The sequence below is a fragment of the Schistocerca cancellata genome, chromosome 12, assembly GCF_023864275.1.
Source record: "Schistocerca cancellata isolate TAMUIC-IGC-003103 chromosome 12, iqSchCanc2.1, whole genome shotgun sequence".
Classification (NCBI taxonomy): Eukaryota; Metazoa; Arthropoda; class Insecta; order Orthoptera; family Acrididae; genus Schistocerca; species Schistocerca cancellata.
In genome coordinates this window covers 30,729,968-31,306,683 of record NC_064637.1, presented here as the reverse complement: position 1 = coordinate 31,306,683, position 576,716 = coordinate 30,729,968, and the positions used below count along the sequence as shown (strand labels likewise).

Sequence of the window (576,716 nt, the reverse complement as noted above, 5' to 3'; positions counted from 1 at the left end):
CCCCACAGCATGTATTGGCTGCTCTGGTGGCCCAATTACCGCCACCTTTTCTGTTACTGTTTAACGCCCATAACCCTTTGTGGGGTGGATTAGTGGCAACAGGCCGAGGCACTGTCTTTGAGCAAGTGCTGGCGCAGCTCGACCTTCCTCTCTTAAATGATGGTGCCTCTACACATTTCAGGGTAGCACATGGCACGTACTCAGCTATCGACCTTTCGGTCTGCAGCCCTGGCCTTCTATCATCCGTCCATTGGAGTGTGCACGATGACTTGTGCGGTAGTGACCACTTTCGATTTTTCTGTCACTGCCGCAGCGTCACTCTTCCAGATGCCTCCCCAGGTGGGCTTTGAATAAGGCCGACTGGGACTCGTTTGCCTCCATTGCCGCTGTTGCACCTCTTTCTCATGACGCCATTGATGTGGTGGTACACATGATAACCACCAGGATCGTTTCTGCGACGGAATCTGCAGTCCCCTGCTCTTCTGGGTCCCCTCGATGGAGGACTGTGCCTTGATGGTCACTGGAGATCTCTGAGGCGATTGGAGATCGCAGGCAGGTCCTCCAATGTCATAAGAGGCACCCATCTTTGGACCACCTTATTGCCTTTAAGTGGCTCCATGCCTGAGCCTGTCGCCTTATTCGCCAACGGAAGCAGGAGTGCTGGGAAAGGTATGTCTCCACCATTGGCATCCTTACCTCTCCATTGCAGGTTTGGACCAAGATTAGGCGACTCTACAGATATCAGACCCCCGTCAGTGTACTTCGGCTTTCCCTGAATGGAGCAGTCTCTACTGAATCAGATACGATTGCAGAACTCTTAGCAGAGAATTATGCTCAGAATTCCGCTCCTATGAATTACCCACTGGCGCCGGCCACTGTGACCGAGCGGTTCTCGGCACTTTGGTCCAGAACCACACTGCTGCTATGGTCGCAGGTTCGAATCTTGCCTTGGGCGTGGATGTTTGTGATGTCCTTAAATTAGTTAGGTGTAAGTAGTTCTTAGTCTAGGGGACTGATGACCTCAAATGTTGTCCCATAGTGCTTAGAGCCATTTGAATCATTTGAGCCTGCTGGCCTTCTGCTCCCTGAAAGAGTGGTCAAAAAATCAGAACCTTTCATTCCATTCGTGCCACTCCGAATCGTACAATGCTCCATTCAGGGAGTGGGAATTCCAAAGTGCCATAGCCGCTTGCCTTGATACGGCTCCCGAGCCTGATAGTATCCACTATCAGATGCTCAAACACCTCTCGGTGGACTGTGAGTGACACCTCCTAGATCTTTTCAACCGTATCTGGGTTGAGGGTGAGTTCCCCTCACAATGGCGGGAAAGCGTCATCATACAGTGTTGAAACCTGGCAAGGACCCACTGGAGGTGGACAGCTACCGACCCATTAGCCTCACCAACGTTCTGTGTAAGTTGCTCAAACGCATGGTGAGCCGGAGTTTGAGTTGGCTGCTTGAGTCTTGGGGCCTTCTGGATCCACCTCAGGGTGGATTCCATAAGGGCCGCTCTGCCTCTGATAATCTGGTCTGCCTGGAGTTTGCCATCCATAAGGCATTTGCCCACTGTCAGCATCTGGTTGCCGTCTTTTTTGACATACGGAAGGTGTACGATACAACATGGCGACATCACATCCTCACCACGCTTCATGGGTGGGGGGGGGGGGGGGCGCTCCCAATTTTTATTCAAAATTTTCTGTCACTTCGTTCCTTCCACAAGCAAGTTGGACCCTCCCATAGTTCCTCCCGAGTCCAGGAGAATGGGTTCCCACAAGGCTCTGTCTTGAGTGTATGCCTCTTTTTAGTTGCTATCAATGGGCTAGCTGCAGCTATGGGAATGTCCGTATCAGCTTCTTTGTATGTGTGACTTCTGCCTATCCTAAAGCTCCACTAGAATTGCAGTTGCTGAACAGCAACTGCAGGGCACTATGTGGAAGGCGCACTCTTAGACCGTAACATGCGGCTTCCATTTTTCAGCTGCCAAGGTGTGCGTCATGCATTTCTGTCGGCATCGCACAGTTCACCCTTAGCCATGGCTTTATCATGACGGCAAACCTCTTGCTGTGATAGAGAGCATTAGTTTTTGGGATTGATTTTTGGTGCCCAGTTGACTTGGCTCCCTCATATTCGGCAGATTAAACAAACGTCCTGGCGGCATCTTAATGCTCTTCATTGCTTGAGTCACACCAGCTGGGGTGCCAATCAGTCTATCCCTCTCCAACTGTATCAGGCATTTATTCAATCCCGTCTCGATTATAGGAGCCTGGCTTATGGTGCGGCATCGCCTTCCGTGTTGCTGGACCCCATACTTCACTGTGAAATCCGACTGGCAACTGGAGCTTTCTGCACAAGCCCTATAAACAGCCTACTTGTCGAGGCTGATGTCCCTCCATTGCAGATCCGGCGCCAACGACTACTGGCCACTTATGCTGCACATGTTTGTAGGTTGCCCAGGCATCCCAGTTACCATCTCCTGTTCCCCACCTTGGTTGTCCATGTTCCAGCCTGACAGCCCCAGTCAGAAGAACGATTGCGGTTCGAATCGGGTCTCTTCTCTCTGGGCTTGAGTTTTTCCCTTTCCCTCCTCTTTTCTGTGCCCATTTCCGTATACCCCCGTGGTGTGTGCCCCGCCCATGCCTTCAGCTGGATTTGGCACAAGGCCTGAAAGACTCAGTCCCTCCTGGGGCCCTCCGCCAACGCTTTCTTTCCATCGTTACTGCGTTTCCCAGTTTACACCGACGTTTCGATGGTTGTTGGTCGAGTTGGTTATGCTTTTACTCTTGGGGATCGATCTAAACAACGCTCTTTGCTGGATGGCTGCAGTGTTTTCACTGCAGAGCCAGTAGCCATTCTCGTGCTCTAGAGTATATCTGCTCCTGCTCAGGTGAGTCCTTTGTCATCTGTAGTGACTCGCTGAGATGTTTACGAGCTATCGACCAGTGCTTTCCTCGCTCTTCTCTGGTGATGGCTACCCAGGAGTCCATCCATACTCTAGCCCGTTGCGGCCGCTCCGTGGTTTTTGTGTGGACCCCGGGTCGTGTCGGCATCCCGGGTAATGAATGTGATAACAGGGTGGTCAAACAGACCATCAGTGAACCGGCGCTGGAGATTGGCCTTTTGGTATGTGATCTCCAGTCAGTATTGCGGGAGAAAGTCCTTGGTGCCTGCAGTGATGAATGGCACACCCCACCTTCACCCAAGAAGCTTTGGGTCATCAAGGAGACCACGGGTGTGTGGCGCTCCTCCATGCGAGCCTCTCGCAAGGACTCAGTTGTTCTCTGCTGGCTACGCATTGGCCGTACCTGGCTGAGGCACAGTCATTTATTGCGCCGCTAGAAGCCATCTCCATGTTGCTGTGGGTCAGCGTTGACAGTGGTCCACATCTTGTTGGGCTGTCCGCTTTTAACTGCGCTCAGGCACAAGTTTGCGCTGCCTCATACGCTCCCTGCACTTTTAACGGATGACACTGCCTTGGCAGGCTTAGTTTTGAGTTTTATTCGTGCAGGAGGCTTTTATCGCTCGATCTGAGGGTTTGTGTATTTTTTGTGTTGAGTCTGGGCTTTGGCCTACAGTTTTCGATTGGGGTTTATAGTGAGTCTCTTCGTGGTTGGCTTTTCCTTTCTTTGTTTCCATGGTTGGTCAACCACTGTACACCTCTGTGTGCTTTTAATTCCTTTTTTTCTGGTCTTTGTCTGTGTCTTTCTTGTTTTGTGTCGTCCTTTGTCATCTCCGTTGCTTGGTTTTCTTCCTTACAGGTGTTTCATGGTCGTGGAAACAGGGACTGATGGTCTTTTTAATCTGGTCTCTTCAAACCGCACAAACCAACTAACCTGTTCCGCTAGGACAGAGTGGATTGGTTGGCCTAGTCGGGTATAGGATTGGTGTTCTTTGCATCGGTCTTCCACGGTACGAACTGTTTGGCCGATATAGGATTTGCCATACCACACGGAATTTTGTATACGCCCGCTTTCTTGAGGCCCACATCGTCTTTCGCTGTCCCTAGGAAGGCGCGCGTCTTAGCCGGCGGTCGGAAGACTGTGTCCACCTGGACGACACGTTGCCTGCGAAAGGTAGAAACGCTGGCCTTCTTTTCTCTTCTTTCGTTTGCCCTTCATCTTGGTCGGAAGGCCCTTCGGATTTGGCGGTTGCTGTATCCATTCTTGTGGAACACAGTTTCCAGGTGTTTGAGTTCCGCTGAAGGATTCTGTTCGTCCGAGACCGCCTGTGCACTTTGTACCAAGGTGTGAAGCACTCCGTTTAGCTGAGGCAGATGGTGGGAGCTGGAAGCATGTAGGTACAGGTCAGTGTGTGTGGCCTTGCGGTACACACTGTGATCTAGCGAGCCATCTGACGTGCGCTGCACCAGGACATCAAGAAAGTGTAGTTGTCCATCTTTCTCGATTTCAATAGTGAACTGTGTGTTATTATGGATGGAACTTTATGTTGCAGAAATATTTGTATGTGATTCTTTGCATGTGGTCAGATTACAAATGTGTCGTCCACATAAAGACATTTTGACTCTGCAGCGGAGTGTGCGCTGATATGAAACTTCCTGGCAGATTAAAACTGTGTGCCGGACCGAGACTCGAACTCGGGACTTTTGCCTTTCGCGGGGAAGAGCTCTACCATCTGAGCTACCCAAGCACGACTCACGACCCGTCCTCATAGCTTTACTTCCGCCAATACCTCGTCTCCTACCTTCCAAACTTCACAGAAGCTCTCCTGTGAAACTTGGAGAACTAGCACTCCGCCGGCCGCGGTGGCCGTGCGGTTCTGGCGCTGCAGTCCGGAACCGCGGGACTGCTACGGTCGTAGGTTCGAATCCTGCCTCGGGAATAGGTGTGTGTGATGTCCTTAGGTTAGTTGGGTTTAAGTAGTTCTAAGTTCTAGGGGACTTATGACCTAAGATGTTGAGTCCCATAGTGCTCAGAGCCATTTGAACCATTTTTGACTAGCACTCCTGAGAATAAAAAAGGAAATTGCCTAGACGTGGCTTTGCCACAGCCTTTCGGATGTTTCCAGAATTCTGGAAGTCCCGAGTTCGAGTCTCGGTCCGGCGCACAGTTTTAATCTGCCAGGATGTTTCATATCAGCGCACACTCCGCTCCAGAGTGAAAATTTCATTCTGGAAACATCCCCCAGGCTGTGGCAAATCCATGTCTCCGCAATATCCTTTCTTCCAAGAGTGCTAGTTCTGCAAGTTTCGCAGGAGAGCTTTGGAAGGTAGGAGACGAGATACTGGCGGAAGTAGAACTGTAAGGACGGGTTGTGAGTCGTGCTTGGGTAGCTCAGTTGGTAGAGCACTTGCCCGCGAAAGGCAAAGGTCCCGAGCTCGACTCTCGGTCTGGCAAACAGTTTTAATCTGCCAGGAAGTTTGTCGTTCACGTATGGGAAAAAACATATCAGGCGTCAGTTCTGCGGTTTGCACGGCTACTTCTTCGAAACTCACCGTGAATAGGTTGGCTACCACCGGAAAGAGTAGGTCCATGTTAGCACATCCCTGAAAAGTTGTGTCAGTTTTGCCCCGCATTTCGCACTGATTAATCTGACCTAAACTTGCAGGAGAACTCTTGTAAATAGTGACATGACATCAAAGCTGACCATAATGTCGGATTCTTGTAAAGTTAGTTCCTTTATGTGGCCAAAGAAGTCCGTCGAATTTTTGGATATGATGCGCGCATTTGACCACGAAGGGTCGTAGAAGCCCCGCCAGATGCTACGCCAGGGGTTCGTCGGTGCCTCTATGTTGCTAACCATCGGTCGCACCCCATCTTTGTGCGTCTTTGGAAGGCCATATATTCTCGATGTTACTGCCGAGGTTTGGCGAAGTCTCTTGATATCCATTTTTCAGCAAGTTGGAGGTGCTTTGTTGTATATTCTTAGTCGGTCTTCGAAATTACAGCACCTTCTCTTTATAGTCGCGTGTCTCAAGAATGACAGTACCGTTCCCTTGTCGGCGGGGAGAACGAAAATCTCTGTATTTTCTCAGAGGTTGCGTAGTGCTATTCTTTCCGCTCTGGAGATATTGTTTTGGTCGATGTTGCTCTCGAAAGAATCCGGCACGTTTCCCTTCTGACTTCTTCACCCTTTTTGTCTGGTAGCCCTCGGATTGCTTATTCTATTGAAAATACTATTTCAGTGAACGAGAAAGTTGCAAGAGTTGGCGCAGAGTTGATCCCCTTTTCAAGTAAGGCTATAGTTGTGTCGTGGAGTGGTTTCCCCATGAGACTGATCACGGTGCGTCGTGTGATCTCTGTTTCTTCTTGTGATCTGCTTCTCCGCGGATTTCGAATGCGTCCAGTCTGCTCGGAAGGATACAGTTACGAAAGAAATGTGATTGCTTTACATTTTACACTATAATCAAACCCATTAGTACACCCGCAAGTGACGCAAGCTGACTTTTTCTGATCAAAACACACCAGTAGCTAATGTTTGGGACAGCTAACATAGCGAACGTCAGCTTCAAGTTTCTGAAGTCATGACAACTTATCACGACACTGTTGATTACCTCTTCCGGACACAATAGCAACGCAAAAAATCAGTATTCTGATGTTGTCGTCTTACGTCATCCAATTGCAAACATTATCTGGGTATTTACTAGGAGGACGTGCTGAAGAGTAATGTGTCCGAATTTTTTCTTCTGCTCTTAGTATCAACCGAGGTGTTACAAGTCGTGCAGATAACTCGGTCGACTTTCCCGCTTCACTGACGTAAGCTGTAAACCTCTGCCTCCAGAGGTCTCCGAGTTGTAGCGTGTGACGTGGCGGTGTGCCACCTAAGTACACTACTGGCCATTAAAATTGCTACACCACGAAGATGACGTGCTACAGACCAACAGGAAGAAGATGCTGTGATATGCAAATGATTAGCTTTTCATAGCATTCACACAAGGCGACACCTACAACCTGCTGACATGAGGAAAGCTTCCAACCGATTTCTCATACACAAGCAGCAGTTGACCAGCGTTTCCTGGTGAAACGTTGTTGTGATCCCTCGTGGATAGAGGAGAAATGCGTACCATCACGTTTCCGACTTTGATAAAGGTCGGATTGTAGTCTATCGCGATTGCGGGTTATCGTATCGCGACATTGCTGCTTGCGTTGGTCGAGATCCAATGACTGTTAGCAGAATATGGAATCGGTGGGTTCAGGAGGGTAATACGGAAGCCGTGCTGGATCCCAACGGCCTCGTATTACTAGCAGTCGAGATGACAGGCATCTTATCTGCACGGCTGTAACGGATCGTGCAGCCACGTCTCGATCCCTGAGTCATCAGATGAGGACGTTTGCAAGACAACAACCATCTGCACGTACAGTTCGACGACGTTTGCAGCAGCATGGACTATCAGCTCGGAGACCGTGGCTGCGGTTACCCTTGACACTGCATCACAGACAGGAGCACCTGCTATGGTGTACTCGACGGCGAACCTGGACGCACGAATGGCAAAACGTCATTCTTTCGGATGAATGGAGGTCCTGTTTACAGCATCATGATGGTCGCATCCGTGTTTGGCGACATCGCGGTGAACGCACATTGGAAGCGTGTATTCGTCATCGCCATACTGGCGTATCACCCGGCGTGAGGGTGCGGGGTGCCACTGGTTACACTTCTCGGTCTCCTCTTGTTCGCATTGACGGCACTTTGAACAGTGGACGCTACATTTGAGATGTTACGACCCGTGGCTGTACCCTTCATTCGATCCCTGCGAAACCCTACATTTCAGCAAGATAATGCACGACCGCACGTTGCAGGTCCTGTACGGGCCTTTCTGGATACAGAAAATGTTCGACTCCTTCCCTGACCAGCACATTCTCCAGATCTCTCACCAAATGAAAACGTCTGGTCAATGGTGGCCGAGCAACTGGCTAGTCACAATACGCCAGTCACTACTCTTGATGAACTGTGGTATCATGTTGAAGCTGCATGGGCAGCCGTACCTGTATAGGCCATCCAAGCTCTGTTTGATTCAATGCCCAGGCGTTTCAAGGCCATTATTACGGCCAGAGGTGGATGTTCTGGGTACTGATTTCTCAGGATCTATGCACCCAAACTGCGTGAAAATGTAATCACATGTCAGTTCTAGTATAATATATTTGTCCAATGAATACCCGTTTATCATTTGCATTTCTTCTTGGTGTAGCTATTTTAATGGCCAGTAGTGTATGTCACTGCGTGAGAAACAGCGTGCTGTAATCAAGCATCTAACCGCAGAAGAGTTCTTCCACACATGGAGCACCCTGTTCTTCAGCATGACAATGCCAGAAAACAAACGAGCGCTGCGACATCTGCAATAATCCGAAGCTCTTGGTTCACTGTCGTCGATTACACAGGCCAACGAAAAAATTTTTTTGAAAACTTTTTTTACTTGATAGTTGACCTTTATAGATTTTTATGAGGTGAATGCAAATCTAGCCCTAGTTTTTTTTGTATCACCCATAGTGCAATATGCTTTTTATTATATAGTATAAAAATCCTATGCTATACAGTAAACGGGGAAATTAATGAAACACTTTGTTACAATATAAGCATGGTTTGTTTTTAGAGTAAGCTATTTAAAACAATCATATGTGTTAATAGAGGTTTCAATTGTCAGCTGGATTTGGTTTGTATTTTCTTTCTCTTTTTTTCTTCGAAGTTTCTTGTGTAGCTTTGTCTACGATGAGTCGCTTGCTGAACTTCTAGGTGAAGTGACCAACAGTAGTCCCCCATCATGTTGGTGTTCCAGCGGCCTTGGTAGCGTTTTTCCATCACTTTAATGTCCTGGTGAAAACGCTCGCCTTGCTCCTCACTAACATCTCCCATATTGTCCGGGAAGTAATCAAGGTGACTGTTCAAAAAATGAACATTCAGGCTCATTAAATATCCTAAAGTTTTAAACTTCTTTAACATTGTAGCTGTAATAGAAGCATATTCTGGGTCTTTTTCATGACCTAAGAACTTTGTAATGACTTGCTTGAATGATACCCATGCTTCTTTCCCATTTAAGGTCATTTTGGATTCAGAGTTAACATCAAACATCAATTTTCTAATGGCATGTCCGACAAAGACGCCTTCTTTTAGTTTACCTTCTGAAAAGTACGGAAACTTTCGGCAGAGATACTTAAAACATGGTCCCTCTTTAGGCAAAGCCTTTAGAAACTGTTTCATTAGGCCTAACTTTATATGTAGAGGTGGTAGGAGCATGTTTTTTGAATCTACAAAGTTTTTGCATAGAATGTTCTTCTCACCAGATTTTAAAGACTCCCTCACAAGCCATTTCTTTATGCACCAGTGTTGATCCCTAGCCCTACTGTCCCATTCACACAGAAAACATGGAAATTTGGTAAAGCCACCTTGCCGACCAAGGAGCATGCATGTTACTTTAAGGTCGCCACATGTCATCCAACCATTAGCAGAATAGCCCATTCTATTTAGCACTATTTCTAGGTTTTCATAGCTTTCTTTCATACATACAGAATGCCCAACAGGTATAGATGCATACATATTACCATTGTATAATAAAACAACATTTAAACTAGTTTTGGATGAATCAATAAACAGCCTACAGTCTTCCTTTTTGTATTCAATATCAAACTCATTCAACACATGGAATATCTGAGCGATACACTAAATCACTTTCTTGTTGAAAAAACTTGGAAAATTGCTGCTCTCTCTTTCTGTCCATGTATATGCTGGTTCCAACTGCCAATAAGTTCTTTTCTTTTAATCTAGAGTCAAGCAATTCAACTTTTTCTTTCGTTAAGCTCAGATCCCTAACCAAATCGTTAAGCTCGGTCTGAGTAAACAATTTGGGCTCTAGACTTTCTGTATTACAATGGAATTCATCATCATCTGGTTCATCTAAATCACATTGTACATCAGACAATAACTTCTGTTGGAATAGAATTTAAATGATCTGGTGGTTCAGGAACTGGTAAATCTACACCACACCTTACTCATCGGATGGCGGACGGAAGGTTAGGGTTGCCCATTACCTTCTTGTTTTGCGAATTATGACCAGTAATATCAACACTGCAAAAGCAGCAATCATCAGAATGATTTCTTGACTCCCTCTGTATCATAGGAACAGCAAATCTAAAGGCTTTTTTCTCCTTTCTGGACCATTTGCACAGATGTTCAACACAGACATAACATAACCTATGTGGCACCCAAGTATGATAGATAAACCTTTTTCACAAAGTCTGTAATGTTTCTTTGGTGTTTTTTAATCACGAATTCACCACAAATATAACAAAAACTGTCAACAGAGTTTTTACAATCACGATTAGACATTGTACTGAGCACATAATACAGGAAACGAGAAAGTGAGGTTAGATTGACAGTAAACAAAACACCATCTGTTAACACAAAAGTGCTACCAATGTCATCTACGTTGATTACAGCTCCTTTTTAAATTATTGTAATTGTATAAAAGCTGTTAAATTCTTTAAAAAATCGCTTAATTTAATAAATTTAACTGTACAATGTAAAGAAATGGTGGGTGATACAGTCTTTTTAGTATGATACTTGGATTTCTCACCTTAAAAAACATAAAAATCAGGTATTTTCAGTAAAAAAAGTTTTCCCATCATTGGCCAGTGTTATCTTCCATACAGTCATGACTTAGCCACATCCGGTTTTCATCTGTTTCCGAAACTTAAACAACACCTTCGTGGACTTCACTTTAATACAGATGAAGTGCTGCAAGCAGAGATGAGGTTATAGTTTTTTCAACAAACTCACATTCGTAAGTGACTCTATCAACAAACTAGTGTCTTGTTGGGAGAAATGTGTTTGTCGCGAGGGTGATTATGTTGAGAAACACAAAATGCGATAAAAAACATGGTCATGAGTATTTTAGCAGCAACTACTGACACTGCAGCCATTGAATGCAATTAAAAATGGAAAATGCTCGAGGTGCCAAAATTGTGCAATGTCAAGTTTTTCGTGGAAAACGTCGTATGTGCCAAGGCGAGTAACATGGGAAAGGTTTGATGTACTACAAAATTCACAAGACGGCCGATAGATTAGGAGAATCAGGGCTGCCGTATCTAACTGGGACCTCGTCAGGACACTCTGAGATGGGGGTGTAGAAATAATGCAAAACATTTCTTGAATGTAATTACTTTTTATTTAGAACATGACAAACCTGTCAACATAAACTTGTTGACATAAATAAAACTAACAGAGACTGCATTTACATGTTGTGCTAACAGATAGCGTTACTTCAGTACTTGAGCCAAGTTCGTAACTATATTTTCCAAAATCAGGACAAAACTGGGTCTTGTCGGGATGTCAGAACAAGAACTGTTGTTGCAGTGCAGGAAGGAATTTCCTCTTCAAAACGTTTTCGTAGGATGCACCTGTTACCGTAGTGCCCTTTGGAACGCAATGGGTAAGGATTACGCCCTCGCTGTCCCAGAACATGGACACCATCATTTTTTCAGCACTGGCGGTTACCCGAAATTTTTTTGGTGGTGGTGGATCTGTGTGCTTCCATTGAGCTGACTGGCGCTTTGTTTCTTGATCGAAAAATGGCATCCACGACTCATCCATTGTCACAACCGACGAAAAGAAAGTCCCATTCATGCTGTCGTTGCGCGTCAACATTGCTCGGCAACATGCCACACGGGCAGCCATGTGGTCGTCCGTCAGGATTCGTGGCACCCACCTGGATGACACTTTTCGCATTTTCAGGTCGTCATGCAGGATTGTGTGCACAGAACCCACAGAAATGCCAACTCTGGAGGCGATCTGTTCAACAGTCATTCGGCGATCCCCCAAAACAATTATCTCCACTTTCTCGATCATGGCGTCAGACTGGCTTGTGCGAGTCCGAGGTTGTTTCAGTTTGTTGTCACACGATGTTCTGCCTTCATTAAACTGTCGCACCCACGAACGCACTTTCGACACATCCATAACTCCATCACCACATGTCTCCTTCAACTGACGATGAATGTCAATTGGTTTCACACCACGCAAATTCAGAAAACGAATGATTGCACGCTGTTCAAGTAAGGGAAACGTCGCCATTTTAAGTATTTAAAACAGTTCTCATTCTCGCCGCTGGCGGTAAAATTCCATCTGCCGTACGGTGCTGCCATCTCTGGGACGTATTGACTATGAACGCGGCCTCATTTTAAAACAATGCGCATGTTTCTATCTCTTTCCAGTCCGGAGAAAAAAAAATTGGAGGCCTTAGAACTTGAATGCATCTCGTAGCGGAACAGGTGACAACACTAAAGAGAATGGGTGTTCCATCAGCAGCGGCATGGTGAAAGCTAAATGTGCCTAAAGGCAGTGATTGTTGTAACCTGTGACTGGTGTGGTACTTTAAATATTGTGTAAACTCATTTTCTGGTGTGATAACTATATCGGACAGAACAAAATTCGTATGATGTTGATAGCCTTAATGTTGTTTGTTCCAGAAGACATCTCTGAAAGTGCTGAAATCAGGTTTTTAGTGTATGGTCATAATTATTTGGCTTCCGATCGAGACTTTGTTATTATAGAGAAAAGGAAAAAGAATATTAAATGCATGGTGGTGCTTGAAGAACTGGAAAATATGGTGGCTGCATCTTTTTTGGTGATCAAATGGTGAAGGTGATTTCTTGGATATGGCTTCCTCAACTAACAAAGATAACCAAAGCTTCAGTAATACGATTCTCTTCAGACAAGACAGGTGGGCTTCTAATAAAAACTCATTTCGATGCAGACAGGGCTGAGTTCTCTGTGTTCAAAATGGGACAGAACTTCAAGATCTAGCGTCGTTACCATGATTCCTCTTCTCGGTGTGAAACATAGACTATTTTATGAATCTTTGTGTAAGTGATATTAGAGTGCAAGAACCTGACTGGACATTCAGTCTTTCCTTGACTAAGTGACATGACACATACAGCCTTACTACGCACATAAAAAAAAGCTTTACATCACCCCGGTTCCCAGAACTCATGAAGATACACGTTGACAGTAGACATTGTATCACAGACACAGAGATGTCACTAAACCCGCCGTAAGATGTAAACAACAATGCATGAGCAGCGCCTATTCGACGGAGCGGGTCCGACAGCCGATCTGTTCCAGTCCATTCCACCAGGAAGGAGGTACACGTCTCGCGTTGTCTGTAGTTCAACCATGGCTAGACGGTCAATACCGCGGTTCGATCGCGTCCGCATTGTTATTTTGTGCCAGGAAGGGCTCTCAACAAGGGAAGTATCCAGGCGTCTCGGAGTGAACGAAAGTGATGTTGTTCGGACATGGAGGAGATACAGAGAGACAGTAACTGTGGATGACATGTCTCGCTCAGGCCGCCCAAGGGCTACTACTGCAGGGGATGACAGCTACTGTAAGTAGGCTGTTTAGATTTTTATATTGGTAATGCCACGTAGCGCTCTGTATGAAAATCACTGGCTGTGCTGTGTGCAGTCTGTGGCTAGTTTGCATTGTTGTCTGCCATTGTAGAGGGGCAGCTGGATGTTAACAGCGTTGCGCAGTTGGAGGTGAGCCGCCAGCAGTGGTGGATGTGGGAAATGAGATGGCGGATTTTTGAGTACAGAATGGATGTCATGAACTGCTATATATATTATGACTATTAAGATAAATACATTGTTTGTTATATATTAAAATCTTTCATTTGCTAGTGGCACTCGCTGTATTGCAGTAGTTCGAGTAACGAAGATTTTTGTGAGGTAAGTGATTTGTGAAAGGTATAGGTTAATTTTAGTCAGGGCCATTCTTTTGTAGGGATTTTTGAAAGTCAGATTGCGTTGCGCTAAAAATGTTGTGTGTCAGTTTAAGCACAGTCATGTATAAATTTTTCAAAGGGGACGTTTCATATGTCGACCCTTAGCCAAGGATATCTCACTGGAATCTTCTGATTTTTTCTAGTAGTTTGTGTAATTAGAGTAGCTTTTGTTTATTGCTAGCGCGTAATTATAGAGAGATTTTCCTTTGTAGTTGTAGTTTTTCATTGTTGTACACAGTTGTGGCATGCATTTAGATTTGCACCAAGTATTTCGCAGCTGCGCTTGCAATTAACTAGATATTATTTTCAGTGCTATGTTAATGTGTTCTCTTATTTTTGCTCTTCAAATTGTGCTTTTCTGTGTTATCGTGTGAAATATTGTCACAATAATGGCGTGTGAAAAACGTAACACTAGGCTCCAAAGTAAACTGAGAAGTAATAGTGACGACGAGCGTAGCTTATCAGCACCACTGTGTAGTGAATTAACAGACATTCCAAGTAGTAATTTGGTAACTGTGCATAGGGAAATGGAGCGGGCGGCAAATAATGGTGTAGACAGTGAAACAAGTTGTGAACAGGGAAGCATTATCGATCGATCGGTCGGCAACAGCTTGCCTCAGGAATCCGAAATGACAGGACACAATTTTACAAATACTGTAGATTCAGGTTTTGCGTCCTCACCGTTTTCTCAAATAAGTCAAGACACATTTTCAGCTTGTCAAAATGTGAATGTTGCCGGTGCAAATGCACTGCCGAAAAGCGTAGAGGAACAGATTCCAGACACTAATGCATTGTTATTACAGCTAATGCAACAAATGGAACAAAATCAGAGACAAACACAGCAAAAGCTTCAAAAGTTAGACACAATGGAACAAAATCAGAGACAAACACAGCAACAGTTAGACGCAATGGAACTAAAGCTTCAAAAGTTAGACTCAGTGGAACATAAGCTTGAACAAACACGTGAAGATTTAACTACTGAGTTACATAATATTGAATCGAAATGTCAAAAAGCCTGTAATCATGTAAAAACACAAATTTGTGAGCATTTTCAACCTATTTTTTCGCGGCATGAAAATGCATTACAGAATCACGAAGCAGCCATAAAAGAACTCCAAACTATTGTTCATGAAAATCACGACACCTTGCAAGCTAAAATTGACTCAGTTGCATCTGCCGATTCGGTTACGCAACTTGCAAAAACTCAAGAAAACTTAAAGGACACAGTAGATACGATTTCAACACAAATGGACACTCTGAAACTTGGTTCAGAAAAACACACTGAGGGAATAAGTACACTATCGGAGAAAGTAGCCGAACTTTCGGATCAGTTCACTAACTTATCTGCAAAGGTAGATGATGATCTGAATGATACAAGACCTGTAGCCATCACTGACACAGAAGAGTGCGAACAAATTAGGAAATTCAAACAAAATCAGAATCAAATTAATACGCAACACCAAAGAGAAATCCGGGAAGTACAAGATCAGCTGACACAGGTAATACAAGAATTACGTATTTCAGAGGCCACTTGCGCTCCAATACGGAAAGAGGGACATAGAAATACGGAACAGCCACAAAATAATAACTCAGGGCACTTCGGAAATTATGAAAGAAATTGGCAAGGTACACCGAATTTTGAGATGGAACCGCCCGCATCTCGTGGTCGTGCGGTAGCGTTCTCGCTTCCCACGCCCGGGTTCCCGGGTTCGATTCCCGGCGGGGTCAGGGATTTTCTCTGCCTCGTGATGGCTGGGTGTTGTGTGCTGTCCTTAGGTTAGTTAGGTTTAAGTAGTTCTAAGTTCTAGGGGACTTATGACCACAGCAGTTGAGTCCCATAGTGCTCAGAGCCATTTGAACCATTTGAGATGGAACCGCCGACACGACGTAACAATGACCGATATGCTACTCGCCGACACGATGATTTTGACTATAAGCTGATCATTAATACACGTAAATTCAAAACGCTTAAGAATTTTGCCAACGACATTCATCCACAAGCGTGGCTCCATCAATTCTCTCATTGTTTTCCTCCCAACTGGTCACTGGAGCACAGGTTGGAATTTATGTGTGGCTACTTGGAGAATGAACCAGCTGTAAGAATGCGATTGGTCATTCACGATTGTCACAGTGAAGGAGAATTTTACCATGCGTTCCTCTCAGCATATTGGTCTCAAGCTACACAAGACCGAGTAAAACATAGCATCATAATGATGAAACATTTCGAACAATCTGAATTTTCCAGTCTTGTGAAATATTTTGAAGACATGTTGCACAAGAATCAGTACCTCTCAAACCCATACAGCCCCTCAGAACTCATACGCATTTGCTTAATCAAATTACCTGAACATTTACGACATATTATTTTGGCAGGACGTTGCAAAGACGACATTGAAGCTTTTCAGGGACTGTTACAAGAACTGGAAATTGACTCTGACAATCGCGGAACGCGAAAACAGGAGCACAACAATTACAGATCACATCCGTCACAATTCCGTGATGACAGAAATAATATACGACAAGGCTATTCTTTCAATGTAAATCGCGACCGAAACAGACACCACCCGTATGACAACCGTTGGCAGAGGAGTAATAATTACAGGGAAAGATCACCTCTCTGTGGTAATGACTATCACAGAGACAATCAGAGAAACAGAAAATATGGGAACCAAAATAATTATTATCAAGGGAGACAGAATAACTTTAGACGCAACGGTCCAGCGCACAGTTACGATTCAGGGAGAAATTCTCCACCACGTGACCGACAAGAAAGAAACTATGGAATCTACCGACATGACGACAGACGAGATAATCGTAACGACAGACCTGAATTGCATCAGAAATGGCGGGACTCAAACAGAGCAGGGCACTTTCGACAACGTGAATTTGAAGAAGCTAGGTCTCCTAATCCCAATAACGATGCGCGCCAACAAAGAAACAGACAATGACTCGCACCGCAGGTAGTCACTTGCGCCCGCTGGCTCAGGGAAAAATAACATTGAAGCTAACCTTGAGCAAAATTCCAGTATTCTTTACCGACATATACCACATGATAATTGCGTTAAAGTTGAAACTCTGCGTACTAGGAAGAGCAAAGGGCTACACCACATTTCACATGTGAAACCATTTATTGAGAGATAATCTGCTTTTTAACTTTGTCTTTGCCATATAACTTTTCACTTTACATCGGTAGTATGCTTTGTCAGACTTAGAATCTGTTACCATGCAACAATGTTTGAAGTTAAATATCCAGTCAAGAACCAAGAGAACTTATTTAAACAGAAATTACGAATGCATTGTTATTGCGAACAGACGACACAGTGTTATTGTGTGTGTACATTCTTGCTTGTTAGTTGCACGATTATGTAACGACTATAAGGCTCACATACTTAGAACATTTACCAGTACTGCTAATGAGATTTTAATGCAACATTTTGGTGTACTTGAAAATACATTCTGAATTAAAGTACTTTCTGAGAGATATCAGATGACACATGTGGTTAGTTTATGTGACAGCTACACGATTATATCACGGCGTTACTAATGAGTGACAATTTCCAATGTTGCTTTTGCGGTGTTTCTGTTTTATGTCGGCACAGTTTTTCTGAATTCTTCTGGAAAGGAAAACACGTTTTAGTAGTAACTTTTGTGGTATAGCTACAATGAGACAGCCTTTTCTGTAGCACAACAATACGTTACAGTAAAGTAGTTACTTCATCACAGCAGTAAGCATAACAACTACGATATCCATACGCATAGCAATTCACTTAGTTTATTACGAGGTAAGTACATTGACTTCTGCAGAACTTAGCTTTCAGAGGACAATAACTACGACACTTCCACAGAGATTATCTTACAGCAAGACGCACATTTAGCGCTACAGGACACGTATTTGAGTGATTAATTTTATACTTGAAACATTTATTTTTAAAGATTTTTGAATTACAAAGAAAGTTTTCCGTGATACATTTCATTCCATTGCTGCAATCTGTAACACCTGAGGGTATAATTACATTAATCCTCAGGGGGGTCCACGCTTACTTTGTGTACCATGTGTTTGGCAAGCACAAGGAGCCCTAGCTAATATGGTATTTGCTTATACAACTTTACACATCGGTACCATATTTCTCTAACACATAAATTACACAGCTATCTGATCATTTAACTGAGAGATAACAAATTTTTTAATACTACATCAGTGACACATGTTTACGCCATTACACAGTTGGGTAACTTCACACTTATGAAATTGTATTTTGTCTGTACTTTGTGAACTGTTCATATTTTTTCGGAACCATTGTGATACTATGAGAGCTTTGAATGATGTATTTGGGATGGGATCATGATTTTTAAAGTTCGTTTGAAGTAGATGACACTCTTGAAATGAGCAGAGAATTTTTTTTAGGTTTTGACATTAATGCAGAAAGCTACGACGTTTTTGAGATTTGACTGAGGTGTTATGATGTTATTTTTACGACGACGATGTGTATTATGCTGTTGAGGTATGTTTATGATCAATAAGCTGATGTTATATGAGGAATCTGATTATGCTATGTAGTTATTATGATGAAATATTGAAGACGTGTTGATGAATATGAATATGTATATGTGTAATGAGGTAAGGAATAATGAGTAGTGGTTAGAGACTCTGGTTTGTGAATAAGGTTGTTGGAAACCAAGAATCGTACTTTAAGAGTTATGAAATGTATGTAAATGCGTGAATGTATCACATGCCGACGAAAATTTTTTGGACACTGTTATATCAATAGGATTTTGTTTCTACAGATTTGTAACGCAAATTCTTGACCTGTGAAATATTTTTATATGAGACTGTCACTGTAGCGGAAACTGCTGTCGTAAATATTTCAGTAAGAAAGTTAAGTGACCACCTGCACGTAATACGTCGTGGGCACCCAGCTGTGTCAGACGCCGGGAGAACAAGTGATTAGTGAGTGTCATTTCCAGAGGCACAGGTAGAAAAAAGAGGGGAGGCCATTAACCTCGCTATTGACATTCCTTTATAGAAAGCACCGCAAATACGACACGCTCATTACTTGGAAACATTCTTACATCTGTGCACCTGATTATGACAAGTATCTTTCTACGAGAATTGAGAGAATTTTTACTGCCTTATGAAATGCCATATGGCTAATGAATTATGTTTCATGCGGTCCTTTGTACATATTTGCTCATTTTCTTTAATATCTAGTTTCTAGCTGCACTGCAGCATTGGTTAAAATAAAATTTTATGAATGTACTAATATAGATATTTTATGCCTACAGATCCAGTAAATAATTTTATGATCTATTCAAAAAAACGAAAGAGCATAAAAAGACATTTCCCGTCACAGGAATTGCATACGGAATTTTCTTTTCAACTACTTGGTAATTTTTTTTGTAGAATAACTTCTTGTGGTGCACCACTTTAATTACATAGACAATAAGATGTGAATATACATTTCCCTTGTCTGCATTGTTGTCTTTACTGTAATATTTTTTCTGCTTGAGATTTGTCATGTTTGCTGCTGCTGTTTGCCAGGCATAGTGTTACTGAATTTGAATTTGTGTTCCTCCACTAAGCCTGTTTTACTACTAATTTATTTTTCTTGTTTGTGCTCATTGCCTTATATTAGTTGTAATATTGTTGCTTACTTTGTCAATTTGAATTTTTTTGTCATTGCTGTTCGTGTTAATTGTTTTGTACTGCTGCATTGCCTCGTCCCTTAGTTTAGCATCTGAGCTCAGTAGGTTTAAGTTAGCTTAAGAGGGGGTAGCCTATGAGAGAATGAGTTGCAATAAATTTGAAGATATGCACTGAGAGGTTATACGAGAAAAATACAGAAAGCATGCTTGGACAGGATTTTTTTGGCTGGAGCAAATGAAATAAGAGGGACGATATATGGAATGAAGTTTTGGGTTGGACTGCAGTACCAAATGTTACACTGGAAGCAAACCCTGTCCTTTCCTTTCGTGTTATCCCACTATGTGTTTGTGTACCCTTGTGTATTTGTTTTCTTCCTGTCTCTCTGTAGTTTCATAGAATTTTTTCTTCTTTTAATACTAAGCTACATGCACTATGATGAGGAATACTGTTATCCTCAAATATAATTGGCATTAAGAATATGTTATTTACCATGTAAATATGTTAGACATTATTTATTCTGTTTTGTTTATATGCTTAGACATTATTTATTCTGTTTTGTTTTAATGCTCATCATGTGTAAAGTTCTGATCTTTTATGTATTTACTTATGTCATAATTCCTGTAACACTGATGTATATGTTTATTTCTATTCTGTTGTAAAGCCTGTACTACAAATGTTATCTGTATTGTTATGTTCTTTAATGATGTATTTTGTACCTTTGTTATTGTATTCTTATGTTATAAAATTGTAATTGACACCAGTTCATCAAATTAAGTAACTTGTAAGTTCCATTTCACTGCACACGTTTCTGTTGGTCATAGTATATTGACAATATGTGAGAAGGTGGGATTGTTAGTGCTTGCACGTGTGTTAATAATTCAGGAAGGGACTGGATAACAGCATTGCTGGTTCTAAGCACAATTCAAAAAAGTTTGTGAGTGCACAAGTGGTGGTTATGAACTTGCTATATTATCCGCAAGACTCTTCAATGGTGATTGTGCACCTGCACAGTCACAACAGATGGCTGCTGGCCATCTCTAGATTGTCGCACAGATGACAAAATGGTAGATATCGAAATAGACGACAGAGGGATAGAGAAACAATTAAAATCGCTCAAAAGAGGAAAGGCCTCTGGACCTGATGGGATACCAGTTCAATTTTACACAGAGTACGCGAAGGAACTTGCCCCCCTTCTTGCAGCGGTGTACCGTAGGTCTCTAGAAGAGCGTAGCGTTCCAAAGGATTGGAAAAGGGCACAGGTCATCCCCGTTTTCAAGAAGGGACGTCGAACAGATGTGCAGAACTATAGACCTATATCTCTAACGTCGATCAGTTGTAGAATTTTGGAACACGTATTGTGTTCGAGTATAATGACTTTTCTGGAGACTAGAAATCTACTCTATAGGAATCAGCATGGGTTTCGAAAAAGACGGTCATGTGAAACCCAGCTCGCGCTATTCGTCCACGAGACTCAGAGGGCCATAGACACGGGTGCACAGGTAGATGCCGTGTTTCTTGACTTCCACAAGGCGTTCGATACAGTTCCCCACAGTCGTTTAATGAACAAAGTAAGAGCATATGGACTATCAGACCAATTGTGTGATTGGATTGAGGAGTTCCTAGATAACAGGACGCAGCATGTCATTCTCAATGGAGAGAAGTCCTCCGAAGTAAGAGTGATTTCAGGTGTGCCGCAGGGGAGTGTCATAGGACCGTTGCTATTCACAATATACATAAATGACCTGGTGGATGACATCGGAAGTTCACTGAGGCTTTTTGCAGATGATGCTGTGGTGTATCGAGAGGTTGTAACAATGGAAAATTGTACTGAAATGCAGGAGGATCTGCAGCGAATTGACGCATGGTGCAGGGAATGGCAATTGAATCTCAATGTAGACAAGTGTAATGTGCTGCGAATACACAGAAAGATAGATCCCTTATCATTTAGCTACAAAATAGCAGGTCAGCAACTGGAAGCAGTTAATACCATAAATTATCTGGGAGTACGCATTAGGAGTGATTTAAAATGGAATGATCATATAATGTTGATCGTCGGTAAAGCAGATGCCAGACTGAGATTCATTGGAAGAATCCTAAGGATATGCAATCCGAAAACAAAGGAAGTAGGTTACAGTACGCTTGTTCGCCCACTGCTTGAATACTGCTCAGCAGTGTGGGATCTGTACCAGATAGGGTTGATAGAAGATATAGAGAAGATCCAACGGAGAGCAGCGCGCTTCGTTACAGGATCATTCAGTAATCGCGAAAGCGTTACGGAGATGATAAATAAACTCCAGTGGAAGACTCTGCAGGAGAGACGCTCAGTAGCTCGGTACGGGCTTTTGTCAAAGTTTCGAGAACATACCTTCACCGAAGAGTCAAGCAGTATATTGCTCCCTCCTACGTATATCTCGCGAAGAGACCATGAGGATAAAATCAGAGAGATTAGAGCCCACACAGAGGCATACCGACAATCCTTCTTTCCACGTACAATACGAGACTGGAATAGAAGGGAGAACCGATAGAGGTACTCAAGGTACCCTCCGCCACACACCGTCAGGTGGCTTGCGGAGTATGGTTGTAGATGTAGATGTAGATGTAGACTACAGTGGGTCTGCATCTTTGATGACCCACCAATACCATTATTTCTACAAGGACTACAGTGGGTCTACACCTTTGCTGACTCACCAGTACCATTATTTCTACAAGGACTGCAGTGGGTCTGCACCTCTGGTGGCCCACCAATACCGTAATCTCTACCAGGAATACAGTGGGTCTGCCTACAAATATTCTTCATAACTTCGACTGACTCTGCTGTGGGTTGCTCTGTTGTGGCCCATTACCTGTCAGCATGTCAAGAGTCAGCACTGTCTTTCCGTTGGAAGGACAACACTACTTCTTCAAGACTGCATGGAAATCCACTACTTTTGAGTGCAATTTCTTTTACTAATGAGACTTTGTGAAAAAAACTGTAATTACTATTATGATGAATGATTAGGACTGTCTGCCCGCATCTCGTGGTCGTGCGGTAGCGATCTCGCTTCCCACGCCCGGGTTCCCGGGTTCGATTCCCGGCAGGGTCAGGGATTTTCTCTGCCTTGTGATGGCTGGGTGTTGTGTGTTGTCCTTAGGTTAGTTAGGTTTAAGTAGTTCTAAGTTCTAGGGGACTTATGACCACAGCAGTTGAGTCCCATAGTGCTCAGAGCCATTTGAACCATTTTTGATTAGGACTGTCTTTATGGACTGTGAGAAAATTTTAGCTTTTGACCAACATTGTATCAATAAATGTGTGCATTTGATTTCTTTGTTATTGTAATTATGAAAAATTTTATCAAATCATTATTGGCCACTGCCCAAAACAATTTGTCAAATTTTTTGTGGGGAGCATGGGGGCTATGTAAGTAGGCTGTTTAGATTTTTTTATTGGTAATGCCACGTAGCACTCTGTATGAAAATCACTGGCTGTGCTGTGTGCAGTCTGTGGCTAGTTTGCATTGTTGTCTGCCATTGTAGTGTTGGGCAGCTGGATGTTAACAGCGTGTAGCGTTGCGCAGTTGGAGGTGAGCCGCCAGCAGTGGTGGATGTGGGAAATGAGATGGCGGATTTTTGAGTACAGAATGGATGTCATGAACTGCTATATATATTATGACTATTAAGGTAAATACATTGTTTGTTCTCTATTAAAATCTTTCATTTGCTAACTATCCCTATCAGTAGTTAGTGCCTTCAGTAGTTTGAATCTTTTATTTAGCTGGCAGTAGTGGCGCTCGCTGTATTGCAGTAGTTCCAGTAACGAAGATTTTTGTGAGGTAAGTGATTTGTGAAAGGTATAGGTTAATGTTAGTCAGGGCCATTCTTTTGTAGGTATTTTTGAAAGTCAGATTGCGTTGCGCTAAAAATATTGTGTGTCAGTTTAAGCACAGTCATGTATAAATGTTCAAAGGGGACGTTTCACTACCTACGGATTATGGCTCGGAAGAACCCTGACAGCAACGCCACCATGTTGAATAACGCTTTTCGTGCAGCCACATGACGTCGTGTTACGACTCAATCCGTGTGCAATAGGCTGCATGATGCGCAACTTCACTCCCTAGGTCCATGGCGAAGTGCATCATTGCAACCACGACACCATGCAGCGCGGTACAGATGGGCCCAACAACATGCCGAATGGACCGCTCAGGATTGGCATCACGTTCTCTTCACCGATGTGTGTCGCATATGCCTTCAACCACACAATCATCGCAGACGTGTTTGGAGGCAACTCGGTCAGACTGAACACCTTAGACACACTGTCCAGTGAGTGCAGCAAGGTGGAGGTTCCCTGCTGTTTTGGCGTAGCATTATGTGGGGCCGAAGTACGCCGCTGGTGGTCATCGAAGGCGCCGTAACAGCTGTACGACACGTGAATGCCATCCTCCGACCGATAGTGCAACGGTATCGGCAGCATACTGCCGAGGCATTCGTCTTTAAGGACGACAATTCCGCCCCCGTCGTGCACATCTTGTGATTCATTTCCTTCAGGATAACGACATCGCTCGACTAGAGTGGACCCTATCGAAAATGCCTGGAATAGATTGAAAAGGGCTGTTTATGGACGACGTGACCCACCAATCACTCGGAGGGATCTACGCCGAATCGCCGTTGAGGAGTGGGACAATCTGGACCGACAGTACCTTGATGAACTTGTGGATAGTATGTACGACGAATACAGGCATGCACCAATACAAGAGGACGTTCTACTGGGTATTAGAGGTACCCGTGTGTACAGAAATCAGGACCACCATCTCTGAAGGTCTCGCTGTATGGTGGTATAACATGCAAAGTGTGATTTTCATGAGCAATAAAAAGGGCGGAAATAATGTTTATGTTGATCTCTATTCTAATTTTCTGTACAGGTTCCTGAACTCTCGGAACCGAGGTGATGCAGAACATTTTTTGATGTGTGTAAAATGTTAAGTTTTACAGGAGTGCGTTCAACGTCAGGTTTTCCTCTTAAAAATGTATTTGGGTAAAATGTTAACAGTAATGTCAAACACGTTCTGACTTGTCAATAAAAGTCCAGGGACGTTATGCCTGTTACGAATCATGGACTTCGAACAACGTAATCTTATTAATGGTCTGTTTCAAGCTGCAAAAAATTGACAAAGAAACTCACGAAATGTTGAAATTAGTGTATGGCGATAATGCTGTAACTCTGCAGACTTTTTACAAATAATATGAGCGATTTAAAAACGGAAATGAGTTAAAAAAAGAAGTTCAAATGTGTGTGAAATCTTATGGGACTTAACTGCTAAGGTCATCAGTCCCTGAGCTTACACACTACTTAAGGGGCTCCGGAACGCCCTATACTTGCAATGTTAAAATAACGCTTATAAATTACATCTTTCCTCACAAAGTATTTGAGGTAGGAAGTTGAACTTTTTACAGATTATTTATTGGAATATGGGCTACAACTTAACACAGGGATTTTACAAAATTTTAGTTCAGTTATTAAAGATGATTTTTTTTTCAATTGTAATGAAAATTCACAACATTTTTTTGCAATTTTTTTATTTATATATTCAAAAATATACAGTTTTTTGGAAAAAGGCTGTGTTAAATTATGCAGAAGGTACTGTGTAACATTTACTGAAAGTTTGAAACAAATATGTTTGCAAGATCCTTAGAAAACATGTAATTAGTATGAGAAAATAAAAGTTTTGGGAATCGAGCGACAAAGATTGGATTAACTTTTTAGTGCATTCCAGGTCCATAGGATGGATTATCTTCATCCTCTGCAAACTCCTCCTCCAGCTTCCTCTTGTTCCTCCTCCTGTTTACTCTTGCTTGTATTTCTAGACTCTTTACAGCCCTGTCTGCAGCCCGAAGGCATTCCTTGTCTAAAGCAAGCATCGCTCGTACCATGTTAGAATCTATCTTCATTCCCATATTTCTAAATACCTTGCACCTTACAATGTTGCCACCATTGAAAGTCGCAACAGCATCATACACACCAAAGTGAAGCGTTTCTATTCCAACAAATACAGTCTTGGGGATTCTCGACCATATAACACTATTTACACTTTCATTGGGGTTTTGAGTTTTTCCGTGAATACACTTTTTCAACAGTTCAGGTGCTGCTAAGTCTCTGAAAATAGGTTTAGCCACAACACATACTTTATCTCACATCACTAGAATGTACCTGATGAACACGGACGTTAATAATAACACCATTTGACAGCAGTTTAACAGCGCCACAGTGGGTCACGCCTATGTAGAACACATTTCAAAAAAAAATTTAAAAATAGTTGTAGTCTTCGGAATTGAATAAATTATATATCTATTAAAAGGTAATAGTCTGCAGATTCAGAAAACGCAAAAAAGTAAAAATTGAACTTTTCATGATTTTGAGCCTTTCCGGAGCCCCTTAACCTAAATTATCCTAAGGACAAACACACACACTCATGCCCGAGGGAGGACTCGAACCTCCGCCGGGACCAGCAGCACAGTCCATGACTGCAGCGCCTGAGACCGCTCGGCTAATCCCGCGCGGCGGAAATGAGACTGCAAAAGACAAGCAACGTCCATTAACCCGAAATATGGAAGAAAACCTTCAAAAAGTGGTAAAAGTTGTTCGTTCAAACAATATCAAAGTCGTGTTCATTGTTTTCTTTGATATGAGAGCATAGTATCGTCAGAGTTCTTTCCAAGGGGAACAACTGTAAACGCAGAATTTTACGAGAGCGTACGTTGGCAAAACAATGTATGAAGAAGGAGATCACGAAAATGAGCTAGTGGCTTCCTCAGTCTTCATGACAACATGCCATACCACTCTTAACCTTCGATTGGCGAGTTTTTTGCCGGAAAAAGTATTCCCGTCTGTCCACGCTTTAGTTGCCATTTTTAGCTCAATGCGACTTCTGGCTCTTCTCAAAAATTAAAACCTTGGTTGAAGGAAAACGTTTTAACACCGTACCTGACACTGATGGGGCCACGACAGGGCGGCTGAACGCCCTTCACAAAAGAAGCCTTCCAGAAATGCTTGCAGTAATGTAAGCTTATTTGTTTGTTTGTAATAAAATTGTTCACTGTATTTTTTATCACACCTCTTACATATGTTGATGAAGAATAAAGATGTAGAGTGTTGGTTGTTGTTGTTGTGGTCTTCAGTCCAGAGACTGGTTTGATTCAGCTCTCCATGCTACTCTATCCTGTGCAAGCTTCTTCATCTCCCAGTACCTACTGCAGTCTACATCCTTCTGAATCTGCTTAGTGTATTCATCTCTGCGTCTCCCTCTACGATTTTTACGCTCCACGCTGCCCTCCAATGCTAAATTGGTGATCCCTTGAAGCCTCAGAATCCTACCAACCGATCCCTTCTTCTGGTCAAGTTGTGACACAAATTTCTCTTTTCCCCAATTCTATTTAATACCTCGTCATTTGTTACATGATATACCCATATAACCTTCACCATTCTCCTGTAGCACCACATTTCAAAACCCTCTATTCTCTTGTTTTATAAACTATTTATCGTCCATGATTCAGTTCTATACATGGCTGCAGTCCATACAAATAGTTTCAGAAACGACTTCCTGACACTTCAGTCTATACTCGATATTAACAAATTTCTCTTCTTCAGAAACGCTTTCCTTGTCATTGCCAGTTTACATTTTATATCCTCTCTACTTCAACCGCCATCAGTTATTTTGCTCATTTACCACTGTACGCGTCTCATTTCCTAATCTAATTCCCTCAGCATCACCCGATTTAATTCCACTACATTCCATTATCCTCGTTTTCTTTTGTTGTGTTCATCTTACATCCTCCTTTCAAGACACTGTCCATTCCGTTCAGCTGCTCTTCCAGGCCCTTTGCTGTCTCTGACAGAATTACGATGTCATCGACGAACCTCAAAGTTTTTATTTCTTCTCCATGGATTTTAATACCTACTCCGAATTTTTCTTTTGTTTCCTTTACTGCTTGCTCAATGTTGGTTTGGTTGGGTTTATTTTATTAAAAAAAAATTAAGAGTTGAGATAAAACATTGACAGGCACACTTTTCTGCACGCCCTCATATAAAATATTCTGGAATAAACTTGCATCCAAAGTAAAATCATATTGATATGCAAGTATCTAATGAATCATATATACAGAAGAAAGCCAACAGCCTTGTGACAATGGTAACACCGATTTCAGTCGGATCGCTTACGGTAAGCACTGTCGGGCTTGGCTGTCACTTGCAGCACGGGTCACCGTCCGGGTCTGCCGAGCGCTGTTGGCGAGCGGGCTGCACTCAGCCCTTGTGAGGCCGACTGAGGAGCTACTTGACTGAGAAGTAGCGGCTGACATACGGCCGGGAGAGCGGTGTGCTGACCACAGGCCCCTCCGCATCCGCATCCGGTGACTAGAGATTGGTCGAACTCGTTCATTCCCGTGAACTGCTTCATTCATTTCACTCTTTGCCGTGAAGCGTTCAAATGAAGTACACTCCTGGAAATGGAAAAAAGAACACATTGACACCGGTGTGTCAAACCCACCATACTTGCTCCGGACACTGCGAGAGGGCTGTACAAGCAATGATCACATGCACGGCACAGCGGACACACCAGGAACCGCGGTGTTGGCCGTCGAATGGCGCTAGCTGCGCAGCATTTGTGCACCGCCGCCGTCAGTGTCAGCCAGTTTGCCGTGGCATACGGAGCTCCATCGCAGTCTTTAACACTGGTAGCATGCCGCGACAGCGTGGACGTGAACCGTATGTGCAGTTGACGGACTTTGAGCGAGGACGTATAGTGGGCATGCGGGAGGCCGGGTGGACGTACCGCCGAATTGCTCAACACGTGGGGCGTGAGGTCTCCACAGTACATCGATGTTGTCGCCAGTGGTCGGCGGAAGGTGCACGTGCCCGTCGACCTGGGACTGGACCACAGCGACGCACGGATGCACGCCAAGACCGTAGGATCCTACGCAGTGCCGTAGGGGACCGCACCGCCACTTCCCAGCAAATTAGGGACACTGTTGCTCCTGGGGTATCGGCGAGGACCATTCGCAACCGTCTCCATGAAGCTGGGCTACGGTCCCGCACACCATTAGGCCGTCTTCCACTCACGCCCCAACATCGTGCAGCCCGCCTCCAGTGGTGTCGCGACAGGCGTGAATGGAGGGACGAATGGAGACGTGTCGTCTTCAGCGATGAGAGTCGCTTCTGCCTTGGTGCCAATGATGATCGTATGCGTGTTTGGCGCCGTGCAGGTGAGCGCCACAATCAGGACTGCATACGACCGAGGCACACAGGGCCAACACCCGGCATCATGGTGTGGGGAGCGATCTCCTACACTGGCCGTACACCACTGGTGATCGTCGAGGGGACACTGAATAGTGCACAGTACATCCAAACCGTCATCGAACCCATCGTTCTACCATTCCTAGACCGGCAAGGGAACTTGCTGTTCCAACAGGACAATGCACGTCCGCGTGTATCCCGTGCCACCCAACGTGCTCTAGAAGGTGTAAGTCAACTACCCTGGCCAGCAAGATCTCCGGATCTGTCCCCCATTGAGCATGTTTGGGACTGGATGAAGCGTCGTCTCACGTGGTCTGCACGTCCAGCAAGAACGCTGGTCCAACTGAGGCGCCAGGTGGAAATGGCATGGCAAGCCGTTCCACAGGACTACATCCAGCATCTCTACGATCGTCTCCATGGGAGAATAGCAGCCTGCATTGCTGCGAAAGGTGGATATACACTGTACTAGTGCCGACATTGTGCATGCTCTGTTGCCTGTGTCTATGTGCCTGTGGTTCTGTCAGTGTGATCATGTGATGTATCTGACCCCAGGAATGTGCCAATAATGTTTCCCCTTTCTGGGACAATGAATTCACGGTGTTCTTATTTCAATTTCCAGGAGTGTAGTTCATTCACGAAGTACGGAAGCCTGGCGAAGTTGCCCAGTTCGCCGCTCAGCCGCGGCTACGCTCGCTTCGCCTCGCTCGTACAATAAAGCTTCGTAATACTTCATAATTCTACCAACAGATGGCAGAACTATGCAGTAACGTGCATGCAACGTTTTACGCTCTTACAGCGTCTCAGAACTTAAATAGAGCATGGTCGAAGGGGACAAAGGAAAGATAAACGGAGAAGCCTGTCAAATATAAAGAAGGTATTACATTTAATCTTGCTCAACATTTTCTCATGAAGCGCCCAAAACAGTCTTTATCTGCCAAGTGAAACATTATTTGTTGTATTCATGGACTGAAAACTAGGGCTACCAACGAAATGCAGTCCAATTTTATGTTCCTTTTAAAATTTAATCCAAAATAGAATGTGTATGTTTACCACTGTCACAAAGTCTATATATCTACGTTAAGTAATTATTCAGAAATTTTCCTGTAGATTTTATTTTTGTTGAGAATAATAACCTTCCAGATTCAAAATAGTTTAAACTGTCACCTGTAGTCATTGGTACGATTTCAGGTAAAATCCCTCTTTCCGTGTTATTAACAAACCTTTTATTTTCATGTTGGCTGTGCGTGCTCACACAGCCAGCCTCTTCGTTTGTATCTGTAATATTCATTTGTCCACAAGCGCTGCCAACGGTAGGCTACCGGTAGACGCAAAGTATAACTGAACTGCACAAATAGTCAGGGGTAATGATGTCAGCACTGCAGGAAGCAGCTGACGCTGCCTTCCCCTCACCCCTCACCTTCACAAGCCATCGCAAACCTATCGTTTGCCACAAACGCCGCGCGATTCGCGATTCGTCGACAGGCAGTAGAGGGGGAACTGAAGTGAAGGGAGAATGAGTGACGTAGCGCCGATGTAATGGGATGAGGGAGAGGGGAAGAGAGTGAGTGAACTAGAAAAAAGTATGGAGTGTGTTCTCTGTGAAGAGTTTGAAGTACCAGTTCATTGAAGTTGAGTGGTTAGTTCACACTTCACTGGAGTGAAGCGTTCATTTGAACGACTCATTCACCAGCTCCCCATCACTACCGGTGACGCCTGAGGGTTGGTCCTTCACGGCCTGTTTGGATGGCGTTTGTTTGTTTTATAAGCAGAAGAAATTTGATGTTGATGGTGCGCCAGCCTACAGTCACATAAAATGAGGCATATCACAGCAAGCTATGTACTTCCACCACAGAACACGTCAATACAAACTGAACATTATGTACCATCATAGCTTACACTGTATTTCCACAGTAATATGCAAACACTGTGATTCGCAATACATAATGTTTTACAGTACATCATATTACTCAGTAGCCCGCATCTCGTGGTCGTGCGGTAGCGTTCTCGCTTCCCTCCCCCGGGTTTCCGGGTTCGATTCCCGGCAGGGTCAGGAATTTTCTCTGCCTCGTGATGGCTGGGTGTTATGTGATGTCCTTAGGTTAGTTAGGTTTAAGTAGTTCTAAGTTCTAGGGGACTGATGACCATAGATGTTAAGTCCCATAGTGCTCAGAGCCATTTGAACCATTTTTTATTACTCAGTACATAACAATTTTCAGTTACCTGTTGAAAAAATAAAATTTTTTATCTGAATGTTACCATTTTATTTTCAAGCAGATTAAAAGCTGGTAGTTTTTTTTACATATTAATCTAACTTGTGAACAGGGCTCAAATTGTTCGTTTCTAACTGTTATGGAAAATCATTACAGTCTCTAATAAGGAAATTAAATATTTTACTGGGTACAGAGTCAAGTGATATTGTTGATGGATATAGCATTGCCTTGTTAGCTTAATGTAAAAATCGCTATAAATCTTTATACAGGGTGTACCATAATTAATTACGTAAACACATATAACTGAAAGTACACGATACCAGAAGCAAATAAGTGTCAGTAAACATAGGGTCGAGCTATGAGCAATTTTTCATCTCCGATACTGTGAAGAAAATCTCTCTAACTTCGCTTTCCACATTTTGGGAAGTAGTAGTATGGACCAAAACAAGAACAAATGTCCAGTAAACATTTACTCTAAAATGCATACCTTAAAAGTTATGAGCAGTTGTTCATTAGAAGAGTTGTGTTTCCAAGTAGCGAAGATTGGCACGGCTGAGTGGTTCTAGGCGCTACAGTCTGGAGCCGCGTGACCGCTACGGTCGCAGGTTCGAATCTTGCCTCGGGCATGGATGTGTGTTATGTCCTTAGGTTAGTTAGGTTTAAGTAGTTCTTAGTTGTAGGGGACTGATGACCTCAGAAGTTAAGTCCCATAGTGCTCAGAGCCATTTGAACCATTTTTTTGAAGATGAGCACGTGCTCATAGCTCATAAGGTATTCATTTTATAGCACATATTTACTAGACATTTTTTTCTTGTTTTGGTCCATACTACTATCTCCTAAAATGCGGAAAGCAAAGAGCTTGCAGTAGAAGAGATTTGCTTCATGGTGTCGAAGATATTGCTCATAGCTCTTAAGGTATGCACTTTCGACCCTATGTTTACTGAGACTTTTTTGTTTCTAGTATCGTGTACTTTCAACTGCATGCGTTTACGTCATTAATTATGATACTCCCTGTATATCCTGAGGTATAACGCATTTTTAGAGAAAAAGGTGGGTTACACTTTGTGTTCTTCTAAGCAATTAAAAATCATCGTGATATTAAATATTTTTTTATAAATCATTTTCGGACAGCATATTGTGGGAGAAATGATCTATTATTACGTGCAGATAACACGAGGTACACGGGCGCAGCATACCTGCAAGATGGGGCCACGAATTCAGAGTGTCCAGCTGCTGTGAGCAGCTTGTTCTTAGAAGGGAAACTCCCAAGCGCACCACCCTCAGATCTAGTGATAAAATGGCTAGCCAAAAACTGAACACAGTGAAAGGTGGCTACACTGAGTCACAGCGCCAGAGATTGCGCCAAAGAGTATTATTCAGCCGCCTCCACAGGCAGTGGTTGTTCAGAAGTGGTGGTAGGCAGTGCTTGTCGTGAAGTCGTAGTGGAGAGTTCTTGTCGAGAAGCGGTGGTAGAGAGTGCTTGTGGAGATGTTGCAGTAGCGTGTCGTTGTTGAGAAGTTCCCATGGAGAGTGCTTGTTCAGATGTTGTCATATTGCTTTGATGGACTAGAGTGTGCTTTTCGTCAATATATATGAAGGTAAAAAAATTCCTTTTTTTTAAATTATTTCAATGTCTTAAACAATAATGCCTCTTGGTCATAGGTTCAGTCAACAAAGCATCTGGCTCGTGTATGTATTAGTCTGTAATTCGGGTTTCTATGTGCAATTATAGTATTTCAGTTTTATTTAATCAGTTCATTCTAAATGGTATCTAAAATATCTTGTCTTATTGAGGAGGTACCGTGCCAGATGTATACGTTGAATCACACTTGCACACACAGAACAGCTACACTTGTGTTTTGTTGTGTCGTAGGTTTTATAGTTGCTGGGGACTTAATTAATTAATTGTGTTAACGGAAATTTTGTTTCATTTCTTGTTGTTGTTCTATGCAGTCAGATTGCGTACAAATACTGGTCAGTGCCAACCGGTTACGAGGCTGCGTAACCGGACAGACAGTAAAAATATTTGCATAATCAAAAAATTTAATTAAGCCCCCATGCAACAGATATGCATGAAAACAGGAAGAAGGTGTACTGAACTGTGAAAAAAGAAGCAAAATAAAAACAGTGGACGATCCCAGCTAAGGATGTGCAACACCTAGCAAACTACAAGAATCTCTGCGTCGTGGTTGTGTGGTCAACGTGTTGGATTATACAGTGGGCGATCCGTTTCAAATTTCCTCCGCGTCCCCTTTTCTTCACAAAATTATGTACTTTCCGTTAGACCATTGGCGTGTCTGTTCTCCTGTGGTCTTGGCAATTGTCACACTATACATTGGTTATAGAATGCCAGTCATGTGGTAAGAATACAGGGTTATTACAAATGATTGAAGCGATTTCACAGCTCTACAATAACTTTATTATTTGAGATATTTTCAAAATGCTTTGCACACACATACAAAAACTCAAAAAGGTTTTTTAGGCGTTTACAAATGTTCGATATGTGCCCCTTTATTGATTCGGCAGACATCAAGCCGATAATCGAGTTCCTCCTACTCGGTGCAGCATGTCCCCATCAATGAGTTCGAAAGCATCGTTGATGCGAGCTCGCTGTTCTGGCACGTTTCTTGGTAGAGGAGGTTTAAACACTGAATCTTTCACATAACCGCACAGAAAGAAATCGCATGGGGTTAAGTCGGGAGAGCGTGGAGACCATGACATGAACTGCTGATCATGATCTCCACCACAACCGATCCATCGGTTTTCCAATCTCCTGTTTAAGAAATGCTGAACATCATGATGGAAGTGCGTTGGAGCACCATCCTGTCGGCGCTGTCGGTCTCCAGTTGTGGCACGAGCCAATTTTCCGCGGGCTATGCGTGAAACTTGCCTGCACGCGTTCAACTGTTTCTTCGCTCACTGCAGGCCGACCCGTTGATTTCCCCTTACACAGGCATCCAGAAGCTTTAAACTGCGCATACCATTGCCGAATGGAGTTAGCTGCTGGTGGATCTTTGTTGAACTTCGTCGTGAAGTGTCGTTGCGCTGTTATGACTGACTGATGTGAGTGCATTTCAAGCACGCTTTCTCAGCTCCTGTCGCCATTTTGTCTCACTGCGCTCTCGAGCGCTCTGACGGCAGAAACTTGAAGTGCGGCTTCAGCCGAACAAAACTTTATGAGTTTTTCTACGTATCTGTAGTGTGTCGTGACCATATGTCAATGAATGGAGGTACAGTGAGATTATGAAATCGCTTCAATCATTTGTAATAGCCCTGTATATTACTTTGCAAGTAAATGCGGTGAACGGTGAGAGTGGGCGAGATGCCGCATAGACCTCTCACAGAAATGAAAACAATAAATACTTGTGTAGAACAAATAGGAGTTACGTATTCTGGAGGTCCTTTCCTTATACCTCGCTGTTGCAAACGGACGTTTTTAAACGGACATTTTTACGAGGGTAGTCAAATGAAAACCTTAAATTTGTAATAACAAATCGAAATTTCGCGCCGTTATCCTGTAAGTTGGTAAGCGTGCTACAAACAGCGTGCAGAATGGCCTGTAGGTGGCAGCATAGTGCAGATGCACGCATACCGTCGCAGTATCAGCATAATGACGGCCGCCTCACTTGCGACTTGCACCAGGGAAGAACAGCGTTCTGTTATTCAGTTTTTACGTAGTGAAGGTGTGAAACCTATTGAAATTCGTCGACGAATGAAGGTTCAGTACGGTGATGCATGTTTGTCACAGCAGCAAGTCTACGAATGGAGTAGGAAGTTCGCAAATGGTGTGACTTCCGTGGAAGATGCTCCACGTCCAGGTCAGGCACAACGAGATGTGACTCCACAGAACATTGCAGCAGTTGAAGCCATAGTGAAGGAAAACCGCCGAGTGACACTGAATGACATTGCAGCATGTTTACAGATTCGTCATGGGTCAGCACACCACATTGTGCATGATGTGCTCCAGTTTCACAAAGTGTCTGTAAGATGGGTGCCACGGCAGCTGACTCCTCAAATGAGAGAACGACGTGTTGATGCTTGTGAAGAACTTCTTCGGCGCTTTGAACGAGAAGGCGGTGGCTCCCTTGCAAGAATCGTTACTGGGGACGATACCTGGGCTCACTTCCACCAACCGGAAACGAAGAGAGCGAGCAAGGGATGGCGACATTCCTCATCACCAAAACCAAAGAAGTTTCGAAGAGAACCATCAGCAGGGAACGTTATGCTGACTCTCTTCTGGGACGAAAAAGGCGCCATTTTGGAGCATTACCTGCCTAGAGGTACCACTGTCACCAGTGCATCATACACAGATATCCTAAGAAATCATCTGTGGCCTTCAGTCAAATCAAAGCGACGTGGATTGCTGTCAGCAGGTGTAGCGGTTAATAAAAAAAGAAAAGAGAGAAGAAAAGAAAAAGAAAAAAGGTTGAAAATGTGGGAAGAAATCGTAAGTGAAAATGGCCTTTATTTTAAAATCGTTAATGACCGTGAAAAAAGGGAAAGAAAGAAAGAAATACAGATCGGACTTCGTATTACAGAAAAGCTATAGTTGGGGTGGTCCTTGTGGCGTTTTTGAGCAAAAGTTAAACCAATTTGCACTACAAAAATTATTGAAAAGAAACGGAGAATAACAAAATGTAACTGACAGGGGGAAGTGGCGTAGATAAGAGTTCATCCTTTACCAGGTTAACTTGTCTTCTTTCGTGCGGCGTCCAGGTCTTCAAAAATCTCCTTCATTTCGGTGAAAAGTCTGCTCCGAAAACTTGCAATCGTCCAGGAATTACTAATTTATACCAATTAAAATCAACTTGATACTGTATGCAATTAAATTTACTTTGTTACTTCCATCCTCCGAATTTATTAACAACTTCCACAATATGTCTACACATTAAAATCAGATCAAGACTAGGTAATAAGTTTTTTTTTTTTTTTTAACATCTTCATCAGATCACGTCTGCCTTAAGCTTCGGCTATCAACAGACAATCAAGAAACGGATAGCAAAACAAAAAAGAGTTACAATTTTAGTATTTTCTCTGCTGTCGAGCGCTCATACCGCTGCGACGACACAATTCATGTCTGAGGGAACGAATGCAGCGCGGTGAAATTCAAAGTCCCGCTACACAGGTGTCCTTTTGCAACATGACAATGCAAGGCCCCACACCGCCCGTACAACAGTTGCAACAATCACAGACCTGCATTTTGAGTGTCTTCCTCATCCACCATACTCGCCAGACCCTGCCCCCAAGTGACTGTTTGGACCTCTCAAAGACGCAATGGGAGGAAAGAAGTTCCGTTCTGATGAAGAGGTACGCCACGCGGTGCATGAGTGGTTGCGCGGACTACCAAAAGAATTTTTTTCTAAGGAATTTATGCGCTTTGTAAGCGCTGGAGGACTTGCATTGAGCGTGGTGGAGATTATGTTGAAAAGTGATACAGCTTTGTACCACTTCTGCACAATAAATAATATTTTAAAAAGTATTTAAGGTTTTCATTTGACTCACCCTCGTAAAACATCAAATGGACACATCAATGATCGGAGGTACAGTTTATAGTCTTGTGAAAACAACCATAACCACATAACCTCGACTCGAATTCGCTCAGTGTTGCTCATCTTTAGCCTGGACCGTTCACAGTTTACATTTTGCTTCTTTTTTCACGGATCAGACACCCTGTCCCTATTTCCATGCTTGATCTGTGTTCAGTTTTTGCCATCTCACCACTAGCCTAATATCTGAGTGGCGTGCGGTGGGGAGTTTGCCTTGTTAGACGCTGCAGTTTACAGGTGCGTTGCGGCCGAGGAAGAACAGCCTACACGACAATAATAGTGTCGTCTTGGAAGGGAAACAAAAGAACATTCTGACTGAAGTCTGATCTGTCAACATGTATTCGCGTTATACAGTCTAATGACACAAGTCTTCCATAACCAATCAAGCAATTGTAATACGATTGTGTTATACATAACTGGTGCGAATTACCCGTCGATGTAGGACGAAGCTTTAATACACTGGTAATAAAAGAAGAAATTTTCTTGGTCAGTATCTAGATTTGACAAGAATTACAGCTCTGTTTCAGCATGTAGCACAGACGACATTGCAAAGAAAATAACTTCTGCTAAGAAGAACAAAAGCATAGTTATTTGGAACTGATTAGCAGGTCCACGTCATAATTAATTTACGATATAGACGACCTGTTCAACTAAATACACAAATATACTCCAATCCATATACACTCTACGAGAACTATTATTGCAAAGTTATTCGAGTACATCAGGACTATGTGCTGTGGAAATGTATCACGCAGTTTCCTACCATATTTCATGAAACATCCAAATTTAAGGCAGAGTGGTACCTTGTTCTTGTGTCAAGTTCGTAGTTGCTACCAAACCACTTCCGCTCGCGCCGCGTGAGTCAAATGTCACTTGGGGGAGGCTTTAATCATCCAACAAATGATCGAGAAAATTAGTTTTGTAACTGGTGCTCGTGACAAGACGTTCTGCTGAACATTACTAAATGAACTGTCTGAGAACTGCCTAGAACAGATTATTCAGAACCTTCTCATGATGGAAATACACTGAATCGCCAAAGAAGTTGGTGCTGCGGTCGTCAACGCCTGTATAAGACAAGTGTCTGTCGCACTTGTCAGAAAAAAATGGCTCTGAGCACTATGGGACTCAACATCTTAGGTCATAAGTCCCCTAGAACTTAGAACTACTTAAACCTAACTAAGCTAAGGACATCAAACACACCCATGCCCGAGGCAGGATTCGAACCTGCGACCGTAGGTGTCCCGTGGTTTCGGACTGCAGCGCCAGAACCGCTAGACCACCGCGGCCGGCGCACTTGTCAGAATGGTTACTGCTGTTACAGTGGTGGGTTATCGGGATTTAAGTGAGCTTGAACGTGGTGTTATAGTCGGCGCACGAGCGACGGGACACAGCATCTCCGAGGCAGCGATGAAGGGGGGACTTCCCCGTACGACCATTTCACGAGTGTACCGTAAATATCAGGAATCCGGTAAAACATCAAATCTCCGACATCGTTGCGGCCGGAAAAAGATCCTGCAAGAACGGTACGAACGAGGACTGGAGAGAATCGTTCAGCGTGGCAGAAGTGCAACCCTTCAGCAAATTGCTGCAGATTTCAATCCTGGCCATCAATAAGTGTTAGCGTGCGAACCATTCAACGAAACATCACCGGCATGAGCTTTCGGAGCCAAAGGCCCACTCGTGTACCCCTGATGACTGCACGACACGAAGCTTTAGGGCCCGTCCACACGCAACGATCTGTCTGCGCACATCACATCTGCGCAGACAGATCGTTGCGTGTGGACAGAAGATTTGCACCAACCTGAGGTGTGTGCAAACCTGGAAGTTGGAGTTGGAGGTTCGAGCGAAACCTCTCAAATCTGTGGGTTCAAACCACACCTGCGCAGACAAGTTGGAGCGTGTGGACAGGAGATCGCCGCAAATCTGGCGCGAAACAGCTGTTTGCTCAGTCTAGTGTTTGTATTTGTGCGCACAGGGCACTAAAATGGCTGATACTCGTCAGTGTTCTAGAGAGTTTGTAAGTGAATTCATTGAAATATATAGAAACCACCCATGTTTGTGGAAGATTAAAGTAAAGAATATAGTGACTGAGACAAAAAGACAGCAGCATACAATGTTCTAATTGAAAAATTGCGGGTATTATTTCACTCAACTCTTGTTTCGATATTGCAGTTGAAAATTCCAAATCCCTGTAGCTCCTTCCTGTTGCTAGGAATCTTAATGTTACCGCCAGCCGTTCATGAGGACAAATTGACCTTCTCTATACAAGTATTTTTTCTCATAATATGAGGGGTTACAAGCTTTAAGAGAGAATTCTAATTTCCGACATCCATCCGCAAATAATTTCGCCAGTCGTTAGGTTCGCCCTGCAACTCTCGCAGTAAATTTACATGAGAAAACTGCTTTCGCTTCAGCAATGTCTACACCATTTTGACCGCTTTCTCTGTTTCCTGCGGTTGGTCTGAATGTTTTTTGCAGCACAAGTTGCGAACACAGACCACAACAGAACTTCCGCCATTTCTATATCTCAAAATAACTGAATTAAATTTTTGACGTTTACGGGGAGCGTAGTCCCTTGCCACTGATATTTCTTTTCTACACCGACAGATGGCGGGCGAGTAGTAGATTGGGATTTGTGACGTGTGAACACACCACATTTGCAGCGATCTTTTGCATGTACAGACATCTGCGCCGATGTCTGCGCAGACAGATCGTTGCGTCTGGACCGGGCTTTACGCCTCGCCTGGGCCCGTCTGCACTGACATTGGACTGTTGGTGACTGTTAACACGTTGCCTGGTCGGACGAGTCTTGTTTCAAATTGTATCGAGCGGATGGACGTCTAGGGGTATGGAGACAACTTCAAGAATCCATGGACCCTGCTTGTGAGCAGGGGAGTGTTCAAGCTGGTGGAGGCTCTGTAATGGTGTGGAGCGTGTGCAGTTGGAATAATATGGCACCCCTGATAAGCCTGGATACGACTCTGGCAGGTGACGTGTACGTTAGCATCCTGTCTGATCACCTGCATCTATTCATGTCCATTGTGTATTCCGACGGACCTTGGCAATTTTTGTCCGCCGCTCGTGGTCTCGCGGTAGCGTTCTCGCTTCCCGAACACGGGGTCCCGGGTTCGATTCCCGGCGGGGTCAGGGATTTTCACCTGCCTCGAGATGACTGGGTGTTTGTGTTGTCCTCATCATTTCATCATCATCCAGGAAAGTGGCGAAATTGGACTGAGCAAAGGTTGGGAAATTGTACGGGCGCTGGTAACCATGCAGTTGAGCGCCCCACAAACCAATAAATTACAATTGCAAATGGACCTGGGCAATTCCAGCAGGACAAGGCGATACCCTACAGGTCCATAATTGCTGCAGAGTGGTTCCAGGAACACTCTTCTGAGTTTAAACACTTCTGCTGGTCTTTACTGGCTCTGGCTCTAGGCACTATGGGGCTTAACATCTGACATCAACAATCCCCTAGACTTAGAACAATTTAAACCTAACTAACCTAAGGACATCACACACAACCATGCCCGAGGCAGGATTCGAACTTGCGACCGTAGCAGCAGCGCGGTTCCAGATTGAAGCCCCTAGAACCGCACGACCACAGCGGCCGGCTGGCCTTTACTCTCAGACATGAACATTATCTGAGATGCCTTGCAACCTGCTGTGCAGAAGAGATCTCCACCCCTTCATAGTTTTACGGATTTATGGACAACCGTGCAGAATTCACGGTGTCAGTTCCCTCCATCACAACTTCAGACATTATTCGAGTCCATGTCGCGTCGTGTTGCGGCACTTCTGCGTGCTCGCGGGGTCTCTAAACTATATTAGGCAGGTGTACCAGTTTCTTTGGCTCTTCAGTGTATATTGGATCCAAGACAACTAATTTAAATTTCATAGAGTGGCTGTACGTCCGCCATGTTTGAAGCAAATTGAATACCCGCCTGCAAATTTATCTATAGTCAAGGGCGTCATCTGCTGTGTCACCTGTCTTGAAATTGGCTTTAATTAACTTGAAATAGCTCGTGCTAGCTTTATTTATTCTCAAAAATCAGTAAACAGCGGTGATTTCGGTGTAAACGGCAGCAACAAGAGAAGTTGTAGTTGAAATATGGATGCAGATAAAACTGCAAGACCACTCAAAACGTTTTCGTCCACCCACGATAACTTCTTGTTACTCACAAACTGAATGGAAGTCAGCGCAAAATGAGGAAATACCACCTGAAAACTAGACTGTAAACTTCGAAGTGCGTTGTGATTAGTTAATAAAAACGGTATTCTTGTTTGTACGAAAATATGTAAAAACAGTATAATTATTAAATTACAGACTTACTGTGTGTTACTGATAAGTCAATAAGATTAATTATTGACCAACTGTCAAAAGTTTGCTTTCTGGGACCTGGTTGTCCCATTTCATTTTTTTTCTTTTAATGTTGTAGAGAATTACCAGTTGAAATTGCCTGAGACAAAAGGCGCCTCTGATCATTTGTGTTGTACAAATATTTCTGTTCAAAGTGATTTGAGCAGATGTAGCTCGTTGTAGTTCGAAATAATTTGTCCTGTTACATATTTGGTGCTGATCTCTAGGTTAGCTCCTGTCATTTAGATTCGTGCAGCTGAATGCGAAACACACTTTAGGCTTGCTTAGTTTAGTTTAGGTAAACAAATTGTAAAGAAAAATTAAACTACTCACCAAATAAGGCAGTTCACTTTCCACACAGACAAACGATAAACTGGTCCCTCTCAACGATTTGATCACCTTCAGTATGGAGGCAGTTAACGTTGGTTGCCGCAAGGAGCGCTGCAACTCACGTGTTAGCCACTCAGTAAAATTTAACCTCGTTAATCCAAAAGCAACAAATAGACCTGACCATTTGACGATGTCCAAATAGAAAACTGTATCAATGTACATGAGGCAGATGCAGCAATAATTTTACCAAAGTTCAAAAGGCAACTAAAACGTGTAGAAGTATCCATATATATATATATATATATATATATATATATATATATATATATATATATATTAACTTTGTGATCTGCCTTACGGCAGGTCTTGTCATGGGGGAAGCCTCGTCAGAGAGGTCCACCGCATGAGTTAGTTAGTTACGTGTATCAGTGATCAATAGCACAGAAAACCGTTATGATGTGTAACGTGTCAAATGCACAAGAAATGCGCACAGGAAAAAAGTTTCTTTTTTTTCTTTTTTTTCGTTTACATTATAGTGTTATACCTAAATATTCCTATTATCTATCCCATTCCATTAAATGGCACAAAATGCATATATTGTATCTCAAGATTTATTTACTCATATTCAAGAATTCATCTATGGTATGGAAGGAGTTGTCAAGGAGGTATGATTTCAATTTGTTTTTGAAACTCTTACTGCTGTCTGTCAGACATTTTATTTCATCTGGTAATTTATCAAAAAGTTTTATAGCAGCATATTTTACCCCTTTCTGTGCCAAAGATAGGTTAAGTAAAGGATAGTGTAGGTCTTTCTTTTTTCTGGTATTGTAATCATGAATGTCGCTGTTGATTTTAAACTGGTCCATGTTTTTGAGAAAAAATTACATTACTGAGTAAATGTACTGTGAAGCAGTTGTAAGAATTCCTAACTTTTTAAATAGATGCCTACAAGATGTGCAACTATGAACCCCACACCTTATTCTAACTACTTTCCTTTGAGCAGTCAATACCTTTTGCCTAAGTATTGAGTTGCCCCAGAATATTATTCGGTATGACATCAGAGAGTGGAAGTATGCAAAGTATGTTAGCTTACTAATTTCTACATCCTCAAAATTGGCAATTATTCTGATTGCAAAAGTTGCTGAACCTAGTCGCTTTAGGAGATCCAAAATATGAATTTTCCAATTAAGATTCTCATCTATATGTACACCCAAGAACTTAGTATGCTCTACCCTGGCTACTGACTTCTTTTGATGTGTTATGTTTATTGAAGGAATTAAATTTTTTGCAGCAGAAAATTGGATGTACTGTGTTTTTTCAAAGTTCAGAGCAAGCCCATTTGCAGAAAACCAATTAATAACTTTTCCAAAGACCTTATTTGTATCATTTTCTATCGGACTTTTTTTACTGGATTAATAATTATGCTTGTATCATAAGCAAACAGTGTCAGTTCAGCATCTTGTTTCACGTAAGAAGGAGTTCATTCACATATATCAAGAACAGGAGGGGACCCATAATCGAATCTTGTGGAACACCTAATGTAATTTCACCCCAGTTACATGAAGTGGCAAACTCCTTTGAATCACTTGAAGCATATAAAGATACTTTTTGCTTCCTGTTCCGTAGATATGACTTAATCTATTCATATGCTGTTCCATTTATACCACAGAATTGTAATTTCTCTAACATAATGTCATGGGTCACTCAATCAAATGCTTTGGATAAGTCACAGAATATTCCTACTGGTGACATTTTACTATTTAAAGACTCTATTACGTGGACAGTGAAATTGTATATTGCTGTCTCAGCGGAACAGCGTCTAGGGAAGTGAGTCCATTGGTGGTTTCCCGTTGCCTTCCACTGATGATGCTGAAATGGTAATGAGGACAACACAACACCCAGTCCCTGAGTGGAGAAAATCTCCGACCCAGCCGGGAATTGAACCTGGGCCCCTTGGCATGACAGACCGCCGCTCTGACCACTCAGCTATCAGGGCGGAAGTTATTCGTACACCTACGAAAATAAATAAGGGGGTAGTGGTCTCGTATATGAAAAAACGTTGATACGTTTGATTCTGGAGATCTGCGCATAGAAAGACTATGTCTAAGAAGCACAGTTGAAAAGTACACAGGATTGATATGTACCTTGTAGAGCAGTTCATGATGATAGGACCCAGGAGAAGGTGTGAAGCCTTCTACGACTACCGTAGAAAAAGATTATCGAAGGGACTCTCATAAAGCCCAAAAAACTTCTGCTCATTTGTAAAGACTGCTAGTGCTATCAAAGTTAGCGTCTGGAGACTTACCGACACACAAGGACTGAAACTGAGGTTAGCAGAGCAAAAGCCAAAACGCTGAAGTCTTCAAATGTTCATTTGCAAAGGAAAATCCAGGGGTATTCCCCGACCCGAATTTAATTTTTGCACTACTGCAAAGATGAATAACAGATATATTAGTGTCAATGGTGTTGAGAAACAGCAGGCATCCCTTCACTCACAGAGTTTCCTCCAACATAAAATCACAAAAGCAGAAGTATTGACGGGAAGTGGCACAGGCAAACGAGTTTTTATACTCGGAATCCCGTTTATTGCTAAAATGCTACCACTACGCCTTAAACGTGTACCATTCACGGTGAGCTGATATTATACCATAATCGTAGGCACAAGGCCAGGTGCTGTGTTTTGTCGGCCTGTACCTTAGTGTCAGTTGCTTTTCACACTGCCAGTTCTACGTAGCTCTCTTCCGTGTTACTGAAGCAAACGAGGTCTTCGCTCGTGTTCCCCATCGTACTACTTTAAACGTTTTATACATAGAGGCTTTAAAAATCAAAAATAAATTCCACGCGTACAATGCCTTGGCCAAAGCTATAACTGCCCGTGAAGTGCTGGGTTACTCAGCTATTCTAGGAATATACTACAACCCAGTACGTATCGCTCCCATACGGATGACGAGGACAAGATTAGATTAACTGCAGCGTGCACAGAAACAAATTAACAATCATTCTTCCCGCGATCTATACGAGAATGGAACAGTACAAAGCCCTAATGATTGGCACAATGGGATGACCACACCTAAATGTACTTCACGGTGGTTTTCAGAGTATGAGTATACGAGGGGCATTCATTCAGTGATGTAATACATTTTTTTTCTGAAAGAAGGCTGGTTTTATTCAGCACATTATTCCCCACTCTTTTGGCTAAAAAACCTTATTTTTTTAAAACATAATCTCCATTCTATGCGACCGCCTTTCGCCAGTTTTCTGGGGGACCTGTATGTCCACAAGGTACCACTCTATTGGTCAGTGTGTGATTTACAGGGGGGGATGGGGGGGATTCCCCCCCCCCCCCCCTCTGCATCAGACCATCCCCTCCTCTGGTTTCAGTTTATGCATCACAACGTGGGATGTTTATTTCCCACGCACTGGAGTAAAACTTAACATATAATTTAAATTTGTGGTGCAAAACACTGAACATTTTTTAATACAGTCTTACTATTAATACTATTAATATGTAAGCATTTCAAAATATTTAGAACTAAATCATCATTCTCATGTTGACATTGTTGCTTTCGTCTAAGGCGCGTCATCCCTTTACTTGCGATGGAAGTAGTGTGGCAGTCATACCGCAGCAGTCGTACCGCGGAGTTGGGTGAGCTGGGGGCTGAAATTCCCACCCCGGGCCCTGACACAGCGTGGTGACCGGCCCGGTACCTGTGCGAACATTTACCGTTAGGCCACCTTTTGGCAACGGTATGGCGCAGACTAACGCGCCTGGGACGAAAGCACGCATTACTAAACAACGCACCGTCGCCTGTTTCTGGTGCCTAGGATACTATTTCGTGGACTCTTCTCTTCCACCGTCGTTTTCTTTTCCTTTGGTTTTCATTTCCGTTGTTAGCTGCATGTGCAAGTACCACGTAGGCCGCCGCTGCTATACTTTTATCATCCTGCAGCAAGATAACGCTCGCCCACATTCTGCCAAACGGACAGCCGCCGCAATAAAGGAGTTGAGATTCGAGGTCCTGGAACATCCACCATACAGTCCAGACCTGGCTCCAAGTGATTTTCACATGTTTCGACCCTTCACGAAAGCACTACAGGAAAGAAGATTTGAAAGTGATGAAGACGTCATTGCTGTGGTGCAAAATTGGTTACAGATGCAACCGAAAAACGTATCTTCTGATGAAATAAATAAAAACTCGTAAAACGTCGTGAAAACTGCATTGAAGTCCCGGGAGGTTACGTAGAAAAATAACGCATGTTTCAATTTTCTATCATCAGAATAAGTACAGCTTTTCACAAATGTGCCTTTACTTTTTGAATTCCCGTCGTATACCTGTATGTAGATGATTTTGTAAATAAGCTTTACCTATAATGTACTTTTAAAGATATAACAAGGGATGGCTTTTCTGATAGTGCATACGCGTGAATAGTGAGTTTCGGCATTAACATGTATTTATAAATAACTGTTTAACCATGGGTAACGCCACGGTCCAAGCTAGTAATATATGTAATTATACTAAACCCCTAAGACATCCTCTCCCCCCCCCCCACACTGGTAAAATCACAAATCGCACACTGCTATTGGCCGACGTCAGTACCAACGTGTTGCTGCAGCAGCAACGTCCCCATCATCGGCTTACTGCTTCCCATGGACCGCATTCTTCACTGGGCCAGACAGATGGAAGTGCGAATCCGAGCCGTATAGTGGATGAGGAAGAACAGTCCAATAAAGCTTTATGAGCTCGTCCTGGGTGTACAGACTTGTATGAGGGCTTGCGTTCTCGTGGAGAAGTTCGTTTGCATTTTTGTGACGATGAACAAGCTAAAGTCGTTTCTTCATACTCCTGGGGGTAGCGTTATACACTTCATATTTGATCCTTGCATCATGAGACAGGACATCAAATAGAACAGCCCCTTCAGAGTACCAGAAGACCATTGCCATGACTCCATTGGCTGAGGGTGCGGCTTTGAACAGTTGTTTCCGAGGAGATGTGGTGTGATGACATTCCGTCGACTGCTGTTTCATTTCCGGTTCGAATTGATGAACCCATGTTTCATCACCTGTGACACAGTTCGACAAAAAATTGTGACAATCAGTCTCGCAACGAGCAAGCAATTCCCCACCAATGGTCCTTCGTTACTCTTTATGGTCTTCTGTTGGGCTGCGAGAAAGCCAGCAGGCACAGCCCTTTGAGTGCCCCAACTGAGGGACGGGTGTGTCAGCACTAACAACAATGGTCCAGTTGTGCAGCGACGTGTTTGATTGTCATCCATCGATCTCCTCGAATGAGAGTGTCCGCACTTTCCAACATTGCGGGAGTCAAAGCTGTGTGCAGATGGTCAGCAAGCGGGAGATTGGACAGATCTGCAGGACCTTGTTGTGTTTATGACAGATGCCTCGCCCAACGACTTACCGTGCTTTTGTTCACCATCAGGTCTCCGTTGACGTTTTACAAGAGCCTATGAATATCTGCGATGCTCGGATTTCCCGCAAAAAGGAACTCTATGACAGCTCTCTGCTTAGAACGCACCTCCGTTACAGACGCCATTTTGTAGACTACATAGAGCGCCGCCACCTTTCGGAGCTCCAGAGAACTACTGAGGCTGAAGGAGGAATATTCCACATGGCCCACAACAAATTCCGCATTTTCTGTACCGTAATTGTCCGAGGCGAGAATGTATTGCATTACTTATTGAATTTCCCTCCTAGATTTCGATTGTTCTAGCAGCGCTCGTATTACGAAATATCGAATGTGAGTAGCATTCGCACAGACCGAAGTACAACCACAGTCTAACATAACAGTCGTGACACTCACTGCTGTAAAAGTTTTCACTGTTTGACAGATGGAGCGACACTAGTACTCCAAACCGTGAGTAAGGTGAACATCAGAAGCGTCGTAAGCATAATATTTGTTTGGCATCCATTTCCTACGTAATGTACGAAATACTTGAGTTACTTTCTTGCCTCCAAGGGTTTGTGTAGTATCAGAAGGCGTATATGTTTCTAAAAATGATTCTAAAATAAGCGCAAATATGGACAAAAACCATGAATCAAGTGGCAAGTTACAACACATCCGTGAAGAAACAGTTGTGACATTGGATAGAATTGCAGCTTACCTCGTTGATATCAAAAGAAGATAAACACACAGATTCACACGTAAGAAGCACAGACATGTACCTCTACATACAAAAGCGATCGACAACTCATTTATCGTTTTGTAGGCCTACTGTGTTTGTCATTGTCGCCTGTTGCACAAGTAGGACCTTCATTTTATATTATTCTAAGTGGGACAAGCAACTGCCAAATAGTGGGAGAAATATGTTGAAAACTTATAATGAGCTGATTACATTACATTTCACGCAAAACCAAATATTTGAATAATTTTCAAACAATCTGTCAGTGAACAAGGTACTAACAAAATAATGTCATCACACGAAGGAAGCAAGGAAAATTAAGTGACTAACAACAGAAGTGAATGAAATCCATACTAAACATTACACTTTTGTAAGACACAAATAACTGCACTTAATCTAACCACTTTATCGTCAAAGCATGTCTGTATTGACGATTCACACGAATCTGGCACTGATACATGGAGAGTTCAACTGGCTGCTTCTGTGCCGGAGGACTGTTTTACAGCTTTAGATGGATTGTCGAATCTTTGTGGCAGTTGCGTCTTCATCGTAAGTTGAGGTGGCTTATTTGAGATGTCAAACAGTGTAGGTACTGCATTCCACACGAGTCTATTACTGTCTGCGTTCATGAACTGATTTTGTTCGAAATGTAGCGAACAAAACCTAATATTATTATACATTTAAACTGGGTCTTTTTTCGTAAGGTCTTCTCGTCTGCTATTAACTAGCCACTTTCTGCTCCTAAAACGAAACAGTAATCATTAACACACATGTAGTTTGCAAGTGAATCCTGACGACACAGTTTAGTAACATGATGGTATATAACTCTCAGGATCCTTAGGAAACCTAAAAAAAAAACAGCTGTAGTGTCTTCTTCCTGTTGTTGCTGCAAATTTATTGCGCTACAAGCGCTCCCGCTTGTGAAAACCATTGTATAATTCAAAATAACCAACCACTATTCACTTTCACGATCGCGCCGAACTCACAGTTTAAGTTACTAGCCGCTTGGGGCGCTGCTGGCGCGGTAGGCAACAAAATCGAGGCGAAGTGTCGCGACTGTTATATTAGACCACAGTCTAACAAAACAGTCGCGAAACTTTGCCTCGATTTTGTTGCCAGCAGCGCCCCAAGCGGCCGGTAGGTTACACTGTGAATTCGACGCGATCGTGAAAGCGAATAGTGATTGGTTATTTTTATTTATACAATGTTTTTTACCATCGGGAGCGTTTGTAGCGCAATAAATTGCAGCAACAACAGGACGAAGACACTACAGCTGGTTTTTTTTTTTTTTAGGTTTCCTAAGGATCCTGAGAGGTATATACCATCATGTTACTAAACTGTGTCGTCAGGATTCACTTGCAAACTACATGTGTGTTAATGATTAATGTTTCGTTTTAGGAGCAGAAAGTGGCTAGTTAAAAGCAGACGAGAAGACCTTACGAAAAAAGACCCAGTTTAAATGTATAATAATATTAGGTTTTGTTCGCTACATTTCGAACAAAATCAGTTCATGAACGCAGACAGTAATAGACTTGTGTGGAATGCAGTACCCACACTGTTTGACATCTCAAATAAGCCACCTCAACTTAACGATGAAGAGGAAACTGCCACAAAGGTTCGACAGTTTTTATGACATTTCAAAAGTTATGAAGTCAAATTTGGAAGCTTGGTTATTCGCAGTGAAAATGTTTGTTTATTTTTGAGGGATTGTGAAAATCAGATGGCTTCAGTTTTTGATGAACATACTCACAAGAAAATTATATGTGGACTTGTTGATGGGTATCCCAAGTTTTCCTCCTGGATGTTGTGGAGAAACTAAGCTGCTGTTGATCAAGATATTTGTTAAAGTGAGAATCGTTTACCAGCTCAAATATTGGAATCAAGACTTAGTTTCTAACAACAAGAAAGAAAATAAGAAACTGAAGAAGTTGGCTCATTTGGGCTGCTGATTTCTTTGGTATGTATTTCATTCACTTCTGTTGTTGGTCACTTAAATTTCCTGGCTTCTTTCGTGTGATGACATTATTTTGTTAGCACCTTGTTCACTGACAGATTGTTTGAAAATTATTCAAATATTTGGTTTTTCGTGAAATGTAATGTAATCAGCTCATTATAATGTTTTCAGCATATTCCTCCCACTATTTGGCTGTTGCTTGTCAGACTTAGAATAATATGAAGGTCGTACTTGTGGCAACAGGCGACAATGACAAACACAGTAGGCCTACAGAACGATAAACGAGCTGTCGATCGCTTTTGCATGTAGAGGTACATGTCTGTGCTTCTTACATGTGAATCTGTGTGTTTATGTTCTTTTAACATCAACGTGGTAAGCTGAAATTCTGTCCAATGTCATAAGTGTTTCTTCACGAATGTGTTGTTGCTTGCCACTCTATTCATGATTTTTGTTCGTACTTGCGCTTATTTTAGAATCATTTTTTTAAATATATATGCCTTCTCCTACTACACAAACCCTTGGAGTCAAGAAAATAACTCAAATAATTCTGAAATTACGTAGGAAATTGATGCAAACAAACATTATGCTTACGAGGCGTCTGACGTTGACCTTACCTGCCGCTTGGAGCGCTAGTGTCGCTCCATCTGTCAAACGGAACAACTTTTACAGCAGTGAGTGTCGCTACTGTTATATTAGACTGTGATCTTCGACCATAAATATAATAGACTGGCCCTGACGTCATTTTCGTGGCTCCAACATCTCTGGGCTGGAGTCACGTGAATGTTGGCAAAACATGGTTGTTTCGTGTTGCGCTTACGGCTGTACTCAGCGTTTTGTTGGGGGAAATGGCATTACATTTCACGTGTGTTTCTATGATTATGCAGGTGCGTTTATTGAAATCTGCTGAAGTGACTTTTATACGTTTTTTACACTTGAAATAGAGTATCACGTAAATTAAAGTGTTGAAAGTGATGCCTGTAAAGTCAGACTCATATTACATTTTGGAAAGTATCTGTGATAATTCGCTTACAGAAGTAAGTATAACTGTTTCTCGTTCCTACTCATAGGTTCGCTAAGGATGAAAACCGAAGACAGCTTTGGATACAGGCCCTGAAACGGAAAAACTTTAAGCCATCTGCACATAGGCGCCTTTTTGTATATACAAGTGAGATTATAATAAGGTAAGAGCACCTATAGTCGACACATGAAGAGCATTTTTTCTACCTTCTAATACTATTAAATAAATGTAGGTCCCAAAATTATTTTCTGAAACTTCAGAGTCTCACCTTTCCTCTAAAATATCATTTTTTTAAACTGATAATTTAAACTTTTGTAAAAATAGTAGGAACTGAACCTTTGAAGTGCACCTAAAATTGATACTCTAAAATGGACCTGCTCCTAAAGTCGACAATTTTGAGACCTATAGTTGACATAATTCCCATATCCCATTTTCTTTTATAAGTGACCAGAGCTCAAAACGCGGCGAATCCAATATTTAAAGTTTTGACACGAGCCCACTCTTACTGTTTAAAAGAATTTTAACGACATTTTACTTTAATTGATAGTTTACAGTAATTTCTTCCCGCTGCCCACCAGAGGGGCGTTCGATGTATTTGTTAAGATTTTATAAATGGTACTTTGAACAAATCCAGGTCAAATGTAGTTCTGGCATAATTTTTCACAAATAAAAAAGTAATTTTTGTTGGAAGCGTTTGGCAGTCAATTGAGAAATGTGGGTAAAATACGATACAAACACAGCTCATTTGAAATTCCGCCACGTGTTGCCAACAGTCACGTGGTTTATGTTGGAGCCACACCAGCCCTACAGCTTCTGCACAGCAAGGCCGGTCTACTAGTATCTATGGTCGAAGACTGTGATACAACGCTTCTGCTTGCGAACTGCACACATCGTGGCAACAGGGAACAGTGGGCAGCGGAAGCGCGGTCGTTAAATGCGGAGGTCAACGCCGCAGGTGCTGCGCTTTCGCTTCCTGCTGAACACATGGCGGCGAGCGGCGAGGTCTGCTGGGTGCGTGGCCCGAGTCGAATGGGCCCGTCACACCAGCGACGCATCGCTGCAGCCGGCCGCCAGCTCGCTCGACCTGTGCGTAGACCTCACGTGTGTGCGCAGGTGGCAGGTCGCTGCGATAAATTCCTGATCGCCAATAAGTCTCATGCAGTTTGACGAATCGCATACGACAAATCGTCCATATGTGGCGATATGGCTGCATGGTTTTGACTCGTTTGTCTAGCTGTTAAGCACATCTGTGTACTTTTTTTCACTTCGTGATGACTAGGTGGAGGAAGTACTCGACCTTAGAGTTTATAGCACTGTTGGAGGAACACAGACTTCACTGAAAAGTGAATTTTGGAAGACGGAGTTGTCATCAATGTAAGAAGGGGTGCAAATCTAATAATCCGTACATACAGGGTGTGGTTTGGGCACTCCTTATTTGAAATGCGCGACACCCAGTGGCTGTTATTGTTGCGTGGGTTGAGAGCAATCAAAAGTGCGAGACTTGACTTTTTTTTTAGATTAATTTACTAGCGATCATGCAGTGGGCAAGAGAGCAGCGCGCGTTCGCCGTTGCGACCTACTTTTCGAATGGACGTTCGGTCATCAGAACTCAGCGTGCATTCACGAAACAGTTCAGCATCGCGCCTGCAGGGTGTGTTACTGATGGGAAATCAATTGTTGTGTAGGTAGACACCTTTACGGATACTGGAAGTGTGCAGAAAACGAAACCAGGACCCGCAGGAACTACCAGAATACCTGAAAATATCGAGAGGGTAAGGAAGTCGATTTTGAATTCCCCAAGCGATCTGCACACAAACATGCAGCAGCCCTTGCTTTATGAGCGCACAGTGAGACGAATTCTTCATGAAGAGCTGAAATTTCATCCGTATAAAATGTCAATGGTGCGCACACCTCATCCATGTGATTTTATTTCACGAAAAAATGCGTGTGAAGCCTTGATCGATGAGCTGCCTCATTATGCCTTGGTGTTCTTCAGCGACGAGGCACATTTTCATTTGTGAAAAAATAAAACACGCTGTATTGGAGTGGCATGAGCCCCCGAGAACTTCGTGAACAGCACTTGCACACAGAACGTGTGACTGTTTAATGTGCACTATCTAAAGTTGGCATTATTGGCCCACGGTGTTTCGAAGAGAACGATAAGGCAATGACGGTCACTTCCGAGCGTTTGTTCAGATAATTGAACAGGTTTTTCTTCCAGAACTTGAAGAAATGGATGTGGGTGACGTCTGGTTCCAACAAGATGGCGCCACAGTTCACACGGCACGAACATCGATTCACCGTGTTGTGCGAACACTTCCCCAATCGCCTCATCTCTTTGAGAGGTGATCTCCAGTGGCCAGAACGCTCGCCAGATTTATCACCGTGGGACTTTTTCTTATGGGGCTCTCTGAAATCCTTGGTGTATACCGATCGCCCGCAGACACTGGCTGAGCTACCGAACAATATTCGTGTTGCTGTTGCCAACATCGCCAGAGACATGTTGGAAAAAGTGGACTGAAACTTCGGATTTCGACTCTCCAAATGCATTGAGCAGAACGGAGGCCAGCTTCAAGATATCATTTTCAAAACTAAACTGAAAAAACTTTAGATGTTACTCTTTGTAAAGAAAAAAGAATTAAATTGATGTCTCTAATACATTCTGATTTATGATTTTTTTTAAATAAGAAAGTTGCCCCGCCGCATCCTGTATTATTAAAATGTGTGTGTGTGTGTGTGTGTGTGTGTGTGTTACATATCTCCTAAACCACTGGACCGATTTGAACCAAACATGGTACACATATTCCTTACTGTCAGGCAACAATCCCTATGGGGGTGAGTACCATTTACGTATTACGGTTCAGGATATATGACGTAATAAACAATGAGATGGGTGAAAAATTGCCATGTCATGCACGATGGTTAAATATATTACTTCTGTGCTACTAATTGTATTCGCAACATATTTCGTTGACAGTATCCACAGGCGCTGCTGAATGTACACGCACAAATATAATTATCATTGTACCACACATACGATGAAGAGCAAAAGAAAGTGGTACATCTGCCTGATACTGTGTAAGGTCCCCGCGAGGACACAGATGTGCCGCAACACGACGTGGCATGGACTCGACTATGTCTGAAGTAGTGCTGGAGGGAATTGACACCATGAATCATGCAGAGCTGTTCATAAATCCGTGAGAGTACGAGGGGCTAGGGATCTCTTCTGAACAGAAAGTTGCAAGGCGTCCCAGATATGCTCAATAATGTTCACGTCTGGGGAGTTTGGTGGCCACCAGAAGTGTTTAAACTCAGAAGACTGTCCCTGGAGCCACTCTGTAGAAATTCTGTACGTGTGGGGTTTCCTGCTGGAATTGCTGAAGTCCGTTGGAATGCACAATTGACATGAGTGGATGCAAGTGATCAGACAGGATGCTTACGTACTTGCCACCTGTCAGAGTCGTATACAGACGTATCAGGGGTCCCAATCACTCCAACGGCACACACCCCAAACCATTGCAGAGCATCGACCAGCTTGGACGGTCCCTTGCTGACATGCAGGGTCCATGAATTCATGAGGTTGTCTCCATATGCGTAGACGTCCATCCGCCCGATAGAATTTGAAACGAGACTCTTTCGATCAGGCAACATGTTTTCAGTCATCAGCAGTCCAATGTCGGTGATGACGGGTCCAGGTCAGGTGTATAGCTTTGTGTCGTGCAGTGCAGTCATCACGGGTACACGAGTGGGCCTTCGGCTCTGAAAGCCCATATCCATGATTCCAGAATGAGATTTTCACTCTGCAGCGGAGTGTGCCCTGATATGAAACTTCCTGGCAGATTCAAAACTGTGTGCCCGACCGAGACTCGAACTCGGGACCTTTGCCTTTCGCGGGCAAGCGCTCTACCATCTGAGCTACCGAAGCACGACTCACGCCCAGTCCTCACAGCAGGAGAGCTTCTGTAAAGTTTGGAAGGTAGGAGACGAGATACTGGCAGAAGTAAAGCTGTGAGGACCGGGCGTGAGTCGTGCTTCGGTAGCTCAGATGGTAGAGCGCTTGCCCGCGAAAGGCAAAGGTCCCGAGTTCGAGTCTCGGTCGGGCACACAGTTTTGAATCTGCCAGGAAGTTCCATATCCATGATGTTTTGTTGAATGGCTCGCATGCTGACACTTGTTGATGGCCCAGCTTGAAATTTGCATAAATTTACGGAGGGCTTGGACTTCTGTCACGTTGAACGATTCTCTACAGTCGTCGTTGATCCCGTTAATGTAGCCTTTTTTTTTTTTCGTCCGCAGTAATTTCGAAGATTTGATGTTTTTTTCCGGATTCCTGATATTCACGGTACATTTGTGAGATGGTCGTACGGGAAAATCGCTACCTTGGAGGTGCTGTCCCATCGCTCGTGCGCCGACTAACACCACACTCAAACTCACTTAAATCTTGTTAACCTGCCATTGTAGCAGCAGTAACCGATCTAACAACTGCGCCAGACATTTATCTTATATAGGCGGTGCCGACCGCAGCGCCGTATTCTGCCTGCTTACATATCACTGTACTTGAATACGCATGCCGATAGCAGTTTCTTTGGCGGTTCTGTGTAGTTCAAGGGGTATGACGACATATATACTGAGATACATGATAAGATACTGCATGAAGTTTTAATACGTTTATTTTTCACTACCGCCGGCCTTTGTGGCCGAGCGATTCTAGGCGCTACAGTTTGGAACCGCGCGACCGCTACGGTCGCAGGTTCGAATCCTGCCTCAGGCATGGATGTGTGTGATGTCCTTAGGTTAGTTAGGTTTAAGTAGTTCTAAGTTCTAGGGGACTGACGACCTCAGATGTTAAGTCGCATAGTGCTCAGAGCCATTTGAACCATCTTTACTACTAAGTCGCTCCTACAGTCGGGTCAACTTAAGGAAATCCCTGACATTTAGCAACGCTTTTGACAGCTTTGAACTGCGAAGCGTAAACGGCTCTAGGCCAAAATGCTAACCGTCTATAGAGCTATGAAGAGGCATTGCCAGAGAAATATTTACTTAGTCGCTTTGTAGATACGCGAAGCAGCTGGGCCCCATGTACAGAAACTGTCCGGAATCCCGCTTCTCAATTTGGATACTGTACTTGTACGTAGCATATTATATGTATTTCTTTGCACGACTGTTTCGTTGTTCCAAAGGCGTTTTCATGAATACATAAAAATGATTTTTTTTATACTTCTGCGCAAACGTACTTCGTTTATTTTGTTTTCGTTTCGAACAGAAAATTGGCGAAATGAATACCTGGGCAATGCCGGATTTGCCAGCTACTTATACAGGGTGTTACAAAAAGGTACGGCCAAACTTACAGAAAACATTCCTCACACACAAAGAAAGAAAATATGTTATGTGGACATGTGCCCGGAAACGCTTAATTTCCATGTTGGAGCTCATTTTAGTTTCGTCAGTATGTACTGTACTTCCTCGATTCACCTCCAGTTGGCCCAATTGAAGGAAGGTAATGTTGAATTCGGTGCTTGTGTTGACATGCGACTCATTGCTCTACAGTACTGGCATCAAGCGCATCAGTACGTAGCGTCAACAGGTCAGTGGTTTTGCAGTCAGTGCAATGTTTACAAATGCGGAGTTGGTAAATGCCCATTTGATGTATGGATTAGCACGGGACAATAGCCGTGGCGCGGTACGTTTGTATCGAGACAGATTTCCAGAACGAAGGTCTCCCGACAGGAAGACGTTCGAAGCAATTGATCGGCGTCTTAGGGAGCACGGAACATTCCAGCCTACGACTCGCGACTGGGGAACACCTAGAATGACGAGGACACCTGCAATGGACGAGGCAATTCTTCGTGCAGTTGACGATAACCCTAATGTCAGCGTCAGAGAAGTTGCTGCTGTACGAGGTAACGTTGACCACGTCACTGTATGGAGAGTGCTACGCGAGAACCAGTTGTTTCCGTACCATGTACATCGTGTGCAGGCACTATCAGCAGCTGATTGGCTTCCACGGGTACACTTCTGCGAATCGTTCATTCGACATGTGTCAATCCTCATTTCAGTGCAAACGTTCTCTTTACGGATGAGGCTTCATTCCAACGTGATCAAATTGTAAATTTTCACAATCAACATGTGTGGGCTGACGAGAATCTGCACGCAATTGTGCAATCACGTCATCAACACAGATTTTCTGTGAACGTTTGGGCAGGCATTGTTGGTGATGTCTCGATTGGGCCCCATGTTCTTCCACCTACGCTCAATGGAGCACGTTATCATGATTTGATACGGCATACTCTACCTGTGCTGCTGGAACATGTGCCTTTACAAGTACGACACAACATGTGCTTCATCCACGATGGAGCTCCTGCACATTTCAGTCGAAGTGTTCGTACGCTTCTCAACAACAGATTCGGTGACCGATGGATTGGTAGAGGCGGACCAATTCCGTGGCCTCCACGCTCTCCTGACCTCAACCCTCTTGATTTTCATTTATGGGGGCATTTGAAAGCTCTTCTCTACGCAACCCCGGTACCAATGTAGAGACTCTTCGTGCTCGTATTGTGGACGGCTGTGATACAATACGCCATTCTCCAGGGCTGCATCAGCGCATCAGGGATTCCATGCGACGGAGGGTGGATGCGTGTATCCTCGCTAACGGAGGACATTTTGAACATTTCCTGTAACAAAGTGTTTGAAGTCACGCTGGTACGTTCTGTTGCTGTGTGTTTCCATTCCATGATTAATGTGATTTGAAGAGAAGTAACAAAATGAGCTCTAACATGGAAAGTAAGCGTTTCCAGACACATGTCCACATAACATATTTTCTTTCTTTATGTGTGAGGAATGTTTCCTGAAAGTTTGGCCGTACCTTTTTGTAACACCCTGTATAAATAAAAATCAGTTCGTAACTTAACATGTTTTTTAAATCGGACTAAAAAGTACAAAATAAATTCTCTATACTGCGCAAGCCATCTTATGGTGTGTGGCGGAGGGCACTTTGTGTACGAGTGTGAGTTCCGCCTTTTCCTGTTCCAGGTGCGTCAGGTGAAACGTCACCTTAGTAAAATTTATGAATGATTGTGCTGATAAACCTCTTACATTATCTGATTTTCAAACAGCTGAGCAAAACTGAACGTACTCAGACATTCACTAAAGTGACACACAATATTTGTAGCGCAACGCAATCTGACTTTCAGTAATCTCTACAAAAGAATGGCCCTGACTAACAATAACCTATACCCTACTATACTCCGCCATCTCACTCCCCACAACCACCACTGCTGACGGCTCACCTCCAACTGCGCAACGCTACGCGCTGTTCACATCCAGCTGCCGCTGCCCAACACTACCATAGCAAACAACAATGCAAACCAGCCACAGACTGCACACACCACAGCCAGTGATTTTCATACAGAGCGCTACGTGGCGTTACCAATAAAAAAAACCTTAACAGCCTACTTACAAAGGTTGGCAGTGAAGAATTTGACAAAACAGTGAAAGATTTAAGTCGAAACAAGGCCCTGGAAGTAGACAACATTCCATTAGAACTACTGATAGCCTTGGGAGAGCCAGCCCTGACGAAGCTCAACCATCTGGTGAGCAAGTTCTATGAGATAGGGGAAATACCTTCAGACTTCAAGAAGAAGATAACAACTCCAATCCCAAAGAAAGCAGGTGTTGACAGATGTGAAAATTACCGAACTATCAGTTTAATAAGTCACAGGTGCAAAACACTAATTCTTTGCAGACGAATGGAAAAACTGGTAGAAGCCTATCTCGGGGAAGATCAGTTTGGATTCCGTAGAAATGTTGGAACACGTGGGGCAATACTGACCCTACACCTTACTTTAGAAGATAGATTAAGGAAAGGCAAACCTACATTTATAGCATTTGTAGACTTAGATAAAGCTTTTGACAATGTTGACTGAAATTCTCTCTTTCAAATTCTATAGGTGGCGTTCTACGTTTCTGGCATTTGTAGGCTTAAAGAAAGCTTTTGACAATGTTGACTGGAATACTCTCTTTCTAATTCTGAAGGTGGCAGGGGTAAAATACAGGGAGCGAAAGGCTATTTACAATTTGTGCAGAAACCAGATGGCACTTATAAGAGTCAACGGGCATGAAAGGGAAGCAATGGTTGGGAAGAGAGTGAGACAGGGTTGTAGCATATCCCTGATGTTATTCAATCTGCATATTGAGCAAGAAGTAAAGGAAACAAAAGAAAAATTTTGAGAAGGAATTAAAATCCATGGAGAAGAAATAAATTTTAAGATTTGCCGATGACATTGTTCTTCTGACACAGACAGCTGGAAGAGACGTTGAACGGAATGGACAGTGTCTTGAAAGGAGGATATAAGATGAACATCAACAAAAGCAAAGCGAGGATAATGGAATGTAATCGAATTAAATCAGGTAACGATGAGGGAATTAGATTAGGAAATAATACACTTAAAGTAGTAAAGGAGTTCTGCTATTTGGGGAGCAAAATAACTTATGATGGTCAAAGAAGAGAGGATACAACATGTAGACTGGCAATGGCAAAGAAAGCGATTTTGAAGAAGAGAAATTTGTTAACATCAAGTATAGTTTTAAGTGTCAGGAAGTCCTCTCTGAAACTATTTGTATGGAGTGTAGTCATGTATGGGAGTGAAACATGGACGAAAAATAGTTTAGACAAGAGGAAAATAGAAGCTTTCGAAATGTGGTGCTACAGAAGAATACTGAAGTGTAGATGAATAGACCACATAACTAATGAAGAGGTACTGAATAGAAATGGGGAGAAGAGTAATCTGTGGCATAACTTGACTAGAAGAAGAGATCGGTTAGTAGGATACGTTCTGAGGCATTAATGGATCACCATTTTAGTATTGGAGGAAAGCGTGGAGAGTAAAAATCGTAGAGGGAGACCAGGAGATGAATACACTAAGCAGAATCAGAATTATGTAGGTTGCAGCAGGTACTTGGAGATGAAGAAGCTTGCACAGGATAGAGTAGCATGGAGAGCTGCATCGAACCAGTCTCAGGACTGAAGACCACAACAACAACAACAACAACAACGTTCGCGGGAAGAATGATTGCTGGTAAGCCGCCGTGCGGTCTCGAATCGGTATAATTTCAGCTTCATTGTCTTTCGCGCGAAGCAATACAGGGTGATTCAAAAAGAATACCACAACTTTGGGAATTTAAAACTCTGCAACGACAAAAGGCAGAGCTAAGCACTATCTGTCAGCGAATTAAGGGAGCTATAAAGTTTCATTTAGTTGTACATTTGTTCGCTTGAGGCGCTGTTGACTAGGCGTCAGCGTCAGTTGATGCTAAGATGGCGACCGCTCAACAGAAAGCTTTTTGTGTTATTGAGTACGGCAGAAGTGAATCGACGACAGTTGTTCAGCGTACATTTCGAACGAAGTATGGTGTTAAACTTCCTGATAGGTGGTGTATTAAACGTTGGTATAAACAGTTTACAGAGAATGGGTATTTGTGCAAAGGGAAACGTTCTGGACGGCCGAGAACGAGTGATGAAAATGTAGCACGCATCCAGCAAGCATTTGTTCGCAGCCTCAGCTCGAACAAGAAGCAGAACAATTCATACATTTCAGCAGGATGGAGCGCCACCACATTGGCACTTATCTGTCTGTAACTACCTGAACGTCAACTACCCGAGGCGATGAATCGCCGCCAGGCAGCCCGTGACAGAGCACTTCGTCACTGGCCTCCAAGAAGCCCTGATCTTACCCCCTGCGATTTTTTCTTATGGGGGTATGTTAAGGATATGGTGTTTCGGCCACCTCTCCCAGCCACCATTGATGATTTGAAACGAGAAATAACAGCAGCTATCCAAACTGTTACGCCTGATATGCTACAGAGTGTGGAACGAGTTGGAGTATCGGGTTGATATTGCTCGAGTGTCTGGAGGGGGCCATATTGAACATCTCTGAACTTGTTTTTGAGTGAAAAAAAACCTTTTTAAATACTCTTTGTAATGATGTATAACAGAAGGTTATATTATGTTTCTTTCATTAAATACACATTTTTAAAGTTGTGGTATTCTTTTTGAATCACCCTGTATATTGGTCGATTCTTTTTGAGATGTATGCTCTCATATCTTTAACAGTGGTGGTGCACAGCGCCTCTCTTGCAGGGTCTGTCACTGGAGTTGGCTGAGCATCTCTGTGACATTTTCTTGCTGACTAAATGAACCTGCTCTTCTTTGGATCTTTATCTATTCCCTCTATCAGTCCTATTTGGTGCAGATTCCATACTGACGAGTAAAACTAAAGTATTTTTCGAACGAATGTCTTCGTCGGTGATCTGCACTTCATCTACATCTACATCATACTCCGCAAGACACCTAAAGGTGTGTGGCGGAGGGTCCTTTCGGTACCACTATCTGATCCCTCCAACCCTGTTCCACTCGCGAATAGTGCGTAGCAAGAATGATTGTCGGTCTTCTTCTTCTTCGGTTATCAACCCACAGGTTGGTTGGCAGCAGCACGCCATTCCGTTCTTTTGTCAACTTTCTTCTTCATATCTGCATAGGTCTGGCACCCGATGTCATTTATTACTTGTTGAATGTAGGTTAATCTAGGTCGTCCTCGGCGAGTTCTTCCTTCAATGATTCCTTCTAATATTCTCTTAATGAAATTGTTATGCCGTAAAATGTGACCTATGAAGGTTATTCTTCTTTTCTGTATATTTCGCCAAAGAGATCTGTTTTCTTTCACTCTTCTGAGGACATCTTCGTTTGTAGCCTTGTCTCGCCAGCTGATTTTTTCCATTCTCCGGTAGCACCACATTTCGAATGCCTCTAATCTTCTCTTTTCTTCTTTTCCACAAGTCCAAGTTTCACATCCGTAAAGGGCTGTACTCCACACATAGGTTTTCATGACTCTCTTTCTTACGTCTAAACTAACATTTCTACTCGTCAGTAAGTTTCTTTTTCCATTGAATGCTATTTTGGCAAGTTGTATTCTGTTTTTAATGTCACTTTTGCTCCTTCCATCTGCTGTTATTTTGCTACCTAAGTAGTTAAATTCTGTAACCTGCCCTAGTTTCTCTCCCTTTATTGTTATTCGTATGGGTTCATTGTAGTTCAGGGCGCCACTCACCATCACTTTAGTCTTTTTCTTATTTATTTTCATTCCATACTGTTCTTTTAAGGTGTTTTCCATTTCATTGAGTGCGGCTTCTAAATCTTCTTTCCTTTCTGTAATTATGGCGATATCATCTGCATATCGCAACATATCTATTTTCATTCCGTTAAGTTTTATTCCTACTTCAATATTCTCTCTTATTTTGTCTATTGCTTCTTGGATATATGCGTTGAAAATTACTGGAGATAGTGGGCATCCCTGTCTCACTCCTTTCCTTATTCTTGCTGTTTCTTCTTTGTTTTCCTTCTTAACTAAGGCTGTTTCATTTTGGTATATTTTAAAGATTATCCTTCTATCATTATATTTCAGACCAGCCTTCTTCAGAATTCTAAACATTTCTGGCCATACAACATTGTCAAATGCCTTTTCGAGGTCTACGAAGGCTATAAATACTTGTTTGTTTTTGGAAATTTGTTTCTCAATTATTAGTCTTAAAGATAAGATTGCTTCCCTCGTCCCTACACCGCTTCTAAAACCGAATTGGTCTTCACTTAGAGTGCTATTCAATTGGTTTTCAACTCTTTTCAAAATTATTCTTATTAGAATTTTTGATGCGTGTGAAAGAAGACTGAGTGTTCGATGGTTTTCACAGTCCATAGTAGATGCTTTCTTAGGTATGGGGAATATGATGCATTTCTGATAGTCTTCAGGAACTTCACCTGTTTTGTATATTTTCTGTATGAGTTGCAGTAATGTAGCTTTCATTTTGTCTCCTGATTTCTTAATTAGTTCAGAAGGTATATCATCAACACCTGCCGCTTTCTTATCTGGTAGTTCTTTTAGTGCTTTTTCAAATTCATCTTTCAGAATTGTGTCCCCTAGTTCTTCTTTCTCTACTTCTTCGCTTAATTCTATCATATTATCTGTTAGAGGGTCTCCTTGATATAGCTCTTCAATGTATTCTTGCCATCTCTTCAGCGTGTCATATCCAAATAGTACCTTGCCCTCTTTGTTCTTTATAGTTCCTGAAGATTTTACTTTCCGTTTAGCAAAGTTTTGTTTTATTGTTCTGTAGGCCAAGTCAGTTTTTCCTTTAACCATGTTTTCCTCCACCTCTTTACAAATGCTGTTGAGGTAATTTTCTTTTGCTTTCCTAGATTCTCTGTTTATTTGGTTTCTAAGCTGTCTATATTTGTTTTCGCTTTGCTCGTCAAAGGCATTTTTGTATAGTCTTCTTTCTTCCATTAGACAAATTATTTCAGGTGTTATCCACTCTTTCCTGTTTACAGGTTTGGCTTTCCCAATAAATTCTTCTGCTGCTTTATGTATGCCTTCTTTGATTTGTTTCCACTCCTCGTTAGTACTCCCGGGAATAATGTTTGATGCCATCTCATCAGTTTTCCGTGCATAAGGGATCACTAGTTCTTCAGACTTTAGGTTATCTCTGTTCCATACTTTGTTCGTTTTTCTCTCTAATCGCTTGAGTTTGAGTAAGCATTTCATCATTACAAGGTTGTGATCACTATTAATATCCGCAGACGGGTAGCTTCTGCAGTCCTTGATTTGGTTTTTAAAACGCGATTTTACTAATATATAGTCGATTTGGTGTCTTCTAGTATCTCCTGGGGCTTTCCACGTGTACCTTCTTCTTTTATGGTGGTTGAAAAGGGAGTTCGCTATGACCAACTTGTTTTTGGCACAAAATTCAATTAGCCGGCTTCCTCTTTCGTTTCTATCTCCTAGACCATATTTCCCTACAATTCCGTCAACTTCCTCTTCTCCAACACTAGCATTCCAATCTCCCATTATAATTAAGTTCTCTTCACCTTTAACATAATTTATAACTTTGTTGATGTCTTCATACACTGTTTCTATTACATCGTCTTCTTCTGCCGATGTCGGCATATAGACTTGTACTATTACCGTGTTCTTTGGTTTGGTTCCAATTTTGACTAGTATTATCCTAGAGTTAAATTGCACATATCCTGTGACTAGATTCCCGAGTTTTCCTTTTAGAATTATTCCAACTCCACCGATTCCAGTTGTTCCTTGGTTAGTACCTGTATGAATGATACGATAATTTCCTGATCTGAAGTCTCCTGGTTCAGGCCATCGCATCTCAGATATTCCTATTATGTCTGTTCCCATTCTGTCCATCTCTAGTTTGAGGTTCTCTAATTTCCCGCATTGGAGGAGTGTTCTTACATTCCATGTTGCTATTTTTAGTGTATTCTTCAACTTTGCCTGACCTTCCATTGTCCCCACCCGGAGATCCGATTGGGGGACTATTACTCCGGATTTATGTTTAACAGAAGATTCTGGCATGGTGCGCTACTGATTCTTGGGATATCTTGAGTGATCTTTAATGGAGTGGTTTCCCGTTGCCTTCTCCATCCTATGCCGTTGACTGTGAAGTTCTTCCGCCTTTAGGAGCAATTTCTCACTCCAAGGACAAGAGAGTGCCCTGTCTCTATCCGCTCATCCGCTCTCTTTGAGACCGTTGGCACTTGATAGGGGGCGTTTCCTTATCCCGGGAAACACTCGGTCGTCAGAGCCTCGTTAGTAATAACAGGGTGTACCGTGCAGCAATCCTTAGCTGCAACTCGGGTAGGTGAGGTTGACATTTGTACAGGAGAGGCTGTTAGAGTCGCTTCACTGTACCTTACACCCCGATTGTCGGTAAGCCTCTGTATTGGCTCTAATTTCTCGAATTTTCTCCTCGGGCTCAATACGCGAGATGTAAATGGGGGGAAGTAATACGTCGTCCGACTACTCCTGAAAAGTGCTGTTCCGAAATTTCAATAGTAACTCTCGCAGTTATGCACAGCGCCTCTCTTGTAACGTCTACCAGTGGAGTTTGTTTAGCATCTCCGTAACGCTCTCTCGCCAGCTAAACGATCCCGTTACCAAACGCGTCGCTCGTCGTTGGATCTCCTCTATCTGTCCTAACTGACAGGGATCTCAGATAGGCGAACAGTACTCAAGAATCGGGCGAACAACCGCTTTGTGATGATTCTTCCAGTAAATCTCAGTCTGACATCTGCTTTATTTGCAGTTAATTTTATGTGGTCTTTCCACTTCAGATCGCTCCGTACACGTACTCCCAGATATTTTATGGAAATAACTGCTTCTAGTGATAGTTCTGTGGTTTTGTAACCATACCATAAAGGGTCTTTCTCTCTACGTATTCACAATTCGTTGCACTTGTTTATGTTGAGGGTCAGTTGCTGCTCTTTGCACGAACATCGATTCTCCGCAGATCCACAAGCATTTCACTAGAATTTTCTAGCGTCGCTACTTCGCTGTAGACAACAGTATCATCAGCGAAAAATTTCGTAGAACTTCAAACTTTATCTGCTAAATCATATATGTTATACACTACTGGCCATTAAAATTGCTGCACCACGAAGATGACGTGCTACAGACGCGAAATTTAACCGACAGGAAGTAGATTCTGTGATATGCAAATGATTAGCTTTTCAGAGCATTCACACAAGGTTGGCGCCGGTGGCGACACCTACAACGTGCTGACATGAGGAAAGTTTCCAACCGATTTCTCATACACAAACAGCAGTTGACGGGCGTTGCCTGGCGAAACGTTGATGTGATGCGTCGTGTAAGGAGGAGAAATGCGTACCATCACGTTTCCGACTCTGATAAAAGGTCGGATTGTAGCCTATCGCGATTGCGGTTTATCGTATCGCGATATTGCTGCTTGCGTTGGTCGAGATCCAATGACTGTTAGCAGAATATGGAATCGGTAGGTTCAGGAGGGTAATACGGAACGCCGTGCTGCAGTCGAGATGACAGGCATCTTATAAGCACGGCTGTAACGGATCGTGCAGCCACGTCTCGATCCATGAGTCAGCAATGGAGACGTTTGCAAGACAACAACCATCTGCACGAACAGTTCGACGGCGTTTGCAGCAGCATGGACTATCAGCTCGGAGACCATGGCTGCGGTTACCCTTGACGCTGCATCAAAGATAGGAGCGCCTGCGATGGTGTACTCGACGACGAACCTGCGTGCACGAATGGCAAAACGTCATTTTTTCGGACGAATCCAAGTTCTGTTTACAGCATCATGATGGTCACATCCGTGTTTGGCGACATCGCGGTGAACGCACATTGGAAGCGTGTATTCTTCATCGCCACACTGGCGTATCACCCGACGTGATGGTATGGGGTGCCATTGGTTACACGTCTCGGTCACCTCTTGTTCGCATTGAGGGCACTCTGAACAGTGGACGTTACATTTCAGATGTCTTACGACCCGTGGCTCTACCCTTCATTCTCTCCCTGCGAAACCCTACATTTCAGCAGGCTAATGCACGACCATATGTTACAGGTCCTTTACGGGCCTTTTTGGATATAGAAAATATTCAACTGCTGCCCTGGCCAGCACATTCTCCAGATGTCTCACCAATTGGAATCGTCTGGTCAATGGTGGCCGAGCAACTGGCTCATCACAATACGCCAGTCACTACTCTTGATGAACTGTGGTATCGTGTTGAAGCTGCATGGGCAGCTGTACCTGTACACGCCATCCGAGCTCTGTTTGACTCAATGCCCGGGAGTATCAAGGCCGTTATTACAGCCAGAGGTGGTTGTTCTGGGTACTGATTTCTCAGGATCTATGCACCCAAATTGCGTGAAAATGTAATCACATGTCAGTTCTAGTATAATATATTTGTCCAATGAATACCCGTTTATCATCTGCATTTCTTCTTGATGTAGCAATTTTAATGGCCAGTAGTGTATATTGTGAAAATTAACACTGTCCTCGGACACGCCCGAAATTACTTTTACCTCAGAAGACTTATCTCTGTTCACATTGACATGCCTTGTTCTATTTGCTAGAAACTCTTCAGTCCAGTCACACAGTTGGTCTTATATTCCATACGCTCGTAATTTGTTCATTGGGCGACCGTATGGAATTGTATCGAATACTTTTCGGGAGTCAATGGACGCCTGTACGTACTTTCTGAGTCTTGTGGACGACAGAGCTGGGTTACATGCGATTGCTATTTTCGAAACCCTGTTGTTTTCTACGCAGGAGATTTTTCCGTCTCCAGAAATGTCATAATACGCAAGCATAACCAATCACCCACAGGTAGCTCTGAAAATTTCTTATTGTGAATTTTTAATAGCTCTGAAAATATTGTGAGATTTATAACAAAAACGTGGGGCACATACAATATTTAACACAAAATGAAGTGAACTATTCACGCATCAACTAACATGTATTGAATGCGACACAAGTTTTTCGTTTTAAATCTTACAAGTATTTTCATAGCTATTAAAAATTCACACTCACTAATTTTCAGGGCTATCTTACCAGGTTAGGAATCTCTATGCGGGTAGAAGAAATTAATTTACAACTTTTCAGAACAATTTAAATCTGTGTTATATTGAAAACTGATTTTTATTCCAGCAGTTATTTATTTTCTTCTTTTAAGTGTTGTGCCTGTGAAGTTCTTCAATAGATTTCAGTAACATTAGAAGGGAGACATGGTAAATTTCAGGTTTATTGCAGTTTTTCTTCATCGGAGTCAACCAATATACTGCTTCTTTTTATGTAAATTTTGCGAAAAGACTCACTCGGTGGTTCACTTACAAACGTTGTTCCTGTGAATCTTTCGCGATTGAAACAGAAAACGGAGTAAACGCAGCCATATACGAAGTACACTCTGCCACACAACGTACAAGAGAGCGACTTAATATTTCACTGTCCAGTTCTTAGCTATATTCAAAGTTTCAAGTCTCTAGGTCATCGGGAAATGACAGTGATAAACAAAAGTGCCCTCTGCTACAGACCAGACAAGGAAGCGAGTTAATATTGCATTATCACCCAGTTCTGAGCTGCCGCATATTGAAAATTTTAAGTCTCTATCTCACGGGAAGTTAGTTTAAAATCAACTGCAAAATTTGTTCCGAACAGGCCTAGTTCTGAGAGCCGCCAAATAAAAACGTGTTGAAACACTGATATATTTACATTACACAGTGAGCAAGATTTTTAAGCTTGTGCTGTAGAAACAGAAATTCTTGATAAGTTCATCGTAATAGTCGCAGTATACAGGGATCTACCTAGTGAATTTTAGTTATTTATGAAACAACTAGGTGCATTATTAAAGTTTTTCACTTGTAAGCAGAATCAGATAATATTAACTGGATATTTTAATTTAAATATTTAGGGTACACCCATTCTACAGCCATGCTTCACCCCCTTGTCTTTGTATATAATTCAGCTATCCCTCATATAAAGACAGTTACGATAACCAACAGTGCGGTAATCAATAAAATTTCTATAGAGACTGTGGAGATGCACAGCCATTATGCAAATACTTGCAGCTAAACTACAAGAGTAACATGTGGAAAAGGAATTGAAGAATCTGTGAAATAGAGACTGGGAAGATTTGGCATCAATAAAAAATATGATATATTCTGTATAATACCCTACAGGTTCGGAAAAAAAGTTCGAAAATAAATCTATTAAATTTTAATTTTATGTTTATTTCTGTTTATTTATTTTCGCAAGTATCATTCGATGTATTGTCGCATCCCATCACAGCCTCACTATACCAGAATGAAGTAAGTGCAAATTGCGTAGTGGAATTGGGACGTTAACGACAATGGGTGAGTTATAAATTGCTGTCAACCTTTATATCGGAGAGGAGAGGGAGAGAATCTCCTTGGTTTGAAGTAAATAAATTTCCTGAAAATTGGTTACAGAATTGCAATAGGCAGAAAATATCGGTTAGTTTCTGTCACATTTATTCTCACATATACTTATATGAGGTGTTGGACCGTAAACCCCTCGGTAAGATTCAGTCTATTTATTCGGACTTGCTACTTCAAAGCTAATTGCCAGTACATATAAGAAACAAGTACAAAGCAATCACTTGTTCCTGGTTAGCACTGAAATCTCTCTAAGTAATTGAGACAGACAGCCTCTGTTCAACACTATTCCAATGAAACTCTAAAAATCCTACTACACCTGCAGTTCCTGAGTGTCCACCAGAGTCTATCACCATCTTCTCCTCGTTGAAGTCTTTATCAGCTGTATCGGGTGCTATGGGCCTACTCGGCCCCGCTGGCGTCTCGCTGCAGAATCTCCAAACTGCCGGCACTGGCTCTGAATCTGCATCTGAATCTCTGCTTCTAGTTATTCCGGTGCCTGGCCTTTTATTTCGTTTCTCAAGTACTTGGGTGCACAGGAGTTAATTTGTTTCACACGACCGTTTCATTTCTAAGTGATCGAATTGCACAAGAATGCCTATGGTTCCGCACGACACTCTCGTTTCTAATTGGTCAGCTTGCGCAAGAATGCCTTTAGTTCCACACGATACTTTCGTTTCTAGCTCACACAACTTAATTTGGTTCCACACGAGTCTTTTCTGCACGTGACTGACACTCTCTCTTGCTGCATTATCACCCTGGTGTTTCCGTCTTCCATTGCGCATGTTTGATTCATGCTGCTTCCTCTGGCAGGAAGTCAAACACTAAGTTATTTGATCAACAAGCCATACTTGGCAGCCTCGCCGCTTATCTTGTCCCTACGTCCTGGTGGACTATTTCTTAATGTCGGCTGGCTGTTTGCCTATGGAGCCTGGACTCTTATTATGGTCACAAAAGCAAGAATGAAAATTAAAATTTTCTGTGGTCACAACAGTATGGAGATCAACTACTGCTGTTGCTAAACCTAGCCCGTTTCCTATAGTAGAACTTCATTACACAGTGACGTTGGAACTACTGGCCGAAACTGCCTGGTTTTCACTGGTGTATGGTGCATCAATGCGAGTGCCCAAATGCAGGCAATATCGCCAGCGATTTATCGCTCGTGGGTAGACGCCCCGTAATTTCCAAGCAATTCGACAAATCGCTGGCGATCGAGTGTGGTAATACAGCTGGCTGACTGTGATCTGTTTGTCTAGCACTGAAACGTGTTTGTGTATTGTTGTTTCTTACCGCTATGACTACACAGAGTAAAGACTACATATTAGAGTTTATAGGGTAATTTAGCGTGCACAAGCCATTTTGCAAAGTAAATGGAAGCAGGCGCCACCACTCACAGTAAGATCGTAATCAAATATAAATGCTCCTGGTAACGATGAAATTTATTTGTCAGAGTCTTTGATTCTCATCTATGGGTTCGTCAGACAAGTGTACCGACGCATGAAGTCTAATTTAACCTCACTTTTGAGGCCCCTATTCTACTGTGCATTTTGCGTTGTGAAGTATATAATGGGAATAGATACCAATCCAGACAAAACTTTTTTTACATTGACTTTGGCATTATATATAAAGAAGTATAACCATGAAAATTTCTCACAGGAAATATCACTCTCAGAACCTAATGGTTACATCAACTTTCTCTGAATGGACAGTCAAACTTCCAATGACTTGCTAGAATTATCGAAATCAATTGAAAAAAGACGACACAGTTATGTGAAAATCTACTGTCTTCTACTTGGTCCTCTAATGAACGTTCATCTAAATGTCACAACGTGGGATATAGTCATCGTCAGCGGAAAAACCAAAGAGCTTCGATGTTTTCATTTTACTGCACTCCTGCTCGTACACTGAAGAGTCAAAGAAACTGGTACACCTACCTAATATCGTGTAGGGCTCCCGTGTGCATGCAGAAGTGCTGCAACATAACATGTCATGGACTCAACTCCTGTCTGAAGTAGTGCTGGAGAGGACTGACACCATGAATCTTGCAGGGCTGTCCATAAATCTATAAGAGTACGAGGGGGTGGAGCTCACTTCTGAAGAGCAACTTTCAAGGCATCCCAGATATGCTTAATAATGTTCATGTCTGGGGAGTTTTGTGGCCAGCAGAAGTATCTAAAGTCAGAGGAGTGTTCCTGAATCCACTCTGTAGCAATTCTGTACGTGTGGGGTCTCGCATTGTCGTGCTGGATTTGCCGAAGTCCTTTGGAATGCACACTGGACACGAATGGATGCAGGTGATCAGACAGGATGCTTATGTACGTGTCACCCATAAGTGTCGTATCTAGATGTATCAGGGGTCCCATAGCACTACAGCTGCACATGCTCCACAGCATTACAGAGCCTCCACCAACTTGAACAGCCCCCTGCTCACATACTGGGTCCATGGATTCACGAGGTGGTCTCCATACTCGTCCACATCCATCCACTCAATACAATTTGAATAGTTCGACCAGGCAACATCTTTCCAATCATCAGCAGTCCAATGTTGGTGCTGACATGACCAAGTGAGGTGTAAAACTCTTGTGTTGTGCGGTCATTATGTGTACACGAGTGGGAGTTTGGCTCTGAAAGCCCATATGGACGATGTTTCGTGCAATCGTTCGCATGCTGACACTTGTTGATCGTCCAGCATTGAAATTTGCAGAAATTTCCAGAAGGGTTGTACATCTGTCACACTGTATGATTCTCTTCAGTCATCCTTGGTCCCATTCTTGCAGGATATTTTTCTGGCCTCAGCGATGTTGGAGATATGATATTTTACCAGATTCCTGATATTCACAGTACACTCATGAAATGGTCATATGGGAAAATCCCCACTTCATCGCTATCTCGGAGATGCTGTGTCCCATCACACATGTGCCAATTATAACACCATGTTCAGACTCACTTAAATCTTGATAACCTGCCATTGTAGCAGTTAACAACTGTGCCAGACACTTGTTGTCATATATAGGTGTTGCCGACTGTAGCGTCTTATTCTTCCTGAAACCCAGGTAACATGTTCAGGATAGGAAAGGATCAAATATCAACACGTGGAATGGAGACCCACCAGATAGTTCGTCGTTTTCACCAAATTAACATTTATTTTAAAAAAAGGCACTGATCAGTTCAATTCCCGATTAATAACATGAAAACCATCAGAATTATAGTGGCATCTAAAGTGACAAACTACTGAGGTTCATCAATATAAGCAAAAGAAACATTATTCAATAAACATGAAGCGTCTGAGTTTATAACAGTAAAAATGAAATTCGAATCGTAATTCACAACGTTTATAAGTTAATCCCGCCGAACTCCACAGCCTACAACCCAGGCGCCAGTCGCTCAACTCAGGTATAACTCCAAGGAACAAGACAACTACTCAACTTTTGCTCGGTATCACACACGATGCAGCAAAGTGCTTCCGCAGCAGTAACTTAGACCACAGGCGTTGGGCAAGATGCTGCCAAGGTAGCGGCGCAGAAGTCACAACTGCAAACACCAAGGTAGACTCACATGTTTCGCAATCAACTGTGAACATAAATCATATGCGAGGCAGCACATTCAAACAATAACAGAATATACACTCAGATATGATGAGACTCGCTTTAGGAAGGTAAATACAACTTGTAATCTTATATAAAACAACTAGCTAAAGGCAAGCTTAAATAAATAAATATATGCCTTCACAAGGCTTCTAAATAGATTAGGCGAAACTCGCTAACATTGACAGAGATAATTAAAATACGCTCCTGGAAATTGAAATAAGAACACCGTGAATTCATTGTCCCAGGAAGGGGAAACTTTATTGACACATTCCTGGGGTCAGATACATCACATGATCACACTGACAGAACCACAGGCACAAAGACACAGGCAACAGAGCATGCACAATGTCGGCACTAGTACAGTGTATATCCACCTTTCGCAGCAATGCAGGCTGCTATTCTCCCATGGAGACGATCGTAGAGATGCTGGATGTAGTCCTGTGGAACTGCTTGCCATGCCATTTCCACCTGGCGCCTCAGTTGGACCAGCATTCGTGCTGGACGTGCAGACCGCGTGAGACGACGCTTCATCCAGTCCCAAACATGCTCAATGGGGGACAGATCCGGAGATCTTGCTGGCCAGGGTAGTTGACTTACACATTCTAGAGCACGTTGGGTGGCACGGGATACATGCGGACGTGCATTGTCCTGTTGGAACAGCAAGTTCCCTTGCCGGTCTAGGAATGGTAGAACGATGGGTTCGATGACGGTTTGGATGTACCGTGCACTATTCAGTGTCCCCTCGACGATCACCAGTGGTGTACGACCAGTGTAGGAGATCGCTCCCCACACCATGATGCCGGGTGTTGGCCCTGTGTGCCTCGGTCGTATGCAGTCCTGATTGTGGCGCTCACCTGCACGGCGCCAAACACGCATACGACCATCATTGGCACCAAGGCAGAAGCGACTCTCATCGCTGAAGACGACACGTCTCCATTCGTCCCTCCATTCACGCCTGTCGCGACACCACTGGAGGCGGGTTGCACGATGTTGGGGCGTGAGCGGAAGACGGCCTAACGGTGTGCGGGACCGTAGCCCAGCTTCATGGAGACGGTTGCGAATGGTCCTCGCCGATACCCCAGGAGCAACAGTGTCCCTAATTTGCTGGGAAGTGGCGGTGCGGTCCCCTACGGCACTGCGTAGGATCCTACGGTCTTGGCGTGCATCCGTGCATCGCTGCGGTCCGGTCCCAGGTCGACGGGCACGTGCACCTTCCGCCGACCACTGGCGACAACATCGATGTACTGTGGAGACCTCACACCCCACGTGTTGAGCAATTCGGCAGTACGTCCACCCGGCCTCCCGCATGCCCACTATACGCCCTCGCTCAAAGTCCATCAACTGCACATACGGTTCACGTCCACGCTGTCGCGGCATGCTACCAGTATTAAAGACTGCGATGGAGCTCCGTATGCCACGGCAAACTGGCTGACACTGACGGCGGCGGTGCACAAATGCTGCGCAGCTAGCGCCATTCGACGGCCAACACCGCGGTTCCTGGTGTGTCCGCTGTGCCGTGCGTGTGATCATTGCTTGTACAGCCCTCTCGCAGTGTCCGGAGCAAGTATGGTGGGTCTGACACACCGGTGTCAATGCGTTCTTTTTTCCATTTCCAGGAATGGTGGTGGTGGTTAGTGTTTAACGTCCCGTCGACAACGAGGTCATTAGAGACGGAGCGCAGGCTCGGGTTAGGGAAGGATTGGGAAGGAAATCGGCCGTGCCCTTTTAAAGGAACCATCCCGGCATTTGCCTGAAGCGATTTAGGGAAATCACGGAAGACCTAAATCAGGATGGCTAGAGACGGGATTGAACCGTCGTCCTCCCGAATGCGAGTCCAGTGTGCTAACCACTGCGCCACCTCGCTCGGTATTTCCAGGAGTGTATTTACAACTAAAACAAGTAAGCTAATGTACCATTCCACAGGTCCCAAGTGGAATGATCGTCATTTTTTAATGAACACTAAGAGTCATTTTACAAATACTAATGCACTGAATTTAAAAGAAAAAAAGCTTTTTATTTATTTATAAGGTAATAAACAAGTAATACAACTACTGTAATACTTATTTACAATGAACACATTACTGCACTGAAATGGTGCAGAAGTTAGATTATACTTACACACTTACACACACACTCACACACACACACACACACACACACACACACACACACACACACACACACACAAATTTTCAGTGAACACATTACTGCGCTGAAATTGTGCAGAAGTTATGTTGTACTTATATACAAATCAGTTGGTTTTACTAAGAAATTCATCAATGGAGTAGAAGGAGTTGGCCACCAATAAATCCTTTAGGCTTCTCTTAAACTGAATTTCATTGGTTGTTAAGCTTTTTATGGCTGCTGGCAAGTTATTGAAAATGTATGTTCCTGAATAATGCACACCTTTTTGTACAAGACTAAGTGACTTTAAATCGTTGTGAAGATTATTCTTATTTCTAGTATTGATTCCATGAATTGAGCTGTTGGTTTGAAAAAGTGATATATTTTTAATGACAAATTTCATTAAGGAATAAATATATTGGGAAGCTGTAGTTAGTATCCCTAGTTCCCTAAACAGGCTTCTGCATGATGTTCTTCAGTTCACACCACACGTTTTTGTGCCCGGAAAACTTTAGCTTGGCTTGATGAATTACCCCAAAAAATAATCCCATATGACATTATGCAATGAAAGTAAGCATAGTATGCCAGCTTTTTCATTTTTATATCCCCTATGTCTGACAAAATTCGCATTGCAAACAGAGATTTGTTAAGACGCTTCAGCAGTTCTGTGGTGTGCTCCTCCCAGTTGAATTTATTATCAAGCTGTAATCCCAAGAATTTAACACTGTCCACTTCTTCTATCTTCTTGTCATCGTATGTTAGACATATACTCTTGGGACACCCCTTACAAGTTCTGAACTGCATGTAGTGTGTTTTTTCAAAGTTTAGTGACAAAGAATTGGCTAGGAACCAGTGATTAATGTCCACAAATATTTTATTGGCTGATCTTTCTAAGACTACACTTGATTTGCTATTTATTGCAATGTTTGTATCATCAGCAAACAAAACAAACTTGGCATCTGGTAATGTTACTGATGAAAGGTCATTGATATACACAAGAAAAAGTAAGGGCCCCAAAATGGAACCTTGTGGGACCCCACATGTAATTAGTTCCCAGTTGGATGATGCCTGATAGCTTGATACATGTCTCTTTCCTAATAACACCCTTTGTTTCCTGCCAGAGATATAAGATTTGAACCATTTTGCAGCATTTCCTGTTACACTATAATATTCTAGTTTACTTAAAAGGATATTGTGATTTACACAGTCAAATGCCTTTGACAGATCACAAAATATACCAGTTGCCTGCAATTTTTTGTCTAATGAATTATGTACATTTTCACTGTAAGTGTAGATAGCCTTCTCAATATCAGAACCTTTTAGAAATCCAAACTGTGATTTGACAGTATGTTATTTGAGATAAGATGGTTATAAAGACGACTGTACATTACTTTTCTAAAATTTTTGAGAATGCTGGCAACAGTGAAATTGGACGGAAATTTGATGCTATTTCTTTATCTCCCTTCTTAAACAGTGGCTTAACTTCAGCATATTTCAGCCATTCAGGAAATATTCCACTGATAAACGACTGGTTACACAGATAGCTTAATATGTTACTTAGCTCAGAATCACATTCTTTAATTAACTTTGTTGATATTTCATCATACCCACTAAATGTTTTTGATTTTAAAGATTTTATGATGGACATTATTTCTGTTGGGGTAGTGAGGGTCAAATTCATATTATGGAAGTTACTTGAAATGTCTGGTCTAAGGTAATCCATAGCGGCATCTACCGAACCTGACAACCCCATCTTTTCAGTAACAGTTATAAAATGTTTGTTAAAAAGTTCTGCAACACTATACACATCTGTTACCAATGTATCATTTACTCTTAATGCTATTTGTTTCTCTTCATGTCTGGTTCTACCGGTCTCCTCCTTCACTACATCCCATATTGTCTTTATTTTGTTGTCTGATATGACTATCTTTTCCTTGTAATATATTTGCTTTGACATCTGTATTACAGTCTGTAATATTTTGCAGTATTTCTTGTAATGTGCTATAGCATCAACATTGGAAATGTTTCGGATTGACAGATACAATTTTCTTTTTGTTTTACATTACGACACTGCTAGCCACACGGAAAATGATTTAAATCCAAATAGAGGTGTTTTGCAGGATATGCTTCCTCCAACCACTGTAGAAGGAAAACAAAGACAGAGGATGAGATGATCAGATGAAGTTAATCGACACCTCATGTTCTGTTATTACCAAGCAACAAACTTAGGAACCAACACAACTGGATACAGATCACAAGTATACACAACATTTATTACCAGATACCCAGAATTAAAATTTTTATCAGAACAACGACTAGCTGATCAGATCCATGTAATAATAAAAAATAACAGGATACCCCAGTGAGAATTACAAAACATGAAACAACAAGTACAACAAATACTGGAACAAAATATTGTGCAATCAGAAGAAGAAGAAAATACAGTAATGGACTCAAATATCCCAGAGCAAACAAACAAAGAACAACATGCATCAATTAAACAATCAGAGGAAAACTAATTCTTAAGACAGCCACCAGAACAAGCACAAACGGAACACGAAGTGACACACATGTTAGATATAGAAGAAAAATTTCAGCTGACATATATAGAATACAAAGACACAAATACAGACATTAGACCATTCTTGCATAGACCACCAAATAACCCACAAGATGAAACTACAATAACAACTATCAACACAATCATACACAACAAAATAAATGAAAATACAACTATGGAAGAGTTACAACTACTGGTTTATATAGGCGCACTCACTGCACTGAATACACACACTAGGCAGAGATCAGAACCAACCAACACACAGAAGAAACCTACAAAACCAGTATGGCAGCACAGGCTACAGATCAGAATAGAGAAACTGAGAAAAGACATCGGACATCTAACACAATTTATAAGAAATGAAATGTCAGAAAAAAAACGAAAAAGGTTAGGTAAAATCTCACAACAAGAAGCGATAGAGCAATTAGATGAAAAGAAGCAAAAATTACAAGCATTGACCAAATGACTTAGAAGATACAAAAAAAGTGAAAATAGAAGGAAACAAAACCAAACATTCAACACAAACCAAAAGAAATTTTACCTGACAATAGATAACATACAAATTAAAATAGACAATCCACCAAACATACCAGACATGGAACACTTCTGGAGCAACATATGGTCAAACCCGGTACAACATAACAGGCATGCACGGTGGATACAAGTGGAAACAGACACATACATGATGATACCACAAATGCCTGAAGTGATAATTTTGCAACATGAAGTCACCCAAGCAATTAATTCTACTCACAATTGGAAAGCCCCTGCAAAAGATAAAATAGCATATTTCTGGCTAAAGAAGTTCACCTCAACACATTCACATCTAACTAAATTATTTAACAGTTACATTGCAGACCCATACACATTCCCTGACACACTTACACATGGAATAACTTATCTGAAACCTATAGATCAAGCATACACAGCAAACCCAGCAAAATATCGCCCCATAACATGCCTACCAACAATATACAAAGTATTAACTTCAGTCATTACACAGATATTAATGACACATACAACACAGAACAAAATTATAAATGAAGAACAAAAGACTGTTGCAAAGGAGCACGAGGATGTAAAGAGCAACTGATAATAGATGCAGAGGTGACATATCAAGCTAAAACTAAACAAAGGTAGCTACACTATGCATACATTGATTACCAAAAAGCTTTTGATAGTGTACCCCACTCATGGTTGCTACAAATATTGGAAATATACAAAGTAGTTCATAAATTGATAAAGTTCGTAAATATAGTAATGAAAGATTGGAAAATCACACTTAATATCCAAACAAATTCAAATAATATCACATCACAGCCAATACAGATTATGTGTGGAATATACCAAGGAGACTCATTAAGTCCTTTCTGGTTCTGCCTTGCTCTGAACCCACTATCTAACATGCTAAATAATACAAATTATGGATACAATATTACTGGAACATACCCACACAAAATCACACATTTGCTATACATGGATGATCTAAAACTACTGGCAGCAACAAATCAACAACTCAACCAATTACTAAAGATAACAGAAGTATTCAGCAATGATATAAATATGGCTTTTGGAACAGACAAATGTAAGAAAAATAGCATAGTCAAGGGAAAACACACTAAACAAGAAGATTACATATTGGATAACCACAGCGACTGCGTAGAAGCGACGGAAAAAACAGATGCCTATAAATATCTAGGATACAGACAAAATAGGAATAGATAATACAAATATTAATGAAGAACTAAAAGCAAAATATAGACAAAGACTAACAAAAATACTGAAAACAGAACTGACAGCAAGAAACAAGACAAAAGCTATAAATACTTATGCTATACCAATATTGACCTACTCATTTGGAGTAGTGAAATGGAGTAACACAGACCTAGAAACACTCAATACACTTACACGATCACAATGTCACAAATATAGAATACATCACATACATTCAGCAACAGAAAGATTCACATTAAGCAGAAAGGAAGGAGGAAGGAGATTTATCGACATAAAAAACCTACGTTATGGACAGGTAGACAATTTAACTTCCCCCATGAACCATGGACCTTGCTGTTGGTGGGGAGGCTTGCATGCCTCAGCGATATAGATGGCCGTACCGTAGGTGCAACCAAAACGGAGGGGTATCTGTTGAGAGGCCAGACAAACGTGTGGTTCCTGAAGAGGGGCAGCAGCTTTTTCAGTAGTTGCAGGGACAACAGTCTGGATGATTGACTGATCTGGCCTTGTAACATTAACCAAAACGGCCTTGTTGTGCTGGTACTGTGAACGGCTGAAAGCAAGGGGAAACTACAGCCGTAATTTTTCCCGATAGGCATGCAGCTTTACTGTATGATTAAATGATGATGGCGTCCTCTTGGGTAAAATATTCCAGAGGTAAAATAGTCCCCCATTTGGATCTCCGGGCAGGAGAATGTCGTTATCAGGAGAAAGAAAACTGGCATTCTATGGATCGGAGCGTGGAATGTCAGATCCCTTAATCGGGCAAGTAGGTTAGAAAATTTAAAAAGGGAAATGTATAGGTTAAAGTTAGATATAGTGGGAATTAGTGAAGTTCAGTGGCAGGAGGAACAAGACTTTCGGTCAGGTGAATACAGGGTTATAAATACAAACTGAAATAGGGGTAATGCAGGAGTAGGTTTAATAATGAATAAAAAAAATAGGACTGCGGGTAAGCTACTGCAAACAGCAATCGTTATCAGGAGAAAGAAAACTGGCATTCTATGGATCGGAGTGTGGAATGTCAGATCCCTTAATCGGGCAGGTAGGTTAGAAAATTTAAAAAGGGAAATGGATAGGTTAAAGTTAGATATAGTGGGAATTAGTGAAGTTCAGTGGCAGGAGGAACAAGACTTTCGGTCAGGTGAATACAGGGTTATAAATACAGAATGAAATAGGGGTAATGCAGGAGTAGGTTTAATAATGAATAAAAAAATAGGACTGCGGATAAGCTACTGCAAACAGCATAGTGAACGCATTATTGTGGCCAAAATAGACACAAAGCCCATGCCCACTACAGTAGTACAAGTTTATATGCCAACTAGCTCTGCAGATGATGAAGAAATTGATGAAATGTATGAGGAGAGAAAAGAAATTATTCAGGTAGTGAAGGGAGACGAAAATTTAATAGTGATGGGTGACTGGAATTCGAGAGTAGGAAAAGAGAGAGAAGGAAACATAGTAAGTGAATATGGATTGGAGGAATGAAATGAAAGAGGAAGCCGTCTGGTAGAAATTTGCACAGAGCATAACTTAATCATAGCTAACACTTGGTTCAAGTATCATAAAAGAAGGTTGTATACATGGAAGGAGGTACTAAAAGGTATCAGATAGATTATATAATGGTAAGACAGAGATTTAGGAACCAGGTTTTAAATTGTAAGACATTTCCATGGGCAGATGTGGACTCTGACCACAATCTACTGTTTATGAGCTGTAGATTAAAACTGAAGAAACTACAAAAAGGTGCTAACTTAAGAAGATAAGACCTGGATAAACTGACTAAACCAGAGATTGTACAGAGTTTCAGGGACAGCATAAGGGAACAACTGACAGGAATGGGGGAAAGAAATACAGTAGAAGAAGAATGGGTAGCTCTGAGGGATGAAGTAGTGAAGGCAGCAGACGATCAAGTAGGTGAAAAGATGAGGGCTAGTAGAACTCCTTGGGTAACAGAACTCCTTGGGTAACAGAAGAATTATTGAATTTAATTGATGAAAGGAGAAAATATAAAAATGCAGTAAATGAAGCAGGCAAAAAGGAATACAAACGTCTCAAAAATGAGATCGACAGGAAGTGCAAAATGGCTAAGCAGGGATGGCTAGAGGACAAATGTAAGGATGTAGAGGCTTATCTCACTAGGGGTAAGATAGATACTGTCTACAGGAAAATTAAAGAGACCTTTGGAGATAAGAGCTCAGATGGAAAGCCAGTCCTAAGCAAAGAAGGGAAAGCAGAAAGGTGGAAGGAGTATATAGAGGTTTTATACAAGGGCGATGTACTTGAGGACAATATTATGGAAATGGAAGAGGATGTAGATGAAGACGAAATGGGAGATAAGATACTGCGTGAAGAGTTTGACAGAGCACTGAAAGACCTGAGTCGAAACAAGGCCCTGGGAGTAGACAACATTCCATTGGAACTACTGACGGCCTTGGGAGAGCCAGTCATGACAAAACTCTACCATCTGGTGAGCAAGATGTATGAGACACGCGAAATACCCTCAGACTTCAAGAAGAATATAATAATTCCAATCCCAAAGAAAGCAGGTGTTGACAGACGTGAAAATTACCGAACTATCAGTTTAATAAGTCACAGCTGCAAAATACTAACACGAGTTCTTTATGGACGAACGGAAAAACTAGTAGAAGCTGACCTCAAGAAAGATCAGTTTGGATTCTGTAGAAATGTTGGAACATGTGAGGCAATACTAACCTTACGACTTATCTTAGACGAAAGATTAAGAAAAGGCATACCTACATTTCTAGCATTTGTAGACTTAGAGAAAGCTTTTGACAATGTTAACTGGAATACTCTCTTTCAAATTCTGAAGGTGACAGGGGTAAAATACAGGGAGCGAAAGGCTATTTACAATTCGTACAGAAACCAGATGACAGTTATAAGAGTCGAGGGACATGGAAGGGAAGCAGTGGTTAGGAAAGGAAGGAGACAGGGTTGTAGCCTCTCCCCAATGTTATTCAATATGTATATTGAGCAAGCAGTAAAGGAAACAAAAGAAAAATTTGGAGTGGGTATTAAAATTCATGGAAAAGAAATAAAAACTTTGAGGTTCGCTGATGACATTGTAATTCTGTCAGAGACAGCAAAGGACTTGGAAGAGCAGTTGAACGGAATGGACAGTGTCTTGAAAGGAGGGTATAAGATGAACATCAACAAAAGCAATACGAGGATAATGGGACATAGTCGAATTAAGTCGAGTGATGCTGAGGGAATTAGATTAGGAAATGAGACACTTAAAGTAGTAAAGGAGTTTTGCTATTTAGGGAGCAAAATAACTGATGATGGTCGAAGTAGAGAGGATATAAAATGTAGACTGGCAATGGCAAGGAAAGCGTTTCTGAAGAAGAGAAATTTGTTAACATAGAGTATTGATTTAAGTGTCAGGAAGTCGTTTCTGAAAGTATTTGTATGGATTGTAGCCATGTATGGAAGTGAAACATGGACAATAAATAGGTTGGACAAGAAGAGAATAGAAGGTTTCGAAATGCGGTGCTACAGAAGAATGCTGAAGATTAGATGGGTAGATCACATAACCAATGAGGAGGTATTGAACAGAATTGGGGAGGAGAGGAGTTAGAGGCACAACTTGACAAGAAGAAGGGATCGGTTGGTAGGACATGTTCTGAGGCATCAAGGGATCACAAATTTAGTATTGGAGGGCAGCGTGGAGGGTAAAAATCGCAAGAGATGAATACACTAAACGGATTCAGAAGGATGTAGGTTGCAGAAGGTACTGGGATATGAAGAAGCTTGCAGAGGATAGAGTAGCATGGATAGCTGCATCAAACCAGTCTCAGGACTGAAGATTACAACAACAACAACAACAACAATAACAACAGACAATGTAAGAAAATTCTTTCTAGAAAGAGCAGAAACTAGCAAAATACACGAAGCAATCACTCATATAAATACATCGGCTACACCACTGCAATTTCGTAACCACTTCTACAACCCTTTGGATCACATGACATCAACAGATACGAAGAAAGTAAATTGGAGGAAGAAAACACTACATGGCAAGCACCTGTATCATCTAACACAGCCACAAATCGATCAAGACGCATCCGACACATGGCTAAGAAAAGGCAATATATACAGTGAGACGGAGGGATTCATGATTGCAATACAGGATCAAACAATAAACTCCAGATATTACAGCAAGCATATTATTAAAGATCCCAATACCACAACAGATAAATGAAGACTTTGCAAACAACAAATAGAAACAGTAGCTCACATCACAAGTGGATGTACAATACTAGCAAATACAGAATACCCCAGAAGACATGACAATGTAGCAAAAATAATACATCAACAGCTTGCCTTACAACATAAACTTATAAAACAACACGTTCCCACATACAAGTATGCACCACAAAATGTACTGGATAATGATGAATACAAATTATACTGGAACAGAACCATTATAACAGATAAAACAACACCACATAACAAACCTGACATCATACTCACCAATAAAAAGAAGAAAATAACACAACCAATCGAAATATCCATACCCAATACAACAAATATACAAAAGAGAACAGGAAAAAAAATTGAAAAATACATCTAACTGGCTGAGGAAGAAAAGGACATGAGGCATCAGGATAAAGTTGACATTATACCAATTATACTATCAACTACAGGAGTCATACCACACAACATCCACCAGTATGTCAACGCAATACAGCTACATCCAAACTTATATACACAACTACAGAAATCTGTAATTATTGACACATGTTCAATTACCCGAAAGTTCCTAAATGCAATGTAACATATACCATACAGTTAAAAGGAAGTCTCGCTTGATCAAGGTCCGTGTCACTTTCCATTTTTGACCAGACATAATGTCTGAGACAAGAAAGAGAAATAATAATAATAATCACAGTATACAGTACTCCAGCTGATGGTATTACACCAACTTCTGCATTGCCACTTTTTTAACAATAAGAAATGGTTATTAAGTAGGTAATATAATTTTTTGATAAAACAGTTGTGGAAGAATATTACCTAGTTTCTCAGAAGGAAATCTTGATGATTCATTAGAAGTAGTTGGTGAAGATTTAGTAAAAAAATATACTGAAAAACCAATCGAATATGTTTAATGGTCGCTGTTCTCAATTAATCGATAGATTAACAGTAATCCATGGAGAAGAATTAGCTGGAAAAAAGATTCTCATTATGAAAAGTTTGGAATAACTCAAATGTTAACTAATAAATTTTGTGATTTTATTATTAAGCACCCAAAAGGTATTCCTTATTTAATAAGATTTTTGAATAATTTTGTAAATGTGGAAATGTGGAAAACGTGGAAAAGGATTAGATAATACTTTGATTAATAAATTACCATTTCAAATTCATCTTCGACACTATCGATTTTGTGGCCCAGGTACCAAATTAGAAGAAAGATTAGCTGGAGAAGATCAAGGAATTCATCTATTAGATGAGGCATGTAAACGACATGATATTGCTTACATAGAGAATAAAGATGTAGAAAAAAGATGTGAAGCTGATAAAGAACTCAAATTATTTACAAAAGAAATAATGTGTGCTTCAGATGCTTCATTAGGAGAAAATGTAGCTTCAACTGCGGAATAATGTGTGGGAAACGAAAACTAGGATTTGGTATTGAGAACTAGAGAGCATAAAAGTTTTTTGTTGATTTTTAATCTATGTATATGAGTACTTTACAATTGATGATACTGTTCAGCTAGTGGAAAAATGAAACCAAAAGCAATTAAACTGAAACTAAATGATGAACCATTTTTAAGTGACACAGAAAAGAGAAAGGTAGAGAAAAAAACTGGTAGAAATGTTCTTGTGTGATTAGCTATTCCCATTGTGAAAAAGATTATTGAATATCTAACAAAAAAGAAAGATGGTAGAGTACTAACACAACATAAAGGTGGATATTAACTATTACTATTTACTGCAATACAATATTTAACTGCTATTGGTTCACTAGCTGGTGGTGCTGCAGCAATTGCAAACACAGTTATAAATAAGAAAAAAGATGATACAGAATTAGGAAAACAAAAGAGACATAATTTAGAAGTGGAAAAGAAAGCTGGCACTGGACATAGAAAAAAAGATTGAAAGAAATAATCGAAAAAATTAATAATCCTTTATCTAATTTGGCATAGAAGAATTATTAATAAATTAAAAATGAAAGAATTTGGTGGCTTATTTATGACTGATGAACTACCTAATGAACCAAAAAGTTTACAATGATGAACTATAAATTTAAATACATCTGATCATATTGGTACTCACTGAATTCGTTCACATAAGAGTAAAGTCATAAAATTTGTTTCTCATTCATATGGAGGAAATATACCAACTCGACTAATTTACAATTTCAGAAAAAATTATCTAGACACTACAATAACGAGAGATTACAAAACATTGATAAAGTAATTTTTGGACATTTTTGTCTTTTTGTTGTAAAACCCTTACCTATATCGGTTTTAAAGCCAGAAGAATTGTGAATGCAAATGATGCAATAGATGTAAAAGATATATTGAACAAACACTGTTTACTGAGTGAGATGTCAAGTCTTGTTACGAAACACGAATATACAAGTATTCTAACACAAGTCAATATTTATATTACTAAACAAGAATTACGTAGATACTTTACAAAAAAGGAAATAGAAGAAGTTATTTAAAAAATGAATTTAACACCATACTTAAATGAGTTAAGAAATCTTTACCATAAAGTATATGATAAATAAATTAATGAACTTACTGTTATGCCTGGAGGCGAGCAAAAACACATATTAAATGAATATGATTTTATTGTTAAAAATTTGTTTTGTTGGTGAAAACATAAGCAGAGTTTTAAAATTCAATGATGCTGATATTTGGATGAGTGTACCTTACAAAATAACTCGTGACATCCAGTCAATCCAAATAGTGCACAAATCAAATTTTATAACTGTAAGGTTAAAAGATTCTGTTAAAATTATCCCAGTTGATGTGAGGCTAATTGTATTTTGTTAAATAATGTAATTGTTTTTCTATATAAATGAAGAACGGTAATCACATTTGCAGCTTGAAGTGTGAAAAGTTAACTTAGACGTGTAATCCTAATAGATTAACAACTAAAAATGGAAGACAGAGGATCAAAGGTCTTTGTACAATACGCAAAGTAAATGCGACAAAAAAATTTCTATGTGAATGTCTAAATACTCATAACCAAGTTGTTAAGTAATTATATAAACCAATGAGAAAAGATTTTAAAAGAAAGACAGTAATTTCTTTTGGAATAGATGATTTATACCCAGCTGATTTAGTCGAAATGTATTTTGGAGAAATAAAAGGAACTTCAAAAATAAACTATGGATATGAATATTTATTAACTGTTATAGATATTATTCAAAATATGGTTGAGCTATTCCAGTTAGAGATAAAACAGGTAAAAATGTTGTTGAATTTTTTCGAGTTGAGAAAATCAAAATATTTACAAACAGATAGTAGTAAAGAATTTTATAACAAAGGATCTCAATAATTAATGAAAAATTTAACAATAATCATTATTCAACTTATAGTGAATTAAAAGTGACTATTGTTGATTGATTTAATAGAACATATAAAGAAATGATTTGAAAGAAATTTTCACTTCAAGGGAATTATAAATGGATTGACTTAATTTCTAAATTAATTGATGAATATAATAACACAAAACATTCAAAAATAAGAATAAATCCTAAAGATTAAAAAAAAATAACATGAAAAAAGTGTTTATGTATCAAATTTCTTAGATACTGAACCGAAATATAAAAAAGGTGATAAAGTAAGCATAACAATAATAAGTTTATTGTAGCCAAATAGCCATACAAATTCAATGTACAGTGATAATAATAAGATAAATTAGAAATTTCACATATTGTGATTTGCATAGTCACTTTTGGTACAGAGCTCTATATGGTAACGTTTGCAAATTTGTTGACACAGTTTACACTCACACATTTCGTTTGGTTCATGACATGACGTGTTGTTGCAAATAAGGTGGTGGAAACCATGGATTGCCAATCTGATGATCACGTGTCTCATTTCGAAGTTTTCCTTTGTCCATGTTTGGTCAATCATGGCACCTGTGCTGTAAAATACTGGAGGTATGTCTTCCCTTTCTTTCTTCAATGTTTTAAGTAGAGTTTCCAAGGCGCTGCTATTGAGTAGCATCAGGATTGTCTGAAGGTCTTCAATGAGGAAGGGTTCCCTCATCAGCAGGTATACAAGTCTCGATCGTGTTGTTTGGACACTCCTATTGCTTTCTTTATATAGGTCGCCTTCACTCTTTCTAGTGTTAGGTTGTTCACTGTAAGATGTGGTCCAATAATTTCTATGCTGTTCATCAGTATTGGGAAGATTTTGGCTCTGAATAGTGCCATTGCTGTCTCTAGGCTAGGGGATATGATGTATTGTATTTCATGTACTGCCATTACTGCTTGCATTGCTTTCTCTGTTACATGTTTTGTGAAACATTTTGCAGTTGTTTGTATTGTGACCCCTAGGTACTTGTAGTCCAGTACAGCCTTCAGTTTTCTCTCTTGTATGAAGATCTCAGCTGATGCAGGTGTTCTTCCTGCATTCCTGAGTACCATCATTTCAGTTTTCGCCACATTTATTTCGAAGCTGTGTTCGACACACGAATCTTTCATATCGTTTATCGCTTCTTGTAACTTTGCAATATTCTTTGCACCTATTACAATATCGTCTGCATATGCATATGAGACTACACCGTCCCTTTGGAGTATTCTTACAATTTCTTCCGCTGCAAGGATAAATAACAGAGGACTCAGTGGGTGTCCCTGTGGTACTCCGTTTGATTGGAGTATCGGCTCCGATAGGGAGATATTGTCTGATATTCTTACTTCATTCCATTGCAGTATTGCGCTTATAATTCGTGTCCAGATGTTGTTTTTTCCCAGGGTTTGCTCTAGTTTTTTGGTCATTCATTTTCTGTTTATAAAGTCAAAGGCTTTTGTAAAATCTATGAATACTACATAGAACTTTTCTCTGTCTTGAAGGACTTCCCATACGCTCTTTAGCAGGAGTTCTATTGCTGTCAGAGTTGATCTTCCCTTTATGAATCCCATTTGGCTTTCGGGGAGGTGTTCGTTGAGTATTTGCTTTATTCTTTCTGTTACTATTTTTCTGAACACTTTGAAAGGTACGTTTTCTAGGGCTATACCTCTGTATTTGCTAGGGTCCTTGGGGTCTCTTTTGCATTTATAAAGCACATTTACTGTTGACTGTCTCCACTGTTCCGGAATGGAGGCTGTTTCTATACACTTATTGAAGAGTTTTGTCCACATTGGCGTTATTATTTGGGCAGTGTCTTTCAGATATTCGCTATAAAGTCTGTCAGGGCCTGCAGCCTTTTTACTCTTGGTGCTCTTCCATGGTCAATGTGATCCAGTCCACAGTTGTTTGTAGCATTGTATCCTCTCTGCCCTCCGGTCTCCCTCTTAGTCCATCCTTATTCAGTTCGTTGTCGAAGTGCGTCTCCCATATTTTCATGTCTATGTAATGTGTTTCCGCTCGTTTTCTGGGGTGTAGCACGATATATGGATCTTTTGAGGCTTCCTCCACTAGTTTCTTTCATTCTTTTGCCCAGAATGTTCTCTTCTTTTCCTTTAGAGTGTTCTTATAGATGCTTCGTTTTTCGGCGCACTACCTGAGGAGTACAGCGTTCTCAGCTCACTGTTTTAGTTGATGTAGGCTTCCTAGTACATCTTTTCTTAGACTGTAACACTCTGTGTTGAACCATTTTTTCGCTCTTCTTTTGTATATGGAGTTGATGGCTTGTATTAGGAGTTCTCCTATCGCTTCTGTTGCTTCCTCTAGTCGCGAATTGTCTATTAACATTTCGATTTGTTTTATATGATCGGATTCTGCTTCCACTTTCCCGACGTCTATTGTTCTCGAAAGTGCTTCTGCCTCCTTTTCTTGCGTTTTTCGCCATGCTCCTTGGACATTTATTTCCAGAGGGATATGTTTCCAAAGTGGTGTGAGGTCTGCAGTCCAGAGAGGTGATATATTACCCCTGATTGGTCCCCTTGTGAACGCATTGTCTATTGTAATTTTGCCATTGTGGGAAATATATGTAGGTATGTTGGAATTGTTTAACAGGATAAAGCCTTCTTCCTGCAACTTTTCCACTGTTTGTTTTGCTTTGTAGTTTTGTACATCCATTCTGCAATTTAAGTCTCCAGCAATAATTAGTGGTTTATTATGTTTACTCTGAGTGATCAGCTGGCCTATTTCATCTATTATATCAATGCATGTTTTGTTTGGTTGGAAGTATGCTGATATTATTGTAATGTGTTTCGTTTCTGCCAGGAGTGTATGTTCTTGTTTGATAGTTGTAGTTATTGGCGTTAATTGCGGTTTTATGAGCACAGTTATTCCTCCACTGGGTCTTCCTCTGCCGCCTTGTTTTGCATGGAGATGAGTACAGTAAAATTCTGGGTGTTGCCAGTCTTCGGTTAAGAATGTTTCTGTTAAGACTGCTATGTCATATCCCTGCAGAAAGTCTGTTGGAGCTGTGTTGGTTGCACTTTTTAGACCTTCTATATTCCACAGGTGGATCTTTAAGGTTCCTACTGCTCCTTGTTCTTTGCATTCTTCTGGGCTGCATTCTTGTGTCTTACGGAAGAGACGCCCCTCCGTTTTCTCGAAAAAAAAACGGTGAAAAATAAAGCGTCTGACAGTGATTCCTGCTGGCCAGAATTCTGGTTTATTCGCGAACTTTAAGTTGTGAAAGGGGATGCCTACTTTAAAAGACTTCGTATTATTGTTGTTTGCCAGTTCTTCACAGTTCACGTTTTCTTTGATTCCTTTCTTATTGAGAAATTGTTTTATTGAGTCCAGTGTTGTCTCAGGTTTAAGCTGTCCTATATGGAACCAGGCCGTCTTTTCTGTAGCTTGTAGACTTGCGTCTCGTGGTCCAGCGCCAGTCAGCATCTCCTGTTGCTTAGTTGGCCTTCTCTTTCATCTATGGGTAACTTCAGTCGAGTGTTCTTCATTTCCATTCGTTTCCGTTGCTTGGTATTCTCGTGTTGTAGGTGTTACGTCATATTTTGTGTGAAATGCACTTTCGGTTTCTCTCTTCGTGGTGTTGGGTATTTGCTGCGGTTTTGGCATCTTTTGTCTTGAACTCGCTATTTATTCCTTAATCATGATCTTTACACTCTTCGTGAAATCCTCCATTATAAGGCTTATCTTTTGGGTAACTTTATCTATGATTTTTGGCTCTAATATTGTGTCGTGATCAAGGAGCTGGTTGTCGTAGTTACAAGTAGTCCCACTAGGTGTCGGTATGCAATGCTTGCCGCTCTCAGTTTCTTGTACTGGGTCAACAGTTGGTACCACTTGTCCCACAATGCTCCGGTCATCTGCCTCTGTCTGGGGGTTGTCGTAGTTATGAGAAGTCCCGCTAGATGGCGGTATGTGGTGGTTGCCGCACTGGGTTTCTTGTGTTAGCTCAACAGATGGCGCCACTTGTCCCACACTGCTACGGTCCTCTCCCTCTACCTGGGGGTTGCTAACCTTACTTTCCGAGATCGCATTGTCTTTATTTTTAGAGTTTTCCATGCTCACGTCCAATTTCATTACAATGAAACATTCTCTCAGGGTACTCACCGCCTTTAAAATGTCATCTTTCATCTCTTTCTTGAGGTACCCTCCGATTTACACTGTATTTATCAAACTTTGTAGTGCACATTTAACACGTTTGTCTACAGCAGGGCTTAACAACTGGCCGGTTTTGAGCGCAAGCAGGTGCAAGGTCGTGGAGTAGGGAGGGAGGGGAGGGAGGGGAAATGCGCGCGCACGTTTGAATGTGATCTCGCGTTCTTAGCAGATTTAACTAGCCATCTGAATGCTTTGAACATTTTACTACAAGGTAAAGATCTGCTACTTACTCATTTCATAGATCGAATACGAGCTTTTAAAATGAAATTGACACTTTGGGTGAGTCAACTGGAAACAGGAAACCTAGCTCATTTTCCTAAATTATCATCCATGCAAGATGTTCACAAAGACTGTGAACGTTATTCAGCGCTTTCAAGATCTGACAGCACTAGACAGTGATTTTGATCTGTTCTCCTCTCCATATTCAGCGAATATTGAAGAGATTTGTCCTGAGCTGCAGCAAAAAATTATTGACCTGCAGTGTGACAGAGAATACAGAGACACATTTCAGAATAAGAAAACATTTTGGAATTCTACAGACACTTCCCTCAGGATAGATTTCCTCGTTTGCACAAACTGGCGGCTACAATAATATCAATGTTCGGTTCCATGTATGTTTGTGAACAACTGTTCAATGAAATGTAACAAGACGCGCCTGAGAAACGCATTGTCTGATCGAAATTTAAACTGCACGCTGCGCCTAAAATGCACAAAAACAATTACTCCCAACATAGACGCAATTGTAAAGGGCAAAAAGTACAAGATAACCGAGAATTCCACACTTCAGTGACACCTTTTATTGTGTAACAGTTCACAAATTAATGCGAATGTAGAGGCATACACTAAACTAATAAAATTATGTGGCATGTGTACATTCTCCCTTATTTGTTTCATTTGTCGCAGTAATAATTCGTGAGTGATATTCCTGCAGGTGGCCGCAGATTTACGTTGACTGGTGGCAGCTGTTGTGTGCCCCACATGACTTTCCCCACTCTCTGCTCTGGTTCGGTAGTGGGGGTAGCGTGCTCCGCCTGCTCCGTGCTCATGCCTTGCTGCTCACAGCTTGCTATGCGATCACGTACGTTGTGAAGCCCTGGTCTACAGCATCAGCCATGTTCCCACAACTGCTGTTGGCTGGATATATGATATTGTTCCATTCACTCGATGAGGGTCTCAGAAATGACCCATTGTTGACGGCATGCCTTCCGCTCATTAGGGCATTTGAACAAATACAAAAATAGCGTAAGAATAACTAAATTAAAAGGAATTTTTGATTAAGGATGTACAGCCAACTGGTCTACATAATTTTTTGAAATTGAAGATTATATTCATTCTAATCCAATCACATATAAATTGGAAGATTTAAACGGAAAAATAAGCAGAAGAAATTTTTTATGAGCAAAAACTACAGAAAACGAATTTTCCAATTGTTTAAATGTTGAAAAATTTTTAAATAAAAAGCTAATGAAGTTTATGTTAAAAGCTTAGGATTCGATAATTCATTATGCTTATTGATTCATTGAGAGCGGTGTGCTGACCACATGCTTCTCCTATCCGCATCCTCATCTGAGGATAACACGGCGGTCAGATGGTCCCAATGGGCCACTTGTGACCTGAAGGCAGGGTGCTTATTGAATCATTAAAGGAGATAGAGTACACTTTGATATCAAAAAAGGTTAATAAAAATGACTTAATGTCAGAGTTATTTGAAAATTTTAGATTTGAATTAATGGAATCAAATGGTTTTGATTCATTTTGTGTATTAGGCATGTATAATAATTGTTAGGAATGTATCTTAAAATTTAATTATGAAAAAAGCACTTGGAAATTTAGTTATATATTCTAAGAAAGGAAAAAGAATATAAAGTTCATTAAAAATGTTTCATGAGGCTGAATATATTTAGATAGTGTCATCTCAGTGCTATTGAAATTTTCATAAGGTTTACAGTATTTTTCTTTAATGTGTTGTCGCTAGATTAGTTGTATTATCAAAGCATTGTTCCCATGAATAATTATCCAATGTATTGAAATTACTTCTGTGCAAATAATTCTTAAAGTCTTTTTCATTCGGTGATATAAATTTACAGAATTTGGTACATAATTAATTCCTAAAAGTTTTTTTACAAGTAGATGTCTTTTTCTGATATAGTGATTCGATTTTGCACATTTTAATTGTGTTTCAATATAATAATATTCATAATTAAAACATACAATCTTAAAACAACAGAAGTTGCTCTTAAATTTCTATCACTTAATTAAGGAACAACATATGGTAATAAACTATTTGCACTTTTATTTCACATATAACATATTTGTCTCTATCACACTTTTCATCTGATTTTTTTCATGTAATTATTCTTAATTTTATTTGGATCTTTTAAATGATGTGTTTGGTCTTCATAGAATAATTTTACATTAATCCTGATTTTACATTCGCTGTGTTTTTGAATGGATGAGAAAACTTCTTCATTAACTTAATTTTGAAAAAAATCTGCTTATGATATTTGTGAATTCATATCTAAAGAATATAAACTAGTTTCTATAATAAATTTTGTATGATGATGAATATTTTTAGATAGCGGCAATATACCGCAGTTGAAATTTTCATATGTTTACAGCATCATGAGAACGTTTATATCCTAAGAAATCAGCAACTTGATTTGCATATAACCATGGCTTATCATTTTCAGTAACAGTTATTAAGACTTCTTCATATTTAAGTGTAAGTTTATTTTTAAGATCTACAAGTGACTCCATTTACATACAGTAAAACTTAATATATATTTCTTTTTTCATTCAAATAATTGTTTTTATTTATAAAAGGAAAGCGATAATATAATGATTTGTCCATTGTGCAATGAAGAAAAAGATATATGTAAGAAAATAAAAATAACAAAAGAGAATAAGCCTTCAAAAACAGGCGTTATTGATTGTATAAAAAAGAAACAAAAAGACTATAGGGAAAATAAATATGAAAATATTAAAGAACTTTTTAATGGTTGCTATAATAAATCATTTACTTGCAGAGAATGTAAGAAGGATTTCAAAAATTCTTCTAAGTATATTCATAAATGTGATCAGTCAAAAAATGTGAAAATAGCTTTAATTTATCAGATCATAAAAAGGAGGTTATCATAAAGTTGAATGGTTTTGTATAAAATTTTTTTGGTAAAATATATTTCGATCATACTATAACATGATCTAAAATAATTCTTCCACAATTTTCGTTTCATATTGACTAATGGAATTATATTACCTTTGGAATAAATAATTGTGTCAAATTCGTTTATTATCGATTTCATATGTGTATAGAATTCATTACATCTTATATCATAAATAAAAAAATCAGTATCCATAGAACATAAATGAATATTTTCACTATGTTTTGGTTTCATGACATTATAATGAAAGTCGTACATTTGTATTTTCGAAATATCTAGGATACTCATTCCAATATAAACTGGTTTATTGAATATTATTTCAATTTTTTTCGTATGAACTGCTTTTAGATTTTCTGAGAATACATTAGTTTGTGCATAATTTTGTTTTCAAATATAATTCATATATTTCTGTCATCTGTTAACATTTTGCCTATTTCTATGTTTCATTGCTTTTCGAACTATTGATTTGTTCATTAGCTTGTATAGATATATTTCAAAATCGTTAGCTGCCTTTTTTCTCATGTCTGTACGAAAATTAATGTATTTCTTCAACCAATCTTATTGTTCAAATGATAAGGTTTTATGAATTTGTATAATGTTAATTCAAGAGTTAAAAATTGTTTAAGATCTTATAAATTTGTGAAAAATTTCCTTTATTATTTAATATTGTTAATAATTTTTTTCCTTCTGATGCTAATGGTAAATCTTAATGAAAATACTGTAATTTTTTGATATTCTAAATCAACTTCTAAAATATAAACATATTTATTACAATATAAAATTTTAAGTATTTTCTCAGAATAAAAAGATTTTGGCCTTAACCATTGTAATCTTTAATATGTAAAAACTGAGGCATTGCCCAACCATATAAATTAGTTGCATCTAAATATTTTGATTGTTTTGTCAGGTTAAAATCTCATATATTTATTTTTTGATTTAGCATATCTTCTTATACTTGGATAAATTCCACCTCGAAATCCTTTCTCAAGAAATGAAATCATCTCATAATCACGTATTAATTCTAATCAAACTTTTTCATTTTTAACATAGAATCCCAAGATAATCCTGGAGCTGTAAAATGCCATTATGGATCGAGTTTATAAGATTTAAAACATGTATCTCATAAATATTTGAAAATATCTGCTAAAATTAAAACATCAAATTAATTATATAATCTTGTATATTCATGTAAATTTTTAATGTTAAATTTTTTCCAAACTGTTTTTCCATGAGTATAATCTTTATCAGAAATATTATCTTTATTAAGTATTGAATACAAACATTGTTTTCTATGGAATTTAGTTTTTTGTAAGTTTTTTCACAATCCATAAAGCAGAATAAACTACTTTTTTAAATAGTGGATCTATTTCTCTTCTTCAAAATACTTTGTTGTTTCTCTAAATTGTTCTTTTGTAACATTAGAAGGTAATTTGTCACTACTTGAGTCTGTAAATTTAAACATATCCAAGAATATTAATTTTAGCCATCTCTAACACAGTTACTAAAGGAAATATATTTTTGTTCTCTATTTGGAATAACATCAATATGTGAATTATCTGTTGCTAATTCTCTGATAAAAAATGAAGGTCGTAATTTGTTAAATTATGAATATTAACTGGAATAAATTTAGGATTTTGACAGTTAAGATTGCAATCTGCATGTGCAGTTCCTCGATATTTTCCTCTGAAATGACAATGATCTCATATTTTCATTTCTTATTTAGTAAATTTCTTTTCAAAAATATAACAAGTTTTCGAAATTATAAAATTTATTTGTCATTATCATTGGAATATTTTGTCCATATGTTTTAGCAATTTCTCTAGATTATTCTTTTAACATTTCAATGAATTTTTTGTTGCATTCTTGCTAGTATATGTAACAGGATTTTTATAATCTACATTAGAATATTTAAAACAATAATTGAATTGAATTGGTAAATGTTTTTGTTATTTATTAATATATGATTTTCAGGAACTGTTTGGCAAGTTTTAATATCTTTTAACAAACATCCGAAATCTGCATAAAGTATGAAACATACCCTTAATGAATCATTATGCTTTTCAAATCCAATTTTTGACCTATTACAAGCATATCTATTTTTACTTCTTTATGTTCTTTGCAAACTTTTCATGATTCTCTAATTTTTCATGTGAATAAAAATATCTTAAACATCGAATACAAAGATAAATTTTCGATTTGTGTTCAGTTGCATGTGATTTAATTAATGTAGATAAATCTTTTATCTAACAATAATGAGAATTATTTTCTTTACAAATTAAACGAAGATTAACATGTTTTTCTTGTTTATTTTTCGTATGGTAAAGAGGATGTACAATATTCCTTATGTATTCTTCATTGCATTCATATGCATAAACATTATATGAAATACAGGGTGTACATAAAGTCTAGGAACACTTTCAATCCTTTATTGCACAAGAACAAAACATTTTACAGATGTCACTTTTTACAAACATTTGATATGTGAACTATGAGTGTCACGGCAGATGGCAATACGATAATAGAATTCTTGCCATACCTGTCCCAGCATGACATAATCGACTGTGGCAGTTGTTTCCCATATTCTCTCCCGGGGTTCTACTACATCACTTGGTAGAGGCAGTAGCTACATCAGATCTTTAATATGTTCCCACAGAAAAAAGTTGCATGGAGTGAGGTCTGCTGATTGGGGAGGTATAACAACATAGTTACTTTTGTGCGTTCACATATAGCTATAATCAGTGGTGGAAATATATTTGCAGAGAAAAGCACATTATGATATATATTGTGTTTTAGGCCAATAGACATAACTAGTTATTGTAGTAGGTTTGAATACCTTTACTGGTCAGGGCTAAATTACTATTGAAAATATAGTTGTTTTTGGATAGCTCAACATGAATTTCCTAAGGGGCCAAAGTTTATCATGCATTTACCAGTAGAATGAAGTGTGGAGAAACATTTCGCCGTATGCAATTTCCGTCCGATTTCGACTAAACAACTTGTGGCTGTGAACCATCAAAATTTGCAGAAACGTAAAAGAAAATTAAATATGTATGGTCATGAAGTAGTGAGACATAGGTTCTATACTAAATAATCAGTCCATACTCAAGTTCCATTTTACTTTGAATTTATGGCAGTCGATATATAACGAACTTACATCTTTTAACATTTTCAGATACACGTCCCACAATATAGCTGCTAACATGAATCTACTGCTATGCAGTATGGCACTTTCACATTACACTAAAATAATATTTTTAAGCAATAATAATAAAGTGGTAAGACATGCATGCCTGACACAAATTACGAGAAACAGAAGAATGACTAACTGTTCATCGAGAATATCTTGTACATCAAAAGGATGAGTAAAAATGTTCTTATTTTGTCCGCCTTTCGCGCTGCGGCTTTCAAAGTCAACAGCTCACTGTATCTCTGACGGCGATTCCAGAATAAACACGTCACGCCACAGGAAATTATTTGCTAACTGTAGCTGTTTCCGAGCGACTGCTTCTTAGTGAATGATTTAAAATGGTGGGGCAGTCACATAATGTTACAGAGGCCATTTCATGAAACAGTTGTCGGTTGCACATGAACTCGTCATGTTTGCAACTAGCGCTGACCATTGGCAAATTACCAAACTACGCTGTGGCGATATACATGAAAGAAAACTTCCAGACTTTCTCTTCAAATTGACATATGTATGATATCTGTACAATGTTTGGTTCTTGTGCAATAAATGGTTGATAGTGTTCCCAAACTTTATGTACACCTTTTATTTAATTTATTTTCAAATTTTGTAATATCTGTTAACTGAACAGGAAAATTAATTTTCTCTTTTACAAAAATTTCATGTAATTCTAATCCAATATATTTATAACTATTAATTTTTTCTGAATTTTAATCTACAGTTTGTAACACAGATTTTATTGACCACAGAAAACATTTTTGAGATGTTGTTTTTTACATTAATTACAGCTTTCTTATCTGTAAGTACTTTTGGTAAATCGATATAAGAAGCCCCATAAATTTAATTGTGTCTATTAACACTTAAATCTGAACTATCTGTATAAAATAAACACTAACCAGATTTTTTTCCTTTGCATTTCTTCCATTTCAGTTAATAGTTTTTTTGTTGATTTTTGATAATAATCTTCTAGATAAGTTGTTCTTAATAGAACTTTAGTAGCTGTTTTAAAATGAAATTCTGGTATTTCATCTTGTCCTTTAAATTTGCTGTTTCTTGATCATTTTAATCGCTCTTCTTTGTAATAAAATCTTCTTTAACTTTGTCATTATTTATTCTTTAATTTGCTTTCAAATTCTTGTGTTTCAACAATATTATGATTTTTATGATTTCTGTAAGTTATTATTATTGATTTGAAAGAAGAAGCTTTTATATTAATTCGTTTTGTTGATTTAAAAAAATCGTCATCATCTGGAAGATTAAAAGCTGGACAATTTTCTGGTAATTTTTTGTTTAATTTCTTGACATTTATCTACTAGAAGCTTTTGAAAATACTTCTCATTATCGATATTATTAATTTTATCTTCATATCTATTTTTAAGATCGCTTAAATGTTGTTTAATAAGAGTAGAATAATTTTTTAAATTTTTCGGTTTACACATTTGTATAGAAGTATGCCTCATTCAAATAACGATATTTAGAAGTTCATCTGTCACAATTTGAGAATCCTGCTGAACTTTGTTTTATATTGTGCTTTATGTCATGTGTATTATGTTAAGAAATTTCGTTCTTTCTTTGTGTGTGGTAAAAAAGAGCTATATTTTAAACAATTCGTTGCAGATTATATTAATTGTAATGATTTTGTATAATGGTATTGATTTACTTATTATTTTGAGCTACAAAATATACATACACTCCTGGAAATTGAAATAAGAACACCGTGAATTCATTGTCCCAGGAAGGGGAAACTTTATTGACACATTCCTGGGGTCAGATACGTCACATGATCACACTGACAGAACCACAGGCACATAGACACAGGCAACAGAGCATGCACAATGTTGGCACTAGTACAGTGTATATCCACCTTTCACAGCAATGCAGGCTGCTATTCTCCCATGGAGACGATCGTAGAGATGCTGGATGTAGTCCTGTGGAATGGCTTGCCATGCCATTTCCACCTGGCGCCTCAGTTGGACCAGCGTTCGTGCTGGACGTGCAGACCGCGTGAGACGACGCTTCATCCAGTCCCAAACATGCTCAATGGGGGACAGATCCGCAGATCTTGCTGGCCAGGGTAGTTGACTTACACCTTCTAGAGCACTTTGGGTGGCACGGGATACATGCGTGCATTGTCCTGTTGGAACAGCAAGTTCCCTTGCCGGTCTAGGAATGGTAGAACGATGGGTTCGATGACGGTTTGGATGTACCGTGCACTATTCAGTGTCCCCTCGACGATCACCAGTGATGTACGGCCAGTGTAGGAGATCACTCCCCACACCATGATGCCGGCTGTTGGCCCTGTGTGCCTCGGTCGTATGCAGTCCTGATTATGGCGCTCACCTGCACGGCGCCAAACACGCATACGACCATCATTGGCACCAAGGCAGAAGCGACTCTCATCGCTGAAGACGACACGTCTCCATTCGTCCCTCCATTCACGCCTGTCGCGACACCACTGGAGGCGGGCTGCACGATGTTGGGGCGTGAGCGGAAGACGGCCTAACGGTGTGCGGGACCGTAGCCCAGCTTCATGGAGACGGTTGCGAATGGTCCTCGCCGATACCCCAGGAGCAACAGTGTCCCTAATTTGCTGGGAAGTGGCGGTGCGGTCCCCTACGGCACTGCGTAGGATCCTACGGTCTTGGCGTGCATCTGTGCATCGCTGCAGTCCGGTCCCAGGTCGACGGGCACGTGCACCTTCCGCCGACCACTGGCGACAACATCGATGTACTGTGGAGACCTCACGCCCCACGTGTTGAGCAATTCGGCAGTACGTCCACCCGGCCTCCCGCATGCCCACTATACGCCCTCGCTCAAAGTCTGTCAACTGCACATACGGTTCACGTCCACGCTGTCGCGGCATGCTACCAGTGTTAAAGACTGCAATGGAGCTCCGTATGCCACGGCAAACTGGCTGACACTGACGGCGGCGGTGCACAAATGCTGCGCAGCTAGCGCCATTCGACGGCCAACACCGTGGTTCCTGGTGTGTCCGCTGTGCCGTGCGTGTGATCATTGCTTGTACAGCTCTCTCGCAGTGTCCACAGCAAGTATGGTGGGTCTGACACACCGGTGTCAATGTGTTCTTTTTTCCATTTCCAGGAGTGTATATGAAATGGTAAACTAAAAACGTGAATGTAAACATAAAATTACAGTTTAAAACATAAAACAAAAATAAGTAAAATAAATAGTTAGAATAATAATTAATGTTTAGATATTTTAACTGGGTATGTTCAAAATGCTGCAATAGGACAGTGTGTACAGCTTATTTTCCTTAAATGGAAGTTAAGAAACTGTCTTTATAAGACATGAATGTATGTGGCATGAAAATTTGTTTAGTTTATGTTCTCACAGAAATTTTCATTTTTCAAAAATAATTACTGGTGATGGGATGTTTTGCAAAATTAATTAATGGTGATGGGACGTTTTGCAAAATATCAGATTATTACAAAATTAGATTGTACAGTTTTCAAGAACATTAATCACATTTCAAGTTTTATATCATGATTTCGAAGATATTCCCTCTAAATCTCATACTTTTTGGGTTGTCAAATTAGACAAAAACGAAAATATGTCTAGTTCATAATTTTTCAAGCTCTACTACCCAAGAAGTTTCATCAAGATCGTTTAATTACACGTGGGAGTGTTCCCTTCTTAGTGGAAACCAGCACCTGCACATATTTCTAAACAATATTATCATTCAATATAACTATGCTTACATGGAATTACTATTTTCTGTTCAAAATTGGTAAAAGTTAATTTTCTCCTAAAGAAACTGGGCAGTGAAGCTGCAAGGCGCATGACAGTGCAGGCACATAGCACATGCCATATATGCTATGTAGGCAGACTGCCTCTGACATGTACTGAATTTACCATAGTTCTATGAGTGACAGGATCAACACAGGTTCTTTGCACTTAATTCTTCTGACCAAGACATTGTGCTTATTGACAGCCAAGTGCAACTACTCACTACTGCTTGCTTAGATGAGAACCAATGATTGCTTAACGAAGACTGATTAAGGTCTACTATTTATAAACTTGTGTAGGAAACCATCAGCAAATTTTTAATGTACATGTCGCGTATGCTCCAATGAAAGCTTATAAACAGAAACTACACACAAGAGTTATACATAAAAAGAATTGAATCTGTTTTAATACTATGTATTAGATCGACATTCTTTAAGGAGCATTTATGTTGGATTCTACTTTTATGGACTGGTTTTTCGGTGCCCAACTTCCTCCCACCATTTCTATTACAACCTCAAATGACTGTTACCCAAACAACTTTACTTGAAATATATTTTCTGCCAGTAATCATATACATTTTGGGAAACAAAACAGTCACAACTAAAATGGCTGTACAGCCTTTGTGAAGGCATATATTTTACAAATTGTAAAATACTGTATCTTGTATAGTTTAATTATCTTAAATGACAATGTTTCTTAAACTATAAAGTTCTTAAAGGAAACAAAATATCCTTTTTATTAAAAAAAGTGAGCTTTAAAATGCATTATTAAATCCAACTACAGAAACTTATTAATGAAGCAGAAATTTTGGGCGCATGAGGTCTTATTGAATCTCCAGTATTGCATAGTACTTAAATAATACATTTCTTTCGGCAATTTTATTAAGGTGTTAAATCAAATATAAGTCATAAATAAATAATACATTTCATGTAGGATCTATGTATTGTTTGTATATCTTGTAAGAAAAGAAAAAAATCGCATTTACATTAAAAGTGTTGTCTAGGCAAGTAAATGATTTGCTACGTTTGAGCTTGCCTTGTTCTTGAATTGGATACGATTATAGCTACAATTCAGCGCGTTCAGTGGTGGGAAGACCTTTGTTGTTTCTATAACGAGTGTCCAATAAATAACGTAAAAAATCAGAAACTCTAATTTCCCTCTTTCATTATACAGCAACAAAGTTAGTAAAAAGCTGTAACACTACGTAAATGAATGACTGTTTGAGAACGAATTCTAATTATATTTACGAGACGGCGTAGCGGAACGGCTATATAACAGAGTTTCATATACGAAGAAATAATTCAATGAAAAGAAGAAACATTAATATATTTATTGAAATTCAGAAGTTACCGGAATCTCACGAAACAAAATCTTATTTGAACCACGAATTATTTTGTAGAATTTATTTACCAATCAAGATGATTATTGTAATAGGAGTTATATTTCGAAATCTGCCCTACATCAGATAACACAGTTCTTTCAAGCGGAACGAGGATGATGCGTCGCCAGTGATTGCGTTTCAGAAAACCAGAGAGGTATCTATTCATTAGACGAGTGTTTAGCGTGGTTGGTTTGATTATCAGCTGTCATCTGTTAAGTACTACAGAGAGACAGAGAGTGCTGTTGTCTGCGCTCAGAGCATGATGATAAAATGTCTCACATTTGTAAATGATTCTTCTGTTACATAGTTTTTGTATGAGGAAAACTGACGTCACCGACAATTATAGAAGTGAGAGCAAGTTATGTATCACTCATTGGCGCAACGGCGTTGGTGGGCGTGGTGATATGAACTTTAGCGCTGTTCCAACCTACTTTTAGAAAATTAGTTTTGAAAGTGCTGTGTGGCTGATCTGTCAAGATGGTTTTTGAAAGCGTTGTAGCAGATTTGTTAAATCGTTTCCTCGGAGACTACGTCGAAAACTTGGACCGATCACAGCTGCAAATTGGAATATTTGGAGGTGAGTAGCCGCATTGCGGTACGTCGCAAATGCGCTATTGCGTAGCGCTGTTGTAAACAGACTTTTTCCATAAGGTTATGTATTGCTTTTGTACTTGATATACATGTCATTTAATATTGTTGTTTATCAGGTGATGTCGTCCTACAAGACTTAATTTTAAAACAAAGTGCGCTTGATGACTTAAACTTGCCGGTGAGAACTGTGTACGGGCATTTAGGTAAGTTACCTTTTCGTGGTTTTGTAAAATTACGTTGGTAATATTCTTTATCGCATTGTGTCATTTGCTCTGTTTTACCCCGTCCTCTTAAGCTTCACTTAAAATATTGTACAAAACGTAATTATTCTGTTGTGCGTAAATGTAACTTCACTACAATCTAAACATCATATAGCGTCACTAACCAAGAGATTCGATAGGTAATCATTATAGTTTGTTTCTTTGTTTATTTATCCACCAGTTACAAATACAACACATTATGAAGAGTAAATAAGTGTGAGTTGATTGACACACACAGTCACACTTGTTTGTGCATAATGATTTGTAGTTTTACCTTGAGGAGAATGGAATTTATGATTGTAATCTGGGGCATAAGATACCCTTCTACAATGCATTATATTGTGAAAGTGTATTGCAGAATAAAAGTGGTATTTAATAAATAATTTGTTAAGATTGGATAACTATTGTGTGTTATTGAAATAAACCTTGGTTGTGTAGCATTTTGTGAGTCATTTTAGTGTCTGCATTCTGTGTACCTCTTTAGAAGTCACTTGCCTATACTACTGAACAACATGATTAAAGGATTAGTAATAATAAAACTGAGTTATTTCTGACAGCAAAACAGAATCATGTCACTATGACGAGATATTTTTGGAAGTACATACTGAAAGAGCAGGAAAGTTAAATATTTCAAGAAAAAAATTCAAAATAATCTAACAGTTTTGATGGATTTTAGTTCTAGCACCAGGAGGTGGATATGTTAACCAAAAAGCTAAAGTCCCTCACTTCCCATTATACTGACCTGCAGGTAAAATTCCTAACATAGGAGGCCATGCTGAATTTCTTATGTGAAAAGTTTAAAAGCTTTTTAAATAAAGTTTATTACTATTCTATATCTGTATGCTTCATGTTTACATATGTATTTTTTGACATAGCCTGGTCACGAATACATTTCTCCAAACGACAGACCAGTTTGTCGATACTGTAACTGTAATCTGTTAGACTTTGCTGGTGGTACCACAACCTCACTCCTGCTTGCATGCTTCGTCACTATCAAAGTGGAGACCTCGAAGGTTTCCTGTAAGTTTTGGAGAAAGACAAAAATCAGGTGGGACCAAATCAAGACTGTATGTAGGATGATTCATGACAGTGTGTGTATTGTCCTGCTGAAGGAGAGAATTTCTGTATCTGGATGAACTCTGAGTTCGTGTTTTCAGAAACACTATTACGGTGTTCTGTTTTTCACACAGCCCTGTTGGATGTGGCAGAGAGTTGCAACTTGAATCAATGAAGCAGGAAAGTCAACTGAGTAACATGCTTAACATGTAATACCTCAACCAGTACTGAGAACTTTTCAGCATGTCCTCAGAAAAATAATTGAAATCGAAGTTATATGTTCTTGTGTAGGGTTCAGAGTGTAGGTTTATATAGTGGTGCAAAAGTCTAAAACAATAACCAGCAGACATCACACAGAATAATTTATTTGGATAACCCTTTTGGAGGGTATGAAGAATCACCATTGCTTTTGTTTCTTTGTGTGTAATTTTCATTGCTCCCAGGCTTCCTTCACTCTTTGAGAATGCCTTTCCTTTTCCCATTCTAACTGAAATGTTTTTCATATCTTTGTCAGTTTCAGTGAACCATGTGAGTTTGGTTTTGTAGCTGTTTAGTGAGTTTAAGATCTGCTTGGTTAGTCTGTTATCAGCTCAGTATGTGTGTCTATAAAACTGTCCACCAGATAGCTTTTCCAATTTCAAATAGAGCTCTGTCTGTAACATTCTTCTTTCAACTTATTCAAGTTTTTCAAGATCCCCAAATCTTGTTGGTGTTTTTTTTTTTTTTTTTTTTTTTTTTTTTTTTTTTTTTTTTTTTTTTTTTTTATAGTTCTTCATGCCCTAGTTGATAGTGTCTTAGATCTGTGTCCCAGGAAAAATTTTTTGTTATCTATGTTTTTTTGACATATGGAACACACTTCATTTTATGTACTGTATTTTCTGTTGCTATCTTTCTTTTGTATTGCTCATTATCCAGTCTCCTAGCTATGTAAAACAGTTTGTTTTGGATACTGTATTGTTATGGGTTTTAAGATTTTATGGGGGCATCATTGATATTTGCCATGAATATTGCTTTTTCCAAATGACATTTTTAGTCCTATTTTGTTTGCTTGTATCTGTGGTTCTCTTGTTTCTGTGGTTTTGTGATTTGTACTTTGCAGAGTGTCAGTAATTAATGCCATATTATTTCCAAAAACTGAACAATATATGATTTGAGTTTCTTCCTAGTTAAACACCCATAATATTGATGTATTTTCACCATTCTCTCACTATCTTCTCTAATGTGCAGTTGAAAAGTAGAGGTGACAAACCATCTACTTGTCTCGCACCTGACTTTATTTCAAAATGTTTTGGCAGTTCCCCCATAACTTTTACTCTGTGTTATGTGTGTTGAAGTTTATGTAGTTATTTATGTTGTTTTACTGTTCAGTCCAAATTCCATTATAATGTTGATTAGTGCATTTCTAGAAATTGAGCCCTGGGCCTGTTTGAAATCTACAAAAGTTATCACATTTTCAAGTTTTCAATTTTCCTCATTTCTATTGTTGCTCTATACAAGATGTTCCTGTCCTAACTCCTGCTTGATACTCTCGTACTTGTGGGTTGAATATTCTTTCAGTTTTCTTCGAAAATACCCCAGACAAGATCTTATATATGACTGGTAGCAGGGTAATTCCTCTATAATTGCTAGGCTCTGTTTTCTTTTCATATATTAATGCTGAAGTCCATTCTGGTGGTAAGCTATTTGTTGTCGAAATTTCATTAATTATTTCTGTTAGACATAGAATAATGTTGCCACAAGAGTCTTTCCGCACATCAGGAACTGTATTGTCTTCTCCCGATATTTTGTTATTTTTGTTTTCTGATTTTTCTCTATTGTCAACAACTTTGAATTTCATTGCATTTGGACTGTGTCATGAAAATCAGTCTTCTTTTGGTTGATCACAGTTGCATAACTCTTTGAAGTAGGCTGTAAGTATTCTGCCGTTCTCAGTGTTATGAGCAGTCTTCATGTTTTTGAGCTTTGAATGTTCAAACTTGGTGGTTTGTACTTTTAAAACAATCTTTTAGTGTTTTACAAAAGTCTCATGTGTTGTTCTGCTTAAAATATGGCTCATTTGATTCAGGTTTCCTGGCTTCGGTAATATTCTACCTGTTCTTATAATTTTTTATCTGCATTCCAGATGTTTAAAGCTTGTTGTCTCTTTATAATTAACCCATCACAATTCATTTATTTTTAAGAGGAATGGTTTCTTTTCCCATCTGAATAATGTGTTTTTGATGCTGTTCTCAAAATTTAGGTATTCTTTTTATGAAAGAAGTTTTTCTAGCTAACTTCTCTATGCCATATTTTTTGGTTTAGTGTTGATTCTATTTTCTAAATATTGGTGTAAACTTGAATTTAATTGTAGATAGGTAGTGGCCCTGATCTAAACAAGCAATGTTGTCAAATTTTACATTGACTACCTCTGTTGCAGTCTGTAGCAACATGATCACACAATGTTACAAAAAAAAGTAAGATGTAATTCTGTTTACTCTAGGCTTCATGTTAAAAAGGGTTTGACTTTGCCAATATAGACAGCAAACAGCATTCTGTGTATGGTTATGTACACCCTTGCTTTGAACTATCATGCCAAAACAACTGCTGAATAGTAAAAGTGGAGGAGTAGTGAAAATACATTTACACATGGAAAGTAATCTAGAAACAATCTACGTAATTACCAGTGAGTAGATTAGCACCTCGTAATTTGTTGTTAGTATTCTTTATAGATGTAGTAAACAGTGACATAATTCTGCTCACTACTATGTAACTTCACTTGTTGCATAGTTCTTTATTGTGAGATTTATGGAACATAGTATGTGAATAAATAAATGAAGGAATAGTTATTGTGAAAATATGTTATATTGATTGTCTCGAGTCATTTATGAGTACAGCAGACCACGTGATATGATGTAACATTCATTTTCATGTTTGTTTATTTATTTGCTGTATTTAATTTTTATGCAGTTGGGCACCCATTTGTAATGCAGGCTTACAGGACAAATTTGAAAACACCTGCAAATTATTGAAAAAGCAATAGGATGTAATAATGAAACATATAGCTAGGAGATGCATAAATGAAGACACAACAGTAATTACAAATGTGTGTTGGGTTTAGCGTGACTGAAGTTTTCGATCATGTGGTTGGCATGGAGGTCATTCTGTATGAGATAAATCATTATGTTTGAGCTCAGTCTGTTCCAAGATTCTACAACAAACTGATGTCAAGGATATCGGATCCCTTCTGCTATCCATGATGACGAGGATGATGTGGATGATGATGATGTGGATGATGATGATGATGATGATGATGAAGCAGATCAGTAACATGATCCAAAGATGAAACTGTGATTGATTTTACTATTGTTTCAGGGAAACTTGTGCTGAAAATCCCATGGCGCAACTTGTATAGTGCTCCCGTAATAGCGAGCATTGAGAGATTATTTCTGTTGGTTGTCCCAAATCAGGAAATAAAATATGATGCAGAGAAGGAAGAGAAGTGGAAGCAGGATGCGAAGCAGGCAGAGCTGCAGCGCATCGAGGAGGCCAAGAAGCTGGAGAAGGAGAAAGGTAAAACGCTGAGCTCTGCCTGTGTTCAGTTTTTGGTGTATCGAAGGTGGTATCCGAAAGTTCACAAAATATATTGGTTAAAATTAGATCTAATTTGCATAAGCACCTTTGAAATAGACCCCTCAAGAGCAAATTCACAGATCACAACATTTCTGCCACTTATAAACTGCATCCTGGAAGTCTCCAGAAAATGCAGATAATCCCAAACTACACACATTTTTACCAGAAACTAATATTCACTGTTTGTATGAAACGCTCTTTGTGTCACATTTGAAACCTCATTGCATTAATGATTAAGTCATCTCGGATTCTGTGCAGAATGATGCCTTGACTATGCTGATAACCGGAGAAGACTTAATCATTGAAATTCACCAAGGAAGCTTGCACTCCCATACAACTTGTAGTATTACTAATGCGTTACTAATGAAAACCTCTACTTATCTAGAAAACACAGTAAGTTTTATATCACTTGCATTCAGTTCACTTGTAATAAATACTCATCCAATTTTATCTGGTTCTGTTTTTCATTCACTTTTTTTCTGGCAGTACCTCTATTGTAGGAGTCAGAACATCAGTCAACGTCAATGAATGTTGTCAAGTGTTCTTGAAAAACAGCTATAAAGGCATCTCCGTGCTTCGGTGTATGTGATAACTGGTTCCTCGATCACTGTCACCTTTCTCGTCTACCACTGAAAATACTTATCAGCTCAAATTCTGGTCAAGAAGCATTGCTATCTAATCACTCGATGTTTTCATCATGAGTGTCTTCATAATTTGAAATTGGTATTCTGAAGGAAAATATTCATTATAATTAAGTCTCCATCTACCGGTGTGTGTGTGTGTGTGTGTGTGTGTGTGTGTGTGTGTGTGTGTGTGTGTGTGTGTAGGCAGAAGCGGATGGGAAGAATTTCCCATTGTGATGAATGATGCTTAGCTTCTAAACCATATCCATGAAGACATCTATCACCAGTGACAACCTTTGGATCTTTTGACACAGCTGTTTAAATTCCTTGTAGGCTTCCGTATGTTGCTTGTGATTGTATTGAAGGAATCCTGAAATAAACCTCTCTGCAATCCTTCAGATGTTCAATACTTGTGACAGAATACATTCACATATACCTTAACTAATTTCCTAGATGCTGGTCACAAGAACTGACAATGGTCAGGCGAGCATTGTGCTGACCACAATGCTCCTCCATATCCGCATCCCATGATGCCTGTCAGCTGAGGATGACATGGTGGTTGGTTGGTATCATTGATACCGTTGAACCTTTGAAGATGTGTTTGGACGGAGTTTAGATTAGTTACTTCCAAGGTGTTTCAGAAGCTCAGATGGTCTATCTACAGTTTTTAGAGTCTGATACTTCACTTTGTGAACAATTTCTGGCGTGATGCCAGCTGACCTGAATCTACATCTTCATCAGTCAATGTCCATCTGTTTTCGAGCACTTGTACTGTTTAGATAAATCTGTGACTTATCTAAAATGTTGTCTCCAACAGTTTCGTGTGTGTGTGTGTGTGTGTGTGTGTGTGTGTGTGTGTGTGTGTGTGTGTGTGTGTGTGTGTGTGTGTGTGTGGGCCCGCGCGCGCTTGTGTGACTGCAATGCTCAATTAGAGATTTAATACAGAATTTTTTTTTTTTTCATCACACACTTGTACAGACAAGGAAAAGCTGCCGAGCACATTCACCGAGAAGCTGGCGGCGCAGATCATAAAGAACGTGCAGGTGTACATCCATGACATCCACATACGGTATGAAGACAGATACACCTGCCCACAGCGGCCGTTCTCGGTGGGTGTGACACTGCACAATCTATCGGTGCACAGTACCGACGACAAATGGAACGAGTGCATTGTGCAAGACGACTCGCCCATGTTCTACAAGGTTAGTCGTACAACTTCTGAATAGTTATGTACTTTAATCTCGGCGACAAAAATTGCACAAGGGATACACTTTTCCCATTTTATAAGTGCTATTTGTAAATTAACCTTTGATTGGCTATTAAACACAAACAAATGCTTTTAGGTTGTTGGAAGTTATGTGGTTGGAAAAGGAGACTTCAAAGGTCACATTGAGATAGTCAGCTCTCTGTTTAATTTCTGAGTGTTATATAAGCAGTAAGTTATTGAAATGGACAGTGCTATTGCAGCTCCAGCCAGTTACAACGTATGTTGTGCTATTTGCTTCCTGCAATCAAGAGTAGTCAGTGCTGCTGAGATTTGTCACCAAATGTGTTGTGTATGTGACTGGTGCTTTGGTGGACAGGCACAAAAAATTCGATGCTGGTTGCACAGATGCGAACGTGCTAAAAAGTTTGTGCACATAAGTCGTGGTTCACACTCTTCGAACTTTCTGAAAATGCGCCTGATATTTCCAGTTAACCATTTTTAACACTATCACAGAGAGGTTTTGTGCATGGTAAGTGCCAAAATGTGTAACAGATCTTCACAAAACTGAAAGACTGGTTTCACCTGTGACATTCGTGCAGTGCTACCTTAAGAGGGAGAGGAATATTTAAAAAGAATCATGACTGTGGATGAGGCGGGGGTGCAGCAACCAAAGAACAGCGCAACAGTGCAACCACTTTCATTCTCCCAGTAGACACAAACATTAAAGCAGACATTGTCATACCATAAAATGATAATTACAGTTCTTTGGAACCACAAGAGTAATGCATGAGAAAACAGTGACATCGCAGATTTTGTTGTGAGACTTACAAAAAAGGTCAGGCCAGAACAAATGAGACAGGATGATTACCAAATGAATAATTTTCCTTATTGCTAAGTACAAAATGCGATAAAAAAAGTAACAGGAATTTTTTTGATTTCGCAGGCGTTATACATCAGCTTTTCAATTGTTTTCTCCAGTTGGTACACACATTCCTGATGACTGCTTTCAAGTGCTCAGTGAATTTATATTGCCAAAAATGATGGATCAAAGAATTTGCATTAAATTTTACTTAAAGATGGAATAAAGTGCAGCACTGCATTCAGACTGTGAGTTTACAAGTGGTAGAAACGTTTCATAGGGAGTTGAGAAGACATTGAAGATGACAACCACCCTGGATGCCATAATACATAAATTACTGACAAAAATGTGAAAAAAAAAGGTTCTGGAAAATTGCTGAATCACAATAAGAGAGGTTGCTGATGGTGTCAGCATATCCTTTGGCTCATGCCAAGCATTATGTCTTTTGCATGAAATGCATAGCAGCAACGTGTGTTCTGAAGCTGTTGAATTAAAAAAAATTCGACAAATTTGGTCACGTGTGAAAATTTTTCCCACTGTTTTCTCTCATTGCAATGGGATCAGTGCACCACGAGTTCATGTCTTATGGTGCTACAGTCAGTAAGGAGAACTACCTGGAAGTTATGTGCCATTTGTGTGAAGCAATCCAAAGGAAATGACTAGAATTGTGGCAAAACCACTTGTGGAAATTGCATCACGATAATGCTCCCATGCACACCTCAACACATTTTTTTTAAAAAAAAAAAAAAACCATTATGTTGATTCAGCTACCGTATCACCGGACAGGGCCCCCTGTAACTCTTTTCTGTTTCTGATGCTGAAGGGAACCATGAAAGGAAATCGCTTTTGCCACCATTGGTGAGATAAAAACAGAATAGCTGACGGAGCTGGACACCATAATGAAACGTTTGTTCCAGAAGTACTTCCAAGATCGGAAAAAAAACATTGGCACAAGTGTGTTACATCTAACAAGGATTACTTCGTAGGGGACAAAGTTGATGTTGATGACAAAATAATTCTTTAAGAAGAAATGGAAATCCTCATTGCTTTTTATCACTCCTCTGATGTTCTTGTTACATTTGATAGGCCATGTGTCACAATAAGAGCCCTCTTATATCTGTAGTATCCCACTCATAGTTACTACATACTAGCAGCACAGTTGTGGACTGTATTTGTACTGTTAATGTATTTCTCCAGTGTTTGAATGCTGGAGTTCCAATCCTAAAGTGGTCTGGACCGTAAGTATCTTCTTAGCCAACTGTTGCTGACATTACATCTTGAATGCTTGACAATGTAATTAATATTATAATGCTTGACAATGTAATTAATATTATAATGCTTGACAATGTAATTAATATAGTTTTGTGGAAGATCCTGTAAGTACAGCTACTCTGCCTGTCTGTATTGTTGCCTTCAACAAGATAATTTATCTCCTTGTTTAAATAAGTTATAAATGTAGCAGTGTATGGCAGTTGTTTAGGTGATTCAGGTGAAATGACAGTCTTTGCCCTATGAGATATTATCATATTTTATAGAATACAAGAGACACTTCTTTTCTTTTCCTTTTTTTTTTTCTCCGAAAAATTGCTTCCACAATTCAGTTGTCTTATACTCAAAATTCAAATAAAAATGTCCCCTGTTGAATTTAACATTTCCATCAGTCTTAAAAATGGCCATTTATTCGATGCTGCGGGAAACCTATGTCTACCTGACAGCATCGGATTCAACTGGCAGCAGTAGTGCACCAATGTGAGAAACATGAGTTGTTGGAATTCACAAGCTTGCTAATACTGTCTCCCTTCTTACCACCCTGCCATCACAAGTCCAGAACACAGTCTAGCCTATGATGCGTCATTGCCTTCTATGCTGCCAATGAACTAGAAAGTGATTTGTGTTATCAGTAACAGTACAATATTTTTGTCAGTAGCTAATTTCATAAAGGGAAAAAAGTAAAAGGTGTCCATATGATGCTGGCTGTAAATTGAAAGTAATAGTATATGCAGAACAAATTGGAAACAGATCAGCTGAGTGGCATTTCGGCCCTCCACCAACAGAAAAAGAACTGTTTGTCACTGGCAGGCTAGTAAAGATGATCTGAAAAAAATGAGGAAGACTAAATGTGCAAATACAGGCCAAAACTAGATGATGACATACTGAAATGTATCCAAGGACACTGTCAAAATGGCACTAGAATTAATACAAAAATGACTGACATATTTGCTTGTAAGCTAATGCTATAGTGGAACATAACAGACTTTAAGGGCGAAGTTGGTTAGTGCTACAGGTTTCTGAAGCGTCATGGATGTAGCATGTGAACCAAAACCAAAAAATCTCAGAAAATGTCACAAGAATATGAAGACAAAATATTATTTTTCCCTTGCTTTATTATTCAACATTGGAAGAAAACCAGGGTGGAACTAAGCCAAATAACGAATATGGACAAAAGTCCTCTGACATTTGATGTGCCGAGTAACAGAACTGTTGCCATGAAAGGTGCTAAAACTGTAACTATAAAAACAAGTGGACATGAAAAAATGCACTACGCTGTCGTCCTTTCATGTTGTGCTAACAGTACTAAACTTAATCCGGTGATCATTTTCAGGCACAAAACAATGCCAAAATCTTCTAAAATACAGCTAGGTGATGTTGTTCACGTATATGACAAGGGTTGGATGGCTGAGGCTGGTATGAAATTATGGATTAACAGAGTATGGGAGAGAAGGAAAGGTGCTTTATTGAAGAAGAGTTCTCATCTTGTGCTAGATCAGTTTAGTAGTAATTTTAAAAATTCTGTGAAAGAGAAAGTGAGATAAGGAAATACAGAGCTTGGTGCTAATGCGAGAGAACTTACTTCACAATTGTAACCTCTTGAGGTCTCGATAAATAAATCATTTAAAGTGTATATGAGAGAGGAATGGAACAAATGGGTGACGGATGAACCCCAACATGAATTCACGGCAAAGAGATCTTCAAAACAGCCTATAGTCAAACAAGTGTGTCAGTGTATAAAGTACTTTTGGTCTGGAGTGACAGAAGACATTATTGTTAAATCTTTAAAGAAATGTGGCATAAGTAACGCTCTTGATGGCAGTGGTGACCATCTTATATGTGAAGAGGACAATGATGACGACATCAGAGATCAAGAAGAAAGTTCAGATAATGATTTTCAGGGAAGTCAGTTTGGTTTTATAAACTAAGAATTTTTTTTAGTTTGGCTTTGCAGTCCAATAATAAAAATGGTTCAAAAGTTATTTGTTAGAAAAGTGCTTAAATGTTAAGGAGTGTCTTATAGTTTGTAAAATACAGTATGTAATTCCTTATAATTCTCTTTGCTTAGGCTGATAGATAATTTTTCCATTACATAATAACCAATTCTGTGTCAATGTTTCCAGTAAGTACATGTTGTATTTCAAAGAATATTTAATAATCAATGTAATGGCTCACTAATGCCACCTGTTAGCCAAGTGCATAAACTGCCCATCATCGTTTCTGCTGCAAGTTCACTCAGTCTTTCCTGATGGGTGATAACCGTAATGGCTGCACGGAAGAACTCGCTACCCCTATGGGGCAGGCACACTGTTGATGTGATGTACTTTTCAATTACTCTTGTTTTATGTATTCGACAAGTCAGTGTGGCACCTGTGTTTTATAACTGGAGGGTGCTGTCATTATGGTTGTATGATTCAGGCACAGTAATATTATTTCCAGGAGTTATGTAGAAGATTGTGACCTGGTTATAATGTGATAGTTTCAAGTTGTATACTGGTTTACAATTATTCAGATTGTCATAGTAATGTTATTGTCGCGGCATGTTGTAGATCTGAAGATGGAGCTAGACATGTCAAAAGTGGTCATTGAGGAAATAATAACTGTTAAACACATGATCTTGGGGCAAAAATTCTTATTTAACCTAAATTACTGTCTGAATGTGATTAATTTGGAAAATATAGCAGGTGGAGTAACTTTGCAATTCTGAAGTTAACCTTAGAACTACAGTTACCTAGTAAGCTTATTTATCTAGTGACGTAATTGTAGACAGAAAATAAATTCCAGAGTGGAAAAAAATGACATTTATTTTAGGAGTTGGAATCAGAGAACATTATTACATACTAGACTACTCCAGCAGCTTCAAGTAACAGTTATAATGTGTGCTCACTGACAGAAAGCTATTGCAAATATTAAAGAATCTGATACGTTTTTAACTGCTTTCGTAATTTTGTAATAAAAAATAAATATGCCTCTTGAAAAGCAAGTTTCAGTAAATAAATTTTCTCATGTTTATTTCCTCGTATCATTTTCACAGTAAGCTCCATAAACCTATTTTTGTCAGGTGCTTGTGTTGGAGTGTCTGGCTGTGTACTGGAACTGCAAGACCAGATCCTTCCCAGATAGTGCAGGTGACCACAAAGCGCTGCTGGCGGAGTTCCAGGATAGCATCTGCTCGAAGGAAAAGGCTCCACAGGGGTTCAGTTACAGTAAGTTTATGTGCCACAATGTTCAGGTCTGTAGTATGCTTGCTGCCCCTGTTTTTGCTCCCTTTGCTAGTGGTTCTATTGCCTGAATTCTTTTCTATGGAAGTAGTGACATTTTACAAGTACCACATTAAAAATAATGGAAGGAATACTTTGTGTGTGATGTAGCCAGTAGCCAGTAGTGAGACTTCAGAGAAACCAAATTGTCTTTCTGTTTGTATGAATAAGGGGTTTACAGGAAAAAAGAGGAAAAATGGAGTTCCAAAATGATAGTTCATTGAACTGCATTCATTCACAACAGATTTCTTATGAGAGATGTTCTGTGCCACCTTGTCCCATTAAATGTAATATGATGAATTTGCCAAAAATGTTTTATTGTAAGACTTATTGCTAGCAAAGGTCACAAATGATGCAGATTAGAAAGTTAGTAAGAAATTTGTGGTCATAAATTTCTACTGTTTTCCAGGCAGTTGCCATTATTTCCAAGACATTCTTGGCACTGTGAGATGAGCCCTTTAAACTAGTTGTGTAGAATTGGTCTTTTAGTGAATAAATAATTCAAGTTTCAAACATTTCACTATCTCATTGTTGAACTGTGAGCCACATACAAAAGTGTTAGGAAGAGGTGATAGTACCCGAGATGTGGTCAGAGTTCAGAGGGAAGGTGATGGAGAAGTAGCCTCTCAGTGCCAAATCGTTTGAACAAAATATCTTTGATTTGAGTCCTTCAGTGCCCTATCAAGGTCTTCTTCCTAAATTGTTTCCCATCGCATCTTCATCATCTGCTTCCTTCTCACTGACCATAATATTATCTTAAAGTTTGTATTCCCTGTATATCTTTCACATGATTGTAAGGGCTTGCATTTATACTCTAGTCTCTCTTCTTTGCAATTCTGCACTTTCTGTCGATCTTTTCTAGCTACCTGTATCCCCTTTTGTTGCTTCATTTATTGCATTTTTTAAATATTTTCCCCTTTTGTTGATTAAATTTTGTATCCCAGGAGTTATAGATGACTTTTTTACTGCACTTTTTCTTTTTGTCTGATCCTCTATGGCCTTCAGTGTTTCATATCTCATCCCCTTCGTCTTTTATTGTATTTTTTTAACCTGTTCATTCAGTGCAGTGAAATAGTGAAGACTGTAGAGGATCGTCAAGGCCAGTGGTAGCTACCGTGGTCTAGGTATACTGGATGTTCCAGATGTTCCAACTTTTCATGGTGGGCAGTAGGAGTCTCAAAAATTTTTCATTTGTTTTTCATAAAATTTTGACATCAGAAATATTAAGAATTATTATTATTATTATTATTATTATTGTATGTTTTAACTTAGTATAAACCTGTGTTACAAAAATTTATAAAGTAAAGTCAAGTCCTATTACATAAATCACCTTTACTGTGAAAGCTGTGGTCAGTTAGAAAATTTCACCACTAACAGAGATACAAAAGTGAATGGCATGTAAAAAAAGGTTGACTATCCCTGTAACAATATTGTGAAAAGGAAAGTTGTACTCAATGTATAGCGGAAATACTGAGTCACAGACAGGCACAACAAAAGAAGACTGTCATACACATAACAAACGCTGGAGCAGCAGTACCTACCACACTTCATCTACAGGATTCAACAGCAGCAGAAGATGAAGCAACATCCAAATCTCCACTCTCACCAGTTGCCACAACAATGCCTACAGCAGCAGCAGCAGCAGTACCTATCACACTTCACCAGCAAGATTCAACAGCAGCAGAAGAAGAAGCAGCATTCGCCTTGTCTCCCCAGTCACCAGATGCCACAACAGTGCCTCCACACACCATAACAGCAGTTCCATCAATTCCTGTAGTAGCAGCCTCATCTACAATATCATCACAAGGAGAGAAGAGTAGGCATACAACGGTAGATGTGCTACCACTCCAAGTGAACAATTTTTTAGTAAAAGGCAACAAGAGGCAGAAATCCAAAAGATAAGCTCTGAAAAAGATTTGAAAACCAATCACCATAGTGTTCAGTGTGTAAGCAATAAGAGCATGGATCTTAAAATATGTTACCTTAACGTTCAAGGACTGAAAGATAAAGAACTTATCATAAATGAGTTTGGTCTTGATAACCAGTTTGATATTTTTTGTCTGAGTGAACACTGGGCTAATTAGAAAGAACTTGCAGTTGCCAAATTTGACAATTTTAGTATAGTAAATAGCTACTGTAGGAAAAAGCACATTAGAGGTGGTGTGGCAATTTATTCCAACCAGTCACTCAATTGCACAATAACCAAACTAGACCTAAATCCCTTGTGTGATGAACAGCACTTTGAAGTTACGGGTATAATTATTAATAGTCATAAGCTAATAGTAGTATCCATGTACAGATCACCAAAGGGAAGCATTAACATATTTTTAGAAAAAATGGACATGCTATTGAGTGAATTAAGTAATATTAAATGGCTACACTATGATATTGCAATAGGAGGTGATTTCAATGCTGATTTTGATGTTACTAAATGTAAGGGTAGTGTTGCAGATCTGGAAAACTTACTAAGACAATACAATTTACATCATGTTAATAACAGGCCCACAAGGAACAAAGCATGTTTAGATAACATCTTTGTAAACTTCAAGACCACTGAAAACACATGCGAAGTTGTAGTGTTCCCATTCTCTGACCATGACTCCATATCTCTAAATTATGCAAGTAAAATTCCCATCAATAGGAGCAATGCAAACAGACTTGTCCCAACAGTTGTGATTACCAGACTCGTAACTGAGGATAAAATTAACACATTTCGTAATCCCCTTGCTGACAGAGACTGGTTTGGCCATTGTAGTGTCGATCGACATTACACTTCAAGTAATGACCTGCCAGCCAAAATAATATTTAATAGATTTTTTAATGCATTCTTGACCCTGTTTAACTATAGTATTCCCATAAAGAAAATCAAAATAATAGACAGCAGCCACAAATCCAGATCTCAAAACAGACAAAATATATGGTACACTAAACTGCTGACAGATCTAAAGAAACAAGTTTTGTTGCTGTACAACATATACAATAGTATGAAGTCTGACTGTGCCAAATCAGCCTATGTGGAATGCAGGAATGAATACAAAAAAGCCATCCTGCAGGCCAAAAAAACCTACAATGCCAACAGCATACATAATTCCACCAATAAATGCACAACCGCTTGGAAAGTAATTAACAGTGCTGCCACAGATACTAAAAAAGACAAAATTAATATCCCACCACAAACACTCAATGAGTTTTTTATTAATTCAGTGAAAGAAATAGGAGACGCAATTATCAAACCAGACATTAGTCCATCTGAGTTACTCTCTCAAAATTGGGGTAGACAGTCACTAAATACAAGCATGCTAACCTTCTCCGAAGTAACACCTAGATATGTACAAGGGGTCATAAAACAACTGAAATCGTCTGATAGCTTAGATATATATGGCATATCATGCAACCTGCTAAAAAGAGTGTGTGATTGCATTCTGTACCCTTTAACCCATTGCATAAACAAGTGCTTACTTGAGGGATATTTTCCTGATGAGTTAAAACTGTCTAGGGTCGTCCCAGTATACAAAAAGGGAGATTAAGACTCTCCATCTAGTTACAGGCCTATTTCAATAGTACCCGCATTCTCCAAGGTAATAGAATGCATCATGTACCAACAATTATCATCTCACTTTGAGAATCTAGGAATAATTAATGCTACACAATACGGGTTTAGGAAGAATCTGTCAACCATTGATGCAATCAACACGGTAGTCAGTTACATCCTCAAAGTTTTTGAGAACAAAGGCTTTGCTCAGGTCTCAGTCTGTGACCTAAGCAAGGCCTTCGACTGTGTTGAGCACACGCCACTACTAGAGAAACTAGAATTCTACGGCATCAAAGGAAACAGTCTGACTATTAAAAGCTTATCTCAACAACTGTAAACAGGTAGTTTGTGTTGGTAAGGAAATGTCAAACATAGAAAATGTTAAAGTAGGTGTGCCTCAGGGATCTGTACTGGGGCCCTTCCTGTTTCTGATAATGATCAATGACCTCCCCTCGTTTATTAGATCCACCACTGTATTGTATGCAGATGATACGACTTTTCTTCATAGCAGTAACAATCTTGATCTTAAAACCTGTGCTGAAAATACACTCTACTAATGCAGCATATTGGTTCAGAGCAAATGGTTTCCTGCTAAATGAAAATAAAACTCAGCAGATAATCTTCACTCTAAGAGACAAGCCACTATCTGATGACCCTAGTTCTGTTAAATTCCTGGGAGTTTATTTAGACGAAAAGTTATACTGGGGCCAACATGTAAACTATATTAGTAGTAAGCTATCTAGAATAATTTATTTATTAAGACAACTCAGAAATTGTGTACCCGAAACATACATCAGATCATCTTATTTTGCATTTTTCCAAAGTATAATATCCTATGTCATTATCTTGTGGGGTAACTTGTAGTCATATACATGACATCCTATTATTGCAGAAGAAAGCCATTAGGATAATTACAAATTCTTCACATAAGGCTCACTGCAAACCCTTATTTACCAAACAAAAAATTATGACTGTAATAAACCTCTATGTATACAATGTCTTAATCTTTACGAAGAAGAACCTACAAGATGTGAAACGTAGAGAAAATGTACATTATGTACATTGTTACAACACAAGAAGCATCAAACACATATACACGCCTTACCACAGACTATCAAAATCAATAAATAGCTATGAAGTCACAGGGCACAAACTATTTAATAAGCTGCCACATGCCATACAGGATCTTCCTGAACATACATTCAAAGAAAGACTGCATGAATGGTTTATTGCCCACCCGTTCTATGATATCAATGAATTCTTCAACTGTAAAATGCAGTAATCCAACAGATGACCCACTGTACATTTATTGTAATATAAGCTAAAATATTTCAGTAGTCAATACCTTATCACACTGTATTATAAATTGTAACTTCATTTGACGTTGTCAATTGCTGTAATGGCCTAAAGACAATAAAATCTTTATTATTATTATTATTATTATTATTAATAGCTTTCAGCCAGTAAAGCCTTCATCAGATTTAGACGGCAAACACACACATACACACTCATGCAAACACAACTCACACACACGACTGCAGTCTCGGGCAACAGTTGCCTGAGACTGCAGTCTCTCTCTCTCTCTCTCTCTCTCTCTCTCTCTCTCTCTGTGTGTGTGTGTGTGTGTGTGTGTGTGTGTGTGTGTGTGTGTGTGTGTGGGTGTGTGTGTGTGGGTGTGTGTGTGTGGGTGGTCCCACCCCCCCGTCTAATTCTGATGAAGGGCTTACTGGCTGAAAGCTATTATTTGTGACAGTTTTCTTTTGTTGTGCTTATCTGCGACTCAGTATTTCTGCTACATGGTGAGTAGCAACTTTCCTTTTCACAACATTGTTACTTTCCATCCTGGATTTTCCATTGCTTGACTAGTCCTGTTCTAGACAAAAAAAAGCTACAGTAGAAGTTTTTTGATAACTAGCAAGACAAAAATTTGTGATGGAGGACTGTGTAGAATATGGAAGTGTATTTTGAAGACCCATCAAGACACCAGTCATTTTTAAATAACTTGTATAATTGTAAGATAGATATTTGGAAAACTAATTGTGTACTTGGAACATTTCTAGGGGCTGATATGGACTCTGGTTATAATTGGTTGGTTGTGAGTGCCAGATAAAAAATAAAAGAAATTACGTACAGATGGGAAATAAAAATTCTTGGACTTCAGGGAACTGGAAGAAGCAGAGGTTGTTCAGAGTTTCAAATGGAGTGTTGGGTAACAATTGGTTGAAATGGGGAAAGAAATACAGTAGAAGAGAAGTTCAATCATATTTTGAATTTTCTTAAACACGGCTGCAGCAATGGCATAAGGGATTGCTCATACAATTGAGTGTACACCCACGCAGTAGTGTGGCCATTACCCCAATGTGGGTGAGATTGCCGATGTCTGCAGTGCTTGTAATGCAGCTGCTGCTCCTGGGGTTGGGTGTGCTCCTGCATTGACGGTGGAATCGCTGCACGCTACTTGTCGTCTTACTTTAATTTTAATGATTTGACTACAATGTGTGAGGCAGAAATTTAGCACAGTTTAACAACACTTCACAAGTCTTCAAGAGAGATTCAAAACATTCACTCTTAGGAAAGACACTGAAACTAGTGAGCTGTACTGTGTGTGGTTTAGTCACTAGCCACCATATTACTGTTAATATCTGAGCATACGATAATTAGTGGGGATGAAATTTTTGTAGCACACCCTGCTCTAAAATTTTAAAAGTAGAGCTCGTATGTAAAACAAAAATTTCTGAGTGAAGCTAACTACACATCTGATGTAACTGAAATGTAAATTACCATCGATAATAAGTTGTAGCTTGAAACTAAGTTGCAAATAGGAAGAAATATGAAAGTAACTGTTTCCTTCTGTATATAGAAGAAGTGTCCCGACTGATTCCCTGATTCGTCACCACCCAGCTCAAACCACTAGGGATAGAAACTTGAAACTGGGTGTTGATATTACACTCCAGGCATTGTTTAAGAAGAGACTTTTCAAAATTCCACCCATAATGGGATAAGTAGGGGATTGCTTTTTTGAAAATGTCACTATTAAGGCAATTTTGAAGCCAGCACAACGAAAGTTGGAATTTGGTTTCTTGGTCAGAAATAAATGTCTCATCATCTTTGAAAATTCAACCTTTAAGGGGGTGAAATAGTGGGTGAAAGGTTTTTGAAAATAAATCATTATTAAAGAACTACTAAATCATTTTTAAAGCCACATCTATGATCTATGAAAATTGGTACTTGACTTCTCAGCTAGGAAACAAAAAGTTTGTGTTTTTGGTAATTCAACCCATAAGCGGGTACAACAGGATAAAATTTTTTTATGAAAATATTTTCTTATATTTAAAATTTTAAAGCTAAATCTTCTCAGGTACAAATAAAGAAGTTGCAAGGGGTGAAAATTGTCATTGCAATATCACCATAAGAATTCAAATGGGAGGGCTAACAAAAACCTCAGACTCCAGCTACCAGAATTGCTTATTGGTCTGAAGCAGATTCGGAAAAGACCATTCTTCTGTGGTCATAATTAGTGTGAAAACTTCAGGAGAACTAAATCAAAGAAATCTATTTAATAGTCACCCAGACCAATTGGCTTTGTCAAATTTGTGTAGGAAAAAGAAACAGCTCTTTATTGTATTAATTTTTCAGTACGTATAATACATGTTTATAAAATTATTTTTATTGTAACAACTATCCAACACAACTGAAGCTGTGGACACTGAACTAGTTTACTTTGTGTGATACCACAGCACTTTGACATGTTTCACCTGTGTACTGATTTTACCATACTTCTGTACAGTGGCTACAAGCTTGCCAGAATTTCAGATATAATTTTTAGATGTGAAGTAACACAATATCTGTGTTTCCAGTGTTGGGACCAATAAATTCATCAGCAAAGTTACGTATCAACCCTAAACCCGAACAGGATGGCTCCAACTTCAGTATTCCGAAGATGCTGCTGGACTTTGCTCTGGAGAAGCTGTCAGTAGGTAAGTTCCTGCCACATGTTCTTTTTTGTGGGTATATTTTGGTGGTGTCCGATGCAAAACGCATGTTTATTTTAACCAAACTATACAATAAAATGCTTTTTTAATGAATCTCTGGAGACACAAATATTTTTTATGTAAATAGAGGTTTTCCTTAAATGGGAGTTTTGCCAGAGTGCATGGAATGAGTGATCTTGAATTATAAATCAAGCATATTGAGGTGATATAAGGGCTGCTTAATTACAAAATTAGCAATTTTGTGTGCTTCATATTTAAATACAGTAAGTATACAGTTATTATACTTCTCACAGAAAACATTCTCTACTTTTTTATAAAAATCAGCAGGTCACGTTTATTTTGTCTTTCCAGTGTATTTTAGTGAAAGAAATTGTTGCTCCATCTGTTGATATTAGTTAAAATTGATTCCTCTTTCTTAAAAGAGGGAAAAAAGTTCCTAAATTCCTTGGTCAGGAACAGTGGAACTTGATGGAATGCATTCCTTCTTCTTCTTCTTCTTCTTCTTCTTCTCCATCATCGTCATTGTCACCTTCATTGTTACTGCCAGCTCCTACTTGTATTTCTTCATAAGCATTTCACTCTCACAAAACTTGGATATAGAAGTCAGGATGTCATCATCACAACAAACAATGCCCTGAAATGTTACATTTAATAAATATAAGTTTTGCCACTCCATCCTTCATCTTCAATGTTGTCTTCAACAGCAACTGACCTGCCACATCTAGGCTTTCTGAAACAATTTAAAACAATTTGTTGTTGTACAGAATTCCAGACAGCTACCAACATGTGTAGCCTATAAATGCAGCCTATAAATCACTTCCTTCCTCTCAAAGAATGAAATTGACTGTTATGCATATGCTACTCTGTATCTGGATTTAACAGTGCAGTTTGGAGGAAGGAACACAGCATTCATATTCTTCAGAAATTACCTTTCCCTATGATTTATATGGCATAGGTCAGTAATAAGTACAATTTTTCTTCCTGCTGCACCCATTGTAGTCTAAACACCTGAAAAAATTGTTGCTGACATCTCCAGGGGCTACTGTTGTACAAAGCAGAGTTTCTGTGTTTTGTAAACATCATATATGTAAACATCATCAACAGAAAGGTGATAAGTGGCCGGCGACAAGCCAAGTAATCTGAATGAGTAACCTGAATGAGTTGATTAACACTATGCCGTCCCGTGACATCACAGTGGTGTCATCTACATAGTATCTCTCAGTGGCCAGCGACAGCACCTTAGTATCTTTTGCAATATATTGGTGTTTTGTTTAGGTAACAATAAGTTACACACGTCAACAAGTTTTTTATTTTTATAAGTACTTGTGCCGTTTCATCATAACAAACGAAAGAGGCAATAGGATTATTTACGATGAATGCAAGGACGTCTTGTGTGATGTGCCGGACGACTTGGCCGATCGGGAAGAAGACATTGGAAATAAAAAAAAAATAAAGTGAAGCAGAATCGTAGGAAGATAGAAATATGTCCAAGAAGAATTTGGCAGACGCTACGGTTGCCGACTGATTTGGCTGAATCAGACGAAGAAGACAGTGAAGAGCGGTCAGACTTTGATTTACTGAGGACCAATAATAAATTTGAAGGATCCCCGGGTCCAAACATATTTCCCAAAGATACACAGAGTGTTGAGGATATCGTAGAATTATATATTGGGAACGATCTATTTGAATATATTAGCAATGAAACCAACAGTTACTACAGTCATAATTGCAATAGATGGAAACTGGATTTAAAAAATGCCAAATTTGTTGGTGTTATGATGCCCAAACTTAGAAAATGATTTGGGCTTGCTGCTCTTATGGGAACTGTAAAAAAAGCTAGGATCGATTATTATTGGTCCACAAATTCTTTGATAGACACACCGATATTTTGCTAAACGATTTCCCGCAACCGATTCAGACAAATGTTATCATTTTTACATTTATCTGACAGTAACAGTAAACTGGATAATGCCGACCAGCTTGTCAAAGTGCAATTCGTAATTGATTATTTTTCCAAAAAGTTTAAAGAAACATTTACTCTAAGTCAAAACATGTCAATTGATTATACCGTGGTGTGAGCGGTTAAAATTTAAAGTTTACAGTCCGTCGAAAATTATGAAATACGGCATACTCACTCGGATGCTGTGTGATTAGAGTACAGGATAAATTTCCTCATTCGAGATATATTCCGGCATTGGACAGCCTTTAGCAAAAACAGTCATGTAACTGTTGACTCCTTCTGATGGAAAGTGGCATCACTGCTGCATGGATAATTATTATAACAGTGTAGGTCTTGCAGAGAAGTTACTTGAAAAGAAAATTAGGGTTTGTGGAACGATACGGCAAAATAGAGGATTTCCGGAAAATTAAAGTGCGCAAAAGTCGATGTGTTTGGATCTTGTCATCAACAGAAAGGTGATAAGCGGCCGGCGACAAGCCAAGTAATCTGAATGAGTGCTGCCAGTGCCAAGTGAAGAAAGTTGTATTAGACGTATGGACGGGAAAGTGTTAATAGTGGCAGTAGCTTTTCACTTAAATCAGTGTTTACACTCAATAGGGTCATCATCCTTTCTGTACTTCTTTTAACCCCGTGGCATTTTTCTCCGGCATCGGAATATGATTTTGCAGAAAGTTTTGTCAGTTTCGTCAGTTTCAGAATATGTATGGGCTCATAGCCCTCTATCAGTCATGACAATGTGATGTTCTCCCACTTGTTTCTGTGACCAGAGCCTCATTTTTTCCACTTAAAATTTGAAATGACAGTTTGATGTTTTTTTAAAAGCAATTCATCCAGCCCTTCGATCCACTAAAATTTTCAGTGCCGATCTTCGGAGCTGTTTCATGAGCCTACTCTTGCATATGTTTCTGCTGATAGAAATTCTTCCACTTCTCAGCCTCTGAAACTGCACCACAGGAATTGTTAGCTTCAGCGCATAAGATCGCTTCCTTATTTTTGAATATGCCGCACATGTAGAGGGCCCAAAATTGTATTTCTTCACCATGTTGGGAAGATTCGTGTTAAGACTATTGTTGTCTGGTTTTGCTGTACTGTAGGTTTTTTTACATTCAAAGGCTGTAACTCCACAAAAGGTAAAATTGATTATATCAACACTGCAGTAACCAAACAAATACACTTACTGTGCTTTGTACTTGTAGGCTCTGCGATTGTGATATCAGATCATGTGACATAAGTTGAATGGAAATTGATTTCAGATTCTTTCAACACACCTGTTGGTACTGCTAAAAGGGAAGTTGACTTGTTTACTACTATTTAGGCACACAACGAACAGATGAATCGATTATCATATAATGCGTCACAGGAAAAAATTATGACTTGTGTGGAGTGAAGTGGAAAGAAATCAAAAACACAGAACAACATGTTAGGAATTATGTAAAAACTAGATTTTAATTTGCAAAATTTTTTATGTTTATTGCTTAAAAGCGGACTACTTCTTAAAGCAGAGTTTGTTAAAAGCTGGGAGAAATAATAATGTTCTGATGGGAGGGTCACTGAGACCAACGGAAATATTCGTTAAAAGACAGGATTTCCTTAAAAGTTGGTTCATTAATTCAGGGTTATGCTGTATTAGTGAAGATTTGCCATAATCAGAAATTCTTTAGATCTTTTTTTAAAAAAAAGAAAAAATTATTCTTTAGATCGTAGAAAAGAAAAAAATGTATACAATGACATTAAATATATTTCTGATGGTTTTATTTCTAACAGCATTCTAGAACATTGAAATAACTTTCCTTTTTTCACATGTTACCTAAAATTTACACATGTGTTTCACAGAAAGGCCTTACTGTTAATGGCTATATGACATGATAGAAACATTCACTCCAGTTGGAGCAAAATCCTCTCTGCCAGACAGCTCATCTTCTCTAACCCCTTTTTTGGTATCAGGGACCCAATTTTGGTATGCTCTTCCTCACTAATTCAGAAAACTGAATCACATCTTTGGCTTCAGAGACATTCCATTAAAACCACATACCACTGAAACAACAGAAATACTTGTCTAAGTATTATATCCACTCCATAAGAAGTAGTAGCTTTGAGAAATTTTTAACTAGCTCTCATGAAATGTTCAATGAAACCTTTCCTTTTGGCACCATAAGAAAAAAAAGAAAGAAAAATCTAATTGACTTAAATGGATAACACGAGGTATAAAAATTTGTAGTGCCACGAAAAGGCAACTTCACAGCAAACTAAAATATTACCAGAAAGGCATTTTATTATGTTTGATGTTATAAAGCTATGTTTAAAAAAGTTGTGGAGGCAGCCAAACCAGTGCCAAACAGTAATGGCATTTTAAAACGTAAATGTACGACAAAGGTAACACAGGCTGTTGTCAAATTAGAGTTAGTACTCACAAAATATCTAGGATTTAAGTAGGGGACAGTCATATTGTAACAATCACAGCTTAGATATTAGAGTATTTAAATGGATTCTTAATAAATGTATTGCTCCACCTACAAAGTAGGTGTCCTACAAAGCCATCGTTCAACCAGTTTTTGAGTATTCCTTGTTCGTTTGGTAGGATCAATAGAGGAAGCTGATCTAGAGAAGAGCTGTGTGGTTTGTCATGGTTTGGTTTAGTTTAGTCAGATGCTGTGAGAATGCCATCTGTGTTACTAACAGGGTCTTCTTCTTCTTCTTCGGTTATCAACCCACAGGTTGGTTGGCAGCAGCACGCCATTCCGTTCTTTTGTCAACTTTCTTCTTCATATCTGCATAGGTCTGGCACCCGATGTCATTTATTACTTGTTGAATGTAGGTTAATCTAGGTCGTCCTCGGCGAGTTCTTCCTTCAATGATTCCTTCTAATATTCTCTTAATGAAATTGTTATGCCGTAAAATGTGACCTATGAAGGTTATTCTTCTTTTCTGTATATTTCGCCAAAGAGATCTGTTTTCTTTCACTCTTCTGAGGACATCTTCGTTTGTAGCCTTGTCTCGCCAGCTGATTTTTTCCATTCTCCGGTAGCACCACATTTCGAATGCCTCTAATCTTCTCTTTTCTTCTTTTCCACAAGTCCAAGTTTCACATCCGTAAAGGGCTGTACTAACAGGGTAACAGTCAAAAATCTGAAAATGTCCAGTCAGAGAAGAGTAGACAACATTGCCTCCTCTCAAATATTTCTTGCAAAGCAACCCCGACAGTAAAATTGAGGGGATTACAACTCATTAGACAGCTTACCAACTGTTGTTCTCATGCTCTGTTGACAAATGGAACAGAAAAGAGGGGGAAAGATAGTCAGAAGTGATATTTGATTTGCCATTTACCACAAGCTGGCGTGCAGTGAATAGATGTGGAGGTAGAATAGTACATCTTAGATTCAGGTGGTGGTGGTGGTGGTGGTGGTGGTGGTGGTGATGAAAAATGAATGATATTGTTCTGAGTGATTGCTGTACAGAGTCCTGTAGTTATTGTTAAAGTTTCCACTGTAACATGGCACTTGGACAAATAAATTTGTTCTGTTACCTGATTTTATGTAAACCCATAATTATTAGGATTTTTTAGACAACTGCATAACTAGGGTAAAGATGTACGCTAAAGCAATTAATTAAAATTTGGACCAGTAACAGGACTGCAATCTGGGTCTCCTGCTTCCTAGGCAGATGTGCTAACTGCTGTAATCTCTGGCACTGTTGCTACCATAGTTACACGGATTCCCTAGTATGTCTCCCTCCCTCATACAGATTCCAATTCACACCTCAGCCCTTTGCTAGTCCTCTTATAAACTTGCCTCGTATTGACGAGGCTGTCCAGTATTGGAATAGTGCCTTAGCAATGAGTGAAATGGGGTTAATCCTGCCTGTGCCTCAGGCATAGGGCAGACAGTTGATGCCACTGAGACATGGTGAGTTTCACCTTTATCTACGATAATGGTGTAGGCTGAAGTAATGAATTAAAATTCGTACCTGTGCTGGTTGGAGGTGTGAACTGGAATTTGTATGAGGAATGGAGATGGACTACGGTAATATGTGCAACTGTGGTAACCGCAGTGCCAGAGTGGCACAATGATTAGCAAATCCGCCTAGTAAGCAGGGACCTGGATTCGAATCCCGGTGCTGGTACAAATTTTAATTTCGTGCTTCAGCCTACACGATTATTGTAGATAAAGATGAGACTCAATATGTCTTAGAAACCTTAGCTGCAGATTAACTACTTGGCTGTTTTTTTTTGATGTTTGGGAATGTAGTTTGCTTGCCATTGTCCAGAATGGAAGGTGGAGAAGATGATTCTGTCAGGGGTGATTGGGAATTACAAGTACAGTAAAATAATTCTGTGTTTATTGGAGTGAGAATGTTTGAAATGGGCTACGCCGACAAGGACACCACACAGTAATTGGATGTTTGTATTGTTTCTATTTATGTTACGTGAAGTTCAGAATTCAAATATTCATCACCCAAAGCAGTTTGATACAACTCTAAAAAATTCTTGAGAAAATTGAAGATTTCCAATAGTATTTGCATCACCACAGCCAGAACTGTTTTTTCAGTGGGCTACTTAGTTCAACAGTAGAATGCTTGTCTGAGTGAGCATAAGGGTTGTGATTATGTGACATGTGGAAGTTTGTCAGTCCTGAACACATGCTTGGATAGCCAAAGTGGTTAAGGTGAGCACTCGCAATAAGCAGGAAAATCTGAGTTCAAGTCCCGGTCTGGCACAAATTTTCATGTGTGGCAAACAGCTGACATTAACGCATAGTTGCAGAATGTGAATCTATTTTGTAAAATTTCGCTTCGATTATGGTTTTTTATTGTATGTTTTCATATGTTCTCACTATAAAATGTGTGTACATTTTTAGTGTTCTTACTTCTTTTGTCTAAATATGTTAGTACTACTTTTTCCACAGATTGAAGCACAAAAATACTTTTCTTGACAAATTCTTGTAACCTTAGTTGTTAGTGTTTCCAGTAATGAGTGGGACAAATTTTCTTTTGGAAATTTTCATATCATATTCTAGACTAAAAGTAGATGCATCAAATATTTTTTACCAACATTTGAAATTATCACTAACTGGCAATGCTGTAAGTAGGAGAGGTGACCTTGAACTACCTAGTTTCATGAAGACCACTATAACACGTAAATTTGCATTAAGTACTGCCCAGCTTCTCAGTTTTTGAAATGTTTTTTCTTGCTGTTGCCAGCCTGGATTTTATATGCTCTCTACTTTAGCAGTTGTCTGTCATTTTGTTACCAAAATAGCAGAACTCATCTATTATTTTCAGTGTCTTATTTCATGATTTTATTCCCTCAGCATCACCTGACTTAATTCAACTAAATTCCCCTTTTGCTGATGCTCATATTATAACCTATTTTCAAGACACTATCTGCTTCATTCGACCGATCATCCAAATCCTTTGCTGTCTCTGACAGAATTACAATGTCAGTGGCAAATCTTATAATTTTATTTCTTCTCCCTGAAATTTTGCCCACTTTCCAAATTACTCTTCAGTTGATTTTGTGTGTGTGTGTGTGTGTGTGTGTTGGGTGGTTTTTTTTTTAAAGCACATGTTCGATATACGTATTCAGTAACAATACTATCAATACTATGGATGGACTGAAATTCTGTCTTAGTCCCTTCGTGATTACTGTTTGCCTTGTATGCCCTTTGACTTTATAACTGTGGTCTGGTTGTAAATGACCTTTCATTCCCTATATTTTTATCCTACTGCCTCCATTATTTTGTAATGAGTTTTTAGTGTTTATCAGGCGTATATTGTCAGGTATGGTATGTATATATGTTTATGTTAAGTGGAACATGCATCAATAAACAGCAATGATTGTTCAGTGCTAAATTGAAACAGATCTTAAAATTAATGATTGAAACTGTCGTTCTTAGGATGGAGAACGGTTGACGCACTTTTAACTGTGTACCTACTGTTGCAGGTGTCAGCAAAGAGCAGTACCAAGACTTGATTGAGCTTCTGGAGTCCATGGACCGCATGAACCGTGCTGCCCAATACCGGAAGTATCGCCCCCATTTGAGTTCCTATCGAGGCCACTACAAGCAATGGTGAATTTTCCATTACTTTTCTTGTAGTTGTGATGAATTATTTTGTTCGCATGCAAATGTTTCTTATTGCAGAAATGGAACCTACATAAGGTGTTAAACTTTATCATTTTGGGCTGCATACTTAAAGCTCACTATTTCACATTCACATTCATTTATTAATGAAACAGTTACAGGTCATTACATCGAGCAAAATGCAACTTCTGGTTTTACCCATTCTAAGATACGTATTTTAGCACAATTGATCCAGTGTAAGTTGGTTATATGATTATGTAGATTCATATTTGGTTATGTGACATAATGAGTTTGGTGTTGATATATTTTTTCTACAGCTTGCCATTTCCATGGTTTGTGCAAGCAAATTGTTACTAAAATGTAATTTGATTGGTTGCTTTTTAGGGATCTGTGCCTCAGTTGCTAAAAACGGATCTATTATAGAATCACTTAGTCTGTCTGTCCTACTGTTGAGACACCTTTTACTCAGAGACCGGTAGATATATCAACTTGAAATTTGTCATATTCTAAGGTTTATGGTTCCTTGGCAGTTTATAAAATTGAAGCTTCCAAGTCAGTGCTGTGAAAAGATATAGCCATTTGTCACATTTTTTTGGCATTGTCAGACTTACTCATCAAACCTGTTGGGTACTACCTGTTGGCCTAGAATCATGAAATTTGACAAGAAGCAAGAGTTCATAGTACAATAAAAAATTATGAAAATTGCTAATTTGTAAGTATATCAATAATTTTTTTGTTGCTATTTGTTGTCTGTCTTTGTGTGTTTGTCCATCTGTACACCTGATGACTTTTTTCCTTAGCATTGTGTAGAGGTACCAATTTGAAATTTGTCAGATACTGCAGTATTCGGTCCATTGGTGGTATACATATTTTTAGTTTGCAAGTCTATGCAGTCAAAAGCTATGGACGTACAAGACACGTATTTTGATACTCACAACCTCAGTCACCAGAACGTATAAAGAAACTATCTGTATAAAGTGGTCTAGCAGTAAAGCATGTGTCTGGAAACAGAGAGGTCAAGGGATCAACTCTTCGTTGGACTACAGATTTTTCAGTCTTTGTTTTTGCCCAGCTTTCAGCAATGGTGCGAGGAGTCACCAGAAACAATATGTGGTTTGAATTCCACATTGAAGTCCCATATGGACAGGTATACATCATGTTTCTGTGCATAGGTGGCACAAAAACAATACAGTAATGTACATGATTACATCCATTAGCCAACACAAAAGCTGCCATATCATGGTATAGGCACACCTATTAAGGTGTGACCGAAGATATTTAGAACCTACCTACAGATGCTCAGTAACATTAAGTAAGCTACTGGCACTATATTCACTGACATATTATGTTTGTTATTCTCACATGTGCTATCTTACTAAAAGAAGTGGATCAAAACTCAAAAATCATGTCGTGCTTCACATAATATTAGAAATTACAGTATGAAGTCCAAACTACAAAAGATTATGTTGGGCCTTTTAATGAGGTGTGCCAGTCAGTCTAAAAAATACAATAATACTGATGTAGTAACAAATACATCGTGTGGTATATTAGCACCAATAACAGATTGTACACATGAGCTACATTGACTCTTTCTTGTTTTTCTGTTTTGTTATAACTTTTATACAATGTTATAATAAAACTGAAAAACCATAGTTAGATTACACCATATCAGTACAGTTATTTCACAATATGTTACAGTGTGGATGTTTGAATGTGCAGGTGTTATGTGGAGGAGACGAGACTTACTTTGGACTTCCTTTATGGACCAATTAAATTACAGTACAACTTAATGTGAAAGGGAAGTATTAGGTACAGTTTTGAGGAAGGTAGTGTTATACATACAAATGTAACATTCATTGTCACATAATGGTTGTAAGTAAAGTGACCTTACACAGTAACCATGGAATACCACAATATGGCTTCCCAAATCGTTGCCAAACCCACACCGTATTCCACTCTTGGGTTGCAGATTCTCCCAGAAGTCGGAAACAGTGTGAAACGTGACCGAACCACCAAATTACTTTCTTCCAGTGCACCATTGTCCAGGTATCAAGGCGTCAACACAATGTTTTCCTGTAACGGGGGTTTGCATCTCTGATGAATAGTTTTGGTATTCAGCTTACCCTGCAATTCTGTGCTTATGAAGCTCTCTTCGTGGTGTTTTAATACTGACAGAGTTCGCGAATGGGGCATTCAATTCTGCAGTGACTTTCGCAACTGTTGTCCTCGTACCTTTTGTCACAATCCTGTTCAGTGACCATCTGTCGTGCTACCTAACACACAGTTTTGTTCACATTGTGACTTAGTGGAGGAGATTTTTTTCATTTTCTCTGTGTGTGCTGTAAATCTTTATAATTCTTGTTGAAACATACAACACTTCAGCTACACTGATTACAGAAGCACCTCACTATATGAACACCAAGAATTTGCCCACATTTGAGGATACTTAGCTCTGATATAATGCATTCACAACTACATGAACACTGTTCTGACCACCTTTGACATTGTAATGTATTGAGGACATTGAACAGGTACCATCCATGGTCAAATAGACCATTGCTAGTTGCAGGCATAGCTAGCATCGTCCTTTACCCTATGTACTCCATTATAAGATTCTCTCTCTCTCTCTCCCCCTCTCTCCCTCCCTCTCCCCATTTTCTTTTTCTCTTTCTTTTCTTTCTTTCTTCCCCCCCCCCCCCCCCCACACACACACTTCAAATTCGTCACTTGAAAACTATGGGGTCAACTTATGATAGCATATTAAACTAAAACTATTGCTGCTGTGGTCAATGTTTTTACATTGTTTAATAGATTGATATAGGGATTTTCTTACAAATACGGTTGAAGCTTGGGCTATTGAAATTACATGCAGATTTATTTTGAAGATTGTGAAGAATAGGTCGGGCAAACGGTACTCGCACTCAAAAAGTTCAAAATTTTGCAATATGCCAAAGTGCTCTATGCAGTATTGATCTTGCTCAAACGAGCAAGTAACATCTGTACTCTTATGATGCTGCTGCAAGGGATATGCGAGAAACTATCGACTAGCCACCACAACAGTTGTTGTTATGCTTAAAATTTGACACTTTTGTGAAGTACAGAAAAACATAAAATTTATTGCTATAATCTTACAAACTCTTTTTCTATTTGAACAGGTTTGCAATTACCATATTTACCCGAATCTAAGCCGCACTCGAATCTAAGCCGCACCTGAAAAATGAGACTCGAAACAAAGGAAAAAAAGATTTCCCGAATCTAAGCCGCACCTGAAATTTGAGACTCGAAATTCAAGGGGAGAGAACAGTTTTAGGCTGCACCTCCAAATCGAAACAAAGTTGGTCCATTGTAATATGAGACACAATTTAGGTCGAATGAATGACGATACAGCCACAGTAGTTTGGTTCAAGTTGTAAGCTTTACCAGGTAGCCATTGCTATGCGTCAGGCGCTCCATCCGTATTTATACGGGTACCCTTCCTTTTTCACGTGCTTCGTCTGGTTTGAATCGATTGCTTATTTTGTTTGATCTGATAAGTGCCGTTTTCTCTGTTATAGGTCTTTACGTCACTCTAAGCTGAAAATGCATCACTGTACTGTGTCATGCATTGTTTGTCGCATTCTGATAGTGCGTGTTTACGGCCTGTCGCCGTTCGCGGCATGGCTTGCTTTTGTGCGCGCTACCGCCGCTTACAGCTAAAAAAGAGACGAATCGTCTCATTAGCGAAGCAATGTCAAGAGACTGCTGTTTGTTGTTTACTTACACTGCTGCTTTCTTTGAGAATCATCAACAAGAACCAAATAATAGGCTGCGTATGATAGAACATGTTCTGAACAAGAGTTAGGCGAAAATTTTTCTCCGTTTGAAAATCTTTGCGGCCGCTTCTTTAGTACATCAAATTCTGCACAGAAATTAGTCATCTTAGATTTAAAAATCTAGTCAGTTGCCGTGGTTCATTTCTGACTGTATCACTATTAGGCTAAGAATAATACGAATATAAACATGACACAATAAGTGTATTCTTCCGCATTTGCTGTTGTCTCACTCTAGTTTTGTAGTTTATTAGGCAGACAGGATTTAAATGAGATAGCAACAAACACGGAAGAACACGTAGCAAAATGTTTATATTCGTATTATTCTTATGGTGAATGGTGAAGAGAATACTTCTTGTGATTCACATTTCATCAGGTTACTATTAGCAACCATCTCTTCTCACAGGTAGGAAAAAATTCAGAACGTAGAGTTGGCCATATTGAAAAACATCCCAAACAGTCTTGCCAGTCGGATTTTCGTAGTACATTGAAATTCTAATACATTCGAAGATGAACAATACGGAATTTGTATTTACTTCGTTGGATAATGTATGAAAATGCAGTGGTCGAAACTCGGGGCGGAGAAAAAAAAAGCTCGTCTTCCACCTTTTTTTTAAATTTATTTACTGACGCAGAGGTTTTGGCGCCAGTATTTATCTTTGTGCCTACAGAGCATGTCTGTGTAGCGCTACATATATTCGACGGCAGAAGTTAGTTGTGGCGGCACCTACCAACATTTTTCAGAACTTCCGCTTGCTTTGCACTCGATTCTAAGCCGCAGGCGGTTTTTTGGATTACAAAAACCGGGAAAAAAGTGCGGCTTAGATTCGAGTAAATACGGTAAAGTTCTCATACATGTGTGGATACTGTACACAAACATTTATGGTGCTGTTTAAGTAGAGTTAACATTGAAAGGCAAGCATGTTGTCCTTCAAAACGTGTTAGTTTATTCTGTATGCGAGGTAATATTTTATTTGATTATAAGGTACTATAATGATTTACCAAGTGGTTTGCAAATGAGAAATTTGATCACTGCTCCAATATCAAAATACTGGGTAACATATTACCACCTTTTAATCAGCTTTGGAACAAGATGGTGACAGTCAGATGCAGATGAAACAAGAAAGAAAATTAACCCAGAATTAAGTGTAAATAAATAAATAAAAAAATCATATTAAACTGACTGTAATTGTTGTTTCAAGAATAAATTATAGCGGCAAGACCCTTCATGGAGTAGTACTGACAGACATCACTAGAACACGGGACTTTGCCTAAGCCCATTTGAATTGACTTTAAGATTGGACAAATACACAACAATGACATAAATTTCTGCAGGAGATGGTAAAAGCCTAGATAGGGTCCAGTGGCATACTTACGAGTACATGTTTCCTGCAACCATGTCATTGATGCTCACCGCGATTTATGACGAGAATTAAAGAGGGTGTGTTAACTGCTGGTTATGCGCAGCCAATGAGGGAGCGGTTGCCAGCTGATATGTGTGGAAGCAACAGACATTTTCACGTCAGTATAAGAGTGAAATCTGGCTTGTATTCAGGGAAAAACATCTGCGTTCTCAGGTTCCAACATAACCACAACCTCAGATACTGCAATGTATTTGAAAGAAACTGCAAAGTATATGTGACAGTGCAGATATAAATGTCATAACTGTTCTAGGATGATGGTGGTGATTAAAAGTAGTGACTCTGTGGCAGACGGGCTTAGTTAGCAAAAAAGGTAGAGAAGATAAAAATTAATGTAAACCATTTCTTTTTGTTTGTTTTATTTCTTCTTGTATTGTAAAAATGTAGAAAATTAATAAATGCCTTAGTTTAAAATAGATATAATGCTTTTGACACTGTTGATTGGAATACTCTCTTTCAAATTCTGAAGGTGGCAGGGGTAAAATACAGGGAGCGAAAGGCTATTTACAATTTGTACTAAAACCAGATGACAGTTATAAGAGTCGAGGGACATGAAAGGGAAGCAGTGGTTGGGAAGGGAGTGAGACAGGGTTGTAGCCTATCCCTGATGTTATTCAATCTTTATATTGAGCAAGCAGTAAAGGAAACAAAAGAAAAATTTGGAGTAGGTATTAAAATCTATGGAGAAGAAATAAAAACTTTGACATTGAACTGATGACATTGTAATTCTGTCAGAGACAGCAAAGGATTTGGAAGTGCAGTTGAATGGAATGGAAAGGAGGATATAAAGTGAACATCAACAAAAACAAAATGAGGATAATGGAATGTAGTTGAATTAAGTCGGGTGATGCTGAGGGAATTAGATTAGGAAATGAGACACTTAAAGTAGTAAAGGAGTTTTGCTATTTGGGGAGCAAAATAACTGATGATGGTCAAAGAAGGGAGGATATAAAATGTAGACTGGCAATGGCAAGGAAAGTGTTTCTGAAGAAGAGAAATTTGCTAACATCGAGTATAGATTTAAGTGCCAGGAAGTCATTTCTGAAAGTATTTGTATGGAGTGTAGCCATGTATTGAAGTGAAACATGGATGATAAATAGTTTGGACAAGAAGAAAATAGGTTTCGAAATGTGCTACAGAAGAATGCTGAATATTAGATGGGTAGATCACATAACTAATGAGGTATTGAATAGGATTGGGGAGAAGAGAAGTTTGTGCCACAACTTGACTAGAAGAAGGGATTGGTTGATAGGACATGTTCTGAGGCATCAAGGGATCACCAATTTAGTAGTGGAGGGCAGCGTGGAGGGTAAAAATCGCAGAGGGAGACAAAGAGATGAATACACTAAACAGATTCAGAAGGATGTAGGTTGCAGTAGGTACTGGGAGATGAAGAAGCTTGCACAGGATAGAGTAGCATGGAGAGCTGCATCAAACCAGTCTCAGGACTGAAAACCACAACGACAACAACATAAGGAAACTTCCTGGCAGATTAAAACTGTGTGCCGACCGAGACTCGAACTCAGGACCTTTGCGTTTCGCGGGCAAGTGCTCTACCAACTGAGCTACCGAAGCACGGTAGCTCACTTGGTAGAGCACTTGCCCACGAAAGACAAAGGTCCCGAGTTCGAGTCTCGGTCGGGCACACAGTTTTAATCTGCCAGGAAGTTTCATATCAGCGTACACTGCACTGCAGAGTGAAAATCTCATTCTGGAAACAACATAATGCTAATTTTTTAAAAGGGGAGTCATCTTATACTCTGATAAATACAGTATGTTTGAGCATCTATTTTCTACGATGTTGCTGAATACTCGGTTGCTGAATATGCTGCCCCAGTTTGGGAAAGATCAGCGCATGCGAAACGAGTGGATCCTCTGCTGAACGATGCCTGTCACGTAATCACGGGATGCCTAAGACCCACACCGGTTAGCCAACTTTATTTGCTTAGTGGCATAACACCACCCAACATCAGACGAGCTATAGCAAGCGAAGCAGAGCAGCCTCAAGCAGCTGCGCAACCAGCGCCATCCCCTCTTCGGACAAAACCCTCCACACACACGTCTAAAATCAAGACTGAGTTTCCTCACCTCAGTTCAACTGCTCGAAACCTCAAAACAAAGGGCCAGATTGTCAAAATGGCAAGCAGCACTGCCTACGGGAGACCAGGCACCTCTAATCTCACCTAACGAACAATTGGCCTCTGGAAATGAACTAAAATGGCCATTATGGAGAACCCTCAACCGCCTACGGACTGGGGTGGGCAGATGCAACGTAAACATGTGTAAATGGGGACACCGAGATGGGACGGACACGTGCCAGTGCGGACAGACCCAAACAATGGACCACCTCCTGAAATGCAGCAACATGGGGGAAGTGCGCAGGAAAGATGATCTGGCAAACGCTACGGCAGTGGCAGTTAAATGCACTGAATTTTGGCGGGACGTGATATGATATATATACTATGTTTGTCTTTATATTGTAATGTGACTCCCCATTTTGGGTTTGTTTTATTTATACATATGTGTATCAAATTTGTATGTGGGTGTATATGTAATATGTGGGTTGTCTATGGCTTGGACACGATTAAATAAATAAATACCATATTTTTATCCAACGCTTGTAAACTGAAGATAGCATAAAGTTTTGCCCCGTTGCCTTGGTTTTCCCTTACTAGTCACATTTGTAAACAAGCACGTAGCTTTCGAGCCATCGTGGACCTAACACTTCGGCTTGTTAACAGGTGGAAATTTGCGTACCAGTGTGTGCTCGAGGAAGAAGTGCGGCGGCGCCGCCGTAACTGGAACTGGGAGCACATGAAGGCACACCGGACGATGTGCAGGCAGTATGCCGAGCTGTACAAGGCGAAGCTCACCAAGGGCTCGAAGCTGCCCACCGACCAGCAGGCGGCGCTCGACCGCTGCGAGAAGGAGCTCGAACTCACCAACATCGTCATCATCCGCCAGAGGGTCGAGGTGGAGGTACGTGCACTGGATGGCATCTCTCTGAACTTTTTCAGCTTTCTAATGGTGGTAGCTACACGATATGGCCTCTTGTGGTACAGAATTGTCTGCATAGGTGAGTTACGATGTACGCAGAAACAGTGTATTGACAAACTGATGTGTGACGTGATTAAATACTACAAAATATAGTAAGTATGCAGAAGTCTTCTTTTGAGTGTAGGATTTAGATACTGAATACAAAGTTAGAAGTGTGTGTTTTTCTTGACTTTTAAGCTTTAACTTATGTTCCCAGAATGAGATTTTCACTCTGCAGCGGAGTGTGCGCTAATATGAAACTTCCTGGCGGATTAAAACTGTGTGCCGGACCGAGACTCGAACTCGGGACCTTTGCCTTTTGCGGGCAAGTGCTCTACCAACTAACCTACCCAAGCACGACTCACGCCCCCTCCTCACAGCTTTACTTCTGCCAGTACCTTGTCTCCTACCTTCCAAACATCACAGAAGCTTTCCTGCGAACCATGCAGAACTAGCACTCCTGAAAGAAAGGATATTGCAGAGACATGGTAGAGCACTTGCCCACGAAAGGCAAAGGTCCCGAGTTCAAGTCTTGGTCCGGCACACAATTTTAATCTGCCAGGAAGTTTTTTTTAACTTATATTATTCTATATTATTATTATTTTGCATGAAATACTGAATTAGTGGAATTGTATAATGTAAGTGGATAGATAAAAAAATCTACTGACCATGTGGTGGCAAGAGAACGCACCTATTATAGTTACTATGTATGCGAGCTTTTGGAGGCAGCGGCTCCTTCTGGCGGAAGGGCTGAAGGGGAAGGAAGAGGGGTGAAGGAAAAGGACTAGTGAGGTTCAGGAAAAGTGGTAGTTCTGAAAAGTCACCCAGAATCCCAGGTCAGTGCAGACTTGCTTGACAGGATGAGAAGTAAAGACTGACTGTTGTGGACTGCACCAGACGAGGTTTGTAAACATGAGAGCTTAAAGGTGGAAGATAGGGTAATAAGCAAGAAAGAGATTACTGCTAAAACATTGTGCACAAATTAATAAGAGCAAAAAGCTAAGTGCATTGTATGTGATAGAGATACATGTTGGGAAATTAAAGATGTAGAAAACTAAAAGGGGGTGAAGAAAGAAATAGTCAGTGTGAAGAAATGCTGAGATAGAAGAAATTAAAAACAGGTGGGTGGTGAGAACCGGGAGATTTTTGTGAGAGCCACTGTAGTGTTCGAAAGCTACTGTTAAATTCTGTTTCCTGTTATGTTTCTCTGTGCTCCATGCATTGATCCACTATAGGTGAGTGGTTGCTGTTCCCTTATTTTATGCACCTGTTCAGTAAATTTTAAGCAGCTTCAGTATTTTAATAGTTGGGCCACATTGACTGTAGCTCGACGGTAAGGAATCGTAAACAGATTAGTGTCTGTGACAGATGTTGTTAATCCCAGGGTATCTTGTTAGCATATTGTGCTACATACAGTCAAAGACTTTGCCAAGGAAAGAGAATGTACCAAAGGCAGTGAACATAAGTTGCGTTACAAAAGTTACTCTGCTACTGTTAAGAACACACTACACAGCAGAAGAAACTTAAATTTCATTCTCTCTCTTTGTCCTCGCAGGCAGAGCGAATTTTGGCGGCTAAGAAGCAGGCTCAGAAGCAGCAGAGCTGGTTTGGCGGTTTCAGCTGGTGGGGGAGCAGTCCCAAACTCGAAGAGGACACACTGTCTGCGGCAGCCATCGGTAAGCATATTTGCACGGTCTGACATTCACTCTCGTTTTTGTTGTGTCTGCACAGGTCTGTGATTGTGAGATTTGTGGCAGTCTTCAAATGTGATCAGTCTCCTCAGAAATAATTACACACTGAGGTTCAATCGACACCCCCTTTTGTATTATTATTATTCATTATTGTGTCGCCTGTAGGTACTGATGCTTTCAGATTGCAGCCTACATCCATTTCAACTTGTGCACCATATCAAGTCTTGGCCTCCCTGTAAAATTCCCCCTCCTGCCTCCCCCATCTCCATAATTCCATCCCTTACTAAACTCATTGATTACTCGATGGCTTAGACTATGACCTATCAACTGATCTCCTCTCTTAATCGGGTTCTGAAGTAAAGTTCTGTTCTTCCCAGTTCAATTCACTACTTTTTCATTAGTTTGTTTGATCTGCTATCAACTCTCTGCGTTTGTCTGGAGTACCATATTTTAAAAACTTCTGTGCTGTTCTTGTCTGAACTTCTTGCCTTCCATGTTTTATTTCTGTACAGGGCTACACTCTCAACAAATACCTTCCAAAGAGACTCCCTAATACTTGAATTTATGTTAACATTTCGAGGAACACTTTGAAAAATTTTGGGCCCAGGGAACCAGCCTTTATGACATTACTTCAAATATTACTGTTATATTTGTGTTTAATGTATCTTGAATGGTTGTGCGCAATAAAAATGACCAAGCTTCAAGGTTTATTTTTCATTTTTATTTTAGTTGTTTGATAGATTACAAAATTTACAATAGTGATGACAGCAAATATTATTTTTTCTCCTTTAAAAAAATGTTTGGCATGAGTTATTCAGCAATTTCACACTTAATTGGTTTTTATATGGAGAAGCCTGAGCTTTTCTGGCATGCAGAGAGGTGTGTTGCGGTCAGGGCAATACTAGTTTCTTCCTTTCCTGCTCCTTTTGCCACTAATTTGTCTCATCTCACCTGAAAAAAATCTAGGCTTCCTATGTTGGATCTGCTTCTTCATCAGATTCATCTCTAAAAAAAGAGATAAAGACAAACAAAGCAGAACTAAACCATAATTACTGTAGCCTCTAATAATACTTGTTTATCTTGGCACTGAGTGTAGTTTATTTATTTATGTATTTACTTATTTATTTATTAATTTAACCTGTCCTGACCATGGCTATCAAGCCATCTCTTACGTTGGAGCAGCGTTTCACACATACAGGACATTTTTACATCATAGTTACCTAAGAAATAATAATTTTAATATGAGAAATAGCTTTAAATGATTTGAGTTTCTTTTGTGACATTATGAGCAAATAATACTAACTATGAACTAATGAAGTTAATACTGGCAGTACTTGTACTATTGCTGCTGCCACAACAGTGATTGTGTATGTACTGAAGGAGAAAATATGGTTTTTGTTGTTATTTGGTAGTTACAAAGAAAACAAAAGAAAACAAAACATAGTCGATAAAGTAAAAACATACAATGTTTGTTAAACTTCCTGGTAGATTAAAACTGTGTGCCGGACCAAGACTCGAACTCAGGACCTTTGCCTTTCGTGGGTAAGTGCTCTACCAACTGAGCTACCCAAGCATGGCTCACGACCCATCCTCACAACTTCAATTCTGCCAGTACCTTGTCTCCTACCTTCCAGACTTAACAGAAGCTCTTCTGTGAATCTTGCAGAACTAGCACTCCTGGAAGAAAAAATATTGCAGAGACGTGGCCTAGCCACAGCCTGGGGGTGTTTCTAGGAGGAGATTTTCTATCTGCAGCAGAGTGTGCACTCACATTAAACTTCCTCGTAGATTAAAATTGTGTGCTGGACCAAGACTTGAAGCCGGGACGTTAGCCTTTCGCAGGGAAGAGCACTTGCCTGTGAAAGGCAAAGGTCTCTAGTTAAAGTCTCGGTCCAGCACACAGTTTTAACCCTAAGACGCCTAAGCGGGGGGTGGGTGGTGGTTCGTTGAACCCACAATTTTTTTACGTCCCCTGCTTTTGCCCAAGTAACTTTCATACTGCATATTCCCTTTGAGTTATTGTTTGTTGGCTATTTTATGAAACGTTAGTGTCAATATATTTTATAGAAAATTCCTGCTTTGAAAGAAAAATAAACAAACTTATTATGGGTCCAACAACCCCCCCCCCCCCCCCCCCCCCCCTTGGGCTTCCAGGCTATAAAAAATTTCCCTTAGTAGGATTTCGTATCTTTCATCTCTACAACAATGCAAGTTAGTTTCTTGTTTGTTGGTATTCTTGATATTCACAACAATCGGTTTACTTTCAGAGGAAGTGATTGTTGATGTCAGTCAGGTGTTATTTATCTTGTAAACTTCAGTGAGTTAGAGAAGTTCCCTACTGTTCACACCCAGACTTAGAAATGACTAAAAGAATACATGACTCGTCTTTAGAAAGAGTTCTGAATGAAATTTTAGATGTAGATTCTGACTCGGGGAGTGAAAGTGAATATGAGGATGGTGTTATGGAGTATGATTCAGATCGGGAAAGTGATGTGGACATTAGAGAAGATGAAGATAGTGCAGCTTCAGGCAGTGACCATCAGGATGTTATTGTGGCCAAGTCTGCAAGAAGGTACGTAACCACACAGCCTAGAATTCCTCGGAGGTCTGTTGCTAATATAGTAAGAGAGCAGGCAGAAGTAACTCGAGCTGGTGTTTGCCATTCACCTGGAGATGCCTGACATCATGGATGTTATAGTAAAACATTCAAATGAAGGGGCAGTTAGGCGAAATGTTACGTTGTCTAATGAGAAGGAATTGTATGCCTTTATTGGAATCCTGATACTTATGGGGGCAAATAAGGACAATTCTGTCAGTGTACACGATCTTCGGTCAGACCTAATGGGTCGGCCAGTTCACAAGGGTATTATGGCAAGAGAACGTTTCAAGGAACTTATTGCAATTGTAAGGTTTGATGACAAAAGTACTTGCCAGCTAGGAAGGGAAGCAGACAAGTTCACAGCAATCCGTGATGTTTTCAACAAAGTGAATGATAGGTATCCACTACTGTATAAACCAGGGTCCACCACACCATTGATGAGATGCTCATCTTGTTTAGAGGGCGCTGCCCCTTCAAAGTATTTATGAAGGATAAACCGGGCAAGTATGGCATCCTTACACACATGATGTCCGATGCAGTTGCAGATACATCTTGAATATGGAATCCTACGCAGGTAATGTTCAGAATTTGTCGAAAGAAGAACGGGGTTCAGCAGCTGTCGTCAAACGTCTGGTAGCACCTGTGAAAAATACTGGTCAAAATATTACTACGGACCGATACTACACATCGGTGGATTTGGCAGAAGAGTTATACCAAGACTACAAAGTTACTGCAGTAGGAACTCTCCAGTCAAACAGGAAGCGTATTCCAGACATCTGAAGAACATGTCAGATCGAGAGCTATATTCATCAGTGTTCTTGTTCACAGACCCATCAACACGTAGGCCTCCAGTAACTTTGGTGTCCTACATAGCAGAAACGAATCCAAGTAAAAACTTACTGATGTTGTCAACAACGCAGCAAAATAAAGGCACTGTTGGAGGAGAGAAGAATAAAACCGAGATAAATGCATATTATAATTCCACTAAAGTTGAAATTGATAACATTGATCAACTGGCGCATATGTACACCTGAAAGAGGGGAACAAAGATGTGGCCTCTATCTGGATTTTACTCTCTCATCGACACTTGTGCTATCAATGCAACCACCTTATTCATCCAGCAACATCCAAGATGGAATGAAAAGAAACACAACAAACGGAAACTTTATCTTCTGCAAGCTGGGAGGGAACTAGCGAAATCGCAGGTAGAAGAAAGAAGTGCCAATGCAAGAGGGTTATCTAACCAAATTGTTCAAACAGTGGAGACTATTCTACAAAAGAAAACCAAAGAAGTGACAACAGAAGCACGTCAGCCTCCTGCAGGGAAAGGTTGGTGCCATATTTGTGTAAGAAAGGTAAAACAAAGAAGCAGAAGTACAGCAATCTAAGTAAACCAAAACAGTATTGCGGACAGTGTCATAAACATGTGTGTAACACACATTCAGAAAAAATTGTGAAGTGTGTCTCTTGCTTTGAAGTTGAGGACTCAGAGTAGTCTATTGTATATGAACACATCTGTATTTTGTATTGTAATATGTCAATTTTTTATTCACTCAATCCAATATTTATAACAATTAACAACACTTATAAACCAATGCCTTAGTTAAAAATACATGAACCATTTTGAAAGTTGTAATTTTTCCTCAGTAAAATTATTTAATACCTGTGGGCTTGCCGACCCCCCCCCCCCCCCAGGCATCTAAGTTAGAAAGGCTTGGGCGTCCTAGGGTTAATATGCCAGAAGTTTCATATCAGTGCACACTCCCTTGCAGAGTGAAAATCTCATTCTGGATACCATGTTTGTTGTTTGATATATAGGATGTATCAAAAAGAATCATCCAATTTGGCATGTCTGTATTTGTGAAACTAATAAACATATACAACAGATTTTGTTTTTTGGTGAAGGAAAACTCAAAAAGGTTTCTTTCATACCTTTATATAAGTGTTCAGCATGTCCACCTTGAGATGCAGGGCATATGCCATTGCGGTATTCAAATTGTTCCCACACTGCAGTGAACATGCTTTGAGTTACAGCTTCCACAGCTGCTGTTATTCGATGTCTCAGTTCATTCATTGTTGTTGGTAATGGAGGTGCATAAACAGTCTTTTATAAACCCCCACAAGAAATACACATACAGTCAGGCGACCTTGGGTTCCAGTAATGTAAGGCTGAATCATTTGGTCCAATCTGACCGATCCATCATTCAGTTATCCTTTGATTTAAAAATTGCCGCACTTCCAGATGTCAGTGTGACAGTGCCCCGTCCTATTGGAAAATGTAGTCATTCAAATCAACCTTTAACTCTGGCAAAAGAATGTTCTCAACCATATCAAGATATGTACTTCCTGTTACAGTGTTCTCCACAAAGAAAAATGGACCATACACCTTTTCCCATGAAACTGCACAAAACACATTAAGTTTTGTAGAGTCCCTCTCATGTTGTACAACTTGATGTGGTTGTTCGAACCCCATATTCTCACATTGATAGTTCACCTTTCCATTTAAATGGAATGATGCCTTGTCACTAAACACCAAGTGTGGAAGAAAACTATCATCCTCCATCTTGCCAAGAACAAAATTAATTACAGAACTCCACCTGTTGTCGTTCATCTTAACGAAGAGCTTGCAGTAGCTGAATTTTGTTTAGTTTCATATGTAAATGTCAATGCAACAAACACCATATGGACATTGGTGGCATGTAGAGCTGTCGAGCTGCACAGCGAATGGATTTCTGTGGACTTATGGTTCAACTACAGTGGATGTGTTCGACGTCTGTGTCAGACACTCGGGGATGGCCTGGCGATTTGCCTTTACACTAACAACCTGTTTCTTGGAATTTTTCATGCCTTCGTCCATTGCTCTGTGCTGTAAGAGGATCCACACCATACCTAGTATGAAAATCGCACTGAACAGTTATTACTGACTCACAGTGTGCAAAACGTAGAACACAAAATGCTTTCTGTTGTCCAAATACTATTTTTCCTAGAACTGAAGTGAGCGCACTTTGCTGCTACCTAGTGGGAAAACTCAAGTTTTTGCTCTTTCCAACAGTACATTGTTCATACACACATCTCAAGTAACATAATAGTTATGATTTTTTTTAATCAGATGATTCTTTTTGATACACCCTGTATTTTGATGTATGTATTTCTTTTCTCCATCAAATAAATGTTGATGTTTCAAAATGTTTGCATTACACTTTTTCTCACTTCTCTACGCTGTGGAAAAAGACCAGTACAATTTTTGTCAATAACATCTGCTATGAGTTTTGCTTTAGCCATTAATAAACTTTACTACCATTGCTAGTTTGTCAATTCTATCACTGTAATCACACTGTTCGTATCACAGATCATATATTAACCTTATTTTCAGCTTTCCATTCTGGGCCATGCTAAGTGATGTTGTTGACATTCTGTGTTGTGCAAACACATCTCCATTTTCTTTTTTTTCCTCTAAATGTATATATCTGTCTGCCGATGTCTATGTTTAAAGTGTTTACACCTTGGAACACTGCCACTTGGCTGTCTATCTTCTCATGTCTTTGTTAGCTATGGCTAGTGTCCCTGTTGTTACAAAAACACTGTGACCATGGTAATAAATGTTTTCAAGACTAAGGATCTAGATGATGGCTATCACATGTTGCTGATTGAATGATAACAATATTAACTTAGCATTGTCGATTTATAAAATGGCAGACTTCAATAAAATCCACTATAACAAAAAAGAAAAGAAAATACGACTACTTTGTTGCAAACTGTAACTGGTTGGTTTCCTGTACTAATATTACTGTAATTAGTTTAATATAGAAAATTCCTTCCGCAGACATGAGCAATCTTAACAACACAAACTGGGCACTAACAACAACTCCCGCTCTATGCTAGTATGCGCCCCGTGCAGCCTGCATTGTTAGTATAAAAATACCAGTAGTTTATATTCTTACTTACTAATGGTTTGGATTCTAACTAATGCAATATTCTGTCTTACCAAATTTAAGAGGATCACAGCAATAATTAAATAAATAACGAAATGGTATTGTGAATATGCTACGGTTACATGCATACTTACATTATTGTCTTTCACAGCAAAGAAATTCGAAGATGCGATGACACCGGAAGAGAAGGCGAAGCTGTTCCGAGCGATCGACTACCAGGAGAATGCGGCCCCACCTCAGTATCCCGTGGAGTTTGTGGAGCTGAGTGCACAGTTTACACTGGGAAGTCTGCAGGTGGAGGTTCGCGATGACGCGTACACCACGCCTCGGGTGATGCTGGCCGACTTGGCGGGTGTCAGCGTCAGCTTGAAGAGGCGGCCGGCCGCTCAGGCCCTGAGGTGAGAATCTCATCTGCAGGAGGGAGCTGCTTTAGTTTAGTTCGTTGCTTGTTCTGTTGACTGTAATTTTGATAGTTCACTATGGTGAGGAATGAGCCAGTTTTACTGTTATTGGCCTGGTGCATAAGTTCATAGCATTTTTTCACAAGTTTTATGAACACAGCAGACAAACGTAACAGAGACTTTAGTCACCAGTAATATTTTCTGCTTTACTATTTATAACAGTCTGTCAGTGCTGGGATAACTTTTCAATTTCATAACTGTTGATATACTGATGGTGCAATAATGATGCAATGGCAAGGAAAGCGTTTCTGAAGAAGAGAAATTTGTTAACATCGAGTATACATTTAAGTGTCAGGAAGTTGTTTCTGAAAGTATTTGTATGGAGTGCAGCCATGTATGGAAGTGAAACATGGACGATAAATAGTTTGGACAAGAAGAGAATAGAAGCTTTCGAAATGTGGTGCTACAGAAGAATGCTGAAGATTAGATGGGTAGATCACATAACTAATGAGGAGGTATTGAATAGAATTGGGGAGAAGAGAAATTTGTGGCACAACTTGACTAGAAGAAGGGATCGGTTGGTAGGACATATTCTGAGGCATCAAGGGATCACCAGTTTAGTATTGGAGGGCAGCGTGGAGGGTAAAAATCATAGAGGGAGACCAACATGTCAATACACTAAACAGATTCAGAAGGATGTAGGCTGCAGTAGGTACTGGGAGATGAAAAAGCTTGCACAGGATAGAGTAGCATGGAGAGCTGCATCAAACCAGTCTCATGACTGAAGACCACAGCAAGAACAACTGTTGAAATAGTGGTTTTGAGGCAAAGACTTCGTTGAGTCATGTTTGGAGCACATTTTCACCTGGAAAGGAAGCTCTTTGAAGGTTATTCAATTCAGAGCAAAGATTAATGCTGGTCAGCGAGAAAAGGTTTCGTCGGCTCCATCTAACTGGAGTTATCTGTGATTTGTTGCAGGGTCGACGTAGCTGTCGGGCAGTTCACAGTCTTTGGGCTGGACACGGGAGAGCAGCGGCCGCAGCTTATCAGCTCCACAAACTTAGCAGGTTGGTACCACGAGCTGAGCTGCACTTCAGTTTTGATGCAGTTTTAAACTTCCCTTTTTGATGTTACTATTTTGTTTCAATTATACAGAGGTAGTGGACCATAATAAATGCTACTGTCTGTTGTGAGATGTAAATAATCTCCCCCCCCCCCCCCCTACACACACACACACACACACACACACACACACACACACAGGGTAAGTTAGAGGGCTGTGCCTCTATACGCTATGCTGGCTAGACACACATTTCAAGGCATAACATGAGGTAGTGGTTGGTATGTGGGAGATGATTGGTGATAGGAGATTGGAGATATAAGGTGCAAGAGATTTGCTTTTGGACAGGGTTGGGAGGGTAAGTTCAGTCTGTGAAGATGTCAGTGAGACTGTAGGCATGCTTGGAGAGGGACTGCTAGTCATTACGGGTGGGACTACCAAGGGTGGCTAGGCTGTATGCTAGGGACTGCCATGGAATGGATGGCAGCTGCTGAAATTGAGGTGGTGTATGTAGTTGGCATATTTGATGTGGACAGTCTCAAGTTTCAGATTCTTCCCATTGATATAATTATTTTTGGAACTTCAAATAGATTGCATACCTTCATTCATACTCGTGTATTTTTGATTTTTGTGTGTTTTTGTATACCTTCCTGTGCCTTAGTTTATCACCTACCTGACCAACTCTCCCCCATCCTCAGTGTCACCACGTCTGCTCTCTTTTTCCGTACTGCAGCATGTAGATACTGACCTTACCATATCCAGTTATACCTGCCGACCCCTCTCTTCACAAACAGTCAGCCACTGACTTGCATCCCACTGTTATCATCTTTTTATTTATTTTTCTCTTTGATCTGCCTTTCAGTTCGTCGATTTTAGTTCGTTTCTCTCTCTCTCTCTCTCTCTCTCTCTCTCTCTCTCTCTCTCTCTCTCTCTCTCTCTCTCCCTCCCCCCCCCCCCTCTCTCTCTCTAGGACCTACTCCCTCAGGTTTTATCTTTTTGACTATGCATCTTACATTTCATCCTTTTTGCATTTTCCCCCACATATTTGCCCTTTTTTTATCATCCACTATGAATGCCTGCTCCTTTCATCTACACAAATACACAGAGATTTCCCTCTCCCTAACCAGACCCAGACCCCACATGCTGTTCCTACATTGTTACCTAGTCCATGGATTCCCCCCAAATGGCCAGACCATCAGACTACCAATCTCCAGCATCAACCCCTCCTTTCACTGTGACCTCTGTCTGTCTTGAATCCATTAGTCCTTAGCCCTCACCAGTCTATTCCAGCGAAACGACATAAATCTGCCCAAGCCTTCTTGCAATACCTCCTCTTCATCTGTAAAGTTCTCCTGCTCTGCAGTGCCAAATTCCTGCATCCTGCTGAATCTCTTGGCCTCTAGAACTAGAGCAACATGCATGACACCACCTCAGAAAACTCTCCAACCTGCTCAACTACTCCCCACCTTTGACTTCCACTACCCAATACCTTTACAAGAGCCTCCATCAAATCTCCCCCATAACCCTTCATAACCACTAATTCCTGCCTCGCAGACCTACATTTACCCTCAGAAACTCCCTCCCACCACCATTCAGAATTCAGAAACCTGAGGTACAGTCGTGAACCTGTCCTTCAAAAGCCTCAGTTGCACAGAAATATCACTCCTTTCCAAAGGCCTTGCCTTTTGGACCTCTCCAAAATTCAATCATGCTTTAATTGTTAAACACTTCCTCCTCTTCTCCCAGTCCCTACAGTGGAAACACTTTTGCCACCAACCCTACCAATTGGACACAAACTAAAGTCAATGTTGAACTCCTCCTGACTCAGTTCACTCCTCCATCAAACTGTGATTCACCCCCAACTATGCCCAAATTATTCAGACTCCCCCCCCCTTCCCCCCATAACATTAAAGAATTTCGTGACTTCAAATCTTTCCTCACCGCCATTCCCAAAATCCCTCAATATGGAAACCAGTCTCAAATCTGCAAATAGAGTTGTAGTCCACCACCTAAAAACTGATCCTGACCGACAAAGGCTCCACCACTGTGGTTAGGAACTGCAGGGATTACTTGGTAGGGGGATCTGTCAGCTGCCAGATATGTCCACATACAAGCCCTACCACTGGAAGGACTTTGTCAGAAAGCTTAAATCTTTCAGCAGTCTTTCCTATTGTGCCTGTCTGCGACTCAACATCTCCTCTATGCAGGGGAATTCAAATATACTACCTTCCAGTGTTCTAATTTCCAAATTGTTATATTATTTCATACTGTTACCTCTGTTGTCAGTACGCAGGGGCCTGAAGATGCCGTAGTAAATCTCCGAAACGGGTAGCCAAATAATATAACAGTTTGGAAATTAGACAGCTGAAAGGTGTTTGATTTAACATACTGTACTGAACAGCCGAGTCCCGCAACCATCTCTGAAAAGATGAACATGCAGACATGTCCTCTATGTGGTGAATAGCACTCTATCTGTTCTATTTTGTTGTTATTTTGGACTTTCCATAGTTTACTACTAACTCTGTTTTAAATATTAATCTGTGCCATTCAATATGTCCACAAAACTGTATCATTGTAAGACACATGGTTCAGGAGATATAGAAAAATCAACATTGAACTATGGAAAATCCAGGATGGAATGAAGCAATATAATGAAAAGGATAGTTGCTACTCACCATATAGCAGTGATGCTGAGTCGCAGAAAGGCACAACGAAAAGTCTCTTGGAAAGTTAGCTTTTGGCCACCAAGCACTTTGTCAAAAGTAGACTACACACACACACACACACACACACACACACACACAGAGCGAGGAGTCTCTAGCTGCCAGAGACTGTGGTCATGTGTGCAATTGTTTGAGTGCATGTGTGTATGTTGTCTACTTTTGAAAAAGTGCTTGGTGGCCACAAGCTAATTTTATGACAGTCTTTTTGTAGCACCTTTCTGGGCTCAGCATCTCCCCCGTATGGTGATATAAACTGTCTGAGAGCTGTCTGAGAAACTAGCTTCTGCTCGAAATGGAGCACGAATTACCCAGACTATACTCATCCATTGTTTTGTAATGAGAGCACTTGACAACTTCCAACCATCTTTAAACATAATTTCTAATGTTCCCTAAACTTTTTCTCACTTCCATGCTTAACATCAAATATTTAATGCACTCAATTATTTGTAAAGTAATCGGAAGTTTGAAACTGTTTTGTACATAGGAGTTTGATTCTTTAAAGAAATGGAGGTTCGGTGGTACTTCCTATTCTGAATCAGCTGCATAGAAAGCACACTGCAAAACAAATTAATCTTGGCCTTACTACAGTTTTTTCATACAGTTTTTGGAAAGTAATTAACTATAAAAGAAATGGTGCCTGAGAAATATAGCATCTAATCATAATGATAAAATCTATTTTAATTATATATCCGTTCTGATCTGCTGCTAACTACATATAGACTAGAAACTGTAATCATTGTAGTATGAAGCTAGCAGGCTACCTTTTGACAGACATTCATAATGTATAAGAGTTTTCACACTTGTGTGTTATACTAGGATAACTATCTTTCTAATTCTGAAAGTAAAACTGTCTGTCTTTTCAGGCGGGAAGGTTGCCCTTCTAAACGTGTTGTTCGAAACTAATCCTCTGGACGGAAGGTGCGACCAGCGTATCCACGTCAGTTCGAGACCACTGCAAGTCGTGTACGATGCGTCGACAATTAATAAACTGGCGGACGTCTTCAAGCCTCCGGCAGAGTCGAATGCTATTTCCCAGTAAGTTTACCCTATGTTGTACAAATAAAGTGTTTGTTCTCTTTCTGTTTTGAAAATAACACTTTCCTGCCAATTACGTGAAAAAATCATATCTATTTCTCCTGTATATTAAGTACATTGAGACACACTTACTTCTACTTTGCATATAAACATAGAGGTGTGTGAGGAAAGTAGATAGGCTGACAACACTGTGAGCAATCTGGCAATGCTGTGTTGTTCTGCTCGTGTAGGCTGGGGTGTTCGTCCCTTCCACATGCTCAGTTTGAGTTCCAGCTCCGTGCAGCCGTCTCGTGATTTTTGAGAACTCCATCAGTGGAGTTGCGTTTTTGCCGTGTATTATGAAAATGAAAGAGCAGAATTTAGAGTGATGTCATGCAGTCAAGTTTAACATAAAACTTGGAAAAATGCGCGAGTGTGATCTTTCAAAAGTTGAAACAGGCCTAAGGGGGACATTATTTATCAAAAGCACAAGGTTTTTTCTGGTACAAATCATTTTTGAAGGGTGAGAACATGTTGAAGATGAACCTTGCTTCAACTTCAAAAACAATGCCGATTTGATTTTTTTTTTATTGTTATTTTTTTTTTTTTATTTTTATTTTTTTTTATTTTGACAGTTGGAGTATTGTGCATAAAGAATTTGTTCCTCCAGGACAAACTGTCAACTAAGTGATTTGCATAGATGTCCATGATAGGCTCAGGAAAAGGATTGAGGCCAGTAGGATTATGGGAGTGGGCAGTTGGAATATGACTTACGGAGGGGTGGGAAGAGTCATGGGTAGGATGTCCCTTGTTTCTGGGCACGATGATAGTCAGAGTACTAGAAAAGGACATTGTTCAGTAACTCCAGTCTGTGGTGGTATTGGATGATGATGATGATGATGATGATGATGATGATGATGATGATGTGCTTTTTTCTGCTGGTTCTTGGACGTGGAGGAGGACAAGGAGTGTGTGAAGACACAGTGTGGAGGTAATAGTGCTCGTCTGTGAAGACCTCTGGCATACTGGGCAGCGGCTCATCAGTGCAGGTATGCCATCTTGGCCAGGCTGAAAAGGAGCGATTTTTGTATGGGTAGGGTGACAGCTGTCAAAATGCTTTTATTGTTTAATATAGCCACAAGTAGGATGGAGCCATCAGAAGGGTGGAGGTCACCGTCTGGGAAGGTGGCACGTTGGGCTGTGGGGGACTTGGTGAGGGAGAAGGTGTTGAGGTTTTGGAGGAACGAGTAGAGGTTTTTTTGGACCTCAGTCCAGATGTTGAAGATGAAGCAGACCAAGATTTGGGAATTTGGTAGGCTAGGAAAGGTTACTCTAGATGGTGGATATATAGATTGGCACAGGGGGGGAGGGGGGGGTGTTATGCGGGTGCCCACTGCTGTGTTATAGTCTTGTTTGTATACCTTCTCCTCAAAGGAAAAGTAATTGTGTACGTGGATATAATTTGTAAGATGTATAAGGAGTCGGACAGTGCATTTGAAGTCAGAAGGGTGAACTGAGAGGTGTCTTCCACCTTTAAGCTCTCAGGTTTCTAAAGCCCGTTTGGCGTTGTCCCCAACAATCAGTTTTTCCTATCCGGTAAGTCTCCCCTGACCTGAGGTTCTGGATGACTTCTAAACTGTAACCTTTACCCTAAACCTCTCCAGTCCTTTTCCTTCACCCCTCTTCCTTCCCCTTCAACTCTTCTGCCATAAGACGGAGCCACTGTCTCCGAAAGCTTGTGAAAGTTAAATGCTTGTGTGTGTGTGTGTGTGTGTGTGTGTGTGTGTGTGTGTGTGTGTGTGTGTGTGCGTGTGCGTGTGCGTGTGCGTGCGCGTGTGTGCGCGCGCGTGTGTGCACTTCATGAGTAGATTTTTTTATCTGTCTGTTTACATTATAATGAGAGAGTATTAGATAGCAGCAAGGCCGTGGCCACGAAAGATGTAGTTCATAAGAGGTGATATAATCAGTTACGAGTAGGGATCCAGGAGGTAAAGGGGTGGCAGTGCTGAAGAGTCAGCGAAGGAAGTGCTTAGTATCTTTGATATCAGATGCTAGGCTCTGGGCAATTGTTGGAATTGTTTTGACAAGAGCAGAAATTCCTTTCACGGGCATACAGTAATTGGCTACAATGGGCTGTCAAAGATTGTCAGGTGTACGGATTTTATGAAGCACGTAGAAGCTGTCCCTACTTCTCATCACAGTCGGAGTGTGCTGGCTCTTCATCTCGTATATTCTAAGAAATAAGAAGACGGGCATCAGTTCCTCGCTTTTAACATATGCCTTAAAACAAAAGCTATCAAATTTATAATGTGCATTACTATTAAATGAAACTATATGGTTCCAGAGACCTATCTAAATCTCAGACATCTATGATGTGTGTATTCTGACTGAAATGACAAACTAAAATTTGTACAAAGACTGGGATTCAAACCTGGGACTCCTGCTCACTAGGTAGATGTGCTGACTGCTACACCATCCTGGCACAGTGGCTTCGCACAGCTGCACTGAGTACCCTAGCACGCTTTCCTTCTCAGTCCGAATTCCCATTCACACCTCAGCCGATTTGATATTCCCCCTAATTTGAAACAACATTGCAGAGGCTCTCCAGCTGTTATTGGGGTAGCATCTCAATATTAAATGAAACAAAGGATCCAGTCTGAAACCCAGTCATTGGTACTTCAATAAAATGAAACTATACGGTTACAGAGACCTTGTCAAGTCTAAAACATCTGTGACGAGACCTGAAAAGGTCTTTGTAACCGTATGTAATGTAATTGATAGATAAATAGATCTACTCACAAAGCTGTGGCAGGAGAAAATTTGGAGAGGTTTAGGAAAAGGGGTAGAGTTCAGAAAAGTCACCCAGAACCCCGGACAAGGGAGACTTAACAGGATTGGGTGAGAAATTTCATTTGATTAAAGCACCTATACCAAGGTGTCTGGCAGCCTCACCCATTTTGTTTCACAGTGAGCTGCTATTCCAATATAGTTGGCGAGAGCCTCTTCAATGTTGTTGGAGTTTAGGGGGCATACCAAGTGGCTGAGGCATGAATGGGAATAAGCTTTGAGGAGTGAGGCGTGCTAGTGTTCATTGTGTAGTATTGGAAAGCCACTGTGCTGGAGGGGCATAGTGGTTAGCCCATCTGCCTAGTGAGCAGGAGAGCCCAATTGTAATCCTGGCCTCAGTAAAAATTTTCATTCATCATTTCAGTCTCAGTATATTGCATTACTATTGTTATTGTGTAACAAATATGTCTGTGCAGAGGGCTGGGGAGGGCGGTGGAAACAAAAAATATACAGTCTCCAAACACCCACCCTATGGAAAAAGGAAAAAAAGGACCCTAACAGAAGGGTCCACGCATAGAGATGAAGCATAACTGACCTTTTTTGAGACCGAAGTGCTTCACCGTACTTAACTCTTCAACCTTTGGAAATGACAGCAGCCACTACATACATGAGGCATTGAACAGCAGACACACATTTAATACTAGAGGGTTAGAATTTTAGCTATCATACAGAGATAAGGGGGAGAAACAAACGTGCTCATTCGTACACCCACAACTCCTCGCGCACATGTACCCACTGTCATAGCAGGCAAGCACATTTAACAATAAACTTCTAGTTTCCTAGCTGTCAAAGTCTCATAAATGTGGACTTTTCATTGTTTGATTTTGTGCGACAAGTACGTGTATTTGTGCCAATTCCTTGTCCATTGCCTCTATGCAGTACCTCTCCATCTATTACTTGCTTTTTCTCTATGTTCCCTGTCAGTAGCCAGTACATGGTTTCTCTCCTTTTTATCTGGAGATCTGCACAGTGTGGTCCCAAGATTAATAGTATGAATTGTACTGGGATTTCTACACACCTGTAAGTTATAAAATTGCTTACTCTGTATTTCTTGCAGTAACTTTACCAGCTCTCATTGCCTCAGTTTTTGTGCCAAGATAGACACTGGTTCCGAACAGAAGTATGAAGGTCATTCGAAATGTAAAGAACATTTTTTTCTACAGAAACTTCTGTTTATGTAATTAAACAAAACAGTATTTTAAATACAATTTGGTACTCAAGCTACTTTTCAACATAGTCACCGTCCAAATTTAGGCTATTTTTATACTATTTTGTCACCTTTTCTGTGCCTTTGGCATACTAAGTTACTGCCAAGTTGTTGAACCACTGATTAACAGTTTCTTTAAATTCGTCGCCTCTTCTGTAGCGTTGTCCACTCAAAAAATCTCTCAGTTTGGGAAATAGGTGATAATCACTTGGGGCTAAATCCAGACTGTATGGTGAATGTTAAAACATTTCCCAATGAAACTGCTGAAGCAAGTCTTGTGTCAATCATGATGCACATGGATGTGCATTATTGTGAAGGAGAAGACTGCACTGGTTAGCATTCCACGCTTTTTGTTTTTAATCATGTGGTGAACTCATTGAAGCAGCTGACAATAGGCCACTGCCTTTATGGTCCCACCTCGAGGCATGTATTTGATGAGCAGGACACGCTTCCGATCCCAAAACACCGTACCCTTAATCTTTCTGGTGCTCGACATTAGTTTTGCTTTTTTCGGTTTCATTGACAATTGCGAATGATGCCATTCCACTGATTGGCACTTCGTTTCTTGTGTGAAATGTGATATCCAAGTCTCATCACAAGTGACAATGTGATTTAAAAATACATCACCATCCTTTTCATAGCGACTGAGAAATGTCAATGTAACTGCCATTCATTTGTTTTTGTGTTCGTCCAACAGAATTCGACAAACCCACCCAGTACACACATTTTTTATAGATCAAATCTGCACCGACAATCGCATACGACACAGTTCTTGAACTGTCTGGAAAAAATGAGTGCAGTCCACTAATTGTGAAATGTCTGTCTTACATTTTTATTTCAGTCCTTACTTTGAGTCTGTCAGTCATCACTGAGGGCCAGCTCAAGCAATATTTGTCGTGAAAATTCTTCTGTTTGCCATTAAGCATGACACACCTCTTCTGAACTGATCACATTACCGTAAACCTCAGTTGGTCCCGACGTACTGACTGACTAGTTCACTCACTCACCATTACCCAGTCCAAACTACTAAGGATAGAAATTTGAAATTTGCGGAGGGTGTTGTTCTTATACTGTAGGTGCCATTTAAGAGGGAATTTTTGAAAATTCCACCCCGAATGTGGTGAAATGGGGGTGAAAGGTTTTTTTGAAAGATGTCGCTATTAAGGCAATTTTTAAGTTAGACCTACAAAAATTGGTATTTGATTTCTTGTCAGAAATGAAGAAATGTATGTTTAAACATTTTTGGAAATTTAACCAAGTGGAGGTGAAATAGTGGGTGAAATTTTTTTAAAAATGAATCATTGATAAAGAAATAATAAAATATTTTTAATGCTACATCTACAAAAATTTCTATTTGCCTTCTCTATTAAAGTAAAAAAAAATGCATTTCACTGTTTTTGGAAATTCAACTGCTAAGGGGGTGAAATGTTTTATGAAAATAATTCACTATGAAAGCATTTTAAAAGCTGGCTATTTGAAAATTGGTATTTGGCTTATTGCTTGGAAATGAAAACATAAGTGTTTCACTGTTTTGGGAAATTAAACCCGTGAAGGGTATAAATAGAGCCAGACTGATTCAGTGACTTATCATCTCCTGACCCAAACCACCAAGGATAGAAACTTGAAATTTGGAGAGGGTGTGGATCTTATGCTTTAGGCATTGTTTTAGAAGGGATTGTTTGAAATTCCACTCTCAAGGGGGAGAAATAAGGGATGAAAGGCTTTTTGGAAAAGTTGCTATTAAGGCAGTTTTGAAGCTAGAAGTGTGAAAGTAGATATTTAGTTTCTCGATCAGAAATTAAAAATGTGTGTTCCACCATGTTTGGAAATCTAACCACTAAAGGATTAAAATAGTGAGTGAAAGCTTATTTTGGAAAATAAATCATTATTAAAAGACTATTAAAGTGTTTTTAAAACTACATCTATGAAAACAGATATTTGATTCTATGTTAGAAATTAAAAAATACGTGTTTTAGTGTTTTTAAGTTCCAATGGAAATATCACCACAAGAACTCAAAAGGCAGCATTAACAAAGATCTCAGACTCCACCCACAAGATACACATTTTTGTCAGAAGTACATTCAGAAAAGACTGTGCTTCTGTGGCCTTAATTAGTGTTAAAAGTTTAGATGATGTTGCAGGTCGTGAATAACGTAGAAATTCGATTTAAAAAAAAAAGTGCAGACCATACAGTCTACACGAGTGAAGCAGTGTGCAGCATAAGCAAGTCTGTCTGCAAATTTTGGTGGGTTGCCGTTTTTGCATGTTTAAAAAGCGGATGACACTGCACACCTCACACGTAGCGAGATTGTCAGTTTAGTCACATTTTAATGTCCTGTAGCTAAGCAGTATGTAACTGTACTGGATCGTAGCTGCTGCCAAACTGAAGCGGATGAGTACTGAGGTCATTGGTCGGTTGGTGGTGGTGGTGGTGGTGGTGGTGGTGGTGGTGGTTGGATGTGCCACATGCCAAAACAAAATGTTCTTTACTTTCTGAATGACCCTTGTGTAAGCATGAAGACTATCTCAGAGTACTGACAGATCGTGGTGGATGGATTCCTGTACTGAATGGTTGCAATACAAAAATCTTACGCATATATCCTGAGGACTAAGTCTTAATATTTGACAATAACTCTTTGTTTCACACCATCGTGCTTGTAACACGTACGAGATGTTTTTCAGAATGGAGGAATGTGAGCTGTGAAATTAAACAGAAGTTAGAATATAGTTCACATTGTAGACTTTATGCCAAACACAAACTTATTACCGTTTTTCCTCCAGATTGCAGGCTGCAGCCGAGTCTCGACTGTCAGAGCTGAAGGAGATGTCAGCCACGGGTCTGCAGTATGCCATCGAGAAGCACACCGTTCTCGATCTCAAGGTGGACCTCATGGCATCGTACATTCTCATCCCTTACAGTGGTACATTTAGGGGGTGAGTGTTGTGCCTGCCACATCCTTGTTGAGTAATGTTACAATTGTGATACTGAGTAATGTTACAAATGCAGCACTAACAGCAGCAGCACTTGCTTTCTTTGTGTTTCGGCCCACAGACAGCAGACATCGATAAAAAAGGCATTGGAATCTCTCTGTGCTCAATTTCCTCTTTAACTCAGAAATGTTGTTGTTGTTGTTGTTGTTGTTGTCTTCAGCCCTGATACTGGTTTGATACAGCTCTCCATCCTACTCCGTCCTGTGCCAGCTTCATCTCCCAGTACCTACTGCAGCCTACATCCTTCTGAATCTGCTTAGTGTATTCATCTCTTGGTCTCCCTCTACGCTTTTTACCCTCCACGCTGCCCTCCAATACTAAATTGGTGATCCCCTGATGCCTCAGAACATGTCCTACCAACCGATCCCTTCTTGTAGTCAAGTTGTGCCACAAACTTCTCTTCTCCCCAATCCTATTTAATACTTCCTCATTAGTTATGTGATCTACCCATCTAATCTTCAGCATTCTTCTGTAGCACCACATTTCGAAAGCTTCTATTCTCTTCTTGTCCAAACTAGTTATCGTCCATGTTTCACTTCCATACATGGCAACACTCCATACAAATACTTTCAGGAATGACTTCTTGACACTTAAATCTATACTCGATGTTAACAAATTTCTCTTCTTCAGAAACGCTTTCCTTGCCATTGCCAGTCTACATTTTATATCCTCTCTACTTCGACCATCATCAGTTATTTTGCTCCCCAAATTGCAAAACTCCTTTACTACTTTAAGTGTCTCATTTCCTAATCTAATTCCCTCAGCATCACCTGACTGAATTCGACTACATTCCATTATTTTCGTTTTGCTTTTGTTGATGTTCATCTTATATCCTCCTTTCAAGACACTGGTCAACTGCTCTTCAAAGTCCTTTGCTGTCTCGGACAGAATTACAATGTCATTGGCAAACTGAAAGTTTTTATTATTTCTCCATGGATTTTAATACTTACTCTGAATTTTTCTTTTGTTTCCTTCACTGCTTGCTCAATATAAAGATTGAATAGCATCGGGGATAGGCTAAAACCCTGTCTCACTCCCTTCCTAACCACTGCTTCCCTTTCATGTCCCTAGACTCTTATAACTGCCATCCGGTTTCTGTACAAATTGTAAATAGCCTTTCGCTCCCTGTATTTTACCCCTGTCACCTTCAGAATTTGAAAGAGAGTATTCCAGTCAACATTGCCAAAAGCTTTCTCTAAGTCTACAAATGCTAGAAATGTGGGTTTGCCTTTTCTTAATCTTTCTTTAAGTAAGTCGTAGGGTCAGTATTGCCTTATGTGTTCCAATATTTCTACAGAATCCAAACTTATCTTCCCTGAAGTCAGCTTCTAACAGTTTTTCCATTCGTCTGTAAGGAATTCGCGTTAGTATTTTGCAGCTGTGACTTATTAAACTGATAGTTCGGTAATTTTCACATCTTTCAACACCTGCTTTCTTTGGGTTTGGAATTATTATGTTCTTCTTGAAGTCTGAGGGTATTTCGCTTGTCTCATACATCTTGCTCACCAGATGGTAGAGTTTTGTCAGGACTGGCTCTTCCAAGGCTGTTAGTAGTTCCAATGGAATGTTGCCTACTCCCGGGGCCTTGTTTCGACTTAGGTCTTTCAGTGCTCTGTCAAACTCTTCACGCAGTATCATATCTCCCATTTCATCTTCATCTACATCTACTCAGAAATATCCCAGTAAAATTACCTGTAATTCTTGATTATTGTTATATTTGTAAAGGACATTCGTATGAAACCTCGTGTTGAATGGAACTGGCAGTCATCGCTTATTTGCAATATGTTGGTGAATTCCTCCTGTCCTTATCTTCTTCCCCCTGTATGATGGCTACATGCAGGTAAGAATATAGACTGCCACACCTTGTGTTTCCTCTGCTCCGTCCTTTTGCTCCCTCTTATTTGTCCTCAACAAAAGCAAAACGAGGATAATGGAATGTTGTCGGATTAAGTTGGGTGATGCTGAGGGATTAGATTAGGAAATGAGACACTTAAAGTAGTAAAGGAGTTTTGCAATTTGGGGAGCAAAATAACTGATGATGGTCGAAGTAGAGAGGATATAAAATGTAGACTGGCAATGGCAAGGAAAGTGTTTCTGAAGAAGAGAAATTTGTTAACATCGAGTATAGATTTAAGTGTCAAGAAGTCATTCCTGAAAGTATTTGTATGGAGTGTAGCCATGTATGGAAGTGAAACATGGATGATAAATAGTTTGGACAAGAAGAGAATAGAAGCTTTCGAAATGTGGTGCTACAGAAGAATGCTGAAGATTAGATGGGTAGATCACATAACTAATGAGGAGGTATTGAATAGAATTGGGGAGAAGAGAAGTTTGTGGCACAACTTGACCAGAAGAAGGGATCGGTTGGTAGGACATGTTCTGACCATCAAGGGATCACCAATTTGGTATTGGAGGGTAGCGTGGAGGGTAAAAGTCGTAGAGGGAGACCAAGAGGTGAATACACTAAGCAGATTCAGAAGGATGTAGGTTGCAGTAAGTACTGGGTGATGAAGAAGGTTGCACAGGATAGAGTAGCATGGAGAGCTGCATCAAACCAGTCTCAGGACTGAAGACCACAACAACAAACAACATATTTGTCCTCGACTCTTAACATCCCTGTATTTTCTTAAGAGAGTAAAAATCCTTCCTATTTCACTGACACATCCCACTTTGGAAAAGTTTTCTTCAAAAAGCACAGAGAAATTATGCTCCAGCTCACTAAATGGAAGTAAAGTGTGGCTCTAGTCCAATGGTAATGGACAGAGCTGATTCGTGTACTGGAATACTGGATTACAACCCGAAACATAGGCTCTATGGAAGTGAAGTTCTGTGAGACAAAGCAAAAAAGTTTTTTTCTTAGTTTATACGATATACAGTGGTTCACCAAGAACCCCCAGTTTAATTATTTAAAATTAATTGTAACTTTAAAGTGTAATCTTAGAAAATGGTTCCCTTTTATTGTAGTACTGTATTAGGGCTTTGCCTGTGTGTGTTAGACACATTTATTGAATGCTCCTCCTCTATGCCTCCACCTCTTCCTCCCTGTCCACTTTATTCTCCCACTTCCAATTCCCATCTCTTCTCCCCCTCTCTTTGTCTATTTCCTCCACCCCCTATTCTGGCCATGTCTTCCTGCACCTCCCTCCAACCAGATCCTACCCCAGTCCCATTGACCATATCCTGTCCCCTGCCTTCTAACTATATCCTCCTCCTCCTCAACCTCTTTCTCAACTTCCACCTGCCTCATGTGTCTCCAGTTCCTCCCTTCTCTGCCCATTCCCTCATTCCTCCTCTATGCATCTCGGCTATGTTCATCGGCACATGTTACCCATTGCCCCTGCAATACCTTTCCACAGCCCTCGTGCAGGGCAGGCTACGCATGACAGGTTTCAAAAATCATTTACTTGCCCCTGACATACAGGCTGCTATGCAAAGTGGGTCGATAAAGTAGGCTGATACTGTTCCAACACAAAAATGCCTGTCGTGAAGGACAGCCAACATGTCGGGGCCCAGAAAGCCTTTTCTTGCCCCTGACATATAGACTGCCCCACAACGCAGGTTGATTTGGTAGGCCAATACAATTACCACACAACATGAATGTCGTACAGGGCAGTCAATATGCCAGGGGCTCGAAGAAACATGTTTTTACCTGTAATTTTGTTCCTATTGGAGCTAGGACATTAAAAGCATACAGTACTGATATTTATAAGGTCTGGTGTCTGTGTCAAATTTGGTTAAAATCGGTCCAGGTGTGTGTGTGTGTGTGTGTGTGTGTGTGTGTGTGTGTGTGTGTGTGTGCGCCCCCCCCCCCTCCCACACACACACACACACACACACACACACACACACACACACTCACTCACTCTCTCTCTCTCTCTCTCTCTCTCTCTCTCTCTCTCTCTGTGTACTGAGCGAAAATCCTAGTGTTTGTTTATTGATTGGAGAAGTAGTTATTACTTTTTAATTGACTGACTATTTGAGTTATTTAGTTGGCAGTTATGAAACTTGAAACAGTTCATGTGGCCTGACTAAATTCTTTGTCGTAGAAACGAAGACTTGCTGGTACTTGACCTGGGTAGCTTCACTATGGCGTCTATCACGCTGGACCCGTCATCCAAGCAGACGGTTCAAGAGCTGCATTCCCAGGGCACAGCCGAGGAAGAAATAATGCAGGCCATCCTCTCGCAAAGCTACGACAAATTTAAAATAGAGCTGAAGGATGTGCAGGTAAAACAGTGTTTCCTTTAATGTTAACAATAAATTGAGCAATCTGTTTGTTAGGCAATGATGTGGTGTTGTGATCTTAACTCTGAAAGTAGGTTTTGTTGCAGCTCGCCATGGTAGTGTAATATGTACCTGTAGCTTCATTTCTGTATAACTGTTGCATCCTACATCCACTTGAAACTGCTTAATTGAGATACATTTCCCCCCTCACCAAAGTGACTATCTTTGACCCCTCAGGATGTGCGCTGTCGAACAATCCCCTCTTTTACTCCTATTGTGCTATTAACTTCTTTTCTTCCCTATTCATTGCTTTACTTAATCACTTATCCAAGATGCCCATCTGACCATCAGTATTCTTTTGTAACACTACATTTCAGAAGCTTCTATTCCCTTCCTTGTAGATGCAGTTGTTTCACAGTAGGCTCTGTGGAATGGTCTGTTCAGTTACCAGGCAAATTCCAAAGGGCTTAAAAGTGGCATTAGTGTCATATGTTAGACCTACAGGGGTGGACAAAAATATGAAAACAAGAAAAACAAAACGCATTACCATGCCTAATGTTATTGTTGTGGTCTTCAGTCCAGAGACTGTTTTGATACAGCCCTCCATGCTACTCTATCCTGTGCAAGCTTCATCATCTCCCAGAACCTGCTGCAACCTACATCCTTCTGAATCTGTTTAGTGTATTCATCTCTTGCTCACCCTCTACGATTTTTACCATCCACGCTGCCCTCCAATACTAAATTGGTGATCCCTTGATGCCTCAGAATATGCCCTACCAACCTATCCCTTCTTCTAGTCAAGTTGTGCCACAAATTTCTCTTCTCTCCAATTCTATTCAGTACCCCGTCATTAGGTATATGATCCACCCATCTAATCTTCAGCATTCTTGTGTAGCACCACATTTCGAAAGGTTCTATTCCCTTCTTGTCCAAACTATTTATCGTCCACGTTTCACTTCCATACATGGCTACACTCCATACAAATACTTTAAGAAACGACTTCCTGACACTTAAATCAATACTCAATGTTAACAAATTTCTCTTCTTCAGGAACGCTTTCCTTGCCATTGCCAGTCTACATTTTATATCCTCTCTACTTCGACCATCATCAGCTATTTTGCTCCCCAAATAGCAAAACTCATTTACTACTTTAAGTGTCTCATTTCCTAATCTAATTCCCTCAGCATCACCAGACTTAATTTGACTACATTCCATTATCCTTGTTTTGCTTTTGTTGATGTTCATCTTATATCCTCCTTTCAAGACACTGTCCATTCCACTCAGCTGCTGTTCCAGGTCCTTTGCTGTCTCTGACAGAATTACAATGTCATTGGTGAACCTCAAAGTTTTTATTTCTTCTTCATGGAATTTAATTCCTACTCTGAATTTTTCTTTTGTTTCCTTCATTGCGTGCTCAATATACAGATTGAATAACATCGGGGAGAGGCTACAACCCTGTCTCACTCCCTTCCCAACCACTGCTTCCCTTTCATGCCCCTAGACTATTATAACTGCCATCTGGTTTCCGTACAAATTGTAAATAGCCTGTCACTCCCTGTATTTTATCCCTGCCACCTTCATCATTTGAAAGAGAGTATTCCACTCAACATTGTCAAAAGCTTTCTCCAGTCTAGCATTTGTAGACAATGCCCAATACAGTGTAGGAAAACTGGTGGCATTCAAAACATCTTCTAGTTGGCTCAGAATGGATAAGTACAGTCCTCTGTGATTTTCAAGCTGTCTTACACCATTCTTCCTGTAAAATAGTGGCAAATTCAGGTGATGATGATGGTGGAGGTGAATAGCAATTGTGTGCACTTCTCTCCAAAGCAGACCACAAAGTCTCAGTAATATTCAAATTGTGTAACTGTGATGGCCGTGGATATGCAACAATTCATCACTGTGCTCACAAAACCAGTCCTGGGCGATTCGAGCTGTGTGAACAGGGGCTCGTGTCATCTTGGAACTCATCATCACCATTATGGAGCAAATATTGTAGCATCAGGTGGACCTGTTCACCCAAAATGGTCACACAATCCTTGGCAGTAATGCAATGTTATAATCATGGGGCCCATGGAATACCGTGATATGGCTGCCTGAATGTCACCAAATCCCTGCCATGTGCCACTCTTGGGTTGTAAACTTGTGCGCAAGTTGGAAACAATGTGGAACAAGACCCATCCAGACAAATGACATTTTTCCATTGCCCCATAGTCAATGTTTTATGGTGCTGGTATCTTGCTTTTCTGCTGTGGCTGTTTGCATTATTGGTGAGTGGTGCTGAATTACAGCTCAACCTGCAGTTCCTTACTTTAGGAGTTCCCTTCATGTTGTTTTGATGCTGACAAGGTTTGTAAGTGTGACATTAAGCTCTGTAGATTGCAGCTGTCATCTTCTTATTTTTCATCAGAATTCTCTTCAGTGACCATCCGTCATGATCATTCAACCCACACTTTTGTTCGTATTGTGACTTAACAGATGATGTTTATCCTCTTTCCCTCTATACAGTATACAGGGTGTTACAAAAAGGTATGGCCAAACTTTCAAGAAACATTCCTAACACGCAAAGAAAGAAAATATGTTATGTGGACATGTGTCCGGAAATGCTTAATTTCCATGTTAGAGCTCATTTTATTACTTCTCATCAAATCACATTAGTCATGGAATGGAAACACACAGCAACAGAACGTACCAGCGTGACTTCAAACACTTTGTTACAGGAAATGTTCAAAATGTCCTCCGTTAGCGAGGATACATGCATCCACCCTCCATCTCATGGAATCCCTGATGCGCTCATGCAGCCCTGGAGAATGGCGTATTGCATCACAGATGTCCACCATATGAGCAAGAAGTCTCTACATTTGGTACTGGTGTTGCGTAGACAAGAGTTTCCAAATGCCCCCATAAATGAAAGTCAAGAGGGTTGAGGTCAGGAGAGCTTGGAGGCCATGGAATTGGTCCGCCTCTACCAATCCATCGGTCACCGAATCTGTTGTTGAGAAGCGTACGAACACTGTGACCGAAATGTGCAGGAGCTCCATCGTGCATGAACCACGTGTTGTGTCGTACTTGTAAAGGCACATGTTCTAGCAGCACAGGTAGAGTATCCCGTATGAAATCGTGATAACGTGCTCCATAGAGCGTAGGTGGAAGAACATGGGGCCCAATTGAGACATCACCAACAATGCCTGCCGAAACGTTCACAGAAAATCTGTGTTGATGACGTGATTGCACAATTGCGTGCGGATTCTCGTCAGCCCACACAAGTTCCTTGTGAAAATTTACAATTTGATCCCGTTGGAATGAAGCCTCGTCCGTAAAGAGAATATTTGCACTGAAATGGGGATTGACACATTGTTGGATGAAACATTCGCAGAAGTGTACCCGTGGAGGCCAATCAGCAGCTGATAGTGCCTGCACACGCTGTACATGGTACGGAAACAACTGGTCCTCCTGTAGCACTCTCCATACAGTGACGTGGTCAACGTTACCTTGTACAGCAGCAACTTCTCTGACGCTGACAGGGTTATTGTCAACTGCACGAAGAATTGCCTCGTCCATTGCAGGTGTCCTCATCGTTCTAGGTCTTCGCCAGACGCGTGTCATAGGCTGGAATGTTCTGTGCTCTCTAAGATGCCGATCAATTGCTTCGAACGTCTTCCTGTCGGGACACCTTCGTTCTGGAAATCTGTCTCAATACAAATGTACCACGCCACGGCTATTGCCCCGTGCTAATCCATACATCAAATGGGCATCTGCCAACTCCGCATTTGTAAACATTGCACTGATTGCAAAACGATGTTCGTGATGAACAGTAACCTGTTGATGCTACATACTGATGTGCTTGATGCTAGTACTGTAGAGCAATGAGTTGCATGTCAACACAAGCACCGAAGTCAACATTACCTTCCTTCAATTGGGCCAACTGGCAGTCAATCGAGGAAGTACAGTACATACTGACGAAACTAAAATGAGCTCTAACATGGAAATTAAGTGTTTCCGGACACATGTCCACATAACATCTTTTCTTTGTGTGGGAGTAATGTTTCCTGAAAGTTTGGCCGTACCTTTTTGTAACACCTTGTATATCTTTGATGCAGTGCTGCTTGAAATACCAATCACTTCGGCTTGCTTGATTATGGAAGCACTTGCCAAATGAGCATCAACATTTTGTTCACTTTTAGAGTCTTGTGGCTCTGATGTAATGCACTCACAACTACACAGAACATTATTCTAACCATGACTGACACTTACATCGTATCAAGAATATTGCACGGGTGCTGTTTCTCATAAGAGGAAACAGCAGAACTTGTAGTCTTGTCAAGCATCCACTTTTATGTTCGAGCGTGCATTTCTCACACGGTTTCCATATTTTTTTCGACCCTTGTAAGTAGTATACAGTGCACTCAAGAAGAAACCCTCAAGATTAAGTGTTCAAGCAGTAGAGAGAGAATATTTGAGTGCGGGAGAGGTAACAAATTTTTGTGTAACTTTATCGGAATGAACACTGATAGACTGAACTATAAATATTTTTGAATACCTCCCGAGTGAAAGTAGCTGCTTAAGATTCAGATGTATGCTTCAACGGCACGTTATCTGGGACACTCCTAAATTCAAAGTTCTACTACAAAATATCATTTAATTATCGTAGGAAAATTTAATAAAACCTGGCTGAATTACATAGGAAATATATTTTCAATGGGAAGATAAATAGCTTTTTGGGAACGGGGGAAAGGAAGTGAATTAGCTAATAAAGTTAACTTGCGCTGCTGAGTTGTGCCTCGTACAGAAAAATAAATCACAAAAATATTCATTAACGGTTTGTGATATTTATATGTGCAAAAAACAGTTTTTTGCCTGAAATAAAAAGTTGTACACAATGCATAGTTGTAAAATTTTATTTGTGTATCAGCATGATTCACAATAAGTATCCTTTATTAATTTGGAGAAAAGTTTCCTTTCTTTGAACAAGGGAAAAATGTGAAATTTTCAGTATAAAAATAAGCTTCTGTTCGAAGGTGGGATTAAGCCCAACACTCGTTGAAATTGCTTTTAATGGAATTTCTTATTATTAATTCTGGTTCTACATTTACACTCTGCAATCCACCCATAGTGTGTTGTAGTTGGTACCTTGTGTATCACAACTATTTAGTCATCTTTTCTTTTATTTATTTACGTGTAAACTTTGGTGAGCACGATCATTGATAAGCTTCTGTAAAATATCAGAGATCTCTAAATTTACTATGATGATTATTTTTTGACATATGTGCGGGATCAAGTGAAATTTTGGTTCAGTTTTCGCTCAATGTAGATTCTCAGAATTTTAACAGTACAGCCTCACGATACACAACATCTCTTGTAGCATTTGTTACTGAACTTGGTCTAACATCACTGTGAGACTGTCATGCTGACTGAACAAGCTCATGACAAAATTTGAAACAATTCTCTGAGCCTTCTGTATCCTGTCTGATCTCTTACACTCTAAAAGGGCCTAGGTTAATGAGCAATATTTGAGAAGTGGTTTTGGTGTTCCCAGCTGCCTGGCAGTTTCTCCTGCCTAGGAGTGTAGTTATCAGCACTTAGTTTCTTATAGGGAACTTAACATTGCTGTACAGTGAATACGTTCTGACAATTGAGAATGTATGCGAGATTCGGTATGAAATACAAATTTCCTGCTTTTCACACGTGGTTGCATTCTGAGGCTTTCTTGGCACCCACCCAGGCCAGACTGAAATGTTGATTGTCACTCACGTTTCTGCCTTCGATTTACAACCGCTATTGCCAGAGATTGTCAAACAGCCTATGCACCACTGCGGGAACGAAGTTGGAGGAAGACTGTGGTTTCATCTTCCACAGGTGTGTATGAGGTGCTGTCCAAAATCTCAGAGAAAATGAATTTTTGCAGCCAAACACTTCACAGTACAGACTCTGGCCTCTAAGCACTTCTATCCGCGTCTTTCAAATGTTAGTCTGCCGTGTGGCATTATTTTGAGTGCATTGGTGTAAAAGTTGTTGTTGATTTCCTTAAAATGTGTTCTTCTGTGTCTGTGAATTTTCACACGGCTGACATGCAGAAACAAAGGATCTACTTTGAGTTTTGTTATGCCCCCAAACTGCAGCTCAAACTGACTGCATTCTGAGGGTGGCTCTTGGTTAGCAAGCTTTGTGCCAAGTAGGAAATGTGAGCGGTTTAAGCTGTTTAAAAACGATCGGGATTCTGTGGAGGATGAGGACCGTCTGTCATCCAGCACTTAATGGTGTAAAATGCCTGGGTATTTATAAGTTAGAGCAAATGCCCAGGAAAATGCCCAAAATTTATAAATGCCCAGGTATTTATGCATTTTAAAGATTAATTGATAAGCAAAACGTATAAAAAAAAAATTAAGCTGATTTTTGTATTGGAAAAGGTGTTTTGCAACACTGCTTCTTTAGTGGTTAGGTAATCAAGTTGGAAAAAGCTGTTTTATAGTTAGGGGAGAGTTATTAGGGGAAATAAATGGGACTTTAAACATAATTTTTTACTCTTTAATAAGGTCAATTTTATCTTCACATAAGTGCAGTCATACGGAAGTAAATAAAGAAAGGAGCAGACTAGAAAACTACAGTCTGTCTCAAATAACACTACATCTGACAGTAAAGCATAACTTACTTTTTTCTTCACTGAAAACAATTTAACATTTTAGACATTTGTCATCAAGAAACACATGCCATATGTTTAACACATTCAGTAATAATATTGTTATCACTAATCATTCTTCAATAATATTTAGAGATTTGACACAGATTATAAAGTGTGTTGCATTACAAAGTGATGACCTGTGGCCAATGTCCTCCCCCCACCTCCGGGCTATCAAAGCTGTTCAACTTGTTTGTGTGTGTGTGTGTGTGTGTGTGTGTGTGTGTGTGTGTGTGTGTGTGTGTGTTTTAGTAATAAAGGCAATGAATGCTACATGTAGGTTCACTCTCAAACATTCGCTAACTTTCAATATCAGGAGTATCATCCCATCCCTTATTTTAATACCGAGTGAGGTGGTGCGGTGGTTAGCACACTGGACTCGCATTTGGGAGGACAACGGTTCAATCCCGCGTCCGGCCCTCCTGATTTGGGTTTTCCGTAATTTCCCTAAATCGCTCCAAGCAAATGCCGGGATGGTTCCTTTGAAAGGGCACGGCCAATTTCCTTCCCTAATCTGGTGAGACCGATGACCTCGCTGTTCGGTCTCCTCCCCCAAATAATCCAATCCAATCCTTATTTTAATTGATACATTATAAATTCTAGCAGTAAAAGCTTTAAAAAGTGCTGTTTTATAAATGTCCAGATTTTGGGCATTTAAAACTGCTTTGGACAAAGTCCTGGGCAAATGCCCATTTATAAATGTCTTGGTCACTGGGCATTGCCTGGACCGCTCCACTGTCTGCACAATGGAAACAGTTGCGAAAGTGCATGAGGTGATCCATGAGGACAAAAGACAGACAATCCATGACCATGAAATTGTTGGAATTTCATGCAGGACATGTCAGTGCATTCTAGCTGATGAATTGAACACGAAATGAATTTTAGTGAAGTTCGTCGCTCATCTCTTGAATGCGGACTGAGGGGATTGTTGGGTTCAGATGTGCACTGAACTTTAAACAACAGTTCAAGGTGACCCAAATTTTGTGTGCAACTGCGCGGCTGACTCTGAATTGTGGGAGTGCGATTTGACCCCGAAACAAAACAACGAACTTTACACTAGAAGACGTGCCCCAAAAATGTGCACCACATGTATGGCAACATAGTCAATGCTGAAGAATTTTTTTGACGCTCGTGTATTTGTACATGATGCTAACGGCCTGCAGGATGGGAGAACAAAGATTTAGGGTAATTGTGCTAATGCACCTGCACATATTTTCCTCAGTGTGAAGGACATCCAGCTGAAAATCGTGACAACTGTGCCACACCCATCGTACATGGCTGATCTAGCCTCTTGTGATTTTTGGACTCTTCCCAAAAATGAAGTTGAAAATGCTCCATAGAAGAGATCTGAGTAGAATTACAACTAATTTTGAACACAATTTGGCCATCAACTCCTGGCACTGCTCCCAACAGTAGGAAAATTGCTTGAAATGTTGTGTAAGAGCACGAGGGGCTGACTTTGTAGGTGATGGTGGGAATTAAGATAAGTTTTGACGTTTAGAGGGATATTCCCAGATATTTGAAGCAGCACCTAATATCAGTTGAATTAAATTTGCTGAAATGAAATGAACGGATTGTTGGAATAAAGTCATTGAAGATGCAGTGACATTAAATGATTTCAATACAAACTGGTTAGAACGGCCCCTATTACTAGTCTTTGGAAAGCATAGTTGGCAATATCAGTGAGAGTTAAAGTTCAAGTCAGGCTTTGAGGCGTGCTCAAATAGCCCAACAGTTAAGATGACAGCTTGCAGAAAGTGGGAAATTTGTGTTAGAGCCCTGGTCTGGAACAATTTTTCATTTGCGAGAACCTATTCATTGCATTCCAGATTAGGATTTATGACTGGCTTTTTCAGTCACATAGTCTCTATATTAATTTTGAGTACTGTTTAAAGCAGTTTGGTTGATTTACAAAATTTAAATTTTTACAGCATTTTTGTTTTGCATTTGGTACAACATGTCTGCAGTAAAAATGGTGCTACTCGGTAAGCAATACATTGCAGTTTTGCTGTTTCCCACTTGCTCGATTTTGCGATCACATGTTGATGTTGTTTTTGTTGTGGTCTTCAGTCCTGAGACTGGTTTGATGCAGCTATCCATGCTACTCTATCCTGTGCAAGCTTCAGCATCTCCCAGTACCTACTGCAACCTACATCCTTCTGAATCTGCTTAGTGTATTCATTTCTTGGTCTCCCTCTAAGATTCTTACCCTCCACGCTGCCCTCCAGTACTAAATTGGTGATCCCTTGATGCCTCAGAACATGTCCTACCAACCTATCCCTTCTTCTAGTCAAGTTGTGCCACAAATTTCTCTTCTCCCCAACCCTATTCAATACCTCCTCATTAGTTATGTGATCTACCCATCTAATATTCAGCATTCTTCTGTAGCACCACATTTTGAAAGCTTCTATTCTCTTCTTGTCCAAACTATTTATCATCCATGTTTCACTTCCATATACAGCTACACTCCATACAAATACTTTCAGAAACGACTTCCTAACACTTCTCTTCTTCAGAAACGCTTTCCTTGCCATAGCCAGTCTACATTTTATATCCTCTCTACTTCTACCATCGTCAGTTATTTTGCTCCCCAAATAGCAAAATTCCTTTACTACTTTAAGTAGCATGGCATGGTTAATCATCACAGCTTCAGTTGATGGTTGTTGCTGAAAGTGCTGAGAGGTCTTTCCACCATTCTCATAGTTATTCCAGTATGGTATGGCATTCTTGGTGAATGAGAGAGTGAGTATAGCTGAAGGTTATTGTACCGCCTCATTTGAGAAGACTTGTGAAATTTTTCATGAATTATTCCCAAACTTCAACATTCCAGCAAGAGTAGTATTCAGAAATTGATAACGGAATGGTGGTCCAGTGGCAGTGTTTGATTCTAAACTGCCAATGTTGACCATAGTAGCAATTGAAAACATTTTTCAGAAAATTACTGCAACTTGGAAAAAATGTGTGAGGTGACTTTCATAGTAGACAGGTATTAAATGTACATCTTGTCATTCTGCACTTACGTCCCTACTCTCTAAGCCGGTGGTAAGCCTGAGGCTGTATTTCTCGAGTAATGGGGAATGAGGAGTGAGAATAACACCTAGTTAAAAAAACCATGGTTCAACTGGCTCCAGTAGATAGCACCATGTTAGAGTGCCCTTTACATTGTGATGACCACAATGGCAGCAATACTGGAAATAGTCTTTTGAAACTGTAAAGTTGGCAGAAGGGGATCTTCTTTCTTTTGTTGCATAGAGAGTCCAAATAGTGGCTGTACCCCAGATGGTGGCTGCAGACAGTGTGTGTCTCATAGTGAGCTGCTGATTTTAAGTTGGTCAACCTACTCCCTACATGGAAAGTAATAGGATATTACCACACTAATTTCCCAACCAGTACATGGTACAAGGATTGTCTGAAAAGTTCCTGGCTTCCCCCAGAGAACGCAGCCCTACTCGTGAAGATCTTTTTCGCCTTATATTGGTATGTGTGTTACTAGACACTATGTAAAATTGCAAGTTACTCCAGGCAGTCAGTCAGTCAGTCAGTCATTTGAAGCAGCTGATGTACCTGTAGCATTGGACACGGAAAAAAATTGAGTATCGTGCAGTGATTAAATTCTTCACAAAAGAAGGTGTAACACCAACAAAAATTCATTTGCGGCTTGTAAGTGTGTATGGTGGCTCTTATAATGCATTTCCTTCTCCAGGGAACAAATATTGATTATTATCAGTAGTAGTATATTAAGCTACAAATTATCATTTTAAACCTGTGTGGTCTCCCTGGTGTGCCTCAACCACAAGTCCCCGTCATGCTGTTCACTCTAACAGAGTACATACAGGGTTGAAGACATGGAGAAAGAAAGGTATCATCACAATTTGAATATAGAGTAATATAACTTTCTTACCTTTAGTGGTCGTTGTTGAACGCTCGTGGTCCAGTGATGAATCTCGCCATCCGCTATTTGTGAAATCAATTTGAGGTCCAGGGTGTGTATTCTGCTGCGTAAGAACTGACACATATTTAAACTTCCAACTTATATTTTATAAATGCTGATTGTGACGATATTCAATAATTTTCAATGTAACAGCTTTTCCAATACATCATTTTGTTCCCTCTATTCTTGATGTTCTCAAAGCAAGCATATCACAAGACGTCTCGACACCAAATGCCCATTGTCTCTACACCTGCCAACAACTGGCTCCTGTTCACAGAGCTTACAAACTGTGCAGTACTGCCAACCTTGGTTGTATATTGTTATTTTACACACCGCACATATACATATATGAAAAACATAGTATGAGAAATGAAAAGTGGTAATAATATAGTTCTGTGGCAATATACCTCATGATTGTCCTCATATTAACATTTTTGTAACAAAATAATAATATTTCAGTTTATTTTTACGTAGTTAAAGTTCACTTGCTCCTTCGAGTTGGTTGATGGCACCTCACATCTCGCCAGCTGGTGGTATTGGTAGTTTCAGTAGTCCGTTACATTACACTCTTCACATTCAGTTTCCACCACGAAGTAACGGATGGCCAATTTTAAACATGGCTGTAAAAGCATTCATGATGATCCATGCGAAGGATGTCTAAAAAGTGCAAGCTCACCGTAAATTGTGGACAAAGTTCGTTTGGAAGGTAGGCATATGAAGATGCGTGAAATTGCTAATGCTCTATGGATATTAAAGGAACATGCTGGTGACACCTTGCACCAGGAATTGAACATGAGAAACCTTCGCCTGAGGTCACAGCCACCTGTGCTCACTGCAGATCACAAACGCATTCGCATGACACTTTCCAAAAAGTGCTTGGTGCATTTTAAGAAAAGCAGAAGTGACTTTTGCATCGATACATGACAACGGGCGAAACATAGATTTACCACTACACACCTGATTTCCAACAGCAGTCTATATTGTGAATTAGAAGCCAGTTGTTCTGCTCCAAAGACGGCAAGGTTGGTGCCATTGGTGGGAAAGATTTTTGGCATTGGTATATGGGATGTGAAAGGAATTTTGTTGATTGGCTACCATGGAAAAGGCAAAAGCATAACTGGAGAATACTGCTGTCAACTTCTAACAAAACTGGACACAAGCATTCGTGAAAATAGATGGAAAAAAAAAAAAAAATCATCTTCCATCTGGAAAATACATCTGCCCATGAAAGTGTCTTGGCAATGGAGAAATAGAGGGATTTACACTATGAAGTGCTGGAACATCTACCCTATTCCTCAGATTTGGCTCCCTTGGCCTTCCATGTATTATCAAAACTGAAGATATTCCTTGCTGGTAAGCTCTTTTTGTCCAGACCAGAAGCCATTGTATTATGTGGCTGATCGCTGTGAAATAATATAAGGTGGTGCACGAAAAACCGGCACAGAGTACAGACTGCTCGCCAGTTACGCACGATTTGTTGACCTCTACAAGCAGAATAGATAAACGTGTAATAATTAGGCAGTGAAGAAATAACAAATAGGCTAATCCAAACAACTTCGAAACAATAGATGACGACTGGTGGGGGACAGTGAGTAGTCTAGTACTTGGGGCCAATTTTTGGTGCACCACGCTGTACCACAGAAATAATATTGCAGAAGTTATCATATTATCTTTACAATACGTGACACCAGACACTCGATTATGGAGTGCAGGCTCTATTCGGTTGTAAGTCGGTCTGCCTTCCATAATGATGAACATGCTCTTTTACCTTGGATAAAAAAAAAAAAAAAAAAAAAAAAACTGAAAATGGCCACTTGTGTGTGTTGTGCCGACTTCCTTTGCATGTCTAATAACAAAAAAAATCTTGCCTTTTTACAAGTATTTCTTCTGCTGTTTATTGAAATAGTGAAGTAAGCTGATATGATGTTTTGTTACCTGAAAAGATGTATGTATTACTTATCATGTAATTTTTATGTAATTTACGTAATTATAAAATACATTTTAATTACCAGTCATGGACACTGAGTAGACTATGAAAACGACCAGAAGTTCAGAGTTCAAAAAAAGGTTTGAAACAGATCTAGAATGGGCATGTGCAGCGATCAAAACGAACAACTCGATACTGAACTATGAGCAGTCGGCAGTGAAACTGCGATGAGTGGCCATGCGGAGGACGATGAGTCTGCCCAACCGAGATAGGCGGGAACGGGACCGAGGCTGGAACAAGACCGGTCGACATGCCGTTGCAGGAACGAGACCGACCGTTTACTGTTCCCGGGAACTATAAGTAGAAAGCTGCAACTGAGAGACAGACAGACTGGAACGGGACCAAGGCTGGAATGAGACCGGCCAAAGAACTGTTGTGGGAACGAGACCGACTGTTTCCTGTTGCCAGGAAGTATAAGTAGAAAGCCATGACCGAAGTGAACTACGAAAGACGTTTCTTAGAATTCGTTTCTCGATTGTTGCGTTAGTTCGCAAACGACCCATCTCTACTGTGTAGCACTTCCAGAGGAACACTGCAGAGAGGGGATAATATAACTGCAATGTGCTGGATGAAATGTATTGGCATTAGAGGAAATTATGTAGAAAGATAAAACTTCTTTGAAAGCATAAATTGTCATTTCCATAATCAGGCAGAGACATTTTCAGACTGCTTTCATATGTCTCTCCATGTGAAATAATCCAGAGTTAGAGCTTCCCCTCACTTGGTCTCCAGGAGGGAAACACATTGAGATGCAATATATAAGAAAGGATGAAGGGAGAATGAGGGAAGGAAAGATAAGAATTGGAACATGGAATGTCCCAGCACTGCTGCAAGTAGGGAAGCTACAAAGTGCAGAATAGGAGGTGAAAAGGAAGGGATTAGATGTGCTTGGCTTGTGTTAAATGAGACGGGGAGAGAACAGACAGGTAGGAAATAGAGATTATAAGCTTCTCTCTTCAGTGGAAATAAAGAGTGGTGAAAATGGAGTAGAAACATTGATAGGACAGAAATTGAAAAAGGAATTGACCAAGGTGAAATATATTGATGGAAGATTAATGATTATATGACTTCTGGGTAGTCTGAAAAATACAGTATTAAATAGGTATACATGCCATTCAACCAGCGGAGATGAAAAGATGGAAGAATGTTATGAGAAAATTCAAAGACTTATCAAGAAAGGAGATAGAAATGCCTGCAATGTCATTGTGGGAGAGCTGAATGGAGTGGTGTGCGAAGAAAGAGACAGATACAGTAGGAAAATTTGTAGTGGGATAAGAAATGAGAGAGGTTAATGGCTAATTAACTTTTACAAAGAAAGCTCGCTAGTGGTGGGTAACGCATTATTTGAAAATCACAAAAGATGATGTTATACATGGATCTCAAATTTGAATAGAGAAAGGTGTCAGTCGGAGTACACCCTGACACAAAAAGATTTAGGAATTGTCTAAAGAATGCCAACGCTTACCCAGGAGCAGACAGAAATCCAGACCACAACCTCATAGTGGGAGAAATAGAAGTGAAGTTGAAGAAAGTATGGAGAGGTGAAGCAAAACAAAGATTAAACTTAAAGATACTGAAGGAGGTAGGTAAGGCTATGGAGTTGGAAGACAGGTTTATGAGGGAAAGGGAGAGGTAGAAATGAAGAATGTGTAAATGACAAATGGATCAAAATGAGGGAGGGACTTGTGGACTCTGACAAAGTAGTACTAGGAATTAGTGTCCTGAGGTATCAAGAAAAAATGGGTAGTTGAAAATACATTGAAAAAGGTGGAAGAATGGAGAAAATGAGAAAATGTGGAAAGGAAAAAGAGGTACAAGAAACTGAATCACGAATTAAGAAGAGAAAGTGAAGGAGCAAGAGAGAGGTGGATGAAAGAATGAAAGAGAAAGGCAAGGAAATAAAGAAAATGGAGAGAGAGGGAAGTATGAAATGATGTACAGATTGAGGAATATGTGCTGTAAGACTGAGATGGGTGCAGCATCTTGGAAGTGGAATAAGGAAGGGTGCTGAAGAAGGAGAATTGGAAGGTATGTGGAATTGATAACTTACTAGCAAAAATGTTGAATAGATTGGGAAATGGGAAGGAAACAAATAAATGTACTTCAGTAATGAAATGTACAGGAAAGATGAATGGCTTGATAACTGTCTTGCAATGGTTATACCACTTGAGAAAAAGAGAAATACAAACAAGTGTGAATAACATAGTACTATTGGCCTAATTTCTTGTACATATACAGTATTATTGAGAGTGCTGAATACAAGGCTATATCACAAGTTGGATAGATGGAATTGCAACGAACAATTTGGATTTAGAAGAGGAAAAGGAATGAGATGCTGGTGGCCTGTTAAGAATCATACGGGAAAGATATGCTGGGAAAGAAAGATAAATTTATGCTGTTTTTATTGAATTGTAAAAAAGGTTTTGACTCGGTACAGTGGAACAGGCTGGTGGATTTCAAAGAGGAAATGAGTAGAATGGAAGGAGAGATGGCTGGTTAGTATGTATTGGTGCAAAGAGAACAGACTGTATTGGACTTGCTGATGACATGGTATTAATGGCAGAAAGTGAATAAACTGTAAATAAAATGTCGCCTCAGTCTGTGGTTCCACGTAGCATATGGCGGCCTCGAGAGCAGCGTAGCCATCGGTGTGACTCGTCATCGGTGCAGCCTCTGCCTCGTCATCCTAGTCACCCTCACACTGCGATGGAATGTTAACCGTGTCAATTATAGAAGAGTCTGTCACTTCCAGCTGTTTGTCCAGATTTAATCTCTCGCCTACTTCCACCTCTTTTGCGTCTTCACACCCTGGCAATCTTCTGATTAAATTACACAATGGTTAATTGTCCTCATCTGCTAAATCTTCAGTTTCTGTGTCTGGCATACTTTACTGTAGAATTTTCCTCCACGACTTAGAAATTGTGTCTGACTTTATTTCGCTCCAAGATTCGCTAATCCAGTACACGACATCCTTCAAAGTCACTTTCTTCAAAGCTCCTACAATGTTTTCGTTGTCTTCGGAACGCAGGATTGGCTGTAGCAATTGCCGTTGATACTTTTTTTTTTTTTTTTTTTTTTTTTTTTAGACATTCCAGAATGCTCTGATCCGTGGGCTGAATGAGACAGCTAACGTTTGGTGGGAAAAACAAGGTGCGGATACTGTTGCACTGCAGTTCTCCTGCACTTTGATGTGAGGACTCATTATCCATGAGCAAAATTGCTTTGCATGGCAGTCCGCTTTCTTTTAAAAAAATCTTTGTCAGGTACAAATGAGTTAAAAAACCAGTTCTTGAAGATTTCCTGATTCATCCAGGCATTATTCTGATGTGTATAGACAACCGGAAGAGCTGAGATGGATACATTCTTGAATGCTCTTGGCTTGTCAGACTTCCCAATCACAACTAGTTTTAGTTTGTGGTTTCCAGTTGCCATAACTGTGAGCCGCTCTTTGCTTTTTTTTGTGCCCAGGAGCACTTTTTTCTTTGTAAGAAGCAAGTGTTCTCGCTGGTAACATTTTAAAATTTAGCCCAGTTTCGTCACAGTTATATATATTTTCATTAGACAAATTTTCGTCAGTTATGATTTTTTTAAACTCGATGATAAATTTTTAAACAGACTGAGCATCGCCAGAGCATTTTTCTCCACATACGTCTAGTTGACGCACTCCATACCTCTCCTTCCACTTGTCGAGCCAGCCCACACTAGCAGCGAAATTGTCATCTCCTTCCTGCAGCTGGTTTCTGAAAAACAAAGCTTTTTCTTGCAAGATTGGGCCAGAAATTGGAGCACCCTCCTGTCTCTGTTGGGTAAACCACATGAACAATGCCTCACTTGTTTTTTTGAAGTCTGACTTCTGTATACTTTTTCGACTGAGAGATTCGTGTGAGCATTTCTGTGAAGAAAACTGTTCCAATTTAAGTCGGTTTCTTCGCCAGTCACCAACAGTAACTTCACACACACCATATTCGAGAGCAAGTTTTTTTATTGTTTCTCATTTGTCAAGTCGTCTTAGTGCTTCTAATTTTAGATGCAAAGGCACAAATTTCCTCTTTTTTGTTGCAGCACTCATCTTTGTAAGGTGTACAATGGAATACACAATCAACAAACAGAATGACACACAACACTGTGCAGTACAGGTACTGGGAACTACAGCAGTGTATGAACTCCCCAGTTTTGATCGGTAGCAGCCGGCAGCAGTCGGGATATTTCGTGCCATACTGACGACAGATGTTCGTGCAACAGGGCAGCGAGCTAATCGTCGGTGTTGATTGCATTGTTGTCTGCTTTGTCACTGGGCTGTACTCTCCCTGTCTATCTTTTGCAATGATGTTTTATCATGTCAGTAAAAGAAAGAAAGTAGATCGTTGCAACCTTTTTTTAAAAAAAAGAAGGCTCAGATTATTGGAAACTCGAACTATCGAGACTCTACTGTATTGTCTGTTAAAGTTCTCTTCAAAATAAAAAAAATGGGAGTTCGGTTTATGGATTCTGTTAGTTAAATTATTAGCCGAATATTCTTTGAAATCACTGCCAGTGGAGGCTTCTACTCTCAGTTCGAGGAACATCAAAGGCAGTCTTGCTTTTTCCAGCAAGATGAAGCTATGTACCAATGTCTCCTCAGTTACTGCCTCGTTTTGTGTAGCTTTCACAAAAGAATACGATCGACCCTCAATGTTGTATGGTATCAGTGTTAAATTTCCTGTGTGCAGTATGTATCCCTCTTATATTTGGTGTTAAAATTACCTTCGATCACATTCCTTGATGTTTGCTGAGGGGGACCTGCTTTTCAGTGCCTCCTAGCATCTTCACAGGACTACTACTCCTTAGGCGTGATTAGGTGCTGAAAGAGAGCATTAATTTTTTTCTGAGGTATTTGAATGTCATAAACAACTGCACTTTAAACCTTTCTTTTACGACAACAGCGTCATTCGTGACACAATCTCATATACTAAGTTGGTTGACATATTGTCTGAAACACATGTAGCTTGGACAGGATCAAGACTAGAACTAGATCTTAACACAAGCCAATTGGACAGTCCATTTGTCATGTTGTCCACTGTAGCCATGACCTTCCCTCTTTTTCTCCTTGTCTTCTAAACACCTTCAAAGTGTGACACTGAGGAACAAGGGGGCCTACAGAGCTGGCACAGATACTCGCTCACCATTCCTCTTTGTAAAGTGATGGGTTCGAGCCATTCTCCTATCTGCACATATCGTAATAATACCGCCCATACTGGAAAGTCCTTACTACTAAACTTCATGAACATCATTTGTTGTTGGGGTAGGTTGGAAGTGGGACATGCCATCCTAAAAATGTCATGTCACATCCCGTTACACTTCAACAGCTATGCAGCCGTGTCATTTACTAGACTTGTCTGCTTCTGATTTTTATCTGTAGGGATATTTAAAATGGAAAAATTTTCAAAAATAACACATGCAAAGTTACTGAAGCAGTCAGTCTTACAGTTTTGCATAAAGTGAGTTTGAATGCAATTTCACAATCACAAAAATGGATAGCATTGTAGGGTGAGCATTATCAGCCGTATGTTAGAATTTTTGAAAGTATTTTCTGATTTAAACAGTTTTCTACAGTGTGTTTCACAATCTTTTGACAATTTCAAATTTAAAAAACACACGCTAAAAACAAGATACAGCAGTGGTGGCACCGTCTGTTAGTAGTGTGGAATGTCAAGTTTTATCCTGTATACAGGTCAATAGTCAAGTCATACCGGTTGAAGCAAGTATGTGTTTATGGTGGAGTGCTATTTTTGCTACAGGAAATCTGTTGTGTGCATGAAATGTGCCTTTCCTATGCGATTCAAGATTTAGTTGGGAAACCAAATTCCTGCTCATGGAACAATATTGAATTGGGTAAGACACTTCCATGAAACTGCCAGCACATTGAATTGAAAGTCAACCAGTCCTTGCAAGACTGGCAGAACTCCAGAGAACATTGAATGTTGGTATAGCCATTTACAGGCAAGCCCTTGTCATTCGTTACGAAAATGTGCCCAAACGCTGAACATTTTACTGGCGTCCACTTGTCGCACAATCCGGTGTGATCTACATTATCATTCGCACAATTGATGATGAAATTTCCAGGATTCCTCCAGCAGTTATGAAAGATGTGTTCAAAAACTGAGTGATAAGCCGCAAGTATTGTGTAGCTAGGAATGGTTGTCATTTGTCTGATGAAGTATTTCATAAGAATATAATAGAGGGAAACATTCCACGTGGTAAAAAAATTATATAAAAAACAAAGATGCTGTAACTTACCAAACTGAGAAAGCGCTGGTATGTTGATAGACAGAAGAGAAAAACAATGTTTGTGTGTTTTTTATTGTGTCTATGAACATACCAGCATTTTCTTGTTTAGGAAGTATTTCATAAGTTAACTTAAATCAGTATTGTACCTTTTGTAAAATGTCAGCTTTGTTTCACAATTAGTTTGTCTGGTATTCAAATTTGAAATTGTCCAAACATTGTGAAACATGCTATATAACTGAATCTGATAGTGTTGATACTGGGCTGCTTTTATTGTGTGTGTTCCGTGTAATGCTTACGCACTGAAGTATAGACTCATTTCAGATACTGGTGGCACTGGCAGGTGAACCGTGGAAAGACGTCATAGACAAAAACGACAAGAGCTCGGTGATGCACTTGCTGCACCCGACGACGCTGCAGGTGAACCTGGACAAGTGCCTCATCACCGATGACCCGCGGCTGCCCAAGCTCAAAGTCTCGGCCCAGCTGCCCAGCGTCTCACTCAACGTGACAGGTAATGGCTACGCTCGTGCACCGAATAGGCAGCAGAGTAGAGTTAACTAAAAATCTCTAGGAGAGTTCTTGTAGAATGTAAATACTGTTGGGTCAAAGGAGACCACTCGCTGAAAAGCGGAGGCACTGAGTTGTCGGTAGGGAGAAACGAAAAAAGGAAAACGTGGTACAAAAGAAGGGAAACGTGCTAGCTTCTGAAGTTAATTTTGACAAGCTAGAGTACACACGCACGTGCACACACCTACACCCCTATATGGTGCTAGTTAGACTGACATTGCCATTGCTACAGCAGAGGAAATCAGTATAAAGTAAAGCCAGTTCTCCTCATCCCGTCCAGTAAGTCTCTCTTGACACACAGTTCTACGTGACTTCCGAAATCTACCCCTTTTCCTAAACCTCTCCAGTACTTTACCTTCACCCCTCTTCCATCCCCTTCTGCCAGATGGAGCCACTGGCTCCAAAAGCTTGCATAAGTATAACGTTATTTTAAGTGGGTGTTCTGCTGCCATTTTTATCTTTCCAATAACAGTACAAAGGCATGGATGTTTGTAGGGAAATATACATTGTTGGTTGGAATAGCTGTGCCCAGTATGCAGGGTGAACGTTAATAAAACTAACAAACTGCAGGGATGAATTCTTGACTGGAAATGAAGGAAAAAAAAGTCGTACAAATGTGTGTGCGTGTGTGTGTGTGTGTATGCAGAAATGCAACATTGCCACGGTAGATGGCACTGACAAGCGAAAGTTTGTCGGACCATGTGTTGTGTGTTTCTTGTGTGTTGCAGGCTGTGTGAATGATGCAGCATACTGTGAGCAACACAGTGGTCCTGTATTCATGTCAGAAACGAGCCGAGGTAGTATTTGTGTACGGCCGAGCATATGGAAGCAGTAGAGAGGTGGTGTGTCGTGTAGAACCTGGTCCTCCAAATCTGTTGTATGCACAGTCCACCAACTTCCCTGCACGTCAATTTGTCTAAAAGGACACATGATCACACAAATACCCAAAAAGGTCTCGAAATGTTGTGTGATGTGTCTGTGAGGGTACTTCTTTTGGTATAACCGTGCTGCCCCTGATTGTTTCCATCTGCTTAGTCGTACACAAACACCGTCTCCCCTGGTTACCGAAATGAATACTGGACCATTCTGATGCTTACAGTATATTGCATCAATCACACAGCCTGCAACAGACAAGGAACACGCAGCATGTGGTCAGAGGAACTTTCATTTATCAGTATCATATTCTGTGCCAATAATGCGTTTCTGGACACATGTTCATAGGACCTTCTTTTCCTCCATTTTCAGTCAGAAACCTGTCCGTGCAGTTTGTCAGTTTTATTAGTGCCCATCCTGTATATGCAGGGGCATGAGATCCAGTATACTGACAGATGCAGTCAAATGGTATTGCATCTGTTGTCAGTATATAACAAGACATCAACATTCATGTGGTAGAAGGTGGAACTCAGCATAAAGGCAGTTAGCTGAGTGCGTATGTGCCTTTACTTCGGATAGGAAACACACCATTAATGACAGCGCCTGTTACGTACGTAAACCACGATTGTACTTGCCGCACGGAAAAGAGTTATTGTGAGATAAAAAACCAAAAACCAGTGGGTATAAAGAAATTGGAATCTCTGATCATCAAATCAGCAAGGAATCGGACCGTTCAGGTACAGTGATTGATGATTTTGCTAGAATGGGTGCACGATATGAGCAGAACTGAAAATATGGGCCAAGTAGAAAATCATTTGAGGTATCAATGCAGCTCCTTTTGCACAAAGCGAGTGCCACAAACAGTTATTCTTCTCAACTTTTTGGTGGTTTACGGTTGTCAGTAGCAGCTAGAGGTGTATGACAAATTTTGTCAAATGACAAACATCGTATATTTTAGGAATGACTGCCGGAACCTACTGTAACACCCAAACATAAATAGGCTAGATTTGAAGTTTGTTGAAAAATGTATGTTGTGGACTTCAGATTGGGATAAAATGATCTTCAATGATGAGAAGTAGTTTAATTTACATGGCTGGATGCATTTCAGTGTTATTGGCATGATCTGAGAACAGAGCAGCAGCTAAGAATGAGCATCAGTTTTGGTAGTAGAAGCATTATGATTTGGGCAGCCTTCTGCTCTAAAGGTAAATCACTCATTGCTTGGCTAAACACAAACACATGGACACTGAGGTGTTAGAGACATAACTCACTAGAAAGCATGAGGACCTAGGGAACAAAAGTTTAATGTTCCAGCAAGAGCTACATCTGTGCGTCTTCTAGTGACAACCAGAAAGTGTTTTGAACATAAAAATGTTGATGTCTTACCCTGGCCTGCATGTAGCCCGGATGTGAACCCAATAGAAAACCTGTGGGAAAATTGACAAACTGCCTATTGGCTTCTGTCTCGGGTTCTTCGGCTGACGTTCATCTGATGATTTTACTGACATTTCACCAGCACAAGTGGCTGGCGAACTGTCAGTAAAATCATCAGATGAACGTCGGCCGAAGAACCCGAGACAGAAGCCAATAGGCAGTTTGTCAGCAAGTGGCCACGAAAGCCTTAGGAGTTTTGGGAAATTCCTTGAAAGGCGTGTTGGTTGTAATGGAAGACAATTTCAGACTATATGTGAGCTGAAAAGTGCAATACAAGAAGAGTGGGCGGCAATTTCACTGCAAGAACTATAAACCCTGACAAAATCAATGTCTAATAGGGAGACAGCGCGAGCGTGGGGTCGGGGATTTGTCCGAAATTGTGTGTGGTGAAAGAGTACCCCTGACACCTCATGTGATTAAAATATTAGGACGCACTAGCCGGAAAATCCCAGGAAAAAATCGATCCAAAGTTTCTTAGGTGCCTTATGAGTATAAAATGATAGTCCATTGCCGAGCCACTGTCTGTCCTAGATGTTTAGGGCTTGGACTCCCGCAGAGGTCTCGGGTTCCATTCCTCCTCTGGCACTTTTTTCTTCTGTTTCATTTTCTTTTGTTATTCCACCAATTATTCAGAAAGTTTCCCAAACCTACGTTATCTTTAACAAATTAGTTACATTATTGAATAAAAATTATTTTCTTTTTGTCCAACAACACAATTCATGGCGGTGGGTTTTCCATTTTTCATTGTAAAGTATATACGGAGAATCATTGGGTTTTCAATCAGAATAACAAATTGGATTAGGAAACATTCAATTTTTATACGTATAATAATTATAAACAAGAACCGCAGTGGTAATTATCGTAAAAACAAAAACAAATCAATAATTTTTGCGACATCTTGCGCAACATATAAAAGCTGATTTTCTACAATCACAGGGCGTTTGCAATAAATCTGTACAAAAATATGCCCCATTAACATTTACGAAAATGTTTTGAGTTTCTGATAATTTTGAGGCAAACCAGGCATATCGAATCATGTCTCAGAGTATTGGTGACGATAACTGATAATGAATAATAGAATGAATTTTTATACAGTCTTCCCAGGAATTAATTTGATGATTCTCCTGTAGCAATGTGCTGCAATTTTGCAAGCAACAGAAGGGAAAAAAGTGCCGGAGGAGGAATCGAACCCGAGACCTCTGGCGTAAGGGTCTGACCACTAACCATGTAGGCCAGACTGCAGCTCGGAAATGGACTAACATTTTATACTCCTAAGGCACCTGAGAAACTTTGGATCGATTTTTCTCGGGATTTTCCGAGTAGTGCGTCCTAATATTTTAACCACGTGAGGTGTTAGGGGTCCTCTTTCACCACACAAAATTTCGGACAAATCCCGGGCTCCACTGTTGTGCCGTCTCCTCGTAAGAAATTTTTGAGGTACTTAGGAAGAATGAACGTTGTACAAAGTACTAACAATGCAATAACACTACAGTACACCTATATATCAGTTTTCATCCGTGAAATGCGAAACTAGTATTTTGTTATTGGTGTTATGAAAGAAACTGTGTAGTTCTATTGTGACTGTTTGTCTTATACGTGCTTACTACTTTCATAATAAATTCGATAAAATATGCTACAGACATTGTACTATTACTTTTGTATGAACACTGCCTTTATAGTGATTTCCACTACTGTATTTAGTGGACAACCGGCCCACCTGCCACAAAATAGCATCCATTACTGTATTTAGTGGACAACCAGACCATCTGCCATAAAACAGCATTGCCACTGTCAGTCTAGCCGGCACCATGTAGGGGCGTAGGCTTTGTGTTAAACATTTGTACACAGATGCCTCTCACACTCCTAACCAGGCCTGCGACAGCATGCGACTGTTTTGCTCTTGATTTGTACGCAACAGCACTTGCAGTCTTTGAGGATGGACATTAATGCACCACCTGATCAGTTACCTCAGCATGTAGTTGATGTTTTTAGAGTATGTGTGTCAGTTTTGTCATACATATAAAGCAATAATTAACAAAACCATTCATGTTTGGAACATTTTAAATATTGTGGCATACAAGTTAAGAAGACCCTATGCAATGGAAGACAGTATAGAACAGGATTATGACACTTTAGCAATGGTTTTTGTGGATCTAATTATTCAGGAACATAAATATTAATTTGATTGCTCAGCTGAAGTTACATTGTATAGGATAGATGATGAAGAAAACGGCGTTACAGCTGATAATGGTGTTTGCTAGTGACAGTGGTGGAAACAGTACTTATCAATAGGAAGTCAATAGTTCTGGCGACTATGAACCTTCAACAGAAAAGAAATCCAGTACTGTTAGTATTTTAACAAAATTTTTTGGAAGAACATCTTGAACATGTTTGTGATGTTCATCATACACCTTTATGTGAAGTTGTGACCTAAAGCTCATTACTGAAGAGACATCCATCTATAAAAAGCACATCGAACATCAAAGTAATACTTGATTATGTGGAGAAGAAAAATGACACAATGAATTTCTATTTTGAGGAAACAAGGCAATCAAAAAATTGGAGATAAAGAGACACTTTCTATCCCAGTCTGATGAGAAATGAAAGATTGGCACCAGAAATTTTGGGCAAGGCAAAGAACAAGAGATATTGGGCCCACAAAGTTTAAATATTCTGTACCTTTCATAGCACATCTCAAGAAAGAATACAGAATGTGCTGTAGACACAGTACTGCTTTTGTAAGAGCCAGATATGTACAGGAAGACAAAGGTATTCACCAGTCTGAGGCCTGTTTTGTCGAAGAAGTAACCAGAAAACTAAGTTTCCTGATACAGCCACACTGCATTTGGGACACTGATCAAAGTGATTTTAATTATGAACTAATTTCTGGTGTGACACTATCTAAAAGGGGGGGAGGGGGAGACCAACATTTGCCTTGGTCCATTATGCACACAATATAATTCATAATTATGCTATAGATTTTGAATTTTCAGTGAATGGACACCTAAAAAAAACCTGTATATTTGTCTTCAGGAAAAATCTTTTGGCCTGAAAGTCAAAAAGGCTGTTGAAGACAGTGTTCGATCAAACATACATTACAAATTTAAAATCTTTTTTTGTGACTACTGTTAATGACAGTGTCGCAAATAACCAGAAGTGCTTATTGTTTTGTGATCTTAGGAGTGTTCACAAGTACACAACAAGAGTAAATGATTCATTTGTGGGGAAAGACACTGAATGCATGGTCAGTCCACCAAAAACAATTAAATACGTTCAGCCTATTTCTTCCAGAAATATAAAATGTATGCAAGAAGAATAACAGACACTATTACGACTCTCTGCAGTAACTTCTACACTGAATTAGGAAATAGAATTTTCATAATGAAAATAAGTCCTGTGATTTTTAACCATCTGTCTGTTTCAGTATATCAGCCTATGTTTCAATATTCCCGGCAAGTGGCTTTATACAGTACTCCCACACATTTTGTGAATTCGAGAATATGATTCAAGTGGTGTTTGATTTTGCAGCTCAAGGATGTGATTCTGAGGACTGACCAGACATCGATTTCACCAAATGTACCTATTGTGATTCTTCAAATTGTTTCATGCATTTTTCTGACAAACCTTATGTACATTTTTAAAGTCCGATATGGGGCAAACTAACAATAACACAGTCTAATACTTTCACCATTCTCATCACTATGTTATGTAGAGCTACATGAAATTGTAATGCTGAATTCCTGGTCCTGCTGAGAGGCTTCCCTTGCAAGTGTTTCTCTGTTTGAGCCAACAGCCTTTCCAGAATTCCGAAGACGGTTTTATTTGAATGGTTCTAAGCAGGTAATGCTTTACCTTCTGTGGGAAACAGCTCTGCTACCAAGTGAAGTGTTATTGGTTTAACTGTAAAGTCTAAACAAGTAACACCCTTTTCCAAAAAGAATAGCATTAGAAAATAGTGTGCTGACAGTTTACTGTGAACTCAGAAAAAGAATGGAAAAAGGTCATTCAGTAATACAAAAAAATTGCAAGCATTTTTGTGTGCAGCTCAAAAATCTGAAAACTGAAACTATGAAGGGCTGTTCCAAAATGTGCATGAAATGTTGGAGGTACCGGCAAAGAGGAGATAACTGTTTTGTTCGAAATCTCTGTCGAGTGGAAGAAGAAGACAACAATAGCAGGAACCACCGAAATAAGATAAAACTGGGAAAGAAACACCATAAACGGCATGAAGAATCAATAAACAGGAAGAACACTGTTTCAGAACTCACATGCTCAATCTAAAAGACATCAAAGTAGGAAAAAATGAAGAAAAAAGAAATAGGAACAAAATGGACAGAAGAAGGAAACAGAGAACATGGCGAGAAGATGAAGTACTGGGGAAAAACAGAGAACAGTGAGAGAATTGAGGTACTGAAGTAGATCTGTGATACCATTTATTTACTACAGTGATTAACAACAACAACAACAACTACTACTACTACTACTACTACTACTACTACTACTACTACTATAATAATAATAAACAAACTGGACACAGTACATTAAGGAAACATAATGACAGTCTTGTAAATGAAATTTTTAATTATATATTCATCAATGACAGTCCATGTACTGGCCTACGTGGATGTGGTTTATAGGCAGTTTGCACACCCACCTATGTGGGTTAGACACAGGCAGGCAGGGTACACAGGTTTCTCCCTGCAGGGAGTCTGGCAGTACCATTAAAATAAGAGGTTGGTTTGAAAAGTTCTTGGAACGGGATAGAAAAAAATACTTGCATCACTGAAACTTTTTTATTTTTCAATTCAGTCTCCTTGTAGATTAATGCACTTGGTCCAATGATGTCCCAGTGCCTTGATCCCATCTTGAAAATCTCCAGGTCTGCAAAATAGTTGTCAACTCTGGCTATCAATTCATCGTTTGAAGTGAATCTTCATCCAACAAAAAAAAAATGTTCAGTTTTGGGAAGAGATGGAAGTCTGACGGGCTCATATCAGGTGAATAAGGTGGGTGTGGCAACAATTCATACCTTAGTTCATGTAATTTTGCCATGGCGATAGCATGTGTGCACATGCAGGAGGTTAGCATAGTATTCTCCTGTAATTATTTGCTAAGTGAGGAGATAATCGGCAAACAGAATCCCCTTTGCATCCCACAACACTGATGCCATAACCTTTCCCATTGAAGGAATTGTCTTCACATTCTTTGGTGGTGAAGAATCACCATGTTTCTACTGCTTTAACTGTTGTTTTGTCTCTGGGGAGTAGTAGTGCATCCAAGTTTCATCTGTGCTCACAAACCAGCACAAAAAAACTTGTTCGTTTCTCCTAAAACGGGCCAGACATTGTTCTGATATGTCCATTCTCATGTGGTTTTGATCCAGCATCAAGAGTCATGGCTCCCATCGTGCAGATAATTTTTTCATTTCTAATTCTTCAGTTAAAATGTGATATACCCCTTCAGATAACATCTGGCAAGCGTGAGCAATTTCACGCACTTTCAGTTGGCGATCCTCTGTGACCATGATGTGCACTTTTGCAATGATCTCTGGAGGAGTGACACACCTTGGCCGACCACTGTATTCTGGAAATTGGTATGAATGTCCTTTGCTTTCATACCTTTCTTTATGAAGTACTTAATCACTGCTCAATTGATATCCCCCCCCACCCGTCTTTGCAAATCACTACTCAGGAACAACAACAGAGCCACGTCACTGCCACAGCTCTCTTCCAAAAGCACTGATTTGGCATGTGTTTACAGGCAACAGTCCAATGAATATAACATGAGCAACTCGTTGCACTAGTGCTGACCTCTTGTGGTCATTCCAAGAACTTTTCAAACCACCCTTGTACCTTTAGGAGTAGTGACCCCATCATAATAGTAGCTGTGATGTGGATGTGGCTCACTCTACATGGAAACTGGAGAAGTACCATATCAATCTCAACCCAATATTGGCTGGCTCCAGGGTATTGGAAATGAAGAAAGAAATTTCAGCCTATTTCACACATATAGTATCATTGTCATTTCGTAATTTTTAGTACGTCATCATGAGTTGATCTGTTTGAAAAGAAGAAAAAAGCTGTCATGAAATACTTTGAAATTAAATCACGAAGTGGAACTAACTCCTATACAGTGTGTTAACTGTAAAACGACAGAGATGTGAGGGGAGTGCGGGGAGAGGATGAAGCAAGCATTGGCTGGCGAGGGGAGAGGAGCCGTTGGGAGGAGGGAGGGGGGGGGGGACAAGGCACGCCTACCAGTTGCAGTGCTGGCACTACAAATTGCGCGTCATGCTTACATGAAAGCAGACCAAAGAGATATAATATAGTCTGTGTGTTTGTGTTTGTCTACTATGCGCTCACAAATCATTCATCCGATTGCAATGAAACTTGGGTGAAACTAACCGTAGGCCTACCAGTAGGGGTTGTTGGCGACTCCCGAGATGGACCAGTAACTGCCTCTTCACTCATTTTGATAATGTTTAGCAGAACTGCACAGTAAAAACACGTAGAACAGTACAGCGCAAATACAATAACGAAGCAGACGACAGTGGCTACCTTGTACAACACAGTCGGCTACGTAATGTTGGCAGCAGTCGAAACTATATGCCTACCGAAGCCTCCCGACATTTACCAACTTCTACCGATTCAGGACTAGGGAGAGGTCTGCCATCTAAAAGTTTACACACTGTACACAACTACACGCACTTGAGTTCATTACTTTTTTTACAAATATTTAGGACGTATTCCAGCATCGGGCGAAGGATTCTGAGGTTTGAAATTCCCCCGTAATATGTTGTGTGCCACTACACACTGGAAGCAGCTACATGAGGACTAGCAGATGCACGTCTTCCTTTTTTAGCTTAGAAATTAATGCAACATAAAGTTTAAGAAACATTCCGTGATGTTAGATATGTAATTGTTTCTAAGATGTAGAATTTGTCACGTAAGTATGTCATAAGGTGCAAAATCTGACGGCCTGCTAAAGTGTTAGACATCCTGTCTACTGATAAAACATTTTCTATGATTGTTCTGTCCCCTCCCCCACAGGTTTGTGTAAATAATGTGAAGTGGAAGAACAACTTTTTTTAATAAGCTGTATCCTCTGACAGGCAGATAATTTCTAACATTTTTCTTCACATTATGCTACAGAGTATGATCAACTCACTGTTGCTGGTTGTTGGCTTATAGATCACAGTGACTGAAAATATGCATTGAGTGTCAAAGACAGTACTGTTTTGTCTCAGTTCTCATTAACTCTGCACAATATGTAGAAGAGACATAGTTTTGTGGGTAAACTGAAATAAGATTATGGTAAATATGTTGAAATATCAAAATACAAATATTTCCCTGCTACCAGTTAGAAGGAAAGTACAACAGTGTGTGTAACTCTACATATTCGTGGAATGTGTGTTGTAGGAAGAGTCAGCAGCAAGCTACTTTCTATCTCATACATCTAACAAAATGGCCACAACAGTGAATTTAGATGAATGCGACTTCATGCAGAATGTGCGGACAGCTGAACCATTTTATAATAGAATAGCAGATAGGGGGAGGGAGGTGTATTAATTATGGCATGTGATGTACCCTTTACCAAACACTACGAACTGACTTCTGGGCTATAAATGTACATGTGGGTGTTTAAAATTCAATGATTTTTTTTTCTATCCTTCTGTCTCAATTCAGAACCTGCTTTTCATGAATTTGTTGTGTATTTTCTATTTTTCACCTTAATTTATTTAGAATGTAAATATTGACTCCCATATATGCAGTGATTTTTCCCCTGTTTATTTTGGTTAGCTCTACATAAAGTTCTTACTTTTTTCCTTGTGTGACTACTTGTTTTTTGCCTAGATATGCGACTTCTTCACTTGATGGCAATTTTTGCGAGTATCCCATTTCCCACCGAAGAAGAGATACCTGCCCCGATCCAGGTATATTCGTTCATTCAGATGCATGTTTTTAAAATAGTGCATGCTCTTGAAGTATTGTCATTTATTGTCAGTTCATTAAGTGTAAAATATAAGTGAAACCCTGCTCCAAGTATGTAATTAATATTATACATATGCTGATGACCCAAAATGCTGTGACTACCTTTGTAATACCTTGCCATACTGTAAAAATAAATCTGGCTTGTGTAAAGAAATGCGGACATCACAGGTCGCTCTCATGGGAACTATGTGTCAGATATGGCTTTATTCAATATGTACATTATCCAAAAATCAACTCACAGTCAGAGAAAGAAACCATATGTTGATTACTGACTAAATATAGCAGAGATAATGTTAAAAAATGATAAGATTGTTGGGCTACAGAAAGTGTGGAAAACCATCCCTGGGTGAAACACCTCTCTGACTCCAGGTACAATATTGAACCCATTTCCAAAAAAATATTAGTCTGATGCCAAAAAAAAAAAAAAAAAAAATCAACAAGGACGTGCAAAGTGTGCATGAAGCACAAAGCAAGAACTGAAACTAAGTGGGAATTTACAAGGTGTAAAGCATGTTACATCTACCACAAGGCCATCCAAATTTGAGTTTTAGGTATCTTCCTATTAGAAATTTGTTCAAGGGGAGTATTTCTTCTTGTAATTACTTTTTTGTTGACCGTATCTACACTTCAGCATCATGTTATTACACTCCTTCTGAAGAGGTCATACGTGAAGACACTCAAGATTATAATTTCTATTAAAGAGTTGCTTGTGTGTAAAAGTTTATATTTTAAAGTATTGTTTGAAATATTGTTTGGCAAAAATATGTATTAAAAGGAACAAGAATTAAATTAGTGTTAACACCTACAAGAGCAGTGTCACATGAAACAAGTAAACATCTGGCTATGTAGCATGTATTCACAGGTCAGCTTCCACTTTTGGAACACAACACAGGAGCAATTCTGCATGCATGGTTTCAACAAGTCCTAGGTATGTTTCCAGAGGTATGTGCAATCACATTTCTCTGCACACATCAAGCAGTTCCCATGAATTATGTGCTGGTGATTTGTGGGCATGGAGGTAGTGCTCAATAATGCTACAGATGTGTTCCATTGGGTTCAGACTGGACAAGTTTGATGGCAAAGACATCAACACGAGCTCACAATAGTGCTCCTCAAAGCACTGTAAGCAGATTGTGGCCACATGACATGGACAGCTATCTTGCTGGAAGATACCGTCACCACTGGAGAAGACATTAGTCAAGAAGGGATGCAGATGGTCTGCAATAGCAGACCTAGTGCAAAGCTTAAAAATTGTTCCATTTGAAGTTGATGTAGTGGTACAGCAACCAAATTATTGCTACTATTTAAAGAACAGTTCTAGGTTGCACAATCTTCTTTATCTATTCAAGAATGACGCATTTTGCCCAGAGAGGGCATCATCAGATGACCTGAAAATATAACGCGAGGATGACATTACAATTAATCTGGTATGATTCTAACCTGGACTACTATTAAAGCAAAATAAGCTGCAAACACAAACTGAATAAAATCGCAAAAAGAAACATAACGACACTTTCATTAGAATATGAAAAATTTCCTGCGAAAAAGCATCTGTGTTATGAAGATATGATGCTGAATAAAATATTCGAAAAGGCAACCTGTACAGAAAAAATGTAAAAATTAATTGATATAAGCTCTGGTATCAGGCATGAGTAGAGAATGAAGGAGAAACTATGTGGGTTACCTCACTAGGTGATGACAGCAGTGAAGAACAATACCATGTGCACAAACTGTAAACATAGCCACACATTAGAATGGCACTAGAGTCCTGTCTGCATTCACATACAAGGGCTGTTCAGTAAGTAAGGTGACTTTGCAAATTATGCGTGCAGTGTACATTCGATTATTGACCCCCCCCTTTTTTTGTTATGTTGGTACATATGTCTTGAGCATATGTTCACAGTTTCAAGTGTACAGCATACTTCGTTAGTTTTTGACAGATAGAAAGGTTAGACATGTTTTAGTGTGCTCGGCGATTTTCGATTATTATAAGAAAATGGAGCGAAGTATTTGCATCAAATGTTGTGTAAAAAATGGAATCAAGTGCTCTAAAACATGTTAAATATTGACAGTGGCATATGGTGAGTCTGCTCTAAGTAAAAAAAAAAAAAAAAAAAAAAAAAAAAAAAAAAAAAAAAAAAAAAAAAAAAAAAAAAAAAAAAAGAAAAGTTTTACAAGTGGTACAAAATTTTCCAAGATGCTTGAGAAGATGTCAATGATGAACCTCGCTCTATACATCCCAGCACACCAACAACAGGTGATAACATCAAAGCTGTGAAGAAAATTGTTTTGGAAAATTGTCGAGTTACTGTAAGAGAGATTTCTGAGGATGGTGGCACATAGGTCGGCTCATGTCATGTAATTTTTTTTGGGCACGAGACGTGTGTTGTGACTTGGCAAGACAACCAAGCCACTCTGAGGAAGCCGAAAGGCACGCGTTTAAGCTCACGCAGGCTGGCGTGAGGTCTGGAACAGTTAAGGGAATTTATAGTAGCAAAGAACGTAAGTAACTACTGAAACACTTAACTTTAATTCATAATTGGTGAACATCGGTCTGATGGTACATGCATCACAAGATAAATAGCAAATGATAATGGCGCCTTGCTAGGTTGTAGCAAATGACGTAGCTGAAGGCTATGCTAACTATTGTCTCGGCAAATGAGAGCGTAATTTGTCAGTGAACCATCGCTAGCAAAGCCGGCTGTACAACTGGGGCGAGTGCTAGGGAGTCTCTCTAGACTAGACCTGCCGTGTGGCAGCGCTCGGTCTGCAATCGTTGATAGTGGTGACACGCGGGTCCAACGTATACTAGCGGACTGCGGCCGATTTAAAGGCTACCACCTAGCATGTGTGGTGTCTGGTGGTGACACCACAACGTGTATCAGCGAAGTTTGTTCCAAAACTTCTTTATTTTGATCAGAAGAACCGTCGCATGAGCATCGGTCAGGAATGCTTTAATGATGTCAGTGATGATCCTGATTTGCTCTTAAGGGTTAGAACTGGTGACAAAACATGGGTTTATGCTTATGACGTCGAAACCTAATCGTCCCAATGGAAGCATCCTGGAGAGCCAAGACTAAAAAAAGCATCCAAGTCCGATCAAATGTCAAAGTTTTGCTCACTGTTTTTTTTTCTAGTGGCGTAGTGCATCATGCATTTTTGCCTCAAGGTTATACAGTCCATAAGGAATATTACCTTGACATTATGTGCCATTTGTGGGATGCAATATCCAAAAAAGTCCGGAATTGTGGAAAAATAATTCATGGTTTCTGCATCACGACAATGCACCTGCTCATTCATCATTACTTGAGAGAGATTTTTTGGCCAAAAACAACACAATCATCGTGCCTCAGCCACTATATTCACAGGATTTGGCCCCCTATGAATTCTTCCTGTGGCCAAAACTGAAGAGACCTGTGAAGGGACGAAGATTTCCTACAATTGAGGAAATAAACTGCATTGATGGAAGCACTCAAGGCTGTACCAAAAAGTGCTTATGAGAAGTGTTTCGATGATTTGAAGAAGCGTTGGCACAAATGTATTGTATCTGAGGGAGATTACTTTGAAGGAGACAACATGAATATTGATGACTGAACAAATATTTTTTTATAAAAATATGAAGTCACCTTACTTTTTGAACACACTTTGTAGTGCGTTTATATGTATGCACTATGTGAATATGGACATATGTGCTGCTCTGCTATTAGCAGAGAGTGGGGCTTTCGGGTAGTGTCTACCAAATAACTTCCCATTGTACAAATTAAATTATGCCTTCAGAAGAAAATTTTATCTGGTATGTTGGCTGTTTGCTGTAGAGATGTAGTCTTTTTGTGTAGGGACATAATTTCATAACGTCATCGAGGTATTGGCAAGAGTTATTTTTCAACTTTGTGTTCCTTCTTTGATCTCAAGTTTTGACCCTCCGGGACAGCCACTAAGCACATTTGCACATGCAGACTGTGGTATATGACCAATTTAAAGCATGAAAATAGTTTTAAATAGGTACAGATGCAGATAGTCTGGATGCTGTGCATCAGAAAAATAGCAGAAACGGTTAAGAGAACGTAGGTCACTCATTTGCAAATCTGTCAATTCAGTGACAACCAAATATCACTTAAGCTCTTAGTCTGTGTGTCAGATAATGTCACTGAGCAGTGCAGTATGTGTGGCATTGATTTTGCAATATTTAATGATTATAGCATTAACTGTATGACACTTTGTAGGAACACAAGGAAAATTGTCACATCATAATAACTTTCATTTTTATTGCAAAGATAGAAAACTAATAAGTTGAAGGACATTTTTTCTTTTATATAAGTTTATTTCCTGAATTTCTTCAAGTTTGCTTTCACCTTTCAATGCCAAAATAAAGGCTTTATAAAAGACTACACTTTCTTACATTTTGTAAAATGTTTGTATGTTTACTGTCCATTGTTATAATTAAGGATTGTATTAACTCTTGAGGTATATCATTCCAATTGTTTATTTGGTAAATCTTAATGTTTAGGGCCTAATTTACACATAAATTTCCAGTTCTTTTCAAAAAGTAAATAAAACTATTCATAAATAAATGCACTCTATTGCAAAATACTTCCCTTCTTGAATAATTGCTTTGTACTTGCTGTTTGTATGTTTTCCCAAAACATAAAATAGCATCATCAAAAAACAATACATCACTACTACGAATTCACAGACTATTTCCTTTGACAAACAAGAGAGTACAAACTCATTTTGTGACACACATTGCACAAACTCAGATGAGCTAAAATTATTTTGTCTGGTATAAATTGTTTTGGATCAGACAAAATGATTTTAGTTCATATTAGTTTATGGAACAATTAAATGAACATAGTATTGAAGTTGATTTGATTATAATGTATTAGTGACTCATCATTGTACAGTTTTTCCTCCTGTGAAGATGGTTGTTTAAGTAGAACCAGTAGAGAGTACAGGTATAGTGTATTTATGGAGTATAAGAGGCTAAGACTATGTCACACCATAATTTTTAAGCAGTTTTTTAAAGTAACATTTTTATCATTTTTATTATTAGATTGCAAAGCCAAACCACAAAAAATCTTAGTTTATAAAACTGAACTGACGTTTGAAATACCTGAAAATCATCATCATCATCGTTGTCCTCTTCATATATCATCATCTTCACTGCCATCGAGAGTGTTACTTCTGACGAAGTTCTTGAAAGATTTAACAGTAATGCCTTCTCTCAATCTAGACGATGACTGTTTGATCCACTGACACACTTGTTTGATTGTAGGTCATTTTAAAGCTCCCTTCAGTGTGAATTGGTGTTGGACTTCATCTGTCATCCATTTCTTCCATTTCTTTCTTGTATACACTCTAGGGGTGTATTTATTGAGACATAAAGAGTTTGCAGTTGTGAAGCAAGTCCTCCCAGAATAACAGCAAGCTCTGTATTTCCCTGCCTTAGTTTCTCTTTCACAGAATTTTTCACATGACTACTAAACTGACATAGCACGAGAAGAGAAAGAACTATTTTTCAATAAAGCACCTTCCCTTCTCTCTCACTCTCACTCTCTCTCACTCTGTTAATCCACAATTTGATACTAGCCTTGTCCATCCAGCCCTTGTCATGTACATGAACACCATCACCTGGCAGTGTGGTACCATTCCGTGCTTGAAAATGATCATTGGATTAAGTTTAGCACCATCAGCACAACATGAAGTGTAGTGCATTCTTTCATGGCTGCTTATTTTTATAGTTATAATTTTAGCAGTTCTGTTGCTCTGCTGATCAAATGTCAGAGGAGTTTCATCCATATTAGCTATTTGGCTTAGTTCAACATTTTTTTTTCTCCCCAAATTGGAGTAATAAATTGAGGGAAAGATAAAATATTATCTTCATAGTCTTGCGGCATTTTCAGAGATATTTTGGTTCTGGTTCGCGTGCTAAGTCCAGACCCTTCATAAACCTGCAGCTCCAACCAACTCCACCCTTAAAGTTTGTTAACTTCCACTGTAGTGCGAAGTTGTGAGCTTGTATTTGAATAATTTTTGTATTAATTCCAGAGCCATTTTGATAGCGTCCTTGAATCCATTTCAATATGTCACCTTCTAGTTTTGACCATTTTGAATTCAGTCCTCATTTAGTATCACTCATTTTTTCAGTTCTTCTTTACTAGTCCGCCAATCGCGAATGGTTTTAATGAAACAAGCTACTAGCAAAAATATTGTACTGTGACTAATAAAACAAATTGCTTTCAGTTCACTGGCAGCGTAGACTGCAATGACACACCGTAGGTCAGATAGTGCTCTGTGTTTGTGACGGTAAGGAGGCAGTTTTAGCAACCTTGTGAATCCCCGCAGCCTGTGTTCGTTGCGTCGGTACACTGCTGCCAGTTGAATCCAGTGTTCCCAAAATCAAACACTGGACATTTTTATATTAATTTAGAGTATAAGATGCACCTGAATTTCGGAGGCAATTTTTGGAAGAAAGAAAAGTGCATCCTATAGTTCGTAAAATATGGCGTTAGTACAGCTGATGGGCTTAGAGATGCATTTCTTCAAATATTTGGCAGCTATTGTGTTCGGCTTGGGGCTCTGGCACATCGTACTGCATCTGCAGCAGCAGTTTGAGCCGCAGTTGGCCCCACAGTGATAACATGAACTGTTACAAATTGGTTACATGATGCTCAGCACTGAGCCAGGCGCCCTGTAGTGTGCGTTCCACTGACCTCAAACCAGTGCCATTCGTGACTCTAGTGGTGCCTTTTGAAGGCAGGTTGTTGGTCTGTTGCGTTTTCTGGCAAAAGCTGGTTTTGCCTCGGTGCTAGTGATGGGCCGTGTTGGTTAGAGGAGGCCAGTTGAACGCCTGCAACCGACCCATCTGAATGCTACACACATTGGACTTCCAACTGGAGTTATGGTCTGGGGTGCAATTTCGTATGATAGCAGGAGCACTCTCGTGGTTATCCCGTGCACCGTGAGTCCAAATTTGGATGTCACTCTGGTGGTTCTACCTGTTGTGCTGACATTCATGCCCAGCATTCCAGGGGATGTTTTCCAACAGGATAACACTCGCCCTCATATTGCTGAAAGACTTGGCAGTGGCTTATCTTGTGTGTGCATTAACCTGTGATCTTGCAATGTTAATCACTTGAATGTGTTACCTAGACAAATGTGTTACCGAAATTTCATTACTCTACATTAATGAATTTTTGATGCTGCGATTTTTTTACATCAGTGTAGTTCTAGGACACCACCAAAAAATAACAAAGAATCACAAACTTTGCCAAAATTTTGCATTTCTGGTTATTTCTTGAATTCTTCTATATTCCAATGCATAGTGAAAGGTTCATTCTAAAGTACTACACAGAATTTGAAACCAATCCCTTTAGTGGAGGATAATATCAGTCCTCCCCTATATATCCATTGTATTTTATTATATGTGTACAAGGTGACAATAAAGTAATGAGACTGATGTGAAAAAAAATGTTCCTTACCGTTTTAGTCAAGTTTAGTGTTGTCTCCTTCAAAGTAGTTCCCTCCTGATTGCACACACTTTTGAAAATGGTGTCCCTTGACCGCCGTGTTGATTCTTGGAAATAGAAAAAAAGTCGCACGGAGCAATATCTGGTGAATAAGGTGGCTGTGGTAGTACTGAAATTTGTTTTGAGGTTAAAAATTGCTGTACTGACAGAACAGTATGGGATAGCACATTATTGTGGTGCAGAATCCAATTATCAGCAGTGTTGGCACGGACACGAAGAACTCTTCTATGAAGTCTTTCTAAAATTTGTTTGTAGTAATATTGATTAACTGTTTGTCCAGGAGGCACCCACTCTTTATGAACAATTCCCTTGGAATCAAAGAAGCACTCAAGAGGTCCACTGTGGTCTTCATCTTCAACATTCATTCTGCCTTCACTAAACATTTTATGCCAATGAAAAACTTGAGCTCTTGACATAACCTCCTCTCCAAAAGCCTTCTGAAGCGTTTTCATCCAATTTAATGCAAAAAGAAATGGCAAACGGTTGTGCAATATTATGCAGTTCCATTTCCATGACGAGAGACACAAACATGTGTTAACTTAGTTAACTTATTACAGCACAACTCGTGACTGAGCAGTTGCATCGATGTGCCGCTTGCACTAAAGCTGCTTACAGACCGAGGTGAAAGATATTGTGCCTATGCAAGCCTGCAGGGTTGCCACATCTTGTAAAGAAAAAAAGTCTCATTACTTTGTCGCACCTCGTATATTAGAGGTCTGCATCTGGCGTTTACGCTCTTTCGAATTGTTCTTCCCAAGTCCAGCAGATGTCAGTACAGTCTCTTTGGACTGGGGGAGCAGTTGTACTTGACTTTTTTGAAGCTCGTTCAATCTCCTCACGTCTCCTACAGTAAACAGAGCGTCACTCATTCTCCCACTCTAGAATCACAGTGCGTGACCTTTAGGTGAGGGATAGAGAAAAAGTGAAATTTGATTTGAATGAATATATCCAGAGTGCGGAAGATGACGGCCATAAGTGCCTGGGAGAGATTTTCATTAGTGACTGATGACGATGTTGCTACAAGTACTGTAGCAGGAGCTGTGTTCTCCTTATGGATCCACCATCACACATCTAAAGGCACATGCCTGCACAAGACGTCACAGTGTAAGTTGTGAAGCGCTACTGTAGTTGAATCCGTGAACAATGGTGGTTCACGCAAGTTCCAACTACAGTTTCATTAAAAGTAGCAGTACTTAAAAAGATGTGCAGCAATGTGGGCGAGAGATCTTTGTCCATTTAAATTAATATTAGGTGTAGGATTTTTTTTGTCAGAAGCTTCCAAACATCAGTTTAGAATTGGTCCATATAGACGTCTCCAACATTTTGTATCATCTGAAGGCACTATCATGAAACAGTGAAAGACAAGCCAATGATATATGACAAGGTAGGATGCCCAGTATTATCCAGGCCTTACGCATAAATGCATATGGATTTACAGCAAATAAATGACTGATGCGTATAGGAAAATGTGTGACACATCTAGTACTGCACACTTTGTTTATAAAGATTAGGTGCTGCAAAATATGATATTGGTGAAAATTCTATTTTCTGAGAAGAAAACATTTTCTGAATGTATTTGAGCAATACATTGAGGAAACATTATTCAAATTGTCAGTAGTAAATCCCCTGCGTTGTAGTAAGATTTCATTTCTCACTGACTGAGGCAGTAATATATGCAAGACACTGCAGCTTTTCAGCATTATGCATGCACTACACATGTTTTGAACACAGTCCTGAACCACATTTTCAATGACCGTTGTTTTATAAATGAGGTTGCAGTTGTTTATTCTGTGACATAGCTGCCAAAGAGACTGTCCATTTCACGAAGAAAACTGGTGACATGAATTGTTTACAGACAGGCTTGAAGCAAGAAATGGAGAGTAAGTGCAACAGCTTGTTTAGGATGCTACATTTCATAGTGAGGCAGTAAAATAAAGTTGTGGAAATGCTTCTGGAAAGAAACGTCTCTGAAAAAGTTACTGGTTATGACAACAACATTGCAAAAGAACTCGTGACATTTTTAGAGCTATTCAAAGGTGCAATAGAAATGCTCGAAGGTGAGAAGTATCCAACAATTCAGTTTGAAATCGAGCAATGGAAAATCCAGGATGGAATATAACAATATTATGAAAAGGGAATTTGCCACTCACCATATAGCGGAGATGCTGAGTGATAGTATTGTGCCTATCTGCGACTCGGCATATCCACTATATGGTGAGTAGCAACTTTCCTTTTCATAGTATTGCAACAATTCAGTTTGTTTTGTTATGGATGCACAAACTGAAAAGTCAATGTAATACAGGGTCCGAAGATACTTTGATTGCTGTAGACACGGTTTTCTTGTTTAATAGATGATGCGTGTCAAGCAAATGAAAATTGCACTTAACTGCAAAGTCCTAGTTTCAGTGTCACCAGCGTTTTGGCAGCACAGTATAACTGTAGATACTACAAGCATGGAAAGAATGCTGTCTCCGTCTCGTAGAGGAGAAAGTCAAAATTCTGGTGTTGCACAGAACAGTAGCATTTCATACTTTTGTGATGTTTGTAAATATGTATTTAGTGCCATTGAGCGATTTTCAGCCACGTTCAGTAGCTAAAACTGTGAAGTCACTGTTTTTGGAGTGACTCTACTGTAGGAGACGTCATACTAAATCTACTGGCGATGTTGACCCAAATGGATAGTGGCGAAGACCGTGATCAGCTTCAGAGATGAGAGTAATTGGAGTCTCTTTCCCATGCTATCTGATTTAGCCAAAAAAAGTTTTTTGTTCCAGACTCGAATGTCACTAGCAAAAGAAATTTAAGCGTGGCATGTAGCCTTATCTCAGACAGACAAAGCAGACGTGATCCAAAATGAGTTGATTCTTTCCAATTGTGATAACAGCCAGTAATTTGAGGCTAATTTTGTTCCTGTTAGATATATTATTTCTTAGGTTGTCAAGTTCACATATGTACATTTGAATCAATAAAGCACATGATATTATAAAAGACATCAGTGTGATTTTAATTATCATTCTTGCAAAAGTTGATGGTTATATAGTGTTCCTGTGAATTGCCAAAGTGTTTCACAATTTTCGTTGTTGCATAAGGCAAGCTATTCCTCTTATCCATCACAGCGGTGCTGCAATTAGACACTACCACCCAAGAATATAGCATAACTATATTGATGTGAGTGTAGTTCCATCGTGTCTGCAAACACGCAGTGTCGCCACTAAAACGGTCACAACAGCAGTGTGGCGAGCACCGCCCTCCCCGTGGTATCTTGTTTAATCACAGCCTGTCTTCTCACAGTGTTTGCACTTGAGTGCACTGGGCTCGAGTGAGTACGGGTGAACAAAACACCCTGTTTACAAACCTCTAGTGTATACGTTCTTAATTTGTGTTGTGAATATGGTGACCTGTACCAACTTAAATAAATAGAACTTTATAGTTTCTAGAAACATGTTAGTTAATTGATTGCACTGTTAAAATAGTAATGACATATCTGCAAATGTTTATGGAGGTCTGCATTACAGGAAACTGGATCGAGATCATCGAGCACATCTGCTGTTGCCAAATACCTTGAATTTGAAGCGCGCAAACCGAGGCAGAGAGAAGACTCCAAGGTGCCATCTGATGAATTGGTTCAGGCTATAGATATGGAAGTAAAATTTGTGATGAAAGGTGAGTGAATCTGTGACGTACATCAGTAATGCTTGTATTTTATAAAAAAAAAAAATACACTGGACAAAAACTAAGTTAATCCAAGGAGAGCTCATACTAATACCATGTAACACCCCCTACCTGCAGCCTTTTCTAATGGCATCAGTTCAGCGAGGAAGAGAATTCACAAGTTTCTTTGTATATGTCATATGCAGTATAAGCTCCTCATTGATGTTTAGATCCCATAGAGCTACCAAGTTGTGAGGATATTATTGATAAATTTCACCTGCTGTCCCAATAATCCCTGACATTTCCTATGAAGTTAAGATCGGATGGTTTACTCTGATGTGATGAAAGTCATGCGATAGCTCCTAACATCGTGTAGGACCTCCTTTCGCATGGCATAGCACAGCATCTCAATGTGATATTAACTCTTGTTGTTGGAAATCCCCTCCAGAAATTTTGAGTCCTGCAGCCTCTATAGCCCACCATAATTGCAAAAGTGTTGTTGGTGCAGGATTTTCTGCACAAACTGACCTCTCAATTATGTCCCAAAAATGTCCAGTAGGAGTCATCTTGTGCGATCTGGGTGTTCAAATCATTCGCTTGAATTATCCAGAATGTTGTTCCAACCAGTCACGAACAACAGTGGCTCGGTGGCTCATTGTCATCCATAAATATTCCACCATTGTTTGGGAACATGAAGTCCATTAATGGCTGCAAACTGTCTCAAAATAGTCTAAACCACATCCAATCAATGATTGGTTCAGTTTATAACGGATCTTTTATGTTGGGATAAATTTATTTTATTTTTTGTTTGATGTTTTCGTTAAATAGCTGAATAAATTGTAATTGGGAATGATGTAATTAAGCAGAGTAGAGAATATAAAGTCAGAGATGTTCATTGGGCGGACATTGTCATAATGTAACATCATTGCGTTGTTCGGTTGTTAAAACAAGTCGTTTGTGTTCCGTTCTGCTGTTCGGTTGTGCGCGTATCTGAAAGAAATTATTTCGGGGACTAGAATAAACTTTCACATAATAGTTATGATTCGATGTTCAGACAAAAGAGGTTAACGTCAGTGTTAATTTGAATTTTGGGCGACAGGATTAGTTTTGACAGATACGTGAAAACGGACATAACGAAAGTTGTTCACATATCATCCTTGAACGTGACTTTTTATTTAATTAACGATTGCATGCTCATTAAAAGCTATTATCTCATGATTAGGATCAATCCCTCTTTCCTCCTAGGTAGTGATCATTCATTAACATTTATGTCATAAGAAAAAGGATTATTAATAAAAGTGATGTTAAATGACAATTACATGTTATTCCGTTAGTGTGGAACCATATCTCTGAAATGACATTGATATGTAATTTGTGTTAACTACTGAACTGAGATAGGAAGTAAATTGAAATTAGTGAACATTTGATACTGAGACTATAGAAGCAGAAGCGCTTAAGGTTTCTCTTCTCTAAAATGGCAAAACAGGTACGAACTTTAACTCAGTAGTCGACATTATGTATTGCAAAGACATTAGCATTTCATACTTATTTTGACGACATGCTGTTAAACAAAGGAACGTTGAGTCTCTGTATGAGTAATAAAATTAAATCTAAAAAACGTAATTAATAACGGTGAACTCCACTTTAACAAACTGTATTGCGTGTCGCCATCGGGCAATAACTGCTCAACGCTGGAGACTTGTGTGGTGGAATTAGAAGTTGGGCATATAAAACAAACTTAATAATCCATTCAAGCTACAGTGTAGTCGGCACAACATGACATGGGCAGTTATAAGTTGGACCAGAGGACCCACTGCATTCCACATAAACACAGCCCACACCATTATGGAGTCACCACCAGCTTGGACAGTGCCTTGTTGACAACTTGGGACCATGGTGTCTGCACCACATTCAGACCCTATTATCAGCTCTTACCAACTGAAATCAGGAGTTACATGATCAGGCCACAGTTTTCCGGTCATCTAGGATCCAACGGATGTGGGTCACAAAACCCAGGACAGGCTCTTGAGGCAATGTCATGCTGTTAAGGCAGTCGCATCAGATCTGCTGCCGTAGCTCATTAATGCCGGAATTTGCCGCACTGTCCTAATAGATAAGTTTGTTGTACGTCACACGTTGAGTTCTCTAGTCATTTCATGCTGTGTTACTTGTCTGTTAGCACTGACAACTCTATGCATGTGCTTGAAATTTTGTGTTCCCAGCACACCCTTGGCGTTGTGGATCTCAGAGTATTGAGTTCCCATACAATTTCCAAAATGGCACATCTTGTGTGTCTAGCTCCAACTACTGTTCTGCTTTCAAAAATCTGTTAATCCCCATCCTGCAGCCACAAGCACATAGGAAACCTGCTGTTTTATACATTGTTTGTGTGCGACTACCACCATCTGTATAGGTGCATATTGCCGTTCCTTGAGGTCTTGACGGAACTGACCTCGATGTTGTAGTCTCGTCCTCTGTAGCACCAGTCTCTATCACTACAGGGCAGAAAATGCCTGAGGCTGTTTGTTAATTGATGTACACATCGCCATATTTTAGATACACTAATACACACATTTTTATTCCATGCAAAGTGCAGTTTTTGAGTTTGGTGACAAGTTTATCTACTCATCCATCTCTGAACTCATAGTGCTTATCACTCACTCTCCGGTGGTGAAGGTGAATGTTCTGCTGTGGCACAAAATATTCACATTTATATAAAAATGAAACAGTTCATTCTTAGCACAGTTCTTTTGTAATTCATCAGATGTAAGAGGGTATGCTGAAAAGTAATGCCTCCAAATTTATTTGAAAACTATCAAAGATTTTAAAGTGAACGTTGTTAACATTCTTCATTGTAGGGTGTAACATACTGCTGTGTACTGTAACTATGTCGGTGCACGAGTAACAGTGTGCTGTAGTAGGGTATTGAAATCAGAGAATGCAGCAAGAACAACATTCACGTATGCTCGAACAAGCCCTTAATTTCCATGGCTCTTCAGGTAGTTTCCTCCAATGGGATGACTGGTCCTTGGTTTCAATGTCATACATGTGTAACCATGTTTCATCGCCTGTTATAACTTTCTTTAGAAGTTGTAGATTGTTGACACTTCATTCAGCAATTCCTGAGTGATGTATGCATGATGAAGTTTTTGATTGAATTCAACAGTTTCAGAATAAACTTTTCTGTTACACATTTCGTGCCCAAAAATCTGAAAAAACTGCTTGACATGAGCCAAAGGATATACCAATGTCGTCAGCAATCTCTCTGATGATGCTATGATGATTTTCTAGAATTTTTTTTTTTTTAATTTCTTGCACATCATGTCAGTGAATGATGTCAGAGTGTCCAGGGCAGTAGTTGTCTTCAATGTCTTCCCGACCATCCTCGAAACATTCATACTACTTGTAAATGCTTGCTGTATTCATATCAGATTCACCAAAAGACACAGTCAACATTTTGAATGCAGTGCTGCAATTTATTCCATTTCTCAAGCAAAATTTAATGCAAATTTCTGAATCCACCCTTTTTGAAAGTAAAAATTTGCGGAGCACTCCAAAACACTTATAACTTTTTCGACTGTCAGTGACAAACTAAGTATCAAAACAGCTGAAAATGTGAACATACATCAGGAACATTTGTACTAAGAAGATAAAAAAAATTGGAAATTGAACATATAAAGTCTGCAAAATTAAAAATTTTCTGTTACTTTTTGATCACATTTTGTATCATAACAAATTTGGACCGAATGAAACACGTGCCAGAGTAAAGAGTGCCCAAATGGTCTCATCTGATCAGTGTGCTTCCCTCTGGCACAACAAAGGGGTGAATTCTTGTACAAAAATTATCTTATAAGTGCCAAATGACATTCTGTGATAGATTGTCCCGAGCATCTTGTGCCTTTTTTTGCAATTCGGCAGTGGTAGAATGACAAAGTTCTTGCTTCACCATACCCCAGATATGTTCATTTGCTGAGAGATCTGGTGAACTTGTTGGCCAGACCAGTTGTTGTGTCCCACGAGGAGTACGTTCAATTGCAGCAGTAGTATGTGGCCGTGTGTTATCCTGCTGAAAAAGCACAGCAGACAGGAATGCCTGTCCAGTGCTGGTTACGTTACCCTGCAGAAATACCAAGTGTGACAAGAAGTTGCCAACCCCACACATGAAAGTGTCTGGGTTGGAACCTGTGTGTTGTGGATGGATTCACTCCAAAGTAGCCTGCTCACCTGTTCTATGCCGTACACATGTATGTCTGTCACTCAAATTCAGACAGAACCTACTCTCATCATGAAAGACAACAGAGTGCCGTGCCACTCTCCAATCAACTGTTTCACGACACCAGAATAGCCGTGCATGGCAGTATCACGGGGTTAGTGGTAACCTGGTCAGAGGCACACTCAATTTTAGTCCTGCTGCAAGCAACAGAGGGTCTATACAAGGGGGATGTGCTTGAGGACAATATTATGGAAATGGAAATATTATGGAAGTGGAAGAGGATGTAGATGAAGATGAAATGGGAGATATGATACTGCGTGAAGAGTTTGACAGAGCACAGAAAGACCTGAGTCGGAACAAGGCCCCCGGAGTAGACAACATTCCATTGGAAATACTGACGGCCTTGGGAGAGCCAGTCCTGTCAAAACTCTACCATCTGGTGAGTAAGATGTATGAGACAGATGACATACCCTCAGACTTCAAGAAGAATATAATAATTCCAATCCCATAGAAAGCAGGTGTTGACAGATGTGAAAATTACCAAACTATCAGTTTAATAAGTCACAGCTGCAAAATACTAATGTGAATTTTTTACAGACGAATGGAAAAACTGGTAGAAGCTGACCTTGGGGATTATCAGTTTGGATTCCGTAGAAATGTTGGAACACGTGAGGCAATGCTGACCCTACAACTTATCTTAGAAGAAAGATTAAGGAAGGACAAACCTACGTTTCTAGCATTTGTAGACTTAGAGAAAGCTTTTGACAATGTTGACTGGAATACTCTTTCAAATTCTGAAGGTGGCGGGGGTAAAATACATGGAGCGAAAGGCTATTTACAATTTTTACAGAAAGCAGATGGCAGTTACAAGAGCCGAGGGACATGAAAGGGAAGCAGTGGTTGGGAAGGGAGTGAGACAGGGTTGTAGCCTCTCCCTGTTGCTATTCAATCTGTATATTGAGCAAGCAGTAAAGGAAACAAAAGAAAAGTTTGGAGCAGGCATTAAAATCCAGGGAGAAGAAATAAAAACTTTGAGGTTTGCCGATGACAATGTAATTCTGTCAGAGGCAGTAAAGGACTTGGAAAAGCAGTTGAATGGAATGGACAGTGTCTTGAAAGGAGGATGTAAGATGAACATCAACAAAAGCAAAACGAGGATAATGGAATGTAGTCGAATTAAGTTGGGTGATGGTGAGGGAATTAGATTAGGAAATGAGACACAGTAGTAAAGGAGTTTTCCTATTTGGGGAGCAAAATAACTGATGATGGTCGAAGTAGAGAGGATATAAAATGTAGACTGGCAATGGCAAGGAAATCCAATTTCTGTCTTTCTTTGCAGTTTTTGTCCTCTAGAGTTACCTCTAATACCATGCAAGTCATTCCCTCATGTCTTAACAGATGTCATATCATTCTGTCCATTCTCCCTGTCAGTATTTTCCACATATTCCTTTCTTCTCCGAATCTGTGCACAATCTCCTCATTCCTTACCATATCAGTCCACCTAATTTTCGACATTCGTTTGTAGCACCACATATCAAGTGCTATGCTGTGATGCAAACATACATTCTCAAAATTTCTTCCTCAAATTAAGGGCTTTGTGTGACACTAGAAGATTTCTCATGGCTAGGAATGCCATTTTTGCCAGTGCTAGCCCTCTTTTGATGTCCTCCTTGCTCCATCCATCATTGGTTAGTTTGCTGCCTAGGTAGTATAACTCCTTAACTTCATATACTTCGTGACCATCAATCTTTATTATTCCTTCTTGACTCTCTTACATACTGTACATTACCCTTCTCTTTTACATCATATGAAAGGGAGCAATAATCACCTGTCACCACTGATGACATGTTACTAATAAAGCAGAGATGTCTCACACAATACAGTAAAAACCAAATAGTAGTTACTTCCTAGCTTCAGTGTATTTGAGGAGCACCATTGCAAACTCTCTATAAGCTGCTGTAACATGTATTTGTTTATAAATAAACATCTCAATGGAGTAATCATTTTCAACATGGTTGTCGACAATGAAATACCTGTTACGGTAGCCTTTGTGATGTTGTTTTTCAAATAGTAATTGTTATATAACAGCTGTTGTAGAAACAGTGCATCGGAACAAACATTTTATAAACTGGCTTCTTCACTATACGACTCATAAGCTGCTTATGTGGAAAACTGGGCCAGTGAAAGTAACAGGGTGGTTATAAAGTAGTTACACAGAAGTACCGTATGTACTCGAGTCTAAACTGCACTTTTTTTTCCAGTTTTTGTAATCCAAAAAACCACCTGCAGCTTAGAATAGAGTGCAAAGTAAGCGGAAGTTCTGTAAAATCTTGGTAGGTGCCGCCACAATTAACTTCTGCCGCCGAATGTATGTAGTGCTACAGAAGCATGCTTTGCAGGCACAAAGATTAATACTGGCGCCAAAACCTCCGCATCAGTAAATAAATTAAGGTGGAAGACGAGATTTTTTTCTCCGCCCCGAGTTTTGACCACTGCATTTTCATACATTATCCAATGAAGTAAATACAAATTCCGTATTGTTCATCTTCGAATGTAGCAGCCTTTCTATGTACTATGAAAATACGACTGGCAAGACTGTTTGGGGTGTTTGTCAATATGGCCAACTCTATGTTCTGAATTTTTTCCTACTTGTGACAAGAAGGGTTGCTAATAGGAACTTTTATGAATTGTGAATCACATGCCGTATTCTCTTCACCATAAGAATAATACGAATATAAACATTTTGCCATGTATTCTATAGTGGTTGCTGCTATTTCATTTAAATCCTGTCTGCCTAATAAACTACGAAACTTGAATGAGACAACAAAAGCAAGACATGCTGTGAGCAGTGACAGGTCGTAAACACTCATTATCAGAATGCGACAAACAATGCATGACACAGTACAGTAATGCATTTTCAGCTTGGAGTGATGTAAACACCTATAACAAAGAAAACGGCACTTATCAGATCAAAGAAAAACAAGCAATCAATTCAAACTAGATGAAGCACATGAAAAAGGAAGAGTACCCGTATAAATATGGATGGAGCGCCTGACGCATAGCAATCGCTACCTGGTAAAGCTTAACTGCTAAGCTTACGACTCGAACCAAACTACTGTAGCTATATCGTCATTCATTCGGCCTAAATTGTGTCTCATATTACAATGGACCAACTTTGTTTCGATTTGGAGGTGCGGCCTAAAACTTTTCTCTCCCTTGAATTTCGAGTCTCAAATTTCAGGTGCGCCTTAGATTAGGGAAATTTTTTTTTCTTTGATTTCGAGTCTCATTTTTCAGGTGCGGCGTAGATTCGAGTAAATACAGTAACCCTTAATTCTGAAAAAGCTAAGTAACTTACAGAAATGTTTGATACACCATTGATTTTATTGATAGGTATTAAATGTGGCTAGTTCTTGTAACACAACAAACATCCCATCAGTAATTTCCTACCTGAGACTATGAAGCAAGTCTTGACTTATGATGGCAACTGCTTGTGTTACCTATAGTTGCTGCTCTTTGATGTTTCCTGGAAATGGAGGAATGAACACTGTCTTTAATGTAACCCCACACACAAAACCCATTGGGGTTAAATCAGGTGATTGTGGTGGCCAGGATATTGTTCCACTACATCCAATCCATGTCAGCACATTCCTAAGGAGGTACATGACAACTTCACGATCATAATGTGGCGGCACACTGTCTTTCTAGAAAATAAATTGTATGCCCATATCTTGTCGCAATTGAGGCATTAGATAATGTTCGTGCACGTCCAGTTACAGTTGACTCAGCAAAAAAGAAAGCACTGTAAATTTCATTACAGATTACAGTGCAATAAACATTTGCCTTGGATGAGTCCCATACATAGTGGATTACGTGATGTGGTTTCTGCTCATCCCATATTTGAACATTATGACAAGTCACTTTTCTGCAGGTGTGGATAGTGACTTCTTCACTGAAAACAATTTTCTTAATAAATTCCCTTCAGTCTGCATTGTGTGAAGAACTTCTAAACAAAACTGAGCTCTTTTCCAAAACCATGTCCTCCCTCCACTTCCTCTTAAAGCTCAAAATGGTTCAAATTTGTAGTGTTTGGATATGTGTTTCTGTAATACCTCCCACACTGCAATAATATGCACGTTCTATTCTGAGTGCCCGTGTCTTGTTGATTTACCTGGATCACGAATGTAAGACTGCCAGACTTTTTAAATTGCTGGCTGATCCTGACCCGGTGTCCTATATGGTATGCAACCTATTTCAGTGAACCAATTGTACCAGTTAACAGCAGCCGATCTTTCATGTGATGGCTTGCAATATTCAGTCCTGAATTGTCTCCGAATTGTAGTAGCAGATTTAGATTCGTGAACCCATAAATGACAATGCGTACCCTGTGCACCATTATTTGACTCTGTGATAACATTGAAATAAATCATTCACACATGCCACGTAGCGGGAATGTCGGGAACTGACAGTGTTAGGCAAGGAATAAAACTTGAAGATATCCTGTGTTCAGTGCTATATCGATCTTTTCTTTAAGTTACTTTCCCTTTTCACAGTTAAGGCTTAAGGCTTACTTTTGTATAACTGATCTATAAACACCCTGTATTATATATTTCAGCTGATTTATGAATATGATTCTTGTTATAAGCAAGACTGCATTTTAATCAGATTTTTTTTGTGATGTTTCACAGAATTCGTGATGTCAATGTACAACCAGCTGAACATGATGGAACCGGAGTCTGATGCCAGTGGGAATGGTGAAACTGCTCAAAAGCTGTTCACTTTCCGGATGCTCCACCTGGAGTTTGAGATGGTGGACCAGACATTTGATAAGACGGTTATGCTGCGGCTGGGTGGGCTCGCCTTCGACCTGAACGACCCCGTGTCTGGGTCGGTGCGCGTGCTGGACACGCCGATGACGGCAGGGGAGCTCGAGTACCTACTCACTGTCAAGTACACCAGTGTGAGTAGTCATCATAAGTACGGGATCTGAGGCCAGCATTTAGTGCAGCTCTTCAGATCCTTTCTGACATATTGGAGGGCAATCAATGTTTGAGTATGTCCTCACAGCAAAACTTTGTAATGGTGCTTCCACATTCTTAATTTCGAGTTGTATAAGGGATGTTCAAAAAGAAACGAGCCAGAGACATAATTACAGAAACTAGTACCTGTATGTTAGAAGTATTGACTCTGGGTGTTGAGACACTTGTCCCACAGTGACACTAGGTGGTGAATGGCTTTCTCATAGAATTCCCGGGGCTGCGATGTTACCAGTTCCGCACATACAGCTGGACGTCATTATCAGAGGTGAATCATTTGCCCCTTTTAATGGGACCAAAAGTGGTGTAATCACAAGGGTGAGAGGTCCAGACTGTACGGAGGGTGGCAGAGAACCTCCCATTTGAATTTCTGCAGGAGTGCCGTGACTTGGTTGGCCTTATGGGGCTTTGCGTTTCGTGGAGCAGAATGACCCCACAGGTGAGATTGCCTGGTCGTTTTGTTTTGATTTGACTGCTCGGTGGAGGGTGGTCGAGGTTTTCGCGAGTAACTCTGGACATCCACTGTTGTCCTGTGCTGCAGGAAGTGAATTAGAATGGGACCATCTTGGTCAAAGAAGAATGTCAGCATAACCTTTCCTGCACTCATGTGGATAGCCTTGGATTTTTTTGGTTGTGGTGACCCTGGATGTTTCCACTGGAGACTTTGTCATTTTGATACTGATTCAAAGTGATGACACCACGACTCATCTCCAGCCACCACTCGTGCCAGGAACGCATTCTCTTCCTGCGCATGTGCAGTCATTCCTTCATGATGGTGTGAACACTTGCGGCACTCAATCTGACCGCGGTGGCTAGGGCTTTCACTGTCACCTGGCAGCCGTGGGTAATGAGTGCATCCACCAGGTGGACGATGTCATCGGTAATGCAGTATCGTGCTCCAGATCTTGCATGATCGGCTAACGACACACGTTCTTCCCTGAAGAGCTTGTGCCACACCTTGAACCTTGCAAGGGACGTGCAGTGTTCACCGTACACTAGTGACATTTGTCGGTGAATGTCCGTTCCTCCTACTCCTTCCCCGATCAGAAAACGAACACCACCTGTTTGCTGCGTGTGTTTGCAATGCGACTGGCAGCATTGGATGATTGATGCATGCTGCTGCTAGCTCTGTATACTCATGTGACGTGCATGCGTGCCCTCTAGCGATGGGCTGTGAACTTCCACGCTCTGGTCGGAACGACACCTCGATACACATGCCAAGATATTACCCTCCTGTCACTGGCTTGTGCATTCCAGACTCTGGGTCATTTCTTTTTGAACGCCACTTATATATTGGTAATGCCCATTGCACTGTTCCACTAGTTCTCTAGCGTGATACTAGGCAGCAAAGTAGTCTGATCAGGAGCTAGCTCTTCATATTATTCAGTCTTGTTCACCTTACTACACTATCTAGTTACATTAATGTGACTACCTGTCAGAAACTTGAATAACCGCCTTTTGTAGTGCATATCACTGCGAGACATGCAGGAAGAGAATCAGTGACGTTCTGGAAGGTACCAATGGTCGTGCAGCTATTCCAGATAACTCCAGTGCTGCAGCCAGCTGTGCTGGGTTTTTCGGTTTATGATCCATGGCACTAACAACCTGATCGATGTGGATCCACAATTTCTCCATTGGGTTGAAATCCGAGGTGTTTAATGACCAGGGGAATACAGCGAATTCATCCTGGTGCTCTTCGAACCACGTGCGTATACTGTGAGCTGTGTGACATGTTGCATTGTCCAGCTGGTAGATGTCATCACGATGAGGAAAAACAAACTTCATGTAAGAGTCGACATGATCCCCAAGGATAGTTGCATATGTGTGTTGTGCCTTCCAGAATGAAGAGATCACAAAGGGAATACAGTATAGCCCTAGTTTTATATTCCTGGAATTAACATTTTCCCACTGTTTACGATGGTTTTTATCGATCCTGTCAAATTTCCTATGCCCACGATTTTAATTTGCACCTGATTTTGCGTCAACATATTTATAATTTTCCCACAATTTACAAATTATAAAAAAAATGTTTGTGGAGAAAAAATGACTCGGGCATGATATTAGCCGTCCAGTAGTGTTTACAAATATTACGTGGTTAAGTTTCTTGACACCACGCCACTCTACTCATTGGATTTGAACCGGTAAACATGTAAAAGTTGTAACATTTTGCGACGGCACAAAATGTTACAACTTTTACATGTCGCTGCCAAGCCCTACTTGGTGTGGTGGCTGATGGGAGTAACTAGGTTCGTTCGAATAAACAAACCGTGACCAATCACAACCATTTCAAAACTATCTTTGCTGCGCAGTTTCATGATTGTTGTGATCGTCTGGGCACCTTTACCAAACCATATTTAGTGTGTTTTGGCGTATGGGCGCTTGGAGCGGTAGTTGACACAGTCATTCACTTTGCGTTGCTCAAGTGTTTTTAGATTAAACACAGCACCGGTTACCTATTTTATTCATGCTGAGCAAAACATGTTTTGAGAATTTATTCTTGTTGTCAAGTGCAGTATTTATGTATGTATCTTTTGTGATGTTACACAATCAATCAATGTGAGTGAAGACAACTACAGGGCAAGAGACACACAATAACACATATTCAAACTCTATACAAAATACTTATTTACATATTTGCACATGACAATTAGAAAAACTTCTCAAAATGCGATGTGTTAAACATGAAAAAATACGTAACTAGTGCAGTATTTCCTTATTTAAATATTTAATGACAGCTGCATGCTTTCATAAAACATAGATAAAGACATATGAAATTGAGCAAACGTTCCTACATCCCAGACAGTTATCAGTTCCTGATACATCAGTGGTTTTCATTATACAGGGTGGTCCATTGATCGTGACAGGGCCAAATATCTCACGAAATAAGCGTCAAATGAAAAAACTACAAAGAACGAAACTTGGCTAGCTTGAAGTGGGAAACCAGGTGGCGCTATGGTTGGCCCGCTAGATGGCGCTGCCATAGGTCAAACAGGTATCGACTGCATTTTTTAAAAAGAGGAACCCCCATTTTTTATTACATATTCGTGTAGTATGTAAAGAAATATGAATGTTTTAGTTTGATCCCTTTTTTGCTTTGTGATAGATGGCGCTGTAATAGTCAGAAACATGGCTCACAATTTTAGACGAACAGTTGGTAACAGATAGGTTTTTTAAATTAAAATACACAATGTAGGTATGTTTGAACATTTTATTTTGGATGTTCCAATGTGATACGTGTATCTTGGTGAACTTATCATTTCTGAGAATGCATGCTGTTACAACGTGACTACCTGTAAATACCACATTAATGCAATAAATGCTCAAAATGATGTCTGTCAACCTCAATGCATTTGGCAATACGTGTAACGACATTCCTCTCAACAGCGAGTAGTTCGCCTTCCGTAATGTTCACACTTGCATTGACTATGCGCTGATGCATGTTGTCAGGCGTTGTCGGTGGATCACGATAGCAAATATCCTTCAACTTTCCCCACAGAAAGAAATCTAGGAACGTCAGATCCGGTGAACATGCAAGCCATGGTATGGTGCTTCGACGACCAATCCACCTGTCATGAAATATGCTATTAAATGCTGTTTCAACCGCACGCGAGCTATGTGCCAGACATCCATCATGTTGGAAGTACATCGCCATTCTGTCATGCAGTGAAACATCTTGTAGTAACATCGGTAGAACAATACGTAGGAAATCAGCATACATTGCGCCGTTTAGACTGCCATTGATAATATGGAGGCCAATTATCCTTCCTCCCCTAATGCTGCACCATACATTAACTTGCCAAGGTCACTGATGTTCCACTTGTCGCAGCAATCGTCGATTTTCCGTTGCCCAATAGTGCATATTATGCCGGTTTACATTACCGCTTTTGGCGAATGACGCTTCGTCGCTGAGTAGAACACATGCAAAAAATCTGTCATCATCCATTAATTTCTCTTGTGCTCAGTGGCAGAACTGTACACGATGTTCAAAGTCGTCGCCATGCAATTTCTGGTGCATAGAAATATGTTACGGGTGCAATTGATTTTGATGTAGCATTCTAAACACCGACTTTTTTGAGATTCCCAATTCTTACGCAATTTGTCTTCTACTGATGTGCGGATTAGCAATGACACCAGCTAAAACACCTGCTTGGGCATCATCATTTGTTGCGGGTCGTGGTTGACGTTTCACATGTGGCTGAACACTTCCTCTTTCCTTAAATAACGTAACTATCCGCCGAACGGTCCGGACACTTGGATGATGTCGTCCAGGATACCGAGCAGCATACATAGCACACACCTGTTGGGCATTTTGATCACAATAGCCATACATCAACACAATATCGACCTTTTCTGCAATTGGTGAAAGGTCCATTTTAACACGGGTAATGTATCACGAATCAAATACCATCTGCACTGGCGGAATGTTACATGATACCATGTACTTACACGTTTGTGACTATTACAGCACCATCTATCACAAAGCGAAAAAAGTGGTCCAACTAAAACATTCATATTTCTTTACGTACTACATGAATACATAATAAAAAATGGGGGTTCCTGTTTTTAAAAAATGCAGTTGATATCCGTTTGACCTATGGCAACGCCATCTAACAGGCCAACCATAGCGCCATCTGGTTTCCCCCTTCAAGCTAGATGAGGTTCGTTCTTTGTAGTTTTTTTGTTTGATGCTTATTTCGCGAGATATTTGTCCCAGTCACTATCAATGGACCACCTTGTATAATAAACCTTCATTAGATAATAAACAAGTCCCTGACAAGTCTTTGGACACCTGTTACGCACATATATCATGCATAAAGTGCAAGGGGGTATCCTACATGTAACTTTTACAGCTTACAACATTTTTTTGAAGTCCTTTGAAAAGTGTGAAGGTGAGGTTTCACTATACTACGAAAACATCCCCTGGACAATGACACTCCCTTCATCAGACTGGACCCTTACTACAATTGTTGCAGGGTGTTTGCTGTCAGATGTTTCACACTGATGGAGGATAAAACACGATTCATCAGAAAAAGGCCACCTTTCACTACTTAGTGGATGTCTGGTTGCATTATTGGTGTGTCAATTCCAGCTTTTGTCACTAATGAGCAGCAGCCAGAGTGGGTGCAGAGCCAGGTGTATGCTGCGGAGGCCCGTGCGCAGCAACATTTGCCGAACACTCATTGAGGAGCGGTCAGTTGTTCAGTGGTTGCACGTCCATCCTCCTTTACACATCCCTGTAGCTGTTGTTCACCCAGCATCTGCGGCTCATGGTTCACCACAATTGCCTCGGTGCAGGCTTTGGGTAGCGCCATTTTTCCATACTTTAACCACAGCAGCATGCAAATGGGTTACTCTAATCGTAATGATGAATAAGTCATCGCCAATGTTGACTGGTGGCCGATGCTAAATAGAAAGATATAAATCAAAGCAGTTTTGTCAGTAATGTCAATAAGGTGCTGGCTGCACGGTCTGGATCTGCAATATAGAAGAAAGATGATGAGACTTACCAAACAAAAGCGCTGGCAGGTTGATAGACACACAAACAAACACACACATACACACTAAATTCTAGTTTTTGCAACCAACGGTTGCCTCGTCAGGAAAGAGGGAAGGAGATGGAAAGACGAAAGGATTTGGGTTTTAAGGGAAAGGGTGAGGAGTCATTCCAATTCCGGGAGCGGAAAGACTTACCTTAGGGGGAAAAAAGGACAGGTATACACTCGCTCGCGCGCACACACACACACACACACACACACACACACACACACACACACACACACACACACACACACATATCCATCCGAATATACACAGACACAAGCATAATTCTAGGGACCTAGGAACCTGCTACAACGTACATGCCATTTGGCTTCTCCCACCCGACACCAGTCCCTCTGAACTGCGGAGATGGGAACTTGCACTCCAATACAACCTTTCATCCCGCCATCCCCCTGGACTGAACCTATGTTAAACAACCTCACTCCCATTTACTCTTCAGTCTTCTTCTTTTTCCCTCTCCTCTTTAGCCATTCACGCATCTTTTCATCCTACATAGTTGTGTTTGTCTTTATACTATAGACCTTTTTACTTCTGTATGCATCCTCTTTGGTTTGAAGCTGGCACAGTACTTACAGCAGAATATTTTTGGCTTCCCTCTGACGACCATGCCTCCATCCTTACTACCCTCCCTGTTTACCTTTCCCTGTTGCTTCATAACCTGGGTTGTGAGTAACTGAATCCACTTTCCCTTCATCCCTTCTTTTCCCTCTCTCCTCCCTGATGAAGGAACAAAAAATTTTCTGTTCTGTTTTGTGTATCTATCGGCTGTACTGAGCTGAGGTAAGTACTGGCCAGCCCCTCTATCTCTTTGGTAGTATTTGTTTCAGACATTGTTCCAAAACAGATATGGCTGGAAACTGAGAAGCATTAAGGATTCCTCTGCAAAAGCTTCGGTGCACCTGTCCTACGTCGATAAGTGCTGACGGACGGTATTCTCCGATGCAGGTGGACCGTCTGTCTCCGGAGCTGCACACGAAGCACGGCTCGGTTCTGCAGCTGGTGGCCATCAGCTTCACACGGCTGACGGTGCTGCTCCACCAAGAGGGGCTGGCAGCCTTCCTCGAATACTTGCAGCGGCTGCAGGCGGTGCTGGAGAGGACGCAGGAGAGAGCGGCACGCGCCAGCGGCAAGCTGCCCTCGCGCCCGGCCGATGCCGGCAAGCTGGAAACCATCGCCGAAGATGAGGAGATGAAGCCTGTCGCACTACCGAAGCCCTCTAGCGGTACGTTCTGCTCCTATTGGAGAGATGCGGAATAGCTCTACGTCCTCTGATACTTGTAACTCAAATACTAACTTTTCTTTATTCCTCCCATTTTCACATCTAAACTGTATAGTGGCTTTATACTAAATACACTTTTCTGACCATTGTTGATTAAAATATAACTTGAGCCCATTTTACACAAACAGAGTGTATATGACCCAGGACAACCGGGAGATCTGGGAAAAACCCAGAAATTTTTTCATTTGGGAGAAAACCAGGTAAAACCTGGGAATTCTTTTGAAATTCCGGGAATTTTTCATTGTTTTAGTTTTCAGTAAAATTTTTGGGATTTTGACTGGTAAGAACCAATACTCTAACAAAGAATATTACTGTATTCCACTTCTGCAGAATAATACTGCAGGAACAAAACATAAACGAGTGGAGGGGGGGAGGGGGGGGGGGGGGAGAGAAACGAAAATAAAACTTTAGTCACAAAGGAAATGCCCTGTATGCAACAGAACACGGTGCTCATACAAGCGTCTGCCAACAGCAAAGTGTGTCAAAGGCTTTAAGAAGACTATGCAACGCTTCTTAACAACAAATTGTATCCGATGAGCGTGACGTGACAGCTGTTTACATTAGATTCGTTTTAATGCAAGATCTTTTAATGTTTTACACGTACGAACATACGGCCTTCCTGCGTCACGGTAACTGCACAAGTGCAGTGACACCTGTTATATGGTACTCTCTGGCAACTGCTGAACCGAACCTATTTCTAACAGGTCACATGAAAATATTGCGAATGGTGGTTTGAAAAGCATTACTTTGAAAGTTAATTTCCTTTTATGCAAGATGAACGATGTGCGAGAATGTACATCGAAGTTCTTAAATCGCAGAGTGTTTGGATCTCATTTAAAAATCAACTCTTTGGGGACGACCATCTAGAAGAATTTCTAGCCCAGAAGATCAGACATTTATGTCGTTATTAAAAATTTTAGTGGCACATTTATGTGGTGTATCTTAAAGTGTAACAAACGGAAAAGAGATCAACATTATATGTGGAAGCTTTTCTTTTCTTGTAGCAACAATATGTATATTAATTTAAACAATGAACTTCCCTTATTTGTGTCTTTGCGCTACTTAAGAGTGATCTTGCTGTTGACGTCTCCTAAGCTGTCATCAGCTGGCGAGATCACGTGACATGAGCTGTGACTGGCTTACGAAAGCGTGTCACAATCTCGATTTCAATGCTTCAGAAAGTAACATGCGGTGTTTGGTAGAATTCGAATTTATACCTTCGTAACACAAAAATATGCAGCGTACATGTTGCTGTACATCACAGATCTTTCCGAAACGTGTTTTTTTCCCCTGAGTTTCATTTTCTAAAGTGCCGGGTAATTCTACGTCAGTGTATAAAACCGTAAACAGTCGAAGGATTGATAAGTTTTACAGTGCCGAGGAAAAGTATACTGTCACTTAACACGGAAAAAGTGTATTTTCATCCGGGAGAAAGTGTATTCTCAACCGGAAAATCTGGGAATTTTTTTCCCTTGTCAATGTATACACCCTGACAAATGACTTTCTGGTCAAAATAAACTAGTCGAAGTGTGTGTCCCTTTCGTGCCTGTGTGTAAATCTACAACTGACCGTGACACAAGTGTGTCTATGAGAAGAGTGATCTATGGACCGTGCTGAACGTGGGGTTGTAAATTTCCAAGTATGCTGCACGTGCACAGAGATAGGGGACTTTGGAGGTGTCTGCGAACATTGGAAGTTATTATCTATTCTTGTCGATCTCACTCCTATTATAGAAATGGATTTTGTACTTCCACGTCTTCCTAATCTGTATTATATTCTTTGGTTTGTTTTCAGGAAACACTGCAAAGATACACAAGGTCCCAGTTTTTTTTTTTTCTTTATTAGTGTTCTCCTACAAAAGAGGCAAAATATTAGAAAGCAAAAAATATTTACATTTTATGGAGAAATAAACCTACACTATGCATAATAAGTACACCAAAAGGTAAATGTGTCTCAATGAAAATTATTTCAACAGTGAAAAAGTCAGAATTATTGTACGAGAAAAGTAATTTTTGTTGTTATTTGACACTTAGCAGGAAAATGAGATACGAAGTATAAGAACCTTCAACATCGCAGCGCGTCAGCAATCGTTGGTTAATATATTAAAAAACCAGAAACCCACCTTGATTGCAAAAAAGGACCTAGTGTTAACCTAGGTTTCGGCGTAGATGACTACACCTTCTTCAGAACAATAAAACCCACAAGTGCCTAAGAAGACCTTTGTCAATGATTAAAAGAACACAACAGCTATACATTTATAAACGAAAAAAAAGGAAAACACAAACAGTACATATGTACAAAGTCAAAACCACTACTTAACTTAATAGTGTACACTCCACCTCACACCGGCATATGTTCGATGGGCCATGACCCGCCATAAACTGGCATTGTCCTGCTGGAATTGCTGAAATCTGTCAGAACGCACATTGGACATGAATGGATGCACCTGATCAGACAGGGTGCCTATGTACATGTCACCTTTCAGTGTCGTATCAGGTGTTCCGTATCACTCCAACTGCACATGCCCCACACCATTACAGAGCCTTCACCAGCTTGAACAGTCCCATTCTGACGTGCAGGGTCCATGGATTTATGAGGTTGTCTTCATACCCATACATGTCCATCCACTCGTTGAAATGAGACTCATCCGACCAGGCAGCATGTTTCCAGTTATCAACAGTCCAATGTTGTTGTTGTTGTTGACAGGCCCAGGCAAGGCATAAAGCTTTGTGTCGTGCAGTCATTAAGTGGGCCTTTGGCTCAGGAAGCCTGTATTGATGATGTTTCATTGAATGGTTTGCTCACTGACGCTTGTTGAGGGCCCATCATTGAAACCTGCAGTAATTTGCTGAAAGGTTGCACTACTGTCATGTTGAAAGATTCTCTTCAGCTGTCGTCGGTACCATTCCTGCAGGATCTTTTTCCAGCCACAGATTTGGAGATTTGATGTTTTGACAGATCCCCACTTCATCTCTACCTCAGAGATGCTGCGTCCCATCACTCGTGTGCTGACTGTAAGATCATGTTCAAACTCACTTAAATCTTGATAACCTGCTATTGTAGCAGCAGTAACTGAGCTAACAACTCCACTGGACTCTTGTTGTGTTAATAGGCATTGCTGACCACAGCACCATATGCTGCCTGTTTACATATCTCTGTATTTGAATAGGCATGCTTATACCAGTCTCTTTGGCACTTGTGTAAATGCTGCTACTGAAACATTTAACCTGAAAAGGAAAGAGTTAACCTGAAAAGGAAAGACTTAAACAGGAAACACCTTCCTGCAAATAAAAATACTGTATATTTTCGAGACTCTTTTGCCGACAGGACCTGCCACTAGCCTACCATCAGTTGTATTGTACTAATATATCTTGCCCCTTAAAATCTAGTTAATAATATACTTTTCAGTTTCAATTATCGGATGTAAGGTTCCTGCATCTAATGCCAAATGAACTGTTCCATCTAGTTTCTTTAACCATCAAAAATGAGCTGTTGTTACTGCCACTTAATTTGGAAGAGTTGCAAGGAAGAATAATTAATGCGGTCACTGACATTGAATTGTGGTGTCTTTGCTTATTTTTAACTCTAATGGAAAAATTCCAAAGTGCAAAGCCTGTACCGTTTCAGGTGAAGTACTGAAATGAATGTGCTGCTGGGTGAGATGTTAATTTACAATGATTTTCTGTATGTGGGAATAAAGGTGTTAATGAATGGCAAATGCTGATTAACACAGATGTTGGTTAATAATTAATTTAGCATATGGGTATGTTCTACAGGGTGATTCTCATTATGTAAGACACATGGGATTACAAATGTCGGGAAATACCCGACAGATGGATGACAGATGGTGAACGTGTGTTATCGCCAGATGATGTACCTCGCCTCATGTGCAGCGGTTGGGCTTGGGTTTGAGGGGATGATTGAGTGAGGTAACACTTGCATTTAAGCAAACTGTGCAAATTTTGAACACCTTTTGTCAGTGCGACCTGTTGTAAATGTAGAAGTTACAAAATTATTTTCCTTGCTGTAACTGAGTGAAATGTGTTGTTCTGTCACATTTCTTTCCTTTTGTCCCTTCATTCTTGGTTTATATACATTATTTAGTAAAGAAAATGTAGTTCATTTACTGGTAATGATGCAGTTGGAAGTGTATACTTATTTACTTGTGATGCAATATGGTAGTTTTTGGTTGTATCATACATTACAATTAACCAGTGGAGATGCAAGACCTATAAATAACAACATAAACACAATCTTCTAATGCAATGAAAAGAGTACCACCTGCCAGATGCGAGACTCGAATCCTTCGCTTCACGTGCTGAAGTCTCGCACGTTGACCTGGACCCACACCAATGTCAATACTTGACTTTGGTTTGGATAATCCAGTGCTGCACATGCAGCAAGGTAAGCCATCTGCTGATGTTGTATGTTCAACATTTGTCATCTGCTTTTGTGGTACTTCCCAATATTTGTGACCCTGTCTACCTTATATTGAATTTACTTCTCTCAGCATAACTTACGTCACTTTGGAAGTTTTTAAATGAAAAGTCACCCTCTTTAGTAGCTGGTTCTCTTTGCAAATGTGTTTCTTGAGTTTGGCCACATCCAGAATACAGTGATGAAATGAATGAATGAAAGTGTGTATAATACTTAAGAGTAAGAAGCATTTCAGATGTGAAGATACAATACTGTGCAACTGACGTCCTGATTTTCTACATCAGCTGGCATGCTTGACTCGGCACAACTGCTGTTTCTCTGAGAATGATGAATTTTTAATTCTTTGCAGTGAAAACAAAGCTGAAAGAGTACCATATATGCAAATTTTTGTCAATGAAATGAAGTTGCTTAAGTTAAATGATGTAAAAAAAAAGGTGAAAATTCCACATAACTGGAAAAGAATGAAATACGGTGTAACTGATGATTGGTATAGGGACTTGAACCTGTCAGTCGTTCTCTAAAACAAATCTCTACATACGCTACTTTCAAGTGAGCGACAAATTCTTCCTCAGTGGAAGATCATCTTACGAAATGACGGAAATGATGTCCATGTCCATTAAATGAAGCCTCAAATTGAGAATTGCTCTTCAACCCAGAGAGGGATATAACAAGAAGTAAAAATGTATTGCAGCTGTGTGTGCATTTGCAGCTACACAGCAACTTGACACAGTCAGTTCCACAATATTGCTTCTTTGGCCATGAGGTGTGTATTTGTACATATTGCCTAATCTCCATTAAACACAATTCGTGAACATTGTACTAGCTGTACAGAACTCAATTTTTACTGACCAGTTTGCTTCCAGTACACAGAACTCATTTTATTACTCCACAACTTCAGGTGCAAGAGCTAACTAGTAGAAGTACATATTTATTCAGTAAATAATTATTCTTCAAATTACAGCCAAGCGTTCTCGGAGGACCACACATGTTATCGAGACCATAGACTTCAAGGTGACAGCCAGCATGCACAATCTGGAAGTTCGCGTTACGTGCAGAGCGAGACCTCTCGCCTCCGCCGCACTGCTAGGCGTCGACGCGACGATGGCCGTCAAGAAGTCTTACAAGGAGATAATTGCCCACCTTCGCAACATTACTGTCAACGACCCCAATCCGGAGTCATCCCACAGCCAGGTGAGGGAAACATTCCACATGAGAAAAATATATCTAAAAACAAAGATGATGTAACTTACCAAACGAAAGCGTTGGTATGTTGAGACACACACACACACACACACACACACACACACAAAATTTGAGCTTTCGCAACCTAAGGTTGCTTCATCAGGAAAGAGGGAAGGAGAGGGAAAGGCGAAAGGATGTGGGTTTTAAGGGAGAAGGTAAGAAGTCATTCCAATCCCGGGAGCAGAAAGACTTACCTTAGGGGGAAAAAAGGACAGGTATAAACTCTCATTCATGCGCGCGCGCACACACACATATCCAGACACAAGCAGACATGTGTAAAGGCAAAGAGTTTGGGCAGAGATGTCAGTCGAGGGGGAAGTACAAAGGCAAATACGTTGTTGAATGTAAGGTGAGGTAGGAGTGGCGGCAACTTGAAATTAGCGGAGGTTGAGGACTGGTGGATAACGAGAAGAGAGGATATACTGAAGGGCAAGTTTCCATCTCCGGAGTTCTGACAGGTTGGTGTTAGTGGGAAGTATCCAGATAACCCGGACCGTGTAACACTGTGCCAAGATGTGCTGGCCGTGCACCGAGGCATGTTTAGCCACGGGGTGATCCTCATTACCAACAAACACTGTCTGCCTGTGTCCATTCATGCAAATGGACAGTTTATTGCTGGTCATTCCCACATAGAAAGCTTCATAGTGTAGGCAGGTCAGTTGGTAAATCACGTGGGTGCTTTCACACGTGGCTCTGCCACGGATCGTGTACACCTTCCAGGTTACAGAACTGGAGTAGGTGGTGGTGGGAGGGTGCATGGGACAGGTTTTACACTGGGGGCAGTTACAAGGGTAGGAGCCAGAGGGTAGGGAAGGTGGTTTGGTGATTTCATAGGGATAAACCAAGAGGTTACGAAGGTTAGGTGGACGGCGGAAAGACACTCTAGGTGGAGTGGGGAGGATTTCGTGAAGGATGGATCTCATTTCAGGGCAGCATTTGAGGAAGTTGCTCGTGGGATTGGAATGACTCCTTACCCTCTCCCTTAATACCCATGTCCTTTCGTCTTTCCCTCTCCTTCCCCCTTTCCTGATGAAGCAACCGTGGGTTGTTAAAGCTTGAAATTTTTTTTGTGTGTGTGTGTGTGTGTGTGTGTGTGTGTGTGTGTGTGTGTGTGTGTGTGTGTGTTTGTGTGTGTTATTGTTTCTATGAATGCAAGGGAGGTTTTTTTAGCCAGTTATTACCATAAAGAGATGACATTTAAAACCATGTAATGCTAAAGGACAGTTGTAGTTGCTCTGATATTCCTACCACTGCAGTCATTCCCACTTTAAAACTGCTTTGTGTACCCACCAACTACCACTTACTCCATCCTGACCACTGATTAATCATACAAAATCAAAGGCAGGTCAACACAGGCAACCAAAGGTGTTGTGCATCTTCATGTTTTTTTTGGTGCAGTGACTGAGTCATTAAATTTTGAGAGTGTAGCTGTATGAACTGTTCTTCTCCTTCTCCTTCTCCTTCTCCTTCTTCTTCTTCTTCTTCTAATATTTTGGCCATATGATTTCCAGCCATCTTCAGAGTGGGCCAACAGACTGAAGCTACAGAACTTTTTCCATCATTTTAAATCACAGATACACAGGTACCTGAGACATTGTTTGGCAGCAAAGAGTACACGTAAATTTAACCTATAGTTAATGCAGTTGACCCATGCTGGGATCTTGACATATCATTATTAGCTCCACTCAAGTGACATCTTTGTAAGTTTATTGAAGAAAGTGTAAGATTTCTTGATTTGTCAGGTTGAAACCGTTCTGTCAATTAAATTCTATGCGAAATGAATTTCAACAGAATCTTTCACCAGAAGAGTCCAAAAGACGAAGTTGACAATAGAATTTTGACACCTTCGTACCGCATAGGGGGATGCCACCCGTTTTTGTATGTTTTGAGTTGTCACAAAGATGATGGCACATTGGGACTGGCAGTTTATGGGAAGCCGACTCGTACGGACTTACATTAACGTGCAAACATCTGCCACCAGTATTCTCAGGTTATAAGTATCCTCCGAAATTTGGTTCAAAGAGCATGTATCATTGCTAACGAGAACAGTCTACAGATGGAACTTGTCCACTTCAAGGAGTTTTTGAAGCAAATGGGTATTCTCCACAACATGTATGTAGTATGCTATGAATAAAACCTAAGGTGGAAGTAAGGAGTGAGAAAGGAGGTAGAGAGAAATTTAAATCCATAGCTTTCCTGGCATACACAGGAAACCTGTCATCAAAAATAGGTCAAATCCTCAGAAAGCACAAAGTTGGTGATTTTTCACCCTACACCAAAGGTAGTAGCATTTTTGGGTTCTGTCAAAAATGACTTGATGTTCCACAAGGCTAGCATTTAAAGATTCCTTGTGAGTGTAGCCGTTCGTAAATCAGCCTTCCGTAAATTCAGTCCATGAAAGAAATTTACAGAACACTGTAGCAATACTCGATGCTAACAACTCGATGAGCTGCCTGTTGGAGAGCACTGCATTAGCACCAGTCACTCTGTGTGTGTTGTTGTTGTTGTCTTCAGTCATGAGACTGGTTTGATGCAGCTCTCCATGCTACTCTATCCTGTGCAACTTTCTTCATCTCCCAGTACCTGCTGCAGCCTACATCCATCTGAATCTGCTTGGTGTATTCATCTCTTGGTCTCCCTCTATGATTTTTACCCCCCCCCCCCCTCCCCCCTGTGCCTCCAACGCTAAGTTGGTGATTCCTTGATGCCTCAGAACATGTCCTACCAATCGATCCCTTCTTCTAGTCAAGTTGTGCCACAAACTCCTCTTCTCCCCAATTCTATTCAATACCTCCTCACTAGTTATGTGATCTACCCATCAAATCTTCAGCATTCTTTTGTAGCACCACATTTCGAAAGCTTCTATTCTCTTCTTGTCCAAACTATTTATCGTCCAAGTTTCACTTCCATGCATGGCTACACTCCATACAAATACTTTCAGAAATGACTTCCTGTGTGGTATAAAAATGTCGAAATGCTAGTGTCAACTTCATCTGTTTGGAACTCATGGTGAAAGAAGCACCTAATTTCATTCGGTGAAAAATTTAAGTAACAGAGATAGCGGTATCGACTTGGACGAATCGTGGAGCCCTTTGCTTTCTCTTGTGAATTTGAAAAGTTGTTACTCATTGCAGCTAACAATGATATATTGACATTCAAATGTGAATCGGCCGCATAGCCGAAGATTCAATTTATGCATACTCTTTTCCTCTAATCAATGTCTCTGGCTCTTATGTATTGCTAGTTTAAAACAATGGAATGAGTACTGTTGCTTCAGCCTGTTGGCTCACTGTGAAGGTGACTGGAAGGCATACTCCAAATGTTCAATTAATTTATAAATTACCTCGTTGCTGGTCTTCAGCTCCGAGAAGTTTGTGAATCCTCGACTCATTGCTAATTCTTCTTCTGTCTGTAGAAGAATTTCGCTTCTGCCAAAACCAGTACTCAACAACTCTGATTTACAGGAAAGCTTTTATTAAAATGTGATCAGTTGTTAAGCAACTAGGTACATCTTGTTTTTTAACATACTCAAAGTTCCAAAGCCAAAAAACAAGAGTACATTAGTACTTACATTATTGTTATTTCCACCTAGTACAAGGTCTTGTTACCTGGAGAGTCCCTTCAAATACTTTCTTGGTGATTCTGTTGTTTTCCATTCTAGCCACATGTCCAGCCCATTGCAGTCTCCTACTTTTTGATTTCTGGTTGATAGTGGGTTGCTTCATTAACTGATAAATTTCATTATTCTTTCAAATTCTCCATACCCCATTCTCCCCAAATTTTTCTTATTTCTCTTCTTTCGAAAGCATTCAGTTTTTCTTTCATTCTTTGTAAGCATCCAGCTTTCTGAACCATACAGTACTATGGGGGAGATGATAGTGTTGTATGCCTTGATCTTTCTGGTGATTGACCAAGCTTTACTTTTGAGTGTGTTGCTTAGTGAGTACAGACATCTTGACCCTTAGGCTATTCTTTCATTTATATCCATTGTTATGATACTTTTACTGTTGAAACGTGATCCAAGGTATTTAAACTGAAGAACTTTTCTGAATTTAGAATGTTGGTCAATTTCAAAGTGAGGATTTGGGTTTATGACTCGACCTATTTCCATATATTTTATTTCTCTTGGTTAATCAAAGCCCCATTTTGCTTGCACTGTGGCTGAGAGATCTGTACATGTCTTTCAGTTCTTCTTCAGTTTCACTCAGCAACACTATATCATCTCTCCCAAATCAATTTCTCTAATACAAGGTTGAAGATGACACATGAAAGAGCTGTAAACCTGTTTTAATTCCAAAGGTGGGGGATATGGACCCTCAGAACTTCCCTGCTGCCTGGGAGCCATTCGTGCACAGTTATGTCATCCTAATGGTTTTACTGGGTATACTAAATTCTCGTAATATATTGCAGAGGATACTTCTGTGGATGGTGTCATAGGCTCGCTGGAAGTCAATGAAGAGACAGTGGATGTTTTTGTTAAATTACCAGTATTTCTCAAAGATCTGTTGTATAGTAAACAAATTATCTGTTGTGGAACGTTTTGTTCGAAATCCAGAGGGTAATCTTGAATAATGTTTTCTACGTAAGGTTTACATTTTTCCAAAATGATCATTGACAGGATTTTGTATGTTATGTTCAGCAAACTGATTCCTATGTAATTTCCACATTCCATTCTGTTTCCTTTCTTGTGTATGGGACAAATTATTGCAATTTTCCAATCTTCAGGCAGTGTTTCCATTTTCGTATCATTGTGATAAGGTTATAAGTTTCTTTGTGCAGTTTCCTTCCACCCTCTTTTAACATCTCTGCTAATATCTGGTCCTCACGTGCTGCCTTGTTGTTTTGCAGCTTTTTAATGGTGTGGATCACTTCCTTTTCTGTGATTCTATGTTCGTCATTATTAATCCTGTCACTCTGACACTGGGTAATTGAAGGTTATGTGCGGATCAGTGAAATGTAACATTTCTGAGAAATACTCTTTCTATCTTTCTAGGATACCTTCCTGCTGTGTTAGCATATTTTCATTTTTATCTTTTATGAATAGGTTTTCAATTTGATAAACCCTCTTACTTTACTTCGTATAGTGAAACAACTTCTTTGAGTTTCCATTCCTGCTTTCCACTTCTATAGATTCTAGGACTCCAGTTAGATATTTCCTTTTCTCTGTTCGTAGAACTCCTGCTGTTTGTCTTCTAACCACCTTGAAGGTCTCTCTCCTGTCCTCACTCTCCTTATTATGCTGCCACAGCATCCTTGCTTCTTTCCTCTTTTCCACTGCTCTCAGACACATTTTTGTTGAACCATTGCTGTTTCTTCATTTTGTTTTTCCTGACCAGTGTTTCTTCTGCTGCATCTGTTACTACAATCTATTCTTTCCCAAGCCTTCTCGACACTATTTTCCTCCTCAGCTTCTTGCAATGCTGTTAGTCGATTATTTATTTCAATCACTTGGGTTTCTTTAACAGAATGAATTTCTTTAACAGATTCTTTGCTACCTCCAATTACTTAGCTTGTCATGATAGCAATTACAGCTTTAACGTTCAGCACAGCATGGAGCTCGTGCAGAATACTTCCGACAAAAGTACAAGGCCTACAACTTTACTTCTGCCATTTTTTCCCCAACATTTGAGGCTTTAATGAAACAAATTGGTTACACATGTATTATTCAAAGTATTTTCCATCGCTGGCCTTTACTTCCTCCCATCTTTTGGGCAGTGTACGAATCCCGCGTCGAAAAAATTGTTCATCTTTAGAAGCGATCCACGAATCGATCCAATTTGTGACTTCTTCATGAGATCGGAAGTGTTGGTCAACCAGGCCATGCGCCGTTGATCTAAACAGGTGATAGTCAGAGGGAGCAATGTCTGGAGAATATGGCGGGTGGTATAGAAATTCCCATTTTAATGTTTCCAAGTACGTTTTGACCTTTTTTGCTATGTGGGGTGGAGCATTGTCGTGCTGCAAAATCACTTTATCGCGCCTCTCGTTGTATTGTGGCCAAATGTATTAATTGTGTTCAATAATGAGCACCTGTGATTGTTTTACTTGGTTTTAACACCTCGTAGTACATAATGCTGAGCTGGTCCCACCAAATGCAGAGCATGATCTTGGAGCCTTGAATATTCGGTTTGGCCATTGACGTGGAAGCATGGCTGGGATATCCCCATGATCTTTTGCATTTAGGGTTATCGTAATGAACCCATTATTTGCCGCTGGTCACAATGTGATGCAGAAATCCCTCTGAAGCAACTGTTCACAAACACACAAACGCCATTCAACGTCTCTTGGTTTCAGCTCCCACAGGACCCAAGTTACTTCTTTCTGAATCATGCCCATAGCCTTGTGACATTTTGAAATGGCTTGTTGTCACTCCCACTAATCGTGTCAATTCTTCTCAAGTTTGATGCGAGTCTTCACTCAGCAATGTCTCCAATTTTGCATCTTCGAAAACATTCTCTCTCCCACCACTGTGCTGGTCTACGATGTTAAAATCACCGTTCTTGAAGCATCGAAACCACTCAAGACACGTTCTTTCACTAATAGCATTCTTACTGTACATACTTGAGAACATTCGATGAGACTTAACCGCTTTTTTTTTTTTTTTTCATATTGAAACAAAACAGTAACACCTCCTGCAAATGAAGAGAATTGGGCTCATAAGCTGACATTTTCAATCGAGAACAGCTTAATGTTCAGTCTTTGTAGATTTTAATGGCATAGTGCACCATGATTTGTTGCCACTAGGTCAAAGGATTGGTAAGGAGTATTCTGTGTAAGTATAATGCCATTTGTGTGAAGGAATCTGAAACTTTCTCGATTTTTGGTGAAACAGTTTGTCTCTTTTACACGACAATAGTTCACCTGCTCAAACTTCATTGCTTGTTTGTAAATTTTTGTCCTAAAACAATACTACAATACTGTAGTGATTTTCAGTGCCCATGTTCACCCTGTCTCTTTTCTGTTCCCAGGACTAAAGGAAAACCGTGAAGGACTATCTTTCTACTAGCATAGATGAGAATAGAAAAGCATTCCTGAGACATCTAAAAGCTATCCCATTGATGAAGTTCCACAAGTGTTTCAGGCATTGGAAAATCCACTGGAATAAGTGTATATATCTGTTGGGGACCATCTTGGAGGAGAAAACATTCATGCAAACTAATAAATACAATTCTCTTCCCCACCTTCCAAAAAAGAACACTAAGCTGTTGGAGTTATAGCTCTTTCCAGTTGGCGCCAAACAGTCCTTGTTTACTTCCTCTTGTAAAAGCTTTTCTACTTCTTTTAATTTGGTGCCAGTAAGGACTGTGAAACTTGCAGTAAAGGCCTTGGCAAGTTTCACTCCAGCATAATTTGTACGTTTCCATATAATGCTGTTTTGTGGCCATTCTTGCAGGCTTTTGAGATTATTCTAGTTTTTGACCAGTGCAGCTCACATGTTGAATCTGGTATCACTGTTTTCACAAGCACTATTACTTTCAAAATTTATGTATTAAAAATGGCAAGACACTAGGTTTTCGGAACAGGTTATGTCAAGATTTTCTGGGTCTGGCACTGCAAGTAATTGTGTATTGCCTTACTGCTTTGCAGATACTGTCTGTAGTTGGAGAAGAAGCACTGTCTGCACGTGTGGTGATCTTTGACCTGGACGAAGCTGTCGATACCTCAGACAAAGTGGATATGTCTGTGAGAGTGTCGATGGCCTGTGTCAAAGTCGTCTTCCTCAACTGGTTTGTCACCACGATGCTGGTAAGTATTGCGCCAACCGGCTCGTCTCATTATGGTAATATCTGTGTCTTTGAAGACATTTATCGTGTAACACATTTGCGTAGGATACACACAATTGAAATTGGAGAGCTTCCTGAGGCCTGTGTGAATGAGATAGCACTCTGATTATTTCCATTATTTCTTTGTGTAAATGTGCTACTGAACAAAGCAGTCCAGGTACTATTTCCTTAAAAATTCAATCCAAACAGGATCTTCTAACCATTTATCTGTGCTGTAAATCGTGAATCGTTCATGATTGAGATTGAAATCTTTATTGCTTTTCGACATAATTTCTACCTTTATTACGTTCTTACAGGCACCTTCTCATAGTTTCTTGAAGCAGTGGACCTCCTTTGTCATGCCAATCCTTCTACTGTGTGACTCATCTATGCCAACTCACAATGAAGTCATGCAACTGCTTTTTAAGGAGGGTAGGACGTCAAACGGGCCGACTTCGAGAAGGAGAGGCACCACAGGACATTTTAATTTGCACTGTCTATACTTCTACAAATAAATTCATAAAACTTTGTCACCATGACCAGGAAGGATTCAGGATTCACTCTCATAGCAGTGGAAGTTCAAACACACGAAAAAATGATATTTTTTAAATGTGAAATTCCATGATTTTTTTCAATTACTGTTGACGGCATTTTTTGCTATAGGTACACTTTTCTTCATAAGTAAGAGAGATTCTTTGATGAATTTTGCACAGCTTACAAACCATACTTACATATGTATGAAACTCTATAATTTATTTAATCTATGGAAAAATGAATGGGCTGTTATGTTTTAAACTTCGTTTTTAGAGAAAACTCGAATTTTATAGTTAATTATCTCAATTTTTACCACAGTTTTTAACAGATTAGGGAAATTCTAGAGTTTCATACACCTGTAAGTATGGTTTGTATGCCGTGCAAAATTCATCGAAGAATCTCTCTTACTTACGAAGAAAAGTGTACCTACAGCAACAAATGCAGCCAATACCAAGTGAAAAAATGATGAAATTTCACAAGTAAAAAAAATGGTTTTGTTATGGTTTTGAACTTCCTCTGCTATTAGTGTGAAAAGTAAAAAAAATGGTTTTGTTATGGTTTTGAACTTCCTCTGCTATTAGTGTGAATCCTGAATCCTTCCTGGTCATGCTGACAAAGTTTTATGAATTTATTTGCAAAAGTATAGACAGTGTAAATTAAAATGTCCTGTGGCGCTTCTCCTGCTCAAAGTCGGCCTGTTTCATGTCCTACCCCCCTTAAAGAACTTCTCTGTATTTTGGTGCTCTTATGTAACAATTACAACATTGCGTACCCAGATTCCTTATTAATCAGGACAACATCTCTGAAGTGAATCTTGGAACAGAAGAGAATGACATTTCTCTTAGACTTCTTTCAGCTCTGTCTGGGTGTTGTCATCATAGGCAGTGCCCCTTCCTGAATCGGTGTCGCACCCCGATGATGATCCGTGCTTGCGCCTCTCACTGCAGTTCTGTACATTGATCAAACCAGTGTGTGCACTGTGGAAAATTCTCTACTTGCTAACAACCTAAACCAAGTTTTTTCATAAACATCTTTCATCTGATTGTGTGGAGAAAGGGAACAAGATGTTATGCCAGGAGAGGGACTGATTTGTGTGATAAATAATATATACAAATCTCTCCAAGAAGGTTTTTTTGTTTGCCACAAAGCCCTGATTAGAGCTCACCATTCCTTTATACAGCACAACCCACACTCAAATGTTATCATTCGATTTAGAGCAATGCACGACAGTTGAACAAATTAAAAACCTTAACCATTTTTTTGTTCCAGTATTGATAAATTTTCAGATCTTTGCGTTGTTAGTGTTACTGTTTATCCTGGATTGTTTGTGAAATTGCCTGTTATTCAGACAATGAGTACACATTTCTGATTAGATATTACTTAATAATTTACATGAATTGTCACTCTCTGTCTCACCTCTTTGCTAACAGATATATTTGTACACGTTCTTTGACTATTTTTTGTCACTCTGTCTCACCACTTTGCTAACAGATATATTTGTACATGTTCTTTGACTAACTATTTTAAAGATGTTTTCATTTTATGTGCCATGTCACAAGCAGTTGTGTGTACTTGCAGTTAGAGAGAGAGAGAGAGAGAGAGAGAGAGAGAGAGAGAGAAATATTCACACTTGTCAGCAACTGCCTTCTTTGGATTTGGTTAAGTGTGTTATTGCTGCAGAATCAAACATAAAGCACCTTATAGTCGCAGAATGTATGTAGTTTATAGAATAAATTGAATGTCTATTTGCATGGGGCTGTTGAGGAAATGTTATAAACTAGCCACACTCTGGTGTTTTCAACAGAACTTCCTGAGCAGCTTCCAGCAGGCGCAGCAGAGCATTATTGATGCAGCGCATGATGCAGCTGAGGCGGCGAAGCAGAACGTGCAGCAAGCCTACACCAAGGCAGTCCGCATTTCATTGGACATCGACCTCCAGGTGAGCGTTGCTGCTGCACTTCCCGTAAATCGTTAGCACATCGGGGGAATTAGTTAATAACGGTGTGGCAAAGATAAAATCATATAATTGATAAAACTGTAATAGACCTGTGACCATAACATCTTGTTACGAGGATCCAGGTTTGTTATATCAAGTTGTGAGGCAATTTTCCAGTTTGTAGATCCCATTAACACCACTGTAAGCTGATATTTTATTCAGCAGTCTAACTACACTTTTTGATTTTTTAAAATTAAGTTGTTGTCACCTTCGACTTGTAAAATTGCTATAATAATAATAGTAATAATAATAATAATAATAATATGTTCCCACATACAAGTATGCACCACAAAATGTACTGGAGAATGATGAATACAAATTATACTGGAACAGAACCATTATAACAGATAAAACAACACCACATAACAAACCTGACATCATACTCACCAATAAAAAGAAGAAATTAACACAACTAATCGAAATATCCATACCCAATACAACAAATATACAAAAGAAAACAGGAGAAAAAATTGAAAAATACATCCAACTGGCTGAGGAAGTCAAGGACATATGGCATCAGGATAAAGTTGAAATTATCCAATTACACTATCAACTACAGGAGTCATACCACACAATATCCACCAGTACATCAATGCAATACAGCTACATCCAAACTTATATATACAACTACAGAAATCTGTAATTATTGATACATGTTCAATTACCCGAAAGTTCCTAAATGCAATATAACATATACCGTACAGTTAAAAGGAAGTCACACTTGATCAAGGTCTGCGTCAGTTTCCATTTTTAACCAGAAATAACGTGAGTTATTAGTCAAGCGTGACTTCCTTTTAACTGTACAGTATATGTTATATTGCATTTAGGAACTTTCAGGTAATTGACCATGTATCAATAATTACAGATTTCTGTAGTTGTATATATAAGTTTGGATGTAGCTGTATTGCGTTGATGTACTGGTGGATATTGTGTGGTATGACTCCTGTAGTTGATAGAGTAATTGGATAATTTCAACTTTATCCTGATGCCACATGTCCTTGACTTCCTCAGCCAGTTGGATGTATTTTTCAATTTTTCTCCTGTTTTCTTCTGCATATATGTTGTGTTGGGTATGGATATTTCAATTAGTTGTGTTAATTTCTTCTTTTTATTGGTGAATATGATGTCAGGTTTGTTATGTGGTGGTGTTTTATCTGTTATAATGGTTCTGTTCCAGTATAATTTGTATTCATCATTCTCCAGTACATTTTGTGGTGCATACTTATTTCTATTATTATTATTATTATTATTATTATTATTATTATTATTATACTTATTTCTATTATTATTACTACTACTACTACTACTACTACTACTACTACTGTTATTCCTGGTTTTACGGTAGATTTATATTTTCTGATTACCCAGGGTTCACAGCAAATTTAAATTTCATTCTGAACTTGTGCCCACCTGTCCATAGATTTTCATCAGTATTTTTTCTTCTAATTAATGTCTGAATCCATTGTATCCATGGTTTCCCACTTTTCTTGCTTTTGGGTGGTTCTCATTTTGTAATCCATCATGGAACACTTTTCTCTGATATTCTATTTTGTAGTCCATACGACACAAGTTGTTTTTCGTCCACAAAATGCATTTATACTCTTCCTGTTGATTTCATTTTGGACCGTTTTCTGCCTATATATCCCTGTAGTTCATCTCAGTTGCTATCAGTCTTTCCATTAATAGAGATTTAATTGTCCATACTTGTGACCTATACATCATAATGCTTCTAATAGTTATTCTGAAGACTTTTTTTTCTTTTGTTTCCTTTCTGATCTGTGAACCCCATAAAATGCCATTTTATGCTCCAGTAGTGATGTTTCCAGCATCTTAAAATACCATAATGCTCCAGTAGTGACGTTTCCAGCATTCATCCCTAAATTAATTTCCTTATCTTGTTTAACACCTTTTCTGGTTTTTCCTCATAGATATTTGTACTTTTCAGTATGTGTAATCATTACCATTCGTTCTTCCAGTGTCAGATCTTGATTTCTTCCTCCTATGACTGTGTATTTTGTTTTGTTCCTCTTGATCTGCAGGGTCTGTTTTTTATGCTTCCCTAATAATTTCCTGGTGATAAAATTTTGTATTTTATTATGTGTGATAAAATTATGTATTTATAAAATCTAAGATTGCAAATTTCGGCTTTAACCATTTTAAAGTGGAAACCAATGAAAGCTTGATTGTTTAGTGCAATATGTTCACTGTGTGGTCTTACAATAGCATCGCTAGAAGTGACCACAGAAGGTGCTTTAAAAATAGTGAAATATGTCTAGTCCATAAGACTTCACAAGCAATATGAGGTGAAGCTTTATCGTGCATCGAAACAGTTGAGCCAGAGCACACTATTCCGTAGAGCAGGGATCACATGTGGCAAATAAGATTACAGTAATGTGTGCCTTTCACACTGCACATGCTAGGTCCTCAGGGACAGAGTTCCTCAAAGAAAAATGTGCCATGGAACCACACCACACAGTGATGTGATCACCATGCAGGTGAAATTCGTGAACATTCATTGGTGGTAACAATCCCCACATACAACAATTGTGAACTTCAGAAACATGTTATTCATCTCCAGTGTGGAAAGAGGACCTCTTCAAATTCCTTAAATGTGTTGATACTCACAAAGAACAGCAACACTATTGCTGTTATATTGATAAAATAGCTTTATGAGTAATGCCCTGCTCACCTTGTCCAGATTCATGTTGACTGTCTACAAATGTATTGCATTATAGGCATTGAATGCATGTTTAGACATATATTTGAAAAGTGTAAAATTGCAATAGAATTTCATTGGTAGGTTTCTTTTGCTCAGTCTGTGGATATCGAGGCTGTTTCTGACATGTATTTCCTGTTCACAGGCCCCTATTGTAATCGTTCCTACAAATTCGAAGAGTGCCGATGCTATTATGCTGGACTTCGGTAAGCTGACTATCAAGAACAAATTCCACAACATAACTACAGAGGATAAATCTGGACATGTCGCCGTTATCGACGACATCCGCCTGGGACTCGTCGACCTGAAGGTGGCAAGGTTTGTAGCCTTTCATTTATTTCACAGCATCAGCAGTGCATTGCATTGACTAGTAGAATGTGGTTATATGGTGGCCAGAAAGGAGACTCTGTGAAAAGTTTTGAAAATTTGTAGTTTGATGTAATACAAATTAAGAGTTTTCCACCTTCAATTTCTCCCAAAATAAAAATATGTGTAGTCCTCTCCACCCTTCCTAATAACATGAAAATGATGCTTTTTTTCCAGTTTACATGATTATATGCTAAACTGAACAATTTTGATGGTGATCATCTTCATTGTCCAACACACTGTTTTGGAGTGATTAGATGTTGATATGATAGTGTTATGCCATATGCCTGGTGTTTCTTTTTAATGTTTTGCGCTCTGACAGATATTCTTCATTCTCATTCACTTTCACTACTTCTCTGTCCCTTCTCTCCTCCTCCAAAAAATAAATCCCATTTTTCATGGGGTGTCATCAGTTACTCGTTCTTCAATTCAACCTTTTGTGTATGTTGGTTGTTGTGAAAGCTTTTGAAGAAATTTGTGTGTTTAGACTTCTTTTATAGTGCATTAGAGGATGGAAATTGTGGTGTTACATATCATTTCAGAAGAATCATGTTTAATCCTGTGTCTACCTTGCCAACAAATGATGCTCACAACCTGGAAGAAGATGTAATCGTGTAATATTTAAGAGAGGGCAACTGTTGTGGATTTTTTTTATGTATTTCACATCGAGGGATGAAGCATGTTGTTAAGGCGAGGCAATGATGGCATGAACTTCAAAAGTAGAAGTAACGGTGGACGCATTTGTGCTTTGTCCATGGCTGCCCTACACAGAGAGCCACACATGACATTTGGGAAAGTGACTGAAGCAAATTAAAGAATATATTTTAATATATATTCACTCTCATCTAGTAATGATTGGTCACCGTGGCGTTTGCACTCTTTTCTAAGGTCAGGACAAGATAAGTGAAATTCCTATTTTAAGAGTGTCTTGTACACAAATATTTATTGTGTGATAATAGAAGAATATATGTAGATATTATTGTTGAAGAAACTCTTCTTAATTATTTTATGAGGATGAATGTCATGCTGAAGAATCTTATTTCCAGCATTATTCATGACTGCCAAAGGAGTGACTTGCACCATCACAGTCCCGATATAATTATAGCTTAGGTGCAAATCAAAGCTGTGAGCAGCCAACAGACTCAAAGCAGAAAATATTGAGTTGAAACAACACATTCTAGCACCGAGAGGACAGGACTCAGAACGGTTAATAATGGAACTTGATCAGATGCATAAAGAATGTTAATAATGAAAAGAAACCAGGAAGAAATTGAAATTTCAATCGAAGATTTGTTGAAGTTATTGTTGTTTCAGTTGACAACCAAGTAGACAACAAAACATTAAGAAAAACTTCATTGATAAATACGTGCACCAGAATTCAAGAATTTAAGAAGAAATTATTTTTTTGATAAATAACAATCAAAGTTATCAGCAAAAGATATGACACAGTAGGTTATTAAGTTGATTAGTCAAAAGATCGGCAGCCAACACTGCGCAAAAGGGTGATGACTACTTATATTAGGTCCCCTGCACAGGTGTAACAAGTAGCGGTATCATCGGAAGCTGCCCACCAACCAACAGCAGTCCAGTATCACCTAGTACAGTGTCCCAGCTCTTACCAGTATCATGGATGCAACGAACTTCCTCTGATGAATTGGGTTAGAGCCAAATTGAAATTTTTAATGGTGTTTGTTCGGTGTGCTTTAAGTTGATTTTGTATCCCTAAGTTAGTTTTTCTTCTCTTTCTCAATTTGGCAGTTTTTGGTGGAGAGATAATATTTTGAAACTTATTGCTTTTGTAATTGATGCCACTGCAGACTAGAAAACTGGAGTAGCACTTCAAAGAATTTTTGACTAGCTGGAGTGAACAATTTAAGGAATAATGAAGCAGTCAGATGCCAGTCTAGATACAAATAATCTGAATTACAAGCAGATTTAAAAGTTGAAGTAGATGAGTTAAAGAATTCATTAAAAGCAGAATTAAATGCAACAACAAGTGCTTAGGGTGTTGAAGGTGAGCAAGCCATCTCTGAGACTAATGCTAAGTAATGTACCATATTTACTCGAATCTAAGCTGCACTTTTTTTCTGGTTTTTGTAATCCAAAAAACCGCCTGCGGCTTAGAATCGAATGCAAAGTAAGTGGAAGTTCTGAAAAATGTTGGTAGGTGCCGCTACAACTAACTTCTGCCGTCGAATATATATAACGCTACACAGGCATGCTATGCAGGCACAAAGATAAATACTGGCGCCAAAACCTCTGAGTCAGTAAATAAATAAAAAAAAAAGTGGAAGACGAGCTTTTTTCTCCGCCCCGAGTTTCGACCACTGCATTTTCATACATTATCCAATGAAGTAAATACAAATTCCGTATTGTTCATCTTTGAATGGAGCAGCATTTCAGTGTACTATGAAAATCCGACTGGCAAGACTGTTTGGGATGTTTGTCAATATGGCCAACTCTACGTTCTGAATTTTTTCCTACCTGGGAGAAGAGATATTTGCTAATAGGAACTTTTATGAATTGTGAATCACATGCAGTATTCTCTTCACAATAAGAATAATACGAATATAAAGATTTTGCCATGTATTCTTTCGTGTTTGCTGCTATCTCATTTAAATCCTGTCTGCCTAATAAACTACGGAAATAGTGTGAGACAACAGCAAACGCGGAAGAATATACATATCATGTCATGTTTATATTCGTATTATTCTTATGCCTAATAATGATAGTCAGAAATGAAGCACAGCAACTGACTAGATTTTTAAATCTAAGATGACTCTAATTTCTGTGCAGAACGTAATGTACAAAAGAGGTGTCTGCAAAGATTTTCAAATGGAGAAAATTTTTCGCTAAACTCTCATTCAGAGCATCTTCTATCATACACAGTCTATTATTTGGTTCTTGTTGATCATTATCAAAGAAAGCAGCAGTGTAAGTAACAACAAATAGCAGTCTCTTGCCTTTGTTTCGCTAATGAGACAATTCCTCTCTTTTTATGTATCGTAAGCGGCGGTGGCGCGCACAAAAGCAAGCTATGCCGCGAGCGACAACAGGTCATAAACACACATTGTCAGAATGCGACAAACAATGCTTGACACAGTACAATAATGCATTTTCAGCTTAGTGACGTAAACACCTATAACAAAGAGAACAGCACTTATCAGATCAAAGAAAAATGAGCAATAGATTCAAACCAGACGAAGCACATGAAAAAGGAAGAGTATCCATATAAATACGGACGGAGCACCTGACGCATAGCAATGGCTACCTGGTAAAGCTTAACTGCTAAGCTTAAGACTCGAACCAAACTACTCTAGCTGTATTTCATTCATTCAACCTAAATTGTATCTCATATTACAATGGACCAACTTTGTTTTGATTTGGAGGTGCGGCCTAAAACTTTTCTCTCCCTTGAATTTAGAGTCTCAAATTTCAGGTGTGGCTTAGATTCGGGAAATTTTTTTTTTTCCCTTGATTTAGAGCAGGGCCGCACAAGGTGCATGCACCGGTGCATCGCACAGTGCAGAGTGCAGAAGACGGCTGCGCTATGTTGACGACGGTGCAGACCCCCCACTCCTCGGCTTTGCGCAACAGCGCTGCCTGTAACTTCCTTTGCTTGTGTCGCTCGCGCCGCCTGTCTCGACCTGTTTCAAAGCTTTTACCCTGTTGTCTTCGTCATTGCCAAATACTAATGTACACTAGGTGGAGAGCTTAGTTTGGTGTACCGGTACAAAAGAGATTTATATAATAACTGTAATGGTAACAATTTTAAATTTGGTTTCAACGCAAATGTATCTTCCTCTATGCTCTTTATTTTATTTGCAATTATGCTGCCGGCCGGTGTGGCCGTGCGGTTCTAGGCGCTTCAGTCTGGAACCGCGCGACCGCTACGGTCGCAGGTTCGAATCCTGCCTCGGGCATGGATGTGTGTGATGTCCTTAGGTTAGTTAGGTTTAATTAGTTCTAAGTTCTAGGCGACTGATGACCTCAGAAGTTAAGTCGCATAGTGGTCAGAGCCATTTGAACCATTTGCAATTATGCTACTAAGATCTGGAACAAGAGATTGGCTGACAGCAATTCTGAGAGAATTTTTTAAATTACAATTAGAAATACTCGCAAGCAATCTAGTTTTTGTACAAGACAAAAGAGAAAAACCCTTTCACATACACAAGTGGAACCAAACATAGAAATAATCTTCGCTGCTTCTCTGTGTAACTTGGGAAATTCTTCCTTCGGAAAATTCTGGTAGAATTGGAGCAAACCTTTTGTATTGTAAAACACATCCTTTCGGTGAACATCGCTTTGCAAATCAATTAGTTCGAAATGTAAATCTAAAGGTGCACTTTAAATATCCATCGAAAAAGGTTTCACAGAAACATCGAGAATTGGCTGCAGGTAGGTAATTTCCTGAAACAATAACAAAGCCAATGTTAATAAATGAAAGTAATGTAAGCCGTTGTTTCGAAGTACTAAAATGCGATAGATTTTGATAAACATATAATGTGAACTATTGGTTTTAATGTAATGTTACACTTGCATATGTAACGCAATCTCCTTTATTTAGCTGTATGTCATATACCGGCACATTACCTGGAATTGGTCGTTAAACGCATTTTCAAGGGATTGTAGCACCTCGACGTATTTTTCAAAGCGCGCTCCTTCCTTCACAGATGCTGTCAAACAAAAACATAGTACTGTTTTGATTAGAGCGGTTATAAAAATCAGGCTGTTTTAGTAAAGGTACAATTTATATCTCGCTTACCTAGTTCAGGAAAGTGTTGCGTATTTGTCTCTGAAAGGTTGTTTTTGAGGAGCTACAGTTTATACTGGAAAGCGTTTATTTTGCTGATCATATCGTTGATGAGATTGTTTTCTTTTTGGAGTTTCAGATTTTAATCATTTAGGAGAGCCATAATGTCTGCTAAAAATCCTAAATCAGCTACCCATTCAGGGTCATGAAAAAGTGGCTCCCGACGTCCTTTGCTCTCCAAAAACTGAGCCACAGTGTGGCGTAGTCGAAAAATTCGGGAAATCACTTTCCCTTTGCTCAGGCAGCGCACCTCAGCGTGGTACGGAATATCTCGATACTCCTCTTCAAAGGAAATCAAAAATTCTTTGAATTGACGATGAGTTAGTCCATGAGAACGAATTAGTTCACGATACGCACCACTACCTTCATCACATCTTGAAGACCGATAACTTTCGCACAAAGAGCCTCTTGGTGTGCTAAACAATGAACGGAAGGTAAATTCGGCATGTTAAGTTTTTCCGCAGTAGGCCAATAAACCCTTTCGCTTTACCGCACATTGCTGGTGCTCCGTCTGTGGTTACGGAAAACAGCTTTCCCAAGGGAGTCCTATTCCTTCAGCTGCCATTTCAACAGCTGCTAAAATATCCGCCCCTGTAACAGTGTCCTTCAAGGAAATCATATCTAGGAGCTCTTCCGTTACATGTAGGTCGTCGTCCGCACCACGAAAAAATATTGCTAACAGAGCCGTGTCGTTAATATCCGTGGACTCAAGTGCGATGGAGTACGCTAGGAAGTTTTCGATTTTGGCTGCCAGTTGTTCATGCAAATTCTCAGCAATGTCGTTGATTCTCCGATGTATTGTCATTCTGGAAAGTGGTATTCTGCTGTACGTGCGAGCTAATGTGGGATTCGTTGTCTCTACTACGTCCAACATAATGTTTTTTTATTAATGGACCGTCCATAAATGGGCTCCCAGCTCTTGGTAAATGTAGAGTAACTTTGTAACAAGCTCTGAGAGTCCTTTCGCAACACCCCTCATCTTCTTCACCCTGAAGTAGAGAAAAAAAGATATGTTAGATATAATTTATGCGAAAATGAAAACTAAGGAATCTAAACAAATGTTATTTCGTTTCGCATGACCTTTAACCAAAATATACATGTTAAAGTACTTGCAACAAACCTCGTTTGTAGATACAGAATTCTTTTCTGCAAGAGTTTGCAACTTCTGTAATTATTTCTCTCTGGCATCCCCTGTTATATCACTATACTTTTCTGAATGCAATTTGCTGCAGTGCCTTTCAGTAGACGATTTTCTGACACACTTGATTAGTGTACCGCAGATTAGACATTTGGCTTTATCATCACAACGCACAAAAACGTAGGAGAGTTCCCATTCCGGTTTAAATTGACTTTCGGCAATTTTCCCTTTTTTTGGAGCAGATGGTTCCATTATTCCGGAAATTGTCTTGCGCTTACGTATACCAATGTTGACTAAGCCGTCTGGCAGCGCATTCGGCAGCGCACAACGTCGGCCTCACGTAGCAAGCCGAGTTGAGGCGAAGTATGCCGAGTTGAACCGATGCACTGTGCAGGCACTCGCTGCACCTCGCTTTGCACGCGTGCGGTTTTCCGTGTTTGTGCGGCCCTGATTTAGAGTCTCATTTTTCACCTGCGGCTTAGATTCGATTGCAGCTTAGATTCGAGTAAACACGGTAACTAATACCAAGTTAGATTAGCATGTTATTGATTAGCGTCCGGAAAAATTGGAAATAAATTTAAAATATTAAAATTAGAAGACACTGTCTTAAATGTCTTAACTATAAGATGAGAGTTACGTCTAAGGTCACATTTAGCTATCCATCCAGTTAGTGGATATTCTATTGAACTGAACTGCATACAGATTTTAAAGAAATGTGTGAGGGAGGTAGGAGGAAAGTATGGTCAGAGGGAGGAGAGGGGGGGGGGGAGGAGATATAGTTAGAGAGAGAGAGAGAGAGAGAGAGAGAGAGAGAGAGAGAGAGAGAGAGGGGGGGGGGGGGGTGAGATTGGGGAAGAGGGGAGAGACAAATAGAGGTGGGAGGGTTGAGGTGGACAGACAGAGAGAGGAAGAGGTGAACACAGAGTGGCAGAGAAGGAGCTGGCTTCAATATATGTGTCAAATGCCTACGCAGGTAAAGCTGCGGGGGAAAAGTTATATGTAATAATATTAAATTTAATTGTTTATTGACCAATACCCACACTCAGATTGTCTCCCTAGACCTCGAATGACAAAACTTATGTAACTATAATAAATTTAATTTTTTATTACTGATAAGAAATACGAACATCCTCGTCCTCTCACTAGACCTCAAGTGACATGACTTAACGTAGTTCCGATAACATTAATTTGTTATTAACAAATAGCCACACTCTGATCCTGTCCCTATGTCGACAGCTCAAGAATGAAACGAATCTTATTGGTCCACTGGGGCTAGTTGCATGGATATACGGTGGGTAGGGGAGTGGTGGTGACCTTGAATCTGGGCCATTATTCCCAAAGTCAAGTGTAATTTCATAGAAAGGAGGGCTGACCATGAATCTGCACTACTTCTTTAACAAAGTAAGAGTCTGTAACATTGTATGGTGGGAGTTTTTTACTGTCACTTAAATCACGTGATGGCCGGCTCAGTGTATACAGCTTCTATTATGAGGGTAGTGCCATCAGAATAAAGTGTCACTTGGGCTCTCTTCACGAAATGTAACACAATACATGTGTGTTACGTACAAATTGTAATTACTTAACTCTTAGAAATTGAACTGATTATTCACTTAATATAGCATTGTATTATTATCGTTGTTGTTGCTATTGTTTTCTGTCTTACTGTTAGTGTGAATTTCATAGCTCAAGAATTTGACATTGTACTTTTGTCTTTTCCTTGTTTGTTTTTAGAAGTTCCAGGTATGCTACAAAGAACTTTGATTCATTATGCAAATTTTGGATAAAAATTAAGTAATTAAAAACACGGAATTACTTACTTACGAGAAAGGTACGTTTTGTCTTGTTACGGTACGGTGTATTCTTCTGCAGGGTGGCACTGGACATCTCCGTGGACAAAATAGTCAGAGAATGTGTGCTGCTGCAGCCCATCTCGCTGGTCCTTGCAGTCAAGAGGAACCTGTCAGCTGGCTGGTACAAGAACGTGCCGGACCTAGAGCTCCAGGGCCGGCTCGATACTGTCCAGGTGTGTGATCTGATGTACAGTGAGACTGCCTACAAACCTGGACAAAATAGGTAGCGATTGGTTAGCACTTGTCAACAGTCCAATTCCACATTGGGGTCCGCAACCCTTCTTGCATCAGGGGCCCTGCCCCTTCCTGCACCAGGGTGAAGAGAGGGGGCAGGGGGGGGGGGCGCCTTCTTGCACTGGGGAAGGGGGGGGGGTAGGTGTCACACCCTGGCCCATCTCCACACCATGCACCCCTTTTCCTTTTGTAAATATTACAGGGTGTTACAAAAAGATACGGCCAAACTTTCAGGAAACATTCCTCACACACAAATAAAGAAAAGATGTTATGTGGACATGTGTCTGAAAATGCTTAATTTCCATGTTAGAGCTCATTTTAGTTTCGTCTGAATGTACTGTACTTCGATTCACCGCCAGTTGGCCTTATTGAAGGAAGGTAATGTTGACATTGGTGCTTGTATTGACATGCGACTCATTGCTCTACAGTACTAGCATTGAGCACATCAGTACGTAGCATCAACAGATTAGTGTTCATCACGAACGTGATTTTGCAGTCAGTGCAATGTTTACAAATGCGGAGTTGGCAGATGCCCATTTGATGTATGGATTAGCACAGGGCAATAGCCGTGGCGCCGTATGTTTGTATCGAGACAGATTTCCAGAACGAAGGTGTCCCGACAGGAAGACGTTTGAAGCAATTGATCGGCGTCTTATGGAGCACGGAACGTTCCAGCCTATGACTCGCGACTGGGGAACACCTAGAATGACGAGGACACCTTCAATGGACGAGGCAATTCTTCGTGCAGTTGACGATAACCCTAATGTCAGCATCAGAGAAGTTGCTGCTGTACAAGGTAATGTTGACCACGTCACTGTATGGAGAGTGCTACGGGAGGACCAGTTGTTTTTGTATCATGTACAGCGTGTGCGGGCACTATCAGCAGCTGATTGGCCTCCACGGATACACTTCTGCGAATGGTTCATCCGACAATGTGTCAATCCTCATTTCAGTGCAAATGTTTTCTTTATGGATGAGGCTTCATTCCAACGGGATAAAATTGTAAATCTTCACAATCAACATGTGTGGGCTGACTAGAATCCGCACGCAATTGTGCATTTTCTGTGAACGTTTGGGCATTGTTGGTGATATCTTGATTGGGCCCCATGTTCTTCCACCTACGCTCAGTGGAGCACGTTATCATGATTTCATATGGATACTCTACCTGTGCTGCTAGAACATGTGCCTTTACAAGTACGACACAACATGTGGTTCATGCGCGATGGAGCTCCTGCACATTTCAGTCGAAGTGTTCGTACGCTTCTCAACAACAGATTCGGTGACGGATGGATTGGTAGAGGCGGACCAATTCCGTAGCCTCCACGCTCTCCTTACCTCAACCCTCTTGACTTTCATTTATGGAGGCATTTGAAAGCTCTTGTCTACGCATCCCCAGTACCAAATGTAGAGACTCTTCATGCTCGTATTGTGAACGGCTGTGATACAATGCGCCGTTCTCCAGGGCTGCATCAGCGCATCAGGGATTCCATGCGACGGAGGGTGGATGTGTGTATCCTTGCTAACGGAGGAGATTTTGAACATTTCCTGTAACAAAGTGTTTAAAGTCATGCTGGTACGTTCTGTTGCTGTGTGTTTCCATTCCATGATTAATGTGATTTGAAGAGAAGTAATAATATGAGCTCTAACATGGAAAGTAAGTGTTTCCGGACACATGTCCACATAACATATTTTCTTTCTTTGTGAGTGAGGAATGTTTCCTGAAAGTTTGGCTGTACCTTTTTGTAACACCCTGGTTGGTTGGTTGGTTGGTTGGTTGGTTGGTTGGTTGTTTTGGGGCAGGAGACCAGACAGCGTGATCATCGGTCTCATTAGATTGGGGAAGGACGGGGAAGGAATTCGGCCGTGCCCTTTCAAAGGAACCATCCCGGCATTTGCGTGGAGCGGTTTAGGGAAATCACGGAAAACCTAAATCTGGATGGCCGGATACGGGATTGAACCGTCGTCCTCCCGAATGTAACACCCTGTATATTAATTCTTCATGTGATGTACTTCATTTGTTTGTATTATTGCAGCTGTGCATAGCTAATGTGGACATAAGTTTTACTGAGAAAATACCATTTCTTTTGTAGGTAACTCTGAGCCAAGAAGATTACCGTATGGTGATGCGTGTCCTGACGGGAAATCTCGCTGAGGGTCAGCCTGAGCAACCGAAGCCGACAGTCAAAAGTAAGCCGCCTCAGACAGACTGGGAGTCTGGTGGAACGTCCCGAATGGATCAGAGGCCTACCACGCTCAATGGTAAGAGTCTCCCTGTAATATTAATTACTTACTGTCGTGTGATTTGGAGTAGTCCAGATTTTCTGTGCCTGGGACTGACAGGGGTGAAAAGTTGACTACTTATCATGTTTGGCTATTCAATGATTGTCAGTGCCAACTTTTAACTTTAAGTATGACCCACACTCTCAGCCGCTTATACCATCTTTGCACACGTGGTGAAAAGGTGGAAGTACCTTAGAGCTGGTAAACTAGGATGCGAGGTCCTGCAGTGAAAGCCACCAGAATTTCAGAACGACACTTTATTAACAAACCAAGTTACAAACAAATTAATGGGGCTACCCCACTGCAGCAATTAAATCTTTGATAAGCTATATGTGCTGAATATTATAGATTTTAAGCCATTAAGACTTTCCTCGAGATGCAGTTTATGTCCACTAGCTCACAGCAGCAATTACTCTTTCACGATGTAACGAAACTGTTGTTACTTGGGGGTGACAGTGAAATTTTGCTGGGGGTGAAAATTTTCAGCATCAGAAAGAGATTATTTGATTTAAACAAAAAAACCTCAAAAATTTGCTGTTATCTTGTGTTCCGTAGACATCAAGAAACGTATACTTGAAAAAAGAGACAGCATTGGTCGTATATTTTTTACTATTGCAAAATCGATTTTCTGTCACTGAGTGACCATCTTCAGTGCTATATTGTATAACAAATTGGGATGCACTGTTGTCACTAAGCTTACGGCAATCTATGTGATTGCCGTAAGCTTAGTGACAACAGTGCATCCCAATTTGTTATACAATATAGCACTGAAGATGGTCACTCAGTGACAGAAAATCGATTTTGCAATAGTAAAAAATATATGACCAATGCTGTCTCTTTTTTCAAGTATACCTGTTACCTGGTCGTAGTTCACAAGACAACATGGAGTCGCCAATCAATCAAGAAACGTGTTTCATGGGAGTGTTTCTTACTGATCACACTGGCCTCCACCACTCAAAGAATTACTTTGAGACAAATGCAAATGTTTACTACTAGAACAGTTTCCAAAACATTACACTTTAGTAATTAGTTCTGCAGTGACACTTACATAGTTCAGTTGGTTTCTTCTACATGTATTTGTTTGGTGTAACTCGGAGTAATCTGCTTCCTGCTTGCTGCTGCTGCTGCTGCTGCTGCTGCTGCTGCTGAAGTAGTCGTTGCCTCGGTCCATTTCATCTGCTAACTGTATCAGGTTACATGAATTCCATTAAATAATCCAGGTACCAAGTCGTTTTATAGTGGTTTATTTATGACAAGCTGCACCATTTCTTCTTAGTGGGAGCCCGCTTTACATAACAGGCTACATAGTCACAATACTGTATTACAACAATTACATTATTGCACAGACGTGCAACACAGTGGTTGCATCTCAAATGACCATTTCTCTGAGTTGACTTGGTGCATCTACTTGCTGACAGCTTGTTCCGAGACTGTCACGAACATCGCAAATGTTAATGAGATCTGGGCAATGTGTTGCCTTACGTGATTGTGTCAGTGTTATAACGGACACTATAAAAAATATATGGAAGTTACAGGTTGTATCGTGACTACTTTATTTAATGACACGTTCCATTTTATACATCATCAGATTAATCAAGGTTAATGAAAACAGTTCATATGTAGGTGCAGAGTCAGACCGTGCAAAACTTGTGGTTGATGTATAAGATGTATGCCTCCATTCGCATGTATGACATGTTTTCTGTGACTTTGGTTAATCTGATGATGTATAAAATGAAACACATTATTAGAGAAAGTAGTTACCACACAACCTGTGACTCATTTTTGTAGTGTCCATTACAGAACTAATACAACCTTTAAATAATGTAAAAATGGACACATACCATTTAAAAATGACTTCACATCACACCTGTTATGATTTTAAATGGTAGCTTTTAACACTACCTAATGGATCTAGCCAGTGTGTGTTGCAGGAAATGTCAGTTTGTGATAATTCATCTGTAAAATAAATTATTGGGAATACATTGTGGGTCATTTTACTTGCTTTTCTTATAGGCTTTTGTATGTTAATTGATAATTTCCAGGAAGTTTAATTTTTCTGACAAAAGTTACTTCATAATTATTCAGAGTGACAACAGTGCCACAGTGTGTGTGTGTGTGTGTGTTTTTTTTTTTTTTTTTTTTTTGAGACCTGCAGGAATGCACAGACTTTATTCATCCAGTACCCATTTGAGAATGAGACCACTTAGTGACTTCCAACAAACTTTACACACAATTTCCAACTTTTTCAAAACTTTCTCTCACTGACACCTCTCCTCCTCCCCCCCCCCCCCTCCCTCCCCCTACACACACACACACACACACACACACACACACACACACACACACACAGATTTTCAAAGGAAAAAGTTGATCGCTTACACAATTTGCGCTACTCATACAGTAAAACGACAGCATCAGGAATGACGTTTTAATTTATTACCTCTCTAGTAGTAACGTCATTCACAATAAAATTTGGAACAGTATCCACATATGCCACTGTATCGACCTGCAAATTTAAGTCATAGTAAGACACATACTTTGGGAAATACGATGTCATAAACATTGAGATGCAAGATAAACTACCTTTAACTTAAAATGCAGAGCAAATCACCTGTTTATAATGGAATGTAACCTGGGTGGTATTTTGTATGGCTTCAGTGTTCCATTTCCCGTGTGCGATCTGTAACCCTGTGATATTTTAGATCACTAGCATTATTTAACCCTCCACTAGTTGTGCCACCTTCCGTACCATTAGTAGTCACTGCAGACTCGGTTCACAAGGCAGTAAATGTACATCTATAACTAGAACTTAACCAAAGTAATCCATACTAATATTATAAATGTGAAAGTAACGTCATCTGTTATGTTTTCATGACTAAAGCACTGAACAGATTTTGATAAAATTAGGTCTAGAGATAGCTTCAACACTGACGAAGAACATAGGCTACTTTAGAAAGTATGTAGTAAAACATATTTGTTAATTTGAAGAATATACAATGAAATAGGGAACAGTAATTATTCTTTTTTGAAAAAGCTATTTACTCTTCGACTTTTGAACTTTACCCTGCTTGTGAAAATGCATTTATTGTTTCATATGTTCTACATAATATGATTCAAAGCGATAAATACAACACATATTCAATCCTCTATGTTTTCAATCCATAGCTACTAATATTGTAAGCACGAAAATAATTCTGTTTAAGTTTTCTTAACTGAAGCTGCTGAACAGATTTCGATGAAATTTGGTGAGAGAGAGATATTGAACCTGGTGGAAGAACATAGACCACTTTACAAAGTGTGTAGTGCAAGATATTTATTGATTTGAAGAATATTACATGCATTAGGAAAAAACTTACTCTTTGAAAAAGCTATTTACTCTTTCACTTTTGAACTTTATCATATGTACAAAAATACTTCTATTGAGTGATATGTTCTGTGTAAGATACTCAATATAGTGCTTATAAAATTCTCAACACATTTCATTCATGCATCCGTATCAATACCAATGCTCTTAAATGTGAAAATAACACGATCTACTGCTTTTTCACAACTCTGTCCCTGAATCAGGTCTGATAAAATTTGATACGGAGATAGCTTGAATCTTGAGGAAGATCATAGGTTACCTTAGGAAAGTGTATTAACTGTTTGAGTATTATCAACATTTTTAAATACGCTATACATGTGTGGGATGCAGACAATGCTGGTGCGATGGTTGGTGACTCTTAGTGTTTATATGTCATTCTGTGACAGTGTAATCCAATGTTACTGTGTGCGTGGTTTATGATAGTGAGATGCTATGTAGTTGGAGACTTTCTGTGGAGATACAACAATAAAATCCAATGGTAAGCCCGCAGATTTAAAATTATTACCTTAAGTCTTGAAAACGTAAATCTGATTTAGTGCATCGGTCAAGGAGAGCTCGAGTTGCGATGGTTACTCAAACACAACAAACCTTGGAACAATTTCGTATCCACTGGAACATGGATGCAGATCATCACATGGCGTTATGAGCTTCAGAGACATTAGAACAATCACAAGCTTGTTGCATTTTAGATGCTGTTTGTCACACATCTCTTACAACCTCCGAGATGCTTGAAGACTCAGACTTTTAAAACTTTGAACATAGCTGCTAAGGTTCAGTGACTGTGTCAGAATTATATTGTAACAAATAAGCCCTCGGTCACAAATATTTAATTTTGACTTAATATTTGTGACTGAGGGCTTATTTGTTACAATATAACTCAGACTTTTGGTGAGGCTGGATTTGATGATCGACTATGTTAATCATAAATTAGTCATTTTAGTGGGACAGAGAAACAATGTAGAAGTACAATGCATTGAAATTGAAAGGATAAATGGTTGGTATGTGTTGCTCTTGTGACAGAATCTCACATCCAATACTAATTGCGCCAGTATAATCCCAATAAGATCTGCCTCTGTACAAGTGTAATGAATTGAGGTATCTTTTAAATATAATTAGAAAATATAATGCATGCTTTCAGATTCAACATACAGCAAAATGACCAGACACTCGTTCATTATAGGCCTGTATACATGCACTGCATAAGTTTTTATATGTATGTCTTAACACCACTGTATACAGAGAGCCAGCTTACTTGCTCCCCGTCAATCAGCATAACAAAAATACTGGTGTGTGAGCACACTCACAGGTGACAGCTAGTTGTGAATATATAATTTACTATGTTAAATTTTAATGGAATCTCGAACTCACACGCATTCTGGAACGGTGTCGTGAAGTAACAGGCACAGAAAATCTCCTTGTCCAATGCAGCTGTCTCATTTGTTAGCAGCAAGAATTGTTAAGGAATTGATGTTTCCAACATCCGTGTTTATTCTGTAGGGAATAAAATATGACAGTCCGCCATTGGCGAGCACATCTTGCGCTGTTGTAGATAGCGCACAATTTATCCCACATGCCTGCACCTCCTTTTGTGTTGTTGTAAGTAACTGCCATTTCTGTTTTGCAAAGATATTTGAACCCTCTAGATGCTTATTTAGCTTTGCAGATTCAATTGGCAATTCCATTCCACAAAAATAAGTAAGCAGCGCAGTTAATTGATGTGTACCTAACAGAACACTGCAACTTGTACAGAGTAACACTACAATAACAGGAGCACCATAGAATAAACAGCTTTAATATGTGTGTAGCAGTTTCTCTATTACTATTTCATGTAAAGTCAATGGTGCAAATTATGTCAAATGGCATTGCTTGCTTGGAACTGTCAGTCCATTGACCATTCCACCACTGCTGCCCTTGTCCAGATGAAACAAAGGAGCAACATATTAGTGTCAATTGCAGGAAGGTACTCTGGTCATGTAATTCGTAATTCCTAGGTCCAGAGAGATTAAATGGAAAGGAAAAAATACATTCGTGCAGGCTGCAAGTCCATGTGCGACTACTGCTGCAGGGTAAATAAGAAATGTTTTGCTCTCCTTTTCTTGATGTTTGCTGGGGTACACCTGCTAGTCAGTTCCACCCAACAGTGTTCCAGCAATTTTCATAGAACCCCACATCTTTGCACATGGGTGGGTGCTGAAAGAGAGTGTTAATTGCCCAGAATCCACTTGAATGACATAAGCTACTGAACTTTGAACTTTCTCTGTTCACACCTCCTTTAATAACACAATCGTGTATACTGAGCGGATTGACAGACTGTTTTGTACCTATGATGCGTATGTAGCTTGGGCAAAAGCAAGACAAGAAGTTAGTTGTATGTTTTGACAATGTTGACTGGAATACTCTCTTTCAAATTCTAAAGGTGGCAGGGGTAAAATACAGGGAGCGAAAGGCTATTTACAATTTGTACAGAAACCAGATGGCAGTTATAAGAGTTGAGGGGTATGAAAGGGAAGCAGTGGTTCGGAAGGGAGTGAGACAGGGTGGTAGCCTCTCCCCGATTTTATTCAATCTGTATATTGAGGAAGCAGTAAAGGAAACAAAAGAAAAATTCGGAGTAGGTATTAAAGTCCATGGAGAAGAAATAAAAACTTTGAGGTTCGCCGATGACATTGTAATTCTATCAGAGACAGCAAAGGACTTGGAAGAGCAGTTGAACGGAATGGACAGTGTCTTGAAAGGAGGATATAAGATGAACATCAACAAAAGCAAAATGAAGATAATGGACTGTAGTCGAATTAAGTCGGGTGATGCTGAGGGAATTAGATTAGGAAATGAGACACTTAAAGTAGTAAAGGAGTTTTGCTATTTGGGGAGCAAAATAACTAATGATGGTCGAAGTAGAGACGATATAAAATGTAGACTGGCAATGGCAAGGAAAGTGTTTCTGAAGAAGAGAAATTTATTAACATAGAGTATAGATTTAAGTGTCTGGAAATCGTTTGTGAAAGTATTTGTATGGAGTGTAGCCATGTATGGAAGTGAAACGTGGACGATAAATAGCTTAGACAAGAAGAGAATAGAAGCTTTCGAAATGTGGTGCTACAGAAGAATGCTGAAGATTAGATGGGTAGATAACATAACTAATGAGGAGGTATTGAATATAACTGGCGAGAAGAGGAGTTTGTGGCACAACTTGCCTACAAGAAGGGATCTGTTGGTGGGACATGTTCGGAGACATCGAGGGACCACCAATTTAGTATTGGAGGGCAGCGTGGAAGGTAAAATTCGTAGAGGGAGACCAAGAGGTGAATGCACTAAGCAGATTCAGAAGGATGTAAGCTGCAGTAAGTACTGGGAGATGAAGAAGCTTGCACAGGATAGAGTAGCATGGAGAGCTGCATGAAACCAGTCTCAGGGCTGAAGACAACAACAACAACAACAACAACAACCCAATTCAAAGGTCATTTGTCACAGCATTGCTTTTAACCGTGATCTTTTTTTCGTTTTTCCTTGTCTTCTACTCATCTTTAAAGCCTGCCACCAGGGACAAATAGTTCCACACAGCAGCTGGAGACACTCATTCACCATCACGTTCTGTACAAGTAGTGGGTTCAAGAATCTCTCTCTTGTGCAACATATTGTAATAATATCTCCCACAGTGGGCTGTCCTGACGCTTACTACTAAATGTTATGAACATCATTCATCTAAAAATGTCTAAATATGTTGTCACATTTCAATATTCACCAGTGTGAGAGCACTTAGTGACTTCTAACAAATTTTAAGCATAATTTAAATCTATCTTAAACTTTTTCTTGCTTACATGCATAAAGTAAATCTTTAACTCGGTAAGTCATTTATAATCAAACATTTTGAGATATTTTGTACATGGGAGTTCCCCTATTTAAAGAACAGGGGTTTGCTGGTGATACACTGATAAACCAAAAACATTACACTGAGGTGACAGAAGGTCATGGGATGCCTCCTAATATTGTGTTGGACCTCCTTTTGCACATTGTAAAGAATCACTCAGTCTCAACAAATCGTTGGAAGTCCCCTGCAGAAATATTGAGCCACGCTGCCTCTACAGCCATCCATAATCGAATGAGACGACAAGTTTACTGTTACCAGCCACTGGTGGTGTTAACACTAAACTTGTTGTTTCATTTGATGTCCGTAACAGTAATGGAAAACCTAAAATGTTCACATTTGAAGCCATCCGTAACTGCGAACATGTTGCCAGTGCAGGATTTTGTGCCCAAACTGATCTCTAGATTATGTCCCGTAACTGTTCGGTGGGATTCACATCGGGCAATCTCTGTGGCCAAATCGTTTGTTCGAATTGTCCAAAATGTTCTTCAAACCAATTGAGAAGAATTGTGGCACGGTGATATGTTTGGGAACATGAAGTCCATGCAGGTGGTCTCCAAACAGTCAAACATAACCATTTCTACTCAATGATCAGTTCAATTGGAGTAGAGGACCCAGTCAGTTCTGTGTAAACACAACCCACACCATCACGGAGCCACCACCAGCTGGCACAGTGCCTTATCGACCACTCGTGTCCCAGCTTCGTGGAGATTGCGCCACATCGAACCCTACCGTCAGCTCTTGCCGCCAAAAGATTGGACTCGTCTGAGCAGACCACGAGTTTTTAGTCACCTAGTGTCCGACCGATAAGGTCACGAGCCCGAGAGAGGCACTGTGAGTGATGTCGTGCCGTTAGCAAAGACAGTCACGTCGGTTGTCCGCTGTGTAACCCATTTGCACCAAAGTTTGCCTCACTGTCCTAATGGATACATTGGTGTAGGTCCCACATTATGGTTATTTCACGCAGTGTTGCTTGTGTGTTGGCACTGAAAACTATGCAAACGCCACTGCTCTCGGTCATTACGTGAGGGCTGTTGGCTACTGGGCTGTCGGTGTTGGGAGGTAATGCCTGAAACTTGGTGTTCTCGGCACACTCCTGATCTCGGAATATCGACTTTCGTAAAACTTTCCTAAATGGAATGTCCCATCCCTCTAGCCTCAATTACCGTTCCGTGTTCGAAGTCGTGTGACTACAATGGCATCGGAAACCTTTTCACATTAATCGCACGAGTAGAAATAACTGCACTACCAGTGCACTGTCCTTTTATATCTCGTGTACACGATACTACCGCCATCTGTTTATGTACGTATTGCTCTCCCACGATTGTCATCCCGGAGTATGGCCACTGCCCACTGCAAAACAGAATGCCACCTAGTGGCATTGTGGGCACTTGACACATAAGGAAAGTATGTAAGCAGAGCACAGGTGAATGGTGAATCATTCTAGTGGTGATAAGGGTCACAGATGAGGAGTTCACAGGTGTAAACAACTTTAACACAGGACAGTTTCATGTAAAGCATAGTTGCTACTCAGCATACAACGGAGATGCTGGGACGCAGAAAGGCACGACAAAAAGACTGTCAGCACAGATTGTCGTGGCCTGGTGCTTGGGGACAAATGTGAAACTGGTTGCCTGTTTGCATTAATCTCTTAAAACACTGGTCTCTTGAAAGAAAGTGAGGACGAGGTCACGATGTTAAAAGTTTAGATATTATTCCGATGTTAAAATTTGAATACCTGTCGTCTGTCTGGAGGCAAAGATGGCCGTGCCATCAGCACTAATTTGTAACGACAGTACCCTTAGTAGCATCACATTTCAGTTGCATTTTGTAAGACGGGAGCTCTCATCTTTACTGTAATTTCTACTGTTAAATCAGTGTCATTGAGCCAAATTGTATTAGTTCATAAATTACAGGGATCAGACACACATGTGAAAACACTCTGAGGAAGACACGTTTGAACATAAATGCAGATGCTGGCGGAGCCTGCGGGTGGCACTTTTGTATTTGGCTGCGAAAGGCCACTGTGAAATCTCCTCAATATGTTGCAAGTGTGGGTCACGGTCAGAACACTGTTATGTGTAGTTGTGAATGTATTGTGTCAGAGCTTAGTGAATTTGAATGACCATCCAGGTTTATGTTTTTTGTGATTTCCTTAAATCACTCGGGGTAAATACTGGGACGGTTCTGTTTGAAATTTCCTTCCCTGTCCCAGCTTGTGCCCTGTCCCTAATAGCCTTACTGTTTACAGGACACTAAACCCTAGTCTTCCCTCCTTACTTCCGCTGTGAGTATTTACTGAAATGCCTTTGTACAACTGCTGCTGAAACAGTGCAAATAAAATTACCACAGTTGAATGAACCCTACTAAAATATTACTTAGACAGCCCTATGTTGACTTGTGCAATAGATTTCATATTGCTTGTAACAATATCCATGAACTTTAAAACTACTTAGGAACTTTTATTTTTATTTTAAATTCTAATATGTTTCATTGTCTGTAACAGTTCCTCAGATATATCAGAAACCATCAGTGTCAGATACACAAGCAGAAGCTGAAACTGCCGCAGTGACGACATCTCTCAAGTTCACGTTCACAATGGAAAACCTCATCATTGATCTCTACACTGGTGGACTGAAAGCTGTAAGTGTGGATCATTTTTGTTCACTTGTAAAGATGGTATCGGTGATAACCTCCTCTGATATGAACTACTTGCAGTGAATAACTACTTTGCTCCTTGGCGCATTTCAAGTATGTGGGCTGTGGGAAGTGCATACGAATAGGAGAATTTAGTTTACACTGTGCATTACACTCAGCTTACATGGTGTGTCCACAAGCATTATTGGCACCTGAACTGCTCAGTCTTCACAAATTCAGCTTTAGGAAATGCTTGTGTGATCCATCCTAGAATATTGCTGGAGCATGTTAGACCCGTACCAGATAGGACCAACAGGAGCTATTGTATGCTTACAAAGAAGAGCAGCACGAATTGTGACAGGTTTGTCTGACCCATGGGAAAGCATTACGGAGTCACTGAAAAACTCGAACTGGCAGATGCTTGAAGATTTACGTCAACTATCTCGTGAAAGCCTGCTTCCAAAGCATTTAGAGCCAGTACTAAATGTAAAATCTAGGAATATATACAACTGGTTACATATGGCTCCAGTGCGGACTGCAAAGACTAATTACAGTTTGCACAGAGGCATTTAAGCAGTTGTCCCCATGCTCAATACTCAAATGAAATAGGAAGAAGCCCCAAAATGTGATGCAGTGGTACAAAGATAGGCAACTCGCTTTAAACGTTCAGAAATGTAAAATTGTGAGTTTCACAAAATGAGAAAATGTAGTATCCTATGACTGTAATATCAGTGAGTCACAGATGGAATCGCCCAACTTCTACAAATACCTGGATTGTAGATTTTGGTTTATTGATAGAATACTGTGCAAAAAGGCAAATAGTCTACAAAGGAGAATACCTACAAATATCTCGTGCAACCCATTGTTGAATGTAGAACCCATACTAAATAGGATTAACAGGGGATATTGAACAGATGAAGAGAAGGGCATTATGAATGGTCACATTTTTGTTTAATCCTTGGAAGAGTGTTACAGAGAGACTGAAGGAACTAAGTTGGAAGACTCTTGTAGATAGACATGAACCGTCCCAAGAAAGTCTATTAACAGAGTTTCAAGACCAGCTGTAAATGACGACTCTATTGCTCATGTAGGGATTGCAAGAAGAAGATTAACACTATTATGGGAAGGAAAGTTGCTACTCACCATATAGTGGAGATGCTGAGTAGTAGATCAGCACAACAAAAACACTCTCTCAATTATAGCTTTTAGCCATTAAGGCAGGGGCGGGCAGCAATCCTGCACGTGTGCGGTGCACTTGCACGCGTGCAGTTAACAGGTGTTCTGCGTGCACATGGGGGCAAGCTGGCCACCCGCTTACCTCCCCTCCCCACCATACCTTCTGTCCACTCCTTCCTCTGTAATGCGTTTTGTTTTTCTAGCTTGCTTTATTGAATGATGGAATAAGGTTAGCAGGAGTGCTTCAAATAAATCGTGCTTTGAAAGAGTACCTATTAACTACGATACGTTTTATTTAATTATCACAGGTGGACTTTACAATACGTTTAATATCTGGAACAAAATTTCTGCATACAAACGCAAACAGTTACGTAAATTTTTATCATTTATGTTTGCTCTTAACTGAGGCTTATTAATTCAGCAAATGGTTTTCCAGCTCTCACTATATTAAGCGCAATTTTATAGCTTGCACGTACCGCTGGGCTATTATTGTTGTTGTCCTGAAAACTTGAAAACAGTGCTCCATAAAATGTTAAATCAGTTGGATGAGAGACATGACGAGAGAAAGTCGCAGATCTCTCGTGACAACGGCAACTAGGACAGATGCATCTAATATCGTCAGGTCGCTCTTCTTAAGCTCAGTCAATTTCCCCATCCGCTCAGAATCCGACAATAAATTGTACTAGTCCTTGTGAAATTTATTATAATGGCCTTCAATTGTAAACTTCCACTGACCAACGAGAATACTGCCAACTATTAAACATTTCGAATTTTCACGTCTTTGCACAAAGAAAAAATGATTCTCCCATTACTTTTTAAAAGATAGCAAATCTCCACGTCTCCGTTTCCTTGATTCACTCTGCATTTTCCGGTTCTTGAAATACAACGTTCACTACGTAGTGGTCGCTTCGCATCAACGTCCGCGGCTTAGCCTTGTACTACACTGCCGCAACCTGCCGGCTGTCGCCACTGCCGCATTCGGCGATTGCACGCTAGCAGCACACGTGCAGTGCTGTGCACTCACGAGCCGCGTGCAACGTTTGCCCGCCCCTGCATTAAGGCCTTTGTCAGCAATACACACACATACGCACACTCGTGCAAATGCAACTCACACACACGACTGCAATCTCGGGCAACTAAAACCACAGTTTATTAATCTTTTCCTCAGGAGATTAAATTAATTACAACACACAAGGAGCCATTTAAACTATCATTCTTCCTGTGCTCCATACGAGAATGGAACAGGAAGAAACCCTAATAACTGGTACAACTTAGATGTATATGTCTTTGTTTGGATTTTTTATAGTTCATGGCATTGTCCCCATAAATTTAATAGGTAACATAATGTTCTAGGTTATATTTAATAATTAAGCCAAGGGTGCTTCTAATTAAGATTACTGTCCATTAGATAGCACTTTCAGCTTGACAATCATTCAGTCCACACTCACAGTGGCCATTGTCTTTACAAAACTATTTTTACTCTATTTAGTTTCACTCTGCAGTAGTCTCCGTGAAAATTACTTGATTTTAAATCAAACTCTGTTTAGGATAGTTACCTTTTCTTATTCACACATGCACTATTGTTATGTCAAACACTTGAGCCATTCAAATCTGATAAAGTTTCGCTCATAATTTGTTATTACGAGGGTGATTCGAAAAGTTCTGGAAATCACCACGAGAGGTCAGTGCTAACGCAATGAGTTGTTCACGTGATATTCATTGGACTGTTGCCTGTAAACACGTGCCACATCCAGTGCTCTTGGAAGAGAGCTGTGGCGGTGATGTGGCTCTGTTGTTGTTCCCGCGTAGTGATTTGTGAAGATGGAAAAAATCGATATTCGAGCTGTGATCAAGTATCCTTCGGAATTTTTATTGGCAGATCCAGGTTTCAGCTAGAAACTAGCCATTCTCAATGTACTATCATTGTTGATCAATGCATGTAATGCCTGTTGGTCGGGCTTCATCCACAGTTCATTCAGTGAACTGTGAATGAAACCTGACCAGCAGGCATTACATGCATTGATCGAAACTGATAGTGCATTGAGAATGGCTAGTTTCTAGCTGAAATCTAGATCTGCCGATAAAAATTCCAAAGGATGACTGATAACTGAAATCTATTATTTACAAATCAATATAACAGTCGTTGCATGCAACAGCCTCTGAATGGAGGATAACCTGATAGTGATGAAGTACTTCGTAAACAAAGGTATGAAAGCAAACGACATTTGTGTCAGTTTCCAGTATACACTGTGGACTCTGCTCCTTCATATTCAACTGTTGCCAAGTGGATAAATGAATTTAAATTTTGTCAGGAGAGCTTAGATGATGATCCACACTGTGGTCGGCCAAGATGTGTCACTACTCTAGAAATCATTGCAAAAGTGCACAGAATTGTCACATGGGATCGCCGATTGAAAGTGCGTGAAATTGCTCACGCTTGCCAGATGTCATCTGAAAGGGTATATCACATTTTAACTGAAGAATTACAAATGAAAAAATTATCTGCAAGATGGGTGCCGCGACTCTTGACGCTGGATCAAAGGCACCTGAGAATGGACATATCGGAACAATCTTTCAGGAGAAACAAACAAGATTTTTTTGTGCCAGTTTGTGCTGACAGATGAAACTTGGATGCACTACTATACTCCAGAGACAAAACAGTCAAAGCAGTGGAAACATGCCAATTCTCTGCCACCAAAGAAAGCAAGGACAATACCTTCGGTGGGAAAGGTCATTGTATCAGTGTTCCGGGATGTAAAGGGGATTCTGTATGGAGATTATCTCCCCACTGGGCAACAATTACTAAGGAATACAATGCTAACCTTCTGGACAAATTGAAACAAAAGATATGTGAAAAAAGGCCAGGTTTATAAAGGAAGAATGTCTTCTTCCATCAAGACAATGCATGCCCACAGGTGCTGTCAGCATGGCACAATTACACGAACTAAGGTGTAAATTGTTGCCACACCTGCCTTATTCACCTGATATGGCTATGCTGGACTTCCATCTTTTCCCAAAACTGAAAATTTTTCTTGGTGGACGAAGATTCACTTCCAACGAATAACTGATAGCCGAAGTTGACAACTATTTTGCAGGACTGGAGGAAACTCCATTTTTGAGATGGGATCAAGGCACTGGAACATTGTTGGACCAAGTGCATTAATCTACAAGGAGACTACATTGAAAAATAAAATAAAGTTTCAGTGATTTAAGTACCTTTTTTCTTTTCTTTTCTGTTCTGAGAACATTTCAAACAACCCTTGTATATTGATGCCAAAAGTAAGCCCATCTAGAGGTTGTACATACATTTAGGTAGGAGAGGCAAATGGAATGGAATGGAGTGAGTGTCATCTGATGTTGAGGGTGGATCTACAGTTCTTGTAAAAACTGAGATAGGTATGTGAGTGTTATGTTTTTCCTGTGTGAGCACTATTGGAATTTCCCTTTGTAGCAGTGCAAGATTAGCAAATTTTCCCCAGACACAAATATTTAAAATAGTTTGTCGTATGGGTGCATCTAACATTGAGACAAATTTGATGTTAAAAGTGTTGCTAGAAGTAGAGGATGAAGATTAGAGTTTCAGTAACATGCGCACAGAGGTTAAATTTTAATCATTGCGTTTCACTTACGAGTAACTTGAAACAGTGTAAAGTTGCGGTCATTCAGGTATGAAGTGATGTTAGACTTATCAGTGCAGTTCTTGTTTCTAGGGCTGTCATTCTCTCTAATGTAAAATACATTTTGTGAATAAACTGCCCTGATCCTGAATGCAAAGTTGAATGGATCCCTCCTAATACCACAATATACTCTGTGAGAGATTGGGAGTTCTCCAAGGACGTGTCCAAATGGACCGAAAATGAAGTTTAGGCAGAGTGCAGCATTTCCACCTGTAAATATACATGCTTTATCCTCTACCATATACTTCAAAGTAGTCAGCAGATTCTTTCCATTGTTCCACTGACAGGTGGAGAATAGGAAGAATGACTAGTTGTACACAGTTGCAGAAACTGTTGTTAATCTGATTGTGTGATATCTACATGGTTTGTACCTAATGTGATGAAGAATATTCATATTTTCCATTCTGGAAGACTACTCTTGAAATTTTCTACCTATGTTCTCATAAAAGTTACTGCTTCTTTTGTAGAATGTGTCAGTGAAGGATTTTTAGTATTTGTGTTACACTCCGTCACCAGTAAAAGAACCCTGTAAAAATTTGAACTGCCCTTCTTTGTATACATTTAATGCCCCTGTTTTGTGACAGGGTCACGAGATCCACACCAGTTGATGTGCCCCTGTAGCAAGAATAAATGAACTTTATTTATACACTCAAACAGAATGCAACAAAACCGTCATTAAAACTTGAATCAGCACTTTTAGTATAACATGGCAAAAATGACTAATTCACCACATCTTATTATTGATATCCTCCACAGTAAAATAATACATATCTTGTGTAATCCGGGTTGCTACTTCTTAATGCTGCCGTAGGTTCATCTTGATGTTACTGCGTCACCATACGGGAATCGTGCAATGATAGAAATAAGTATCAGTACTTCTTGTTCACTGAGAATTTTATTTTGCAAGCTAGATGTTCGGCAGTGAATGTACAAAATCTGACTACATGCTGTTGAAACAAAATTTGGTCCAAGATTGACTTGAGACTGACCTAAGACTGACGTATCGTGGCGCACAAATCTCCTCTATTTATATGGTTTTAAAAATTATTTTCATTGTTACGTATTGAATTTTGATGTATACAATTAAAGTTTTTACATACATCTTACCAAATTACATAAAAATTTACACAGAATAAAAGTGAATAATTTCATACAAAGACAGGAAAGAATCTGTTTCTATTAAGGCTCTAAATTACATGTTTCATCACTGCAACAATGTATTTCCTTAATTTGCATATATTATTTTACTGAGTTAAAGGAATATCATGCTATCATTTCCAGGTGATGTTTCATTTTATGATTGGCAGCGATCTCCAGAGTGAGGTGAAATTCTGTGACACGATGATCAAGCTGTAATTTGGAATTTATAAAAGTCATAAAATTTTGCTTTGTTAATGGAGTTAACTCCAAATCATTAAATTATACTCATTTTACTAAGTTTTGAAGCTCCTCTTTATGTTCTTCCGTGTTTGCGATTTGAAACCTGGGTTGTTTTGAAAATCGGCTTTATGCAAACACAATTAGTTTGTTGTTATATTTACCCAGATGTGTTTAAACACCTATGCGTCGTCTTCAGCGGGTCAAATTTTTATTTCTATAAAGTACAATATCAAATTTTAATACTTTAGCTGCTGTAGGCCTAAGAATTACAATATGCACAATTTGCTCTGTTTTGTTTAGATACTCACCTTAAAATTACGTTGCTAACTGAACTCTATTATTATACACTGGTTTTAGTGTTCGTTTTCATCATTCTTTTGAGAACATGTCATCTACAATCTAGCCATGAAGAAAATTATTGTGTATTTGTGAAGATCTGTTTCCTGGGTAGAGGTTATTTATGTTTCAGTACTTATATTTCTCATCCTGTTTCATGTTTCTGGTTGGTGTCTCGATCATCTGCTATTTTGTGCATTGTTTTCACTCAGTGTTTCACAAATTTCCACTCACTACTGCACTTCACATGCACTTTCACAAAATGTGGCGAAACGTGATCTGAGCAGACACTTCTGACAACATACTCTGTGTGAAAGCAGTGCACTTAATAGAATTTGGTTGAGACACCAACTAGACACATGAAACAGGACAAAAATGCGAGAGCAGAAATGCACATAACCTCTATCCACAAAACAGATCTTCACAAATACGCAATAATTTTCTTCACGGCTAGTTTGCAGATGACACGCTGTCGAAAAAAGACAAAAACGAGTACTAAAACCAATGTATAATAATACAGTTCAGTTAGTGATGTAATTTTAGCGTGTGTCTAAACAAAATGAAGCAAATTGCATATATTGTAATCCTTAGGCCTACAGCAACCAAATTATTATAAATATGATATTGTACTTCACAGAAATAAAAATCTGACCCACAGAAGATGACGAATAGGTGTTGAAACATGTCTATGTAAATAAAACAATAAACTAATTGTGTTTGCATAAGGCTGACTTTCAGACAATCCAGTTATTAAATATATAAACTGCTACAGCCATTACAGGTTGTAGTGGGTACATAGTATAGCACGGTGGTTTTGTTTTATGGTCGTGTTGTGTTGCAGTTGGACGGGCCGGACTCTCCGCTGCGGAGCGACAATGCGGGCCTCGCTCGCTTCACGCTGCATGTCCTGTCACTGAAGGGCCACATAAGGTACGAATAGAAGTGGATTTGGAGCAGTTCTCAACTTATTTACTTTTTTAATTTTTTTTATGTATGAAATCAATGCAAAATGTTTAGAACTGCTGAAAGTATTCTCACTTTCAAAATGCAGGATCTGATCAAAATTATCTGGATACCTTTTAATAGACATTAGCATGGGGCATACCCTCCCTGCACTTTTATGATGGCTTCATATCTGCCGGGGATACTTTCCGTGAGGTATCCAAATGTCTGTGGAGGAATGGCAGCCCATTCTTCTTAAAGAGCCAAAACCAGAGAAGATAGTGATGTTGGACATTGAGGTCTGTAATGAAGTCTGCATTCTAATTCATCCCAAAGATGTTCCATTAGGTTCAGGTTGATGCAGGCCAGTCGATTTCAGCGATATTGTTGTCCACAAACCATTGCCTCCCAACATTGTTTCGTGACAGGTGCATTGTCATGCCGCTAAAACCGTCATTGTCTTTGTAAGCAGTACACTATACTGTAAAATTCTTTCATATTCTTCCAAATTTAGTGTTTCCTTGAGCACAGTAAAGGGTCCACACCCTAACTATGGAAAACATCACCAACACCCCCTCCTCCATATGACATATGACGGCATGCGACATTCTCCAGGCATTTGCCAAACCGACGACCCTCCATAGGATAGTCGCAGGGTAAAGCTTGATTCATCACTCTGATTCACTTTTCTCCAGCTACCCATTGTCCAGTGATGTTTAAGGAGGCGGTGTGGTTTTTAGGTGTCCTATTCGATAGCAAACTTGTTTGGTTGCCACATCTCAAGCAGCTGAAAACACAAGCCTGTGGAGTGCTGAATATTATAAAGTGCTCGAACAGGAAGAACTGGGGTGCAGATACATCCTGCTTCCTCGTTGCAGTTCTATAAGGGTATGGTGCGCCCACGTCGTGTTTGTTGTTGTATGGTCTATGGCTGAGCAAGGCCAACATATTTAAAGATGTTCAACTCCCTACACCACAAGGGCATCAGATTTGACACACGAGCTTGTAGGACGAACCTCGTACTGAGCTTACGTGCAGAGGAAGGCGAGCTGTCATTAGCTGCTCGGCGGCAGTTCCTTGTGGCGAAACAGGTACTCAAACTCGAGTCGTTTGCAACTTTACTGGCTTTCCCTGCAGCTGTTAATATCAGAAAATCCTTAGGAGGACTCTGTCGCCCTCGTCCGTGAGGGACGAAACTGGTCGGTATACAAACAAAGCAGCTTTTATTGGATCTTGGAGTCTCTCCACCAAACGTACGGAGGCAGGGTTGCTGCAAATCTCTGGCACAGTGAAGAGTAAAGATGAGTAAAATAAAGAGGAAGACTGACGAATAATGCAGTTAAGAAATGGCAGGAAGAGGAGATTCTTTTTTCTGGGGGTAGGGGTGAATGAGAAACAGAAGTAATGAAGAAGATGATTAAATGAGGCATAATAAATAAAAACAAAATGCAAAAGATGGTGATGGTGGCGGTGAAAGTTGAGAAGGTACGAATTTACACCCAAGAAGTTGTGAAGATGGGTTGCAGGCAAATTCCGATATCCAGAATTAAGAGAAAACTAGTATTGGGTGGGAGAATCTGGTCTCTTGAGTCATGTTGTAGAGCATGTTCGGCAGCTAGCAAGCACTCATCCTCACTATAGAGAGGTATTTTTCATTCTAGGCTTGAGTAATCTGCCGTTCCCTTTCAACCATACCCAGTGAATTTCTTTCTCATCCCCAATGAACAAGCTGTTAGCTCTGAAAGCTAGTGAGTTCATCATTTCTACTTTTATGTTTGCCTTATCAGCAGGATGACGCATTATGCCTCCTGGGGATAATTACTGCAAGTTATTCTGTTTCATAATTTATTACTCTTCTCTGTATTTTAGACACAATAATGTAATGTTATAGAAAACATATTCTCTAAGTGGTCTAAAATAAAAAAAGTGTACACATAGAAATTTGCTGCAAACTATAGTTGTTGTCGTTGTCTTCAGTCCTGAGACTGGTTTGATGCAGCTCTCCATGCTACTCTATCCTGTGCAAGCTTCTTCGTCTCCCAGTACTTACTGCAACCTACATCCTTCTGAATCTGCTTAGTGTATTCATCTCTTGGTCTCCCCCTATGATTTTTACCCTCCACGCTGCCCTCCAATACTAAATTGGTGATCCCTTGATGCCTCAGAACATGTCCTACCAACCGATCCCTTCTTCTTGTCAAGTTGTGCCACAAACTTCTCTTCTCCCCAATCCTGTTCAATACTTCTTCATTAGTTATGTGATCTACCCATCTAATCTTCAGCATTCTTCTGTAGCACCACATTTCGAAAGCTTCTATTCTCTTCTTGTCCAAACTATTTACCGTCCATGTTTCACTTCCATACATGGCTACACTCCATACAAATACTTTCAGAAATGACTTCCTGACGCTTAAATCTATACTCGATGTTAACAAATTTCTCTTCTTCAGAAACGCTTTCCTTGCCATTGACAGTCTACATTTTATATCCGCTCTACTTTGACCATCGTCAGTTATTTTGCTCCCCAAATAGCAAAACTCCTTTACTACTTTAAGTGTCTCATTTCCTAATCTAATACCCTCAACATCACCTGACTTAATTCGACTACATTCCATTATCCTCGTTTTGCTTTTGTTGATGTTCATCTTATATCCTCCCTTCAAGACACCATCCATTCCGTTCAACTGCTCTTCCAAGTCCTTTGCTGTCTCTGACAGAATTACAATGTCATCGGCGAACCTCAAAGCTTTTATTTCTTCTCCATGGATTTTAATACCTACTCCGAATTTTTCTTTTGTTTCCTTTACTGCTTGCTCAATATACAGATTGAATAACATCGGGGAGAGGCTACAACCCTGTCTCACTCCCTTTCGAACCACTGCTTCCCTTTCATGCCCCTCGACTCTTATAACTGCCATCTGGTTTCTGTACAAATTGTAAATAGCCTTTCGCTCCCTGTATTTTACCCCTGCCACCTTTAGAATTTGAAAGAGAGTATTCCAGTCAACATTGTCAAAAGCTTTCTCTAAGTCTACAAATGCTAGAAACGTAGGTTTGTCTTTCCTTAATCTTTCTTCTAAGATAAGTCGTAAGGTCAGTATTGCCTCACCTGTTCCAAACTATAGTATAAATAAATATTGCTAACTCTCTTACAGCCAGTCCAAATTCCCTTAACCCTGCTGTTCAAATCACTTTTACTATACAAATATAATGTTCACGTCAATGTGACCCGACATTAAAATATTGCAAAAAATACTTCAACTAGTGGAAAATTTTTGTGCTGTTGTTGACACTGTTATATACCAGTATGTTGATGATGATGATGATGATGATGATGATGATGATGATGATGATGATGATAAGTATTTACAAAACTATATTTCAAAACAATTGTCATTTTAATATTTGCATATGGTAATTTGGAACAGCAGACAGTTTACTGTAAGGCATCCTTCATGTGAAGTATCACATTGTTATTCTTTTCATACTTTTTTCAATTACTTTGTCCCTCCTGCTGGAGGTTCGAGTTCTCCCTCGGGCACAGATGTGTGTGTTGTTCTTAGTATAAGTTAGTTTAAGTAGTGTGCAAGTCGAGGGACTGATGACTTCAGCATTTTGGTCCCTTAGGAATTCACACACTCATTTGAACATGTTTTAATTACTTTACTTAATGCATTGTGGACATAAGACACACAAACATTGACAAAATCATAAATACGAAACAACAGGTTTTAATATAGGCAATTATTTTTGAAAGCAGAATATTTATTTTCTTTTATTCTTACACTTTCCAATTGGGAATTAAATAGGTGGCATGTGTTTGTGCAAAATGTAATAAACACATTTGCCAAAGTGTGTTTTATTGTCATTGCTATCTGGACACAGGTTACAGTGTGTACATTTAGTAGGTTTTATTGTTGTTACCTGTTCTGACACACTTGCCACAACTGCAGGGTTTTATTCTCAGAGAACTTGTTCTTGGTAAATGTTTCCGTGATGCAGTGTGTTCTACTAGCAATGACTTTTCAAAAATATCCTGCCCATCAATATTTGACATATTTATTATTTCATTTTGAAGCACTGTATGAAATACCACTGCAGATGAACTTTTTACATCACTTATTTTGCTGGACGAATAGCTGGTAACCCCTGGGGTTCTCTTGATGATATTCGTAGTGGATAGGCAACAATGTTTTGCTGGTGGGTGTAACTGCTACTCTATGTTCCCACTTTTGCACAGGAAAAATTGTAAACTATTTTATGCAAGCTGTGGACTGCTGTCACTGTCATCAGAAGAATTTTTTTCAGACATGTTACTCTCATGATCTGCAAACCCAAAATGTGTTCTGACATCGTTTGAGGAATTTACTAATTCTGCCAACTCAATATCAGTCAATGATCTAATTGCCGTGTTTTCACAGTTCAAACTGATCAGTAACAATAAATATAGAGGCTTTGTTGATTGTTCACTGTACATCAGAACAATAAAAGTCATTGTTACCATATAGTATAACACAACATTAATAAAAATTTACTTGAAAGTAATGATCTGTGTTGGGTCACAATGACTTGAATGTTACATATAACACTATTAAGGTTTATTTCCAAACTACTTGAAATATTCAAAAAATATTTTCATACATGTATTTCTTATGCATTTTCAGCCGAAGATAGCACGTTTCATAAAGTTATTGTGGTATTTAAATGTTGAGAAATGAAATGCATAACCATTTTCGACCATATAGACACAAACAGAACAGTCGAGTTAAACAGATAAACTGAGAAATGGTGATCACAATGGAAGTATTCAGCATCTGACTCCCTATAAAAATGGGGAAAATTGCGAGGAATATTTAGATATCGATCAGTATGTAATTATATTTTTGTACAGGTCAGATGGCTGCATAGCCGTATCCGCTCTGCTGGTAGACTGTATGCTCGACGATACGAGATTCGGCCGGGAGAAGGCGCTGACGCGCCTTATGCAGCGAAAGAGAGGGACCGCTCCGGAAGCGTCTCCCATCAAGAGTGGTTCACCGGCGAGAGGGACGCCACCTACCGAAGGTGCCTTCCGCTCCATGCTGGACCTCACCTACCAGCAGAAGGATGGCGACAGCTTCGGTGAGGATTACGTGGTGTAATTGTGTGACAAAAGTCTCGTGTATCACTCGAAGGCACAACAGGTAGCACAAATCGCTAATTTCTAATGTACATCTAATTACATACTCCACAAGTCTTCATATGGTGCATATCGGAGGGTACACCACTACTAGTAGTTTCCTTTCCTGTTCCACTCACGAACATAGTGAGGTAAAAATGACTCAGTATGCTTCCATAAGAGCTGTAATTTACCCTATCTAATCTTCACGGTCCTTATGCAAAATGCGCACTATGTGATCAACAATATCCAGACACCTGGCTGAAAATGACATAAAAGTTCGTCGCTCCCTCCATCGGTAATGCTGGAATTCAATACGGTGTTCGCCCTATCTGTAGCCTTGATGACAGCTTCCACTTCTGTAGACATATGTTCAATCAGGTGCTGGAATATTTCTTGGGGAATGGCAGCTCATTCTTTAAGGAGTGCTGCACTGGGGAGAGGTATCGATCTCGGTCGGTGAGGCCTGGCACGAAGTCGGTGTTCCAAAACATCCCGAAGGTGTTCTGCAGTATTCAGGTTAGGACTCTGTGCAGGTCAGTCCATTACAGGGATGTTATTGTCATGTAACCAGTGCGGCACAGGCCGTGCATTATGAACAGCTGCTCGATCGTGTTGAAAGATGCGATTGCCATTCTCGAATTACTCTTCAACAGTGGGAAGCAAGAAGGTGCTTAAAACATCAGTGTATTCCTATGCTGTGATAATGCCATGCAAAACAACAAGTAGTGCAAGCCCGTTCCATGAAAAAACACGACCACTCCACACCATAACACCACCACCTCCGAATTTTACTGTTGGCAAAACACATGCTGGCGGATGACGTTCACCGGGCATTCGCCATACCCACACCATGCCATCGGATCGCCACATTGTGTACTGTGATTTGTCACTCCACACAACATTTTTCCTCTGTTCAGTCGTCCAGTGTTTACGCTCCTTACACTAAGCGAGGCGTTGTTTGGCATTTACCGGTGTGGTGTGTGGCTTATGAGCAGCCCTTAACCATGAAATCAGTTTTCTCACCTCCCACCTGTCACACACAGTACTTGCAGTGGATGCTGATGCAGTTTGGAATTCCTGTGTGATGATCTGCATAGATGTCTGCTTATTACACATTACAACCCTCTTCAACCTGGTTGGCCTGTATGCTTTTGTGCTGTACGTGTCCCTTCACGTTTCCACTTCACTATCACATTGGAAACAGTGGACCTAGGGATGTTTAGGAGTGTGGAAATCTTGTGTACAGACTAGGGTGTCCATTTCATTTTCATTGAAAAAGGGGACATTTAAAATAAATTTGAGAAAAACCTGGGACAATGAAGAAAAAAATGGGACATAAATATTGTATTGACTAAATTTAATACACATACAAGTTTACTGAGCGAGGTGGCGCAGTGGTTAGCACACTGGACTCGCATTCGGGAGGGCGACGGTTCAATCCCGTCTCCGGCCATCCTGATTTAGGTTTTCCGTGATTTCCCTAAATCGTTTCAGGCAAATGCCGGGATGGTTCCTTTGAAAGGGCACGGCCGATTTCCTTCCCAATCCTTCACTAACCCGAGCTTGCGCTCCGTCTCTAATGACCTCGTTGTCGCGGGACGTTAAACACTAACCACCACCACACATACAAGTTTACTTTTACAACGTGCACTCAGATGATCCCAAATCACTTTTTTCAATTATTCTGCCACACTATCACCGTACTTTTCACTTTTATGTACTTTATCAAGAAGTGCATTTTCGTTTGAAATTGTATCGTAAAAAGTCGGTACACGATACACCATTAAAGTGTGTTTTGACAATGAGCAAGGCCCTCACTGTTTCAACTTTCATTCTGTTTTTTTTCGTCTGACCACAGAGAGTTCACTAACGAAAACATACGTTCCGCCATGACCAATAGCAAATTTTGATCTGCAAAACATACATTCTACAGTTTCTCCACTACCAGTGATAAAAGGAAACTCGTTTTTTAAATTACACTTTCATTTTGACATAATGAAACAGTGATTGCCCATTGCAAATCATTAACAGTGTGGTGACGAAAGCCAGAGAGCAAGTATCAGTGGTGTAGAGTATCTCTGGAACGAAAGGACGGATTCAGTGGATCGATTTAGAAGATTTGAATCTTCGTTGTTATTCGTAACCTATAGTGAGTTTAAAATTACCTGCGATTTTTGACAGTTCGGTACATGTTTGGGGTATGCTGAAAGTCATCACACGCTTCCTAGCGTAAATAGCGTAAAAAACTTTCGGGACAGCGGGACATTTTGGTAAAAAACATGACTGTCCCGGGAAAAACGGGATGAATGGACACCCTAGTACAGACATATGACACAAGTGCTATCCAATCACCTGACAACATACGAGTCCCATTCTGTTCTCTCACGATGTCTAGTGACTACTGAGGTCGCTGATATGGAGTACCTGGCAGTAGGTGGCAGCACAATGCACCTAATATGAAAAACGTATGTTTTTGGGAGTGTCCGGATACTTCTAATCACATAGTGTATGTGGTCTTCTTTAGAAATGAGCCACTTTCTTCTAAAATTGTGCCAATAAACAAATTTGCCTCTTCACCTTCCCCTCTACCATCCTTATGTCCTTGTTGTTTCTCGTGTTGCTTTGCAATGTTATGTCTGACTATGTAATCAACATGTCTGTGTTGAGCAACATACTGTTTGTGCTGTATTCAAACATCGCAGAATTATTTTTTCCTACTCATCGGCATCAACTTACAGTTTTCTACATTTGGAGCGATATGCCATTCATTACACCAACTAAAAATATTGTCTAAGCCATCTTGTATCATCCTGCAGACATCCTACAACAAAACTTTCCCGTACACACCACTGTTATCGGCAAATATTTGCAGACTGCTGCTGACCCTGCCCGTCAGATTATTTATGAATATAGAAAATCAGAACAGTCGTATAAATACATTTTCCTAGGACACTCCTGATGATACCCTCACCTCTGTTGAACACTCACTATCTACAGGTTCATTTCAGCTCCATACAGAAGAATATTCTGGGAAAAAGTACTTATTAGGCTACAACGAGAACATGAAAATTTACAACTGGTAGAAGATGGTATCAGGGCACAGTGAAGGATAATCTAGGCATTTTCAAATTAGGAGTCTCCAAAATCTCCTGACGGTGTGGCAAAGCAGACATTAGGCAAACTGTAAGCGTGGTAGAAGAGAGATGCTGTGAACATTGACGTCACACTGAATCACCCAGTCAGCTGTGACAAACACAGTAAAAGCTGGCCATACCAGGGGTTACAACAACAGTAAAGTACATAGGCAATTGTACTGCTCCTGGGATTACATGATCAAAGAGGCCATTGAAATTAAGATGCAAGATGGTCTAATTAATGATTGTGGCCTACAACTGAGTCATACATGGAACCCTGCACTGAGCATAGAAAAAGAAAAAGCACACTGTGGGGTCCGCACCCGACAGTGATAGCTTGAACACTGGGGACCAGAGTTTGGTGCCAGGAAACACCACCATTCAATGCAGCGGCTGCACAGATAGCAATTTGAGTGGAATGATAGTAGATGGTTATGGCCATCATACAAAGGTATGCTGAAAAGTAATGCCTCCAATTTTTTTATGTGAAAAGTTTTAAAACTTTTTAAACAAAACAGATGTTACCAACATTGTACGTCTTTATTCTTCATGGTTATATACAAGGTGGTCCATTGATTGTGACCGGGCCAAATATCTTACAAAATAAGCGCCAAACGAAAAAAACTACAGAGAACAAAACTTGTCTAGCTTGAAGGGGGAAACCAGATGGTGCTACAGTTGGCCCGCTAGATGGTGCTGCCATAGGTAAAATGGATATCAACTGCGTTTTTTAAATAGGAACCCCCAGTTTTATTACATATTCGTGTACTATGTAAAGAAATATGAATGTTTTAGTTGGACCACTTTTTTCGCTTTGTGAAAGATGGCACTGTAATAGTCACAAACATATGGCTCACAGTTTTAGACGAACAGTTGGTAACAGATAGGTTTTTGAAACTAAAATACAGAACATAGGTACGTTTGAACATTTTATTTCGGTTGTTCCTATGTGATACGTGTACCTTTGTGAACTTGTCATTTCTGAGAACGCATGCTGTTACAGCATGATTACCTGTACCTACCACATTAATGCAATAAATGCTCAAAACGTTGTGCGCCAACCTCAATGCATTTGGCAATACGTGTAACGACATTCCTCTCAACACCGACATTTTTGAGATTCCAGATTCTCGCACAATTTGCTACTGATGTGCGGATTAGCTGCAACAGCAGCTAAAACACCTACTTGGGCATCATAATATGTTGCAGGTCGTGGTTGACATTTCACATGTGACTGAACACTTCCTGTTTCCATAAATAACGTAACTATCTGGCGAACGGTCCGGACACTTGGATGATGTCGTCCAGGATGCTGAGCAGCATACATAGCACATGCCCGTTGGGCATTTTCATCACAGTAGCCATACATCAATACGATATCGACCTTTTCCGCAGTTGGTAAATGGTCCATTTTAACACAGGTAATGTATCATGAAGGAAATACCGTCCGCACTGGCGGAATGTTACGTGATACCACGTACTTATATGTTTGTGACTATTACAGCGCCATCTATCACAAAGCAAAAAAAGTGGTCCAACTACAACATTCATATTTCTTTACGTACTGCACGAATATGTAATAAAAAATGGGGGTTCCTATTTTTAAAAAAATGCAGTTGATATTCGTTAGACCTATGGCAGTGCCATCTAGCGGGCCAAGCATAATGCCATCTGGTTTCCCCCTTCAACCTAGACGAGTTTCGTTTGATATTTATTTTGTGAGATATTTGGACCGGTCACTATCAATGGACAACCCTGTATTTGCAGTCCCGTCCTGCAAGAGGGCTTCAGATTATAGGGTGTAACATGGGGGTGAAAAACATAGCTATGTAGGTGTGTGAAAAACAGCATGCTGTAATTAAGTTTAGAATTTGAAGAGTTCACCCACACATGGAAATCCCTCTCTTTAAGCATTACAGTGCCAGACTACACACGAGCGCTGTGACATCTACGACAATCTGACTCCTCGGGTTTACTGTCGAACATCATCCTCCGTACAGTCTTGGCTTGGCCTCATCCGATTTTCATCTGTTCCCAAAAATATAGAGGGAAACATTCCTCGTCTTTCCTGACGAGGCAACCGTTGGTTGCGAAAGCTAGAATTTTGTGTGCATGTTTGTGTTTGTTTGTGTGTCTATTGACCTGCCAGGATTCAGGGCAGGATTTGAGGATCCATGAGACCCATCCTTCATGAAATCCTCCCCACTCCACCAAGAGTGTCTTTCCGCCGTACACCTAACCTTCGTAACCTCTTAGTTCATCCCTATGAAATCCCCAAACCACCTTCCCTACCCTCTGGCTCCTACCCCTGTAACCGCCCCCGGTGTAAAACCTGTCCCATGCACCCTCCCACCACCACCTATTCCAGTCCTGTAACCCGGAAGGTGTACACGATCAAAGGCAGAGCCACATGTGAAAGCACCCACGTGATCTACCAACTGACCTGCCTACACTGTGAAGCGTTCTATGTGGGAATGACCAGCAACAAACTGTCCATTCGCATGAATGGACACAGGCAGACAGTGTTTGTTGGTAATGAGGATCACCCTGTGGCTAAACATGCCTTGGTGCACGGCCAGCACATCTTGGCACAGTGTTACACCTTCCGGGTTATCTGGATACTTCCCACTAACACCAGCCTGTCAGAACTCCGGAGATGGGAACTTGCCCTTCAGCATATCCTCTCTTCTCGCTATCCGCCAGGCCTCAATCTCCGCTAATTTCTAATTTCAATTTGCCGCCGCTCATACCTCACCTGTCTTTCAACATCATCTTTGCCTCTGTACTTCCACCCCGACTGACATCTCTGCCCAAACTCTTTGCCTTTACAAATGTCTGCTTGTGTCTGTGTATATGCGGATGGATGTGTGTGTGTGTGTGTGCGCGAGTGTATACCTGTCCTTTTTTCCCCCTAAGGTAAGTCTTTCCGCTCCCGGGATTGGAATGACTCCTTACCCTCTCCCTTAAAACCCAAATCCTTTTGTCTTTCCCTCTCCTTCCCTCTTTCCTGACGAGGCAACCGTTGGTTGCGAAAGCTAGAATTTTGTGTGTATGTTTGTGTTTGTTTGTGTGTCTATCGACCTGCCAGCGCTTTTGTTTGGTAAGTCTCATCATCTTTCTTTTTAGATATATTTTTCCAATAGAAGGAAACATTCCATGAAGGAATTTTAGGTATATATATATATATATATATATATAGTTATAATAGAAGGAAACATTCCATGAAGGAAAAATATACCTAAACAAAGATGATGTGACTTACCAAATGAAAGTTCTGGCAGGTCGACAGACACACAAACGAACACAAACAAACACACAAAATTCAAGCTTTCGCAACAAACTGTTGCCTCATCAGGAAAGAGGGAAGGAGAGGGAAAGACGAAAGGATGTGGGTTTTAAGGGAGAGGGTAAGGAGTCATTCCAGTCACGGGAGCGGAAAGACTTACCTTATGGGGAAAAAAGGACGGGTATACACTCGTGCACACACACACATATCCATCCACACATATACAGACACAAGCAGACATATTTAAAGACAAAGAGTTTGGGCAGAGATGTCAGTCGAGGCAGAAGTGCAGAGGCAAAGATGTTGTTGAATGACAGGTGAGGTATGAGTGGCGGCAACTTGAAATTAGCGGAGATTGAGGCCTGGTGGATAACGGGAAGAGAGGATATATTGAAGAGCAAGTTCCCATCTCCGGAGTTCAGATAGGTTGGTGTTAGTAGGAAGTATCCAGATAACCCGGACGGTGTAACACTGCGCCAAGATGTGCTGGTCGTGCACCAAGGCATGTTTAGCCACAGGGTGATCCTCATTACCAACAAACACTGTCTGCCTGTGTCCATTCATGCGAATGGACAGTTTGTTGCTGGTCATTCTCACATAGAATGCATCACAGTGTAGGCAGGCCAGTTGGTAGATCACGTGGGTGCTTTCACACGTGGCTCTGCCTTTGATTGTGTACACCTTCCGGGTTACAGGACTGGAGTAGGTGGTGGTGGGAGGGTGCATGGGACAGGTTTTACACCGGGGGAGGTTACAAGGGTAGGAGCCAGAGGGTAGGGAAGGTGGTTCGGGGGTTTCATAGGGATGTACTAAGAGGTTACGAAGGTTAGGTGGACGGCGGAAAGACACTCTTGGTGGAGTGGGGAGGATTTCATGAAGGATGGATCTCATTTTAGGGCAGGATTTGTGGAAGTCGTATCCCTGCTGGAGAGCCACATTCAGAATCTGATCCAGTCCCGGAAAGTATCCTGTCACAAGTGGGGCACCTTTGTGGTTCTTCTGTGGGAGGTTCTGGGTTTGAGAGGAAGAGGAAGTGGCTCTGGTTATTTGCTTCTGTACCAGGTCGGGAGGGTAGTTGCGGGATGTGAAAGCTGTTGTCAGGTTGTTGGTGTAATGCTTCAGGGATTCCGGACTGGAGCAGATTCGTTTGCCACGAAGACCTAGGCTGTAGGGAAGGGACCGTTTGATGTGGAATGGGTGGCAGCTGTCGTAATGGAGGTACTGTTGCTTGTTGGTGGGTTTGATGTGGACGGATGTGTGAAGCTGGCCATTGGACAGGTGAAGGTCAACATCAAGGAAAGTGGCATGGGATTTGGAGTAGGACCAGGTGAATCTGATGGAACCAAAGGAGTTGAGGTTGGAGAGGAAATTCTGGAGTTCTTCTTCACTGTGAGTCCAGATCATGAAGATGTCATCAATAAATCTGTACCAAACTTTGGGTTGGCAGGCCTGGGTAACCAAGAAGGCTTACTCTAAGCGACCCATGAATAGGTTGGCATACGAGGGGGCCATCCTGGTACCCATGGCTGTTCCCTTTAATTGTTGGTATGTCTGGTTTTCAAAAGTGAAGAAGTTGTGGGTCAGGATGAAGCTGGCTAAGGTAATGAGGAAAGAGGTTTTAGGTAGGGTGGCAGGTGATCGGTGTGAAAGGAAGTGCTCCATCGCAGCGAGGCCCTAGACGTGCGGGATATTTGTGTATAAGGAAGTGGCATCAATGGTTACAAGGATGGTTTCTGGGGGTAACGGATTGGGTAAGGAATCCAGGCGTTCGAGAAAGTGGTTGGTGTCTTTGATGAAGGATGGGAGACTGCATGTAATGGGTTGAAGGTGTTGATCTACGTAGGCAGAGATACGTTCTGTGGGGGCTTGGTAACCAGCTACAATGGGGCGGCCGGGATGATTGGGTTTGTGAATTTTAGGAAGAAGGTAGAAGGTAGGGGTGCGGGGTGTCGGTGGGGTCAGGAGGTTGATGGAGTCAGGTGAAAGGTTTTGTAGGGGGCCTAAGGTTCTGAGGATTCCTTGAAGCTCTGCCTGGACATCAGGAATGGGATTACCTTGGCAAACTTTGTATGTGGTGTTGTCTGAAAGCTGACGCAGTCCCTCAGCCACATACTCCCGACGATCAAGTACCACGGTCGTGGAACCCTTGTCCGCCGGAAGAATGACGATGGACCAGTCAGCCTTCAGATCACGGATAGCCTGGGCTTCAGCAGTGGTGATGTTGGGAGTAGGATTAAGGTTTTTTAAGAAGGACTGAGAGGCAAGGCTGGAAGTCAGAAATTCCTGGAAGGTTTGGAGAGGGTGATTTTGAGGAAGAGGTGGTGGGTCCCGCTGTGACGGAGGACGGAACTGTTCCATGCAGGGTTCAATTTGGATAGTGTCTTGGGGAGTTGGATCATTAGGGGTAGGATTAGGATCATTTTTCTTCATGGCAAAGTGATACTTCCAGCAGAGAGTAAGAGTGTAGGATAGTAAATCTTTGACGAGGGCTGTTTGGTTGAATCACCAATATTCACTTTTCCACATAATCACAAGCAAATTGGATACATTTCTACCAATGATGAGCAACTTTTCTGAAACCATCACAGAAGAAGTCGACACTCTGTATCTGTAAGCAGAGTCTAACAGTTCTCTCAACGTCTTCAGCAGAAGCATAATGATGTCCCCGCAGATCGTCTTTCATTATCAGGAACAGATGTAAGTCAGGTGGTGCTAAATCTGGACTGTATGGAGGATGCCGTACGGTGGCGAGATTGTCTCTGAAGTTATGCTGTGGTGGCACGTGAAGTATTTGTCACGCAGGTCAGATGTTCCTGCCTCAACATCTTTAAATTTACTTGCCCAACAACGCGCAGTACTCACATCAACACAATCACCATAAACTGCTTTCATTCTCTGATGAATCTGCTTTGGGGTGACACCTTCTGCTGTCAAGAATTCAATGACTGCACATTGCTTAAATCACATTGACCAAACGTCTGTGCAGGGTTCCATACTTTACACAACTGTTCAGTGCTAAGGCTTTCCACCAACTGGAATTGTAGAGAAGAGGCTACAAAACAAGCCAGTACCTGCCGCATTCCAACGCTGTCAACTGTTGAAGAGTTGCGAAGGTGGATGCATTGCTTTTTAGTCAACCCTCATAATATTCATGATGATGATGATGATGATGATAACAATGTCCCTATCAGAAACAGAATTATTAGCAGTTCAGAGACGACCTCTACAGTAAGTTCCAAGTAAAATAATCTACAACCCCGACTTCTAATCTTCAAAGTTAATTGCTCGCCTTAAAAGTGGAAAATAATTTCGCCACTTGCCATGCGATTTTGTCAGCATTATGAGCGGCACACAAACCATTACTTCTGTGAAAACTAAGTGATTCAGGACTGTGTACAGTCCTCACGAGTTCACTTTATACTTCTACAGAAAATGCATTTGGTAGTTGCCTGGCTGTGACATCATCCAAGGCACGGCACACACAGATGTTTGTCTGATGCAGGCAGATTGATATCTCAGTGCAAAGTGTCTCCTCTTCCTGCTTCAGTGGCTGTATTTATATGTAGACACTACGGGCCATCAAACGTAACATCTGCTATCCACTGCTGTAGGCACAGGTAGCAGCATGTAAATGGCCCCTTTCTCAGATACATATTAATTAATATCTCTGTTGTTCAACAATTTCCAATCTTCTTAATTTTTATATGAATGGATTTAAGTTGCTTTTAGTTACAGAAAAAGTTTTAGCTCAACTTCATTTAAACTTTGCCAGCTAGTATTTTTAGAATGGAATGGACAATAGAACATACCTCTCAGTTGCCTCTTTAAGAGTCCTTGTAATGATTGTTATTTACAGTAAAGTCTTGAAACTTGGTACAAATGTCTTATTTCATCAATGTAAACAAGTGCTGTAAATAGAATTCTTTGTAATGAATACAAATTGTTGTTGTTGTGGTAGTCTCAGTCCTGAGACTGGTTTGATGCGGCTCTCTATGCTACTTTATCCTGTGCAAGCTTCTTCGTCTCCCAGTACCTACTGCAGCCTACATCCTTCTGAATCTGCTTAGTGTATTCATCTCTTGGTCTCCCTCTATGGTCTTTACCCTCCACACTGCCCTCCAATGCTAAATTGGTGATCCCCTAATGCCTCAGAACATGTCCTACCAACCGGTCCCTTCTTCTTGTCAAGTTGTGCCACAAACTCCTCTTCTCCCCAATTCTATTCAATACCTCCTCATTAATTGTATGATCTACCCATCTAATCTTCAGCATTCTTCTGTAGCACCACATTTCAAAAGCTTCTATTCTCTTGTCTAAAGTATTTATTGTCCACGTTTCAATTCCATACATGGCTACACTCCATACAAATACTTTAACAAACGACTTCCTGACACTTAAATCAATACTCGATGTTAACAAATTTCTCTTCTTCAGAAGCGCTTTCCTTGCCTTTGCCAGTCTACATTTTATATCCCCTCTACTTCGACCATCAGCAGTTATTTTGCTCTCCAAATAACAAAACTCCTTTACTACTTTAAATGTATCATTTCCTAATCTAATTCCCTCAGCATCACCCGACTTAATTTGACTACATTCCATTATCCTCGTTTTGCTTTTGTTGATGTTCATCTTATATCCTCCTTTCAAGACACTGTCCATTCCGTTCAACTGCTCTTCCAAGTCCTTTGCTGCTTCTGACAGAATTACAGTGTCATCGGCGAACCTCAAATTTTTTATTTCTTCTCCATGGATTTTAATTCCTACTCCGAATTTTTCTTTTGTTTCCTTTACTGCTTGGTCAATATACAGATTGAATAACATCGGGGAGAGGCTACAACCCTGTCTCACTCCCTTTCGAATCACTGCTTCCCTTTCATACCCCTCGACTCTTATAACTGCCATTTGCTTTCTGTACAAATTGTAAATAGCCTTTTGATCCCTGTATTTTACCCCTGCCACTCTTTGGAATTTGAAAGAGAGTATTCCAGTCAACATTGTCAAAAGCTTTCTCTAAGTCTTCAAATGCTAAAAAAGTAGGTTTGCGTTTCCTTAATCTTTCTTGTAAGATAAGTCATAGGGTCAGTATTAGCTCACGTGTTCCAACATTTCTACGGAATCCAAACTAACTTCCCCGAGGTCGGCTTCTACCAGTTTTTCCATTCGTCTGTAAAGAATTTGTGTTAGTTTTTTTGCAGCCGTGACTTATTAAACTGATAGTTTGGTAATTTTCAAATCTGTCAACACCTGCTTTCTTTGGGATTGGAATTATTATATTCTTCTTGAAGTCTGAGGGAATTTCGCCTGTGTCATACATCTTGCTCACCAGATGGTACAGTTTTGTCAGGACTGGCTCACCCAAGGCTGTCAGTAGTTCTAATGGAATGTTGTCTACTCCGGGGGCCTTGTTTCAACTCAGGTTTTAATCTATTATGAATAGAGACAATTTCATTCCAAATTTAGTGTTTAGTAAATAACTTGAAAATTATTAGTACCTTCCAAGCTTCACAGAAGCTCTTCTGGAAGAGTTTGGAAGGTAGGAGATGAGGTACTGGCAGAAGTAAAGCTGTGCGGACGGGGTGTGAGTCGTGCTTGGGTAGCTCAGTTGGTAGAGCACTTGCCCGCAAAAGGCAAAGGTCCCGAGTTCAAGTCTCGGTCCGGCACACAATTTTAATCTGCCAGGAGGTTTCATATCAGCGCACACTCCACTGCAGTATGAAAATCTCATTTTGTCATATTGGAAATGTTTAAAACAGTTGTAAGTTGACTGCGACCTAAGGTGTCAATCTCTAAATGCTTGCTTTGTAATAAAATGTGGTGAGAATATTTTTGTGGTGAAGTTTGGGTTGAGTATTGTAGCTTAACACAAGATAAAGAATGTTCAGTATACCACATTTTACAACACAGTACTAGCATGAAAATAAATATTATCCACCAGTTTTATACGTATCTTGTGCAATCCAGGGTGCTGCTGCTTGATGCTGCTGTAGGTTCATTTTGATGTTGCTGCATCATCTCATAGAAATCGTGTAATGGTTTAAATAAGTTTTAGTGACTCTAGTTAGTTTAAGAAGGATTTTATTTCGCATGCTAGATGTTTGGCGGGAAACGTGCGTCATAGGACTCTCGAAGTCTGATAACATACTGCTGATACAAAACTCGATCCAAGACTGAAGTATGGTAGTGTACAAATTGCCTCTGTTTATATGGTTTCAAACAATTACTGCCATTGTTACGTACTGAATTTTGCATTTATACAATTAGAGTTTTTGCATACATTGTCCCAAATCACATAGAAAGTAACACGGAATAGAAGTGAATAATTTCATACGAAGACCGGAAGGAATCTGTTTCTATTACACCTATAAATTACATGTTTTATCATCACAACAATATATTTCATTAATTTGCATATAGTATTGAACTGGCTTAAAGAAAAATTGTGCTATCATTTTAAGGTGAACAGAGCGATCAGTTTTATTGAATGAAAAGCCTAGATGCACCTAATTAATTTTCGTACGAGTAAAATTTTATAGCCGGCTGCGGTGGTCTAGCGGTTCTAGGCGCTCAGTCCGGAGCCGCGCGACTGCTACGGCCGCAGGCTCGAATCCTGCCTCGGGCTTGGATGTGTGTGATGTCGTTAGGTTAGTTAGGTTTAAGTAGTTTTGTCATCTATGATGACCATAGATGTTAAGTCCCATAGTGCTCAGAGCCATTTTTGAAAATTTTATACTTCTGTATGGTCATAATTACGATTCTGTTAACTAACACCCATTAAAACATGGGTATGCTTGATTCTGACTGAAAAATCATGTCATATTTTTATTAGGGCTCCAAATAATTTCTGGTTTCAAAACATAAAAGTAACTTTCTCTCTATGACTTGGAAATATTAGAGTTTTAATTGTTAATTACTCCATAGTTACAATAGCAAAATCATTCCTACCATGTTTCTGAAATTTGTATTGTGTGTAAATTATGACGGTGCATTAGTTTTTAAGTAAACATGTTTCCTTCATTCTATATACTGGGGAGGCCCTACGTTAACAATGTCAAAACAAGTTTAAATTTGTGAATAGGACACAGGGTCCCAAAGAGTAATTTACCGTCTCTTAAGGTCATCTGAAGACCAGTATCAGTTGCAAAGCGATTTAGAAAAGATTGCTGTACGGTGTGGCAGGTGGCAGTTGACGCTAAATAACGAAAAGTGTGAGGTGATCCACACGAGTTCCAAAAGAAATCCGTTGGAATTTGATTACTTGATAAATAGTACAATTCTCAAGGCTGTCAATTAAACTAAGTACCTGGGTGTTAAAATTACGAACAACTTCAGTTGGAAAGACCATATAGATAATATTGTGGGGAAGGCGAGCCAAAGGTTGCGTTTCATTGGCAGGACACTTAGAAGATGCAACAAGTCCACTAAAGAGACAGCTTACACTCCTCTGTTAGAATATTGCTGCGCAGTGTGGGATCCTTACCAGGTGGGATTGACGGAGAACGTCGAAAGGGTGCAAAAAAGGGCAGCTCGTTTTGTATTATCACGTAATAGGGGAGAGCGTGTGGCAGATATGATACGCGAGTTGGGATGGAAGTCATTAAAGCAAAGACATTTTTCGTCGCGGCAAGATCTATTTACGAAATTTGAGTCACCAACTTTCTCTTCCAGATGCGAAAATATTTTGTTGAGCCCAACCTACATAGGTAGGAATGATCATCAAAATAAAATAAGAGAAATCAGAGCTCAAACAGAAAGGTTTAGGTGTTCGTTTTTACCGCACGATGTTCGGGACTGGAATGGTGGAGAGATAGTATGATTGTGGTTCGATGAACCCTGTGCCAAGCACTTAAATGTGAATTGCAGAGTAATCGTGTAGATGTAGATGTATAAGGTATCACCTGGCGGCATTTTATTGTACTAGCTACACTTCACCAGCTACATATATATATTACGGGATCTTTTGGGTAGCACATCATATACAATTTCTTCAGCATATAAACGTCTGTGGGGAGAATCAGAAACAGAAACAGTGGCTGATGCAGTGGTCACCCAAGTGTAACTAGTTGACAGAGACATTAGTGTGAGACAGGACACAGGGAGCACACTGACGATGTCAGAAAGAATTCTCCGTCTCATTCTGTGCAGAACGCGTTATGCTCCTGCCTTATTGGCAGGAGTGTGTCAGTTGTAAATATGAAGTTTCAAATTGATTGCTGGGTTTTAGTACAGACTGCTGTGCATCACCTTCGTCTCTCTGTTTTGCAGTGGATGTGCGGGTGTTTGGGTTTGACCTGGTGGTGTGTTTGGACTACCTAATGAAGGTGGGAGACTTCTTCACCAGTGGCATGGCCCAGGCACAGGCTGAAGTGGCTGGCAGTTCAGCCACTCCGTCGACTGCCGACGGGCCCCTGCCGGCCGCTGTGACGTCGCGGACGTCGCGTTCCTCCATCGCCAAGCAGAGCCGCACGTCGACTTCGCTGCAGGGGGTCCCCACTCCTACTCAGCAGGTGCTGGCAGGGGAGTCACCTCCGAAGCCTGGCATGATGACTGTAAACATCCACGTCGAGATGCCGGACATCATCTTGGTTGAGAGCATGGACACCGTCGACACCAATGCTATCATTATGAATGTGAGTTGCCTGTCGGAGTCTATTGTTCACCTCGTATTCTGACTTTACACGGTGGTGGCTATGGCAGGAAAAAGATTTTCTGCCGACATGCAGTGCTTGATATCTTAATGTTGACTTGTATTTTCATTTTGTGAAAGAGTTCTGACATTTTACATTGAATCTTCCATTCTAATTTGTAGTATGCTCTGTTTTGAACTTTCTGATGTATTAAAACTGTGCCATACTGCTCTTCGAACAAAGACCTGACTTTTTGATGGTGATTGCTGCTGCAAAGTGACTAAAAAGTTCACAATTTATTGTTACAGTCAGGAAAATCTTTTTATTTTAAGGCCAAATTTGGTGCTATATTTTGCCAAATGTGGCACTATGTTTTCCCAAATTTTGTGTTGCTGTGTGCCGCATTTGACGTAGATTTTTTTGCTATATTATTTGTTATATTTTTGCCAGATTTGAGCTTACATATTTGCCAAATTCAACATTAATTTTTGCCAGATTTGGTTTCCCCCTCCCACTTCCCCACCGTTCAAAGTCGGTGTTCCATTTTTCCAAATTCAATTTTTCTGTTGGTCAATTTGGTGTTTTTTTTGTCAAATCCAGTGTTTTTAGCCAATTTGTATTGTTTTTCCTAAATTCACAGTAACCCCCCTCCCACCAAATTCCACGTTATTTTTGCTGATTTCAGTACTATTTTCATCATCACAGTAAACATCATTATGTGGGAAATGAACTGCCAGTTAAAGATTAAAGACAAACCTTAGTCTTCAGAAGAGATTTGAAGTCAAAATGCAGTTTTAACAGTCCGTAATTATCAGTTAAGAATATAAACTGCCATCCTGTCGATTATAGCATTTTTTATATCCCAAAATTAGAAACGTTGCAGAATTTCAGAAAAATCACTCATTTTGCATTGTGTCACCAAAACCCAATTATTTCCCCTTCCGTTTTTTTAAAATATTCTGTCCCTATGTATTGTAAAGCAAAAGAATCATTCTGGAAACAATGCCCTAGGCTGTGGCCAACCTAATTTTCCACTATAAACTGTCTTTCACAAGATATGCAAGAGAATATTTGTGAGCTTTGGCAGGTGGGACACGAAGTACTGGTGGAAGCTGTGAGCATAGGTTGTGAGGCATGCTCGGATGTGAATGTTCAGGTTTGATCCCAGTTTGGCTCTCAGTTGTAATCATCCAGCAAATTTTGAGTGTTAATTACAGTTTGGGTCACATGCAAGCTCTTTTTAGATTTATATACCCCTGCCTGTAAAAACAGAACCCTTATAGGATCACTTCGTTGGTTGTCTGTCTGTCCGTCCATCTGAATGTTCAAAAGCTTTTTTTTCTCAACAGTGGGTAGATGTTGTTATTGTGGTCTTCAGTCCAGAGACTGGTTTGATGCAGCTCTCCATGCTACTCTATCCTGTGCAAGCTTCTTCATCTCCCAGTGCCTACATCCTTCTGAATCTGCTTTGTGTATTCATCTCTTGGTCTCCCTCTACGATTTTTACCCTCCACGCTGCCCTCTGATACTAAATTGGTGATCCCTTGATGCCTCAGAACATGTCCTACCAACTGATCCCTATTTCTAGTCAAGGTGTGCCACAAATGTTGCATCTCCCTAATTTTATTCAATATCTTCTCATTAGTTATGTGATCTACCCATCTAATCTTCAGCATTCTTCTGTAGCACCACATTTTAAAAGCTTCTATTCTCTTCTTGTCCAAACTATTTATTGTCCACCTTGAACGTCCATACGTGGCCACACTCCATGCAAATACTTTCAGAAACGACTTCCTGACACTTAAATCTGTACTCGATGTTAACAAATTTCTCTTCTTCAGAAACGCTTTCCTTACCATTGCCAGTCTACATTTTATATCCTCTCTACTTCGACCATCATCAGTTATTTTGCTCCCCAAATAGCAAAACTCCTTTACTACTTTAAGTGTTGCATTTCCTAATCTAATTCCCTCAGCATCACCCGACCTAATTCGACTACATTCCATTATCCTCGTTTTATTTTATTTCTTCTCCATAGATTTTGATTCCTACTCTGAATTTTTCTTTTGTTTCCTTTACTGCTTGCTCAATACATACAGATTGAATAACATCGCGAATAGGCTACAACCCTGTCTCACTCACTTCCCAACCACTTTTCCCTTTCATGACCCCTGACTCTTATAACTGCCATCTGGTTTCTGTACAAATTGTATAGCCTTTCGCTCCCTTTACCCCTGGCACCTTCAGAAATGATAAACATCTGAAAATTAAAATTTTAAGTGGTGATGTGTTTATTATGGTGCTCTATGTGTCAGATAAATAAATTCCAAAAAATGTAAGTAATTACATTAATAAAACAATTGACACATACATCTAACTTAAGATTCACACCAAAATAAGTGACTCTTTCTGTACAAGGTTAAATTTTGATACATAGCCTCACTGGCACACCCAGAAAATATTCATCACATTTCAGGTTAATGTGCACACTTTTATGCACCTGATGGTGGTACAATGGGGGATCAAATATAAATGGGGTTTTTGTTCCTGAACATCAACAGTTGGGAGGACTGGCCCCAAACTTATGCTATGCTTAGGTGGTACCATTAGAAGTGAGGAGAGTGTGCTGTTAGATATCTCCCACCATTTTGTTAGTAATGCTCACAATGTCTGAGCAACAAGTGCACCACTCCATTGTGCAACACGTAATGATCAAATTTCTTGCTCATGAAGGAGTTACAGCAGTGGAAATTTGCCAAATATTGACTGCACAGTTTGGTGACGAAACATTATCAAGGACGCGTATATTTGCCTGGCATAAAAAGTTCGAGGAAGGACAAGAACATGTGGAAAATCAGCAACACAATTGCCATTCTCGGACCAGCATTAGAGACAAAAACAGTAATGCGGTTAAAGACATTACTGATGACAATAGATGGATGATAGTTTTTGTGCTACGATTGCCTGATACTATCAGGCAATTGTAGCAAACGACCTACTGTTCCATAAACTGTTTCAGGTGGGTTCCCTAAACTTTTGACCAGAAATCTGAAGTTGAGACATTTGGAGGTCTGTGAGAGGCTCACAGCAAGGTTTGTAGAAGAAGGTGATGCATTTTTGAGTTAGAGTGTCACCTGCGACAAAACATGGGTTCATCACTGCACTCCAGAATTCAAACAAGCCAATAAGCAGTGGCGAAGGAAAGGGGAGACTGCACCAGCGAAAGCCAACACTTGACTGTCAGCTGGCCTGGTTCTTTCAACCGGGCCCCTTTTTTTTTTTTTTTTTTTTTTTTTGCCCCCCCCACAGAGACATTTTGCTGATTGTGCATTGCTCATACAAAAAAAATCAATCAGTGCTGCTTACTATTGCGAACTGTTGAACAAGGCGAGAGTTGCATATCGCTGCAAAAGACGAAACTTATCGATTCAACAGGTCATCCTCCTCCATGACAATGGGCGACCCCATACTGCAGCTCTGTTTCCAAGCTACAGGAAATGCATTGGACTTATTGCCCTGTGATTTCCATTTATTTGGACCAGTTAAAGAAACTCTAGGAGGGCAACGATTTGAAGGTGGTGAGGGTGTGGAAGACTATGTGTGCAACTGGCTGGTGAAACGACCCAGTTCTTGTTATGATGAGGGCATAAAAAGCTGCCGATATGCTGGGACAAATGCATTTCCATAGCAAGAGACTATGTGGAAAAATAAATTATAATTGCCTCGAGTTTTTCAACAAATGAATTTAAGTAAAAAATTAAATCTGGTTTATATTTGATCCGTCCTTGTACTAAGCTGCCGAAATGTATTGTGCTGCTAAATGTTAGTAAACATTATTTTATAGAATTTATGATGCAGTTTCTGACCTCAATCAATTCCATATGAGTCAAATAAATTTAAGGTCCTTTTTATCTTGACTCTCTCTCTCTCTCTCTCTCTCTCTCTCTCTCTCTCTCTCTCTCAAAAAAGTAGGGGAACTATGAATTTGTTGGGATTCTGGGAAAGCATGCTCCTCGACATACATACAGTAAATAAACTTCGTAGAAGATTAAAACTATAAGCCAGACTGAGACTCGAACTTGGGATCTTTGCCTTTTGCAGGCAAGCTGTCTATCGACTAAGCAACCTGAGCATGACTCCCGACCTGTCCTCACAACTTTACTTCTGCCAGTACCTCGTCTCATACCTTTCAAACTTCACAGAAGCTGCCCTGCAGTATTTGCAAGACTAGCACTCCTGGAAGAATGGATATTGTAGAAACATGGCTTAGCCACAGCATGGGGGATGTTTCCGAAATGAAATTTTTTCTCTGCAGCAGAGTGTGCTTTGCAAGGATGGGTCGTGAGTTGTGGTTGGATAGCTTAATCAGTATACCTCTTGCCTGTGAAAGGCAGAGATTCTGTGTTAAGAGTTTCAGTCCGGCACACAGTTTTAATCTGGCAGGAAGTGTCATATCAGTGTACACTCCACTGCAGAGTGAAAATTTCATTCAGTAAATAGTTTAGGAATTTCCTATTTTGCATTACTTGGACTACAATTCAATCAATTTATATCATAAAACCATCATTTTCCAGTGCCTTCCTTTTTTGATTCCTCAATTGGCACATCATGATTTCATTACTTTAGAGAAATTTGTTATGGATCTATTGAAGATATAGGCTGTGAAGATAAAATCCTCTGTATCTTAATGTGGATGGCACTGGGCCTACAGAGTCGCTGCCTAGAGTGACTGTGACAGTACAACAGTGAAGCGTAACACATTTGAATACAAACTGCTCTGTATTTACCTGCGACTTTTGTGTAATTTTATCAGACATTCCCTGTAATTGTCCAATAATGCTCTTTGAATACATTGGTTTCGTTACAAGTGATGGATGTGATGCTTGATACTAATTGAGTGAAACAAAGTAATTTTCAGTTTATTCAGTCCTTTGCTTTAACATCTGCACAATTAGTTTTTTCAAATGTATCCAGAATGCATAGCACCATCTTTGCATAATACTTGCCTTACTAACTGCCTATGTTCTAAATTCATCTCTTGTATTATGATACCATATGTGTAAATAAGCTTTTGATTTCTTGTAAAAATTTTTCCTGTCATTAGTTACAGTGACATCTTCACTAATGAAGTGTGATATCTGCATGAGACAAGTTTCTCTCTTGTTTTTCACGTACTCTTAGCTGTCAGTGGTTTCTCTTGCCAAATTCTCTTTGTGTCTTCTCGCATCCCCTCTTAAGCATTTCAGAATACATTTTTGTGATTCTGATTAGTTCTTGATCCTTGACAGTCTATTGTTGGTAATAATAGTAGTAGTAGTAGTAGTAGTAGTAGTAGTAGATGTTGTTGTTGTTGTTGTTGTTTTTTCAGTGTGGAGACACGTCTGATATAGCTCTCTACACTAATCTATCATGTGCAAGCCTCATCATTTCCTTGTAATTTCTGCAACCTACGTCTGTTTGGATTTGGGCTCCCTCTATAATTTTGAACCTGCATACTCCTTTCCACTGCCAAATTAAAAACTCCTTAATGCCTAGGGATGTGTCCTGTGAACACATCGCTCTTTGAGTCATCGCGCCTTAAATTCCTTTTCTCCTCAATTTCATTCGATAGCTCTTCATTAGTTATCAGACCTACCCATCTAATCTTCAGCACTCTATTGAAGCATCACGCTTCAGAAGCTTCTGTTCTCCTCTTATTGTCCACATTTCTCCTCTGTACAATGCTACACTCCAGCCAAATACTTTTCTAAAAGATTTTCTAACGTTTAAAGTTATTAAAACATTATGTTTTTCAAAAATACTCTTCTTGGTACTGCTTATCTGCAATCAATATCCTCTTTACTTCATGCATTTGCTAGCCAAATAGCAAAATTTGTGTAGTACTTTCGGCTTCTCATTTCACGATCTACAAAATTGATGGCCTTGCCGAGGGCACAGAAATTGCAAAAAGGGTAATTACTCTTCTTTACTTCTGCCAGAACTGAATTCTCTTATACTGAGGTGACAAATGTTGTGGGATACCTCTTAATATAGTGTCAGACTTCCTATTGCCCAGCACAGGACAGCAGTTAAGTGCAGCACGGATTCAAAAAGTCATTGCAAATCTCCTGCAGAAATATTGGGTCATGCTGCCCCTGTAGCCATCCATAATTATGGAAGTGTTTCCAGGGCAGCATTTTGTGCACGACCAGACCTCTCGATTGTGTCCCATAAATGTTTGATGGGATTAATGTTGGGCAACCTGGGTGGCCAAATCATTCATCCAAATTGTCCCTAATGTTCTTCAAACCAGTGATAAACAGTTGTAGAGTGGTGACACGGCACATTGTCATCCATAAAAATTCAGTCGTCGTCATGGCTGCAAATGGTCTCCAAGTAGCTGAACATAATTATTTCCAGTATGATTAGTTCAGCTGGACCAGAGGACCCAGTCAGTTGTTACATGTAAGCACAGCCACACCAGTATGGAGTTGTCACCAGTGCGGACAGTGCATTGTTGACAAGTTGGGTCTGTGCCTTAGTGGGTGTGCACCACACTCAAACCCTACCATTAATGCTTACGGACTGAAATTGGGACTCATCTGACCCGACCACAGTTTTCCGACTGTCTAGGGTGCAACCAGTATGGTCACGAGTCCAGGAGAAGTGCTGGAGGTGACGTTGTGCTGTTAACCTAGGCACTCGTGTCAGTCAGCTGCTTCCATACCCCTTTAATGCAAAGTGTGTCCTAACGAATACTTTCATCATACATCCCACAGTTACTTCACAGTGTTGCTTGTCTGTTGGCACTGACAATTTTAAACAGACACTGCTGCTGTTGCTGTTGGTTAAGTGAAGGCTGTCAGTCACTGTGTTGTCTGCGGTGAGAGGTAATGCCTGAAATTTGGCATTCTTGGCAGACTCTTGACACTGTGGATATCTGAATACTGAATTCCCTAACGATTTCCGAACTGGAATGACCCGTGTGTCTAGTTCCAACTACCATTCTGTGTTGTTGGAGGTATGTTAATTTGTGTGGACGTAATCCTATCAGAAACCGTTTCATACGTATCACCTAATTACAAATGATATCTTTGTCAACACACTGCTCTTTTGATACCTTGTGTACAAGATACTACCACCATCTGTATATGTGCATGTTGTTATCCCGTGGCTCATGTCACCTCAGTGTATCTAGCTTTGTCCACAGAAATGCCTTTAAGGAAGCCAAACTGAGATGATGATAAAAACTTATTCTCTATTTAATATTCTGTTATAAGCTACATTCTCAAAAAAAGTTTGAGCTAGGGAGGAAGGAGTTACCTCCACCACTTCTGTAATTGAGTGTTACTGCCACATATTTCAATCTTCCAGGAAATGTATTTGACTCATCATTTGGTTGCAGAGGTAACACGAGGGGGACCACTTCAGACTTCACTCAAGATTTTAGTTCTTTGGTTGGAATACCACCGTCGACAGAAGAGTTACTTCTATTATTACTTTTACATCTAAATTTTGTTGGTGTATAATTGATGCATCAGTGTTAAGTATCTGTATTCTATGGTAAGGTTTTGGAGGGCTCAACTTCCAATTTGCATTATCAAACACTTTTTCAGTGTAACTGAAAGTGTTTGGTAATTTTCTTTTCACACTCAACGCCTTCTCGTCTTAGGCCAGTTGGAGTATAATATTTTAATTAAAAGTAATAGACCTATTGATACTGTTCTTATGGACACATTCTCTGTCTTGCAGAATGAAATAAGTTTCAAGCTTCGAATGTCGGACACCCATCTTGTAATCACGGGTGGTATCAAGGACCTGCAGTTGTACTCTTGCTGCTACAGCCCGGATAAGCGCAAGGACACCATGCAACAGGTACAGTGTTTGATTACTTAGTGACTTAATAATTCAACTGTGTGTCCTCTTGTCTATATTCCTGACACATGCTATGATTTGGAAATGTCAGTTAAACATAAGTTGTGTATATATCATTTGGCTGTGTACTGCCAGTCTAGACTCAGCCGTCGATCGGTGAATGAAGCGATAGTGTCATGTAAACCAGAAATGGTTAGAAGGCCTGAAGATGGTGTAATTGAACACCAAAACTGGTTGCGTAGATAAATAAATGCAAAAGAGATGGGTATCTTAATTTTTGTTTCATTTAAACTGGATTTGTTTGTGTTATGTATTCAAGACTGCACGATATGTTGATTTTTTTTTAAAGCTTTTAGCTAAAACTTCAACCCTCGAATGGGCACACCTGTGTATGCACCAGCCCCACAAAAAATTTTGTCTTGTATCTTTCTATTGTTGTTTTACAATTGCGAGCCTGTATCTATTCCTTCAGTATTGCTTCAGGTAACGCTGTGATAAGTTGTGTTGTCATACATTGAATAGTGGCAGAATAGGGAGCGCTTATAAAATATAATATATAATGGAAACTGATTGCTGCTTGAATAATTGAAAAAACTTAGAAAGAGTAATTGAAAGAATTTGGTAGGTACACTTATCTTGCGTGAACTTCAGCTGGCACTAATATCAACAGACCATCAATATTCAATACATTTAAGATCAACATTTAAATTTACATACTTGCCATTATCACCATTGTGGATAGAGCTGGTTATGACGATGCTGTTACTCTATTGCCCTTCCTCTGCGCACGCAAATTCCTCTTGTCTGCTTGGATCCTCTTGATGCAGGATTCTCGGCGTGGACAAAATGATGAACAGATGGTTTCTTTTATATCCATATATGAACTTCATCTCCCTAATAACTTTTATAACACTACTTTTATGTACAGTTAGATTACACATTTTTAGAAGAATATTAACACGTAGGAACTCCTCATACGTCTGCCCGCTACCACTTATAGAAACAAACAGGTGAAGATACAGAAATTAATCAACTGAAGAGCGTATCTCTACTTGTTTTGTTAGTATCCCCAGTATTATTGCTGGTGAGAGAAACAAATAATAATGAACCCCTTATAGGCCCGGGAAAAGAATTGGCATCCGGTATGTTCAGCCAGTCGTAAAAGGCGACGAAAAGAACAAACCACTAATAGGGCTAACCCCCCTTTTATTGTGATTAGTTGGTTCAGAAGAGAACTAATGAAGCCTCGGACAAGCACCGTCATGGTCGGGGACCAAGGATTCATGATTGCAATACAGGATCAAACAATAAACACCAGATATTACAGCAAGCATATTATTAAAGATCCCAATACCACAACAGATGAATGCAGACTTTGCAAACAACAAATAGAAACAGTAGATCACATCACAAGTGGATGTACAATACTAGCAAATACAGAATACCCCAGAAGGCATGACAATGTAGCAAAAATAATACATCAACAACTTGCCATACAACATAAACTAATAAAACAACACGTTCCCACATACAAGTATGCACCACAAAATGTACTGAAGAATGATGAATACAAATTATACTGGAACAGAACGGTTATAACAGATAAAACACCACCACCTAACAAACCTAATATCATACTCACCAATAAAAAGAAGAAATTAACACAACTAATCGAAATATCCGCACCCAATACAACAAATATACAGAAGAAAACAGGAGAAAAAATTGAAAAATACATCCAACTGGCTGAGGAAGTCAAAGACGTGTGGCATCAGGATAAAGTTGACATTATACCAATTTCTATCAACTACAGGAGTCATACCACACAATATCCACCAGTACATCAACGCAATACAGCTACCTCCAAACGTATATATACAGCTATAGAAATCTGTAATTATTGATACATGTTCAATTACCCGAAAGTTCCTAAATGCAATATTACATATACCGTACAGTTAAAAGGAAGTCACGCTTGATCAAGGTCCGCGTCACTTTCCATTTTTAACCAGACATAACGTCTGAGAAAGGAAAGAAATAATAATAATAATAATATAATAATAATAATAATAATAATAATATAGATATAAAAAACCTACATTATGGACAGGTAGACAATTTAAGAAAATTCTTTCTAGAACGAGCAGAAACTAGCAAAATACACAAAGCAATCACTCATATCAATACATCAGCTACACCATTGCAATTTCATAACCACTTCTACAACCCTTTTAGATCACATAATATCAACAGATACAAAGAAAGTAAATTGGAAAAAGAAAACACTACACGGCAAGCACCCGTATCATCTGACACAGCCACACATCGATCAAGACGCATCCAACACATGGCTAAGGAAAGGCAATATATACAGTGAGACGGAAGGATTCATGATCGCAATACAGGATCAAACAATAAACACCAGATATTACAGCAAGCATATTATTAAAGATCCCAACACCACAACAGATAAATGCAGACTTTGCAAACAACAAATAGAAACAGTAGATCACATCACAAGCGGATGTACAATACTAGCAAATACAGAATACCCCAGAAGACATGACAATGTAGCAAAAATAATACATCAACAACTTGCCATAAAACATAAACTAATAAAACAACACGTTCCCACATACAAGTACACACCACAAAATGTACTGGAGAATGATGAATACAAATTATACTGGAACAGAACGATTATAACAGATAAAACAACACCACATAACAAACCTGACATCATACTCACCAATAAAAAGAAGAAATTATCACAACTAATTGAAATATCCATACCCAACACAACAAATATACAGAAGAAAACAGGGGAAAAAATTGAAAAATACATCCAACTGGCTGAGGAAGTCAAGGACATGTGGCATCAGGATAAAGTCGACATTATCCCAATTATACTATCAACTACAGGAGTCATACCTCACAATATTCACCAGTACATCAATGCAATACAGCTACATCCAAACATATATATACAATTACAAAAATCTGTAATTATTGATACTTGTTCAATTACCCGAAAGTTCCTAAATGCAATATAACATATACCATACAGTTACAAGGAAGTCACGCTTGACCGAGGTCCGCGTCACGTTCCATTTTTAACCAGACTTAAGTCTGAGAAAAAAAGTCAATAATAATAATAATAATAATAATAATAATAATAATAATAATAATAAACCCCGTGGAGGCCCGGGAAAAGAATAGGCCTCCGGTATGTTCTGCCAGTCGTAAAAGGCGATGAAAAGAACAAACCACTAATAGGGCTAACCCCCCTTTTAGTGTGATTACTTGGTTCAGGACAGAACTAAAGAAGCCTCGGACAAGTGCCGTCATGGTCGGGGACGACGCTTGAACCCTATGCCCGCCCACAATGGTAACGACACTGCTAGCCAACTGGAAAAGGATTTAAATCCGAATAGAGGTGTTTTGCAGGATATGCTTCCTGCAACCTCCCTAGAAGGAAAACAAAGACAGAGGATGAGATGGTCAGATGAAGTTAATCGACACCTCATGTTCTGTTATTACCAAGCAACAAACCTAGGAACCAACACAACTGGATACAGATCACAAGTATACACAACATTTATTACCAGATACCCGGAATTAAAATTTTTAACAGAACAACGACTAGCTGATCAGATCCGTGTAATAATCAAAAATAACAGGATACCCCAGTCAGAATTAGAAAACATCAAACAACAAGTACAACAAATACTGGAACAAAATAATGTGCAATCAGAAGAGGAAGAAAACACAGTAATGGACTCAAACATCCCAGAGCAAACAAACAAAGACCAACATGCATCAATTAAACAATCAGAGGAAAACGAAATCTTAAGACAGCCACCAGAACAAGCACAAATAGAACACGAAGAGAGACACGTGTTAGATATAGAAGAGAAATTTCAGCTGACATATATAGAATACAAAGACACAAATACAGACATTAGACCATTCTTGCATAGACCGCCAAATAACCCACAAGTCGAAACAACAATAAAAACTATCAACACAATCATACACAACAAAATAAATGAAAACACAACTATGGAAGAGTTACAACTACTGGTTTATATAGGAGCACTCACTACACTAAATATACACACTAGGCAGAGATCAGAACAAACCAACACACAGAAGAAACGCACAAAACCAGCATGGCAACACAGGTTACAGATCAGAATAGAAAAACTGAGAAAAGACATCGGACAGCTAACACAATTTATAAGAAATGAAATATCAGACAAAAAACGAAAAAGTTTAGGTAAAATCTCACAACAAGAAGCAATAGAGCAATTAGATGAAAAAAGCAGAAATTGCAAGCATTGGCCAAACGACTTAGAAGATACAAAAAAAAGTGAAAATAGAAGGAAACAAAACCAAACATTCAACACAAACCAAAAGAGATTTTACCAAACAATGGATAACACACACATTAAAATAGACAATCCACCAAACATAACAGACATGGAACACTTCTGGAGCAGCATATGGTCAAACCCGGTACAACATAACAGGCATGCACGGTGGATACAAGCAGAAACAGACACATACAAGATGATACCACAAATGCCTGAAGTGATAATTTTGCAACATGAAGTCACCCGAGCAATTAATTCTACACACAATTGGAAAGCCCCTGGAAATGATAAAATATCAAATTACTGGCTAAAGAAGTTCACCTCAACACATTCACATCTAACTAAATTATTTAACAGTTACATTGCAGACCCATACACATTCCCTGATACACTTGCACATGGAATAACCTATCTGAAACCTAAAGATCAAGCAGACACAGCAAACCCAGCTAAATATCGCCCCATAACATGCCTACCAACAATATACAAAATATTAACTTCAGTCATCACACAGAAATTAATGACGCATACAACACAGAACAAAATTATAAATGAAGAACAAAAAGGCTGCTGCAAAGGAGCACGAGGATGTAAAGAGCAACTGATAATAGATACAGAGGTGACATATCAAGCTAAAACTAAACCAAGGTCCCTACACTACGCATACATTGATTACCAAAAAGCCTTTGATAGTGTACCCCACTCATGGTTACTACAGATTTTGGAAATATACAAAGTAGATCCTAAATTGATACAGTTTCTAAACACAGTAATGAAAAACTGGAAAACCACACTTAATATCCAAACAAATTCAGATAACATCACATCACAGCCAATACAGATTAAGCGTGGAATATACCAAGGAGACTCATTAAGTCCTTTCTGGTTCTGTCTTGCTCTGAACCCACTATCCAACATGCTAAATAATACAAATTATGGATACAATATTACTGGAACATACCCACACAAAATCACACATTTGCTATACATGGATGATCTAAAACTACTGGCAGCAACAAATCAACAACTCAACCAATTACTAAAGATAACAGAAGTATTCAGCAATGATATAAATATGTCTTTTGGAACAGACAAATGTAAGAAAAATAGCATAGTCAAGGGCAAACACACTAAACAAGAAGATTACATATTGGATAACCACAGCGACTGCATAGAAGCGATGGAAAAAACAGATGCCTATAAATACCTATGATACAGACAAAAAATAGGAATAGATAATACAAATATTAAAGAAGAACTAAAAGAAAAATATAGACAAAGACTAACAAAAATACTGAAAACAGAATTGACAGCAAGAAACAAGACAAAAGCTATAAATACTTATGCTTTACCAGTATTGACCTACTCATTTGGAGTAGTGAAATGGAGTGACACAGACCTAGAAGCACTCAATACACTTACACGATCACAATGCCACAAATATAGACTACATCACATACATTCAGCAACAGAAAGATTCACATTAAGCAGAAAGGAAGGTGGAAGGGGATTTATAGATATAAAAAACCTACATTATGGACAGGTAGACAATTTAAGAAAATTCTTTCTAGAACGAGCAGAAACTAGCAAAATACACAAAGCAATCACTCATATCAATACATCAGCTACACCATTGCAATTTCATAACCACTTCTACAACCCTTTAGATCACATAACATCAACAGATACAAAGAAAGTAAATTGGAAAAAGAAAACACTACACGGCAAGCACCCGTATCATCTAACACAGCCACACATAGATCAAGACGCATCCAACACATGGCTAAGAAACGGCAATATATACAGTGAGACGGAAGGATTCATGATCGCAATACAGGATCAAACAATAAACACCAGATATTACAGCAAGCATATTATTAAAGATCCCAATACCACAACAGACAAATGCAGACTTTGCAAACAACAAATAGAAACAGTAGATCACATCACAAGCGGATGTACAATACTAGCAAATACAGAATACCCCAGAAGACATGACAATGTAGCAAAAATAATACATCAACAACTTGCCATAAAACATAAACTAATAAAACAACACGTTCCCACATACAAGTACACACCACAAAATGTACTGGAGAATGATGAATACAAATTATACTGGAACAGAACAATTATAACAGATAAAACAACACCACATAACAAACCTGACATCATACTCACCAATAAAAAGAAGAAATTAACACAACTAATTGAAATATCCATACCCAACACAACAAATATACAGAAGAAAACAGGAGAAAAAATTGAAAAATACATCCAACTGGCTGAGGAAGTCAAGGACATGTGGCATCAGGATAAAGTCGACATTATCCCAATTATACTATCAACTACAGGAGTCATACCTCACAGTATTCACCAGTACATCAATGCAATACAGCTACATCCAAACATATATATACAACTACAAAAATCTGTAATTATTGATACATGTTCAATTACCCGAAAGTTCCTAAATGCAATATAACATATACCATACAGTTACAAGGAAGTCACGCTTGACCGAGGTCCGCGTCACGTTCCATTTTTAACCAGACTTAAGTCTGAGAAAAAAAAGTCAATAATAATAATATGATCCATTACAACGGCCAAGAAAGCAGTGTAATATAAAATAAAACAGCGAGCTAGATGAGGAAAAAAAATATGATCCATACAAGAAAATGATTCAGATTGTGAGCTAGAAGCACAGACCCACTATGGGACAGATGTCTGCGAAATAATTAGCAATCGAATAAGCAGTTGGCTGGGATCTGAAGCATCTGCACTGTTCAATACTTTGAGTGGGTTACTATTGTGTGGTAAATCTTGTACGCAGCAATAGACTGATGTAATGAAAGGTTATTTTGTTGTTGTGTAATTAAACAGTGGTTTAACTCATATATGTAAGATTATTTTATCACTGCACAATTAAACTGAGATGTAATTATGATGCTGCTCATACGTGTTTACCTTGGTAACATAAAGGTAGCTATTTTTGACACATGTACAAAGTACATTGCGCACCTGCTCATGTTATAAAAAGTGGTTCATCTGCTCGAGGGTTAACGTAGTCACACATGCTCATACTGATCTTAAAATTGTGTAAGAATTTTTATATCAAGCATGGAGCATAATTCTTGCAACCATATGACATAAAAAGTAGTCTCTTTCTCTTGATTTTTATTTACTAAAAATGGACATATTTATCCTTTAAAGTCTCAGAATTTTGTAAGAATTGTGCAGCACAATGGCCAGCTTACCATTGTGCAGTGGGACAAACTTCAGTGTTCACTTTCCGATTCTCTTAAACAAGTCAAGATCTTTAACTGGTTGTCTCGCACTTTCACGAAATGAATTATTTTTGTAACAGATGCAAACAAATTTTCTGTGTATGTTACTTCTTGATGTATAATGATATGTGTATGAGGGATCTTATATCAAGGGTTTTTTTTTCCAACAATGATAGAGCACTTTTTTTTTTTGCCCTCCCGTGGCCATAGAAGTAACTTGATCTGTAGCTACAGAAGTGGCTTTTGACAGAGGTGGATCCCTCCCTCCCTCCCTCCTTCCTTCCGTCACTAGTAGCAGTAAACTTACTGTTTCATTAAATATTAACAATAGTCAGGTTGTAGCGTAACCAAAAACGTACTTGCATTTAAAGATGAATTGAACCCTAAAAGTTAAATTTTATTGCTGTTGACAGGCACACTAATTAAGTAGATTGAATATTCTGTCTTCATTCCTTTAATAAAACACTCACAGAATTTTCGACATTGTAATGCTCTAGTCCCCTAACTGTTAGAAATGGTATGGCTGCAATGACATTTGTCAGTTGTTGCAGGTATAGTGTGGCCTTCTGATGATTTAACCCCTTAACATAAAACTAGAGTTATCTCATTTTTGTTATTTTGACAGAAACTGAAAATTGTGAGTATACTTGGGCAACTTAGGAAGAGACCTTGGAAAAAATAAAACCCAGCTTGTATCCATTTCAGCACTAATATGTGTTCAACTGTAAAGTACATCTGGTACTACATTTGCAGCCTGGCTGTCATGCTTTGGTTATAGTTGTTGCCACTAGATATTTTCTTTACTTAGATACTCAACAACAAAACCTGATTTTTCAGTCTCTCTCCTATATTGTTGTTTAGGTAATTCTTTCAAGAAAGGATTACTGGAGTGATCCTGAGTCTGACATTGACTTTAGCAGCTCAGAGAATGATGAAGAATGCAGTGTTATTTCTTTAGAGACTGAAAGTGATGACAGTTCGTCAGTTGAGTAAGTGCCCGCCAATGGTACAAGATTAATACATCCACCTCCTCCAAGATAAATATTCAGAGAGAATGATTGTGAAATACACTTCAGAGCTACAGAGGCTAAAAATGACTTAAAGTTTCAGATTTTTTTAGTCAAAGTCCAGTGCACAAGTAAACTCAGAATTTTATTATTTGTGATCTTCAAAATTTTGTAACTCATTATTTTGACCTCTAAAGGTTGTCTTTATGTGTCTGTATGCAATGTCATTTATTAGAGGCTGTTTTTCATTAATGAAAACATTTTAGAACGGAATTTGAAAATAAAATTGTTAAGTTAAGGAGTTAAGACTTTTGTACAAAGTATGGAACATGTGTTTGAGAGACTACCCTGTTGGCAATTTTTTATTTTTTTTTATTTTTATTTTATTTTATTTTATTTTATTTTTTTTTTTTAAATGTATATTTCAGATTCTTCGTCCCTGTAGTATTACTCTAGCTGGGTCAACCCCTGAGGGTCAGGGCTTGCATCTGGATCTGACTGTGACAGATATAAGACTTGGAGTTTCTCCAGGTGAGACAAAATTTGACAAATAGTTGTTAATTGTTTATAAACTGAGCACTCTGTTGTACTTGAACAGTAACAGTGGAATTTATTATGTAAAAGTGGGAACAGTTTGACACCGTGATAACCAGTTAGATAACTCTACCAACAAGTTAGTGTAATTTTAATGTTATCCTACAGCTGCAGCTTTTGTGCTATTTGGCTCGGAGACTCTGACTTGCCCCACTCTGACTTGCCCCAGTCGGACAGGAAGCGTGGAGAAGCTCGACCACGCAATAAAGCTGACATTTCCTGGATTTGCCAGAAAGTGAAAAAAATCTTCAATAATTATTTTATTGCGTGTGCTTCTGATCTTCAAACCATTCCATACCCTTGCAAGAATTTGAATGTACTAGGAAATAAAAACAATCTCGCAACTAGAAAGTCAGTTTTTATATGTAACTCACTATTGAGAATTTGGCCATTTCGTTCCCATGCATTCAGAAGATAGCAGGAGTTCTTTATTTATTTTAAATAGCCTTGTTCGACTTTTTAAAATTCGCCTTTGAAAGAAATTCAGAGAATTGTAGCTACGAGCGGTGTCTGTTCTGTCGAACAGACATAACATGCAATGAAGCAGCTGGATCATATACATGAATAATTGGGGTGGAAATGAATGGAAAGGAAATGGGATGGGAAAGAGAGAGGACAGAAATAATGACTTCCAGCCACATAGGACACTGCGGCAATGCAATGGCAATAGTTGAAAATTTGTAGCATACTGTGACTCGGACCCAGATGGTCATCGTCTCTGTAACAGTTGTCTTAACCACCTCGTCCATCCAGTTAAGACTTTTTACAGAAGTTTGGATACACTTTCTGTCAGACTCAGATTCCCAACTTCCCGATTACTTCATCACTACTACTCCCACCCGTTAACCTTCTACTCACAGATTTTCGATTTCCGTAACAATTCGGACATTAGTTGTGCACCCACACTGAAACTTCCATCAAATAGCTATTGCACACATAGAATGTCCAAAGGACAGACACCATTCAAATCTGTAATTCCATGGCCACAATTCATTGCGGCACGTTTCAGAGCAGATACATAACTAGCACACGAAATCCTACGGAAATCGGAACTCTGCGAGTAGGGGGCTAACAGATGGGGGTGTTAGTGTGGTGAGCAGGAATTTTGAAATTGGGGTCTGAGAGATGAGCGAGGTAGTTAAGATAACTGTTCTAGAGATATGTAGCATCTGGGTTTGATTCCCAGTTTAACACCTACTGTTAAATTGCACCAATGCCACATGCAGCTGCAAGTCATTATTTCCTTCCTATCTCTTACACATCCTTTTTCCTTTCCAGTCCTTTCACCTCAAATATTCATTAATTCAGAGAATATGATTTTTTTTTTTTTAAATTTGCTACTATCTTTTGAATGTAAGGGAATGAAATATCCAAATCATTAAAAGTGAATTACACATGGAAATGCGTTTGGTTCCATGATTTTGTTTTCTAGTGGGATGAATATGTTGCAAGGGAATGGGAAGAGGTGAAGATCCCAGTTGAATTTAAATTAAAAGCGATGTTGTTACTTTTAACTTGCAGCAGTTCACAAGTAATTGTTATTTTGCCTTGCGTTGAAAGAGAGAGCTGCTACCCTACAGTGAAAACTTTCCCACCCGTTATTTGCATTTTTGGTGATATTTATTTCACAGGCAATAGGTGGTATTGTGAGGCACATTTCTCCATCTAAAATTTTGTCCCGTACTGCTGGAGACTTCATTACGTGCTATAAAATGTCATAAAGCTGTTCCAGTCTCAAACAAGCTGTATACGTATCAAGGCAATGGTCGGAATGTGATGTCATCAGGCTGTTGTCTGTGACCACAGAGCCACACCTACATGTGTTGTGGAGCTTTATTTAGTACCAAGGGCCACAACTTGTCATGTTTCAGTCCTCCTTCATTTCTGCTAAAGTTGTTTTTGTGTTTTTGAATTTCTGTGGCCTTTGCTGATGTCTCCAGCATTGGAAGACGAAATGGTAGGCAGCGAAATATCTCTCAGCCCACGGCCTAATGCTCATAAAACAAATGTTGCCAGAAACTGGTGCACATCTGAGCTTGGTTTTGACCCCAAAAAAAAGTAAAGCTGCCCTCATACTGGAGGTTTCTCTGAACCTGCAGTTCTTTACAATGTTTTTTAGGAGACCACTCTGCAATGAAATTTTTTGTGATTTTTTTATGTTTACGGTAGTTAAAGTTCAGATTGCAAATATTAGTCGGCCAAAGCTGTGAGATACGACCCTCAAAAATTTTCCAGAAATTGACTTCGACGTTTTCCTAATGTTAACTTGGGGAGAATACCAAGTGAGCTGAGGTGTGAATGGGAATTTGGATTGAGGAGGGAAGCGTGCTGCGGTAGTCCGTGCAGCTGTGCAAAGCCACTGTGCCAGGGTTGCGTACCGTTTAGCGTACCTACCTAGTGAGCCGGAGGCCGGGGATCGAATCCCAGTCCCGGTACAAATTTCAATTCATTGCTTCAGTCTTTGTGTGTACATCATGGATGTTTCATACTTGAGAGGTCTATGGTACGCTATCGTTTCATTTCATTTTCCAAATGTGTTTAATGCCCTGATGTAAGATAAATTGTTCAGCTGACAGTGTGCCTCTGTGGCAGAATGCTCGTTGGCCACACGGTGGTCCTGGGTTCGGTTCCTGGCCAGTGCTAAGTTTTAAACAGAGGTGCATATTTTATGAGCCTTTTCATGAAGCATAAATTACATAGCGATGGAAAAAAACAATCAGTAGTGCTCTCAACATAATTGCTCAATCGCTGGTTTCAGTCTTGTTTCAGTCATAAATTTTTTGTTCTTTTTTTCTGCTCCTTTCGAATATCTACATAATTGAAACTTAGTCATAAAATAAATGCTAAGTAACACATACTGAATTGCCATTTTTATGGAAAGTGCAAGTCTTCTAGTTCATAATTACATGTCACATACAAACATCCAATTTTTGTTGCTCATCTAAATTCTTAGTTGCCAACCTTATAAAAGATTGTTTAGATTGAAAAATATTACAAATTCAGTTTTTTTTTCTCATTATACATTTTATATGTCACCAAAATGGTTGCAGAACACTCACCTTTGTTTCAAAAGCTTTTACCATCTGGGAATTGAACCGTGCCCCTTACGTGGCATGTGAGCATCCTACTTCAGCACACACAGTGCGTGTCAAAAAATTAGTGTATTTTTAGAATATTTAACATGCTCACAAAACTTAAAAGTTGGTTTTCTCAGTAATTTTTTAGAGTTGCATTAGCTGCTTTTGGGGACTGATATTTAGGTTCTGATCTTCACGTACCGTACGTATCAAAAATTACAAAAATCTGATTGGTGTGTGGTCTCCTTGTCAGTCGTGTAGCCTCAGGCATTTGACTCCTTCCTATGTGAGAAGTAGATCACCCTGTATGACGTGGGCTTCAAACTGTGGCACAATTCACCATTTTTCACATTAACAAATCATTGCTGCGGTTAAAAAAAATTGATAAGTGATAGAAGAAGAAGAAGAAGAAGAAGAAGAAGAAGAAGAAGAAAATCCCGGATCCCAGGGTCGACTTGGGACAGAAACCTACACCCCTGAACTAGGTGCTTGGCACCCAACTACTGAGACAAGGCTCACCATTTTTGTGTGTGAATGTAATATATTTTGTGATTATGAATACAATGGTATTTTCGGAGAAAATGCCGATCTCTGAGGCATGTAAAGTTCCACAATGCGGAGAGTATGCTTATTGTTTCTTGTCAAGTGAGAGCAACCATTTTACCTTTTATTTTGTGACAGCCATTCAGAGTGCACCGACTCTGCCGCTATCGAATGACTCCTCACTCCGTTTGCTCCAGCCGGGCTCCGACTTGTTTATCGCCTCCTGGAGGAATAACCTGAGGCAGCGCACCACTCGGACGGTCTGAGTTATTTGTAGGTTAACTGGATCTGCGCATCAGCTCTGGATTGTTTACTTGCACAGTTCCTGCTGCATGTGCTATCCACGTGGTAATGTCTCACTAGAGCTGCACGAGAAACACTGTGCCTCACTACATTGTTTGTGGTTGCAAGCCTTTGTAGGCAATTATAAGGACATTTAATCTGTAACTTCTTTGTTAGAAGGATCAAATGTTGCTCTTTGCCCTGATTGGTGTTTTGAGGAGGGGAAGGGGAGTGGGGAAGTAGTTAGGAAATGACGGATAATAAATCCTTTATATCAAAATTTCAGAGTACTACATATCTAATAAAGGTAAAACTGCAGAAAACTAAAATTGTGTTCTTGTGGAGGTCCAGAGCATCGATATTTTTTAAGGGGAGAAAAAGTGGGCCAAACAGGCTGTAATATATGCTTAAAATAATGTTAGTATACCTGGAAAGACAGTGTCAATTTTGATCTGATGACGGCTTGTGCCACCTGGGGGTTACAGCACTGATAATGGCTTCAGTGTTGTACCCCAACATATAACATAGCAGCATAGCTACCGGAGCACAGCACCATCTGTGTCTACACTTAATAGGGAATGCCCACAGCTTGGAGGTTCAGTGTGGTGCAAATGCGTGAAGTAAGTAGACAAATGTGCCACAGAGACACACTCGTGCTTCCTGCAGCCGACTGAGCGAGTTTGAAAAGGGCAAATTGTGGCCCTCTGAATGGCAATGGTCCTTTTGAGGAATCGTCACACAAGTTGGACGATATTGGTCTCGGTGGTCACACGAACATTCTTAAACCCGTAGACGAGGTTCTGGACGTCCACACAGCACAGATGCCCACCAGGGTCATCGTAATGTGAGGGCAGCAGTGGCAGATAATACAGCTGCTGCAGCACATGTAAGAGGGCTTGTTAGTCCAGACATGTCAACACAAAGTGTTCTGAAGTGGTTATGAACGCACACATACACCTGTAGTCCGTCACCTACTCACGGCACAGCAGCGACGTGCATGTCTCGGTTGGTGCTGTCGGAGGATCACTTTTGGAAGATTGACTGGTGCTCCGTGGTCGTCAGCGATGAAAGCAAGTTCTGTCTGTAGGCAGTCGATAGTTATTTGCACATATGATGTAGACCTCGTGAGAATTCTCTCATAGAGTGCGTTTGTCCGAGACACACCAGCTACAACTTTCATTCACCGTTGGTGTTTCTGGAGAGGATGCTATTCACCTGTTCGTGTAGTAGGAAGCTGATCTGTTGTTCCAACAAAATAATGCTAATCCACTCACTGCCAATGAAACCCACAAGGAGATGGCACGACTGTGGGGTTCGGGATTTGTCCGAAATTTTGTGTGGTGAAAGAGGACCCCTAGCACCACACGTGGTTAAAATATTAGGACGCACTACTCGGAAAATCCCGAGAAAAATCGATCCAAAGTTTCTCAGGTGCCTTAGGAGTATAAAATGTTAGTCCACTGCCGAGCTGCAGTCTGGCCTACACGGTTAGCAGTCGGACCCTTACGCCAGAGGTCTCTGGTTCGATTCCTCCTTTGGCACTTTTTTCTCTTCTGTTGCTTGCAAAATTGCAGTGCATTGTTACAGGAGAATCGTGAAATTAATTCCCGGGAAGACTGTATAAAAATTCATTCTATAATTCACTGTCAGTTATCGTCACGAGTATTCCGAGACATGATTCGATATGCCTGGTTTGCCCAAAATTATCAGAAACTCAAAACATTTTCGCAAATGTTAATGGGCATATTTTTGTACAGATTTATTGCAAACGCCCTGTGATCGTAAAAATTTTGCTTTTATATGTTGCGTAAGATGTGGCAAAAATTATTGCTTTGTTTGTTTTTACGATAATTACCACTGCGAGTCTTGTTTATAATTATTATATGTACAAAAATTGAACATTTCCCAATCGAATTTGTTATTCTGATTAAAAACCCAATGATTCTCCTTATATACTTTACAATGAAAAATGGAAAATCCACCGCAATGAATTGTGTTGTTAGACAAAAAGAAAATAATTTTTATTCAGTAACGTAACTAATTTGCTAAAGATAATGTAGATTTGGGAAACTTTCTGAATAATTGGTGGAATAACGAAAGAAAATGAAATAGAAGAAAAAAGTGCCAGAGGAGGAATGGAACCCGAGACCTCTTCGGGAGTCCAAGCCCTAATCATCTAGGACAGACAGCGGCTCGGCAGTGGACTATCATGTTATACTCATAAAGCACCTAAGAAACTTTGGATCGATTTTTCCCGGGATTTTCCGGGTAGTGCGTCCTAATATTTTAACCACATGAGGTGTTAGGGGTCCTCTTTCACCACACAAAATTTCGGACAAATCGCCGACCCCACGCTCGTGCCGTCTCCTTGTCAGTGTGCTGTGCGAGGCGTGCAGCAACTTCCCAGGCCAGCGCAATCCCTGGACTCGTCTCCAATTGAGAGGTGACTCGTATAACTCGTCAGCCGACGGCTCTTGCAGGTGTGGCATAACGTATCTCAGGACTGTATTTGCTTTCTGTACAATTGACTGCGTGCCAGAGTCAGCCCTGCATTGCTGCCTGAGGGGGCTACAACACCACAAACTAATACGGGTGTTTCAGCATGGTTCGATACCTGATATCTGAGAACTGCTTGTACTGTTGAACTATAAATGTAATCTCTTCATGTGCTCCACATGCACTGTTCAAACAATAAATCTTGAGTGGATTGTAAACTATTAAAAAGGTGTACTAACTTTTGTTTTCCAGCAGTGTGTTTATTGTCCATGCTATTAGTTAATTTCAAGTGTTTGTCATTTTCAAGCACTTACCGGAATTCTCAAACTTCACATCACATGTGATTAAATAGTCAGTACATATGTAAAGGCACACTTCATTTTCATGTGTGTGTGTGTGTGTGTGTGTGTGTGTGTGTGTGTGTGTGTGTGTGTGTGTGTGTGTGTAGCACAATTACAATCCAGTAGTGCACTGAATTACATCCATTAATAATATGCATACTGAATGATGTTCGCCACTATAAGTTTATTTTTGTAATGAATTAGACAATCTACTGTTTGCAGGTACAGTGAAACCCTGCTTTAATTTTAAAAAACTAGCAGACGTGCCAACTCTCCCAATTTAAGCAGGAGACTCCCGATTTTTTTCCTTCTTCATCCCAGTCTCCCGACCGTGAAGACCGATCTCCTGATTTTCAGAGCAGTTTCAATACTTTCGTTATTATTTGAAAATCCTGCACCTTTTTTTCATATATTGGTGAATGACAAGGTATGGCTGCTACTTGTCTATGTTAATTTCGAAGATTTGTGCGTTGGCTGTCAGGAGCGGCAGTAGGTGTAGCTTGCGCTTCATATCTATGAGGAAGTAAGGAACTTATCGTTGGCAATGTTCGGAGACAAACGAATATCTTTCAACTAGTGCCAATTTCCTCTGCTTATGGTGGCACCAGATCAATCATAAAGTTATTCTGGACAAGGAGTAGTCGATAGTCGTTCCAAGCGAAGTGATTAGCGTTGTTGTGTCTACAAGGCAGTGTTGCCAAGTTGGGGGATTTCCCCCTAATGTTTCAGGGGGAAAAATATTTAGGGTTACTACCCTCCCCTCCCCTCCCCGCCCCTCCATTTGACAATTTCATTCTTGTCTCCCTTTTACTGCCCCCCTCCCTGCCCCGCTTGGTTACCCGACGGTGTGATAAATTATTTAGGGGAATTTGAAGTGCAATATAGGGGGAAATGGTGTGCCAGGGTTGGCATCACTGCTACAAGACCATTGTCTACAATGTAGGACCATTACGTTCTCAGTTCTGTTGCGTGATTTGTGTACTCTGTAGTAGTTGTTGGCTGCGTATCTTGGAGGTGTTGATTATTTTTCGTGTAGAAGGGTGAAGAAATACAATGCAGTGTTCTGGCTTTATTTGCCTCATTTATTGTAGAGCATTGAAGGTTTATTATCTAGCAAAACCTCTGATGTAACTGGAACTAATAACTGTCGGGGAAGTAGGAATGTTTGACTCAATTTCATATGTTATAATCAATGTTTTTGAAAGCCTGCAGCTGTCATTCATTATTTAAGTAATGAAATACTGCACTAGTAACGTATTTTTTCATGCTTAGCACTATGTGTTTCTAGGATTTTTCTTGTTGTAAAGTCCAAATATGTAAATAAGTATTTTGTGTAGTGTTTGAATATGCATTATTCTGTGTCTCTTGCACTGTAGTCATCTTTTTGAGGCTATAAGGTACTGTGCCTCATCATTTATGTAGAAAACCACACAAACTATCACTCACATGTTTGCTTGTATGTCACAAAAAATACACACGTAAATACTGCACTTGACAATGAGAATAAATTCTCAAAACACATTTTGCTCAGCATGAATAAAATATGTAATTGGTGCTGTGTTTACACTAAAAACATTTGAGCAACGCAAAGTGAATGACTGTGTCAACTAGTGCTCCAAGTGACCATACGCCAAAACATACTAAATATGCTAACACGAATTCTCTACAGACGAATGGAAAAACTGGTAGAAGCCAGCCTCGGGGAAGATCAGTTTGGATTCCGTAGAAATGTTGGAACAAGTGAGGCAATACTGACTTTACGACTTATCTTAGAAAATAGATTAAGGAAAAGGAAACCTACGTTTCTCACATTTGTAGATGTAGAGCTTTTGACAATGTTGACTGGAATACTCTCTTTCAAATTCTGAAGGCAGTAAGGGTAAAATACAGGGAGCGAAAGGCTATTTACATTTTGTATAGAAACCAAATGGCAGTTACATGAGTCAAGGGGTATGAAAGGGAAGCAGTGGTTGGGAAGGGAGTGAGACAGGGTTGTAGCCTATCCCCAATGTTATTCAATCTGTATATTGAGCAAGCATTAAAGGAAACAAAAGAAAAATTCAGAGTAGGAATTAAAATCCATGGAGAAGCAATAAAAACTAGAAGTTTTGCGGATGGCATTGTAATTCTGTCGGAGACAGCAAAGGATCTGGAAGAGCAGCTGAACGGAATGGACAGTGTCTTGAAAGGAGGATATAAGATGAACATCAACAAAAGCAAAACAATGATAATGGACTGTAGTCGAATTAAATTGGGTGATGCTGCAGGAATTAGATTAGGAAATGAGACACTTAAAGTAGTAAAGGTGTTATGCTATTTGGGGAGCAAAATAACTGATGATGACTGAAGTAGAGAGGATATAAAATGTAGACTGGCAATGGTAAGGAAAGCATTTCTGAAGAAGGGAAATTTGTTAACATCGAGTATACATTTGTCAGGAAGTCGTTTCTGAAAGCATTTGTATGGAGTGTAGCCATATATGGAAGTGAAAGGTGGACGATCAATAGTTTAGACAAGAAGCTTTCGAAATGTGGTGCTACAGAAGAATGCTGAAGATCAGATGGGTAGATCACATAACTAATGAGGAGGTACTGAAAAGAATTGGGGAGAAGAGAAATTTGTGTCGCATCTTGACTAGAAGAAGGGATCGGTTGGTAGGGCATATTCTGAGGCATCAAGGGATCACCAATTTAGTATTGGAGGGCAGTGTGGAGGGTAAAAATCATAGAGGGAGACCAAGAGATGAATACACTAAGCAGATTCAGAAGGATGTAGGTTGCAGTAGTTACTGGGAGATGAAGAAGCTTGCACAGGATAGAGTAGCATGGAGAGCTGCATCAAACCAGTCTCTGGACTGAAGACAACAACAACAACAACAACAACAGTACTTCGGCAGCCGACTAGAGAATACTTGCTGTTATTCTCTTCTTGACTGCGAAAGGATGAACACTAGTAGACATCCATCAGAGAATGAAGAATGTGTGTGGGGTACCGTGTCTGTCAAAAACCACCGTCGTGGAAAATGGTGACAAAGGGTGCTGCAACTTCATGATAACACGCACCCCCATATCACAAATGCCGTAGCATGGAAGTTACACCAACTCAAGTGGGACACACTGGAGCACGCACCGTATAGTCCTGGTCTCTCCCCATGTGATTATCACACATTTGGTCCCTTAAAAAGGGTTTTAAATGTTCAATGATTCCTGCAGACGAGGAAGTGCAGCAGGCATTTCTGGACTTCATGTAGTAGGACACGGTGTTTTACCAGTTGAGTATTTTCAACTTGGTGTGTTGAGAGGATGATTGCATCAATGCTCCCAATAATTTCGGCCAGTTGGCATTGCAATTCTGGACTGTACAACTGTCAGACAGAAATGTTTTGATCACTACTTATATCATAAAAAACATAAGTTAGAGTGTGAAGCAAACATTATAATGTGTGGAGTAATTTAGATGAGATTACAGGTAGCTGTATAGCGGCTTTTAGTAACACCACAAAACTATTCTCTGTTACTGCAAATGAAACAGGAATGACTCTGACATGAGCCCCAGAAAATATTAGATACAGGCTCCCAGGTAGATGCTATTTTCCTTGACTTCCGGAAGGCGTTCGATACAGTTCCGCCCTGTTGCCCGATAAACAAAGTAAGAGCCTAAGGAATATCAGACCAGCTGTGTGGCTGGATTGTAGACTTTTTAGCAAACAGAACACAGCATGTTGTTCTCAATGGAGAGACGTCTACAGACGTTAAAGTAAGCTCTGGCGTGCCACAGGGGAGTGTTATGGGACCATTGCTTTTCACAATATATATAAATGACCTAGTACATAGTGTCGGAAGATCCATGTGGCTTTTCGCGGATGATGCTGTAGTATACAGAGAAGTTGCAGCATTAGAAAATTGTAGCGAAATGCAGGAAGATCTGCAGCGGATAGGCACTTGGTGCAGGGAGTGGCAACTGACCCTTAACATAGACAAATGTAATGTATTGCGAATATATAGAAAGAAGGATCCTTTATTGTATGATTATATGATAGCGGAACAAACACTGGTAGCAGTTACTTCTGTAAAATATCTGGGAGTATGTATACAGAACAATTTGAAGTGGAATGATCATATAAAATCAATTGTTGGTAAGGCAGGTGCCAGGTTGAGATTCATTGGGAGAGTCCTTAGAAAATGTAGTCCATCAACAAAGGAGGTGGCTTACAAAACACTCGTTCGACCTATACTTGAGTATTGCTCATCAGTGTGGGATCCGTACCAGATCGGATTGATGGAGGAGATAGAGAAGATCCAAAGAAGAGCGGCTTGTTTCGTCTCAGGGTTATTTGGTAAGCGTGATAGCGTTACAGAGATGTTTAGCAAACTCAAGTGGCAGACTCTGCAAGAGAGGCGCTCTGCGTTGCGGTGTAGCTTGCTGTTCAGGTTTTGAGTGTGTGCATTTCTGGATGAGGTATCGAATATATTGCTTCCCCCAACTTACACCTCCTGAGGAGATCACAAATGTAAAATTAGAGGGATTCAAGCGAGGACGGAGGCTTTCCGGCAGTCGTTCTTCCCGCGAACCATACGCGATTGGAACATAAAAGGGAGGTAATGACAGTGGCACGTAAAGTGCCCTCCGCCACACACCGTTGGGTGGCTTGCAGAGTATAAATGTAGATTTAGATGTAGAACTGCTAATACGACAGAAACAAGCTGCAGACATAATTGCGTAGAAAACTAGGGAGGGGGACGTTTTCATCAATACATCTACCCTGCATTTTGAACTCAATATAATGACACTGTCATAACTGGGTAATAATAGCAGCTTAAACAACAATAATGAATTAAGTTAAAACTTCAAGAGAGATCATGGTCGACATATTGAGAGGGTTACAGATGGCAGAAATATTAATAATATTGGTGTAAGTTTCACCTTGCTGTATTATTTAAGAATTCTTCTTCTGTTTATACTCTTATAACTTTCAAGTTTTCATATGAGCATGAATATTTGTTACATAACAAGATTTCATTCACAGTGAATGAAGTTATGCAGGTTCTACACCAGTGATGCGATCCATTACTAGTTGTGTCTTCACAGGTTACTCTTGTCTAATAATGTTCTGAGGCATTCCCACGAGCAGCTCCATGCTGCACTTGCTGTTGAACTCCAACCACCACACACCACTGAAAGAGTACATGAAACAAATAATACAACACCAAGTAATACACTATGTGATCAAAAGTATCCAGACACCAGGCTGAAAATGACTTAAAATTTCATGGTGCCCTCCATCGGTGATGATGGAATTCAATATGGTGTTGGGCCACCCTTAGCCTTGATGACAACTTCAACTCTCGCATGCATACATTCAGTGCTGGAAAGTTTCTTGGGGAATGGCTGCCAATTCTTCACGGAGTGCTGCTCTGAGAAGAGGTACCGATGTCAGTCGGTGAGGCCTGGCATGAAGTTGGTGTTCCAAAACACCCAAAAGGTGTTCTGTAGGATTCAGGTCAGGACTCCGTGCAGCCCAGTCCTTTATAGGAATGTTATTGTCATGTAACCACTCCGCCACAGGCCGTGCATTATGAACAGGTGCTCGATCGTGTTGAAAGATGCAGTCGCCGTCCCCGAATTACTCTTCAACAGTGGGAAGCAAGGTGGTGCTTAAAACATCAATGTAGGCCTGTGCAGTGATAGTGCCACGCAAAACAACAAGGGTTGCAAGCCTCCTCCATGAAAAGCACGACCACACCATAACACCACTGCCTTCGAATTTTACTGTTGGCACTACACACGCTGGCAGATGACGTTCACTTAGAATTTGCTATATCCACACCCTGCCATCGGATTGACACAATTTGTACTGTGATGTGTCACTCCACACAACATTTTTCCACTCTTCAGTTATTTAATGTTTATCCTCATTACATCAAGCGAGGTGTCGTTTGGCATTTACTGGTGTGGTGTGTGGCTTTGAGCAGCCATTTGACCATGAAATCAAAGTTTTCTCACCTCTTGCCTAGTTTTCATAGTACTTGCAGTGGATGCCGATGCAGTTTGGAATTCCTGTGTGATGTCTGGATAGATGTCTGCCTATTACATATTACGACCTTCTTCAACTGTCGGCAGTCTCTGTCAGTCAACAGACGAGGTCGGCCTGTACGCTTATGTGCTGTAGGTGTCCCTTCACATTCCCACTTAACTTTCACATCAGAAACAGTGGACTTAGGAATGTTTAGGAGTGTGGAATCTTGCGTACAGACATAACACACTGACACAACACACTGACACCCAGTCACCTGACCATGTTCAAAGTGCGTGAGTTCTGCCAAGCACCCCATTCTGCTCTCTCATGATGTCTAATGACTACTGAGGTCACTGATATGGAGTACTTGGCAGTAGGTGGCAGCACAATGCACCTAATGTGAAAAATATACGTTTTTGATTGTGCAGATACTTTTGATCACATAGTGTATTTCCCCTAATACAAAATGCCCTGTCTATTAAAATGCCTCTTTAGCACATAATTTAAATATCATAAACAGAATAATAATATTAATTATAGACATGCTTGCTCATTTATGTACGAAAGTGAGGGTACAGATAATTTTGCACTTGTAATGCTCATGTGAATAGTCTAATTTACTTTCTTCAAAAGTCTGTACCCTTACAATATACATCTATTCACTAGCATTTAGTAGTCCACATTATCAGAAGACATCTTCTTAGATAGACAGATTGTCAATGTCCTTTCAGCTCAAAAGTGTGGTTGGAATGAACATCGGCTCTAAAAGTGTTTGTTGTATTAATAACAATTATTATCATCAGTTGCATGTAATTTAAATAAATGAAAATCATAACAGTAATGCTGTCCTTTAACCACAAAGTAATTATTATTTTGGAAATTCACAAATGTAGTCTCAGATATCTGCGTTAGAGGAAAATTTTATCCACAGAGTAGTTATTATAATGGATGTAGCTGTGGCTATTCACATCAGTGTGCTAACACATGGTTCAATCAAAAGTTTTTGGTGATAGCATGGATAAGGACAAGTAAGAATCTGTAATGCTGGATGAGCAGCTGATATATTATACGTAGTCGTTTCGTAATTCAGCCAAATAAGGGCGCTATTAAGCTTGCATCCATTGCGACAGTTATTCTTGTTTTCCATTTCAGTCAGATTTTTTCATCAGTGCACTGTGCCTGACATATCATTCATCTGATCATATGGCAACAGTTGTTTCTTGGCACAGAAAATCCCAAATATAACTACAGATTTTTTGAAGCTGTCTCATTTTTGGTAGCCATCTGGCTGTATACTCATTGGCTCTAGATCTATTCTGACATTTGGGTATAATAATTTTTTTGTATTTTTTTCAGCGACCATCGAGTTACTGACTAAAGTACAGGCTGCCTTGACTGCATCTGCCACAAAACAGGATGAAAGTGAGGAGAAAGAGGCAGACTACTCAGATCTCTGGACACCAAAGCCATTCAAAGACACTGATCATTGGTTTCTCATCACAGGTTTGGACCTTCCTTATTTAAATTGCTGTAGCTGGAAACGTATTGACCTCATATTTTGTCAGTGATGAAATACATGTGTATATAGCAGTGCCAGGTTTACATTATGAGACGACTGGTGTTGAATTAGGAGCTAATTCTTGTTTGACATACTGCGTAAGTGGCATTGACATGATGTTTGCTAATTGATCAGCTTTTGCACATGATTTCCTTGCACATGTTTTATGACATGCAGTGTGACTAGTTACCATAGGATAACAATGAATCACTTGTAAATGGCAGCAGCACTGAAATTATAATAGGAGGCATTTCAAAATAAATGTAGTGGTTACAAATGGTTCTGTGTAATTCATAGTGATAGGTCAATAAGAATTACAGAGATTTTAAAAGAAAATACAGAAGACATGGAATCAGAAGGTTGACGCATATTCCAAAGCTGAGTTGTACTGTGGTTGGTGATACTGTGTTCTGCTCTTGGTCACTTAAATCTTTGAACCAGACATCCAAGGATTTCCTTTAGGTGAGGTATTTGAAAGTCCTAGTGTATGTGCCTTCTTTATCTAAAACAATAATGGGGAGCATGGTGAATCAGGTTCACAACTGATTCACGTAATGAACAAACAGTGATTTATTCCTTGCATAACATACTTACTAATCATCTTATTAGTGTACAGGAGAAATGTCAATAATTGGTAATATAACAGAATTTCTTCTAGGTTGTATGTACAATGGTAGTCTGAAAAGTTTCAAACCCAACCAAGAAATAGGACATTTTTTCTTCAAATTCGTTTTTATTTTTAAATAGAATCTTTGTGCAAGTCTACGCACATCTCCCAGTGGTGCTCCCATCTCTTTAACCTGTCCAAATAACAGGCAATGTCTTTCTCTGCAAAATAGTTGTTTATGAAGGTGGTGGCTTCTTCATTTGATGAAAATGTCTCTTCCATGGACAATTTTTAAAAAATAAGTCACTTGGGGCTAGATGGCAGTTGGTTGACTTTTGCCCTAGCAACCACTGAGGTGTGGGACGGCACAGAGCACTTGCCACCCGTTGTGTGGTCACCTTTCTCGTTTCTAAATTTTCAGTCAATATGTGACAAACACGTTCTTTAGAAATGCTCATAGGCTCTGCCATCTCTCTCAGCTTAACTTGGTGCTTCTCTAGCACCATTTGGTGGGCTTCACTAGTAAAATAATCAGTGTTGTACTTTTTAGCTACCCAAGACATTCATCTTCACCCAAGCTGGTACAGCCATATTTGAATTCAGCTGCTGAAAATTTAATGGTGGTAAATATGGTGGTGCAGAGCCTCCCGTACAAAGCATTCAACTCATGTTTAATTTGCGTAGACGTATTGGCTTTCAAAAAAGAAATCTAATGACAGCGCGATACTTAGTTTTATCCATTTTTCACAAAAACACTTGGATCGACTCACTGAAACAATTGTCCAACAACAAATACTCATTCACAGTAGGTGAAATTTTGGTGCGTGCCTAATTATGCTTGTGCAAACAAATAACCCAACTTTTGTTGAGAGGTGCTGCTATCTTCACGTTGAGGTCTGAAATGTTTGTTACCCTCCTATATCACAAGAAAAGTTGTTATTTTGAGAAAAGTTACCACTCTTTCTCTTGTATTACCCAGCTGCTGCTTATATCTATTGATTTCAGGATTTATGTCACTTAACGGATGAAGAGACAAGTACTGCCTGTCTACAGATAAGAAGCTGTGCTATTTTGCTTTCTTGAGATTCATCTGACAGCTGTTTTGTTGCAGTACAGCTTTACCCATGAATTACAAAATGTTATGCTCACCAATCAGAAATTCTATATTAATAGCAATCTCAGACATAGTGCAGTTGCGTAAGTTACCTGGAAAAAAATTCTGGATGGAAGTGCTGTCAGATCTTGATAAGATTTCAAATATTGCAAAAATTGTCAACCTGCTATGTTCAGAAATGTGAAATCATGCACCTCAAAATCTACGTCCTAGGACCACAATATAGTTGGAATAATTCAACCACAATTATGAGGCTGTAACAATTTGTAGATATATGAAATTAAATTATTATGTAGGGTCAGTTGTAGGTAACACAGATGATAACTTTGATTCATTTTTAGGATGCTGAGAAACTGCAGTCTGTCTACAAATTAGTTTGCTTGCAAAGCTCTCATAGTATGTTGCTAAAGTGTGTGGGACTCGTACCAAGTAGGTCTGACAGAGCATATTGAGTGTACAAAAAGAACAGCAGAACAAGTGGTGTGTCATTTCCTGTAGCCACAGGAGAACATCACAGAGATGCCAAAAGGCCTGAACTGGCAGATGTTTTAAGACAATCCCACAAAAGCTGAAATACAGAGTTTGGAGAACCAGTATTAAGTGAATAACCTAGGAAAATTCTGCAGACCTCCACTTGGTGCAACTGTAGGGACTGCAAAGACAAGATTATATTAACTAGAGCAGTCACAGAAGTGTTACGCAAGCACTGTTCCTGCACTCTGTACGTGAATGGAAGGGAGAGGTGGTCTAATAAAATGGGAACAACACTACAGATCAAAACTTTTATATCACCTATCACAACTATGGATTTGTGTTTAAAACGGGGATTTCCTTTCGAAGATGTTATATCCCTGTTCAAATAACAAAATAGGTATGAATGTGTAAAAACTAAACACCTCTGTCGTGTATATGACTCGTTGTGTGCCTAGAGGGACGCTGATGAATATCCACAGCAACACTTACATGCCTTTACCTATGACGGTTTCATCCGAATATGTCTCAGACCTTCAGCTGTCTGTGTAAAAATCTGTTTGCATTACTTTACAGTACATTCTGTGCATTGAGCAATGTGTTTGTTCACCTGATCAGGTTGGTACCATATTACCTCCTAATGAGGCAGAACGAGGAGACTGAAATTAAAAAATGTTTTGTAATTGTAGCTCTGGATAAAGACGACAATTCTAGTAGAACAGTAGCAACAAAAGATGATTCAAATGGCTCTGAACACTATGGGACTTAACTTCTGAGGTCATCAGTCCCCTAGAACTTAGAACTACGTAAACCTATCTAACATAAGGACATCACACACATCCATGCCCGAGGCAGGATTCGAACCTGCGACCGCAGCGGTCGCGCGGTTCCAAGACGTAGCGCCTAGAACCGCTCGGCCACCCCGGCCGGCAACAAAAGATGGCATAGCCCAATCTACAGTGGTGTACACATTGCAGCAGTTCAAGCAAACTGTGCCAATGCAAGGCTTTTGCAATCTGGAAGACCTGGAGTAACATCATACAGGGAAGATCGGTTTGTATGTGTACAGAGTAAATGTTGGAGGACTCATACTGCACCTGAAATTCATGAGGGAGTAAATAGTGTACAACCAACTCCAATCTCTGTCTCAACAGTGCAAAGCTGTCTTTGTGAATGAGGTTTGAAGGGGTACATAGTGGCCAAAAAAACCTTTTACAGAAACAAAATACGATGAAAAGATTTCAGTGGGTACAGCAGCATAGAAACTGGGGTGTGCAACATTGGTCCAAAGTGTTATTTATCAACAAATCTATATATGAAGTATTTGGAAGCCATCATCAATTTTTGATTATCAACTTGGTGCAGATCGTATGAAGAGTCAGTGTGTGACATCAGTGGTGAAGTATGGTGGAGGGTCAGTTATGGTGTGGGGATGTTTTGCAGTTGATAAAGTCAGCGATCTAGTGAGAATTGATGGGACATAAGTGAAGGAAGTATATCCCAAGATACTGATCACCAATCAGATTTGAGCTGGCAACGGGCTAATTGGTTGTGGGTTTGTTCTGCAGCAGTATAATGATTCCAAACATGCTTCCATGTTGCGCAGAATGTATGTCAGTAGAAAAGAGGAATGTGGGGATCTGAAGAATATGATTTGGGCAAGTGAGTCACCTGGCTTAAATCTCATGTTGGACTGTAACAGAGTAGGGGTTTGATAAAAAAAAAAGATATACAAATAAATAAATAAATAAATAATAATAATAATAATAAAATATCCAACATTCCACATAACATCTTCACTTTGTTTGTTTTTTTCCTTCTTTTTTCCTTTCTAGAAATACTAACCCCCAAGCTATGCATAGCACAATACTAACACCTCTTCCTCTTTCCAACCGCAGCATCTCACTCATTATGGAGGGGTGCTGACTCAGTGTAAAGTGTGTGTGTGCAGTGACTGATAGTGAGATATGAGTGAACAGTGTGGCATTACATTATTTAATAAGTTAGTTGTAAAAAAGTATTGTATACCAGGAATAAATCTAATGATAGTCTGTCTCTAACTAGAAGTCTGTAAATATACGTGTGTACGAATTAGTTTATTTTAAATTGATCTAACTTTGTAAATACTTCGACATGTCCTATATCCTTGTAAAAAGAGATCTATAGATGATTAAAGTTACTACAATCACATTGTGTTGTAGTTAATGATAGAGAGAACATCTATTTTGTTGTTGTATTTAGTTTGTATGATGTGTTTATTTCAATGCATAAAGTGTATATAGTGTTTCTCACGGGTGAGCAAAAACCTTTCTGCTGTGCACTTAGCAGTACTTTGTGGAGTGTGTCAGTGTGGATTCATTAAGCTAAACAAGTAGCGTTTATTAGTTTTCCCACATATTATGTGAAATTTCTGATACGGCCACCTTCCTTTGTTTATGTTTACACTGTGGTGTCAATTACAGAGGAAGGCGAAGATGCAGTGGCTGCCCTGAGTGGGGAGTCGATGGTTGCCCCAGTGGTGCCTGAGGAGAAGCCCGTGAAGAACGAGATCTGCGTTATATCCGCACCCAGCATCGTCATCACTGTAGAGGCAGGCATCGGGACACGAACATTGCCGATGATCCTGCTGGAGATGGGTTTCCAGGGCGAGGCTAGGAACTGGAGCTCACAGGTAGGGTCTCCAGTGGAATGTTTACTGCTGGAAATGGAAAGTGTTAAATCATGAAGGACCAGTTCAACATTTGTCAAATTTTGTGGAGATCTTCATCACATAACAGGTATTAAATAATGGAAATTTTATTCTATGTGGAAATGATATCCAACATCAACATCAGTATTAAATGTGACACAGGCCTGAACACAAACACATTCTTTGTATTCACTGTGGCATGTAACCAAGCAGCCTATGAATATCATCCTAAGGCTTTTCTTACCACATCTCAAACATACGCTGTGTCAGCTGGTGAAGATCGATGCCTAGAGATTGCTGTGAAAGTGTTTTCCCATTGAATCGCAGACATACTCTAGCGGTACAAATCGGAGCACTGTTCGGGCCATTTACGGGTCCGTGGATCCCTCGAGGATTTTGTGATGTTTACTGGAGCACGGGGTTTTGCATTATCCTACTTGGAATATGTTTCCTACATTGCTTACGAAAGGTACGACAACAGGGTTTACCTCGAAACTTCCTGGCAGACTACAACTGTGCGCTCGACTGGGACCTAAACCCGGGACCTCTGCCTTTGTCGGGCTCGTGCTCTATCTGAGTGTGACTCGAAACCTGTCCTCACAGCTTCACTTCCACCGGTACCTCAGCTCCTACCTTCCAAACTTCACAAAAGTCGTCCTGCAAAACTTGCGCTTTTAACCCCTCCTGAAGAAAGGATAGTGGGGAGATGTGGCTTAGCCACAACCTGGGAGATTGCCTCCGGAATGAAATTTCACTCTGCGGCAGTGTGTGCCCTGATACGGAAGTTTTATGCCAATTAAAACTTTGTGCTCGGCAGGGACTAGAGCCCGGAACGAGTGTAACCTTTCTTCTCGGCGATCTGATAATCATTCATCTATCCTTCAGGTGATTACCACATCAGTCCTGTTGTCATACCGAATAGCTCCCTGTGCTACAAATAAGAGAGTCGGATAGGTATCGGTGTCTGTAATCCCTGCTACATATGACCTTTCATGAGGTCGCCTACAGACGTCAGTTTGACCACTGTGGGTAGAAGCGACACGTGCCGCCGATTACTGGAGAGCTACTCGGTCTCCCGACTGACTCCAGGTCTACAGCGTGCAAATCTCACTTGTCTGTGGTGTGGTTTCAGTGGTAACCGACACAGCAACTCAAGATTCCGATCCAGGTACTAGTAATCTGCTCCCAGTGTTTCGTGGTGAACTCCACCCAGATTTCAGCTACTGTTATTTGCCCAGTCATCAGAGCCAGGTTGTTCTGAAAAAACCTGTGCGTAGTCTTCTCGCCACACTTGTGTCCCTAGTCCACCTCACTACCCTTCTTTGTGGCAGTCATCGCACTACACACAGTTGTGTCTGTGGTCTGTCAGTTTGAACTCCTGTGTGCTTCCTACCAATGATTCTACTTTTCTCAAAGTATGAGAGATGTCCGTAAGTTTCATCCTCTGAACATACTGTCTTTCAATCTCCACCTGAAAAATTCCACCAATACACAGTCCAGTCACATTAGTGCAACCGCTGCCCAAGTTTGTTGCCAGTGTGTAATAACCACTCATAGATGGCAGGTGGTAGCACTAGCAGTACAAGGTATATTAAGTGTATCGGTGTTTAATATTTTATTTTGTGGGATCTAAAATTTAAAAAACCTCTCTCACACCGGCCTGATTTAGCTTCACTGATCAAGATAGTAAAAACATGCGTATATTAAGGGAATTTTCATTCACAAAGCAGGCTTATCGCATTCACACAGTTCAATACTGTTCTATCCTGATTAAATTGAGCTTAACATAAATTCTATAAGGCAGTGAAGCAATTTCAAAATCTCGGTGTGACGAAAATTGTCAGTTGATCTCCTGAAAACATGTGTAATAATTATTAACTTTCGGTGATCACATGGGGAAGACCAGAGATCTGCTGGTAAGACCGTGTTAGCCTATTTATTTGAAGTAATAAACTGGATATCTTGAGCATATAAAACGGCAGGTTCGTCCAGTGTAAATTAAACGTTCCCCCACTGATCCCGTGTAACACAGTGTAGTAAGCAGACACTGTCAATAATAATCAGTTAAATAATACGCGAACACACTTACTTTAGTTTAGTTCATGTATTAAATTCCTTTCCATACAGAATCTCATCAAGATGGTGACTAGCTCAACAATACATACATATACATCCTCCTCCTTTCACGGCTAATCGGCAAGATCTCTTTCATTCTTTTCATAAGAGAAAACATAGATAGCAGAGAAGCTATTCCATGGAGTAAATGGACGCTCCAAGGAATAATAGGGCTTGAAACTACTTTGCATTGATGATCGTCGTATATTAAAGTTTAGGAATCGGTAAGGTACGAAGAGATATTTTGACATACGTACAGAGTTATATAATTTATAAAATTTTTGAAAATATCGCGGAGAGACCGCTGCAAGAGACATTACAGGGGGACGTGGAATCGTGCAGTTGTAGTTATGCAGAAATGGAGTGATTTATCTGTCATTCGAGAGGGCATGATTAGCTTTTGGGCCAAGATTGGAAGGATTTCTGAAATGGTAAAGTTTGTAAACTGTTTGCAAGCCTCTATGGTTAAACTATACCTGTTGTTGTTGTTGTTGTTGTTGTTGTTGTTGTTGTTGTCTTCATCCTGAGACTGGTTTGATGCAGCTCTCCATGCTACCCTATCCTGTGCAAGTTTCTTCATATCCCAGTACTTACTGCAACCTACATCCTTCTGAATCTGCTTAGTGTATTCATCTCTTGGTCTCCCTCTACGATTTTTACTCTCCACGCTGCCCTCCAGTACTAAATTGGTGATCCCTCGATGCCTCAGAACATGTTCTACCAACTGATCCCTTCTTCTAGTCAAGTTGTGCCACAGACTCCTCTCCTCCCCAATTCTATTCAATACCTCCTCATTAGTTATGTGATCTACCCATCTAATCTTCAGCATTCTTCTGTACGAACTTCCTGGCAGATTAAAACTGTGTGCCCGACCGAGACTTGAACTTGGGACCTTTGCCTTTCGCGGGGAAGTGCTCTACCATCTGAGCTACCGAAGCAAGACTCACGCCCGGCCCTCACAGCTTTACTTCTGGCAGATCTCGTCTCCTACTTTCTAAACTTTACAGAAGCTCTTCTGCGAACCTGGCAGAAGTAAAGCTGTGAGTACCGGGCATGAGTCGTGCTTCGGTAGCTCAGATGGTAGAGCACTTGCCTGCGAAAGGCAAAGGTCCCGAGTTCGAGTCTCGGTCGGGCACACAGTTTTAATCTGCCAGGAAGATTCATATCAGCGCACACTCCGCTGCAGAGTGAAAATCTCATTCTGGATTCTTCTGTAGCACCACATTTCGAAAGCTTCTATTCTCTTCTTGTCCAAACTATTTACTGTCCATGTTTCACTTCCATACATGGCTACACTCCATACAAATACTGTCAGAAACGACTTCCTGACACTTAAATCTATACTCGATCTTAACAAATTTCTCTTCTTCAGAAACGCTTTCCTTGCCATTGCCAGTCTACATTTTATATCCTCTCTACTTCAGTCATCATCAGTTATTTTGCTCCCCAAATAGCAAAACTCCTTTACTACTTTAAGTGTCTCATTTCCTAATCTAATTCCCTCAGCATCACCCAACTTAATTCGACTACATTCCATTATCCTCGTTTTATTTTTGTTGATGCTCATCTTATATCCTCCTCTCAAGACACTGTCCATTCCGTTCAACTGCTCTTCCAAGTCCTTTGCTGTCTCTGACAGAATTACAATGTCATTGGTGAACCTCAAAGTTTTTATTTCTTCTCCATGGATTTTAATAACTACTCCGAATTCTTCTTTTGTTTCCTTTATTGCTTGCTCAATATAAAGATTGAATAACATCGGAGAGAGGCTACAACCCTGTCTTACTCCCTTCCCAACCACTGCTTCCCTTTGATGTCCCTCGACTCTTATAAGTGCCATAACAGAAACTATACCGTGCGTGGCAAAATGGTCTTATCTAAAACTGGTGCTGAGGCAACTGTGGTGCATCGCAGGCCATTTTGTGTGTGTGTGTGTGTGTGTGTGTGTGTGTGTGTGTGTGTGTGTGTGTGTGTAAATAGTGCAACTGTTGAGCAACTGGCCACCCAGATCAACCAAGGGGCTACCGACAGTGTCTCCTCAAGAACCATACAGCAAAAGTTCCCGTGTACGAGCATCCTCAGCCGGTGCCTAGTTCGTGTGCCACACACTATGCTCCAATGCTGGCTGTCGTTCATCAGCAACGAATGCTGTCATCTGCGTGCCAATAACGCAACTGCTTGTCCACTTAATGGCAACAGTTGGCGTTTCGAGATGAAACACATTTTGTGCTCCATCTGATAGAAGAGACGTCTGAAAGCAAATACCTTGCATCAAACATTGCAAGGATCCAGGCCATAGGAGGGAGCTTTATGATCTGGGGAATGTTTTTTATGGCACATCCTGTGTGATCTTGTCATTCAGGAAGGCACAGTCGATCAGCACAATTATGCATCTATCCTTGGCGGCTGTGTCCACCCCTACATGCAGTTTGCTTTTTTCCTCGGCACATGACACATAGCAGCAGGAAAATGTGATATTTCACACAGCCTAGCATTGTACGCGCATGTTTGAAAGAGCACCACAAAGAGTGTACCGTACTACCCTGGTACCAAACTACCCGTGTTTAAACCTAATCAAAAATCTGTCGGACCATCTCGATCGGGCTGTTCATGTCACGGATCCTCATCCGAGAAATCTAGAACGGCTGGCCACGACACTGGAGTGAGCGTGCTTTCACATCACTGTCGGTACATTTCAGAACCTCATTCCTGTACATCTGTGCTTCCACAGGTAGGTATTCTGGCTTTTGATGGATGGTCACAGTAATGTGACTGGACCATGTACTGCAAACATCCAATAGATATGATGTACTTACAGCGTTCTTCATTTGTAGTAATGATGGTACTAAACATAATGGAAAATAAGCATATGCAAGGATAAAATTTTAAACAACATATCCTACATACATGGAAATATTGAAGTATATGTTTGGTACATATGGTAAGGGTACCTATGGAATGTTGTTGTTGTTGTTGTTGTTGTTGTTGTGGTCTTCAGTCCAGAGACTGGTTTGATACAGCTCTCCATGCTACTCTATCCTGTGCAAGCTTCATCATCTCCAAATAACTACTGCATTGTACATCCTTCTGAATCTGCTTATTCTATTCATTTCTTGGTCTACCTCTGTGATTTTTACCCTCCACGCTGCTCTCCAGTACAAACTTGGTGATCCCCTGATGCCTCAGAACATGTCCTACCAACGGATCCCTTCTTCTGGTCAAGTTGTGCCACAAAATCCTCTTCTCCCTAATTCTATTCAGTACCTCCTCATTAGTTATGTGATCTATCCATCTAATCTTCAGCATTCTTGTGTAGCACCACATTTCGAAAGCTTCTATTCTCTTCTTGTCCAAACTATTTAATGTTCATGTTTCACTTCCGTACATGGCTACACTCCATACAAATACTTTCAGAAAAGTCTTCATGACACTTAAAATCTGTACTCGATGTTAACAAATTTCTCTTCTTCAGAAACGCTTTCCTTGCCATTGCCAGTCTACTTTTTATATCCTCTGTACTTCGACCATCATCAGTTATTTTGCTCCCCAAATAGCAAAACTCCTTTACTACTTCAAGTGTCTCATTTCCTAATCTAATTCCTCCAGCATCACCCGATTTAATTAGACTACATTCCATTATCCTCGTTTTGCTTTTATTGATGTTCATCTTATATCCTCCTTTCAAGACACTGTCCATTCCGTTCAGCTGCTCCTCCAGGTCCTTTGCTGTCTCTGACAGAACTAGTCTCATCAGCAAACCTCATAGTTTTTATTTCTTCTCCGTGGATTCCTGCTCCAATATGTTCTGTGAGTAATAACCTAACAAAAAATTAGTATTCACATTCCATATGTGTAATTGTAGTTCATAAAGTTTTATTTACAGATTGAAAGTTATGAACAAATTCTGAAGAAAAAAAGCGCTATTCAGAAATAATCTCCATGGGGTTATAAACAAAATATCATAGTTCTTAAAACTGATGTGTTTCAAAAATCTTAAAACAGCGCTTATGTGTTACTGCTTACAATTTTCCAAATGGGTTGCAGACAGTCAATGACAACATCTTGAAGGTACTCATCAGAGTCGAGGCATGTGGACCTTAGTGCACTTTGTTTTTCTTTTGTGTGTGTGTGTGTGTGTGTGTGTGTGTGTGTGTGTGTGTGGGGGGGGGGGGGGGGGGGGGGGGGTGATTGTGCGCCCGCGCGCGCGCGTGATGAGGTGGAAATCACTTTGAGTCGAGGTTGTGCTGAAGAGCAGATTTAAAAAATGTCACATTTGAAATAGCACAATAATTTTTGAGTTTGCTGGACAGTGTGTGTCAGAGGAACAAGTATAGTTGATAGTTTGTGTTGTTTTGAATGACTCTCCTCGTTATATCACAGTAGGCACCAGAATTGATTGTCCTTTCATGCTTCTCAAAATTTACAAAAGTGATTCCTTTAGTTTTCCAGAATATCGTAGTGATAACATTTCATACGTACAAGATGAACATCAAAAATCCCAAAGAAAGCAGGTATTGACAGATGTGAAAATGACCGACCTATCTCAGTTTAATAAGTCACAGCTGCAAAATACTAACGCGAATTCTTTACAGACGAATGGAAAAACTGGTAGAAGCCGACCTCTGGGAAGATCAGTTTGGATTCCGTAGAAATATTCGAACAACTGAGGCAATACTGACCCTACGACTTATCTTAGAAGAAAGGCATACCTACGTTTCTAGCATTTGTAGACTTAGAGAAAGCTTTTGGCAATGTTGACTGAAATACTCTTTCAAATTCTGAAGGTGGCAGGGGTAAAATACAGGGAGTGAAAGGCTATTTACAATTTGTACAGAAAGCAGATGGTGGTTAGAAGAGTCGAGGGACATGAAAGGGAAGCAGTGGTTGGGAAGGGAGTGAGATAGGGTTGTAGTCTCTCCCCGATGCTATTCAATCTGTGTATTGAGCAAGCAGTAAAGGAAACAAAAGGAAAATTCGGAGTAGGAATTAAAATCCATAGAGCAGAAATAAAAACTTTTTAGGTTCGCCGATGACATTGTAATTCTGTCGAAGACAGCAAAGGACCTGGAAGAGCAGCTGAACGGAATGGACAGTGTCTTGGAAGGAGGATATAAGATGAACATCAACAAAAGCAAAACGAGGATAATGGAATGTAGTCGAATTAAGTCGGGTGATGCTGAGGGAATTAGATTAGGAAATGAGACACTTAAAGTAGTAAAGGAGTTTTGCTATTTGGGGAGCAAAATAACTGATGATGGTTGAAGCAGAGAGGATATAAAATGTAGACTGGCAATGGCAAGGAAAGTGTTTCTGAAGAAGAGAAATTTGTTAACGTCGAGTATAGACTTAAGTGTCAGGAAGTTGTTTCTGAAAGTATTTGTATGGAAGTGAAACATGGACGATAAATAGTTTGGACAAGAAGAGAATAGAAGCTTTTAAAATGTGGTGCTACAGAAGAATGCTGAAGCTTAGATGGGTAGATCACATAACTAATGAGGAGGTATTGAATAGGACTGGGGAGAAGAGAAGTTTGTGGCACAATTTGACTAGAAGAAGGGATTGGTTAGTAGGGCATATTCTGATGCATCAAGGGATCACAATTTTAGCATTGGAGGGCAGCATGGAGGGTAAAAATCGTAGAGGGAGATCAAGAGATGAATATGCTAAGCAGATTCAGAAGGATGTAGGTTGCAGTAGGTACTGGGAGATGAAGAAACTTGCACAGGATAGTGTAGCATGGAGAGCTTCATCAAACCAGTCTCAGGACTGAAGACAACAACAACAACAACAACAACAACAACATTTCTGGCTGATAGTTTAGTGTGCTGTTTTGTCTCCTTGTTAGTGCTGGAAACTTGTATCACATCACTAATCGCAGTGTTTTTCAGCAACCCTTCTCCTTCCTCAGTACACTGAAAAAGAAATTACTGAAAAACTCATGTCCATTAAATTCTGTGAGTGCCAAGAAGTAGTTTTGGAAACTGACGAGCACAAAAATTCAGGTATCCTCACTGTTCAGTGATGATCTTGTGCAAAACTCTCATAGGAACCTGCATAAAGTTGCGAGTTAGGATATCGCAAAATGTTGGTTCTGACAAATTGTTTCTTCAGTTTCCTGTTCTAGTTTGTTATTACAGACAGAGGACCACCTTAGTCATTTGTTTTCCATTATTAAGCGACACTATGAAAGATCATGTAATGTGTGGTGCCACCACCACTGGCTGCAACATAACTCTTTCTGTGTAGTTCCAAGGTTTTAGGTATCATTTCCATCTTTTTTTCTCGTCAGGTACTCTTTACTATTGAAGTGAGGAATTTTCTCTCTGTTGCTGTCTTCTTTTTCAGCTGTCTTACAATATGTGAAAAATGCAGAAGCAGGCATAATTTGTCTTTTCCTGGTGGAAGTTGAATTTGGCGGACATAGAGGTGTACGCTTACAGTTTTTAGTAAAGAATAAGTTTTAAAATACAAGGTGTACAACTTTGCTTCTGTCGTTTTTTCACCAACATTTGAGGCTTTAATGAAACGAACTGGTTACACATGGATCATTCAAAGTATTTTCCATCACTGCTCACTACTTTCTTCCATCTTTTGGGCAGTGTATGAATCCCGCGTCAAGAAAATAGTTCATCTTTTGAAGTGACCCACAAATCGATCCAATTTGTGACTTCTTCAGGAGATCGGAAGTGTTGGTCAGCCAGGCCTTGTGCCATTGATTTAAACAGGTGATAGTCAGAGGCACCAATGTCTGGAGAATACGGCGGATGGGGTAGGACTTCCCATTTTAACGTTTCCAAGTACATTTTGACCTCTTTTGCAACATGGGGTCGAGCGTTGTCATGCTGCAAAATCACTGTATCGTGCCTCTTGCTGTATTGCAGCCGTTTGTCTTTTAATGCTCTGCTCAAACGCATGAATTGCATTCGATAACGAGCACCTGTGATTGTTTCACTTGGTTTTAACACCTCATAGTACACGACGCCGAGCTGGTCCCACCAAATGCAGAGCACAGTCTTGGAGCTGTGAATAATCTTTTGTCCGTCGACCTGGAAGCTTGGCTGGGATATCCCTATAATTTTTTGCATTTAGAGTTATCGTAATGAACCCATTTTTTGTCCTTTGTCACAATGCGATGCAAAAGTCCCTTCTGTTTTTGCCTCTGAAGCGACTGTTCACAAACACATAAACGCCGTTTAACTTCCCTCAGTTTCAGGTCACATGGGACCCCTGTTCCTTCTTTCTGAATCATGCCCATAGCCTTGAGACATTTTGAAATGGCTTGCTGTGTCACTCCCACTAATCGTGCCAATTCTTCTGGAGTTTGATGTGAGTCTTCACTCAGCAATGTCTCCAATTCTGCGTCTTCGAAAACATTCTCTCTTCCACGACTATGCCGGTCTACGACGTTAAAATCACCGTTCTTGAAGCGTTGAAACCACCCACAACACATTCATTCACTAATAGCATCCTTACCGTACATACCTGAGAGCATTCGATGAGACACGGCCACTGTTTTCTTCATACTGAAACAAAACAGTAACACCTCCCGCAAATGATGAGAATTAGGCTCGTAAACTGACATTTTCAATTGAGAACAACTTTTTGATGCAGACACAAATCGACTAAAGTTTGAATGAGGTTATGTTGACAGAGGTCCAAGCTAACTGCCTGATGTCTGTGATCTGTTTCTTTTGACTGCTACTTACTGTAGTCGCAACTTATTGGCAAATGGCGGAAGCAAGGTAGTACACCTTATACTTTGGTATGGACTGTGTCATTTGATAATGTACTTAATGCAAGATTGGTGGGAGAGGCAGATGAAACAGAAAGAAGTAAGAGTGTAATATTGTAACAGCATCTTCAACCATCATACTTGGCCCAGGTACCACACAAACTCTGCAGTGAATTTAAACAGCTTTGAGATTTTGTGCTACACAACAGATTTCATATTTGGGAGGACTTTCAGCAGCAACACTCCCATTGAGCAGCTACTGCAGCTGAATGAAAAGCAATGCAACTTTCTCGCTATTGCAGCTCTAAACATACTGACTTACTGTCAAAGTCAGTTTAGCAGAAATTGTCTTGTGTGTCTCAAACCCCCACTCCAAACGTCATATCGCACCAATTCCCATGTTATATGATAACGGAAGCTACTTTCTGGATGGCATCATTTTTGTTATTGTAGAGGAAAACAAACTTACCAGCCACAAAAACAATTTAAAAAATCAGGAATGACTTACATTGCTGTATACTCTAGCTTTGGTAACATGCTAAAATAACTCCCACAGAGTAAGTAATGGGCAATGAGAAAAGTAAGCAGTCGGCAGTGAAGGGGAAGGGATGTTACTGACAACACTGGCTCATGAGAAACAGAAATGTTGTAAACTGCCACCATCACCACTCCAACCAGTGATTTGTCGACATTATCGAAGGAAAAAGAAAAAAAAAAAATAGTAATAAAAAAAATGTTAAAGGTAATTGGACTTAATGTAGTAGGAAGGTGGAGTTTTTGTATAGGGATGTCCCTGTTTAGATTTAAATGTAGCTTGATTACAGTTCATTTTAACCTACATAGATAATGTGCATGGAATATATTTAATAGTTGAGAACGAGCAAATTTTGTAAATACGAGCATTTATTTGATCATCATTTCAATTCTAACAGAGTTGATAGTCACACTCATCAATATTGTTATAACACAATTTTCACTATGGTTGCTGTCATCCTAGGTTATTCTCCATTAAAACCACAGAAATTTAGTTGGAACATGACAATATCTAATTTTTTTTTTTTTTTTCAGATGATCGTTAAGTTCAAATACTTGAGTAACTTGTAACCAACATGCTATTTGTTTAATAAGGCCCTATCAGAAAAGTTTAATCCAAATCACCAATTAAAATTTTTCCTCTCATCACATTTTGCCCCTTTGCTCAACGTTCACATTAATCTTGTGTTTCCTGGTAACTTCTGTTACACTCCTTTACACAGAAATTTGAGGCCAAAATAGCCTCATTATAAACTTTAAAAAGCTCATCTGGTGTGCAGGGTTCATCCGGTAGATGGTCTACATCTCGTAGCCTCGCCATTCTCAGTCGGAACGTAGGCTTCCTCTAGGAGGAGGCTCCAGTTCTACACGACAGTCTTTCGGTGCGGGTCTCCCACCCTCACCGTGCCCAAAGGGGAGCTCACTTTTAGTAGCTGACTCTTCTGTTTTGAGAGTGCCTAACACCTCTGGTGCTTCCATTTGGTATACATGACGACCTGTGTCCTCTACACTAAACATTTCCCACATCGTATACAATGCCAATGGCCTGTGAGCTGCGGATTGGGTTGACGGGGTAGGTTTCCACGTTCACCTTTTATTCAAATGCTGCAGTGTCCTGCAGACGAGAGAGAATGCAGTACCGGTGAATGGGTGTAGTTGCCACTTTGGTGTCTGCTTCCGGCATGCCACCGCAATCGATATTGACTCTTTCACTGCAGTGGTCAACTTCTTAACACAGTCAGTGTGCTCCAGAGGCATAATTGGACTTCTGTAACTGTAGTGGATTGGCACCCCACACCCTTCTCATCAAATACCTGATTACACTGTTCCTGGAGTGTATATTGGCTGTGATGTCGACTTGCGCGAGCAATATGTCGGTCTCAGAAGTTGTGGTACACTTACAGTGTTTAGGAGCTGAGAGCGAGGGCGTGTTGTGTGTTGCAGCTGTACGTGGACAGCAACCTGAGTGTGCAGATGGCCTACTACAACAGCTACCTGGCACTCTGGGAGCCGCTCATCGAGCCGGTGGAAGTGCTGAAGGATGGCAAGCTGACTCACGCCCTGTGGGAGCTCCGTGCAGAGGTAACGTTTCCTTATAGCTTTCATCGTGTTATCTGTAATGTGGAATAAATAGGGGTGGAGGTGAGATAAAGCTAAATGTTCTGTATAGAAGTTGTAGATGTCAAAGAGGGTCATGCATTGCTACTAATAGCTGTGATCTTAGAACATGATTTTCTAGGTGATTTGGAGATTAAAGTGATTTTTTTTTTAAGGGGGGTAGGATGTCAAACGGGCCGACTTGGAGCAGGAGAGGCACCACAGCACATTTTAATTTCCACTGTCTATACTTTTACAAATAAATTTATAAAACTTTGTCAGCATGACCAGCAAGGATTAAGGATTCACACTCATGGCTGTGGAAGTTGACAAACATGACAAAATAATTTTTTTTTACATGTGAAATTTCATCATTTTTTCAGTTAGTGTTGGCAGAATTTGATGCTATAGCTACACTTTTCTTCATAAGTAGGAGAGATTCTTCGATGAATTTTGCACAGCATACAAACCGTTCTTACAGGTGTATGAAACTCTACAATTTATTTAATTTATGAAAAAATGAATGAGGTGTTACATTTTAAACTTCATGTTTAGAAAAAACTCAAATTTTATAGTTAATTATCTCTATTTTTACCACAGTTTTTAATATATTTGGAAAATTCTAGAGTTTCATACACTTGTAACTATGGTTCCTATGCTGTGCAAAATTCATCGAAAAATCTCTCTTAGTTGTGAAGAAAAGTGTACCTATAGGAGCAAATGCAGCCAATAATATGTAAAAAACTCATGAAATTTCAGATACAAGAAAAAATTATTTTGTTAAGTTTTTGAACTTCCACTGCTATGGGTGTGAATCCCGAATCCTTCCTGGTCATGCTGAAAAAGTTTTATAAATTTATTTGTAAAAGTATAGACAGTGGAAATTAAAACGTATTGTAGTGCCTCTCCTGCTCCAAGTCAGCCCATTTGACGTCCTACCTCCCTTAAATGGGGATCCTGATAATTGATTTAAGATTTCAAAAGATTGGCCAATTTTATGTATAAAATTATGCATTATTCCAGGTCATGGCAAGTTTCAATCAAGGTCAAAAAATAAGCAAATATGTTTTAAATATAGTTTGACGCAGATTGAAAGGGACCTAAGGAGTCATGTATGTTAACCAATAACTGTGATTTAAAGGTAATTGCCAAAGATCATTTGAAGATTGAGTTTTGTTTCGTGGAAACCCGTATATGTGACATTGGGTTTGATAAGAGTAAGCAGAGATATAAACTTTGTTTTAATAAACATGTTTATTGGCAAAAATAAATACATCACAGTGTTATTGTGACATTTGCAAGACAGAACAAACATATATAAAACATAGATTGTCAATTTACAAGTTCTTGAATGAGTCTTCTCATCTCTTATTCCCTGAGATGCCCCTTCCAATTTGTATCTAACATTGTATTTTGCTGGATTCCTCATCTATTCTAAGGTAATCCCTAGCAGAACTAAAAACATATTTGCTTATCTGACATTCATTGAACTAGCCATGACCTTGAATAATGTATCATTTCATAAGTAAAATTTGCTGCTCTTTTCAAATGTTGACTCAAATATTAGGGCTCCCATTTTAAAAAATCACGTTAACCTGCAAATCACCTTGAAAATTATGTTCAAGGCTAAGTACATTGGTAGCAAGGAGTTGACCCTCTTTGCCACCTACAACTTTTATCTAAAACATTTTGTCATATCTCATCTCGACCCAATTTATTCTCCGTTATGCATTAAAATGACAGTTGCTGACAGGTGTGAATACTGCTGAAAAATTGGTTTAATGAGTCACGGTTACAAAATATTGTCACCAATTATTTACAGAACAAATGAAAAACGGTTGGAAACCATCCTTTGCGAAGATTAGTTTGAGTTCTGCAGAAATGTAGGAACATGCAAGGCTATACTGACCACGAAACTTATCTTAGAAAATAGACTGAAGAAAAGTAAACGTACATTTATAGCACTTACCGATTCAGAGAGAACTTTTGACAGAGGTGGCAAAAATACAAACACTGAAATTCTGGAAGTAGCAGAAATAAAGAACGGGGAGGGAAAGATTTTTTTACAACTTGTACAAAAACCAGACGGCAGATGTAAGAGTTGAGGAACAGGAGATGGAAGCAGTGGTCGAGAAAGGGGTAGAGCTAAAAACTTCAAGGTTTGCCGATGACATTGTGTCTCGAGAAGAGATTACACGATGGACATCAACAAAAGTAAAACGAGGCTAATGGAATATAGTAGAGTTAAACAGGTAGGAGGGAATTGGAGTAGGAAATGACACACTAAAAGCACTCGATAAGTTTTGTTGTGTGGGCAGTGAAAATAACAAATGATGGCCAAAGTAGATAGGATATAAAATGTAGACTGGCAATAGCAAGAAAAGAATTTCTGAAAAAGAGGAATTTGTCCGTATCTAGTACTAGCGAACTTCACAATTCTTCACAATTGCTAAATATGTTTGGGAATTGAATATACAACCTAAACTTCTTCCCCCTTTCTGTCTGCCCGATTCCTCCTCCCTCCACTCTCTGTCCATCTGCCCCCTCCTCCTGTCTACCTTTATTTTCTCCTCTCTTCACATCCGACCCCCCCCCCACCCCCCTGCTCCACCGTCCTTCTACCCCTCTTTCTTACCATGAGTTATATTTCAAATGAAACCCTGATTGGAAATTTGAAATTGAAGTTGCTTAAAATGAATGCATAGATCAGTTAGTATAAAAGTTACGAGAGATATCTCTTGAGCCCCTGGATCTGTGAGGGAAATAGCTTCAGTGCCAGTTTCACATATATTTAATCTGTGAATGCGTAGGATTACAAAGTTTTGGGTGATTTAGATTTTTAGTAATTCGACAGTGTAGGAAAGGACAGATTGCTACTTACCATAAAGAAGACACATCAAGTTGCAGAAAGGCACAATTAAGACACTGACATGTAGCTTTCAGACACAGCCTTTGTCAGTAAAGACAAGTGCATGCGCGTGCTGTCTGGTGGAGTATGCAGGGACCGGACTATTACAGGTGCAGTGTCAGGAGGTTGTGGGGCAGGGAGGTGGGGAAAAAAGGAACAAAAAATGAGGGGAGTTGGGAAATATTGGTGGATGCACTGGAGAGGACTGCAAATAAACTGAGTGGGTGATAAGAATGGGAAGGAGACAATAGGATGTAGGAGGTGGAAAATGACGGGTGGAGGGAGTGGGGCAGTATGTTACCGTAGGTCGAGGCCGGGATAGTTATGGAAGCGGAGAATGTGTTGTAAGTATAACTCCCATCTGTGCAGTTCAGAAAAGCTGGTGGTGGATGGAAGGATCCAGATGGCTCGGATAGTGAAGCAGCAATTGAAATAAAGTGTGTTACGTTCAGCTGCATGTTGTGCCACAGGGTTTTCTATTTTGGTCTTGGCCCCAGTTTGGTGGCTGTTCATCCTGGTGGACGGTTGGTTGGTAGTCATACCAATGTAAAAATCTGTGCAGTGATAGCAGCAGAGGTGGTAAAAGACATGGCTGTTATCAAAGGTGGCCCAGCCCCTGATGGGGTAGGATAAACCTGTGATCAGACTGCTATAGGAAGTGTTGGGTGAGAGGATTGGGCAGATTTTGCACCTGGGTCTTCCACAGGGATACGAACCTTGTGGCAAGGGGTTGGGATTGGGAGTTGCACAGGGATGGACTAGGATGTTGTGGAAGTTGGGTGGGTGATATAATACTACTGTAGGAGGAGTGGGAAGTGTCTCGGTAGGTTGTCCCTCATTTCAGAGCGTGATGATAGGTGACAAGGGATGTGGTTCAGTTGTTCTGCCGGTGGTGGTACTGGGTGACGAATGGGACACTCCTTTGTGGCTGGTTTTTGGGGTCGGTGGGACTATCTGTTTGCTGATTAGGTCTGGGGGATAGTGCCTGTCTGTGGCAGCCTTGGTGAGACCCTCAGCATACTTAGCAGTGTTGTTTTTTTCACTGCAGATATGCCATGCCTGGGTAGCCAGACTGTATGGGAGAGATTTTTTGTTGTGAAAGGGATGACAGCAGTCAAAATGCAGGTACTGTTGGTGGTTCGTGGATTTAATGTGGACAGAGGTGCGGAGGGAACCATCAGAGAAGGGGAGGTCAACGTCTAGGAAGGTGGGTTGAGGAGGATCACATGAAGGGAGAGAAAGTGGTGAGGTTGTGAAAGAATGAAGATAGGGTGTCTCGGTTCTGGGTCCAGATCAGGAAGATATCGTCTATGAACTTGAACCAGACTAGGGGTTTGGTGTTTTGGGAGGCTAAGACGGTCTCCTCTAGATGGCTAGTTAGCATAAGAGAGAGCCATGCGGGTGCCCATGGCTGTGCCACAGATTTATTTATATACCTTCCCTTCAAATGAGAAGATGTTGTGGGTTAGAATAAGGTTAGTAAGGTGTATGAGGAATGAGGTAGTGGGTTTGGAGTCTGAAAGACATTGGGGGAGGTAGTATTCAATAGTGGTAAGACCATTTGTATGAGAGATGTTGGTGTATAGGGAGGATCATATGCCTGAGGAAGATATAGGTGCAATACCTACCCATTCCACACACCCAGCCCTTCCTATTCTACTCCTGTCATAGGTTTATCCCACCCCAACAGGACCTGTGCCACCTTTGGGCGCAACCATATCATTTACTTGCTTTGCTGCAATCGTGGCACAGTTTTTTATATCGATATGACTACCAACCAGCTGTCCACCAGGATGAATGGCCACTGCCAAACTGTGGCCAAAAGCAAAGTAGACCACCCTGTGGCACAACATGCTGCTGGACACAACACACTTGATTTCAGTGGCTGCTTCACTACCCAAGCCATCTGGATCCTTCCATCCACCACCAGCTCTTTGAAGTGTGGAGATAGGAGTTATTCTCTCAACACATTCTCCACTCCTGTAATTTGCCGGCCTCAATCTATGGTAGTTAGGAAACTACTGCGAAAGCAAAGAGAGCTTCACTCCAAGTTTAAATGCAGCCAAAACCTCTCAGACAAACAGAAGCTAAACGATGTCAAAGTTAGCGTAAGGAGGGCTATGCGTGAAGCGTTCAGTGAATTCGAAAGTAAAATACTAGGTACTGACTTGACAGAAAATCCTAGGAAGTTCTGGTCTTACGTTAAATCAGTAATTGGCTCTAAACATCATGTCCAGACACTCCGGGATGATGATGGCATTGAAACAGAGGATGACAAGCGTAAAGCTGAAATACTAAACACCTTTTTCCAAAGCTGTTTCACAGAGGAAGACCGCACTGCAGTTCCTTCTCTAAATCCTCGCACCAACGAAAAAATGGCTGACATCAAAATAAGTGTCCAAGGAATAGAAAAGCAACTGGAATCACTCAACAGAGGAAAGTCCACTGGACCTGACGGGATACCAATTCGATTCTACACAGAGTACGCGAAAGAACTTGCCCCCCTTCTAACAGCCGTGTACCGCAAGTCTCTAGAGGAACGGAAGGTTCCAAATGATTGGAAAAGAGCACAGGTAGTCCCAGTCTTCAAGAAGGGTCGTCGAGCAGATGCGCAAAACTATAGACCTATATCTCTGACGTCGATCTGTTGTAGAATTTTAGAACATGTGTTTTGCTCGAGTATCATGTCATTTTTGGAAACTCAGAATCTACTATGTAGGAATCAACATGGATTCCGGAAACAGCGATCGTGTGAAACCCAACTCGCTTTATTTGTTCATGAGACCCAGAAAATATTAGATACAGGCTCCCAGGTAGAAGCTATTTTTCTTGACTTCCGGAAGGCATTCGATACAGTTCCGCACTGTCGCCTGATAAACAAAGTAAGAGCCTACGGAATATCAGACCAGCTGTGTGGCTGGATTGAAGAGTTTTTAGCAAACAGAACACAGCATGTTGTTATCAACGGAGAGACGTCTACAGACATTAAAGTAACCTCTGGCGTGCCACAGGGGAGTGTTATGGGACCATTGCTTTTCACAATATATATAAATGACCTAGTAGATAGTGTCGAAAGTTCCATGCGGCTTTTCGCGGATGATGCTGTAGTATACAGAGAAGTTGCAGCATTAGAAAATTGTAGCGAAATGCAGGAAGATCTGCAGCAGATAGGCACTTGGTGCAGGGAGTGGCAACTGACCCTTAACATAGACAAATGTAATGTATTGCGAATACATAGAAAGAAGGATCCTTTATTGTATGATTATATGATAGCGGAACAAACACTGGTAGCAGTTACTTCTGTAAAATATCTGGGAGTATGCGTGCGGAACGATTTGAAGTGGAATGATCATATAAAATTAATTGTTGGTAAGGCGGGTACCAGGTTGAGATTCATTGGGAGAGTCCTTAGAAAATGTAGTCCATCAACAAAGGAGGTGGCTTACAAAACACTCGTTCGACCTATACTTGAGTATTGCTCATCAGTGTGGTATCCGTACCAGATCGGGTTGACGGAGGAGATAGAGAAGATCCAAAGAAGAGCGGCGCGTTTCGTCACAGGGTTACTTGGTAACCGTGATAGCGTTACGGAGATGTTCAACAAACTCAAGTGGCAGACTCTGCAAGAGAGGCGCTCTGCATCGCGGTGTAGCTTGCTCGCCAGGTTTCGAGAGGGTGCGTTTCTGGATGAGGTATCGAATATATTGCTTCCCCCTACTTATACCTCCCGAGGAGATCACGAATGTAAAATTAGAGAGATTAGAGCGCGCACAGAGGCTTTCAGACAGTCGTTCTTCCCGCGAACCATACGCGACTGGAACAGGAAAGGGAGATAATGACAGTGGCACGTAAAGTGCCCTCCGCCACACACAGTTGGGTGGCTTGCGGAGTATAAATGTAGATGTATGGTAACTTAACTGTTCCCACACCCTCCACCCAACAGTTTCCACCCCCTATGTCCTATTGTCTCCACCCTATTCTTGTCTCCCACCCTGTTTATTTGCAGCCGTCTACCAACAAATCCACCTGTCTTTGCCTGCTCCTCTACTTTTTTGTTCCTTTTTTTCCCACCATCCTGCCCCACAACCTCCTGACACTGCACCTATTGGCAGTCTACTCCCTGCAGACTCAAATTGACAATGTTCATCCCTCTGCACCCATTCACAATTATGGCTTCTCCTTCACCACTCCTCCAGATTGCTGCTTGCATCCCACATGATGATGTGTTCTGCCACAAGATGCTGGAGTTGGCTGTGTGTGTGTGTGTGTGTGTGTGTGTGTGTGTGTGTGTGTGTGTGTGTGTGTGTGTGTGTGTGTGTCTGCGCACACGTTTTTCTCTCTCTCTCTCTCTCTCTCTCTCTACTGATGAAGGCTGTGACTCAAATCTATATTTGAGTGTCTTTTAATCATGCCTGTCTACACCGTGACGTGTCTTCTTTATGGTAAGTAGCAATACTACCTGGGGTTTCCATTATTTGATTAGCCTCTGTAGTAGCATTCTAATCATAAACAGATTAGCAGGAAAAACATCATCTGTGTTTTCTGTAAAACCAACAACGAGGAAGAAGATAAAACAGAATATTGTTGTTTATGTAGCTTTTGTTAAAAAAGTATAAAAGGAGAAAGAATAAATATGTGAGAAACAATTTAGCTAATGATTCACATTGCCCTCCTACTGTAGTTGAAACAGACTGGGACAGAGCAATTGAAAACACACATTTTCACAGCACAATAATTTCTTTCGTGCAGTTAGTTGTTAAATAAAAACTGTACATTGTTGTTTTAAAAAAAATGTGTTGCGTATACCCATCTGAATGTTTGCTAGAGTGCTGTGTAAAAATTTGAAGTCAATTGATGAAGAACATTACTAGATTTTTTGCTGACAACATTGCACCTTTCCATATTAAATATATTTATATACATTATATAACTACTAGCCTAGCCTATGGTCATCTAGATGTTCATTAGAGTATCTTCTAAAAGTTTGAGTCAAATCAGTCAAGAACTCTTAGAGATTTTGGTAACAACTTTTCTCCTTTGTATGTATACATAATTTTAAAATATGTAGTCCATGTCTGACCAAATGTTCATTAGAGTATCATGTAAAAATCTTAAGTACATTGGTCAAGTACTTTTCAAGATTTTTGGTAACAACATTAAACGATGACTTGTCTTCATTCAGTGGTATAGATAAATTTAAATGTTAGAAAGGCTTTCCTGAAGGTACTTTGCTGGAATGAAGCCTTGCATAGAAATGAAACGTGGATGGTAAACAGTTCAGACAAAAAGAGAATAGAAGCTTTTGAACTGTGGTGTATGGAAAAATCCTGAAGTGTATATTTTGTTGATTTACGCATCCAGACAGAAGGAAGTGTCTTCATCTCTAAAAAAAAAACACCAGCAAATGAGATCAAGTGACTAATGAAGATATATGGAATATAATTAGGGAAAAAAAGGGAGCTGTGACATCAGTTCACTAATAGAATGGATCAATTGAGAGAACTCATCCTGTGATTGATAGATTTTTCAGTTTGGCAATGGTGCGGGGAGGGTGGGAGTGTTTAGGGTCAAAACTGTAGGAGACCAAGGTTTGGCCATAGTAAGCAGGTTCAAGCGGCTGCAGGGTGTAGTAGTTATTTGGAGATGAAGAGGCCTGCACAAATTAGACTGCCAAGGAGAGCTGCATCAAACCAGTTCCTGGATAAACCACAACACCACCATTGCTTACTAGTTCCAAAATGTAGGCTGGTCAAACATTGGCACATGATCCACTGTATTTCAGTATTAGCACAGTGCCACAGTAAATAGAAAACTCTTGTTTTTTTTTGACACAACTTGACACATAAGCAACCAATGAGATATTTCGTAAGAGTGTTTGCCATCTTCTTGCTGCAGTGGAGCTACATCCAGTAACACTAGCATTATGCGGAAAACATGAATAGGTGAACATACGCATGCCTCACGTGAAGATAAGCCTGTAAAGCCATGGAAAGTGTATCTTAACATTTCATGAGTGACTGGTCACAGTTTTCAGTATACTTGTATGGAAAATGTAAGGAAATGTACGTGGTGCGATAACAAAGTTTGCTGATTTTTGGGGCAGCATGAATGGAGGCATGGTAAGCCAATTGGAGAGAGGGGGGAGGGGGGCGGGTCTGGTAGATGGTCTCAGTTGAAGCTGTGGATTGGCGGCAGGGGGGGAGAGTGCATCTGCAACAGTAGTGAGTGTGCAGTGACAGAAGAAGCAATGTGTGCTTGTCATAGAAACCAAATTTCCTAATGGTGGTCACTTTTTGCCACATATTAGACATGCTTCCCACCTAAGTCCTGTTCCTGGCTGGCCGTCAGTTCTTCCATGGTTTGCCACCTTCAAGGCAGCAGGAAATCTGCAGAGAAGAAAAATGTGGCTACCACTGTCTTTACGAACATGACAAAACATTGAAGCAGTAAGACGGTCATTATTGTGATCTGCTCATTGGTCAACAATAGAGATTTCAGCTGTGTTGTGTACATAGTTCCGTGTAGTCAGCGCGTACACAACTTTCCCGCCCCGCTAAGCACAACAGCGCAGGCGCAGCACTCGTCCGTCTCCGCACTAAGAGATGGCGCTGCCATAGAGACGGACCAAATTCTGCCTCCGCCAATCCGCGTATTAATATCTAACGCAGCCAATGAGATTGCTGCTAATGTAGAACCTTTTCTCCTCGCGGATCACACTCGCGCAGTGGTACATGAACGCGCAAGGTATTATAACGAGTGTACAGACCTCCGATTAGTCAATCTGCATTTGTCTGCAACAGTCTGTACGAGTTCTACATTTGTCTGTACCAGTCTATAGTCAAGATTCAATCTGCGCCCAATAAGATCACCATATTCCTGTACATAGCCATGAAGATAAATGTGTAGACACTTTTGTCAAGTATCAGAGATATATGTGACAATAAGATTAATGTTCCAATACCAAAGGAACTTCAGATTGTAAATTGTAAATAGCATCCAGAAACAAGTTAAGTAATTTTTATGCTTGTTATTATTTTAATAAATGTGTGTGATAATTAATCAAGTTCTGTTTAAATTTGGTCACCGCTAATCTGCTACTCTAAGCGTGCAAGTGGCATTTCTATCGTCTGACCTAATGGAAGAAGATAAACACGCCACAATAAGACCACGAGACATATTACTGACACTCGCCTACTTCGTTAGAGCGACAAGTCAAATAATCTGGTGGTGAGTGTACTGAAGGTCTTACAGTACACTCACCAAAAGCTGCCCTTTGACCATCTCCTGTGAGGTGAAGTCCTTGTGATGACCCTGTAGTTGTGGCACAAGAACTCGGTGAACACTATTTTCTGTTTGACAAATCTACATGCAGAGTTGTGGGAAAAGTTGTCTCAGCACTTGCTGGTGTTTTTTAGTGACGAAGCATACTGCCGTCTGTCTGGTTGTGTGAATAAACAAACTGTGTGCTAGTAGAGTGCTAATTATTCCAGAGAACTCCACAAAAGGCCTCTTCATCAAAATGTGGAAGAGCATACTCAGTGCAAACTCCAAAGGTTGTTGGGGGAACAATCTTGATGCACAGTCTTCCGTGGTCAGCACACTCTACTTCTATTACACTGGAATTTTTAAAATCTGTTGTCTATGTGAATTGTCCAGTGACTTTGACATTTGAACGAGAATATGCATGCAGAAATAGCCCACACACCCATCCTGTGCTTGCAAGAGTCAACTGGACTTTAGAAATCAGTATATTGACAAGAAGGGTGGTCATTTGCCATTTATTCTAATTAAAAAGTGTAATTTTAGATTAAAAATTATGAAAAACACAAAAATAATAAAAAAATGTATAAATATCTTTTGACCGTGTCTAATGAGCTTTCAAATTGGCAAGTTCCATTGCCACATCTGTAGTTAATCTCAAGAGATCACAATGACTGCCTTTGTCGACTCACAGCCAGACTTTTGCTTTTTGGCATGTAGTAGACATTGTGCTATGCTCCTTCATTCCAAAATCATTAATATAGAAGTAAAATATGTATTGTCAGTTTTCTGTTGTATTTCTGTCTGTGCTGTTCATTATTACATCACTTGTCATAGCCATGTTTTGCCAACTTCATCCCCTTCCTTGTTGTATCTGAGATTGTGCTCCCTAATTGAATTTGTATGTTAAAAACCTAGTCTTGTTTACTTCTTTCCTACCTTTTACTCTCGTGATAGTATTGTAAACAAACTCTTTGTATGGCTTCTCTGTTGAATGCTGATGTTCAAAAATTTCTCTTTAAAGGACACAGAATTCTGCAACTACACCTAACTATTAAAATTTGTGCAACATTTCAGGTGTCGATGAATGCGGTGGAGCCTGTGCAGACTCCAGCTTCCTCAGAGGATGTAGAGGAATTACCTTACCAACCTCCAGCCATGACAATAGATATTACTTCAAAGGTATGCATCAAATAGTTTGAGTTGTTTGGGTAAGGTAATACATGAGCAAGTGAACCCTTCAGTGATAGAGATATCACTGTGCTAGGAGTGTCTGATAGGTACCGACTCCATAAATGAGCTGGGTGGAAGGTGTAAAAAACCCGTGTTTTGGTGGTTACAGAATCAGAAAAGCCGTGCTAACATTATATTTTATTTGGGGGCAGACACGAACACACACCTAAGCCGACATCTCGACGGTGTGCGTCGACTGCACGCGGGGGAGCTCACCTCGGCAAAATACAATACACTGCAGTGCGCAGCAACGTCAGGTGGAAGTGTGTCAGATGGGAAGGTGGCCACAGTTTGAGAAGCAGTGTCGGTGCCCCGGTGAGCACGAGGCTACATCAGAAGTCCCACCCACAGTGTGTCGGTCAGCCTGCAGTTCACCATAGGTCAGGTGAGAGGTGTACCTACACAAAGACTGCAAACTGAGGATGTGTCAGAGATGCCCAGAAGTTGGTCATTGACAGCCTGGAGCAGGGTGTATATGACCCGGGAAATCCGGGAAAAACCTGGGAAACTTTTTCGGCTGGGAGAAAACTGGGAAAAACTTAGGAATTTTTCAGAATTCCGGGAATTTTTCATTGTTTCAGTTTTCAATTAGTTTTATGTAATTTTGACTGGTAAGAACTAATACTCTAGCAAAGAATGTTACTGTATCCTGCTACTGGAGAATAATACTGCAGCAATAAAACATAAACAAGACAGGAAAAAAAAACTTTAATTGCAAAGGAAATGTGCCATTTAAAAAAAAAAAGAAAAAAAAGAAAAACCACCATGCACGCACAAGCATCTGCAAACAGCAAAAATATGTCAATGGCCTTAGGGGAAAGACTATACAATACTTCTTAACAATAAACTGCTTTCTATGAGTGTGACATCCCAACTGTTTACATTAGATTCGTTTGAGCAGTTGCCAGTGGGCTCATGTGCATGCGTGGTTGACTTGCATACGAGCAGTACCCTCTGCCACTTCCGGCTACTTGAAGTGTGGCTGTTAGCTGTATTGGCAGTAGCCACAAGCAGCCAGATGCTAACAAGAAAAATTTTTCTGGCATGTTGTAGCTGCCAGATTTGTGCGGGCACAGAGTTGTAGTGGGGAGGGGGAAGGGTATGGGGGAGGGCTAGTCTCCAAATGACCCCTGTTTACGTTAAGTGATTTCGCTGTTTCCTCTTCGTTTACAGCTCCCGTGTCAAATGAAAACAAAATGGATTTCTGTGGCTGGGAGCTATCGAGTGAATTAAAATACATTCACATAATTATGGAAGGCAAAAATATAGTATTAGTTTCAGTTTTCTGATTTTATTTTATTTCCGTGTTTTTGGCAGTCGAGCATTAATCGCCTTGCAGAACAATGAAGTTACTTTTGTTAGTTTGCTAAAGAACTTTGGCTTTATTAATCTTTTCTACCGAGGCAATCAATTTATTTGAACAAAGTGTTTCATTCCACAGTATTAGCTACTTCCAACTGTTTGCTGAATTTCTAGTGCATGTTTTCATCTTCTGACATGTATGGCATTCTGCCATAATAAAGAACCAAACAGGAGATAGTACAGTACTGGTGCTCCAAGAAAATTTAAATCCCAAAAACCATGCTGAAAAGCTTAATATCAGATGGGGCCTACTTGATTGTGAATCTGGACAAGCCAGTGTGCACTTCACGATGAATTATGCACTTTAGTATGGTTTACAAAATTCTGATGCTCTTGGATTGTGTCGTGTTTCTTTCTCGATGCTTTAACATTTACCAAAACACACGTTTTGATATATGTGACCATTCACAAAATAAATTGGGTGTTACGACTCACGCTGTATAAGGAAAAAGTATATACAGGATGTCCTAGGAGAAATGGACAGTATTCAGGAATATGACAGGAGTGATCATTACAAGCAAAGTAGTCTAGTAAACATGGGCTCTGCACTTTTTTCAATATAAGAGATGTGTTTTACAGTAATGAACAAGTGCTCATAGCTGTTCAGGTATGCAATTCTGAGCCCACAGTTAGTACACTTTTTTGGTTTGAATGATTGTGTTATATACCTGAATATTGACCATTCCTCTTGGGATCCTCTGTATTTGGGAGGAACAACATGTTCAGTGGTGTTAATGCGCTGATATTGTAATTAAAAGGAACCACAAAAAAATAAAAAAATATAAAAATAAAAAAATAATGAAATGAAATCACACATTTCAAAGCACAGAATTTTTTTCTCACTTTTGGTTTTGACAGAGAACTTGTACATTGGTATTTTAAGCAGTATAGTAGCCTAGGTCCATGTTAATGTTCATTAAAGTAAAAAATTTGAAGTGAATCAGTCAAGAGCTTTTTGAGATTTTTGGATTCACTGCAATAACTTTTTATATCTGGTAACAATGTTAAGCATTGTATTGTCTTTATATAGCAATACAGATATCAAATATTGTCTTTATATAGCAATACAGATATCAAATAAGTGCGTTTGATTACAGAACTGCAAATGTCAAGCTGGATTTGTCAGGTCAACTATTTTGTGATCAGTCAATGTTCTAGTTAATTAATGGTAATTAAGAATAATTTTGATGAGATTAGTTACACGAGTCAAGTATTTTGAACGTCAGACTTGATCTGAGATACCTCAGTCGCTTCAAAAATTATTATCAAAAAAGAACAAATCTGCCATTCCTGTGAAGACAAATGATTCTGATGTGAAATAAATGTTAGTAATAGTGGATGTAACTTCTAACAAGGGGACCAAAATTAAAAATGTGGATCACACGAAAATTCTTGATAAAGCAAATATAAATAAAAAGTCTCATATGAAGAGACTGGTAATTATAAGCAGTTTTATGTTGTAGCTGAAAGTTGAATTACATCAGAACAAATGTTTACCCTGTGGAGATTGAGGTTGTAATGGACAAAGAGCCTTCAGCACGAAACAGTCGATTACACCTACTACATAAAGTATCTGCAGTCAGTCTCAGTGTGGAGAATTCGACAGAATCGTGTTTCAGGATAACCTGGAGCTGACTGTGAGCAAGACGTGCCTGGAGGTGTTCGGCAACCTGGGGAAGGCGTTCCAGTCGGCAGTGTCCGGCCAGCTGCCGCCGCGCCAGGAGCAGACGCCGCCCTTCATGGTGCGTAATGACACGGGGCTGACCGTCACGCTCATGTTGGAGGACGGCCCATTCCAGGTGCGTAATGCTGTCATACACGTGTTGCTGCTGCTGCTGCTGTTGCTGTTGTTGCCATCAGAATGAAGGCTGGTTTGATACACATCTCCACACTAGCCTGTTCTGTGCAAACCTCTTCATCTCTACCTCACTGCTGCAACCTGTATAACATTGAGCCTTCTCATTATATTCGAGACTTCGTCTTCCTCTACAAATTTTGCACTAAATTTCCTCTCTTCACCAATCAAACTATTTCTTGATCCATCAAAGACTATTCTATCAGTTGATCCCTTCTTTTAATCATGTTGCGCCAGAAATTTCTTTTATGTCCCATTTGAAGCAGTAACTTATCATTAGTTATTTAAATTACTAATCTAATTTCCAGCATTCCATTTCAGATCAGGCGTGATCGTGACCATTACAGATATTGACTGAAAAAACGAAGTGGTCCAGCCTCTCATATTCAGTGCATTAAAATTCTCAGTTTGTTTCTGAGGTTTATATCTGTCATTTGGTGGATTTACATCAAACTAATAAGGCGTGGCTCTGTCGTATATTCCTCTTATTGGATAACCTGTAACACTGTGTTTCAGTAACCTCCGACACTTTTTCAGGTAGTATCTGCATTACAACTGGATTCTAACTTTACATCGTCATTATCAGTGCACACGTGCGTGCAAGTGTGTGTGTGTGTGTGTGTGTGTGTGTGTGTGTGTGCTATACAGAGTGAATCGTCTGAAACTTGCACTGCAAATATTGTGGAAGTGAGAAGTGCTATTGATGTGTGGTTTTCACTGGATTTGTGATCGGGGTCTCATATTGTTAGCTAATAAACAGATTGTAATAATACTTAAAAAGTATATTTCTTTTTGCAGACAAACTTTTTTAAATGGAACAATGCTTGTTGACAGTAACAGACTAAAAATAGGGTACATTAGAATATCAGTTGCATTTGTTGCAGGTTGGAAAGTAGATTCATGAATTACAGAAGTATATAATATGGAGAGTACATCCAGCCTTTAAAGAAAAATACATACAGTATCTATAGCAAACCGACCGAGGAGAGATACCGACCTAGTCGATGACCGTGAGAGAGACTTGGACGAAGAAATACGTACGGAGCTTGTCGGTGCATCGGTACTATCGGTGCACTGCACAGACTGACCGCAGGTCTGGAAATGAGCTTACGTTACGGCTGTGATTGTGATCCTCGTGTGCATCACTGTCACGTGCATTCAAATTCCATTCACGTCTTTGCCGCTCGTGTCTAGTGTCGGAGTAGTGATGTTCAGAACGTGTTGCAAACTGAGATGGCTGCTGATTCGTATGCCAGTCTTCTGATAAACTGTAGCTGTCTGATCGTGACAGGAACCGCTTCATAGTGCGGCTCTGAAGCACGCTTCTCCCTGTTTTATCGTGTTGAGGATGACTATAGTATTGCTTGTACTGTGTCAGGCAAATAGCAGGCACAACCCCATAGAGCTTTAAGCAGGTCATCCTGTTGTTGTTGTTGTTGTTGTTTTCTTCAGTCCTGAGACTGGTTTGGTGCAGCTCTCCATGCTACTCTACCCTGTGCAAGCTTCTTCATCTCCCAGTACCTACTGCAACCTACATCCTTCTGAATCTGCTTGGTGTATTCATCTGTTGGTCTCCCCCTACGATTTTTACCCTCCATGCTGCCCTCCAATGCTAAATTTGTGATCCCTTGATGCCTCAGAACATGTCCTACCAACCGGTCCCTTCTTCTAGACAAGTTGTGCCACAACTCCTCTTCTCCCCAATCCTATTCAATACCTCCTCATTAGTTATGTGGTGTACCCATCTAATCTTCAGCTTTCTTCTGTAGCACCACATTTCGAAAGGTTCTATTCTCTTCTTGTCCAAACTATTTATCAAACATGTTTCACTTCCATACATGGCTACACTCCATACAAATACTTTCAGAAATGACTTCCTGACGCTTAAATCTATACTCGATGTTAACAAATTTCTCTTCTTCAGAAACACTTTCCTTGCCATTGCCAGTCTACATTTTATATCCTCTCTACTTCGACCATCGTCAGTTATTTTGCTCCCCAAATAGCAAAACTCCTTTACTACTTTAAGTGTCTCATTTCCTAATCTAATTCCCTCAGCATCACCTGACTTAATTCGATTACATTCCATTACCCTCGTTTTGCTTTTGTTGATGTTCGTCTTATATCCTCCTTTCAAGACACTGTCCATTCCGTTCAATCGTGGAGATGTGCAAAATGGTCTCCCCCACAAAAAAAAAAAAAAAACCCCCTCTCCTTCCACCAAACTGTTACTGAACAGAGTTTGAATGCAAGGGCTAAAATCTATCTCTTTCAACTGACCCTGACCCTTCATCTTCTAGATAGCTAAAAATTACATGGAGCTCCTCCTCCAGTAATTCTCTACCTCAGAAATACATTTGTCACTTCAGAACATCTGAGAAAATTAATTGTCATGGTGAAGATTGCCTGTCAAATGTGTCAGCTCTTTATTTATGCGTGCTCTCTCCACGTGACTGTTGTCATCTGGTTTGTCATCTCTCTTATAGCCTGAATCTGTATTTGTGTTTTAAATTACTCAGATACATCATATATCAGTCTTTATCAGACCGAACGAAATAGTCATGGGGACCTCTCGCGTGTGCCGGAGAAGTCTCTCACTTACACTTTCTTGTTGAAGTTAATGGCGGTTATTCTCAAAATAGTATATTAACATAAGTGCTCTGAGAACAGTGTATACAAGTTGTAGATTAGCTGTTGCTCCAGTTAGTTTTTTTATTCTGAGTGTGAGACAGATAAAAAAAAATGTCAGCACCCCTCACAGAGGTTTTATTTCAGGTGGTGGGGCAGCCCGGCCCCGACGGCTACCGACAAGCGATGCTCGAGTCGGGGGCGGTCGCGTGCCTCTGCCTACAGAGTGGGGAAGAGCCGACCACCCTCAGTGGGAAGCTGTGCCTGGTGCCCGTCGGCTCTGCGGCAGCGACGCCCGACCGCCAAGGCGGCGCGCCCTCCGCTCGCGACAGGATGCTCACCGTCAAAGTCAGAGTGAGTCTCTGAGCCCGTAGCGGCTCATTTCCGAGTATAACAAAAATTTCAGCTCGGTGTAATGAGTGGATAAATGTAACGTAATGCTTATAACAGTGTAAGTGGACCAGATAGTATATGATTACGAGATTAGTGCCAAACCTCTGGAGTGTGCCACATCGTGAAAGGTTTTTGGAGTAATCTGACAAATTATAGGCCAGTATCACTGATGTCGATTTGCAGTAGGATCTTGTAACCTGTACTGTGTTCGAACACTATGAATTACCTTGAAGAAAACACACTATTGACACGTAGCAAGGGAATCTCAAATTAATTCCCTATTTTTAGAAGGGTTTGCCACTATTCTTCAGAAGCTGGTTTTAACCGAACTGTGTACCTGTGGAGTATCATCTCAGTTGTGCAGCGTGATTTCCGATTTCTTTTCAGAGAGGTCACAGTGTAGTAACCGATGGAAAGTCGTAGATAAAACAGAAGTGATGACAGGTGTTCCCCAGGGAAGTGTTACAGACCTCTGCTGTTCCTAACCCGTATAAACAATTTAGAAGACAATCTGAGCAGCCCTGTTAGATTGTTTGCAGACGGTGTTGTTGTTTATCACCTAATAAAGTCATTAGAAGATCAAAACCAAATGCAAAATAACTTATTCACAATATCTGTGTGGTGTTGAAAGAGGCAATTCAATCTAAATAATGAAAGTGTGAGGTCATCCGCACGAGTACTAAAATGAATCCGTTAAAGTTCGGTTGCACGGTAAATCGCACAAATCTGAAGACTGTCAATTGAATTAAATACCTATTAATTAGAATTACGAACAACTTAAATTGGAATAATCACACAGGGTAATTTTGTAGGGAAGACAAAACAAAGACTGCATATTATTTGCAGAACACTTGGAAGATGCAACAGGTGCACTAAACAGACTGCCTACACTACAGTTGTCCATCCTCTGCTAGAAAACTGTTGTGCCATATGGGATCTGCATCAGATAGGATAGATGGAGGACAGAAAAACAGTAAGAAGAACGGCTGCTTGTTTTGTATTGTCGTGTACGCCAAATAGCGGAGACAGTGTCAGTGATATGGTAATGGAGTTGTGGTGGCAATCATTAAAACAAAGGCATTTTTTAATGGAGTGAAATTTGAATCGCCAACTTTCTTCTCCGAATATGAAAATATTTTATTGAAGCACACCTACATGGGGAGAAATGATGATAATAACAAAATAAGAGAAATCAAAGCTCTTGCACAGATATTGGAATCTTCATTTTTCACACTTGCCGATTGAAATTCTAACAGTGGAGAATTAGAGTGAAACTGGTTCACTGGAATTCTCTGCTGAGCACTTAAGTGTAAACAGCACACTAGTTGTGTAGATGTAGATGTAGATGTATTAGTAAAAAGTGATCTAAGTTGGATGATCACTTATAATGAGTATTACAGAAAGTGAAAGGAAGACTTAGATTTGTTGGAAGCACTCTGGGAAAGTGTGATACGTCTATAAGGGAAATTGCATGTGAGCCAGTAGATGACGAATTCTGGAATGTTGTTCCAGTGCTTGGAGTCCTTATCAAGCAGGGATGGGAACAGACGTCAAAGAAATTTGTAGATGCCCTACAAGGAACTTAACAGATTGACACATTCTGTAAGAAAGTGTAACAAATTCTGGGGGGAGTTAAATGGAAACCCTCCGAGGTATGACAATATTGTTGTTGTGTAACTCTCTTTTGGCAGATTTAGAGTAGTTGTGTTTGAAGAGGCCTCTGCCACCATTACGCTCTCCCTGTCGTGCATTTTGTGTAGTGATACTGAGAATAAGATGAGAGAGATTAGGGCATGAGCAGAGGGATGTAGGCAGTCTTTCTCTCTCACCCAATGTATGAATGAATGGAATAGGACAGAAAGGCTATAATATTGATACAGTGCATCCTTTGCTGTGCAATGTGCAATGCGCAATGCATTGCTGAGTATACATGTAGCTGCAGAGGTGGATAGACCGTAAGGTGGAGTATGACAAAAGCAACTGACAGCTCGTGCAAAATTGTACCAGTGTGCTACAATGAAGCAGGCTATAGCCATTTGACTTACAAGGATAGTAACCGTAACTAAACTGAATATACCGTATTTATTCGAATCTAAGACGCAATTTTTTCCCGGTTTTTGTAAACCAAAAAACCGCCTGTGGCTTAGAATCGAGTGCAAAGTAAATGGAAGTTCTGAAAAATGTTGGTAGGTGCCGCTACAACTAATTTCTGCCGTCGAATATATATATATATATAACGCTACACAGGCATGCTATGCAGGCACAAAGATAAATACTGGCACCAAAACCTCTGAGTCAGTAAATAAATTAAAAAAAAGGTGGAAGACGAACTTTTTTCTCCGCCCCGAGTTTCAACCACTGCATTTTCATACATTATCCAACGAAGTAAATACAAATTCCGTATTGTTCATCTTTGAATGTAGTGGCATTTTGTTGTACTACGAAAATCCGACTGGCGAGACTGCTTGGGATGTTTGTCAATATGGCCAACTCTACATTCTGAATTTTTTCCTACCTGTGGGTAGACGCGGTTGTTAATAGGAACTTTTATGAATTGTGAATCACATGCCATATTCTCTTCACCATAAGAATAATACGAATATAAACATTTTGCCATGTATTCTTTTGTGTTTGCTGCTATCTCATTTAAATCCTGTCTACCTTATAAACTATGAAACTCGAGTGAGACAACAGCAAACGCGAAACAATATACGTATCACGTCATGTTTATATTCATATTATTCTTATGCCTAAAAGTGATGAAGCAGGGCAACTGACTAGATTTTTAAATCTAAGATGACTAATTTCTGTGCAGAATGTAATGTACTAAAGAGGCGTCTGCAAAGATTTTCGCCAAACTCTCGTTCAGAACATATTCTATCATACACAGTCTACTATTTGGTTCTTGTTGATCATTATCAAAGAAAGCAGCAGTGTAAGTAACAACAAATAGCAGTCTCTTGCCCTTGTTTCGCTAATGAGATGATTCCTCTCTCTCTCTCTCTCTCTTTCTCTCTCTCTCTCTCTCTCTCTCTCTCTCTCTTTTTTTAAGTGTGGTAGCGTGCACAAAAGCAAGCCATGCCGCGAGCGGCGACAAGCCATAAACACTCATCATCTGAATGTTACAAACAATGCATGACACAGTACAGTAATGCATTTTGAGATTAGAGTGACGAAAACACCTATAACAAAGAGAATGGCACTTATCAGATCAAAGAAAAAAAGCAATCAATTCAAACCAGATGAAGCACGTGAAAAAGGGAGGGTACCCGTATAAATACGGACGGAGCACCTGACGCATAGCAATGGCTACCTGGTAAAGCTGAACTGCTAAGCTTACGACTCGAACCAAACTACTGTAGCTGTATCGTCATTCATTCGACCTAAATTGTCTCATATTTGAATGGACCAACTTTGTTTTGATTTGGAGGTGCGGCCTAAAAAACTTGTCTCTCCCCTTGAATTTAGAGTCTCAAATTTCAGGTGTGGCTTAGATTCGGGAAAATTTTTTTTCCTCGATTTCGAGTCTCATTTTTCAGGTGCAGCTTAGATTTGAGTGCGGCTTAGATTCGAGTAAATACGGTATTAATTTTACTTATATATACTGAGCTGTTTAAATCTATTGAAATTTATAATCAATAACTTAACAATATGAGGAATAAAATAAAATGGAGGAGGAGGGGGGATGGTGGTGGTAGCAGCAGAAATCAAATCAGAGTCAATGAATTGGCAGTCAGTGTGCTTGACCACTGGACTCGTACATGAACCACTCTCTCATATTCTACATGTAAATCTTCAGGAAGCTTGAGCCGTATTGATATCTTTATGCATCCCATCGCATTGACAGTCTCGCAGCTGCAGATGGGTTACTTTCATATCTCGGTGAGTAAAAACAATTGGAGTATTTATCAGATAACATTCATGCCACTTTGCCAGGTAATAACATTTAAAAAAAAAAAAAAATGTTGTTTCAATATCGTTAACTGCTTACTAAATATGACAGCTGTTATGATCACATGATTCCCGATGTGCAGGAACGGAAATGGGCATGTCACGTGCCACAATCTGCTAGATATAAAAACCAGCAACTCGAGAACGAAAGAAGATATTGTTGTGCCTTTAATTTTAAATAAATCTCTGATATCTTATCGACATTTCATGCATGGCAACATATGGGCTAAAATCAGCCATACACAAAGTTTATGCAATGCATTTTTGCCTCTGCAAACTTTTAATTCCATGCAGTGGTTAACTTAATTTGTTGATGGACAGTAACTATGACAAATAATGAAATGTAATTCAGTCCTTTATTGAGCTGAGATGTGCAAAAATGAAATTTTTTTCATTGAATAGCTTTATTAAAATCAGAATTAACATTCCATACTAGATTTTCCATTGTTTGTTGTCTTCTGAAAACCAAATGATAAGTATTTGATAGCAGCCAGAATGTTGTCTTACAACACAGGTAGCAACATTAGGTAAGCTGCACAACAACAAAGTCACTTTCAGCACGGAATGTAGAGAACGTGTCTGTAGCAGTCAAAAACTTATAAAGCAGTCAGACATTGCGAGGAATAAAATTAGATGGAAAACAAGAATCGAACCTGATGGAGCAAATTGCAAGTCAGTGCTCTCCACTACTGAGCTACGGCAACTTCTCCTCTAAAATCCCTCGTACTGTACGCTTCCACAATACTTCATGTATAGTGCTCAAAGAAAAATGCTGACCTGGTGCTGTGGGCAACATAACACACCCAATGCCCACAGGGGTGACACCACATAAGGGCATGCACAGTGGGAAACAGAAGGCTACAGCCCTCATCTGGGCCAATCGTAGCACAGTGGAGCATCATTTCAGCACTAGGCATCGGCTTCTAGTTATCGCAGAGAGAGCACTATAAAACACGGTTTCTTCCATTTTACTTGGATACCGACACACATTCGAAGAAAACGGGCACGATTGTAGTGAGTTTTCCGGCTCACATTCTAAGAGAAACGGCATAAATTTTAGCACAATATTTATAGTGTGCTGTAGCACAGTAGCACATGGACACCACTTACATGTCACACTATGTGACACATTGTCAGTATTAGGAATATGCTGTGAATTCATAGATAGAAGTTGCTGAGACAATACTTTTGTTTGCGAAGGTATATAGAAATTTCTTGCACTGCTGTTGCTCAGAATGTAAAATGTATCTGGAATATAATACAATTACATTTTTTTCTGGTGTTCCTGTTGGTGTAGCAGATTTGTGTGGGGTCAGGTCCTACGCACGGGCCTCTAGCTTTTCAGCACTGTGTAACTTACAAATGTCGGGCAATAGGGCAAATCCCGAATCATTGCTGCGAGGAAGTAGCACACCTGCTGAGACACTGGCTACAGTTGCAGACTAGAGAAAACAGTCTGGCGGGACAAAGTAAGCTGCAGACTAGCTGCCCCCACATGTAATGTCTTTTTCAGGTGCAGTTCTGATCTTTCGCATGGGGGAGTTGCAAGAGGGTCAGCTGCACTGACCCACTGTTGTCAAAGGACACAAGAGAAGGAAGTCACACTGGAGGGTGTGACTTAAAACTGATGGGAAGATAATGACAGTTAATAGCTATCACTAGTAGAGATTGTGACGGCTGTGCTCATCAGGACAACACGAAGATGACGACAGTGGCAATTTCTAACAGGCACCTCGTTAACTGCGACAATAGAAGCTTTCTTATCAGATATGAAAAAGAATAAATTTTAAGGTTAATTTAGATTTTAAGCAGCTAACAAAAGCCCTCTTGCATTGTTTTTCCTGACTTTGATTGCAAGTTGTCTGCAGAATTGAACAGTTGGATACAAACAGTAATGTATTATTCAGATATACCTATCTTCATTGTAATACATCTGCTGCTCTTGTTGCTTGTGGGATGACTAGTATATCTGAAAATTTCCAGTACTAGTTAATTTCAGTACTAGTTAATAAGTCCCTCCATTATATAAGAACAAAATTGATCAGTTCATAATTATGTAGAACACCTTTTTATATATATACGAACAATGCAGGAAAATACAGATTGCTACATACAGTAAAGAAGACAAATTAAGTTTGCAGACAGGCACAATTAAGACACTTACGCGAGTTTTCAGCCACAGCCTTCATCGGTAAAGAAAGACGCGCACCATTTGCGCACACAAGCAAGCACACAACGACCAACTCCAGCATCTCGGACTGGAATGCAACTGTCATGTGGGATGTAAGTAGCAATCTGGAGGAGGCAGGGAAGAGAGACGAACACTGTCTGGTGGGAATGTGCAGGGGCTAGAATGCCAACAGGCGCAGCGTCGAGAGGGTATCAGACACAGAGGGGAAAAAAGGAGCAAAAGAGGAGAGGAGTGGGGAAAGACGGGCAGATGCGTTGGCAGAGGGCTGCAAATGAACAGGTTGGGAGATGAGAATGGGGAGGAGATGATTGGACAGAGGTGGAAACTGTTGGGCGGAGGGCACGAGGACAGTATGTTACCTTAGCTCGAGGCCAGGATAATTACGGGAGCGGAGAATGTGTCGTAAAGATAACCCCCGTCTGCACATTTCAGAAAAGCTGGTGGTGGATGGAAGGATCCAGATGGCTCAGGTAGTGAAGCAGCCATTGAACTCGAGTGTGTTACATTCAGCTGCATGTTGTGCCACAGAGAGGTCTACTTTGCTCTCGGCCACAGTTTCGTGGTGGCCATTCCTCGTGTTTATAGACTGAAGTGGAAAGTGCAAATTTGTACAGAGGCCAGAAATCGAACCTGGGTCTCCTGCTTACTAGTCACGTGCATTGGCTGTTGAGCCACAGTGGCACAGCAGTTCGTACAACTGCACGGATCACCCTGGCACGTCTCCATCCTTGATCCACATTCTCACTGCCACCACAGCTTCTTTAAATTACCCTGAACAAACAAACAGAAAAACTGTGTCATTCCATTTGTGTAAGTACGTGCTTCTGGGTTTTAGGCTGGATCCACCATTTACGTTCATTGCTGAGGTGCTGTTCCAGAACGTGGAGAGCCTTGGCAATTCTTTTCCTGTGTAAGGGGAAATTTGAGGTAGACTGGGGCTGTAGTGAGAATTTGGATCGAGGAGGGAGGTGTGCCAGGGTAATCGGTGCAGTTGTGTGAACTGCTGTATCGAGTTGGTTAGCGGCCTCGGTGTTAGCCTCAGTACAAATTTTCACTCGTCACATAAAATCGTATCTGTATGAGACCAGAAAAGTCTTTGAAGTTGTCATTTTATTTAGAATATGGTGGGCTTTCATCTGCATATCACACGTGTTGTACTTCCAAAACCTGACTGGACATTGCAAAAACAGGATTTTACAAGATGGTACTCACTGGTAATTTTGTGTCATACATAATATTATTTTTTCATACAAATTTCTTGCAATGAGAAATGATTTTTTAGAAGTGTTGTTATTAAATAAATGCTAATGTATTTTCATTCAAGTAATTTTAATATAAATCACAGAAAAATTGGACAACTGCACAGAGAAAACCTGAGTAATCATAGTGTTGTTTTGATTTGTGTGGCTCTAGTGACAACATTTTAATGTCAAAATTATGAAATTCGTCAAATTGTAGTCATATTCTATACCTACTTCAACACTGACATACACTCTCCACAAGCCACTGTACAGTGCATGGCAGAAGCTATTTTGTATCATTGCTATCTGTTTCCTTTCCTGCTCCCTTGAAAATAGAGTGAGGGAAAGACAGCTGTCTATATGCCTTCATACGAGCCCTAATTTCTCTCGTCTTCATAGTCCTTATGTGAAATGTGCATTGGCAGCAGTAAATTGTTGTGTAGTAAACTTCAGATGTCAACACTCTAAATTTTCTCAATAGTGCTTCATAAAAATAATGTCCTCTTCCCTCCAGGGATTCTCATTTGATTTCAGAAAGCATCTCTGTAATACTCGTGTGTTTGATCCAACCTACTGGTAACAAATCTAGTGGCTTGCATCTGCACTGCTTCGATGTCTTCCTTGAATCTAACGTGGTGGTGGTCCTATAAACTCGAGCAGTACTCGAGAATGAGTCACACTACTGTTCTCTACACTGTCTCTCTTATATGTGAGCTACACTCTCCTACAGTTCTCCCAATAAACTGAAGTAAACCATTTGCCTTCCCAACTACCACCCTTTCATGCTTGTTCCATTGTATATTGCTTTGCAACATTATGCTTAGATATTCAATTGATGTGACTGTGTCAATTGGTACACTACCAGTGCTGTATTCATATTAGTTTGTTTTTCTTACTCATCTGCATTAACTTACATTATTCTACATGTACAGCAAGCTGCCACTCCTTCAAACCAAATAGAATTTTTGTTTGGGCCACATTGCATTCAACAACGGCATTTTGCCAACCTTGACATACACCTTAGTGTCATCAGCAAACAGCTGCAGATTACTGCTCTCACTGCCTGTCATATCATTTATATATGCAGGATGGAGAAAAACTGTGTCATGAAATTTTAACCCCGGATAGCTGATGCCAGCGGGAACCATAATTACTAATGTTGTGTAGGTCGACAATGAACAATTTTTAAACTACGAAAACTTGGCGCCACATACTCCGATTGGCCGTGGGGTTGCCCTGTTGCTGTTTGTTGGTTGACAGGCAGCACTACCCCCCCAGGGGGTCCACAACTCTTTTGTGGATACGTGCGTAGCGAGCACGGGACCCCGAGCTAATGTGGCCTTCCTTTCTTTCCGGGCTGCATACCTTCCCATTCCGCATCCTTCCCCATCCCTATCTTCGCCCCTCCTCCCCTCACCTCTGGCTCTTTCCTTCCCTTTCTCCCCATCTGGGAGTATGGTTTGTGCCTACGTCCGGAGACGGACGCTCGTAAATGTACTGCATTCTTCGCCTTTCTTGCTTTTATGTCTTCTTCCTTCCTTTGTCCTTCCCTTTTTCCTTACCTCTTCTCTTTCCCTTTTCTCCGCTGCGGCGTTTGAGACCTCTCTTCTTTCCTTTCCTTTCCCTTTCTCTTTCTTCCTCCCTGTGCGTGTCTGAAGGCCGACCCACGCCCTTCGTGCGTAGCCGGTGACGGGGTAACGCGTAATTCCCCGCCCCGGGTAGACAGGTAGGACACGTACGTACCCCCTGGTAACGGCCAGGCCCAGGGAGGGGTGATTACCCGAGCTGATACCTTCCGAAAATGCCGATTGGTCCCTCCGTCCGTTTGTCGGGAGGTGTGACCTGAGGTGTGAACAATCACCTAAGGCGGGAGTGCCCTCAGAGAGGGCCCCCACAAGGGAGGAGCGCGCCATCGGAGACGCCAGTAATCATGGGGGATTCTTCCGCAATGGTTTCCTCACCTTCCACTATGTCTGCTCACAAACGTAAGTATACTGAGTCTCAGCCACAGACGATTCTTCCATCGTTGCCACAGTTCCTTGTTGTTTCTCGGACTGATGAAGGTCACGACTTCTCCACGGTCAACCCTTTCATTATTCAGAAAGGTGTCGATGCAATTGCAGGTCCTGTAAAGTCTTGTTCCAGATTACGGAATGGCACCCTGTTGTTAGAAACACACAGTGCCCTCCAGGCACAAAAATTGCTGCGTACTTCTCTGCTCCACACCTTTCCTGTCCGGGTGGAACCGCACCGAACCTTAAATTCCTCGCGTGGAGTCGTTTATACACGCTCCCTCGATGGATTGTCTGACGAAGAAATTCAGCACTATCTGTCTGACCAGGGCGTAACGGCAGTTCATAGAGTAATGAAACGGGTTGACACGAACATCATTCCAACCCGCACTGTCTTCTTGACATTTGACACAGTTCAACTCCCATCGAAAATCAAAGCTGGCTATGAGATAATTTCCGTTCGCCGTTACGTCCCAAACCCTACACGTTGCTATCGATGTCAGCGGTTCAATCACACCAGCCAGTCCTGTTCCAATCCAGCCAAATGTGTTACGTGTGGCAAGGATGCCCATGAGGGTGCTTGTCCACCTCCATCCCCTCGCTGCATCAACTGTATGGGTGACCACGCTGCTTCCTCTCGAGATTGCCCCGTTTTTAAGGACGAAAAGCTCATCCAGGAAATAAGAGTGAAGGAAAAGGTGTCGACCTTTGCTGCTCGAAAATTATTCGCCAGTCGCAAGCCCACCGTGCCTCAGACAGGAAAATATAGCACTGTCCTTGCTTCTCCTCGGCCAACAAAGGAGGCGGCCACGCAGACTTGCGACCTCACCTTCAGTGCCACGGTCGTCAGATCGGCCAGCGCAAAGATCGCTCGTTCAACCTCACCACTTTCGCCTGCCCACTCTATGGCTCACCCTTCGTCGGGTTCTGCTAAATCTCGAGCCCAAAAGTCGGACGCAAAGTCTTCGAAAAAAGAGCATACTCGTGAAGAGTTTTTACGTATCGCAACTTCCCAACCATCGGTTCCTCCATCTAAACATCATTCTTCCAAGAAGGCTACAAAGAAACCCAGTTCCTCTCCTTCTCCGCCAAGGCGTGTCCCATCTACAGCACCACCTGGCGGAAATCGCCCTCGGCCGTCTTCTGTGTCGCCGAGGCGCACTGCTGGTGGCCGGTCAACCGGCCGATCGCTGGTGGCAGGAGCTGCTCCTGACCAACCTATGGATCAGGATCTTCTGCCTTCGGCTGACTGCCATTCCATGCTGTCGGTCGCTAGCTCCGAGCAGTCTTTGACTTGACAGCAACTTTGGTCACAGTCCTCCATTTTCTGTTCACCCCATGTCCATTATCCACTGGAATATCCGCGGCATTCGAGCCAATAGGGATGAATTGTCGATCCTCTTAAGATCCTACTCGCCGGTCATCTTCTGTCTTCAGGAAACGAAGCTGCGTCCCCATGACCGCTTTGTTCTCCCTCATTTTCAGTCCGTCCGATATGATCTCCCCTCTGTTGAAGGCTCTCCAGCCCATGGAGGACTCATGATTCTTCTCCATGATACTCTCCATTATCACCTAATCCCCTTAAACACTTCCTTCCAAGCTGTCGCCGTCCGTCTTTCCCTTTCCGGATACACGCTCTCTCTTTGTACTGTATACATTCCATCGTCCACACCAATGGCACGAGCTGATCTCCTTCATCTTCTTGGTCAGCTTCCACCCCCCTATTTGCTGGTTGGGGACTTCAATGCCCACCACCCGCTTTGGGGATCTCCACATCCTTGTCCACGTGGCTCCATATTGCTAGACGTCTTCCACCAAGCGGATCTAGTTTGCCTAAACACTGGGGTCCCCACATTTTTGTCTGCCTCCACGACAACCTTATCTCATTTGGACCTTGCGGTCGGTACTGTTTCGCTAGCTCGGCGCTTCGAATGGTTCGCCCTTGATGATACACACTCGAGTGACCACTTTCCGTGTGTCCTCAGACTGCAGCCTCAACTGCCATATATGCGCCCGCGACGCTGGAAGTTTGCCCAAGCCGATTGGACACTTTTTTCGTCTCTCGCGACATTCGATGACCGTCGCTTTCCCAGCATCGACGATGAGGTCACACATATTACCGACGTTATCCTTACAGCTGCGGAACGTTCAATACCACGCAACGCTTCCTGCCGTTTTATCTGATGACCCTGTTATGGCTGCCTTAGTTTTAAGTTTTATTAGGGCAGGGAGTTTTTATTCTTTCATCTGAGTGTTTGTTTTATTTTATTTTTTTGTGTTGTTTCTCAGTGGTTGGCTTTTCCTTTTTTATTTCTATGGTCGGCCAACCACTGTCACACTCTGTGTGGTTTTAGTTCGTTTTGTCTTGTCCTTGTCTCCGTTTCTCTTGTTCTGAATCGTCTGTGATCTATTCTGTTCCTTGTTTTTATTCTCTGTGGGTGTTCTTTGTATTTGGAAAAAGGGACCGATGACCGTAGCAGTCTGGTCCCTTTCATCCCCCAAACCAACCAACCAACCAATCAATACCACGCACCTCCGAATTGCCCCGGCGCCCCCCAGTTCCTTGGTGGAACGAGGCATGCCGTGATGCAATACGTGAGCGGCGACGTGCTCTTCGCATTTTCCGTCACCATCCTACTTTGGCCAACTGTATCCGCTATAAGCAGCTCCGTGCGCGATGCCGTCGCGTCATCCGCGATAGCAAGAAGGCAAGCTGGAAATTCTTTATTAGCTCATTTAACACCTTCACTCCCTCCTCGGAAGTTTGGAGTCGGCTTCGACGGTTCTCAGGCGCGCCTAGTTTCTCCCCGGTCTCTGGGCTCACTGTCGCGCATGATACCTTAGTGGACCCCGTCGCAATTTCTAACTCGTTGGGTCAGCACTTTGCTGAGATTTCGAGCTCTTCAAATTACCCGCCAGCGTTTCTCCCGAAGAAACGTGCAGCGGAAGTGCGACCTCTTGCTTTCTCCTCTCAAAATCACGAAAGCTACAATACTGTTTTCTCCATGCGGGAACTCCAACATGCCCTCTCATCTTCTCGCTCCTCCGCCCCGGGACCGGATGGTATCCATGTCCAAATGTTGCTGCATTTATCAACCCCTAGTCTGCGTTACCTCCTTCGCCTTTATAATCGAATTTGGACCGACAGTACCTTTCCCAAACGGTGGCGGGAAGCTATTGTCGTTCCTGTTCCGAAACCTGGAAAGGACAAACATCTCCCCTCTAGCTATCGCCCCATTTCTCTCACGAGTAGTGTCTGTAAGGTTCTGGAGCGTATGGTGAATTACCGTTTAGCTTGGTGGCTGGAATCCCGCAGTCTTTTAACACCAGCCCAATGCGGATTCCGGAAGCATCGTTCTGCAGTTGACCATCTTGTTGCTCTCTCCACTTATATCATGAACAATTTTCTCTGGAAACGCCAAACGGTAGCAATATTTTTTGATCTGGAGAGAGCATACGATACCTGTTGGAGGACAGGCATCCTCCGCACACTGTTCTCTTGGGGCTTTCGAGGCCGGCTGCCCCTTTTTCTTCGCGAATTTATGGCAGAGCGCACTTTTAGGGTGCGGGTGAACACTACTCTCTCCCGTACTTTCTCCCAAGAAAACGGGGTACCCCAGGGATCCGTGCTGAGTGTTGTACTGTTTGCCATCGCCATAAATCCAATTATGGATTGTCTCCTTCCTGATGTCTCGGGCTCCCTCTTTGTGGACGATTTTGCGATCTACTACAGCTCTCAACGAACCAGCCTTCTTGAACGACGTCTTCAAGGATGTCTCGATCGCCTCCACTCGTGGAGCATCGAAACCGGCTTCCGTTTCTCACCCAGTAAGACCGTTTGTGTCAGTTTTTGGCGACGTAAGGAGTTTCTTCCGCCCTCCTTACATCTAGGTCCTGTCAACCTTCCGTTTTCAGACGTCGCTAAATTCTTGGGTCTTATGTTTGACAGAAAACTGTGCTGGTCCTCCCACGTCTCCTATCTTTCGGCTCGCTGTCTGCGATCGCTTAACACCCTCCGTGTCCTGAATGGTACCTCCTGGGGAGCGGACCGAGTGGTCCTTCTCCGCCTCTATCGCGCCTTAGTGCGCTCAAAATTGGATTACGGAAGCATAGTCTACTCCTCTGCTCGGCCGTCTATTCTTCGGCGTCTCGACTCTATCCACCACCGTGGATTATGTTTAGTGTCTGGAGCTTTTTACACTAGCCCTGTGGAAAGCCTTTATGCTGAGACTGCTGAACCTCCGCTGTCCAATCGGCGAGCAGTCCTCCTGAGTCGTTATGCTAGCCATCTGTCTTCCATGCCTGCTAATCCAGCCCATGACCTTTTTTTCGACGCCTCCTTTGATGTAGGGTATGCAGGCCGCTCCTCCTCCCTACTACCCCCGGGAGTCCGCTTCCGTCAATTGCTCGATTCTCTTTCCTGCCGCTTTCCGAAAACCTTTTTGACAACTTGGGGTACAGCACCGCCTTGGCTCCGTCCCCGGATCTGCCTGCTCCGTGACCTTTGTCAATTTCCCAAGGATGGTACCCCTACACTTGTTTATCGTCGGGCATTTGCTGCTCTATGTGCACAAATGACGGACGCCACGTTTATTTACACCGACGGCTTGAAAACATCATTAGGTGTAGGGAGTGCCTATATTGTTGGCGACACCCCAAATCGCTTTCGACTTCCCGACCAGTGTTCGGTTTATACTGCGGAGCTTTACGCTGTTCTCCAGGCTGTCCACTACATCCGCCGCCATCAGCGGATACAGTACGTTATCTGCTCAGATTCTCTCAGCTCTCTTCTCAGTCTCCAAGCTCTTTACCCTGTGCACCCTCTGGTCCACCGGATTCAGGACTGTCTGCGCTTGCTTCACCTGGGGGGCGTCTCGGTGGCGTTCCTCTGGCTCCCGGGACACGCTGGTATCTGTGGGAATGAGGCGGCCGATATGGCGGCCAAGGCTGCAGTCTCTCTTCCTCGGCCAGCTATTCAGTCGCTTCCCTTCACCGATCTACGGAGCGGTTTATGTCGCCAAGTTGCTCATTTATGGCATGCGCATTGGTCAACACTTCCCCGTAATAAATTGCGGGAAGTGAAAGCCCTTCCTTGCGCTTGGACTTCTTCCTCCCGAACGCGTCGTCGGGAGGAGGTAATTTTAGCTCGATTCCGGATAGGGCACTGTCTTTTTAGCCATAGACATCTTTTAAGCGGTGATCCTCCTCCACTCTGTCCCCACTGCTCTCAGCCGTGGACGGTCAGACACCTTTTAATTTAATGCCCCTATTTTAATCCGTTACGCTCCCGTCTACAGCTATCGCCTGATCTATCGTCGATTTTAGCAGATGACACGCGCTCAGCCGACTGCGTTCTCCAGTTTATTAGTGACAGTGAAATGACGTCAGTCATTTGAAGTTTTTTTTTTTTTTTTTTTTTGGGGACAACCACCCCCTGTCTGTACTGGATTTTTAAGCATTCTTTCTACTTTTAGTTTCTCCAATTTTATGAGTTTGTTTCCATTGCTGCTGGTTTTCAATTTCGGTTTTTTACCGTCTTAAGTCACGGGCTGGGCGCTAATGACCATAGCAGTTTTGCGCCCTAAAAACACAACAAAAAAAAAAAAAAAAAAAAAAAAGGCAGCACTACGGTTGTCAGTTCACACGTGCAAACATCCGTTGCCCCCTCACTGCCCCAGCGTGATAAGCGTACGTCTCGAATAGGTCTCGCTGTTTGTCTCCACTTCGTGTCAGAGGTATTCACATGTAAGCTTTGGTTTGGAGCACACACACGATTTAGTCCTACAGTAAGCATGGCGGCACAGTATTTGTTTGAAGAAAAAAGAGATACGGTTTTTGTTTATGGACTGGCCGACAGTAAGGCGCACGAAGCTCGACGGTTGTATGAGGAACGGCACCCGGCAAGACGCCACCCGCACCGGCAAATGTTGACAGCAATTCACCGGCGACTTGGCGTAACAGGCTCATTAGCGGGATACTGTGGTGATGCTATAAGCCCTCAAACATGATTGAATGCTGCATTTGAAGAGACTGTTCTCGAGTGCTTTGAGAAAGCACTTATGACAAGTACTCCGGCAGTTGTACACGACGTGGAGGTCACGCATCGGTTAGTCTGGGAGGTTTTGAGGAATGACAGCCAGCATCCATTTAGTTTCCACCCTGTCTAAGAGCTAAATCCCGTGGCAGACTATGAATACACGCTAGGATTTTGCCGGTGGTTTCTGCAACGTGTTGCACGAGATCCCGACTTCCCCGCCATTGTGTTGTTTACCGACAAGTGCACCTTCCATCTGGAGGGCCTTTACAAAACTTGAATTGTTCGTTATTGCGCAAGAGAAAATTCTCGTGTCGCATATGTCCACAGACACCAAGAACAATTTTCGCTCAACATTTGAGCAGGCACTGTGGGAGACCATCTGATTCGGCCAATCCTTCTACCACCTCATATTACTGGGTCAAAATACCTTTTCTTTTTGCAAGAAACTCTGCCTGGCCTGCTGGAAGATGTTCCCCTGGACGTACGGCTTCAAATGTGGTTGCAGCACAATGGGGCACCCACGTGTAACAGTCGTGCTGTGCGCAGATATTTAAATGAACTCTTCGATGGCTGGGTAATCGGAAGAGGTGTTCGTAGGACGTGGCCCCTGTGATCACCAGACCTCACCCCACTGAACTTTTTCCTTTCGGAATTCTTAGAGGTTCTAGTTCACCCACCCGGATACGAACCACCTAAAAAAGAAGAGTAATTAATGGATCCCATTCAAAATGCCGCTAATCACGTCAGGAAAATGCCAGGAATCAGGAATCTTTGAAAGAGTTCGGCAAAACACCGCTCAGTGTTACCAAGTTTGGTGCCTCAGAGGGTCGCCCGTTCGAGCACCTGCTTTAAGTAAACAATGTACTAGCTACAAAGAAAGGCCTTCTTTGGTGCTGAAACAATATGCAAAAGACTTTGTGTACATGAACTAACAGCTGTTGACATGTTTGTTCCCGGTACATCTTATCGTGAAACTACAGTGGATGTGTCGGGACCCGGCAGAGTCTCCCCCGGGCACCCCGAGTGGAAGGCTGGCGCACTACCACCGAGCGTGCAGGCCGCCTCAGAAACATCGCAATCTCTGGCAGGCAAAGCATTCGCGGTCATTCGTTGTCCACAGCATCCGGCAACAGGGCAATCCCGCAGCCAATCGGAGCCCGTGGCACCAAGTTTTAGTTTAAAAATTGTGCATTGTCAACCTACACGACATCAGTAATTTTGGTTCCTACTGGCATCAACTATCCAGGGTTAAAATTTCGTGACACAATTTTTCTCCCCCTGTATAGAGAGAGTAAAAGTGGTCCTATCACAGTCCACTAGGGTGCTTCTGACAATACCCTCGCCTCGTATGATGATGAACACTGGCCATCGAGAACAACTTAGTGGATTCTATCACGTGAGAAATCCTCAGGCTAGTAACGTATTGATTGACCGATGATGATTAGTTGCATCAGTTTTCAAAATGTGGAATACCAATAATTGTTAAGTCATTTCACATTATTTCGTTGAAGTAAAATTTTTTAAAAGTGTGATAGATTTATGATGAAGAGATAATTTTTAAATAATACTAATTTTTAAATGCAAAATATTAATGAAATTGCCTCTGAATTTGCAGAAAATGTTTTTTCTCTTGAAAAAAGAGTATGCAAAAATTTATGATCAGTGTAATATGAAAACACTGTTTACGTAGTGAGTATTATTAAAATTTTCAAAGTGAATCTTTATTTTGCTATAGTTTTGAATAGTCTTTGTGTGAATAAATAACAGTAACAACATGACGTATGTAAGCAAAGTGTCACAGTACTCACAGATTGCCAGTTTGAACCTAAGTTAATGTTTGCGGTTACAGGTCCTCGACCGGGATTGCATTCTAAGACTTCCCGTTGTGCGTGCGGACAAAAGGTACTTCCCGTTAAATCATCGAGGGGAGAGCAACGATCCGTGGGGAATTGTGTCGGAGGTGACTGTGGATGACAGCAGCACCATAGTCACGCTGAGGAGCATCATACAGGTCAGTAAGCCACTGCTCTATAATGGAACAGCTTTTAGCTCCACTTTAGAGCTCTCCTATACAATTTGATGCATCAAGAAGTAATTAATCTACCTGCTCATCATATAATCATCTGCTGCAGCAGAAGCAGCAGAACAACACATGATGATATTTTACGGGTGTAAAACAAGGATATTAACAAAAATTAGATAAAAAGTGGAGTAAAAATATCTTAGATATATGGTACAGTAGTTTATAATGGTAAATGTAATTTGTCAATCCAATCAATAACATCCAGGATCAGTGTTGGGAAATGATTTTCATTGCCTCAATATGATGTTAAAGGACACTCCTGCATAGTATGTTGGATGCTTTGGGGTAGTTTTCTGCAAGAGCAGGGGTTGTGCAGTTTTTACACTATAAGGGGGGGGGGGGGGGGGGGGTTAGTTCTCGCATACTGCACAGTTTGTGTCATGCCTTCCACTTATGCCAAACCAAATTGAAGCTTGGTGGTTGAAAGTGCATATTGAGGTTAGGTTTTTGCTCCTGGTGGTCATAATCTCCCCCTCCCACAATTTGGTGATTCTGCTACTATTGTCGATGGTAAAGTCTCTTTTCAAAAATACAAGAGTAGTAAGATTTACAGTAAACTATTTACTTATCTTCTTTTCTTCTTGTTGGCTCCAATTCTTCGTGCCTACGGGCCGAGTCTTGAAGCTGACATTTTTTTACATTTTAGGTTCTATTGGTTCCAACTGGAGTAGTTAACTTTGAAGAATGCCCACAATATTTTTGTTTTCAAGATAATTTGTTCTCTTACATTTTTCTATATCAAACTGTCATTTGAATTTTCACATTAACTAATCCGAATTTACAGTGTTCTTCCACAATACAAAAATGCATTCGGCCACATCAGAGGCATGCCCACTACTACTTCACTCTGCAGTAATAACGGTATTCCAAAGGACTTACAATCTTTCTTGGCAAATGAATTTCCAGTAGTTTGTATTATTATTTATAACTGAATCCAGAAATAAAAGTAGTAAACAGTGCCAGATTGCATAATTAATAATAGAAATTTTAAGTGTGTCAAATATTTTGTAATTTCAAATGTTTCTAAAAAAATAATTTTAACTGTGCATACAGAGGTAGTACATATTGATTTTAGCAAAGAAAATAATTTCTTTTTATAGATTGTAGCTTGAAATATAACACATGTACAAAATCATATGAATTCTTTCAGAAAAACAGCTGAGATGATGATAACCTGTTCAAAATTTGAAAATATTTCTGGTATCAACTACTTCTGTTAAGGAAAAGTAATGCTAGAGGAGTGCCTTTATATGGTGCTTACTGGATGTGTTTTGCTACCACTTATGGTTTGTTTCAAATCCTTCATCAAGGTGTTCTGCAGTGTCTTTATTGCTGGGTTTCTCGATTTTATCATGTTAGTTGTAGCACTTTTGATACTGCCACAAATGGGGAGCTCAGGGTCGACCAGTATCTTCTTATATGTATTTGAGAATTCCTGCCTTCTGAGTTCAAGTGGAGACACATGGTTAAGAGTTTGGAGCCAGTAAGTCTGTGTAGCTTTTTAGACATACTACGGTCATACGCATCATTGTATCGAGTTGGGTATCGAGCTTCCAGTATGGTTACTGTTCTGCCACACAGTAGCACATTTTTAATGGAGTTATCACTAATCTATGTTACTGGAGAAAGGCATCATTGATCTTAACAAGAGTACTTATTGAATCATACTTGTATTGGATTAATGTGTGGTATATGGATACATATAATAACATCCATCCTTTTTATTCCAGAAATACATGCACATGGTGTTTGTTGTTGTTGTTGTTCTTGTTATTATTGCACTATCCAGTCCCAGGATTAGTTTTATGCTGCTGCTAACTGTTGTCTGTCCTGTGCAAATAATTTCTGCAGTCTACATTGAACTGAACCTGCTTTACTGTATTAATCACTTGGTCTCCTTATACTATTTTTACACCCCACCTCCACCACCAGCTTCTTACATTTACAAACTGTGTATTTCTTGGTATCTCGGGATGTATCCTGTCGACCTCTCTTGTTCAGCCGTGTTGTACCATAAAGCTCATTTCTTCCCAGTTTGATCGCATACTACTGCATTAGTCACTATCAACTCATCTCATCTTCAGAGTACTTCTCTGGTACTACCTTTAAAAAGCTTGTGTTTTCTTCTTGTCTTTAATGTTTATAATGCAATTCTTTATTTCCATACAAGACCACACTGGAGAGAGTTTCAGTGAAGATTTCCTAACACTTAATTTTATAGTTGCTGTTAACATAAATCTGTTCTTTAGAAAAGCTTTCATTGCTACTGGCCATCTACTTTCATTTCATCTCTCTTTCAGTAGTTGTCAGTTATCTTGTTGCCAAACTAGTAGGACTCAACTACTACCTTTAGTGCTTCATTACATACCTGATCCCGTAACGTCATGAGACGTAATCTGGCAACACTATTACAGAAACCTCCCTCACATTTTTTATTTTAAATTTATAAATGTCTGTTCTCTAATCTGCTTTCAAGACATTATGTTCCCTACAATGGTCTTCAAAGGCATTTGCCATCTTTGAGATCATTACAGTGTTATTGGTAAACAACACAGTCATGGCAGCATTCTACAGAATATGTGTATGTGAGAAGTGTCTCCCCCCCTCCCCCCCCTCCCCCCCCCCCCTCCCGCTGAAGTTGGTGCTGCAGTGCTAGTGATGATGTCTACCAGACAAGGATGCTGAGCAAGCTGATGAGCAGAAGCAGCTCCAGTATTGATCTGATGGCACTCATTCTAAGATCAGCCTTCTCTCTCTCTCTCTGTCTCTCACTGCGAGGCCTTCAGAAATTGAGTGAACGGGAACGTGAAAACGTGGAGACTGCACTGCAAAATGTTTGCAGGTGTACAACCACTTCAGTGAGCCAGTGGAGGTGTACTACATGACACGGCGGGGCAACGAGGTGGAGCGCGTGGGCACCGTGCAGGCGGGGCGGCCCCTCAACCTGCCACTCTACGCCATCTACACACCCACCAACGAGCTCTTCTTCAGCGTCAAGGGGTGAGCGCGGCATTGTGTATACTTAAGCTCACACGGTTGAAGTGTGAAAATAGTAAGTGAATATTTGTTGCCTCTGAGGACATCTTCCCGATTAGGAGATGAAATGGTAAGCGTGGAAACGTGCCTGTGTCTGGATACCACTTCATTTCAGTATGTTTGTAGAAGGGTAATATCAAAACTAATGTCTCCTACATTTTTAAATGTACGACAACCGTTTATTTTTTGTCACAGTTACTTGATTTTAAAGGCTGAAGAATCCTTTATTTTTCTACATAATCTTCATTACAGTTGATGCAATTCTGTAGGCACTCTGGCAGTTTTACGATGTGCGTGTCACACCATCTCACTTCGTGTCCTTCAGGAAGCGCTGGACTCTACCACTGACCTCATTGTCATAGCAGAACTGTCGTCCAGACAAAAGTTCTTCCATCTTAGGGATGATGTGGTTTCAACCAAAGTTTTTCAAGAGATTGACTCTTGACCATGTAGCGTAACCTAGCATTCTGAGGAATACTCTGTTACACTATATGTTTATATATAAAGATTCCTTTAAATATGTCTGCTTGTGTCTGGATATGTGTGTGTGTGTGTGTGTGTGCGCGCGCGCGTGCGAGTGCATACCTGTCCTTTTTTCCCCCTAAGGTAAGTCTTTCCGCTCCTGGGATTGGAATGACTCCTTACCCTCTCCCTTAAAACCCTCATCTTTCCCTCTCCTTCCCTCTTTCCTGACGAAGCAACCGTGGGTTGTGAAAGCTCGAAATTTTGTGTGTGTGTTTGTGTGTTTTTTTATATAATAGAAGGAAACATTCCACATGGGAAAAAATATATCTAAAAACAAAGATGATGTGACTTACCAAACGAAAGCGCTGGCACGTCGATAGACACACAAACAGACACAAACATACACACAAAATTCTAGCTTTCGCAACCAACGGTTGCCTCGTCAGGAAAAAGGGAAGGAGAGGGAAAGACGAAAGGATTTGGGTTTTAAGGGAGAGGGTAAGGAGTCATTCCAATCCCGGGAGCGGAAAGACTTACCTTAGGGGGAAAAAAGGACGGGTATACACTCGCGCGCGCACACACACACACACACACACACACACACACACACACACACACACACATATATACAGGCACAAGCAGACATATACAGAGGCAAACAGAATCCTGTAATGTTTGTTAAAGGTAACACTCATTGAAAGGGTGACAGATCCATTGTCACTGTTGCATACCACACATACCTGTATAAGGTGCTTTACATCATATCAGGTGACCCATGGGCCATGGAGAATGCTTCCAGCTTTGATCAGCATTCCTCTCCTCTGGTTCCAAACTGCCCTTCTGAATTCTTTCATTGTTTCAAAGTGCCCGTAAGCATTTATTGTTGTCCCAGCTGTCAGTCGACCAACAGTACTCCCTTCTGGTCCAAAAACATGACTTTACCGGCAGACTGGCTGTTTGAATTTTTGAGGCTTATGTGAAGAGGGTTGCCAGCACACTAGTGACTGTTGTTTTGTCTCACTGTAGAAAGAAATGCTCAGGTTTCATCACCTGTGAGAATTAAGTCCAAGAAGTTGTTCTTTTAGTCTGCATTACACCAAAGAAATTCATGGGAAGAATCAACTCATTGCTGTTTGTGGTCTTCTGTCAGCATATGCAGTACCCATTTTGTATATGCATTCTAATATTGGTGCAGCAGACATGAACATTGCTGTTATCTTTACTTTTATAGCTGTGGCTGAGCGGTTCTAGGCGCTTCAGTCTGGAGCCCTAAGGCTGCTACAGTTGCAGGTTCGAATCCTGCCTCGGGCATGGATGTGTGTGGTGTCCTTAGGTTATTTAAGTTTAAGTAGTTCTAAGTTCTAGGGGACTGATGACCTCAGATGTTAAGTCCAATGGTGCTTAGAGCCATTTGAACCATTTTTACTTGTATAATAATCTCATAATTCTCCAGAGTACCCTTTCTTAATAAAAGTACATTTCATCACTAATCATTGGAATTACAGATCTTGTCACAAGGACATTACATCCAGCCATTATCTGATGTCTATCTCTCAATTACTAGAAAACAAACATCACTTACACAGAATTCTTGGCACTTTGTACCTCGATAATGGATACCTATACACACTTGAGATCTGGGTGAATAAACAAATTACAATACTGAGTAATGCACTGTGGATCCTTTATATGACAGTGCACTACCAAATTGAATCTTTGGAGAAAAGAAAGATCTTTGTGTGCAGGAGCACAGAAACACATAATCAGTAACACCAGTCTGCCTGATATCAGATGACTGAAAATAAATATATGTGCTCGATGGACTTATTTATGCTGATTTCAAAACTGTTCTCAGTCTCTTTCTATTACATATAGTTTTTTTCATAATATATTAGGACAGCAAGCTGGGTACACAAAAATACTCTGCTTTTTACATGTGTGGTACCTGGCCAAAGGAAAAGCTTTTCAGTGTATAGATGCAGTCAGGTTGAGGACTTTTGTATCTGTAACTAAAAACATCTTGCATTAACTACTTATAGGACACGTAGAAATATTATTTCCATTACTACAAACACTACTTCATGAAACAGTTTTTAAGGGCTCTTCCACAAGATGGATTACGTTTTAAGTATTTTTCCTTTGAGATTTCCTTTAATCTTTCAAGAAACATTGAATGCTGGAATTTTTGTTTGTTCTCTAATTAACAAATTGTTGAAAGATCACACATTTGAGAATACCATTAATTTTAGAGAAAAAGATACATGTACTGCCTTCACATCTCTTACTGAAACATCCTATGGAATAAAAAACATACAAGTTACAAGAACACTGTCAAAACCACATTTAAAAATTTCAGGAAGCTTCTACATCTACATCTACATACATACTCCACAATCCACCATACGGTGTGTGGCGGAGGGTACCTCGTACCACAAATAGCATCTTATCTCCCTGTTCCAGTCCTAAACAGAACGAGGGGAAAATGACTGCCTATATGCCTCTGTATGAGCCCTAATCTCGCCTATCTTATCTTTGTGGTCTTTCTGCGAAATATAAGTTGGCGGCAGTAAAATTGTACTGCAGTCAGCCTCAAATGCTGGTTCTCTAAATTTCCTCAGTAGTGATTCACGAAAAGAACACCTCCTTTCCTCTAGAGACTCCCACCCGAGTTCCTGAATCATTTCCGTAACACTCACATGATGATCAAACTTACCAGTAACAAACCTAGCAGCCTGCCTCTGAATTGCTTCTATATCCTCCCTCAATCCGACCTGATAGGGATCCCAAACGCTCGAGCAGTACTCACGAATAGTTCGTATTAGTGTTTTATAATCGGTCTCCTTTACAGATGAACCACATCTTCCCAAAATTCTACCAATGAACCGAAGACAACTATCCGCCTTCCCCACAACTGCCATTACATGCTTGTCCCACTTCATATCACTCTGCAATGTTACGCCCAAATATTTAATCGACGTGACTGTGTCAAGTGCTACACTACTAATGGAGTATTCAAACATTACAGAATTCTTTTTCCTATTCATCTGCATTAATTTACATTTATCTATATTTAGAGTTAGCTGTCATTCTTTACACCAATCACAAATCCTGTCCAAGTCATCTTTTATCCTCCTACAGTCACTCAACACCTTCCCGTACACCACAGCATCATCAGCAAACAGCTGCACATTGCTATCCGCCCTGTCCAAAAGATCATTTATGTAGATAGAAAACAACAGTGGACCTACCACACTTCCCTGGGGCACTCCAGATGATACCCTCACCTCTGATGAACACTCACCATTGAGGACAACAAGCTTACATGTAATATTAGTGTAAAAGTCCACAGCCTGTACCTGCATCAAAAAAATGGAGTGATTGAGAGCTATTTATTTACAGGACAGTTATCACACCAATGATGAAGCAGAGAATGATCTTGCTCATGCCTTCTGTTCTGTTCACTGTTGTCCAATCACTCTGCTACTTCAGGTTCCAGTTGCAGACAAATCTTGCGGTACCTGACAGTAGTGATTTGTTTTTATTGTTTCTGTGTGTGGTGTGTTTCTTTTACATGACAGAATGTTTTAAATTAGTTAAAAAAGTTCACAGGAAAGTGCTGAGACTGTTACTAATCGGCTGAGCACTTTCCCGTGTATTAATGGACAGCAACTGAATGTATCTGGAATAGAAGAGCCGAGCTGTTGGTGCAGCAGCAGCAGCAGCAGGCATTGAGCACAGACAAACTGAATCCACATCGCCCCCTCACATGTTCAACTGTCATTCACTTTGCTATTATGATTGAGGTATGCACTCACATATTGAGTTCTTCCTTGAATGAATGTCTGTGACACGCTAGTGAAGCCCGAGGAGGAAGTGTCCAACAAAACAGTGAGGAGATGAGGAAGAGATACCAGGGAAGAAGGAATAAAAGTTTGATGAGCAATTGACAGATTTTAAAGAGGGACTGTAAAGATAAAGGTTCTGTGAGGAAACAAAAGAAAGGAATCTTCAAAATAGAAATGTTACTAATAGAACTACTTGTAGTGTTCTTAGTATATGCCAAAAGATTAAACATTAATTAGAAAACAGAAATCCTGACTGAAATATTAAGTTAATACCTGTGACTCAATTACTTAAATCTTTAAAATATGAGATCTTATTTTGTGATGACTCCTGACATGATAAGAACAAAATTAAAGCAATTATCAGAACCAGCATTGCTAATTAATTCTAGAACATCTCTTTTTGAGAAATCGTCTGAAAAAATTTAAACAAACAGGCTTGTCTAATTTAGCACCAAGTTTTCATTATTTGCTTTTGACATACCTTAGCATCTCTGTTGCTGATAAATGTACATACAGCAAGATTCCAGACCTGAGTAAACTGAAAATAATGGAAAATGAAACTATCAGATTCTGAGCGACAATATACGTATGGCTGTTCTGCACATCACCCAAAATTTCCTTTTGTATTTGGTGACTTCACCAACTTTCAACTAAACTGACACTTTCTTACCTACTCTAGACATAAAGTTGCACTACAGATCAGTCTGTCGCCACAATGTAAGGTATGTGTTAAAGACAAATAATAATAATTCAACTGGGACAGTGCAAAAGTACTGTGCATATTAATGAAATAAATGCATGTAAGTAGTAAAAAAAGTGGGGAAGCCACACAATGTGAGTAATTAATTTGTAGCATAGTAATCACAGCCAGGATTGTATTTCAGACTAAATCATTCATAACATTTCAACATAACAGGTGCACAGGTTAACGGCATGAAATTGTCTAACAGCTGTTCATTGGCTATCATACACTATCCTCCTGTTGGTTGCCTTCAGCTTGACATGGATATGCATTGACAACATTTGCTTTATACTACAACAAATGCAGGATGTAGAAGGGATGTAGAAGGCACTTTGTTAATTTTAGCTGAAATTTAGAGTGCTGCTCAAATGTACGACCAGCACTACACTGTGGCTCAAGTTTTCAAAAGAACAATTGATGGAACTTAGGGATGCTTGCAGTGTTTAACAGCTGAGTGGGACACACAAACTTACTACGCTGCTAGAGTCTACTTGTAACAGTAGACGAAGCATTTCCGGTTTATTTTCATGTCAACACAGTCACACACACAACTGAATTTCATTGAAAAGGACATCAGCCTGTGATTGTGTGGTACTATATTGCTTATTCTCATTGTGTCTGGGACAGGCCTTGTGTGATCCAAATTTGACCCCCACTGATTTTATGATTATATTACAAAATGGGACACTTAAGAGACTGAGAGACACTCCACAATGACCTTGCAACAATAGAGAATTGATAAAAACGCAAATGAAATGAGTATGAGTGTTAGCAAGAGACAGTCAATTTCTGCTCCAGTAAATCCTAGCAACATTTGAGTATATGTAAGAAAGTGGGGGGTGGGGGTGTTAGGTTTCTGGAGGAGTGACATCTGCACACAACATTGGATTGGGGTCTCCATGTAAGAGGGATAGTTCGCAAGGCAAACAAGGTCCTCTTCTGAGTAAGGAGAATTTTGAACAATTTTCAGAAAGGTGAAGCAAGAGGCAGGCTGTATCTTGGTAAGGCCTAATCTGTAGTGATGGACCCAAACCAATTGCAATGTGATTACAGACCTGGAGGGCAGTAAGATCCGTGCAGGGAAACTTTGAGCAGTACAGTAGTGTCAGTACCACCTTAAATAAGTTAGTGTGGAACTCGGAAAGCTGAGTGGAAGAGCTCTGAGAGTAGTCCTAAACACCCAGCCTGGGACACCTCAGTGTGGAACTGGATGTATTTTAGGATTAGAGGAAATTCAATGATTTTATGTATAACTGTAGGCTGTATATTGCCACAGCAGCATGGAAGCTTCATTGCAATTTAATGTAATAATAATAATAGTAATAATAATAATATCATTACAGGTACACAGTCTCAGTAATACCATTTGTGTGGAAGGAACTGCAGAATATGTTGACACACAGCAAGATGCTCCAGTGTGAACCAAAAGACAAGAAGGATAAGGACCCATTCTTTATGAAGGTTTGTTGTTTAAGGAGTAAAGGTAACAAACAACCCTCTAATTAATATTAATAGAAATGCTGCAAATGCCGGGTCATCAAATAGCATGTAAACTATGCTGATTCAAATGAAACTATATAGCTCCAGAGACATTTTCAGGTCTCAGACATGTATGGTGTACATATGCAGACTGAAGCAACAAATTAAAATTTGTACCAAGGCCAAGATTCGAAACTACACCTCTTGCTCTCTAGGCAGATGCACTACTGTATTCACTCGAATCTAAGCCACACCTGAAAAATGAGACTCGAAATCAAGAAAAAAAGTTTTCCCGAATCTAAGCTGCACCTGAAATTTGAGACTAGAAATTCAAGTGGAGAGAAAAGTTTTAGACCGCACCTCCAAATCGAAACAAAGTTGGTCCTTTGTAATATGAGACACAATTTAGGTCGAATGAATGACGATACAGCTATAGTACTTTGGTTAGAGTCATAAGCTTAGCAGTTAAGCTTTACCAGGTAGCCATACCTGTGCGTCAGGTGCTCCGTCCATATTTATACAGGTACCCTTCTTTTTTCATGTGCTTCATCTGGTTTGAATCGATTGCTTATTTAGCTTTGATCTGATATGTTCCATTCTCTTTGTTTACATCACTCTAAGCTGAAAATGCATTTTTGTATGTGTCATGCATTGTTTGTTGCATTCTGATAACGAGTGTTTACGACCTGTCACCGCTCGCGGCATGGCTTGCTTTTGTGTGCGCTACCACCGCTTAAAAAAAAAAGAGAGAGGAATTGTCTCATTAGCGAAACAATGGCAAGAGACTGCTATTTGTTGTTACTTACACTTCTGCTTTCTTTGATAATGATCAACAAGAACCAGATAATAGACTGCGTATGATAGATGATGTTCTGAACGAGAGTTTAGTGAAAATTTTTCTCCGTTTGAAAATCTCTGCAGGCGCCTCTTTAGTACATTACATTCTGCACAGAAATTAGTCATCTTAGATTTAAAAATCTAGTCAATTTCTGTGCTTCATTTATGACTGTATCTCTATTAGGCATAAGAATAATACGAATATAAACATGACGTGACATGATATATATATTCTTCCGCATTTGCTGTTGCCTCACTCTAGTTTCGTAGTTTATTAGGCAGACAGGATTTAAATGATAACAGCAGCAAACATGAAAGAATACATGGCAAAATGTTTATATTCGTATTATTCTTATGGTGAAGAGAATAATGCATGTGCTTCACAATTCATAAAAGCTCCTATTAGGAACCATCTCTTCTCACAGGTAGGAAAGAATTCAGAACGTAGAGTTGGCCATATTGGCAAACATCCCAAATAGTCTTGCCAGTCGGATTTTCATAGTACATTGAAATTCTGCTACATTCAAAGATGAACAATACGGAATTTGTATTTACCTTGTTGGACAATGTATGAAAATCAAAATGCAGTAGTCGAAACTCGGGGCGGAGAAAAAAGCTAGTCTTCCACCTTTTTATCTTTAAATTTATTTACTGATGCAGAGGTTTTGGCGCCAGTATTTATCTTTGTGCCTGCAAAGCATGCCTGTGTAGCACTACATACATTCAACGGCTGAAGTTAATTGTGGCTGCACCTACCAACATTTTTCAGAACTTCCGCTTACTTTGCACTCGATTCTAAGCCGCAGACGGTCTTTTGGATTACAAAAACCGGAAAAAAGTGCGGCTTAGATTCGAGTAAATACAGTAACCGGTGTGCCACACTGGCACAGTAGCTTTGCACTACTGCACCGACTGCCCTAGTGCACATCCCTCCTCAGTCCAAATTTCCATTCACACCTCAGCCCGCTTGGTATTGCTCCTAAACTCAAACAGCATGCAAGGGCTCTCAAACTGTTTTGGAATAGCACCTCGGCAGAATCCAGGCCTCGGTACAAATTTTAATTTGTTGCTTCAGTCTGCGTATGTGCAAAATATTCTGAGTCTGACAAGGCACAATTGAATTGAAATCATGTTTCCAAGGAAAAATGCCCTGTTAATTGCAGCTTTAATAAACACCACATAAAATATTCATTTATAGTTAATTATTTATCTAAGTCATCACTTATTGTATAACAAAGAGACTGCATGGCAATCATATTTTAGTAATTTTTTATGCGCGGTGTATAGTACGTGAAGTTCAGAACTCGGGTATTAATTTTCCAAAAAAATTTGATGTAGCTCTAAAAATTCTTGAAAAAATCAACTTCGAAATTTTCCAAGTATGTGTATTCAGTAATGCAATGTCAATTTCTTGACTGGCCATATGACTCTGCTAAAATGGTCATCTGCAACATGGATGATCTTGGTCGATTCGTGGCTTACGCGGTTTTAAACAATTGTGCATGTTCTATGAGCATTTTTGTGAAGTGCAAAATAGATAAACATGAAAAAAATTAATCTGTAATGCCTTTTTTATTGAAACAACATTTATTATCAATCTTTTTGTAAAATATCATTTATTAAGAATTTATATTTTGTGTGTGATATGTAATTAGAAATAAGAAGACGAGCATTTTTCATAAAAACTGACAATCAGATTTGTGTTAATGAGTATATATTTGATAAATTTGTACTTAAATGACATGTATATTATATCTGAATGGAAATACAAAAACTTACTTACTGAAGCGAGATTCGAACCAGAAATTACCAATCTCAAGCACTACAGACCTTCTTTTTTTATTTTTGCCCCCTCTCATTTTTAAATTTTTGTCTTCCACCTCTCCCCCCATCTTTGCATATTTTATGCTTCACAGAAATGTTTGCAGAACATTCACTGTTGTTTAAAAATTTGTACTGGCCAGAAATGGAATCCTCAGTCACCTAAGGAACCGTGTGGTGTGACAACAAAATCTTCTGTAACATATTTGAGTTCTGAACTTCATGTACCACAACTATGATAAATACAAAAATCAGATTGTCATTGAAAGAAAACCATTGAAGTGGACCAGTACTGAATGGGGGAGAAAGAGAATTTGGCACAGCTTGATGAAAAATAGTGCTGGTTAGTAGGAAACATCCTAAGGCATCATGGAGTAGTTAATTGAGTAATGGAGGGTAAGTCTGGAGGGTAAGAGTTCAAGGGTTTCTCAATTTGCTCATACAAATAAACTGAATGACCTCTAGAGAATAAGTATCTGCTAAGCTTTATTCTCTGCAGGGGAACTGCTGTTTATAATTTTCTTCCTTCCCTGGGTCATATATGCAGGATGTGTCTGACGCTAAAGCACTCCACTATTTGAACTGATGCTAATTTGCAGATTGTGGGAGAACTGGAGCAGGTGTACTTCGAGCAGACGAGCCGGCACACGGTGGCGAGCTCCTGCTACAACATCTATCTGCGGCCGGCCGTCATGCTCAAGAACCTGCTTCCCGTGGACATCATCTGCTGCCTCGCGGGCACTGCCAAGGAGACGCGGCTCAAGCCAGGCCACCGCGCACAGGTGGCTACTGCCGAGCCGGGCAGCTCCGTCATCATCATCAGGGTCAGTGGCTGACATGCGACACTGCGACTTTTGTATATTAGTGTGGATGCGATTGATTCGTTCCGTCGTCTTCAGGTGCTAAATGCAAAGTGTTGTTGATGTAACTGTTGTTCTCTCTCACCATTCTTACAGTTTGTGGTTTCTCTGGTCCCTAGGGCTTGCCTGTTGCTTATTATCCCTGGATTTTTTTATGAAGCTGTTAGGTCAAATAACGGATCCAATTAATTTACTTTTTCTTCTGTGTATCTTGTTATAATCACTATCTTTTTGCATGGGACATTCTTTTGATTGGGGAGAAAGCACTTACATTATTCCACACGGTTCTGTCCTAAGTCCAATAATATGTAACCTTCCGTCTAATATCCAACAAGCAGAACTAATTGCATTTTAAGTGATACAGGTATTTTAATCAACACAAACTTATGTAGAGCAACAGAATAATATTCTTAAAATTCAGTTCTGTGTGTCTAGGAGTATTATACCAATTATAAAAGTAACACACAGTGAGGATATAACAATTAGGATGGAAACCTCAAAAGTTTAGATGCTCATATTGATGAGAACTTTAACTGCAAAAAATGTATGTTTGAATTCCTAAACCTATTATTTTAAGGCATATTTGCAGTTCGCATCATCAGAAATCTTGGGGAGGGATAAAAGAGTAAGTTAACATTTTTTTTTTTTATTCAGTAATGTCTTTTGAACAGTGTTCTCATCTTTAGGAAAGAAAGTTTTGATGGCTCAAAAATCTGCCATAAGAATATTATGTGGTGCTTACCAGCAATCGTCGTCTTGATATTTGTTCAAGAAGTTAGGTATTTTGTCTGCCTCATGACGTTTGTTAGAAATACTCCATTCAGTTCAGGAGGAACAGTTATGTACATAATAACAGAAGAAAAAATTACATTCATTATTCCACAATCTAGGTTGGCTTTTTAACCAAGAAAGGGGGTGCAGTATACTACCAACCACAATTTTTCATCACATACCGAATTATAAAATACATCTGACAAACAGGAGTGTTAAATTTGAAAACTGAAAAAGTTCCTCTTTGATAACTATTGTCCTTCCATAGCACAATTTCTGTTTACATTATATGTAAAACATTGTGCATAGGAATTCCTTATTTACATCTATATAAAACAACTCCTTGCAAATGCTTGACCTGTTGCCATATTTACATATGAATGTAAAGTGACCCATTCCACATCATTACATTCAGTTCTACAAACGATTCATGGAATATGAAACTAAGTAATTCTTCATGAATAATTTTATAATTTGTTCATTGGATTTTCTTTCAGTCTGAGAGATTTTTGTTGGTCTTCTCCATATATTCATCTCATTTACTTGTAATGTTTTTCTTTTCTCACAGATTCCATCTTCACAGTCATAATTTAAAGTGCTCCAAATACAGTAGATGTCCTGCAGAATTTCTTTATTGTTTCTATGTTAGCTGTTTGTTCGATAATAAATTACTCTCATTTCTGAAGGCTTGTTTGGTCATTTCAGTTCTTCCTTTAATGTCCAATGTATTTCTGTTGTTATCTGTTTCTGCTCTTCCCAAGTAACAAAATTCATTTACTTGCATTAATATTAGTATCTCAAGATTTGCTCTTATTTATTTATACTATTATTTTAGTCTCGAATGTGTTCATTCCCATTTTTGGTTGTCCAAGGCATCAAACATAATGTTTAACATATACTACACTACTGCCCATTAAAATTGCTACACCAAGAAGAAATGCAGATGATAAATGGGTATTCATTGGACAAATATATTATACTAGAACTGACATGTGATTACATTTTCACGCAATTTGGGTGCATAGATCCTGAGAAATCAGTACCCAGAACCACCACCTCTGGCCATAATAACAGCCTTGATACGCCTGGGCACTGAGTCAAACAGAGCTTGGATGGCGTGTACAGGTACAGCTGCCCATGCAGCTTCAACATGATACCACAGTTCATCAAGAGTAGTTACTGGCGTATTGTGAAAAGCCAGTTGCTCGGCCACCATTGACCAGATGTTTTCAGTTGGTGCGAGATCTGGAGAATGTGCTGGCCAGGGCAGCAGTCGAACATTTTCTGTATCCAGAAAGGCCCGTACAGGACCTGCAACATGTGGTCGTGCATTATCCTCCTGAAATGTAGGGTTTCGCATGGATCGAATGAAGAGTAGAGCCACGGGTCGTAACAGATCTGAAATGTAACATTCACTGTTCAAAGTGCTGTCAATGCGAACAAGAGGTGACAGGCACGTGTAACCAATGACACCCCATACCATCATGCCGGGTGATACTCCAGTATGGCGATGACGAATACACGCTTCCCATGTGCGTTCATCACGATGTCGTCAAACACAGATGCAACCATCGTGATGCTGTAAACAGAACCTGGATTCATCTGAAAAAATGATGTTTTGCCATTCGTGCACCCAGCTTCGTCGTTGAGTACACCATCACAGGCACTCCTGTCTGTGATGCAGCGTCAAGGGTAACCGCAGCCATGGTCTCCGAGCTGATAGTCCATGCTGCTGCAAACGTCGTCGAACTGTTCGTGCAGATGGTTGTTGTCTTGCAAACGTCCCCATCTGTTAACTCAGGGATCGAGACGTGGCTGCACGATCCGTTACAGCCGTGCGGATAAGATACCTGTCATCTCGACTGCTAGTGATACGAGGCCGTTGGGATCCAGCACGCCGTTCCGTATTACCCTCCTGAACCCACCAATTCCATATCCTGCTAACAGTCATTGGATGTCGACCAATGCGAGCAGCAATGTCGCGACACGATAAACCGCAATCGCAATAGGCTACAATCAGACCTTTATCAAAGTCGAAAACGTGATGGTACACATTTCTCCTCCTGACACGTGGCATCACAACGACGTTTCAACAGGCAACGCCGGTCAACTGCTGTTTGTGTATGAGAAATTGGTTGGAAACTTTCCTCATGTTGGCACGTTGTAGGTGTCACTACCTGCGCCAACCTTGTGTGAATTCTCTGAAAAGCTAATCATTTGCGTATCACATCATCTTCTTCCTGTCAGTTAAATTTCGCGTCTGTGGCACATCATCTTCATGGTGTAGCAATTTTAATGGCCAGTAGTGTATTATATCATCAGCAAATGAAATACAAAGTTTTTGTCTACCATTAATTCTCATTCCTTTGTTGCCACCTTGTGTGGCTTTTATTACACTTTTTATGAATAAATTAATTAAATATGGTTCATGGGTGTGGGTTCCTGTAGTCATGTCCTAGTTCATGAACCACGGGCAACGTATGAGTGGCCAAGTAAGTGGTCCCGACAGTCGGGATACCAGTTACTTTGGAATAAGGCTGGGCATCTCGGACATCTGAGTCGTGGTCACCTTTGTGCTCATACAGCAAAGACTACCAAATCCACCAGTTAGTCCCTCAGCCGTTAGGGGTAAAACCCAATGGGACTCAGGGCAAGTAAGGCTAGCAACCTGCTTCCCTGGTACTCTAAATATGATGCTGGCAATAATCAGAGCATAATGCCTCGGACCTTTGGTGGTGATGGAGTCCCACCTCTAACTGACAAACCAGGGACTCCTAAGATACGACTTGGCAAACAAATGGTAATGAGATGGGGGAGCTATTAATATCAATGGGGGCTACTCTGGGAAGAAGATAGAGCTGGCAGAGGCTGCAAGTAAGATGGGGCTGGACGTTTTAGCTGTTAGTGACATTCGGATAAGGGGTGAGAAAGAAGAGGAAGTGGGAGAATACAAGGTCTACCTGTCAGGCGTCAAAGCAGGAATAGCACAATGGGGTGTAGGGCTTTACATCAGGAAAGAAATGGAACCCAGCGTAGTTGCAATAAGGTATGTAAACGAACGACTGATGTGGATAGATTTGACAGTGTCTAGCAAGAAAATTAGGATTGTGTCAGTATATTCGCATTGTGAAGGGACAGATCATGATAAGATGGATAGTTTCTATGAGGCACTCAGTGATGTAGTTGTTAGAGTAAAGGACAAGGACAGTGTTCTGCTCATGGGTGATTTTAACGCCAGGATTGGAAATCGAACAGAAGGGTATGTAAAGGTTATGGGTAAATTTGGAGAGGATATGGAGGCCAACAGGAACAGGAAACAACTCTTGGATTTCTGTGCCAGTATGTGCTTAGTAATCACAAACTCCTTTTTTAAACATAAGAACATTCACTGGTATACTTGGGAAGGCAGGGGAACCAGATCTGTCATTGACTATATAATAACAGATCAGGAATTCAGGTAGGCTGTGAGGGACACACGTGTATTCAGGGGATTCTTTGATGACACTGATCATTATTTAATCTGCAGTGAAATTGGGATTGTGAGGCCGAAAGTGCAGGAGGTCAGGTCCATATGTAGGAGGATAAGAGTGGAGAAACTTCAGGATAAGGAAATCAGGCACAAGTACATAACAGTGATCTCAGAAAGGTACCAGTTAGTTGAATGTAGTCAATTACAGTCATTGGAAAAGGAATGGACAAGGTACAGGGACACAGTACTAGAAGTGGCTAAAGAATGTCTTGGAACAGTAGTGTGTAAAAGTAGGATGAAGCAAACAGCTTGGTGGAATGATACAGTCAAGGCAGCCTGTAAAAGGAAAAAGAAGGCGTATCAAAAATGGCTACATACAGGTATACAGAGAAAGTTATGTTGAAGAAAGAAACAAAGCCAAACAGATAATTGCAGCATCCAAGAAGAAATCGTGGGAAGACTTTGGAAACAGGTTGGAGACTATGGGTCAAGCTGCTGGAAAACCATTCTGGAGTGTACTTAGCAGTCTTCGAAAGGGAGGTAAGAAGGAAATGACAAGTATTTGGGACAGGTCAGGAAAACTGCTGGTGAATCCTGTGGATGCCTTGGGCAGATGGAGGGAATATTTTGAAGAGTTGCTCATTGTAGGTGAAAATGCGATCAGTAATGTTTCAGATTTCGAGGTAGAATGGGATAGGAATGATGATGGAAATAGGATCACATTTGAGGAAGTGGAAAAAATGGTCAATAGATTGCAGTGCAATAAAGCGGCTGGGGTGGATGAAATAAAGTCGGAACTCATCAAATACAGTGGAATGTCAGGTCTTAAATGGCTACACAGGATAATTGAAATGGCCTGGGAGTCTGGACAGGTTCCATCAGACTGGACAAAAGCAGTAATCACACCAATCTTTAAACATGGAAACAGAAAAGATTGTAACAACTACAGAGGTATCTCTTTAATCAGCGTTGTGGGTAAAATCTTCTCAGGTATTGTTGAAAGGAAAGTGCGAGTATTAGTTGAGGACCAATTGGATGAAAATCAGTGTGGGTTTAGGCCTCTTAGAGGTTGTCAGGACCAGATCTTTAGCTTACAGCAAATAATGGAGAAGTGTTATGAGTGGAACAGGGAATTGTATCTATGCTTTATAGATCTAGAAAAGGCATATGACCGGGTTCCTAGGAGGAAGTTATTGTCTGTTCTACAAGATTATGGAATAGGAGGCAAACTTTTGCAAGCAATTAAAGGTCTTTACATGGATAGTCAGGCAGCAGTTAGAGTTGACGGTAAATTGAGTTCATGGTTCAGAGTAGTTTTAGGGGTAAGACAAGGCTGCAACCTGTCTCCACTGTTGTTCATATTATTTATGGATCATATGTTGAAAAGAATAGACTGGCTGGGTGAGATTAAGATATGTGAACACAAAATAAGCAGTCTTGCATATGCGGATGACTTAGTTGTGATGGCAGATTCGATTGAAAGTTTTCAAAGTAATATTTCAGAGCTAGATCAGAAATGTAAGGACTATGGTATGAAGATTAGCATCTCCAAAACGAAAGTAATGTCAGTGGGAAATAAATATAAACGGATTGATTGCCAAATAGGAGGAACAAAGTTAGAACAGGTGGATGGTTTCAAGTACTTAGGATACATATTCTCACAGGATGGCAACATAGTGAAAGAACTGGAAGCGAGGTGTAGCAAAGCTAATGCAGTGAGCGCTCAGCTACGATCTACTCTCTTCTGCAAGAAGGAAGTCAGTACCGAGACTAAGTTATCTGTGAACCGTTCAATCTTTCGACCAACTTTGTTGTATGGGAGCGAAAGCTGGATGGATTCAGGTTACCTTATCAACAAGGTTGAGGTTACGGATATGAAAGTAGCTAGGATGATTGCAGGTACTAGTAGATGGAAACAATGGCAGGAGGGTGTACACAATGAGGAAATCAAAGAAAAACTGGGAATGAACTCTATACATGTAGCAGTCAGGGCGAACAGGCTTAGATGGTGGGGTCATGTTACACGCATGGGAGAAGCAAGGTTACCCAAGAGACTCATGGATTCAGCAGTAGAGGGTAAGAGGAGTCGGGGCAGACCGAGGAGAAGGTACCTGGATTCGGTTAAGAATGATTTTGAAGTAATAGGATTAACATCGGAAGAGGAACCAATGTTAGCACTGAATAGGGGATCATGGAGGAACTGTATAAGGGGGGCTATGCTCCAGACTGAACGCTGAAAGGCATAATCAGTCTTAGATGATGATGATGATGATGATGATGATGATGATGATGATGATGATGATGATAGTTTTGTCAGACATACACCTCGGGACAACTGGGAAAAACCTGGGAATTTTTTCATCCGGGACAAACCCAGGAAAAATGTGGAAATTTTTCAGAATGCTGTGAAGTTTTCATTGTTCTAGTTTTCAGTTAAATTTTTGTAGTTTTCACTGGCGATAACTGATACTCTGATTTTACTTTAGCCAGCTACTTGCAGTGTTATGTGGCATTATGCTTAATTACAGACTTACTGTTTTATCAGTTGATTTGTTTTCACCACGTAATGCCCACTGTTTACGTCCTTCTTCGTTGATGAGCGATGTATCACTTTTCATTCTGACGCCACAACTCTTCCTTTCCTATATCTTTACTACTTTTTATCTATGTAAATTATGAACTATTGGTTTTGCCGTTTAACAACTTTTTAATAACTGTGGAAATATTGCAGGCATCGGGTCCCACCTAATGTGTCACCCGCCTATGCGTTTTACACAAACTTTTCAAGACTCAATCGATCTGTTTACAAAGAGAAAGCAGAATATCTCTTCCTTTGATGTTGTCCAACAAGGAAGCTTGACGCCCTCGTGGCCCAGGCTCTTCCGTGGCTTGCAGTAGTTTGCAGCATCGATTTTATTCCTTGCCCACTTGCCGCTACGTCAAACTTTCGAGGTGATCGTTGGGCAACATCTTCCACGATATCTGTAACACAAATAAACTTTCTTCCCACAGTATTTCTGAAAACCCAGAAACAAGCTTTAAGAAAATAATAATAATAATAATAATAATAATAATAATAATAATAATAACTGTTCTTACAATTATTCGTATAAGTCTCGGTCGATTTAATGAGGGATGGGACAGGCCTAAGCCTTGTGACACCACATACTGCAGAATAATACTGCAGCAATAAAACAAATGAGAGAGTAGCACTAAAATAAAACTTTAGCTACAAAGAAAGTGTGGCATTTGCAGCAACAAAATACAGTGTACACACAAGCGTCTGCTGACAGAAAAATGTACCAAAGACTGTGCAGTGCTTTGTAACAATGAGGTGCTTTCGATAGGTCTTTCTTGTGGGCCTTGTTTCAGTGAGCATGACTTCGCAACCATTTACATTTGTAATAGGTCACAGGAAAATATTGTGAATGGTGGTCTGAGAAGCATTACTTTCAAAGTAAATTTCCTTTTACACAAGATGAATTATGTTATGCTTGAGAATGTGCCATGAATTTCTTAAATTGAGAAGTGTTAGACCGTCATAAACACTGACAACCAGACACTTAGAAAAATTTTGGGGCCAAAACATCAGCCATTTATGCCATTGCATAAAATTTTACTATCATAAATGTGCTAAGAAAGACCACATTTCAAGATTATATTGTAATCTGATAGATAAAAAAATCTACCCGCCAAGTGGGAACAGCAAAAAAGTTTTTGATGAGCAATGTTATATGTGGAAGCGTAGCTTTTCTTGTAGCTATACTCATGTGTATTAATTTAAACCATTAACTTTTCTTATTTGTGTGTTTGTGCTACTTAACAGTGGTGCTGTTATTGGCTTACTACATCACACATCCTGTGTTCTGAATATCTGGTATGATTGGCTGGCAAGATCATGTGATGTGGGCTGTGACTGGATTACAAAAGTGCATCTCAATCTAGATTCAAGTCTTTGCAAGCTATCGTCCATGCTGTATTTGGTGGAATTGTGTTTATACTTTCCAGAATTTGAAGATATTCAGTGTAAATGTTGCTGTGCACCTAAGATCTTTACAAACTGCACTTTTTTTCTTTTTTTTTTTTTTTTTTTTTTTTTTTTTTTTTTTTTTTTTTTTTTTTTTTTTTTTCTGGGTTTAGTTTCCTAAAGTGTAGGGAAGTTCTATGCAGGTGTGTAAAACCATCATTAGTCAAAGGATTCATAAATTTTACAGCTCTAAGGAAAAGCATATTGTCACTTAACACAGAAAAAGTGTATCATCCGAGAGAGAGCTTATTTTTAACCGGGAAATCCGGGAAAAATGTATACTATGTGATCAAAAGTATCCGAACACCCCCCAAAACATAAGTTTTTCATATTAGGTTCATTGTGCTGCCAGGTACTCCATATCAGCAACCTCAGTAGTCATTAGACATCGTGAGAGAGCAGAATGGGGCACTCCGCAGAACTCACAAACTTCGAACGTGGTCAGGTGACTTGGTGTCACTTGTGTCATACGTCTGTATGCGAGATTTCCACACTCCTAAACGTCCCTAGGTCCACTTTTTCAAATGTGATAGTGAAGTGGAAACTTGAAGGGACACGTACAGCACAAAAGCATACAGGCTCACCTCGTGTGTTGAATGACAGAGACCGCCGACAGTTGAACAGGGTCGTAATGTGTAATAGGCAGACATCTATTCAGACCATCACACAGACATTCTAAACTGCATCAGGATCCGCTGCAAGTAGTGTGACAGTTAGGCGGGAGGTGAGAAAACTTGGATTTCATGGTTGAGCGGCTGCTCATAAGCCACACATCACACTGGTAAATGCCGAACGACACCTCACTCGGTGTAAGGAGCATAAACATTGGACGATTGAATGGTGGAAAAACGTGCAGGGTGACGATACACATAACACAATGTGGTGACCCGATGACAGGGTGTGGGTATGGTGAATACCCAGTGAATGTCATCTGCCAGCGTGTGTAGTGCCAACAGTAAAATTAGGAGGCAGTGGTGGTGTGATGTGGTTGTGTTTTTAATAAAGGGGGCTTGTGCCCCTTGTTGTTTTGCGTGGCAGTATCACAGCACAGGCCTACACTGATGTTTTAAGCACCTTCATGCTTCCCACAGTTCAAGAGTAATTCGGGGATGGCGATTGCATCTTTCAGCACGATCGAGCACCTATTCGTAATGCTTGGCCTGTGGCGGAGTGGTTACGTGACAGTAACATCCCTGTAATGGACTGGCCTGTGCAGAGTCCTGACCTGAATCCTATAGAATAATTTCGGGATGTTTTGTAACACCAACATCGTACCAGGCCTCACCGACTGACATCGATACCTCTCTTTAGTCCAGCACTCGGTGAAGAATGGGCTGCCATTCTCCAAGAAACCTTCCAGCTCCTGATCGAACCTATGCCTACGAGAGTGGAACCTGTCATCAAGGCTAAGTGAAGGCCAACACCATATTAAATTCCAGCATTACTGATGGGGGGGCTCCATGAACTTGTGTAAGACATTTCCACCCAGGTGTGTGGATACTTTTGATCGCGTAATGTAGGAATTTTTTTTTCTTGTCTGTGTATACACCCTGCCTTAGTGTCTGTCTCTTCTGCTACTCAGCAGTATCACTAGTTTGTTTGTTTGTTTGCAGATACCAGAGTATCTTGAGAAGGAGTGGATGGCCAAGCATGAAGTTCAGGCAAACCCACCAGAGTTTGCCGTGTGGACGTTCGATTCGTACGACAGTGTCCAGAAGGTGTCGATGGACCTAGGCATCCACACCGTGCACAAGAATGGGTCCCTCGTCATGTCCTTGTACTGTCCGTTTTGGATGCTCAACAAGACAGGCATGATGCTCTCTTACCGGGTGAGTGCGAGCCACAGTTGTCTGGTGCTAATACGTGAAAGTTGTTTACCTGTTCAGTTTCTGCCACCTGCCGACCCAAATCCCAAATATTTCTCTCACTTTGTTTTACTACTCTCTGGTTTCTGTCACACTTTCAGCCATTCCACTTTTACTTTTATAGAGCTCCTCTCCATGTGGCTGGAAGACATCATGTATCTGTTGTTTAGCCCGTACCTGCCTCCCCCCCCCCCCCCCCAAATAAATAAATATGACATGAAATTATTTTGTGAGTTTACAGTCATTGTCACTATAATCTGCCCAAAATTTCTTTAGAATTGCCAGCTATGATGGAAGTAGTAGATGCAAAGCCTGTGCAAGAGGCCTGGACCACATTCCATCAATCCCACAAGAAAGTACCCAAAGTTGCCAAAGCTTCAACCCACCACCACAACACTTTCCGCTTGCTCTGTGCTTCAGTTTCAGCCAGCTTGCTGTCCTGTATGATAATTGCATCCTGTGATTTTGTTTTCATTTCTGTGGATGTAGGAGTCATTATGTTGTTTGCTGTCACTCTTATTTGTCGTGTGGTACCGAACGGTGTCAGTAGGAAGTTCGTCGGAAGTTAAGAGTGGAAAAATTCAACACGGTTTGTGTGTTATGTGCTTATTTTGAGACTGAAAATCTGAATGGTGGCCCGCTGTTCTCCGTTGACAAGGTATTTTATATAACTGATTAATAAGAACTAAAACACTGTTACGAATATTGTCGAGGAAATGTTCGAGAAAGAAAAGGAAGCTGGAGAAACATTAAAGATTAAAACACTGTTGGAAAAAACATTGTACGGATAAGTGGATTACCAATATAGGTTCATTCGCAGAGGAGGTGATTCATCATCTTGTTTATGATTATTTTCATGAAACGAACATCTGACACACTCAGTTATTGCCCATACTTAAGGAACTGGGACTTTTTCAAGGTAGTCACACATCATTTTTCACTGTTTTACACTATGTAGACTTTGCCTTATATCTGTGGCCATAGCTGTTGATGGAGCGGGACAATATAGCTTATTTTTAAGGCAGCATAAATATCAATAAAGTGTTGTGGCTTGATGAAACGTGGTACAGTTTTTGCTCACATTGGCAAGCACAGCTGGACAGCCAACACAATTATAGGAACAATGGCAGTGTCTTATGATGAAGGGAGCAGACTTATTTTTGTTCATGCACGCACCTTAAAAGGTTTTCTCTCAGTCCCCTGTTTTTAAATCAGAGAATACAGGCGATTATCACAAAGAAAGAAACCATGTACATTTATAAAGTGGTTTCATAGAATTACTAATACCAAATTTGGGAAAATTATCAATAGTTGTTCTACATAATAATCCTTACCATTCAGTTGTTGTCGACAAGACACTTGACTTGGTGAAATCGAAAGGAGGAAACAAGTGTTTGGCTTCAGTATCGTAACATCAGTGTAAGTGAAAACTTTAAAAAATGTGGAGCTTATGAATTTAATCTCTCTCCATAAGCCACAGTTCTCCATATATGAAGTCAACAAACTGGCAAAAACATCATTATGCTACCACTGCCATTCCAACCCAGTGGTGTTAATATGGGCCCATATTATTTACATTGCCAGGAATAAATAATAATAATAATAATAATAATAATAATAATAATAATAATTTAACCTTCTCAGCAGTTGAAGCAGTCACAAAACAAGCTATTAGGAATGTCACTCTGTAGTCTGGAAGAAAGCCATCATGCATACACAGAGCGCCATGGAAAGAGCATGGTAGAATGAAGCTGTTTTGGAAAATTCAGTAGAGGAGATGATTATTTCATTAAATAAAAGAAGTGACAGTGATACTTAAAGCGTATGTCGTAGCGACGAGTGTGATGCAGTGAGTTTTTCTACTATCACCAGAGAAATGCGGCACAGATGGATTGAGCTGACTGTTTGGAGTGTGCAGTTTGCAATTGTAAGTAGCTATATAATAAAAGCATATTGTTGTAAGCTGTGAAATTCTTCTGTATTCTGGCATAATTGTGTGTCAGTCCTACATGAGAGTACAGCATGTTTGAGATTATTTTTTCGGAACTTAGTAAAATTATGTGCTGCATTCCATATGGAAGCTTGCTCTGCTTGATTCACTTAAGACTTGTGAATTTATATCAGTGATACAAGTGTTGGGTCACAGCAGGACACATTGCAAGAATTCGTGGCAATTTTTTTATCCTGGTGTAGTTTTTAGCTATTCTACGTCAGTACATGCAATGAAACGGTTGGGCAAACAAGGACATAACTTATAGTGACTTGATTGTGCCACCATTGCCTCGGTTACTGGTCTCATTATTTTTTGTAATTGTTGTCAGATGTGTGGTCACAATTCCCATTATACATTCTCTGACAGATGTTTTATATTTGAAAATGATAACATAGCTTGTTGTAACCGATAATGTAATCACCCCCCACCCTTTTTTTCCTCCCCTCTCTCCAAGAAAAATTATGTGTGCTGTGACTATGGCTTCACTATTGTAGTAGACAGACATTTAATTTGTAGACAAACATTTTTGTAGATAAACATTTAATTTTTGAAATTTTAATAAGAAGGCGTTATCAGCAACTAATTCCAAAAGAAGTTCATCTCAGTAATTCAGTCTCTATCATACAAAATAAACATTACTTTTTACAATATAATTGGTGCAATACTGAAGCCCCATTTTTTGTATCACTTTTGTTTTTTCTCCCAATACTGTTTGTCCTATTTAAGATATTTTTTACCACAATGATAAACTCACATAATCTTATTCGTTGTTGTGCTAGAAATACTTACTAGGTAGATCATAAAAATTAACAACAAATTAATTACAAACCTAGCGATCTGCTTCTCGTAACAAAACTGTACGAGTGGTCAGTTAGTACTTGACACACAACTGGACCATTGTGCATCATATTTAATTGAAATTATCAATGCTACGAAACTACATCAGAGGTCCAGTTTGGATTAGATGAAATGTGATGTGTTCTTAAGATTTTGTTCATGGCATTTTCACAGGTAACTTGAGCATAGTTGGGGTAATGTATGGGCTTTATTTAATCAAAATTGGATCACGGAAAGAAAGATATGATAATTTAAAGTTTTAGGGCCTGCTCAGCATAGTAGTTCAGTTGCTGACTTCAGTGATGGCATAATGCATCAAACAACCTCAGTGGCTGAAATTTATGTCAGTGACAGAATTACATGCCACAGTCTTATCTTCACGAATATAAACTAACATTGAATTTACTTGTTTAATTGGGTACGTAAAAAGTCTACTCACCAAGCAGCGACAGAACACACACAAAAAAGATTGTTGTGATTGGTAGGCTTTCGGAGTCAGTGGCTCCTTCTTCAGGCAGCAGGATTGAAGGGGAAGGAAGAAGGGTGAAGGAAAAGGACTGGAGAGCTCTAGGAAAAGGGGTGGATTTCGGGAAAGTCACCCAGAACGACAGGTCGGGCAAAGCTTACCCTGCGGGATGAGAAGGAAAGACTGATTGTTGGGGACTGCATTGGATGAAATTTGAAAACCTGAGAGCTTAAAGGTGGAAGACAGGGTAATATGCAAGACAGAGATTACTACTAAAACATCGTGCACGAGTTAATAAGAGTAAGAAGCTAAGTGCATTGTATGTAACAGGGGTGGGAGGGGGCAATGCAAAATAGATGGGGAAGATAATGAAAGATGTAGGAAATTAAAACAGAGTGAAGTAGTGACAGGGAAGACCAGCCGAGACAGAAGAAATTAATGCAAATTAAGGCCAGATGGGTGGTGAGAACTAAGGACATGTTGTAATGCTAGTTCCCACCTGTGGAGTTTTGAGAAACTGGTATCTCGCGGAAGAATCCAGATGGCACGTGTGGTGAAACAGGCGCCGAGGTCACGAATGTCATGTTGTAGAACATGCTCTGCAAAAGGATATTTCCCATCTATTTTTCACCGCCCCCCTCTGTTATGTACAATGCACTTAGCGTCTCACTCTTATTAACTCGTGCATGATGTTTTAGTTGTAATCTCTGTCTTGCATATTCCCCTGTATTCCACCTTTAAGCTGTCAGGTTTTAAAATCTCATCCAATGCAGTACCCAGCAATCAGTCTTTCTCCTCATCCCGTATGGTAAGGCTCCCCAGATCCGCGGTTGTGGGTGACGTCCCCAAAATCTACCCCTATTCCTAGACCTCTCCAGACCTTTGCCTTCACCATTCTTCCGTCCCCTTCACCCCTTCTGCCTGAAGAAGGAACCACTGCTCCGAAAGCTTGTCGTTTACAACAGTCTTTTAAGTGCCTGTTCTTCCACCGCTTGGTGAGTAGATTTTTTATCTATTCAATTAAATAATTTTATCAATAATTGATTGAATTTACTTTGATGCATACATATATATTTATTGGCTTTGCTTTGTGTATTAAAAAATGAAAAATTTTCTTTGCTTCTCTTGGTTTTTCATTTCTATTTGACTTCCCACATAGGAAAAAACATTTATTAAGTAACTGACCCTATAAGGGTCCCATTTTTACCGATTGATGTATGCAGCCATAAAAAAATGGAGGTATGCAAAGACCGTTGCTTAATTTTGGTGGCAAAGCTGTTGTAACTGTAACCGTTCTCGTTGTGGGGTTGCCGAGAATGAAAGTGCAGCGGGACCAAACGGGAGTGGCCCTCGAACAAACAAAACGAATGAGGAAGGACAGACATGGATGACGACAGATGATGGAGCAAGACCTAACGAACAACACTACACAAATAGAAACAGGGTCACAAGTGAAACTTCACGAATCCACAACGTTTAGTCGTACATGGAAACCAAGTAAACAGCTATCTGTAGGCGAGATGTCGATAGTGTAATGTGAGTATCAGACTGCCTGCTGAGGGAGAGGCAGGCGCTTAAATACCTGATACAGTACATTACTATTAGCCTCTGGGACCACATGCTCCATGTGGCACCCTCGCATTATACGCAGGCCAGGAACGCGCGCGCAGCCGTGGCTTACGATGCGACGGCTGGAGAGACCCCTAGTGGTAATCGAGGTCCATGCCATCTGGTGCGGGCTTGAAACCCGAAGCTCAGTATGTGATCCCTCGCCCGTGAAACTTGCACAGTGCTGAGGCAGTCGGCAGATGGGAGAAGACCCAGGCTCGTCAACCGCCACCGGCTGGGAGGAAGGGACGTCAGAGGTGTCCGTGACGGCCGACCCAGAGGCCAGGGCGGTGGAGGGAGCGGCCGATCCACCTAGGGGTGGGGTGGGCCGGCGGCAAGCCCTCCGTGGGGAGGCGGCAACCGAGGACAGTGGCGGCGACTCGAGGGCCCCGTCTGTAATTGAAGGAGGTAGTGGAGGAGGAGGCAGCGGAGAAGGCCCCGTGGGAGCATGTGGGCGGAGCTGGTTACGGTGGCAGCACTCCAACCCTTTCACTGTCTGCAGCGATGTCACACGTCACCCGTGGGCCGTGACGACTGTGGCGGGCGTCCGACCTGTCTCGCTCACATACGTGCGGACCCACGCGGCCACTCTTGGGGTGTAACGCTGAATGGGCCGGAAGTGGGGGAGCGGCAGGGGGACGGCATTAACAAAAGGAGCAGGGTCCGCTGCTGTCGCCCATTGAGGAGCTCCGCCAGACTGCGGTCGTCAATTGGCATGGTGCGATAGGTGCTCAAAAACAGGGTGAGGGCTGATGCGGTTGGTGAGGTGTCGGCCGCCTTTGTCAACTGTCGTTTAAATGTGCGGACAAGGTTCTCTGCTGCACCATTTGAGGAAAGCTGGAAATGGAGGCTACGGATGTGTTCGATACTGTTGGCATGACAGAAGTCGTGGAAGGAGGATGCTGTGAATTGGGGGCCATTATCGGAGAGAAATGTGTGAGGCAGACCGTCTGTGGCTAGAACCTGGGTGAGAGCCGTGAGGGGGGTGCTTGCCTGGTGACACGCACACACACACAGTGCACCTGCAGACCAAGCGGTCAATATTGTCATCGATGCCGGGCCAATACGTGTGCCAGCGAGCCAAAACTTTCACACGGGACATACTCCAGTGCCTGCGGTGTAACAAACTGAGCACTTGATGCCGCAAATCCAGAGGGATGACGACCCGATGGACGTCACTCTCTGTGGCCGAGAGGAGGACATCGTCAACCGTGGCGAGCCTGTGGGATAGGTGGCACCAGGGGCTGCAATTGGTTTGCATCCAATTAGTAATATAGGGGGGCCACCCGTGGACCATGTAGCAGAGAACCTGTCACAAGACAGGAGCTTGGGGGGTAGCCGTAGCAATGTGAGCAGCCGTAAGAGGCAGACTGTCCAGCACATCACGGCGGGGAGAATCAGTGTGAAAGCAGAGGACCTCCTGTCTGTCAAACGCAGGATCGAGGACTGCTGGGAGACGTGACAAAGCGTACTACACATTATCAAGGTGGGCTTTTACCAGATGGTGTAAGTGTAATTTCGTAAAAATAATGCCCAGTGCTGGAGACGTTGAGCCGTCCACTCTGGAAGGTGAGAGTGGGGTCTGAAAAGTGTAACTAAGGGTTTATGGTCCGTCAGGAGGGTGAACTTTGCCCTGAAGAGATAGGTGTGAAATTTTTGGACGGCAAATACAATCACCAGGGCCTCCTTTTCAATCTGGGGGTAGTTCCGTCGTGCTGGGGTCAACGTCTTAAACGAATGAGTGTCGGGCTGTTTGGAGCGATCAGCATTCTGATGTGCGGGGACGGCCCCGATGCCGTATGCCGATGCGTCAGCCGACACAACCGAGGGGTGGTCCGGAGAGAAGGGAGTCGGGCAGTGGGCGGACTTCAGCATCGTCCTTAAATGGAGGAAAGCCTGGCCACTGGCAGGAGTCCAATCAAAAGGCACCCCTTTGCGATGCAAGTGATTCAGGGGTTGAGCAACGGAGGCAGCCTGAGATAGGAACTTTAAGTAATAAGTAACCTTGCCTAAAAAGCCCTGGAGTTCACATAAGTCCTTGGGACGAGGAAGGGCCTCAGTGGCTGCGACATTAGAACCCGAGGGGCGAATGCCATCTTTGCTAAGCCAGTGGCCTAAGTATTCCACTTCCAGTTGGAAAAAAAATATATAAAATAAAATAAAATAAAATCACTTGTCCAGCCGACAGCATAAACCTGCAGATTGCAGAGCGTGAAATAAGGTGCTGAGGTTTTGCTAATGTTGTTGGCGGGAATGCCCGGTGTCAAAGTTGTCATCCAGATAATTCACGCAGGCAGGGATAGGCTGTGCTAGCTGCTCGTGGAATTGCTGGAAGACGGCCGGCACCGAAGAGACACCAAATGGAAGGCGCTTGTACTTATACAATCCGAAAGGCGTATTAATAACCGAGATGTTCTGGGAATCGCCATCTGAGGGTAACTGGTGGTATGCCTCAGCCAGGTCAGTCTCGGAAAAGTACTCTCCCCCGGCAAGCTTGGCGAGAAGGTCCTCCTATCGTGGAGTGGGGTAAGTGTGGACTAGGGACTTAGCATTGACAGTATCGCCGAAGTCCCCACACAGGCAAAGGGACCCATTGGGTTTCTGTAGGACCACCAATGATGTTACCCAGGTGCTGTACGTCACAGGCTCCAGAATGCCATCGGCCTGGAGCCGATAGAGTTCCAGCTTCACTGCCGGCTGTAAGGTCACAGGAAGGAGTCGGATCTGGAAAACGTGAGGCTGTACATCCGGCTGATGTGTGACGTACGCCTGAAAATCGGAAGCACATCTGAGATCCGTTGCAAACAGTGACGCAAAAGCGGAGTACAGTTCGTCCGAGTTCTGAAAAGGAATAGCCGTGGAAGTGACCTCAACTTCTTCAGAAATTGAAAAGCCAAACAGCTGAAATGCGTCCTGGCCAAAAATATTCGAACCTGACAGACGGTTGACGACGAATAGGGTAAGGAGCCAGGGAACACGTTTTTACATCACCTGGATGCCGAACTGCCCACAGAGTGGAATGGAGCCATCTCCGTAGGCGACCAAATGCTGAGAGGGAGGTGACAACTCATAAGAGCCCAGGTGGGTATACGTCGCCATATTAATCGGCAAGATAGTGGCCCCAGTGTCGAGCTGAAAACTAACATCCTCAGTGGAAAGGCGGAGTGGGACTACAGATTGCAGAGCACGGACAGTATCTCGAGGCCCAGGAGTTGGAGGACTGGAGTGAGTCGAGCGACTACGACAAACTGATCAGATGTGGTCCTCCTTGTTACACAGCATGTACGTTTTTCAGCGGTAGGGACAATCGGCTCAAAAATGTGGGGTAAAGCACTGTGGGCAAGATGGGAGTGGGCTGCGCGACCAGCGACGAGGGGCGACTGGCGATGAGGGGTGACCGGAGGCGCCGATGCAGAGAGACGTCAGACAGAGAGGAGTCCCGACAGCACTGGCCCTCGTCGGCAGGACCATGTTGTCGTCACGAGGGTAGAACCTGCTGAGACACAGCGATTGCCACGTCGTAAGACACTCATTAGCCGCCTGAGCAATGCCACAGTGTGGACCTCAGGATCGGGAGCCAGCTGAACCACAACATTCCGGATCAGGGAGTCCACATATGAAGCCTTACACTGCCGATTGGTGCACGTAAAATCACACCCACAGCTGAGACCCTGCAGGTCCGTGACCCAGGAATGATACGATTGACCAGGCTGTTTATGGTACTGGTAGAACTCCAGCCGAGAGGCGACCACATGGTAGCGTCGGGAGTAATAGTTTGTCAGCAAAAGGCATATCTCCTGGAAAGAGTGAGCCACAGGATCAACTTGCCAACTTGCGGAGAAGAAAGAATGTGTCTGGGGAGGCCCGAGACACAAACCACCACTACTGCAAGGAGTCATCGGTGACTTGAAAAGCTGTGAAATGTTGTTTCAGCTGATGTAAGTATGTTTCCCAGTCTTCTTTAGTGTCGTTAAATGGGTGGAATGACGGCGGATGTGGGAAAGCGTCGGACACCCGAGGACTCGGAAGCTGTTGTGGTAATGCGTCCCGGGCATCAACTTTGTCCATTAGCAACAGCAGCGACTGTTGTAAGATGTCTAACTGGAGCCACTGCTGCTGCACGAACTGCTGCTGTCGTTCCAGAAGACAGACCGAGTTCGCTTCCGTGCTAACAACTACCTTCGTTTACCTCATTGCCAAAATGTTGTAACCACGACTGGAGCAGTCGTGGGGTTGCCGAGAACAAAAGCGCATCAGGACCAAACGGGAGTGGCCCGCGGACAAACAAAACGAATGGGGAAGGACGGACACAAACGACGACGGACGACTGAGCGAGACCTAATCAACAACAACACGCAAATAGCAATGGGGTCACAAGTGAAACCTCAAGAATCCACGATGTTCACTCGTACACGGAAACCAAGTAAACGTGCTGTATGTAGGCGAGATGTCGATAGACTAATGTGAATATGAGACTGCCTGTTGAGCGAGAGGCAGGTGCTTAAATAGCTGATAGAGTACGTTGCTATTGGCCACTGGGACCACGTGCTCCACCGTGGCACCCTCACATTATATGCAGGCCAGGAGCGCATGCGCAGCCACGGCTTATGATATGACGGCTGGAGAGACCTCTAGTGGTAATCGAGGTCCGTGCCATCTGGTGCGGATTCGAAATCCGCGGCGCTTGGTACCAGAAAAGCACTGGTGTATAGCTAATAAAATTAATAAATTTCCAACTGAGGAGTCAGTTATGTCTACTAAGTGTTTTGAGCTGGGATCCTGGGTGTCTTTAAGCTTTGCCAAACTTTATTCTCGCAGCCTTTACTATTTCTCTGCTTAAAAAGGATGTTCAGTGCCTTTGAAAGCTGGTAGTTTTACACCTTTAAATGTGTTTCCTTCTGCTACTGCTGCTACCTCATGGTAGAACTTCTCTATCTGTATTACAAATAGTCTCAGTTCAGTGATCATGTCCGTGCCCAGTTAAATGTTTGTATACTATTTGTTCTGTTGTGTTGAGTAAAGTTATTTTGATTAATGTGTTGCGTATTGTTCTTGTTTTCATTTTTTGTAACTGTGGTGCCTTAAAAATTATCGCTATGCTGTGTGCAGTTTTTTTCTGTGCCAGAGTACACGAGTTGACATTGCCTGTTTGTGCTGTCCACAGAAGTCACGTAAGACAGAGAAAAACGAGTCATCCGGCAGCCCTCTCAAGGTACCGCGCTATTCTTGTCTCAAGTATCTAGTTTCACCACACTCTGTGTTCCATTAGATGTCCTGTGCTCGAACTGCTAGTCGTATGTACTTTTCGCATGCACTCGTTGTGTTAATTGTACAGATCCTGTACTTGCTTTGCATGAGAAAGCTCAGATATATTCGCTGTGGAAACTGACAATTCGGTGTGACTAGTACTTACTATAACATCACAGTGTGGTCAGTACTAACAAACATGTGGTGTTAATCAAGAAGATAGTGCTGAACCCTGTTGACATGGAATGACCAATTTGACAAAAGAATCATGGGACCGAAAGTGGCCCAAATGTATTGTTAGGGTTGGAGAATAGCAGTAGTTGATCTGTCTCATATAATAAACATCCACATACTGAGGAATTATGAATACACATAAGCACAGTGTTCCCACAAGTTTCACTCGTAATAGAAACCGAAGCAGATAAGAAACAGGACTTTCTTGGACTGATTGTACAATAAAGAAGCACATAAATTCACAATGTATGGAAAACGTGTGAACATGAGAACTGGCATTTAAACTACCAGGTGTACCGGTATGAAATGAGCGTTAAGATACAAATGTGTCGATAGGGAACGTTTGTTGTGAACAAGCCTTAAATTTTTATTGTTTGGTTGGTATGACATCTGTCAAAGATATTTAGTATACATCAACTCACGGAACAAACATCATCATATGTTTTCATCGTGTTAACAGTGTCTCAATTTTGTACCAGAAAGTGATGATTTGCGGAAAGCATTAATTTTTTGTTTTCATTTGAAAAAAAGTGCTGCAGAGTCGTATCGAATGCTTGTCGAGGCATATGTTGATCATGCTCTATCAGAAGCAAAATGCAAAAGATGGTTTCAACGGTTCAGAAATAATGATTTTGATGTAAGAAATGAAGAACATGGAAGACCTCTAAAAAAGTTCAGACACCGAATTGCAAGCAATATTGGATGAAGATGATACCTTGAGTCAGAAGCAAATGGCAGCAATGCTAAATGTTGCACAACAAACAATTTCTGACCGTTTGAAAGCTATGGGAAAGATCCAAAGGTGTGGAAAATGGGTGCCACATGAATTGAACGAAAGACAGATGGAAAACCAAAAAACCATTTGTCAAATTTTGCTTCAAAGACATGAAAGAAAATAAATTTTGCATCGAATTGTTACTGGATTTATTTTAATAATCCTAAACGAGAAAAATCGCGGGTTAATCCGGGACAACCATCAACATCGACTGCAAAACTAGATCGATTCGGCAAGAAGACGATGCTCTGTGTTTGGTGGGATCAGAAAGGTGTGGTGTATTATGGGCTTGTAAAACCCAGTGAAACTGTGAATACTAATCACTACAGACAACAAATGATCAATTTGAACTACGCATTGATCGAAAAAAGACCAGAATGGGCCAGAAGACATGGCAAAGTAATTTTTTTACATGAGAATGCACCTGCACACAAAGAAAAACTGGTTCAGGATACAATCAAAACACTTGGCTGGGAGCTGTTGCCCCACCCGCCGTATTCACCAGACTTGGCCCCTTCCGACTACCATTTGTTTTCATCAATGGGAGACACGTTGGCTGGGGAACACTTCGATTCCTACGAAGAAGTCTAAAATAGGGTGTCAGATTGGTTTGCTTCAAAAGACCAACATTTCTATTGGTGTGGTGTCCACAAATTGCCAGAAAGGTGGTCAAAATGTATAGAAAGCAATGGTCAGTTCTTTGAATAAAATGTTTTTACTTTTCAATTCAAAAGTAGTGTTTTACTTTCACAAAAAAAAAACGCTCATTTCATACCGGTACTGGTAGTCTATGTGATACACAACCAAAGTGTCCTGCATATTAAAGAGAACATCCATCAGTAAACACATTTAGATAGGAATTAATCAAAGTTAGATTTGACTGTTACAGTCCATGTGGTGCACGGCAGGCATTAGATGGGCAGGGGTGGGCAAAACAGCTGACTCACCTGCTGTTGCGCAGCCGCATTGTAACCTACACGATCCTACTGCACCGGCAGAACATGTATGCTCAGGAGAAGCTGGTTGCATCTGAATCTTACTGGGAAATGTCAGAATGATGTGTGTATCCCCAGCACATTTGACAACTACTGTTTAGTTTTACAGAAGTAAGATACCCGAGTGGAGCCTCACAAATTGCAACGTATTCTGAAAAATGTGGCTAAATATAGTTTTTGTTATGGCTGCTAGGTGGGAACTGACAAACTTTGAAGGTGGAATGGTAGTTGGAGCTAGACGCGTGGGACATTCCATTTCATAAATTGTTTGGGGAATTCAATGTTTCAACATCCACAGTGTCAAGAGTGTGCTGAGAATACCAAATTTCAGTCATTGACTCTCACCACAGACAGCACAGTGGTCAATGACCTCCCTTTAACGACTGAGAGTAGTGGCGTTTGTGTAGAGTTCTCAGAGATAACAGCCAAATGATTCTGAGTGAAGTAACTGCAGAGATCAATGTGGGAGGTATGACAAATGTATCAGTTAGGACAGTGCATTCAAATTTGGCGTTAATGGGCTATGACCACAGACAACTGATGCGAGTGCCTTTGCAGACGACACATCATTGCCTGCAGTGCTTTTCCTGGGCTCGTAAACATTTCAGTTGTACCTTAAAAGAAGACTGGAAAACCAGGTGAGTCTCAATTACATCTAGTAAGAGCTGATGGTAGGGTTTGAGTGTGGCGCAGACCCCACGAAGCTGTGGACCCAACTTGTCAAGGAAACTGTGTGCGAGCTGGTGGTGACTCCATAATGGTGTGTGCTGTGTTAACACGGAATGGACTGGCTCCTCTGCATGTTTGTCTAGCTGGAGACCATTTGCAGCCATTCACGGACTTCATGTTACCAAACAATGGTAGAACTTTTATGGGTGACAATGTACCACGTCTCCGGGCCCCGGTTGTTTGTGTTTCATTTGAAGAACAATCTGGGAAAGTTGAGCGAATGGTTTCGCCACCCAGATTGCCCGACATGAACTCCGTCAAACATTTATGGTTCGTAATCAGTCTTGCACCGGCAGCACTTTCACAATTGTGGACAGCTATAGAGGCGGTAGTGAAAGCAGCAGAGGATCAAGTAGGTAAAAAGACGAGCGCTAGTAGAAATCCTTGGGTAACAGAAGAAATATTGCATTTAATTGATGAAAGGAGAAAATATAAAAATGGAGTAAATGAAGCAGGCAAAAAGGAATACAAACGTCTTAAATAATGAGATCGACAGGAAATGCAAAATGGCTAAGCAGGGATGGCTACAGGACAAATTTAAGGATGTAGAGACTTACCTCACTAGGGGTAAGATAGATACTGCCTACAGGAAAATTAAAGAGACCATTGGAGAAAAGAGAGCCACTTGTATGAATATCAAGAGCTCAGATGGTAACCCAGTTCTAAGCAAACAAGGGAAAGCAGAAAGGTGGAAGGAGTATATAGAGGGTCTATACAAGGGCGATGTACTTGAGGATAATATTATGGAAATGGAAGAGGATGTAGATGAAGATGAAATGGGAGATACAATACGGCATGAAGATTTTGACAGAGCACTGAAAGACCTAAGTCGAAACAAGGCCCCAGGAGTAGACAACATTCCATTAGAACTACTAACAGCCTTGGGAGAGCCAGTCCTGACAAAACTCTACCATCTGGTGAGCAAAATGTATGAGACAGGTGAAATTAACCTCAGACTTCAAGAAGAATATAATAATTCCAATCCCAAAGAAAGCAGGTGATGACAGATGTGAAAATTACCGAACTATCAGTTTAATAAGTCACAGATGCAAAATACTAGCGCGTATTCTTTACAGACGAATGGAAAAACTGGTAGAAGCCGACCTCGGGGAAGATCAGTTTGGATTCCGTAGAAATATTGGAACACGTGAGGCAATACTGATCTTACGACTTATCTTAGAAGCTAGATTAAGGAAAGGCAAACCTACGTTTCTAGCATTTGTAGATGCAGAGAAAGCTTTTGACAATGTTGACTGGAATACTCTTTCAAATTCTGAAGGTAGCAGGGGTAAAATACAGGGAGCGAAAGGCTATTTACAATTTGTACAGAAACCACATTGGAGTTATAAGAATCGAGGGGCACGAAAGGGAAGCAGTGGTTGGGAAGGGAGTGAGACAGGGTTGTAGCCTCTCCCCGATGTTATTCAATCTGTATATTAAGCAAGCAGTAAAGGAAACAAAAGAAAAGTTTGGAGTAGGTATTAAAATCCATGCAGAAGAAATAAAAACTCTGAGGTTCGCTGATTACATTGTAATTCTGTCAGAGACAGCAAAGGACTTGGAAGAGCGGTTGAACGGAATGGATAGTGTCTTGAAGGGAGGATATAAGATGAACATCAACAAAAGCAAAACGAGGATAATGGAATGTAGTCGACTTAAGTCAGGTGATGCCTAGGGAATTAGATTAGGAAATGAGACACTTAAAGTAGCAAAGGAGTTTCGCCATTTGGGGAGCAAAATAACTGATTATGGTCGAAGTAGAGATGATATAAAATCTAGACTGACAATGGCAAGGAAAGCGTTTCTGAAGAAGAGAAATTTGTTAACATCGAGTATAGATTTAAGTTTCAGGAAGTCAGTTTCTGAAAGTATTTGTATGGAGTGTAGCCATGTATGGAAGTGAAACATGGGCGATAAATAGTTTAGACAAGAAGAGAATAGCAGCTTTTGAAATGTGGTGCTACAGAAGAATGCTGAAGATTAGATGGGTAGATCACATAACTAATGAGGAGGTATTGAATGTAATTGGAGAGAAGAGAAATTTGTGGCACAACTTGACTAGAAGAAGGGATTGGTTGGTAGGACATGTTCTGAGGCATCAATGGCTCACCAATTTAGTATTGGAGGGCAGCGTGGAGGGAGACCAAGAGATGAATACACTAAGCAGATTCAGAAGGATGTAGGCTGCAGTAGGTACTGGGAGATGAAGAAGCTTGCACACGATAGAGTAGCATGGAGAGCTGCATCAAACCAGTCACAGGACTGAAGACCACAACAACACCACCACACATGTTTGGTCTGCCTCCGTAGCCGAGTGGTCGACATGACAGACCCTTGCATGGGGGACTTGGATTTGATTCCCAGTACTGGTAGGGATTTAACCTCAGTGGGAGGACTAGAGTGGAGTGCAATGCCAGTCGAGGAGCTATCCTATGGTGAAGTAGTAGCAGCTTCGTGGGTGGAACATCGCCAGTGGCTGGGGGTGCAGTGTGTTGACCCCGTGCTCCTCCATACCGCTTCTGACGGTGACTGAGTGTGACAGAAAGGATGGACAACTCTCATGTGGTTTTCAGTGCCCGACTGCAGAGTTCCCTTTCCTTTTGTATCACATATTCTTGAACACACATGGATTTTTTGTTTTGCCTTCTTTAGAAGTAACAGCAATGCATTTTTCATTTATTTCCTGGAATTCAGAAATAGTGTGAGAGCGAGATATGTAAACAGCTGACGACCCATTCGATATGACTTCTCTGCAAGAATCCCGATTGAAGAATGTCACAGTGTCAGCGGTAGTATGAGCAGTAGCAGTCTACTGCCAATAACACCACTACCGTATCTGGTTGTCATAAAACTGTTAACAAATTGTTGCACCATCTGTACATAACATTGTGCCCTGCAGTGTGAAATACTGTGACCTTACTTATCACTCCCTCACTTTTAAAGTGTGTGGAGGGGACTTGGGTGGTTTCCCCGTAGCTCAGATGGACAAATTCTGTGTGTTTGCCTGTTCATTGAAATGGAACTGTGACTTGTCAATGCAAACTGCCCTTGCACTTCTTCCTCATGTGGCATTACAAATGGCGTGAATCACTAACAGAAAGCTGCAAACGTTCCACTGGCTTCATACAAGAAGTGACTATCGATTCTACAGATGCATTGTTGAAACAGTAGCTCAGTACCGTGTGGGCAGTATGGTGAACTTTTATAATATGTCGTTACCAGTTGACATAACCATTTGCAAAACTCATTATTGGTCATAGAAACAAGCTCATCGCACCATAAAGAACAGAGGTATTGCAAAAAGGGGTATCGAATTGTTAACTATTCGGGAAAGAGATTGAACTTTTATGATTAAAAAGAAATTGCCGATAAAGTCACTCTTTGGTTGATAGCAGTCTCTTAGAGACATTTTTAACTAACAAACAGTAGCATGTGGGCCGTAGGAGCGCTAATATCTTTGGTTTTGTTGATAAATTTCTGCAGTAGCAAGTGCAGTGTTGAGGGAGTGCAGTGTGAGGGATTAATGTTTCTTTTCATGATTAATTTTATGTCTGCTTTCTATGTGTTTACTAATCTGTATATGATCAATGTACAGCAGTTTCCTAAAATATAAGTAGCCTGTAAATCACAATCCAGCATAACTGGAATAAGGGTGATGAATGAAATTAACAGTCTACACCACATTATAATAGAATTTGGTAGTCAACTTAACACAATTTATTTTTCTTACCTGCTTACTCTTATTTCTTTCTCTCTTTTCATTCTAATTTGTGTTTGTGGTAAGTTTCTTAACTGTTATCAGGTTCACTGAAAACATAACAGAAGGTGTGTAAAATGTATACTGCTACCTATTAAAAATTCAACAGCAAGTAGTATAGAAAATGTTATTGTGTTTCTGTGCTAGGTGCCAGGGCACACGGGCTATTAAGGGAAATGAAATACTGTATTTTATGGACTGTAAGACACACCTTTATTTTTAAACAGTTTGTTTCTTAGAAAATAACATTTTTATGATTTTTGTTGTTAGTTTGCAAAGCCAGACTAAGAAAAAAAATTCTTAGTTTATAAAAATGAACTGACATTTAAAAGGCATGAAAATTGTCATATGAACCTTTTTCTTCTTCTTCTTCTTCTTCTTCTTCTTCTTCTTCTTGTTTTCCTCCTCCTTCTTCTCCTTCTCCTTCTTCTAGTTCATCATCGTCATCATCATCATCATCGTTGTCCTCTACATATATATGACTGGCTTGACTGCCATCGAGAGTGTTAAGCCTCACTTCTTGAAAGATTTAACAGTAATCTCTGCTCTCACTCTAGACAACAACTGTTTTATCCACTGACACACTTGTTTGGTTGTAGGCCATTTTAAATCTCCCTTCAGCATGAATTCATGTTGGGTCTCATCCATCATTCATGTGTTCCATTCCTCACTCGTATACACTTTAAATGATTTATTTATCGACACATCGAGAGGTCGTATTTGTGAAGCAAGTCCTCTTGGAATTTCTCTGTCTCAATTTCTCTTTCACTCCTAAAATGATCTAACACAAGAAGAGAACTTTTCTTCAATGAAGCATCTTTTCTTGTCTCCCACGCTCTGTTAATCCATAATTTCATTCTAGCCTCGTCCATCCAATCTTTGTCATGCACGTGTGAACACCACCACCTAGTGGTATTTCAGAAAGTTTTGACATTGTTTTACACTCGGAAATGACCATTCGATTAAGTTTAGTAATGTCACCACAGCAAGAAAGGACAACAGTGTAGTGCATTTTGTCACGTACACTTGTGTTTGTGGTTATAGTTTTAGTGCCTTTCGTGGCAACAGTTCTGTTACACGGCACATCAAATGTGAGACTACTTTCATCCATATTAGCTGTTTGGTTTATTTTCACACTGGTTTTCTTTGAATGTTGAATAATAAAGTGATGGCAAGATAGTATTTTATCTTCATACCCTTGTGGCATTTTCAGAAATAGACTTTGGTTTGCATGCTACTGCATGACACTTCATAAACCTGTAGCACCAACTAACTCCATCCCTAAAATCTGTTGAGTTCCACTGTAACATTAGCTTAACAGGGTGTATTTGAATAATTTTTTATTAATTCCAGTGCCATTTTGACAGTGCCCTTGAATCCATGTCGTCTTCTAGTTGTTGCCATTTTGATTTCAATTCTCTACTTGCACATTTAGTCTTCCTCACTTTTTTCAATTCTTCTTTACTAGCCTGCCAATCGTGAATGGTTTTCTCTGTTGGCGGAGGGCCGAAATGCCACTCAGCTGTTCTGCTTCTGTGTTCCTCTGCAGGTGCTATTACTTTCAGTTTATAGTCCACATTGTAATATCTTTTTTTCCATTATGAAACTAGCTGCTAACAAAACTATTGTACTGTTACTGATAACACAAATCACTTGCAATTAAAGTTCCCTGCCACCGTAGACAGCAATGATGAATCATAAGCTAGGCAGTGTTCTGGGTTTATGATGGTGGGGTGGTAGGGAGACAGTTTTATCAAGCTTGTGGATACCTGCAACTCATGGTTATTGCATCGATGCACTGCTACTGCCAGTTGAGTCCGATGTTTCCAGGTAGACTGAGTTTCCTGTGGCATTGAATATAGGACCATTTTTAAGACTGTCAGGAATTTTAAATCAAACACTGGTCATTTTTGTGTTAATCTTGAGTACAATACGCACATGAGAGTGTTTGAGGCAGTTTTTCAAAGAAAAATATGTGTCTCATAGTCTGTAAAATATGTCTTTTATCTGACAATCAAATGAATATGGTGCTCATTTAGGGTTTTTAATTGCCAGTTATAGAACATCTGACCATTTTTACATTTTCTTAATTGTGTGGATGACTGTGAGTGAGGTTAGGGAGTGAGTGACACGCGCGCGCAGACAGACAGTACAGTACAGTAGGTATAATACATGACTAAATTTGTAGATGATATAGGGGTATACGGGAAGCAAGAACTATTACTGAAATATTAACCCAGAATCCGGTACCAGCTGCAGCATGTAGGCAGCAAAAATTCAATTTCCAATATTTCACATAATTATTGATCGAATTCAAAAATTAAAAATGGTGTCATGATCTACTGAGTAATAGATGCAAACTTATAATAAAAATTAAACACAATAAGATGAGTATTACAGTCAGGAACTGTGTGTTTGTCCCGAGGCAGCATAACTGAGGCTCGCAGATACCCTGGCTAATTCATCCACTATTTGGAAATGAGACCACTTTGCAACTTGCAACAAACGTTACACACAATTTCAAACTTTTACGGAACTTTTTCATGCTGATGCCCCTTACAAAATGGTGAATGTAACAAGACGTATCACTTACTGCATTTTCTGCTGTTTGTGCAATCAAACTTCAGCACGTGGTGTGACATATTAATTTATTAGTTCTTTATTACTAAGTCCAATCACAAGACAGTTTGCATACAATATCTACGTAAGTCGTGAATGTACCTGCAAAAGTACATCATCGTACTGCACATAGTTCAGGAGATACGATGTAGCAAACATTTATGTGCATGAAAAATTAGCTTTTGCTTAAAATGACGTGCAGTAAAACTTTAACATCAGGCTTTATATTTTGATTTATTACATCTTTATTAATAATTATATTTGCAACACACTTTGCTTACAGTATCTACAGATATCATTTAATGTGTGTACAAAATTGTCATTCTACACCACACAGTTGAGGAAATGTGTGATCATAAATGTAGAGGTGCATGAAAAATTGGCTTTTGATTAGAGTGGACCACAAATTGCCCAGTTCATATTCATCCAGTGTTTCATAATTAGAACACTTACCAATTTCCAACAAACTTCAAGCATAATTTCAAACTTTTCCTAAACTTGTTCTTGCTTATATGCTTAAAGGGAAATATTTAACAAAATAACATTAAGTAATGAACAGTATTAGGGAAAGGACAAATTGCTCATCACCATAAAGATGACCCATTGAGTTGCAGACAGGAACACTGAAAAGACTATTAAACATTACTGCTTTTAGCCAAAGCCTTCAGAAAAGAACACAGAAACACACACACACTCTTTTTGCACACATGACAGTTGAAGCTGCTGGTGGTAGTGGTCATGTGTGCATGAGGTATGCCTCCTTGTGTGAATATGTGTGTATTTTCCTTGCTGAAAAAGGCTTTGGCTGAAAGTATAAAGTGTCAGTCATTTTGTTGTGCCTGTCTTCAGCTCAGTGGGCCATCTCTTCAACTCAGTGGGCCATCTTTATTGTGAGTAGCAATCTATTCTTTTCTGTTGTTGATATTCTGATATTGAGTTTCCACTGTTTGTGAAGTAATTAGACATTTGAATGTGTTTTATACGTAAGAATCGGTATTTTACTGGTTCAGTAGATAGAGCTGCCACATCTGGCAAAAAGATTAACTGTAAACTGGCTAGGCATAAACTCAAACTGAGCTCGGGTGACAGATACAGGTACATGAAGTGTTTAATAATGAACCTGTAAATGCTTGCAGTACTTATGTTTGGCAACTAGTTTTGGACTAACTGGTTCATTCTCAAGCTGAGGCGGCACCGAAAGTGCAGTACATGCTTTATCAAATATTCACAGAATGATTGTAACAGTCTACATATGCCTCTTAGCGACTCAGAATTGATTGAGTCACTAAGAGGCACATGTGGATTGTGACAGTCATCCTGCGAACATTTCGTAAAGTATGTGGGCTCGAAAATGAACTGGTCGATTTGAAATTAGTCGCCAAACAAATGTACGGCAAGTGTTGAAAGAGTTTTTTAATAAATGCTTTGTGAAATATTAAGAATGTTGACGGTTCCATCTTGACAAAATGTATAAACTGAAAAAAGATAAAGGTACAGCATTCTGCACTGCTTCAACTCTGTCTCTGTGCCAGAGTTCATTGATCACTGTGGCTGAAATGGAGTGGTTGCCAGTCTCTCTGTGACCCTCGACAGATGTTTCCGACGGGTGAGACATCTTGAGAACGTGTCGACCGTGGCAACAGTTGAGTGCTCTATGTATTGGGCCTTAGTACATCGAGAATGTGTGAAGCAGAGGTGCTAGAGATCTTTCAGCACACCACACCACCACAGCATGCGCTAGTCCCGTATGATGAAGATGAGTGCAATCTGACAATATTCGTTCTCCTCACACCTATGTCTACATCTACACGATTACTCTGCAATTCACAATTAAGTACCCAGCAGAGAGTTCATCGAGCCACCTTTAAGCTGTTTCTCTACCATTCCACTCTCGAACAACACTTGGGGAAAATGATCACTTAGCTCTTTCTGTGCACGCTCTGGTTTCTCTTATTTTGTTATGATGATCAGTTCTCCCTATGTAGGTGGATGCCAATGAAATGTATTCACACTCTGGGGAGAGTGAGAGATAGAAATTTCATGAGAAGAATTTGTGTATCGTATCCGTAGCACTCTGTCCCCTATTTCTTGATAATACAAAACGAGCCGCCCTTCTTTGGAATTTTTTGTCGACCTCTGTCAGTCCTGTCTGAAGCGGATCCCAAGCCTCACAGCAGTACTCTGGAACAGGGCGGACAAGTGTGGTGTAAGCAGTCTCTTTAGCAATCCGGTTGCACTTTCTAAGTGTTCTGCCAACAAATTGCAGTCTGTGGTTTGCTTGCCCCACAACATTATCTATGTGATGTTCCAGTTTGTCATTCGGAATTATAACCCATAAGTATTTAGTTAGTTACAAGCTTTTAGATTTGCGTGATTTATTATGTAACTGAAATTTAGTGGAATGTAACAATGTTATGATAAGGAAAGTTGCTATTTACCATATAGCAGAGATGCTGAGTTGCAGATAGGCACAACAAAGATTTTCACACTTAAACCTTTTGGCCAGTGGCCTTTGTCAACAATAGACACACATACGCACATACACACTCACGTAAACGCAACTCACACACACAACTGTGTGTGTCGTGTGCCTATCTGCGACTCGGCATCTCCGCTCTGTGGTGAGTAGCAAATTTCCTTCTCATAATATTGTTTCATTCCATCCTGGATTTTAAATTGTTTGAAATTTAGTGTGTTCTTTTTAGTGCTTATGTGGGTAACTTCACACCTTTCATTACTTAAAGTAAATTGCCACACTCTGCATCATACAGATATTGTGTCTAAATCATTTTGCAATTTATTTTGATCATTTAATGACGATATAGGACAATAAATGACAGCACCATCTGCAAACAGTCTAGAAGGACTGCCGAGTTTGTCTCCTAAATCATTTACGTAGATCAAAGGAGGGCCTATAACACTTCCTCGGACAACGCCAGATATTACTCCTCGGAGCCTGTGACACAGATGTGTCCCTTGTGATGCCGTGCTCGGAATCGGGATGCATCTGAAAAGATGATGTGGTGTCTCTTCTGCATCCAGGGTTGCTGTCGAGCACAGCCCTGTTTGCACACCCCTCACTCTTGCTGTGGCGAGGGAAGCCGCAATAACGCTTGCCGAGCTGAGCCGCGCGGTGTTCCAGATATCATCACTCTGTCTGTGTGGATACTTATCTTGCAGCAAACAAACACATTTGCTAACACAAGATACAAGATGAGGCTGTACGGTCTGTCGTCTCGGTCACTAGTCGTGTGCAGGCATTGAGATTGTGCTTGCTGTTGAGTTTGGCCCTTCTGAACTCATAATTTTAATATTCACGGCCATCACAGAATAATGAAAACCAGTCTCAGTTAGGTCACGATCCTGCCGCTGGTGGATTCCATTGTGGCTTGTAGAAGTTTCCCCTTCTTACAGGAGGCATAACGCAGTGTTCTCACGAGCCACTAACATTCAAATGTGATTGCTGAATGACAAACCTGCTGTGTAATCTTTCCGTGTATACAGAATGTAGATGGTGTTAACCTAACCTACTGTGTGTGATTGCATTGAAATGCTAATCTATTTTCAGGAGCTGGTTCCCCATTTCTCGTAAATATTGGAAAAAGTCACGTTGCCTTCTTGAGTTTCTGATAAAATTCTTTATTTACTCAACCAGTTTTGGTCGACTGACAGTCATCAGCTTCATAAAAGTAGCCACAGCACCATTTTAGGCATAATGTAAAATCATTAACATCAGATGATAAAACCATGAATCGGATGCTATTATCCTATCATAATATAAATCGCATCATCAGTCTATAAAACCTGCTAGATAGTGCACTTGTTCATGTTATAACAGGGTGGCGCACGAAATGTGTTACCATTTTGTTTTTGAATATAAACTTTATTGTCAATACAATCTGAAAGGAACATGCACTACAATGAAGAGCCGTCCATGGAGATTTGTTCTAACTCAGCACATGCTCAATATATCCACCATTTCGTTTCCTAACTTCCTTCAAACTAACACTGAAGTTAGTGATTACGCTAGGGCGCATGTCTTCTGTAATTTCACTGCAAGCTTGAAGAATAAGTCTTCTGAGCTCCATTAAATCACGTCGACATTCCGGGAAAATTTTTTCCTTTAAGATACCCCCAAAGAAAAAAGTCACACGGATTGAGGTCTGGACTATTGGGGGGCCAATTTTTTCCGTCATTGAAGCTATCTGGAAACCTGAGTGAAATGATCCGCATGTCGAAATGCTCATGTGAAAACTCCAACACAGTGTTTGCAGTATGTGGCCTTGCTCCATCTCGCATGAACCACTGTGTGTTGAAGAGCAAGGCAGTAGCAAGAAGCTGTGGAATGAAGCTATTGCGAAGTGTGTTCAAATAACGCTCGCTGTTCGCAGTTCCTTAAAGAAAAAGGGTCCAATAAATCCGTGAGTGGAAATTGCTGCCCACGCTGTAATCCTCAGGGCTTAATGTTGTCGTTCATGAAGCACTTGTGGGTTTTCAGTGACCCAAAAGCATACATTTCGTTTGTTAACGACATCGTCTAAATGAAAATGAGCCTTGTCTGAAAACCAAATGTTGTTGAGAGTTTCTTCCGTATCCTCCGCCCACTGAGCAAACATTAGTCTCTTCTGCTCGTGTTCTTTAGTGAGCCTCCATGCACAGGTCATCTTGTATGTGTACATATGGAGGTCACTTTTAAGAATGTGTTGAACGGAGTGTCTGGATATTCCCAGTTGCACTGCTGCCTTTCTACACGGTTTCCCGGGACTTCTCTGTACAGCAACTCGTACCGCTTCAATATTCTCTGGCGAACAAACAGGCTTAGGCCGAGGCCGCTTCGCTTCCAATACTGTTCCTTCCTGTACAAATTTACCGTACAACCTGTGGATGGTCTTCTTGCAAGGGACCCATCGTGTGTTAAACGCCTCCGAGTCCCAACAACGCTTTTCATTTCACGAAAAAGTAACACGATTGCCGACCGTTGCCGTATCGTCAGTCTTCCATTGTCAGTCATTGCTGCTTACTAGTCTCCTAGAGGCAGTATCATGAATTACACATCATTTCATAAGTAATTTGTTTTTCCAAGCTCTGCTGGTACTGCTGTGGAGATCCCAGTGGGATATCTAATGTGCGTCGTAAATTGTGAAAGAAACAATTGATAACACATTTCGTGCGTCACCCTGTAAATTATATCCTCACTCCATAAAGTGTGCTAGGTATTTGGGTGGGATGTAATTTATGTTATAACATGAATGAGTGCACTGCTTAGCACAGTTTATATGCCAGGAGCAACCTAAATGTTTCCATTTCAGGGGTGCTGCTGTAGCGAGCATGCAGCACAGCTAGAAACAGATGTACGTGTATAAGCACCGACATGTAGGCAAGGGATTAGTGCAGCATTCGTGTCCTTATGGCATACGTGCAATAAATGTGGAAATCTGAACTGTGCTAGTGTTGTTACCAAATGTGTCGAAACAGGACCAACATGCTACTACTGTTTTCTCGGTTGCCAAAGTACATAAACGCCAGTAGACATCCATCGGAGCATGAAGAATTTGTATGGGACAGCAGGTCTGTCACAAACCTCCCAGGGGTGCAGCAACTTTGATAACGGACATCCCTGTATTGCAAATGTCATAATGCACACGTTATGCCAATTCGAATAGGACACTCTTGTGCATCTGTCCTATAGTTCTGATCTCTCCCTGTACAATTGTCACGGCTTCGGTGCCTCGAAAAAGTTCTCGAAGAGTCAAAGATTCCTGTCGGACGAGGGTGTGCAGCAGGGAGTTCCAGACTTCTTCACACAGCATGATATGGTGCTATACCAAGTGGGGTATCTTAAACGTGGTGCATTGGTGAGAAGAGTGCCTTTGTGCTCTTGGAAATTTTATGTCATTGGACTTAGGATTTTGGACCGTACAGTGAACAGAAACTTTTTCATTACCCCTTAAAGGGCGCTGATGACCTCGATGTTGAGTGCCCATAAGCCCCAACACACACACACACACACACACACACACACACACACACACACACACACACACGTGGCCACAGCAAGACTTGTTAACAGACATGTAATACACGTTGTTCCAGTATGACATCTGTTGCGTGCATTCTTCATTGTGTCCCAATTTTAGTGATCGGCTGCGTAATACCTTCCATCCTCACCTCTTTGCATTACTGCTGTTCGCAGAGAACTTTTTCTAAAATCTTTTGCTGAAGCCCTCTTACAAGAAAAATCATTCTTGGAATTGTCAGTTGCCTTCTTTAATGAATGATATTACTCTTTCAAAAGTGGGGTAGGGGACGAGTGTGTCCAGTAATGCATTACAGATCTCAGATTTCTTCAACAAAAATTGGCACTTGAAAGATGGAATTGGCAAAAGTTTCTAAGATAGCGAACGAACAGAGCTACTGCAAAGTCCATGGCAAGAGGAAAAGTAATAAATTATCCAGACATACAAGGGAAAATTAGCAGTCTAATGTAATTTTTTTTCCTCTGTCATTTGTACTTCAGCACACCAAAGTACTGCATCACTTACAATTTTTTTTATCAGTATGCAATATTCTAACTGGTTTCTCTGACCGGTTGTGAGGAAGAAATTAATGAGAGTTCTTTTCTGTCTCTTTACACTTTTTGATCCACAGCTTTTTTAAAATTCTTGTTACATATAAAATATTACATGAGCTTGCTTCACAGCTGTTTTGGTATTTAGCTTCTTTCTGTCTCTCTCTATTTTAAATATTACTTTGAAAATATGCTTTCAATAATATATATGGTAATTGCATATCATTTCATGCTTTACAAAGCACAGGCATTTTAATGTAAGTATAATAAAAAGATTCCTCATATATACACTAGTTTGAACTAAAATACATAATTCATCTGGATTCAGAATAGTTAGATGTAACGAGATACACATACAGCTTCACGTCATAAAGAAAAAATTTAGAACTGCTTGGTCGTTCACACAATGCTTCCAGTTTCACCTTTGTAGTTAGAAGTAAGCAAAAAGTTTTATGTAGAGAATGTTGATGTTTTCCTTAATTAAGTTCTTGTTATGGCAGTATTGCACACCTCCCTTCAAGGGCTGAGTGTGGAAGGTGGTCAATCAGTAAATGCTAAGACCTAATACTGCTGTGGAAAAAGAAATTGTCTGTGTTGTGCACTGCTTCACAGATGAAGTAATGAGTGAAAGCAGTATTGTATGTAATATAGCTACAGTAATTTCTAGCCTTTATCTCCTGTTTTGTTTTGGATACATACCAGTATTACATACTACCTCGTGATGCAATTGGAGTATTGCACAGTTTTCAGTTGCAGCTTCCTGCAGTGATAAACCACAATTAGTAATTATAGTTCTGTCTTCAGTTATATCTTGTTGCAGAAAAGATTCATTAAATGCCTGTGTTAGAAATGAAGGTACAGTTCCTTAAATCTTTCTTTTATCCCCAGAAATAAAATAGTTCCTTGTCAGGGTTGTACGGGGTGGATGAGAAGCCACTGCCCTAGTTTTAAATGTTCAAGAAAAAAATGAAATGATCATATGCTATTGATGGCCAGGAGGCCCCAACTGGGGAAGTTTGGTCACCAGTTGCAAGTCTTATTTTGGGCAATGAAACAGTGGGCAACTTGTGTGTCGATGATGATGATGATGATGATGATGATGATGATGTAAACACCATGCCCAGTCCACGAGCGAAGAAAATCTCCAACCCAGCCGGGAATCGAACCCAGGCCTGTTGGGTGGTAGATAAACACGTTACCACTCACCTAAGCGGATGGTTTAAATGTCCATAAATTTTTATTAATGAATATTTGCACATGGAAGCTGTAGTAGGTTCTCAGGACCACGAGTGCATGTGAACTAAACTACAATTCTGTATACACTCCTGTGTTGGTGACCAAACAACATAAACATACAGAAATTTTTTGCCATTGATTTCTGCGTGAAAATCAAAGGTACAGTTTAGAGGACAACTGTGATGATCTCCTCTAAATCGTCCAGGGTGCTGGTGTTTGTTCGGTACACGGGACTTCTCAGAGACCATTCGTGGGGTCCACAATGTCCCAGCCAATGTCCTGGAAAATGTTTGTCCAGCTAGTCATGAATGATGCAAGCAAAATGTGGTGGTGCTCCATCTTACTGGAAAAATATATCCACAGCATTGTCCCACTGTGACATCAGTGGCCAGACATATTCCTTCAGCATCTGGAAATACTGGTTGCTGTTCACGGTGTCTCACAATACGAATGGACCAATGAGACGATCCGCGGTCATAATGCACCAGAAGGTCAAAATCTGGTCAGCTTTGTGATTTTTCAGTTGATTTAGCTGGACTGTGCATGAAGATGTTCCTCACTGCGACTACATTTTCTGGAGATTGCGCTACCAAAGGTCGTCATGCTTGTGGTTTATGCACAGCTGACCCAGCTGTCATTAGCTTGTGTGACAATTCCTAATGTTCTTAGTATCTGATGTGGCATGAGGGCTGTGAACTCCCCACCACCTTGGCTGAAGGAGGACTACAGATCACCACACTTCAAACCGCAAAGCGACCTGGACCTGTTCTTGTAAAGTAAACATTCGTGCCATCTCGTCGTTCACTATAAAAAGATGCTACAGACAGTTAAGGTATTCTCAGGGACTCTGTAACAGAATACAACAATGTTCATTAATAAATATCAACAGTGACAAATCTTTTCAGCATTTAAAACTAGGGGGTAATGTCATGCCCCCATTGTACAGTTTCTTACCATCTTCGCTAATTTTTTAACTTCTTAAAAAATAATAAATGTAAACCTTTCTAACATATGTTTCTACCTTGATGATCATCTCCACACTTACACTGAATTTTTATCGGGAACAAATTTTTTCGTGTTTAGCAACAACAGGAAATTGCAGGGAGCAGACTAGAAAAATGTGAGTAAGTGATGAGGGGGAGGTAGTGGTGGTGGCAGTCCATAATTCAGTTTGTGCAGTTTTGTGGTGACAACACCAGATGAGTATGCTAGTGCATTGTCATGGTGAAACAGCATTTCATGTTCACCAAATGGACTCGAGTTTCTTTAAATTCCGTGTCAAAGTGCCATAAATAATCTGGGTGATGGAACTGTCTTCACCTTATTTGAGGCACATTGATCAGAAGCAAGCAGTTATTTGATTGTTGCTCAGTTTCAGGGGTATAATGTGGAGTCAAAGTCTCATCACTCATGACAGCTTGATGGAAAAAATCCTGAAGATCTTGCTTCAGTTGCTCCAAAAATAGCTCCAAAATTGAAAGCCTCACCTATTTTCTGTCAACAGTTAGCAGTTGCCACACTTCTTGGACAGATTGTTTTTTCATTGCCACTTTATCTGGTAAAATATTAATTGGCATCCCTGTTGGCACTGGCCCTCTTTCACTGTGTTGTATCATGGATTTTGTTCAATAATTTATTCAGTAATCTCATCTGCCAGTCATCCTGGGTGACCATGTTTAAATTGGTTGGGCAGTGTGTAACTGTGGTCATTGGTGGTGATGCATCACCAGAAACAACATCCAGTTTCACTTCTATATATTCATTTGTTTTCCCATAAAAAAAAAAAAGCTGAATGCTACTGCAATATTTTCCCATCTTGACAAAAACAACATAACTTATGGAGTTACAGAAATGGCTGCCAAATCAGACCTATTGTATGACTCACTCTCATGTTTTATTTTAGCAGCGACTGAGAGATGAACAAAAACATACAATTGGAACACCAGATTGGAAGGGCCGCAACATCACTACTGAAACAAGAGCACTTACTGAACCATCCTCAGAGTTAAATTAGTTGTATATGTGATTGTTACACACTGAAATACTCTCTGACAAGGAGAGGTGTTCAGCAGTTGGACTGACTTTTCGAAACAGTCTTTACAGTAGTGGCCCTGTAGCCATTCACTCCGATTTGCCCCCATTTGCGAGTAATCAACAGAAAAAAAATTCAGAATTTTGCATGATACTCTATACCTTAAAGCATAGGAATATTAATCAGACTGGTTACATAACATAGCTGTTAAGGTGCAATCCTCCCATATCAATGGTTGTGTGTTCGAATGTTGTCGGGCATCTTAAAAAAATTTATTTTTAAATCTTGGTCAAAATTACTTTGTTCATTATTTATATACAGTTTATTACAGTAAATGTATTTTTTTTATTTCTATTCCTTTGCCATGCCATTTTGATCAACATATTATCTGTTTGTCACTCCAAGTTTTTTCTTCCTATAATTCTTTTTCCACTAGCTATCTTTATGCATGTGAATTTAATTATTTTTATATATCTGTCACAATATTTAACATTTGAAAATGTTGATTTATCAGTTAAAATCCATAGATGAAATAATCTGTTCATATTGACTGTGCAGTGGTGTCAGAATGTATTTTTCACTAAAAGATGTACTTTTTCTTTGGATAGTAATCGTCTTACAAACATTTAAAACATAAATTATTATTGCAGATGAAATTTTAAATGAAAGAAGGGCTTATAACTAAAACAAAATTCCAGCAAAATGAGAAATATAAATAATGAATGCAGTAAAGTGAATGAAAATGGAGTATAAGAAAAAAAAGTGGAAGATATTAAATTGAAGTTAAACCACATGAACAAAGATTCCAAGTGGAAGAGAAATGATAACAAATGACAAAGCTACTAAGAAGGTTAATATGATGTAACAAAGGGATAGAAATAAAGAAATACATTTAAACCAATAAACTGAATAAAAATAATGATCAAAATCATTTCAATAAAGATTTTAAAATAAAAAAATCAAAGCACTTGATGAGATACAAACCCAGAACCTATTGCATGTGAGGACTGTACCCTAACCATTAAACTATGCAACCAGTCTGTTTAATGCGTCTCTTTTTAGAGCTGTGGAGCATCATATAATTTTCTGAAATTTTATTTGTTGATGACTTGTAAAGGACAGTCCACCAGGGCGAATGGCTGCAACATGTGTTACCTGGGACTTCAGACTACATCATTGGATAGATAGTTTCAAAAAGTCAATCCCACCACTGGGACATCTCTTTGTAAGAAGCGTGTCATGAAATGGCCCGACAATATATCTCTGGTGGCTTCAAATATTCTATTGTAGGGTAGTTATCTGTGAGTGAACTTGCAAGGATCTTTTTAAATGTAAAACTTCATTATTACTGCTGGTGCTGCCACTGAACACATTGTCTTCTGTCTCATTTTGCAGCAATCGGATGAAACAACCAATGTGCTATATCACCCAGATGACTTCAAGGGACCAATACTCTTCTCGTTCCGAGCCAAAGCATTTTTCGGCAAGAAGAAAGCTTCGGTGAAGGTGGAAGACGGCGAGTGGTCCGATAAGTTCTCGCTGGATGTTGCTGGCAGTTCAGGGGTTGTGAACTGCAAGTATGGCGATACTGTTTACCAGGTACGTGCAGTTGTAGCCACAGTAAGTGGATCTCATTGCTCTTCACTGTTCATTTCACCATTGCCTTAAGCCTTGTCACTTCTAAAAGGGTTTTTACTTTGTTAAAGAGTAGTTTTGTGTTAATAAATAATTTTATTGCCTTTGATACTATGAGACCTTTAGATTTTCTAATGTAAATAAGAAGATAACTAATTCTTTGACACCCCAAAATGTGAGTAGTAGTCATAATGGTAACAGAATTATTAGTATTGGTACAGAACTGAAACAGATTGCCACAGCTCATTGATCCAGTGGAGTGTTGGGGCAGCAGTTTGTTTATGTTAGAAATTTTTTGTTTAGCAGCTTTTTGTTGCAGCTGCATCAGTCCTATCCAGATGGCTGAAGAAGTGAGATGAATTGGTCAGATACAGCTACAGCATTTTTCAGCTTTTGGAAACAAATTACCATACAATACTCCTCTTTATACGAGGCAAGATTGGAAAACACTGCACAACAATTTTACCACCAAAAAGTTCAATAGGTAGCAAATCACAAATGAACTTATGTATTTTACCTACTGTTCTACTTAGTCACCATTGTTCCTGACACATTTCTCCCATTGTGATACCAGTTTTAATATTTTCTATTTGTATTAATCCATTTGGTTGGAGTATAGCCACCTGCAGACTGCTGATTTCACTTTCGCATCATATGCAAAGTGTTGTCTGGGCAGGAATTTCCATGAGGACTGAACAGATGAAAGTCTGGGGGTGCAAGGTGTGGACTTTACAGTGGATGCTGGAGAATCTCCCACCCAATTTGGCAATTTCCTCATGAACACGAGCAGTAATGTAGGGACGAACATCGTCATGAAGTTTGATACTGTCAGCATTAATGTTGTGGCATTTGTCATGAAGGGCACCACGTATCTTAACCAAAGTTTTAATGTAGGCTGCAGAAATCACAGTAGTCAGATGTCCAGCAGATTTCACAAATAACACACCACAGATATCCCGTAACACGGTCACAAGCTACTTTCCTAGCAGTAGAAATAGCCCTGAATTTTTTTCGTACTGGGGAACAAGGATGTTTCCACTCCAGAGAGGCCTGGTTGATATTGGGAGTGTAATGGTATGCTGACGACTCATCATTTCAGAAAGTCATGTCATTCTGTGGTATAACAGATTAAGTGATCTGAGCTTGTCATCATTTGCTGGCACTTGTGATTGCCTGTCAGGTCCTCAGGCACCCATCATGCACAAACTTCACGAAATTTGAGCATGTCATGAACAGTATCGCACACTGGACCACATGAAATGTTGAACTGCTGCAACAAGGTTTGTAGTTGTGCAGGCGTGTCATTCAAAATTGCTGCCTCAGTGGTTCCGACATTCTGTGGGGCTGCAGCTGTTACCGGCCGCCTGGAGCATGGCGAATCACTAAAGTTTACACTGTCTTCTTGGCAAAATGCACACTGCCTGGAGACATTACTACAGTCCATACAGTTGTCCCCATACACTTCAAGCATGTCCCTGTGAATTTCACTTGGTTTATGCCCATTGGCCCGCAAATATCAAACAACACTTTGGTGCGCTTCACAAGTTGACGACAGTGATATTCGCACCGTGTTTGTTTCATGATTCAGGTTTTTCTCACTAGAGATGCATGTGAAAACAAAATACTCTCTGTAGCACAGACTTCAGACTATATCGTCACGAAATTTCAACACTCCAGCTGCAGTACTGGGGGAGAAAAAATGATTGTGTGTTACTTTCTGATCCTCCCTGTGTATTGGTTGAATCACTGTCAAGAGAATGTCTTTTATTTCAAATGTTAAGTTAACAATTGCTTGCCCAGTGTGAATTAATCATTACTCTTGCATATCCTCCTCTCTTGTCAAACCTTTAATATTTTTTATACCACATAAGGAAAGGGCTTAGCTTTGGATGCACATCATAGTGTGTGTGTGTGTGTGTGTGTGTGTGTGTGTGTGTGTGTGTGTGTGTGTGTATCTCCAACAGGATACGCTCTGTTTTGTTAATAAAGCCCAGCAGCTGTGTGTCTGTTAGGCGTGTCCACCTTTTGTCTTTAAGATTGCTTGAACTCTGCTGGGGACACTGTCAGTGACGTATCTGTATGTCTGTGAAGGTATAACAGTCCATTATTACTCAAGAGGCAAAATCAGAGTCGGTAGTAGTCTGGAGTGAAGTTGATGTTCTAACTCATCCTTAAGGTGTGTCATTGGGTTTAGATCAGGACTGTGGGCAGGCCAGTCCATTTCATGAATATTATTGTCCACAAACCATTGCCTCGCAGATACTGCTTTATAACAGGGTGCATTGCCAGACTGATACAATCAGTCATAAAGAAGACACATTTGTTGCAGGTGGGCACAATTAGGACACTTACATAAAACTTTCAGTCACAGTGTTCATCAGCAAAAGAGAGACACATTCATTTGTACACACATCACGCACGCATGGCCGCCAACTCTGATAGCTCGTGCCATTGTTGATATTCGTTCCTGGAGTTTCTACTGTTTGATATGATCAGTCATTGTCTCTAACCTGTTCCTTACTCCAGACTCGAACTCGGGACCTTTGCATTTCGTGGGCAAGTGCTTTGCCATTTGAGCTACCAAAGCACGACACATGACCTGTCCTCACAGCTTTACTTCCTCCAGTTCCTTAACTGTGTGCAGTACACAATGCTATAAAACATGTTTATATCCTGTGACTTTCTGAAGTCCATTAATGAGGCCACACCCTGACCTCAAAAAATGGCCCCCCTCATTCTGCTGATTCATGTGGATTTTTTTTTTTAATATCCATCCACTGTATTGCTCCACAGTCCCTTTTCGTCAGTACATGAGATCTGCCTGGTCTCATTTTACCTGTGGTTGTTCCTTTGTGTTTCCACTTCAGTCACATTGTCATCTTTAGAAGAGCTGAAGTACCCATAGTAGATTTGTTACTTGGGTGACATCCTATGACTAGTCCACCTTCAGAAGTCACTAAGGTCTCCTGACTAACCCATTCTCCTGTTCCTGCTTCTCTACTGGCAACACATTACTCTACGCCTCCTTCATACTAGCGGGTCTGTTCTCGTAATGCATCTAGCAGTGAGTACTGCATTAAATAAGGGTGTCCGAATACTGATCGTGATCGTGATGATGATTGATATCCTCATCAGTGAACTACACTCCTGGAAATTGAAATAAGAACACCGTGAATTCATTGTCCCAGGAAGGGGAAACTTTATTGACACATTCCTGGGGTCAGATACATCACATGATCACACTGACAGAACCACAGGCACATAGACACAGGCAACAGAGCATGCACAATGTCGGCACTAGTACAGTGTATATCCACCTTTCGCAGCAATGCAGGCTGCTATTCTCCCATGGAGACGATCGTAGAGATGCTGGATGTAGTCCTGTGGAACGGCTTGCCATGCCATTTCCACCTGGCGCCTCAGTTGGACCAGCGTTCGTGCTGGACGTGCAGACCGCGTGAGATGACGCTTCATCCAGTCCCAAACATGCTCAATGGGGGACAGATCCGGAGATCTTGCTGGCTAGGGTAGTTGACTTACACCTTCTAGAGCACGTTGGGTGGCACGGGATACATGCGGACGTGCATTGTCCTGTTGGAACAGCAAGTTCCCTTGCCGGTCTAGGAATGGTAGAACGATGGGTTCGATGAAGGTTTGGATGTACCGTGCACTATTCAGTGTCCCCTCGACGATCACCAGTGGTGTACGGCCAGTGTAGGAGATCGCTCCCCACACCATGATGCCGGGTGTTGGCCCTGTGTGCCTCGGTCGTATGCAGTCCTGATTGTGGCACTCACCTGCACGGCGCCAAACACGCATACGACCATCATTGGCACCGAGGCAGAAGCGACTCTCATCGCTGAAGACGACACGTCTCCATTCGTCCCTCCATTCACGCCTGTCGCGACACCACTGGAGGCGGGCTGCACGATGTTGGGGCGTGAGCGGAAGACGGCCTAACGGTGTGCGGGACCGTAGCCCAGCTTCATGGAGACGGTTGCGAATGGTCCTCGCCGATATCCCAGGAGCAACAGTGTCCCTAATTTGCTGGGAAGTGGCGGTGCGGTCCCCTACGGCACTGCGTAGGATCCTACAGTCTTGGCGTGCATCCGTGCGTCGCTGCGGTCCGGTGCCAGGTCGACGGGCACGTGCACCTTCCGCCGACCACTGGCGACAACATCGATGTACTGTGGAGACCTCACGCCCCACGTGTTGAGCAATTCGGCGGTACGTCCACCCAGCTTCCCGCATGCCCACTATACGCCCTCGCTCAAAGTCCGTCAACTGCACATACGGTTCACGTCCACGCTGTCGCGGCATGCTACCAGTGTTAAAGACTGCGATGGAGCTCCGTATGCCATGGCAAACTGGCTGACACTGACGGCGGCGGTGCACAAATGCTGCGCAGCTAGCGCCATTCGACGGCCAACACCGCGGTTCCTGGTGTGTCCGCTGTGCCGTGCGTGTGATCATTGCTTGTACAGCCCTCTCGCAGTGTCCGGAGCAAGTATGGTGGGTCTGACACACCGGTGTCAATGTGTTCTTTTTTCCATTTCCAGGAGTGTATCTAGGAGCAGGGTGATAGCTGGTGAGACTTAACTTGTGGAACTTGCTGCAGTCTCCTGCTTTTTCCGGCAGACAGGGCATTGTCACGTTGCATCGAGAATGCAAGTTAGTAACGAGTGCTACTGTGCAGTAGTGGGGCAGACTCAGTCGAGCGAATGTGTAATGAGAGTTGTGACCCTGAAATATGATAACTTGAATTGTGTGGTGTTTAATAGAAATTGTCAGAAATATTTTGTTGGCCTAGGAATGCCGAATCACCCGTGTTGTTTCGGTAGTGAATGACCTTTAAAATTTGTCAGTATCATCAAAGTAATGAGCATGATACAGTTTGATATGTTTTCAATTGTTTTAAATTGAATAAATCAAAGTTAAAAGACGTCATTTTTACTTCAGAGGGACCTTATCATTATTTATGATTAATTTATTAGTAAATAATTAATTACGCCAGCTACAGTTAGCCAGTAGTTTCATGTTGTGCTGTTGTGGCTGAAGTCAGTCCCTCTCCCTATAGTTCAGAAGCCAACCATTAATATCACACTCAGCTCTCTTAAAATTGCGAAATTAGAGGTTATAATATTTTTGATCAGATAATGTATTTCTGAGTAAAGCTACGTCTTTGTGGCTGTATGTAATGTAATGTAAATGGTTGACAACACGTTCTGTGACTTTTTCACCTCAGTGCGAAAATGTTTGTTTACTGCTGATGCGATATTCACCTTTGGTTTGGTACATATTGACCAGAAAATTGGGGTAAAGTGCAGAATTAGAGCAGATGTTTGATGTTGGAAAGTCACTGTGGATTGCAGTAATTCTATGAATGTACAAAGATTCTTCTTTTATCTCTTGAACTTCCTGCCCAAAATTTTAGCATTGCGTGAAAGTCTCATTTGAATACATTTATTAAAAAGTACAGATTTAAATTTCCTTTCAGTTCTAGGGAAACTTCACTTTTTCATGTGAACTGAAAGGCATTTCTTCGATGATTGCATGTGCCCTATGCCTTTTACCAGTGTCCTCTACAGTTTCCTCTGCAGTCAAGAGTTCTTTTTCATCAGTAAACTCACCACAGTTGATGAGATCAATAATTTTTTTCCACCATCTCTTTACCCATGATTTCTGATCTTCAAACACACACACACACACACACACACACACACACACACACACCAGTTAGATCTTCAGTTTTAAGGCTCATAGTGTCACACTCACATAGAATATTGACTGGTTCTTCCAGAATACACTTGTCCTGGAGATCTATTTCTCAAAGTTTTCAGGCTCACCTTCCCGCCCCCTCCTCCTCTTTCCCCCTCCCCCTCTTTCCCCCTCCCCCTCCCCTCTTTCCCCCTCCCCCTCCCCCTCTTTCCCCCTCCCCCTCCCCCTCTTTCCCCCTCCCCCTCCCCCTCTTTCCCCCTCCCCCAACCTCTTTCCCCCTCCCCCTCTTTCCCCCTCCCCCTCTCTCCCCCTCCCCCTCTCTCCCCCTCCCCCTCTTTCCCCCTCCCCCTCTTTCCCCCTCCCCCTCTTTCCCAATCCCCCTCTTTCCCCCTCCCCCTCCCCCTCTTTCCCCCTCCCCCTCCCCCTCTTTCCCCCTCCCCCTCCCCCTCTTTCCCCCTCCCCCTCCAACCTCTTTCCCCCTCCCCCTCCAACCTCTTTCCCCCTCCCCCTCTTTCCCCCTCGCCCTCTTTCCCCCCCTCGCCCTCTTTCCCCCCCTCGCCCTCTTTCCCCCCCTCGCCCTCTTTCCCCCCCTCGCCCTCTTTCCCCCCCTCGCCCTCTTTCCCCCCCTCGCCCTCTTTCCCCCCCTCGCCCTCTTTCCCCCCCTCGCCCTCTTTCCCCCCCTCGCCCTCTTTCCCCCCCTCGCCCTCTTTCCCCCCCTCGCCCTCTTTCCCCCCCTCGCCCTCTTTCCCCCCCTCGCCCTCTTTCCCCCCCTCGCCCTCTTTCCCCCCCTCGCCCTCTTTCCCCCCTCGCCCTCTTTCCCCCCCTCGCCCTCTTTCCCCCCCTCGCCCTCTTTCCCCCCCTCGCCCTCTTTCCCCCCCTCGCCCTCTTTCCCCCCCTCGCCCTCTTTCCCCCCCTCGCCCTCTTTCCCCCCCTCGCCCTCTTTCCCCCCCTCGCCCTCTTTCCCCCCCTCGCCCTCTTTCCCCCCCTCGCCCTCTTTCCCCCCCTCGCCCTCTTTCCCCCCCTCGCCCTCTTTCCCCCCCTCGCCCTCTTTCCCCCCCTCGCCCTCTTTCCCCCCCTCGCCCTCTTTCCCCCCCTCGCCCTCTTTCCCCCCCTCGCCCTCTTTCCCCCCCTCGCCCTCTTTCCCCCCCTCGCCCTCTTTCCCCCCCCTCGCCCTCTTTCCCCCCCTCGCCCTCTTTCCCCCCCTCGCCCTCTTTCCCCCCCTCGCCCTCTTTCCCCCCCTCGCCCTCTTTCCCCCCCTCGCCCTCTTTCCCCCCCTCGCCCTCTTTCCCCCCCTCGCCCTCTTTCCCCCCCTCGCCCTCTTTCCCCCCCCCCTCGCCCTCTTTCCCCCCCCTCGCCCTCTTTCCCCCCCCCCTCGCCCTCTTTCCCCCCCCCTCGCCCTCTTTCCCCCCCCCTCGCCCTCTTTCCCCCCCCCTCGCCCTCTTTCCCCCCCCCTCGCCCTCTTCTCCCCCCCCTCGCCCTCTTCTCCCCCCCCTCGCCCTCTTCTCCCCCCCCTCGCCCTCTTCTCCCCCCCCTCGCCCTCTTTTCCCCCCTCGCCCTCTTTTCCCCCCTCGCCCTCTTTTCCCCCCCTCGCCCTCTTTTCCCCCCCTCGCCCTCTTTTCCCCCCCTCGCCCTCTTTTCCCCCCCTCGCCCTCTTTTCCCCCCCTCGCCCTCTTTTCCCCCCCTCGCCCTCTTTTCCCCCCCTCGCCCTCTTTTCCCCCCCTCGCCCTCTTTTCCCCCCCTCGCCCTCTTTTCCCCCCCTCGCCCTCTTTTCCCCCCCTCGCCCTCTTTTCCCCCCCTCGCCCTCTTTTCCCCCCCTCGCCCTCTTTTCCCCCCCTCGCCCTCAAGGGAACAAAGCCAAAACCAGTTGGGCAGGTCATATTTGAATGAGTACAAGATGCTCCATGCAGGCTGCAGGAATGAATGGGCATACCTGCTGGTCAACTGAAATCTACTTCTTGGGAACACCCGACACCACCAATGTTATTGAGGAGGCACACTACAGGGTTTTCACCAAAAACAATTTCATATAACTTTCTCATTCGTTTATTGCTTTACACATTTGTGTAGTAGTATCATTTGGACATGGATAGATAAATGAAATATATATATAAATAAAACAATAATTTGTTTTTGAACATGGGATGCAAAACTTTGAAGCCATGATTTTTGCTGCTGTGTCACAGCTTCGGTTGAACTTGTTACGCACTAAAAGCCTCATAAAGTACTTTGGAAACTTTGACCGTCATCTTCTCAGAAATGGTAGAGTATCTTTACTACTGTGAAACACATCTTTTCTATTGAACAGATACTCATAGCTCTTACAAGTATACATTCTAGAGTCTATGTTTACCATATATTTTTTCGTGTTGAAGTCTCTGCTAACTCCTCCCAAAATATGGAAATCCCAAGAGACTGCAGAAGAGTGGATGTGTTTCAGAGTACTGAAGATGACCAAGTGCTCATGCCATTTTAGAGCCCATGTTTACTGGACTTTTACCACATGTTGGTGGCCACTACCACCTCTCAAAATACTTAGTGTACTTGTTCTGCATGCATATGGCAGAACGGAGCGAGTGATTTACAGATGCATATCTACATCTACATCTACATCCATACTCCGCAAGCCACCTGACGGTGTGTGGCGGAGGGTACCTTCAGTACCTCTATCGGTTCTCCCTTCTATTCCAGTCTCGTATTGTTCGTGGAAAGAAGGATTGTCGGTATGCCTCTGTGTTTTTTGATGAGATATTTATCCTCTTTAGCAGGACACGATACATTTTATTTCATTTGAATTCTAATTATAGTTTCGTCCAGTACATCATCTTCTGCATTCAGATATTTATATTCACCTGCTTGTTCTGATGTGTGTGTTTGGTCTTCAAAGTTACCACTATCTGTGGGACGATGTGTGACTACAGAATGTTTTGTTTTGTTGCATTTAATTACAAATCAATGCTTCTAAGAACTTTATCTGCTGTGTGAGAACTATGATTTCTATTATAATGTCTCTCAAAGTAACTTTGTTGTCAGCATAACCCAGTACTGGTACACTATGTTTTAATCTTGTGCAATGGGTGTCAGATTGCTGTTTCAATTACTAGGTAAATACATGATCCACAGAGGAATTATTTCTTTGTAAGAGTGCTTTTGCATCTTGAAGTATATCTTTGTTGTAGGTTTTGACAGTCGATAATAGTATATTGGTTAAGATTTTACGTGTTGTGTTTACCAAAAGGATATTTGTGTAGTTCTGATGTGTTATAAAATCACCTTTTTGTTTATAAATTGGTTGTATGAAAACTTCTTGTAGATCTTTCATTGTTAGCTACTGGTTCCACATGTCAAGTATTAGTTTACATAATTTTTTTATGAAGTGGGAGATCTTAATCATCAAAATTTATTATAGTTTTAAACCACTGCCTGTAACCTTACAGTTGTTTAATTTTTTATTGCTCAAACTTTACTGTATCACAGGATAGGGTCTCTAAATAGGGAACAGTGATCCAATCTTCATTTTGTGTGATTATATGTACTGGGCAGGAGAATTTTCTAGCTTTTCTCACACAAAGGACTAGACAACAGAACACAGTAATAATAGAGCACTGAGGAACACATTGTATCACATTCACCTGCTGCAATTTGGCTTACCTGCTGAGTACTGATACACTGAGAATAAAGGTCTAGGCAATATCTGCTAATGTACAGATGTTTTTCTCTTCCAGATTGGAGTTCATATCCAGCTGACTTACTCAGGCCTCACCAAACAAGTGACGTTCACGCCTTACTTCGTCCTCATCAATGAAACAAAATTCCTTGTCGAGTGCCAAGAAGCAGAGCGCACAGCCGACCCCTGGACGAAGGTAAATGTTGCCGATAGTTAAAGGAGTGGACTCGCCCAACAGTCCTTTTGGGTAAATCCTCTTTTGGAGCTATACAGTACATATACAGGGTGTTACAAAAAGGTACAGCCAAACTTTCAGGAAACATTCCTCACACACAAATAAAGAAAAAATGTTATGTGGACACGTGTCCGGAAACGCTTAATTTCCATGTTAGAGCTCATTTTAGTTTCGTCGGTATGTACTGTACTTCCTCAATTCACCGCCATGATTTCATACGGGATACTCTACCTGTGCTGCTAGAACATGTCCCTTTACAAGTACGACACAACATGCGGTTCATGCGCGATGGAGCTCCTGCACATTTCAGTCGAAGTGTTCGTACGCTTCTCAACAACAGATTCGGTGACCGACGGATCGGTAGAGGCGGACCAATTCCGTGGCCTCCATGCTCTCCTGACCTCAACCCTCTTGACTTTCATTTATGGGGGCATTTGAAAGCTCTTGTCTAAGCCACTCCGGTACCAAATGTAGAGACTCTTTGTGCTCGTATTGTGGACGGCTGTGATACAATACGCCATTCTCCAGGGCTGCATCAACGCATCAGGGATTCCATGCGACGGAGGGGTGATGCATGTATCCTCACTAACGGAGGACATTTTGAACATTTCCTGTAACAGTGTTTGAAGTCACGCTGGTACGTTCTGTTGCTGTGTGTTTCCATTCCATGATTAATGTGATTTGAAGAGAAGTAATAAAATGAGCTCTAACATGGAAAGTAAGCATTTCCGGGCACATGTCCACATAACATATTTTCTTTCTTTGTGTGTGAGGAATGTTTCCTGAAAGTTTGGCCGTACCTTTTTGTAACACCCTGTACACATATGGCCACACTCTTCCAACTAACCGCATTGTGGCAGCATTTCAACGTGACTTCAATGAGGCCTCATGGCCAGTGGAGTGGGGGTGGAGGAGGGGTGAGAAGGCGGAGGAGGGAGGAAGAGGTGGCTGACAGGTGTGAGAGGGAGGCAGAAGACACTCCGGGGAAGGGATGTTGCACCTGTGATCTCGCTTCAGTCACAGGCAGGGGGAGTTGTGTGCAGTGTATGACAATGTGAAGGTACGAGCATATGGAATAGGGTTTTGGATACACGAGTGGCTCGAAAACTTCTTCAGTAATTGAACCCTCTATGTTGTCCTTGATGGCAAGTGTTCATCAGAGACAAGGCTATTGTCAGGAGTGCCTCAGGGAAGTGCGATAACAACAGCTGTTATTTTCTGTGTACATAAATGACTGGTGGACAGGTTGGGCAGCAATCTACTGTTGTTTGCTGTGATGTACAGGAAAGTGTTGAAGATGACTGTAGGATGATACCAGACAACTTGGACAAATTTTTAGTTGGTGTGATGAATGGCACCTAGCTCTAAATGCAGAAAATGGAAGTTAATGTGGACGAGTAGGGAAAACGAACCCGTAATGTTAAAGTACAGCATTAGCAGTGTCCTGCTTGACACAGTCATGTCACTTAAATATCTGGGTGTAACACTGAAAATAAATGTGAAGTGGAACGAGCATGTTGTGATAGGTAAGCGAATGGTAGACTCTGATTAATTGGGAGAATCTTAGGATAGTGTGGTTCGTGTGCAACCTGTTCTTGAGTACTACTCAAGTGTTTGGGATCCACACCAGATCAAATTAAAGGAAGACATCGAAGCAATTCGGAGATAGACGGCTAATTTTGTTACAGGTAGGATTGAACAACACACAAATGGTACGGATATGCTTTAGGAACTCAAATGCGAAACCCTGATCCCTGGAGTCAAAGTGACCATTTATTTTGTTTTTCAAAGAACACAGTGAGGACATTTAGAGAGCCAGCATTTGAAGGTGACAGTAGAATGATTATGCTGCTGCCAACATATATTTCGTGTAACGATGATGAAGATAAGACAAAATAAATTAGGCTCATACAGAGGCATATGTTGTTGTTGTGGTCTTCAGTCCTGAGAGTGGTTTGATGCAGCTATCCATGCTACCCTATCCTGTGCAAGCTTCATCATCTCCCAGTACCTACTGCAACCTACATCCTTCTGAATCTGCTTAGTGTATTCATCTCTTGGCCTCCCTCTACGATTTTTACCCGGCACACTGCCCTCCAATACTAAATTTGTGATCCCTTGATGCCTCAGAACGTGTCCTACCAACCGGTCCCTTCTTCTTGTCACATTGTGCCACAAACTCCTCTTCTCCCAATTCTATTCACTACCTCCTCATTAGTTATGTGATCTACCCATCTAATCTTCAGCGTTCTTTCATAGCACCACATTTCGAAAGCTTCTATTCTCTTCTTGTCTAAACTATTTTTCGTCCATGTTTCACTTCCATACATGGCTACACTCCATACAAATACTTTCAGAAACAACTTCCTGACACTTAAATGTATACTCGATGTTAACAAATTTCTCTTCTTCAGAAACGCTTTCCTTGCCATTACCAGTCTACATTTTATATCCTCTCTACTCTGACCATCATCAGTTATTTTGCTCCTCAAATAGCAAAACTCCTTTACTACTTTAAGGATAGGAAACGACTAATATTGGTATAGGGTACCCACTGCCACACACCATACGGTGACATGCAGAGTATGTGTGTGGACGTAGATGTAGACCAGAAGAGACAGATAGAACAGAGGGAGGAGCATGTAACAGAATGATGTGAAATCATGGTGCTTCTTTTTAGACCAGTCCTCGGATCAAAATAAAACGATGGAAATGCCAGGTAGGAATATCCACAATGTACGAAAAGACAGATTGTTACTTACTGTAAAGATAACACGCTAAGTTTCAAACAGGCAAATTATTTTGAGATTCATAAAATACATACAAGTGTGAAATTTCAATTTTTTGGCAACTTAAGTGGAAGCAGAAATCGATTCCATGAAACAGACCGTATAATTCATCTTTTTCTTGCTAATACCGATCATAGCTAAATAGACTTGCCCCTTTGCTTATTCTGATTTTGTTTCCTCTGAGTTTGCTCTTTTTGATGTTCATAATTAAAAAATACTAACCAATTTTGATTTTTAATTTTATGCATGTCTGTAAGTAGGTGTTCAGGACAGTGCTTGAGTGAGTCCATAGTTCAGATTCATTTTACCAGCATTGTGTAACCAGTATTAGTGTGTGATTAGTTGCTGAAATGTAAACTTCCATGTGAATCAGGAGTGAGTTTGCATTAAGTTGTAATTGATATTAGTCAGTCAGTCAGCATCTGAGAGTCAAATTGTAAGTGTCTTGTAATAAGTTACTTCTTGTCGAGATATACAGTGTGAAGGGCTAATTTGTTCGGTGACTGTGTTACAAATGCAAACCTTATGATTACCTGGCATTGTCAGTGGTCTATATCTGAGAGTAGCATCCTTTTAGAACACTGCATTACCTAGATCACAAGTTTTGTTACATAGATAACCAGTTTCAGCCAATTCAATGGCGGTAAAATATATGCAGTGGAATACACATCAGTACATCTTATCCAAATCTAAAACGCTGTATTACAATTAAGTAGAATATATAATCTGTAAGTTATATCCATGTTGTAAGTAACTAATCCAATGTTGGTGTACAATACATAAAAAATATTAATAATTTAAAAGCAACAAAGCACCAGGGGAAGATTCTACAATTGCTGAGCTTTGGAAGTAAGCAAGGGATAGGGCAATAAATAAACTAGCAGATATTATCAGCCAGATTTGGGAAACCAAAAGACTCCCACATGACTGGAATTATGCTCTAATTCGTCCTCTTCATAAGAAAGGTGACAGAACAGATGTAATTAACTATTGTGGTATCTCTCTTGTATCAACAGCCTATAAGATTCTGTCGAAAGCTCTGCAAAGTAGGACAGAAGAACAGCTAGACCCACAGCTAAGAGAGTGTCAAGGTGGTTTCAAAAGGGGCGATCATGTGTCGAACAGATAATAAACCTCAAATCCATCCTTTCGTACCTGAAGCTCAGGAATAAAAATTTTGTGACCTTTGTGGATTTCAAAACAGCATATGACTCGATTGATCGCAAACCCTGATCAGAATTCTAGAACAACTTGGCCTAGACAAAAAGACCAAAGCGATAGTCTAACAAACATTAACCAACACAACCTCAAAAGTAAAATTTAGAGGAGAAACATCAGAAGTTTTTGAAATAAAGACTGGAGTGAAGCAAGGAGATGGGCTCTCACCTCAGCTCTTCAATTGTGCCCTCGAGAAGATGATTTATGAGTGGTGCAAAGAACTGGAAAACCAAGGAATTAAAAATGGTGTCGGGCTGGGTTACAAGAAACAAAATCTTGAAATCGATTGTCGAGCTTTTGCAGGTGATCTTGAAATTTTTTCTGATAGACAGATTAATGAGCTTAACTTAGAAGCACAGAAGACTGGCCTCCAAATTTCATTTGAGAAAACAGTTTATAACGAACATAAATGCACAACCAAGGGAGCTTTTAGTGGGTCAAGGTGAAATTAAACGAGTGAATGGATAACAGCCACCTTATCAGAGAAAGAAGCCTCCATATTGCACGTGAACAAAATGGAAATGGCATTCCATTTAACCAAAAACATCTACAACAAAAGATCAGTATCGTTCAATGCCAAGTTAAGGCATTACAGCAGTGTTACCTGTCCAGAGGTCTTGTATGCTTCTGAATGCCTACTAATGAACAAAAAAGGCCTAATCAAAAAACTGGGCTTCCTTTACCAGGATGCAGATTAGCTGGCTGTTTTCCAGTAGTTCTTTGCAGTGTGTGACAGTGCCCATGTACGTAAAAAAAATTCCATTTGGGTCTGTAGACGTATCACGGCACTGCACGGAACAGGTATTTGAATGTTGTGCAGCAGTAGTTGAATTTAGTGGAACTAAACTTCTAGTTGTTGTTGTTTATAGGACCCCTGACTCTGACTTCAGAGCATTTCTACTCGAGCTAGAGAGAGGTCTCGGTTCACTTTGTACGAACTACCAGAAATTAGTTATATGTGGTGACTTCAATATTAATTTTCTATTTGATTGTGCAAGAAAAAGGATGTTGGATGACCTCCTTAACTTATATGATCTGGTGCAGACTGTGTTTTATCCAACCAGGGTGCAGGGTAACAGTAGCACAGCTATAGACGATATATTTGTTCATTCTTCATTACTAGATGGGCAGTCTGTTAGTAAAAAGGTGAAAATGAATGACTTTCCTGACCTTGATGCACAAATTTTAACACTAACAGGTTTTTGTACTCAAACAAATGTTATGTATCATAGTGTTTGAAAGTTGCTTTCCATTAGAACACTCTAAACAGGCTACTAGCAGTAAAAGGTAGCCAGGGTGGCTGACTAGTGGGATAAGGATATCATGTGAAATAAAGTGGGAATTATATCAACATGTTTAAAGGAGGCTCAATCAAGGTACAGTAGCCCAGTATTGTCAGGTGTTTAAAAATGTTACTAGGCAGGCAAGAGTATGTGGTATGCAAATAGAGTAGCTAATTCAACAGGATAAAATTAAAACCATATGGTCAATTGTGAAGGAAACATCTGGTCAGCAGCACAAGGTCAAGGATATAAAGTCAGTTTGTAGTAAAAATATTTCTGTTACTGATAAAGTCAAATATATGCACAGTATTTAACAGTCACTTTCTGAATATTGATGGTGAATTAAATAAAAGCTTAGTTTCTGCAGGGAATCATATCTCCCTCTTGGAAATGACTTTCCCAGACTGATGTCTGAAATGCTCATCTATGGTACAGACAAGGGGGAGATTGAGTCAATAATTAAATCACTGAAGACTAAGGACTCTCATGGATATGATGGAGTGCCTGGCAGAATATTAAAGTACTTTGCTGCACCTGTTAGTCCTGTACTTAGCCATATTTGTAATTTTTGCTTTAAGAATGGTCAGTTTCCTGAATGGTTAAAGTACTCAGTAGTAAACCCACATTATAAAAAGAGAGAAAGCGATAACATAGACAATTTTACACCTATTTCTGTGGCATAAGTGTTTGCTAAAGTTATTGAAAACACTGTGTATGTAAGGATAATTGATCATTTTATTTAACATAATTTGCTATCAAATGTACAGTTCAATTTTAGAAGTGGTTTAACAACTGAAAATGATGTAGTCTCCTTTCTCTGTGAGGTATTGGATGGATTAAATAAAAGGTTTCGAACCCCAGGCATCTTTTTTGGTTTAACTAATGCATTTAGTTGTGTTTATCACAAAAATTACTCCAGAAGTTGGACCATTACGGAATACGGGGAGTAGCTCACAATTGGTTCATCTCTTACTTTAGCAACAGACAGCGAAAGGTCATTATTCTCAATGTCGAGAATGGCTGTGATGTAGGGTGCGGTGAAATGAGGGTGCCCCAGGGAACAGTACTGGGGCCACTCCTGTTCCTTATTTATATAAATGATATGCCCTCTAGTATTACATATGTTTCTAAAGTATTTCTGTTTGCTGATGACACTAGTTTGGTAGTAAGGGATGTTGTGTGCAACATTTACACTCTTTTCAAATGTGCTTGTAGAACATAAACTAATGCTAAATCATAGTAAGACAATTTTCTTACGGTTTCTAACACACAATTCAACAAAACCTGATGTTTTAATTTATCAGAATGGGCATATGATTAGTGTAACTGAACAGTTCCAATTTATAAACATTCAGATAAATAGTAAATTGTCGTTCAGAGACTTAAAGATACCATTTTTACTGTTCAAACTGTACCTGAAGTAAATGATAGTCTGACATGAAAAGTACTCTGCTTTCCTTATTTTACGTTCACTTATGAAGTACAGTGTTATATTTTGGGGTAACTCTTCCCATTCTCAAAGGATATTTTTGGCTCGGAAACAGATGGTTCGGGCAATAAGTGGTGTAAGGTAGTGAAGCTCTTGTTCACCCCTGTTCATTATTCTGGGTATTCTGACATTGGCCTCTCAATATATATATATATATATTTTACTGTCGTTTATTGTTAACATTATCAGCTTATTCCAAGAATTATCAGCTCTCACTCAGTTAATACTCGGCAGAAATCCAATCTGCATCTGCATAGCACTTTCTTAACTCTTGTGCAGGAAGTTGTGCAGTATACTGCTGCGTCCATTTTCAGTAAGCTACCTCAAGAATTCAAAAATCAAAGCAGTAATCCATACCCTTTCAAGTCAAAACTGAAGAGTTTCCTTGTGGATCACTCATTCTATCCCATCGAGGAGTTCATTGAAAAATTAAGCTGATTCCTATGTTATATTGTTGACTGCATATACATAAACTTATGGCTTGTCTTTTTTGGGTTCATAAACATTTTATTATTACTTTTATGTTGTAATTTCGTAGACTGACACATTCCATGATCTTGGAGATTTGCTCATCAGTTTGGTTCTACAAAACTGGCCACGTACAAACTTCAGTGTGTGTGTTATGAGAAGTCATTCTAGTGAACTCTATGACATTCCTAACTTTTGCCGAGGTGTGTAGATAACGAGCCCGTGCACAGGATCCCATCTTCCTCCTCAAAAGTCACTGCAATAAATATCCATAATTAAATGATGAAGAATAATAATTAAATGCATTCAAGTCTCTCATCCATTATGGTCTTTAGCTCACTATATCAGAATGGTTAGCACAGTGTTCATAGTCTCGGCGAATAACTGGCAAATTACTTGCAGGTGAAACCTGGAGAGTGCTCTGCCCTGTGGCCACGGTCTCCCAGCAACGGTGACCGAAAACTGCGGCTGAGGGTCCCCGAGCAGTCGGGCGTGACTGCCCCGTTCTCCATTGGCACGGTGCACACGACTCTGCTCAGGATTAACAACAAGGTAAGGTGTGCACATCTTGCCTCTAACTTGTTCCAACAGAACTCTAATGTATACACTTTGTTGTCCGTGTGTGTCAGTCAGTCTCTTGAGACCACTTTTCCTCAGGAACATGTAAAGGTATTAAGGGGGGTAGGACGTCAAACGGGCCGACTTGGAGCAGGAGAGGCACCACAGGACATTTTAATTTCCACTGTCTATACTTTTACAAGTAAATACATAAAACTTTGTCAGCATGACCAGGAAGGATTCAGAATTCACACTCATAGCAGTGGAAGTTCGAAAACATAACGAAATGATTTTTTTATATGTGAAATTTCATCATTTTTTTCACTTACTAATGGCAGTATGTTTTGCTACAGGTACACTTTTTTTCATAAGTAAGAGAGATTCTTCTATGAATTTTGCACAGAATACAAACCATACTTAAAGGTGTATGAAACTCAAGATTTTTCCAAATTTATTAAAAACTGTGGTAAAAATTGAGGTAATTAAGTATAAAATTAGTGTTTTTTCTGAACATGAAGTTTAAAATATAACAGTTCATTCGTTTTTTCACAAATAAAATAAATTCTAGAGTTTCATAGACCTGTGAGTATGGTATGTACGCTGTGCAAAATTCATCGAAGACTCTCTGTAACTTATGAAGAAAAGTGTACCTATAGCAACAAATGCAGCCATTAGTAAGTGAAAAAATGATGAAATTTCACACGTAAAAAAAATTTATTTTGTTATGTTTTCGAACTTCCACTGCAATGAGTGTGAATCCTCAATCTTTCCTGCTGATGCTGACAAAGTTTTATGAATTTATTTGTAAAAGTATAGACACTGGAAATTAAAATGTCCTGTGATGGCTCTCCTGCTCCAAGTCGGCCTCTTTGACGTCCAATCCCCCTTAAGCTGAAATTTGTGTGAAATACTAAGGTCTAAGATCCCTTGGTAGTTTAAAAAAATCAAGCTTCTAAGTCAATGCAGTCAAAAGATTTAGCCATTTATGTCACATATTTTGATACTCGCAAACTCGTTCATCAAAACCTGTAGGTGAACTATTGGTATTCATTATTAAGTTTGTATGGAACCCACAGAGTAAAAGTCTAGCCTGCATTTGTCTGTACTGAGGAAGAGACTGATTTATTCATCCATCCATCCATAGTGCTCCATAAGTGCCATCACAAATGGATACATGGTATGTGATAAGGTGAGGTGGCACAGTGCTTAGCCCACTGGATTTGCAGTCAGGACGATGGTGGTTCAAACCTACATCCAGCCATCCTGATTTTGGTTTTCCGTGATTTCCCTAAATCATTTCAGGCAAATGCCGGGATGGTTCCCTTGTAAGGGCACAGCCAACTTGCTTCCCTAACCCTATGGGGCCAATGATAATGTTATTTGGTCCCCTCTCCAATTCAACAAACCACAGTATGTGGAACAAGCCAGCATACATTATCAAAAGATAGACAGTTGTATGTAACTCTCAAGTTCTCTTGTCATAACTGATTAATAGTACGCTTCTATCTGTTCTGCCAGGTTGTTGTTTCCGTTTTAGGCACAGTATTTCAGTGATCAGCCAAGCTGGCTTCATTGGATGCTGGGAGTTTTACTGTTGTGTGTACTCTCAGCCTGGACTCGAACCAGACTCTCAACTATAGTTGGTTTCACACTGCATTTTATAACCGAGTTTGATTCCTGATGCCCACTACTCCCATTGATGCTCTATTGTTTTTCAGAGCCCGTGCTGTTATTCCATGAAATGTGTATTCTCTCAACTTTTCCGTATATGGGAGATGTGATGGCCTGCAGGATCAAAATAAATTGACTGCTGGACTCTCAAGCTTTGTCTAGATTGAAACTGCCACTACTGTTTATTTGGTGTTCTGAAATCTTTTTTTCATAGACTCCTTATTTACACTGTTCCTGAAACTTGGCATTTGTGCCATAATATTGGTCTCCTGATACTTCATTTCATGATTATATTCCAGTCAGTGTTCAGCAACAGCTGATTTGATTGATTGTTGCGTATGTTGCTGGTGATCTTTGCATCTTGCCACAGTTGTTTTGTTTGTCTGCCTCCATGTAAGACATGCCACATTTGCACAGAATGTGATTTGCACCCAGCTTATGGGGACTTAAGAGCACCTTTAACATTACAAAGGAGACTTTTGCTTAAGGGGAGCAAAATACTTTAAATGCCATATTTCTTTGCAGATACTGGGCCAGTGTAAGGTAGATAAGGAGTCTGTCAAAATAAAGATGTCAGAAAACCTATAATAAATGGGGACAAAGGTTTCAATTTAATCAAGGCCTGGAGTCCAACACTCAATCTATTAAGATCTCAACAGCCTTCACATGCATCAGATCTGGAAAACATTCAAACAATTTGTGTTTCATGGAATGTCATTGTGGGCTCTGTAAAGGATGTAGTGGGAGTAAGGAATCGAACTCTGCTGTATACAGCAGTGCGAGACCAACAATAATTGAAAGTGTGGTCGGAGTCGAGACTGCGAGTGCACATAACAGCAAAATTCACAGCACCTGAAGAGGAACTAGATGGATCAGTGATTGAAATATTGTAAAAATTTCTTGAGCTGATAGTTCCCCTATGAGGATGAAAATCGTGTTTTCTTTAAACAAATGCTGTAACAGTTGCAAGCAGTAGTTACCTTTGAGATAAGACATGATGAGTGTATGCCAGTCAAGAATGCCTTTAAGGTGACAAAAATACCATTATCAACACCTCACAGAGTTTGAACAAGGACATGTAATAGGACCACAAAGAAGCCAGATATTCCTTCTGCAATATTACAGAAAGACTTGGCAGGAATGTAATCACTGTACACGATTGCCGGCAGTGGTGGTTACGAGAATGTACAATTGCAAGAGGACTGGGCTCCAGACTGCCACGTGGCACTGTGGAGAGGGAAGACCGTCGTGTTTGGAATATGGCTCAAGCACATTGTACTTTATCCATGGCAGCAGTTTGAGCAGTAGTTGGCATCACAGCGACACAGCGAACTGTTACAAATCGGTTACGTCAAGGACAGCTTTGAGCCAGGCACCCTGTAGCATGCATTCCAGTGACCCCAAACTGTCGCCACTTGTTTCAGTGGTGTCAAGCTCATTGGATGGCAGGGTGGAGGCCTGTTGTATTTTCTTATGAAAGCTGGTTTTGCCTCGGTGCAGCAGACGGCTGTGTGTGTTGGTTAGGAGGCAGCCAGTTTATGACCTGCACCCAACGTGTCAGCATGCTGGACCTACACCTGGAGCTGTGGTCTGGCGTGCAACTTCGTATTACAGTGGGAGTGCACTGTTGGTTATCCTGTGCAACCAGAATGCAAATTTGAATGTCACTCTGTTGATTCGACCTGTTGTCTGGCCATTCATGAATAGCATTCCAGATGGTGTTTTCCAACAGGATAACACACACACACACACACACACACACACACACACACACACACACACACACACACACACACACACACTCTCTCTCTCTCTCTCTCTCTCTCTCTCTCTCTCTCTCTCTCTCTCTCTCTCACTGCTGTTGTAACCCAACATGCACTACACGGTGTCAACATGTTGCCTTGGCCTGCTCAGTCACACAGCACAAATGGGACATCATGGGATGACAGCTTCAGACATGGCATTAACTGTCCCTGTATTGACTGACCAAGTGCAACAACATGGAATTTCATCCCACAAACTAACATACCCCCCGGTGGGCAGGCCGTTTGCTGGGTGCCGGTCTTTCAGTTTGATGCCACTTTGGCGACGTGCAGTCAATGAGGGTGATAGGATGATGATGAGGAGAGCACAACACCCAGTCCCTGGGCAGAGAAAATTCCCCAACCCAGCCGGGAATTGAACCCGGGCCCAGAGGATTGACATTCTGGTGATTACACTTGTTCGTAATGGCTCATCTCACGCATGGATTAACCTCTGCCCTTGCAATGTTAATTACTTTCATATGTTACATAGACAAATGCATTCCCGAAATTTCATTACACTATGTTAATTACTTTTTGGCGTTGCGTTTTTGTTTTCTTGCGGTGTATAATTACAGGAAAAGAGAGTAAATTGGAAAAATCGGGCAATTTGTAAATTTGTTATATTTAAGTCAAAAAGCAACAGTGTAGGTGAGAGGAGGAAGTATCACCTGAATTGAATTAGGGAAAGTAGTAAGACAGAGCTGTTGCCTATCTCTTACTCTTTTCAATCTGTACTTAGAGAATATGCTTGCCTGCTCCCAACTAGACGTTGAAGGAAAAAAAATTGGAGAAAGAAGAATATAGTGCGTGAGGGTTGCTGACATGTTTCTTGCAACACCAGATGAGAAAAAGCTGCAGTGAACAGTGGACATCACGGAAGCTAAAGCAATGAACTGTGGTGTAAAAATGAATAAAAAAAATACAGAAGTAATGGCTCTAGGAGGAAATACATGGTGCAATAATGTGTCCACTTGTCAAAAGCCAAAATAATCACCTTTTGCATTGTGGATGTGGAAGAACAGTCAGTGAGGTTCTGGAACGTGTCAACAGGGATGTGGAGTCATGCTGACTCTCATGCCACGACCTGCTGCACTAGGTTTGGCAGTTGAGGATCCGTGGCGTGAACAGCCCAATCGAGGTGGTCCCATAAATTCTCAAATGGATATGAATCTGGGGAGTACAGTAAATCATCCTGGTGCTTTTAAAACCGTGCACTTACATTGTGAACTGTATGACATGTTGCATTGTGCTGTCAGATGCCAGTGTGCCAAGGAGAAATAAACTGTGTGTAGGGGTGGACATGGTCACTAAGGATACTTGCATACTTCCATTGATCCATTGTGCCTTCTAGAATGATGAAATTACACAGGAATTCCCCAAAGACATTCCCCAGATGACAACATTCCCTCATGCAGCCTGGACCCTTGCGATGATTGTTGCGAAGTATTTGCTTTCAGGATTTTTCACGCTGATGCAGCATAAAAAGTGATTCATCTGAATAGGCCACCGTTTGCCTCTCAGTGGCCATCCGGTTTTGATACTGGTGTACAAATTACAGCCTTTGTCACCAATGATCGGTAGTTAGCATGGGTGCATGCCGCAGTGGCCCAATGCAGCAATGTTTGCTGAACAGTCATTGAGGAGACACAGTTGGATGATCAGATGCTCAACACTTGCACATGTGCTAACCTGTACACATCTGTCTATGGCCCGTGGTGCACCACATTTATTTCGACACCAGGTTTGGATACTGCCATGCACAGGATACTTTTAACCACACAGGCATACAGTCACTTTGGAAACGTAACCATTCCAGAAATGCTTTCACTCTTACCTGAAAAGCCAATGATCGTGCCCTTTTGGACATCAGGTTGTACAAATTCCATTGAAAGCATTTAACTGCAAAACCATTGGTGTTTTCAACTGTATCATGTATGTTACTCAATTAATTCTCAAAACAGAACACTGATTAATTTTTTGTTCACATGTATTTATATCTGCCAGTATATTACAATTTCTGAGGTAATGTGACCACTGGTCATTGTTGCCCCAGGAAATCAGATGCACAATTTATTAAAAAGTGTTGCTGCTGTCGTGATACTGTTCAACTAAGGGATATAAACATTTATTGTCAGCAAATACAGAAAGGCTCATTTGTAATTATTAGTGTGTCCACAACTAAGAAAAACAAATGTAACTCGTACATTGCTCAGACTGCAAGCTGTTGTTGTTCAGGTAGTGATAAAGGTGTAACATATGAGGGGCGTTCAAAAAGAAACGCATAATTACAGAGAAAGGCATAATTACAGAGAAACCAATACCTGTATGTTAGAAGTGTTGACCCTGGCTGTTGAGACACTTGTCCCACTGTGACACAAGATGGTGAATGTCTGTCTCAGAAATTCCTGGGGCTGTGATGTTAATCAGTTCTGCATGTACAGCTGGATGTTGTCATCCGAGGTGAATCATTTGCACCTCGGAGCCTTTTTAAGGGTGCCAAAAATGGCATAATCACAGGGGGAGAGGTCTGGACTGTATGGAGGGTGGACGAGAACCTCCAATTTTAATTTCTGCAGGAGTGCTGTGACTGTGTGTCACAGTGGGACAAGTGTCTCAACATCCAGGGTCAATACTTCTAACGTACAGGTACTGGTTTCTGTAATTATGCCTCCGGCTCATTTCTCTTTGAAAGCCCATTATATGATGTCAATATCTCTGGAAACAAGGAATGAAGTTTGCTTGGTGACAATTGACTTGATTAATGAAGAACAGATAACTTTAGTTGTGACTGCACTGGATGTTTTGTAACAAGGCTTTAGATTTTAAATTGATGAAACTGGAGCTATGTGTGTGGTACTCCATCCTAGTACCTCTCATTGTCTTTATAACTTTGGTGATGGATCATACTGTGTGGTACATGTACTGTACTCGGATTTTTTCTTTCTTTCATGATGCTTAATAGAGCACTTAAGAAATTTTAGGCTATTTATTTTTGAAATGTTGACCACAAATGGAATGGTATTTGACAGTTGTGGTGGAAGTACTGGTTGGCCAATGTATCCCCAAATTCGGGGTAACTTTGACCACCTAATTTTTTTTTTTTAATTCCTTTATCTGCATTTTGGAAACTGTATTGTACTAATTAGTATGTAATCCTTTCATTCAAGCCCCTGGGTTCCCTAACATAAATATCACTGAAATTAAAAAAAAAACGCTCTTGATAATCACATTTGAAAGTGAAAATCAGTCAAAATATACCCAGTTTACAGTACTCCATAAGAAACAGAAATTACTGTATGCTTAATAAGAATCTGATGAACATAGCCCTTAGAGCAATTTTGGTATTTACTAGGTAATCATAGTCCGAAACTAAATTGCAGAAAGGAAAAAAAAGATATTTGTTTATGTACTGTGTGTGTTATATCAGAGCAAGTGCATTTTCTACACTTTGCTACATTTCATGTTGTCTGTATGCAGAACATCATTTTCTGATATTTGTACTATGTTTGCAGCATAAATCAAATTGAGACTGGTTATTTTGCAGTATGGAGGTGTCAATGTGGATGTCCAGATCACAGAGGGTGCGGCGTATGTGAAGTTTACACCATATGAACCAGGAATGGCACCAGCACTCATCATAAACCATACTCGTGAACCAATAAAGTTCACAGAGAAGGGATGTAAGGAGAGCAGGTACGTCCCCTACTTACTTTTCTTGCTGTTCAGGGATGTTGAGTTTCCAATCGTTACTCAGCAAACTGTTTGTGTGCCTCAGTTTGCAGCTAGTAATAACTAGTAGCATTATTAATATGTACATAGAAATAATATACCCAATGGCTAATATCTTTAATTTTTATTTGTAATGTATGTTGGAAGTTTTGCGCTATCAACAGCTGACAGTTTTAATTTTTAGCTCAGCCACATTGTTCCCAGGAAAGCAATGATTTTGAAATTTCCAGAGATGTTTAAAATGTATTTCCTTTGATAATAATTTTGGTGGATTAGAACAACGAAAAACATTTAGAACTGATGTATGCTTGCAGTGCTGTGCATCACTGTTGCAGGTTTTCCTGGAGAGCTCTGCATTTGACCATTACAAAGTCACAGTTAACAAATTGTACCAAAAACGTTACATGTATTTAGTGTCTCCTCACTTTAAAATATTTTTTAGGTTTTATTTGTGTCTTCTGGTGTGTAGATATCGTAACAAAAATGTACTTTTGCATTACAAATAATATTGAATTCTGGGGATGAACAAGTAAAACGTTGACTTTCCTTCTTTTCATTTACAAATGTCTTATGGTACCATATTCTGGGGCATCTCGTTATTAAGAGAAAATGTGTTTGTTGCACAGAAACATGTAATGACATATGTAGTGTACATTGTAGAAGCTCTTATTGAGAGATCTTTATACAGTGGGCCATACTGATAACAGCCTCTCGATAAATTTATTCTCTTACAAAATTTGTTGTCAACAGTCACAGTTTGAAAATGGCACTAACATTTATAAATAGAATACTAAAAGGAGCAAGGATTTACTCTATCCATCACTCAGCTCTTGTGTGGCATAGAAAGGAGTGACATAACAATGAAAATAATCAATTACTGATAATATAATGAAAGTGTGGTTTCAGTTGCCTGAGACCGCAGTCCGGTGTCTCTCTCTCTCTCTATCTCTCTCTCTCTCTCTCTCTCTCTCTCTCTCTCTCTCTCTCTCTCTGTGTGTGTGTGTGTGTGTGTGTGTGTGTGTGTGTGTGTGTGTGTGTGTGTGTGTTGTTGACAGAGGCCTTAATGGCCAAAAGCTATAAGTGTTAGTCCTTTTTGTGCCTATCTGCGACTCAGCATCTCTGCTACATGGTGAGTAGCAACTTTTTTCTCATAATATTGTTACATCCCGTCCTGGATTTTCCATTGTTTAATGTAATGTAAATGGATAGATAAAAATATCTACTCACCAAGCGGAGGCAGGGGAACACACACACACGCGCACACACACACACACACACACACACACCAAAGGATTTAACTTTTACAAGCTTTTGGAGCCAGTGGCTCCTCCTTATGGCAGAACAGTTCAAGGGGGAGGAAGAATGGTGAAGGAAAATGACTGGAGAGGTTTAGGGAAGGCGGTACAGCTTAGAAAAGTCTCCAAGAACCCCAGGCCAGGGGAGACTTACCAGTCCTGTTTCTTCATCCCTCTTCCTCGTCCTTCAACTCTTCCGCCAGGAGGAGGAGCCACTGGCTCCAAAAGCTTGTAAAAGTTAAATCCTTTGGTGTGCATGATCTTCTGCCACCATTTGATGAGTAGATTTTTTTTTATCTGTCAATTTACACTATATTAACAGAAAGCAGTGAAATAGGTAGCCATAGAATTCTTTGACCAACTACCTAGGCATGTGAAGTATGTAACAGACAATAAAATTAACTTCAAACACAAACTAAAATCATATATACTTCATAACCCTTGTTACTCCATAGAAAAATTGGTGTATGTGGGAGTGACTCACATAAAACTTGCGTCACAAATATTGTGGAAATGAAAGAGCTGTTAGTGTGCAGCTTTCACAGAATGGGTTGGTAGTCAGGAGCTTATGGTGTTAGCCAATAAACAGATTGTAATAGTACTTAGAACGTGTATTCATTGTGCAAAAATACACATTTTTAAATGAAACAATGCCTGTGGACATCAACAGACTAAAAGTAGGGTAAGTTAGAATGTGATTGGTGGTTGTTGCACGAGTGTAGTGCGAGTCATTTACAAGATATGATATTTTGAAAAGTTTCAATGCCAACACTTGTTTGTGCCATTCAACATGCACGGTTGGTAGGTACAGTGTTCGTATGTTTGCTTACAGAGTGTGTGTGTGTGTGTGTGTGTGTGTGTGTGTGTGTGTGTGTGTGTGTGTGTGTATTCTCTCCTTGAGTGCATTGTGAATTGCAAGTCAGTCAGTGAGTGACTGTCCAAGCAGTAGGTTTTGTGTGGACAAGTGGGATTTACCAGTGCAGAGAAAACAGACGTGCTCATGCTAAATGGAGAGTGTAGGAAGAATGCAGTTTGTTCTTGTATGGTTTATGGGACAAGATATCCCAATAGATTTCAACTGTCTTGGCAGTTATTTATCAGCTTCTTCAACCAATTATGTGAAAGTGGTTGTGTGACACCTAGACAACATAACAGAAGGAAACAAGTGACAACAGAAGAGAAAGAAATAAACATTCTTGCTGCTGTTGCAGTGGATCTACACATTAGCTCCTGTGCAATCGCAGTGGAAAGTGACACGAGTCAGGCAAGTGTCCTGAGCATTCTCCATCGCCATAGGTTCCATCCTGTTCACATCTCTCTCCATCAAGTGCTGAATGGGATTGATTATGGAAATCAGTTAACTTCTGTACATGGCCATTACGGCAGGATACTCCAGAAGTATTGTGTATCTCGTTTAGCAATGAAGCCACATTTACCAGTCGTAGTCAGGTAAACTGTTGAAACCTGCCTTGTTGGTTTGTTGACAAATGCCATTGGCTTCTCTAGGTGGAACTTCCCATGGAGTGTAAATAATGGCATCGGATAGTGAACGATCAGCTGATAGGTTTGTTTTTCATAGACAGAGCACTGAACGCATCCGAGCATCACAGCCTCCAGACAGACAATTTTTCACAGATGCTGGAAGACGTTCCTCTGCAGACTAGGAGGAACCTGTGATACCGAAGTTACTGTTGTCCAGCCCAGCACGTCTTCACGAACTGTTTCCATATTGTTGGATTTGGCACATAGGTCCTGTTCCTTGGCCAGCCAGTTCCCTGGATCTGATGCCTATAGACTTTTTTCTGTGGGAAAAGCTGAAAGTCACTGTCTACGACGACATACCAACTACACTTGATGATATGTAATGACATATTACTGCAGCCTGCTCAGACGTCTCTCCTGAAATGCTAGTATGTGTGCAGCAGTCATTTCCTACCAGAGTGGAAGTGTGTATTGCCACTGCTAGTTGTCATTTTGAACACAATTTGTGGTGGTCAATTGTCTTGTTCATCATCAACATCTTGGACAGTTTCCAGCCTCTGGCTGGGTCTGTATGGAACATGGGCCTCTCCACCGTCTTCTGTCTTGCCACCATCTCTCCGTCTTCACCTTGGTCCAGTCTTCTCCTTTCTTCTGGACACATTCCTCTATTCTTTTCAGCCATCTGTCTCTGTCTTCCTCTTGGTCTCTTTCCTTCCAGTTTCATCTCGTTTATCCCCTGGATATCCTCTTCTCCTCCATTCTCTTAATGTGTCCGTACCATCTCGGCCTCGATTTCTCTATCTCCTCTTGTAATGGTTCCACCATCATTAACAATCTGATCCTCTCATTTCTTAACCTGTCTATCTTTGTCACTTCAATACTGTTTCTCAATACACTAGAGTGTACTTTGTTTTTTTCTCTTCCCTTCATAACCCATGTTTCTGATGCATATGTCAGGATTGGGACATAGTATGACCAGTATATGACCTTTTTACTGATTTGGGGTGCATCCTTGCTCCATATCTAGCTTCTGACACTCTTCCAAAATGCTTCTGCTTTTCTCCTCCGCTTGTTTATTTCTCAGACGTGTTTTCCATCTTCCTGTATCAGGCTTCCTAGGTACTTGAAATTCTCCACTCTTCTCAATCGTTCCCCGCCAATTGTTATTCCAGTTGTTCCACTCTCCTTCTTTCTTGCTGTGATAATGACCTCACTCGGACTTTACTAAATTTCATCCCCTATTCTTGAACTGTTTGTTCTCATACGTCCAACTGCTCTTGTACTTCCTCCTCCTTATTCCCCCAAATCATCAGATCATCTGCAAACATGATAGCTCTCATCTTCCTTTCACCAATTACTTGTGCTACTGTACTCATTATATCATCCATCGCAGCAATGGAGAGTAACGGTGAATGTGCACTTCCCTGCCTCAAGCCATTCTTCTGTTCAATCCAAGCTGATCTCTCTCCTCCCACTTTCAAACAGCACACACTTCCCTGGTACATTTCCCTTATCCTCCAAATATCTGTTTTGCTACTCTTCTGTTCTCCAGGACTTTCCCCACTTTGCTTCTACATACACTATCATACGCTTTTTCAGTGTCCAGGAAGGTCATTGGTAGATATATTCCATATTCATAGTGCTGTTCCTGCAGTTGCGTTACAGCAAAAATTAGATCTACTGTTATCCCCCGATAGTTCTTGCACACTCTTCTGTTTCCCTTCTTAAAGATCAGGACAATTATTCCCTTCTTCCAGTCTTCTGGTATCATCTTCTGTCTCCACACAATTTTCATTACTCGATATACCATTGTATCCCCACCTCTCCTGCTGCTCTACCCATCTTTACACTTAGCTCATCCAGACCTGGTGACTTCCCTCCCTTCATCTTGCCCAATGCCTCTTCCACTTCTCCCCAAGTAAAGTTTTTAATTTGCTGTCCCCCCCCCCCCCCCCCCTCTGCTTGTTCCTCCTCATCCAGGTTTCCATTCAGGTTCAGGATTTCTTCAAAATACTCCTTCCACATATTCTTGAGTTCCTCCTTGTTCTCTTCATCTTGTCCACTTTTGTTCACCATTCAAGCATAATCTGTTGTACTGTTCTTCCTTTTACTTTTAATCATCCCATATAACACCTCCATGATTCTGGCCCACTGTTGTTCCACCCACTTTCTTCTTTCCTCTGCCACCACTCTTTTTGCTTCTTTCTTTCTTGCCTGATAGTCTCTTCTTGTCTCTACTGTTCTCTTCTGGAACCATATCCTAAAGGCTTTATTCTTCTTCTGTACTATATCCTTTGTTTTGTCATTCCAACAGGGTTTTTCTTTCAATCTCTCTTTTTTTTTTACCCTTATATATCTTTCCTGGTTTTCTGTCCTTTTATTATCCTTAGTCCCTCTCAGGTTCATTACCAGTAAACGGTGGTTGCTATCTGAGGCCTCTGATGGTATTACCTTAATGTCAATGATGTTCCTATTCATCTCACTATCGTGCAGGAAGAAGTCAACTATTGACTTTCTCTTTAAGTCTCAAGTGTACCAGGTATTCTTGTGGCTCTCTCTTTTTCCTGAACCAAGAGTTCCCAACCAGCAAGCCATTCCTTTGACAAAACTCCAATAGTCTTTCACCTTCCTCATTTCAGCAGCCCTAACCCTCTGATCCAAGCACACTTTCGCAGCCTTGTCTTTCTCTTCCAACGTGTGTGTTTAAATCCCCCATTACTATCATATTCTTCCTTCCCATCCGCTTCTGCTTTTCCTCTTCAAACTCTTGCTTCTCCTCAGAAGTGCAACCCACCTGTAGCACATACCTCTATGGTCGTTCCCTTGAGTGATATTTTGGTCTTCATCATCCTATCACTTATTCTGTCCACTTCCTCTTTTAATCCATATCTTACTACTATTCTGACTCCATTTCTCCTTCCCTCCTCATTTCCACTCTAGTACAGTTGGTACCCTTTGCTCAGTTCTCTCCTTCCTCGTAAAATTCGACCGCCTGTGCCTTCAACCACCTGGTTACCTCTTCTTGAAGCTGTGCATCGTCATCAAAACACTGCATAGCCAACCACTTATTCATTGCTTGGAATAAGTGGAAGTGGCTCGGTGCCAGGTCGGGACTGTTCGTCGGATAAGGAAACAACTCCCACTTAAAAGATTCGAGAACTTCACGAGTGGCATATGCCGTGTGGGCCCGGGCGTTATCGTGAATCGGCAAGATCTTTGAGCCCAACTTTCCCGTGCGCTTGTTTTGTATTGCTCTTCTGAGGTTGTGCAGAGTTTGGCAATACCTTTGAGAGTTTATTGTAGTGCCTCTTTCCAGGAAATCCTCAAAAATCACACCTTTTCTGTCCCAAAAGATAGTCGCCATCCCTTCCTTGCCGACATTGTCTGCATGCATTTCTTGGGTTTTTGGGGGGAATTTGTGTGCCCCACTGCATTGACTGCAATTTTGTCTCGCAGTTCACATGCTTAACCCATGTTTCGTCACCAGTAACGATGCGATAGAGTAATGAGTCGCAATCTTTCTCGTAAGCGTCCAAAAACGTTACCGCTGCAGCCATTCGCTGATTTTTGTGAATCTCTGTCAAGATTTTTGGTATCCATCTTGCACAAAACTAGTGGTAACCGAGCTTTTCGGTAATGATTTCGTGCAACAAACTTCGTGAAATTTGTGGAAAACTCATAGCAAGTTCTGTTATTGTGAAATTACGGTTTTCACGGACCGCGGCATCGACTTTTTCGACAAGTTCGGCAGTCACTATGCTGGGTCTTCCACTTTGCTCTTTGTCGTGAATGTTAGTTCGGCCATTTTTAAATTTTATGACCCATTGACGCACTCCACCATCAGTGATTATGTTGTCCCCATACACTTCACAAAGCTGCCAATAGATTTCTATCGGTGTACGGTTTTTTGCAGTCAGAAACCTTATTACAGCACGCACTTCACACTTTGCGGCATTTTAAATTAACGCTGACATTTCAAACTGTCACAGTAACTCAACGGAGTACAGCACGAACCTCTCACTAGCATGGCAGGATGCCGACTGAGCGGCGGAATGCCATGACACCAAGATGGCCCCGCCCCTAACGGACACAAACGAAAACGTAATGTACTTTGTGGTTAGCCCTTGTAAAAAAGATAAGGAAAATAAAATTGTAGTGATGGTCACCATATTTCATTATTTTTTACTGAGAAGCTGTAATATATTTGTAAAAATAACTCATTCTCCATCATACAATGGGAAGTGCAGGGTTGAATCCCATTTAATAATTAGAGGTCAAAACTGTGTTCCATGGAGCATTCAAATAACTAACAAACATCAGACACATACTATATACTTCTTCCTCCAATTTGTACCTCATTTGTTATGTAGTGGGCTGTAATCAGTCTCTCAGTACAGACTGTAAAGAGTGGGAGTCAGTTGAAAAATGAAGTTGTCCTCATTCAGCCTCAGGAACAGCCAGTTTTGTAACATAGCAAGATACTACTTACCATTATCCATGTTTCCATCAGAGAAGAATGGTCCATAAACAGACCAGTGGTATATCACACAAAACACATTGATTTTGGGTGAATCTTGTATGTGTTCAGTGCGTGCATGAGGGTTCCATAGGCCTCAGTTTGAACATGATGTTTGATTACTTTCCCACTGAGATGGAAAGTTGCTTCATCACTGAATGAATGCATTGTCTGAAAGTGTTATCATTGTAGAGTTGGTCAGAAAATGCCACTCGTTTGTGTTTGTTGTTATGACAGAAAGCCTGTAACACCTGTAACTTATGCAGCTTCATAACCAAATGATTTCTCAAAAAATACAAAATTGTTGTTGTACACGCTTGTAACTCCTGATTGCACTGAGGAGTTGATTTTGTAGCACTATGTTGGAAAGCGATTCAAATTTGTGAGACATTTTCATCAGAAACACTAGAGCAGCCTGGATTCCTTCCTTTATGTAGACACCCTGTGCCTACAGACTGTCAATCGCACCTGTGACTATTCCACATTTATAGGTTCAAATTGGTACTTCAACTTGATATATCTTTGTACTGTAATCATGGAATTTTACATCGCAAACTTGAGAACTCGACATGTTTCCTGTTGCAGAGTATCCATTTTGTAACATGTGACAGTAACTAAGTAACAGTAACCATGTGAACAGGAGACAACTGACATCTTGCAACAGTGAATGTAAACTAGGCAATGTATTCGTTCCTCCAGCAACAGAGCCATGGCACAGCAATCAGTAATTTTGACAACATAATTCTTTGTAATACATATATTCTTTTTTAAGCATCTTGTACTTGCATCTTAGAAGAAAGATTAAGGAAAGGCAAACCTACGTTTCTAGCATTTTTAGACTTAGAGAAAGCTTTTGACAATGTTGACTGGAATGCTCTTTCAAATTCTGAAGGTGGCAGGGGTAAAATTCAAGGAGTGAGAGGCTATTTACAATTTGTACAGAAATCAGATGGCAGTTATAAGAGTTGAGGGGCATGAAAGGGAAGCAGTGGTTGGGAAGGGAGTGAGACAGGGTTGTAGCCTCTCCCCGATGTTATTCAATCTGTATATTGAGCAAGCAGTAACGGAAACAAAAGAAGTATTCGGAGTAGGTATTAAAATCCATGGAGAAGAAATAAAAACTTTGAGGTTCACCGATGACATTGTAATTCTGTCAGAGGCAGCAAAGGACTTGGAAGAGCAGTTGAACGGAATAGATGGTGTCTTGAAGGGAGGATATAAGATGAACATCAACAAAAGCAAAACAAGGATAATGGAATGTAGTCGAATTAAGTCGGGTGATGCTGAGGGAATTAGATTAGGAAATGACACTTAAAAGTAGTAAAGGAGTTTTTCTATTTGGGGAGCAAAATAACTGATTATGGTCGAAGTAAAGAGGATATAAAATGTCGACTGGCAAAGGCAAGGAAAGCGCTTCTGAAGAAGAGAAATTTGTTAATATCGAGTATAGATTTAAGTGTGAGGAAGTCGTTTCTGAAAGTATTTGTATGGAGTGTAGCCATGTATGGAAGTGAAACATGGACGATAAATAGTCTGGACAAGAAGAGAATAGGAGCTTTTGAAATGTGGTGCTACAGAAGAATGCTGAAGATTAGATGGGTAGATCACACAACTAATGAGGAGGTATTGAATAGAATTGGGGAGAAGAGGAGTTTGTGGCACAACTTGACTGGAAGAAGGGACCAGTTGGTAGGACATGCTCTGAGGCATCAATGGATCACAAATTTAGGATTGGAGGGTAGTGTGGAGGGTAAAAATTGTAGAGGGAGACCAAGAGATGAATACACTAAGCAGATTCAGAAGGATGCAGATTGCAGCAAGTACTTGGAGATAAAGAAGCTTGCGCAGGATAGATTAACATGGAGAGCTGCATCAAACCAGTCTGAGGACTGAAGACCACAACACCACCACTTGCATCTTTATGCACATACATTCTTTGCTGTCGGCGTTATTACAGACGTCAATTCTAAGGGTTTGATGTACGAAGACAAAAATGTTGGTTGTCCAGAGTGAAAACTTCAGGTGTCAGGAAACTTAGAGCAAAATGGATGACCGTCTGGTATTATGCCACAGAGACACTTTTCCTGTATGCATCAGAGGTTGGTCCATCAGTTGTGCTTCTGCCATAGTTTTACTGCCATAGCCTCCATTTATATGTAGTGTTCACAACAAAAATACACTAGGCACACTCACTTCATACACTAAAGTGAGTTTTGAGGTACACAGGGTGAACATTAATAAAACCAACAAACTGGAGGGATGGATTCCTGACTGGAAATGTAGGAAAAAAGGTGCATGTGTCTGGAAATGCATCTTCGCCACCGTAGATGGTGTTGATGAATGAAAATTCCTCTGACCATGTGCCATGTGTTCCTTGGGTGTTGCAGGCTGTCTGATTGATGCAGTGTACTGTAAGCAGCAGAATAGATACACAAAAGAATGCTTTGGCTTACACTACATTGGTGGGCCACTTACCTGGAGATTTTACTAGGGTTGTCTCATTACCCTGTAGAACCATGTTCTCCAGATCTGGTGTATTCACAGTTCACTGCCTCTCTGCGCATTAATGTGTCTGAAAGGACCCACGATTGTACAAATGCCCGAAAAGGGGTCGACGTGTGGTGTGGTGTGGTTGGTGTCTGTGTAGGTACTTGTTTTGATATAGTTGTGCTGCCTCTCGGCCATTTCCATCTGCTTTGCTCTATGCGCACACTGTCTCAGCTTGTTCCTGATATGAATACTGGACCATTCTTCTGCTTACAGTATACTGCATCAATCACTCAGCCTGTAACAAACGAGGAACACACGGCACATAGCCAGAAGAACTGTCATTTGTCAGCACTGTCTACTATGGCAATGATGCATTTCTGGACACGTGTTCATTCAACCTTTTTTCCTTCATTTCTGGTGAAGAATCCTTCCCTGCAGTTTGTTGGTTTAATTTATTTTCATCTTATACACTGGGTGATCAAAAAGTCAGTATAAATTTGAAAACTTAATAAACCACGGAATAATGTTGATAGGTAAAAATTGACATACATGCTTGGAATGACATGGGGTTTTATTAGAACCAAAATGCGGGATGGCGCTCCACCCCATATCGCTAGACGCATGGAAGATCTCCTGTGCGCATCATTTGGTGATGATCGTGTGCTCAGCTGCCACTTTCATCATGCTTTGCCTCCCAGGTCCCCAGACCTCAGTCTGTGCGATTATTGGCTTTGGGGTTACTTGAAGTCGCAAGTGTATCGTGATTGACCGGCAACTCTAGGGATGCTGAAAGACAACATCCGACACCAATGCCTCACCATAACTCCGGACATGCTTTACAGTGCTGTTTAAAAATCACTTACCGGAAAGGGGAAGGCTTAAAAACATTCACTTATTATCCAGCATCTAAATGGAAGTAAAACTACAGTGGAACTGGACATAGAAGTAGTTCTGTTATTCCCTATTTAAGTGGTATGTAGCACTACTGCTAAATACTGATCTTCTAAGAGTCTTCAGCAAAATGTGGGTGGTGTTTTTAATTCTCATGTACTTCTCTTTGTCCACCAGGGAACTTTGATGGACATAAATCTTACTCCTCCTCTCATTTATTTGTTTACCTAGTGAGGTGTACACTGATGATGGCACTTTGATTATCTGCACTTACATATATACATATTCACTGTTTTATATTAGTTGGAGAGTATTCCACTATCCTACTGTTGTATCATGCGTTTCTTGGGTTGAGACACATAGAAACTTAGTGTGTTTGCACAGTGGCTGGGACACTCTGATCACTGTAACAATGAACAGATGTTGCAAGTCAGTCATGGCAGCTTATTGCTCCATTCTTTTGCAGGACATTGAAGCCACACGAACAAGTGATGTTTACCTGGGAGGATCCAGCCGGAGCTAGAGAGTTGCAGTGGACTTCACCCAAAAAGAAAGAAATTTCAGTTGATCTACGTAAGGTTAGTGAACAGAATAAAAGAACAGAGTTGAAGTACCCTCTATTTCGTTGCAGAGGTTCTTGAGCACCACAAATGGTTCATTTGCACCAATTCATCTTCATTAAATTTCTGCTATATTCCAGTGGGAGCCCCGCTCGATACATTTAGGACAATAACAAAGACTGTCAGTGAAAGACCAGAATTGGGTGTATGTACTGATGTCACCTAATGATAACCTAATATGTGAACACACATTAGTGAAACAAAACTTAATCCATTTGCAATCATTCTTTGATTAATTAATTAATTAATTAATTAATTAATTTCTTCACCACACATTCATATAACAGGCATCATGCATTCATATTAATTAATTAATTAATTCTGTTCAGTAGATCCTATCAAGGTGAACCTCTAGATATGTGGAATGACACAACATACAATTATATGAATCCTTCCACTGCTACAAACGTGCTATCTGCATTCCAAGCTGAGAACAGCTTTGATGTGGCTGTACTCCTTGACAAATTCTGATACCTGTGCTGAGGGGCGGCGTTGGAACTGCTATGAAATATTTATCATTTTAAGAAAACTATTTGCTGAATAAATTTAATTTTCATGCACCTTACAGATCGATATTTTAAAAAATAATCAATTTTTGACAGTATGACTTAACTGGATAGATAAAAAATCTACTCACCAAGTGACGGCAGGAGAATGCACGCATAAAGAAAGGTTTTCCTTATGCAACCTTTTGGAGCCAGTGGCTCCTCCTGGCAGAAGGGTAGTTTGGAAAAGTCACCCAGAGCCCCGAGTCAGGAGACATATACTGGATGGGATGAGTAGCAAAGACTGTTGTTGGGGATTGCGACAGGCGACATTTGAAAACCTGAGAGCTTAAAGGTGGAAGACAGGATAAGGTGCAAGACGGAGATAGCTCTTGCACAGTGATTTAACAGTGATCTCTGTCTTGCATATTACCCCGTCTTCCACCTTTAAGCTCTCGGGCTTTCCAATTTCATCTGGTGCAGTCCCCAACAATCAGTCTTTTCTTTTCATCCCGTCCAGTAAGTCTCCCTTGACCTGGCCTTCTGGGTGACTTCTTCAAACTCAAACCTCTTCAGTTCTTTTCCTTCACCCCTCTTCCTTCCCCTTCGACCCTTCTGCTGGAAGGAGCCACTGGCCCCAAAGGCTTGCACAAGTAAAAGCTTTTTTTATATGTGTGTTCTCCTGCCGCCGTTTGGTGACTGGTATCTTTTATCTATCCAATTACAGTGTATTAGTCTGATATCTTCACTCAATACTGGTCTCAATTTCTTTTTGCTATACGTCATAGTTACTGTGCTGCATGAAATCAAGTGTAATATTGTGTGCTGTTTTAAGGAGTTTGCGGAGGTAAAAATTCATTGTGTCAGCTTTGCATATGGTTGATTTTAGCTCACACATTGCAGTTTATGAAATGTAAAAAAGATATTGTAATTTTATTTAAAAATGAGAGCAGAAAGATATCTCATTTTGTTCTCGAGTTATTGTTTTTTATATTTGATGGACAGCTGTGTGTGGTGCGCCCATTGCCATCCCTGTGAATTGGGTCTAATGTGGTTGTTAGGATCTTCGTATTTCATAAATGGTTCGTGATATCAAAACGAAGTTCTTTTGCAAATGATAGCATACAAATAGGCATGTGTATTGTATATGTTCTCAAAACTTTTTTTATTCATCGAGACATTGAAGTAACTTGTCTGCAGCAGTGAGAGGTTGATGGCTCAGGATGCATACGGACATCAATAGCACTGTAGATAAAACCAAGCAGTGCACATATACACATCCACAGCACCTGGGAAACATTGGACCAGGGTGTGTACACACGTCACAACAGTGAAAGGGTTAATGAAAGATGAGGAAATCTTCCAGACTTAATCTGTATTGTGCATTCACAACACATGATCACAGTATGTAAAACAGCTGCACTTGTTTGCTAATTTCATACTAGCATAGCACCTGCTCCTTCACTCGTGTTGACTGTATGAGCTTCACAGCTCCCCCCTAATTGAATTTTTATGTTGTTCAGAAATTAAAACATCACTTAAACTTTTCATGGTAACTGAGACCATAGAAACATGTTTTTTTAATGTACTTCTGAACAAAAAGCCGTTCTGGCTGCTAGAGTTGGAGGTCTTTGTTAATCCTGCCTTTTGAGTTCTGGAGGTGACATTTCCATAGAAACTTTCATCGCCTAATACACATTTCTTTAGAAGTCAAATACAAATTTTCTGAATATAGTGAAATATTTTTAAAAAATTTCATCCCCTAATTCAGCTCCTTAATCTCCCTTCCCCCCCTCCCTCCCCATCCCCCAAGTGAGATGTCAAATATCATTTGTCATAGATGCAGCATATTTCAGCTTTAAATATACTTCAGTTGTCCTTTAATAATGATTTGTTTTCAAAAAGGACTTTCGCCAACTATTTCACCCTATCAGGGGTCAGATTTCCGTAAGTGCTGAAACACATTTCTTTATTCCTGACCAAGAAACCAGATACCAGTTTTCCTAGTATAGCTTCAAAATTACATTAATAGTGATGTATATTCAAAAAACTCTTTCATCTCTTATTTCACCCCCTTAAAGATGGAAACACAAAAATCGCTTTTTAAACAATGCCTATACTATAAGATCAATCTGTCTCCAAATTTCAAATGTATGTATGTGTGTTTGATCTATTTTCGATGAAGACCTTATTGGCCAAAAGTTCGTTTTCTGACAGTCTTTTTGTTGTGCCTGTCTGCATCAGCATCTCCACTATATGGTGAATAGCAACTATTCTTTTCATGATATTGTTGCATTCCACCTGGATTTTCCATTGTTTGATTCAGGCTACCTGTATTACACATCATTTTACATAAAGCATCTACACAACTAATTACATTAATTCGTAGAAATCACTTCCTATGTTGTACAATAAATTTTAACTATTTAGATGACCATAATGTTAAGATTTTAATGTACTTCATTATTCTACCAATTGGCTAATCTGAATACTGGTTGACAAATATGTTGCAATTTTACTGTGATTTATAGTTGTACCAACTGACTATATTGTATGCAGTTGGATAATGGTCAGCTATAATGTTTATTTACATTAACATGGTGGTAAACAGTGAGTTGACAGTAAGGCCATCCATTACTAAAAAGATTAGGTGAAGACACTCTGAACCTTCCTTTGGTTTCAAATTTACATTGGATCCATGCATTGCGTATGCATTACATCAGTCTAGAAAACATGTCACATTTTCAAACTAGGACTGATTTTCCGTGAGTCACATTGGATCAGTCAACAAGTAACATGTGGTCTTCTTCACAACCACAGGCAGGACAGAAAAGACTCCTATGTGATGATATCGTTTTCATTGAGGCAATGTTCTGCTAATGTTATAAATGTGCTAGACAATAAAAGAGAAATTTATTTATGAAGGAGTAATTTTTTTTAATGCTCATCTGGTCATGGTTTATATATTACTAGAACTTTGTTTTCATGCCTTATTATAACAGTACATGTGTATGCATTTCTAGCAACATAATTTTCTTTGTAACATAGATACTCTGAAGATGGTCCAGTATAGGCCAAAATCAGATGCTGAGTAATAAATAATAAAAAAAAGTGCAGCTGTTGTATATACACAAATCTTACAATTATCTATGCCCACTTGTACAAAATATTGCGTATAAATATATTTAAAAAGAAAGATGATGAGACTTACCAAACAAAAGCGCTGGCAGGTCGATAGACACACAAACAAACACAAACATACACACAAAATCTAGCTTTCGCAACCAACGGTTGCCTCATCAGGAAAGAGGGAAGGAGAAGGAAAGACAAAAGGATATGGGTTTTAAGGGAGAGGGTAAGGAGTCATTCCAATCCCGGAAGCGGAAAGACTTACCTTAGGGGGAAAAAAGGAGAAAAAAGGAAAAAAGGACAGGTATACACTGGCACACACACACATATCCATCCATACATACAAGACACAAGCAGACATTTGTAAAGGCAAAGAGTTTGAGCAGAGATGTCAGTCGGGACGGAAGTACAGAGGCAAAGATGATGTTGAAAGACAGGTGAGGTATGAGCGGCGGCAGATTGAAATTAGGAATTAGCGGAGATTGAGGCCTGGCGGATAGCGAGAAGAGAGGATATGCTGAAGGGCAAGTTCCCATCTCCGGAGTTCTGACAGGTTGGTGTTAGTGGGAAGTATCCAGATAACCCGGACGGTGTAACACTGTGCCAAGATGTGCTGGCCGTGCACCAAGGCATGTTTAGCCACAGGGTGATCCTCATTACCAACAAACACTGTCTGCCTGTGTCCATTCATGCGAATGGACAGTTTGTTGCTGGTCATTCCCACATAGAACGCTTCACAGTGTAGGCAGGTCAGTTGGTAAATCACGTGGGTGCTTTCACACGTGGCTCTGCCTTTGATCGTGTACACCTTCCGGGTTACAGGACTGGAATAGGTGGTGGTGGGAGGGTGCATGGGACAGGTTTTACACCGGGGACGGTTACAGGGGTAGGAGCCAGAGGGTAGGGAAGGTGGTTTGGGGATTTCATAGGGATGAACTAAGAGGTTACGAAGGTTGGGTGGACGGCGGAAAGACACACTTGGTGGAGTGGGGAGGATTTCATGAAGGATGGATCTCATTTCAATCCTCCCCACTCCACCAAGAGTGTCTTTCCGCCGTCCACCCAACCTTCGTAACCTCTTAGTTCATCCCTATGAAATCCCCAAACCACCTTCCCTACCCTCTGGCTCCTACCCCTGTAACCGTCCCCGGTGTAAAACCTGTCCCATGCACCCTCCCACCACCACCTATTCCAGTCCTGTAACCCGGAAGGTGTACACGATCAAAGGCAGAGCCACGTGTGAAAGCACCCACGTGATTTACCAACTGACCTGCCTACACTGTGAAGCGTTCTATGTGGGAATGACCAGCAACAAACTGTCCATTCGCATGAATGGACACAGGCAGACAGTGTTTGTTGGTAATGAGGATCACCCTGTGGCTAAACATGCCTTGGTGCACGGCCAGCACATCTTGGCACAGTGTTACACCGTCCGGGTTATCTGGATACTTCCCACTAACACCAACCTGTCAGAACTCCGGAGATGGGAACTTGCCCTTCAGCATATCCTCTCTTCTCGCTATCCGCCAGGCCTCAATCTCCGCTAATTCCTAATTTCAATCTGCCGCCGCTCATACCTCACCTGTCTTTCAACATCATCTTTGCCTCTGTACTTCCGTCCCGACTGACATCTCTGCTCAAACTCTTTGCCTTTACAAATGTCTGCTTGTGTCTTGTATGTATGGATGGATATGTGTGTGTGTGCCAGTGTATACCTGTCCTTTTTTCCTTTTTTCTCCTTTTTTCCCCCTAAGGTAAGTCTTTCCGCTTCCGGGATTGGAATGACTCCTTACCCTCTCCCTTAAAACCCATATCCTTTTGTCTTTCCTTCTCCTTCCCTCTTTCCTGATGAGGCAACCGTTGGTTGCGAAAGCTAGATTTTGTGTGTATGTTTGTGTTTGTTTGTGTGTCTATCGACCTGCCAGCGCTTTTGTTTGGTAAGTCTCATCATCTTTCTTTTTAAATATATTTTTCCCACGTGGAATGTTTCCCTCTATTATATTCATATTGCGTATAAATATGGACAGGAAAATTTTTCGACAAAGATAACTTGAAAAACAATGCAAAATTTGGGGTGTTCAGTAAAACAACACAAAATCAGCAATTTTTATCAAATACCACGAAAATGGCAGTTTTTGCAAAAATTGTGAAATTTGCCATTTCCCGTATAAAAAACTGTCATAAATCTGAAGACAGTAGTTTACAAGTATTCATAACTGATAGTTACTGGGGGAAAAAAATAAATAAAAAAATAAAAAATAAAATAAATAAAATAAATTATGGAAAAGATGGACACTGAATTTGTCAAAAATAAATAAATGAAAATCTGACTAGAAAATAACTCCTAAGTTGGTAAAAACAGTAACTCCAAAATTGATATGAACAGGAACTCTGAATTTGGCAAAAATAACAACTCCAGATTTGGCAGGAACAGTAGCACTGAAATTGGCCTTAAAATATCAGTGAAATTGAAATTAAGTAAAATTATTTTGTCCTATTACTACCTATAAATTATTACTATACTGCTTAATATTATTCATGCTCATGCCACATAATTTACATAAGTAAATTAGAAAAAAAAGCTGATACTTTGAAGAAACCTGCTGCCTCCTCACTTATGCTAAGTAGAAGCTGCTTGTCCCCTGTTCCTAAATGAATATTTGCCTTATAAAAATGGTATTTTTCAAAGAAAATATTTACCTAAATGTGTCAAGACAGAGACCTGTTTGTGGTATACTACTGTTTTCTTTCAACTTTACAACAAACACTGTTATTGCCATATAGCTTACATAACGTTTCAACTCTGGAATATTCAGGCAATGGTTCATGAGGAGTGCTATTTAGTTATTAATTTGTATTTTTTAGTTGGTGAAGATTTTCAGTTTCTCGTTTTATGACGAATATCTTCCCTCCAGAGTAAATAACTCCATTCAAAATGCTAGACAGGGAGGGAAAGTCTGTAGGGAAGTTATAATTATTCAGTCTTAAATATAAAATTGCTTTATGAAGATGTAGAGGAGAGTCCATTAATACATCTAATAAAAGATACAATAATTCATGTCAGCTTTTTGTACTTGGTATGTCAATTTTTGTTAATTTTTTCCCCCCCTTGTGCAGGATGCAGTTGACAGGACGCAGTTGGCAGACAATACAGAACTGTGGTGGGTTTCCTTTTTGGACGGCTTGCAGCGCATTCTTCTCTTCACGGAAGACATGGCGATAGCGACTGCGTGCCAAGCCGCTGGGGATCTGGAGCCATTTGACAGAGAGATCAAACTGTCAGTACACGGTGTCGGACTGTCCCTGGTGAACAACGTTGCTCGTACAGAGGTCATGTACCTTGGAATCGCAAGGTGAGAGTTTTGTTTCAAGAAAATAAGTAGATGTTTGTTGAGGTGCAGTACATAGCATTTGAATTATATATTTTATACAGTTTTCAAGTGCTGCTTCTTGTACACAAGCAATTTATTGCTAACAGGTACTTTTTATCGTGACCGCAGAGTGTGCATTGTCTTTAAGAAAATTTACTAAATGCACCTTATCATTTCACTGGTGTTCAAGATTGTAACTACATAATGTCATTCAAGAAAGGCATTTTCATGCATACTCTGATTTTTATTTTGAAATAAAATTTTCATTTAATATTAGTATTTAAGTAATTTCAGTCCCTTGGGCACAACAGAATTGTTAAACTTACAGCATGTTATAATCCACACAGCAGTTTGGTAAAAAGCATTTTGTGGTGGGATCCATAATCTAGTTGTTACTATGGACATACTCTCTGCATTCCATGCTGTAGGGGGCTTTCATTATGGCTGCACTGCTCTCCAAATGCTGGTGCCTGTGCTGAGATACGGCATCACAGCCAATATGAAATATCAATCTTCAGATTTTTTTAAACTATTAGGTGAAAAAATTTGTTTCTTGCACATCTTACTATGCTGCATCAAATTAAGCAAAATACTGCGTGAAATTTTAAGGAGTTTGCTAAGATGGGGAAAAAAAATACATAAACTGCATATATGGTTGATGTCGGCTCATACATTAGAGTGAATGAAATGTAGATATCAAAATTTTATTTAAAAATCAGAGCAGAATAGTATCTCATTTCATTCTTGAGTTACTGGGTTAAATCCAAGTGATGGTTGCACACAATGTCATCATTCACATCCTAGTGCATATCTCATAAATGATTAAAGATATCAAAAGCAGGTGTTTTTTGCAAATGATAGCACATAATGAGGCACCCATGTCATTCAGTAAGTACTGTAGTTTTTTTTTTTTTTCTCTAAAATATGGAAATAACTCGCCTATAGCAGTAAGAGGTTCAGGAAGCATACAGGTGTTCACAGCACCATAGGCAAACCTGAATGGCATGTGTATACAAGTCCACAGCATGTGTGTAACAGCATAGCAGGACGTATATACATGGCCACAGCAGCAAAAGGGTTAATAAGAGTTCCTCACTGTCATAACAGATATGGGCATAACTATCACAGGTGTGAACTTCGTATGTAAAATGCAAACTTTGTACGGTCGTAAATAATGTAGCAGGGTTAGGGTGGTCACGGAGTATTGTTAACTTTGTCACAGGCCACAGTCTTAGTGTAGGATGGAAAACAGGGGAGCAGGTACAGTGAACCACTTCAGGCATCGAGGAGTTGTACAGTCAGTGAGAGAGGTGGGGCCTAAAACTTTTCTCTCCCCTGAGTCTCAAATTTCAGGTGCGGCATGGATTCGGGAAAATTTTTTTTCCTTGATTTTGAGTCTCATTTTTCAGGTGTGGCTTAGATTCGACTGTGGCTTAGATTAGAGTAAATACTGTAGCTTGATCCACTGATGCAGGCAGCATCAAGTTCAACTCATTCTGACTTGTCAGTCAGTGCCTAGACATACTTGAGTCAGTTCGTGTTTACCATGTCTGTCATTCATCGTGAAATTTGAGCTAGACGTGAACATTAAATTCTGTTTGGAGTTGCAAAAAAGTGTGAAATAAACTCATGAAATTTTGAAATTGGGGTACAGTGATAATCATGTAATCAGACTGTTTGCAAGATGTGATGATGATGATGATGATGATGATGATGATGATGATGATGATGATGATGATGTCGATGTCCCATACCCCGAGGAGCGTAGGGGATGATGTGGGAGACCCGAACTGCTGACGAGGCAAGGTCCTAGCGGAGGTGGTTTGCCATTGCCTTCCTCCGACCGTAATGGGGATGAACAATGATGATGAAGACGACACAACACCACCCAGTCATCTCCAAGCAGGAAAAATCCCTGACCCCGCCGGGAATCGAACCCAGGACCCTGTGCATGGGAAGCGAGAACGCTACCGCAAGACCACGAGCTGCGGAGTTGCTAGAGGTACGAGGGATTTAAAAGTGGAAATGAATCAACAGAAGATGCGCAATGATTGGGAGATCCATTAACCTCAAAAACAGAAGAAAACGTGCTAAAACTGACAAACATTTTTTGTTCGAAGAGACAAATGACGTTTCAAGAGCTTACTGAAGGACTTCCCATCCTATATGGATCTGTGCAAAGCACTTTAACCAGTAATTTCCAAATGAGACAAGTGAGTGAAAGATTTTTCCCAGACATTTCAATCGTGAATGAAAGGAAAATTGTGTGTCAGTTTGCACAGAGTTGAAGGATTGTCTTCTTTCAGATCTGGACTCCATGTCGAGAATTGCAACTGGAGATGAAACTTCTGTCTGTGGGTACGAACCTGAGACAAAAATTCAGAGCTCACAGTGAAAAACCAGTGAAACTTCTCACCCTAAAAATGGATGTCATTCAAAATCAAATTTCAAAGTCAAGCTCACTGTTTTTATTTTGAGGACATGATGCAATCAGAGTTTGTTCCAAGGGGAATAGCTGTAAACCAATCTGTGAGGAAAGAGACCAGAAAAATGGGCTAGTGCCTTTCTTCTTCTTCTTCTTCTTCTTCTTCTTCATTGCAATGCTCTGTACCACACCTCACTTTAAATTCGCAAATTTTTGCCCAGAAAAAGTGTTTCCATCTGTCCACATCTGCCTTACACACCAGGCTCAGCACCGTGTGCCTTCTGGGTCTTCCCAAAAATTAAAACCTCCGTTAAAGGAAAATGTTTTGACACGATTCTCGACATCAAGAAGGCCAAGACAAAGCAACTGAACAGACATCATTCTAATCCAGCAGCCACTATAAATTAAGTCACAAATGAATTGCAGATCTTGGCTGCGAGCAGGCACCGATTTAAACCGATGGGGAAAGTTGAAAATTTGTGCGAGACTGGAAATCAAACTCAGATCTTCTGCTTGCTAGGCAGATGCTCTGACCATCTGTACAGACTATCCTAGCACACTTCATGTCAGATCAAAATTAACAACTTATCCACACACTACTAACGTAGTGTCCTCATTGCTTGTGGCATTACTCTGGCACAAATTTTCTACTTTTTCCATTGGTTTAAATTAATGTGTGCTCACAGCCAATATCTGTAATTTCTGTGTGTCTTAATTCATAGTGGCTGCTGGATCAAAATGGTATCTGTTCTCTGACATGTTTGAAAGAACAGGCACCAAACATATATAATTAATCTGAGGATGGCCAATGACCTCTTCGGTGCGGATGCACATCGGGATCTAAGTCTTACGGGGATCGACAAAGTGCCACGAGTAACGAGGAAGATGGGCAAGAGGCACTACGTTTGTAGTGTGTGGGTAAGCTGAGAATTTTCATCTGACGGGAGGCATGCTAGGGTAGGCTGTAACGTTGCAATGACCAGTTTATCCAGGTGGCTTAGTGGTCAGAGCATCTCTGCTGTAAGCAGAAGATCCAGGTTTGAATCCCGGTCCGGCACAGATTTTCAACTTTGACCATAGGTTTAAATCAATCCCTGTGCGCAGACAATGTCTGTAATTAATTTGTGTTTTGAAAACAGTTGTCATCCAAAACTGGTCATTCATAAAATTTTACTATACAAATAACTGTCCTATACCTGTTGCCTAAAACAATGAATACCCACTGTCAAAACAGCTCAGGTATCATCTGGGAGACGTGCAAATGGAGTGGCAGGCGCTTCAAGCCACTGAGCGTGCGGGACGGGGCGTCGCTGGAGCTGGCGTACCAACGCTACCTGCAGGAGGCGGCCGTGGGGCAGCAGCCGCCCACCACGGTCCTGGTCGACGGCAAGGTCGAGGTGAGCACTTCCTCACTTCTATTCCTGTAATTGTGTACCTCTCTTCGCTTCTCCTTAGGAGGTTCTAGCAATTGCCTCACATAGGAGTGAGTTTCTATATACAGTGAGGTGACAAAAGTCATAGGACAATTCCAAGTGTGGTGTCGGACCTCCTTTTGCCGGTTGTAGCGCAGCAGCTCGAGGTGGCACAGACTCGACAACTCGTCGGAAGTCCCTTGCAGAAATAATGAGCCGTGTTGCCCGTATAGTTGTCCACAATTGCAAAACTGTTGCAGTGCTGGATTTTGTGCACAAACTGACCTCCCCGTAAACATTCGACGGGATTCACATTGGGCGATCTGGGTGGCCATATCATTTGCGAGAATTGTGCAGAATGTCTTCAAACCAGTTGCAAACAGCTGTGGCCCAAAGACGTGGTGCATTGTCACTCGTTAAAATTGCATCGCTGTTCGGGAATGTGAAGTCCGTTAATGGCTGCAAATGGCCTCCGAGTAGCTGAAAATAAGCATTTCCAACCAGTCATACAATGAAGGCTTTCACGACCGGATGGTACTGTTGTTGATAATTCTTCCGGGTTACATGGCCGTGGTCCATGGAATTCTTCTATTCCTAACGTTTCGTCCAATACTACGTTGGACATCCTCAGAGTTATGGCTGGTCCTGCTGAGTCCTGCCGACTGACGAGTCGGGCGTCGGAGAGCTGCCAAAATACCGAGGAAAGTGGGCGTGGCCTAGCTTGCACATAGTAGCAGGGAGAAAACTAGTCAAAGATAAAATGTAACTATCGATAATAGTCCGTCATAGATAAAAATCACTTATCGATTCTGTAACGCCACTGTCCATATCTCGCTTAATTTGAAGGCCTCTTCTTTTCTATTAAAATTATCTTCATGTTTATAAATTTCAATAGCCTCCCTATACAGTCGTGGATTATAGTTCGTGGTAGCACTTGTAACTGTAGTTTCAGAAAACTTAACTACACGGTCACCTGACTGAAGTGCACGTTCCGCAACGGCCGATTTATCTATTTTTCCCAGTCGGCAAAGACTTTTATGCTCCTTTACCCTCGTATTCACACTTCTTTTCGTAGTACCAATATAGACCTTGCCACAAGTGCACGAAATTTTATACACACCGCTATGATAATGGTGGCCTTCTATCTTTAACAGAATGAAGTACTTGTCCTATTTTTCTGGTAGGTTTGAATACCGGTTTCACTTTACGTTTCAGCAAAATTTTGCCCATTCGATCTGTAATCTTACTAATGAAAGGTAAAGACACCGTGTTCTTCCATTGCTGTGTACCATCCTTGTCCTTTGGCCTGCTGTAATTAGGTCTTAAAACTCTATTAATTTCTTTGTTTGAGTATCCATTCTTTTCGAAGGCCTGTTTCAGACGATTCAGTTCCGTATCCAGATGTTCCGACGTACAACTCGGTTTTGCCCTGTCCACTAAACTTTTGATTGCACCTCTTTTTTATTGTGGGTGATGATTGGAGTTCTTGTGTAAGTATCTATCAGTGTGTGTGTGCTCTTCCGAAAGACTTTATGCCTACACTGGCTCGAGTATCAAAAGTTAGCAGAGTGCCAGGGAAATGTCTCTCTTTTAATATTTACAAAAGCTTTTAGAAGACAGTGAAGTGTAAACCGGTGTCTCGTTCGCTCCCCTCCCGGCAGGTAGACTTCAAGGCGGAGGAGATGATACGGCCGAGCCGCCGCAGGCTGCGCCGCACCTACCACACGGGCCTGTGGATGCAGCTGCGCACGTCGCCACACCAGACGCAGCTGCACGCCAAGATCAACCGGCTGCAGATCGACAACCAGATGTTCGACTGCATGTTCCCCGTCGTGCTGGCTCCCGTGCCGCCACCCAGGAGCGTCGCTGCCGACAACGGTAAGAGTGTAGAGGAGAGCCGCTCGGGAGTGGTGAGACTTACTGTGTCTGTTTCTCAAAATGAACTTCCATTTGTATGAATGTGGAGGCGGAATCAGTCAAATTTTTCTAGTGACATGAGTATTGTTATTGTGAGAACACAAACACCAAAACAGTAGTAAATGTACTTGTGAAAGTTGTTTACAGTTTCTTGTAGCTGCAGGACTTTCTTTGCCTTGGCTTAGACTTGCAAATTTTATTTTATTTTGTTTTATTTTTTTTTTTTTTTTTTTTAAATTAAACTTTGGCTTATGCAGTTTTGAAAAGATCATTGTAATTGGTATTAGTGGTACACAGATTGAAAGGAAAAAAGTAAGACATGAGCAAGTTAAATTAGATTTTTGAGAAATTGAATGTTGTTGTTGTGGTCTTCAGTCCTGGTACTGGTTTGATGCAGCTCTCCATGCTACTCTATCCTGTGCAAGCTTCTTAATCTCTCAGCACTTACTGCAACCTACATCCTTCTGAATCTGGTTAGTGTATTAATCTCTTGGTCTCCCTCTATGATTTTTACCTTCCACGCTGCCCCCCAATGCTAAATTTGTGATCCCTCGATGCCTCAGAACACATTCTACCAACCGGTCCCTTCTTTTTGAAAAAGTTGTGCCACAAACTCCTCCCCAATTCTATTCAATACCTCCTCATTAGTTATGCGATCTACCCATCTAATCTTCAGCATTCTTCTGTAGCACCACATTTCAAAAGCTTCCATTCTCTTCTTGTTGTCCAAACTATTTATCATCCATGTTTCACTTCCATACATGGCTACACTCCATACGAATAATTTCAGAAGCGACTTCATGACACTTAAATCTATACTCCATGTTAACAAATTTCTCTTCTTCAGAAACGATTTCCTTGCCATTGCCAGTCTACATTTTATATCCTCTCTACTTCGACCATCATCAGTTATTTTGCTCCCCAAATAGCAAAACTACTTTACTACTTTAAGTGTCTCATTTCCTAATCTAATTTCCTCAGCATCACCCGACTTAATTTGACTACTTTCCATTATCCTCATTTTGCTTTTGTTGATGTTCGTCTTATATCCTCCTTTCAAGACACTGTCCATTCCATTCAACTGCTTTCGTTTCCTGCACTGCTTGCTCAATATACAGATCGAATAACATCAGGGAGAGGCTACAACCCTGTCTCACTCCCTTCCCAACTACTGCTTCCCTTTCATGCTCGTCGACTCTTATAACTGCCATCTGGCTTCCGTACAAATTGTAAATAGCTTTTCGCTCCCTGTATTTTACCCCTGCCACCTTTAGAATTTGAAAGAGAGTATTCCAGTCAACATTGTGAAAAGCCTTCTCTAAGTCTACAAAAGATAGAAACGTAGGTTTGCCTTTTCTTGATCTAGCTTCTAAGATAAGCCGTAGGGTCAGTATTGCCTCACGTATTCCAACATTTCTAAGGAATCAAAACTGATCTTCCCCGAGGTCGGCTTCTACCGGTTTTTCCATTTGTCCGTAAAGAATTCGCGTTAGTATTTTGCAGCTGTGACTTATTAAACTGGTAGTTCGGTAATTTTCACATCTGTCAACCCCTGCTTTCTTTGGGATTGGAATCATTATATTCTTCTTGAAGTCTGAGAAGGGAACCCAGTTCTAAGCAAAGAAGGGAAAACAGAAAGGTGGAAGGAGTATATAGAGGATCTATACAAGGACGACGTACTTCAGGACAATATTATGGAAATGGAAGAGGATGTAGAGGAAGATGAAATGGGAGATACGATATTGCATGAAGAGTTTGACAGAGCACTGAAAGACCTGAGTCAAAACAAGGCCCCAGGAGTAGACAACATTCCATTAGAATACTGACGGCCTTGGGAGAGCCAGTCATGAAAAAGCTGTACCATCTAGTGAGCAAGATTTATGAGAAATTGAATAGATGTTACAAAAAGGAAACACTTAAAAATGAAAGTGTTTCAAAAGTAACATGTGAGGAGCTCCTACATGGGAAGGTTGAGAAAGAAGATTAAAATGGTTAGGCGTATGAAGAGATTGCTCAGGAATAGGACACCTGTACAGCGTTCATCGTAAGACTAAACCTGACCTAAACAAACACAAATGCAATGATAGGTAAGCTCCTGTAGCACACAAACACTGTCAGTGTTACTCTCTTGGAAATAGGGCCTAATCATGTATCATATATTTTATTACTTTGTTAATGTAAATGAAACTTAAAGATATTCTAACATATTTACAGCCATCAACATTTCTCTTAATCGTACTGTAGCTGTGTAGTTTTTATTTCAAAAATCGTGTATAGTCACAGCCTCTGTAACCACTAGTTGTGCTCTGATCATCATACCATTAATATGTACTGTGAAAATGACTGCTTTCTGCTCTGTAGTGCAACGACGCTAAAAAGAGATGAGAAACAGGTTGTTCTTAAAATATTTTTCACATGTTTGCAGAGGCAATCAGCTTTGAAGTTTTCTGAGGAACTTTATTTCCTAAAGTTAAGTTGTTTTTATAAAAGAGATGTCACTGAACGAGTAGTATAGTAGAGTGGTAATGGTGTATGCTATTGATCACTGGTTCAAATCATGCTTTGGTCTTTTCTTTTTCTTTTTTTGTTTTATTTTTTCCATTGAGTTAAAATACCTCTGTCATTTAAATATAAAATTCATAAAATACATAATAATTAACACATATCTAATCATAATTTTTAATGGAAAAATGCACGTCTTTTTGTTTCTAGTTATACATCACACATAAGACTCCAGTTTTCATTAGATTAGATTAGATTTACTTTCATTCCAATTGATCCGTAGTGAGGAGGTCCTCCAGGATGTGGAACATGTCAGAAAAACAACAATACATGACAAATATTTACAACTAAAACAAATAAGCTAATGTACCATTCCACAGGTCCCAAGTGGAATGATCATCATTTTTTAATGAACACTAAGAGTCATTTTACAAATACTAATGCACTGAATTTAAAATAAAAAAGTTTTTTATTTATTTATAAGGCAATAAACATGTAATACAACTACTGAAATACTTATTTACAATGAACACATTACTGCACTGAAATGGTGCAGAAGTTAGATTATACTTACACACACACACACACACACACACACACACACACACACACACACACACACACAAATTTTCAGTGAACACATTACTGCACTGAAATTGTGCAGAAGTTATGTTGTACTTATATACAAATCAGTTGGTTTTACTAAGAAATTCATCAATGGAGTAGAAGGAGTTGGCCACCAATAAATCCTTTAGGCTTCTCTTAAACTGAATTTCATTGGTTGTTAAGCTTTTTTTGGCTGCTGGCAAGTTATTGAAAATGTGTGTTCCTAAATAATGCACACCTTTTTGTACAAGACTAAGTGACTTTAAATCCTTGTGAAGATTATTCTTGTTTCTAGTATTGATTCCATGAATTGAGCTGTTGGTTTGAAAAAGTGATATATTTTTAATGAAAAATTTCATTAAGGAATAAATATATTGGGAAGCTGTAGTTAGTATCCCTAGTTCCCTAAACAGGCTTCTGCAGGATGTTCTTCAGTTCACACCACATATAATTCTTACTGCACGTTTTTGTGCCCGGAAAACTTTAGCTTGGCTTGATGAATTACCCCAAAAAATAATCCCATATGACATTATGGAATGAAAGTAAGCATAGTATGCCAGCTTTTTCATTTTTATATCCCCTATGTCTGACAAAATTCGCATTGCAAACAGAGATTTGTTAAGACGCTTCAGCAGTTCTGTGGTGTGCTCCTCCCAGTTGAATTTATTATCAAGCTGTAATCCCAAGAATTTAACACTGTCCACTTCTTCTATCTTCTTGTCATCGTATGTTAGACATATACTCTTGGGACACCCCTTACAAGTTCTGAACTGCATGTAGTGTGTTTTTTCAAAGTTTAATGACAAAGAATTGGCTAGGAACCAGTGATTAATGTCCACAAATATTTTATTGGCTGATCTTTCTAAGACTACACTTGATTTGCTACTTATTGCAATGTTTGTATCATCGGCAAACAAAACAAACTTGGCATCTGGTAATGTTACTGATGAAAGGTCATTGATATACACAAGGAAAAGTAAGGGCCCCAAAATGGAACCTTGTGGGACCCCACATGTAATTAGTTCCCAGTTGGATGATGCCTGATAGCTTGATACATGTCTCTTTCCTAATAACACCCTTTGTTTCCTGCCAGAGATATAAGATTTGAACCATTTTGCAGCATTTCCTGTTACACTATAATATTCTAGTTTACTTAAAAGGATATTGTGATTTACACAGTCAAATGCCTTTGACAGATCACAAAATATACCAGCTGCCTGCAATTTTTGTCTAATGAATTAAGCACATTTTCACTGTAAGTGAAGATAGCCTTCTCAATATCAGAACCTTTTAGAAATCCAAACTGTGACTTTGACAGTATGTTATTTGAGATAAGATGGTTATAAAGATGACTGTACATTACTTTTTCGAAAATTTTTGAGAATGCTGGCAACAGTGAAATTGGACGGAAATTTGATGCTATTTCTTTATCTCCCTTTTTAAACAGTGGCTTAACTTCAGCATATTTCAGCCATTCAGGAAATATTCCACTGATAAACGACTGGTTACACAGATAGATTAATATGTTACTTAGCTCAGAATCACATTCTTTAATTAACTTTGTTGATATTTCATCATACCCACTAGATGTTTTTGATTTTAAAGATTTTATGATGGACATTATTTCTGTTGGGGTAGTGAGGGTCAAATTCATATTATGGAAGTTACTTGAAATGTCTGGTCTAAGGTAATCCATAGCAGCATCTACCAAACCTGACAACCCCATCTTTTCAGTAACAGTTATAAAATGTTTGTTAAAAAGTTCTGCAACACTATACGCATCTGTCACCAATGTATCATTTACTCTTAATGCTATTTGTTCCTCTTCATGTCTGGTTCTACCGGTCTCCTCCTTCACTATATCCCATATTGTCTTTATTTTGTTATCTGATATGACTATCTTTTCCTTGTAATATATTTGCTTTGATATCCGTATTACAGTCTTTAATATTTTGCAGTATTTTTTATAATGTGCTATAGCATCAACATTGGAAATGTTTCGGATTGACAGATACAGTTTTCTTTTTGTTTTACAAGATACCCCTATTCCTCGAGTAATCCATGGCTTCTTTGTAGACTTTGCTCTAACCTTGGTAAGTTTTGGGGGAAAGCAGTGTTCAAATAAGGTACGCATTTTATTAGCAAAAATGTTGTATTTTTAATTCATGCCATGAGCACTGTAAACATCAGTCCAGTGAATGTCTCTGAGGAGTGTCCTAAAATAATCAATTTTTGGCTTACTGATTACCCTCTTGAGCTCAGATTTAACAGATTTTATATCCTGTTCAGTACTAACATTTAACAGAAGGAACTGCATGTCTGAGAGGCCATTGACTATTGGCTTTGTAATATAATTTTGTTCATTGGACTTTTCTATAAAGATATTATCAATGGCTGTTTGTGAGCAAGTGGCTATCCTAGTGGGGAACTTTACAGTGGGAATTAAGTTGAATGTTAGTGTTACTAACTCCAATAAGTTCTTAAGGATAGTCTTTAAGGAAATCTACATTGAAATCACCAGCAACCACTATTTCTTTGTTTTTGGTTGTTAAATGGGCCAGTACAGCTTCAAAGTGGTTTACAAACAGATATTGCAGATATAAATCTGTAATTATCAATTTCTTACTAAAAATTGTTTAAATTGAGAAACATTACAGATCAAACTAATGCACAAACCTCTGTCACACAACATTGGCGAACACTGGTGGGTTACAGAACAGTATATCATAAAATGAGAGGAGAAAATGGGATGCTTGGATGGCTTTGTGGATTCTGTTGTCAATAGACTTGTTATCGACGTAACAGATGACAGTTCCAGTACCGAAATGTATCCTTTGGATTCAGATACAGTAGGAGTTCAAAGATTACCAGGTAGCTGACTCTAAGTAATACCTTTACTGGCTTTAGTATTTAGATGTACAGTGGAATGTGTGCAGTAAGCTTTTACATCACACGGAGCTAAGGTGAAAAATTTCCCTGTGTTTAAGTTAGGAATTTTCGTCACACTTTTTCTAACTAAAATACTAAACACAGGAGTATGTTATGCTTTCCATCTGCTTCCCTAAGAAATGCATTTTCAGAGTTTTCATATATATTATTTCATTCAGTTTAAAAATTAAATGACATTCATGCCCACTTTTTCTCTGCTCATCTCTTTTTCAAGTGTTAACTGCAGCTGTTCACATCACTGCAGGTTAGATAGACCAACTGCCCAGCCAACCTGCCCAGTTTTAATGTGCTGGTCAAGCTGTTGCCCCACATTATCACTGAGTCAATATGTACATAACGTACAGCTTAAAACATACAGATACTATCGTACTTGACTGTACTCAAGACAGTTTGACTTCATTTCCACAGGAAACGAAATCCAGTAAGATTCCAGCAAGTGGAGAAGGGTAATATTTACATCAGGTTGTTGTGATGATGATGATGATGATGATGATGATGATGATGATGATGATGATGATGGGATGGGATGGGATGGGATGGGATGGGATGGGATGAGATGAGATGAGATTTTTCATAAAAATGACAGATATGTGTTAAAATGGCTAATTGATACAGCAACTGGTTTTCTTGGTTATATTGAAAATAAAACAATCACAGTTGTGAAGTTATTGTTACTTAAAAATAATGCATTTCACTTTGATTAGGCATCATCAGATTACGTAAAACTGTCGAACAAAGTTCATCTAGGTGGCTTCTGTTTGTATGTGGTTGACATATGTTTTCATAGTCAGTGCAATGAACTTGATCTGATGATGCCTAACCACAGCAAAATATGTCATTTTTTAAATAAAAATTCGAGTTTTAAGTAAAATAACTTTGCAACCTTGACTGTTTTATTTTCAATGTAGAAAAAAAGGCACCAAATTGAGGGCTGCTACCATTTTTTTTCCTGTCTTGGTGTATTCTACCCTTCACAGAAGTGCCTGAAGAACATGAACCTTTATTTAAACATTTGCATTAGCCAGGCATCAAACCCGGGTCCTCCACCTTGTGGGCAAGCATTCTACCACAGAGTCATGCTACCTATCAAAAACTTGACACTCGGAAGAAAGCATTGGTATGTTGATAGAGAGAATAAAAAACACACACAGGAAAGAGGGAAGGAGAGGGAAAGACGAAAGGATGTGGTTTTTAAGGCAGAGGGTAAGGAGTCAATCCCGGGAGCGGAAAGACTTACCTTAGGGGGCAAAAAAAAAAAAAAGACAGGTATACACACGCACGCACGCACGCACGCACGCGTGCACTTACACACGCACACGCACACACACACACACACACACACACACACACACTAGCCTAGCTGCTGTAGGTTTCTCAGCTGAGGATACGTAGCACAAGCAGCCCGATCGAGGTGATCCCGTGCCTTCTCAATTGGGTTTAAAACCAGAGAGTTTCGTAACCACGGGAGTGTGATACTCTCTCTTGGTGCTCTTTGTATCGTGCCGATAAACTTTGAGCTGTGCGACACTTTGCATTGTCCTGCTGGAAGATGCCATCGTACCGAGGAAAACCAAACTGTGTATAGGGTGGAGGTCTTCCCTAAGGTTAGATGCATACATGTTTCAACTATTGTGCCTTACAGAATAACGAAATCACCCAGGGAACACCACAAAAACATTCCCCAGATCATAATGCTCCCCCTCCAGCCCGGATCCTTTCCTTACGTACGTACGTTAATGGCTCTCTGTTCAGTGGACCATAAAACATATGCATATGCATCTACATCTACATCTACATCTACATCTACACGATTACTATGCAATTCACATTTAACTGCTTGGCAGAGGGTTCATCGAACCACAATCATACTATCTCTCTACCATTCCACTCCCGAACAGCGCGTGGGAAAAACGAACACCTAAACCTTTCTGTTCGAGCTCTGATTTCTCTTATTTTATTTTGATGATCATTCCTACCTATGTAGGTTGGGCTCAACAAAATATTTACGCATTCGGAGGAGAAAGTTGGTGACTGAAATTTCGTAAATAGATCTTGCCGCGACGAAAAACGCCTTTGCTTTAATGACCTCCATCCCAACTCGCGTATCGTATCTGCCACACTCTCTCCCCTATTACGTGATAATACAAAACGAGCTGCCTTTTTTGCACCCTTTCGATGTCCTCCATCAATCCCACCTGGTAAGGATCCCACACCTCGCAGCAATATTCTAACAGAGGACGAACGAGTGTAGTGTAAGCTGTCTCTTTAGTAGACTTGTTGCATCTTCTAAGTGTCCTGCCAATGAAACACAACCTTTGGCTCGCCTTCCCCACAATATTATCTATGTGGTCTTTCCAGCTGAAGTTGTTCATAATTTTAACATCCAGGTACTTAGTTGAATTGACAGCCTTGAGAATTGTACTATTTATCGAGTAATTGAATTCCAATGGATTTCTTTTGGAACTCGTGTAGATCACCTCACACTTTTCGTTATTTAGCGTCAACTGCCACCTGCCACACCATACAGCAATCTTTTCTAAATCGCTTTGCAACTGATACTGGTCTTCGGACGACCTTACTAGACGGTAAATTACAGCATCATCTGCGAACAACCTAAGAGAACTGCTCAGATTGTCACCCAGGTCATTTATATAGATCAGGAACAGCAGAGGTCCCAGGACGCTTCCCTGGGGAACACCTGATATCACTTCAGTTTTACTCGATGATTTGCCGTCTATTACTACGAACTGCGACCTTCCTGACAGGAAATCACGAATCCAGTTGCACAACTGAGATGATACCCCATAGACCCACAGCTTTATTCGAAGTCAAAAGCTTTCCGGATATCTAGAAATATGGAATCAACTTGAGATCCCCTGTCGATAGCGGCCATTACTTCATGCGATTAAAGAGCTAGCTTCGTTGCACAAGAATGATGTTTTCTGAAACCATGCCGATTACGTATCAGTAGATCGTTCCCTTCGAGGTGATTCATAATGTTTGAATACAGTATATGCTCCAAATCCCTACTGCAAACCGACGTCAATGATATAGGTCTGTAGTTTGATGGATTACTCCTACTACCCTGGTGCGACCTGCGCAATTTTCCAGTCTGTAGGTACAGGTCTATGGATGAGCGAGCGGTTGTATATGATAGCTAAGTAGAGAGGTATTGTATCAGCGTAATCTGAAAGGAACCTAATTGGTATACAATCTGGACCTGAAGACTTGCCCGTATCAAGCGATTTGAGTTGCTTCGCAACCCCTAAGGTATCTACTTCTAAGAAACACATGCTAGCAGCTGTTCGCATTTCAAATCCTGGAATATTCCATTCGTCTTGCCTCGTGAAGGAATTTCGGAAAACTGCATTCGATAACTCCACTTTAGCGGCACAATCTGAAAGTGGTTATTGGACGCTGATATCAAACATAGACGGTGATCACATTAATGTGCCCGGACTGTGTATGCGTGACCACAGCCAATGAAAGTGAGATCTAATGTGATTGTGAACTCTGTTTTACAGCGCTGAAGCCCTTCGCGGAGGTGAGCATTGTGCAGAGGATAATGGAGCACAGCCCTGTGCAGCAGTTCAAGTACTTCAAGGTGCTTATCCAGGAGTTCCACATAAAGCTCGACTTGGGCTTCATCAACAGCATCATCCAGCTGTTCATGGCGGACGAACTCAGTGACGCGCAGGAGGTAAATGTGTACTGATCGAATTAATTGATGCTCTTCGTCTGGTGGAGTTAGAGTAGTTTATGCACTCAGTTTACTGCAGTGACTCTAGTTACCTATAATTATTCCAAGTATTTCAGATTTGTGTTTGCGAAACTTAAAATTTTGGTAACAGCATTTATAAGGACAGTTGTTTCAATAAATGTTATTTTGAACTAAAACGACATTTAATATGTTTTCAGGCAGAACAGTTTGCAGCCGACTTAAAGGTGGTCGAGGAGCCTCTCCAGAGTCACGTGTCGATGCAGTCTTCACAGGAGCAGAAGAACTTTTACGATCTCCTGCACTTCTCACCACTTAAGGTGAGATGCTACACGTGAACCGAGCAAACTATTATGATGCGTAAATATTTTTTAGTGTTCCCTTAACAGAAATCATTTTGGCTCATTGTAAAAAAGTGTTACTTAAGAAAAACTTAATTGTATTTCTCTTTAATATTTGGAAACATTGTCAGTTTGTAGTCTGTGCATCCCTAGGGAAAGAGGTCAATATTACAGAAAGTAGTTTTGATGCAAAAAGGTTCTCGTAGACCTGTTCTCCGTATCCAGTGGTAAAAAAAATCCCGTTAACTGTTGCTACATTTATGGAGTACGGGGCAGTTAAGATTAAACTTTCACTACTTCAGGGGAGTTGGAACGCCCTATCCCAACAATGTTAAATTTAATGACATGGCTTCCCTGTATTTCAGGAACTACTGTAACCATTGACATGAAACTTTTACAGGACATTAAATTATGTTCCGAGTCTACTGAACTACAATAATTGCATTTCAGCCGCTGCTTTTCGAAATGCAATTTTTTAATTGCACGGTTAAAATTTTGTGTACTTTTTTGGACATTATCGTAAATAATTTTAATTTTCCATAACATTATGTTCTTCTTTTAGTTTAGTTGACTCAGGATATGTATGTTATTACTCCCTGAAAATTTGAATACTCTACTCCAAGTGGTTTCTGAGATTTAGGGAAAAATGCAACAGGAAATGTAAGTTTTCAGGAATGGCTTCTAAAGTTTCAAAAGACTGTAAATTACTCAATATATGTTTAATTGTGTATTTTTAGTCACTCAGAAGCATTCTGCACCGTACTGAAAATCATCCTCTTGATCTTTTTCCAAGTTTTTTCTTCTTTATTGGCTCCTTAGTGGCCAACTCTGCTGCATACACTGCTTTATCGATGCGAACCTTGTCCTTCCATGCAATTTCTCTGATGCCGTTTGCTCCAGGATTAATTCCCATATGATGTAGCGCTTTCACCCTACCAATGTTGCCATCATTAAAAGCAATAACAGTATCACTGACCCCGCACTTTAGTGTCTTCATTTCAACATCTTTTTCTTTTTTTTTCTTTTTTTTTTTTTTTAGGCGAGTCCATATAAGAGTATTGAACGGCTAATTGGGATTTAGAGTCTGACCGTGCAAATACTTCTTCAGTAACTCAGGATTTGCCAGGTCTCTGTAAATAGGTTTTATGATATTCAAGACTGCTGCTGGGATGGAATATTTATGGCTGTATGAACTCTTTGAGTACTGGGTGATGCGGTAATTGCACCACAAATCAGGTCCAGGAGGGCAAAGGTGGTGTACCTGTTTTTCAGCAGTTGACAGTCTGTGGAAAAACGTAATGCCTGCTTCATTCCCAACAATCCTCGGTATTATTTCTAATGGCCATCCCATAATACTGCCATAGTTCATCAATCATTTTGTCTGTCAGCCTGCCTCTTATGGTTTTACCATAAGAAAGTTTCTTGTCTTTCAAACTTTGTTTCAACTTCCTCAACCTGATGCCCATCCTCTTCTGGACATGACCTTTATAACACAGCAATCCACAGCCTTCTATATAGATAATTATCAATTTTATTAGATCTGGAAGTAATGCATGTAACAATTTTAATATTTTCAACCGGTGTAGCTTATATGTAAAAAAATAAAATACTTTCCATGTGAGTTTATATATATAATCATTTTATTCGGAAAATTGCAAATTTTTTAATGAGATAAAAATCCAAAAATGTAAAAAAGAATTTTCCGTTCTAACTGCCCTTAAGTCAGTGTAATGCAAAAGTATTTACTGTATGGGTACCCAACTTTGTCAGTGTAGATGCAAAACTATTTACCATACGGGTACCCAACTTTACAGGAACGATGCTCAGACCGTTCACTGCAAGATTTGCATTGTTAGTCGTGTTAGAGTAATGACTTGCCACTAACAAGGGGACAGCATGACCATGGGGTTGGGGATTTGTCCGCAATTTTGTGTGGTGAACGAGGACCCCTAACACCTCGTGTTGGCTAAAATATCAGGACGCACTACTTGGAAAATCCCGAGAAAAATCAATCCTAAGTTTCTTAGGCGCCTTATGAGTACAAAATGTTAGTCCACTGCCGAGCCGCCGTCTGGCATACATGGTTAGCGCATGGACCCTTACGCCAAAGGTCTCGAGTTTGATTCCTCCTCCAGCACTTTTTTTTCTTCTATTGCTTGCAAAATTGCAGCGCATTGTTACAGGAGAATTGTGAAATTAATTCCTGGGAAGATTGTATAAAAATTCATTCTATAATTCACCATCAATTATCGTCACCAATATTCAGAGACATGATTCACTATGCCTGCTTTGCCTCAAAGTTGTCAGAAACTCGAAACATTTTCGTAAATATTATTGGGGCATGTTTTTGTACAGATTTATTGCAAACGCTCTGTGATTGTAAAAAATCCGCTTTTATATGTTGCGCAAGATGTCGCAAAAATTATTGCTTCGTTTGTTTTAATGATAATTACCACTGCGGTTCTTGTTTATAATTATTATATGTGTAAAAATTGAATGGTTTCCAATCGACTTTGTTATTCTGATTAAAAAGGCAATGTTTCTCCTCATATACTTTACAATGAAAACTGGGAAACCCACTGCCATTAATTGTGTTGTTGGACGAAAAGAAAATAACTTTTATTCAATCAATTTGTTAAAGATAATGTAGGTTTTTGAATCTTTCTGAATAATTGGTGGAAAACCAAAGAAAATGAAACAGAAGGGGGGAAAAAAGTGCCACAGGTGGAATCGAACATGAGACCTCTGGCGTAAGACTCCAAGCCCTAAATGCCTAGGCCAGACGGTCGCTCGGCAGTGTACTAACATTTTATACTCATAAGGCACCTAAGAAACTTTGGATCATCATAATATTTTAACTACGTGAGGTGTTAGGGGTCCTCATTCACCACACAAAATTGCGGACAAATCCCCGACCCCACGGTCATGCTGTCTCCTTGTAAGAGCAGGTGGTGGTACAGCGACATAAGGTTGAAACACAAGCATACGTTTCCATTACAGCTGCAGACAGTGAACATGGGTCTGGATAACCAAAGCTGTTTCATCAAAACAATTGCAGTACAGCTGCTGCTCTTTGCAAGTATTGACACATTAAAGGGATACAAACAGAACCTCTTCCCACACTATGGTTGAAGAATGTGAATTAGAAGTTGGAATTAACTGGCAGTTTGGGGACTTAGTGAGGCAAATGGCCAATTGTGCTGAGGCAGGAAATGCTGATCGCAATGTGCGATCTTCGAGCAGTCTCTCATAATGGCTGAATATTACACGCTCCACATTTCGTAAAGTGCTGCAAACAATAGCTAAGTGGTATCTGTACAAACTTTCAGCCTGTCACGGATTTAGATGACCATCAGTTTGAGCACTGTTTGTAAGCTGGAATGTAAACATGGTATGCACTTAACAGATGTTATCATCCCAAGTGGAAATTAAAATGTGTTTTCTTTCAGTGGTATATTCATTACTTCTCTTCCACATGTCCTTCCAAATGCTTTCCCAGATTTTCATTGTCCTACAATCACTCATTTTTCATGAGACTCTTCTCAAGTAGTGAAAGTAGGCTGAGAACTTAAGACAACTTTTAATACATTTTGGAGAGAATGTTTATAGAGTATGGCAGCAACCAGCCACAATTTACATTTGACTGTCTTTGCTGAAGGAGTGCTATTACCAGTCCCTAATTTGCAAATTCCTCATTGCTTTTACCAAAATATGTGGTAGATTGTTGTAGAGGTGAGTTGTCCAAAGGGTAAAAAAATAAGTAAAAGTTTTCAAGGGTTGGCAATAATTGGCACTACAAACTCATGTTAGGGCATAACTTATCTGAAATGACTGCTTGTAACATTTGTTTTCTACTTCTTCCTGCAATGAATGTCATTGACATTGTTCTTGATATTTCCTCCTTCACTCACAGTGGTTTCATTTTTAATAACATTTGTTGAACAACAAGAATAATAAGTTTGTTTGTGAGGTCATCCACTGCAGCAAGCACAGAAATACCGTATTTACTCGAATCAAAGCCGCACTTTTTTTCCGGTTTTTGTAATCCAAAAAGCCGCCTGCGGCTTAGAATCGAGTGCAAAGCAAGTGGAAGTTCTGAAAAATGTTGGTAGGTGCCGCCACAACCAACTTCTGCCGTCGAATATATGTAGCGCTACACAGGCATGCTTTGTAGGCACAAAGATAAATACTGGCGCCAAAACCTCCGCCTCATAAAAAAAAAAAAAAAAATAAGTAAATAAATAAAATAAAAAAAAGAGGTGGAAGACGAGCTTTTTTCTCCGCCCCGAGTTTCGACCACTGCATTTTCATACATTATCCAACAAAGTAAATACAAATTCCATATTGTTCATCTTCGAATGTAGCAGAATTTCAATGTACTACGAAAATCCGACATGCAAGACTGTTTGGGATGTTTGTCAATATGGCCAACTCTACTTTCTGAAGCTTTTCCTACCTGTGAGAAGAGATGGTTGCTAATAGGAACGTGATGAAATGTGAATCACATGCAGTATTCTCTTCACCATAAGAATAATACGAATATCAACATTTTGTCATGTATTCTTTCATGTTTTCTGCTATCTCATTTAAATCCTGCCCCCCTTATAAACTACGAAACTAGACTGAGACAACAGCAAACGCGGAAGAATATACGTATCGTGTCATGTTTATATTCGCATTATTCTTATGCCTAGTAGTGATACAGTCTGAAATGGAGCACGGCAATTGGCTAGATTTTTAATTCTAAGATGACTCCAATTTCTGTGCAGAATTTCATGTACTAAAGAAGCGGCCACAAAGATTTTCAAATGGAGAAACATTCTCGCCTAACTCTCGTTCAGAACATGTTCTATCATACGCAGTCTATTATTTGGTTCTTGTTGATCATTATCAAAGAAAGCAGCAGTGTAAGTAACAACAAATAGCAGTCTCTTGCCATTGTTTCGCTAATGAGACAATTACTCTCTCTCTCTCTCTTTTTTTTTTTTTTTTTTTTTTTTTTTTTTTTTTTTTTTTTTAATTTTAAGCGGCAGTAGCGTGCACAAAAGCAAGCCATGTCGCGAGCGGCGACAGGCCGTAAACAGGCACTATCAGAAGGCGACAAACAATGCGTGACACAGTACAGTAATGCATTTTCAGCTTAGAGTGACGCAAACACGTATAACAAAGAAAACAGTACTTATGAGATCAAAGCAAAATAAGCAATCGATTCAAACCAGATGAAGCACGTGAAAAAGGAAGGGTACCCGTATAAATACGGACGGAGCACCTGACGCATAGCAATGGCTACCTGGTAAAGCTTAACTGCTAAGCTTACGACTCGAACCAAACTACTGTAGCTGTATCGTCGTTCATTCGACCTAAATTGTGTCTCATATTACAATGGACCAACTTTGTTTCGATTTGGAGGTGCAGCCTAAAACTTTTCTCTCCCCTTGAATTTAGAGTCTCAAATTTCCGGTGTGACTTAGATTCGGGAATTTTTTTCCCTTTATTTCGAGTCACATTTTTCAGGTGCGGCTTAGATTCGAGTGCGGCTTAGATTCGAGTAAATACGCTACTTGTTTTATAACATCTATTCTTGCTGCAACGTAATTTATTTTTCCCAGATGTGTTTCACCTTTTTCTTGCTCTAAGGTGTCTTCACTGAGATCTATAACGATACAGTTTTGTTATTTTTAGATTATCAAACAGTTCACGTCATGTTTTTTATGTAAATAAGTAATTAGTTACAGTTTGTTGTGATCTGAGAAACAGATCACAACATACTGTAAGTTATTACTTATTTACATAAAAAAACATGATGTGAACTGTTCAATAATCTAAAAATAACAAAACTGTATCATTCTAGATGCCTTAAAGCGAGAAAAAGGCGAAACACGTCTGGGAAAAATAAATTAAGTTGCAGCAAGAAAAAGTGGTTTTATTTACCGAACAAGAACAAGAATAATTATTGAAATGCACCACATATGCACATCTCATCTGACATTATATTCTCTAGAAACTTATCACTTTCAATTTAAAACCATTGTTTCAGGTTCAGAACAAACACACATTAGCATCTTTTGGACTTACCAGTTATCTTATGACTCAGCTCAAACACAGTTTGTGTGTCTAGACTCATAAAACGCACAGTTTGAGTATTGATTTTTCACAAATTATCAATTTCATGATTTTTCTTATAATTTTTTTTTTCTTTTTCGGCTTATACAATGATGTAGTGCATAAGTTAAGATTTCAGGCTGGGGTGATGATTAGGGTGTCACTTGCACTGACTAATTTAATCTGTTCAATCCACTTATATGTGCTTCCACAGCTTAAACATCTTTCACTGTACTATTTGAGCATTCTTGAATAAATTCCCAACTTTTTTACATATAGTTTTATCACTGAATGTTGCTCTCCCGTTGTATGTGTTCATACAGAACTGATATTTTGAAATGAACAAAATAGGTTATGTTGGCTTTTTTTTTTTTTTTTCAAATAACTGATAAAATTGCCTGATAGTTTGCCAACTTTTCCTACAGTTTTCTCCCCTAATGCAGTTTTTCTTGTTAGTTACTGAATGTCCTTCGTACAGTGAAGATATCTGGAAGAATCTAGAACTATCAGATCTGTCTCATTGTCCAGATAGCTGCTGATGAATTGAGCTTCATTTAAGGTTGAAGTACCACAGCTTCCATCTTTGCTGCCTGTCAGCCTGTCATGAAACATCATTACATTCATCATTTTGCAGAAGACCTTCAACCTTGTTCCACATCAACTAAGACAGTACTCCAGAAAGGAATGTGCTTTTGGCTGTAATAAATTAAAAAAGTGTATTTTATCAACAAAATGTTGACAAAACATAAAACATGCTGTACTTCTGTTCATAATCATCTCTCATGTTTCAGCATTTGTCATAAGTGTCCATGAACTTTAGAATTCCTGTGTTGTAGTTGGCTGTCTTCAGTTCATTGAGTTGTTTATTGCAGTTTTCACCTCAACATCACTAACTAAATGCTTCCAGCGCGTGAGATCTTTATGAAAAAGTTTCTTATACAACTTTTTACTTATGTCGATTATTCAGTAATCCGTGACAAGTGATGGACATGGACACAATTCAAATTTTATTACGCTTGTTTATTTGCCCATTCTCAAAAATTTCACAATATTTTCAAACATTTTGTTTGTTTGTTTGTTCCTGTATCACTGTACACTACCCTGAATCGGTAATAAATTTATGCTGATTTCAATTGCAAAAATCAAATGACACAGTGTTTCTTTTAATCAGATACCTAATACACAACAATAACTTGTTTTAACTCGCACTCTCACAGCTCTTTAAGATGAGATGGCTAGTAAATCATTTGACCTCCGATAGAACGCTAATACTGTCTTGCACTTTGGGAATGTGGAAGAAGCTATTGGCTGCCAAATTACCCGTGTTGGTTATGTCCGCTGTTACCATGTGGGCGACTTCCTGGATACAAGTAGAAGTAAGAGTGTTTTATCCAGCTTGTCTAACCAGTGCCTGTCCTGTGACAGGTGCAGCAGAACTTCTACATCTTCAGTTACTCAACGTATATGATCTGCTCTTGTTCTTGACAGAGGGACTTTGTACCATTTTCTTTCGTGTCCTGCTTTCAAGTCGAATGAGGGGAAAAAAGCATTAGAGGTTTGTGCCTGTGCAAGTGAATATAATAAGTTTCCTTGCAAGACAAAAGCTTCTGTACACAAATTGGCTCAGCTTTAGAAAACGTTGACCATGAGAAATCAGCTTAACCTTACCTTGGACACTGTCCGATGAACTGTCGGTGAAAGGCGAGAGGCAAATTCCATATTCCTAAAAGTGTTTAGCACAGTGCCCCATCACAGACTATTAATATAGGTTAGAGGATGCAAAGTATATTTCAAGATATGCGAGTGGTCGAAGATGACTTAAGTAATAGAACCCTGCATCTTGTGGTTGATGGAGATTGTTCATCAGAGAGAATGGTATGGCCAGGTGTGCCCCAAAGAAGTGGGATAGGACTGCTCTTGTTCTCTGCGTACAATCATCTGATGTATAGGATCAACAGGAAAGTGTTACTGCTGAAGATGCTACTATGTATGAGAAAGTATCTTTGTTGAGTGATCATAAAAGCATACTGGATGACTTGGACAGAATTTCTATTTCAGGTGATGAATGACAGCTTGCTCGAAATGTAAAATAACATAAGTTAACATGGATGAGTAAGAAAAGCAATCCTGTAATGTGAATTTTAAAATTTTCCTGGCGAATTGACTGTTCAAACAAATTTCGGGCTTGCAGCCGGTCGTCGTTCAATACTTCGCACGGTATTTCAACTGGGCACCTGACAGTCATCTTCAGGTGAGCCGTTGCAGACTGGCGATAACGTCCTCCACTCCGCAATATATAGCGTACTGTAACTATTCTGCGCATGCGTCGAAAACTTGATAGTTGAACCAACACTGCCCGCCGGCAGCGCCCTCGCTGATGGAATAGCGGAACTCAGTCGCCCTCTGCGTTGCTGTTTGCCACGGCCGTCGACGCACTCTGTCGTCTTCGATTTGAGCAAATCGTGGAGATGATGGGATTCCATGCACTGTCCAGTTGGTAGCCGCTGTCACGGTTTAACAGATTTTCCACCAGTCGTATTTCTACAGATTCTTTAATAATGGAGTCCCAGAAAGACGTTGCTGTGGACAAAATCATTGTTTTCTCGTACTCCATTGAATGTCCAGCAGAAATACAATGTTCAGCGATAGCAGACTTGCTTGGCTGCAAAAGGCGGGTGTAACGTTGATGTTCAGTGCAGCGTTCTTTCACAGTGCGTGTGGTTTGACCTATGTAAGCCATACCGCATTGGCACAGTATCTTGTTAATTCCGGCCTTTCGTAGTAACAGATTGTCCTTAACTGATCCCACAAGGTCCGCAATTTTGTCCACAGCAACGTCTTTCTGGGACTCCATTATTAAAGAATCCGTAGAAATACGACTGGCGGAAAATCTGTTAAATCGTGACAGCGGCTACCAACTGGACAGTGCACGGAATCCCATCATCTCCACGATTTGCTCAAATCGAAGACGACAGAGTGCGTCGACGGCCGTGGCAAACGGAAACGCAGAGGGCGACTGAGTTCCGCTATTCCACCAGCGAGGGCACTGCCGGCGGGCAGTGTGTTTCAACTATCACGTTTTCGACACATGCGCAGAATAGTTACAGTACGCTATATATTGCGGAACGGAGGACGTTTTCGCCAGACTGTGACGGCTCACCTGAAGATGACTGGCAGGTGCCCAGTTGAAATATCGTGCGAAGTATTGAACGACGAACGGCTGCAAGTCCGAAATTTGTTTGAACAATCCTGTAATGTTCGCATAGAGTGTGCACTGATCGGCTAGAACATTATGACCACTTACCTAGTAGTGATATGAGATAATAGTGGTGATGCATTGTGTCATGCAAACAGTGAGGCCTCGGTAGGTTGCTGGAGGGAGTTGGTACCACATCTGCGCACACACGTCGCCTAATTCCCATAAATTCTGGAGGGGGGGGGGGGGGGGGATGAGCTCTGATGCACGTTCATCCGCATCCCAGATGTGTTCCATTGGGTTCAGTTTTGGCAAATTGGTGGGGAGGGGTTAGCACATCAACCGGCCACTGTGTTCTTCGAACCACTCTATCACACTTCTGGCCTTGTGACATGGCACATTTTCTTGTTGATAAATGCCACTGCCACATGGAATGTAATTTTTGACAGTCTTTTTGTTGTGCCTGTCTGTGACTCAGCATCTCCACTATATGACGTGTAGCACCTTTCCTTTTCATGATATTGTTACATTCCATCCTCAATTTTCCATGGTTTGTAGACTGGATAAGAAAAATTAGAGCTCATACAAAGGTGTATAGAAAGTCATTTTCACTTGCTCGATTTGCGAGTGGCATAGGAAAGGAAATGACTGGTAGCAGAACGAGGTACCATCTGCCATGCACCGTATAGTGGCTTGCAGAATGGGTATGTAGATGTAGAGTTCCCTTACTTCATCCTTCATGTCCTTGTACAGTGTGCAAGGTGGAAGCAGTAGAATTGTTCTGTGGTCTGTTGCAAATGCTAGTAGTCTAAAATTCCCCAGTAGCATATTGCGAAGTTACCTGTTTTTTTCCCTCCACTGGTTCTCATCCTAGGTCGCAAAGCTCTACTCTGTAGTACTCTTGTCCGCAAATTGTGGTCGCGCGGTAGCGTTCTCGCTTCCCGCGCCGGGGTTTCCGGGTTCGATGCCTGGCAGGGTCAGGGATTTTCTCTGCCTCGTGATGACTGGGTGTTGTGTGATGTCCTTAGGTTAAGCTAGGTTTAAGTAGTTCTAAGTTCTAGGGAACTGATGACCATAGATGTTAAGTCCCATAGTGCTCAGAGCCAATTGAACCATTTTTTTGTAGTACTCTTACTGATCAAACTGACAAGTGGTCCTTTTGAACTACTTCAGCATCTTTCTTTAATCTGACTGTGGGGATCCCAAGCACTGACGCAGTACTCAAAAATGGGTTACGTGAGCTTTCTGTGCACATTTTCCATTGTAGACATGCTGCAAATTCATAGAAGTCTCTCAGTAAACAATAGTTGGCCACTCACTTTCCCTACAGCTGACCTTGTGTGCCCATTCCAGTTTGTGTTGTTTCTCAGTTTTACACCTAGATATTTTATCAACATGACAAAACACGAGAAAATACCAGTAAGAGTGTATTTCAACATTACAGGAATGTGTCTCTTACCTTACGGATTAATTTGAATATGTCCAGATTTAAAGCAAGCTGCCATTAATTGCACAAAATAGAAATCCTTCCAAGTCATCCCAAATCTCCTGACACTCACCTAACAATAACACATTCTCGTACACAAAAGAATCAGTGACAGTTTGCTGCCCTCCCTGACAGACATGCCGCTTACGTAATCTGTGTTTTGAATGTGATTTTACATTTTATCTACATGTTATCTAGTATCAAAAATCCGGTATCAAAAATGGAAGAAGAAAATGGTTTTAAAATGCAGGGTTATTCAGAAAGATTCCTAAAGTTTAACTGATTTGTATTTCATGCAATAGAAGTTGGATTTGAATAAACTATGTACATGTGGAAACAGAAAATTTTAAAGTTTAAAGACACTTGTTGTAACTGTTCTGCTGCCACATGTTGAATACATACGTGGTTGCTAAATTTGTCTCATATGCAAAAATTTGTCTCTCGTGCTGTAGAGTGTCCTGCAGCTGCGATTCAGTTCTGCAGCTCAGCTATAGCTGTCGGTAGAGCCGTGAGGTAAACTGCTTCATTTGCCTGTTTGGCCCTGACCCTCCCCTCAGAGCCCCACGAGAAAAAGCCACGAGGCATGATGCGAGGAGATAACAGTGTTTAGGACACGAGACCCAGACCATCTCCTCCCGTGCAACTTATCCACTGTTGCGGAAGAGATCATTTTGAAAATGCTCAGATGTTGAAGTTGCAATGAGGATGGCAAAAAACACATTTAGCTTCGAGGAGTCTCTCGTGTTGCAGTGATTCTTGGGGATTTAGCAGACCCTATATGTGAACAGTGTGTGTATTCAACTTCCCACTAAGATTAAAAATTGATCTAACTTTTCATCCGCCATCTTTCTTACAGCATTGCCACAAAATTCAGTATCTTTTTCATTTAAAGCAAGACCCTGCACAAGTTGGAAACAGTAGTGCACATTCGGCAAATGGCACCTTAAAACTGCACCTTAAGTGACAACTGGTGCAAACTTGTCGTCTGTTGGCACAAGAGCATCCGTCGGCAGTAGTAATGGAAACAGTAGATCTTTCTCTTTCCGACAGTGTGTAGGTTGCCCAGTCAGTTTGTATTTAATGAAATAAAAATTGTCCCTCAAGCAGGAGTGCTGTATTTCATTACACGAGTGGACCCACAGTGTACTTTGAATAGCTGTCTTTATGTTACCAAGATGTATGAACAAAATCATAGTTTAATCTTAACTAAACTTACATTATAAACACTAAATCGGTGTTTAATTAAACAACCAAGAAATAAACTTCCATTCTATCACTCTGTTGCTATGTAAAGGTGTTACCCCACAGTAACGATCCACTTGGAACATGCAGTTGAATCAGATCCCAGCCAACCACTTGTTCAGTTACTAATTATCTGATAGATAACTACCTAACTGTGAGATTGTGCTGCTAGCTTGGAATCTGTATCATTTTATCGCACAGGTAGGATATCTCCCCCCCCCCCCCCCCGCCTCCCACCCCCCTCCCGCCCTCCCCCCTCATTTAACATTTAACTCGCTGTTCATTACATATTTCTACTCTGCTCTCTTCGACATATGACAACACAAATTATCATTAGGTTAGCTGAAGCAACAAGGAAGGAATAGGTATGGGCTCACAGCTATAAAACAATAATTCAATGGTACAAGACAATGTTATTTGTAGTCGGTGCACTCTATACACAGGCACGCCCCTCGGTGCTTAATTAAAATGACGTTCCTCGAGTAATCTTATATTGTGCCAGCAAGTGATGTGGAAACTTTTGCTCGCAGGTTCACCTGAGCTTTTCTCTGAGTGGAGGCGACTCGGGCTCGAACCAGCCGACACAGACGCCGCTGTTCCTGAACGTGCTGCTGCAGAGCTTGGGGGTGACGGTGACAGACATGCAGGACGTCGTCTTCAAGTGAGTACCCCATTGTAACGTGCCGGGCTGTATCCTTGTATTAGTGCCTCTTAAAGTTCACATCACAACCGGATGTACCGGTATTGAAACATTTCCTCACCCAGCAGATAGTACACAGTGTTCCCGACCTACCTTGCTTTGCTTATTCAATATTGTCTTCCCGGTAGCTGCGTCTGTTTCACCTAAATCACACTGAAATTAAGAAGCCGGGATCCTAGATTAAGTTTTCCAAAATCAAAAGGCAAGACCGTATTCATTGTTGTACATTTATGCCAGCCACAGTGCGATTTATTTGTTATCACTCACTCACACACGCAATATTCGTGTGACCAGGCCTCTTACACTTAATCGTCACATTAGGTAGGTTAGAAACTTCCAGTCTTTAACAAAGTTCACAATTACAATTACTGAAAAATTAACCAACTTGCCGCACTTTTGCTTCGTAAGAATCTGACCGAGAACTAACTGAGAACTGCACCAGCTCGGACCTTATATAGACGAGTGCTTGAATATTTCACTATTTCGGTTAATATATTATGGTTTATAATTTCCCAGGTTAAAATGATCCTTTCTAATTGGTTTTGAAGTTAACGCCTGGGTTTTATTATTTAAATAACATGAGTGAGCTGTATCAATTTAAATATGCGGAACTAACTTGTGCATCTGCAGTGGGAATTCCTGACTTATAACCATGGCAGCCCTCTTGAACAATAATTTTTACATATTCAAATGTACTTAATTCTTAATTAATGCACTTACAAAGTTGAGACTGGAGTCATTTTACGTAGAAAAATAAAGGTAGCAAAAGTATCGAAACAGATCTCGGAATTATTTAGTAGTTTGGTCACAGTTGGCACTGAAAGTCATACAGGCTACAGATTTCAAGTGTTAATATCTAGTTAACTAATAGACTTTAGGTTAATTTAAACACTTTGCTGGAATCAGTAAAATTTAGGCTTTCTTTTGGATGCAGTCTTATAGCTGAATTCGATCTATTAGCTCACTCGAATTTTACTTAATATGTACTGCACAATATACATCATTGTTCATAACTTTTAATAGGATGCATTTCCAATAAAACTAATTAGCTCATAACTTTGAGAATAGACATTAGAATGTACTGAAATAATAAATTTTACTAGGGAAACTTTATTTAAACTGTTTCTGCATTCTGTACTATGAGGCTGAAGGCCACAGAATCTGTAGTCAGAATCTGAGTAGTGAAAAAAAAACAAAAATTTCATTGCTAACTCAGTTACTGAAGGAGTGTAAAACCAAAACAGGATAGCAGTGGGCAACCCTGCTTTGTTACACCATCTCGCCCAGATCTTCCTGGTGAATGCAACGGTTCATAAAATTTTAACAAGGAAGGCTGGTAGCTAATGTGCAAAAAGAAAAGAACATGGGAGAAATTTGTTTTCTTAGTGTTAATGGGTGATCTTTGCTCCCCTCCCTCTCTTGACTGTGGCACCCAGAGGAAAACAAATTAGAACAGTTGTCTGTGTCAGTCACTTCTCTTCTGCAACTCATTCTGTCGACTTACACCTTCATCTTCAGGTGGATCAGCAGAGGTTACACATGTGGTTCTCTTTGGTGAGCTCTCCGCCTTCTGCTAGATTTCATTACAGTTCAGTTATTATGTATAAGTGATGTTATCTTAATGTGGACTGCAGTCTTACATTGTAAATGGTAACAAAGTTGCTAACTAGATATTACTGCAAAAAGACAACACCTTTTTGCAATAATTTACATTGTCTCTCTTGCAAGAAATCTGCAATCAGTGGCTGTATGACAGATTTTATTGTCCATCCAGTGGCCAAGTGCCATATATCAGAGATGCATGATGCATGCAGTCGTTGGGTTTTGACCTCGGTTGTTGGCGGACTGCTCTAGTGTGTTCATCCAGCTATTGACATGGAGGAAAGCAGAGAAGAGCAGAGAGAACACGGTTTGTTTTCTGGCGGCTGAGGGTGCCGAAGTATGCGGAATTAGTCATCGCACTTCCACCGTGTGCTGTAAATACTGCACGTCTCTGATGCGTGTTCGTGAGTGGCAGAGGAAATTCTGGGAATGGCACTCGTCACTGCGAGACGATCCGAGTTCGTGATGGACCTGTCGAGGCATTACTCCCGATGTAAGGAGGCAGATCGGTGGCCTTATTCGGGCAAACAGTCGAACGCAGAGGACGAAATTCGTGTTCAGATCGGTATTACCTGTGGCTCCGTGCGTGCTGTCCACAGCTCGTGGCCTCGTGGTCGCATTCTCACTTCTCGAGCACGGGGTCCCAGGATCGATTCCCGGCAGGGTCAGGAGGGATTTTCACCTGCCTCGAAAGGATTGAGTGTTTGTCTCGTCCTTATCATTTCATCGTCATTCGTGAAAGTGGCGAGATTGGACTGAGCAGAGGTTGGGAATTCATACAGGCGCTGATAACCGTCAAGTTGAGTGCCCCACAAACCGTACATCATCGTTGTCATCCATGCATGCTATTGTCAAAGACCGTGTGCCTTACTGCAGAATTTGTGCGTAGTGGGTGCCACATCACGTGACGGAGGGATAAGAAATGGACAGAATGGCATCAGAGTCTGAGTCATCTGCTGCAGTATCGTGAGGGCTTGCATTTCTGTCCCATATCGTCACAGAGGACAAAACGTGGTACCACCATTTCGAGCCCAGGGGCAAACGGCAAAGCCATCAGTGGAAGCATCCCACGTCTCCCCCGCTGTTCACCAGGTTCCCGTAATTTCGTGACAATCTGCTTCTTCAACTGCAGGGCCCCTCTGCCTAATGACTTCCTCGAGTGTGAAACCACAATCAGTGCGCAGTGCTATAAAGACCCTTCGAAAAAATTGTGACACACCACGAAGTCAAAACACCCAGGAATCTTGTTTTGGATATATATATATATGTCTAAAAAGAAAGATGATGGGACTTACCAAACAAAAGCGCTGGCAGGTCGATAGACACACAAACAAACACAAACATACACACAAAATTCAAGCTTTCGCAACCAACGGTTGCCTCATCAGGAAAGAGGGAAGGAGAGGGAAAGACGAAAGGATTTGGGTTTTAAGGGAGAGGGTAAGGAGTCATTCCAATCCCGGGAGCGGAAAGACTTACCTTAGGGGGGAAAAAAGGACAGGTATACACGCGCGCGCGCGCACACACATATCCATCCGCATATACACAGACACAAGCAGACATTTGTAAAGGTGTATATATATATATATATGTCTGCTTGTGTCTGTATATGTGTGGATGGATATGTGTGTGTGCGCGAGTGTATACCCGTCCTTTTTTCCCCCTAAGGTAAGTCTTTCCGCTCCCGGGACTGGAATGACTCCTTACCCTCTCCCTTAAAACCCACATCCTTTCGTCTTTCCCTCTCCTTCCCTCTTTCCTGATGAGGCAACAGTTTGTTGCGAAAGCTTGAATTTTGTGTGTGTATGTTTGTGTTCGTTTGTGTGTCTGTCGACCTGCCAGCACTTTCATTTGGTAAGTCACATCATCTTTGTTTTTAGGTAATATATATAATTTTTTTTTTTTTGTGGTGCTGTAACAGTGTTGTGTGCCTTAGGTTGTATGATAGTCAACTATTTTATTTTTCATATCCCTGTGGGTCTTGTAATGGATCTGGGAGACGTAATTTTTTTACCATATTTGTCAATACCGAATTGTAAATGTTTTCTTATATTTTTGTCAGGATTTATTATAATTTGTCTTATTATATGTTAATTTACTTCTGTTTTTGAGAGTAAAAGCATATTGATTACTATTAGAAAATGTATCGAAGATTAGCAGAGAGACTGATTACAACTGGAAGATTGTGTGTGGTGTAAAACATCTTTGACGTTGGAGTCATCTTTGACTGTACTTAGTCGGCAGCTAACTCTTGGTGTGTGTTGACATGGTGTTGACCGAAGAACATTGTGAAGGTCGCCGTCATAAATAATTTTGAAGTATGTTACTATTATTTTTGTATTAACTAAAAAGAAGAAATTACATTTGAAGAAACTGTATTTGAAACACCAAAATGAGAGAAACACGTTGAACCACGTCAATTCTGCAACCAACAAAGATGCATTGTGGAATCATTCTCAGACAACTGAATCCAAGACTATATCGCCGTATAAACGTCTAATGGAAAAGGTACTGTCACGAAATATGGCAAATTTAAGTAAATAAGAAAAAAATAGTGATCATATTTTCAATTTGTGTCTCAGCCGGGATATCAGTTTGCCGTATTTCAACTGGTGTCTCGTCCGGGATAACATTTGCCGCATTTCAGTCTGAAGACAGTACGATGAAAGTGAAATTGGTCATAATATTAGAAAAAAAGCACTCGGCAGCTCATTATTTCTATTACCAAGTGATGACCCCAGGACCCAGTACCACTTGCATGTTGTGTACCTGTTAACTTCCACCGACAAAAAAAGTTTGAATTTCTGTATTTCATATAATTATTGACTGAATTAAAAAAATTTAGTAAAACTGTCATAATATATTCATTAAGAGGTATAATCTTATGTTAAAAGATTATCACAATAAGACAAGTATTGCACTCAGAAAGTGTTTGTATCGAGGCAGAAAACTGACACACAAATACCCCGAGTTTATTCATTCGGGATTTGAGTATGAGAGCACTTAATGAGTTCCAATTGACTTTAAATATAACATCAAACTATTTCAAAACTTTTTTCTCACCGACAGCCCCTACCAAATGATGAAAAGAAAAAGGTTTATCGTTCACTGCATATTGATGGCTTATGCAGTAAAATTGTATACTCAGGCATGATGTACTTTGTACTTCTTTACCAGTAACTCTGTTTGCAATGCAGTTTGCAAGCAGTATCCACGTATACTACTGAATGTACTACAATAGTAAATTGTATGGCTCATACTTCAGGAGTTATAAAGTCATAAACATTGAGGTACAGGAAAATTTACTTAAAATGCAGCGCTTTGTTCCAGACTATTCATGCAGTGTTTTATAATGTAAGCACTTACCAACTTCTAACAAACTTAAAGCATAATTTCAAACCTTTTGTAATTTTTACTCAGTTACATGCTTAAAGTGAGATATTCAGGGTGTTACAAAAAGGTTCGGCCAAACTTTCAGGAAACATTCCTCACACACAAATAAAGAAAAGATGTTGTGTGGACATGTGTCTGGAAATGCTTAATTTACATGTTAGAGCTCATTTTAGTTTCGTCGGTATGTACTGTACTTCCTTGATTCACCGCCAGTTGGCCCAATTGAAGGAAGGTAATGTTGACTTCGGTGCTTGTGTTGACATACTTCTCATTGCTCTACAGTACTAGCATCAAGCACATAAGTATGTAGCATCAACAGGTTAGTGTTCATCACGAACGTGGTTTTGCAGTCAGTGCAATGTTTACACATGCGGAGTTGGCAGATGCCCATTTGATGTATGGATTAGCATGGGGCAATAGCCGTGGCGCGGTACGTTTGTATCGAGACAGATTTCCAGAACGAAGATGTCCCGACAGGAAGACGTTCGAAGCAATTGATCGGCGTCTTAGGGAGCACGGAACATTCCAGCCTACAACTCACGACTGGCGAAGACCTAGAACGACGAGGATACCTGCAATGGATGAGGCAATTCTTTGTGCAGTTGACGATAACCGTAATGTCAGCATCAGAGAAGTTGCTGCTGTACAAGGTAACATTGACCACGTCACTGTATGGAGAGTGCTACGGGAGAACCAGTTGTTTCTGTACCATGTTCAGTGTGTGCAGGCACTATCAGCAGCTGATTGGACTCCACGGGTACACTTCTGCCAATGGTTCATACAACAATGTGCCAATCCTCATTTCAGTGCAGATGTTCTCTTTACGGATGAGACTTCATTCCAATGTGATCAAATTGTAAATTTTCACAATCAACATGTGTGGGCTGACGAGAATCCGCACGCAATTGTGCAATCACGTCATCAACACAGATTTTCTGTGAACGTTTGGGCAGGCATTGTTGGTGACATCTTCATTGGGCCCCATGTTCTTCCACCTACGCTGAATGGAGCACATTATCATGATTTCATACGGGATACTCTACCTGTGCTGCTAGAACATGTGCCTTTACAAGTATGACACAACATGTGGTTTATGCGCGATGGAGCTGCTGCACATTTCAGTCGAAGTGTTCGTACGCTTTTACACAGCAGATTCGGTGACCGATGGATTGGTAGAGGCGGACCAATTCCGTGGCCTCCATGCTCTCCTGACCTCAACCCTCTTGACTTTCATTTATGGGGGCATTTGAAAGCTATATTTCCTGTAACAAATTGTTTGAAGTCACGCTGGTACGTTCTGTTGCTGTGTGTTTCCATTCCATGATTAGTGTGATTTGAAGAGAAGTAATAAAATGAGCTCTAACATGGAAAGTAAGCATTTCTGGACACATGTCCACATAACATATTTTCTTTCTTTTGTGTGTGGGGAATGTTTCCTGAAAGTTTGGCCGTACCTTTTTGTAATATCTTGTTTAACACATTAACTCATGTGTGAAGTAATCAGACTCTTGAAGCTGTTTTATACATTTGCGTTTGAGTCTTTAAAGAAATAAGGTTTACTCATGGAAAGTATTCCTGTAGTAGTTGATGTTAGAGCTGCACCTTTTTTTAGATTGAAGTCAGCTGACAGGTATACTGAATTAAAGGAAGTCCCTCTAACTAAGGACTCACCTTCAGAGGAGATCGGGTATCCAAGTAGAGAAGGAATTAGCATATTTCATCAAAATTTAAGAGGTGTTAGAGATGAAGTTAGTGAACTGTCTATAGATGTTTACTCTGACATTATTGGTATATCGAAGCACCACTTAAGTAATTTGACAATTCAGAGTCTTCCTGTTGTTTATAGCTCCCCTAACTCTGATTTTAGATCATTTCTTGGTTAACTTTATAGGAAATACCAAAAATTAGTTAAATGTGGTGAGTTCAGTATTAAATTTGTACATGATTGTGCAAGAAAAAGAATGTATATAGATCTCCTAAACTCATATAATCTGATGCAGACTGTGTTTTTTCCAACTAGGGTGCAGGGGAACAGTAGCACAGTCATAGACAATATTTTTATTCATTCTCTATTATTAGATGGGCATTCTGTTAGTTAAAGGGTCAATGGCTTTTTCAGACCATGATGCACAAATTTTAACAGTAAAAGGCTTTTGTACTCAAACAAATGTCACATATAATTACAAACTATGTAGGGAAGCCAAGGCAATGGCAATAGAGTTTTTTAAACCTCATTAAGGAACAAGAATGGCAGGATGTTTATAGTGCTGATAACATAGATGAAAAATATAATACTTTCCTTAATGAATTTCTCATGCTCTTTGAGAGTTGCTTTCCATTAGAACATTGTGAATGCGGTAGTAGCAGCGAAAGGCAGCCTGGGGGGCTGACTAGTGGGATAAAGATACCATATATAACAAAGCCAGAATTATATCAAAATGTTAGAAGTAGTCACAATCAAGCTACAGTAGCCCTTACAAACAGTATTGTAAGGTGCTGAAGAATGTTATTAGCAAGGCAAAGAGTATGTGGTATGCAAATAGAATAGGTAAATCACAGGATAAAATTAAAACCATATAGTCAGCAGCACAAGATTGGCAATATAAAGTCATTTTGTAGTAAAAATATTTCTGTTACTGATAAGTCAAGATATATGTACAGTATTTAACAGTCACTTTCTGAGCATTGTTGGTGAATTAAATAAAAACTTAGTTTCTACAGGGAATCGTGTAACTCTCTCGTAAAATGCATTTCCGAGATCGATGTCTGAAATAATCCTCTTTGATACTGTCAAGGGGGAGATTGAGCCAATAATTAAATCGCTGAAGACTAAGGACTCTAATGGATATGGAATGTTTCCTCATCACTAAACACTAAGTGTGGAAGATAACTGTCACCCTCCATGTTGTCAAGAATGAAATTACAGAACTCCACACATTGTTGCTTATCACCTTCACTAAGAGCTTGCAGTAGTTGAATTTTGTATGGTTTCACATGTAGACGTTGACACAACACACGCCAGACGGACATCAGGGGCACGTCGAGCTGTCGAGCTGCACGGCAAACAGATTTCTGTTGACTCTTTGTGAAACTATGGCGGATGCATTCGACATCTGTGTCAGATACTCAGGGATGGCTCAGTGATTTGCTTTACACAAACAACCTGTTTCTCGGAACTGTACATGCCACTGTCTAATGCTTCGTGCTGTAGGAGGATCCACACCGTACCTAGTATGAAAGTCACTCTGAACAGTTATTACTGACCTGCACTGTGTAAAACATAGAACAAAAAACACATTCTGTTGTCCCGAAATCATTTTTACTAGAACTGACGTGGACGCACACTGCTGCTACCTAGCGGGAACCGTGAGAAACATCAGAGTTGTTCGCGCACTTACCTCAAACGACATAATAGTTACAATATTTTTAAATCGAATGATTCTTTTTGATATACCCTGTATAAGTGGATATTGGTATTAAATTGAAAATTACAAAATAATGAAAGATGTCATATCACATGACTTGTAAATATGCTCAGAATTATACAAAATGCAAGTCAGAGGAAAGTTCGTGTCAAAACGAATCCAAAAAGTCCACTGATAAGCAAATGGGAGAACTACAGCAGTGTTGAAATTGAAATGGAAATTGAAATGTAGGTGACTCAGGGACCACCTATATTCGTAGCATTTACGGGTCGTGTACAGATGCTGTTGGAAGGCAATACAGGAAACAGTGATAATATAGACGTAGGTGGCAACACAACTTTGGCAGACAAGTATGTATCACAACCACCAAATATCACTAGGCTGCCAGCCAATACTATGTGCAACAAACTTGTGATTTATCTATTCTCTAAGTGTCAGGGTGTTAAACATATTGATAATTAAATTACATTTTAATACAAAACACTTGTTACGATTTTATCCCAGCATTTTCACAAAAATCCACGGCACGTATGCGAAATGTGCTCACAGAACTGTTTTGGACAGATCCCTGTGGCTCAGCTAAATCTGTGACCAAACATTTGTGCTACTCTTCTTTGCATATATTCAGTATCTTGTTGGTGGTATTTGATTATGGGTCCCACACACTCAAATAAACTGAAATATGCCACCTGCACATAGGCCCGATTTTTATGTTCATTTCTATAAGAGCTCAGACTTTCAGTTTTGGAATCTCGAAATTTTATCCCATATTTGACTAGTGGTACTTCGGTCTTAGGGAAGCTGGGTTGACTGCGAAGCCCTCCGAGGTCGTGTCGGCACGAAAAGAGATTTCTTCGTAGGGCACGTCGTGTCTGCCAAAGGGGTGAAGGTCAACAAATTCTGTGTACTGTGGAAGAAAAAAAAGACATAACTCGTGTTATTGGAATGGTAATTTTTCTAGGAAATTCCTACCAAACTTTGCACAAACTGCTGCTCTCCTGAACTGACTTCATTGCGAGCAGTGTTCGAGGCGTTTAGATGTGCCTCGAGTAATGCCCTCGTTGGGTATTTCTAATTCCAGTTTGCCATTTTTCGTGCAAACTGAAGCATCCGATTCTGCTGTCATGGCGGTTCTCCTGCGAGAACGAGGGGGAGAATGTAGGCCTGTAGCTTATGCCTCGAGGGCATTATCAGGACCTGTGACTCATTACTCTGTGAATGAGCCTGAAGTGTTGGTGGTTTTGTACGTGTTAAAAAAGTTTAGGTTTTAGCCTGAACATAGAAAATTCCATCAGAAGCTAATAATTCTTAAAAACATTAATGAAAAAAGTATGATATGATTAGATAATTTGAAATAGTGACATCTCAAGTTAAAAATTGCATGCTGGTGGTAAGCAGTTTTGATCGTATCCAGACTATTTTCAAACCACATCTGTGGATCACAACGAATGGCATCCTTCTCCCATTACATCTCTGGCAGGCGACATTCCTCACCACCAACTTCACTCGTATGCGTGGCAGTGGCTGTCATCTCTGTGCTACAAGACCCAGTTTACATTTATGTAAACCTTTATATCATATTTTATTTGAATCTAGATTGATATTTTAAGTTCTCACATACGTTACCATTGTATGTTATGCCGTGTCGGCTCTCAGTGCGGTGATGCATCAGGTGAGGGGTCGGAGCTTCTCCTTTGTAACGCATAGCTTTTTCATGCTCTTTATCAGTTACCGTAGGTGTCTTCAGACACTTGTCAGTGCTCGACTCATCATCTCTGCATATCACCTAATGGTATACAAACCTTTTTGTTTTATTATTATTGTGTATCCGTATTTTATTGTGTAGGTAAATTGTGTAATACTGGTACCTGTTCCTCAGTAAAAGTTATTATTTGTTGCATTCCTGAGACACGGTCTGGTGACCTATATACAGGGTGTTACAAAAATGTACGGCCAAACTTTCAGGAAACATTCCTCACACAAAAGAAAGAAAATATGTTATGTGGACATGTGTCCAGAAATGCTTACTTTCCATGTTAGAGCTCATTTTATTACTTCTCTTCAAATCACATTAATCGTGGAATGGAAACACACAGCAACAGAACGTACCAGCGTGACTTCAAACACTTTGTTACAGGAAATGTTCAAAATGTCCTCCGTTAGCAAGGATACCTGCATCCGCCCTCCATCACATGGAATCCCTGATGCGCTGATGCAGTCCTGGAGAATGGCGTATTGTATCACAGCCGTCCACAATATGAGCACAAAGAGTCTCTACCCGGGGTTGCATAGTCAAGAGCTTTCTAATGCCCCCATAAATGAAAGTCAAGATGGTTGAGGTCAGGAGAGCATGGAGGCCACGGAATTGGTCCGCCTCTACCAATCCATCGGTCACCGAATCTGTTGTGTAAAAGCGTACGAACACTTCGACGGAAATGTGCAGTAGCTCCATCGCGCATAAACCACATGTTGTGTCGTACTTGTAAAGGCACATGTTCTAGCAGCACAGGTAGAGTATCCCGTATGAAATCATAATAATGTGCTCCATTCAGTGTAGGTGGAAGAACATGGGGCCCAATCGAGACATCACCAACAATGCCTGCCCAAACGTTCACAGAAAATCTGTGTTGATGACGTGATTGCACAATTGCGTGCGGATTCTCGTCAGCCCACACATGTCGATTATGAAAATTTACAATTTGATCATCAGAATCGAGGAAGTACAGTACATTCTGATGAAACTAAAATGTGTTCTAACATAGAAATTAATTTCCGGACACATGTCCACATAACATCTTTTCATTATTTGTGTGTGAGGAATGTTTCCTGAAAGTTTGGCCGTACCTTTTTGTAACATCCTGTACAATTGAGACCCGTTACTGTTGAAACGATTTTCAAGTTTTAATAAAAAAAAATAGATAAATAAATAAATAAATTTGTTATCGAGACCGATTACTACTTCAAATTTGTGAGAAGTGTCAGTGAGTCTTCCAGTTACCCATCAACCTCTGTGCCTCCGGTTCGCAGGCTGGCCTACTTCGAGCGGCAGTACACATTCCTGACGCAGCGGCAACTGGTGTCGGAGGCGACGTCACACTACGTGGGGCAGACATTGAAACAGATATACGTGCTGGTGCTAGGGCTGGACGTGCTGGGAAACCCGTACGGCCTCGTCGTGGGGCTCACACAGGGTGTGGAGGACCTCTTCTACGAGCCCTTCCAGGTCAGCACCGGCCTCTGTACTGTACAAAACTTTAGCTTAGCAAGTATTGTAGCATATTTGTGATCGAGCCAGCTTTGGGACTTTCCAGCTGACAGACCTCGACAAGCTATTATTGGTGAAATCTGTTCGTGTGAAGCTAGTTTTCGGTGTACTCCATAGGAGTGTTATACAGCCATTACTGTTTTATATATACACTGACAGAAAAAAAATCAGAACACCAAAATATAATTAATGTAGAGTAATGAATTTTTGGGAATACATTTGTCTAGGTAACATTGTGAGATCACAGGGTAATGCAAGTGCAAGATAAGCTGTTGCAGATGTGAAGTGCTGCTACATTAGGAAGCAGTGTAACCACCAAATTGTTGAATGCAAGTACACAGATCTGTATGCATTGTGTTATGCAGATGCTAGATGTCAGTTTGTGGTATGGAGTTTGATGCCTGTTGGACTCGGTCACTCAATACAGGGGTGGCTAATGCCAATTGTGGACAGTGCCAGAGTTGTCATCCGACGGGGTCCCGTATTTGCTCAATTGGAGACAGATCTCGTGATTGAGCAGTCAGAGGCGATGTGTCGATGTGCCGTAGAATGTGTCGGGTTACGCCGGCAGTATATGGGTGAGTGTTATGATGTTGGAAAACACACCCTGTAATGCTGTTCGTGAAAGGCAGCACAGCAGGTCAAATCACTAGATTGATGTACAAATTTCCAGTTGGGCTGCACGGGATAATCACAAGAGTGCTGTTGCTGTCGTACGAAATTGCACACTTGACTACAACTCCACGTGTAGGTCCAGTGTGTCTAACACACCTACAATTTGGTTGCAGGCCCTCGACTGGCCGCCTCCTAACCGACATGCGGCCATCGCTGGCATCAAGGCGGAAACAGTTTTCATCAGAAAACACGACAGACCTCCATCCTGCCCTGCAGTGGGCTCTCACGTGACATCAGCGAAGTCGCAAATGGTGGTCGGTGGTGATGATTCGAATGCACACTACAATACATCTGGTACAGAGAGCTATCCTCGAAGTAACCAGTTTGTAACAATTTGTTGTGTCACTGTGGTGCCAACTGCTGCTCAAATTGCTGCTGCAGATGCAGTACAATGCGCAAAAGCTGTACGCCGACTGTACATTCTTGCGGCCGACTGTACATTCTTGCGGCCGACTGTACATTCTTGCGGCCGACTGTACATTCCTGCGGCCGACTGTACATTCCTGCGGCCGACTGTACATTCCTGCGGCCGACTGTACATTCCTGCGGCCGACTGTACATTCCTGCGGCCGACTGTACATTCCTGCGGCCGACTGTACATTCCTGCGGCCGACTGTACATTCCTGCGGCCGACTGTACATTCCTGCGGCCGACTGTACATTCCTGCGGCCGACTGTACATTCTTGCTGCCGACACTGCCAGCAATCTTTTACAGTGGCTGTATTTCTGCCAAGTCTTTTTGCAGTATTACAGAAGGGACATCCAGCCTCTCATAGCTCTGTTACATGACATGTTCCAACTCAGTGAGGTGTTGATAATGACATCTCTGTCGCTTGAAGGCATTCTTGACTAACATCAACTCACCATGTCCAATCTCAAAGGTAACTAATGCTCACAACCGTTACATTGTGTACAAAGGGCGTTCAAAAAGTTTTGCACAGTCATCTCTATTTTTTTTATTTTTTGCAGGAGGAGAATGAAATTTTTTGTGAACATACTTGGAACATTTAGCTATACATTGAGCCTACTCGTGTAGCCTCCATCAGCTGTGACGCATCTGGCCCAACGTTCTTTTCGTGATGGAAATGCCCTCTGGTAAAATTCTGGGGATTGACTTTTACACCATAGCTCAACACAGGAAATAAGGTCTTCCTCACTATCAAATGTTTTATTGCGCAGGTGGGCCTTCAGACGACCAGACAGGTAAAAATCAGACGGATGTCTGGACTGTAGGGAAGATGAGGAATAATTTTCCAGGCCATTTTCCTGATATTTCTCTTATGTCATAAGGGCTGTAAGGGCTTTTGCATTGTCGTGGTGTAGTCTGATGAGCTGACCCTGAAGCTGTGGTCTGTGGATCTCGATGCCACGTCGCAACTTGTCCAGTGACAAACTGTAATGGTCCTGGTTAATTGTGGAGCCAAGTTCCATAAAGTCAATGAAAATGACACCACACTGATCTCAGAAGAAGGAGGCCATCACCTTTTGGCCTGCTGTTTGTGAAACTCTTGGTTTCTTCTTGCAAGGGAAACCCGCATGACGCCACTCCACAGACTGGGTTTGCTCTCAGGTTCGGACAAAACAACCGTGTTTGATCCTGGGTAATGACACCATCAAAACAATATTTCCACTCTTCAGTTAAGGTCTTCATGATATCCTCGCACACATTCTTCCTCATTGTTTTCATTTCTCTTGTCAATAATCTAGGCACCAAATGTGCACTGATTTTTCTGTACCCTATTGACTGTACTAAAAGAGGAATGTGATGAAATTGAAGAACTGGACAGGAAGGGAAGATACGACTTACTATACAACAGAGTAAAGACTATGGCATGGGAACAAAACAGAGCAGGAAGTGCTACTATGGAAATTTTGAGTAAAGACGAAGAGGTAGTGTACAAAGATCGTGACGATATCCTCCAGAGGTGGGAAGAATATCTAAAAGAGCTATATGACACAAATAGCAAACCAGAAACTCTGGAACTTGAATCACATGGCAGTGTATGTGATGACGAGAAAGGACCAACCATCATAATGGAAGAAGTAAAGTCTGCCATAGCTGCAATGAAAAATTGCAAAGCGGTAGGTACAGATAAAATACCAGGAGAAATACTAAAATACTTGAAACAAGATGGAATAAGAGAAATATTGAGGTTATGTAATAAAATATGACAGTGGTGAATGGCCTGAGGACTTTCTGACAACAGTAATGATTCCATTACCGAAAAAACAAGGAACCAAGAAATGCAGTGAGCGCAGGACAATCAGCCTCATTTCACATGCAGCCAAAGTGATGTTAAGAATAATTAACAAAAGACTTGAAAAAGTAATGGAGGAGAATCTTGGCGAGGAGCAGTTTGGCTTTAGATGGAATACGGGCACCAGAGATGCAATAGGGCTCCTACGAATCTTGGGAGAAAGGTTTATTGAAAAAGGAAGAAACCTATATATGTGCTTCATCGATCTAGAAAAGGCATTTGACATTGTGGTTTGGGACAAGCTGGTGACTATAATGAGGGAAAAGAGAGTGGACTGGAAAACCAGAAGACTTATAAACTCATATCTTAATAAAAAAGTTTCAGTTAAAGTGAGAGGAGAAAGTACAAACTGGATCAGACTAGGAAAAGGAGTTAGACAAGGATGCTGTCTATAACCTACTCTTTTCAACCTCTACTTGGAAAATATGATTGACCAATGCTCATTAGATGACAAAGGAGTAGAAATTGGAGGAAGAAGAGTAGGGTGCTTGAGATGTGCTGATGACATGGTCCTTCTAGCCACAGGGGTAAAAGAATTACAGGATTTGGTGGACACCATTGCAACTAACGGAAAAAAAGTATGGAATGAAAATTAACACAAATAAAACAAAAGTATTGGCAATAGGAGGAAATAAGGAAATAAAAATTAAGCTGAATGGAGAAATACTAGAACAGGTGCAAAACTTTAAGTATCTTGGAAGCAGGATAGACACTGACTGGAAGTGCACCACAGAAATTAAAACAAGGATAGTAATGGCAAAACAGGTGTTTTATAAGAAAAGGAGAATTTTCTGCAGCGGTCTGGACAGAGAACTCTGAAAGAGACTCATAAAATGTCTTGTATGGAGTGTTCTTCTATATGGCGCTGAAACATGGACTATGAGGAAAAAAGACAGAGATCTGGACATGGCGGAGGATGGAAAGAATAAGTTGGATGGACAGAGTAAAAAATGAAGAGGTACTGAGAAGTGTGGGAGAGAAAAGACAGTTACTAGATGTAATAAAGAGAAGAAAAAGAAATTGGATTGGGCATATATTAAGAAAGAATGACGGACTGATAAAAACAGTTTTAGAAGGTTATGTAGAAGGGAAAAGGAAGCGAGGAAGGAAGAGATTCGAGATACTGGATGACATGATGGACGGTACAACATACAGCAGCCTTAAGAAGGAAGCAATGGATCGCAGAAAATGGAGAGGCAAAGGACCTGCTAATATAGCAGATAACTGATGATGATAATGATTGACTGTACCAGTGATACCACATTACCCAATGACAAACGAGTCATTTCAGCAAGCTCTCGTGTCGTCACACATCTGTCTGTTTGGATGATTTGATCAATGGTTTCCTTATTCACACCACTCACTGCCGTCGATGGTCTACCGCATCGTGGATTGTCCAGTAGAGAGAAATCGCCTTCTTTAAACCTCTGCAACCATCGCTGGATACTGCTGTGATCCACTGTGTCCTCCCCGTAAGCAGGGAGCAGCCTCCTGTGAATCGATGGGGCAGAGTCTAGGAAGAGGAACTCCATCACCGACCGTTGTCGCAACCTGACAACTACTTCACGGTCCATTATGGCTCACCTGTGAACAAAAGAAAATACTTTTATATACCAACTTATAGCTAAATGTTCCAAGTATGAGATTTTTCGTGAACATTCTCCTCCTGCAAAAAATAAAAAAATTAGAGACGACTGTGCAAAACTTTTTGAATGCCCTTTGTATTTGAAGTAAACCTGATTTGCATTCTCATAGTGCTGCTACAAGTGCCACTCTTCTGTGGCTGGCCTGAAATCTGAATAGACATCATGTTTCATATGTAGAAAGTGTTTGTGTCACACAACTCCTTTTTGGTGATGCAATATTTTTTCTGTCAGTGTATAACTAATCTAGTGGTTCACGTCAGAAGCTCCTGGAGACTCTTTTTAAACAATGCTGTTTTCTGGACAACATTTTTCAAAACTTTGATGCTATCTTTGGGAGTATCTAACCATAAAATTTTCCAGTATTTCTTCAATCTCATAGACTCAACACACTAACTTGTATAGTCATTTGGTTGTCACTCCTCCCAATGATTTTAGAAATTTCAAGAGAGTATTATCGATCCCTTCCACCTAATTCCTTCACAGATCTTCCAAACCTTTGTCAAACTCTGACTTTAATACTGGATCCTCTATATCTTCCTTATCAACTTCCATTTCCTCGTATATCATATCGCCTGAAAGTTCTTCACTCCTAGTAGAAGCCTTCAGTGTACTCATTCCACCTGTCTGCTCTCTTCTCTTTCTTCGACAGTGTTTTCCCTCTTGTACTCTCATCGTTGATATAATTTTCCTGCTGCCCATTTCATTTCCCTGCATTTTCTACTAATTTTGTTCCTTAGTGACTTGTCTTGCTATATTTATATTTTCTCCTGAAAATCAAACAAGGGAAAATCCAGTATAAAATAATGACAATATTATGAAAAGAGAAGTTGCTACTCGGCATACAGCGGAAATGCTGATTCACAGATAGAAACAATGAAAAGACTGTCAGACAAGTATGCTTTCAGCCCAAAATGACCTTCATCGCAAATGCTACCCACACGTGCGTGACCACAGTCTCTTGCTGCCGAGGCCAGACACTGTGTGTGTGTGTGTGTGTGTGTGTGTGTGTGTGTGCACTTATTTGACAGTCTTTTTGTTGTACCTATCTGCAACTCAGCATTTCCTCTTTATGGTCAGTAGCAACTGACCTTTTCATAGTATTAAACAATGGAAAATCCAGGATGGAATGTAACAGTACGAGAGAAGGAAAGTTGCTACTCATCATATCGCGGAGCTGCTGAGCTGCGATAGGCACAATAAAAAGATTCACAAAAACATAGCTTTCGGCCATTAAGGCCTTTTTCAGCAGTAAACACACACACACACACACACACACACACACACACACACACAAGCACTTGCATGAGAGAGAGAGAGAGAGAGAGAGAGAGAGAGAGGGAGTGTGAGTGTGAGTGTGAGTGTGAGTGAGGCAGCTCAGCATCTCCGCTATATGGTGAGTAGCAACTTTCCTTCTCTCGTATTGTTACTTTTCATAGTATTGTTATTTCTCATGAAAATGTTTGTACTGCCATCTTTTGTTGAAAAATTTAAGTATTTCTTCTGTTACATGAGGATCCTCCACAATTACCTTCCACATACCTACATTTGTCCTACTTCTTTCATCTCCCGTTTTAGGTATATCAATTCCTCTTCAACTGAACTGCTTGCTGTGCTATTCAATATAACACTGCCTATAGCCTCAGAGAATTTCAAATGCACTTCACCATGCTCACTGTTCAGTATTCCACTGCTTTTGGACATTGATTCTTCCGTAATATTCTCTTTAACTTCAGCCTTCTCTCCTTCATTACTAAATAATGATCTGAGTTTATATCTGCTCCTGATATACCTCGCAATCCATACCCAATTTCAGAACCTCTGTCTTGCCGTGCTTTAATTCAATGTATATCTTTCTATGTCTCAAGGGACTTTACCAATTTTCTCATTTTATTAGCACAGAAAAAGAGAAATGCTACCCTCGTCCACTGTGTGCAAAGTATAAAGGACTACTTGTTCTTGCTTGATCTACTATACATCTTTTTTACATCTGAAATGCTTTTTCTACAGGGAGCCATCCAAGGTCCAGGGGAGTTTGCCGAGGGTCTGGTTTTGGGTGTGCGCAGCCTGTTCGGACACACGGTTGGCGGGGCTGCAGGTGCCGTCTCCCGTATCACTGGTGCCATGGGTAAGTGACACTCGAACAGACTATGTTAACTTCGTGTCACATATCATGGGCCACTGAGGTATCACTCTGTTATCTTGTGGACTAAAAATCTGAAAACTGTTTTTGTGGACATCAAGAAATCCTTTGACTGTGTATCACTCGGCTACATATGGGAACACTTGAAGTTCCTGATCACATAAGAAATAGTCACCTTAGTATGTGTAGAGAGAAAGAAATGGCTTTCCTCCCAGGGAGGATTAATATTACAAGGAACTAATATACATTTTTACACTTGTCTTTAAAGTTGAATTTACCACTCCTTCCCATATTTTAACACACCATGTTGCCAAGATTATAAATGGTGTCCAAAAAAGTTTTCCTTTTCTTTGGAGGTGGCAGATTTTGCCATTCTTCTGACAATGATTATATGCTGTGTACAATTCTAATGGAAAGCTATATGACATTTTTAGCTGTGCTTTCTTCTTTTCTGTCACTGATTAATATTTGCACACTGGTTTTTGTATGCCTCAAACAGACAGTATTTCAAACTTTCTTGAAATATTTTTCAATGAAATGCACAAATTTTCTTTTTATGAAAGAGAGAGAGAGAGAGAGAGAGAGAGAGAGAGAGAGATATGCAAGGTGCGTCAGGAGGAAAGATACATGCTTTGATGGGTAATCCTACTGGATAGGTGATACTACTGGTAAATTAAGATACTGTTATGATATGGTTTGTTTAATTGGGAACGTTTCCTCACGGAAGGTGTTCAGACAGTCCACCGCCAACTTCAACGCATGTTGCTGCTCTTGTAGACAGGTGTCGTGTCACTGATCAGAGCTCAGTTTTGCATTCCTTTACCTGGGCACAATCACGTAAAATATGAGCGAGAAGTTCCTCTCTCTTGTCCACTCTGTACTTGTAAACATTGCTCTTCCGCCACCCCCACAAACAGTAATCCAATGGTGTAAGGTCGGGTGACCTCTGTGGACAAGCAATGACCCCACGGTGACCGATCCCATGACCAGGATACGTTGTGTGGAGATACTGTGTCACTGGCTGTACAGCACGTGTAGGAACTCTGTCATGCTGAAAGTACAAACAAGCTCGTGTTGCCAAAGGGATATCCTCCATGTATTCTGGTAACACATTTTGAAGAAACTCAAGATACCGTGTCCCAGTAAGACGGTTATCTAAAGCAACTGGACTGATGATTTGGTCATCAATAATACCACACCACACATTGACTGAGAAACAACATTGAAAATTCATTTCCGTAGTAGTGTGCACATTTTGATTTGCCCACACACGAGAGATGAGCGTCTTGTCGATTCCATTGCGGGTAAATGTTGACTCGTCAGTGAACATAATATGTGGACTTAGTCGATCGTTGGCAGTTATCCACTGACAGAATTCTTGCTGGGCGGCAGCATCTACTTCGTGCAGATGTTGTACACTCTGCCAATGAAAGGGATACAGACCGTGCTCGTGTACTGTGCGTGCCACTCGTCTTTCTAGAATACCGAGCTGCACAACAATTCTTCTAGAGCTAGTAGTAGGGTTGTGTTACACTACTTGAAGAACATTTTCAACTTCAGTAAGAGTTTGTTGTCCAGGACGTTCAGAGACAATGTTTATGCTGAGAAGCACACCACATTCACGCTAAACACCCTGCTGTCTGGCACTCTGCAATTTGGAAAACTTTGTTGGTATTATTGCAGAGCAGGTCTGGAATTCCAACGGGACAAACCGTAGACGAGCACCACGTCAGCATACTCTGCATGTGTGAAGATCCGTGGCATTTTCACTACACAAAACTGTATTCGTTGTTCTTGTAATAACACTGTAGTACCGTGCACTATGACAAGCACTGTTGGACTGAGATTTGTGGTAAACAACTGCACTGTGCACAAGTGAACTGTATACTGACGCGGTCAGTAAGGATGATGCCACATGTTTCCCATTACTAGTTGTTTTCATTGGTTTTCTGGAAACAGTTAAGAAAAGGGCAGAAGTTTATGAGGAGTTTTTTGTTCAGAATCACCACTAGTATCATACCTCAAAGCATGTTCCTCTCCTCCTGACTCGCCCTGTATATGCATGCTTGGATGATAGACATTCGATGTAGCTTTTCAAATAATGACTTGTGTGTTGCTTTTTAGCTCCCACTAGGGCACAGATTTTTTTTTTTAGACTAAAATATTTGAGCTGGTTAGTTTTCCCAAACCCCCGCCCCCTCCCAAAAAAATTAATCTGTTCTTAACTACTGAAACAATAAATGCATAATATACCTTTTCTTTTCTTTTCTGTTTTTCCCCCTCTGCAATTAAATCAGTGATGCTATATAAGACATTGCTGGGTAGTTTCCAGAGTGCAGACATGGATTAAAATTGGGGAATTAAAAAAGATGTGTGAACTGGAAGAGTATTAATGAACAGAAAGTAAGAACGAAGCATAAGACAGTGTTTCATTTACAATTTTGACCTTGATAACATAAATGTCTGAAGATGCTGTTGTGATTATATTTCACTGTGAACATCCAGAAATGTTACTCTGCAGGGAAAGGCCTAGCAGCACTAACGTTCGACAAGGAGTACCAGCGTAAGAGGCGTGAGGCGTTGCAGCAGCGGGCACCCAATGTGCAGACGGGCCTGGCACAGAGCGGCAAGGGCCTGGTCATGGTACGTCTCTCTCTCTCTCTCTCTCTCTCTCTCTCTCACACACACACACACACACACACACACACACACACACACACACACACACACACACCTCAATAACAACTGAACTCTCAATAGTGACCCCCACCTTGTTTCATGGTTCTATATAGCATGATCAATTCAAATGTTTAAGCAAAAATATCTCTGGAACAATAATAGATATTGAAAATAGACTTTCAGGGATGGAATGTAAGATTGGGGTCATGAAAGTAAATACTATAAGGCATTCTAAAACGTAAGCAAATATTACTTTCATCACAAACTTATGTTTTTAAAATGGATGCCACTAATTATTTCTTACGGCATCAATAACATAAAGAATCACAAATAGAATGGCATTGGTTTGCATCACAATATGTCAGTTAGCATCCGAGAAATTCCAAAGTGAAGTTGAAACTTGAAATAAATGAGATGTCCCACTGTTGCACACCCTGAGATACAAGCAAGAGTCCCAAGTTGCTCATAATTACAATGTGATTGACATACTACAATGCAACAAAAGCTGTACTTATTCCTGTTTTCAGTGTTATTCAGTGGACTGGAAACAAAACAGATATCCACTCACACAACTGCTCTTTACCCCTCGAAATGTTTTTTACTCTCTCCCTTTGTGTTTGGAGCCAAATCAGAAGACTCACGTTCGATGTGTCGCTCGATGTATCGTGTTAATTTACCTTTATTGTAACTTGGTAACTGTTAATGATCTTCTTTGTGTGGAGGTCCTGCAAAGCAGATCTCTGTAGAACCATGCTCAGCATGGAAAGACTTGAACTCTTTACCTTTGCAGCTGTTATTGGTGGAAGGAAAAACAATCAATGACTTCATCATTGGCTGACTGGTATTTGTTCCAGTGGATATACAGATGACACTTTCTTTGTAACTTGGAGCAGATATAAATTAAATATAACATCCACCTCAAAAGCTCGACAAGAAGTAAGTGACATTTCATTTTTGAGCTTCCTTTGTTCGTTGCTGTTTCCCTTCTTTGAGAGTCTGTCAGCTCCTCGGCAGTCGAGATACCACCAGACTGCGATGAAAAAACATAAAAGGCTCACCCACAGCAGGTGAAGATGTTCACTCGCCATCGTGCCGTGCCAATTACTCGAATTGCATGCTTCTCCCTGGAAACACTGCAGAAATGTGAAACACAATGATTGCCCACAGTATGTGTTTTTTGACTTATTCCCTACCTAATATTACTTTACTACTTTGTCACAATCATCTTCCCTTGTCATAAATAGACTGTGGGAAATGTTGTTTGCCTAAGTGGCCTGTAATGCTTAACCCTCTGTTCCCTGGCTGTTGATATTTGGTTGTTTGATACCAATATGTCCATTATAGTATTCCAGTATATCAATAAAGCACAAACTTGCAAATCCTTTATTTATTTTTTATTGTGCGTGACTGGACATGTGTGTTGTTTCCAGACCACTAAATAGCAGTGTAAATAGCATTTGATGCATCGTAGTATGTCAATCGCATTGTGATTATAAGCATCTCATGATGCACAATAATGGCACGTTTCATTTATCTTAAACATTGACTTCGCTGTGCAATTTCTCGGGATGTAATTGACATATTGTGATGTAATCAATGCCATTCTTTTTGTGATTTCTCATGTTATTGATAGCATTAGAAATGGTATAGTGTGCCCATTTAAAAAAAAAATTAAAAAAAAACATAAGTTTGCATTGAAATAATAATTGCTGACATTTTAGAATGTCTCATAGTGTTTACTTTCATGAGTCCCTGCCTTACTTTCATACATGTGAAAGTCGATTTTCAATATCTGATGTTGTTCCAGAGATATTTGCACTGAAACATTTAAGAGGTACACCCTGTATATATGATCTAAGTTGAAGGATATTTATGCTGATGATTCAGAAGTTGTTATAAGAAGACTTTTTCACTCAATTTATGCTAAGGTAATCTGCATTAATAAAGTAATGTAATTAACACACATTCAGTGGTATCTCTATTAATTATCCAGCTCTTGGTTATTTGCAGAGAATTTAAGCTGTATCCATGTATTATTATTATTGTTATTATTTTCCAGTAGCATTAAAATCTTTAAATTAAAAAAAAAAACCTTCCATGTGATTGCATATTAGGTAAAATAAAACACGGTTATGTAACAAGGAAACTTAGTCCTTTAAATCTGTATATGTTGGTCAGCAAAAGATTATTAGTTGTTTGAAATTTTTAAGACACATCAGATTTAAATTTTAAAGCTCTTGCTCTTCTGTACAGCAAAAATTCACTTGAAAACTAAATGTAGAGTAGGAAACAGAAAACTAAAAATTTTGTATACTTAAAAGAAGTTGGGAAAGACAGCCTGTGAATTTGTTTGGATATTTAGTAGGTAATTGTTGTCAGAAACTAATTGAAAGGAAAATTAACATTTATTTATAACAGAGATTATTAGAGACGTTCCTTATTTGTACATTTCACACTATTTCATTTTGTATTTCTCTAGTATATGTAGATGTGCAATGCACATGTCAAAAACAAAATTTAAAATGTTTTACAAATATAAAAAATATTTTCAAAAGATGTACCTCGAAGTACCATTCACAGAATTTCTCATTCTACTAACGAGAGGGTAATTTTAACATGATTGTGACAGAGGTGGACTAGTGGTTTGGAAACTTTGCAAAGACTTATAAATCACAAACTAGTTCCATACACAGTGTGGTAAGGGAGAGTGTTGTCGGAATTGCACACAGAAGCTAAAAAACATCACCTCTCTTCTTCCACAGCCAAAGAGAAGGAACCTTTGTCCTTAACACAATGTTCATAAAGCATTTGTTTACTCTGAATTCTTGACTAACACACACAAGAGGAGATGTGAGTGGAGCTTACGTGTCCCATTTTGAGGCTGTGTTTCTCTGTAGCCAGCCAAAAGTCTGAAAATAGTCATGCTGCAGCATCTACATATGTGAAGAAATGAAAGTTATTTGTGTAAAAGTAGGCAACATGTAATAAATTGGTTAAAAATATGCACAACTTTGACAGTGCACAGGACTTACATCTCAGTCAAGAATTTAGAGTAAACTAATGCTTTATGGACATTGCATCTACATCTACATCTACATCCATACTCCGCAAGCCACCTGACGGTGTGTGGCGGAGGGTACCTTGAGTACCTCTATCAGTTCTCCCTTCTATTCCAGTCTCGTATTGTTCGTGGAAACAAGGATTGTCGGTAAGCCTCTGTGTGGGCTCTAATCTCTCTGATTTTATCCTCATGGTCTCTTCGCGAGATATACGTAGGAGGGAGCAATATACTGCTTGACTTTTCGGTGAAGGTATGTTCTCGAAACTTTGACAAAAGCCCGTACCGAGCTACTGAGCATCTCTCCTGCAGAGTCTTCCACTGGAGTTTATCTATCATCTCTGTAACGCTTCCGCGATTACTAAATGATCCTGTAACGAAGCGCGCTGCTCTCCGTTGGATCTTCTCTATATCTTCTATCAACCCTATCTGGTACGGATCCCACACTGCTGAGCAGTATTCAAGCAGTGGGCGAACAAGTGTACTGTAACCTACTTCCTTTGTTTTCGGATTGCATTTCCTTAGGATTCTTCCAATGAATCTGTCTGGCATCTGCTTTATCGACAATCAACATTATATGATCATTCCATTTTAAATCACTCCTAATGCGTATTCCCAGATAATTTATGGTATTAACTGCTTCCAGTTGCTGACCTGCTATTTTGTAGCTAAATGATAAAGGATCTATCTTTCTGTATATTCGCAGCACATTACACTTGTCTACGTTGAGATTCAATTGCCATTCCCTGCACCATGCGTCAATTCGCTGCAGATCCTCCTGCATTTCAGTACAATTTTCCATTGTTACAACCTCTCGATACACTACAGCATCATCCGCAAAAAGCCTCAGTGAACTTCCGATGTCATCCACCAGGTCATTTATGTATATTGTGAATAGCAACGGTCCTATGACACTCCCCTGCGGCACACCTGAAATCACTCTTACTTCAGAAGACTTCTCTCCATTGAGATGACATGCTGCGTCCTGTTATCTAGGAACTCTTCAATCCAATCACACAATTGGTCTGACAGTCCATATGCTCTTACCTTGTTCATTAAACGACTGCGGGGAACTGTATCGAACGCCTTGCGGAAGTCAAGAAACACAACATCTACCTGTGAACCCGTGTCTATGGCCCTCTGAGTCTCGTGGACGAATAGCGCGAGCTGGGTTTCACATGACCGTCTTTTTCGAAACCCATGCTGATTCCTACAGAGTAGATTTCTAGTCTCCAGAAAAGTCATTATACACTAACACAATACGTGTTCCAAAATTCTACAACTGATCGACGTTAGAGATATAGGTCTATAGTTCTGCACATCTGTTCGACGTCCCTTCTTGAAAACGGGGATGACCTGTGCCCTTTTCCAATCCTTTGGAACGCTACGCTTTTCTAGAGACCTACGGTACGCCGCTGCAAGAAGGGGGGCAAGTTCCTTCGCGTACTCTGTGTAAAATCGAACTGGTATCCCATCAGGTCCAGAGGCCTTTTCTCTTTTGACCGAATTTAATTGTTTCTCTATCCCTCTGTCGTCTATTTCGATATCTACCATTTTGTCATCTGTGCGACAATCTAGAGAAGGAACTACAGTGCAGTCTTCCTCTGTGCATGAAGGACAAAGGTTTCTTTTATTGTGCTCTGAAAGAAATAAGATGATATCTTTTTCTGGCTGTGTAATGCCAATCGTGGTCTTACTTGACAGACTGTATCAGTGTAAGATAAAACAATTGCTTTCCTTTTGCAGGGTGTAGTTGATGGAGTGACCGGTGTGTTTACCAAACCCATCTCAGGAGCCAGGGAGGAAGGCGTAGAAGGTTTCTTCAAGGGTGTCGGCAAGGGCATGGTCGGCCTGGTCACGAGACCCACGGCCGGTGTCATCGACTTTGCCAGTGGCTCACTAGATGCTGTCAAGCGGTGAGTGTGTGTCCTAGGCAGTTCTGGTCACTTCATAACATATCCACTGCCAAGTTTAAAGTTCATTTCCGATAGGTGTGGATCTAGAGCTCAGTTGTGGGGAGGGGAGGGTAGCAGTTTTTGACTTAATCTCCCACCACTAACACCCTCTAACCTGCAAATAAACAAATAAAAGAGTGAGTGTGTGTGTGTGTGTGTGTGTGTGTGTGTGTGTGTGTGTGTGTGTGTGTGTGTGTGTGTGTCACACTACATTTAATGTCCTAGGATTATGACAGTGACAACAAAAATTTATAATGATAACATAAAATCATAACAATCATTGGCTAGTACAGTGAGTCTACTGTCTGGAGGGGGTGGGGGGGAGAGTCACAACCACATGACATCCCCTGCCCCTTGGACTATTTATTTGTAATGCTACTGATACAGAAAGCTGGAATTGTTAATTATATTGTACTTTCTCAATGTAGCAAAAAAGAAAAAGTCTGTGTTATTGCATCAAGTGGTGATGTTGAAGGTGAATGACATATGTGGTGTTCATCATATGTCAACACAGCTGTTTGACAGTCTGTTATAAAAATTTCTTCCAGAAGAAAATGGACTATGATCTGTTGCTCTTTTATTACATAAATTTTATGTGGTAATCATCTCTTTTTCTTGTATCATAGTTATCAATTTCACTATTGGTTATACTATGTTCCATATTTTCTTTTACAAGCAGTATAGTTCTGAGAACATACAATGAATACATGCTAATATGTTATACGTAATGAATTATTCTCTAGAGGACTGATGTCTACTAATATTAGCTATTATGCTAATGGTTTTTTTCTGTGCTCTGAAAGCCCTATCCATGTATACCATTGGTGCCCCACCCCAAATCTCGATACCATACTGTAGGTGGGAGTTTATGATTCCGAAATAGATTTGTCTTAAGACAGGTGGCGCTATTATGCTAGAAAGGTGTTTTAGCAGGTAGGTGCTACAGGAGATTTTTTTACACATATAGCTGATGTGCTCCTTCCCTGTAAGATGTTCATCTGTTGTAGTACCCAGGAATCTGTGTTTATCAGTTGTTTCAACTGATAAGTCTGGCTAAGTATCCACTTTTCTTGATTTATAATTTGGCAGAAAATCCATTAGAATTATCTTATCCTTATTTAGTGCCTTTTCTTTTTGGTGAGTTGTTCTATAATGAGGCTAATGTTTTCTGTATTGTTTTGCACTGCTAACTGTTTTGTAGAATCCCAGCTTAAAAAGAGATATGTCTGCATTATTTACAAGGTTTGAATTTTGTGGAATTATTATATCATTGATGTACACAATAAGCAAAAACGACCCAATAATGATTCTCTGAGGGACTCCACAGTTAATAATTTTATAAGATGATTTTACTGTTTGTGTATATCCCCCACTTGTATGATGCAGCTCAACACATGGTCTCCTGTCAGCAAGGCAGGATCTTAACAAATCTAATGCCACTCCTCTGACTCCGTAAGTTTCTAATTTATGTAGAAGAATGGAATGATTTATAGAGTCAGAGGCCTTGGATAGGCCTGAAAAGGTGCCAATAACTTTGTTTCCATAATCAAGTTTATCCAATATACTGCATTCTGTCAGGAATTCAGCTGAGATGTCATCCCAGCCATTGGTGTATTTGATTTTAAGTTGTAAATGCTTTTCAACTAACTTGAGAAATTCTATGACCTGACTGAAATCAAGAGTCCACAAACATCCACAAGTTCCATTCACAATTTTGAAATAATTCAGAGTCCCCCATGCTCATAGAGCAAATTGTGGACACACGAGCTGCATAATATCTTACCACAGTGCCAACCCGCTGCAGATGAAACCACCTCCTCCCCCTCCCCTCCTCCCCTTTCTCCTCCTCTTTCCCTCCCCATCTCCATCTACCCCCCCCCCCTCCTCATCAAAATTTGAAATAAATGTACAAAATAATTATTTATTATGAAAACTCTCAGATATATGATCTAAATACCATATTGTGTGTTGCAGAGTGCTTGAAAATGGCTTTTGAGCCGAAATAGGCCTATAGCCAATGAAAATAAAGTCACAATCATAACAACTGCTACACAAAACAGTATTTTAGCTTATTGTACACATAATGTCCTTACAAGTTACGTAAGGACATGCATGTATTTACATGTAGAATTGTGTCAAATGTTCAAGAACGTTTGGAGACACACAATTTTGAACAAATGAAACATTTACATTTTTATTTATATGTATGATGTATAAACACACGAGGTGCGACAATAAAGTAATGAGACTGATTTTCTTTGCAAGATGTGGCAACCCTGCAGGCTTGTGGAGGCACAATATCTTTGACCATGGTCTATAAGCTGCTTCTAGTCCAAGCAGCACATCGATGCAACTGCTCAGACGTGAGTTGTGCTGTAATAAGTTAACACGTGTTTGTGTCTCTTGCCACGGAAATGGAACTGCACAATATTGTGCAATGGTATGCCATTTCTTTTTGCATTAAATTGGGTGAAAACATTATGACAATTTACAGTAAGCTTCAGAAGGCTTTTAGAGAGGAGGTTATGCCAAGAGCTCAAGTTTTTTGTTGGCATAAAATGTTTAGTGAAGGCAGAATGAATGTTGAAGATGAAGACCGCAGTGGACGACCACCAACTTCCAATTCCAAGGGAATTGTTCATAAAGAGTAGGTGCCTCCTGAACAAACAGTTAACCAATATTACCGTATTTACTCGAATCTAAGCCACACTTTTTTTCCGTTTTTGTGATCCAAAAAACTGCCTGTGGCTTAGAATCGAGAGCAAAGTAAGCGGAAGTTCTGAAAAATTTGGTAGTTGCCGCCACAACTAACTTCTGCCGTCGAATATATGTAGCGCTACACAGGCATGCTTTGCAGGCACAAAGATAAGTACTGGTGCCAAAACCTCTGCGTCAGTAAATAAATTTAAAAAAAAATGTGGAAGACGAGCTTTTTTTGCCGCCCTGAGTTTCGACCACTGCATTTTCATACATTATCCAACAAAGTAAATACAAATTCCGTATTGTTCATCTTCGAATGTAGCAGCATTTCAATGTACTACGAAAATCCGACTGGCAAGACTGTTTGGGATGTTTGTCAATATGGCCAATCTATGATCTGAATTTTTTCCTACCTGTGAGAAGAGATGGTTGCTAATAGGAACTTTTATGAATTGTGAATCACATGCAGTATTCTCTTCACCATAAGAATAATTCGAATATAAACATTTTACTATGTATGTGTTTCGTGTTTGCTGCTATCTCATTTAAATCCTGTCTGCCTAATAAACTACAAAACTAGAGTGAGACAACAGCAGACGCGGAAGAATATACATGTCATGTAATGTTTATATTTGTATTATTCGTGTGCCTAATAGTGATACAGTCAGAAATGAAGCACGGCAATTGACTAGATTTTTAAATCTAAGATGGCTCTGTGCAGAATGTAATGTACTAAAGAGGCATCTGCAAAGATTTTGAAACGGAGAAAAATTTTCGCTAAACTCTCGTTTAGAACATCATCTATCATACGTAGTCTATTATTTGGTTCTTGTTGATCATTATCAAAGAAAGCAGCAGTGTAAGTAACAAAAAATAGCAGTCTCTTGCCATTGTTTCGCTAATGAGACGATTCCTCTCCTTTTTTTTTTTAAATTGTAAGCGGCGGTAGTGCGCACAAAAGCAAGCCATGCCGCGAGCTTCAGAATGCAACAAACAATGCATGACACAGTACAGTAATGCATTTTCAGCTTGGAGTGACGTAAACACCTATAACAAAGAGAACGGCACTTATCAGATCAAAGCAAAATAAGCAATCGATTCAAACCAGATGAAGCACGTGAAAAAGGAAGGGTATCTGTATAAATACGGACGGAGCGCCTGACGCATAGCAATGGCTACCTGGTAAAGCTTAATTTCTAAACTTAAGACTCGAACCGAACTACTGTAGCTGTATCGTCATTCATTCAGCCTAAATTGTGTCTCATGTTACAATGGACCAACTTTGTTTCGATTTGGAGGTGCGGCCTAAAACTTTTTTCTCCCCTTGAATTTCGAGTCTCATATTCCAGGTGCGGCTTAGATTCGGGAAAATTTCTTTCCCTCAGTTTCGAGTCTCATTTTTCGGGTGCGGCTTAGATTTGAGTGAATACGGTACTACAGAGAAATTTTAGAATTACTTCATAAGAGTTCTTCACGTCCATGCCATCATACCTGATAATTGGATTCTGCATCACGATAATGCGCCATCCCGTACTGCTCTGTCAGTACAGCAATTTTTAACCTCAAAACAAGTTTCAGTACAACCACAGCCAGATATCCCTCTGTGCGAATTTTTTCTGTTTCCAAGAGTCAAAACGGCGGTCAAGGGACACCATTTTCAAGCAATACAAGATGTCCAAAAAACTGTGATGAGCGTCTTGGAGGATATTACAGAGGATGAGTTCCAGAAATGTTACCATCAGTAGCAGAAGCGCTGGAAAAGGTGTGTGCAATCAGAAGGGAACTACTTTGAAGGAGACAACACTAAACTTGACTAAAACGATAAGCAACATTTTTTTTCACATCAGACCCACTACTTTATTGTCACATCTCGTATGATGCAACATTTTATAAATCCATCCAGCCACTTTGTGACCTCTTGATTCATGCACAATTTCAATACTTCAACTAATACTTAAATGCATATATTTTGCCACATCTGATACTCATGTCAAAGCACACTTCACTCACATATTTATAACCTACAAATATAAATAAATATTCATAAAAAAATGGAAAATCCAGGATGGAATAATGACATATTATGTAAAGGGTACATTGCTATTTGTGTATCTGTGGAAAAATTAAGTTGTTTGTAACATTTTGTAATGTCATAGTGTTGACACATTTTCCCACATTGCAGTGTCACCGAAGTGGGTGACGAGGTGCTGAGGTTACGCCCGCCGCGCTTCTTCCGGCCGGACGGCCTGCTGCGGCCGTACATCCGTGAGGAGGCAGAGGGCAATAAGCTACTGCAGGCAAGTTCCACCCGTCCGTACCCTGTGTGTTGCTATCGTTAAGGAAACCTGTGTAGGGATCGGTGGTTACTGGCAGCTGCCCTCTCTAATGTGAATACTGGATAAAAGTCTGGCAACATAATATTTCTTAACATTTATAAAGGCTCTCAATTTACATGTGTTCAACAAATGGAAACATGTTTGTTTGTGACGATTGTGTGTATTGTGTCTATTTTCCTGGAAAAAAGAGGTTTCTCTGTATGCAGAAAAATAGTATTGAACTTCCCAGAAACCACAGAATTTGGAGATTAAAAGGGTTATCGATACATCAGATAAAGAAGTAAAGTGAGGAGCTATAGTAGCTGAGAATGAAAGTGTCAATTCTGAAGCACGATAATTGGAGACATTATTATGCTGTGAAGTTGACAATCCATGTAATAGCAGTGACTGACAAGAAAACCACGTGGCAATCGGGTTTTTCTAATGTTATATATTTATGCTGCATGAAGTTCAGAACTCAAATAGCAATTTCCCCAAAACACTTCAGTGCAACTATCAATAATTCCCGAGAAAATTGACTTCTAAAATTTTCGACTGTCTTTAATTCACTAAATTTAGGGCAATACAGGCCATACTGAATAGTTGTGTGTTCGACCCATCTAGCACCAAATACCATTTATAGAAAGCCTCGTGTTCTCTTTCTGTCTAAACTATTTATCATCCAAATTTCCTCCCATACTTGGCAACACTATGGACAAATACCTTCAGAAAAGGCTACCTAACACTTGTATTTGATGTTAACAAATTTCTCTTCTTCAGAAACTCTTTCCTTCCCATTGGCAGTCTACATTTTATATCCTCTCTACTTCAGCTATAAATTTCCTGGTCTGATTCTCTCAGCATCATCTGATCTAGTTTGACTGAATTCATTTATCCTTGTTTTGCTTTTCTTGATGTTCATAACATATCTTCCTTTAAAGACACTATCTGCTCTGTTCAACTGCTCTTTAAAGTCCTTTGCTGTCTCTGACAATTGCTATGTCATGGGCAAACCTCAGTTTTTTTATTTCTTCTTCCTGAATTTTAGTTTCTTCTCCATATTTTTCACTGGTTTCCTTTACTGCCTGTTGAGTGTATAGACTGAATGACTTCGGGGATAGGATACAACCCTGTCTCACTCCCTTCTCAATCTCGCTTCTCTTTTATACCCCTCAACTCTGATAGCTGCCGTCTGGTTTCTGTATAAGTTGTAAGTAGCCTTTTGCTCCCTGTATGTGTTCCCTGCTACACTATGTGATCAAAATTATCTGGACACCTGGCTGAAAATGACTTACAAATCTGTGGCACCCTCCATCGGTAATGCTGGAATTCAGTATGGTGTTGGCCCACCCTTACCCACACTGGACTCGCATTCGGGAGGACGACGGTTCAATCCCGCGTCCGGCCATCCTGATTTAGGTTTTCCGTGATTTCCCTAAATCACTCCAGGCAAATGCCGGGATGGTTCCTCTGAAAGGGCACGGCTGACTTCCTTCCCCGTCCTTCCCTAATCCGATGAGACCGATGACCACGCTGTCTGGTCTCCTTCTCCAAACCAACCAACCAACCACCCTTACCCTTGATGACAGCTTCCACTCACACGCATATGTTCACTCTGCTGCTGGAAGCTTTCTTTGGGAATGGCAGCCCATTCTTCACGGAGTGCTGCACTGAGGAGAGCTATCGACGTCGGTCGGTAAGGCCTGGCATGAAGTCAGTGCTCCAAAACATCCCAAATCTGTAGCATTCAGGTCAGGACTTTGCGCAGGCCAGTCGATTGCAATGATTTTATTGTCATGTAACCACTCTGACACAGACCATGCAGCATGAACAGGTGCTCGATGGTGTTGAAAGATGCAATTGCCATCCACGAATTGCTCTTCAACAGTGGGAAGCAAGAAGGTGCTTAAAACATCAGTGTAGGCCTGTGCTGTGATAGTCCCACGCAAAACAACAAGGGGTGCAAGTCCCCTTCATGAAAAGCATGATCACACCATAACACCACCACCGCCTCCGAATTTTACTGTTGGCACTACACACACTGCGAGATGATGTTCACCGGGAATTCGCCATACAATGTTTATGCTCCTTACACCAAGCGAGGCATCGTTTGGCATTTACTGGCGTTAATTTGTGGCTTATCACCAGCAACTCAGCCATGAAATCAAAGTTTTATCGCCTAACTGTCATAGTACTTGCAGTGGATCCTGATGCGGTTTGGAATTCCTGTGTGGTGGTCTGGATAGATGTCTGCCTATTACAAATTATGACCCTCTTCAACTGTCGGCGGTCTCTCTGTCAACAGACGAGGTCGGCCTGTACACTTTTGTGCTGTACGTGTCCCTCACATTTCCACGTCACTATCACATCGGAAACAGTGGACCTAGGGATTTTTAGGAGTGCAGAAATCTCGCGTACAGACGTATGACACAAGTGACATCCAATAACCTGATCACATTCGTGAGTTCCTTGGATCGCCCCATTCTGTTCTCTCACGATGTCTAATGACTACTGAGGTCACTTTTGATCACACAGTGTATCTTCAGAATTTCAAAGAGAGTATCTAGTCAACATGAGTCATGAGGGTTCCACCTCACGTTCCCTGGCCTCCCCTGATGTCAGGCCATTAAGACTTCTTTTGCCGGGTGTATGTTGAGAAACGTGTGTATTTAACGTAAGACAGTGACAGCGTTATCCTTTCTTCACAAAGCAATGAAACAATTGGAACTGTTGACACTGCAATACTCATTCGTACGTAGGCAGAACTCTCTATTTGCTCCTGTGTTTTGTGAGTGATGAGTGAAGCATACATTCAAATTAAGGCTTAACAGAAAGAAATGTTGAGAGCTGGTAAACATTTCACAAGAAGTCCTAATGTTCTATGTGTAATAGTTTCCAGGGTATGATTTTTTAAAACTGATATTGGGTATTTATGCACACCTGCACAATTGCCCTGATAGCTGGCACCTGACTGAGCCGACTGTGGCACTAGTTTCCACGTTTTATTTAGTTTTTAGTGTTCCATACCTCACTTGGTAAAAACAAAACCCTTATGGGATCACGTTGTTGTCTGTCTCTCGGACTGGTTTTCAGCTTCTACTCTACCACAGTTTTGACATTAAACCTACATCTACATCTACGTGGATACTCTGCAAGTCACATTCGAGTGCCTGGCAGAGGGTTCATCGAACCACCTCCACAGTTCTCTATTATTCCAGTCTCGTATAAAACATGGAAAGAATGAACACACACATCTTTCCATATGATCTCTGATTTCCCTTATTTTATTGTGGTGATTGTTCCTCCCTATGTAGGTCGGTGTCAACAAAATATTTTTGCATTTGGCGGAGAAAGTTGATGATTGGAATTTTGTGAGAAGAGTCCGTCACAGCGAAAAATGCCTTTCTTTTAATGATTTCCAGCCCAAATCGTGTATCATTTCTCTGAAACTCTCTCCCATATTTCGTGATAATACAAAACTTGCTGCCTTTCTTTGAACTTTTTTGATGTACTCGGTGAGCCCTGTGTAGTAAGGATCCCACAACACGCAGCATATCCTGAAAGAGGACGGACAAGCATAGTGTAGGCAGTCTCCATAGTAAGTCTGTTACATTTTCTAAGATCTTTGTTGTTTTGGGTGAAAGCTGATACAGTATAAGATTTTTAATTGTCTTTTGAACCATGTTTCTTATATTGTGGCAACTGATAAAGCTTTCACAAAACAAGACGACAAGTAAGCAGTATTTGTCTACATTCTTAATAAATTTGAACTGATTCACAAAAGTCTCAAATATTGAAGAGACATTCATAAAAAACTCAATTTTTTTTAATGTAAAATAAAAAAAAGCTAGATCATACAAGTTTAAAGTATAGAAATGGCGAGCTTCAAAAACCTCCCAGAAGAACATGTTTTTTATATGTAACTCCAAACAAAGTGAGATTTTTTCAAACTGTTATGACTTATCTTAGGTGTAGGTCCGATGCACCGGTGGCGCAAATTTGAGCCGCCAGTCTCGCTTCAGTCCGGAGTTATATAAGGGTGACTGTTTTTGCATGTAAAATCGTAATGATACACATATGCCGGCTGAACATTAATTTTTGCCCAATTAAAATATTTTGCAAAACAAATTAATTAGTTTGCCCAATTTGCCTGGGTACCACCCCATCTCCATTAATCAGAACACTGTTAATATACCGTAACATAGCTACACTAAGACATCTTTGAATGGCTATACAAATGGCAAATGGCCATTGGCCTAGGTTAAACCAAAAACTTTTCACCCCATGTTCGTAACTCAAATAGCAAGAGAGTGCCAAGACACATCCCCCCCCCCCTCAAACTACGATTCTGTGTGTGGCCTTATCGGACATATTTTTACAGTGCTTTCGCACTGTAACAATTAGGTTTGTACAGCACCTTCTGTGCACGAGTCGTGCTCACACTTGGCCAACTTTTATTATAGGCTTCAGCCTGAGGTGTCGCATATGCTATCATTAGCAGTTTTCACCTTATTTCTAAGTCATCGTCAGATTATTTGAATATATTACACAGTAACTCAACAATATAATAAAAAAATTACGAAGTTCTCTGTACATTTCCCTAACTCTGCATTCATTTCCATGTGCTTTGCCATGACAGTAATTGTATGTGACTGCATTTGTGGTACAGAGTTATTCTCCCTCTTAGCTAAGTTGGTAAGACCTGCAGTTGTAAAAGAATGGCCTGTAGTGGTAGTGTCTTGTCCTGTTTTATCCTGAATGGTGCCATATTTTCTGAGAATTATTCATTTTGTCCATACCATCAACATAATTTTCCTCCTCCTTTGAAATATATCAGACAATTCGGGAAGGACACCTGTTTCTCTTGATGGTACATCCACAACTGTTGGTATTCGTCATCAACAGTAAAATCCACTACAGTTTTAAAAATTATTTGTTTCTAAAAAGGAAAGCACAACCAGTTTATGGACCTGTGTCCCATCTTAAGGTGCATCTGTGCAAAGATTCACTAATTTGCTATGCAAATTAAAATAGCATTGCATGTCCCAATGCCCGTGCTAGCAATCATTTGACACACATTTCTCTTCACGGGACATTGGCAACTATTATTATTTGTAACCGTTGATAAAATATGGACATACTGTGCAGATTTTGAGTCGCTAATTAGGGAATGTTTTTGCTGAGACACCTGAAGGTGGGACACAGGTCCTGCAACTGGTTTGTTGTTTCCTTTTTTACAACCTTAGCAAATTTTTATAATTGATGACTTCTGGAAAGCTGAGATATGTTTTCAGTCTTGTGTTCTTCCTGTGTGCTCAATATCTCAGCTACGCAATGAGACATTACTTTTACTCTTTCCATTATTTGTATTCGACTCAGTACTTTCCAGTATTATGTCAGTAACAATTTAACTCAAATTTATGACAATAGTTAGGTGTATCCTGATTTGTCTGTGAGTGCTGTCTTGTTCTGCCCTTTCATGAGGTGAAAATTATTTGTTCACATGTCAAAATGAAAACTGTCTGATGTTTACACTCTCTGTGTGTTCCAGGAAGTGGAAAAAAATAAATACGCATCAACTGATACCTATGTCGCCCACATGACTATCGAGAAAGATGTCGTCCTTCTGACAGATAAAAGGATAATGTACATAGTGCACGACCTATTTGGAGCGTGGCAGGTAAATAGCTAATCATTTAATTTTGTTTTATTTTCCACTTGCACTTATTTTTCAGTGCTCACTATAAATTTTACATGCTGCATGCCGGATTGAAGTTGACATTATGCATCATCTAACGTAAAGTAAATGGCCTTCCAGGTTGAATGGGGATACCCTTGGGAGATCTTGGCAGAACCACGGCTCATCGAGAAGGGTCTTTTGATATGCTCTGTCGGAGCTCATAAGAGGCTCCGCACGTTTTTCAGCTCGAGGGACAGTGGGAAGATGCTGCTCATCAAGGACCCCGAGCGGCGGCAGGTGAGTGCTCCGCTCATCGAAAGTATGAGTTGTGTTTTTTAAATAAGTATTGTTTCAATAATATGAGGGCTGTTCTAAAAGTATCCAACCTTATTTTTTATTGTTGAAACCAACAATGGTATCAGTGCCCACACGCTCTCTGTCTGTTGGCATACACAGACCGTAAGCCCGATTTTTTTTATTTTTTTTATTTTATTTTTTTATTTGTTTTATTTTTTTTTTTTTTATTTTTTTATTTTTTTTTTTTCCACGACTGCAGAAACGGCCAGCTGTTGGCTAGCTGTCGACAAGTAAATGTGCGGTAGTGTTAGTCGTTCGATCTTCTATTGTGGAAAAAAGTGGAACAAAATTGTTGCACCAAATTTTGTTTAAGCTTGGCGATTCTGAAGTTCGACCGGACCGCAAGATTTGACAAGTGTTTGGGGAGGAAGCAGTGGGTACCATACACATAAAGAGTGGTGCAACTGCTTCAAAGATGGTGCTCACCAGTGAAGAGTGATGCGTATTTAGGTAGGCCCTCAACACGTGCAAATGGAGTTGTTACTGGTCGTGTAAGGACTCTGGTAATTCAGGGTAGATGAATCACAATCAGGGAACTTGCATAAAAGGTTAAAATTAGTAGTAGATCCATTCATTCCATTTTAACAAAATATTTGGACGTCGGGAGGATCTCGGCAAAATTTGTGGCAAAGTTGCGATCGACTGAGCAGAAGCAACATCATTCGAGAGATTGCACAGGACGTGTTGGACGCTGTGAACAGCACTCCCAACTTTCTTAACACAGTGAACACTGATGATGATTCCTGGGTTTATGGGTACGACCCAGAAACAAATCTCCACTAATTTCAATGGAAGCATCCATTATTCCCAAGACACAAAAAAGCGAGGCAGGTCTGTGGCAGTGTGAAAGTAACGCGACAGTTTTTTTTTTTTTTTTTTTTTTTTTCCCCATTGACGTTGTCCATCACGAGTACATCCCAGAAGGTATTGACGTCAATAAGGAGTATTATCAAAAGTTTCAGTGCCACCTTTGTGAAGCAGTGAGATGCAAATGGCCACACTAGAGGGCAGCAGGCTGTTGGGACCTTCACCATTGTAATGTACCCACTCGTCATTCTCAATTCTTTTAGAGTTTTTTGCTCAAACGCAAAATGGCTGTGTTCTACAGCCTCCCTGTTCCGTGACCTAGCTCAGAGTGATTGCTAGCTTTTCCATAACCTGAAAAAGACTGAAAGGGACCAGATTTCAGAACAGGGAAGACATTGCGCAGAATTAGATGGCGCAGCTGTGCCCCTTACTGAAAAAGGCTTTCTGGTGATACTTCGGGCAGTGGCAGCAGCATCGAGAGAGGTGTGTAGAGGCTGCAAGGGATTACTTCGAATGTGACTAGTGTCAAAGAGTTGTATATGATTAAAAACTGATTTTATAAATATAAGCTGGATGCTTTTTGGGCACCCCTCATAAACACGTGAAGTGAATTTGTAAAACAATTTTATTGTTACATGACAGCCTACATGTTTAAAGCAACTTTGAACATCATTTCCATTAATATATAGTTGATATTCCTGAGACATATTGAGTCTCACTTCTATCTATGATAATGATGTAGGCTGAAGCAATGAATTAAAATTTGTACCAGTGCCAGGATTCAAATTTGGGTCTTCTGCTTACTAAGCAGATACTCTATCCATTTGGCAATACTGATGTGAGTTTAGAAGGGGAATAGCAATGGGTGGAATTTGTATCGGTGAGGGGAGAAGACTGTGGTCGCTCGTGTAGCTGTGGTATTGTAGTGCCACTGTGGCATAACAAATAGTGCACATGCCTTACATTATTTCCACTAATGTTACAGCACTTAGCTCATCAGACGAAATATAAATCACTCCATAAACGAGCATAAAAATTCGAGTATGTAGATGGTGGAGAATTGCTACCTTGTGCTTATGTGGCCCTCCACTGCTGGTAAAGTCGTGGTAATAAGAGGCTATTGCTGTAAAACATTTTCAAAAACAAATATATTTAATTACTGTCACCCTCCATATACTCCCCTTCTATATCCTTACAATGATCCATTGAGAGAAACAGTGCTGAATGTCTTCCTCTGTGAGCTCCTTCATTGTGCGTGCCGCCTTCTCTTTCACTACTTCAGCTGACTGAAATCGTGTTCCTTTTAGTGCACATTTGACCTTGGGGAATAGATGAAAGGCACTTGGTGCTAGGTTAGGCAAACAAGGAGGGCAGCCTAATGCTGAGTTGCTGCACTTCACTAAAAACCTCTTAACAGACAATTTGGTGTGAGCCGGTGTGTTGTTGTGATGCAGTCGAGCAAGTACTTCAAGACAGTAATGTTGATTAGTAGTTTGACCTCGAGGAACCTAGTGTAGATAAAAATATACTGCTTTTAATCTCAATTTGATTCTTAGAGTTTTTTCAGTCTTGGTGAATGGATTGGCACTTAGTTTATGGATAATAACAGAAAAACAAAGATTCATCATGTTATCCCTCTTTGCAAGAAATTAGGATAATTCAGTGGTATCGAAAGAGTCAGTTCGAGTACTTTCATGAGCTTCTTTTTGTTTGATTGTGAGAATTTTCAGCACCACTTCCTCATCTTAAATTGGATATGTAAAATATGCCTTACGCATTCTGTGTAAATATCTACAGTTTCTGCAGTCGATCGAAAACTTAACCGACAGTCATAATGAATAAGATTACCTACTTTTTCATTTTATATCTATTTTTGATGTTGAAGAGTGTTGTGAGTGTGTGTTACGTTCAGTGTCTTCTGAGCCATCTTGGAAACCACTCAGAAACTCACTTACGTGATAAGTCTTCACCATACACTTCTTTTAACTACAGATAGGTTTCAATCGCAGTATTTGCAAGCTTCATGTGAAACTTCATGGCAGTTTGTTACTCTGTTATTACACTTATCATGTTTTTGGCAAAACAAAATAGCAGTTCTTACACAAACGTAGTCTACAGCCACACTGATTTCTCTACAGGCATCAGAGATGCCGCATTCCGTGGAGAAAGCTTCACACTTCACAGCTATTGGTCATTCAATATGGACACATGTGTACCTGTTCTTTTGCAGTATCTATTCCATTATTTTATTGCCACATCTCATATGCAGAGATGCTACAGAATGGCAGAAATGAGCTGTGGTGTTTGGATGTGCTCCTAACCACACCATGAATAAAGTTGCTAATTTTGATGGTATGTCAACACAAACTGTCCAGTGTGTCTACAAGAAAAAATGTATCACTTGCAGACATATAACACTGTGTAAGATCCCTGGTCAAAAAAAGCTCCTAATCTACAAGGACTAGAGACAAATGTTTATGCTTTGTCAGTGATACTTGGTTTCAAACAGGTGTGAAATTCCTGCTGTCAGTGAATACATCTCCATCTCAAATAGTTCTCACGTGTACATTGTGAAAGCAGCTTCATGCAGCGGACATTTGAAGTCAGTGTGATGACCAAGGGAAATGCATAAATTCATCACCGTGCTCACAAAAATGAGTTCTGGATGAAGAGAGCAGTGTGAATAGGTGCCCTGTCATCACGGAACATGGTGTGGAGATTGGGGAACAAACATTTTACCGTGTGGTGGGCCAGATTGGCCAAAATGGTCACACAACCCTTAGCAATAATGTGACCTTTTGCAGAGAAACTGTGGACCTGTGGAGTACCACACTACGCCTGCCCAAATAGTGACCGATCTCTCGGGACGAACACTCGGCCAGACGTCAGAAACACTGTGAAACGAGACTTGCCAAACCAAACGATATTTTTCTATTACTCCGTAATCCAGATTTTATGGTTGTGGTAGCACATTATCCTGTTACGGGCATTTCCTTCACTGATTAATGGTTTTGGAATTCCAGCTTACCCTGCAGTTTCTATTTTACGAAGCTTCCTTTGTGTTATGACGGTGTCTGGCAGCTATCGTCATCCTCTAGTATTTTGTCACAGTCCTCTTTACTGACCATCCTTACAATCACTCGACATGTGTGCACTTTCATCCACACTGCAGCTTAGCAGGTGATGTTTCCTGTATGCAAAATAATTCATTGATGGGATTAATCTGCAAATACCAGACACTCCAACTTCCTTAGTTATGGAAGCACTGACCATATGAACACAACAATTTGCCCACTTTTGAATTCATTTAGCTCTAACACAGTGCACTCGCAACTACGCAGAACACTGTTCTGACCGTGAATGACACTTACTGAGAACATTACACAGGTGATGTTTGAGGTCAAATACGACAGAGCAACCTGCAGGCTTGGCTAGCATAAGTATTTATGGTCAGGTGCGCATTTATTGTGGTGTTTACATATTTTTGTCCATCCCCTGTACCTCGTAAAAGGCTAGTGTTCACAGCAGCACGTAAAGCTGCAGTACTACTGTGGGTCAAACAACAGAGAAACTGACAGCAGCTGACTGGAGGTGTATGCGAGGGTGGTTTGAAAAGTTCTCAGAACGGAATAGGAAAAAAGTACTTATATCACTGAAACTTTTTTTTATTTTACAATGAAGTCTCCTTGTAGATTAATGCACTCGGCCCAACGGTGTTCCAGTGCCTCGATCCCATCTCGAAAATGAGTTTCCTCCAGGCCTGCCAAATAGTTGTCAAATCCAGCTGTCAGTTCTTCTCTTGAAGTGGATCTTCATCCACCGAGAAAAATTTTCAGTTTTGGGAAGAGGTGGAAGTCTGATGGAGCCATATCAGGTGAATAAGGCGGGTGTGGCAACAATTCGTTCCTTAGTTTGTGTAATTTTGCCATAGCAACGGCACGTGTTTTTGATTCAGTGTCAACAGTCGCAGCACCCATCTTGCAGATAATTTTTTCATTTCTAATTCTTCAGTTAAAATGTGATAAACCATTTTGGATGACATCTGGCAAGCACGAGCAATTTTATGCACTTTCAATTGGCAACCATCCGTGACCATTTTGTGCACTTTTGCAGTGATTTATGGAGTAGTGACATATCTCGGCTGACCACTGTGCATATCACCGTCTAAGCTGTCCCGACCAAATTTTAATTCATCTGTCCAATTGGCAACAGTCGAACAGGAAGGAGCGGAGCAGAGACCCCCAGTGTATTGTGGAAATCAGCACGAATGTCCTTTGCTTTCACACCTTTCTTTACGAAATACTTTATCAGTGCTAAAATCTCGATTTATTTTCTTCCCTCACCCCATCTCTGCAATCCCTGAGCAGGAACAACAGAACCGTGTCACTGCCACAGCAGCTCTCTTCTGAGAGCACTGACGTGCTACATGTTTACAGGTAAGAGTCCAATGAATATCACATGAACAACTTGTTGAGCTAACGCTGACCTCTTGTGGTGATTCAGAGAACTTTTCAAACCACCCTCACAGTATCGGCCAACGAGAAACGATTTTGCTACTTTTCAAATGGTGCGACGTGTGAAGTGCACTGATGGCCCAGTGCAGGCATTTAATGTAAAGAGTACGGAGGAAGTACACTCGTAATTCCATCTGAACAGATCTTGGAAATCGCACGGGTACCGACCAGTCACTGTTATAATCCTCAGCCGATAGGTGGCCCTGGATACAGATAGGGAGGCGCGTGTGGTCAGCACACCACTCCTCCAGTCATTGTCCGTTTTTGTGACCGAAGCCACAGCTTCTCCTAGTTTGCCCTCACAAGGACTGAGTGCACCCAACTTTCCAACGGCGTGTGGCAGACACTGATACCAGAAAAATTGGATAATTTATTCAAGAGAAAGGGCTTCGCAAATTGAGCAAGCTCAAAAAATGCCTCTGAGCACTATGGGACTTAACATGTATGGTCATCAGTCCCCTAGAACTTAGAACTGCTTAAACCTAACTAACCTAAGGACATCACACAACACCCAGTCATCACGAGGCAGAGAAAATCCCTGACCCCACTGGGAATCGAACCCGGGAACCTGGGAGTGGGAAGCGAGAACGCTACCGCACGACCACGAGCTGCGGACATTGAGTAAGTCTGTAACATGTTTGTCAACCTGTGCCCTTTTGCAAGCAGTTGTTCAGCTCTGCATTGATTGATAGAGGTGCAGCCCCTCCCGCCAGAGGTTCAAGTCAGTCCTCGTGTGTGTGTGTGTGTGTGTGTGTGTGTGTGTGTGTGTGTGTGTGTGTTTTGTTTTGTTTTGTTCTTAGCATAAATTAGTTTAAGGGGGGTAGGACGTCAAATGGGCCGACTTGGAGCAGGAGAGTCACCACAGAACATTTTGATTTCTACTGTCTATACTTTTACAAATAAATTCATAAAACTTTGTCACAATGACCAGGAAGGATTGAGGACTCACTCTCATCGCAGTCGAAGTTCAGAAACATAGCAAAATACCTTTTTTTTACATGTGGAATTTCATCATCTTTTCACTTATTACTGGCTGCATTTGTTGCTATAGGTACACTTTTCTTCCTAAGTATGAGAGATTCTTCAATGAATTTTTCATAACATACAAACAGTAGTTACAGGTGTATGAAACTCTAGAATTTTCCAAATCTATTAAAAAACTGTGGAAAAAATTGAGATAATTAACTGTAAAACTTGAATTTTTGTAAACATGAAGTTTAAAACGTAACAGTTCATTCATTTTTTCATAAATTAAATAACTTCTAGAGTTTCATACACCTGTAACTATGGTTTGTATGCTGTGCGAAAGTCATCAAAATATCTCTCTTACTTAGGAAGAAAAGTGTACCTATATCAACAAATGCAGCCAGTAATAAGTGAAAAAAATGATGAAATTTCACATGTAAAAAAAATGTGTTTTGTTATGTTTTTGAGCTTCCACTGCTATGAGTATGAATCCTGATGCTTCCTGGTCATGCTGTTAACGTTTTATGAATTTATTTGTAAAAGTATAGGCAGAGGAAATTAAAATGTCCTGTGGTGCCTCTCCTGCTCCAAGTCGGCCTGTTTGACGTCCTACCCCCCTTAAGTAGTGTGTAAGTCTAGGGACTGACGACCTTAGCTGTTTAGTCCCTTAGGAATTCTCACACATTTGATTAATAGAGTTGTTAGATATCCTCCTGAGGGATGTTGTACTGAAATCTGTCCAACTGATGCATTAGATCATCAAAATCCATAATGCTCCAAACGTTCTCAGTCGGGAGGGAGAATCTGATGACCTTGCTGGCAAAGGTAGGATTTGATAAGCACAGAGACAAACAGTAGAAACTCTCGCTGTGTGCGGGTGGGCATTATCTTGCAGAAATGTGAGTCCGGGATGGCTCGTCTCGAAGGGCAACAAAACTGGGCGTAGAATATTGTCGACATACCGCTCTTCTGTAAAGGTTCCGTCGATGACGACAGATTAATAGGTAGAGGAGTACCCGTTCTGTGGCCTGTATATTCCCCTGACCTCAATCCAGTGGATTATTGTCTCTGGCGGCACCTTAAAGAACTGGTCTATGCAGCAGACCATCTAGATGCAGAAACTCTTCATAACCTGTGAAAGCATTTAAAATGGTCGGCGATTGTTTGATAGGGTCTAACAGCCAATTCAATGAGTGCATGCATTTTTAAAAGCAAAAGGTGGACATTTCGATTATTTATTATTAGCTTATATGTTGCCGAGCTCCAGTCACCTAAATTGTATACGTTGATTAATAACTCAAAAATGAAGGATTTTCAGACGTAAAGGATGTATCACAATTAATGGTGTAAACACATGCAGTTGAAGGTATGTGATACTAGTAGCAAAGAATCTTAGGTATATAGGTCTGCAAACAACCCATTTGCAAGATTATTGTGACTTTGTGGCCACTAGGTACCACTAACTTGATTCTGTGTAATCATCAACCAGGTTATGAAAAGGTAAGAATACTGTACAACATGAAGAAAAGTTATTAGAGACAGTTTAGTTGAAGTAAAAGTGTGTGGAATGAACACGACTACTCGTAGTTAAAGGTGGTGTTCAGTGTTGTCCTTCTGCTCGGATGCAGGCCGGCAACCATCCCCACAAAGAATTTAAAATCCTTTCAAACGCATCTGGATCACTTTGAAATTCTTGACAAGCATTAACAAGTATCTACTCCAATACTTCAACTGTGTTAACCAAGTGGCAGTCACTGTACCCTTAAGGTGGCTCCAAACACAGAAATATGTGGGGTTCACAGAAGGTGATCTTAGAGACCACAGTACAGGTTCTCCTCACCCAATCACATCTTTGGCCATATCAGTGCATTAGTCATCTCACCGTAGCAGCAAAATGCGCTGGTGCTCCATTATACATGTACCACATCATCTGACGTCACTCTAAGGAAACATCCTCAAATACTTTTGCAAGATGACATCACAGAAATTGAAAGTAATTCTAAGCCGGCCGAGCGGTTCTAGGCACTTCAGTCTGGAACCGCGTGACCGCTATGGTCGCAGGTTCGAATCCTGCCTCGGGCGTGGGTGTGTGTGATATCCTTAGGTTAGTTAGGTTTAATTAGTTCTAAGTTCTAGGCGACTGATGACCTCAGAAGTTAAGTCGCATAGTGCTCAGAGCCATTTGAACCATTTTTGAAAGTAATTCTATGCATTGAGATTGTTTGGTAGCATTCAAGGCCTGAGAGTCATGCACGGGGTTGGAGACCAGATGACTCCAAACTTGAAGTTGTGATAATGGAACACAACTATCATGAGCGAATCCTACTTCAGCTGTTTTTGTCAAATGTGGGATTGCATACAGAATGTTGTTGCATCCACTGACAGGACGGTAATGCCTTCTTGTCGGGACTCCTGTAGAATGTGTCACTGTTTCCAGCTGTTTACAAGCACAGATGTAATGTGTGCAGACCTTCCCACTCCCACTGCATGTGCGAAGCTAACAGTTTCTCGGAGATGTTGATGCACCCTCGTAAACATAAGACTCTTGGGGTGCCTTCGAGCAGAATATGCGTCTCGGTGCAAGCGTGCAGTCTCCCTTGCATTGCTGTTAGCCCTACCATATGTGAAATGCATATCTACATATTCCTCATTACTATAATTTTCCACGTTACCAGCAACATGTATGATGCAACTGTCGCTCGGTAGACAGCTGTCGTGAGTGCCACTCTGACTATGTACTGTACTGTCATATCCATTCTGTTTACAGTTCCACATCTCAAACATGGAAACAAAGACCACACCACAGATCAGCATGTGATGTTCACACAAAATCTTGTCAGTAATGACTGGTAATAATGAAGTCACAATTATATTGCAAATGGTTCATTTTAACAAAGAGATAGAGGGGCTGGCCAGTACGTACCTCAGCTCAGTACAGCCGATAGATACACATAAAACAGAACCGAAAATTTACATTCCTAGCTTTCGGAACAAGTGTTCCTTCATCAGGGAGGAGAGAGGGGAAAGAAAGGGAAGAAGGGAAAGGAGATTCAGTTACTCACAACCCAGGCTATGAAGCAACAGGGAAAGGAAAATAGGGAGGGTAGCAAGGATGGAGGCATGCCTCCATCCTTGCTACCCTCCCTATTTTCCTTTCCCTGTTGCTTCATAGCCTGGGTTGTGAGTAACTGAATCTCCTTTCCCTTCTTCCCTTTCTTTCCCCTCTCTCCTCCCTGATGAAGGAACACTTGTTCCGAAAGCTAGGAATGTAAATTTTCGGTTCTGTTTTATGTGTATCTATCAGCTGTACTGAGCTGAGGTAAGTACTGGCCAGCCCCTCTATCTCTTTGTTAGTATTTGTTTCACATTTTTATATGAGATTTTCCATTAATCATTTAAATGGTTCATTTTTGCAGACCTAAGGAACCGGGTTGCCATAGTTAGTAAAACTATTTGTTGAAACCCTGTACTCGCAAATGCTCTTACTTCCAACTGGGGACATTATTGGGTCTGGAGATGGTGTTCCACAGTATTAATGTGATATATGTGTGGGTGACCAAATTTGTTTGTTCAGTGTGTTTATCATACTGCAAAACTGGCTCCTGAATTCCATTTTCAAAAAAATCCACCATCTGGTTTGGCAAGTATTGCTAAATGCCATTGTCATGGAACCTGGTCTCTGAATCATTTTTTTTATTTTTTTTTTTTTATTTTTTATGCAGGAACTAGTGGTAATCACTAGGCACCAGATGAGGTTGTAGATTATCAAGTTGTTCCCAGTTGTATAAGCAATGAGGTCTTGTGTTTGTTCAGCTGTATGTAGACAGGCAGTGTCGTGAACCAAAATAAATCTCCCTATTGAGCTTTCCATATCAAGTGTTTTGACTGCTCCATACATATTACATAATGTCGTACAATATTGAATTAATTATGTTAGCCTGTGGAAAAAAATCCATGAGCAACCATATCCCATCACAAAGCAGTGTGTGCATAATTTTTTTGCACTTCAGTTGTTCGATTGAAATCCACTTTTATTGGTGATCTTGAAATCCTTCATTCTATGAGTTACTGTCTGGATTCTGGTTTAATATGAGCCATCTATATTTCATTTCCAGCTACAGCTGGATTTAAACATTCAACGCCTTTATTACTATGCTGCTCAAGAAAATACAGAGTATTGACTACTTGATCACTTTTGTGTACCTCATCCAGCATTTTCAGAACAGTATGTATACAACTTCTGGTAGTTCAGGTGTTCGGTAAGAATTTCGTAAAGAAAAATTTTCGAGTTTTGGAAATTCTTGAGATGAGGACAGAATCGTAAAGTGTCTGTTTTCTCAAACTTTTGCACGAACTTTCTGCACCGAACCATCAGTGATGACAGATTGTAGCCCATGTTGCACTTCATCATGAACATTGGAACACTTTAAGCCATTTTCTTAGCATTCGATTACTTGTAGCATTTTCTCCACACATTTCACTATACTCGGAGAAACATCTGCCGAATGGTGTTGGAGGATAGCTAACACTTGCAAGCACTCAGTTTGCATCATTGTCTGCAGCATTGCAGTGGCCATATTTAGATACAGTACTTACATAAAAAAACACACATTTTAACCTGCATCTCGGTGTAAATATGCTTTTAACCTGCCCAATATCTGGGTTCCTGGTTCTTGCCAGTGTACAGCAGTGGCTGACAAAGAAACTCCACAATGTAGGGAACTAAAATTTTGTCACCTTCAACATTTTAGAATTCTTATTTTTACTTTTCTCTTCTTGCATATAGTTTGTAGCCATGTTTTTGTTTATTTGTTGTCTAATAAACTCTTGCATCACTGTAATTGTATCAGTCAGTTTTTTAGATTTCTGTAGAAGATTGGTTTCTAAAATTTTCAGAGACTGAACAATTTTAATTCCTTAAGACTTTGTTTCATGTATTAATAAATATTGTAACTGTATTAGACTTACTGTATTGTAATTAGTCATTCAATATTTCTGTTTTTAGTGGCTGTTTAATAAAATAACAGAAATGATAAAGAAGTGAAAATAATCTCTGGTGGGCTGAAGGCTGCAACGTCTTCCTGTCGCTGCTCACATTACGAGGGAATGCGAGCAAGAATTGCCGTGTCTCAGCCACTGTTCCTTTTGCTTTATATTAACAGTACAAATGCTAACTTAACAAAGCAATTATGCTTAAATTTTCTCTGAAAAGTATTCCAGCTTTTTAGGAAATGTCTGAAATGTGTAAATGAGGTCACTTATTTTGGCTCTGGTAGTGTTTAGCTGCCTTTTGGCAAATGTTTATGCAACAATGTGCAATGTGTTCATTTTATTTTTTGGAAAAGGGCTGGTGTGACATGTGGAGAGAGAGAGAGAGAGAGAGAGAGAGAGAGAGAGAGAGAGAGAGAGAGAGAGAGAGAGTATTGGTTGCAGTTTTTATGCATGGTTGTTGCAGATTGAAATATGCTGACTAGGGGAATGAAATAATAATGGAAGTGATTGTTTGACATTGTTACTTAAGAGGAACTATTTACTGTTCATTGTTAGTTGTTGACTGATATGAGAAATGTTAAATCATATTGTGCTGGACTATTCGGTTGCATTACAACATACCAGGGAACAATGGGGCACAAGAGTGTCAATTTGTTTCTTTTATCTACAAATTTATTTATTCATTGTTGCCTTTTGTGATCCAGATGCTTACAATGTTTAACCAAAGTGTCTGAATCAGGTAGTTTCTTCACACACCAAAGTTTAATATTTTGGTACTGTTTGTTTTGTTACTGAGAGTATGTATGTAGTCATATTTTTGAGAGTGCTTAGCTTTTTAAAACAATGTTTGCACAAGTCACCCGGAAAAAAGACTAGAATATATCTTTATTTTTTAAGTGTTCTTTACACTTTTTGATACTGAGCCTTTTTACAGCATACTAGAAATCTGTAGTACTTAATTTATAGCATCCACTCTCATGTAGTCATCCTAAGTTTAATTGCACTGTCTATGTGGAGGAATGTGTGTCAACGTTTGTTTGCTTTTTGGATGACAGGGATTTCTGTGGAACATTGCATAAAGAACACAAATTAAATGCTTTTGTTGTATTCAGTATGGTTGCAATGAAGGACATTAAAGAACAGTTCAGAAACAAGTGGTACTCTGTGTATTTAAATATGTTCTCTCCCTTTCCATAACCCATTACATCTGTTACTTTGAACATTATACTATCTAGAGTAATAGTACTTTTAACTCCTTCCTTTTGAAACCATGTATAGACTGATTATGGTAGCGCCTTTTACATTTAAATTAATGTTTACATTACTCCACAGTAATGATCATGAGAGACAGCAATACCAGCTGTCAGCAAAATTTGATGGCAGCCTTTTAGGTTTTTTACAAAAATAATGTCATCAACATTTTTTTGTACAAATTATTTCATTGTTTCTCAAAATATTCGTCTTTAAAATTTACACACTTTGCTCATCACTAGAACAGGTTCTGGAAACTTTTTTTTCTGTTCTAATGTTGGAACCTCAAAAACATGACTTAGGAAGGACTCAACATCTTGAGGTGATGTAAATACTTACCAAGCTGTTTTTTTTTTTCTTACAAGGACAAAAAGAAGTCAAATCGGGGTAATTCAAGTGACTACGGGTGGTAAGACAGTATTTAGAGGAAAAACAATCAAATACATCAACTTTTGGATGTGGTGACATCATAATTAAGAATTTTGTGATGGTCCTGGTTGCTTTTTCTGATTTTTATCATCAACTTGTGGCAATCAGATTGTTTTACACCATTTGGCAGTGACTGTCTTTATATCGTCAGAAACAAAGGTCTCATCATCTCCAGTGTAACAAAAGTAACAAGCCAAATTTTCTTAGAAGTGTTTCAGGAACAAACAACTTAAATTTCCAGTTTCTTGGAACCCCTGAAGAATTGACTGCTGCACAGTTTCCATCACAGACAAATATATCTAAGTTTTGTCTTGTGTTTCAATGTTGTATAGAGATTCTTTATCTCCTCAGTCAAATTATTTTAGCATTTCCTTACACCAATTGAAGAGAACCTGTTTTTGAGATCTTTTTTACAGCTAAATGTTCATGCAAAATTGTATAGACAGCAGCCTTCGGTGTGCAAAAATGGTTCATCGTCCGCCTACGTGAAAATCGTCACTGACAGAAGTGAGATGGTGATGTTCTGCAAAATGATTCCAAACAGACATTTCCATTATTGCAAGCTGAACATGTCAATCAAATGCATTTCCACGGAGTGAGTCCTTTATTGAAATTGTAGAAAGTCAAACCATGAAACTGTTCATATGAAATTTCCAGTTTTATAACATTGCTTCTTCAAACACACACTGTAGACAAACTGCTAGGGTTAATTCCAAGCTGCCATTGTTTTGACAATAGCGAATGACAGATTTTTCTTGAAGCAACTGCAGTTTCACTTTCAATAGTGCCTTCAAGAAACAATTTGTAAATGTGTCATTTACAACACACTGTTGTCAATCAGCTTCATCCTCAGCCAGTAGGATGTATCATGAATGTGGCATCAGTGCAACTAGATGCACACTCTGCCACGTGCTTGTCACTACGACCTCCTCCTGGGAAGGATCTGTAATATATGACTTGGACAGAATTAATATGAATTGACACAAAATTATTAATTGAAAAGGCATTGTTCATAGATTTCTACTAATAGAACAAATGTTGCTGGCCATTAAAACTAAACAAGCAACAGGATAACAAATACTAAAATTTTACTTCTTGCCTTTACGCAGTAGGATACAGAATCAGTCCATGCTCAACAATTCACAGTACCAATATGTAAAAAAAAAAAAAGAAATGTGAAAGTGCAATTTCTCAGGGTATTGTATCTCAGATTATACTGATCACAGAGATAAGGGGGCAAGTGTTTTTGATAGCCTATGGTCTAGCGACCATTTTCTACCTATTGGAAGAAAGGGCGTGCTGTAGTGGACCTACAGTACTGGATCAAAATATGAACATTACACACTTCCTCAAGCCCAGGCAAAATGAGCAAATCTGTTAGTTTGTTCTACATTAGGTGTAGACTTTAGGCAGCTTATAAAAGCGCCATTTGTTCATCAACGTTTTCTGACAAAACACTGAGAAACACATGATTTTAGGGCATGAAAAGTGGAAATTGTGAGGATGGGCACTTCTACAATTACTGTTCATGGCTCACTGTCAAAATCTTTACCATACATTCTTAAAATGGTATTCTCAGGGAACTTTGAACCTTTTTTTCATTATCATTATTCATCACCAAGAACCAGAGGTTCAAATTTACCATACTTCAGCTCATAAAACGTGCACATAACATCTGGTCCCAGCCATAATTGTAGTTCTAACTGGCATAGTGGGTGCAGGACAAGGGTTATAGGATCCTGAGACACCAAATTATATTTTTAGTCAGAATTTTTCCACCAATAAAACTTTGATGCGCTGTCTCTGTATAATTGGAAGTTCCGGGGAGAATGAACAGTGCCAACTGCAAATTTGTCATTGCCTTATGGGCTACTACTGGATACACAACAAAATTCTTTGTTTGCATTTCAGTTAATATGGACAGCACCTGTTACATTTCTGATCTACTAGAGCCCTGTGTCCTTTCTTTGTGGTCACCGTGATGTTATCTTTCAACAAGATAACACAAGACCACACACTGCCCACATTATCCTGACATACCTTGATACAGAGAGTGTTGGACTGTTGCCCTGGCCAGCACTTTCTCCACACTTCTTGCCCACTGAAAACATCTGATCACGGGTTACCAAGAGAGAGGTACAGACACAACAACTGATAATATCTGGCATGGGGTTGTAGTAGCAGGGAATTATGTACCCACATCTGTTGTCTAACTTCAGTTTGGCTATATGCCAATCTGGGTTAGAGCCATTGCTGCTGCCACAGGTAGCACCTCTTTGTGCTAAATTCCCCACCCTGTGCATCCTCAAGTCACCTAGGGATTTAAACCACTAGAAAAACACTCCTGTCACAGCATAAAAAAGGATAATGTGAACTTCCACACCCTAATACAGCCATAGTTATCTATGCTGCTATAAGAGTACAAAGACAAGTCATTGTTTAACATTGTTACCAAAAATCTTCAAGATTACTTGACAAATTTGTTTCAAATTCTTACGTGACACTGTAATAAACATTGGGATGGGCATAAGAGTTTTTAATTTTTTAATCTGTATGTCACCCGTTTTATATATACAGGGTGAGTCGCGTAAGACATAACACCCCCCTTTATTACGGGGGCAATTGCACGTATTGGCAAGCAGTTTTCGCTGAATCATAGCGGACTATGGGGCACATACGTTGGTACATGCAAAATAATCACAACATTTATATTGACTGAGATAATGAAGCAACTTCATGTTTTTTAAATGGGATGCTATACTTTTTTTACCATCATTCGAACGCTCTGGAAAAGACGCATATAGTGATGTAACGCATGTTGCTATTGTGATTCAAACTTTGCTTAAAACACGCTGGGAAATATTGTACGATTGAAGGTCGAGGCAGTCTGAAGAGGCTGTAGACTGTAAACACTCTTCGCACGACACGCAGCCCGAGTTGCCGTGCTCTATGCATCGTGCACGGCCTATGCTACGTAGGTAAATCCTCATTTCCCAGTGCCTTTTAAGCAAAGTTGGAATCACAATAGCAACATGCGTTACATCACTATACTCGTCTTTTCAAGAGCGTTAGAATGATGGTAAGAAAAGTATAGCGTGCCATTTAAAAAACATGAACTTGCCTCATTTTCTCGGTCAATATAAACGTTGTGATTATTGTGCATGTACCGAAGTATGTGCCCCACAGTCGGCTTTGATTTGCTGAACACTGCTTGTCGATACGTGCAATCGCCCCCCGGAATAAAGGGGGTGTTACGTCTTATGTAACTCACCCTGTATATATAAAGCACAGTGTATTGTGTGTCGGGATCTGCTCCCAAACCACATGATCGATTTCAACCCAATTTGCTACACAAGTATCAGCAATGTGATGTTTATCGTCCCATAGCTTCAATAGGAGCAGAGACATGGGAAAGAAAGTGTTTTTTCTGCCCCCAGTGTATAAGCTGCCTGCACATCAGGCATGTTGTGTGGGAATAGCATCAGCCTGCCAAACCACCCTGCTCTACAGGGTATCCTACATGTCAGAGGCAAGAAACGTAGTAGTAGTAGTAGTAGTAGTAGTAGTAGTAGTAGTAGTAGTAACGAACTGCTTTATTGATCTGCTTCGCACGGCAGCATGTACATCACATGCAAATAAATGATTTTCAAGCCCATGAAAAATTTCATTGTGCTTGGCTGATTTACTTCAGAATTTTACATGATACGCTAATAAACATTCAGGCTTGCATAGGCTATATATTTTAATAAACAGGAATGTACAGGTTTTCTGATAAAACTGGCTGCGAGGAAAAAATGCTGTGTTGTGCTGTGAGGAGAAATATTGTGTCTGTTTCTTTCTTGCAGTCAGTTTTAACTATAATATCAGGGCATTTAAACCATTAGACAAATGTTTCTCCCTTATATACTCTTTCTCATGAGATATATTTTTAAACGAAAATAGTATGCACAACAATGTGCTGTTTTGTTTTCTTCCGTGCAGTCAGTTTTCACAGAAAACAGGGAAATTGCACTTACAGTCTTGGCTGATGATTAGAATACTGTTACGGAATCTGAATAGGCAATAACAATAAACAAGGCTCAAGGTCAGAGAGAGGGGGGGAAGAGGATATGGAAACATAGGTGGGATACAGAAACAGGGAAGGAAATAGACATAGATAGGAGGAGGAGGAGGAGGAGGAGGAGGAGGAGGAAGATTGGTTGAATGGGGAGGGGGGGAGAGAGAGGGGGGGGGCAATGTATACAGAGAGGGTAGGAGAGGGGGATAGGACGTATAACTATTTCCCAATATAAGGAGTGATTAAAGAATAATGTGAACTTTTTAATTTCATGGCGTTTATAGATCAAATTTTCATTTTTTTATGTTGTCTGTACACATTTTCCTCATGTATGTTAGCATTTTCAGCAATTTTGAATATCCACAGTCAAAAAGGTTATATGTGTTTTCAAGTGCTCAGTGGATTTTTACTTTTAAAAAATGGTTCAAAGAATTTGCATTAAATCCTGCTTGATAAATGAAATAAAGTGGAGCATGACATTCAAACTGTTTACTGTGGCTTCTGACAAAGCTGCAACCAGTAAGACAAGGGTTTACAAGTGGCATAAACATTTCAAAGAGGATCGAGAATGCGTTGAAGACGACGACTGCCCCGTATGCTCTAGCACATCAATTATTGACGAAAATGTGGAAGAAGTAAAGAAAATGGTTCTGGAAAATTGCCAAATTACCATCAGGGAGATTGCTGGTGATGTTAGCATATCCTTTGGTTCATGTTAAGCAATTGTTTTCTGACGTTTCAGGCAAGAAATGTGAATTTCGACCAAAAGTGACAACACACAGACATTGCTCAAGAATTGCTGAATGAAGCTGGCAATGATCCACAACTTCTAAAGGATGTTATAATGGGTGATGAAACATTCGTATAGGGGTATGACACTGAAACAAAGGTCCAACCGCTGGCCTGTGTGGCCGTGTGGTTCTAGGCGCTTCAGTCTGTAACCGCGTGACCGCTGCGGTCGCAGGTTCGAATCCTGCCTCGGGCACGGATGTGTGTGATGTCCTTAGGTTAGTTAGGTTTAAGTAGTTCTAAGTTCTAGGGGACTGATGACCACAGATGTTAAGTCCCATAGTGCTCAGAGCCCAAAGGTCCTACCGTCCCAATGGAAACTTGTGTGAACAGCCAAGACAACAACAAAAAAATCCAAAAGTTAAATCACATGTGAAGATTCTTCTCACTGTCCTCGTAGATTATAATGAGATACGCATCTTGAGTTCCTGTCTTATTATTGTACAGTCAATAAGGAATACAATCGGGAAGTTACGTGTCGTTTACGTGAAGCGAGCCAAAGAAAATGACCAGAATTGTGGCAAAACCACTTGTGAAAATTGCATCACAATAGTGCTCCCACTCACACCTCAAAAGCTTGTTCACGATTGTTCAGCAAAAACCAAAACCATTATGTTCTCTCAGCCACCGTATTTTGCCAGATGTGGCTCCCTGCTACTTCTCTCTATTCCCGAGGCAGCAGAGAACTGTGAAAGGATGTCATTTTGCCTCCACTGATGAGATAAAAATATAATTGCTAAAGGAGCTGAACACCATAAAGAAATGTGAGTTCCAGAAGTGCTTCAAGGACTGGAAAAAGTGTATTATATCTGAAGCTGGATTACTTTGAAGGGGACGAAGTTGATGTTAATGAATAAGTAAGGATTCTTTAAGAAAGTTTCTATTACTTTTTTTGTCACATATCAAAGAGGAACTCATTTTAAAAAGATGGTGCCACTCCTGTGTCCAGTGTGGTCACTGAACAAACAACTTGTCAGTGTGGCCCTCTCTGCTGTCAGTTAGGGGAAGCCACAACAACAGCTGCCATGCTGACAGTTGGTGGTGGTGTGGGCACTGTCACACTTCTGTGTAGACACTCGTCTTGCTGCTAACAGGCCCATTTCCTGACTCGAGGTACATGACATGCCATACAATAGCTGTCGCATCAGGTGCTAGTCACGTTGTACCGACGATACCCTACGTGGCGACGAGTACTGCCCTCCTGAACCTGTCGATTCCTTATCTGCTGACAGACGTAAACACGTGTACTGGTAGACATTGCTCATTTCTCCTTACACAAGGCGTGACATTACGAGCAAGCGACATTTACATGTGATTTCTGAATGAGAAACCCGTGGTGCATTCTTTCCTCAAATACATATGAGGTGTTCCAGGAAGAACTGATCCTATTCACTACTGTGAAGCTCATCTCTTCTACAGAACAAGCACTTGTATCTCTTAAGGTATGCATTTCAGAGCCAATGTTAGACGACTTTTTTTCTTTTTCTGGTCCATACTACCTCCTCCCAAAATATGAAAAGCAAAGGACTTGCAGTAGAACAGGTGTCTCACAGTGTCAAAGAGGAAAAGTGATCACAGCACTTAAGGTATGTGTTTTAGAGCTTGAGTCTACTAGACTTTCTTGTTTCCATTGATCATTCCTGTCATATACCTGAATATTGACTATTTCTCCTGGGACACCCTATAGAATGTATGTGCAGCTTACCTTAACCAGTTATGTGGCTGCACTGGAATACTAATTGCTAGTACAAAAATCAAAAAAAGTTTTGCATCACCCCAGTTCCCAGAACTCCTGAAGATAGACGTCGACTGTGGATATTGTATCGCAGACACAGTCCCTTTGACCCTTCAGACTTGTCACTAAGATGTAAACAACCATGCACGAGCAGCACCTACTAAACATAGGGGGTCCGACAGCCGATCAGTTCCAGTCATTCCACCTGGAAGGAAGTATATGGCTCATGTTGTCTGTAGTTCAACCATACCTAGACGGTCAATATCGCGGTTCGATCACATCCGCATTGTTACTCTGTGCCAGGAAGGGCTCTCAATAAAGGAAGTGTCCAGGCACCTCGAAGTGAACCAAAGTGATGTTGTTCGGATATGGAAGAGATACAGAGAGACAGGAACTGTCAATGACATGCCTCGCTTAGGCCACCCGAGGGCTGTTACTGCAGTAGGTGACCGCTACCTACAGATTATGACGTGGAGGAACTCTGACAGCAATGCCAACATGTCGAATAATGCTTTTCGTGCCGCCACAGGATGTCGTGTTACAACTCAAACTGTGCGCAATAGGCTGCACGAACTGCAACTTCACTTTTCTCATCCGTGGCGAGGTCCATTTTTGCACCACGACACCGTGCAGCACGGTACAGATGGGCCCAACAATATGGCGAATGGACCACTCAGGACTGGCATCAAATTCTCTTCACCAATGAGTGTCGCTTGTGCCTTCAAGCAGACAATCGTCGGAGACGTGTTTGGAGGCAACCCGGTCAGGCTGAATGCTAATTGTCCAGCGAGTGCAGCAAGGTGGAGGTTTCCTGCTGTTTTGAGGTGGCATTATGTGGGGCTAACGTACGCCGCTGGTGGTCGTGGAAGGTGCCATAATGGCTGTACGATACTTGGCTGCCTTCCTCCGACCGATAGTGTAACCGTATTGGCAGCATATTGGCAAGCAATTGTCTCCATGGACGACAATTCGCAACCCCATCGTGCACATCTCGTGAATGACTTCCTTCAGGATAACGATATTGCCCGACTAGAGTGGCCAGCATGTTCTCCAGACGTTGAACCCTCTCGAACATGCCTGGGATAGATTGAAAAGGGCTATTTATAGACAACATGACCCACCAACCACTCTGAGGGGTCTACGCCAAATTGCCATTGAGGAGTGGGACAATAACAGTGTCTTGATGAACTTGTATGTAGTATGCCACAATAAATAAGGCATGCATCAACGCAAGAGGATGAGGTACTGGGTATTAGAGGTACCGGTGTGTACAGCAATCTGGATCTCCACCTCTGAATATCTCGCTGTATGGTGGTACAACATGCAATGTGTGGTTTTCATAAGCAATAAAAGGGCAGCAATGATGTTTATGTTGATCTCTCTTCAATTTTCTGTACAGAACTCTTGGAACCAAGGTGATGCAAAACTTTTTTTGATGTGTGTATATCTGAGTGTGCAGTAACTTCACACCAATATGACTGGACAGCACATTGGTTGCTTTGACCAGTGTTTCCCTTTTATTTTCATAGCACTGAGCATCTCCAGTTGATCACACACTGCTTCTCACATTTAAAAAAAAAAAAGAAAAAAAAGCACATACTCATTTAAGTTCCAACATAACCAGAATAACTGTACAGTTTATTTAACAGTGTATTATTTCACCTTGAGATAAGAGGGATAAACAGCAGTTTGCATCAAATCCACATGAAGTTTACAACCAGCACACTCAAACTTCCATTGTTTTCTAATAAACATTCTTTGCACTTACAGTTTTCTCTGTTGCCATTCTTTGTGGCTCCAGAGCAGGGAAAGTGATCAGATGACATTTAAAAGACTTCCTGAAGGTGCTGCCGTGGTGCATGTTGCTAGAGGCATCTTAGTTAGACATTAAAAATCCATCAGCAGTTTGTAATTATTACAGAAAGTACAATTTTTTTCACTTAGCCTACAAACCACAAGACAAGAGTATGTACCTTAACATCTCCCTGCCCCCAAAAATATTATAAAACATTTAAAACATTAAATACAACTCCACTTACATAATCGTCAAACAGTGCCACCAATTTGTTATTTGGCTTTCAGCAGAGGAGATTTTCCCATACTATGATATGCTGTATAGTTCTCATTGATTATTCTCAAAGTTTAGATCTCTGTCAAACAGTGAATGTTGAATACGATTCTGGTTGCATCTGGTTGCTCATGGAGGTTTCAATTGAACATTTCTTCACTGAATTATACAGTGTGTGCAGGAAGACAATATCTGTTTTCTCAAAATAAATATGATGATGTTTCTAAGATACATGTGCCACATATTCTTTATATTTGGTACAATAATCTTATTACAACTCGTACTTGTTTTTTCGATAACATTACCCATAACTTTGTAATTCAATATGTGAATGTGAATCGCAACTTGACAAATCTGACTGACAGCTCGGAATACTACTACAATACCTACATTACAATATTCCTCTGTCTTCTAACATCTATGCAGCCACTGTTCAGTTTTGGCATTTACTATTAGGAAAACCTGTTCCTCTGACGTAGGCCAACCACTACACTGAACGTCAATATTGTGCCTGCACAGGTACTTCCTCTCACAAAGCTACTGTGACTGCCTCCCCAACTTTAAGGTGTGCATCATTCCTCCACATGGCTCACCACATTAAAATAAATAAAATGTTCACACAGCAGTTGTGATTCCTTATATAATAATTCGTTACACCATTTCATCAATCACGAGTATCATTCATCAGAAAGGCAAAAGTAGGATTACACATCACTCTTCCAGAGTGAGCAGTCTTTTCATTAAGATACTATATCCTAAAAATGATCTCACAGATAAGAAAATAATTTACTCAAATCATCCAAAATAAACGACTTCGTGCTACAGAAGTGCTGCAGTTTGATTCCTGGAGCTTCAGCCAGATAAGTAAGTTAACTATTCTATGGATTCTTATTTTCTTCTCTGCTAAATACATTCAGTACAAAATAATTAACTGTCTACCAGTATTTGCACTAATCCTTTAATGACCTTTATTAAACTAATTTCCATCCACAAAATAAACCTGATCACATTCTTAGCTAGAATCAAAATCCATTTCATCTTTCAAATATCTTTTAGAATAATATTATTGTAATTTACTAACTACAAACATGTATTACAATGTTCCTGGTGATGCATTCAGTTCTTGCACCTACTACTATTTACATATAGCCTCCAATTGGAGTGGTACCCAACCTGCAATACCAGTCCAGTATCATAGCTTGATGTCTCAGTGAAATAGCTGAACCTCATAAATGGCATACGGTGGTATCGCCTGATGACTGAAGTGCTAAAGTTGGTTGGTACTTCACAGCACAATCCCAATAAAAGATAGCCGCTACAAGCCCCATTGATAAATGAGTGACACCATTGTAGCCACATCCAGAAAGGTTTCACTACAGCTCTTTTACTCACAGCTGAGTACAATACTGCACAGCCCCAGGCTGCAATCGTCAAGAAAGATGACAGCATCGTCTTCTAGTAGGCAGCTGTGTGCACAAGGTATTAGGTAAATAACTATGTTGAGGTCGTTTTTAGATGTACAGAGTGTGAGAGACCTGTATTTCTACATCTACATCTACATCTACATGACTACTCTGCAATTCACATTTAAGTGCTTGGCAGAGGGTTCATCGAACCACAATCATACTATCTCTCTACCATTCCAATCCCGAACAGCGCGCGGGAAAAACGAACACCTAAACCTTTCTGGTCGAGCTCTGATTTCTCTTATTTTATTTTGATGATCATTCCTACCTATGTAGGTTGGGCTCAACAAAATATTTTCGCATTCGGAAGAGAAAGTTGGTGACTGAAATTTCGTAAATAGATCTTGCCGCGACGAAAAACGCCTTTGCTTTAATGACTTCCATCCCAATTCGCGTATCATATCTGCCACACTCTCTCCCCTATTATGTGATAATACAAAATGAGCTGCCCTTTTTTGCACCCTTTCAATGTCCTCCGTCAATCCCACCTGGTAAGGATCCCACACCGCGCAGCAAAATTCTAACAGAGGACGAACGAGTGTAGTGTAAGCTGTCTCTTTAGTGGACTTGTTGCATCTTCTAAGTGTCCTGCCAATGAAACGCAACCTTTGGCTCGCCTTACCCACAATATTATCTATGTGGTCTTTCCAACTGAAGGTGTTTGTAATTTTAACACCCAGGTACTTAGTTGAATTGACAGCCTTGAGAATTGTACTATTTATCGAGTAATCGAATTCCAACGGATTTCTTTTGGAACTCATGTGGATCACCTCACACTTTTCGTTATTTAGCGTCTGTTTTTGTCTGTATCGAGCGATTTTTAATTTTTGGAGACAATTTTTAACACTCGAGACATTCCTGTGGAAATGGATTGTACAAAGTAAAGTAATTCTTCTTATCTATTTAGTAATAAAGTGAACTAATAAAGTACGTGTTGTAGTATTCACTCAGTCTCCCCCAAAAGCAAACTGAAGAACCCAATGGTGTACCAACAAGTGTATTTTTATGTGGTACAACATATACTCTACATAATTGTGACAGTTAAGTGGTTCTTTCCACATTTATTAGCTCTGTAAACAATGCAATGACCTAGCCCAGTTTCACATTCATGTGCTTTATATAGGGAGAGACCTCCACGCTTTTATCTCCAGACATAACCTTAATAACACCATCTCAGTGAACAATGTCGTACAATAATCGATGAAAACAATAATGTCTTGACACAGTGGTAGCAACATGAAAAGAACAGTGCACACAATAACGTTTTCCATAATGTCACATCAATGAAAGAATCAACTGTTAAATCAATCACTGCACAGATCCAGATGTTAAATAGTAGCTAACTGGCCACATACGTTTGTGAATAAGTGGCGTTGGCAAATGGATGTTATGCATACTTGTAACACAGATATTGCTAATGTGTTCAAGACTTGATGCATGCAGACTGACATAGTTGTCACTCGTGATGTCGAGGTGCAGACTGTCGATTTTGGGTGGCGTCAGCTTATTTAAAGATTGGTGTGTGAGCAAATTATTTTGGAAACTAAAAAGTCATTTGAAAAATGGCTAGGCTAGATTTTTCTGATTGAAATGGACTGTATGTTAAGGCAATAGCATGTGGGTTTTAAAATGTTTATGAAACCATTTTGTGCATCTGCAGTGAGGACAGTGTCTTACGGAAAATCAGGGTAAATTATGCAGCAATGTTAATTAATAGTGTAATCAATTACTAATAGTGTCATCTGGTTCATAAAAGTTAGAGTAACAAAAGTATAATGCTGCTGATACTGATGTATGCGGGAAGGTGTCATCATTGAGTGACTGTAGGAGGATACAAGCTGACTTAGACAAAATTTCTAGTCAATATGATGAATGGCAGCTAGTGCTAAATGCAGAAAAATGAAAGTTATTTCAGATGCATAGGAAAAGCAAACCTCTATGTTCAAATATCATTAGTAGTTTGCTGCTTGACACAGTCTCATTGATTAGATATGTATGTGTAATGCTACAAACTGATATGAAATGGAATGAGCACACCAGGTTGGTAGTAGGGGAATCAAATGGTCAACTTTGGTTTATTGAGATGCTTGTAGGACAGTGCAGTGCATCTGTAAAGGAGATGACATACAGGACACGAGTGCAACCCATTCTTAAGTACTACTTGGGTGTTTGGGATCCGCAATAGGTCAGATTAAAGGAAGAAATCAAAGCAATTCAGAAAAAGGCTGCTAGATTTGCTACTGGTAAGTTCAAATGGCAATTCCTGATTGGAATGTGACATTCTTTTCAAAGACTATTGAGGAATTAAAAAATATTGTATGACTGTTGCTCAGCAACATCAAAAACTGTTAACTATTGAGAAAATTTAGAGAACTGTCATTTGAAGCTGACAGCTGAATGATTCTGCTGTTGCTATCGTATAATTTATGTAAGGACCACAAAAATACAGGAAAAGAAATTAGGACTGGTACGGAGGCACATAGACAGTCATTCCTTATTTGCTCTATTTGTGAGTGGAACAGGAAAGCAAATGACTACCTAGTAGTGGTACAGTGAATCAACCATCATGCGCTGTGTGGTGGCTTCCAGAGTATGCACATAGATGGAGATGACGGTCGAATTTAGCAAGCACAGAGGCAAAATGTGCAAGGAAAAATTATCATGGTTTGGAATTTTGTCATAGCTATCTCATAAGTTAATTCATTTTACGAAAATCTGAATGCATTACTGAAAAGCTGGAATGTCATTGTTTCTGATGGTATATGTTATTTTATCTAAATATGATATGTGGATTACCTCACTAGAATTTTCTCATGATGAACTGTAGTATTGTTTCCAATTAGTCTGATCTTCTAACTAATGGACTTTCCAGTAAAACTGTATACAGCATTAGAATTGGCACATGGAAAATATCACCCTATGTAATGAATTTAAGTGGGAAAAGCTTAATTCGTGTTTGCAGATACACTGGTGCCCAAAATTAAAGCAACAAACAGAAATTTTGCAAGGTTGCATTTATTTTGCTGAAAAACAGTACAAACAAATGATAGCAGAGTAGAAACAATGTAAAAAATACAGAATGCAAACAACTGCAACATGCATAACAGTAGATGAAAGTGTTCTTTGTTTTTTCCAACTTAACAGATTTGCACACAAATTCTGACAACTTACCTATGTGCTCACTATGGGATGTGACCACCTCTGGTAGTAAGACAGGCCTGATGACGACAGAGCACGCTGTAAATAGCGTCATCAATGTCACACTGAGGCAATAACGCCCATTCTTTCTGCAAATTTGCTCACAAGTTTTGGAGAGTGGTTGATGGATATTGAAGAGGTGGAAACTGTATCCCTAGTGCATCATAGACACGCTGTATGGGATTAGCATACATAGAACAAGCAGGCAATGCCATGCATGCAGTATCTTCCAAGAAAATGTCAACCACTTGTGCTGTATGAGGTCAAGCAGTATGAAGTCTGATACCACAGCATCCCATAACAACTGCACTTGAGGTCCCAAGATCTTATCACGATGCCTGACAGCAGTTAAACCTTTCTGATTCATCTGCCTTTTCTCAATCTGTTTTAAGGTATGGGTTAATACTCTGGGGAAACAGCAGAAAAATAAATGAAATTATGGTGATCCAAAAGAAAGCAATCAGAGTAATGGCTAAGGTAGATAATAGAACACATTGTAAACCATTGTTCATTAAATATAGAATTTTAACAGTAATTAATTTATATATTCTTGACAGTGTTAACTACATACTTGCTGAACTACCTAATTTAAGTGTAACAAATGAAAGGCATGGCTACTATATAAGAACGTGTACTTCTCTGCTGTTGCCACAAAATAGATTAGCTAAAACTAACAATAGTCATAAGTATATGGCAATTAAAATATATAACAAATTGTCTAAAAATGGGTCAATCAAGCCTGACAAATTATTTAAAGACAATGTTCATAACTTCTTGTTAACTAATCCATTCTATTCATTAGAAGAATTTTTAGAAATGCCCAATATCAACATAAATATGTAAAAAATTATTTTATAAAATTAATAGGTTAAGTGAACTGACGAAGTCTATTGCATGTAATAATGCTGAATGACTAATAAAGGATCTGAATCTGAATCTGTAAAAGTTCACGAAGAGGTGTTCAACTGCCAACATAATCCCCGTTCACACCATTAGCAATCCTCCTCGATATAGGTCTCTTTCCACAATATTAGAGTCTCGAAATCATGTTCTGCATTCCCTTCAGATGCGAACCCATCAATAACCACTTTCTAGACCGAATGATGACTCATCTCTTCAACTGTCATGATGGCATGTTGATGACTCCACTCTACACGTTCCCTTCCATCAAGACGCATCAGAGGCACACGTACAGAGGGTGTCTGACAATAAAGGCCACTCTGTTGAAACCTTCTCTATACCGTTGCCCTCGATACAACATATCCGGCGGATGCTGCAGTGTCAGGTACCAGTTGTTGCATAGTACTAAGGTGGTACCATTGTGTCCTTACAGCCAAATAACAGTCCTCTCTTTCTGATGTTACACGTGATTAGCCGTGCCCTGCTCTTCAGGATATGATTTTGGTCTCTCAAAACTGTCGCCACATCCGAGAAACAACAGAATGATTCGTGTTAAGTCATCGGGCTACACGAGTTTGCGGCTGTCCTGTTTCCATTCTTCCTATGGTTCTTCACTGCAGAGACTCTGGTAGGTGTCTTCTCTGGGCCATACTGCACCATCTATAGCTGTGTAAACAGCAATTGTGGAGTGGGGCGACCCAGCAAACACAAGTCCATTCAATAGATGCTCTGACATCATTGCTGGTGTGGTTTTCCGTTGACTGCAATGCCATCTTCCGTGCAGAACACGGCCGTATGGACATCTATGGACAGTTTGCCTGATTGGATCATGAGTTAGACACAGGTTGGGAAATAGCAGATTGTTTCTTTAATTTTCGACACCAGTGTATTTGGATACCTACCACATGTACACTACTTTATGAAAGCTGAGAAATGAGCAAAGAAGGAAAAAAAATATTTATTATCAGGATTCAAAATCATAAGAGATGGATTAGTTCCAACTTGATACGTCCCACCATCATAACTCCTTTTATCACAATTTTCCAACAAGTTTCATTATGTCTTTTCTACTGCAGTTAATTCTCCGCCAAAAAAGATTATGACAAAGAATCAGCCTTAGTTCAACTGACACACATGTGTCACTCTGTACGTATACATCTTGTTATCATTATGTGCTATTTTTGTTTCGTGTTTTAATTTAATCGAACTACCCTCGACATGAAGAAGCACTCGACTCTGCACCCCTGAAGGTGTGTTTTATTTGTGGTCAAATTCTTTACTCATGGTCAATATTGTCACTGGTTTTTTCTAAATTTCTCAATACATTATGGTATACAGCTAGAAAAACAACATAGGTAATAGGATAGTACATGCTAACAAAGCGCACATTTATGCAGTGCATGTAGTATGTAGGTGCGCCTAATATTAAAATGGAAACTGAATATGGAACTACAAGACATGTAACAGAACTTTGTTTTACCACTAATGACAAAGAAGAATAAACAAAAAATAATATTGAAACAGAAACGGAGTCCACATTTCCAAAAACGTTATCAAAACATAGCTGGTCCTTTTAGTTTGTGAATTCACAGAATGTATTCAAGTCTTGCGCTGCTTCCAGTTGCCCAAGCTATTAGGGGAGAAGCACTTTTACGTCATAGTTTGGGCAGATCTGATAACAACAGAAACTTTGACTGGATATTTGGTTTCTTTCATTTTTTCTGTAATATGAACACTGAATTTTTCTTGTTTAGCCTGCAATATGGGTTTTCAAAGTGGAACTGGACAAGGAGCAATTTAGCAAACAATGAATGATAGAAAAGGAACTGCCATCTGGCAGGTAGCAGATGTGCTGAATTATAGACTCTGTTAACAACAATTCAATTTACAGTTGTTGCCGATAAGTGCAAGCTGGAAAAACCTAGCGTATAATGAAACTTTGTATGACCTGTGAAATGTTCCCTGTGTATGCAGATAGTCATCCACTAGATAGAACAAGTAGTAAATATTAACTCTAATTTTTACTATACAAACTAGAGACTTAATTTTTTTTTTCTCTCTATTGTTCAACATGATGTGATGAAAGTCTGTGTCTCGTCATTTAATATTAGTGTTTAGCTTATGTTTAACATGAGTAGGATCCAATTTTTGGGGATGTGTGTAATAAATATTTGGGAAGCAGAACCAAAATGCAGGTGTAATTAAAATTATGAAAGGACGTAATTTTTTTTTTTTTATTTCCTTAAAATAAAGTTGTGGGTTGAAGAGAATGTTGTAATATATAAAAATTTTTATTGTACACTACCATACTCTGCAGTGCTGTCTAGAGTTATTAGGCCTTTATCCCATTCCATTCCATTGTGCATGGAGCACAGGTAGAATGTTTGCTTAAATAACCCTGTGCAAGCTGTAATTAGTTTGACAATGTCTTTGTGATCCCTACAGTAGCTGTATGTATGGGTCCATAGTATATTCCTAGATTCTTCATTTAAAGTTGGCTCTAGAAATGAGGTAAGTAGGCCATCTCCAAATGTTTTGCATCTATATTTAACCACTTGCCACTAGAGCCTTTTCAGCATCTCTGTGACACTCTCCCGGGGGTGAAAGAAACTTTTGACCATTTGTGCTGCTCTTCTCTGTAGACATTCAGTATTCCCTATTAGACCTACTTGGCACAGGTCTGACACACATGTGCAATATTCTAGGGAGTGATCTGTAAACAGTCGCCATTACAGAATGATTGCATTTCCCTAATATTCCACAAATGAACTGAAGTCTGCCATCTGATTTACCTACAGTGGATCCCATATCATCCTCTTTCATATCTCTGCAAACTGCTACACCTAGGTATATACAGGAGTTGACTGACTTTAATAGTGACTCACAGATATTTTACTCACAGGATACATTTTGTGCAGTGCACTGTTTTATATTTCTGAACATTTAAAGCAAATTTTTGCACCACTTTGACATCTTATTCACATCTGACTGCAGCTTTTTTCAGAGAGTACTTCACTATAATATAATTGCATCATCAGGCAAAACAAATTCTGAGGTTACAATTAATGTAGTGTGGTAGGACATTTATATACAGAGTGTTTCAATGTTTTTGCGTCAGATGTCTAGGGGTGATAGATTTCATCATGGGGATCGACTTTAAGACAAAACTTCGAATGACACTTCCTGGCAACACTAGATGTCCTTCAGTAATCAGCGGCCCATAGCGATGAGATTTCACTGAACTGCTAACAGTGCCTGAAAAGGGAATTTCTCCCTGGGCAAATTTCTCATGTGCCAAAATTTAAGGGTGCATTTTAGCTGTAAGTGTAAAAAAAATATCGATGTGTTAAATGCTTCGTGGTACAAAAATTTTATTACATGCAAACACAAAATGTAAGCAACTCATTACAAAAACATCATATTACAAATGAAAATATGCATTTGATTTTTTAATCTCTGCCCACCTACTGGCATCTCAGCCTAGGTTGATAGTATTAACAGGCCCATGATTACAAAAATATATTAAAACTATTTAAAAAATAAAATAGAAATAAACAATGTCACAGCTAGAACTGTTTGTTGCCTGGACGAATCTGTTCACTGTCACTGACCTTAATATCATTGGCTGATACCGATAGAAACTTATCAACTTCATCTACATCCTTCAGTGGCAAAGCTGAGCAGTGGTCATTCTTTCAATCATAGACTTGGTTGGCTGGAATGTAACGCAGCAGTCACTGGATCATTTCATGCTGTGTGATGCCAGGAGACTTCCATTCATTGTAGACCTAGACAACTGATTTATTGACTTGGTTTTCATCCTGACTATCTTACTGAAAACAAAAATTCAAAAAGAAATTAATTTTAAAGAACATTATTGCAATTTTTGAAATCAGGATATCTCATCTCTCACTTTTTTCCATTAAATAATCTCACTAGTTGCCAACAAGGATGCAAACAGTAAAAACCAAATAGCTTACAATTTTTTGGCGATAATGAGAAACTAAACATACCTTGTGTTTCAATGTATCAGGTTCAGATTCTGAAGAAAAACCTAATAGATGCACATCCGTGAGTAAAGAGTGCCATTCATCATCCAATTTTTGCATTTCAGATGATTTAACACATGATAAAAGATTTGCAGTGTTGCTAAAGTCAGTGTAACTCCTGTCTCTGTACTAGAGAAAGATCTTATTTGGAATAATATAGATAAATGTTCTAGCAGAGGGTCATCAAATTTTAACTGCCCCTGAATTCTTTTACATCCACTGATTAAGAGGCTAGGGCATCTATCCCTACATTCCCTTATAACATCAGGCATGACTAATACATTCTTTGATGTCATTGCTTCCAGAAGATCTACACCTAAGTACTTGCTGTTAATGTTCAAAAATTAGTCTCATCTGAAGCCACAGTCTAACATACATGTTAGACTGTGTCTGCAACCATTACAGGATCCACAATAACTGTATCCAGAAATTCTTGAACATAATCTTGTTTCTGTAGGTTATCAAAAGTCTTTAAATTTTTTTCCCATTTGCTTTTTTAAGTTTAGCACTACACTTCTGAAAATTAGAAATAACCATTCATTCTATAAAATTTGGGCAAAATCCACTTTACAAATTGAAAATACAGTTTAAGAAATTGATCACAGAGCAAGTTTAAGGTCTCTAAGAACTTAACTTTTTCTGTTACACACTGATCTATAATAAATAAAATTAATGCATCCCACTGTTCCAATGTTGGTTTGACAACAGAAAGAAGTGAAAGAAAGTGTGTCTGCACTGGATGTAGTATTTTATGTATGTCAAGCTGCATATTTTTTTTAAATTTATCTAGCTGACATTGTGGCTCACAACTTTGTTATGAAGTTATTATGTTCATCTCTTGCAAGTTCCTCACAATGACTAGAAAGTGCCTTCCATTCATCAATAACACACAAGCAAATTGAATGACAATCACATTTTGTTAATATGATTCCAGGAAGAAACTTTTTAATTGACTGGACACTGAATTGTGCTTCCCCACTGTAGCATTTGCACAGTCTAATGAAATATGCTGTACTAAGGCTCGCGGTATTGCTAGCTGCATAAATATTCAGTCTGATCTTGATAAGATTTCAAAGTGGTGCGGAGATTGTAGACTTGCTTTAAATGTACAGAAATGAAAAATTGTGCACTTAACACAGCACAGAAACGTAGTGTACTATGACTATATCAATGACTCACTGCTGGAATTGGCCAACTCCAGATAGTAGTAGACTTTGGTTTATTGGTAGAATACTGGGTAAGTGCAATCTGTCTACACACCAGATTGCTTATAAATTACTTACATGACTGGTTCTGCAATATTGCTCAAATGTGTAGGACTCGTACCAGATAAGACTAACAGAGGATATTGAATGTATACAGAGAAGGGTAGCATGAATGGTCACATGTTTGTTCGATACTGAATGTATACAGAGAAGGGTAGCATGAATGGTCACAGGTTTGTTTGATCCTTGGCAGAATGTCACAGAGATACTGAAGAAACTGAACTGATAGACTTCTGTAGACAGACGTAAACTATTCAAGACATGCTTTAAATGATGACTCTATGAGTATGCTACAACCCCCTATGTATTGTTCACATACAGATCATGAGGATAAGATTAGAATAATTACTGCACGCACAGAGGCATTAAAACAATCATCCTTCCTGCGCTCCATGCATGAATGGAACGGCAAGGAACCCTAATAAACTGATACGATGTCACCTTCACTCTGGCATGCACCTCATGGTGGTTTGCAGACTACAGATGTAGCTGTAGAGTGAGTTTCTTAGATTAGAGATTAGATTAGATTTACTTTCATTCCAATTGATCCGTAGTGAGGAGGTCCTCCAGGATGTGGAACATGTCAGAAAAACAACAATACATGACAAATATTTACAACTAAAACAAATAAGCTAATGTACCATTCCACAGGTCCCAAGTGGAATGATCGTCATTTTGTAATGAACACTAAGAGTCATTTTACAAATACTAATGCACTGAATTTAAAATAAAAAAGTTTTTTATTTATTTATAAGGTAATAAACATGTAATACAACTACTGTAATACTAATTTACAATGAACACATTACTGCACTGAAATGGTGCAGATTATACTTACACACACACACACACACACACACACACACACACACACACACACACACACACACATAAATTTTCAGTGAACACATTACTGCACTGAAATTGTGCAGAAGTTATGTTGTACTTATATACAAATCAGTTGGTTTTACTAAGAAATTCATCAATGGAATGGAAGGAGTTGGCCACCAAGCTTTTTATGGCTGCTGGCAAGTTATTGAAAATGTGTGTTCCTGAATAATGCACACCTTTTTGTACAAGACTAAGTGACTTTAAATCCTTGTGAAGATTATTCTTATTTCTAGTATCGATTCCATGAATTGAGCTGTTGGTTTGAAAAAGTGGTATATTTTTAATGACAAATTTCATTAAGGAATAAATATATTGGGAAGCTGTAGTTAGTATCCCTAGTTCCCTAAACAGGCTTCTGCAGGACGTTCTTCAGTTCACACCACATATAATTCTTACTGCACTGTTTTGTGCCCGGAAAACTTAGCTTGGCTTGATGAATTACCCCAAAAAATAACCCCATATGATATTATGGAATGAAAGTAAGCATAGTATGCCAGCTTTTTCATTTTTATATCCCCTATGTCTGACAAAATTCGCATTGCAAACAGAGATTTGTTAAGACGCTTCAGCAGTTCTGTGGTGTGCTCCTCCCAGTTGAATTTATTATCAAGCTGTAATCCCAAGAATTTAACACTGTCCACTTCTTCTATCTTCTTGTCATCGTATGTTAGACATATACTCTTGGGACACCCCTTACAAGTTCTGAACTGCATGTAGTGTGTTTTTTCAAAGTTTAGTGACAAAGAATAGGCTAGGAACCAGTGATTAATGTCCACAAATATTTTATTGGCTGATCTTTCTAAGACTACACTTGATTTGCTATTTATTGCAATGTTTGTATCATCGGCAAACAAAACAAACTTGGCATCTGGTAATGTTACTGATGAAAGGTCATTGATATACACAAGGAAAAGTAACGGCCCCAAAATGGAACCTTGTGGGACCCCACATGTAATTAGTTCCCAGTTGGATGATGCCCGATAACTTGATACATGTCTCTTTCCTAATAACACCCTTTGTTTCCTGCCAGAGATATAAGATTTGAACCATTTTGCAGCATTTCCTGTTACACTATAATATTCTAGTTTACTTAAAAGGATATTGTGATTTACACAGTCAAATGACTTTGACAGATCACAAAATATACCAGTTCCCTGCAATTTTTTGTCTAATGAATTAAGTACATTTTCACTGTAAGTGAAGATAGCCTTCTCAATATCAGAACCTTTCAGAAATCCAAACTGTGACTTTGACAGTATGTTATTTGAGATAAGATGGTTATAAAGACGACTGTACATTACTTTTTTGAAAATTTTTGAGAATGCTGGCAACAGTGAAATTGCACAGAAATTTGATGCTATTTCTTTATCTCCCTTCTTAAACAGTGGCTTAACTTCAGCATATTTCAGCCATTCAGGAAATATTCCACTGATAAACGACTGGTTACACAGATAGCTTAATATGTTACTTAGCTCTGAATCACATTCTTTAATTAACTTTGTTGATATTTCATCGTACCCACTAGATGTTTTTGATTTTAAAGATTTTATGATGGACATTATTTCTGTTGGGGTAGTGAGGGTCAAATTCATATTATGGAAGTTACTTGAAATGTCTGGTCTAAGGTAATCCATAGCAGCATCTACCGAACCTGACAACCCCATCTTTTCAGTAACAGTTATAAAATGTTTGTTAAAAAGTTCTGCAACACTATACGCATCTGTCACCAATGTATCATTTACTCTTAATGCTATTTGTTCCTCTTCATGTCTGGTTCTACCGGTCTCCTCCTTCACTATATCCCATATTGTCTTTATTTTGTTATCTGATATGACTATCTTTTCCTTGTAATATATTTGCTTTGACATCCGTATTACAGTCTTTAATATTTTGCAGTATTTCTTATAATGTGCTATAGCATCAACATTGGAAATGTTTCGGATTGACAGATACAGTTTTCTTTTTGTTTTACAAGATACCCCTATTCCTCGAGTAATCCATGGCTTCTTTGTAGACTTTGCTCTAACCTTGGTAAGTTTTGGGGGAAAGCAGTGTTCAAATAAGGTAAGCACTTTATTAGCAAAAATGTTATATTTTTCATTCATGCCATGAGCACTGTAAACATCAGTCCAGTGAATGTCTCTGAGGAGTGTCCTAAAATATTCAATTTTTGGCTTACTGATTACCCTCTTGAGCTCAGATTTAACAGATTTTATATCCTGTACAGTATTAACATTTAACAGGAGGAACTGCATGTCATGGTCTGAGAGGCCATTGACTATTGGTTTTGTAATATAATTTTGTTCATTGGACTTTTCTATAAAGATATTATCAATGGCTGTTTGTGAGCAAGTGGCTATCCTAGTGGGGAACTTTACAGTGGGAATTAAGTTGAATGATAGTGTTACTAACTCCAATAAGTTCTTATTGGGAGAGTCTTTAAGCAAATCTACATTGAAATCACCAGCAACCACTATTTCTTTGTTTTTGGTTGTTAAATGGGCCAGTACAGCTTCAAGGTGGTTTACAAACAGATTAAAGTTACCTGCAGGTGCTCGATATACACTTAATATTATGAAGGATTTTTTGTGAAATTCTAATTCTGTTGCACATGCTTCCATATGCTGTTCTAGGCAAAATTTATGAATGTCTATGTTCTTAAATTTATGACAGTTCCTGATGAATGTGGCAACTCCTCCTTTCTCCATTTCTGATCTACAAAAGTGAGATGCTAACCTAAACCCTGTAACACTTAAAAGTTCTATACCCGTGGTCACATGATGTTCCAGAGGCAGATTATGTCAGCTGGGTTTAAAGACTCTAATTCATCAATTCTCATACTGGTTAGCCCCAGTTGCTGACACTGTTATAATTTCAGTCAAATTGAAGAGTTTGCTCATATCTGGCTTCCCATTCCGTCATAACTGCACACAACAGTACAAGCAGAATTGACCGAAGCAATATCAGCACCTCCATCATGGAAAAGTTTAGTTTTTTTATGCATGGAACTGCATTTCGTACAACAGCCATGCTTTTGTTCTTTTACGTAACATTTTGTGCTGTCTTAGCCTCAGGAAACGCGCTATTTTACACAGATGTCAAATGGTTACTTGTATTAAAAGGAACGTCATTAGCTGCTATGAGGAAGAGGCAATTTTAAGCTCGGCTTTCGCAGTGCGTCGAGCGTTGTCGTGCCTTTAGACAAAAAACATGGCAACTTTTTTGATTGCGTGAGTTTCTTTAACACAAATAGTTCAAATGGCTCTGGGCACTATGGGACTTAACATCTGAGGCCATCAGTCCCCTAGAACTTACAACTACTTAAACCTAACTAACATAAGGACATCGCACACGTAGCGGGCGCGCAGTTCTGGACTGAAGCGCTTAGAACCGCTCGGTCACAATGGCCGGCCTCTTTAACACACTTAAAGTGGATACTACATGATCATGACTGTGTTTGCATTTTGCCTTATAGGAATTATTAGGATCTTTTGCTATCCTTGAACGAAATGCTGAATCCTCCTCCCATGCAGTGTGATATTGTTGACATCTGTGCCGAGTTTTCGCAGTTTTTTGCAACTCACCTCTTTGAATCCTCTTTTTCTTTGGCGTAGAAACATAACAAATCTCTTTATCACCTGACATTACACCCACTTAAAAAATTATACACAAAATGTTAATATTGTATGTTGTTTGTCATGGTATTTTTGAAACGAACTAGAGCACGAACAGCTGAGAATGACTGCTGAACACCTCACAGCACAGATATCGGTATAACCAACAGCGACGAGAAATCATATACTATAGGAAACATGTAGCCGAAATTCATTGTTAGTTAAAGATTTAAGTATTAAGCCAAACTGTATTGGGCAAAGAGCGCTGAAATGAACCTTACTGCATCACAAGGCTCCTGCGAGGGGCGTGTAACGGAGAACGTCCCCACCCTCAGCTAAATATCTTATTGTGAGCGGGTGTCATCGTTGTGTACAAAACTCGGAGTTGAGTTGTTTCGCAACGATTTCTTCCTCACAAAGTAAAAAAATCGCAAAATTATCGTATTGATGGGTATAATCCTTGATTATACATCGTACAGGACTTGAAATTATACGAGTACGATCACAGGCGCCTGCTGTTATATATATTATACGCCTAGCAATATCGACCTTCTCAGTGATCATTGTTGCCAACATTCGATCCATATTGGAAAGACGTTACATTATAAATATGATTGCGAGGTAAACTGAGAAATTTGTTTAGTGTGCTAGGGAAAATATTGATGACTATTTCAATGTGTATTAAATCGCGTTTACAATGAGTTTAAAAATATGTTTCTGTTTGCAAAACTATTTGTAATTTGTTCCTCAACATATCGCCAACATTTTTCATTGTGCGCATTCTAGTCTACACTAACGACCAATATTTTTTTTTAATTTTTTGTTTATTTATTGATTCATTTCATCTACACAATGTGCTAGAGATATTTGGATTTTTTTGTTAATTTTAACAATTTTATACATAATTATACCTTTGTACATTAATACATCAATTAATGATGAATGCTTAAATAAATGTTGTTACGCTACTTACAGAGAGATAATACACAAAATGTTCTTCTGTATAAGACTACATTGGGTTAACATAGAAAAATTTATTTTTGTAGGTGTCCATTTACTGTGTAGAAGCAGTGATCAACCAAGTACGACTTCAATTTAGATTAGAAGTGACCAATGCTCCGTACCAGTATGTGTTTATCGGTATCTGGCGATCCATTGTACAGTTTGATACCAGGATGGATAAGACTGTTTTGAAATAACTTTGTGGTGGCACTTTGAACATGTACATCTAATTTTTGTCTTGTGTCATAGCTGTGTATCGTGTGATTTTGAGTGATGAGTGGTGTGGAAGTTACATATGTATTCGCAACGTCTGGAACGCTGAACTGGCAGGAAACATTTCACATTGTGCATTTGCATCAAGATATAGCAGTGTGCTATGACAATTGAATCGGAGGAGCTAATGATATGTGGCGCTGCATTAATAATACTGTACTCGAGGAAATAAGCAGACGAAGAAGCCATAGTCATCGTTGTAGAAGACTGGCGGTAATGACGTGTTGTGTGAACTGAATTTGAAAAACTGTTCAGTAGGGTGTCGCCATCCGATTTTGAAATTCTAATGAATATTACAGGACAGCTTGTATTGTTGTGTGCTACTGTGACAGAATGGAAGGTCAAACATAGAGCAAACTCTTCAGTCGACTGAAATAATGGGAGTGTCTGTAACTGGGGCAACAAGTGTTAACTCTCCCTGCATTTACATCTATACTCTGAAAACCACCAAGAGGTGGATGGCAGAGAGAACGTCCCTTTGGACCAGTTGTTAGGGTTTCTTCCGGTTACATTCACGTATGGAGCGCGAAATGCCTGTGTAGCTACCCGTAGCCGCCTACCATGTGTGTGTTTTTTAATACGCGAGTGTCAAATTTGCGCGCGTGCTTCAGTAGTTCTGCGCGCAACCCCCAGAGGCGCTGGGTTTATTCGCACGAAGCGCAGATCATTTGTTTCTTGTTTTTTATCTTTTGTATGTTAATTATTCTATCTGTTATCTCTATTTCTCAAGTGTGCTCCTTTCATGTGTGTTTAGTAACGCTAGTAATGTGGAGCTCACTGATGTCGACTAGACTATTGCACAAAACTAGAATCGTGAGCTCTGTATTTTAGCGCCGTACACAAAAATAAAGTTCTGTCGTTTAGTTTAACGAACAAAAAAGAAGAAGAAAATCACCACTTTGGCGCGAATTGTAACTGTTTTACTAATGGCATGGCAGAGTCGCAGGACCTAATTCGTTGACACTGCACTAAACCTCTGCATGCAGTAATTATTCTAATCTTATCCTCACGATCACCATATGAGTGTTACGTATTGGATTGTAGTATATTCGTAGAACCTCGAAACTTTATTAATAGACTGTCTCGAGATAGTTTACGTCTATCTTCGTGAGTCTCCCAGTTCAGTCGCTGCTGTATCTCTGTGACATTCTTCCACGGATCAAACAAACCTGTGACTATTCTTGTCGCCGTTCTCTGTATACGTTCAATTTCCCCTGTTAGTCCTATCTGCACACTTGAGCAACATTGTGGAACTGGTCGCACGAGTGATTTGTAAGCAATCAAAGAGAGGCACATATTTCTGGAAAGCAATCCCTGTGAAGCAGTGACATGCACTTACTGTTACATTTATTGGCAGCAGTGGATTCCAATCAAAGGTGTACATCTTTGTTCCTCATTTCAAAGCCAGTTATATATCAAATAGTTCCTGCAGTTTGTAACGTTTTGTTTGAAGGAGTATGTAAACGTAATTCAGTCACAGGCTTGTCTAATCCGTGGGAGGGTGTCACAGAGACACTGAAGGAACTGAACTGGCAGTCTCTTGTAGACAGACGTGAACTATCCCGAGAAAATCTATCAAGGAAGTTTCAAGAACCGGCTTTAAATGATTACTCCGGGGATATAGGTACTACAACCCCATACGTATCGCACACATAGGAATCATCTGGATGACATTAGAATTATTACTTCACATACATACACACACACACACACACACACACACACACACACACACACACACACACCAGGCATTCAAAAACCATTCTTCCCGGGCTCCATACGTGAATGGAATAGGATAAAAACGTAATAGCTCGTACAATGGGATGTACCATATGCCATGCGCCTGACGGTAGTTTGTAGAGTACAGATGTAGATGCAGAATAAACCGAGTATCAACTAAATTATTAATCTTGGTTGTCACAAATATTTGGCTGCTTTTTCTCTCCTATCGCAGCAATTTAAGCTGTGCTATTACGCATACTGCAAAGTTGCGTATTTCGTTGTGGTACAAGTAACCAGTAAGACTCCATAAAAGCGGCTCCCAATTCTCGTTAGTACGCAAGTGCCCAGCTACGAGTTAACAGGTGCAGAACCGCATTTTGCCTGCTGACGTGTGCGTCGCAGCTTGTCGTAGGTTTCGTCAGAGGACAGCAGGTCGGTTGGGTGACATCGCGGTGTTTACAAATCCTAATGTCGAAGTTCCACTGAAGTCCCAACCAACCACAAACTTTGTCGCATGTTCTGTGCTGACGAGTTCACGTACCCGGATAACAGGTTCTGTAGCAGCCAGTGTTGCCCGGGCATTCGTGCGCGCGTTGTTATGAACTGTAAACTTGCTCCAACACATATTCAGCAAGTCGGTTTTGGAAGTGCTGTGTGGTTGATATGTGAGAATGGTCTTAGAAAACACCGTAGCAGATCTTTTGAATCGTTTTCTCGGAGACTATGTCGAAAAATTGGACCAATCTCAGTTGCCGATTGGTATATTTGGAGGTGAGTATAGCGATATTGGGTGCGTTGTAGTTCTATTGCGTAGCGCTGTTGTGAACAATTCCCATAAGGCACAGTATGTATTTTCTTTTTATGTGTTGTAATCTCCTACAATATTTTGTTAGAGACGTCGTCCTGCAAGATATAATTTCAAAACCAGGTGCACTCAATGAGTTAAATTACTGGTGAAAACTTTGTATGTGCATTTAGGTAAGTTACCTCTTTCAAGTAAGTGGTTCATATTTTATAGAAGCAGACTTCAGTGGTTCCTACTACCAGCATTTGTAGAGTTAACCTGAGTTGTTCCAAATTCCTTCAGGTGGAATTTCTGGAAACAAGATATTTGTGAATGCTTGAATGAATGACGAGTAAAGTTAGTAGTTGTGGAGGAGCCCCCCCCCCCCCCCCCCCCAACTTTACTTCGTGGTTTCGTAGTTCACCGACTATATATTGCATGCCGCCAAATCCAGTACCACAACTCAAAAAATCCAATATTTGAGAAAGTCGACTTACACAATATAAAACTTATATTGAAATTATATAAGCTTTCTTTAAGTTTAAAGTAAGCGTTGTAGGCAGTAAATTCCATTATATTTTTCGTGTATGTTCGGCACTCCGCACGTATTTTTCAGTGACAAACTAAAAAATGGGGTTTTCGACCTGGGTCACTTTTTTGTGGGTATGCTATATATATGGTACAGAGGAGAAAGTGCCAAAAACCAGACCCGCAATTTTTTTGTTTACAAAATAAGGTAGTAAAAATAAACTTTTAAAGGCATAGGATATTTACTTTATAATACGACGCACCATTTACATTTTACTCTTAAAAAAAATTAAAATGTTATGAAAAAAATATTTTCAAATACGTGTGAGAGTTTGGAACATAATTGCCAAAATTTGAGCCTCCAAAAGATAATCATAGTAGTACCAAATAAAATGTGAAATTGCAATCAAATAAGAGAGAACATAATCTAGTTTCAGATTAAGTGTAGTGTGTAGCACCAATCAGAAGATTATAGAATTTCTGTCTCGTGTGCTGAAAACAAGAGCCCTGTAGTAGTACATTCCTACAGGCTTTCTTTCTGAATGTTTCGTTTTTGTGCCATTTAAGGTAAAGACCAACCCAATTTTTCCCAGCAGTGTAATCTCTAAAAGGGTGTTAAGTATTAATTCTCTGATAACTATACAGCAATGCTTTGTAGGTCATTATGAGTAAGCTCAATGAAAGAAACATCCATAGCAAGGCAATACTAAATCAGCTCATCAAATTTGTACCCAAAATTGTAAGTCTACCTGTTTTTTTGCTTCCTCAGGTGTACCGTTTCTTCATATTGGACAACTTCATAAGTGTTATTTTTGGAACAGGAAATTGTTTACTGAACATTTTCCAACCCATCTTTTTGTGTACTGCATCAGTAGCTTGTCATTTTAGAAGGACCACTTTCTTTGATCTTCCTTCCCTAATATCATCTTCGAATCTGCAATAGAATCCTGAGAGAATAAGTGTGTGTGTACTAATACAGGGAGACTTTAAACATGAAAAGGTACCGCATCTGCTTCAGGCAACTGAAAGGAGTCCAGTTTACACAACTACAACCTACGTTATGTTAGCCAAGTAAATTAACCAAACATCTAAAAGAATTGAACATAAACATTAAATTTGAATATTACTATGTAAGAACACAAAAATAAGCTGAAGGGTTTGTCTGCCAATATCTTGGGAAAATAATGAAAAATGTAATGCAGTGCAAAAGCTTTTCACAGAGTAATTACCAGTTGGAATTGCCAGTAGGAATTAATTTATATATATGAGGCAATATGAAAATTTGTCCTGGACTGGGATTTGAACTCGGGTCTGCAGCGTACTAGGCAGATGCGCTGACAACTATGTCGGCCTCTACAACTAATGAGCTAGGACAGTGCATCAGTGTGTGGTATAAGTTGAGAATTTGTGCCTAACAAGAAGTGATCTAGGGTAGTCTATGTGGGTGTGATGGCAACTGCCTAGTAAGCTGGAGGCCTGGGTTTGAATCTGTCTGGCACAAGTTTTCAACTTGCTCCGTTGATATAAATCATTGTCCATTGACAGCTAACATCTTTAATTCCTTTGTGTCTTGATTCATAGTGGCTGCAGGTTCAAAATGTCTTTTGGAAATCTGCAATATCTTTGTATGTAATGGTGAAAGTGGGCAAATTGTGCACTCCATTACATGGTGGTAGAAGCTCAAGTTACTATCAACACTTCATTCCTCCAGATTGCATGAGAATACAAATTAAAGAGACCAAAGGTTCCACTTAAGCAGAGGTTGGGGGGAGGCATTTTTGATGACTCAACTCTCTTTAGGATCAAAATACCCATCGGAGATGGGTCCATTACCTGTTACACATGTTCTGAATTTACTTTGCAGTTTTGGATTTTATGATGAAAAGTGAGTTAACCATGGCAGAGAGCATTCATATATGGTGTGAACATAAACATTAGGCTACACAACAGGTTGCTTTGTTACCAGAACCTTTGGCATTAATGTTCATTGACCTCGCCGACTTGCAACAAAACTATTACCATTTAACCTAACCTAGACCTCTCATTACACTGCATATTGGTCTGTCACCACGAAAAAGATTTCAGGGGCAGTCCAGTATCACACTCTGACCAAATGTCTTTGTCAAAATGTTAAATCAATTATCTGTGTCATCCTAAATTCCTCTATATGATAGTAGAGTTCTTAATGTGACACTTTTTTCAAACATCTACATTTATTAATTAATTTGAATTGTCATCCATTCCAGTCATGTAATGGCATAAAGCAGACTGTAAGATGTGTTTGTTTGTTGTTGTTTTTGTTTCTTTGTTGTTGTTGTCCAGACTGATACTGTTCAGCTCTATCCTTTGCAAGTCTTCATCTCTGCATTACTACTGCTGCTTGCATCCAGTTGAGTACTGATTACATGGTAAATAGGTGTATTAGTGTGCCGTTTAAGTGTACCATTAAATGTTTCATTTTTCTTTACGTAATATAGCAGAAAATGCGAAAAGACCGTACAGTCGTATTTTCTGTTTACGTTCTGCTGCAGCAAATCTATAGAATTTCGTTGAGTTGTTCCTTGCTCTCTCCAGCAATTTAACTTAGCGTACATCTTCATTATTTAACTAGCAATTCCGGAAAGTAGCGTAAAGTTTAAGTTGTTGTTTCAGAAACTTTGCACTTTTGTTTTTGTTTACACACAGTTGTGTATAGGCCAAATTTGTGTAACCATTTTTTCGTGTTTATCTGTAATTTAACTGACTTATTCTTAATAAACTATTACGTTTATCATGAGTGAAAAGTGCTTGACTTGCCGTAGAATTCTTAGGGTGGGGCTTTGGTGTGATGGGTGCCATAGTTTTTTCCTTGTGGGTGACTGTAGTGGCGTGGGAATAGGGGAAGTAAATGAGACTCATCAGTGGTTTTGTAGGATTTGTAGTAGAGATAGGAAGATACTAGAACAGGAGGGGGAAAATTGCCACCCTTCAGGCTGAGTTAGACAAGGCCAGGGGAGATCTTGACAGGTTAAGGAGGGAGAAGGGTAAAGAGAGGTG

General features: G+C 40.4%; 1 protein-coding gene across 1 annotated transcript; it reads left to right on the top strand.

Moving 5' to 3' along the window:
- Positions 1-101,509: 101,509 nt before the first annotated feature.
- On the top strand, positions 101,510-544,813 carry LOC126109417 (intermembrane lipid transfer protein Vps13). The gene is made up of 62 exons (XM_049914452.1): positions 101,510-101,725; positions 101,856-101,942; positions 106,407-106,604; positions 108,266-108,489; positions 113,684-113,828; positions 121,272-121,391; positions 129,305-129,431; positions 137,415-137,652; positions 139,265-139,385; positions 146,083-146,329; positions 147,311-147,399; positions 150,979-151,150; positions 157,965-158,117; positions 162,221-162,401; positions 181,581-181,770; positions 191,987-192,066; positions 203,166-203,313; positions 212,203-212,474; positions 219,055-219,331; positions 224,787-225,016; positions 232,655-232,813; positions 235,169-235,303; positions 238,222-238,394; positions 246,263-246,416; positions 248,568-248,736; positions 258,493-258,629; positions 266,034-266,122; positions 271,026-271,255; positions 285,978-286,342; positions 294,071-294,193; positions 303,292-303,394; positions 317,569-317,715; positions 322,425-322,633; positions 334,476-334,613; positions 345,874-345,978; positions 349,011-349,190; positions 352,022-352,228; positions 369,549-369,710; positions 372,625-372,782; positions 379,214-379,331; positions 382,607-382,831; positions 392,748-392,963; positions 403,068-403,115; positions 423,491-423,694; positions 433,171-433,308; positions 440,997-441,146; positions 448,173-448,321; positions 459,498-459,609; positions 466,383-466,618; positions 470,296-470,458; positions 472,135-472,351; positions 481,972-482,147; positions 482,366-482,485; positions 495,063-495,193; positions 506,680-506,875; positions 513,504-513,621; positions 516,158-516,279; positions 521,120-521,289; positions 526,211-526,325; positions 531,895-532,023; positions 532,162-532,320; positions 543,673-544,813. The coding sequence occupies exons 1-62, from the start codon at positions 101,626-101,628 to the stop codon at positions 543,709-543,711; spliced, it is 9,993 nt and encodes a 3,330-aa protein (XP_049770409.1). The 5' UTR covers positions 101,510-101,625; the 3' UTR covers positions 543,712-544,813.
- The last annotated feature ends 31,903 nt before the right edge of the window (positions 544,814-576,716 follow it).

Excerpts from the sequence above, each read along its gene's own strand:
- LOC126109417 (XM_049914452.1), top strand. The coding sequence starts at position 101,626 with ATGGTTTTTGAAAGCGTTGTAGCAGATTTGTTAAATCGTTTCCTCGGA. Across the intron at positions 219,332-224,786 it reads ACTACCGAAGCCCTCTAGCG|CCAAGCGTTCTCGGAGGACC; the intron begins GTACGTTCTGCT and ends TTCAAATTACAG. Across the intron at positions 472,352-481,971 it reads GAGCGTCGCTGCCGACAACG|CGCTGAAGCCCTTCGCGGAG; the intron begins GTAAGAGTGTAG and ends TCTGTTTTACAG.